Source organism: Anser brachyrhynchus (assembly GCF_964034855.1).
Source record: "Anser brachyrhynchus genome assembly, chromosome: 3".
In the NCBI taxonomy this organism is placed as follows: Eukaryota; Metazoa; Chordata; class Aves; order Anseriformes; family Anatidae; genus Anser; species Anser brachyrhynchus.
This window is the reverse complement of record NC_137696.1, coordinates 94,223,250-94,799,965: the sequence shown is the minus strand read 5'-3', so window position 1 is coordinate 94,799,965 and position 576,716 is coordinate 94,223,250. Positions and strand designations below refer to the sequence as shown.

Genomic DNA, 576,716 nt, shown 5'->3' with positions numbered 1-576,716 from the left:
CCAGAGCAGGATGTGAGGAAACACGCAACACTTTCCGTCAGGCACCATGAAGGCCCACGTCAGATGTCACAAGAGTTTCCAAGCTATTGCACAGTGCTTTAACAGACAAAAGGAGAAATTAATTCAGTGTTTAAAAATTAAACATTCAAGCTCCCATTGTAATTAGTACTAAAACAGGATGGAGAATTTAAATAAAGTTCAACAATGGGCTTTTACACTGCACACAGTGCATTATTTTAAAAAGACAGTTATTATTTCAGATGTTCAAAAACTTCTGACAAGGGACTAATTCATAACACCGGATTACTGGCCTTAGCAAAATGGACACTATTGTCTCTTGAAGTCTAAATTATTGTGAAATCTCAGATGCATTTTGTTGTCTGCTTTCAACTATATTTAACACCGCTTTATTTTTTTAAAATACAGCTTTGAAAGTGAGATGACAAGAACTAAATTTATTTGGTCTAAAGGGATAAGAATTAAAGGAAACAGCAAGATAACTGTATAAATATTCACACACAAAATAATGAAAGGAAGAGAAATATTTCCAATGGGAATAGTTGTAATAGTGTAAAGGGCTAAAGCAGAATCAGTTTAAGCTCTGTATTAGGAAAAAGTGGTTTTGAAGACACCAAGGATGGCTGGACAGAAAGGAAATTTTGTGACTGCTTTTTAAGTGAATCAATTGATTCTCCTCCTTCTCTCCCTCCTAGGCAGCTAAAGAGAGGGTGTTTTTTTTTCTATTTCTTTCAGGCCTAATTGGTTGGGTTTTTCCATCTGATTTTCAGAGTCGGAGAAAAAGAGAAATAGATGGCCTTTGTGTCTGTTCATGAGTCACGAAAATTATGGGAATGTTGAAAGACCACAGGATTACAAAGTCTCGGGAGCTTCTGTCCTCCAGTTTCACCCACTTCAAGGATACCAACAGAGGAGACGTCTTAGCTTCTAGCTAACTTGCAGAAGGGTGTGCAGCCAGACGAGGAAGATCATCAAAACACTGGGACTCACCAACGTACCTGGGCAGTGCAGGACACTGTTAACCTACCTGGGAGAAGGCACACTGCACTTCAGAGGTGTTGAGGTGCTACTGTAGAGGAGGTTTTGAGAACACAGATAAACATGGGACGTGACTATCAATTCAGTCACCAGGTGATGGGTAGGTGTCCAAGAGGGGATGATATTCTAAGGAATTAAGTTCTTGCTTATATAGAAACATCTGCAGCTAGCCCTCACAGCATTTATTTGCATTTTGTGAGATGATCAGGATTTTGCCCACATATATGACTAAAAATTAATAACTGTGTCATTCTCTCGTAACAGCAATACAATCAAAATCAGTTACGTTATTAACCTCTGGAAAAGCAATGTCCTTCCCTTCCCCACTACATCCACTGCAAGAGTATAGTGCCCCCCCTTTGGCAGTTGTAGATAAGTAATGCTGAAAAAGACCCTGAGATGGACTGCAAGCACAAAGGACGGGTTTCTCTGTTTAGACAATGCTATAATGTCCATTCAGCTCCCTCCAAAATGCAAGAGAAGATCAATGCTGCCCTGTAAAAGACAGAGAGAGACCTTCCATGCACTTGCCACTGAAACATATAAAAAAATTCTCCAAGTCATGGAAAACAAAAAAAAATCTCATGTTTGATGGAAAGAAATAAAAAGAAATAAAAACTATATAAACAAAAAGTAAAAGCACTTTAAGCTAGAGACTAGTCCTTGAGCTCTAAAGTATGTTTCTGACAGATAAAATTCACATACTTGTTTTGTCTGAATAACATATTACTGGAAGGTCCATGGAAAAAAATAAAATACTGTATACATTGATCGTCTGAGTTTTTCTGAGTCTCCTATCTCTCAGAAAGGTTGAGAAGATTTAAGTGTGAATTGAAGAAGGAAAAAAAAAAGAGGGAAGATCTAGGGAAAAGAAAAGAGAAAGGAAGGGGAAAATAAAAGAAAAAATGTAAAGGAAAAAGAAACAGACTGCAACTCCATGAAAATGTGTCTCCTAACTTGAGTCCTCTGCCATTGTTTTGTTATATTGGTGTTAACTTTATTTATTTATTTTTTTATTAGTATGTATATCTGTTAAAAAAAAAAAGTTATGTTGACAGTTACGTTGTCCTCCTTGTAGCCCACCTTGGCTGGAGGTTTCTGCCTAGTGCCAGCGACCTGCGAGAACACTTCTGGGCACACCGTATCCTTGTACTCCTTTCCCAGGCAGCCAAACCCATTGAAAATACCACTGAAGGCTGCTCAGAGGCAGAGGGAGCCTGATAAACCCTGCCGTGCCGGCTGGGTGGCTGGCAGCAGGTAACCTCCAGCAGCAGATCGGTGACAACCACCAAGTGGACAAGGTGCCCCTAGCGTCACAGCAGTTTCTGTGCCAATTCGGATCACCGGCGTCCCAGCATCCAGAGATCTGTATTAGTTTCAGCAAACAGGCCGGGAGCCTCACGCAATTAAGCAGTCAAGTTCCTGTACAGAGACAGAGATCAAACCAACAGCGAGTGCCTGGGGATTTTATGCTCCTCTTCCCCTACTTCCTTAACTGCTTGAAGCGTGACTTTTTGCTAGCATTTTTTTTTTATTTATTTCTTAAAGAATTTCTGCTTCCCAGTAAGCAGAGATGAGGACTGCATGGCAAATTGTTGCCTATTCACAAGAGGGAAAAGGAGGAGTCATTCAATTAAAAATAAATAAATAAATAAAACCCGGTTCTGTTTCCTTACCTACATTATTTAATAAAATAATTCTGAACTAATTCTGAAGTTCTGAACTGCAACCTTTAAACAAGGGAGAAAAAAACATCTTGCTTTTCAGAGACAGCCAACACAGTTAAACGGTGGCTGAGATGGAGCAATAAACTTATATTAAAGCAGCAAATCAGTTTGTGTTCGGAATTCATCCCAACTCACTGTCCTGCCTTTTATAATGGTCATACCACTACTGCACATTGAAATCTGTGGACAAAGCTAACATTATGCATACTCTCTGAAGATTTTGGAGGCCAAAAATCTAAGCATCATGCAACTTCCTTCATATTGAATACGTTTTTTTTGGCATGTTTGGACAGAATTACCAGGAATTGACTGATTTCCACAGGCCTTGGACCGGGCCGAGGCTCCCTTGGTCAGGCCATAACGCAGATGACTTGGCTTCCAACGCAAGCTTACAGTAAGCACAAGCAACGAGGCTTTGCATCCAAACCCACACAGCTTTCTACAGCGTGTAACGCGAATTGCTCCCACATGAAGATGCTACTTCCAAGTCTTGTTATCAAGAAATATTCTCCGCCTTTGGCGTAATTGTTCAGTAATATGCATTTTGTGTATGGAATAAAACAGAAATGCTGACAGGCTGGCTTTTATGGCTGCTGACACCATCTTTCTGAGCATAGCTGTGCAAGTTGTGCTGACACAAACCTTCTCCTCGAGAACAGCTGCTGTTGCCTGCTGCTTTGGAGAGGGGACGGGGGTGTTTCTTTTCTCTCTTTCTTTGCCTCCCGCGGAGGACTCCAAAGTGCCGGCTGTGCTGACAGGGCTGAAGTATCCACCAACGCCTAGTTATGCCACAGATGTGAACGTGTAAAAGAGAAAGTCAGTTCCCTTTCCGGTTTCATTCTCCATTTTTCTTTCAGATGATTAAATAATCCCACACTCAGCAATATTTGGATAAGATGGACAGCCATTAAAAGTGCTCCAGTAGAAGCTGATTAAAGCATTACGCCTATTCTTCTAAACTTGTAAGCGCTCGGGATGGGCACAATTCCCACAAAGACTCAGATATCAGGCACCATTTACTTGAATGTTAGTGAGCACATTCACAGAAGACAAGTGCAGCTAGAGGGTAAAGCGTCAGCTTCTTGGGCTCAGCATTTCGGGGCATAGCCACTGTGTAAGTGCTTCAAAAGATACTCAAGGAGCCTCTCAGCTCCTTATTCAGCACTGATAATTAAGAGCTCATGTCTCTCGTTCATCAACACAGCCCTTAAGGATACGCTTTAAAGTGTTTTGCTGAATTAGGGCCTCAGCAATGTCTCTGCAAGTGTCTGAATGCCCACAGCTCCTCCTTGAAAGCAAAAGTGCATTTGGGTCCTGGAGGAACTGATGTGCTTTGCAAAGTCTTTCCTAACAGTAAACGCAATAGAAAGTTCATTCCTTAATTTGGATACCCTACAGCAATTATTGCCAAGTCATGCCTGGGTCAATACAGTAGGCATACTTGAAATTCAAGATTTTCCTAAGTTGTGAATGCTCTTTTATTATTCCTACAGTTGCTTTAACACAGTGCAAGGTTGATCTTCTGACTTTCTATCCACCGTGTTACTTACAAAGTTGTTTCAAGCTCACAGATTTGTCAATGGAGCAAGCCTTCACAGGTGTGAAGGCTTGAATTGTGGCACTCACCAACAGTTTGGTTGTTTAGCCTGAGCAAGAGCTAAGAGCTCCTTAAAGACAAATAAAAAATAATAATAATAATAATAGAAAGTCATGGTAACACCGTTGCACAATCACAACTTACAATGAAAACAAACAAACAAACAATACCTGTACTGTAAGATACAGCAATACCAGGATGCTAAACCCAAGACAACCATGTCTTCCCACTGGTTGCAACAGAAGTTGTGTGTCAGCAGACATCAGACATACTCGGATTTTGTTTTCCCCCTGTTCATACCACAGAGATGATTAAATGTTGAATAACTTAATACCCGCCCTGTGCTGCAGACAGAAATCAACAAACCCATGTTGCTTAGCTCAGCTGCACACAGACAGAAAACCTGGGCAGAGGGATGAATGGACCTCGTTCTCACCAACAAGACGGGGACTGGAAGAATGATGAACTGCCCACAGTAGGAGAAGATCAGGTGTGTGGCCAGCTAAGGGACCTAAGGGTGCACATTTTATGAATCTGTAAAATGTTGCAGTGCCAGACCAGCCAGGATTTCCCTGTAATGCCAGCTACCAAGACTTGCCTCATCTTGACCCTTTGTTGCAAGAACCAATAAAAGTGAAATGATCCAAAGCTCCCCAGCATCCTGAATGTATTGCCTAAATAAATAAATTTGTATAGAAGAAATAATCTTAGATTTAAACAAAATGAAAATGAGAAATAAAGTATCCCCCAAATCTCCAGGGTTTAGAATTGCTTGCAACCTTCAAACAAAAGATTTCCCTTCCCTGCACCGAAGGAATGATGTGGAGTCCCGTGCCATTCTTAAAAAGCCATCTAAGATGGTCTGATTTTATCATCTTGTCTTTAGCTGCCTTTTCTCAAACATTTCCTCCAGAACACAGTGGGGCAGAGACTCATAGGGCGACAAAAATAACTTGAAAAGGGCTAGCAAAATGAAAGATGCAAACACAGCCAGCCTCTGTCAGCTGTGCAACTTGGGGTCAGAGAAAAATGCAAACAGCTTTGTGCTTCTGTCAGGCTTGAAGGCCTCACCTCTCCCAACCTCCAAAACCAGGGAACACGACAGGCAAAATAAAAAGTTTATGAAACCTACAGGCTGATCAGCAGCAAGACTGTGGTAACCAGTTGCAGGCACATTAGGATTTTACAAAAGCAAGCCCTGTTCATTATGCAAGCTATTGTAAACATTTCTGCCTCAAAAAACCCTCCCAAAATAGGCCAAATCTGCTGAAATTCATGGACTAGCTAGCTGCAAAAATATTTCAGACTGCCTTAACTGTCTATCACCTCTATCCTAAATGAACAGGGAGATTAGGCAGAGTACAGCATTCGCCTTGAATTAAAGCAGAAAAATAACTTCCTTTTTCAGCAACATGGCCCTGAAATAGGAAATGACAGTCAGAAAACTAGAATATCCTGAGGTGGAAGGGACCCACAAGGATCATCAAATCCAACTCCTGGGTCCACACAGGACCACCCCAAAACCGAACCCTGTGTCTGAGAGTGTTGTCCACACGCTTCTTGAATCCCATCAGGCTCAGTGCCATGCCCAGTTCCCTGGGGAGCCTGGCCCAGTGCCCGACCACCCTCTGGGTGCAGACCCTTTCCCTAACCCCCAGCCTGACCCTCCCCTGTCCCAGCTCCATGCCGTCCCCTCGGGTCCTGTCGCTGTCCCCAGAGAGCAGAGCTCAGCGCCTGCCCCTCCGCTCCCCTCGTGAGGGAGCTGCAGGCCGCCATGAGGCCTCCCCTCGGCCTGCTCTGCTCGGGGCTGAACAAACCAAGGGACCTCAGCTGCTGCTCATAGGTCTTGCTCTCTAGACCCTTCAACATCTTCGCAGCCCTCCTCTGGAACTCTGTAAGAGTTATATCCTCACTCACGAAGACCTAACCTTTACCGCTACATCATTATCTCCAATTATTTTCAGTTTTCCCTCAAGGCAGCATTAGAAAGGTATTTGTATTGAAGCCAAAGGACATCCTGCACGGAAGCAGGGCTGCGCAGCTGGACAGCCACAGGGCAGGCAGGATGGGTGGTGCAGGGTGTCGTAACACAGATCCTCCTTCTGAATGACCCTGCAAAAGACCGAGGAAAACACGAGGAATACCCCATGGTTTGATAAATGCTATCAACGTTGCAGAGCTGTCCCAGAAACATTGCTCCGAAGAAGGACCACGTGCAAAGCAAGCCTTCCAAATTGTTTTTTGTTAAAAGACAAGAATTCTGAGAATAGCTTGATTTGATGCAGGTGGTTTGAGCAACACATACGTGGAGCCCTGGCTGTTTTTTTACTTGTTGTTCAGGATCCCCAAGGAGAGACGTTGTGACACATTAACTCTCAGGCTAATCAGGCTGTTATTCTTTGCTGTCCCCAGCATCTGCCTTTGATGGTGCAGGGTCCAGAACAACATGATACAACCATGTTCTTGGCAGATGACCTGGCACTCTCAAAAGCGATCAATAGCTGGTTGTCACTGGACCAGTGTGGGAGGATTAGTGCTTCATCAAGGGGGGAGTCCACACAAAAGGACTTAGAATAGGTATAGATGGTACTTTCCAGACAATTACAAGTTTTCTCTGCACTGGCTGGATCCAGACCTGTGTCAAGTGAAAGGTCTAGCAAGTCCTTTCTTCTAAAAAGGTCTTATATTTTGCTGCCTTTTGATTATATATATATGCACATTGTCCACCTTTTCCCTTTTGAGTCCTCTTGTGCAGGATTTCATGCTGTCTCCTCTCCTGTGAAATCAGATGCTGGGACAGTACAGTAACCAGTAAGCCCTGTCCTTACCCAGGTTTGGGCTTCTCTTCTTCTCCCAAGACTTCTCTCTAGTCAAGCCATCCTCAGATTGCTTCTGCTAAGTCTTTCCACAAGCTCATTTCTAGTTGCTGGCAGCCATACCAGCTTCAGCCCCTTCCTGGACAGACACCTTCTTCTTCACCTTATTTCTTTGAGCTGTTTAGTCCCTTGACAACAAAATCCAAGATGTGGAAGACAGATCAGCTGAGGGTTGGCACCAATTTCCCACTGTTGGGGTCAGACAAGCTCCTTGGAGCCGGAGCTGCAGAAAAAATGCAATACACAACCACAGAACGGAATAGCCTTGTCTCTTGAATGTTGATCTCCATAGGACCGACAGCATCAGCAGGCATTACGTTGGTCCTTTTGGCTCTCTGAAAAGTTCTCCTCTACTTTCTTTTCTGCACAAGACCTACTCTTCTCTTTTTTTTTTCACCACCTCCTTTCCCACAAGAAAAGTGTATCCAAAGCATAACTGGATGCTTCTATACTTAAGAAATGAGAAACAGGTTTAATTAGGAAACTAGACTCTCAAGCAGGGTGCACGTTAAGGTCTTCAGATTATAAAGCTAACATCATTTCCATATACAAGCAATGGAATGAAATTGGTCAGAACACGGGAAGTTAGAGGGGGTGGGTAGCACACGCAGGTCGGGATTTTTCTGGTTTTGTAGAAGATGTCAAGATTTCAAGAATTGCTTTCATTCTGGAACCAGGTGGATCAAAGAGATTCATTTCACTCTCCCATATCCTAGCTGAGTTCCAGCACCTGTGCTGCAGATTTGCCCCCCACTGTCCATGCACAAGTCACAGTCTGGATGCAAGCACAGTTATCAGAAGCCCATTCAAGCAGAGAATATTTCCACAAAAGGGTTTTATTTTCAACAAACTGTCAGGTACTTGTCTATGCCTAAGCCCTGTACGTTATTATTAAAACAGGTTGTGAATTTAAAATACAATAAAAAAAATCAAAATCAAATTACTTTTGGAAACTCCTGTTATATTTACACACATTTTCCAGAACCAGGTCATGTATAGGTAGGTCCTAGAAGCCAGCTAACAAAAAAGCCAGTGGTTCCTGCTTGAAGAAAAACGAAGCTTCCTTCCCCTGCATGTATCTTTTGGTGTCTCAGTCCAAATTCAGCCCTTAAATACCACGCTAGATAGCTAAGGCAGGTGAACCAGTCCTGCTGGTGATGTTCATACACATTCACTGTTCTTTCAAGGTAACCTGAAGTGAAATGGAACCAGACACTTAAATTGTTTCTTCAAAGTTCAGGAGGGGGAAACAGCAGGAGGGGAGTGCTTCAAGGACACGCAGGTCTAGCCTATAACACCTGCTCTACCAGGATTTTGCTCTTCATAAACCTCAGATCACACAACCCATGACTCAGTCTCACATCCCTGCAGAACTAGAAAACAATGTTAAAACAGCAATACTAAAAAGCCTGTGAAGGCCTCATGAGAAATCTTTGCATGCTATGGGACTCCTGACTCAAATGGACCAAAGCGAGATCCTTATTTCCTCCTTTTTTTCCCATAGGAGAGGCCTCCCTTTGCTAGACACAAATACAGATTAGAGAGGGAAGGAGGGGCATAAAACCAGCCTAATGCTGCCTGAGACAAGGCCAGCAATATCAAATAGATCAAAAAGATGTCATGATGAACCATAACAATGCTGCTGAGAAGTCCAAAGAAGCAAAAAAAAAAAAAAAAAAAAAAAAAAAACCCACAAAACCAACCAAATAATAATAATAATAATAATAATAATAATAATAAACTCCCATGGCAACCAAGGAACCACTGTAAACTTTCATGCACCTAAAATCCAAATATATTTTTCAAACTGCTCACACTGTATTACAGGTGATGATTACAGTACAGTTCCTCTCATTTTAGATTGAAATGAAAAACAGAAATTGCATTTTTGTTAAAATAATCAAAATAAACCTTGCTTTAAAGTCGTTTGACAAGACCACGATGTGAAGTGGGAACTTGTACATTCCTCTGTAGGCCATTAGCTTACTTGCTGTAAGTAACGCATTTGAGGTATTTTCAGATATCATTCCAGCCTGAAAATGTACTCAAAGAAACCAAATATTGGTATACATATTTTCAAGCCCTAACCAATACATTTCATTTCCCACCTCAGCATTTCCACAAATTTGTTCTATTGTATGTATCCAAAACATCAGATTTGCTCCTCAAAGACCTAAAAACTACTCAGCCCGAGTCTCTGAGCCGGACCACTTCCTTTTTACTGCCAAGAATCTGGAGTTTCTTTTCCGGCTGCCAGTAATTACTCGGTTCCTGTACACAAAGATGTAAATCCTTGCTGTTCTCCATTCAGATTTGTCTTTGAAGATTCTTTGTGGGCTTCACCGGGGAACTTTCCATTCAGTTTGTCGCTGGAGTTTCCTGGACTGACAGTTCAAACATCAACTTCAATTTGTCTTTAAAACTCCTCACTTTTAATCCTTTTCCTCCCCCACTTGGAAGAGCTCAGCAGTTCATAGAAAAATCTTACCAGATATTTTCCATTCGCTTTCTTTTGTCCTCAGTTTTGGTCGTGCTCCCTCCCTACCCTGAGACACGCACAGTGTGCACTGAGCTCCCACAGCTCTAAGCAATTCTCTGAGCTAGAGGGCAACAAAGCCCCACTGAGGAGTGTTCAGGCTGACATACGTACAAAACAAACATCGGGTAAGGTGTAGGTCAGCACACATTGGCAGAATAAGGTTTGCCGCTAGAAGAAACAGAAAAGAGATCTGCGTTAGCAACAGAGTTCCTCTCCCAGGGTTTAGTATCGCCAGGTCTCCCTCAGTTGGGATACTTGTTCAAACTTTCAGAGGGCTTGCAAACTTCAGCAAGAGAAGGGTGATGTTCCAAGTGCAAAGCAGGTGCTGAACACCCCCAGGACAGGCCTTTTCTGGAGCCAGAGGCACTATGATGGTTGTCAGAAGGGCCAGGCCCTGAGGAACCAGCCCGACAGACCTCCAGACACGAACATGACTACTCAGCAAGGAGCAGATCTGTCTGGTCGCTCCTCACAAACCTGTACCCTCTGACTCACACCCGCTCTGAGTGGCACCAGAGACAACCAGTTTTGTCACGTCTAATTTCAAGGGCTGCATGCTATGCACAATTACCCCAAGGCAATAAAACATTATCTATTTCAATTTAGATTTGATCTGCTCTTCCATGCAATCTGCACATAAAGGACATTGTAGCATTTCATCAATTGCACATATTGAAGCTGCAAGATCTTAATTAGCGGCTCCATTAATGTCAATGCAGTGAGTGTGGTCACAGCTACAAAGAAAAAAAAAGATAAGAAAAATCTATCACTCTCCGTGTTTCATCCGCACTCTGTGAACTAAGCATTAGATTATGGCATCTCAACATCCTCACCAAAACTGTTTGCAAGGTAGGCAAGTTGCAGGTTGGAAATGAGGAGACATTTCTTCTCAGAAAGAGCAGTCAGGCATTGGGACAGGCTGCCCAGGGAGGTGGTGGAGTCACCGTCCCTGGGGGTGTTTAATGATTCTGTGATTCTATAAAGCTAAACTTCTTACAGAATTCATAGTCATACAGAGCCATCTATTTCTAGCCAAGGAGAACAAGAATTTCACAGATCCTGAAATTATTCCATTTGTCAACATCAACCTATCCCTGTCCCATCAGCAGAGTTATCTTTACAGCATTTTTTCAGAACACCTGAGCCGGTGGGTGCTTTAGGATGTGCAGAAATAACTCGAGAAAGGCATCCTTCAAATGATGCAGAGCCCAGAAGTCAGCTGGTGATGGTGCTCATTTCACAGCAGCAGCATCATTAAGATTGGAAAAGACATCCAAGATTATCTGGTCCAACCATCCCCCTACCACCAAGGTCACCCACTGAACCATGTCCCTAAGCACCACGTCCAACCTTTCCTCAAACACCCCCAGGGATGGTGACTCCACCATCTCCCTGGGCAACCCGTCCCAATGCCTGACTGCTCTTTCTGAGAAAAAATGTCTCCTCATTTCCAATATAAACCTCCCCAGCACAACTTGAGGCCATTCCCTCTAGCCCTATCACTAGTTACCTGTGAAAAGAGGCTGACCCCCAGCTCCCCACAGCTTCCTTTCAGGTAGTTGTAGAGAGCAATGAGGTCTCCCCTGAGCCTCCTCTTCTCCAGACTAAACAACCCCAGTTCCCTCAGCTGCTCCTCACAGGACTTGTGCTCCAGGCCCTTCACCAGCTTCGTAGCCATTCTCTGGACACGCTCCAGGGCCTCCATGTCCTTCTTGCAGTGAGGGGCCCACAGCTGAACACAGCACTCGAGGTGCGGCCTCACCACAGATGAATACAAGGAACAACCACCTCCCTGGTACTGCTGGCTACGCTATTCCTGACACAAGCCAGGCACGCTGGTGGTCTTTCTGGTCACCTAGGCACACTGCCAGCTCACGTTCAGGTGAGCATCGACCCCCACAGCCCCCCCGATCCTTTTTCTCTGCACAGCTTTCGAGTCACTCTGCCCCAAGCCTGTAGCGCTGCATGGGGTTGTTGTGGCCAAAGCACAGGACCTGGCCCTTGGCCATGTTGAACCTCATCCCCTTGGCCTCTGCCATTGATCCAAACTTTCCAGGTCCCTATGCAGAGCCTTCAAATGTAAAGTGTTGTGAAGCAGGAGTGGAGTTAGTCTGGAATTAGTCCCCCAGGGACATGACTCACAGGGTCCTGGGCACTCACCAGCCACTGCCACCTCCCAGGGCCATGGGCACCCCCAAGGAAACCTCAGTGGGACACGGGCACCCTGCCAGGATGTGGTCTCTCTTCCTGGGGCATAGGCGCCTGGGCGGCACCTCACAGCTCTCCTCTCCCAGCCCAGCTCCCTCATTCCTCTGCAGGTGTGTTCTCTAAAACCCACACGCAGCAGCCCTCACCTGCCCCACTGCCTCCCGTGTGGCTGCTGCCCCAAGCCCCTTGGTACCAAAAGGACACAAGTTCCTGTATGGATGATCTTTATTCAGCTGGGAGATGTGGTCTGCTACCAACAGAGATGTTCAGGAGTCCCCCAGCCAGCTCTGCTGCACACGCATGCTCCTGCTGTCCTCTGTGGAGCAACAAAGCAGAGCCATGTCCTTTGGGATGCCAGCAGTCCCGGCGGTGCCTCTGGGAGGATGGAGAAGGGAACTTCTCCTCGGAGGTCCTCATGAGATGAATGCCGAGTCCCCGCTGGCTGTTGTGCTGGCAGGGCACGGGCAGCCCACCAGGGGACAGCTGGCATTGTCGGTGGTGCCCGTGCAGGGAGGAGGTGTTCAAGGTGATGTTGGCATCCAGTTGTCAGGGGAGGTGCCTTCACCGCAGGAGCCTTCGGAGGGCTGAGGTGTGTCCTGCCTCACCGGCTCGCTGTCAATCTGAAGAGAATTGACTGTCAGATGGGTGAAAATGCTGTGCCAGAATTATTAGCCAGGCACTTCCTTCCACCTGCCCCTTTTCCCGGGCCGATGCCTACCCTCGCACGGGCCTTGGAGGTCCTAAGTCCAAGGGCTAACCCAACAGGTCATGGGCATTCCCTGGCCACTGCCATCTCACAGGGACATGGGCCCCTTCTCCTGGGTCATGGGCTACTGCGGGGCAACCCACAGCCATGGGTTCCTAGCTCCTCTCCCCCCTTCTCCTGGAGCATCAGCCTCCCCAAACCCATGGAAAGCAGCACTCACTCGCCGCACTGCCTTTCCTGTCACCGGCACACGGCATGCACGCTCTAGATGAATTTGCGGAGGGTATGCAAGGGGACCGTTCTTTTCTTGCACTTGTTTTGTGCCTTCTTCCTGGGCAGTGGGAGCCCAAGCTCTTGCAGGCGGAGCTGGTAGAGGCGCTTCAGGCACCTCACCACGACAGCAGCATTGGCCTCCATCCGGCAGAGCGAGGCACAATCACCCAGAGCGTCCTTTCCCCGGTGGTCTGTCCCCATGGAAGCTGAGGCCCACCGGACCGTTCCCTGGAAGCAAAAAGAGAAGCAGCACAGTGAAGGGCATGGCTGAGGGCTCGCGAGGTGGAGAATTGTCCTGCTGGGCTCGGCTTCCTCTGGAGCGTCCAGCCTCACAGCACTGCTCCGGGCAGTCACGGGGCCTCACAACAGCACCGGCAGGCCCTGGCCCATGCTTGGGGCTCCCAGCGGCTGTCAGCCGTGCGGCTGGGGAAGAGGCAGAGGGCCTCTCGGGGCCTGCTAAGGCTTCTTTATGCCTGCTGGGTTTTGTTCTTTCCTGGGAAGCCTTCGCGGCCAAGGTCCTTGTGGTCCGCTCGCCACAGGCTGGCCCTTTCCTGCACACTGCGCCTCCACCACTCACCTGCCTGCTGTATCTCTTCACACTTCTCCAGAGGCTGAGGGCAAGCAGCCCCACGCCGAGGAGGCAGATGGCGTCCCGGTTATTGCACGGCAGCCAGACGCTCCTGCCCTGGGCAAGGTATTCCCAGTAGTGGCCCAAGGGGTAGGGCAGCTCGGAGGGCTGGCGCTCGGTGCCGACGGGACTTTGCTGTGGGCCCTCTGAAGGGACCATGGTGTTCAGCCTGAGCCGGATCCGGCTGGGGCAGCTGGAAAGGCCGAGGCTGCAGGGCCAGTTGGAGACCAGGTGCTTGATGCCAAGGCTCCTGCTGACCCTGACCCTTTCCCAGCGGCGGTGGCCGCAGAGGCCAAGGCCACAGGCACGGAACACAGCCACGGCCAGAGCCATGGCCAGGAGGAGAGCCAGGTCGAACTTCATCCTGCTCTCTCCTGATGAACACAAAACAACACTGGAGATGGCTGTCACGCTGAGCAGAGCTCCGGCAGTGACCACCAGCACTAGCAGCAGTGACCAACAGCTCTAGCAGCAGTGACCACCAGCACTAGCGGCAGTGACCAACAGCTCTAGCAGCAGTGACCACCAGCACTAGCAGCGGTGCCCAGCCGCAGCCTGCTCTTATGCCCGGCCCTGTGTGAGCTCACAGAGCCTGTCGCCGGGAGACCGGCAGGCAACAAAGGCCGCGGCGAGGCTGGGGAGGACGCGGGCAGGCGGTCTTCGAAGCCTGCTGCTGCCACTGCAGTCCTCACAGGGGAACTGTCTGACCAGCAGAGAGGTGGGCTTGAGCCCCCCCCATGTTTGTTTGGGACTGTGCCCTGGATTTCTCAGTGACGGCCAGAAGCCGTGGCCAGAGCCACATCCAAGCTAGGCAGCCGTGGCATGGTTCTCCTCAAAACCCCTCTTGGGGGCAAAGTGGAAGCCCCCATCAAGAGGAAAGCCCCAAAATGGCTGTTGGTTGGATAAAATCATGGAATCATTAAGGTTGGAAAACACCTCCAAGATGATCTGCTCCAACCACCCCCACATGACCAATATCACCCACTAAATCACGTCCCTAAGCACCATGTCCAGCCTTTCCTTAAAAACCCCCAGAGGGATGGTGACGCCACCACCCCCCTAGGCAAGCCGTTCCAATGCCTGACTGCTCTTTCTGAGAAGAAATGTCTCCTCATTTCCAACCTGAACCTCCCCTGGCGCAACTTGAGGCCATTCCCTCTAGTCCTATCACTAGTTACCTGCCAGAAGAGGCCGACCCCCATCTCCCCGCACCTTCCTTTCAGGCAGTTGTAGAGAGCAATAAGGTCTCCCCTGAGCCTCCTCTTCTCCAGACTAAACAACCCCAGTTCCCTCAGCTGCTCCTCACAGGACTTGTGCTCCAGGCCCTTCACCAGCTTCGTAGCCATTCTCTGGACACGCTCCAGGGCCTCCATGTCCTTCTTGCAGTGAGGGGCCCACAGCTGAACACAGCACTCGAGGTGCGGCCTCACCACAGATGAATACAAGGAACAACCACCTCCCTGGTACTGCTGGCTACGCTATTCCTGACACAAGCCAGGCACGCTGGTGGTCTTTCTGGTCACCTAGGCACACTGCCAGCTCACGTTCAGGTGAGCATCGACCCCCACAGCCCCCCCGATCCTTTTCCTCTGCACAGCTTTCGAGTCACTCTGCCCCAAGCCTGTAGCGCTGCATGGGGTTGTTGTGGCCAAAGCACAGGACCTGGCCCTTGGCCATGTTGAACCTCATCCCCTTGGCCTCTGCCATTGATCCAAACTTTCCAGGTCCCTATGCAGAGCCTTCAAATGTAAAGTGTTGTGAAGCAGGAGTGGAGTTAGTCTGGAATTAGTCCCCCAGGGACATGACTCACAGGGTCCTGGGCACTCACCAGCCACTGCCACCTCCCAGGGCCATGGGCACCCCCAAGGAAACCTCAGTGGGACACGGGCACCCTGCCAGGATGTGGTCTCTCTTCCTGGGGCATAGGCGCCTGGGCGGCACCTCACAGCTCTCCTCTCCCAGCCCAGCTCCCTCATTCCTCTGCAGGTGTGTTCTCTAAAACCCACACGCAGCAGCCCTCACCTGCCCCACTGCCTCCCGTGTGGCTGCTGCCCCAAGCCCCTTGGTACCAAAAGGACACAAGTTCCTGTATGGATGATCTTTATTCAGCTGGGAGATGTGGTCTGCTACCAACAGAGATGTTCAGGAGTCCCCCAGCCAGCTCTGCTGCACACGCATGCTCCTGCTGTCCTCTGTGGAGCAACAAAGCAGAGCCATGTCCTTTGGGATGCCAGCAGTCCCAGCGGTGCCTCTGGGAGGATGGAGAAGGGAACTTCTCCTCGGAGGTCCTCATGAGATGAATGCCGAGTCCCCGCTGGCTGTTGTGCTGGCAGGGCACGGGCAGCCCACCAGGGGACAGCTGGCATTGTCGGTGGTGCCCGTGCAGGGAGGAGGTGTTCAAGGTGATGTTGGCATCCAGTTGTCAGGGGAGGTGCCTTCACCGCAGGAGCCTTCGGAGGGCTGAGGTGCGTCCTGCCTCACCGGCTCGCTGTCAATCTGAAGAGAATTGACTGTCAGATGGGTGAAAATGCTGTGCCAGAATTATTAGCCAGGCACTTCCTTCCACCTGCCCCTTTTCCCGGGCCGATGCCTACCCTCACACGGGCCTTGGAGGTCCTAAGTCCAAGGGCTAACCCAACAGGTCATGGGCATTCCCTGGCCACTGCCATCTCACAGGGACATGGGCCCCTTCTCCTGGGTCATGGGCTACTGCGGGGCAACCCACAGCCATGGGTTCCTAGCTCCTCTCCCCCCTTCTCCTGGAGCATCAGCCTCCCCAAACCCATGGACAGCAGCACTCACTCGCCGCACTGCCTTTCCTGTCACCGGCACACGGCATGCACGCTCTAGATGAATTTGCGGAGGGTATGCAAGGGGACCGTTCTTTTCTTGCACTTGTTTTGTGCCTTCTTCCTGGGCAGTGGGAGCCCAAGCTCCTGCAGGCGGAGCTGGTAGAGGCGCTTCAGGCACCTCACCACGACAGCAGCATTGGCCTCCATCCGGCAGAGCGAGGCACAATCACCCAGAGCGTCCTTTCCCCGGTGGTCTGTCCCCATGGAAGCTGAGGCCCACCGGACCGTTCCCTGGAAGCAAAAAGAGAAGCAGCACAGTGAAGGGCATGGCTGAGGGCTCGCGAGGTGGAGAATTGTCCTGCTGGGCTCGGCTTCCTCTGGAGCGTCCAGCCTCACAGCACTGCTCCGGGCAGTCACGGGGCCTCACAACAGCACCGGCAGGCCCTGGCCCATGCTTGGGGCTCCCAGCGGCTGTCAGCCGTGCGGCTGGGGAAGAGGCAGAGGGCCTCTCGGGGCCTGCTAAGGCTTCTTTATGCCTGCTGGGTTTTGTTCTTTCCTGGGAAGCCTTCGCGGCCAAGGTCCTTGTGGTCCGCTCGCCACAGGCTGGCCCTTTCCTGCACACTGCGCCTCCACCACTCACCTGCCTGCTGTATCTCTTCACACTTCTCCAGAGGCTGAGGGCAAGCAGCCCCACGCCGAGGAGGCAGATGGCGTCCCGGTTATTGCACGGCAGCCAGACGCTCCTGCCCTGGGCAAGGTATTCCCAGTAGTGGCCCAGGGGGTAGGGCAGCTCGGAGGGCTGGCGCTCGGTGCCGACGGGACGTTGCTGTGGGCCCTCTGAAGGGACCATGGTGTTCAGCCTGAGCCGGATCCGGCTGGGGCAGCTGGAAAGGCCGAGGCTGCAGGGCCAGTTGGAGACCAGGTGCTTGATGCCAAGGCTCCTGCTGACCCTGACCCTTTCCCATCGGCGGTGGCCGCAGAGGCCAAGGCCACAGGCACGGAACACAGCCACGGCCAGAGCCATGGCCAGGAGGAGAGCCAGGTCGAACTTCATCCTGCTCTCTCCTGATGAACACAAAACAACACTGGAGATGGCTGTCACGCTGAGCAGAGCTCCGGCAGTGACCACCAGCACTAGCAGCAGTGACCAACAGCTCTAGCAGCAGTGACCACCAGCACTAGCAGCGGTGCCCAGCCGCAGCCTGCTCTTATGCCCGGCCCTGTGTGAGCTCACAGAGCCTGTCGCCGGGAGACCGGCAGGCAACAAAGGCCGCGGCGAGGCTGGGGAGGACGCGGGCAGGCGGTCTTCGAAGCCTGCTGCTGCCACTGCAGTCCTCACAGGGGAACTGTCTGACCAGCAGAGAGGTGGGCTTGAGCCCCCCCCATGTTTGTTTGGGACTGTGCCCTGGATTTCTCAGTGACGGCCAGGAGCCGTGGCCAGAGCCACATCCAAGCTAGGCAGCCGTGGCATGGTTCTCCTCAAAACCCCTCTTGGGGGCAAAGTGGAAGCCCCCATCAAGAGGAAAGCCCCAAAATGGCTGTTGGTTGGATAAAATCATGGAATCATTAAGGTTGGAAAACACCTCCAAGATGATCTGCCCCAACCACCCCCACATGACCAATATCACCCACTAAATCACGTCCCTAAGCACCATGTCCAGCCTTTCCTTAAAAACCCCCAGAGGGATGGTGACGCCACCACCCCCCTAGGCAACCCGTTCCAATGCCTGACTGCTCTTTCTGAGAAGAAATGTCTCCTCATTTCCAACCTGAACCTCCCCTGGCGCAACTTGAGGCCATTCCCTTTAGTCCTATCACTAGTTACCTGCCAGAAGAGGCCAACCCCCAGCTCCCCACACCTTCCTTTCAGGTAGTTGTAGAGAGCAATGAGGTCTCCCCTGAGCCTCCTCTTCTCCAGGCTAAACAACCCCAGTTCCCTCAGCCGCCCCTCACAGGCCTTGTGCTCCAGGCCCTTCACCAGCTTCGTAGCCCTTCTCTGGACACGCTCCAGGGCCTCGATGTCCTTCTGGTACTGAGGGGCCCAAAACTGAACACAGCACACGAGGTGCGGCCTCACCAGAGCAGAGTACAGGGGGATGATCACCTCCCTGGTCCTGCTGGCCACACTATTCCTGATACAAGCCAGGATGCCGTTGGCCTTCTTGGCCATCTGGGCACACTGCTGGCTCATGTTCAGGTGAGCATCAACCAACACCCCCAGATCCTTTTCTTCTGCACAGCTTTGCAACCCACTCTGCCCCAAGCCTGTAGTGTTACATAGGGTTGTTGCGACCAAAGTGCAGGACCTGGCACTTAGCCATGTTGAACCTCATCCCATTGGCCTCTGCCCATCAAAAAACTCTTCCCTGACCGGGAATCGAACCCGGGCTGCGGCGGTGAAAGCGCCGAATCCTAACCACTAGACCACCAGGGAGGGATGTGATGCATAAATAAGGATCTGAAAAGGTAGGTACAATGTTGACTTGTTTTCAGCTTTACATCTGGTGAAGTGGAAGTTATTCCTGCTGACATAAGCAATGAAGCAGGGGTGGCTTGGACCCTACCATAGTCTAAGAGGATGCCCAGGGTTTCAGAAAGCGGGGTGAGGCTGGCCTGGAGCTGACTTCTGGGCTGCAGTGTACCTCTGTACCCCAGCTACCTGGGTATGACTGCACAAACTGCCCTGTATGTCCATGCTCAAAACCACCACTAGAAGAGGTGCTGCAGGCCTGCTTGGAGCTGGTGGGAGGATGGCATCACACCAAAAGCACAAGAGGGAGCTTTTAGCAGCCTTTATGATAATGCTGCACTAGGTCTTGCAGTAAGCACGTCCTTTGTTCTTCCCCAGTAGTATAACCGAGCAGTACAATCTCTCTGAATCACTGTGAAAGGCTGCAACATAACGAGACAAACCAGACTGTGATTTTATGATTTTAGGAAACATGCTTCATTGCAAAAAAGAAATACTCTTTTTTCTGTTTCTTTGCTTACTGTATCCTCCCCGGTGAGAAAGCATCATCTTCTTTTGCAAAAGAGAAAATGAAGTGCAGAGACTCTGTCCAAAGCCAGGATTAGTCCCTCTCTCTGCAGTATTATTTCAACACCTTAATAACAGGATGGAGGCAGCAACAAAAATTTCCTGTTAACTGCAGCAGGAACAAAACTATTTCCTCCCGTGGAGTGGAGTGAGTGTTGCAAGTGTAAGGCTTATGCAACACAGCCTCACTCAAATCTCCCTTTTGGATAGTGAAATGAGATGTAATTTAGCCATCACGTTACACATGCTAAAATAAGCAAGCCCTCAACTCTTCCGAGATACTTTGTAGACACAGACTGCACTGGTTAGTTAAACTTTGCTCATTATATGAAGCAATTGCTACAAAAGCCTATTTTCCATTTAATTCAGGCTAACAAAGCAAAATAAGGAAATAAAAGCCTAACTGTAGCTAAGTAGGTCTTGGATAGATCCCAGGGCTGACAACAAGCAAAGTTTCACACAAGAATAAAAGAAGCTTCAGCTTCTGCATTCTGTTTATTAAAAATGCTTTTTTTTTAAGAGACTCAGTGTACAAGGAGGTTTATAAAAAGGAAAACCTAAGTTGGGAGGAAGCAAGAATTGAAGCAAAAGCGTTTGTTCAGATGTTAGCTAAGTTAATCTATTTTAAACTGTAATAAGCTTTAATGAATGCTATTATACATTCATCTGCTTTTTGCATATAAATGCATATTAACATTAGATGTTCCACACCTGTTTACATTTTGCAAAAGGACAGTTACTTTTACATGGTTTTTTATCTCAACTATAGCAGAGAAATTTCAGATCTAGAACCCGCTCATTTGAGGGGCAGTTATGACCGAAGTCCACATAATGGCTTTTTCTTCCCCTCTTTCATTCAAAGCAAACTTTCTTTTCCTTTGAATTTAGAACAGAGGTCTTCAAAGTACAATAGCTTGCGATAGCACTTTAAATTCTCATGCACAGAATTAGAATCACTGACAGTGAAATTTACTGCATAAAAGAAATCCTCAACTTTTGTATAAGCATCAAGGACAATTGTTGCCCTATTTCGCTGTATTATCAAGAAAGTGTTTGTACTGAAAAGGAACAGGGTTATCATTTTCCTCTCTCTGGATAAGAAGTCACCTCTCTTTCCCCTTCACCTCTCCTTTCCCTCACTAGCAGCACTTTGAAACTTAGAAAAAAGTCACGTTTCACCTGTGTTAAGTTTGGATATTGTAATTTTCACTAGCTCCTACACTGAACAATAAGAAAATATAATAAGTAATAACTACCCTCTTCCTCCTCATTCAAAATCAATCAGTCGATTGAGCATGTTGAGCTTAACATGTAAGAATGATACTCTCCTGAGCAGTGCCAAGAATAACATGGAGAAAGTCAGTTTTGCATCTTGGCACACGTTAAGGAGAAAAAGCCCATGCCTACAAACAAAGATTTCCCACAGATGACTTGCTGCGGTAGCTCTCCAAATTACATCTCTGTGGACCCAATCCAAAACTCATTACAGGCAACAGGGTTTTGAAAAAGCCCTGTGTGTTTCTTCACAATGGGAAAGCTGCGTGTGTAATCGATTGACTGGAAAGAATCTTCAACTCTTTCAAGTATGAGATTAACAAGAGAAAAGGACATTTTGCTTGCCTTTGGCTTGGCAAGTGATACCTGGGGGAAAAAAACAAAAACACACACACACAAAAAAAACTTATGATCTAGGAATAACGCTATTTATACAATGCTCGGCCTTGTGCAAATACATCAGAGGATACCATTACAATTAAAGGTGTGGAGGCAGCAAAATTACTGGTAGCTCCCCATGTCCAATACAATTTGCCTACTAGACTTCACAAACAAAGCTTTCAAAGAAACAGAAGCGTGAATGGATTTCAAGAAATCAAGAATGTTAATTAAAGCAATTTTATCTGAATTTATCTTAGCACTATACCTCCAATTGCTTTCAAACAGCATTGACAGAATAATACCAAATAAAATACAAAAATATACAAATTCCTGTGATTTTGCCTTCTTATTGTATTAGGATTTGATGGTCTATTTAAAGTAAACTCTGTTCTAGTCCTTCAAAAAGTAGCCATATGTGAAGGAATTACCATTTTAGGCAACAGCATCACAGTGGTGGAGTAAGCTGTTACTCAGCTGATTCAGATAAAAGCTGGTTTGCTTGTTTAATTTTCAGCTGGGTCAAGCCACTGAGCTAGCTGGCTGTTTAAACAAACATCAGTACCAGCACAAGTTAAAGGACAGGAAAGAGTGGCCAGGGAAGAACGCATGAGAAAAGCTCCAACACTCCCAGCTTACACTGATAAAATCAAAGATGGAATTTCACCATTAGACAACAAATAGGTAACACTAAATACAGAGAAGTTTTTGTTTGACACAAAATAATGGTTCCAAACCTAAAGCAAATCTAAATAAAATAATAGTAATAAAAACACACACAAATTCAGGATGATACTTTCTTTCAAGGGGAGGTCTCTCCTCAGCAGCACAGCCTACAAGCAGTGTTGCCATACAGTGGAGGATGTAGCTGTGTGCTCCATCACCCTTGGAGATCTCTCTCTGCCAAGGGAACCATGTGTGTTAGGAAATACTACCCTCTATCGTTTGACTAGCCTGAACAGCTCATTTCTCCTTAAAACAATCATTTTGCAAGACTAACCTTACTTGTAACATCACTATACAAATCATGAGTTAAAACCCCACAAACCCGAAAAAGTGGTACTTGTTACTGCACAGCCAGACCTCAACTCATGAACATACTCCTTGGCTACAGCACTAAGACTCCATGACGCTGTTTTCCTCTCCGATTCCTTTTTCCAAATAATTGTTTCAAATCATGTACCGTTTTTAAATCATGTACTTTTATTTTTTTGAGATCTACCTAATGGTTTGAATTCTTTTTTGTCCATTTTGTAGAAAATGCTTACATGATCTTCTACCATTTTGCTGTTCTCTTTCTACCTCCATCACTTTCTGAACCCTGATATTTAAACTCTCTAGAACATCTCTTATACCAGAGATTTTTATTTAAATACCTTTGCTAAAAAGCTGAAGCAGCAGGATCTTCAGACATAAGAATGCTATCACAAAAGGAGCTAGAAGGTGATCTTTGAACTTAACCGCATTATGAAAAATTTCTTAGAAAGCACAAAAGATGTCCCTTCCAATAAAGAAATAAAAAAAGTGGCGGAATAATATTCTTTCTGCCAAAGTCACTGCTTAAGAATAGCTGTAAAATTACATTTCATGAGGATTTAGACTGTGCCAGTAGGGTATTAGATTTAAAAGGATAAAAAATGTTTAAGCTTATTCTGCATTTAAAGTGAGAAGCCCTACTTAGCTAATGGGAAATAGAAAGAAACACAAGGAAGAAGAGGAAGAGAGATTGCACAAAGAATAATACAGTCTGGATGGCAAGTAGCAGACAAAAGCGAGCAGAGAATGTAAGGTAAATACTCTTGTATCTTTAATTCAGTTAATTTAGAGATTGAGCTAATCATTGTTGATACCTCAATTTCTTTGAAAAGAAACTGAAACTTGAAGTCCCCTAGAACTTCTTTACCTTGAGGCACTCCTAGTTCTTTTGGGTAGGAAAACATGAACTGAATCTTAGAACACAAGACACAAACATTTAAGGAGGATTTCAATTAAATAGACTTCTGATGCACGAACCTGAAAGTGTCTCCACTGTAACTTGTACATACCACTACCTATGAACAAATGGTAGAATAGGTCTGTTTTATCTCATATTTAAGTATGAAGGTATTGTAACATATTATTTCTACTATTTAAGTTTCCCTCACACCAGGAGGGCAGATAAGGCATATCTGTAAGGCCCTTCTTATTATGGGTTTGAACCTCAGTCAGAATGCAAGACACCGACGGCATGATATAATGCTGTCACTTGTTTACTGACACTGTAACGTAAAATAAGAAATACACGCTGTCAGAAATACAATGAACATGGAGTTCACAATATTCCATCCTTGCCCTCCGGATGATTTCCGAGGCAGGGAGAGTAAACAGCCTTCTCCCAGCCTTCTACGTTTCCACAGCTGAGAGTGTAGGATGTTTACAGTACCTGTCACTCAGAACTCTTGAAAGCAGACCAAATGTCAGCAGACTTAGTACAGACTTCATCACTGACTGCAGGAAACATGCAGGCATCAAGTAAAAGGAGGAATAAACCTCATACCCATGACTATTTTACAGCGTATGAATCCTGAACAAAATTAAGTCCTTTGTGCATATATTGGGAGGTGTAAGAAAGAAGATCACGATAAAGCTGAGCTGCAGCATCTCCCGAGGACAGCCACTCTCATTGCCACAGTTGTATTACAAGGCTTCCTGCCGGTTCACTCCAGAGTGTTCCTGAATCTCTTCAAGTTGTGCCTGCAGAAAAGAGAGAATTCATCATTTTAATGAGTGCACATGAATACACTAACCAAAAAAAAAAAAAAAGACTCAGGTAGAAAAGACTATTTGCATTCCACAAGTAAAAGCTATCATGTAATTTATCTAAAGGACTGAAAGCTTTTAACACAATTTAAGAGCAGTATCCTACAGTGCTGGCTTAGAGGAATACACACAATATCTAGCTCTATTTAATTATCAGAGGAATGATGGGTTTGGGGTGTCTTTGAGTACCGTGAGGAAAAGGATACATTTAAAGATTATGGCTTGATAAGCTTCAGTCTCCAATTATACAATAACAGATGATTGTAACAGCAGTCTAGATATGTTTGAAATGATACATTCCTCTCAGAAACAGATAACGTATTCAGTTTCTTTAGATATATCATCTCTAGGGGAAAGAGAAAAGGAAAAAAATAATAAAGAAATAAAACCCAAGATAATCTAGTCATACATAGCAAAAAGTTTTGCTCATGTAGAATAAAAGCCAAAATCCTCAGAAGAGGGTAAAAATTCACTTAAACAGGTTGTAGTACAACATGAGAAAATCTTCGCAAGAAGATTATTAATAGTCTCTGCTTTAAAAAAATAAAGCATGTGCAAAACCAGATGTGCAAGTAACTGGGGACCTGAATCACCTCACAGAACCAGAACAACCTAAGTTAAGAAAAGTTCATTCGCTACTGAAAAGGCAGAGGAGCTTTATCTGAGCACTTAATCCACAGAAGGGGTTGCCCCAATACTGGTGCTGTTCTCACCAAGCCGTTCCTTTCACGGCACAGTATATTAAAAAGTTTTCTGAAGAAACAGCTTGCCTTTGGGCTCAATGTATGTTTTAGTTGGAATAAGTTACTGTTCATGTACAAGTTTCTCCTCTACCACGAGCTGCATCTCATTCCAGTACTTCTGGAAATCAGGTCACATATCTAAGAGCCCTGTTCCTGCAGTCTCAAAACCCCCGTTGGCTTTGGTCAAGACAAAGAACTACAGCAGCAGGAGAGAGAAAGAGGGGGACGATGTAATTGCATGCCCCACTTTTTAATTCACAGGAAGGCACAGGAGATGCACAGGAACCTGAAAAGCTGAAATAATAAATCAGAAGGTACAGACCACCTTCAACTTCCAGTCTGCTACAAAGTAATAGGAACTGCAGCAAAAAAGGCTAAGCATTTCTGACCAAGGAATTGCAAGAATGACAAAGTTTCCTTCTCAAGCTGTCCCTGATGAATAAATGAGTTCTCTGGTCAGCAGCTAAGTTTCTTACACAAGTGCTACGCTCAGAAGATGCAGCTTCTCCTAAAAACTCCACTCAAAAAGTGCTGTCTAGGGCCAGGCCTTACATTTCCCATTCACGGCTTTCCAGCTGAAGTATGATTTACGGAAGGGACTCCAACCCTTGACAAGAGAGAGCAGAAAATACAATACCGTTGTGGTTTCAGACTGAAATTACCACGGCGCTCTCATCCTTTGGCAGACAGGCATCTGATACTTCTATTGTTAACAGATCCTATTTTGATCCTCTAAGGGCTATGATGAAATTCTTCTTTATATATTACTCAAGTGATGAATCATATCATCATCTTGATTTGCATCTTTTATTACTGTTGCTTAGAACTTCTACTTGCTATTGTTTTATTTTCCCTGTACAATTCAAACTTTGGGTCTTAAAATCAGACAACTTTGAAAATAAATATATAGAAATGATATGGAAACTTAAAAACTATTTACATCTCCCTCTCAGCACTATCTCCCTAAGACCAAAAAAACACAACCATGTAAAATACCGAGAGCAAAAATATTATATTTGCTAAAGAGAAAGCAGTAGGGAAAAAAAAAAAAAAAAGAACTGCTTTGGCTTTTTTTTTTTTTCAGGAATAAAGAAATCTGCTTTCAAAATATGCCTATGAACTACTGTAGCTACTAGACTTGTATCGAAGAAAATTTATGAGAGCCAGCGAACATACTGTCTGCACACAAAGAAAGAAAACTTATCAAGGTAAATGATGCAGTGACAAGGAAATACTCAAACAGGTGAAGAAAAAGCAAACCTGAAATTCAGAACAAGAAATATCAGAATAAATGCTAAGCAATATATTATTGTCTGATATTGTTACGGACTGCCACAATCCCTTTTGAAATTTGCTCTATGTTCTTCTTCAGCATCTAAATGAGTGATACAAGCGGTTCAGGACTTTCAAGTCAGTTTTGCATATATGTTTCAGATATGCTGCCCACCAGATATTCATAACAACTTCAAGCAACCTGAGGAAATCTTCTGATAAACACCATGTTTATACTCCACACATAGCAACCCCTGCTCTGAAGGGATTATATTCAAAACGAGTGACAGGAGAACATGGCAGCAATTAAATGATCACATTAAACACAGGTCCACTATTTCTACAGCTTCCCTATCACCTGCCTTTGACTTCCGAGCCATTTCAGGTGGCTATTTCATTTTAATCAATACTTATGAAGCCTGAATAATGCTTGTAAGGCGAGATACTTGGGGAAGGGCAGCAAGTTAAGTACATCGTGCCCCTTTGCCAAAGGGGTGGGCGCTTACCGCATGTTAGGCACAGTTCCTCGCTTACATCTAAACAGCCAGCAGCAAAGAAAACTAGCTTTCATTGCAAAGCAGGCCCTTCCATAGCTGTCTGAGAAGGAAAAAAAAATGGTGACTTGCCAGCCAAGTCCTGCACGGGGCTATGCTGGAATTCAGCAGCTAAGGGCAGGCACTACTGGTACAGCCAGCCACGTGGGTGACCATGGTCTCAGCAAAGCTATTACAACGTAAGAACAAACTGCTGCAGTGAAGCCTTTTACCCCAGGTCTCAAAGAGGCAAGGAGCTAGTGAAACTCTGTTTGGCTGACCCCAGAACCTGCTCTCCTTCCCTTGGCTGCCCTACACTCAAAGGATAGGGCTGTAAAAGGTAATACAGAATTACGAAGGAAGTGGCTGCTGAAAGAATGTGACAATGACAAGGAAAACCACCCCAAAACCCAACTGAAGCAGTGCCCCGCTGTCACCTGGAAGAGATCCGGAATTGCACAACACAGGTCACACCGTAAAGGGACTGCCATTGTTCACTCACTTTATTTCACAATGAAGCACGAGATGGAAGCGCTGAAGAAAACCACCCCTATTGTATTCCCTGTCTAGCAAGTTAGATATTTAATTGCTTGTGAAGACAAGAAGTTGGGTGCCAACACACACAAATTACTCACTGCTCACTTTACAGAATATTTGTTATAATCAAGAGCCACTTGATTATAACACCCAACAGTACACGACCTGAAAATACAACCCTCCGTTTGGAAACAGGGAGAGAGTTCTTTCTTTCCTGTGTGAGGTATAACACCCTTACAGCCTGACAAATGAATTGACGTCTGCTACTTTTCATGCATTCATTACCAGTAAAATGGGGAAAAGAGTCACCGAATATTGCAGATATTATGGCATTAGCTAAACTAATGAGGCACTATTTACATGGTAAGCCCCCTTATACCTCTATTTACAAATGAAAGCTTGAAATGGTGTCCAAAACCACTCAAAATTCATCTATAATGCACACAAGGAAGGTTAATTTGACCACAGACAGGTGGCCTGATCCATCTGAAGTGGCACATACGAGGATCAAAATACTAAGGCTGAATTCCGATCCTGAATACAGAGAGCTTAAAAAGAACCAGTCCCAGTCAAAGCTTCAAGGTGTTTAAAACTCTTGCTTGCCCAGTGGAATATTGCAGAAAGACTGCGTGGCTTTTACTTTTGGAGATATTTCCCAAAGTGCCTCTTCTACTGATCCCTCCAGTCACCAAAAAGCAGCTAGCAACATCATGACGTAACAGTCAAGCAACAGTGAAGCAAGAATTAAGATTTGGAAGGAGCAGACAAATCAGTAGGCATCCTTCATGCTTAGCTGGAGTCCAGTGGATCCCCCTTTCCTACGTCTCCATCCTTTCATGGCCAGAAGGAAAGCCTGACACGGCTATGAAGACTGCAAACTGCTCACCTCCTTTTTCTGCATGAAGCATTTCCCTCCAAATTGTCAAAATTTTATTTTTTTTATTTTTTTTTTCCACCTGCCTCCTCCTGGAAGTGTGTCCAGCAACTTCTGTTCCTGGTAATATTCAATTGCTTGAAGATCACATCAATGAATTCTTGTTTTCTCCCCATTCAGAGCATTCTGCATTACATTTTGGAAGTGTGTATGTATATATCTGGATATGTAAAGAGAAGCCCCAGGATCTCTAAAGGGGAAGACAGAAAATGGAGATGCACCTCAGAGATCTCCTTCAGCAACTGCGAGTGCCCAAGGCTTCAAATGAAGAAAACTATCCCATTCATTTCCCTCTCAAAATAGCCACTTTACAGCACTTTGAAGAAAAATGGGGCAGGGCTCCTCCATGCAACTGCTACAGGACACACTAAAAACAAACCTGAAACTAAAGTTCTGAATACATTTTTAAAAACGTAGCTTCAAAAAAAAAAAAACCAAAAAAAAAATCCACCACATTTTCAGCAGTTTTAAACTATTTTTCTTCCTTCAAGAGTCAGAAATAAGGTAGTGGGAAAATAGCAGCCAGCAAACAGAGCCATGTTTTTTCTCAGTTTACTGAAATACAGAAGAAAGCAGACTGTAAATCGGTAATTGCCTCATCTCCGACCAGAACACGTCTGAAACACAATTTAAGCATACAAACTGCCACCAGATGTCAGTACAACCTAGTGAATTGATGGTTCAAGCTTCAGCACCAGGCTGGCATGGATATTTATTGCAAAGCCCCAACTGCTAGGGTGCACAGATCCAGCGTGGACATCAGCCCTGAATGGAAAGTCGAACAAAACAGAAAATCCCACTTCAACATTGAGAAACAGCCCTCGGGGCTTATCAGATAGGCTTATTTGCTTGTTAACAGTGCAGGCAAAAATAGAAAAATGAAAATACAAACCTGTAAGGACAGAGATCAGTTTCTCTGGGTACAGGAGGCCAAGAAGCAGCTTTAGATTCAGCCACCTCTGATTAAGGTTCAATCCCCTGCTCCCTCACACCTTGGCCATGGCACTCATCTCTGCCCCCCACTTCCATGTCCAGGCTGTTCCCACATAGCTTTAGTCTCCTGAGATGCTGCTGCTAAGCACTGGTGAGTATTTAGTAACAAGGCTGCTACGCTAAATAAAACTTTCCTGTGAAACGAGGATTAGCACGGTTGTCCTTGTGCTACAGCAGAAACTCCTCCCCTGCTCTGCAATTTTTGACAAGAGTTCAAGTGTTCACGAGTGTCTCCGGTTGAGATGGTTTTACTCAGAAAATTTTGATAACAGAGTTTACCTCATTTCTTCATGTAAATAAGTATCAAAATTTGCATTTCCTTGCTGGTACAGATTGGTTTCAGCAAGACGGACATGGCACAAAACCATTTTTTGCTGCATAACTTCCAAATGCAATTACACACTTTGCTGTTAAAAGACACCAGTTAGAAAAGTTTCAAAGCCTACTTGCACAAAGTGCAGGACTCATTCTAGACCATTAGTGCAAAGACTAAAAACAATGAAAAAACGAAACCACTCCCCCATCCCAAATGTGACCTGCAACATTATTTAGTCTTAGCAAGAATTTGCAGCTTTGCTAGTTATAGGTAAAGCCTTCTTTCTCACTGCTATTGATGTCTTACTCTAAAGAAAAAACATTTATTAAGGGAGCACCAGAACTCACAGAAACCAAAGAAAACTGCTAAGTGTTAAAAAAAATCTAAACAAGGTCATTTTTGCTTGACACAGAACCAAGCAAAATGGTTTTGGATGTTGGTGAGATCTTCGATTGTTCAGTATTTTGTTTTGCTTACTAGCATATTTTTTACAACAAATATACACTGACCTATGGATTTTTACATTAGGAAAACTTAATGTCTAATTAATTTCTTAGATACATGAATAATGTAAGAAATTGGCTTTGTAGTTTTAATACAGGCTTATTGCATGATATAACAAAAACATGTTCATTTTTATTACCAAATGCAGTCAACTCAGCGCACATAAAAGGCAGTCTACTGTAAAAAAAAATCAAAAAAACACAAAGAATTAAAGGAAATTATGTTACAAAAATAACAGAAAATGAACTTTTTAGATTGATGGCTAGGAAGAGGATTGAGTAAAAAAAATCTCTGTCATGACTCAGTGGCTTTAACAAAACTCTGAGGTTTCAACTGAAACTTTTAAGTCTACCTCCCTCTTTGATTTCTTTTGTATGGTTTTGTAAGTTGAATAAAGTTAGAAGAGCTGCAGAAATAAATACATGACAAAGCTTTTTTTGGAGCAGTTATGTTTTCTTAACATAGATATTGTACAATCTGGATGTTAATAAGGAAAAAATAAAAATCACAAAGGTGGACAGCATTCTGTAAGATTTACCTTGTATAATTCTGACAGGAAGGCGAAGAACCTACCTGGAAGTAAAGCAGCAGCATCCCCCCCAAAATGAATTTGAAGTAAACTGCTTCACAGAAAGCCCCCAAATTACTCGACATGTAATACCCAAAGGACACCTCTATTTTCATACCTAAACTAAGCTCTGGAACCTCCCCGATTCAGATGAGCTCTGCAGTCTCAGAAGCTCCTCTCTGAGCAGTCTGATCGTGGACTTAGGAGAGAAGGCAAGGTCTGTTGCAAACCTGACTAAGTGCTTAATTAAATATAAAACCTACAAGCAAGTTTCACCTTGCTTTTGAGTTTCATCAGAAAACCTTTGCACAATTCCTATTTTGTTCCGTACAACTGCAAGTCTTTGTCAGGTTAAAACAAGAGGTAATTTATGTGTACTCTCTAAACTGGAATTTTTAATTCACGAGCCTTGGCTCTAATTGTAACAAAGACCCTTGAGGCTCATAGTTTCTCTGTTAACCTCTCTCCCTCAAATTCTCTACAAGTAAACACTTGTTCTTCTACAAGTCATCCCCCCCAATCAAAACTGCAAAAAACAAACAAAAATGCCTCAGTTTTACACGTGCTGCTTGTCCATTCCCACTCTGATATGCTCAGGTGACAAATGCTGTTCCAGCCACTTTTTCTTCAGGAAATATCAAGAACATTACCAGCATCAAGAGTACATGACTCAACAGCCAGCTTTCACACTATGCCAGAAAAACAAAAGAGCCGGCCCTTTTCCCCAGAAGATCTAACGTCTTTTAAACCCCAAAGTTTTAAGAAGGTAAAAAGGATTTTCAGCTTGGGTAACAACAAAACTGCAAAGCTGCACTTACAAGTTACTTAAGATGTCACATCAGCAGCAAAATTTGGGTAGAGAGAAACTTACAGTTACTATTTAGTGCAACTTCATTTCTTATACGTTTACAGATTTATCTTTAAATGAAAAGTTCCCCTTTGAGCAAAGGTGCTGCCCTCTACACTACCTAAAGCACGCTCAGCTGTAGCCTCTAACTCAATTTCTCTACACCCACAGGCAGCTAGCTCTGCTATTGAATGAACTGCGGCAAATGGCATTCAATCTGTGAGGCTTTGAGACAGGCTGGCCTTTCAGTAGTGACAAGGCAGTATTTGCATGACAGAGCAGATGGAGTATGATGGATGCATTTTTTTCCCTCTACCGAAAAAAGTTCTAGATAAAGATGCTTTTGAGAAAGAGAGATTGCCAACCTGAAATTTTGTCATTGTTATGTGGACAAGTAGATTCATAAAACATAGAGATGAGGTTTGGCACAACGCTTGAGAGACTTACACCAACAGGGGCAGGAAGAACTGACCCTACAAGAGTGCTACTAAAATTCACAGAGCAAGAGCTGAATAATACAGAAAGCATTCCTACTACTAACACTTATGGATACTATAGCCATGCTAAAATAGATTTGTTTTTTATTATATCCTTTCTTTAAGGATTCACAAGCAAGTTTTAGAGCCAAGTATGCGTTTACCATTATTAGGTAATTTACATGTTTTGGCTGTTTTTTCCCACACCTTAAATCCTTCAGTCTTCTCACCTCTTCATTCACTTCCTGGATTTTCATTTAATCTCTGAGCACAGTAGTTGCCTCAAGTTCCACTTTTCTATTTCCATCCTAGATCTTCTTCAGGTTAGCTCAGCTAACAGTGTTCTTGCCAAGGCCAGAGATATTTGCACTATTCCATCCTCACGCATTTTGAGCTGTCAGTCATCCTTTCTTTGATAGCCCAGACCTAGCCTGCTTTATATATGTAGTCTTCTCCTTCTTTCCTATCAGAACGCCTTCCATTTGTTTTTAAAGTGGAGATCCTGAAAAGGTCATCTGGACGTCTAGTCTTTGGGTAATCTACTTTGCAATTAAAAAAAATTGTCACCTTTGTGAACACGGTCCAGAGAAGTGCCTCTACTCCAAGTCTGTCTCTGTACATATGAAATCTTTCTTCATCTCTCCATCACTGCTCAAGAAAAATAGGCCTGCCAACTCAAACACCTCATCAATACAGAAACTCTACAGACCCAGCCAACCACCCAGTCTTACAGATTCCTTATGCACAAAAGCTCAATTGCAGCCCTTTCAGCTGCTCCTGACATTTCTGCCTCATCCAGGGTCTCTTCCTCTTCCAGATTCACTTTTACGCAATACTCTCTAAATTAAGGAAAGGCAAAAGTCTTGCTGTGACTGTAACACATTCGGAACGCTCCTGCCAGTAAAAAAAGCCTGAGAAGTCACTGAGAAGTGTCCTTTATACCCTCTTACAGCTACCCCTTCTCACTGAAACTAACAGCAACTACTGCCATGGTCTAGGCCTGTCACGGTCCATGCTCATCTTTCCCCCTGCTCCACCTCCAGTCACCACACGACGCCAGCCTCTGCCCCCCAAGTTAGTTTCTATCAAGCTGCATTCGTGCTTTTCCTCAACCCTGCATCTGAACAGAAGCGTGAGGTAGAGCTCCAGAGCCTCCCTTCATAGTCCTTGTGCGAGAGGCCTCTGGCACCCCTGGCTCGCCGGGCCCACCGCCATCGCCCTGCCACTGCCACCCATGGCCGCACCAGGGAGCTCACAGAGAACACCCTGCGTCCAAAATGCACACAGGGATGGTCACGTTTAACACCAAGCCGACTGCTTATGAAATCATTCAACTTGACAGTAAAAGCAACTCTCATTTTAGGCTCGGGCTGCCAACCTAGTAAGACCAATGAAAGTTAAGAGCAGCAATAGGTATCACTTGAAGCAGCAACCCTTAAACAGAAAAGGATTTCAACTCCCTACTTTAACATAAGGATCGTAGCAAAACTCACCTGGACTTATTTTATATTCTCCTAAACAGGCTGTAGGTCTAAAACTTCTTTATTAGTATTTCGGTGAGGCTCATCACTATGGTATGTGAGCAACCCAAGAAGATCAAGTTGCTCATCTGTATTAAACAACAGTTGCTGCGGGATGAAAACAAGCAGGGCTTCAGTTCTACAGAAACCCAGCTGAGGTTTCTGTTTGGCAAAGACAATGTGTTTGCAGCGAGGCTTGGATCCAGATCCCACTTGATCTGGTTCTTCCCGCTGCATAGATTTCAGGTACGCTCAATAGCTCCGCGTCCCTCACCCCACCGCCTGCAACACAACGCTCGGCACGCCGCGTGCAGTTAGAAGAGGATTAAGTGTCACATTTCAATTTCATCCGACCCCACTTTTTGTTTCCTCACCCCTTCCCTGAATTAGCAGCTTGCTGCTGCGGCAGGCGACGAACACATGGCTTCTCCCACTCATTAACATCACGGCCACGCCGTGGCAGGGATCCAAGCCCGTTTTTCCTGTAGAGGATACAGCTTTTGGGGATGTGAACAATCTCGAGTGAGAGCTCATACGCATCAGCCCATTTCCTCTGTTGGAAGGGAGTCTCCCGCCTAGCTCTCTGAACAAACACAGCCCTGGAGCCAGCCCGCGGATGGTGTTTACACAAACGGCACTGTCACCGATAGAGTCTGATACCGTGCAACAAAAAAGTTTGAAGCAAAAAAAAGAAAAAAAAATCCATGAAAAAGCAGTAAATTGTGCATTAGTCAAATGTTGATGCATTTTTAGTCATTTCAAACAGCGGCTTCTTTAAAAACCACATCTATTTTACTGTGGTTAAAGTAAATCTTATGCTGAACAAAGGAACTGAAAGGTACCAATTTAGCAACAGTTCTCTATTTCCATCCCCACCTCTCCTCCTCTTGCTGCCTTACACACAGACAAATGCAAGGCCCAAGTGGTGCCAGTATAAAATAAAGGAATGCTTTATTACTGTGGCTTGGGGATTTTTTTTATTTTTATTTTTTTTATGCTGAAACAATATTTTCACTAAGTTTGGGCAAACTGAAGACAGGGGTAGCTGAAGTATTTATTTTACAAGGATTCGGTGTCACGTGTAGCTCTTCATACATACACTTTGACAATGATACTTAATTAGCATCTACCTTTCACCACTTAACTTGCTGTGAAATATTAGCCTATTTTTAATTTTATTTATTTTAAGGAAGTGGAACAATACAGCGAGCATCAAAAATAGTACATCAAATAGTACATGCTGTACCCCATGCTTATACAAATAAATACAGACAACTATAATCCAGGAGTAGGATATATAAATATAAACTCTAAGCTTCACGGAGTTCATGAGAATTATAACTTTTGGAAAACCCGGTCAGTCCACTTGGTAATTGAAGTGTTTGCAGTCTCTTAGCTACTAACCCAGGGAAGTAGCAGAAAGCTGCTCTCAGCATGCTTTTTGCCTACGATTCAAACTTGTAACATCATAAGGTCAACTTACAATAGGAGGCAAGCAGGCATACGAGAAATGCACATCACAGTTGCTGTTGTTTCTCCCTCTCCCCCAGTGCTGTCACCCAGCTGATGTCTATGGCAGCCCCAGCTGCCACTCAGAGGCAGCACGGGCGTTCAGGGTGCATCTGAGCAGCAGGAAGGGAGAAACTCGAGGGTCAGCAGCAGAAGATAAGGGCAGAGACAGGCCCTGGCATAAGATTTTTCATACGTTAATGGCCTGGCAATGGAAAAAATGTTTAAAAAAAAATCCATGCCTACTCCCGCATAGAGGCTGCTAAATTGCATCCTGTTGCCCTAGTCAGGGCCATGAATCACCGTGTTAACCTGGACTGGTGCCACTCACCTCCACAGCTCAGCTTCTCCCTGGTACAAAAATTAGTGGGCTACTTCTCAGAAAAAGCAATTTGCAAGAAATCCCTTCTAGACCCAGCCATCCAGTGGAGAAAAGCTTAGTTTGCTTTTCCAAGTTCTTACAACACCAGGAAATCTTAGAAGCACCAAAGGGAAAAAAAAAAATTAAACATAAAACTCAAGTGACTGCCTACAGTCCTCTCTGTGGCCTTCCTGGCTGAAGATGAGAGCAAGCAGCTAGTATTTCAGATTGCTCGATGGAAGTGACCTCTCCAACTACCACACCATATTAACTTCCTGACCAAGCTCAGTGAAAGCCTGCCAAGTATTACAGGGAGAAGAAAGGGATGTGAGCAGCTCGGGCACTTCCTTTCTGGAGATATTTTTGACCAGCGCTGAAAATCTATGGATCTTATCTGAAGAACTGGCGCATTACATGGGGTTCAGCAACATCCCAATTTTAGCCTATGCACTGAGCACAAACCAGAGAGCAAGGGCCACACGGGCTGTTTGCTAGAAGGTCACGCAAAATAACCAGAGAGCCTGTGTTTGCCTTGTGGTGAGATGAAAAAGCAACGATGCCTACTTTCTCACCTATCCTGACACACATTTCCAGCTAGAAATACCCTATTCTCTCTTCTAGGTTGCAGCTACCGACACTTGGATGCTCACAGCCCAGGCAGGCATCACAAGCTGCACTGAAGCCACTGCAGAACAGCATCAAAAACAATTCTGTTGTACCCGTTAGCCATTTCAGCAGAGGTCAAAAAAAAAAAAAACACAAATTTCAGAAGCATGATAACATATACACCCTCTTCATAATAGAAAATCTGTCCTGGTGCCGCTCATTCTGGTGCCAGGAAACTTTGTTTGAGAGCCCAGCAACACGACACCTCCCACCAACACAGTGGTAATGTCAAGAGATGCTAAAACAGGAACTGCAGATGAAGTTGAAAGTTAAATTAGGTTCGGATTTTAATTTTTAAAACAATAAGACCCTCCATTTTGAAAATGATAAATGTGAAACAGAAGACTGAACGATGTGCAGTTTTCTATCACATCTTCATCTTCTTTAAAAAGGTAGAGAATTAATTAATTCAGCAACATTTACAGCAAAAGTAATTTCCCAGACAAGATTTGAAAACATATACCCTGTCTTCCAAAATGTAAATATTGTATTAATATTAACTTTAAGGTGACTGGAAACTGAAAATGAGAGCTGAAACAAATCATAGCAGAAAAAAACCAACACATAATATATATCAGCCTACAAGAATGACTGCATTAATGGCACGTTAGTTACTTTTTTGGTCAGCTCAAAGAAATTTCTACCAGCTGACAGTTCTTTCTTAAGAGAAGAAAACTGGTTGCAGCCAATTAAAGCAAAAATACTAGCAACAAAAGGCAAAAAGTTGGCAAAATGCAATTAAAACAGATCTGATTTATTGCTTACAATGAAATCTACACGATTTATACCTTCAGATGTCCTTTACAGTAAGGAACTGGAATCCAATGCAAACTATTTCTCAATATATGATGTATGTCACAACCCTGCTTTAGTTCATGATGCAATTTTTAGCACATGCTGTTTCCACTCACATACTTCACACGACAGATTTGCCGCAGCCACGAAACATCTTCAGAAAGTTAAAAATTCCTTACTTTTAAAGCAAAAATACCTTTTCCATACATTAGAAGTTGAAATACACAAGTTTTATTATGAGCTACCAAATCTCTAGGAACAAAGACACTTCACCAGCATCTGAAACAGCAGTCTACAGATGCAGTTAGGAGGATTTGCTGCTTCTACAGCTTTCTTGGAGGAGAAAGTATCTTTGTGTATAACACTTCTGTAACTCAACACACCTAGCAAGTACAGTCTGCCACCTGTTTAGAAAGCTTCCTTCTGTCAGAGAAATCCATCACCCATCTCCCAAGACTCCACACAGCAAGTGCCAGAAGTCTGAGGGACTTAAAAGCACCAGGTACTTCTTCTATAAACATTTTAAATCTATTTTAACTAAGATGAATGAATATACTTAGATACTGAAGTTGAGAGAAGAGAAGACCAAGCTTTTCTAAACCAAGGTGAACCACATGCACCTGAAGGTGAGTACCCAGACATGAATACGTGAGCTTCAGATGCACGGTGCAAGCACCTTCACGAATAGCAAACAGGCAGCTGGCAATGGAAAAAAACACATATAACCACACACAGAAGTAGAACACATGCTTAGATCTGGGTCCAGCTGACACCACTGCAAGGAAGATGTTTTCCATGCCTTTATTTTTTGCTTCCAGCTTTTTTGCATCTATCCTAACGAGAAACAATTGCCCCTTCTTCCCCCCCAACACACTTCTGCTTGCTGAACTGGGGACTGAACCAGTATTAAACCAGCCGTGTTGACAAAGGATACAGGTCGTTCTGAAGTAAGGCTGTCCTCAGAAGCAACAACTGCAAAATGCCTTAGGCTAAAACAAGTTCAGTTCCAAATTTTAATTATTTAAACTCTCTACTGAAACATTTACATTCTTCTTTTCTTAAAGCTACCGGTTTCATTCAATTTAGGTAAGATGTGGAAAACCTGCACAACTTCCTACTGAGGAGAAGCAATGCTTGGACCAGAAAACCTGCACATTATTTTCAGTATGAGTTCACGGATCCTTTACAATAAGATTCTCAACTCTGTACACATCAACGGGGAAGGAAGCATAACAGGAAAAAATAAGTCTTTAAGCTGGTATCTGCAATTGGTTCCTCCCATGAACACACCATCCAACTTTCCAAGACCGCATCAGCTATGTTCATATAAATACATCTTTGTAATAGAAACGAACAAAAGAACAACAAGGCTTCTTTACGGATTTCCTCATAGAAGACATAAAATCCTTCCATGCAGATAGTTGCTATGGTGCAGACTTAAGGGGAAAAAAGAGGGGAGATCAGACTTCTTGTTTACAGGTTTCCAATGTGCTCCACTTGATCCATCTTGAAATTGAAACCCTTTAGTCTTTGGGCTGTCAGGTGGTAGAGGACAAACACGGTGTTTGCAACTTTACAGAGCTCCCCCATGTTCTGCATGCATCTAGAGAAACACATCCATGTGGATCAGTCAGCAGACAGGAGGGACAAGAGAGGTACTAAATCCTGAGACTTACTCAAGGAAAAAAAGACTTGTTCAGGGAATTAAATGCCAGATTATCTTTAAATACTGTCAGCACTTGACAACTATGTAACATTGCATTGACCTATAAAATATATGCTGTTGTGCAAATCCCAATTCCCGAGACTTTCTTCATTTTTTTATCCAGACAGGTACACCTGGCTACTTAAAGAAGAATGAGAGAAAGACATTTAAGGATTCCACTCAAGACCCTTAAACCATATAAAGCCATATAAACTTCTACTACAGTCAATGAAGCCTACAAAAAGATTCAGCTTATCCTACAGCAGACACTTGGGGCATTTATCACATACCTAGACACAGGCATCTGCTACCACTTCGAACACCCTGGGATGTCCCACCTCACTTCTAGAAGCTTCTGTTGTAAACCCTGCAGGTCCCAGGTTGTGTCTGTCCGCCCTGTGCAGTTCCTACCAACAGTCCGGAGATCCTGGTTGGCACTAGGTGACCTAAACCCCTGAGGGAGGGTCAGCTGAATTGCTGTCTAGGCCCTACTGACTATATTGACTAAATCTTCACCAGCTGTGAAGAGAGCACAGAAACTTGGTGCAGTAGAAAACCTAATTTCTGCATCACTCATGAGTGGAATGCATCTCTTTTGTCAATTGACAAACTATCACTTATACAATAGTCTACTCGCTGGTGTTTTTGTTGTATCAGCTAAAATATTTCAATCAATTTTAGCCTTTGCAGTCGTTTCTTTACGGTCCAGTCATCTGAAGCAGCAGCCGCATGTACTCTCTTGCCTAGATCCATTACGCACTTTGCCAAATGATCAGACTATAACCTTTTGGCCAAAGTCTTCTATACAGCCTGCCTGCATCAATTTCCTTCATCAGCTTTTCTTCAGTGTTGTGCATAAAACCTACTCACATGGTCTGGGTTAGTTTTCCTATTCAGCCAATGACCAGTTTGGTCCTACCACATATTCTGCTTTGACTGAACACGCAGGGCGGTGAAGTTGTCACTGGATTATCCAGGATAACTCCAAGGTTTGGGTACTTAACGACGCTGCCTTCCTAAATCAAGTACCAAGTTCCCTGCACAGTCAGATGCCTTTAAAGACCTCCAGAGGGAGATGCTGTCTAATTTTTGGGATCTGAATCTTACATGTACAGTGCATTTGAAAAGCATCCATCTTACCCATCCTTACTGGCCACACCAGCATCTTGCACCGTCCTACTTTGTGATAAAAATTAAAAAATAAATAGAAGTAGAAACAGGACCTACAAGAGATTTCAGAGTCCATGGCAGTTTTCCTGCTCTCTTTAGACTGCAATTTACTCATTCCCCCTCCCGTCCCCAATTCTATTATTGATTGCCATCACCTATTACTCTTTCTTCACCTGCTTACTGTTGGAACAAAGTGCAAAAATGCTATTTTCCATCCCCCTGAAGTTTCTTACCACCACAAATACCTAGGAAGCTTAAACAACGCCCCAAAACCATATGCCTTGTACTGCTAGCAAACTGCTGAAACGGTAGCATTTCATCTCTATCTGTGCTATTAGCACTGCAGGAAATCTGAAGAAAAAAATACATTGGATGCTATTAATATATACTTCTTTGCATTATTCTTTGGTTCTTCCATCTCCTGGGTTATGTAGCTAATAGAAGATCATTAATCTGCCAGCTGTTAACCCAGAATCCCTTCTGACTGCATTCTGCCTACAGAAATCAGATCAGATTTAAACAGAACAACTACCGACTTCTAAACACCGGAGGAAGTATTGTCCCGTAATTGTAAAGTTTACAAGCACACATGGTTGTTCTTTCCCATTTATTTAACAAGCATGTGAATGATTCCACTGATGTAGCTATAACCCAGTTCTCACAGCTCAAAGACGAGGGGTGGTGTACAGGGAAACCACCCTGCACTGCTCGCTCCTACAGCTATACTCATCACACACAATGCACCCAGTAGTAGGAATATTTAAGACCGTCACTAGGTTTCCATGGAGAGAGAGCTGAGATCTTGTCTGATTTCATTCCAAATCTACTGAAAACAGAGAAGAGCTTTTGCCAAGGCAATTTTGGCAAGCATTTCCAGCAGTATTCTGGCTTGCCAAATTGCATTTGGATTTTGCTGGACTTATTTACTTGTTCAGTAAGCTGGGAGAAGTAGAAACATTTGTTGCTGTAGAGAATCTGGCTTCCTTTGAAGATCTGGAACAACGCTTAAAAGATGAATCAGAGACAGCTTGACTTAGGAATGTGATCTATTAACCTCAGCTCATAGTTGTGTTGCATGTTGACGCACTAGAAGTAATCTATAGCTCAGCTACTTCAGTTTTGAGACCAGACAACTCCATGAACTCTCAAACAACACTTCTAATGTGCTATTTTTATATAGCCAAGTTTTACTCCTTTAAAAAAATACTATCCAACAGAAGCCATACAATGACCTTGAAGATCCTCTTTAGGAATCAAAGAGCACAACTACATTTTACAGGCCAGCATCCTTTGCTGGCTGCATGGATGCATATCCTAAAGGCCTGATTTTCAGACTACATTAAATATTCATCGTTTCAAAAAAAATAAAGTTACACTCCTTCAGGACACCTTTAGTTAAAGGCCAATCTCTTGAAAACACTGTCCCCACCCTCACTCCCCACAGCGCTGGTCAATGCTCTATTTCCACCCTGTCACTCAGGCATGCAAGAATGCTTTTGATCAGATGCTTCAGAGGTACAGCGATGACATATTTCGCCTGACAGAGTAATGCTCAACTGCTCAACTCATAACCCTGAGCAAAAAAATCAAAGCGTTTCCAAAGCGTGGTTCGCAGTGCCCATTTTCAATTTTATAGCCCTGTTTCACTCATGTTCGTCTACTCCTTATTTTCAACTTGCCTCCCCTCATTTTTACCTTCTTTGCTGAGCAAGACATTCCTTTTTCATGCTTCCCTCTGTTCTACCTCCTAACATGACACACCACCTTGCAATCGACCAGCAATCTTGCTTTCCCGTTTCCAATACAGAAGCTACGCGCTAGGGCACAGCCATGGCCCGGCTATCCTCAAAGCATGTACTGTTGGAAAAAAGTCCAAAATAACACCCAGGCTTACACAGTGTCGTTTTTCCCTTCTAAATCCTCACTGTTATAATGCAGTCACCCTTGAAGCAGAGCATTTCATTTAATTCTCTCTTGTGCCTTTAAAAAAGGCCTACAACAACTCTTGAACCAATTATCTAGGAGGCACCTATACGGCATTTTTCACAAACAAACAGAAAAATAAAGTATAAGTGTAACCTAAATTTCTGATTTCTAGATGCACGTGTATTTTGGTTGCATTCAAGATGAGTGCTACCAGCTTGCTTCCTAAGAGATGTACACAGACTGCTACGTGACATCTTCCCACGTTCACTGTACCTTTCCAATAGTTAGTTCACCTGCAATCTAACAATTAAACAACCATCTAACTATCAAACAACAATCCTGCTTTCCTTCCTCCTCCCCTCCGCCCAAAAAAAAACCAAAAACCAACACCAGAACCACCAAAAAAGTAAACACAAGATATGGTAAAAAATTTTTAAAAAGCAGCATCTAGCGCTCTGCACCTCAGGGAAACATACTACACAATGATGATCCTCCATTGGCAGTTACAGCTTTAAATCTGCTGAGCAATTTTTAATCCCACTGATGCTGGGTTTCTACACCTTTTACTATTTCGATTTTTTCCCTCAGGATTTTTGGGTTGACAAATCGCAATCTTGAAATACATCATAAAGGCTAGCATTTACATGAGACTACTAATCTGCCTGACTTACAAGGAAATAAAAGGACAACACAGGAGATGAGTCCCATTTCCCAGCATTTCACACTGATTTACTATCCTTACATGACTTGGTCCCAGTCCTACTTCAGTACTTCTTCCCAAAACGCACATCAAGCTGACAGCCTATAAAACAGTCACACACTACTTGCCCAGTACTGGCACAAACTAGTTTCAATCTGTAATCTGGAGTGCTCTTAATTTTACATTAGCACTCCACAGAGTTTCTCATGTTACTCTTCTTTAACTCCTTACTACATATTATTTGCGTCTTCTAATTTATGTCGTACTTTAATAGCTGTTACACATCCTCCTAGCTTGCTAGAGTGGAAAGAATGACATCAACACCAATCTGACTAAAATCTAGCATTTTAAGCGTATACCTGAAAAATCTATGCAGTATTTGCATCTTTATGATTCTACCTGGTCACGGAGCACCAGCATTAAAGCTCCTTTTGTTTCTAAGAAAATCTTACTTTCTCTAAATGTCCGGCTGTCCTGCCTCCACCCAAGCCTTTTTTTTCCACTTTACTAATTTTATACATTGCTTCATTATCCGCTAATTTATATTCATGGCATAACATCTGCCAGTTATCTATTTAGGGATTTCTGGTGGCAGGAGGAAGGGAAAGAGTATTTTTAATAGCAGTTCCTGCCTTTCTTCTGAGCCATTTTATCTTTGATATCTCCCTTGATTGTGGATTCTTCAGCAGCTAGTAAGATTTTCACAAGCTATTGCAAAGCGCTCCGCTTTTTCCTGTTCACATTTCATCTTTCACCTCGTGCGGTTCAAAAAGTTTTTTACCTTTTGAATAACCTCCTTCAAGAGGAAAAGATTGTATTCATCTAACCCCATGCAGACTTCTAAGCCAAGATACCCACATCCGAGCTAGTTATCCTACACTGATTTTAAAGGTAAAGGAGAAGAATAAGCATGGCAACTGGGGACAATTCAACCCATTCCTAAATATATATATATATAGAATTAATCACATAAATTGCCACATAAAAGGGCATTTCCTTCTTGGTTAAGGCAAGCCTCAAGTGGCCCAGCTCAGCCGTGTTCAACTACAGCACAGCTGTAGGAAGTTCAGCAGCACGAACCCTCTTTGCAACTATTTCCTACCAGCTTTCATAAACAATCAGATTCTCACAGCATATTCAAAGGTTAGGATAACAACACAAACACACCGTGGGACAGAGAAACTGCGTTTCCAGCATTTTTGATGTTAAGTCAACACCATGTTTATATTCAGACTGTTTAATTCCTGTTTGTATAGAAGCTTAATTGCCCAGAAAATAAGAAAGCTACCATTTTTGATGTCCTTTGCCAATCCACAGATACCTGTACTTATGTGACCTGCCAGATGGCTGCTACACCATTTTGAGGGCCACATACGCTCAAAAAGCCACGTATCTGCAGCGTCACTGCGCTGGGCCTAACATAACGAGGCCTGCAGAACATATACAGCCATTTCAAGTGAGTCTGGCCTGTTCCTGGGAAGTATTTGGGATGATGCAGTTGTATGTGCGAAGCAGCTCTAAGAAGAGCTAGGAGAAGGTTTAACGTGATTTATCGGACAGCACTTTGTGCCAACCTTGCAGAGCCAGCGGAGTTACCTCGTATTTTAATCCCTGTTGCTCCAAGCTGGGGGGACCACGAGGCTCTTATGCTGTAAGTCCAGGACCAGAGCTGGTTTTGGGAGCTCATGCAGGAGCTAGCATTTATGCTACCTGCATTATCCTTCCCCGAACAGAGCTGGCTGTACCTTCGTGATCCATCTTCCTTCCCTTGCATTACCCAGAAGTTGTAACTACTTGCTGCAGTGTCTCAAGGGACATCACTATTTGTAAAAAAAATACTAAAACCCCTCACAGAACACATAGTTTCAAGGAGATAGTAAGCACTGTTACAAATATGTCGTATGTAGGCTTTCAGCTAGTTCACTGCTGTTTAGTTTAAGCTTTTAAAAACTACTCCATATGTTTTGAAAACATTTCAGGATGTTGATGGTGAGCACTTATAGCTATAGCATTAATCACCGCTATGAATCTCGGAGTTGCACCAGATATGCAGAAAGGCTTTAAGAGTACATAGCTTGCAACAATCCACACTGAGGGACTTCACAGTTCATTTCAGCCTCTATACATTAAATTGATGGCATGCTAATAAGATCCTTGCTCTAACCGAACAGTAGCATTTGTTCTTAATGTAAACAGACTAGATATTCTGCTTTTTTATTTTTTTAAAGGATTAATTTTCAAGCAAGAGCTTCAGATGAGCATATATTATATGGGATAAAGTCATCCAGAAGAACAACGAGAGTGCTTGAAACTAATTGCATTAAGAAACTCTAGAACACAGGGCTGATTACCCTGCTTAGCACAGAGCTCTGCTTTCCATCTAAGCAACTGATGGAAAGAGAACTGAGGATCTGCACAGCCCCCTTTGCCTCTGTCTTCCCCTCTTTCTCAAGTCATATCATGTTATCTCCAGCGTTGCTGGTGCGTGCGCATGCCTGCACACATGTACATAGACATACATAAATAATATAAATATATAAAAGAAGTCAGAGTACGTCAGCCTTGTATTACAGAATTCCTTAATAGAATTAGTTTTGAGCATATATACATGTATAAAAACACATAAAGGAACATAAATGATGAGCATGTTCCTATGCTGAATGGCAAAAATGTTTATGGAGGATAAAGAAACATATTCATCATTCTGCAGAGGATAAAGTAGACAGCTTCCCCAGAAATGGCAGCACACGTCAGAAACACAGCTACCGACTCAGCAAAATCAATGATGCAATAAGAAAATACTAATCCTACCTTCTGTGTACTTTTAGAGTGATCAGGGCAAGGAAAAAAAAAAGGAATATAAAAATTATTGTAAGAAGATATCTAAGCCTGCAACTTGTAGATGAGCAAACAAACTCTTCCCAAGGTTTTTACTACAATGAAGTAGTTAGGAAGGTGTTGACTGATTAACCTTTTATTTTTGAAATTGAGCAGAAAAGTTTGAAAATGGGTAGAAAATTTTCAAGCCAGTAATGGAGAACAGCATTGTAGGACAATTGTCTGTGGGAGTTGATACATACATAGGCTGTGACAGCCTTGAACACAAAAGAAAGCAGCTTAAGTTGTATTTAATGAATAAAGGTGAGTCCTCGGAGGAAGACAAAGAGATGAGTGAAGTGGTCAAAGCAAAGTAACAAAGATCAACAGAAGATCTCAGAAGATCTGAGAGCAAGTTCTTTGCCCTTACAGAAGGCAAGAATAAAAACAGGAGTGCAACGAAGAGCACAGGCAGGCACTGACAGACCAGCTATTGAGTGAAGTACACCTGGACGCCCAGAAGAGACAGCAGAAAACTCTGAGCAATATTCTTCCCTTCAAACTGATATTCTTGCCTTGCTAGGCAGAAGCTCTGGAGCTCATTTGCTTTGCTCTGCATTATCAAAGGAGGAATGCATTAAACCAAAGGGCACACAAAGCTGGGGGGGAGAGGGGAGGGAGTGTGCGGATATGAAAATCTTCAGGAGTAACACAAGACAAAGTTACTGAAAACGTCTCCAGTCTACTCACAAGAAAAAACAACCGCCAGAGACAGGAAGGTTGAAATGTAGCAAAAGGGTGGTTATCCATATTAAATCAAGAGAAGTATTGTGAAATAAAGTAAGTTACATTTACATCCACAGCTAAAAAGATGCCTCGAGCCATCATCTGGAAAAATGCTAGGCCACTGCACGGCACGTGGCTTCCTTCTCATATCCTTTGTTCATTTATTTGTTTCATAATAACTGTTTGAAGGTTTTGGGGAAAAAAAGAAAAAACAACTTTATGCAGACTGTTCTGTTATTACATATCAGTGCAAAAAAAAAACGGAATGATTTCACGCATCTTGGTCTGTAAATTACTGCTTAAGGGGAAAAAAAGTTATATGCCCTATTCATCTAAGAAGCTCCTCCTTTCCAGTGCAGATTTCTTGCAGTGCGACACTATTAGTTCATCTTGTCTTACTGTATCTTTAAACAAAAAAAGCACGTTGAGCACAAACATATATATAATGCCTATTTCACATATCAGTAACAAAGAAAACTCCCTAAGAAGTGGGGCTATTAAACACTGTCATTTTTCAGGCAAAGAGTCCAGGCACATATCTGAACAATTTAAGGTTTCAAATGTGGCTTGAGTAGGAACAGCAGCTCAGCACTGAAAGCCTTCCATTCACATCATCAACTGTATTCCCTTCATAACAAGTGCATATGTAGGCAGATGGATTGTGCCTTTTCCAACAGCTGCCCTGTCATTTTCAAGATGATTTCCATAAACAGCATGTACGGGTAAGTAGCATTTTTCAGCTTTCCCATTTTTCCTCCTTCCTCACCGGCAGATAGGACTTCTGAAGAGTCAAAACCAGAACTGCTCAAGCAAGAGCTGCCCTTGGCTTTTAAAACAGGTTTGGGTAAGGAAATAGCTTTTTTAAGAATACATCCATTAATTCAATAACAGGGTGGAAAGGGCTCGACTGCACCTACCCAGATCTGGAAGCCAGGGCCTGAAAGCAAGTGCCTGGCTTCCAAGTGAAAAAATAGTGATCTCAACCAGCATAGGGTGCTACGTCGTGAGCAGCACCGAGGGTAACACAGAACTGCCTCCTCTGCAGACAGAAAATTAAGGACCGACCACCACGCTAGCAGTCTTCTCAAGTTGACTCCTAGCAGGCTTTAAGAAGCGGCTGGCAGAAGAGCGGGCTACTTGTCTGAAGCTGTTTTTCTGGAAGAAAACTCCTCACGTGCAGGCGGCGAGATGAGAGGCTGAACAAATCGGTCCCAACATACTGTTACATTTCCAAAGAGGAAACGTGCTGAACTTTGAGACAGCACGTAATTCAGGAAGAAGGGTAATAGAATGGGTATTGAAAGAATTTCCTGCCAAAGCACAAATATTATCAATATGCAAATCTTCACAGGAGGTACTTAATGCTTTTGATATTAAATACTCTGCCTATGCAAGTTCTCTCCTCTTGCTCAATCCTCTTCTTCAAATATATAGGGAAGCTTTCCAGATGAAGGGACTATGTTAAGAATCCTCTGCCTAGATAGTGTTTCGCAAGTGCATCCAACTGCCATAGGTTTCATTACAAGGTCACTTAGGAAATTCTATGGGTCGCTAGTTTTAGGGCTAGAAAGGCTGCAAAAGGACACACCTAAAAACTTGGTATTTGTTGGACTACACCTCATCTGCTGTCCTGTTTCGTCAACAGAAACACCCATCCCGATCACTCACAAATGTAACCTGACTGTTGTCAGGAATTCCCATTTCTCCCTTGTCATTGACACTGTGAAATTTCAGTGAAAGCTTTGTAAATCTACCCTTGGGTCCTGTTTCCTCCTCAGTCACAGTACCAAGTCACGTTTGTGACAATGCTCACAGAAGGTTCTCGCTACTTCTACAGCGAATGTAATCCCCGTTTCTGACACCTGCCTCGGCCCCTGATCTCAGTATGCTGCTAAGACAGCAATATTTACAAGTCAAATGTTGTGTTCATACGGACTTTTCTTCCTCTGAATTCACTACAAGTTTTTCAGAGTTTTAGGTTTGTACGAAAAGGCTTCTGGAAACCTCTGCCTATTTAACCTGTTTCCTCTGCTGTACTTAACAGGGGAAAAAAAAAAAGAACAAAAAACTTCATATGCGTCTGTCCTAAATTCACTTTTATGTACCATCCTACCAAACTATCTTCTTTCAGGATATTTATAGCTAGAAAAACAACTGCCTAAGACAACATCTCCTCTGTCTTCCTCCATTTTCATGAAGCTAGCAACTCAGCCACCTGGGCACAGACAGCACTCCCTATAATCATGCCTTAAGTCCCTCCCGTTATACCCCTAGGTTTCCTCTCTTCCCATTTGTCCCCCGCCTACCTTATCTGGTTTTCACTTTGCTAACTGGTCTTTAGATTGTAATCCCCTGCCAGGAGATTTTCAATACTACCACGGATGGCAAAGCATGCAAGATGATGTCCAGTGCTATCCCCAGCAGGAGCCATCAAGCACTGCTGAAATGCAATATAACCCAAATCCAGGGCAAGCCCACCAAAACCGGTTTGCAAAGCATGGATTAATGAAGTTCCCTCAAACACAGAACGTTCTCGACCTCGCAGACAGAGCTTTAGGTAGACACGTCAAAGTGTTTTATAGGAGTCCTGAGAGGATAATAGCTCCTTTAAAAAAAAAAAATAAAAATCAGAAACTTCAGAGTCCTCTGTTATCTGTATCTTGTGAAATTCAAGGGACGTGTTAATGCCCCCTTGTATTTTTGCATGCACAGGCATACATATTTGAAAAAGAAGGATACTGAGGACAAGAAAAAACAAGTTAGCAACAAAACTCTCTTTACCAAAGGTGTAGGTATTTAACATACATACCAGCAAGATGCCTATCTTCTCTCAAGAGCGAATACACAAGTGCTTTCAGTATCAGCTTGGATCGGTTACATGCTACAACCTCAGTGCTCTTTAACCTCGGTGCTCTTTTTCTGGTACCGCGGCGGTCGCTGTTAGGCCAGAGGTGGCCTAGTACCATCCCAGCCCCATAAATTCTTCTCTCCAGCTACAATCCTGGGGTCACATTTAAGTTCCGGGGTCCACCCACACGTGAAACTAATTGGCAGGAGCAGAGTCTTCAAATCGTCTCGACTGACTTCTAGAAACGTATGAATCAGCCTTCAGCGCTTCCTCCTCTTTTGTGAGGGGGGAGAGGCGAGGAGAATGAACGGAAAAGGGAGAAGGGGGAGAACTGCTGGGATTGCAAACAACCGAGACGCTGCAGCACATGTCAGACAAGAGCCCAATCAAGCAAAATCTCCCTGACCTCCCCCTCGCTTTGCAGGGTTGGCCTCTTCCAGGAAAAAAAAATAAATATATTTTTATCATTTTTTCCATGGTTGCTATAATTGGCGTTATTTCTGGTTTCCAAAAGCCCTGTAAGTGATTGCTTCCTACAAGGCTTAGGATTTCAAATGCTAAATGAACTATTACGGAGATGCTGCGTGTACGCACTGATCTGGTAATCTCGTAACTTCAGCGGAGCCTAGAAAACAAGCCAAGCAACATGTACAGCCAAGCAAGCTGCATGGCAACTCGCTTCTGAAAACTTACAATTAAGCTTGTCGTTAAAAATACAGCCTGATTTATTCCCGTTTTACTTTCTATTCAGTTTTGAGCTTCTCACAGCTCCTACGAGAAACTGGATGGCTTCTAGAGATTCAGACAGAGACATCACCAGAAAGATTAAGTCGTATGTAGAAAAGTTTGGCCTAAATTCATATGTCTGTGATAAACCAAATAGAATAGAAGTTTTAAACAGACAACTATGCTTTAGGTGTCAAAAATTTCTTGACGTCTGTGGCAGTTGGCAGCTGCAAACATCCGACTGAAAGCCCCATCTGCTGCTTCACAGCTTCCAGTCGAGGATGTTTACAGTCGCTCACTGTCAACAGCAATACACATTCCTCAGCTGTTTACTTTATATTATGAACATGCAGAGGCCTCCAAGCAGGTTAGTTAAGATAGCTACGACTTCTGTTGCTGTGTTGCTACACGCAGACGCACACGGGGCTGTTTTCCTAAGTATTTACTAACAAAATAAAGACAAGTCCGACTTCCAAAGAAACATTTTCAAGGCATATTTACTGTCCGAGTGCTACATTCAGAGAATTACGTTGCCTATTTTACATCTGGGAAGGATTGCAATGAGGGCATATGACAAAAAAGCAACGTGTTTCCATTGTTGTATTTGTTTTGTTCTCCAAGGCGCGAGAGCAATCCTGTCACGCTTGGTATAAAAGCTGCATTACCACGCAGCCGAGCAAGTTAACTTATCAGCAAGAGGACTGGAGGTAACAGCCGACACCAAAATAGCCCCAAACTCATCCTAAGAATATTTCACCAAACTGCTTGGGATGGCTTTCTGCTCCGCAGCAAAGTGGATGCGAGGGAGTTGTGTGATATTAGAAGTTAGTTTATGCAACATTTGCTTCCAAATAAAATCGTGGAAAAATAAAAAAAAAAAAAAACAACCCAGAGGGGATTGTGGGGAAGAGGGAGGAAGTCGTGTAGCAAGCTCTGCAAAGGCTCCAATAAAGTTCAAACATGTTGGAGAAATTCTACAAATCACCTGAGGTAACCAGTCGCTGCCACACCTCACGTGCTCCCAGAACGGCATCGCTTACCGAATGAAAGAGCCAAAAGGATTTGGCACAGCCATGCCCCGGTTGTACAGTTCTGCTGTTTGTTTTTCATTCTGTCTCCAGTTTCCTTATTAAGTTAATGATGGGTAAAATTAAAGATTAATCACTCAACTATTTTTCTGAAGTCATACGAAACCACAGCGTGCGAGCGGAGCGATTATATCGCTCTAATTAGAAGGTGTTTTTCCTTGAAACTTTCTCGCCCCCCAATGAAATTACTGCACCGTAAACCAAGCAGGTTATGAACAGACCGCAGTTGTTTGCAACGCAGAAGCCTGTGGCGTATTTACTCAAAGTGATAAGTGTGAAGGATCTCTATAAATCACTTTCAAAACTCAGGGTTGTATTTTTTGTGCTAAGGTTAAGAAAATTAATCTTTTAGGCAGCAGGTGAAAACAAGCCGAATTACGTTGGGGCCTTTCCCTTTATTCAAGACCAACTTTGAGCTATTAAAGCTTCCTAGGGAACCACGTTTTCTCAATGGGTCAAGTCACTAAGGAAACAAAGCAAACTTTATCAGTGCTGCACAACTCTACATTCCAGGAATTCTTAGCACTTGGCATCCATATACCACTCCGGAGCCACGAGATTGACTCTCCCTCTACTTTGCAGAGCTACCAAGGAAAGCTATGAAATTCTCAGCGAGGTGCCCAGCTTCACAGAGTTGCCAATATGAGGAGGTCCTTACAGCCCTGTGGGAGGTCTACCAAAGGGCGTGGGGGTAAGAAAGCTTGTTTCCTGTAATGATGCTTCTGAAAAGGGAGAAAAATAATAATAAAAAAAGAATTCCTATCCTGGCAAGTTCCATCAAGTCGTCACACGTCGGTTGAGAAAAATATGAAATCACCCTGCAAGACAATCTACATGGATTGTAAAAACAAACCCAAAAAAGTCCCTAGATGCAAGTCACTGATTGCAGAACGGAAAGATTTGAGTTTAATTACTCCTGGTCACAAAACAGAGATTAGCCTCTCATTTGTAAATGTATTGGCCTAATATCTACAACTTAAAAGTGGGTGGGGGAGAGGGGGGAGTAAAGAGACTACAAAATCCTACTACTTTGAATTAATTGGATGAAGGACGCGATGTCTGCAACAATGCTCAATGTCACTCCGTGTATGGCTTCCTTTCGGCTTTTAAAAGACATCAAACAGATTATATCTGTATGAAAGTCAAGGCAAGGTCACTCTAAAACTGTGATGTGAGGCATTTTATCACTCAGTATGGACCGTTAGGCAAGAGAATGCCATCAGCTATCTTTAGTGCACTATTTTTTAATTTGTACTTTTCTTGCACGTTAAGAATACATGCGTATTCTTGCAGAAGTATCCAACACTCAAATAGCAATTAACAGGCTTTGATTTATACTAATCCTGATAAAGTTTTCAACAAATACAAGTTACATAACAGAAAGCAACTTTCCAATAGGCTGGCACACTTTTCAATGTCTTCATGAATTTACACTTCAAGTCATAGAAGAAGAAAGGTGCAAACTGGTGGAGTTTAAGAATCAAAAAAAAAAAAATATCCACCTGTTTTTCCCTCAACTCTCCTGAAATACCCAAGCAACGTGAAACGAATTAATAGTGAAAAAAACGGGGAAAAAAAACACATACAACAGAAAAAAGTGCCAACCAAAACAAGACTTTCCAAGCACTGTTAGAAACCAAAAACAGTGCTTTTATTTTCTATCGCCTTCCATACAGATGAAGTGATTTTCAAACTCAGACGGCTAAATCAGTTTTTAAACATATTTGAGTAACACTGAAATACCAACAGACAAAAATGCAAATTGAAAGCTGCATAAAACTTGAAAAATCTTGACTTACAACCAATTGTTTTCTTAACTTGTTTTGTAATATGCACTTTCAAATTTGCCTGTCAAAAACCTTATTTAAGATCATCATTAAATATGGAAAAAAAATCATTCCTCCTCTTCCTGTCGCTGACAGCACTGGAAGATTAAGCACATATTACTTATATGAACTCAAGTTCACAGCTGTTATGATACAGCATGAGTATCTCCAACTGTTGCTGATGAATCTACTTCTTCCAACTGCATTTGAGCTCCCTGTGAAATGCCAAAAGAAGCAGGCTCCCCCTGCACTCAGCAATGAGACAGCAGCAGTTGCAGACAAGCAGTCGAAATTATGCACCAAATGAGACAGAGAACATCCAAACATTTGGAAAAGAGATGTCAAAATTAGAGTTTGGTAGACGTATGAACAAATATAGTGCATCTTCTTGGATGCACTTCCTCAGTGTCTCATCATTTTCAGCATTTAATCCAGCTCATCTAGGTGCATGAATACAATTGGGCATTACACGTCTTGGAAAAACGCGCACCTCAGTAGAAGTATGTCGGGAGAAAGAACAAGAACTTACTTCTTGGACACCAACTGATCCTGCTTCTGTTCCCCTGATACCCACAGATCCGGGGAGAACGGCATTCTTCGGCTGCTGAAGACTGCTCCTCAAATTTCCAGGAATCTGCATCATGCACATTAACAGAAGTTATTGTAATTCCAGAAGTTCAGTAGTTCAGATCACAGAGTTCTCATTATTAGGACTGCCTGCAAAAAGTCAGATAGCTTTTAACAACCATTATTAAAACCATGTCCTTTTCTGATGTAGTCATTTAAAACCTAGATTGTGTTTAAAGTGACACATTACTCTTGAGTGCAGCTGTCTCTCAATTAGAGGAGATAAAGGTTAACTGCCTAGGTAGCGTAAGTACTCAGGAACTATACTGAAGAAGTTAAATTTCTCACCAGAGAGAGACATAATAACTTCTCTATTTATTATTTCAAGAAATACACAGATAGTAGAGCCAACACCAACCATACAATGAATCTGAGATTGAGCATCACTTCAGAGAAGCAAAATCCCCAGACTCCTCCTAGTCAAGTTGTTAACACGGGGAAGGAATTAATTCACTTGTTCGTTTCTGGAGGAAAAGGAACATAAAGAATCCCTTTGCAGACAGATGGACGAACACAAGACAGAACCAGATTATTAGGAGAATAACAAAGAGGAGATTCAGAAAAGAAGAGCATAGGCAGAATACAATAAGGGGTACTAAAATAAATGAGTCTGTAGAAGGAAAAGGATACACACCTGACAGCTCTGAAATCTCAGTTACAAACATACAATGAAAGTAAAGAAATGCAGTCAGTAGGGCTTGCTAACTGAAATGCATATCATCAAAATACTGCATTTATCGAGTTGCGCCCCTTAGGCCTTTTGAAGGCACTCGAACCAGTTCTGTACGTGGCCACATTAAATGAGCATTCATAAATACGCTTTGTCAATCAACCAGTTCCAGCAAGGAGTGAAAATTAAGTGGGGATATCAGCAATATCTATGCGTTGCTCCAGGATCAGCGTACAACTATTGACTGCTCTACACTTCAGTGTCATCAGGGCATCGCTGTGAAACCCACAAACCTTAAGTACTGAGGTGCCAACAGGTAGAAAAGAAGGTGAAACAGGCTCACCTTCCCCTTTACACCACTGGGCAGAAGCGACCGACTCCCGGGTTGCTCAGAGCATTAACCCACGTGTCAACAGAGAAGAGTGCCAGCTACGGGGCCACCGCAGAGTAGGTGGCCAGCTGAAGTTATGCTAAGTTTGTGTCTCTGTATCAGTTTCCAGCGAGGAGCACTAAGGCTGTGGTTTTCTATTTCAGAGGAATGCTACGTACATATCCAACACGCAGCGTACTGGGCCACCGCAAGAATAAAGAGCATGTCTTAGACAAGGAAACAGCCCCCAGCGGCAATCACTCCTTCACGTGAGCATTCGGGAGAAGCGCTGCCCAACAGCCTGCAATGTTCCCCAAGTTCAGCAGGGACCTTTGACTGAGATTTAACAGGGTAGCTGTAACGCAGCTTATTCAGCCTCACTGTCCCTATTCAAAGGAAAGGCCAGATGGCCGTGCAGGGGAGGTCCTGCAGAAGGCAAGGCACTCTTGCAGGAGTAACAAGTCCTGCAGGGGACACCCTGTAGGAGTGGGGGGTCCACTTCAGAGAACCCCTCTTTTGGGGTTCAATACCCCAAATATACATTCGGGTTGACCAGAACAACCTTCAAATGCAAAACTCTGCCCCAGCATCCCCCAAAAACTTTTAAAAACAAATATGAACAGGACGGGAGAGGAGGGAGCCTTCCCTTGCAAAACCAGGGAAGGCCTCTGTTCTCCTCCCATCGCTACTGCTCTCGTACGGAGCTCAAACACAGCTAGGACATAAAGACTCCCAGCATAATTAGCACAATCATAACGTTTGCCCTTCATCTCCAGCACATCAAAATGAATACATCCCCTGACCGCCAGGCTATTTTTACTCCATGTGCTACATAGTGAACTGCACAAGCCCCACACTGCAGAAGAGCCTGCAAGGCTTCAGCTTACACATTTTTTTTTTAACCTATGAAGTTGTGCAATGCTCTGATTGCTCTCCTCCCCTGAAGGTACCTGAACATTACCAGAAATCTGTACTAGATGCAAGAGAACTTCTGGATAGTAAATTAAGCAACACATACACTACAAACATGCAGAAAACTACCTTGTCAACACCACCACGTGCTACAGTAATTTAGAAAATGATTATTCATAGCACTATGCAAGTAAAACAAAAATAACATTTAAGGAATAAAACTAGAGTTTACGTGCAGCAAACGCATTAAACCTTTGCGGATCAGGTGCAACAAACCTACTCAAAACCTACTTCATTTATTTTCAACAGCTTCCCCTTCCCCTGGGTATGTACAAGCAGGCTTATGGCACGAGGGAACGGAATGAGGCTGAACATCACCTTCAAGGCAGAGAAACACTTGTTCCCACAGTTGGTAATTAAATTCTCCAACCTATTGGACAAAATGCTGACACCACGCTGGCAGGGTCACAAACCTGAAATTCTGTTCACATTACGCTTCCAGATTCCTCTTAAGCCTGTACTCTCCTCAGTGTGAGAAGTCCTTTCCTCCCAGCTTTCCAGAAGGAGGAGACAAACCAGACTAACATGCACGTTGAAGGAAATGCCCACCAAGTTAAGACGACAAGCAATTCAGTCACAGGAAGAGATGAGAGGGCATTAGGCTGACCACTTAAGGCAGCAGACAGAGCTTACCAGCACTAAAGTCCTAGTTAAGGGCCTGTGCAAGGAACAACCTGCTCAGGGAAACACCATGCAGATATCAGCACTGCCACGCACACTAGGAAGGGAGGAAAAAGCAAGGTGACCCCCAGCTTGGAGTGACTCGGGGTGGAAGGAATGGGGTGGGAAGGAAGAGGGCACACAGAGAAGAAACACCTCTGCCAGCTTCAGGCACTGGGAGCTTGAACCCTTCCCTCTGCCCCTCTCCAAAACTTCCAGTCCAAATCACAAACAGCTACTCTCAATGTTAGCCCTACACAGCCTTCCACAGATGCAAACAAGCGGTTAAGCTGTGTCTCGTTTTTTATCAGCAGCAATAATTGCCTACAGGTTATAGAAATAGACATGGAAAAGCGGTCAGGAGGACACCTACAAAAAGCTTTCTTAACCAGAAACTTTCCTGATGTTTATTAGCGCAGAAAATCCCCAGTGAATAAATACAGCTTTGTCGTCAGCTAAAAATCAGAGCTATTAGAACATATCTTGGCAGCCCCAAGAAAAGGTCTGTCGCTTAAGACTCTGAGAAAGTTTATAATCAACTGTCCGCAAAAGCTTTAATTTCGCACGCGTGTCATTGAAGAAAAACACTGAGGCAAGAACAGACTTTTTTTTTTTCTCTCCAAATGTATTAATAACTAATCCCCTCCAGATTATGCAAAGCATGTCACATTAGGATGGCTTGGGCTCACCTTGACCAGCAAGTATGTTAAAATGCAACTAAACCCGTCTACACTTGCGCTCGAACTCGTGCTTCTTTTACATTTCGAATGCTACAGGGGAAAGGCATCTCTTGGACTAACGCTGATCAAGGCCACACAATCGAATTGTTTTACTCGACGTGAACTGTTAGAGGCAAAAAACAGGTTTTTTTCAAAACATTTTTGAGAAAAATGTAAAAACTTATGTTCTACACACCTGAAATTACAAGAGGACGGGGAACTTGTCTTTGCCCATTATCTCTGCACCACGTGCGTGGCGTGGCGGGTTCTGCAGTTACAAAAGGTACATTGGTGCACTCCAAGTCCTTGGTGCAGAGGGGTCATGTGCAAGGCGCTGGATGAACAAGCAGGAGCCGAGAATGAGCTTTTCCCGTTTCTGTTAATTTATGGCCCGATGTTACATTCCTTTCATGCAATGCCATAATCTTCAGTGAATGACTTCACGTTATCCTCCTCGGAGTAATCTAGGAATGCAGATAAAAAGAACATCAGCCTCACCTTCAGGAGACTCTCCCTCTTAACCCTCAAGGGTTTAGGTGCCTGATAGAGTTTTAGATAGGAGTAAAACTTCAAACGTGCCTGCTTGGCTGCCGTGTAACCCTGTTGGTGCCCACTGCCCTCGGAGCACACAACCTGCTGCCAGCGGGTGCGTGCAGCAGCGCCGAAGCCTTCACACCATTTGCCAGAATCGCCCGACCTGTGCCCAAATCTCCTGCCACTCCTCAGCCGCTGAAACGCAGAAACGTGCTGCTACAAAGCGCGGCTTCCAGCTCTGGCCTTCACCCCAGCAGTAAAACCAGGAGTTTGGGAACGGACTGGCTGCTCCAGAAGCCTTTATACACGACACAAACACCAGGACGAGGAGCACCCAGGTGAGGCTCCCCCTCTAGGGCCTGCCTTCGGCCACAAACCAGCGCCTGGCGTTTCACTGCCCCAGCCAAACACACCCTCGTGGCAGCCCCGTGCCCTGGCCCAGCTGCCAAGGACTCGCGTGCTCAAGGCCTGAAGCTACCTCAGGTCCCCCGCCGCCTTCTCCTGTCAGCTGCACGCGGCTGGCCGGGCTGTTTGTTTTCACTCTGTTTTCTATGGATTCAGCAAAACTCATCACTTGTATCGCCTGCACCTATCGTGCTGCAGTAAACAGCACTCGACAGCAAGAACTGGGCCCCCGCTGCCCCCGGGCCTGGCAGCTCCCCGCCACATCCGTCCAGCACCAGGGCTGGGATTAGGATTGGGACCGGGATTAGGACTCCGGCCACCGAAGTAGCACTGAGGAAATGGATTTGGGAACCATGGGAGCAGTGCTGTCGGGGCCCAAACCTGCTGGTAAAGTTAACAACAAAGAGCAAGAGCTAGCAATTTGTTTTCAATGGTACCAGCTAAGAGCTGGTGCCCTGTTAGGAACCACAGATACTGCATTACATGTAACTGTTTTCTGGTCTTTCCCTCACTTTCCATGAAGAACAAGAAATTCAACACAAGGGGTCTCAAAACATGAAAAACACCACTTGCGATATTAAGGTCAGTTACAAATCCGTCCTTCCGAAAGCGCACATAAAATTAACCTTGACTCGGGTCTTTCAATAGCAACCCCACACATTGTGCTCCCGTTTTTGGCGTGTCCAAGTCTGGGTTAGAACCAAGTTAGGGACATCAGGCACAAAGCAGGTGCTATGCGTGTTAAGCCATTTACTACCTTTGACTTTGAGAGACAAGGTGCTTCGGTTTTGTTGGGTTTGGTTGGCTTTCCTATTTGTTCTGTGGTTTTTTTTTTTTTTTTTTGGGGGGGGGGGTATCATTTTGGGCAGGGGGGCTGTTACCTTCTGCAATCGACCCTTTCAAACTCCGGCTTCTGCACCAAAGCGGCTGGAGCTGAGCGGAGGAACGCAGCGAAAAGAAGAGCGAGCCATTGTGTTTTGATTCGCAGTAGGCACAGAAGTAACCTTCAAGGTTACCTTGCCCTGTTTGAGGCCTCAGGAAGGAGAAAAACAGCGTTTCAGTCATGGAATTTCTTGTCTAACTACAGGCCCCACCCTTCACAACAACTAATGACAGGAAAGCATTTTGATTCAAAACTCTGCAAGTAGTATCCAGCCAGAGGCGAAAGAAAACTTTTTTTTTTTCATTTTCGGGAGAAGAAAAGAAACTCTTGCTCAATAAGTAGCAATTATGCCGCAGAATTTATATGCCGAGCACGGCCGAGCGTAAGAACACCAGATCAGTCAACCATAGCGTTAGCTGCTTTGAGGATGATTAACAGAATGAACTTTCAAAGGTCAATTAAATGTCAACACATTTTAAAGAGATATTCTTCTTAAGGTCGGGCAGCGCGCCGCGGCGCCCGCCAAAACCCGTGTGCGGCTCCGCACGCCCGGTGCTCGCACGGGCAGAGGCAGGGATGACAACTAATTAATCTTTTTTTTTTTTTTTTTTTATAGGAAATAAGGGTTATTTGGGTTCCTGGGGCCGCCGGGCCGCCTCTCAGCTGCTGCCTCAGCTGGGGGTGCTCCTCGCCCCTCTCCCCAAAGCGGGGCGAGAGGAGCGTGGGGAGGCTGGAGGTCCGGCCGCTCGCTACGTGAGCAGCAGAAGAGGCTTTCGGAGACGCGACGGAGCTGCCCGGATGTAAAGCTCGGCCGGGGGGGTACGCAGCGATGCTCGGGCCGGCGGGGGGGGGGCTCCGGGGGAGCTCCGCCGCGGCACGGGGCAGGGGAAGCCCGGCACGGCACGGCACGGCTCCTGCTCGTGGGGGGAGGCAGCGGGAGCCCCCGGCCAGCCTGCTGCTGGACGGTTTGGGGGGAGAAAAAGCAAGTTTTTTGGGGAAAAAAAGAAAAAAAAAGGAAAAAGAAAAGAAAAAAAAAAAAGGGGGTGAAAGGGGGAAGGAAAAAAGGGGGGGGAGGAAAAGGAAAAGAGGAAAAAAAGGGGGAAAAAAGGGGAGAAGGGAAAAAAGTGAGGGGGAGGAATAGGGGAAAAAGGGGGGGCGGAAAAGGGAGGGGAAAAAGGAAAAGGGAAAAAAAGGGGAAAAATGAAAAGGGGGGGGAAAAGGGAAAAAGAAAAGGGGTTAAAAAAGAAAAGAGGGGGAAAGGGGGGAAAAGGGGGAGAAAAAAGGGGGGAAAGGGGAAAAAGAAAAGGTGAAAAGGGGGGGGAAGAAAAGGGGAAAAGAAGAGGAAGAAAAGGAGAAAGAGGGGAAGACAAGGGGAAAAAGGAGAAAAAAGGAAAGGGGAAAAAGGGGAGAAAAAAGGAAAGGGGAAAAAGAGGGGAAGAAGAAAAGGGGAAAAAAGGGGTTAAAAAGGGAAAAAGGGGGGAAGGTGAAAGGGGCGGGGGGGTGGAAGGAACAGGAGGCAAACCCCCCGAAGTCGCCCCGCGGCACCCCTCGCCCCGCCGGCGGCCGCCCCCCGCCGCGCCCGCACCTGCAGCCCCTCGCCGCGCTGCCGCTGCCCGGCGCCGTGCCCGCGGCCGCCCCTTACCGCGTCCGAGCCCAACTTTTCCCACTCCGGGCAAAACTTGCGGCTCCGGGCGGCCGCCCCGCTCCCCGCCGCCTCGCGGGGGGCCGGCTGCCGGCCGCGGGGGCGGGGCCGGGCCGGGGGGGGGGGGCCGGGCCGGGCCGGGCCGGGCCGGGCTTTGTCCGCCTCCCCCCCTCCCGAGCCGGGCCGGGCCGGGCCGGCCGCGCTCCTCCTCCCCCCGCCATGTTCTTTGTTCCCCCCCCGCCCCGGCCGCAGGTGACCGCCCCCCCCTCCCCGCTCAGCCGGAGGGGATTCCGTGCCGCTCCGCCAATGAGCGCAGGGGGAAAGGGGCGGCCCCGGCCAATGAGGCGGCGGGGAGAGGAGAGAGTCCCGCGGGGAGAGCCAATGGGGAAGGACGGCCCCGCCTCCCCGCCCGCGGCTGCTTGAGGGGGAGGCAGCGGCGGAGCCCTCAGACCCGACACAGCTGGGGCCGGGTCGGGTCTGAGGGATGCGCTGTTGTCCGCGGCGTCACCCGGTTCCTAATAATAAATTGTGTCACCCCGCTCCTAATAAAGTCATCAAATTCACTCACCCTCCCCTGTCCCAGCTCCATGCTGTCCCCTCGGGTCCTGTTGCTGTCCCCAGAGAGCAGAGCTCAGCGCCTGCCCCTCCACTCCCCCCGTGAGGGAGCGGCCGGCCGCCATGAGGCTTCCCCTCAGCCTGCTCTGGACAAACCAAGGGACCTCGGCCACTCCTCACACACCTTCCCCTCCAGACCCTTCACCATCTCCATAGCCCTCCTTTGGACACTCTCTAATAGTGATGAAATTGATCAGATGAAAGCCACAACTGTGCAGTCTTGTTGCCTTTCCCATGACTGTATCATGCTCATTTGGTGATCCACAAATAAACCCCACTCATTCCTGCCCAGTAAGTCATAACTATACACCCAAGCACTGGATATATTTGTTCTTTAACCTCAAAACATATAACCTTGTTGCTTGTAGATTGAACTTACTTCAAATTATTCCAGTCTTCAAGTTCAGACAAACATTTTTTTAGGCTCTCCTGATCCTCCTTTCTCCAGACCATGCCTCCCAGCTCTGTCACTGGGAAATTTCACCAGTGTGCTCTGACATCCAGTGCCAAGGTCATGGACGCAAATGTTAAGCTTTAGGTCTGTCAAATGCCCGATCTTCTGGATCTTCCTGCCACGAGGGAACACTCCCTCTGTGACATTGTCCTTCAGCCAGTTTCTTCTTGCATTTTATCCCACTTTCCACTTATTTCCACTTGTTTAATTATGTTTTCCTAATAAATTTGCTCTAAATCCTTAGTGACTAGCAGTGGCAGACCACTGGGCTGCAATTGCTTCCTGCTGAGCTTGACCGCCAGCTGTGAGAGGGCACTGGTGGGCAGCCTGTGCTGCTTTCCCCCCACCTTTGAAGAATACCTTATGTGACTCCTGCCCTCTGATGAAGATTGCCATAGTAGGAGTCTCATACTATAAATGTAAGAATAACAGCAGCTAACACCAGCCAACATGCCGTATGCTACATCTGGGGGACATGGGAGAGTCATCAGAATTAGAATTCATGAAGATAGATTTGGCTGAACTTGGATTTTCTCCTTTTCTCCCATGCAGGACATGGAGCTCCTTCCTTCTCACCCTTTTCACCAGAGAGCTGAGTATTATTGCATGCACACATGGGGACAAGCATCCTCTGCTGTGTGGCTCAAAACACAGCCTTAGCTTAGATTTTGTTGTTGGTATGGCTACGTTTGTGTTTCTCAATTAAGAGATGACTTGTTGAGCAGACTTGCTACCTTCCTGATGCCTGGGCCTTTCAGCACAGAAGTTCAGGCATTATTACTGTTTTTAAGGCTTGTATTTCTGTCATAGCTAGGCACAAATCCAGGAACAGAGCCTAGGTCCTAACCCCGCCAACCCACAGCTCAAACTGGACGGGATGAAACCTAGCATTTATATGTGGAATAGTTACACAAGGATTCAGCCAAATCTCAGCAGCAGAGCAGAGCAAAAGTATTGGTTCTGCTCACACGCGTAGTCCCTCCTGCAATAGCCATTCCCAGCTTCCCGATACAAGGGTAAAATGAGGTGCCCACCGGTCACAACAGACACACAGGTGACTTGCAGCGGCTTTATGAGCTGCTGCTGACTGAGCAGTGGTATTTGGCCGTGTTCCTGCTCATAAACTGTTTCAAACATGAGAACAACATTTCGTAAGCCACTCGCGCCGGGGAGGAGGTTTATGTTAGCATTTCATCTCACCGCTGCTGTGGCTCAGAGCAGGGACGGGCACTGCTGCTCTCCGCAGGCTTCAGCGCCCAGCTGGATCGATGAGAAGGCCAGGTGAGCCCAACCTCGCTGGCCTTGGACGAGCCGAACGTTACTGTTTCACACTTAAAACATCTCAGTAAACATATGAGATGCAATTAGGTATTTAAGTTGTGCGGGGTTATATTTACTAGATGTTTTCAGTCACATTTTATTGGTGCAATATCTCTGAGGGAAAGCTATTACAATCTGCCAAAGGACATGCCCTCTGAGTTAGGAAGAAAAGTGTCTACTTTGTTACGGGCATGTTTCTCACAAACGCAGTAAGTCAATGGTGTCCTTGTAGTGATTAATAGAGAAGCCATTCAGAGTCCTCGGGGGTGGGTTTTTTTTTTTTTTTTAATTACCAAGATAACTTCCTCATCCAATCCATTGCTCAAAGACATAACAACCGTGTTTTACTCATTCTCATTGCTGTAAGTGAGATGAAGAAGTGTTGATATATTCTCCCCAGAGGTCACCAGAAATACAAACAAGGTTGTGGACCTAATGTATACACACAGGCTGGTGGATAAAGTCGGGGGTTTATTGTACTGTAAGGGAAGCTGAACAGAAGGGAAGGAGATTAAACAAGACATTTGGAAGTAAGAGTTACCTGCCCTGCGTGGCAGCTGATCTGCGGCAGAGCTGCAGTGTGGGAGGCTGGGAAGAAGAAAAAGCACAGGCATTTATTGTAATTTTTAATGCAGGACAAACACACTGCAACATAAAGGGTAAAACCAGTGATAATCATGTTGCCCCTTTTGATCCAAAGTCATGAAATGTGGCCTCACAGATTATTTCCATCAGAAAGCCAAGGGTAGAGTTGGGAATGTCGCTGACAGAGCTCTGCTTCCTTGTAGAAGAGTATACCTGCTTCAATATTTATTCACCATTCCCAGCTTTCTCCCAGTCTGTTTTCGACCGGAAAGTGTCCTCAGGTTTCCCTCAGGCCAGCGTTTTCCACCCTTCCCTTGCAGCTGTGACTGCTCGTCTCTGCCCCTTCTCTCGCTGTTCCAGTCGCAAGCAAACACCCCTCCAAGCTACGTGCTCTGCCCGATGCTCTGCTGCTGAGCAGCATGGCCTGTATAGCCTGAGCTTGTGGGGGAAACTGGTGTTACACCACTGCTCTTACTCCAGAAGTGAATGCGTGTGCTGAAAGAGTCACACAGCTGGGTGCTCCTCCAAGCAGCACACTTCAGCGACACAAAACGATTTTCTGCCCAGTCCAGCTTTCGGTGCAGCTCCCATCTCTCAGTCTGATGATGTCTAGACCGGGAGGAACTGACGTGGGTTGGCCACCGGATACATCCGTAATGAACCTGCTTAGTGCAGCAGACTAGGGTTGGGCAGTTCTGCCATTTCATTCCTGATGGAAACAATAATTCAGAAAAAGAAAAAAAAAAGCCAAAACACTCTTCCAAATTTCATTTTCTTCTCCATTTAAACAACGTCTTCTCATCTGCAGGATATGTAATATGAGTATGTAATGTTTGGGTGAGAGAGGTTAGGTCTTTGCCCTCCACTGTTGTCCTCAGTTCTGGGTGTCTTTGAAAGCACGACTGGCAGCTTTTTCAAGTGGCTGAGCTGGTAAACAGCAGCAAATGTCCAGTTCCACAATTTTATCATGCTCACCATGAGTTACCATCAGGGAGCAGTATACTACGCATCGTATAGCCTTCAGATAAAACATAATCAGAGTAACAGGGTTGTTGTCTTGCATTTTCATCTCTCTGGTGTTCAAAGCAAAATTAAAGTAACTTAGAAGGTACTACTACACTTCAGAAGTGATTTTTAAACTTCAGGTCTCAACTACAAAAATATTCCTCTTGATGTATCCGACAAGATTCTAGTTAGCACCTCAGGGGATGCCTATAATATCCCCAGTTACCCTCTTCTCTCTCTGTAATTATTAATACTGTGGTCTCTTCTCTCTCTCTGTAATTATTAATACCACGGTTTAACTCCATCCAACATTGTAAAAGAAGTATATGCTAACAAAAAAGGCCACAGTTCCTAAAAAAATGGCTAGATACGATGTGGAGGCTGTGGAGGCATATGCCTGCTCCCCCTGGAAAGTTTGGCTGGGCAGTGCAATGATCTTCTTCACGTCTGGAACCAAACTTGGGGGCTGCTCAATTTTACATTGGTGTTTTCAACTAGTAGACATTTTGGGGGGGAAATTAACAGGTAGGGCTCACTTCTGCTCCTATGGACTCACCCTGCTCTTTGATTTGTGGTTCTGTTCTGTCAGATACCAGGCTGTCAAGAGCTTGTCCCTAGCCCAAAAAGTCAATGATCTAAACTGCAGAGGGGTAAGGACAGCTGGGCAATGGACATAGATTAGGGAAAGAATACAGAAACATTGAGGCTGTTAGGAATGAAATAAGCAGGAGCCGTCATCCATCAGCTGTCTAGCTGCTGACACTTGTTTTGTCCTGCGCACACTTCCCATTCGTTCTGTTCTGGATAATGAGAGATCCATGCTCTGGTGCATCCAGGAATGATGGTAATATTAAATTTTCCCATTCGAGGACAGAACATTATGAAAACAGTTGTTCTTTTTCTAGGCCTTCATAGGAAGTATGCCAATAGGATATGTCAGCAGGGACATCCCACCACTCTTTGCTCCAAATGAAAGTTAAATTGTAAAATGGCAATTTTCTGCTTCCCTCCTCAACTTAAATTTTAGTGTTTATGTACAGGGTGATTAGGTTTTCTCAGACATCTTTTCACACATTTTCCTTCTCTTTTTTTCTTTTATTTTTCTCCAAGAAGCAGATCCAGGCTTGCAAAGCAGACGGACAGCCTCCTAACTAGGATGACTGGGGACCACAGGGTGCACTGCAGCACACATTCAGCACTCCCTCTAGATACACGTTTGGTGACTTACGTGTCTGAATGTTGATATGAGCTGAGTTCACACAGAACAACAAGAAAAAAAATGTTCTGGTATAGTTGGTGTGTTATGTACTAAGAGATTGCTCTTAATTCCAAATAAATGCTGCAGTTAAAAGAGCTAAAATAAAAGATCATAGCCAATTCTCAAAAGATGCAGAAGCTCTGAATGTTTTCAGGCCAGGTTATCAAACCATTTGCAATTCCTATTTGAAACAACAAAAAACTTAGTGAGTAGTGAGCAGAGGCATATACAGATACAGGCCTGGTAGCTTCAGTAGCTGTGTTTGCCTCACAGTAGGTGTTAAAACTCTCCTTTTCTCCTAACCTGGCAGCTCTGGAGCAGGATAAAAACTTTTCCAGTAGTTGTTTTCAATTGTGTTCCACTATTGTCTGATAGCATCGTTAGCTGAAACCTTAGCCATGAAGTCAAAGTGAAGCCAGGCATGAGGAAAATCTTTAGTTCTGAAGGCCGACAATAAGGGCAACGTGACTTTGAATCGTTGTTTAAAGAACAAAGGGCCTGCCTTGGCCACTCTTGTACCAGAGGAGATCGCGACCTTGTGCTACTAATCCAAGAGCGTTATCGCGGGGTTGAGAGGACCAGCAGCAGGCCAGGTGAGACTTTCTCCCTTAAGTTGTCTTGCCAAAAGCAACAGGACATTTTAGTTAATACCATGTAGTATTAGTAAAGAGCAAGAAAGTCTAGTACTCAAAGGCAAACAATTAGATTTTAACTAAAAATATTGCTAGTAAACGTCTCTGAAGATACAGACAGAAGTTCTCCTGCTATGAGATCTTGTATATTTATTTAAATGCAAAAAGTTTGCATGTGTAATATCATAAGAGAAGAGTAAAAGTCTACAGCTCTTTGCACTTTTTACCAGGAATAGACCAGAAAATACTAAAAATATAATTTCCTAAATAATTAAAATTTGGAGTAGAGGTGGGTGCTGAAACAAAAGGGAGAACATGAAACACTGTATCATGGGAACTGGGATTTACTCATTTTTTGCCTGTCATAAATGTGTTTAATTTTGCCCAGCTGAGACTTGGGCTGTGTACAGGGACAGCCCGGGGAATGGGTGCCACTGATGGCAGCAGGAGGATCAGCCTGGTAAGTTGCCCTTTCTTTGCCATGCACTTTCCTCACCCGTGTAATTTTATCATATGTGCCATGCATGAGCTCTTAAGGATCGGGGCCATCTATATGTTGGGGAGGTGTCATTGAACATCAAACAGCACAAACTGATAACTGTTTTGCAATGCAGGCTGCTCAGCTCACACTTACTTATCAAACAAGTTTCATAAAGCTTCTCCTCTTTAGCTGAATGTCGGGGACAAGACAGCAAAGTAATGAGTCCACAGCTTTTGCCCTTTCCTGAGTTTGTTTTCTCACGGGCTAAATGTCTTATTTTGCCAAAAGATGCTTCCAAGCTTCAGACTTTCCATGCTGTTCACTAAAACATTTTTACAGTAAATGCAGTACGAGGAGCGAACAAGTAACACCACAATAATCTGTTGCATTATTTCTTTCGTAATATTAAATCGCTGAACATGTCATTCGTGTTTAGCATATTATTTTCTACAGTAAATTGCCAGTAAAAGTAGGCAGTAACATTTTTCTTACAGTTTAGCTGGTGGAATGTAATTAAAGATTGTATCATGTGGTGACAAAAAAAAAGAGTTGAATTAGAGACCACAACTGTAATTCTTACATTTCATAACATGTGAGCACTTGATTTTATGGCTTTCTTCCAATGTAGCTTTTATAAGTCATTCTCTTTAAAAACTGGGGGAGAAAAACCCCAAATCATCACTGTGATACTTGTGTGATACTGGCACAGAGGGGTTGAAACCTGTAGGTTCCCCATAGAAACCACAGCTACTTGAAGGAGAGTGTGTTTGCTTATAGCAATACCTTATTCTCCATAGGCGGACCAGCATAAAAGGGAGTCTGCTTCGTGGGTTTCAGAGGTTGTGGCAGCTGCGTAGGGTTTAGGAAGCTTGGTTATCACTCCAGGACCAGCCCCACTGTTTCACATGATGTCTCTTCCACCCGTTCCCCTTGACCACGATCCATTTAGCCCCAGTGCTACCCACCTGCCCCTGCCTACTGCCCCAAATCTGCCTCATTCCGTCCATTTCTTCACTTTTGGTAAAGTCTGTGGAGATCTGCGGATGGAAAATGGTTCAGGAGAGGCAGGTGTTCTTCACAGAGACTGCCCACGGGACGGATCGGAGCAAAGGAAGATTGAACTAGAAACAGGAACAAAACTGCCTCGCAGAGCGATCAACACCAAGAACAAGTGAAACCAAAGATACGAGATCCATATCCACGTTACACCTGTAGAACTGGTAATGAACCAGTTTGTCAGGTCTCTGTAGTAGCAGCAGCAGAGATTCTGAATGTCTGTGCGTCCTTCAGCTGTCCACAAGAGAAAATACACTGTATGGGCAATTGCGTGTTTTCAGGTTAATCATTAGAAAAGTTCTGGAGCACTCTGTTGCTTCCCTGCCTAGGCGCTTTTTACTTTAGTCAGCCTGCTAGGTATCTGCTGGCTCTCAGGCACTAAAGGACCCGGAGATGCACTGTAAAGAGGCAAGGCTGTGTGTCTGTGCTGGGAGGAAGGGTGCAACCGATGCTGTGCCTCTGCTCAGCCCCTTGTCTCCACATCCCACCCGCATCTCCGCTTCCCACCCTTGGCTCTGCATCCCAACCTCATTCATGGCCACTGGAGGGTCCCTTTTGCTGGGATTTCACCTGGAGCAGCTCGTCCAGATCCAGAGCAACCTGCTTGATTATAATTACTTTCATAGTCATTTCAGAGTAGGTTTCAAAAGTGCACTAAGCAGAACGCACAGTTGTGTGGAATAGCCAGGTAATTTCTATGGCTCACAGTACTGCCACAGCTTGCACGCTCATCTCCTAGGTGCCAGAGTTTTGTTAAAATGCACTCTTCAAAAAGTGAAGCCTAGAAACCTCATAGTACACAGATTTGAATGCAAAATGCTTTTTTTTTTTTTTTTTCCATCAGCTGAATAATTTAATACCTGTGTTTATTCAGCAAGGTTGTGAATGGGCGGCTGTGGAAGCAACTCACGATGACAAGCTCTGAGCGCCGGGCAGTGCTGCTTGTGTCGGGTCAGCGCTCTCCTCAGTGCCTGAGACAAATGCTGCATTCACCGGCGGATCTTTCAGCAGCAGGATAGCATGTTGAAAGGCAGCCCTGTCAAAATGACTCTGCTGCCACAGAATCTGAAATCTGATTTATTAATTAAATCATATCAGCAAGTGCTCTGGTGGTTGAAATATGCCCCTGTTCAGTGAGAAAAAAAGAACATGACAAAAACGTGTACAGTATGCCTCAACCCCAAATTTCCTGTAAAGGATACAGCTTGTTATTTTTCAAAATAATGCTGAGTATATTTTCTTTACATCTTGGTTTATTGTGGCCCATGGGAACGATTGTAAAACTGAAACATGCAAGAACGATGGGGAAAAAAAAATGGACTACACAGGAGGAGCTTGCATATCCTGTGAGTGTTATCTGTCCTATGAAAGAACAGGTCGGAAGACATTTGGCCAGCTTTTCCCCCAAAGGAACACATACTTAGAAATAATCTTCACTTTAACATTTGTCAAGTCATTTTTCAACGATATTTATCAAGCTAAATGACACGCAAAGAGAAATAAAGCCTGCCTTAACATGTACAAAGCAAAAGGGAATGAAAAAATGCCATTAATTAGCAAGGTGCAGCTGAGAATATCGTCCTGTGGCACTTCTGCGGAGTCGCTGGAAATAGTGCATCATGCCATGGCACCTGACAGCTGCCCTGCCGTCTGCTCTACTCTGGGTAATTACGGGGCAGCGAAGCTGTATTTTTAAACCCTTTATTTATTTAAAAATCAAATTATTTAAAAGTTATCGATGGGAGGGCCATCCCTGAGCCGCAGCAGTTAGCCCCAAGCAGGCGGCTCGGTGCCACCTCCGCCTCTCAGCTCTTCCTCTCGGCTCCCGGCGCCTTGCCTTCGGGCCAGCCTTCCCTTCCTTGCTTTGGTCTTTGTGGCCAGCCCGCTACAGATCGCGAGCCTTTAAGGTTTGGATGTGTCTCCAAACCATACTGATGGTGGTGGCACAGTGGTGTTGGCACAGGCTTCGTAGCCTCCTGGCTGGCCTGCACCTGCCCTGTCCCCAGCCTGGCCCGGGAGAGCTGGGGCCCTGCGGCCCGGTCCCCTCATCCTTGCGGGTGCAGTTGCCCTTGGAGGGGCCTGTGGGCAGCCCCTCGCTGCCCGTCCTCTGCTGGAGAGTGTTTTCTGGGCTGCTCCTCCACCTTTGTGTCACTCTTTAAGCCTTCTGCTGACAGGATCCCCGCCTCCGACAGCCGCCGTGTGGCTCACGGTGTGGTGCAGGCCCTGACGGCTGCTCGCCCTCCCGTGGGAAGCACAGCCCTGGTCCTCCAGATCTTCATTTCCAGTGCTGGGCTAACATCTAGAACCCAGAAAGACTCACTGCAATTGTTCCACACAGTTCTGTCTGGTTTTTATTTGCCTCTCCTTGTTTCTGGTCATGCCTGCCTTTCGGCTTTGAGGGTGTAATGAGAAGTCAGTGTGAATGCCACCCCCCCGGGCACTGACTCGGCGCCAGAGGCTGCTGCAGCCTGCCCGCCTGAGGACAGAGCACCAGCACCCTTTCTCAAGCGTCCTCTCGACAGCCCTCTCTCAGAAACCACAGGAGTATCGCACAGCGATTGTGTAGCTCCTGGCATTAAACGTGAACGTGCTTGCTACGACGTTTTGCCAAGGCTGGCCTGGGATTTCACGCGACGCCTCACCGCAGGTACTTACACACTCTGCTGGACATGAATGCTTGGCTAGACAATAAGCTTTGCCTTGGTGGAACTGGCACAAAGCACCAACGCGCCAGACCCTGTGGGAGCAGATGGCTTGCCTATTTTCTTCCAGACATTGAGGCTCCAAATCTGTGCCACATCCCTGCCCCAGATTCGCAGACATCTTCAGCTGAACTGGCTCTGTCGGATTGCTTCTCCTGCCTGGCGGGACCGGCTCCAAACCCAGCTATCCATATTTTATAGCTCATTTCTAAAAATAAAAAATAAAACTTCTGGAGTTGAAGAATAAATCCTGAAATCGAGGGAAAAACAAACAAACACACATGAAATCAGTGGTCCCTGAGGATCCCTTCTCTGCCAGTTGCCAGGGACGTGCACGCAGGCTGCGGCGGTGCGGGACCAGGACAGGTAGCGGGCAGCTGGGCACAGCGAAGCCAGGAGGACTCTAACACCCAAGCCTTCCTTGACTTCTGGGGATCCAGGCCTGTCTCTCACAAGTTACAAGATGCTGAGCTTCTATTTCCAGCTCCAGCAGGAACTTTCTCTGCCGCTTTGACAACTACCTGCTGCGTTGTCCCTTAGCTGGAAAAATGGGGCTAATAGTTCCCTACCTCACTAGAGAGGCCAGGTTTAAATTTAGTAGCTGCTTTTAGAAAATACTAGAGAATTTTTGGGCAGAGGGCTCTGTGTTGGTACTTCTGGCTATCGCTGCTGTCCCTAGGGACGAGGAACGTCTGCGCCAGGCAGGATAAGAATAGCAACAGGGGACTGATACCGCGCTCGCGTGCAGGATGGGCGAGGTGAATGCCATCTCCCTTTTGTCTGCCTTCATAAATCAACTCCCTCTCTCTCTTTCTGCAGATTGTCGTAAGGAATGGCGTTTTTCACCATGCAGAAAAGGGGGGAAGTATCGTCAGTGCTTGGTACTGCATCCAGGGAGTTCCAGCTCTTAAAACCAACTGGTAAGAGTTTTTAGGCCATCATTTCCTCTCAAGAGAAAGGATTTGGGATTTTATGCATAACAAACTTTTCGGTCCACATTGGCAAGAAAATTGCCAAGCAATTTTCTATATATTTGTTTCTATGGCTTTAGGCAATTTTCATTTCAGGAAAAAAACTGCATAGTACACACGAACACACAAAATGCCTAGTGGAGAACAGCTCAAGAAAAACATAATTTTACCTCAATAAAAAGGTAAGATAACTCGGCTGTTTGGCAAATCATTGTCTGGCAATGCAGGAACACTGTGGGTGCCTGGAATTCGCTTCTATTGTCCCCTATCTGAATTGCTTTGAAAAAGGTCACATGAGGAGGAAAGGAAGTTTTGACTTTCACATGCCTGTTATTGCTAAGGAAACCACTTCCTTGGTACTCACATATTCAGCATGTCTCCAGTTTTGGCTCTCTGACAAATGACATCGTGCTACTGCATCAAGTAACAAAGAAGGGTGGAGAATGCTGTTAGATAACTTGACGTGTTTTAAACACCAGTACAGTTTTTGTAAGGCTGCCAAACTTCAAGTACACTCCAAAAGAGCAAGCAGGGGGCTTTTTTAGCTGCAAATGAGATACCTGGAGTTCAGAACGACAGAACAAAGATTCTGGTCTGCATCTAACCAGGCTCAGGTATTTCTGAGATTTATCGGGTTGTAGCAATTGGCAATGTTCTTACACTGTTGTAGATATTTGGAGAGCAGTTTTGTAATAGAAAAAATACCTGTATTATTGCCTTTGTAGAATTTATTCTAGCTTTCAGATATATCCTTGCATTTTTTTAGGCTTTCGGCTATCAGAAACTGAGTGTCTGAAGATAACATCTGGCAATTTCATTAAAAGCATTTGAACTTTGGGTCTGTGGGACTTTTCCCATTTTTCTGACTTCCATCTCAACCAAGGGAACAGCATGAGCGACAAGCTACAGTTGCTTAGGACTGAGAATCCCCACCAATGTTTATTTTTAAGAGGAATGAAGCAAATTTTCTTTGAAGTAATATTTGCAGATCTCGAACTGACAAGAAGGAAATGCATCATGATTAGGCTTATGTCTGCTTTACGAGAAAAAGAAGTCTAGTATGCTTCAGGCTAGAAGCGACTTTCACTGTAAATATACAATAGTTGCTGAAATTACTGGGAACAAGCATGAAGCACACACAAATCAAAGGAATCGAACAGCTAAAGCCCTGCTCAATTTACTGAGAGGCTACTATGCTTCTGGTATGTCAAGATCTATTTGTCTAAACGTTATCGGTAAAAACAACATAATGTAGTGAACTGAGCCTGGGACTGCGGAGGCCAGAAATCAATATTCTGATCTTGGCCCTGCCTCAGATGCATGCGGTGGCCCCAGAGTAGCTGTTTAATCTCCCTGCGTGCTCACCAGAGATAAAGCAGTTCAAACACAATGAACTATCTCCTCCACTGAAGAGTTGCGCAGACCAGTTCACAGCTTTGGTGTGCTTCTCTGAAGACGTGAATTGTTACAGAAATATTATCCTTACGTGCGAGACTTCTCCACGTTTGTCTCCGGGAAAATATAAGCCGTGTATCTTTGGAGCTGAAATTTCGGGTCTGCTCTCCATCAGAAGACCTCACCCCAGCCCCCTTGACGTTCCAGACGCAGCCTGGTGGCAGCACAGAAGCCACTCAGGTATCTGCCACGATAATGGCCTTTTTTTTTTTTTTTCTCCTTCTTAAATATGTTAAAACTGATTTATTTAAGAAATGGTTCAGCTTCTTTTCTCTCAGAGAATGTCCTCATTTTCATTCTGTCAGTGGCACAAATAGAGGCTACTTCCTCAGAAGTTACTGGCTTAATGAAGAAATAATGGAAAGAAGGACCTGTTTATTTCGGAGGCAAGACTATATGTTTTAAAATACTTAAAATCATGCTGGATTTCATGTTCCACTGACTTTTCATCATTTCTGAACGATCATCTCACTAGGGCCTTAGCTGAGCCAGACTCGTTGCCAGGGATCTCAGAAGGGATACCTGAGGTGAGATACAAGACTGTTCTTGTGGCTTTACTCAGGAGTTTTTACCAGTCTTTTTTGTTTGTTTTGAAACAAAACACAGATTATCTTCTGTAATACAGGAAAGGAGCGAGGTATTGGCTGTATCCCTCCTCTGTGAAGCAAATGAGTTCCACGTACAGAGGACATGAGAGCACCTGTGACCCAGGAAACTAAACACCTTTCCAGCCCAAAGGGGAGGAAGTACCTTAATTATTGTAGAAACTGCTTCTGAGTGGGCATTTGGAAATTGCTGAGAAAAGGCACGTGCTAAGACAGTAAGGCCTAAGTTTACTGCTATGTATATTAGCTTTGCGCTCGTTAGTACCTGCGGAAATTAGTCGTGGCTCTGGGATTTGTCTCCCTTCCTAGCCAGCCCTGGTGGCTCTGCTGTCGTACAGTTGCTATCACAGGCCGTGGCTGGCAGATGACCCAAACCTGCACAAGGGTGTGCGTTATCACCAGGAAAGTCTGGAAACACTCACTGTGGTGAATGGGGGCGACGCAGTGAGGGCAGCCGGGTTGCTAAGCACAGGGGCTGCTATGCCGCGAGCCGGCAGCGCAGGGCAGAGCCACGGAGCCTAGAAGCAGCTGAGTATTTACTAAGCTGCACGCTGCCGTGCGTTGCCATAGCTTGGGCTGGAGCAAAGCCCTAGCAGGGAAGGGTCAAAAGTGCAGCGCCGGAGGGCTAAGCCCATGCCGACTGCGCCGTAACCGGTAACATCCCCGGCAGAAAAGGACTTACGGAGGAGCTGCAAGGAGAGCGGTACAACCTCTGCCAAGGAGAATTTTAAAGGCCAGAAGGTGAGAACGTTAAAAATAACTGCAATAAAAGCCCACGTGCCCAGGCCCGGCGAAGCTCATTTGCACAAAGGCTGCGGGGTACAGATGTGCCCCCAATAACCTGAGAGCGAGGAGTGGGTTGGAAAGGAAAATGAGATTCCCCTCGCTCTTGGTTTACACCTCTAAAACCAAGTGAGTCTTTGCTCACCCTTATCTGCATGATCTCAGATTCCTTTACGTGACTCATTTGACACCTACTTATTTCCCAGCGTAGGCATTTAACTGTTTCCCTGGGCATCTTTTCACTCTGACAGTGCCTGAGATCAGAGTCCTGCTTTCCCCCATTACTTCCCATACCACACTCTCTGTCCTTATCTTCCCCCTCTCATTAGGGAAGGCCTTTTGAATGCTCGCAGAGATGCTGGCTTCGGACAGGCCAGCCCATGTCTGATTTCACTTCCTCTAGTGCAATCATGGACCTTAGTGACTGCACTTTTAATTTAGACTGACGTAACCAGGATTGAAATCTGTCCCACAGCAAATATTTATCAGAGCATATCAAAGAAAAAGCATACCAAAAGAGAAACAAGCAAAACAGTGAGTGCCACTAAACTTTGCCAAGATAGATTTCAAAGTCAGTGAAAACCACCCCAGAGACAGCTAAAACATAGGACAAAGTAGCACAGTGAAAAAAATAAAAGCATATTTCCGAGCAGTGACGCCCTACATCTCCCAGAGAACATTTTTACTTGCTTATAACTAGCAAAGATTCAGAAGGCAGGCCCGCACAGAACTAGCACTACAGGAGTTAAGGTCACTGCTCCGCCGCCTCAGTTAACATCTTCGTTTTGATACGTGCGCCAGTCGCTGCTACCTGCTCAGGTCAGGAGCCCCTTCTGCAGAGCAATAAGGAAAAAAAAAAGAACATACACAACTGGCTTTATGAACGGTGTAAAATAACGGGACGCCACACTTTAATTAGATAATTAAAACTCTGTTGCTGCTTTGCTACATGCCAAGGACACTCAGTTTCTTGGCAACAGACCTCTAATTTTCCTCCTTTGATATCCAGGTCACAGCCGTTTGAATTAGAGGCTCGTTTCCAGCAGCAGTGCACGACAACGGCACACAGCTTCCCATCCTGGTGCAAGTATTCATTCCCCTGAAGTTCAGTGGCTTTCGACTCTATCAACTATATCTGCAATTACAAAAGCCATTAAAGCCCCTATAAAGAGGAATATCAATAGTCACAAAGGCAAGGGGACACCTCTCACATTGCAAAGCATATTCAAAAATTAGGTAGCGCTGTGCAATACCAGCAACTTCTTACACCAGCAGCAACGGCGTCTTTCCTGCTTCAGCTAAAGAACGTGACTGAAAGGGTGGAGAGAGAACAGTTTCATCCCCACCTCTCCAGTTTCTTCAAAAGTTATCCCTAAATATTGTTATTGTCTCAACTCACCTTCTTATGGGGAAGGGGAGAACTGTCCTAGAAGAGTCTAGTCTGTCTGCTGGAGAGATTACATGGGGAAAACTGCATACATTTCGCATGAGCCGTGTCTCAGGCAGCCAGCTGGAAGAAAAGCCCCCAGCCCTAGAGCGCTGCGTGAGCTGCCAGCATTCGGGCTGTGGAGTGCACTCCACGCAGCCTATGGCTGATCGAACGTCCCCAGTCCGTGTGCAAGGGACACCTCCTCATTCCTAACCGTGTTTCAGCAGGGAAGGCGTAAGAGCACAAGCGTATTTTTGACAAACAGATGCTTTTTCACAACATAGGAGTACAGAGCACGCTACCAAGGAGCCGGTAAGAGAACAAATCACACAGAGCAGATGGTAGTCCCACTGCTTAATGCACTGTTGGAAGGTGCCCAGCTAGCCTGGTGATGAGTGATACAAGAACCTATATAGAATAATGCTCTTTGTTAAGTGCCAGCTATTTATTACATTATATTCCTGAGAACAGCTGAGGTGAATTAACCACAGTAACCGTATACTACTACTTCTGACAGCCCTGCAGTAGCTATGCTGCTACAGTGGCTGATGGCACCTCCTGGGCAGATGTGAACGTGTTCAAAGCTAACCCTAAGCCAACTGTCCGGGTTAGCGTACTGCCAAACCCCGCCAACACACCGCTCCGCAGGAGCGTTACCGTGTGCTTGCTGCTACACTAACAGCCACCGGGGTTTTGGTCAACTTGGAGCTTGACCAAAGCAGGCGTGCATCCACTCCGATGGTGTAACAAAACTGCAGCTTGACAAAGATGCTGCACCAGCTGCTGCGCTATTTAGCAGGGCAAGCGCGCGTCTCCACAGCTACTTCAAGTAAAGGAACGGTGACCATGCTCTGTAATCTGATCAAAAGCAGGTATAACACAAGATTTTTGTATTCTTCTCTTTGTAAAGCCAACATCCATGCCTCCATATTACCATTTAGCTCTAAAAACATCCAAGTTTCATTCTTTTTCATTAAAAAGTCATCGAGCAATTTCATCAAAACAATGTTGATAGTGAAATGTGGCAGAACTCACAGAAATTATATTCCCTATTGCCTGTCCTAAGCTCCATCTTGTTCTAGGGACAGGTGAGGTAAACAAAGCAGAAGCTTGACCACAAAATCTGGATTACCGTGATCTTCTGGCAACGAAGCTAAGACAATGCTACCTTCCTCCAGAGAACAGCCTGTCCGTGTAAGATTGGTATCCCACACACAAAAACAGAAACATTATTTTTTGCTCAGGCTATTTTCCTCTGATGATGAGCACATCTTAAATACTGTTATTGTTTCATAAACAGCTAATGATCAGGTAGCAGCCATCTTCTACATTATCTCCTGTGGAATAAGCTATGTGAGTACTCCGTGGCTGTTTTGCAGAAGCCATCTACTCCTGAACTACCACTGTTCACATCCAGTCACCTGCAACATCTAATAAAACCAGGATTAAAGCAGAAGGGGGGTCAGACAGTCTTGGCAACCTTACCGTTCTGTATGAGCCAACTCAATAACATGGCTTATTGTAGTTGGGATACAGGTATGAGCAGTTTCAAAACCTAATTTAAGATCTTTGCTATGTTTGTTTGAGTTATCTTACAAAGGGAACATTCCACAGTATGCTGGCATGCCATACATACATATTTGGTTTCAGAGGAAACCTAAGGCACGGCATCAGCTAAAATCCATAGAATTATTACACAGTTTCAACACAAAAATAATCTAGTTAAGCCAGAAAATGGGAGAAAAAATAAGTATTTTTGCTCTTGTTAATTGAAACAATGCAAAATCTTAATGAAGAAACTGTACTGGAAAGAGGCAACACAATGTCAATTCTTTTTAAAAAAGAAAATCCCTCCAGAAAATGCTTCAGACTTCACAAAAGAAACTTGTTACAAGAGGCCGTTTAATTTGTTGCAGTGCAGCTTGCTTTTATCACTTGATTTTACATCATTGTTTTCCAGTTAATCATCGTTCTTCTCATTTAGACATATAAGGTGCTCATCACCTTTGTATTTGATTAGTAAAGACTGCTGTTTTATTTGTATTTATTGAAATCATGACCTTCGTTATTACTATTCCACATATTAAGTCCTTAATATTCTTCCTGTTAACTATCCACATCTACTTCAAAATATTGTAGCCTACTTTGTTGCAGTCTCTGTTTACTTCTAGGCCTGATGTCGATGAATGGAATAAAATAAGACTCCTTAGGAAGTGTCACAGTTCCCAACTCTGGAGAAAAGCTGTTTTCTTGACTTCATTATTTTCTCCCCTGACAGTTACCTCAAGCCTGTGACAGCAAGTTAGTCTTACCTCTTTACTGCTGCTTGATGATTTTTCACTGACAGTAAGCACTTTGTTATTATGGGCTGACTGCTCAAGAGACATGGAGAGCCACATCATTTTCAAAATTCAATTTTTAGTTAACAAGTATTTATTTCTTAAATCATCTCGAAAGCAGTGTCTGACAACAGGGATGGATGGAGTTCCCCTGATCCTGAAACTTAGGCTCCCTTTAACACAGAATTGAGGCATGCTAACCAGGGAGCCCAGAGCCCTCTATTTACTGACCGTTCTCTTTCGTATCTAGAAAAGGAGGATCTCCTGACTGTCTGAAGGTATTAGTAAGCACTACACACACATATCCACGACAACTGTGTCCATGTCCACGTTTCATTTTGATAAATGCCTGTGAAACAATCAAAAGAGTGCAGATCTCGAAAGAAAGATTAAATTGTCACTGTCCTCCAACAGAAACCGGAGATCTTCATTCTTCCTTAGTCAGTGATTCTTCATTCTCAGAATCCCTCACTTCCAGATGCAAGTGCTTCATCAACAGATTTTGTATGCCTCTCCCCAGCGTAAATCCCATAATGTAGCTCACCATCCTTTACAGTAGCCCAGGACATCTGCTTGGTGGAGAACCTTGCTGCCCACTCTCCTGAATTGCTAACAACAATAACACCTCCCAGGCCCCCAACTCGAGTCTTCATGTAGTCTAATGCAGTGTCAGCAGCCATCTCTGGTGACATTCCTGAAAAGGAAAACAAGATAACTTCACAATACCCGTCTTGAAATAAATTCTAAAATTCCCTTCAAGTTCCACACCTTTCCTGTTGGAGCCAGCCAAACCTAATTCCTCCTTCAGCTAAACTGGCAAGAAACTTCCAGCGTGGTAAAGGAACTGGTTTATAGGAAGGTGCTGGACAGTTGCAAATAGCTGCCGTGGTATGGTTCTGCTGCGAAGACAGGATTTGAATAGCTTCAGCTTATACTTCACTTTCAGTGTTTGATACAGACTAATTCCTCAACTCTGTGTTCAAGACATAACATTTCTTATGCCATCATCTGAAGGGAGAAAGGCCGATCCGTGCGCTTGCTGTCAAACGTCTCCCATAAGCCAGGTCTAAGGCATTTATAATTTGAAAAAAAACACCACATTAAAACAATCAAAAATGTCAGTCAGCGTCTGTGTTCCAAGTCTACTGACCACACTGTAGCCCAAAGCATGTACTTCACATTTCTGTGATTTATCAAAAACAGAGATTGGCGTTACTCTGAACTTCTGAAAGCACCAGGCAAGATGAAGATGAAATGTACTGATGTCAGAAAGTACTGGCAAAGCAACTTTATCTTTTCATTACACTTAATTCATATTAACTAGAGTATTTTAGAAATAAATCTACATTACTGTGTACATTCTACACACAAGCCTGCAATAGCTGCAGAATAGCTCGCTGCAAGTTTGCATACACAATCAGTAATGTTATGCAGCTTATGATGCAAAATAAAAAATGACCTTCACGTCTTCCCTGCAAATTTTGAGTTAAACAAAACCAGCAGAATCAGAATAATTCACAGCACTGGTGACTGACAGGATCAAGCTCCATTCTGTGTCATTACGGGTGACACCGTGACTATTCAAGTCAGTGGCACTGACTTCAAAGGGTCAGTATTTCACTGTTTGATTTTTCATTGAGACAACAGCTGCCACCATAAGGCAGAGACTCCAACGGCCATTACGACTGGCAAAGCACTTCACCCATAAAATAAGAAAATAAATTTTGTAGCATTGGTCCCAAAAGAAGGAATTTACTTTGTGAATTGCTGAATAGCTGAACAGAATTATGGAAGAGCTCTGAAGTTATTTTTAAATATGCAACTTCAGTTGACCGTTCAAGGACTCAAAAAGTTATCATAACGTGGGAGATTATTTTCAGCGCCTTCATGGAAATGTTAAAAAAAGAAAAAAAAAAAAAGGCCTGTTGCTGACGTGTTTTCCTGGCAACTTTGTTATACTACTGGGCAGCATGAATGAAGGTAGAGCAAGCACTGGCAGCAGGGTGAACCAGTGCAAACCAATTACTCCTTTTAAGCACGCACACATGTGGATCGAATTTTTTTTTTCAATTTGCCTCATTTGCACAGTGCATCACAAGCCAGACAGTTACTATCAATGCAGAGGTTTTGCAATGCAGTTAACTTCAATCAAGAGAAGAAACTGGTTTATGTGGTTTAAAGTAAATAGAGCTTAGAAAGCCACTCACAAATTGAATGGCAAGGGATATAATATGGAGAGAAAGGGGAGACCGTGATGTGTTAGAGCTTTGGGAAATAATCCGTAGGTTGTATTTCATGCTGAAACTATAACATGACCCAGGAGATTTACAGAGAAATGCATCCATTATATATGCAAACAGCTCTATAAAACATAATAAAAATACTCTCAGCTGTTACACATCTCTCTACTTATTGCTTCTCTTACAGAAATGTAAATTGAAAGTTCTGCAACTATTTCCAGTTCGTCTGGTCTCAAAGTCAGTTACAGTGTACTGCCCCAAAGCCACGGCTTTCTAAAAATACTGCTGATATCTATATTGATGGTTCTTCAATTGCATGCAATACAAGTATGTTGTCTGGCAATGTTCACAGGCTGTAATATAACCAAGGGGTTACATGGCAGGCTAAATCATGAAGGTAAAGCTCCACAGGGTCACCCCACAGTCAGATTATGTTACAGTCACAGAAGACATACTGTGTCAGCTGTTTGCCACATACCCACCCAGTCAGTTTAGTAGATTTTCCAAAACAAAATGAAAACGTAAATCATAGTTAAAATGTCTTAAAAGCATTTCTGTTGCTATAATCAGAGTTGTTAAACAAAGACCACTACAGCTTACTAGAAAGGTGATATTCCAAGCTTTCTTATTTCAGTTCTGATTTTATTTTAGCTCTAACCCTCCCCTATTGATTCCTTAAAAATACCTTGTCTTTGGTTTTTATTTCTTTGTTCAAAACATTTTAGTGTAAAATAGAGAAAAAAATATTAAAAAGCTTCAGTTAAACATTACAAAGTAGACAATAATATCTTTTAATATACATTCATCTAAAAGTGATTAAACATCAAGTAGCATGGATATTTCTGCCCACTTGTGGCTGTGCTAGCTTTAGTAATACTCTAGTACTTCGTTTTGTTTCTTCTAAAGAGAGGTGACCCATCCACACGTGCCTGGGAGCAACTCCTTTGACAACTGTTCGGGGATGATAGCACATAACCTGCAACCTGTCATTAGGCAATGTTTCCTATCCCCCTCAGGTCAGCTCACAGGAAGTTCGGAATGTACCTTGCTCCATGTGATAGAGGATCAGTCGGGCTAAGACCACTTTCATAATGCTCTCTCCATGTCCTGTGGTTGAAGTGGCACCAGAACAGTTATCAGCATAACCTCCACTTCCTTTTCAGAGGGGAAAAAAAGGCAGTATTTTTATAAAATACAGCTCACAAGCTCTGCATTATTTAAAATACAAACCAAACTTTTCTTCCTAAGAGTCTGGAAGTTCTGCTCACTTCTGGGAGCAAAATACCAAAGAGTCCTTCTCATTTCTGCCTCACTTCCAACATAGAACACATGAGGGAGACCAGCAATGGCCAGATGAAGTCAATTGCCAAGTTACGAGAGCTAGAAAATTAGATTAGAAAATCCTTGTTTTGCTGGCACACTCCACACCCTGTTCTACACCAAGCTTCCACACGCTCAACACCCATGTTTCTAGCACATCTCCTAAGCATCTCCTATGAGAAATATTTCCCAGGAGCTGGGGAGGTGCATACCACAGAATTACATGGATAAACAAAGTAGCATGGGAGGGGAAAGAGGTGTAGAAGAGCAATGAAAGCTTCTTCCCTTTCCTACCTTCTTGATCAGATCAGCACTTTCCAACAGGCCATGATTTACATGTGGAAAAACACTGCCACAACCAGCCTGTCAACCCCCCCCTTCAATAGGCTCAAACATTTAAAAGCACAGCTAGCGTTCCTGTCTCCAATCCTGCAGACCTCTAGTAAGAACAAAAGTTGAAAGCAATGCACTGAACAGTGCCCAGTTTCACTTCTCCCTCACAGACATTTCCCATACTGTAAGTGCCCTGAACATGACCTACCTAAAAAAGGGTATTTGCAGTCAGAAATGAAGTTGAAAATGACATTCAAAATACAGAGGGCACCAGAGTATTAGTAACTCAGGGTGTGAGAAAAGTTAGTATTAGTTCTATAAAATCACGTATGCCAACAGCAGTGCTATTTGCGTTTGGAACATGTTTTACTAAAAATAATTATTTTCCAAATCCCAACTCAGTGGTATAACCCTGAAATAATCAAATAGCAAGTCTGTCCCATGAGAGGAACAAGTCTGGGGAAGGGATTTCAAGTGTCTCTTTATACTTGGATAAGAGAGCTCTTAAAATATTTCTCTTATTCTACACCGCCTCTGTTAGGCTCTGAGGCAGTCTTATCGGGGCTCTCTAAGAACAGGAATTTATTCAAAGTTGCCAGACATCTTGCAGTTCTGGCTCACTGATATAACGAACCCTAATTACAATTACACGTACTTTAAGTATCAAGAAAATAGCACCTTAGTATGGAGCAGACTACATTTTTGACTTAACTGTGAGCATGGATGTACAAACAGATAGCTTTATTAGAATGAACAAGAAAGAGAGACAGGAAAAAAACGTCAGTGTTCAGAAAAGGATGGAAAAAGAACTCCCCTCCCCATTTTCCAGCCAGAAAAATGTTGGATGAAGATGACAGCACCACACCTCTGCTCCTAATCCCTATTTGCAAACTGCATTTTGTATTAAGGAGCTTCAGTTTTGACACCGAAGTTAGGCCTCCATTGCAGATATATCACTATTTCTGTTTTATTTCACTAATAAGAAGGAGAATTATATATTTATTTTTTTAAATGAGATATCTCCAAAAAATATGAGGCAAGTCCCCACACCGCATACCTATGCATGCTGTGTCACCAACACGGCCAATCAATTTATTGGAGAGTCCTCCAGTGGATGTTGCACAAGCTACATTTCCTTCACTGTCTATAGCAACAGCACCGACTGTTCCAAGGTCTCTGCCAAGAAAAACAGTTCACAAAATTAGGTAGAATTAAAGCATACTTGCCAAAACATGTTGCATTTATCTTCCAGGTAGCTTTAAAAAAAAAAAAAAGATTACTGCAAAAAATTACTGCTCATCATAAAGCCATTTTTTCACCATGCTCCTCATTACAAAAATAACCACCAATACACAACAATTCTCACAGCTTTTTATTTAATAGCACAGAAAGCACTTGATTTTTTTTTCTTAAAAATCTGATCTTCCCCCATGACTTGTTTACAATCATAGCATGGAAATTTCAATGCGAGGAGGCAAAGAAAAGGTACAACACACAATCACACGGGCCAGAAATATTTCTATCACAGATCTGGAGCAGTTTTTTGGCTGTGAGACACCTGATGCACAACTTGCCCCTAAACAGCAACTCAAAGACGCAGGAATCGTGTCTCCACTGTCTTAATAGGCAGTGAACTGGGGTTATTAATGACGACGCACGTAAACAAGTAAATACAGAGAAGAGAACAATGTTATGAATGCACTGAATCATTTCCTTCCTGTTCCTCCTCTTTCCTTTTCCTTATTCCCCTAAATGTTTGAATGCCACAGAAAAAAATAGTTATTTATGTGCCTTTCAGCTAGCATTGTTCATAATGCATCATTAATACATATTTTCCTCTCTGTACTCCGTAGCTAAGCAATCTTGAGGTTTAAATCACTTGGCCAGTACAATCTGTTGAAATGGCAAACCAGCTTAAAAATCTTAATGCACTGAAGAAAAATCTCAACTACTGCCTGATTTCTTCAGCACTGAATAGTCATACATAATAAGCTGCTTAAAATATACATGTATGTTCATACTTGGACAAAAAGGGCTATTGTAACTTACCGTAACAGTTGCTGTACTGAGAAGCAACAGTTTGAGCGCCTACATATTCCAATCTTGGCAATTCAAGCAGGAATGTTGAATATTGTTTAATTAGGAGAGGTATACCCTCCAAAATCTAAATCCCTCCACAAAGGAAAAGAACTTGTGCCAGTCCTTCAAGGAACTGCCCAAAAGGTGAGTGCAATAGAAATACCTTTGGAAGTTGCCTGGGCATTGGTGAGGGTCTCTCCGTAACCCCAAAATCTAAGTTAAGATCAGACAAAGTCAGACAAAGTCTTTGTGTATGATGAAACTCAGTCAATTTCTCACAGAATCAACTTCCTGTTCCCTCCTGCTTATGTAAAAGATCGCACTGTCAGTCCCTACACTTCATTCACAGCAACTCAAAGTCGACTGATGAATCACAGGCCTTACAGACTGCTCTGACATTTAGGTGGAGACGGACCTCATCTCAAACTGATATGCTGGTGCAGATGGGCTTCCCACCCATCCATCTGTCACAAAAGATTTGCTGAAGAGAATATTGGTAAATTCAGTACTCCCTTGCACACACATGTAGCGCCCTCCAGCCAACCGAAGTTAGACCCTCCTGAGGAATTAAGAAAGGCACGTCCAGATGTACGTTCTCCAAGGTACATATTTGCCTTAAGCACCCGTGAATAATGAAAGTACACAAATTCACCGATGCAGCAGGTAACTATTTTGGTACAAGGGCTCAACTGGAGATAACTAAGTAACTAACTGAGTGTAGCCAACTTCAGCTGTTGTGGAGCATACACAAAACTAAACTATTTCTTACTGTTCCTTTCAACTTTTTTTTTCTTGCTTCAGTGTCACATGTTTTCCTTGTTCATCTTCAGAACAAAGGCAAAGAAGGTATAAACAATCTGTTGCGTAGTTGGTTGACTCAGAAACATTAACAAGGCCCGCAAAACTAAGTAGAGATATCATTATAATCATGTCTAATGTTAATTACTGACAGTAACAAAAATATCAACACGTACCTGTAGTATACTAGGGGGTGCTGTTAGCAGTAATGGTTTTGTTCTATCAATGATTATTCTTATGTACTGCATATATTATGATACACAATGGATTTGTTCCTTCCTTTTGGACTAAATCTTTCATTATCCAATATCCATGAAGTTACACGCACTTAGGCTGAACAAGCTCAAGGAATAAAACACCTGCTATTTCGTCTCTTAGCCCTGCATCTGTAGTAGGGTTTTCTGTCAACTGCTGTTGCCGATGTTTGTGGGTACTGCCTGTCAGGAAAAAATGGTGTGGCTAAGACAAGAAAAAGTCTCAAGCTGTCCAGAAATATACAAACCTTCTAGGTACCCCAGAACAAGACAATGCTGAAACTGAAGATGCCTAACACTGTTAATTATAGGAAAGAAATCTAAGCAGCTATAAGGAACGAACAGAGACTCAGATGCCATGCTTCCAACTGCTATCTTCAGGACGCCAAGTGACAGTGGCAGCTACACCATCCCCAGAACTCTTGGCAATGAATTCTCACAGTACATAGAACTCAGATACCACACAGATCAAAAAAACTTGTTGGATACAAAATGAACTATGACTGAGACCTTATGGTCAAGGTACAACTTCAGTTTGGTTACAAGACCATATTTACAACGCTTGCCTCATGAATTTGTTTTTCCTTTTAGCAATTTAATGGAAATAACATACAGCTTGTATATTATGGCCCCATTACATTGATTTTACTTAACATGCCCACAGAAGAAACTTCTTCCTTCTGATCTACAAATTCTTCAGCTCTGCTTCTCTCCTTACTACTACTTTACCAAACAGATGAGCAGCAGCATGCAGTACAGCATTTTCCCATGCAACAACCACTGCCATACAAATGCAAGCTCAAAACAAGTTAGTATTTATGCTACCTCACAGGCATAACAAACATTTCTGACATCTCATGATTTTCCTTCCTTTCCCATCCACCTTTCCTTCCTCTCTAGTTTGTTATGTGAGGCTTGCTTGTTTTTCAAATAATTTGCACTTGGCTGGTGTGTAACACCTTCTGAGAGCATCGCTTTTCACATCCACTACTATACTGAACATCTTGGCCAATTGTTTTCCCTCTTTCCTACAGTAACTAACAGCCATAATCAGCACTCAGAAGGAGTTACTTTGTCAAAATCTGATGTAGTTTAATCACCTAATCCAGACGAATCTGATCAATCTACTTAACCAAGACGAGCTTTATGATTTTTTTACACGCACTTTGTCATTTTAAATATCAGACTGGAGATACTCTAACTCACAGTTCCTTCATGGAAAACAACTACACAAAGGTGAAGCATACGTGTTATCTTAACATTGCTATATGTACTTACAGAGCTCGTGATTTTAAGAGTAATAACAGTGCTAATTTTGTCCACCATTAATGTCACAAAGCCTGTATTATGTCCAAGTGTCTGACAATCTTCTCTCCTGAGCATCACTAAGTTTGTTCAAGTTTGTTCCAGTTACTTACACTTGAGCCAGTTCACTGAAAGGATTTTGAGTATTTTTTTTGGGACATACCATGAGGACTACATCAAACCACAAATCACTCAGAACTGAAATCTTCTCAAGTCAAAGAACAGACCCTCAAGCTTTGGGATTGTTTTTGTTGTTGTTTTCTGGCTGGTTAGCTTTGTTCTTTTTTTTTTTTTTTTTTTTTTTTTGGAACTGATACCACAAAGTAAATTGTTATAAAAACCTACTTCTGAAACTCTTCAGGGTTGGAGTCTGGCTCAAGGTTCTTTTTCCATCTCTCCAAAGATCTCTGAGTTATGAGTTTCTCCCCTGGAGTCTCAGGAACACCCATGGCTTGAGCAAACAGGTGTGCACCGTGGTCAGTCAGCAGCATGTGCTTTGTCTGCAGAAGACAGGCAAGAAATTAACTGATAATTCTTGTTTTGCCTTATACCAAGCATTTTTTTTTATAGTCACTTGTTATTTTTAGAAGTATGCACACCAACAAAATTCCAAATCTTATTTTTAAGCTTCCTGGATTTCTACTCTTCTGCTAAATGAAAAACATATCAGGTCTCCAAAACACACATACATTTACCATTAGTAGAACAGAATTGCATTTATCTATTTAATACTCCTTATAATGGGTAAAGGAAAAAAAAAAAGAAAATTTGCTCTTTTGCTAATTTGCATGCATGTTCTTTGTGCTGTTGTCAGTTAATCATCAAATCATTGCTCAACTGAACAACAGTTTTGTCCAGTTAACTAAGAGATCTAGAAGGATTTGACTCAGAAGGAAAGAACATTAAATAAATTCCTCTTCAGTTTGAAGGTATTACACCTTGTAGGAGTAAGATAACAACAACAACAAAATTAGTATCATTCACTTCAAGTGTTTCTTAACATCAGCTAAACCATTTTGTTTTTAGTACTTCCTTAAACAAGCTACTATTCTTACAGACCTAGAATTTCATACTTCAGAACAGAATATTGTTCTAACAAGTTTGACAAAAATTGTTTGCTCTCTTCAAACAACATTTGCACTTACAGAAGCTCTATTTTGATTCCTTTATTTAGTGAGGCACTTAGACCAGATCTTGAGTCAACAACCTTAGTTAAATTCATGCTTCCAAGTCCGTATGACTTGCTTAATTCCTGTTTTAGAGAAACTTGCCAGAAAAAATTGTTTAATTAATCCTTATGCTTTAGTAGGAGCTCTAAAATATATATATATATATATATATTTTTTTTTTTAATCAAGAGTCCAAAACTAAGCATCAACTTCTTGGACCGCTGCACAGCTACTAATTGCTCATCAGACCTAGGAACGTTTTGGAGGAGCAGTGGTTTGACAATACAGTGTTGAGTCATTTCAGAGCACAGCAGCTAACTTCAGGCAAGCCCGTGTGTCCACGCAGCAGTACAGCACACAGGTGACAACTACGGTCTCAAAGGCAAAATCACGCGATGCTGGAGGCAGCAGGACTGCAGAGCCCTGCAGGGCACCCCAGAGGCTCATACTCTGCTTCTCAGCCTGAAGCGAGCGTGCCACAGGCCTGGTATTTGTGTTGTGCTGCGTTCCACAGGACACTGACAGTCTCAAAGCATCAGACTTTAAGATCACAAAATGGCTTGGGTTAGAAGGGACCTCAAAGATCACCCAGTTCCAACCCCCCTGCCATAGGCAGGGACACCACCCGCTACATCAGGTTTCCAGGGCCCCATCCAGCCTGGCCTTGAACACCTCCAGGGATGGGGCATCCACAGCTTCTCTGGGCAGCCTGTGCCAGGGCCTCACCACCCTCTGAGTGAAGCACTGCCTCTTAACCTCTAATCTGAATCTCCCCTTTTAGTTTAAAACCATTCCCCCTTGTCCTATCACTACCTGCCCATATAAAAAGTGACTCCATCTTTTTTATAAGCCCCCTTTAAGTATTGAAAGGCCACAATGAGGTCACCCCACAGCCTTCTCTCCTCCAGGCTGAACATCCCTAGCTCTCTCAGCCTTTCTTCACAGAAGTGCTCCAGCCCCTTGATCATCCTTGGGGACCTACTCTGGACCTGCTCTAACAGACCCACATCCTTCAAAGATGTTACAGGCCATCAACTTCTGTCGATTTCTAAAGCAAAGGCAAGCAGTCACTGCCATGACCAAGCCATAGCACTGAATACTTTGAAGGATCTGAGCCAAACCTCTCCCAAACATCAGATACTGAGCTCTGCCTCAGCACACTACATCTCTGCACCAACGCCTTCAAATGCTTATGCAAGCAGGAAACGTGACATCACATGAAAAACATTCCTGACCGGCCATTCACGCATGTGGCAGCCCTAATGTCAAACATCTCGAAGAATTTAATTATCTCTTTATTGACAAATTAATTATTCAGTTCATGAGAGTAGCACCCTAGGGAACAAGAGTACCAGTCACAAGGAGCAAGCCCTTGAACGAACAGACAACAGCCTTACACGCTGCGTGATGTTACCAGACAATAACAGACCCACCTATTTATAATAAAGCTGAAGAGTTTGATGCTCAAGAGAACTGCTTTGTGCAATACTGCCCCCCCGCCACCGCAACTAAACCGCCAGAAATCCGATTCAATAATTCAAATTTCGTTTTTAGAAAATACTACTCAACTTTTCTTTTGACTTGACGTGTATAAGAAGGTTTTCTCCTCCATCACTTGCTTTCTTCAGGAATGGAGGCTTTATATTACTTTCAGTCAGTTTAAAAAACACACGAGATTTCATTGTAAAAAAAAAAAAGTTTAAAAGTTATTTCTTAAAACATTTTAAAGAGTTCCCTTCCACATGCAGTTTCTGATAACATACCACCTTCATGAGTTGCACAAGCAAGAAATATTTGAATATACAGTAACAAAGCTGCCGTGATAGTTTTTTTGCAGTCCTCATTGGAAAAAAAAGTGCCTCAAGGAGAAATTCAATTTATTTTTCTCTTCAATATACATTGTCCATCGAAAGAGCTAGTAGAACACTGCCAAACAACCAAAAAGCACATTTTTCTGTCTCATTCTTTTTCTACAGCTTCATGAATATATTTGTTAACTTTCTGAAGCGCCTATTTTCTTCTGGGATACATTTACACCGAGTAGTCCAAAAGGAAAAAAAAATAATAGTTTCCAGAGATCTTAATAACAAACAACAAATGTTAAATATGAGCAAGTTTAGTTAATTTTATGGGAAGCAGAGAGGAGAAAACCCCCCAGATTTCTACAGCTGGCCTGGAATTCAGACCAGCTCTTTATTTCACAAGCTTGGCAGTGCACACTGCACAGCAGAAGTTTCCACCTTTGTCTTGAGAAGCCTGTGTCCTAACCTAAATTCTCCTCTAATTTAAAGAGCTGGATGATATAGTACGGGTAAATGTATACACAGGCAGCTTGTGCATAGCAATGGATCAGTGCTCCACTGTTCGTGTGATGCCCATGTAAAGAAGTGTTGGAGCTGAGGGGGATTACATGCCACATTAAAAAAAGTCATTTCAATGCATCATTCTATTTTTATTCACTACAAACAGGAATAATTTAACAAAAATTTAACTGCTTTCTCTAGGATTTCTTTGATTAATTAGTTAACGTACCAAGCCTTCCGTCTCTAGAGACTAAAATGTTCAGTATCATGTATCAGAGTAGTATGTTCATTAAGTCACGACTGGAAATTATTCTGGTGTCATCCTTTCTTCTACACCCTGAATTTGGGCACAATTCAGGAACAAAGTACAACAAAGCACAGGATTAACACGCACAACAGTCTAAGGAGCTACTCTGACCACCAGATGGAGCCCATATTGTTCCGTAATAGGATGGAAATAAAAATTACAAGCAGGTGGGGAGTTTTTCTGTTTGTTAGTTCTTTAAGGTTTCGGGAGCTGCATGTTTTAAAATTCCTGGCGGTGGTGATGCATCTCAATACTACTGGGAAATAAGCATCCTAAAATGTTTAGGACCTCAGGAAATTCCAGTCTTATCACCCATGGGTCACAGAGTTCAAAGTATTTTCACTTATTCACAGTAAAACAAAACACATTAAATACACTCTGAGAGGTACTGTGAAATAGGCTGGGTTGGTGTCCCAAAATCCCTGCCTACGATGAACAGAAGGGTGACATCGGCTGGTATCCCAGTTTATAACACCCGCCAGAAAAACAGCAGAAGCTCACCTCAAGTTATATCAAGCAATTTAGGTTAGCATTTACATTTTAATTTTGTCATCTACACGGAATTTATTGCATCTGGCCAAATAGAAATACACTACACCGCAAAATGGAAGTACTCCTCATTTCATGTTTTATTGCCAAACCATTATACTTGGCCTTGTACAGTTGAATTTTATGATTTCCTTTTAAATTTAGCCTCAACATTTTTGAACACCTGAAGCACCATATAATGACAAGATAGGCCTTAAGATAGATGAGAAAGATAGAGGGCAAGTTTTGGTTTATTTTTTCATTTGGGAAAACTCTGCAAAGCTTTCTTTTTTTTAATGTTCTCGAAAAAGTGCTGTTTTGACTTTATCCTTGTAGGCACAAATTTTATAACGCTTTTGTATTAAATAGCTTAGTGAAAAGTTCTGATTCTAAAAGCAGAACTATCCTACAATTCAGGGCAAAAATAATTCCCATCTCCTTTGGAATCTGTTGAGAACAAAACACATTTCAACCTTCTCTGCAGATCACTTTGAGAGGTTAAAAAAAAAATACTTCCTCTTTGTTTGTAAGTGTTCTTGCAACTGCAACCCCTTTTCAATCATGCGGGAGCTGCACTAGCAGCATGAGAAACGCACACTCCAAAGACAAGATGAACTTTGTGATCACTGTCCCAGTCTAGTAATGGAAAAACAGATGCACGTATCACACTGATGGCCTACTCTATCCTCCAAACTATACCAACTGCACCATTTCTGAAAAACAACAGACATTTGCTATGGCAGATACTAGGAGGGACTTCTTAGTGGAGTACGGTGGGATGGATGTTGTGCAGAAGGCCACGTAATAATAATTTTGCTGCCCAGATAGGTTCGATGCTCTTGGAAAACCTCCATCACACAGTGCCTGCATTATCTTCTGCTGCTGGAAGACCACGAGCTAGCGTTAGGGCTGCTGCCTGAGAAGGTCACGATGGGGAAGGCCACCTAGGATCCTATGAAACCAGATTTCACGGCCTAAAGCATCAGTGGATCATTAATTCAGTTCCACCTCGTTGCAAAATCACTAGTACATTTTCCAACGTTTATCTCAGAATGCCAAGCAGAAGACTCAATGACAGCATAGGTGCTCTACAATGAACAACCCTCCCTACAATTTTTAATACCAGCTGTGGAGCTACAGAAGCTTGACATGTTTAGGTCAATTTCTCCTTGAGGTTCCTTCCAACTGCAAGACAGAACTCAGGTCTCCTTAGAGTGCTATTTTAAATAAATACTTACAATAAAAGTTCTTCATGGTCACAAGTTTCTAAGCACTACCATCCATTTTCCAGTCTTCCCTGGTTTGAGGGAGGATTCACATCATCACCACCGAGGTCTATCAGTATAGCGAATGAAGTTCTAAGGGAAAAAATGTTTCAAATTCAAGTACACATTCAGCATACCTTTTCCATGACAAGCCGAGCTAGTTTTATTGGGTTTGCTATACATTTAACTGCAGATACTGCTCCAGAGGCTAGATTTTTTCCATCCATGATAATGGCATCCATTTCTACTTCACCTTTTTCATTTAGAACAGAACCACAACCTAAAGACAAAAAAATAAATAAATAAAAAGGGGTGGGGTGGGGAAAAAGGAGTTAAGGAAAAAAGAAAGTCATTAAGAGCTAACCATCAGCTGATTCAATTATTAGATCTCATGAAACAAACTTTCTCTTTCCCAGATTGTTGTTCTGACACACTGGAAGTGCCTTCTTCCTGAATACAATCAAAACAGCAGCTACACTGCTGAGTATAACCACAAAATCCAGCTATTAACAGAAATCTCAGGGGTGCAATGGCTACTTAAAAACATTGAGTTTTATTTTTATATAATGAAAAACACACTCGAAACTCAAACAAATCATGAATTCGGTCATAAAACAGTACATGGAATGCCAATTACATAATGCCATCCAAAATAATACATTAAGCATGAAAGTTAAAACAACAATCACGAACAAGGCTCTTTATCCCCTAGATCACTTCACATGCACATAAAGGTATTGTACCTTCGCAATTCTTCCAACTGTAGGACACAACATAAGCCAACAGAACAGTGTATTGTTCAGTTCTATCAGAAGATTAATGGCACACAGCACTCCAAGCAGCTGCCAAAATTGGTAGAGCAGAATAGAAGTGTCCACTCACTACTGTACCAAAAGCTTGAAATAACAAGTTCTTCCTTACTAAACAACAGCAGACGAATTAAAAAATTATAAAAATCAAGTAATGAAATGCCGGGTAGTTATTTTTCTTCTGTAATTATCAATGCTAACACTAACCTAACTGAAAATTAATGAGAGTAAAAAAAAAAAAAAGGTGCATTGTCTCATTTTGTAATAACACCAATAAGTGTATCACAGCGGAATGTTAAGTTGTAAGTCAGTAAGCGTACAAGTCTTATTAATAGGGCTGGAGAACTTAAAAAGAAATTCAAAATGCATGGCAGATTTACAGAGCACCTCAGGTGGAAAGACTCAAACATTGTAGAGAACTAGAACAGTTATTTTGTTTGCTTTTCCTATTAAACCAACATTAAAGCACATCAGAAACTACTGGCAGTAATTGCTGACATAAGGCTTCCACCTATGCACTTCAGACCTGAAAACATAACGTTCAATCCCCAGTTACTGGAGGCGACAGAGCTCTGTAATCCTCCTCCCGCAATCTCCAAAACTCACGTAACACACCTGACCTCTGCCCCAAACCGTTACTTTTTGCCCCCCTCCAATTGTACGAGCTACTGCAGAGTTCAGTCCCACGTCATTCAGAACGTCCTAATTTCTAGGCTACACTGATCCGTGGAGAGCTGACAGGTAGCTCCCGTCTGCCACCTGTGCTAAAACCACTCTTCCAGAATCAAGCTTACTCTGATGTAAGGAATATGTCATCTTTTGTTTCTTAGATAAGCCCTGCCGTGTTCTGCTAGTTTTCTTTGACAATGTAGGCCCTCGCCCATGCTCACAAAATTCCCCCTAGAACTGGGGTGCACCTTTCTCAAATATCCGTGATCAGAACCACGGTTCCAGGGGATGCTCTACCAGCCCCTCTCATCACTGCATTGCAAGTATCTGCTGGAGATCTCTCATGGGATACATCCTAGGATTTCCTAAATGTTCCTGAGCAGAAAACTGTCGGACAGTTCCTGCAGTCAAAGGTAGCTGCCTACAACAGCCTCCTTTTACAGTCAGTGGACGGAGATGCCCTACGAATAGTTCTTCCCACCTGCCTTGGCTGCATCGCCATCCTGTCTCGTTCCACTGATGACCGAGAAAGCCTGTACACCGCCACAAGGCTAGACACTAAACTTCGGTTTATTTAAGGTAGGACAAATACCTCCTCTTGTGGTTAGAGACTGTCCTTTCTCCTGCTTTCCAGCACCCTGGGTAGGGACTACCTGCCTCTGAGGCCGTGGCATCCACTGACAGCAGCACTGGGAAGAAAGGTTTGGCTCCCTTGTGAAGTGGAAACAGGGGAAGAAAACTGAGACAATAAAATATGGAAAATTTATGGGGAGACAAGTGTGACATTACTAAAATCACAGCAGGGGTGCTGAGAATCCATCTAACTACAGACCGCACAGTCTTGCAAAGGCTGAGGAGGAAAGAGGGAGAGGATCAACGTCCTGGAATGGCAGTTCTTATACCCGGAGTACACAGACCCAGCTAGGTAATACTGCTAATTGCCAAAGAGTTGGCTTGCAGGAAGTATAACCCCGGCCACTTCCCAGAAAATATGACAACAAAACCCGCTTTTATTTTATAGAGGTAAATACCACGCGTCGAGTTTTAAACAGCCACTCCAGTCAGGGCCCTCTTCGCATAGCTGTCAGCTCCCTTTTGCGAGCTCCAGAGAGCAGCTGTATCTAATGAGCATCGACACAATTAGAGGCATACGTAAGTGATTACAAGACTGCTCGCCTCTTAGATCAGCACAGTCAAACTTAAACAAGGGCTTAAGGCTCGAGTCCAATCTAAGCAAATTTTGCTAAAAATTGCTCATTTAATCTACCGTAAACAAGGTTTAACGTTGTTAGTGCAAGTTGAAGTAAACACCCTCATACAGAAATATAATTTGGATGAATTAAATAATTAAGGATAAATGTAACCTTGGACCACGAATAAGTCAATCACAAGCATATTGCACTTTGTATGTCAAGAAAATATGAAGTTACAACTATCTAGCAATCACTGGCTATGGCGGGGTCTAAAATCCTGTCCTCAAATGATCTGGTCATTTTTAAAGGAGCACAACCTGCTCAAATGTGTAAATCAGTGACTGTACACTACAGGAGAGGCTGGAATTCTTGCTCTGGTGAGAGACTGGTAACTTTGAAGCATCAGCCCAAGCTTCCTTTCTACAACTCTAGAAACAAGAAATACATGTAAAGCAGAACACTGAAAACATCTCCATATGAAGAGCTGGATGAGTGGTCTGAGAGATGAGAAACACTTTCATGTCTCGGTTCGCTTCTTGTCACCCATTTCCCAAACTCAGTATGACTCAGAAAAAACAGCATTAGTGACAAGATCCCGAATAAAGGGTTAAAAAAATCGTGTACGAATATTGCTAGTTACTGTGATCCTACTTAAGTGCTCAAATGCTACAGACTTATAAGTTACATAAATGAGCGCAGACAGATCATTATAAAGCAAGCTTTCATCACAGAGAGTCACACTCAGCTAAAATGTATTTCCCATCTACATAATTTTGATTTACAGAACCATCAAAACTAGTACATGGGAAACCAAGAACATATGTAACTGTTTATACAGAATGATTAAGAGCTGAAAACAACCAGTAAGCTTATATTTCTATTGAAGTCGCTTCCGTACTAACATTGTACACCTAATGTTGGGCAGAAAGGGATGTTCCTCAAGAATCAGGATTTTTTCCTGCCCTGAAGAAGCTGATGTTTTTAAAATAGCAAAGCTGAACTGCCTGTTCAGAGAGATATTTTGAGGCATAACCCAGAAGCATAAAGAGAACCAAAGGCCAAACATATACTGATTTACTGACCTGAGCAAAACAAAGTCCTAAAGGTTAGTGACTGATTTAGAGAACAAGTGAAGAGAAGTAAAGTTAAATTAGAGAACACCCGCCGGACATTAATTATACAACAGCTTCATAGTACACACCACACCTCTAAGTCTGCTTCATTTGTTCAGTTTGAAACCTCTGAAAAATCAAGAACTTCAGCCCAAGTCAGTAACAAAACACTGAAAAGTTTCATATGAAGTAAATTCTTTCCCTCATTCGCAATTACAAGGTCAGAAGGAATACGTTAATCTCTGCAAATTAAGCAACCACATAACAAACAGGTATGCCATCTGAAATACTGAACTTTGACAGGTCTTTCTGCCCATGTTCATTCCTGACATACCTTGGTAGGGATGGTGAAATATTTTCACTGAAATGCATCTGAGTAATAAATTTGAGGTTATATGATATAGACTATTAACTAACATTAACATTAATTGCTAGGAAATTCAGTTATAAACCCCTACTGTATAAACTCATGACTCATATACCAGCGGCGTATGATTCTTGTAATATTATTTATGAAAGCACTAATTACAAGCAATAACTAAAAGAAAAACTCCTAAAATCCACTGAAACAGTCTTCCTTTAGCAATACGTAAAGGTCAAGCATTAAAGCTTAAATATTGCTGTAGGTTACGTAAAAGGGACTTAAATATGAGTTAACTTAACATACACTCCATTAAGGAGTCTGTGTCTTAAAACTAAAGACACATCACAGTAACAAGGTAAGATTTGCAGAACAGCGATACTGGAGCACAAGAATAAATTGGTAGGTACAAAACACTGAAAAATAAGAAAGAGGAACTTGTCTGCCCAAGTGTGCTCACAAGAAACTGCAGTGCATACAATGCTCTTTTATTATAATGATAAATACTACTTTGTGACACCAATATTTACTCCACTTCAAAGGGATAGCAAACCAGCATTTTCAGAACGATCAGGACAAAACAGTGAACATACATAATGATTATACGCCAATTTACTTCTTGAAAAACTACCTGCATTAAAATGAGGATCATCTTCCATTGATCTCACTGCCTCCTCAACTGCATCTAAGGCACTGCCTCCTTGTTTCAGGACACTGTAGCCTTGCAGTGCAGCTCGGACAACGCCAGTACGACATCCCTGTTCTCGTTCTTTGAAGATCCGGCCAGCTCCACCGTGCACCACGATGACAGGCTTCATCCTGAAGGCCAAATTCTTTCCAAGGTTTTCAGCTGTGCCAACAGGTTGCTCTTAATCAGCCTGCTTTGGAAAGAACAGCATTTAGCATTTGTTCCCTTCTACACGAGGAAAGAGTCCTGCAGAAAAGTTACGATACGCTTAGTTTGAGCTCAATGCTTTTACCTCTCAGGAAGCTGCGCACACACACGAAGGAGCTCCTACGAGATATTCAAGTTCCAACTGGAGGAGCCCCCAGGCAACTTGGCACACCTCCGAGCTCAGCTCTGCTTTGAGCTGGGTGACCTCTGGAGGCCCCTTTCAAGCAAAGGTACTCTACGATCTCGTGATTTAGCACGAAGCCTGTCTGGCGATCTTATTATTTTACAAGTGATACAGAAACAAGCATCAGCGTCTCAGTGCTGTGAGCTGCTCGTTAGATGAGTAATCCCATTCTTCAAATGCAATAACATAACCAGAGATGAAGCCACTGACCCGAGTTAGCAGCTTAACTCTGCTGCCCAGATGCCAAACCTCTGACCTCTTGCAAAACATTGTACTTTGTGCAGCAAAACAAAGCATTTGGACCCGGTGGTTAACTGTTTTTATTGCTGCTTCCCACGAGCAAAACAGCACCGCTTACACCTCCTGTGGCGCAAAGGAGACAGAGCTTCACCTCCTGCCAAAAGCCAGGGCAGTAAGGGAGGAAACCCTCCACATTAAAATATTCCCAGGACCAGTATTTTTAGAAATTGTGGAAAAGGAAATTCAGCTGCTTTTCCCTCACCGTATCTGCACACCCTCTAGGCATTAGCCTGGCCGCCCGCGCCCCCATAGCTCCCACAGTCCGCCCTATTTGGGCCCTGCAATGCCAGACGGGGCAGAAAACTTCATTTTCACTGGAGTCCGTACGCGAGGCCTTCCTCCTGGAAAGCGTTTTTATTTCACCGCCAGCCGCGCTCGTCCCTCCGCGGGGCTCCGGCTCCTGCCGCCCACAAGGGAGGAGCCCGGCGGGGGCTCTCCCCGGCCGCCCCCACGCCCCGAGCCGCCCCCCTGGCCCGCCGCCGGCTTCTCCGCGTTCATCCAGCCTCACCCACCCTTGTGGACAGCCAGAGAAGGGGGCCGGACCCCCCCTGCAGCCCCCAACCCGTCCCGTCCCCCGGCGCGGGGCCGTGCGCGGTGGCGGCGGGCGGGCGGTTCCCTCCCCGACATGGCGCCCCCCGCCGCCTGAGGGCTGCCCGCAGCTAAGATGGCTGCCGCCCTCTGCCCCCTGCGCGCCCGGCGAGCGGTGGCGTGCATGTTGACAGAATAAGGGCATATGTGTAAGTATCCACGCCGGAGATGTTGCTCTGACTCTCTGCTCGGTAAATTTGTGTCCCCACAGCCCAGTGTGTCACCGGTGATGGAAATAAGCAGTCCCTTCCTCACCCCCGCCTCAGAAGAGGGCTAAGCGTGGTGTCCAGGGAGAAATGCCTGCACACAGGTGTGCAGAGGTGACATTTCCACAGAAATCAGAAGGAGCAGCCAGGGAGCACGGCTTCTTCCAGCAGGTGACACGTCCTGGAGTCCGGTGATGTGCCCTGTGCAGATCCAGCCAGTTTGTTCCACGATGAGACGATAACCGCCTTTATTTCTTCTCGGTGATGCGCCTTCTCCTATCAGATGTTACACCACCTTTAATTTCCTCATCACTCACCGCCGCTTGGTTTCTCCTCAAGTTAGATTAGAAAAATGACACCTCTTTCCCAAATCAAAACCCGACAATACATGACATCCGCCCTGCCTTCTGCTCGCTTTTAAACAAGCTGGGATTATTCATCCCCAAAACACAAACTGCGTAAGTGTACGTAAATTGAAACTGGAAGGTATAGTGAGACATAAGGAATCTGAGTCTTCAAGCTGAAAGAGACCAAATGACAATAATCTGTATATATCCATTCAGATTCTAAATGGATAACTAAGGCATGGAATAAGTTTGCCTTTTTTTTTTTTTTTTTTTTTTTAAATAATAGGCTGCTGGTAGACCACATAGTTGCTTGCTATAAAAAGAGCTACTAGAAAAATTCTTCCTGGAAAGGAAAAATACTTGAAAAACACATTGAAAAAGTTAATTGGAAAAAAAAATAATTTCCATTGTTTCTTACCTTTGTGGCAAAAAAACATAAACAAGAATTTCTCCGAATTTGTGCAAACTCTATACCTGCCTAGCAGCCAGCTGCCTTGCTTCACCATTTCTGTTTAGTTCACCACCTTTTCACTTTTCTCTACTTTTTTTTTGCTTCACGCTAGGTTCTGGGGACAGCAGTAAATGCAGCCTGCTCTGGACACACAAGGAGTTGAGTTGACGTGAGTGTGCTGAAGAACAAGGATTTATGGCAGTGTGCAGTCACTCAATTGAAGATCTGTTTTGATTCTGAACGTTGGTTTAAAATGAATTAGCATGGTGTAATTAAAAGGAACTACACTGGATGGTTTTTCATTGTCACTGATAGGATTAACAAAGAGAAATTTAAATTTTGAATGTGAATTATTTGAGAGTACCTCTTTTTTAATAGAATATTTTATCTTGCTTTCAGAGGTAGTGTCAAAACAGGAAACTGATACTAATTGAATGAAATACTTTAGAAGAATTACTTCAATTGCTTGCATGGACAGCTGAACACAAAATTTATATAATAACATTAAATTGAAATATTAATATTAGTCTAACATTGTCATGATTCAACAAAGCAAGCGTGTCACCTGATAAAACTGGCATACTCTGTTTTTACATCAGTTTTCTACCCTAAGCTTTCTTTAGCCACCTTCTTTGCTGCAGTGGTCAAATCATTTTTATTTATTTTTTAACTGAGTCACAATCAGTTTCCAAATTAACATTGGAACAGCAGAGGGAGAGGGCCACCAAAAATGTCTGGGTAGCCAGTGAGGTAAAGGCAATTGTTTGATACTTCATTCCTTAAAAGTCAGCACTGAACTGCTTCCCGCCTATTTCACTGGGAGATAGTGGTCTTTTAAACATTTTTGTAGGAATAGGATGTTTAGCAGTATAATTAGAAAAATACTGAATATTGAAGAGATGAATTAGGCAGTGTAAGCAAGTATGCTGATGAAAAAGTTCCGTAGAAGTTAATGACATTCTATATAAAGAAATGCCTTAATACCCCACAGAACTTGCTGAAAAGTATTTTTTGTATTTATTTTGCAACTAATATTTAGGGTTTCTTTTAATCGATGTATTGTGTTCTATATCAGGAATCTGTTTTAAGACTATGTAAACTGTTACTTTTAAATAATTACTGCAGAAACAAATGTATTGACTTCATTCTTGCTAATTTTCTTAAGAGAGCTTTGCATATTTTAATTGCCACAGAAGCACCTTTAAAAATATACAGAATAAGTGAGTTCCTTTGCATGCTCAGCCTGGTGGAGATTAGCTTTCCTGCTTGTAAGCTGAACGTGATACACTTGAAAGAGGTGGGAATGTATTACAGTAGGTGAGTAAGTGCTAGAGGGCTGAAGCTGGGGAGCAAGTGATCACAACATGTATGGCAAGAGAAAGTACAGCTAAAGATCATTGGGTCTTACCCTGCATCTCAGATGACTAAAATACAACTATAATTGTACCTTCAATTTTCCCACAGAGCCTATTTAATAAGGACAAGCCTGTCTGCTTCTAGAGAAAGAATTCCCCTAGAATCTCATTGAAAAATTGATTTTAGGAACTGGCAAAGAAAGTAAACCATATTGTAGAAGTAGCTCCTTTAATATGTACTCATAATTATTCTTTTTTATATTTTGAGTAAATGTTTATGTAGAAACCTGTCTGTTATCTATAAACTATTTGAAAATATTAAAAACATGATGTGGAACAAAGTAGTGTTCTGTATTTTATTACTGAATTCTAGGAGCATGCATCGTTGATCAACACTAAGCAAGTGTCGTAAACATGCAGAGACACAGTACTAATCCAAAAAGTCTGCAAACTTGAATCTTTATATGTGGGCAGAACTCATGGTGATCAATGCAGTGTTATGATGCTCAGGTCATGCTCTGCAAAAACTTATGCATGTTGAATAACTTTGTTCACATGCACAGTCTGATTAAGTCTGCAAACCACTTTTTACCATATTTTTATTTTAAAGAATATGCTACCATTTAGAGAAGATGGAAAATTCAGTTCCTCTGAGAATCAATCTAATTTTTAATGGAAATTGCAATATTTCTTAAACTTGCTTTCAGATAAGATCAGCAATGAAATGTGCAGCAGTAAGAAAACAGTAGATACAGTATTCACTAAAATACATACGTGATCAACTCAAATGTATTAATGAGTTGTATATTGAATAGCTTAATGGCAAATATTTTCCTGGGAAGATTGTCCAGAAATAAGACTGATGGTTTCATTTCCCTACTTTGAGGAGATTTTAACCCAGAATGTTTGCCCATTTCCATAATACGTAAAACATCAATACAGGGAGTATGCAGGGTCTCCCCTCTTTTCTTGATACTGTTTTTAATGTTGTTTGGATCAAGACCCAGAACTCAAACATCCTTCATGTAGGAAGTTGCCCCAAACAAGAAGCTACAGCATGTTATTGCTCTCAGTGTTGTATTTTATACAGAGTGGAAGGGTACTAACAAGGAGACCAAAGCAGGCAGCGTTCTGGGAATGCCATTTGCTGGGGGAGAGGAGTCAAGCAGCATATGATACAGTACAGTAATGGGAAGTCTCAGTTGAGATCCTAATTCTGAATCAGGCACAGAGTAGATCTGACTAGTTTCCAAAGCTGAAGTTTAAAAATGGCTCTGGCAGTTCCTAACCCTGCATCATGTGTGTTTATCAAGAAAGTGAATGCCCAAATTCAGCCCTCTGCTCTGCTGAAGGTGCACTCTTGGTGAGCACCCTAGGCACAAGGCAATCAAACTGCAACACGGGTTACTGACAGAGACTACATTAGACATTTTTGTTTTCCTTTTCTTTCTGTTATTGCAATAAAAAAGCCCTGAAACCATGTTGCATTCATGTCACTGCGCTTCTGAAGAAATGTACTCATCTATCACCTCTGTGCTTTTGCAATCCCTCCCACAGTCTGTGAAACCTACAAATGCCGCCTGCCCTGTTCTAGTGACCAACTCCAGACAGATCAAGGTCAATTTTTGGAGGTTATTTTCAACTTTTTTACTGTTTATTCCAAGCTTTTATTCACTCAGTAGAACCCTTTTAGTCATTCTTATTTTGCTAATCCTCATAGTACATACGTGTGATCCATTGGAAAACCTAGCTGTACATCTGACAGAAGCTTACATATCTTCCCAGCAAGTGCAGGAACTTCTGCATCGATCAGTTCAGAGAAGACAGCACCCTCAGGGCTGGCAAGAGTTGTACTTGCTTTGTCTCAAGCCTGCTCCCCTAGCCAAAACCACTTGCAAACTCCTTAGCTATCACAGCAATTGCAAGCACTTAAAAACCCGTATTTTGGAAATATTTCTCTTACATGCCTCTCACATTTATTTTGCATTTAAATTTTGATTACATTAGGGAAAATGCAGTTCTCTGCTGTTAATGATACACAGTTAACATGCTAAACTAATTAAAATGCGGATTTTAACTTTGCTTAGCTCATATTTTTGGCAAAACCGTCTTTACCTATACATTAGAACACATTTGCTTAAATATTACTTGAGATACAGCTTCAGACTTAAGAACACTCTAGAGGGTTCTAGGGAAATTTATAATACACCTCAGCAGTAACTAAGGCTCAGTTGTAAGTATTTTGTCATGTATGTAATCCTCCTGAGGGTGATAGAAGTTTCCACAGCACAGATTTTAGGATGAAGTCCGGAGTTTAAAGGCCTTGTCAATATATAGAACGCCTTGGGGAGAAAAGATAGCACAGTTATTTTTAAAGTTAAAAATAATTCAGAGGCTTTTCCTGTCTCCCACTTAGAGGAGAAAGAAAATTAATAAAGTGACAAATAAAAATCTTTCTTTCTTTCTCCAGTACTTCCTGTCACCCAAATGCACAGGCACGTGTTGACCCTAACTGCGGTATATCACAGAAGGCAAGAAATGAAAGGGCACCAGCATGGCACATACAGACCAAGTGTCCTGATACCTGAGGGCTGAAAGAGGAATAAAATGACACCAAGTTGGGGCATATAGTCACAGAAGTAAAATAATTAATTTTTAGTTACAGGTTAAACAAAGCTACCACAGAGAAAATCCTGGGACTCCTCTACTGGATCTCAGATCACCTCTTAAAAGTTGAAATGAGAGGTAACTTTCTTGTCTGTGATTTATTTCTAGTGATACTGTAAGACAAAGAACTTCCAAAGAAACTTAATAAATGCAGCTCTCAGAGGTTTAACTAAGAGGGTCATCATCACTACCTGCATTGACCCAGTGGAGATGGTTTAATTATGCATAAGGTGGGCAGGGAAAAATTAAGCTTTAGAAGTTTGTTAGGTGTAAGTGCATTACAGTGCAGGTATGTTTATATATAGAAGTTACTCTTTTACCAGGAGGATTGTAAGGACATTGTATGGACATTAGAAAGGAAAGGCAAGATTATTTTGCTTAGTTCAAATGTTTTGTGTATTTTTTAGAATTATTTTTGTATACGATGAAATACAAAGCTGAGGTGTGACAGCAGTGGAACAATGAAAATTTAAGTGATGAAGTTAGTTTGATACAGTAATTAATGTTAATAAATGCTTAGAAAAAATACTTGCAAAGTACATAAAATAAGATTCAAAAGGCATGATCAGAAAGGTGATTCTCTCCAGAGTTTTTCCTCAGTTTTCTTCTACCTAAACATAAATTAGTGCAGTATCTGTAACACTGTAATAATGATCAGTGGCAAAACTTACAATTAAGACACCATTGTGGTTATAGTTTTCAATGTGAAAAATAAGTCCAAGGGAAACGTCAGGAACTAACATTTTCTATTTTGAAAACGACCTTTTATTTTTCTTTTGTCCCTGAGTAAGGACCCCTATTCTAGTGAAGAAACTAAAGACATACAGCAGTTTTCAGTGTTCTGGCCTATTGCAGAATCATAGAATCATGGAATCACAGAATGGCTTGGGTTGGAAGGGTTGGAAGAAGATCATCTAGTTCCAACCCCACTGCCATGGGCAGGGACACCTCCCACCACACCAGGCTGCCCAAAGCCCCATCCAGCCTGGCCTTGAACACCTCCAGGGATGGGGCATCCACAGCTTCTCTGGGCAACCTGTGCCAGTGCCTCACCGCCCTCATAGAGAAGAATTTCCTCCTAACCTCTAATCTAAATTTCACTTCTTTTAGTTTAAAACCGTTCATCCTTGTCCTATCACTATCCCTTTTTCCAGTCACCGGGGGCATCACCTGCATGCCAGGACTTTTCAGATATGATGGAGAGAGGCTTGGCAACTCCATCAGCCAGTTCCGTCAGGACCCTGGGATGCGTGGCATCAGGCCCCATAGACTTGTACCTGTTCAGTTCCATCAGGCGGTCTCGAACCTGCTCTTTGCTTACAGTGGGAAGGACTTTGCTCCCCCAGCCCTCACTTGCAGGTTCAGGGAACCGAGAGACATTGGCAACCTGTCTGGCAGTGAAGACTGAGGCAAAGAAGTTGTTGAGTACCTCAGAAGTTGTTGAATACCTCCATGTCTGTCATTACCAGTTCTCCCTTCTCATTTATCAGAGGGGGAACACTCTCCTTGGCCTCTATTTTCTGGCCAAAGTACCTATAAATCCCTTCTTGTTATTCTTTGCATCCCTTGCCAAGCTCAGTTCCAGCTGTTCCTTGGCTTTCCTTACCCCATCCCTGCACATCCAGACAGCATCCCTTTGCTCTTCCCAGGCCACATGTCCCTGCTTCCACTGCCCTTGCAATTCCTTCCTACACCTCAGTTTGACCAACAGGCCCTTGCTCAGCCATGCTGGTTTCCTGCCCTCCCTGTTTGATTTCTTACACGTGGGAATGGAGAGCTCTTGCATATCAATCTAAAGTCTGATTTAAGATTGGATTTTCAAAGAAGTTAGCCAAATTATTTACAGAATGAAAGAATACTGTATAAGCAAGACCATGAATAGTGGGCTACCAGAAAATTCTGAAGGAAAAATCAAAAAGGTCAGTCATGAGGCTAGTGGCAGGGAGAACTAGTCAAGCAGGGAAAAGAGGAGGAAAGGTGTATTTTAAAATGAGAATGACAAATGAGATAGCTAATTGATATCTGCTTCCTGTGGTGTTAGAGAACTGGCATCGCATTGCTCACAGATGATATTGGAAATGCATCGTGAGAGGTGATGAGATTTGTGGGGGATTTTGGAGTCAGCCATGGAAGGATTCTGGAAGCAAAAGGCACTTTTAAATTGATTGTGATGTGAATGAGGGAGAACCAGGAGAATCGTTTGAAAGTGGGAGCAGTACGGTGACTTTCTCCTCAAACACAAGAAAGAAAGCAGTGATTTTCTGTCTGAAGTGCAGCACAGACTGCAATTATTTCTTGAGAGCTTGGAGAAGAATCCAAGACCAGAGATGAGAATTTTGTAGTGTCAGTTGTGCTGATCATAGGTGGAGAATATTGTTTACTTTGGTACTACAGGCTGTAAAACTTCCTAAAAATGCTGAAAGCAGCAGACTTCATTTGCCTTTTAGTAAGCAAAAATACAGCTTACACATGCATGCTGGACTGTTAGATGCCTGCAAAACTGGATGTCTTCCTGAAGATTTGATCATGTTGCTGTTGCTAGCAAATTTCTAAATAAGCTCATATGAAAAGGAAGCTCAGGATTAAGTATTATTCCAAAGTTACAGAAGGAGGCAATTTGACAACTGGTATTTAAGGAAAGATGAATGGGAGTGGATTCGCAGGATCTTTTACTGAAGAGACTGAAGATACTGCAGTACTCACAACACATGAATAAACAAGCCAGAAAAGGCGATTAGGACTGCTTTAAGGAAGATAGGGGCTGAGAGTTGAAAAGAGAGAATTGGTAGGAATCAAAATGTAGGTACTCTTGTACTATTTTCAGCACTGAAATACGTGTTCAGAAATAAAGCAAGCAAAAATAAAACCTTACATTAGAGCTTTTTTGCCAGTTTTGGGTGGAGTTGTAAATTGCAAACCAAAACAGTTCTTTTATGAAAGTTCTCCTGTATTTGATAAGTCTCTATTTTAATGTTATTTCATAATACAGTCTCAATTTAAAATACGAAAAGGAATAGTAAATATAAACAATATTAAAAGGAAACTTAAAATCATTATGTGTATCTTTACATTCACTAGACACTTTCAATTGGAAATTATGGCGCAGTATGAAACATCTATTAAGAGCATTCACGTGTTGAAGTTATACTGCATGTTTTGCTGGGTTGTACAGCAAAAAAAAAATATTTATTTCTTCATCCAAATGTTTGCAGATCTAACAAACAGCTTAACTGACATGTATGATTGTGAAAACAGCAGATCTTTGGAGATTATAGGACAGTATTTTTCCATGGAAAGGTTTAAATAAGTTTAAAAACTTATTTCTGAGTCTCACATTTGTCCAGAGAACTGAAGTGGGCTTTGTAATCGGTATGCTGAGATAAGGCCAAACAGCACAGCTCTGACTTTGAGTATCAGGTTCCAGTGTTACCAGTAAGGAAAGGAGACTTGAAAAATGCATCTTCTGGAGCTACTCTATATTTCATGCTGTGGAGCTGAACTCACACCAGTGTATGGAAAGGATCAGGTTCTGTGGCTCTACTGGATCACACCAGAGAGCCTCCAGAGCGTACGAACCTCCACGGTGATGGAGGTTGTATTTATTTTTAAGATATCATGGGTAAAATGCGATCCGTATGGTATAACGTGTATGTTTGGTAATGCAAATTTGTCTCGTGCTGTAATCAGTAAGATAGATGCAATTCCAAATCCCCTGCTGTTCCTGCCCTTTTTCTTTTCTTTCTTCCACACTTTTCATCTTTCTCACCAGTTTTCCCACTCCTTCTCCCCACCCTGAGTTTCCCTTTTCATACAGAGGGCTTCATGAGTAAATTGGCAATTCAAGCATTTCAAAATGATGGAAAATTCAAGAACATAACATAGTTTCATCATATTTTGTTAACTACTTCTGCCAGTTAATTCTATAGATGAACCTTACTAAAGATAGAATTTGAAGGAAAGGTAGTTAATGTCTGGAAATCAGTACCCCTAAAATTTTGTAGGCATATAGTTACATTTATTATCTTTTCTGCTTACTTTCTTTTCTACTTTTGCATTTTTAAAGAAAATATTTTAATATATACCATTTATTCATAAGTTCTTGGAAGTTCAGTTATTTTTTTTCACTCTGAAAAAAAACAAAGATTTTTGTGGCTGCAATATTGTGGATGAATGATGTCTTTAACCGGTAGAAATGCTTCAAAGCAGGTTGAAAGGAGGACGCTAGGTTTTCTGAAATGCTTTCTGATTGAATATGAGATATGGGAGCATCCAACTTGCTTTAACAATGAAAACTTTTTTTTTTTTTTTTTCCATGTAAAAATAGATCATAGTGCAATGACCCCTGAGGGAGAGAAAGGATGAAAAAGACATAAGTGTGTTTCTCTAAAATCCTGACTATATTGTTACCATCTGTGTCAAAGATGACCAAATGCGAATTGCACTGCTTCCTGTATTCTTTGAATTAAGGCTTCATGTGTGCTACGCTGTTTTGACCTCTTCAAAATTTTGTAATTTAATTAGCAGTTTCTTTTTCCTTATCCAACTCGTTCTGAAGGGGAAAGAAAGAACAGACCTTTACCACTGTGAAAATGCTTCATTCTTTTCTGAGTCACTACATATTTTGAATGCAGTTTTTATGAATGCATTGTATGAATTTAAAGCAGAAGGAGGTAGAAACAATAAGCAGTGTTAACCAGTGGGGATTAAAGACTATCTGAGTTGGCTAGGAAAAAAATTTGCTTCTCAGTCACTAATTTATAGACTTGCCAGGGGATTTGCCCAGCTGCACCTGCCTTAGCAAAGCGTTCAAATGTGAATTAGTTGGTGCAAAAAGTTGGCAGAAGAGTAGGGAGTTTTTCACCTCAAGGTCACTGGTTAGAATCAGGGCAGGCTGTTAATGATTTAATGCTGTTATGGTCTGATAGTTCAGAATAAATGTGTCTATATTCGAAAAAAAACACCCTTTTCTAACTGACATAATTTTACAGGAATATTCAAGTAGCAGGCACGTGCCTTAGCTGCCTAAAAGTTTGGTGTCCTGGCTAATCTCGTTGTCTAGGCTTCATCTGTAATCCATTGGGAGAGGGATTTTCAGAGTGATTCATAATCTTCTAAGATATATGTCTAAAATAGATGAGATGACTCATCCTCTGGAAGTACCTGCCACTTTGTTGACGACAGAGGGAGACCTAGATGACTAACTTACCCTAGATAGCTCAATTCCGGACTGCTAAGTAATAAGAAAGAGATCTCAGCACCCATGTCTTTTTCTTCTAATGAAAGGTGGCTGAAGTATGCAGGCGTGAGGAAAAGGTCTGTAAGACCACTGGTCATGTGGAATATGCTGAAAAGATGTGGACCTACATTGCTGCCCTGCTGTATCCTGCATGAATATGTTGATTTTATTTTTTGGTAAATTAACCTACGTTGAGGGCAGGAAAAGAAGGTGTTCCTTTGTCTTAAAAATGCTGCTGGAAAAGGATATGTTATTTGTGTTACACAGAAGTATGAAGCAATGGGCTTGATATTTATTCTGTACAAATTTCCATTATTGGAAATAAAAGTTTTGTATTTACGCCAGTGGAATTAGATGTAAAATCCATTTTGCTTGATATTTATATTCTAAAAGTTGTTCACATGCTGCCTAAGTACAGCATGGACTTTGAAGATCTGCAGGGGTATATACACGATACTACTGTACTGCTTCAGATACTCAGAATATGGTAGGGCTTTTTTGCAGAACTTACAACAATTAAAATTTAATCTCATTAGTATTTAATGAAATACAGTGACTTGGCCAATTTGGAAGTTGTGACATATCAGTGACTATTCAGGAAGTATTCACAAACCTGATTTTAGATACTGACCTCGCTTTCTAAATAAGGAGCTTAGACAGCTGTAACCAGTGGAGAAGAGCTGGCACCTCCAGGGAACAATTCAGAGCAACCAAGGTGAGCACTAAGTTAGTGCTCTGGATTGCACTTTGAAAGATTTATATTACTGCCTAGCTTGAATATTCTCAAATAACCTTTGAGAAACTTATCCTTCTATATTTGCAATAGAGGAAGCCTAGGCTGGTTTTGTAGGCTGGGAGAGTGGGCAACGTGAATACTACCCTTATTGTTTCCTATCATCATTTTTAGTACAGCAATATGTTGTCAGCTCAGAACAGAACATTTTTATGAACATACTTAGAATATATTTCTGAACCTCAGGCTTAGTTTGTATTACAGGTGGTTGCTGCATGGTTAATGTTTATAGCATTCTCGGTTTTAAACTTTTTTTCTGTTTTCATTTAATTGACTGAGTACCCCCCACATGCCCAGAATAGTCAGCAAAATCCATTTGGTTTTCCCAGAAAGTCTGTCTTCATTTTGCATGCTCCCTGGCTGAATCATAAACAACTCTAATCTCTCTTATATCTGCAGGGCCTTGAGTTCTGAGCTGCTGACTGGCACAGACACGGCAAGCAAGACTCATTTAATGTTGCATTCAGATTGTTAGAATGCAGTGTTTTGGATCAGTCTGACAAATCTTATATTCTTCTGTTGGTCAACAGCTGCTTTAGCTAAAGCACTATAGTCCTACTGTAGCTTTGAAAGTACAATAACTCTGGTTAGATATTGCTCTGCTCAGATTGTTCTGAGCTTAGAAATTCAGTTGGTTGAACTCATTTGCTATGATTTGAAAAATGATCTACAGAGTTTAGGAGCATATTGACATGTTAAAATGAGATCTGTGGATTTTCCTTTCTTTTAATACTAAAGTCCAAGTTTATAGGTAAAGTGCAAAATCAGTGAAGGGTGAAGGGAATGCACAGAACAAAGACCTGCCTTGGCCAATCTCCATTACATACAGAGAGAAAATCACAAGATAGGGAATATTTCTTTCTTTCTGGGGGAGGTTTCAAGAATTTCCGGGAGAAAAGGAGGCACTGTACAAAAAGATGAGGGACAACTCTAAGTGCTGTACACTGGGTGTTGTCTTACAGTGAATGGGTTTAGATGACAAAATTACTTTAATATGGTAACCATAAGAAATAGTGAATGCATTCACTGAAGACAGTAAACAACCTTGAATCTGCTGGATAAGTTCAAATTTACTGTTTGATAATTCTTGTTTTAAAGACGAGGGTAAAATTGCAGAGGACACAAGGATGTATCCAGGGGAACAAGAACATAATTTATAGTCGCTGGAGCTGTTTGATGAGGCTCACTTACCAGATACCTGATAACAAGGAAGAACCAATCTGTCACTGTATGGTTCCGTACAGAAGATTTGTCTAGAACAGGGAGCATTAAACTGGCTAATGGAAATTACTTGAGCACCTACTGAATTAATTTTCATTTTAAACATGATATTGTTTAAAGATAACAACCGGCTGGACAGCATGTCAGGTTTTGTATCTGAGTGCATCTGTTAAAAAGGACTGTGAGAAGTTTGCTGGTTTTGAATATAAACCTGCCTGTGTTGTCAGTTAACATCTCCCCTACCTAGGGCAAAATTTTAAGTGATGCATAATAAAGTTAGGGCTAGGGTGTGAGCTCCTGCCACCATTACCTCATCCAAACTGCTATCATTTAATCAAGAAATGTAATTGTTTCTCCAGTGAGTGATGAAAGTGGCTCATTATATTTGATCTTTTTCGTACCATAAGACTACTGCTATTGCTAGCTCAGAAGACTTTTTGGCAAATGAAGAGACTGCTTGTTTGGAGCGTTCCTCTGTCAGTTTGAAATCCCCACGCTAGGGCTTCGAACTTGCTGTGAGTGCTCTGCAGTAGTACCAAGAGAGCTGAAATAATCAACAACAGGAGCCTTTTATCTCATGTCTGAAATCCATAGATAGAAAATGAATGTATATATAAATATTTCTCTTTAATATTTCACATCATGCTTCCACTTAAGAAGTTTAAACTTCTTTCTCTGCGAGTGGACATAAGCCAAACCAAGCCACAGGATTAATCATAAATAATTTACATGTAATCCCTCTACCAAGATATCCCACAATTTCATAAAGAATGAACACATGTTCTGAGAATACATAAGGATTGCTAAAATTAGCTTGCTTTAACACGCCTGGGAACAACACATGAAGCTGCTGTTGCAGTTTTTCTGACATAGCTGATCATGTTGCTAACTGTTCACAACAATTAACCACCTTTTTTTTTTTTTCCTTTTTTTTTTTTTTCTTAGAACCGCTTCCAGATTAAGAAAAAAAAATCTGCTGAAAATTCTGAACAATGTTGACTGGTAAAGGCTATACAACAACTATTGCTGAAATAAACAGGATTAGTTTGGGATTACTTTCTCTACAAAGACTCTGCAGCAGTGCCTTACTCCTCCTTGCTGAGAAACGTCAGCCCTTTCAGGTCTCCATGGTTATCTCACAGAATGAAAAGTAAAAGCATTCTGGGATGATTATATAAAGACTTGTAAAGGGTAAGTGCAAACTGAAAAACAGTATTTGAGGACTGAACAGTGCATTTTCAGATGGCTGAGTATGTGCGTGTATGGTTAGAGACATGAAGAGCAGCCTTAAGCAGTCCGCCATCAGACAGACATTGGTTTTGGGAAGGTGCAGAACAGGTTTCAGTGATTTACCAGTGAACATTTTAAACATGTACATATTGGTTTGATTAAGGCTACAAGACAGGATAAGTAGCTGAATTTTATGTGGAAACTACATCAATGGTTCAATTATTAAAATAAAACATCAGTAAAGCGCAAAATATCTAATATTCCTAAAACACCTGTACAAAAGAGATTTAAGAACACAGTTAAAAGGATGGGCTTGCATATGGATGTGCATACCATTAAGGCTGGGGAGCTGTGGATTTCTGCCATGTTCTGTAAGTGTAAGATACATAAATTAGAATTGCTTAGGGATAGTGTTGCTTGCATGAATCGCTTCTCCACTGTTTTTAATTTATGAATAAATGAGCATGATGTGACTACCCCTGTCTCGTATTGATCTCAAACTGCAGAAAATATCCTGTATGCAGTGGCTTGCAGATATATAATATCCATAAGCTATGTTTCTCAGTATTGATTACAGGTATGTTATGTTTACAGACAACTCAAAGCTGGGAGGACTGAAATATACCCAGGAGAGGTTTAATATTGAGGTGGAGAAATAGACTGAGAAAATCAGGATGCAGTTCAAGAACAAATTCAAAGTGCTGCTCCATTTAGATGGTATTTCTTATCTAAAATGTAGGCATGAGGGATGGATAGTGGTGCTTAGGTTAAGCATGAGTCAACAATGTTGCATTACTATAAAAATAGTAAACGTGCTGAGGAGATGTGACAAATCTTCAAGTATTGAAAAGACTTGGAAATAGGAAGAGAAAAACCTAAGAGAATAATAGTACAGAAGTACAAGAGTCTGGAAATATAAAATGGGCTTAAATCACAGGAAATTTTCATTTTAAATATTATTATTAGGTTATTTTTGCTAGGAATGTTGAAAGCACTGGGACTGTGGATGCTTCATGGCTTACCTGTTTATGAGCTGGTCAGACAAGTATCTGTCAGGAATGACATAGATATAATTGATTTTGCCTTGGGATTAGATACATCTTTTGGTTCCTACCAGCTCTGAATTCTATTATTCAATATGATAATAAAACTTTCCATGTTGTTTCATGCAAGTATGCATAAAGATGCAATTGAAAGGGAGTTTAGAGCCTTTGACACTAAGCACTGAATGAGACATACAATTTTCCTCCAACATAAAATCGACTTCTGTTTTCACTGAATAGTCAAACTTCTAATTTAGCTTTGATCTCATATTGCTCTCTCTGTGTCATTCATTCTTCACAATATTAGATCTTACCCATAGATTCCTATATCAGAATGATATCTTTGCCATCTTTGTCCTCTTGAGGCTTGGTAGGTTGGGACAACACAGAAAATGAAATTGAAATGACTGTGGCCTCCAAACTCAATTGAAATCGAAAATACGATGCTGCTGTTGAAAAGACAAAGCATATTCTGTGATAGATTAAATAAATGTCATATGCACTGGAAGTAATTGATCTACCCTACTTGGTATTGATAGGGCACCAGCTGTGCTACTGTAATGTAACACTCTTAGAGAGAATCCAGAGGACAATACATATATGAGAAATACATGACTGGTAAGAGACAGTAGAATACACTGTCAAAATGTGGAGTGGGGAGCTGTCCCTCTCATTTAGGTTCCTGACTTGCTCTCTAGCTGTATGTGTTTAGTTAAGAGATATAATGTTTAGTGAGGTGTATTGGTACATATCTATGTACATAAACACTCTTAGGGGAAGGACATTAACTCTTCCACTCTGTAAAAAAATTGTTATAAATGCAGGAGCCATCACTTGGGCAAGAAGATGGCAGTTTAATTTTTATCAAAAAATATATTCAATAAGTGTTTATATCTGAAGATTGTTCTAAAGCCATAGAAGCTCCATTATGTTGCTTCTTCTTGAACGTTTCTATAGGGAAGTTTTAGAAATAAGTTACCCAAGTATCTTTCAGGGCTGGTCTAGATATACTGATTCTTCTTCTCAAAAGGTTCATCCCCATTTGGGGACATTTACAAAGATAAATTCCTGCGTTTTCTATTATTTTATAGTGTTTGCTCTTGGTATTTGAAAGCAACTTTTTTTTCCTGTTTTCATTCTGTCACTGTGTTAGGAAGATCTAAGCCAGTGGAAGAGTAGCCTCCAGAAGGTAAGTGCTAATACTGCTGTGTAATGCTCTTGGACTTCATCACTGTCAGAGTATGTAACGCGGTACCAAACAGACCCTTTTTGTGGAAAACCTTAATGGTCAGAACACCATATGTTATTATTAGGACACATGGAGTGTTTTCCTCTCTGGGGACTTGTGCTACACCCAAATTGGCAGGCTTCGTGAGGCAGTTCATTCTTCACATTCTTGCATTTATGGCCCAACATGCCTATGATAGACTGCAGAAGGAGAGTACACATACAATACATACTTTTACACTAGCTCACTGATCCAACATACTTTTCCCAATCCACAGTTTTGAGGGAATAGACAATTTAAAGAGGAACTTGTATTTTATTTTATATTGCCACAGTAACCAGAAGTCAGGAGAGGCTGCGTTTTGCTGGGCAAAGCACATAAGCCTTAGTTTCCACCTCAGAGCACCCGTGTTTTCTGATTCCAACCCCTATTTATCTGACAATGCCATTTGCTAAAACAAAAGGCACTGAGAAATGCCTATTTCACAATATACCCCTACGTAAATAAAGAGGTGTTGAGGTGCGGATATATCCAAACCAAAAGGTTTGGTGTAGTTTTCAGTTACCTCACAACACTACCACTACTTCAATCCACTGTGCAAAGATCTTCCCAGACTGAAGTGACTCAGGATTTTGCACAGCTATTTGGTGCAATCGAAGGGTTTTTGAGAGTATTGAAAGGAAGGAAGTATTTCCACAGAATGGAAATTTAGGTAATTAGCATTATATAGGTTGTGGAGCAGATTTTGAGGCTTGCTTTGTGTATGTGTGTGTTTTCATAATGAATAAATAGACTGTATTTCCTAAAGCCTACTTTTTAAGTTCATTTTGCCAGCATATATGTTATAGGATATTAAAAGGGTTAACAATGAATATGCAGCCTTTATTGAGGAGGGACTTTTGCTCACAAACTGTTACAGTTTAAATGATCCCCGTCTATTTTAAGCAGAGATTGTTTCTGTTTGCACAGCCATAGCCCAAGTAACTCTTTTGTACAGAGTAAATATTTGAATAAAAGGCTGAAGTATGTGCAGTCAGTAACGTCTGTGAAACACTATTGGAAATCTGTCGTTAGTAAAAGTTTTCAAATTTGAGAAATTTAATTGTTTTTCTCAATTTCCTGTGAGACAAAAAGAAAAATCTAAGGAATTTTTCCCATTACATGTAAGTGACGGCAGGCTCATCTTTTAAAATAATCATCAATTTCCTTATTAGAAGTTCTTACCTGGATTTTTATAGAATTCTTCTAAAACACCATTTATCTTCTATTGAACAGTAGATTCCTTGACATAATTACATTCTGCTAGAGCATATTTGCATCTTACCTAATCTATCAAGAAGCATCTTTCCATTCTTACTCTCAAATTTATTCTGGGTTTTATTTTCAGAATTAAAAAGTCACTCTTCTTGTTAACTTTAAGCAACTCTTGCCTAATACCTGAACATACCACAATATATCTGCAGATAAAATTGTAAATATGCTATCTGGAGTTTATTCCTTTTTATTATATGGTCTCTCAATGGTTATGTTTAAAATAATCCCCACAAAAAATATGTCAAATATCTATTATGGTCCATTACCTTAATGTAAATCTTAAAATTAGCTGGAAAGTGTACTATGATTAACTATTAGAGAAGGGATATCATGTAGTCTCACAAGGACCTTGTTTAAAGCAAGGTATTTTGTACAGAATGCATGTTAATATTGGAGAGTTCAAGTGAGGAAAAATGTAGAGGACCTATATATAATCTGCGATTTGTAAACTGTGAATAATTAGGCTTTGATTGTCCATAGCATTATAAACCTCTATTCAAGATGCTTTCCAAAGGAAAATGAAATTTATGTTTTCTGTGTTCTTCTCTCAACTTTCTTTCCTGTTCCATGCCTCATGCCTATTCCTTTCAAAATGTTTGAATCTAGTGCCACATGTCAACCAAATCTGACGAAGGAGACAACTTTGAGGTAATTTTTATACAAGTTTCATGAACAGCATTCTGAAGATCTTGATGAGTTGGAGAGTGTGCAACAAGAGCAATAAAATGGCTTGGAGGTGGAAGGTTGAACTAGTCCACTTTGGCTACATGACAGTAAAAACTCTACAAAGGCATGATAACAAATCTATAAACACTTTAATGGTTTAAAAAAAGAGAAGAGTTATGTAGTTCAGTGAACAAGATAAAGAATTGAGAATGAAATGAAGAAAAACAAAATTGATCAGCTCTGGGGTTCAGTTGCTTGTGCTGTTATTTGTTCTCTGCAACAGTGCTCCTCAAGGGAAGAAGAGAAAGCCTCCTTTCATGGCAAAACACCAGTAAGTGACCATTTGTGAACAGTCCTATACGAACATAAGGTGTAGCTCATAACAAATTCCTAATTTAACAAATACAGCCCTTCAGGAGCTAACATGTCTGTGGTTTTTGATCTACTCTGAAATGGATGGAACATTGCTGAATCAATTTCTGATTGGATTAGATCATATGTTTAAAAGATTCCTTCTGGTCCGTTACATATGGTTGCACCTTTGATGTTGAGGGCATCATGCAATTTTCTTCTAGTTCTTCACCTGAAATATTCTTAAGCAGTGAACCAAAACTAGAAGACATACAGCTCAAGAGCAGGGATGTGCGCTATATACTTGTGAAGAAGGAAATGGAGGTTTGATAAGTGTTGATAAATGCTTACCCCAGTAAGTTGACTTGGTGAATTCCCTAGTAGAACTACCTGAAAAGTTCTATGAGATTTCTGCTCAAGTGGTCCTAGGACACCCACCTAATTCTAGCAAGTGATAAGGATGGAGCACTGGATGCTACGCTGCCTCCTTTTGGTCACTGTACTTCTGGTACACATTTAAAGAATACAAGAATCTCCCAATCTAGAAATATGAGGTGTAGCACTGTCCCTTCTGTAGGATGGCCAGGCCATTGCTTGGCACATCGCATTGCTGCATTCATTGTCAAGAATATTCCCACTGCTCCCCTACCCTCTCTGCTGGTCTGGTTTCACAGAGCTGGCCATGGCAGCAGCTGAATGAGACACAAAAGCAGAGCAGACCCTATGTGATGGGGAACTCTGTTTTTTTTCTTTGTGATGTGATTTTTTTTTTGGTTAAGCATGAACTCACAATCAAAGTAGTATGTTGTTTTTTCCCCAAATGTTTTTTTCTCCATCCTAACTGTAATTCTCTTTCACGTCTCAGTAAACCTAATCTGGAGCTGAGTTTGCGTAGCCTTTGGTGCACATTCTGCTGTATTGAAAATGTATACATTTTCTTGAACTTGGTCTGCATCTTTCCCTCCTTTAAGGAGGCCTCTGAAGAGGAACACTGAAGCAGTTCCTATGAGAAATTATGCAATCGATAACTGCTGTGTAACCATAGATGCACCTTTTTAAAAACCTTTCAAGCTGTTCACAAGCTGTCCATTTTAACTACATACACCTTTTTAGCCATTTACTGTCAATTTAGTTATCATACACATCTTTGGCTCTTCCTTTAAATGAGACTGTCATTGAATTTTACATTCATGGAGATATATGTAAATGCTGTAATATTTACACATAGACTGTGTTAAAACTGAGGCCCGACCGTGAAGCTGTCTGAAGTCCCAGGAGATACTTGGAAAAAAAAAAAAGGGGGGGGGGGATTTCAGGAATGAAAATGGAGATAATAAATTATTTGAAGCAAAAGCTCCAAGCTCCATGTGTTTGTGCAGCATCCAGCACAACATCGCCTTGATTATGCCTGGAGCTCTTGAGTCCTGTTATTGTACGTGACAACCCCCGATTACATTATTTATAAACTATAATTTTCCACTTTTTCCCTTTCTTGCCATGAATGTTTTTAATCTTCTCTCAACCTAGCTAAAGTTTTTTTCCCCCTCTTATGAATATGTATCTTCCTATTCATCATATATTAATTTGGAAGAAAAAAAAGAGAAGACCATTTTTAAAAGTTAAATAAACAATAGGCCCTAGTTTTAAATTAACAAAGGCATAATACTCAATATTCCAGGACTGAACCTAGCAATTCATCCTTTGTGGATCCCGGAACTTATTACCAACTCCAAAATAAATGGGCACAGTCCCAAATACTGAGATTGACTTGTTATCTGTATATGTACTTTTCAGATAACAGACATTAAATAATTCACTATACAAAGTCTTATTTCAATTAAAATGGTAAAACTGATAAAGAAGTTTTCTTTACTTTTGGGAGCAGATCTCTGGCTTGTAATTACATTAATTACAAATACACACAGTTGAAAAGTTGTTCACATGCAAATGCCCTTAATGAGAAGAAAGCAACGGGGAGTATCATTTTTAGTTGTTGCAGTTAATGAAAGTATTTGATTTTGTTTTAATTGCACTTTTAATAAAATAAAGTGCTCTCACAGTGATGAGATTTAACTAATACAGCATCATGCAACAGCAGCGCTAGAACTTCCAAAGGTTGGTGATGCTGGTTGGATCAATCAGCGTCAGGCCATGAGTGGAGAGAGGTGAATCAAGGAGCTCTTGTTCCTGGGCAATGCTATCTGTCATGAGGTGCTGATCTCTGGCTAGGAGCAGTGTGCTAAAGAACATGACCAAAATAAAAGCCTGGGAAGACATTTTATGCCTTAAAAATCACAGGGGGACGAGTAAATAAAGTTAAGTCTGAGACCCACTGTTTTCATAATTTTCTACCACTGAAGAGGGAGTTGGGAGAACCACTTTGAGAATGTCTGGTTCATTTTTTCTCTACTTTTTTCAGTGCAATAATTAACTAATCATTAGGAAAATATCCACACGCAGTCTAATGTACCCAAGTGTTATTTTAAAACCAAATAAAAACTAAGTCAAAATTGGAAAAAAAATATTTTCCTCCTTTTGTTTGTTTGCTTGCTTGCTTTGAAATGTGTTTGTGCACTGCAAGAGTCACTTCACAGAAAGTGGTGTGCTGTCTTGTTGGCCTCTAGTGTTTACACATTACATGTTAAAGAATCACCATCTAGTCTAGCCCTCTGTCCAAGAGACATGGTCAGCTATGCCTAAACTGTTCCTTACAGAAGTTCATTCCACCTTATCTTTAAAACTTTTGGTGATGGTGGCTTTCTAAGCATGGCTCGGTGTACTCTAGTGCTCAGTGCAATTATGGTGCAAGAAGCAAGGAAAAGGAATGCCTTCTGAAACTCTTTTCCATGGAAGGAGTTTACATCTAGGCTACATTAATCAAAGCCAAGGACTTTTTAATTGATTATTTTTTTCCCTTGGAAAAATGTTGTTTTCACTCTTTCTAACCTTCAAATAGTTTATTACAAAAGGGTTTGGACTTCCCTAAAGTTTTCTTAATATTTTATGAAACACTGTAAAGAAATTGCAGCAATTTTCTTCAAAATGATTGGTGGCAAGATGGATCATAGGATCATAGAATATCCCAAGTTGGAAGGGACCTACAAGGATCATTGAGTCCAACTCCTGGCTCCACACAGGTCTACCCAAAAATCAAATGGTATTTCTGAGAGCGTTGTCCAAATGCCTCTTGAACTCCAGCAGCTTGATGCAGTGACTTCTGCCCTGGGGAGCCTGTCCCAGTGCCCGACCACCCTCTGGGTGCAGAACCTTTCCCTAACCCCCAGCCTGACCCTCCCCTGTCCCAGCTCCATGCCGTTCCCTCGGGTCCTGTCGCTGTCCCCAGAGAGCAGAGCTCAGCGCCTGCCCCTCCGCTCCCCTCGTGAGGGAGCTGCAGGCCGCCATGAGGCCTCCCCTCAGCCTGCTCTGCTCTGGGCTGAACAAACCAAGGGACCTCAGCTGCTCCTCATAGGTCTTGCCCTTTAGACCCTTCACCATCTTTGTGGCCCTCCTTTGGGCACTCTCTAACAGTTTTATATCTTTCTTATACTGTGGGGCCCAAAACTGCGCACAGTACTGGAGATGAGGCTGCACCAGCACGGTGCAGATCAGGACAATCCCTTCCCCTGACCGTCTAGCAACGCTGTGCCTGATGCACCCAGGATGCAGCTGGCCTTCCTGTCCACCAAGGCACACTGTTGGCTCATGTTCAGCTTGCTGTCAACCAAAACCCCCAGATCCCTCTCTGTGGGGCTGATCTTCAGCCTCTTGTCCCTCAGTCTGTAGGTATAGCCAGGGCTGCCCCTTCCCAGGTGCAGAATCCGTCACTTGCTCTTGTTAAACTTCATGTGGTTGGTGATTGCCCAGCTCTAGTTTGTCCATATCTCTCTGCAAGGCCTCACCACCTTTGACAGAGTCAGTAGTTCCACCCGATTTGGTATCGTCCATGAATTTGCTTAAAATTTGGCCCCCAGCTGCAGCTCCGGCCCGGGGCCTGCTCCTGCGGGGGCTCTCCATGGGCCGCAGCCTCCTCCAGGCCACATCCACCTGCTCCACCGGGGGCTCCTCCACGGGCTGCAGCATGGAGATCTGCTCCGTGTGGGACCCATGGGCTGCAGGGGGACAGCCTGCTCCACCAGGGGCCTCTCCACAGGCCGCAGGGGAACTGCTGCTGTGTGCCTGGAGCACCTCCTGCCCTTCTGCTGCACTGACCTTGGGGGCTGCAAGGCTGCTTCTCTCTAATTTTTCACTCCTCTCTCCCAGCTGCAGTTGCACAGCAGTTTTTTTTTTTTTTTTTTTTCCCCCCTTTCTTCAGTCTGCTCTCCCAGAGGCCCACCCAGCATCGCTCCCTGGCCTGGCTCTGGCCAGCAGCAGGTCTCTTTTGGAGCCGGCTGGAGCTGGCTCTGCTCTGACATGGGACAGCTGCTGGGCTCTGCTCACAGAGGCCACCCCTGCAGCCCCTGCTACCAAAACCTTGCTGTATAAGCCCATTACACCCCCTTGTACGTGTGAGGAGTGGTGTCTAAACCTCAGTGGGTTACGTTTCTTTGTGTGTGAATTTAGAGTACCAGGCTTTCAAACTAGTACTACAATTCAAAGATGAGTGACATTCGGAAAGAGTTTGCAGACATTTATGTTTGCAGACATTTATGAACAGCAAAAATGTAAAATGTATCAAATAAATAGGAATGTTTTCATTTAATTCCAATTATAATTAACATAGTTGAAGGTGTGATAAAAGGTTCCCATAATAAATCTCAGCTGTTTGCATCATATATAATGAAGAGGCAGTTATTTTTAGCATTTCAGCGGAATATAATTGGATATAGTGACAGAGTGTTAATTTTATACTTTTTTTTTCAAAGAAGCAAGTATTTCAGAGGTACGTACATGGAAAATTAATTTTTCATAGATATTATGCATAAATGAAATTTAGAGAAAAAATATGCATATCTTAAATTGAATAGATTCACCATAGAACCCTGATAAGCTTTCACCTGCTGTTAATTTTCTTCTGAGATGAAAACACTACCGAGCAACAAAAACAGATGTTTAAGCACATCTTCTTAGAATGGAAAAGAGAGTTTTAAGATTAGAAGTTCTCACAGATTCTGAGTCTAAGCAAAACCCCTGTAGAAGCCCATGGAGATCTCTCATGTAAATTTACCAGAATCCAATATATAAAGCCACTCACATGACAATCTCCATGTTTTAAAAAAGAAAAAAATACAGAGCCCTCGCCCCACCAACTCTTCTTAGTTTTGACAACTTCTATCACTTTACTTTTTTTGTTTTGTACACCTAACAGATAAATGGGAGTTTTATTTAAGTCTCAAACAATCATATTTATCCCAGCTAGTGAGTTTCCTTCACTGTCCATGTGAACAGTATTACAATGTGTGTGGGTAGGTTGGCTGGATGTTCAATCTGCTGGGCTTTGTATGAGCTGGGATCAATGAACTGGGTGGCACATACTGCAGAACGCAAGCCTAAACATCCTGCATTTGAGTCTCATGCCAGGCAGGTATCTGGGACACAGGAAAAGAAAAAAAAAAAAAAGGTGAAGTATTGCTGCTATGTCATTTTACCGAAGCTTTGGGAGCTTTGGGCTTTTATGTGATCAGAGCACAGCTGGACATTCAGAAGGTGCTTTTTAAAGAAAGCAGCCTGTGCAGGTGTGTTTGCCAGGGAAATGAAAAGGGGGGAGGGTAACAGGAGTGAAGTAAAGGGAGAGGCAAGAGCAGGAGGGCATGGGTATCATACTGGGAAAGGAAAGAAAGGCTAGTGAAGTTCAGGTCAGGAAGGGCTGAAAGGACTGAGAGAGAAGAGGGATTGGGGACTGGACGTGTGGAGTCATTCCCAGTTTTCCATTCTCTTCCTTTGTGCGTGAATGAGGGATATCTCCTAGGCAGCTCTAAGCGTTTCACCTTTCTCACACAGAAGCTCAGGGAAAGGGGCTGTTTGCAACCTTTTCCACATATTCTGGGGAATATGGCCAAGGCTGTTGTTGCAGGTTGTCTCTGCTCTAGGTGTACCTGCACTCATTTGATAGCATTTAAATGAATGACCCAGAGAACCTTTCCCTTTGCAAAGCATAGCTGTTTTAAGTGCTCTGAAATTGGCATGTTTACTCAATTTTGTGTGCATTGTAGTGATGCAGGTCCAGAGAAACACTCTGGGGATTTTCTGAGCTAGGGGTTCTCCAGAGAGAGGATTCTGGGGAAGAAAGAGCAAGCTTTCCTTACAACTGTCAGATTCTATGATTTTTTTTTTCCTTCTGAGATACAATTGCTGTATTGAAATGAAAAAAGGAACAGGATCTGGATGGCCAGGATGGCAAGAGTAACTTGCACGCTGTGAAACAGTGAAGGAAATAATGACAGAAAGAGACATCAATTTGCTTTTAAATGCTTTGTATTACTGCAACTGTCATGTCGTGAAAACTCACTGACATCCTGAGCTATAGATCCAAGTTTCTTTTCTGTTTTCAGATACAGTGTTTCAGACACAACCGTAAGCTCCATTGTACTGTAACACAGCAGTAGCTTAGGGATAAAAGAACTGGGCACTTCTAGCACCTTTGCAGGTAGTGGAGAGAAGAGTGATGTGGGATCTGTAGAGCCACTCACTGGCCTGGGGGGGACTTGTGACCATGCCTTGTGAGCTGACCCCTTCCTTCACTATGCAACATCAACAGTCGTATTCACCCCTTTGAGAGGGAAACTGCCGGTGAAAAATGTTGTCTGGTTTCACACACCTGAATTAAATCACTATAGCAACATCTTTAATGAATATCTCCAACTGCTTAAAAGTCCACTAGCATCTACAAAAACAACTGCAGATGCATTCTCATCAAGAGAAAGTAATTCACTGGTGAAAAAATCTGCTAAGGCAGTAGACATATCCCAGGCATATCTTGTGCCCTTTCAGAATAGGAAAGTCAACAAATATTAGGCTTCTAGAAAACCATGAAATGAAGAGTTATTTTAAGTTCTCAAATAACCTTAATTCTACCTTATTTGAACAATGACCCAATAAACACAAAACTTCTCTTTTTTGTTCTGAAAACTGTAATGAAAGAAAAGCTACTTACATCTTCTCTGTGCTCAAACTTGTCCAAAAAAAGTACATCCCACCTGCTAAATTTGATAGCTAGCTTCTTCTCTTCCCACTCCTTTATCCTTATGCAAATGCGCAATGCATAACAATTTTATTATTTTTCCATTAGCCACTGCACAAATGATATTAATCTCCAGCTTCATCCCTGACAAGCTTTACAACAAAAATGACCTGTAGCGTGACTATGCCCACCTCCCTACCTGTGAAAATGCAAAAACATAGGCGGTTGTATCTATTAAGGCAGCAGCGCATCTCTTTTTTGCTTTGATCACATGGCAAGTTCTGAGAGACGGGCTCCTGTTAGTCCTGCACAGAGCTCCCCTGACGTCTCCTCTCAGACCCACAGCTCACCCAAGCTGCTCTTGTCATGCACAGCAGCTATTCCCATGAAGGGCAAGGCACTGGGACTTTTTGCAGCCTTGAGCTAGTGTCCCCTAGGGGAGGACAGGCAGGACAGAGTTCAGTTTGTCTATATTTTCTGAGCTTTCTTACAGGTTTGAATTTTGCTGAATTTGAAATTACATGAAGGTACCATCAGGCAGCTGTAATTCTTCTCAGTGAATTTTTAAACAATATTAATCAACTTACCAGCATATATATAAAATGACTTGGTGGCAGAAGAAAGAATAAAAACTCAGTTTTAGTCTTTTGCACTCTTTATCTAAATATCTTACTTACATAGCTCAAAGGACTGTTAATGGTTCATCTTACGGTCTGTAATATGTTCATCTTAACAACACACTCAGTGGTACAAAATGACAACGGTGCAGGTTTCCTAAGTGTGAAATTCCAGCTGTAATCACTGGAAGTGAATTGCCTCAAATACTGGGGCTAAATATGAGTCTCTGAAGTGTAAAGGGTAGGAGACACCTCAAGAAATCATGCAGTCCATTTTCCTGCTAAGAGGCAAAACTAAGTATATGCAGGCCATCAAGGTCCGTGAAAACTGGCAAAAAGTACAGCTGAGTGATCCCATCCAGCCCACCATCTGCTGCTGTGGCCTTGGCCTTCAAGTATGAGCAAGGAGAACAGCCATTCTCGGCCATGGGTGAAGGCCTGGAGTGGTTGGAAGGGTCCTGGTCATCTCCATGGGCCCAAACACTCAGTCCTGCAACCTGCTGCCATGCTTAATGGGGAGGAGGGCAGGAGTGTTTTATTCCTGTACGTGTCCTACAGAGCTATCCCCGTCTGAAGCCAAAGAGTTGAACACGCTGGACCACACTGGCACAGCCCATAGCTGACAGGTATCTTTCTAATATATTCTTGCCCTCAAATAGCAGGGATTCCACAAAGTCCCCAGCTAATCTGTTTTACAGCTTATAATTAGAAGACACACTGTTGATAAATGATTGAAAATCATGCTTAGTGAAAAGTAATTGTACAGTATTTTCATCTTTTCAATATAATGGAGTCATCTTGCCTAAGGATAAATATCTGAAAGTTGGTTGTCGATGTCTAGACTCATCAACCTAGATTCCCTTTATAGCCATCTGAAAGAAATAGGCACCTCCAGGGCGTGATTCATCTGTCTGTCTTAGAAGAGATGTTAAGTGGAGAAGAATTGCTTTCTAAAATACATACCACAGAAATGACGAGTTGTACAGGAAATGGAATTTATATTAGGTAGGAAAGGGATTTGAAAAATTTGTTTTCTTCAATAGTAGAAGAAAAAAAAGTCTTTCAGAATTTCAAGAAAATGACATTTAAAAATTCACTCTCATTCAGTAGAACTTAGAGGTTTTTGCTGACGTTTTCTTCTTAGTTTGTTTTATAATTCATAGTGGAAAAAATCCATTTGAAAATGAAAAAAGTTTTTAATAAAAATTGAAACAGGATGAGGTCAAACTGAAACTTTGATCTCATTGGGATGCTTCAACATGGATTGATTTTGTCTGATGAAAGGTAAGCAGAATTGGCCCTTTCCTACAGAACATTTTGATTTCAGCATTTTTATAGAAAGAAGTGACTACATAGTTGTTTCAACCGTCTATAAAAATTAAGTATGAGTGGACAAAGCTGTGTAAAATGAACTTTTTTAAAACTCAAGACCCTCTTTATAAAAAAAAAAAAAAAAGCCACTTTCAATTAACAAAGGTATGCTAACTTTCCTTAGGCTAAAAAGTAGCTCTTGCTTAAAGGCCTGTCTGTGGCATAGTTTTGCAATAAGTCTTATAAAGACAGACTTCTAACAAAAGCAAAATAATTAGGCACATAAGTTTACTTTTTGCTATTTTTTTTGGTCACAGCTTTCTTGAAAGACATGACCTTAGACTTAAGTATCATACAGGCCCTACTTTCATGTTACAAAATGCAAACAATACATAAAACGGTGCTGTAAGGAGAATTTGTTCCGATTTCCCCATCAGAATTAGTTGGGGATCTGAATTCTGTGTTATACATTAATAATGGATATAAAGCTATCTGAGACTGTGAAGCTAAGACGTTGGGCTACAGTATGACAATAATGAACTCTGACAGTCTAACTGAATAAAGAAAAGTTTCACAGAACTGGGTGTCTGGAAGGAAGACATCAAAGCTGACAAATGACTTCTAGCTAGCTTGCTTCCTTCTCCAAGGCATGTTCTAGTGATGCTGAGGGACAGATGTTAAATGGAGCTAGACAGAATTGAATACACTTCAGGAAATGTCTCTCTGATAGAATGATTTACACACCAGGAAGAAAGAATAATAATTTTTTAGGAAAACCTGAATGATACGTTAAATATTGCTCAGACACACAATGTGGGTGAACAAATGGGGAACTGTCTACTCCATAGCATTTGCACCAGAGAGTAGCACACTTAATAGCCATTGAAGAGAAGTAAATATTTTTAGGGCATATTTTAGATACATGCTTTAGGATGAACACACCTAAGAAGCAGTTATTTGTCTCCCTGGATCAGAAAGGAAGCCTAGGCTACGTAGCTTAGATGCAAATGCTTACAATGGCCCTATTGTAAACCTGAAGTGCAGTCTCACGGTTCAGTTGACTAAACCACTGTCTACAGAATATTGTATAATTAACATTTTTATTACATTGATTTTTTTTTTCATCGGCCACTTGGATTTAATGCAGTGCCAGAGGTCTTCTATAGACTAATTGCCTATCTGTTTAAGGGAGAAATGAAAGTTGAAACTTATACATGATATTCTACTTAGGAAGAATCTGACCCTAACATATCTGGATAAACCAGAAGGAAAGAAAATGTTACCTATCTGTAAGCTCTATGACCTTTTTGCCAGGATAAAAATAAGTTGAATTAACAAGAGCATACTACCAAACAACAACAACAAATTAAAAAAAAATACATTGGCTTCCAGTTCCTAGCATAACACTGAATAGTTCTTCCCCTGTGGCATCTATGTTTCGTGTTTATAATACTGCAATATTCAGTGGATAACAGGTTAAACCCAGCTTCTGTGTTGGTTTGTAGTGTCAAGGCCCCGAGTGCACCACCAGGTCTGAATGCCTCAGCCCAGACCCCTGGGTTCTCCCCATCGCTGTCCTTGGCCCCAGAACCCCCATTTCAGCTCACCTTGGGGCTACCAGCCTCTTGCCCCAGCTATGCTGGTGTGTGTGTCTCCGGTCCTGCCTCTGATCCCATCTCCTTTTGCTCCTGACTGACCCCGCAGATGGACCCTGGACCTGGCATGTTGCTTCCCATGCTGGGGGCTGTTGCAGGACCCTGCTACCAGCCCCCAGCTCTGCGCAATGCGTTCGGCCCCCATAGGATGGCACCCTGCAGGCAGGACCACAGCCTGCACTGGGGTCACCTGCAGCTCCTGGCTCACCTCCCCTTAAGGAGCAGCAAGCCCCACACTGCTCCCGACATTTGTCTTCTGCAGTGTCCTCTGAGAGGCTAAAATGCTTCTAATCACTACACACCATAGATTCTTATGGTCTGTTTGCACAGCCAGAGGCTGTTCTTCTCTTTTGAAATGAGCGTACTGACGTTATTTTCAGCTGAAATGGAAAAAGAAGAACCCTCAAGCCCATGGAAAGACAAGCGCTCAGCTCCCTTGGATATTCAAAACAGCTCTTCACTGAAATGACGTCAGGTATACCTGAAAAGTGTTCACAAATTAAATGAGCACTCAATGCTAATGCCTCTATGAATTTGGGAAGAGCTGTTGTCTGTATGTAGAAGCTAGATTGTGGCCTCAAACTGTACTCTTATAGCTTCCAGAAAGGAACAGAGCTTCAGGCACACTGCAGAGCTCTCTAGAGGTGTGAATTGGTCACACAAAATATAACTTAGATTTCAGAAACATGATTTCTAGAAGATGAATATTGTACAGTGAAGACAGTAAAGACCTTTTTTATATTTTGAAAATGCTAGGCAATGGATTCTTGTTTTGGCAACTTCAATACAAAAGCAAAGGGGGTCAACACAGCAGAAATCCCTGTGACACAACTGTGTTTTAAAGAGCAGTATCTCAAACAGAAGCTAGTGAATCAAAACCAAAATAGTGAATATCTGACGTAAAGAACCAGGTGGGTTAAGAAATAAATTTGATGCAGTAAGCAAAGGAATGTATCAGAAAGATCTGTGCTACAAACTGGATTATGTTCCACAAGATCTGTGAGTAGAGGATTTAAATGATGAGAACATATGGTAGCAAGGCAATGCGAAGAAAGTTCCTCAACCAAGAAAGAACTGCTGAGACTAAAAGAGCATAAAAACAGGCATAGTGGGACAGACCAAAGCTCCTCTGACCACATTTTATGAGTCCGATAGCAATCATAAGCAAATAAAGAAAAATATAAGAACAGGGGAAGTAACTCCATCCACTCTACCAGCCTCTAACCATCTTCATCTTGGGGACTTCCTATGCTGCTTATGGTTTCTGCTTATTGCAACTCTTGGAAGATTTCTCTTCCATGAACTCACGTAGCATCCCTATGAATTCAGCCCCCTTTGCCAAAATTCGCTCTGGGGACAAATAATGCCCCCAGATTATGGGGACTTCTTGCATAGAAAAACACCTTTTGTTTTGAACCTGGTTCTTAGCATCTTCTTTCAAAGTTTTATTCTGTTATTGGAAGAGGTAGTGAACAGTCTGCCAGTGGTGAAATGGCTGTAGGTATGTCTGATGGTTAAATCGGGTAGGATCGCTACTTCTCTCTGAACAGTATGCAGCTCTGGAAGTGTGTCATTACTCAGTGTACCAGAAAGGGGACACAGTTGTCATCACACCTGGAGAAACCCTAAGTACTACCTCTTTTTTTTTTTTTTTCCCCCTTTTTCTTTCTTTTGAATGAGGTGAACCAAATAACTCTTTCTTAGGTAACACTGTTACTATGCAACACTATTTAGGTTTCAAGCAATGCATTCGTCAGTTCACATTTTAGAATGTCCAAATGTCTAAAAACCTCAGATGTCATTCCCAGTATTTGCCATCAGTGAGCTGGACAGTGCCAAGGAGAAATGAAAGCTGCGTTTCCTCATTCTGTGTGCTTATCTAAAAGCCAAAATAACCATTTTTGAACCACAATTCAAGAACATCCAAACTCTTCTTTCAATGGAAGATAGTAAGATAAATCTAAAAATCCAGAAAATAAACTAGTTTGAATACATCCAACAGGAAAATAATATGAAAATCTTGAAAAGTATAGAAATACAGTCATATTTGTTTACATCAGTTGTTTTAATATTTATTCTGTCTTATTTCTATATTTAAAGACAAATTAAAAGTGCTGGGTAAAGCCTGGTCTTTATAATGAGGTGAGCCAGAGATAGCGTGTAACAGAATTTCTCTGATTAGCATAACTGAAACAAGCAAATATGCATCTTTGCTTTTGTTGGGCCTGAAATACCCTTTTCCAAAGCAATCCTTTGAGTTTTGTTTCCATGACAATATGTGTGACTTTTATGAAAAGCTGTGGATCTTTTTGCCTAAGACATGTGGCTGAAGCTGTATTTCATTTGCCTTTCAGTCTTTTTCTCCTCAGTCATGAGAAGACTTTATTCCAGGCTAGTTTGCAAGAAGTTACAGACAGTCTTAAACTTCAGTAATTACAAATGCTTCATCTTTTCTTTTTCTTTTACATAATTCTCAGCATCCTCTATGTGAGAATGTCCTCCTCACTCTTTTGTGTGTTTGTTTGTCTCTATGGTGTTTCATCTAATCCGTGCTTTTTTTTTTTTTTAATCATAACACTCACTATGTACAGTTCCTGACTCTAGACAGAATAAATTTCTTCAATTTCAACTTCATCAATGCTTCATTGTTTTAATTCAATCTACATTGAAATTTCCCCTCTCTTCTCCTGTGAGTTATATAAACACAATAGGAACTATTTCTTAAAACAGTCTTTAGACACTTATCTTCGCTCCCTGTATTATCATTCTCTAATTAGCCTGCTGTTGACCAAGTAATACATTTCTTCCTTAACAAAGGGTATATTTTCTTCAAGCATTTTTTTCTGTTCTTTTTGTTTGTTTGTTTATTTTTCTTACATAGTGTTACTATTTGCATCTATATCTGTTTTTGTCAGTAGTAATTTTGAATAATGTTATCTCTTCCAGTAGTATATCAAATTTCCATATAAATAGATGTTTGATCACATGAAGACCACAGTCACCAAAATGATCAAAAATAGTTCTTTACAAATTATTTTAAGACAATTTATTTTTCATTTTAGACTTCATCTCTTTCCTTGTTCCACACTTTTCATTCTCCTTTATTCTATATCAACAAAATATTCTTACTGCTTCAGCAAAGTATGTTGCTAAAGTCTGTGAAGTTATAACTTGCTACAATTTCATTTTTGTTAGGGATGACTATAAGGGAACCTACTGATGCATTTTACATGTACATAGTTAACCCACAGAAGTTACTGCCTTAAGATATCACCAGAATTAAAATAAAATAAAATAAAATTTTAATAGCTGAATAGAAATGATTAGACTATAAAGTCTAGAAACCTTCACATTCCAGAGAGAAAACCAGCTGAACGCTGTTAAGAGATTCCAAGGGGAGCAGATGTTTTTTGCTATTTGGCAGTCCTAGAATTTTTTTCATCAGCTTCTGAAGCTTTGCCTATTACTAGTGACTTGGTGAGCCACTGCTCTGACCCAGTAAGGTGATTTCATCTTTGCATTTCTTGCAATTGAATAAAATCTCTCCAAAACTGAGAGGGGAATATTTTTATCACAGCTTTTTAAAATGTAAGGCCATCAAGCATTTTAAATTGAAGTTTTTAAAATAGTCTAAATTGTATGTTATTCAGTTCATAATATAATTTCCACTTATCTATTTCTTCTTTGCCTTTTTGAAAAATAAATTAAAACACATTTTGCATGTCATAAATGAAGTATATATACTTAGGTATTTCTGTATTATTTATGCATTGATTTTTGTATTGCTGCCTACTCCGTCTCAAAAGGCTAACTTCTTACAGAGACATGTACTGGAAAGGGAGGAATAAGCATAAAATGGATTGGATGTGGTTCAAGTAGAAATGTCAGCTGTGATATAAATGGCCTATCATGAATCAGCAGCAAGGAACTAGAGCGACTGTGGTGATGGAGTGGAGACCAGCAACTGGACCCTTACCTTTTTAAATGAATAACAGACATTGAAGTATTTCATCTAAATGCCCCACTATCCCTTTCCACACCTGAACGCTGAACACCACAGATCTCCTCCTGCAGATACGTTGATTTGTACAGATGCACCCTGTACTGTCAAGGCCCTTACAGCCTCCCTTTCTAGCAGCCTTTGCAGTACCTGGCAAAAATACAACCAGCATCTCTAATAGGCAGATGTGATGCAATGGGATTTCTGTTTGAACTATTTTTGGTAAAATACGGGAAATGTAATTCCCTTTTTGTGCCCCATCCTGCTCAGAACTACTAATTTTTAGAGTATTCTGATACGTCTGGTGGTCACGAAGCTGGCTTGCTTTAGACTCAACATTTCCTTTTGTCAAAATGTTCAAGCAGTTGACCACCTCAGCACTGCGAAGGAGAGCTCTTTTCCTGTGCTTAATCAAATCTCTGTTCCATACACAAGGAAGGAAGTTCTATTCAGTTGCCATTATTTTCTTTATTATTTGCATTTAGTACCTGATGCAATATCAAAAGCCCCTGAGGAGGGCACCAGCAGCAATCACTTGGGATCCGAGATATATGCAATTGGATGCATTTCTGACTCCTGATCAGGCCAGTGTTTACTGGATGTCTTCTAGCCCCACTTGGTTTTGGCAGCAGGCATGGCTTTATTGTATGTGTCCTAGAGATTAAGGACGTATCCTTCCTGACTACCTATCTGGAAAAAAGCTCCACCAACCTTGCTTTCACTGGTCTGCAAATATTATTGCAAAGTTAGAATAGTTTGGTGAGTCCTCCTGCCAGATACTTTATGCAGTCTTGTTCATCCTTATTCAGAAAAGATGATCTCAAGCAGGAACATATTTTTGAAATAGTTAACAGGACAGTTAGGGGAATAGCAAGCCTACGGGAGATTGGCTCTTAGTACACTAAATCAAGAGCTGAAAGGAGATGTGATCACTGCCTATAAATATAAAGATCAATGTAGGAAGAGAGCTTTTTAAACTAAGGGGCAGCAATACACTATAGCTGAAGAGAATTTGGCATGAATTAATTTTAAGCTTGAAATTCAGAGATGAACTGTAGTACTCAAAACATTCAGGTTCTAGAAGGATCTTCTAGCAGTAACAAAGTAAAAAGCCAATAGCTTGGTGCTCAATCAAATCACACCAGAGATTGTGTTATGCTTGAAGCAGTTGTAGTTGGATTTTTTACCCAGCAAGTTGTCTTCAGTTTTACTTCCTATTTTTCTAGAATGTGATTATCAAACTAGATCCCCTCCTTTAAGAGATTCGAAGTGTGAGAAAGCAGTACCTGTGACAGCAATGTGGCTGCAACATGAACAAAAGCCTTGATAGAAAGGAGTTTTTATAATAATCTGATTCCCAGGGGAGAATGATCCAGCCCATGGCCTGTTGGACAAAGTTAGAGAGAATTGTTGCAGACAAATGTGTGATTTGTTATCTTGCTCAGTATAAAAAGGGACTCTTTTAACTAAACAATGAGAAGAATTCAAGTCCATGTTTCCAAAGACCGAATCCGTGCTGAGAAGTGGATGACACTTCACTTTCAGAAGAGATTTCTGCTCTGCTGCTGACATGGACTAGCCTTTGAAGACCTAGCATCTTGACAGTTTTATGGTAAGTGAAGCTCATTTGGACCTTCTGAAGGAGTCCAAGCAAGTATGGGATTTCAAGTGGAAGAGTTGGAGCATTCTGCTTTGAGTAAAGGTGAGATTCATCTTGTCTAACTTTAGATGTCTATGATACAGGCATTTACTGTTGAATTAATCACCCTGAGCTCCCTCTGTCAAAAGAAAGGAAATATTTTATATATATAAGCCAAAAAAAAAAAAAAAAGGCAAAACACCCTCCCCCCCCAAAAAAAAACACAGAATCACAAGGCACAGCACACTGTCTAAGCCTATGGCATTTATTTTCAAATGGCACTATTCCAAGCATCAGAAATTGGAAATCAACTTAATTGACTGGTTTGGAACTCCTTTTTAGCTAGATAACTTTTCAACCTGCTTTTAACACTAGGGTAAACAGCAAAAGATAAGAAAATAGTAATGCTATTGCCACTAAGAAACATACAAGACAATTAAAATACATACCCATGCAGAGTTGCAATGTTTTATGTGCACAGCCCTTCTGCAAAGTTTAGTTTCTTCAAAGGTATTTACCTAGGAACTTTCTTGTAACACCCAAAGAATTTAGAGTTGGAAATGGTGCTTGCCAAGTTATCGAGAAGGACTTCAATCTGTAAACAAAAACAAGAAGATCTGAAAATAACTACCACTGGGAGCCAAACAAAGCATTTATTTTCTTTTCAGGTTTGAGCTTTTCTTAGGCATGCAGAGCTAAAACCACCCATGCTATTTTCACATCATGAGGTGGCAGTGCAGTGAAGTATTGTTTTAAAGTCGGTTAAGCTAATAATACAGGATGAAATCTTGTCTCTTTTTTTTCTGCAGGTCAGAAAAGGTCCTGGTCAACAGCAGAACACCTGCATAGCTTATTACTACAGGAATTTTTGCCTCTTTTTTTTTTTTTTTTTTTCTGTCTCAGGTGGATTTTAGTTTCTCATACAGAAGAGATGGGGACCAGAGAAAAGGATTTTGAACAGGGGAAAGGGAAGGCTGTTTGCAAGGAAAGAGGAGATAGTGATGACAGTACTCTCAGGCAAAGAAAAGTTTAGGTCTTGGAAATGTGACCTTTGGGACTTAACTTTGGAGCTGGCCAAAGGCAAAAGACAGTGTTTACTGATCAACTGAGGAAAAATTCCCACCGCTTTGAAAAACAACTGTTCTTTGCATACCGCTTTTTTCACTAACTAACCTGACAAGATATCTGCCAAAAGTACCACTAGTGCTATGAATACCCATGATTTTTGTTGGAGAGCGAGTGTCATGCAATTAGGACTATCTTGATCCTGTTCATTTTGAAGTCTGTGAAAAACCATCAGTAACTTCAGAGAGTCCAAAGCCACAGAAATCTGCCCCATGAAGAGATTCAAGACTGTCATACTGGCTTCTCAGAGAACGGTTCTACATCCTCATGTATTTTTTTATAAGGAACCCTTCAGTAATATGATACATATGGCCAAGAGATTGGTGGGCACTGATTCACCAAGGAAAGAGGACGAAGAGATGATTTCTGGGGGATGTCTACCTTTTTTGGGGAGACTTTTGGTCCTAGAAAAGAGTGTTAAGAAATTCTCCTGATAAACTTTAAGACTGGTAAGAATTACTCTATCTGTAATCAGCGATGAAGCTCATCTGGAAAGAGTGTCTGTAAAATCCTAGTCCAAGCTGACTTTGAAATGCACATTCCACATTGTCTCAGCCAACTATTTTTCAGAGATTTGAACATGAAAGTGCATTATAAAATACATTTTTCCCCATTTATATAGCTATTTAGTACGGGTTTTGCAATGTTTGTCCCTTAACAATGAAAATTGATGTTACATATCTGGCAGCTTTAAATAAAAAAACAATCTCATCCAGAGAGTTACTGCATTCAATATGCTCATTAATGTAAAAAAGTTGGTGTGACAGTGTATGAGTAAGCCAGACTGCAGTAGCTGTGTTTGTATACAGTATTGTCTAGCTCAATCTGAATTACAAAGATAGTAGACAGAGAGGTGTGGTAAGCAACATCCTAAATCAAGCAAGTGTCAGCTTGGCCTCATTTAGTGATTTAAACAATTACATGGCTGAATAACCTATACTTAAAAACACAAAAACTAATGAATAAGCAATAAGACTACTTGACCTATATTCAAAGCAATTGTTAGTTTTTATCCTCTATACTTAAGTTGAGTTCTGTCTCATTCAGCATGGAGCTTTCTGAAGCAGCTAGTTTTGCTCGCAGACCGAGTTACTCTGTGATAACCCCATGGAGCAACAGGGGACAGAAGATCACTCTTGCTATTTCTGTTCTGCTGGTTTGGGGAATGCATTTTGTCAGGAAATTCCTTTAACATTGAAAATTGTAAGTAGATCTTTTTGCAACAAAATAATATAAAAAATGTGGATTGCCTTCTCTGTGTGCTGAAGCTTCCTGACTGGGACACCTTTTGCCCTAAACATATTTGCTGGACCTCCTTTGAACATAGCTAGTGCTCAAGGGAACAGGAAAATAAAGATATTCAGATGTGAAATACTAATTTGCTACAATTTTTCCTTCTCTCCTTTACATGTTTTTTTTGTCCTTCTAAGTGCCATCACCTTGAAACAATAAGCCCATCAGCTGAACAGTGATTTTGGGCAGAATCACAAAAAGGCTGATACAGAACGCAATCAGCAAGGAATTAAATGAAGGTGTTTAATTAATGGCAATCAACATGGCTTTGTTGACTGTCTTAGCTAACAAATCTGATATTGTTTATAGTTAGATTAAAAGCATGGTTAATACAAGTAATTAGTATAATATATTTATATTCATGATATCCTGGTAAAAAATAAGAATATACGGAATAAATACAACCTACTTCAAGCAAATTTAGAACTAGCCCACTAATAGAGTGCAAAATGTAATTGTAAATTGCAAAATGTAAACTGTAAATCATCTACTGGGGTGTTCTAACAGGTCCTGCAGAAAGCTGGTCTTTCCCTAATATTATTCAATGTCTTTTTTGAATGGGAGAAAATATAATATCAGTCTATGAGTCTATTCAGCCCCTGCAAGATTGAGGGACTGAAGAGATCGAGGGAAGTAAAAACCTAAAATATCCCACTAAGTGGAAAACTATTCTAACAAGTAGACACAAGTAGACTATTACAGGTTGAGGGCAATCTTTGTTACAGCAGAGTTTAGTTATTGTGTATTTTAAAATCCTGAGAGGTGAGGAAGACAAATAGTAGAATCATAACCCTGGACTTGTGGAGAACAGGTTTTTGGCTTATTCTGGGATCTTCTTGGGAGGATCCAATGGGAAGCTGCTATGGAGGCAGGGCACAAGACAGCTAGTTGAACTCGGAGAACAAAAACAGACCTTCCTGATGTGCGGAAAGAAGAGCAAGCAGAAGGTCAGTGTGGAGCTCCAGAATGAGCTCAATCACCAAAAAGAAGTACAGAAAAGAAGGATGGAGAAATGGATGTCCCAAGAGGAATATATATTTGTCCCAGGTGCCAAACATGCAGGGATGGAGCTGAAAAAGCCAAGGCTCACCTAGAGTTGAGGCTAGCAAGGTATGTGAAGGCCAAAACAAAGGGCTTCTGTAAGTACATCAACAGCAAAAAGAAGGCAGAGGAAAATTATTTATGTGGGGTTTAGTTATATAAATCCAAATACAGGCAGTTTTTAGGTGGATAAGTATTTTTTTTTTTTCAGCTGAATCTGTCCCATTTTTATTATAAATATTATTGTTCTAAAGCTACAGTGAGTGCAGCTTACAGCAACACAAGAAGTTCTGTCTGAACATGAGGAAAATAATTCTTTACTGTGAGGGTGACTGAGCCCTGGCACAGGTTGCCCAGAGAGGTTGTGAAGGCCCTGCTTGAGCAGGGAGGTTAGACAAGATTATATCCAGAGGTTAAACTACGTGATATCCACCTTCCAACCTCGACCATTCTGTGATTCTGTGATTCTGTGAAGTGATGTCCTGAGTACTGGAATATTTCCATCTGTCTTTGGACAAATAAAGAGATGAACAGGAAGTAGGCAGTCCTGGTAGCAGTTCCCAGGCTACGCAAATGCATGGATGAAGTGTGCCTGCTGATACATAATTTACATACTTTGAAGATATATAAGTTTATGCTCTCTCTATTTCCCCCAGCAGTGCAAAGCACAGGGCCAAGACTAAAATTTTCAGACATCTTGTTCCTGTTGTTATTGATAAGGCCCAATGATCAGAAAACATCAAGTCATTCCACTAAGGGTAGCAGAATATCCACAGTCCTCCACCACTTTACAAGTTTTGTAGACAAATACAAAGCAGTGAAACAAATACCAAATCTTCTAGATTATAGAAAAGAAGTCATACTCATAAGAGTTATTAAAAATACAATAGATTTTGGCAGAAATGTTTTTAGATAAAAACATTTGTGACAAATGAAAATCAAGGAACAATGAACTTTCCAAGTTGCTAGGTCTGGTACGAAAATATTAAAATGCAGTAGCTGCCTCCAAGAGGTTACTGGCAGAGTTTCAGAAAATAAGATAGGAAAGTCCAAGAAAACAATGAGATGATTTGTCAGGGGTCATGGACTGCCTAGCTATTACTGAATTTCTCTGTAGGCAATCTAACAGGAAAGGGGAATTTGTAGCACTATAATTCATGCTATCTTTTTCTTTGATTCTTTTTCCACCTTACTTATTCTGGAGCTGATAGGGATCCATAGGTGTCATGCAGTATCCTGTGCATCTGGAAATTAGGCAAAGAAATACTGATTTAAGTATATGATAACCAAGTTAGAAATTTTCAATAAACTTTTCATGTGTGAGATCTAAGGGACGATTATTAGTATGAAAAGGTCAAAATCAACTAACAGCTAAAATTAGCTTATGAGTAAATAAAAGGACTGGTTCTAAGGAAGAATCATATTTTCCTATTATTCCTAATCAGTGTCAAAAACTTGTATCCATTGTCCTTTTTGTGTCAGAGCTCTGCTCCTTCAATAGCAGCAAAGGAGAAAAGCATTTCCTTCCTGCTAGCTCCAAGGAGAATGAAGAGATTTATCTTCCTCTCCCAACAGAAATTATCCCATGAGTGAAGAAATAAATGTATGACTGGAAAAGGGGAAAAATAGCCTCCATTTTAAAGGAGGGGAAAGGGAAGACCTGGGGAACTAGAGGATCAATCTGATCCCTGTGCCAAGCCAGATTATGGAGCAGATCCTCCTGGAAACTCTGCTAAGGCACAAATAAGATACCGACTGGTGATAGCCTACGTGCCTTTACTAAGGGCAGATCGTGCTTGACAAATCTGATGGCCTTCTACGACAGGGTTGCAGTGCTGGAGGATAAGGGGAGTGCAACTGAGATCATCAGGTTAGACTTGTGCAAAGCATTTGACATTCCCACATAGAATCATAGAATAACTTAGGTTGGAAAAGACCTCAAAAGACCTCTATGGTCCCTTCCAACCCAACCCATTCGATGATTCTGTGACCACTAAGTCCAACCAAGTCTACCACTAAATCATGTTCCCAAGCATCACATCTACACATCTTTTGATTACCTCCAGGAGTGGTAAAATGAGACTCTAGATCCTTAAAATGAGGCTTTGGGCTAAAAAAAACCCAACCAACCAACCAACAACAACAAAAAACCTCATGGTTTTAAAGCCTGAAATGAGACTTGGGCTCTCAAAATGGGGGGTTGAACACCCAAAATAGGGATTTGGGTTGAAAACTGAGGCTTTGGACCCCAAAACAAGGCCCCATCTTCTTTTTCTCTTGTGTGGCCACCTGCATGGCTGGCATGGGGTGTCAGGGTCTGTGCCCCAGTAGCCACAGTTCCTCCACACCCCCCAGCACTCACCTTGGGAGTCTAGCCCCTCACTTTGCCAGCATGGGTGAGCAAACTGTGGACTTTGTTTTGGGTGACAGTCTCGGTGTCAGTGACATGGACACTGGGATTGAGAGTAGACCCTCAGCAAGTTTGCCAATGATACAAAGATGAGTGGTGTTGTTGACAAGCTGGAGGGAAGGGATGCCACCCAGAGGGACCTAGACAGGCTTGAGAGATGTGAACCATGTGAACCCCTGTGAACCACATGAATTTCAACAAGGCCAAGTGCAAGGTCCTGCATCTGGGTCAGGGCAATCCCAAGCACAAATACAGGCTAGGCGACAAGTGGATAGAGAGCAGCCCTGCAGAGAAGGACTTGGGGGTTCTGGTAGATGAAAAGCTCGACATGAGCCAGCAATGTGTGCTTGCAACCCAGAAAGACAACCGTATCCTGGGCTGCATCAAAAGAAGCATGACCAGAAGGTCCAGGGAGGTGATTCTTCCCCCTCTGTTCCGCTCTTGAGATCTCACCTGGATTACCACATTACACTCTGGGGACTGCAGCATAAGAAAGACATGGACCTGTTAGAGTGGGACCAGAGGAAGGCCGTGAAGATAAGCAGTGGGCTGGAGCACCTCTCCTGTGAATTCAGGGTGAGAATCATAGAATTATAGAATGTTTTTTGTTGGAAGTGACCCTTAGAGATAAGCCAGTGCCAACCCCCCTGCCAGGGGCAGGGAAACCTCTCACTAGACCAAGTTGCTGAAAGCCCCATCCAGCCTGGCTTTGATCACCTCCAGGGATGGGGTATCCACAGCTTCTCTGGGCAGCCTGTGCCAGTGTCTCACCACCCTCATAGTGAAGAATTTCTTCCTCATATTTAACCTAAATCTACTCGTGTTTAGTTTAAAATCACTACCCTTTTCCTGTTACACATCCTTGTAAAATGTCCCTCTCCCACTTTCCTGTAGGCCCCTGTTAGGTACTGGAAGGCTGCTATAAGGTCTCCTTGGAGCCTTCTCTTCTCCAAACTGAGCAACCCCAGAACTCTCAGCCTCTCTTCATAAAAGTTGGAGTGAAGAAATTCTTCAAGCCCACCTTTTTCATTTAAGTGAAAATAACAATCTTTATGCACCAATTTTGTCTAGTCAACTACCCACAACACCTTCTATTGTGTATACACCAAGATACCTGCTGACCTGACAAGTTAAGGACAAGTGCTGTTTTCAGAAACCTCTTCATGACTGTCTTCACTCCTCCTGTTCCTATTTCTTTCCTTGTGCTTACAGTATGATAATAATGCAATGTTAAGAGAAGCAGTGTAGGTGAGAAACAGAGTAGGTGGAAATCTGCTGTCTTAATTTTAGATGTAGAGTAAGATTTGGACAAAAATCTACTGAGACTGTAACAAGCCTTTTTATACTGGGCAAGTCAAGACTAGTTGCTAGATGCCACTTTCCCACCTTTCATTATCATTGTGTCCCTCCAGTTTGATGCTGTTGTTGAATCTACTAGATGTCAATTTTACTCAAATACATCAACAGTATTTGGTGTAAAATTTCATAGGTACTACCATGTAAACAGAAGCCTTGCATCTTTGGATATTATCAAAGTGGCAGGAAAGAAGAAACTAAAGATCTCTATGTTACAAAGTGAACCTCTTGCTGGAGGAGGAAGTGCAGACAATTTTTTAGGACTATGTTCTTTAAAAACTTATAATACCTGAAAAGCCCTGCCAGTATAAGATTTCAGATTCATCATTCATAAGATTCAGCTTATTGACCAAAATTGAGTAAACCCTAAGGCTGAGATAACAGAAAAATAAGAAGTAAATAAATATTTTTGCTAGAATCTAGTTACCTTCTGAATTAGGTGCCTAATTTAAGCAAAGTCTCATTAAAAATGTCAGCACTATCGGAAAAAAAAAAAAAAAGGTGGTCTTCTCTGCTTAATGTAACTGAATATGTTAGCAAAAGAGTTAGTGCGGACCTGCATAAGGAGACCAAGTCTACATGACTTAGAACACATTCCATTTCCATTTACTCTCTAAGATGTAGGCTCTATAGAAACCCCTATAGAAATATCTGACAGATGTATGTCTAGGCACAGATGACTTATTACACACTTATTTCTCATACTTTGAACGGAAAAGTGACAAAAAATGCTGATATATGAAAACATTCGGTCCTACTAAGATTCAGTTGTCTTGGTTTTGGCTTAACAGACTCACCCAGCTTTAAAGACATTCAAAAGGGTCTGTTAATGGCAGCAGTGATTGAAATCTGATGATAATGCTGCATGAAGAGATCCCATGTGATTTGACTCTTCTTCCCATGTGATTTGCATCTTCTGTGTAGTGGCCAAATTCCATGCAATCTCAATCTTACGATAGAAACTATATCTATGTATACATAACGCAATACATTGTTGGTAGAATAAAATTTCTCTAGAAAGATGGATTATCCTGTTGTAATGACTTACTAGTTTGGTCTCCTTATCAGATAAATTCTATTCATGAATAATAAAATTACAGTAAATTACTGTTTAATTCAGCCACTGCAGACTAAAAAGACCTAATAAAATCATAAAGTCTACCAGAAGCAAAGTTTTGGATCCATAATATAAAAGAGTTACTATTTTTTTTTTCTTTTTAATTTTGTAAGCTATGTTAAAAACACAATGAAACATACAGGCTTTTTAGTTGTCTTCATGTGATTTCATTTTGTATGTGGAAAAATAAGAGCCAGATATTGGTAAGAAATTTTAATTAGTCTGCCTGTTTGGAAGGAAGCTGATTGACTTGTTAGTAGACTATTGTCCCTAAATATAATGAAGAATATATGTATGTCGTTATAAATATGGGTCTGACATTTATGTTGGTATAAGTCTGGATTTATGCCTCTGAAGTTAATGGAGCTGCACTGGTATCAATCCCAGGCAAATTAGGTCAAAGTAATCCAAAATGGAAAAGGAAACTGCACCAAGCCAGTCTCTGATATATGAAAAGAGCCTAAAAACAAAGTGGAATTATGGATTTGGCATTTGCAGCTGTGCCAATAGTAGCTTAGTTTAGCTAGCACAAGTCTGAAATGTGAAGATACAGTGGCATGGTCTTCCATGCATTCTGTCACCTGCAACACAAGTTCTCTCCAGATCTTGTGCATGTTCAAAACCACTGTGGTTCTTCATGTTCCTTGCAACAGTTAGTTAGATCAGTCTAGCAGAGATTTGTCACGTGCTATGCTCACCTCTGTTATACTCCTTAAGAGTTCTCCCATATCAGTGGTGAAAGAGACCTCATTTCCAAATGGCTTGAGTCTTTATAGTCATTTATGTGTTTGAAAATTAGTGAAGTAGCATTCTACATTTTCTTTGCACATCTGCAAGTAATTATCCAGTGTAAAAAGCAGGAACAAATACCTCAAAGAGGATAATAAATGGAATATAGCCCCATTCTACTTTAAATTTAAGTGTTTCAAATGTTTTATGTATGTATGTATTTATTTATTTATTCATTTTCCCCGAGAAGTGTAAGGCCTTGAGAAGGCCTGGTCGATGAGTCCCAGAGAACTCAAGTAGGCCAAGAAGCCGAGCAGAAGGCGGCTGCTGGCCGTGGTGCTGAACGGGCTCCGCGGCGGGCTCCTGACATTGAGGAGTGCAATGCCGTGGAAAAGGTAGTGACTGAGATTGGAGCAACTCGTGGTTGAAAAAGCGAAACACTTTACCTTTTAGACGTACCACACAGTTAGATAAACAGTGATTCAAGAACTCTACTATTGTCACCCATGAATAAATGCAGATTTTTCACTATTATACACAAAAATCTATATTGATGCCATTATACATGAATATCGGTATTTGCCCACTCAGACCTGGGTGATGTAAATATAAACATTTATACTGAACATCTGAAGAGTATTTTTTCTATATTAACTATTAGTTTTTTCCATTTGAAACTGCCAGGGTTTTTTGGAAAGAAATGGTATTAACACTTACCACAGTGAAATCTATTTGTAGATGGAGCTCCAAATGGACCAGGGAGAAAACAATTTTTTAGGTGTCAGATTCATAGTGTTTAGGATCAGAAAGAGTGCAAGCTTACTCAGCCTGACACTCTGTCTTTTGTAAATCATCACATTTCACACACTTATCCCTGTCTTGAACTCAGACATTTGTGTGGTTAAAACTTATTTCTGAAAGAAAGATAGGCCTAAAAAATTAATTAAATAAAAATTTCTCTTCCCCCCCAATATTACTGCTTTCTCTGCTGGAGAGGAGAAGTTGGTATTTTCTCTGTGCAAAACAACATACCCAAATCATTTCTTGATGTCCTCTTTGCTAAAAGTAAGCTTTCTGTCATTATTATTATTATTATTATTATTATTATTATTATTATATTTTCCAGACTTATCCTGCCCTTTCCTCTACTTTTTTCAGCACCAGTTTTAAGTTGCATGTCCCACACCTGGAGACAGCATGCTAGTGTCACAATCGCCACATCAAGAGTACACATGTAGAGTTTTTATTCACTCCTTCTCTATTTGTACATTCACAGTCTGCACTACCTCTTTGTGCCATGGCATCACAATGGGAACTCAGATTCTTGTCCACTGTGACTCCACAATTTATTTTCAAGTCACTATTTTTCAGTTTAGAGTTCAGTATTCTGTAGGGATATCTGTATCTTGCTGTATTAAATTACAGTTTGTTTGAATAGACAAGTCTACCAGCTGACCCAAATCATACTGATTTATCTATATTCACTGTTAGTTACCACTCTGCCAATCCTCATGTCATCTGCAGCTTTTATTAGTGCTGATTTTATATTTACTTTTAGGTCACTGAGGAGGATGTTGAATACTGTAAAATTTAGTCATAAGAAAATCCATCAGAGACACGCTACCCAGGGATGATTCCCTATTGACGGACACTGTTGCAGACTATCATTGCTGAGTCCATTTATTATGTGCTTCGTAGGTATTATATGGTCTTAATCATTCAACAGAATGCCATGAGGTGTTAAGTCAAACTCTTTACTAAATTCTACACTAAATCACCTCAGTTCCTTTAGCAAAGGAATTCTTACCCCAAAGATGTAAAATGACCCATTTTTGTGCTAATTGAAATTTGGATCTTCCTGTCTTTTAATTCCTATTAATGTGAAGACAGTATGTCAAAGATTTCATAGGAAATGTTCTGTGATTTTACTCTGCACTGCTCTGTGTCTAACTTGCCTTTGTAATATACTCTTCCATTCTTATTTTCAGTATATACTCCCATGCTTTAACTTTTCCTTTCAGAAAATATCCTACAGTATCCTTTTTATTGTGATGAGCTATCTTCTACTCTGTATTATTCAGAGCAGGCAAAACTGACTCACAAAAGATTCATTATTTTTTGCCCCATAACTTCCGCTATTTACACATATTTCCTATGGGATATTTCTACTCTTCAAACCACAGGGAACTTTCAGTGTGTATGTAAACTGGTTACTAAAAGAAAAGAGGTGAAATGAGGACTGCAGTATTGCAACCACAAAGAGAGTCACATCTAGAGTTGTGTACTGTTAGGAAGTAAAGTGGGAAAAAGATTTAGGCAAGGAAGTTAATAATGCTTAGATGGCTATATCACAAAATAAACCTTTCTTCATAGTTCCTGAATGTCAAAAAATTGTTCTTTGTTTTTTTTTTTTTTTTTTGGTCTGGTAGAAATGAAGCTTGGTATTTCAGGCTAAAATTATACATGCTCTAGCGTTTTAAAACTAAGCATGAATATTTGCAGTTAAAAAGTTCTAATTTAGATGTAAAACAGTAAATCAGGGACATTTTGAGAAAAAGCAGCCAGTCTATCTTGAATAAGCCCCTGAACAACCAGAGACTTTTGTCAGCACATATGGTTGTCTAACAGGGCTCTTCAGAACAGTGGGTGATATTATGTGCCATATGTGCTGCTATACCAAAGAATGATTGGGTTTCTGGTAATGCTATAATGAAATAATAAACTCTAAAATTACCTTGCTCTTCTTAATCAATATCAGCATCTTATTATTTCATCTATATTTAATTACATTCTTAGTGGCACTAAAAGAATTCCTTTTAGCTATCGGGAGTAAAGTATAGGAGGAATCGTTTACCTAAATAAAACAAAACTTTCAAAATTCTTTATTAGCTTGCTCTTTATTTTATTATTTGAAATTCATTAGGACAACAATTATACCTGATTACAACAAAAATAAGAAAAGAGTGGCTAATAAAGCAAATGATGTGGAGGTTCTGGTATTTTGCCTTTTAGCTAACATTGTAAACTTCATAAAAAGGAATAGAATCTATCTGAAATACCCATAAAGGTGTGATAATGTGGTAAGGAATTCTTTTGTGACCAGAACTAGTTCAGTATCTTATACCCATAAATTCACACATTCGTAGCTCAGAGTTCCATCAGATCTCCAAACAATGTTTTGCAACAATGAACTTCGTTGCTTGTGATGTGCTACATATTTAAAACTTTGCCTAAAATTTCAGGAAGTCATTTGTTTTGTGTACAAAAATAACTCGTGGAATCTGATTTCCAGATAGCAAGTTTTCAAACACTGTGAACCTTAACATGCTTGAGACATCTAGTTTGAATACTTTATGGTGAAGCACCTACATCATCAGTTGCTTTTGATAAGTTAGGTGAGGAAGTCTTTAAAGGATAGAGCTCGTACATCTTAACCCAATATTTGCTATTGTAGTTGTCTTCACTGAAAGCAATTTCACACTAGTAAAGAAGCATTTGTTCCCCTAGTAATTTTCATTACCTTTCTGTGAATTTCTATTTTTAGTAACTCTCTAGGCAGGCTTGAACTTTGGCTGTCAGAAGCAGACAAATTCTACAAGAAGACATAGTTTAGCTAAAGATTTGATTCTACAGCTAACAAACAACCAAATCAAGCAAACCAACCAACCAACCGACCAAAAAAAAAAAAAAAAAAAAAACAAAAAGAAAGAAAGAAACAAACAAACAAACAAAACCATATCAGTGATGTTTCCTGGACTAAGTGCAATTTTCAAAGTTAACATATTAATGTGAGAATGCTTTCATATCTGCACTCTCTATCCAACCTCTTCTTTAAAAAAGAAAATATTTTATACACAATTGCGCTTTACTGACTAAGGCCTGATAAGAAGTGGGAAGTCATATAAAATATATGAAAATATAATAAAAGGCTGAGTCTCAGAATATGGTATAAGGAGGTTCTTTGTAGGCGTTGGCATGCCCTTTGCCGTCACTCAGCTCTGAGAGTAAAACTAAGAGGTCACAACATCCTCACTTGCAGCTGGCACATCAAAAGACTGAAAGAGGAGTAGTCTGTATGAAACGGTCTTGTAAGAAGAGACCAAATGACACGTGGTTTCTGACCCATGTAAACACTTGGGCAGGAACTACAATGTTAGCTTTTCTTTTTTCTTATTCACAATAATTGCTAGTGTTTGGTTATTCGAATGCAATTATTCAAATCAAGCACAAGTTACAGTCACAAGCAAGATAACCTACATCTCTTACTTTTCTTAAAACTTCACTGAAATATGCAGGTACTATCACAGAATTGTCCAATACCAAAGCTAGAAAATTTTGTCTTGATGTAAGATTTCTTTCAGGAACCAGTATAGGCTTTCTCTATTGTTTCTACAAATGCACATTACCTTTCAGGAAAAGCACATGCTTTTGTTATGGGAGGTGACCAAAAGATTTGCTTTGCTGTTGTAAGAAGAATGTTAACTATAGGATCATAGTAATTAAAATTGGAAATAATTACAAAAACTTATTAAGGAAGCTCTTGACATGTTGTAAGAACAAAGTTATCCGTACATTTAATGACTGACTATGTCAGCTCAATAAAAGTAACAGTAGCAGTGTTTAAGATCCCTTGTGATAGGAGAAGGAAATACAGCATACAGGGAGCATGCCTTCAGTGCATTAACTGCCCTGAGAACACCTGGGACTCCCACCAATACATCCTCAACTTCTGGCCCAAGATCTCAGGCCCAAGCCCTGGTTCTTGCCTGAGCCACATGGTAGGTAAGTCTGTGTCCATCCAGCTCTGCTCCTTGCTCATCCTGACTTGCTGATGGGCTTCCTGGATTGAACCTCAAATATAATATATCCCTTTGCATATTGCTGATCACTGGACTGTTGGCTGGGCCTGTTACTGTCACCAGCCCTGTTGTTTTTGTCTTGCTTGGGTACTGTGGGACTGTGCCCTTGTCACTGAGGTCATTGCTCCAACCTCTCTGCATTGTGGTCAGCTCCTGATCTTCCCTCATAAAGTGGCACCATGCTTGTTTATCCTTGACAAGACATGTGGCAAATACTAACTAAAACAGAGTCTTGTGAATCAACATTTTAATTTTATTCACAATTTTGCCATCGGGTCCCAATTTCCAAGGCAATTACTTCATCTCCAAGTTTTCTAGTCTGACTGTATGAAAAGATGTTGTAGTTAGCTATTGATATCTTTTACTTTCAAAGGAGCTTGCAGTTTAGAAAACTTTAAACCATTTTCTTTCTGGATTACAGATCTAGATCACCAAAATGTCTTAAACCAGCCTTTAGCTGGCTGAGGTTTAATTCTTCAGTATGCAGCATATTCTCAAACTGACTCAGCATTCACACTAGAAAAAAGATACTGGTAGTCTTTTGTCAAGTCCTGTCCACAAACCAAATTTTTCCCAGCTGAAATGCCAAAAGAAGATACTGCACAAAGGAGATTGTGCTCCTGTTTCAAGTACTCTTTGGTGAACATTCATTGTGCTGTCCAAATTAAAGAGCAGTTATGATAACTGCATCCTTTGGCACTAAAGGCTAAGTTAAGACTGAGTAGAAAAGGTACCTGAGTCTCAATTTTGCTGTTAGTTCTTGCTTTCACAGTGAAAGATGTGAAATAGGGAAACATGGGAGGTCTTCCTGACCCAGGGCACATCCTCCAGGAGAGAAAGAAACAGTGATGTTTCGAGAGTGGAAAAAATCTCTTGGAACCTGTCAGATAATACTGGTTTCTGCAGCTAGTATTGGGAAGACTAGATGTCATTAGGGTCTCTTTAGCTATACCTACTCCAGACCCGTAGACTAAACAGGGAGAGGTTCTGTATTGGGACCCTGAGGCCGGCTAGAGCAGTTTGGCCCAGTACCTGTTAATGAAACACTTTTAGTCTCAAAAAGAGTATGGGCTTATTTGAGTTCTTTGTCGGAACTTGGTAGCTTGTGCTGTCTTGAGCCAAGAAAAGGAATTGCTCGGTGGAGGCAGTAGCTGGCATAGCAGAAGAACTTGGTGCAATCTGAAAAGTAGAGATGATGTCCAATAGCTATGGCCATTTTTTGGTACTTTTAAACTTATTAATACAGAAAAAGTTTATGAGGCTGGTCAGGCACAATTCACACATAGTAATAATCTTTGGATCTTCTGGCTCAGTGTATCAGAGTGAGCAAAACAATGCTGGGGAAAATAAGCAGGCTTCCTCTTCTGGGTGCCATCTTAAAATACCAAACCGAGGTGCCGCTCATTAGCTTGTGCTGAGACTGGTACTGTGAACTTCCTCTTCTATCTTTCACAAGCTGTGGAGAGGTTAACATTGTAACAGGGCAGCATTCAGACTTACAAACAAATTCACCTAATGTCAATTAGGTGTCACAGGACATTCTGTAAGCCCTTTGATCATGTCTGCCAAGCCCATGCAAGCGTGTGCAACACCTGCAGGGTTTGCAAATGGCACTAGGTGCCTCTGTTTAGGTAGCTAATTTGTTCTAGCTGGATTAGCACTGTTGACCGTCTAAAATAATTCTTTTGATATAAATGGGACGGTTCACATGTCTCAGATCTGTGCTCTTGGATCTCTGCAAGAAATTCCAAGGATTACTTGGTCTCCTTGTTTTCTTGTTTATCGATAGCCTATTTCAGTACACTGACACATGCTTAACACAAACTATTCATTGACTGGAAAAGGACACCTCCCTAAAACACAAGACTAGCTGGTAGCTTTGGATAATTTTTTTTTGTTGCAACTCTCTTAGTTAAATGTATTCTGCTTGTTCACTAACATTGTGTTTATCTATAACAGAATACTGTAGAACAATTTCAGTGGCTATCTTTACACTTTCATTTAATATCGAAGCATGAATGACAGTTGTTTTGCTAGCTCAAGACAATGTCAGACACAACAAAACCTTGCTAATCTGTGCAAGTTTAAATTGGTATACAATCAGGCATGCAATCTCCCCTGACAGCACTTTGCTGTAATGCGGTGTTTTAGTATTAATTCTTCCTGTGTTGTTAGAACTTCCTGTTTGTTTGTTTGTTTGCTTGTTTTTCTTGTTCGGTTGGTTTTGTTTTACTTCCAAATAAGATGTTACTACGAACTGGCTAATGCTTGGTGGACTGCATAATAGCAAGTTACTGATCTGTTTGATATGTAATATATGCTCACACATGCAGTTCCGAACACTTAGGTTAGAGGGTATCAACAGAGCTGTACTAATTGTACATTAACTATGCACATGCTTGAAGGTCTGCATTCATGGGCCTGTAAGAGGTTAATTTCACTAAAATCACTGACTCAGCTCTTTGGAGTCCAGGCCAGCAATTTCAAAAGCATTTCCATTTCCATGACTATTCTTCCCTGCAACCTAAAACAAGATGTGTTGCTCCACACTCGCTAACGGTTAAAACTGCGCGTATTGGCAGTACCTGATGAGGAGAAATGCTTAAATCATGGCAACTCCAGTGTGAGTTAGAGACCTACAAACTATGAGCCTTTGAACTGGATTGAGATACTGCTGTGGTAAATTCCTTCCTTTTGCAACAGGCTTTTATTGACATAGACAAGAAGGGATAACAGCATGACAACTAGAAAGACAATTGCTATTTTGCAAGATATTTGCTAGCATATTAGATTAAAAAAAAAAAAAGGTCATTAAAATATAGCAAGCACCATTAAAATCAGGTTATTTTTAATCTTTCTTATTTGTCTGTCACCCTGCTAATTCACACTATCCATTAACTTCTACTGGGTCCACCTGAAGGTTTGCGGTAAGGGAAACTCAGTTTATTTGCTTACACTTAAAGATATTTTTGCATTCCCGTGCCTCACCTTGCTAATTACTTGAAGTTTTTCAGTACTGCTTAGGAGATGTCAAATCATACAGCCGCTGCCCTGACCTTGTCACACTGTTTTCTCTTTGTCCAGTGGGAATGCTGTCACTGCTGTACAGATCTCTAGAAATGGGGCAGGATGTTTTGCATTGCCATACCAAAGAAAGTCTCCTTTGATACACGTACTAAAAAAAAATCTAAATCCCCAGTCCCCAACCTGACCAGCTTTTGCTTCCCAACCTCTGTTTCCATGGCATTCTCAGCTGGTAGAAGGCACAGAGCTGGTACAGTAAAAGAGACAGACCAGCTTGTGCAGTACTTTCCTAGCAACACCTACAGCCTGCAGGATCCTGTTGCGTTGACTTCAACAAGAATAGAAACAGAATCTCTTTCTACCTTTTTTCTTTCTCCCTTTCAAGAGCGTAGATGGAGGAGAGAGATTGAATGGCCTAGCAATTGCTGACCCTTGCATTTATAGTGCTACAATACAGCAGTAACCTTCATCAGTAAGATAGGCTCCTGGTCTAATAAGCTGCATTTGTAATCATAATGAGAAATAAATATATCATCAGAATATTAGTCTTTCCTAGTTTTGAGTGAAATTCATAACCATCTAGTTTTTGGTTATGTATTACTCTAAAGGATGATTATATTACTTATTTTTTTTAAGATTTTTGTTTTATTTATAAGAATTATTTATGCATTATATTTGTAAATAACATGTGTAAAAAGGAGTTATAATTCATTGTTATAGCAGTAATATTTGTAAACTGCTTAAGTGATATTAAATTCATTGGAGCTGCTCCAGCTACATATCAGCACACCTAAGGCCTCTAAAACGGACCTCACAAATAAGTCATTACATCTCCGTGAGGTCCATGAATCTAGTAGATTCATCTTAGTTCCACCAACACAGATGAGACAGTAATATCAAGAATCTAAAATCAGAATCTAAATTCATTTCTCAAAACCAAAGTATATTTAAACGCCACCATGAAATTAGGTTACAGAAGCTTTGTTCTGAGAAATGTGGAGAAAATGGAAACGTAGTCACTGTTTCATTTGACTTTCATGTTCCTTTCTTTCAAGTGATTCTAAAGAACTGTGCAGTCACTTCCTTCAAGATAGCATTAAGGATAAAATTTACACACTTTTTTTTTTTATGAAGTAAAGAAGAAAAGAGGCCATAAAGGCTTTTTCATTCTATAAGTTTGGTTATTTTTTTGGAAGTCTGAAACTGCCAGGATGGGAACACTGCAGAAGAGAATATTGAGAAAAGACATGATAGCAATCTTCAGATGCATTAAAGGCGGCTGCAAAGAGGATGAGAACGTCCCCAGTGTATGAAACAGGAAACAAAGGGCTAAAATTGCAGCATAGCTAATTTTGACATTAGGAATAGCTTTCTAATAGTAAAGAAAGCCAGTGTCTGGAATAGATTAGCAGTCCTGAGGAACAGGGTAGGCAAACGTCTACTGTAATGATGATTGATCATGAATGAATAATTGATCCTATGCTGGGTGGGAGAATGGACCAGCTGACCTCTTGAAGTCTCTTCTTGCCTATTTTTCTGTGACTCTCTATACTTAGAGATACTAAAGGGAGTGATATTTATCACTTAGCACTTGTCAAAACCACTTAGAATAAGCAAGACAGCAAACCTATGAGAAAATGGTGACAGGTTAATTACTCTCTTCAGGTATTTTTTCCATCCCTATCTTTCTCATCCTTCTGTTCAGGCACATTAGACACTTTGTCCCCTTACGCTGAATTGTCATCTTTTCTCATGTCATATTCTTGCATGTCTGATACTCCAATACTTCAAAGACAAATAAAAATAAAACACAACCAAACAAAAAGCAATATGCCTTTGTGCTTTCTTCCATCCTGCCCTTCACACCAAGGGAAAACTCTCTAAATAGCCACAAAGCTGCCTCATTAACTCCTTTTAAGTGTCTCCCTACATTCCCCTTTGCCACACCGGCAGCAGCCCCATAGAAGCTGCTTGGCTGAAGCCATCACCACCCATGCCGACAAATATGAGCACTGTTTCTTGATATGCTCCCTCTCGTGTTACCCGGGTGTTCCCTCTGGCATCATGCTTAAATGCCACACTCTTCAGGGAAGGGATTAACTTCTGAATGGTTCATGGGAGATGTGGTATTAGCCTTGGTGCAAGGGTAATGCTCCATGCTGAAAGTCAGTCTTAAGCTTCAGGTAATGTGAGCTTCGGATATCTGAAAAGATGGACATGAGACAGAAGAAGTAAGGGTCTAAATGAAATAACAGGATCTCTGAGGATGATGGGATGCATGCCAGGGGTATTTCACTTCGAAGACTCTCAACAGAGAGAGGAATCAGAATGAAGCATATTTCTGACCTCTGAGACAACAGCACTAGGAGTAAGAGGGAGACTAAACAAAGAGGTCTCTACCATACCTTAGTACACCAGTATTCATCCTTTCACTCTCTGGCTTGCAGTACAGCTATTGTAGGCAGGGGCTGCCATTAATGTTGACCTCTCCAGGGCTGGAGCCACTAGCTAGCAAAGCAGACCTACCTCAGCCAAGAATGACTTGATCCACCAGCTGCAAGTCAGTGCATCAGCTGAAGACAGAGCGCCCAGAAAGCAGCTTGCTATCATACCTCAGCCAAGAATGACTTGATCCACCAGCTGCAAGTCAGTGCATCAGCTGAAGACAGAGCGCCCAGAAAGCAGCTTGCTATCATAACTGCCTGCTAGCACACCTCTGCTAAAAGTGGCACGGTGGGGCTCTGTCTCTACAACTCCAGCACTGTGGTTCTGAGGAAGCTACAACTGAAACGAATCCAAATGAATTGAATCAAACTGAATCGAATAGTTCAGTTGGAAGGGATCTACAAAGACTACCGAGTACAGCTGCCTGATTGCTTCAGGGCTAATTAAAAGTTACAGCGTATTATTAAGGGCATTATCGAACTGCCTCTTGAACACTGACAGGCATCAATCACCTTGCTAGGAAGCCTGTTCCAGTGTTTGATCACCCTCATGGTAAAGACATTTTTCCTAATACTGGTCTAAACCTCCTCTGCACCTACACTAGATATAGTGGGAGAATCATCTCTTTTGACCAGCTGGCTATGCCGTGTTTAATACACCCCTAAACCTTGGTTTGTCCCTTGGCTGCCAGGCACACCACTTGCTCATTGCTGAGCCTGCTGTCACCAGCACCCCAGATCCCTTTACCTTGATGAAACCATGTTGGCTATGCCTGATAATTGCTTTGTTCTTTAATTGCCTTTTAATAGCACCCAGGATAATCTTCTCCATAACTTTTCCAGGTATTGAGGTTAGACTAATGGGTGCTGCCACAAATCCACCAAGCTACTGATCTGCGAATTGCCACTTGATGCTCTTGGGGTAACATCTCTCCCAGAACTTCATGTTAAACCCGTGCTTCCAGGACTTGGCCATAATCACCCTGCAGGAGGTCAGAAGACTAAGCAGGGTGCTCTAAGGACATGAAGCTGTGCAAGATCTGTGCCAGCTAAATCACTACTGTGCCTGAAGACATTCAGGTGGTGTGCTGCATCTCTGGGGACCCAACTCTTTTCAGTAGCATCACTTACATAGGATCTGTTGCCTCTACAGAAACACCTAAGCAGAAAACTCCCCCTGGTAGGACGCACTGCTATAGAATGAAAAACCCGTATCAAGGACACCCTTATAGCCACACTGATAGAGCTGCAAGCAGATGCAAAAGGCAAGTATGTTGCAATAATGTGAATTATAACTGGAGCCAATAGAGTGTGTATTACACTCTAAGCTGCAATGTGCCGTGCCTGTACATTGCATCTCTTTTACAGGTTTGCTCCAGAGCAGCTACATAAATTAAGCTGTGATGGTGGGTAGTTACTGATACGGCTTTAGTGCAAACTCTGTGATTTACTTGAGCCTCTCTCCATTATCACCAATGCTTTCCTGGTTTGTGATGCCTATGAGTCCTGGAAGAATTCTCAGAGGAGAGCTGTTCCTGTCAACTCTTACAACAGGAATGGATTTACCATTGCTTTGACAACTATCTCTGGCCCTTAGAAAGAAGTTACTTTATTTTGAAGTCTAATAGCTTTGACTTCTGGTTTCTTGATTTTTCCTTTGTGGTATAGCCACTATATCGAAAACAATGTGGGTTTTTAAATCAAAGTGGAAAAAATATAGATTCCTTAACACGAGGTGAGAAGGCTGGCAGCAGTCTTTTCCAAAGAGCTGAAATCTGTATTTGCTGTTTCCTCGCTGACCAAAGCTTTTCTCTATCAGAGCTCTTTCATCAGTCTATCTCTGTGCTACAGTACCATCAGTTAAAGGACAAAGATCTATATATGCTTTTTAACCCTCTGCCATTGCTAAGGAGCTATTTAGTCTGACAATCAGTTTTTAGTTTCTACCAGCAGCAGCTGGTAGATTTCTCTGGGGTTTTCTTCAGTGCATCTGGCTTGGGTCAGGTCACTATAAAAAATTTAACAAACGTTCCTTTACAGGACTGGCTTGAGCTTTTTAAAATAAAGCAATCTCACTTACGTCCAGTCTAACAAATGGTTTGTCTCTGTTCTGTCAACACAGAAGACAACGCAGAAATTAAGCACTGTATTTAATGAGGTACTGAACATCAAGATATTGTTCCTAGTGTATACAGAGGTAGACTGTGTTAGAAAATAAATAATTTGTTTTTGTTTTACTCTGTGGTCAGAGCAAAAGTTCTTTTGTTGTGATAAAATATATGTTTCTTCATTTTGGACAGTAATAAATGGGTGAGATTTTAAGATGCATCTGAGCTAACACTGGACTAGAGCAAGTCAGGCTGGTAACTGCGTAACGCCTGCAACGTGATACTAATTCTGGGGAGGATTGTTTAAAAAAAGACAAAGTAGTAAGAACAGAAGAACTGCCATACTGATTCCAAACCAAAGTTCCTCTAGCCAGTGCTCTGTCCCAATGAGTGCTTATAAGTCAATGTTTAGGCAAGAATAAAAACTACATAAGTATATCTGATAGTTTCCCCTAATAATTTTCCAGCTTCTTACTGATTAACTTTAGGGGATTTCCTGATTGTTTTATATTTTGTTTATTTAGCAACTCTTCATGAATATTTCTTCCAGGTACTTGCCCAGTCTCCCCTGAACGCATACAAGCTTCTATTCACAGTGTGTTTTGCAAGGATTTCTATAAGTCTGGTACCTGATGTGTGAGGATCCACCATCACAAGCTCCCTTTGATGACTCCTAATGTCTCTGAAAGGGACACTGAATACTTGATCTCTATCCACCTTGGTCATGCTATTTGTGATCTTGTAGTTTTCTGTTACATTCCCACAAATCACATTTTTTTAGAGTCCCAGTCCACAAAATAATCCACTGTACAGTCCATGCTGTACTTTTTGATCATCATCTCTGTATATCTTCTAAGCCCTAATGTATCCTTTCTGAAATCAGGAGACCAGACCTGCAGATAGTATTCAAAATATAATAGATTTGGGTTTATCCAGAGACATAGCTGTTTTCTGTCTTGTTCTTCATTCCTTTCCTAATAGTCCCTAGCATTTGATTTATATCTATCTATCTATATATATAGATATATTTGATCACTGCTGAGCATAAAGATGATGTTTTCTTGGAACTATTTATCTTAACTCCAAAGTCTCTCTAATTCCTGAGTGGTAATGGTCAGGTCACAGTCCACTATTTGATATAAGAAGCTAAGCTTGTTTTTCAGCACAGTGTTTCACAAATCATTTTATTACTCTGTCATGAAGCCTTGTAAGATCTTTCAGCAATTCTATGATCAACTCTTGTCCTTGCCACCTTGGTAACTGTATCATCAGAAAACTTTTAAATGTCATTGCTCACCTCCTTTTCCAGGTCATTTTTGGCTATGCTAAAGCATGTGCATCTCAGCTCAGTATTCTGCCAAACTCCTCTTCCTTTACTGAGAAATCTGACTCTTTGTTCCTATTGTGTTGAATTTCTGGATGTGTTCAGCTTGAAGAGATGCCTAAAGGGAGATCTAATTGCTGTGTTTGGCTATTGATATAGAGAACACAAAAGCAGAGGCTTCACAGAGACTCACAATGAAAGGACAAGAGGCAACAGACGCAAGTCACTTTAAGGGAAATTCTGATTGAAAGTTAGGAAAACATTCTTCACACTGCACCAGGAAACCTAGAGAGTTCGTAAGATTTCCACTCTTTGGGGTATTCAAAGCTTGGCTGTGCACGACTCCAAGCAACCTTATCTAAGGTCTAAGCTGGCATTACTTTGAAAAAGAGGTGGCCTCCAGAAGTCCATTCAAAGCAATATTATTACATCATTCTGTGCACTTAACAAATACACGCTCTTCTCCCTTGGCTGTTCAGTCTCCTTTCTTGAAGGATGTTGTCAAGGCCTTTTGGAAATCCCAGTAAACAGGGATTGGATCCTGTGCTGGATCACACATAACTGCATACTTGATAAGCATTCCAGAGAACTCCAAGAGGTTTGCAAGGCAGAACAATATTTTCTCTTTCCAAGATCATAGTCATCATCAGATGTAATTATACACCGCCAATAGCACTTTGCCTATTTAATCTATATTTTTGGGGGTGAATACCATTTGGTCCCACTGATTTGTATTTGCTACTTGTCATTCTATTTCTCTGAATCATCATCTATTCCAAAGTTGCCTCTATTTTCAGGCAGATGGTTCACTGATTTTTCCCTTAAAAATGCATGCTTACATTGTAATCTCCTACCTTTTCTACAATGATCCTGGATGCCAATAATCCATCCAACTTCTCTGCAATGGTCTTGTCCTGCCTGACTGTTCCTTTTCTACTCTAGTTTAGGAAGTGCTACAAAATGCTTGCCAAAATATTTTGGTCCCGATTTCCTATGAGAAGAATTTAGTACTAATTTGGGTTCCTTAGCAAGCTGCTCCTCCAACTCTTTTTTGGTCTGTTTGATCATATTTTCATATTTTATCTATCCAAATTTATGTTCATTTTCTTTTAATACAACTTCAGAATTTGAAATGGTGCTTTCTTAACAACCTCATTTGGTATGCTGCTTAGCTATTCCATCTTCCTTCTGGATGCTGAACAAAACAAGAATGACTACTGGAGGCCACAGGAAAGTAATTTTAGAAACACTCTTCAGGCACCTCTACGTTCTTTGTAAGTTTTTAATTTATGGAACATGGAAGTCTATATAAACTTCCATATGTTGTATTGCATTGTTATAATGTTGTTATAACATTGAAACAAGGTTATTCAGATGATTAGTCACTGATTTAGGTAACACTGTTTCAAATTTGCTCCCTCTTCATAGTTTGGTACTTCCTTATCCATATAACAAGTATGTGTGTACCTACAGACTCGGAATAAATAGAGAGGACTGTCTGTATAAAAGACAGAAATTTTAACACGAGTATGAATATTGTTGCATCTTTTTAGTAACAAATGTAATATTTTGAGAGATAAAAGAAAACAGCTGTTTTCCAGATCTATATTGAAACAAGTAATTTAAATCACCTATTTAAACTCATCTGTTTTATTCTATGCTGCAGTGCACTACAAACATTCAGTCTTTTCTGTGACTTGGAGTACAACAACTAAGGGAACACTAAAGGAAGTAAATACTTAGATTATTCAGTTTGATTGATTGCAAGAGATGTGGGAGGAGATGAACGATTAGACCGTGGGAATGGGATGTGACCTTTTACTATTCATCATATCCAGTGATTTGCCTGATGACTTGGGTAATGTTATTCAGTCTGTGCCTCATCTTCCCTATTTATAAAAATGGTATAGCTCGCTGAGAACTGGGTTATACTCTATGTGATTTTTTTCCCTTTTCCCCTGAGGTATCAAAATTAACCAGCAAATATCCATATTTTGCAAAGTTTTACAGAACAAATATTCCCCCAAATGTTAATTTAGCATTATCATGACTTTGTTTTTCATGCTTTCTCTTTATTACAATTGTGTCTCTTATACTGAAATATTTGACTTCTTAAATAGAATGTTTCCATTTTTTTCATCAGTGGCTGTTCTTTCAGTTAATTTAGAATAATATAAAAGTTCAAACAAAATGAACCAAAACAGTGTCATCAAAATGAAGAAATTCTACACTGCAGAAACAAAACATTCTAATTTTTCTCCATTTAAACAATGCTGTAGATACTGACATATTTCTAATGAAGCCTTTCATTTTGATGAAAATACATTTCATTTAAAATCATGAACTCAGCAGAGATAGCACAGATATTGGTTTTATGACATCTGGTTGTTCTCACATCTCATCTGACATCTTCCTCTTTCACAGGTAATAATTATCTTTCTATCTGTCTTTCCCTCTGTTTCCTTCTCTGTTGCCCAAATGCATCACTGCTCTTACAAATATCCTCTCTATTCCACGTATTTCAAGCGCTCTTTTCTCTCAAGTTGTCTAGCTAATTAGAATAATAAAGTTAAGCTCAAAGCAACAGTTCCCAGGCTATGCTTAGCTTGAATTTTGCTGTTTCTCTTTTGAATTTAAAAGGACTTGTGTGCCTGAAAGCTTGTTCATTTTTTTCCTGATTATATCCATTAGATAATTAAAGATATTTTCTTGTGCAAACTTTGCCTCGCTACTTTTTAAGGCAAACCATTCCATCAGAACTCTTGTGCCTGTTTTAGTAATAATACTGCCTCCCTTTCAAAGTATCTTGCAATTTATGAATAGAGATGCATGAGAACTGTGCATTATTTTTTATCATGTAAGTTAGAATATATTGTAAGACAGACCTTGCCATGGCACATACTCCAATGCAGGAACGGTTCTGGAGGATGACACCTTTCCCTGCTCACTGCTACCGTCTTACCTGCTGGTTCTTTACAGCATGTCTGGGGAATCAGGTGTTTACTGCCAATCAGGCTTGATAAAACAGCAGGAGTTTCTTGGATTCTCTTCACAAGAGTGTTTCAGGGCTGCTGGCAGCTGCTGTAGGGCTTCTGGTGACATGCACAGCATTAGTGTGCTAGGCACTGTTCATTTGGTGATTTAGATCATTTAGATCTTTCCCCTACTGCACTCTCTGCTGCAATCATAGTGTAAAACATTCAGGACTTTTAAAAATATTTTCTTTTGGAGCTAAAATAATGGCAAGATACTTTAATTGGAAGCAAATACATTAAAAAATCTCTATATATTATAATGCAGACAACATATTCGTTATATCTGAGGGCTACTTTACTAATTGTGTTAGAACTGTTCAGCAGAACAACTGGAGCAACAATAAAATTCTTATTCCAAAAAGATATGGTCCGTAATTATAGAAAATATTGTGTTACTTCAACGCTTGAACTGAATCACTGTTTTTCCAACTGCCAGATTGCTGACTAAGAGCATTGGGCTTTGGTTTCCTCTGTCTGAGCCATAACGCTTCTCAGCCTATCTGACAGATGTAAAAAGATATTACAAACTTATGGTCCTTCTGTGCTGTGGCCTTACACAGAGTTCACCTGAACTGAGAGGGGCTGAATCTGCCTGTGTTATCAAATTTAGATATGTCCACAAGACAAAGAAAAGTAGGTGATGACTTTTTTTTTTTTTCTTTTCCCCCCAGGGGATTGTGGGATTGGTTCCATCAGTTTTTGCACTTCTTTCTAGTTAAAGAAGTAAAAATGCAAACTGATCTTAGTGTTTCGGAAAATGTCATTTTACTTATAACCTTGTTAGTATTTCTAAATATTAACAATCACATTTGGAAAGTAGTCAGAGTGACATAAGAATCTGCTCATTACAGATTCAAATCAGACATGAGTTTGCAAATGCACTATTGCACCTAAGAGCATTTATGATTTGGAGCTGCACATAGAGAAGCATCATGTCATGGAGGAGGCAGGTGACAGTTCCTGTTTATGCAATTTTGGCAGGCTGCACCTGAAGGATGGGATGATTTTCTGGAAACTGCCATGCCAGAAATACACAGCGAAACAGGAGGGAACTGAGAAGAGCAAAGGGAATAATTGGAGACCTATGGGGGTGGGACAGAGCTTCTAGTCTGTTTTTTAAGGAAACCAAGCTATGCAATCACACTGTTTTTCTGCCAGTTCTCCAGCAACAACAGTTGAATCTTTTGACCAATTTCAAATGAGCCTGAAAAAAAGGGAAAGGTCTAAACCGCTGAGCTCCTGCAGGCTTAATGAAAATCAGCACCTAGATAAAGGATGCTCTGATTTGTGCACCCACTAAAGAACAGGTGAAAGTGTGAAATCAGCTGCATTATTTGACACAAGAGAATCCAAAGCTGTCATCCAAAAGGAGGTTGCATGAGGTTTACCGCTGATGGAACTGCTATTTTTTATATATGTATATATTTGAAAAAAGACCAAGGCTTCTGTCTTTTTAAAATAGATTTTAAAGATCTACTAAATCTACTAAATCTACTAAAGATCTACTACATCACTGCAGTATGTAGACACTCATTATGAAATTACACGTAATAACAAATCCTGTCCAGAACAGCTCCTGAAATTCGTACCTGAAATGAATTCTTATTTTCTAGTGTTTTTTGGCTGCCTTGAAAAGGACTGATTTCATTTCTTCTCATGCTAGAGCTAGTTGTGACCTTCTTCTCTCTCTTAAAATACTGCAGTACCTCCAAACTTTAAGAAATGAAAAATCGTGAGTCAGACACCAAAATAAAAAAGTGCTCTTGAACATCATGATTTGTTAATAAAACAGAGTTTGCTGTGATTTTGGACTCTCTTTGAAGTTTTTAAATTCCTTCAACTGCTTCTTGAGGGAGAGAGAAGTCACAGTGCCCCACTTCTACTAACCTATTGTGAGAAATGACTTCGAGTCCTTGATGCTACAGGGTATTTCATCCTTCACGACTGCCCTCAATCATCAAACCCACTCGAACTGACTGAAAACTCTTTTGCAGCTTTCATTATCCCCAGTCTCCCATGAGCCTGACAAAGAGCACCACTCTTCTAGGGAAGGAACGTGCAGGAAAACCCTCTGAATTGTTTGTTTCCAGTCTCTTCTTTCAGTTTGCCTCCAGCAAGAAAACAGACAGTCTTGACTGCTAACAGCTGGGCTAATGAAAAAAAATATGAAAAGGAAGTATCAGTGGAATTGAGAAATTTAGAACATGGCCTTTGTACAGTCTGCAAGGAAGATATGGGGGAGAAGGAAAGTTCCTAAGAGTGAAGGAGGACTGGAAACATAAATGAAGTATGCATCTGTCCTGCACACTCGTCGGTATCTCTGTTCATATGTATGAATGGAGAAGAAAAGGTTTAAAGGTTTATGAATGAATGGCCCTGAATGAGGTATGATGTGGTGTGATCAAAGATGCATGTATAAAGTGGTCACAGTGGATGCTTGGAGCTGTGAAAAATTAAACCAGATGTATTGTAGAGGTAGTGTGTGAATATACTCTGGAGGGGTGAGTCCTGTATGTAAACCAAGTATACAGTGAAATAGAAGTGGTGAGGGGTAGGAGCAGAAATCTGGCTGAAAGCAGTGAGGAAAGGTGTGCTTGAGGATGATTGGAACACTGGTACGCTGCTTGTGAAAAGGAAGGAAGATTGTGAAGCATCAATGAAGACAGGAGAAGGAAACAAAAAAGGAAAACAGGTATCAAAGACCTTGATGAGTATACAAAACCTATTAATCTACGGCTCAGTCTTCAGAAGTGAAAGATTGTTAGGGTATGGTAGGGGTATGTACAAATAAGATATTACAAGATGCAAAATAAGAACATTTCAGTGGTAACGCTTAAACGTAAATAAAACTCTGCAGAGCATGAATGCTTCTATTACAAGCATCGATGTCTGAAATATCTGAAGATTTTACTAGTCCCCTCAAAAAGCAAAACTTTAATTCTCTACTGCTCGGGATAGTTTTTTTTTTTTTTTTTCCAAAAGAAAAGATGGATCCCTAAATGTAAAATTTTCTTAACTTCCAGTATTACTTAGGACAAAGATCTCTGAGAACTAGAAATTAAAAAGTTTAGAGATGCTCTTAAGCTATCAGTTAGGCCCAGTGGAGTCTGAAGGTTCTTCCCTAAAACATGTATTATGAAACCATTGACTCTCTGGGTCATATATTTGGAGTGATCATTACAAAATGCCATTAGCTTCTTTGGTATTTGGCTAAGACTTTTGTGGGTTTCGACTAAAAATATTACTACATTTAGTTCACTGGGAAGTTATGGAAAGGTGAATTAAAATGTTTTTCATGAATTTAGAGAATTATTCCCCTGGTAACTTCCCACCTGCGTTCTCTTATTAAATATTCGGTGCCCTTGCCAAATTTACCTTAACGTTTTTCCAAAGTAGCCCAACTTGCATAGTCATTCTTCTGAATAAGTTTGGTGATTACTCCAATTTTTTTTTCTATGGGATGCCAACTTCACAGCAAAATTATCTGCTCAAACCTCAAGATTCTCAAAAAGGTGGCAAGTCAGTTTCATTTTTTGACAACTGAGGCTGAACTTGTTAGTGCAACACAAATACATATTATTCATTTTACTAATTCATAAGATTTTAATTCAGGGAATGTTTTTCATGAAGAAACATTATAAATTGAAATGGTAGATAAACAGCAGAAGACTTTATAACTTTCATTTAGTAGGAACGAGCATAAGTATGGGTTTTCATCACAAATTCCATGACCGTAATTGGCTTCTCAAGAAAGCTAAGTTTAGGAAAGTAGTTTACCTGATATGATGCGATGCCTCTATTCATATACCATTTCTAGATTTCACTGTAGTCTTTGCTACGTAGGACTTCAGAGAAATGGAGTTAATAGGATGCCTTTCAGTGACAAGACTTTGGATGTTACCAGATTCAGGACATTCTTACTAACCAGGCAACAAAATCCTCTTCAAGGCTCTTCAAGGCTTCAATTCTCTTCAAAGCTTCAGGATATATTGTATTCAAGTAGACTCAGCTTTCCATGCATCTTTGGTTGGATGACAATGCTAAATATTTCATCTTTACAAAGCAAACACGAGCAAATAAGAAAATGGACACTCAGGGTTTGAAATACTTAGCATTAAGAACAGAGTCTCTTCAGGTAGCTTGGTGAAAAGTGAGGTAAGTTTTATGCTTTCTTCTATATTTCTCTCTAGAAAACTACTTTTTTTTGGTGCAAAAATGCATAAAAAACATGTAAAATCATTTGTTGTGTCTAAGATATTGTAGACATTAGGAAAAGCATTGCTAGCAGATTGAGAGAGGTGACTCTTCCCTTCTGCTCTGTTGAAGCCATATCTGGAGTGCTAGGTCTAGTTCTGGGTTCCCCAGTACAAGAAAAACACAGATGCACTGGAGCAGGTCCAGCAAAGAGCCATTAAAATAGTTAAAGGGTTGGGGTTGTCAAATGTAGAGAGATTGAGAGAGATTTTTTAAATATTACTCTGCAAGAGCTTTCATATTTTCCTTTTTAAGTTATGAGAAACTATATAAAAAGTCCCCTTATACCCTTTGTATTTATTTGGTATTTCACACACAGCAGTAAGAATCCATGTGCTTGACCCAGCATACAGCAATTAACAAAGTAATACAGAACAGACATATACATGACTGTGTCAGTAATTAATAAGCAGAAAGGTGAGTAGGGAAACTTAACCTCATGTAACATTTTCTTTCTAAAATTATTATGGAGACACTTGGGTCTTATAGTCTTAGACCTTAAGTACTTTTTCAGGTTGGCCTTAAAGCTGTAATTCTCAAACACTAGGGCCACTGCTCCAGTGAATTAGTTCTTCCAGTTACTTGAGCTACATCTTTTATGTAGCATGTGCAGGTTCAGATTATCTAAAGGACTGTGGACTACCTATGCATCTATAACAACATAAGCATTAAATCTAGTATTTCCATTGCAGATATTTCATGTTTTAGTTGTTTCTGATACTCAGCTGCTAAGGTTGTATCTGCTGGTTGCAGATGGCAGAAAGTGATTTTATTGATCAGCCCTGAGGACTATGTCTAGCAGTGGGTAGGACTATGTCTAGCAGACTATGTGGGTAGGACTATGTCTAGCAGACTATGTGGCCAGACCCTGGGAGAAATCATCGCACAACTTAGTGGAGAGTCTGTGTCTTTAACTGAGTGTGACATAATGCTATTTACCAGCCCTTTATAGTGTTTTACTTATTAACACCATTTTAATCTGTTCTGAGGCATCTGTTGGTCATTCAAGTTTCAGTTTCCTTCATGTGCTGGAACAGTTGAGACTTCCCTTTCTGAGCTGGATGGAAAAGGTTGAACTTAAACATTATCACTCAAAAGTTCTGGTGGTCGCAGCAGTGCTTATTATTTTTTCTTCGTAATGTATGTTACCAAACTCTATCCTGCAGAAAATTTCTTGGGGGGATACAAACAGATGGCCACAGTAATTCAGCTCAAATTCAAAGGGTCGTGAAGGTTCATAGCTCTCAGAATTGTGAGAGAGGTATTAGTGTGGCTGGCTGAAAGCTGGTCCCTCTCCCTGTTGCAAACCCAGCAAGTTTGGCAGCAGGAAGCACTGAGCACTGCCAGCATAGATTTTTTTTTCCTTTTGGTTTGTGCCCATCAGACGATTTCTCTAGAAACCAGTGCTGTTTCCATGCCATGACCTCGACAGAAGCGTGACCAAGAGGTCTTAAGCATCAGCATGTGTTAGTAGTAGTTCACATTTTATTTGAAAGTGCAGTTTTCTCTATATTTCAGCTTTGCGTGTCCAACTAGCCTGACTGATTTTGTTCTCAGATAGGCATGCTTGAACAAGGGGCTCTTCAGAGCTATACCCAGGAGTTTCAGGCCAGTGGATTACATGCTGGAGACCTCCTCTAGAGAAGGACTGTTGTGTTGATTACCAGCTACCCAAAATCAGGTTACTCAGAACTGGTAGGTTAGAAACTGACAGGGAAACTGCTCCTGTCTAGAAGTGGTATTTTGCTTATTGTGTCCTCCCTATTGACCAACGCACTATGGCATGTTTCATGGCCACGTTGGTGGGTCCCAGCCATGAAAAAATTGGTCTGATGGATATAGCACACACCACTCGCAAGGAGTCACGGAGGGAACGCCTGGCACAGGTGCCACTTGCTGTAAGAAGCGTACGAAGAAAGTGCTCAAGTGTATCATAGGATATCCCAAGTTGGAAGGGACCCACAATGATCATCGAGTCCAACTGCTGGCTCCACACAGGTCTACCCCAAAATTCAGACCATATGACTGAGAGAATAGTCCAAACACTTCTTCAACTCTGACAGGTTCGGTGCCATGACTACATCCCTGGGGAGCCTGTTCCAGTGCGCGACCACCCTCTTGGTGAAGAACCTCTTCCTGATACCCAGCCTGAACCTCGTGTCACAGCCTGACACCATTCCCTCGAGTCAAGCTGCGTGACTGAACGGAATCAAGCTCCGTGAAGTGCAGGATCCCAAGGAGGGGCTGGTGGAAGGTTATGGGACCAGGTGCGGGCTGGGGGTTACAGGGCCACAGCCGGGGCTGGGGCAGCACGGCCACCACCATGCCCACAGCTCCCTCAGACCACCCGCGGGACTCCCTCAGCGCTGAGGGGCCGCCCGGCTCCCAGGGGTGCTCCCAGCCCCCGGCGGGCACCCGCACACCCCGCGGGCCCTGCCTCGAGGGGCACCCGGGGAGCCGGGAGGCGCGGCCGAGAGGCTCCGTCGGCCCCGTTCCCTGTCACGGGCTCCGCCTCAGCGGCCCCAAATCCCCCCCTTCCCTCCTCCCGGCGCCAGGCTCGCAGCCGCCGAGCGTTTCGGCGGCAGCACCCGCCCTCCGCCCCCGGGCACCCTCCGCCCCGCGGCGCCCCCCGCCCCGCACGGCCCCCGCCGGGAGGGCTGGGCTGGGCTGCGGGCGGCGGCCCCCGAGCTGCCCGGAGCCGCGGAGACAAAAGGGAGGGAGCGAGCAGCAGCGGGAGCCGGGCTGGGGGGGATGCGAGCAACCATGAAAGGCTGGGTCTCCGCCTCCTCCTCCGCTGCTGCCAGAGAGCTGCCGGCTGCTGCCGCCGCTGCTGCTGCTCGGAGGACTACACTGTGAAGGGGGCGGAGGAGAGGCTGGCCGGGTTTGCCGGGCGAAGGTAGAAGGTGTAAAGGGAGAGGCGAGGAGGAAAATGTCTTCTTCGGTGGGGCCCCGCGGCCCTCGCCCACCCACGGTGCCCCCCCCGATGCAGGAGCTGCCCGACCTGAGCCACCTGACGGAGGAGGAGAGGAACATTATTATGGCCGTGATGGACCGGCAGAAAGAAGAGGAAGAGAAAGAAGAGGCCATGCTCAAGTAAGCAGACGCCAGTCATTCATTCACCCAGCCGCTCATTCATGCAGCCGATCGCCGCCGGGCGGCAGCGGGCGCCGCCACCGCGGGGGCCACCCGGTGCCCGGGGCTTGGCTTCGCCCTGCTCGGGGGGCTGCCCCCCGGGGACCCCTCTCCGCGGAGCCCCGGTGCCGCCCGCCCCATCAGCTCCCCTCGCCCCGCTGTCCTCCCCCGGCGGGGGCAGCCCGGCGCCGCGGGACGGAGCGGGACGGCGGCCCTCCCCGCCCCCAGGGGGCGGGCGGAAAGCCCGACACGGGGGCGAGGGGCGAGGTGGGATCCCTTTGGGGTCCCCGCAACCCCGCCTCTTCCAGGAGGGGCCGCTGGGTGGGGTTTCCCTGCTTACCGGAGGAGCCGCCGTGCTGCCCCCGCCTGGATCGGCCTCGGATGGCTCCCGAGGCGGGGGGTGAGGCGCCTGCCCCACCGGCCCCAAATGGCCGCCCCGGGTGGCCCCAAATGGCCGCCCCGCCGGGCAGCGCCGCGCCCCGCTCCGCCGCCCGCCCGCTCCCGGCGAGGCAGCTCGCTGTGGGGGCCGGCGAGGAGCCTGTAATTAGGGAACGGCCGTAATTAGCCACACGGAGGCCACGCGTAATGAGCCGTCGCCGAGGGGCAGGGTGCGTGCTGGCGGGACGGAGGGGAGCTGGGTGTCGGTGGGTGCCATGTTGGGCTTCGGGTGCCCACCGCCCCGTCCCTGCCGAGCAACGCGTGTGGCCGCATCTTGTAGCCTCCTCCATCCATGTACCAAATCCCCTGCTGTGAGCGAGGGGAATAAACGGATTGAAGCTGTGGCCTGAGGGGGGAGAGGCAGGGTTCCTCCCCTCCTGACTTCCCCTCGGGCCTGTTCGCTTCGTGAGGGGAACGGGAGGGTGGGTGACTGGAATATGCGCAGAGCTCCTGTGTGACCCAGGCCCTCCCTGCCACGGGAGGTGTAGCCTTACCTCACCGCCCGCTAATTGCATGTACGCCTCTGGAAGGGATGCTCGGAAGGTGTGACATAATCTGGGTGTTTCTTTTGGCAGCATCGGAAATACCCGCTCGAACGGTGTGGGTTCCAGCTCTTCCCCGTGGCTGCCTCGAGCCGATGGAAATGCCAAATCCCCGCAGGCTCCTAACTTGTGCCCCGCACACCGCGCGTGACGAAGCGGGGACGGCGGTTCATTATGTCGCTGCCTCTGCCCTTTCTCATCAGTGCCGGGCTCTGAATTTTTGCAGGGCTGGTACGGCGAATACTGAGGCCCAGCGGCTAGTGTTGCCTCTTGCCTAGGAGAGGGTCTGAAGGCTGGGATTGTGGTGTTCGGGTCTCAGTCCCCGACGAAGAGCTGCTCCTTACGCTTGGGGTGTGGTTTGTCTTTGAGCTGGGGTGGTAGGAAGGATGTTTTGTGCAGACGCATTGTATCAGTCAATGTGGGGAAACGTGAGTGAAGGATTCCTCTTTAGATTCTATTTATCGGAAGAAAATTAAATAGCCAAGTAGTTCAAAGGCTTTAAGCTACATTTATCCTTCTTCTGTTCCTTGTCCTCCAGCACAGCTACCTCCCTATAAATATTTAGCTTTTATACCGTGAAGAAGATTACTGGTCCTGTGATGATGCTGTAGAGCAATACTATAAATCTCGCAGTCACTGCAAGAATGAACTTTTGTCAGTAGAGATGGTAATTTCTCAGCCCTATTCTTGTTAACATGGGGTAGAGGATAAATTTTCTTCCTTTTTTTTTTTTAGTTCTGCTTTTCTTTCATATTGGCATTTCTAAATTCTGGACTGATACGTGATTTTTTGTACGATTATGAGAATCTTCAGCAGTTTCACTAGGTGAATTTGGGATACTTTAAATATAATTGTTAGAAGAGGTAAAAAAATTTGCACTATGAATTCAGCTTGAAGTTACTTGATAGTATCTTCAAAGGTTTGTGATACTTAAAAGCTTATTTCTTACAACAGTTGCTTTTAATTTGTGACAATAACTATCTAGGCCTGAGAAACTGTGATTTTAAATACATCTTTTTTTTTCTTTAAATAAAGAGCCAGAAATTAATTGAAAGCACATTGGGAAACTTGTAAACCTATATACTCACTTTAGCGATATAGTTGGCTTACAAAAATTAGGTCACAGCACACAGTTGTCATATGGATTGTGATTTGAACGTTACAGAGAACCACTAAATTTTGAGATCATTTACCTTTTCTATATGCTGAGCACTTAATTTTGTTCTGGGACAAGAGTTGGACACTCTTTCCGGAGAGTAACCCATGTAGATTAGGTTTTGAGACAAGAATTTACTCCCACAATTTCATAGAGGCTTGTTACGGATATACAGTGACGCTATACAGATGACACAGCTATATTATAAAAGTAATACATCATCGCTATCCTGTCCTATTATCTTCAGTAAAAGTTGTTCTAATTTTCTGAATGTCTCAGGAAAGCAGCCACCAGTTTTCATGTAAAACCACCTGGCAGAGAAATGTTTCCTTCTGTAACACCCACATACAGATCTGGAACGTCCCCTGGAAGTGAAGCTGATCTGCGTTGCAAACTAGGCTGCATACAGTCCTGGGCTGAGCAGAGGTCTGGTTCACGCTGTCTCATGAATCATGAGGGCTAAAAAGGGTGCAGCATTTCTTGCCTGTTCTGGATGTCCTGATAGCAATACAAGTTTCTAAAACAAGGTTTGTAATTTTCCTTTCCAGCTTTCCTCACAGCAGAAAACTGTAAGGAAGACTTACTGGTCAGATTACCGTATTCCTCAAATGATGGTCATCACCCTGTGGGTCCAAGGGAAATTGAGGTGTTTCTTTGAGTAGATTCTATGGATTTCAGAAGTGAAAGAGATTAGGGTTGTCAATAAAGAGGCCGTGTCCCTCTCCTCCTCCAGGTCTGTCCCTCTCTGTCTTCCTGAGCTCTGTTTCTGACTGAGCTAAAAGCCTTCTTGTAAAACCTTGCTGCCAGTTCCTGCTGACATCAGCACGTACTGCAGCGTGCCAACCTGCCAGCAGGGCGATGGGCAATGCCATGACTTCTGGGCTTGCTCTGGAGTGTGGTAACATTCTTCAGTCCTGTGATCTGTGAATACCATGGAGCAACATGTTTGAGGAGTTGGGGCTTTTGTGAAAGTTCCCCCTTTTGCTTTTTTATGAATTGCTGCACCTTGGCATGAAGAACACTTTATTGATAATAATCAATTGCCTTTGAAATTGTAACTTCAATTTCTTTACATGTGGAGGCAAGTTCTGCGTTTTTGTACCATGTCACTAGGTGCTCCTGAGAGCATATTCATGCCGTCATGCAATGGAGTGCAGTCCCAGCTTGGTGTATAGCACTGGAGGATCAAATCCACATGGTCACTTTGATGGTGACCTGGCACTAAGAAGAAATTGAGGCACCTTGAGTGCAGTCCACAGATCTTTCTGTAATGCTTACCTGAGAAGCTGGATGTCCTGTTTGTCCCAGGCATGTGCAGGCACAGGGGTGCCTTAGCTGCTGTCAAGATGTTTGCTGTTTGTCCTATCCATAAACCTGTTTGAGAGTCACAAACTATGTTGTCATGTGCTTAAGTCCTCTGAAAGAGCCGAACGTGAACTCAGCTCAAAAACAATGCCTCAGCAGTGGCCACTCCTAACATGTAGGTGGCAGGCAGTGCTACTGCTTCTGGCTGCCTTAGGTGAAATAGCCTAGTGGTTAGGAGGTGGTTGCCTGAGCCCAACGCACTTCTCAATCTGAAGAAATTGTGTCCTAGAGAACTGCTGTTATGTTACAATGTAGTATTTTGGCTCCCTGTACAGAGGAGAGTGAAAAGTTTATGGGCCCCCGAGACTAACTCGATAATGAGCTCAACAGAAAGCACTCTCTTTGCAGAGAAACTCCCTTGCTCTCATGTTGCATGCATTTGGATACCCAGGGCTGTTAATGTAGCCTTTCTTAGGAGAGTGAGAAAAGTTGGAAGTACTGAATGCCGGAGGACAAGGAGGGAAGTCCTCCTCCCTTCAGCTTCACATTGGTTTTGCCAGATTTTGTGTGTGTCTCTGATGATTGTAGCCTCTAGCAACTCTCAGTTGGAGCTTCACCTTCCAGCCCCAGGCTTCCACTGTTCCTCTATGTATAACAGTTTGTGAAGGGCAGTGGTAGGACTTGAATAAACTATGGCCTCCTCTGCAGACTAATTTATGTTGGAGGCATGTTTTACGTGGTAGGTAGCACTGGAGCTGAAAGAAGAGGTTCATGTTGAGCGGCTACTTTGTCTAGCCTGAGGTGCAGATGTTGAGCAATGGGTGACTGATAAGACTAACTAATTGTGGGGCTGAATGAGAAGGAAAGTTTTCAGTGAGGTGAGAAACAAACTGTTATTTGCAAAAAATTAAAAAGAAAAACAAAACACCATGCCTCTTTGAGGAAAAATGGTTTAGAAGTTTCAAGTGTACATTCAAATGCCAGACAGCCTGAGACAACCGTGTTGTTTGTGGGTATGAGGTACCTCCAAGTGAAACAACCCCAACTGATACACAGCAAATGTCAGTCACAGGCAAGTCACAGAACTACATATACTTAGGTGGGTGTTCTTAAGCTGAAGTTTGCCTACGTACACTTGCATGCCTTATCTCAGAGGGTTAGTTAGGTACTGTGCACAAAGCATGGCAGATGTCAACACGGAGAGTTGAGTTCAAGTTCTGTCCTGTTGGGGACTCTCGGAGTCCAAAAGGGTCGTACACTGGGATGGCCAGAGTACTTTTCTCCTCTCCCTGTGGAAAAGTAGCTTATCAAATGGGGAATGGCTATAACTGCTTTAGATGAATTTCATCAAACCAACTTAGAAGTTTCGTAATTGCAATGACAGTCATTTCCCAAAGCAACTGTAAGTGGGAACAAAAGCTCTTGCTACTCCTATGATGGGATTTGAGAAGAATGTGAAAAAGATTGTTCTCCAAGATATTGGCAATAATTGGAAACTTAACTCAGACATGTAGGAGTTCCCTTGTACTGTTGTAACTCTAGTTGAGTAGCTCTAGTAGAGAAGCTACCAGGTACTCAAAGGCTTCCTAGATCTTGAGAAGGTTATTTCAAGAACTGTCATGGACATAACAGTTAATAATTAGGGAGAAGGTTATCCTAATAGCCTATTTGCGCCATCTGGTGTGGTGTGCAAACTTGATTTTAGTAGAATTCAGCTTTCTAGAATCAGTAGGGATACTGGAGTCATTCACTTCTCAGGGCTGCCAAATCCTGAAGTCAGTTGCCTTTGGTTGGAGTCTCTGCTTATGATCAGGGGATCCTGGGGGATCTGCAGCCCATGGGGGACCTGTGTTGGAGTAGTTCTTGAAGAGCTGCTGCCTGTGGGCAGCCCCTGCAGGCTCGCTTCGGGAAGGACGGCATCCCATGGGAGGGACCCCACGTGGAGCAGGGGCAGAGAGTGACCATGAAGAAGGAGCGGCGGAGACGAAGCGTTAGGGACTGACTGCAGCCCCCATTCCCTGTTCCCCTGCACTGCTCAGGGGGAGGAGGTGGAAGATGGTGGATGGGGTGAAGGTTGTTTTTAGTTTGTTTTAATTTCTCACTGTTCTAGTTTGCTAGTTTGCTAGGCAATAAATTATATAAATCTCCCTATGCTGAGTCTGTTGTGCCTGTGACGATAATAGTTGAGTGATCTCCCTGTCCTTATCTCAACCCATGAGCCCTTTCCACTGTATTTTCTTCCCTGTTCCTCTGAGGAGGGGGAGTGAGAGAGGGGTTGTGGTGGCGTTCAGCTGCCCAGCAGGGTAAAACCACCACACTGCATAACCGAAGCTTAACAGATTGGCCGGGAGGCTTGTGCTCTTAACCAGTTTCCTGGAGACAGTTTGTTTCCGTCTCCATTTCTCACACTTGGACCACACCTAACATTGGCAGAAAACATTGAATACTGCTTGGAGCACAGTGGCAGATGCTGCCACCCTTATTTTATATTATACTTACAGGCCAAATAAGAATCTAAGTCTCCAAGACATTCTTAGCCTGGCTGCTGTAAACTTGTTGGTGCTGATTCCCCTCCCATAAACACTGAGGAAAGGAGAAGTAGGATCATTCTTCATCCCTTCTGTTGAAACTGGGCCACTTTGCACAAATAAAAGCAAGAGTCATAGGGCCATCATGAGGAAGGCTGTCTTTATACTATCTTTAGGATAAAGATTTTAAAGTCTATCTTTAATCCCACTGGGAAGACAAAAGAAGAATTGAGAGCTCTGGGAACTGCTTGTGCATTTGGCAGTAAGGAATTAAAGGATAAAATAGATAAACAATTCCAAAACTACCTCCTCTGTTCATACTCCTTCCATGGTCCCATGAATCTTGCTTTCCTTTTATCATCAAAGGAGACAGAACTGCAGTGAGCTCAGGACTCCAGGGAGGGTATTTGTGGCTTTCAGGGAATTACATAGGACTGAGAACATTTTTTAAAGCAGGAGGGTGGAATGGGTACTACATGCAGTGAAAATATATATACAACGTGTTTATGTGGTAAGGTACTTAGGAGTCAATCGTTGACTGTTCGCTGAGGGGAGCATCTCACCACCAAGGGAGGAGGAGGAGGAGACTGTCAGCAGACAAGAGCAGAGTTGTCAGACCTTCCTTAAAAGCTACGACAGAAGGGGAGGTAATAGGGGATGACTGCCAGCGATAAACATCTCTGCCATGGTCTAGGAATGGGCTTCAGATCTCTACGCGCTAAAATTTGGGAATGCCTGGAGTATAAACTTTTGTTCAGAGCACTTTTATATACCCCAATTTTAGCGGGTTTATTGAAATTCATGGGACTAGATTTCTTTGCGTGTGTCTTTTCACATGATTTTCCATGAGAAGCCTCCTAAGCTTCATGCCTGGCTTTGTCATGTAGGAAGTAATGTAAGTAAAGTAACTAATACTTCCTGACTTAGAAGTCCATGAATCTGTGAAATCATGGGCATTATCTGTGCCCTGCGGAAGGATGAAGACAAAGACTGGATGAAATTACATGACTGCTGGGCAGGAACTCCTCCAAGTACAGGGTTGCTATAAATCCAGATCTGAGAAGTAATTATGTAGAAGATACCCCTTACCTAGGAGGGGAGGGAACTCTTCTGCTGGTTGGTTGCCTGTACAACAGCAATGTTCTGAGGGGGGTGAACAACCTTAAGACACACTTGAGATTCTTGGTCTTGTCAATGCCCATTTATTTTTGAGGACTCGTGAAGAATTTTTGGGCACAGGAAAACAGGTAACAAAGATGTAGCATGTTGTCTTCATCAGGCAGTTACTGAGCATTTTAAGACTTGAAGTTAATGCCTTAAGAAAAGGCTATTTAAAAAATACTGGCTTAATGTTTGCTGTACTTGTATTCAGGTTTTAACTCAACTTCAACTCTGCTTGAAGTTGAAACTGACAAAATTAAAATTTTATTTTTGGTTGCCAACAGATCGAGCCAGTTAAAATTTCTACTCTGTTAGCTTCTCCCTCGCTCTGCCCGCTGGTGCTTGCTGCATTGGTTGTCTCCCCCTGTGTCTGCCAGTTTTAATTTCCAGTCAGATTTGGCCTCTTCATCATCCAGGGAACTACAGTTCTGCCATGCAGTTAGGTTTTGGGGGGGGGGAACCTTGTGTACCTACAACTTGATTCTAATTTCCAGTGGTGATAAAACCTGTGTGGAAATCTTACGTAATCAATTACAAACTCAGGGTGGTTTAGATATATTTCTTTTAATACTTGCATACAATTTACAGTTTCTGTCGTGATTTATCACCTAACCAGGATGGTGTGATTTATCCCAGTCAGGTCCATATATTGGATCTGTAAGAATGTAGATAGCTTATCAGATCTCTGTGTTTGTTAAGAGTTACAATTGTTTATCCCCTTTTACAAACTTTACAGATATGATAAAATATTATGCAATGTTTGTGGTGCCTAGTTTTGGACTCTAGGCAGTAAATGTTATTCAGAGTTATTTCTGGTTTTCACAACAAACAATAGAAAAGAATACCGCTATCAGTTTGCATTCGTAATTATTTAGGTAAGACAATTTGCACAAGGCAATGGGATAGCATCATAATTCTTTGTACTTACAACTGAAGTAATCATCCTCAACGTTTGATTGCATATCAGATACTTATGTCCAGAGAGAGTTTTAAACAAGAAAGCTATGTTCCAAATATACTTTCTGGCACTATTATAGAGGCAAGAAAAGCTATTTGCAATTTTCAGAATAATGACACGCAAAAAACCATTTATACACTCGCCACTTCAGAGACGTGAAGAGACATGGCACAATAAATAGCTGTATCCAGTCAGTTCTATATTGAATTAGAACATCTGTTTTGGCACTTGTTTCTGAATTTATTCACATAAGGTGTCTTATTATTTTCAGCATCAGGACTTTGTGCACTGTGCTTATGGTAAGATGGTAAGCATTGCTAATCCTGCTGAAAACTGGAGTTTGTGTGATTTTTTTTTTTTAGATATCTGTAATAAAAATGGATAGTGTTTGAAATATTCAATTTTTTTTGGTAAGTCTTCCCCATATTAAGCCCTCTTGGCATCACTGAATGGATGAACGTAGCAGATAGAGCTATACTTTTTAATGAAGACCTTGTGCATCTAGCGAACTGACTGTTTTGAATCTTGAGGGTCTGTGGTGTAACCAAGAATAGTTTCTTCTGTATTTTGGTCTTTAGATAAAGACCAGTTTGTAGTTACAATGGTGGTTTAAATGCTTTGTATCAAAATACAGATACTTTAAGCTTCTTAATTGAGAGCTATTTTTTAAATCTTCATTAGGTGAAGTTTATTAGGACATTCCTTATGAATGCAACACAGCCCAAGCACGCTATTTTGGTGCTAGTACTATTATATTGCAGAGAAAGTCTACTATTATACCAAGAAATAGAGTTCTCTCTTTATTCTGAGAATTTCTGATGGAAGTCTTCACATACTTGGATGATCTAAGCATGAAGTATCTTCTAAAGTGTTTCTCTTGGTTACCAATACTGCATACTCTGAACTGATGAAACAAAGAAATTCTGTTCCTACGAGTCTGTCTACTTCTTACTCTAGCAGGTCTAATAAAAGATACTACATCTTCTTACAAACCTAGTTTGGTCTACCAGGATAGCAAACATGACAAATTTCATAGCTAGTGCCTTTTACGTACATTTTTGTAAAATACGTATTCATTCTCTGGTCGTTGAATATTCTGTGAAGGCTATTTAGCGATTTTGAGTTAGGATTTTGCAATATTTATATTGGTACGTAGTTCTTGTTCCAGACATTTAGCAAACCTACAGTCCTATACAATACAAGCAACCTGAAAATTTAACTATGGGCTATTTGCATCAGGATGTGTTAATCATGTGGAAGTATTCTGCAGATCAAATGCTTAGTAATAGGACTTTCGAGAGAAATGACAATGAAGCAGTTTATGTAACAAAAGGTCATTTTTGAGCTGGATGATTGGATATGTTTAGATGTCTTTCTAGCAATGATTTGTTAGTATAACTTTTTTTTTTATGGATTCCATTGGTCTTAGAAAAAGCATCAAGACCTAAGGAAAGCCAGACAGAACAGCTGGCTTAGCTTTCTAATCTGTTTTTTCGTACAATTTCTTTAGCTCTTGCATGTACTAAGAAAGCAGTCAGAGTCATTTTTCATTTATATTCATTATTCTCTAGGTTTTTAATTAGCTTTTCATGTGAAGTTACTTTCAAAATAAAGCCATAGCACTTTTGCATATTTGCTGTATTTAGAGTCATTTTGACATTTGATATCAGGAAGCTAAATTTTGTACTGATTAAATGAAATCGCACAGATATAGATGAAAACAATGCGGAAGCTTGAGCTGTGAAAGGATGTGAACAATCGGCGATTATTTTAGCTAATGTAGGTGATTAGACCGTTTGGTACCGTTGTTTATTGCAAAAATGCTGACTTTGCATGAAAACCCTAGGCTATATTGTTAAACCTTCTGCCACGCAGCAATGTGTTTTTTAGCTGTAGATGCCGAACAGCCAGGCAGGTGGTTGATAGAGTGCCGAGTGCAGGAGGCTAGGCAGTTGGAAGAAAGGACAGAATTTATGAGAACTCTAGATCATCCTAGTTTAGCTCTATTGATTTTGGCCCTGGATGCCACCTGCAAAGTATCAGGGTAATGGGTTTGCGTTTTATGGTTGAGAATTACAAGAGACTTTATATGTGTATGTGTGCTTGTGCCTAAGAATATGGAACCAGGCCGTACGGAAATATGTACAAGCTGTTTTATAGGCTTTAATTGCAACATTATGTTGCTTAGTGTTGCTTGATATATGCAGAGTGCATTGGTGAAATTTGATCGGGAGCTGAAAACGGGGAGCAATTCTGCCTGCAGTCCTATTACGGTGACAGGTGTGACGCAGTTAAACAAGTTGCTGCCATGGGCCAGCAAACAGTTGTATTGCTGGGGTCCTGTGCCTGGGCTGAGCCTGATTAACTTCCACGAGTCTCTGCCTCGGAACAAGTGCCACTGAAAGCACATCTGTTAGCTGGAGTAAGACTCAAGTGGTGTTTAGTCTTTTAGATGGGATACTGCCCTGCAAGTCTTTCGTTTCGTAGAAGGAAGCACGTTTTTCTCGAATGCATTCAGTAACTGTTTCATTATTCTCCAAACTTTATGTAAAAAGTAAAATTCAGAAAAGTGAAACTAAGGCATAGCTACCCATGTTTCTGGGAGAAAAAATCTATCACTGTACCAAAGCGTATTTCTGTTTCTTTAAATTACTTTTTGTTTCGTTTACCCCTAATTTCCCTCAATCTTAATTGCATATTTTATTTTTATTTGTTTTCTCCAAAAAGTTGTTTTTCAATGTACTCACAGAAAGGAACTGCGTTCCCTCAGAGGTGGAGATTGTGGAGTTATATGAATTGATTCTGATGGCGTATATGTAAAAAGCGTGTAAATTCCTTTGAGAGTAAATGCAGGGTGCATTTTTCTTATATTTTAGAGCAAAATTAGATATTGATTTTTTAATGTGAAATCTATTCTAAGAATATAGAGCCTCACTAACATATTATGATTCTTCTATTTTGTGTTTTTAGATGATTTGATATTGATTGTAGTTTTAAATTTAAAAGCTCTCACATTTATAAGGAAAACCTTCGTGTAATTTAATTAGTAAATTTTTGGTAAGACTGCATTATCTTAAAGAGAAATATCCTCCCTTTAAAAAGTCTCTCGCAACCGATTGTATAACTCACTGTAAAATAAGTTTCACTGAACTTTTTGGACTGGAGTGACCAGTTCAATGAATCAGCAGTGAATTTACAGGTCTGGTCGCCTCTAACATCCCTCTTCTGGTGGTGGTGTTTCAAGTTCTAATCTTGTCCCTGTCTGAGCAGATTTCAGTGGTTCATGTGGAAAAGGAGCCGGGAAGTTCTAGTTACATGCCAGGTGACACAGTGCTCCTTCTTTCATCCGGCCACAGTGATGTGAGTCTTCCTTTTCTGGTATTTATCCAATACGGGATTGAAAATAAATAAGCTGAGGTTTCCTTGAGGTAAACTAGAATTAGTGAAAATGGGGGAAAACTCTTGAGGAGAACAGCAACAATTATAGTGCTTACTATTACTGAGGAGCTTCGTCCTCTTATTTTTCAAAGGGTTTGCAATTTGGCAATAGTTCCAGCTCTCTACTTCTGGAACTGATGGTCAGATATATTTTTTGTCTGCATTTAAATGTTTGCCTTATTTCTCTCAAATCAAGACCTTGTCAGTGTAATACATAGCTTCTGTCACCTTCAGGTGGATTACTGCAATATGCTGTACGTGGGATTACCCTTGAAGACAACCCTGTTAATCTCATATTGTGCTTTTTTATTTTTCCCTCTGCTTGCTATTGCACGTATTTCAGGTTAAAGCAGAGCTTGCCTTCCAGCCTGCTGGTAGAAGAGTGGAGGTCAACTGAGACTGCACAAGTAGAGAAGACAGGGAACTTCCACGTACGGGTTTCGTGGAGGGCCTCTAAATTTGAGAACTTCTTATGGTAGTCAAAAAGGTGATGAACTTCCTCTGAGGGCAACTCTCTTGTTATGTGAAAGTTGCAGAGGTGGATAGGATCTAATCTTCCTGGCGATTTACTTAAGTGTTAAATGCCAGGTGTTAAATTTGAAGACAGGCTCTTGCATGTCTGGCATTCATAAATAAACCAAGGAATCAATAAGTAACTTCTGCAACTGCCACCCTTTTGACTCACTTGTCAGAGGCCAAAAACTGAATGAACAAGAAAACTGAAAGGGTTTTCTCTGAAAGAAAAGGGAAAGTAGTGTTTCTTCCAGGTTAAAACTGAGGCCACTGAGAGTACAGGAGTATGGGAAAGCTTCTTTTTTTTCCCCTGTATTACCTTGGTTGGTCTAAATCTAGCAGTTCGAAGGTTTTAATTCTTTAATACTGCGGGACTGAGGGTATGTCTATGACTGGTGGACTGATGGCGGCAAGGAAGCCGTGCTTGTGCTCTCTTTGACCTACAGAGCACAGGTTGCAGCAGAGTGAGGGGCGAGAGGAGGAAGCTGGATCGGACCAACGTGCTGCGGTGCCTGGTTTCCCTGCCTCGTGGCAACTGCAGACAGCATTGCCTCTGCTTGTGGGGGAACAGGAGGAACCAGAGGTGTAGAGGGAGCCTTCCTGTGGTGTTTCCTCTCCCAGGATGGGGTGTAAGTGTCTGAACACAGGAGTCTGCAACCATCCATGAAGTCCAGTGGTACCCTTCCTACTTGAGCTGGGCTCCTCTCGCCCAGGAGAGGAGTCGCCTGTCAGTCCTGTGTTGTGTCTGCACAGGCCCATGTGGACACCTGGGGTACCACATGGTGGTTCAGAAGGTTTTGCTTAGGCCTTTGCGTCCCACTTTTGGTTCCCAGCTCTACTGAGGGCAAGGAGAAGGCTGTGAGAGAAGGCTGGGAAGCTGGTTGCTGCTTTAAACAAGGAGAGGTCAGGAGCAGGCTCTGATTTTAGGAGCTGACTGATGGTAACCTCCCTCAGGCACATCATGGGGAGGTGCTTCCTCATCTGGAAGCTGCCCTGGGATCATCCTGGTTTTGTTGCTGGACACAGCAACTACGAAAACTTCAGCTCATTTGACCGACCTAATTGCGTTTCAGACCTAAATGACAGCCTGCCACTTTCTCCAGATCCCTTCTGTTGGATTTTTGGGGTTTCTCTTTCCTTTGGGGAACTATCGTTTCTCATACAATGTATTATGGCTATTTGAGGTATGAGCATGTTTCCCTCTACCTGAGGGAACTAGTACCTAGTCAATGTGAATTATCACTGAACTGGCCTTGGCGAAACTGAGATACTTTGATAAAATCCTTATTTTATTTTTAGTTCTGAGTCTCATGATAGCCAAGGTGTTTCAAGTGTCCTCACGAAGTAACCACCAGATTAATGAATGATGCTGCAAAATGGTTGGCGTTTTGCGTTGGGCTGGCAGGGCTGCTCGCTGGAAGAACTGTGGTTGCTTAGCTGCCGTGGGAGAGGAGAAATGAAGAGAGGAGAACATGGGAGCGCAGACTGCGGCCTTGTGAGGGACAGCAGGAATGGGGAAACTGCAAGCGGGTGAGTGGGAAACCAGAAGAAAACGCACGTCACTTAAGGCACGGAAGATTGAACTCGGAGGACGTGTAGGCAGGTCTGCAGGGATCAAACAGAGGAAGAACGTATGACGTGAGAGAGATAGGAAGGGAAGGCTGGAATTAGCTGGGATGGGAGCCTGGAAGTGGGCTGTGAGTGATGCAGCTGCCTATTTGTCTAGCACAGAACGAGCATAAAATAGCACTTCTGCACCCTGGTAATGAAAAGTGATGGATCCTCTGGTAACGGACCTGGGACTTGTGTATTTATGTGTCCCTTTCACTTTGAATTTGAACTTTAGATGGTTAAGCACACAAATCAGGAGGAGGTGAACATTTATTTTCAGTCTGAAAGTAAATGAATTAAAAGGCAAGTAGAAAATAAAAAGGTTGAGAAATGCTCAGTGTGTGAGCCAGTCTCATGGCTGTGAAGGGAGGGGTCTGAGCCACTTGGTGCCGAAGCTCAGGGTCTGGCAGTGCCACTTCCCCGGCTTTCTGCTGGCTTATGTGTCACAGGGAGGGCATCCCAAAACACAGGGGTGCTTGACCAGGAAAGGGCTGGACATCTCAGTGCATTGGAATTGAACATTCCCAGAAACGCAGCATTTTATAGTATTGCTGGGTTATTTTTGGGCTGCCCCTAGCTTCTTGTTGGAATGCAGGTCCATGTAAGAGATGGGATCTGGTGTGACAAGGAGGAGGGTGGGTAGGTCTCCTCCTTAAGTTAGTAGCAGACCCCAGCCATGTTCCCAAACCCAACAGTAGTAATCCAGATTACCACTTTTCAAAACAATTTGCCTTGTTAATTCAGTCTCGGAATTTTTGGGCCCTTTTGATTTTGGATTTTTGGAATTTGCTTTAATCTTGTCGCTTCTAAGAAGACGGCTGCTTCTGGTTAGGAAAGGGTCCCTTCTGTCACAGGAGCTGTATGGCAGAGGGTTGTGGAAAGGCTCCACACCAGGAGTTTACCTTCTTACCAGCGTAAACAGACAAAAGGGAGATGAGGTATAACTAACACGAGTGGATCAGCTGTAAGGCAGCACTAAATATTGTGTTAGTCTCAAGGTTTACAGGCAGGGTGCCATGTCCCCTGTGTCTGTCCAGCCTTGTCATCTCCAGCCTGACATATTGGAGGTTCAGTGCATGTACAGATTAATCTGTGCAGGCTCGGTGCCTGAGGGAATGGTGTGTGTTTGTGTGCTTTTGTTTTTAATTAAAGGTGGCATCCCTGCTTTTTGGGTGGGTGAAGAATTGAGTTAAGAGGGATCAGCTAAATGGAAAGAAAAAAGGAGCGAAGGATGCTGAAGTTTGAGGAGAGGGTACAAAAGCAGGTGAGGAAGAAGAACAACGGGGACAAAAAGATCACAGCGCAGCAGAGAGTTTAATGAAAACTGTAGAGAGTGCTCTGAATATCTAAGGGTCCCTGCTTTGCTGAATAAGCAGCTGCATTTGGCCAGGAGTTTACTCTGGTACTATTCTGTAGTTATTGCCCAGTACCACACAGTGTTGGGCAGGGCTAACTATTCAGTCCCCAACCCATGCGTGGAGATCTCCTTGGAACGTGTGTATTATATAGTACTATGTGCTCCTCTGTGTGTCTGTATGCAGTGGTAATAACAACTGTCTCATGTTAGTTGTTTTGTAATAGCTCTTGTAAATGCTCTGTTACACCAGTAATGACTGAAGCACAAAGAGGTAAGGAGACAGGCACAGACCTCTCCACAGAGGAGCCTGAAGTAGAATTGAAACCTCCTGAATCCTGCTTCAGCTGCTCAGGACATGAAAGTATCCAGGAGGGCTCGTCTGAAGCACAGGTGAGACGAGAAGCCACCTGTCTTAGCAGTTATTTAGTAGTGATAGAAGTGGATTTGGGACTGAGAAACGTTACTCATCAGCAATAGTTGTTTGCTGATAAAACTGGTGGATTTGTAAGGTCTCATTCTTAAAATGCTGTGGAGTGAGAAAGCAAACTGGACAGCATTAGAAACCTTTGGCTGCTCCAGTATTTTAATATGAGCCACATGGGTGCACTATCTCATGGATCGCATAGCGTCACTTGGGATGAACATATATGATGGCAGGTAGCCTCATTTTGCTCCCTGTGCTCTTTTGTATCTGGGGCCTGCTTGACTGCTTCTAGAACTGACCCTGCCACCTGGAATATCTGGCTGTTCCTTTGCATTTTCTGCAATGCCACAGTGGAAACGGAGGGGAGAGAGGAAATGGTGTCTAAATCCTATTGATGTAGGCTATAAGTCTCTGCCTTGATCCTGCACTGCCTCATCCTATGTACTCTGAAACAGCTGGAAAGGGGAAGAGGACACAGAGGAGGACACATTTGCAGCGGGATTCTTTATTACCCTTTTTCTCAACGTAGAAGAACCTGTTTGCCTTTAGTATAAACCTTAGTTTTACTAAGACCTGGAGACTCAGTAGTAGTGGTTAACACAGAACTAAACCTTGACTCTCCTGGGCTGCTCTAGCTGTTTCTTTTCTAGATGTTGTAGAAAGTACAAGTTATCCAAACCACGAAGAGAAACAGATAATCAGTAGAGTCTTCCTGCATCTTGGCAGCCAAAAGATAGATATGAAAGAGGCAAAGAAGTTGACTGATGCTAAATTTGGGAGGGGTGGCAATCTTGCACTAAACTTAGCAAATGTAATTGTTCTGAGACTTCTGCTGACCACAAGTGTGCACAAAGTGTGACATTCACTAGACAAAAAAAAGGTGGGGGGGAGGGGCAAAACAAAACTAAAAGTGGGAGAGAATGAGAAGCAATTAAGTTGACCTGATAGGGAAAAAGGTTGAGGGACCTGGGATATCTTGGGGCTTGTACTAAAGAAGGAGGTTTCCCCAGCAGAGCACTGCAGTTGGTCCTTTTCTCATCCATCTGATTTCTGGAGAGCTGGTTCAGATGGGTGTTTCAGATCTGAGATATGTTGTAGTCCAGGACTGACAGTTCTGTATTTCCTCCCTGACTTACAGAATCAGCACCGAGACAATCAAAATTGTGACATCAGCCACTTGGTTTATCAGTGACACCTTGCATCTGTGCCAAGGTGCATCTGCTAGCTTTGAAATGTGCAGTTTCAAGGAGTCAAGGTGACTGCCTCTCACAGATGCCTATCAGAAGATGCAGTGCTTCTAGCTTCAGCCTGAACCAGTCACATCATGGTCCTCTGAGGTGCTTGTTGTTGATACGGTGTGATCAATATCACAAGAGATGCTGTGATGGGTATCACAATCACAGCTCCTAGGTCCTAGTGGTCATCCTTCACAAGAGCAAGGTGATGAATTCTGCTGTTCTTCTGGAAACATTTATTTTCAGTTAATATAAAGTACCTGAAAGGTACCAGCCTGTGATACTGAGTTGTCTAATCACAGCTCATGTGCAATACCCAGAGCTTGTGCTGGGGTCAGGCAGTTCTGGAGGCATCACTCCAAGATGAGTAAAGATTCATTTACCAGATTTTTGGTGCTTTTGATTGGACTTCGAGGGTAGGAGTTTGCCAGAAGTGCTAAATGATGGAAGCTTACTAATTCAGCTGCTTGTTTGCCAAAAATTACAGTCAGAGCATCTAATTTTTTTATTATTTATTTTTTCAAAGATGCACTGAGCTGCCACAATACTCTGTGTAAATGTAGCTGTTAGACTTGTGACATTCTGTGACAAGTGTCTGCAGCAATTATCAGTCATTGTCATCCAGAAATTTGTCATTGTTCTGCTAGTGCTACTCTGAGATTTCATATTTTGTGATTTCACTTGAAGAAAGAATCAGTCTGGATGTTAAGTTATTGGACAGAGACTTGAGATCCAATTAACCTTTGTGTGCCACCACTCCAGACAACTTTGAATCTGCCTATGCCTCAGTTCTGTATTTGTTAACTTGAGATGATGCTTTTGTCTCCCTTTCCTTAGGTTTTGTTTCAGTGACACTCCTTTCCTATGTGCTCGGATAGTCTCCACGCTTTGCTCCAGTGAATTTGTGATCTCTGCGGAGGTCTCAGGGTGTGGTGCCGCAAGACAAAGTGATAACAGTAACTCCAAATAACCAGCATTATGGTACCTGTTTGGGGAGAGGATCTGTTTTCGTTGACATCTGGCTCCGACTTTGTTCTGTCTATCAAAATTTAAGCAGTGTCTAGGGTTCTGCTGCAAGGGTGGCTGCCTGCTGGGTAGCTGAGCCTCATCCTTCCTTCAAGGTGATAATTTCGTAAGGATCAGATGTGCATGCAAATCATTCTGGCAAAGGAAGATACAGATCTATTGGATAGGATACACAGTGCAGGGAATAACTATGTGATGATGGTACTTTAATAGCAAGTTAAACACTTTGTGCTCGCTAAAAGGGTTCGTGGTTGTTGCTCTTAAACTTGGCAATTTCATGTCGTTAATTCAGTTGGGTAGTGCATCTTCTCCGTCATTTACCAAAACATTGTTGAGAATCCACTTGAATCGCCCCACTTGATTTTTCTGTCCAAAGTTGGCCGTGCAGATAGGTGACGTATCCAAATGCTGACTAATTGAGCAGCACTTTGGCAAGACCACATACAGATTGTTGCAGTCTCCAGGTTTTAATAGCGAAACACAGAGCCCATTGTTTGGATTTGAAGTGTGTGCTCCCTGCATGTTGCGAAGTTATTTGTGACTGTGTACAGCTTTGAAACACTTAACGATCAGCATTTCTTCATGTGTTGAAATTTCATGCTTTGGTGTTTGATGACAGCAAACATTGTTCACGGCATGAACAGTGAGCACGGTTAACAAAGCTGTATTTGCATAATAATGCACTCCATGAGATGATGGGAGTGAACAGGATGTTCAAACATCACCTGGTCTTTTTTCATTACAAGAGATGGAGGCAAACAGTGACCTAAGATGAGAGCTGTTAACCCATGTATTAATCTTTGGCTATGTTTGCAATGGTTTAAAAGGCAGACTTGGACTATTGCTCTGAAGGTAAGTTTTTACTTTGTACATAATTATGCAAGCTTTGTGCTGTACACTAAAATATTTATTTTCCTCTAAGTCATATTTATAATGTCACTCAAGGCCCAGTTGTTGAGCAAAACTGGAAATACTCACTGATTGTTCTGAATGGAAATCCCTCTTGCACTGGTTGGATGATGATGAGTATGGCTTTTGGGGGCTCGGAAGAACATGTCAGGAAAACTGTTCTCCAGGCTGCTCTAAGTGCCCATTCTCTCCTAAACGTGTGGACTGCTAAGCTCAGTGGAAAACAGATGAAAAAACCTGCGGCCGGGAAAATGTGTTCGTGACCTTAAAGGGCAAATGCAAATAATACTGAAATTGAGTTTGCCGACACAGGGCATAGCAGTCCATCCTAGCAATGCATAGTATAGATCTTCCAATACAGGAGTCCATCATTCTAGTCTCCTTTCCAAAATACTCTCTAAGCACATTTTTTTTATGTATTCTGGACGTCATTTGATTTTTAAAGTATTTAAAAAAATGTTGAAGGGAGTATTACAAACCCTTTTCATCAGATATTTGTTTATATAAACAAACATAATCAATATACAGAAGAGAGATGACTTCAATTTTTTTTTAGCCAGTATAGGATCTGCAGATAACACCGAGAATAAATGTGTCTCTGACTTTAACAGAAGAGATTTAAAAAATCCTATTTACATGTTCTGTTAACTTTCTCTATTGTTTTAGTTCATTGGAAACTTGAAACCGAGGCCACGCTCCTTCATGAGGCATTTAATATGAAAATCTTTCTTGTCTGCTTATAAAGGAAATCTAAAATAGTTCTTCAAAGGGTTCTTCTGATTTTTTAATATTCTGTTTCTGAGGACCTTACTTCTTAATGTAAAACCGTATTTAAATCATATTCTTGCTAATGTAGAATTCAAATTATATTGGAATGAGAAGTTTCGGTACTTTCTAGACCTTATTTGGCCCTTAATTAGACACCATAAACCGTGGTTTAGTGTGTAATAAAGCACAAATAAAAGAACTCCAAAATACAATTTCCTTTCCTAGTACACCAGAGCCAGTTTTCTGTGCCCTGAAGTACAGGATGCTGCTGGAAAATTTAATGGCTGTTTTAGAGGCCACAGATCCTAAGGAGTAATTTGCTTTCAGTATTTAACAAGGGGCTCCTACAAAACCTCTGTCTTCTTAGCCAGTGATAGTCTTATATATATATATATATACCAGGGGCAGATAGCATGGGATTTTCTTAATTTATTTTCCTGTTTAACCCGAGAAGGGGGGCATGCTGCTGATTAACAAATATGCATTAAGTTACACTTTGCTGAGCGTGTGCGTGTTTACACTGATGGTATTTTGACAGCAATGGCAGTTTGTGACAAATTGTTTCATTCTGAAGGTAAAAAGCTTGTGTTCCTCAGAGCTCCTGTAATGAGCCCCAGAACCGTGCCAGCTTTTGGAAGGGGTTATTCAGCAACGTCCAGCGAAATTAATGCTCAGAACAACAGAAAAATGCATGAAAGAGTAATCGAACAGTTCCTTAGGCTAAATATTTCAGCCATAAGAAAAATACCAGTTTGTGCATCTGGAAATACACTTTTACAGGACCCAGTGAGTTCTCATTGCCCTCATCCTCCATTCCTGATTTATGCCACTCACACTTTCCTTTTTCCTCTTGTTTAACACTGCAATGAAAATGAAATACTGGGTATATGCTGATGGCTTATTAAGTGCAGAGACTTCAGTAGAAATGAAATACCTGAAACATTAGATAACACTAGAATTTTATTTTTTTTAAAACACAGCGTGGTGTTGGAGCAGAGCCTTGTGATTGGAATTATTGATCTCTTAGTCTTGAATGGTGTACGGTGGTGTATGTTGTGTAAGTGTGTTTAGAGGTAAAAGTTTGTCTTTTTAAATACACTCTGCAGCAGCTAATGTGGGGTTTCCCACAGTGAGTAAGACAGCATAGGTGGGTGGTGGGTGTCTTGGAAACTTGTACTAGGAGCAGGAAAACTGGATTTTGTAATCTCCTCGTCGCTTGTTCCATTACTGTTTGCATACATTTTTACAAGTATAAGAGGCAGAGATAAGACTGGTTGATGTGGTACTGAGGGGATGGAGGATGTCATGGAAAGGGAGCTCTTTGGGCCTTTTAATAGTTCCTGTCCAGTTTTTTTTTCCTTACATTTGTCTATTTTAAGTTGAAGATTTCTAGAAAAATACAGTGTTTTAATTGATGCTAGATGGACGCTTCTGAAAGTCCTTCACAACTTGCTCTGTATTTTTAGTGTGCTTTTTATTCATAAATTCCCTGTGCTTTCTGATTCAGCATGAAATTTTCCTTTAGGCAGACATGCAAAATATGCATAGGAGTGTATGCTTTCTTCAAGTCCAGCAGGCACGGCAAGGAGGGGACTTGCTACTGCAGGCGTGTTGGAGGTGGAAGCCTACTTCTGGAATATGTCTTGGTAACACATCTGTGGGAACAGAAGGATGGGGGCAACTTTTTCTGCATGGTGTTTAAATGTCTTACAAAGCACTTTTCTTCTGGGTGTATATCAGGTATAGCTAGAAGCAAGGTATTCTTGGTTGTTGCTGGCACAGATACAAGATGTGCTGCACTCTTGTTCTACATCCATCCTCTAATCTCTTCTTCTGTCCATGGCTCTGTGCTCTCATTCTTCCCCATTCACCCCTCTTCATTTCCAAGTCATGTCCTTTCTTCACAATGTCAGCACACTTGGCTTCCCCTCAATTCCTGATAATTGTTGCTGTTATTCGTATAGTCCCAGCTCCCCAGAGGAACAGTCCATGCTGTTGTTTGTGAGATGCCTCTCCTTACTCCATCCACACCTACCCTTTGACCTAGGCCAGCAGCCACTCGTGTACCACCACACACATTTTAATAGCATCCATCTTTGTGTTAACTGCATGCAAATAAAAACAGCAACGTCTTTGTATTCTCTAAAATGTTCTCTTTCCAAAGACGTAAAAAAGTACTTTGTTTCAATGAGGTTACCAAAGCAAAGCCTACGTGAAACTTGTACACCAATCTTTAGTGAAGATAAAAACCCAAAAGCTTAGAAATAGTTTGGAACAGTCATGTCAGGGTAAAGTAAGTTTTGTTCAGATCAAATCTTTATGTTTGGCCAACTCATGTTCAGAACAGGGCCCCCAAATGCTTTCTCTTTCTGGGGAACTTAACTTAAAATAACCGATGGCTGGTAGCAGACCTGTGAACTTTTTCACTGCTAGGGAACTGATATTTAAGGCTCAGTGGCTTCAGTTCCTCTCAGTCACTTTATATTCCTTGCTATAAGTGTGCTTGGAGAAGGACAGATTGGCTATAGCTCAATATTTCCATTCTGTATGACAGTCTGAGCTTTTTAAAGTCTGCACTTATATCTTTGAAGCTGCACTGTTTACTGTTTTTTTTTTTTCTTCCTGAATTCTACACAGTGCCCTGAGACACGGTTCTAGAAATAATCTTCTGTATTTTTGTAGACCTTATATGCTGTGATTGATTAGACATGACCTGGAAAAGACAGGTGAAGTCCTTGAAGTCTCCAAGGTACACGGTCCCATGCTGGATCATCAGAAGTGACTGCATTCACTTTGCAGACCTATCTGCCAATGCATACTTTTAGGATAAAGAGAGCTTCGTCTTTCAAAACACAGATTGCACTGGAGAGACGTAATGATGTGTTGCTGTGAACTCTTGTGGTGTTGCTCTAGCAGTTGAGATACTGGTGGAGTTCTAGGGAGGGTTAAACGTGTAGACAAATATCTACATGGTTAAATCTAATTTAGTTAGAAGTTACAAATCTCAGAAATCTGTTTTGAAAGGTGTGTGTATATATATATATTTAGCTTATCAACGAAACCCTGTGTTTTTAACTTTTCTTTCTTTTTTTTCTTTTTTTAACTGAAAGTAGTGTCTTTTGTTAACACAGAAGGGGAACCTGGGTGAAACTTGTCAGCATAGGGTGTACTGCTTCTCCATAGCTGGTGAGTCAATAAGTAGGGAATGCAGGGTTATTTACAATAAGCTGCACGCATTAGGGGAGTAACCGCTGCAAAGGTATTGCATGAGGGTTGCTGCCTTCTGAGGAGTGAATTGTTTCTGGTGGTGTGTTGATGAGTGCCTTGCTTACAAGATGCAAGTACTGATGTTCCCTGGGTACCAGTGTGTCATTGGGATCACTTAGGCAAGTAAGATTTGTGCAGAATCATTCTTTTAAGATTTCATTCATCAGGCTCTAGGAAAGAAGCTATTTTCTTCACAAGTGAGGATGGTGAAAATAATAATTTAAACCATCTCTGCAATACATATATTCTGTTACACATAGAATCACAGAATGGCTTGGGTTGGAAGGGACTTTAAAGAGCACCCAGTTTCAACCCCCCTACGATGGGCAGGGACACCTCTCACTAAATCAGGTTGCCCAAAGCCCCATCCAGCCTGGCCCTGAGCACCTCCAGGGATGGGGCATCCACAGCTTCTCCCCTCTGAGTAAAGAATTTCCTCCTAAGGTCTAATCTAAATCTCCCCTTTTTTTTTGGTTTTAAACCATTCCCACTTGTCCTATCGCTATCTGCCTGTGTAAAAAGTTGTTCTCAAGTAAAAAGTTGCTCTCCGTAATGACATAACTCCCCATCAGTAACTACTAAGAAATGGTTTTCTTATGCACCACGTATTCAACCAGGCAACAGAAGGGTTTCACAGCTTTTCACTAAATTCTCCTCAAACACTGTAAGTGGTTAACTGTAGTAGTGTAACTGTGGGAATTCACAAATTACTAGAAGTATTTACAATTAAATGTTGGCTATTTTCAAAATCAAGATGTTTCACAGAGTGTTATTTAAGGTATCACCATACTACAGCTAAATTTTCCAATTAGTTAGGAATGGACTGCAGGCAGCTGAATAGTTAAGCTTATCCTTTTGACGTGCTTAGCAACATACATGGAGATCCCAGGATCTTCCTCTTTAATGAAAACTGGTGGAGACCGAAATTTCTCAAGAGCTCTGGGGACATGGTGTTGTGGAAGGAAAGAAACAGCATGTTAATAAGAGTTGCTATTTGTTTAGGCTTGTTTTAAAGGACTCTGTTGGATTTCATTTATTAACTGTATTCCCTTTCTCTGAAAGGGTAATACTGAATAAATGGTGGAAGTTTACTTTGTAATGTATCATGACAAATACAAAGTGTGGTACATTTAGTGTGAAATGTTCTCTTGGTGAAACTCTTGCTCCATTGACATCAGTAGGTGTTATTCCCATTGACTTCAGTACAGATAGTCCTTCTAAGAGAGATTTGAAATGCTCAATGTATTGAATGGAGTTTTGGGCCCCTCACTACAAGAAGGGCATCGAGGCCCTGGAGCATGTCCAGAGATGGGCTACGGAGCTGGTGAAGGGCCTGGAGCACAAGTCCTGTGAGGAGCAGCTGAGGGAACTGGGGTTGTTTGGTCTGGGGAAGAGGAGGCTCAGGGGAGACCTGATTGCTCTCTACAGCTACCTGAAAGGAAGGTGTGGGGAGCTGGGGGTCGGCCTCTTCTCGCCGACCTTCTCGCCACCATTCCTTGTGAAATCAGGAAATTTGTGTTGTTGCCTAAAAGAAGGTCAAATGCTTCTGGAAATTTGTGTTACCTAGACCATAGACTGAAAGGGGTAAGACACATTCTGCAGTCAATACTGTCATGTGTATGCTCATTACTATTTTTCTTTGTAACCCCAAAGTGAAAAAAAAAATAGGGTTATAGAGTGACTGAAACTAGTCTTAAAATTTTGCTTAAGCAGAAAATTCTCCTTCATTTTCCCCTCTGGGAAATAAATAAATAAATAAACAAAGCAACCAGCAAACAGAAAAAGAAATCATTTGAAAATGTTCATTGGGTCAGGGAGCATAACTTAGTCAGGTTCCTAAGTATGTCATACCTAGTGAGCTAGGAAGGTGATTTGATAATTTCAAATACACTGAGTTAGTAACTGAATCAATCATGGGAGAGGATATGTTGAAACACTCTGGATCCTGCTGCCTAGGGCACTTTCATGAAGAGTTGTAAACTTGCAGACTTGAATCCAGGGAAAGTATATTGCAGCACGGTAAATCATATCGCAGGTGAGGGTCTTGACTACTCCTTACTGATAATTTATAGGGTCTTTTCTGTGGTATGTTTAATTTTATTTTTTTTATGATATCTATGTGTATTTGTGTGTGTATACACACACACCTATGTTTTTATTATCAACCAGGTCGGAAATGTGTGTGAAATTAATACTTTTGATGAGATTCTATGACGTATGGAAGAAACTTTGCATATAAAAGGGAAGGGAAATGAGTGAAGTTTTATATCAGCATTGTACCTATGCAGTTCTGGGATGCTTCAGACATTGCAATCAGCCCTACAGATGTGGTACGGGTGATCAGAACTACAGGGATTTGTCCTCAGCTGCCACCACTCCGAGTCTTCTGCAGTGCCATGTCCTGAGGATTTCACCTCTTGCCAAGGGAGCCAACTTGGAAGTGAAACACTGGCAGTCAAATGTGTGCAAAATCAAATCCTCTGTCCGTAGTTACCTGTCTTCACTCCCTGGAGGAATGCTTGTCTTCATGGGACCATGGATTTTACTATCGCTTTACACTTCTGCAGACCCCTTATCTGGCGCACGGAAGTGGAGGCTGCTGTTTTCACTCACTAGTGGACATGCCACTAGCAAATATGCTTTATCTTTTTTTTAATTTAAAAATATATCTTCTTACAGTATACTGTGGAAGAGAAAGGACTAACTTTTATGGGAAATGAAAAGAGACAGACTAATCCAAAGATGTGTGTTTGTGGCCGAGATAACCACGATGGGTGGGTGTATCTGTCTTTTCCAAATGAGTAGGCTCAAATGCAGCCATCTGCAGTGAGCGTGCTCTGGAGTGCTTTTTCTGTCAAGTGCCATAAGATCTACCGAAGCGTACCTGGTGATGCGGTGATGTGAACGCCCTGCTTGTACGCTTTGGGTCCAGGGTGCCTCCAAACGTGCCTTTCAGCCGTGCACAAAGCTGTGCCTGCAGCTCTGCTGTTTCTGTCGTCAATGCAGCCTGGGACTGGGCCTCAAAAGGCATCCTAGACACCTGCAGTGCCAGGTAGACACAAACCTGCATGTTATACCCTGTGAGCAGAAAAAAAAAAAATATATGGAACTCATCTTTGGAAAAATTTGGCCCCGAAATATTTTGAGATCCCTGGATGAGAGGTGCTAAGGATGTGTAAAGTATTGCTACCAGGGATTCGATAATGGTTTCTTTACGTGCAGTTTTGTTAATTTCTTTATTTTGTGCAAGATAAATTGCTCCATGTGCCTTCAAGCAATCTTAATTTAATGCAGTAATGACTTTGAGTGATTGAAGAACTAATCAAGTCCAGCTGCCAGTTCTCATCCTTTAGCGTAAGAATGATGAACCTGTAGGTACCTTTCTCCCCATCCCTCCTCACACTACAGCTCCCCAGGAATATGGAGCCCTGAAGGATAATCAGAGTGCTTGTGTTTGCACATCCAAAGGCCACAAGTCATGGCCTTGATAGGGATAGGAAATGGTGTAAGGATTTGCTGTTATTGTTGATTTAATTCATGCAGGAAGGAATGAATCAGAGCACAAATTTCTTAATCATTTAGTAAGACACACAACAAGCACCAGGTACTTTTGTTTGGGTTAGGCTACAGAAAATTGGCATTAATCCATAATAACAGAACTTGGAAAAGAATCTACAAGAGCTGAATGATATGAACTTTCCTAGGAGAGAACTCAAGATCTTAGGAACCACATCTGTGTAAGAATCTGTTTTGTTCCCAAATAGAAGTTTTCTTTATCAAGTAGCATACATATCAACATAAGTACGGCTTCTCAATCCTGCCATGTGCGTGCATTCACACACAGTCATGTCTCTTATACTTAATTTCTGTTTAACCTTTATATATTGTCTTTTGAGTATGTTAGATGTGTGTTTGTTTTTTTTTAAACACTCATCTCAGTCATTCAGAGCAAGTTTTATTTCAGACGAGCCTGATTTGTTTTTCTCTGAGAATTTTCTTTTTTTTTTTTTTTTTTGTCTCTTTAGCGTAGAAGAAAGCAAAACACGTCCTTGTACATTTTGTCACTGCTACTGAGGGTTTAGGAGCTCTGTTCCTGTAACGTACCCCCGGTATACTTGATGACAAAATAATCAAGATACTTGAAATGCGAGCATGGAAGGGGAAAAGAGTTGTTGTCAAGACAAAGCAAACTCTGGCAAAACTTGTGTAAAATTGGCTGTCTGCATCCAAGTCAAAATTGCAAAACTCCTTTCTATGTTTTCTGTGTTTTATATTTCGTCAATGATGTATGCTACAATTTTTAAGAGGAAAAAACTTGAGGGGGAACATTTTTTCTTTAACTGAATTCATTGATTAAAAGACATTTTAAAAATACTCTCCAAAAGTTTCAATTCCAAACCCAAATTTCAAACGCATACTAGCTGACTTGAAATGTAGATACATAGAAGTGTAAAACTGCCATGTGTTTATTCTACGTGTGATCTGTCCTGCATCTACATCAGACCTGTCTTGTCCAGTAATTGCTCTACATATGACAGTGTAGATTTAAATTTTAAAACCATCTTACTCTTTCTGAGATTCTTTGTTTGCATTTGTTAGATACGAATTTGAAGTGAATGTATGTTTTAATGACATACAGCAGGGGTAAGCTGTAACAAAGATCTGTTGGTAAATATATGGTTGGCACCACAAGAGACAGTTTAAACCTCAAAATTTCGAGTCTGTCACAACAACTGAGTTGAATATTTTCATTTGTCTCCATGTTCTCTCCTTGCACCTCCAAGCTCGGTCATTGCAAGCGATGACAATGCCCAAGGTCCTGTGCTGGGTTCTGATGCGCGCTTGCCAGTGCAGCCTACTGGAGGATGCTGCATTCTGATCGGGTAAGAATCATGGTGGCAATTTGACAATCTCTGAATATTATTTTTGACAAATATTATAAGTGTTATAGAAATATTTTCATGCAATATTAACATTATTGTAACACCAGTATAGAAGCATAAATTACCAGATGAGTCAGAATTATGGCCCTTTTCCTGCTGTGTGTGGGCAGACCCCTGCATCTGTGCTCATTACAGGTTTGGGACCTAAATGTATTAGATGTGTGCTGGAGGAAAATGAGCCTACAAAGTATTTTAATGGAAGGAATACGTTGCTCTTGGATATGGGGAAAAAAATCATCTAAGGACAGGAATTTCCTTGTGCTTTTAAAAGACAAGTATGTTAACGTGGGAATGTCTCTGGAAATTCTTGTAAGATTAATGACAAAACTGGAAAAAAAAAAAGTAATGCAGCTCAAATTAATGTCTTGAAGAAAAGAAGTGTATTTGTATTATATTCAGGAGATTCCAGAAAGGATTTGTGTAAGTGGGCTGTGGTGGTGGTCCAGTGCTTCCTTCTCTATATTTATATGTAACGTACTAGCATATAACACAGTGTGGTAGTACTATTAACTCTTTGTGACAACGGTTTTCCCAGAGTCATAACTGTAATTTCATTGTCTGCCTCTCGTCAGGGGAACACTGAAAACGCTCACTAATAGGCATCTCTCGTTTCATCTGACACCTTTCTTCAAACAGAAGCCTGCAGGTTATTGACGAAGACATCCTGTTGTTCGGGATCCTGAGATTTGTCTTCGTTTTTAGTTACTTCAAAGATTTCTGTCTGCAGCTCTACTTTGTTTGGGTTTTCTGCCTCTGTGAAAGTAGCATGTTCAGTGTCTGTCACCTGGGTTGACTTTGTACAGTAGACTGAGTTAAAGTGGAAACAACAGCACCTATTTCAGAAAACCAAAATGTTGTGCTTTTGCCCAGGAAAGTGGAAATTACAAGAGAAAAGCATCAAAGAAGAAAGAGGCAAATGAGGAGAAGTGGAATTTAATTTCTCTTAGCTGAAGCTGCTTGGGTGGACCCTGCCTCTAGTGCTGGAGCAACCATGTTGTAGACAGCAGGATTAAAAATTTCTGTTCTCCCCTGTAATTAAAGGATTGATTATTCCCAACTTTCTCTGAACTACCTCATGCTCATTGTCACATGATGATGTTGTGCTAGTTCTTCCTCCCATCTCTGGGTCATTCTTGGTGAAAGAAAGAGTGGCTCCTCTTTCTGTTCCCCCTTTGCTGTCACCTCTGGGGAACATAAAAAATAATCCCACCCAATGCTTTCCAGAACTACTGATAATTTGTCCTTTGTGCATACTTCTTACTAAAGGCATATCCTGAGGGTCAGATGGACACAGCAGTTTGCAAATTAATATTCAGAGCAGCTGCACAGACCCCTGCTTTTTCCTTCAGTTTTATTAATCAATTAGGAAAATTTGATTAGCTCCAGTTGTTTGTGAGAATACAAATCAACTTTTTTTCTTCTAGGTCGTCCTCTGAAATGTGCAGTCCTTGTGACGTGCTGATTTCTTTCTCTTGAACCAATTTTCATTTAGTCAGTTGAATTATCATTCCACCCAACTCCTTCCTTTGCTGGAAGTGTGATATTCATTGTGAGCTTTTTCTTGGCTTTGTAAAAAGGTTCAACGTGAGTATCAGAAAAAGCAATACCTGGAAAATATTTTGATAATCTCACAGTTCAGGGTATGTTGATGGGTTTCTGTGGTGACCACACACAATATGAGAGTAACATATATTATTAATTTGGCACAGGTGGGGGCAGGATAGGGAAATCATCTCTGTTACTTCCCTTGTTCAGCTTTGAAATCTCATGCTTTTGTGTTAGGTGCTCATGAAATTGCAGACTGTGAGTGGGATTTCTATAGCAAAATGTAGACATCTACATCTGATTTACTTGCCCAAGGCTCCCTGTAAGGGGAATGGAGAGAACCAGGACAGATGAATCGCACCCTTAGGGAACCTGTTTTTTACCTTTGTGCTGAGGTGCAATAACTCATAGCCTGCAAGTGCCTGTTTGGCTAGTAAAGGAGATTGGGGTAACAGCAGTGTTGTGGTGTCTGCATTCTGCACCCCAAAAGGTGGATGATGAATGTGCCATTTGTGTCTGGTTTGCGCTTATGTGCTTGCAGGTACGTGGTTATTTGTTGTGCTGCGTGAGCTTTGAGTTCCCAGAAAAAAGCTTTATCCACATCGAAATTACTTGAAAAACTAGATGGGTTTAGGTTTCCATGTGTGAGAAGTTGGAAATCAAGGAACGTGTAAGCTGAATTAGCATGTTTTCCAGTAGGTGCATTTGGCTATATATGTCAGCAACTTAAAAAAACAAAACAAAACAAAAAACAAAACAAAACTACCACGTAAGTACACAAAACTTCAGCAGTATGTCAAATTAGTAACTGAGAAGTGGCTTAAATGATGCTGTTTTTATAATCACCTTTGAAAACTGTGTCCCCCATGCACTTACAGAAGTGTGCAGGTGCCTTCCTGCTGGCGTAGAGCTGTGAGCTCTTAGTATAAATCAGATTTAGTCTCTGCTCCATACATGTAAGCCATGTAATACGCCTCCCTCTAATTCTGTCTTAAACACCAGTGAGATACACCACCTGCCCACAAACAAGTATTATTTGATACTAAAACAGAAGTGACCAATGAATCAAGACAAGTTACAGTAGCACCTTAACATAGCAGTTCCAGTTTCTTTTCATTTTCTGTTTTGTGTATGTGCAGATAGGCATGGTTTATTGAAACAAATGAAACTGGAGGACTTTGTGCTTAAAAGGGAGGAGTGACCTTGTGTGGGTTAGATCTGTCAGGTAGAACATGTCCAGAAAGACAGCTTCTGGTAGAAAATGAGCTTTTCCAGCCCTTAAGTCTAGGCACCTGTCCTGAGGAGCATGATCCAGTAAGTAGATCCCAGCCCATAAGTTTTCTATGTAATCAATGGGGATACGTAGATACCCTGATCGGTACTAACACAACTGAAAGGTCACAGCTCCCGCTTGTCTGGAGCTCAGAACTAGGATCTACTCAAGATCCAGACCCTGGAAATGTGTTCTGGGGAGCTGTGTAAATCACAGCAGATTTTTTGCAAGAATAAACCTATGGTGTATCAGAAGCAAAGCATCACGATTGTCTGAAGAGATAAAATTCACAGATTATAATTCCCAGAAAGTCCTTCCCTGTCAGGTCACACTCTATACAGGAGGCACATCACTTTCTTGGTCTGTTTGAAACCGGACAGTTTTGAAGCCAAATGTGCAAGATTTGCAGTAATGGAAAAATAAGATGCAGCCTGACCGTGTCCTGACAGCTACGTACAATACTGGGACAACCACAGGATTCAGCAGCATCCTACCTGCAGACAAAGCCTCTCCCTGACAAATGAACAAACAAAGAATCAAAAACTTCAGAGAAGAGCAGTGACTGTGTCATGAAACCACTATGAAATGGAGGCTTGAGGTACCCAAAGTACCCTTCTGAATCAAGCGACAGAGTTCAGTCCAAGTGATGCCTCCGCTGATGTTGATCCGGCTAGATCAGTTCAAGAGCACGCTGTAAGTTCATTTAGTGACACAACAGAGGTAGTGGAGGGCTGCTGACACAGCTGAGTTTCTCCTGGCTGGTAGTGTTTTGTCAGCACCGGTCAGTGTTTTACACACAAGTGGTTTCAGCAGAATCATCACCAGTGAGCAGCAGGCTCTTTTTGGCTTTTCACCTTACCTCTCAGCCGAAGAAAGGCAGGTTTAGAACAGCAGTGTTACGTGGAAGCTGCCTCAGAGAGCCATGTGCTGGCTCACAGAATCAGATGGCCCAAACCAATATGTCAACAACTGCCTACAAAATGCAGGGATGGTGTTCCTAGGGTGCCTGGAAAACCAGTGTGCCTCTTCCATGTGAGAACCACTGTGCTGGACATCAGGGGTCATGGGTGGTGAGGGACGTGGGCACCAATGTGAACATGAGCCTCCAGCTGCTGCTGAATGGAGTTTATATCCAAGGCCATGCTTCTGGGCCGAGGCCACGTGCTGGGGTGTGGAAGGACCACTCCTGGGCTGTAGTTCATGCTGCTGTCCACTTCTGTGTTAAATTGAGGAACGACGTTTTTATATTCAGTACTGACAACATCTTCTAGATAGCTTTTACTGTATTGCAATTGGATTACTTGGTCGTCTTTAAATCTGCACTTGAAGGAAAACCCTGCGTATGTGTATATGTGCACACAGACACGCACAATTTCATTTTTATTTTGGAAGATACTTGCCAAATAACGATTCCTGGATGAAATTCCTACTTTTATATGTTGGTGGATCATAATTTGCATTATAGCTACTTCAGAATACTTTTTTGTGCAGTAAAGTGGCTTTTTATAGCAGGTTCCTCTGTAATTCAGATATCGTGATGTTACCAGATAATTCACAAAACTGGTAAAAATATCTCCTCATGATTTTATGTGTGATTGCACTTTTAAAGGAGCAGCAACGAAAAAGAAGATCACACATCTGAATCAGAAGGATAATATTTATATCTGAATTGAGTAACCATGTAGTTCTATTGGTGTTTCCCATGTTCTGTCAGTCCTCCTCCTCTTGCACGATATAGCCTGGTTTGGATCTTCTCAGTGTTTATTACCTGACCTTAAAAGCTCAATCTAAATATTTGGTAAGTTGAGTGATGTTCCCAGTGTACTAACAGCTGCTTATGCACTTATGGGTGAGGAAAATAGAAGAGGCTGGCCATTCTGTAGCTCTGTAACTTTTATTTTTGACATTCACAGGATGCTTTTAGAAAGTGGTTAAAAATTAAATTTTCCAGTATTCAGCTGCAGAGGAGGAGCTGGTATTTTCAGATGTGATAGGAGGAGTGATGCTTTTTGTATGTATCCATGTATTCATTCAAATTTCTGCAAAAGGGTTCCTCTGTCACAAGGCCTCCAGATGCCAGTGAGAAGAGATCAATCTGGATCTGTCCTGATAGTTAGATATTACAAATTCCAGGCTAAATTTATTTGCTAACCAGTGTATATGCATTTCTTGTTGTTCAGCTCTTTTCCTATGTGCTTTTAACACTGATGTAGTTAAAGAAATCAGTGTTATGTTCTTGCATGGTTTATGCGGGTAACTAAATGAGCTCTTTCGGTCTCCTCTGCTCAGGCAAGCTCCACTCCCAGGTCATCCCAGGTGCCTTCTCCTCCAGCAGAACGTTGCAGGAGGTTTTTCTCTTTCCTCTCTTACAACAAATACAGAGAGAGAGGCCTGTCAGAGCCATAATTTAGTCTTACAATTCAAGAATTTTCAGTGGGTGGCTACCAAGATACAACACTGACAGATAGACTCATCGGTTTACCTAGACTGAAATTATTGCTGCTCTTGAAGAGGCTCTCTGGGAGATGCGGAAGCTCATTCCTCTTATGCTTTTCTTCTGGCCATTCCATCTCTGTCTTGCATTTCTTTTCTTTCATTCCAGTTTTATATTCTGCCCTCATACATTTACTTGATAGATTTTTCTCATTTGTTGCATTTTAATGTCCACTAATCCTTGAATTCTTAAGTACTGACCAAGCCTAATTGTTACTAATTTCTAATTTTACTTATTATTGATGTGTTGACCTAACAAAGTGAGAGATACCTTTCTGTACTACTTCTACAGTAAGTAAAACGTCACAGGCCACTGTTTCCTGCTCTCTCATTAATTAATTTCCTGTCTTTGTTCAATACACCTTGCATTAATGAGGGTTTAGAAGGCATTTACTTGGAACTTTAATATGTATATAATTACAGTACATACAGTACATAAATTACATAAGGTAACAATATATGCAATGTTGCATAAATGCTTTAAAAAAAAAGTCCAGTATGTTTTTGTAGGCCATCCATGGTACCCTGTTTCTATAGCAGCATATAAAAAATGAACATTTTGAGCCAGGTACATCATGAGGCTTTCACTGTGTTATCCAGAGCTTTTCTTTTTACAGGTGAGGTTTTGGAAGAGCTTTGTACAGCGATACAGTTTTGCCATCTATCAGAAATGCATTATATCTACCATATTGTGGGGTTGCATTAGTTGCTCATAGTCACGCTGTGATGAATGGGCACACTTGAGCTGGTTGGTCTCTTGCTTTCCTCACTCATTTCCAGGTAATGAACTCGTAGCTTGTAATAGATGTTATTAATCTGTAGCTGCCTGACATTACATTTCGTACTACTGAATGTAATCTTATTGTGTTACTCAAAAACATTTGACTCTGTGTGCAGTTCAATCTTTCTCTTAATTGACCTTGCCTCCTGAATTTGTATTGCAAGAAAACTTCTTCATCACAATTATACTTCTTGTGCAAAGACCACTGAAGTAAAAAATAAATACAGGCAATCCTAATCCCAGTTCTGTGAAACTTGATTAGTCATCCTCCATTAGCCTACTGTCCCTCTCAGATGTATATTTTCCTGCCTTTTCTTTAGTTTGTTTGCCATCAACCTTTTATTCAACCAATTATTCTACTAACCCAAACCTCCTCCAGTTTAACCAATGGTTTCCCATTTGGTGATGTATCCAGTACTTTACTAACATTCAGGTCAAATACGTTTCCCTCTGCTAGAAAAATCAACTAGTTTACCAAAGAATGCTCTTGCTACAAGTCTGGTGTGATCTTTCTTTGGAAGATCTGTATTTCCTTTTTTCTTATATTTCTTAGATTTACCTCTGTCTTTGAAGGTCCTTTTCTTTCAAAAGTGTCACGTACTATTAGTGTCTGGCTGAAGCCATATGTGCTGTGTAGATCAAAATAAAACATTGCATAGACAGGCTAATGAGTGCTTTAATCACCTTTCTAAAAATGACTGCTAGTTTTGATCTTCAGTGTTGATGAAACTATCCCCTGGTGGACCTGCAGTTATACCTGGGACTTCACGTGCCAGCTCTTTGGACACACGGACCAATATTGACTCATTCTTCCCTTCTGCTCTCCCATCTGTCAATATCTGTATGTTGTGACATGTCCTGTGCTTGGATAATCAGCTGTCAGGGGCTGTGCTCTTGTGGCTGTACAACACCTAGAGCACCCAGTAACCGGAGCATCCACAGCTAAAACGAGGCAGTCATTAAGAATCAAGAACGTACCTACCATTAAGAATTCATTTGTCACATTTTGCTTTTCATTTTGGTTTGGTTTTTGTTTCTGTTTGGAGAAGCTTTCACTTCCCTTTAGGAGCTCCTTCTAAAACAGGCAAAAGTAGCTCATCCTGTGTATTTGATGTCATTTATTGTAAGATAATGATGTATGATGTTGTATTTTTTCTCCTTTTATACACTCATTGTCCTTGAGTTTCTAAAATAGAGGAGGGAGATAGCTGTTAATATCCAGAAGCCTCTTGTTCTTCAAGTGAGAAAGATTGTCCCAGATGAAAGAAAACCCGCTTGTACTAGGGTTGGTAAGACAAGGTACATCAGCACGAATGAAACATGCTGAAGACAAATTATTTTCCCCATGTTCTCTGAAACACACACATTCTCTGCACAACAAATGAGACTTTTTCAAATTCTGAATGCTTTTGAAAGTGCAGAAGCAGTGAGGAGGTTTGATCCTTAGTCATAACCAGGAAGTTCCTGTATTTGTTTTGTAAACCTGTATTTAAAAATATGCCAATCCTTGCCGACTGTGGCTGTTTTTTAGATGTTGTTTTTGCTGAGTTCTATGCAGCCAATCGCACCCCTCTTAGTATAGAAAATCTGCGAAGTGGGCGTTAGGTGTAAAGACAAAATGTCTGTTTACGTAAAATTAGAAGACGCACAGTGCTGAAAAAGTTTTGTAATGTCTTAACCTAACTGTGCATCTCTTTATCAGCTAAGTGTTTGAAACTCCTGTGCCATACTAGTATGTCACTCATCAGCGTGTTGAAAAACACTGGTTTAGAAACTAAATTAAGTTAAAGCAGGACATAAGTTGAGATGAATCATCCTTTGCTCATCTTCTTAAGCGTAACTGTCATTTAGTTATTTTATGCCACAGCATAGCATAGAGTAGCACAGAAATGTTTTATGTTACCTGGTTTTGCTGTTTAAAATGGCTAATGGTAAGCAGCATATACGTTACTGAGTTCATCCTCAGCTGAAGCATGCCTCTGTTTTTAGCGTGGTAAGTTTAACCTCTATGGTTGTCTTCACCCCCTGCTTGCAACATCTGGTCAGGATAATTGGTTTTAATATTTCCTCTCATTCCTTTAGCACTTAACAGGCCAGTATTTTATAGTCCTTCACTAATATTGTGCCTATTAAGTATGGTGGCCTTGATTTTAAAAACAGCCATTGAAATTTGACAGTTGTCAGATGACTAACATGTAATACCAGCACTGTTTGGAGATCTGGTTCTTTTTAAAAGACTGTGATTGGGCACCCTGAATCCTTAGTTACATTAAAAATGAAGAAAATACTATAAATAGCCCTACCAATTCTGCATCTCTACTGGAAAATACGATTATATGATAAATAGATGCTCATTCTGACCTGTGCTTCAAATAACAACAAACACAGAATATTTACTAACTCTGAAATGGCAAATTTGCTGGTATTTTACCTGCAAAATAATATGCACTTACTGGGTCTGAAGCATAGCCAGGGAGTTGTTTTTAAGTGGTTGAAAAGCTCTTCTTTCCTTTGCATTTGTGCATTAAAAATAATGGTTTTTTTTTCTTTCTTTTTTTTTCCCCTCCTGTATTCAGGTAAGGAAGGAAAAAGATCTGTCTACTTCTCTGTTTTGTTTCTGTATTTGCAAAACCACTCCCCATCCCTTAAGTCATGTAAGTCATGCAAAGCCAGCCTCTGCTGCATGTAGGTTGGCTTCGTAGGTCGTCATGTACGGTGGCTCTTGCTGCTGTCAGTAACCCTGAGTTTAAAAAAGCAGGAGCTGTTGAGTGACTTGCAGGAATGGATATTAAAGAATCAGCTCAATTATATTGAACACCATCATCTTCTCTGTTCAACTTCCATTCGCCTGTTCTTCACTGGGGTGTCCTATGTGAAGGATGGCGCTGTACATCAGGATTTGCTTTGTAAGAACGATAAGCAAAGTGCTTCTGCTGAGTCTCGAAATTGCGATGTTGTTCTGGGTACAGACACAAAGCTTCAGACAAATCATCTGAAGGAGAGGGCTTTGAATTGCCTACTGATAACAACGGTTAAAATGCTTGATGGGGTCAGTTTCTGTACAAAGACATGCACTTGGTATTAGAAGCCACTGCTTGCAATGAAATTTTACTCTTTGCTTTCATATGCTACACACCCTGCTTTTGCCTTCTTAAATAGCGGATAGAAAACATTGAGGCCACCAGGTTATTTCCAAGTAAGTAGTGTAAATATGTGTTAAAAAGCATTGCTTGTAGTAACTCAGTTCGTCAGTGAACCTGTTTGCTTTGCCCCCACTTTTTTCAGTTAAATAAAAAAAAATATAAAAATCTTAAAATAGCAAACATAATGACTTTGTTAGGAACAATAAAAATAGGTGATTGAATTAGCATATCTTTTCCTGGCTGGGTATTTGATAAAACTTTTGAAATTGTGATTCTGCGGGGACTTTGTAAGATGATAGGCTAATGGTTTTGAGTGTAAGCCCACTATGGAGAGCAGCATGTACTAAGGAGAAGGAGAGTATGACCTTAGTTCATCTGGTAATGAATTCTTTTGAATTCAAGACTATTTCTAAACAGGATTTTTAAAGTGTTTTCATTTGCTCATTTGCAGATTCTGTTTCTGTAAAACATTGAGTTAAGCGAAAAGATTGTGAAGAATTCGTTAACAATTCAGTTAGTATTGATGGGTTATGATACAGTTCACTGAATCAAACCATGCAAATTACCTGCATATTTCTAATCGGTCTAGAAAAAACAAATTCATACCATTTTCTGTATATTTTTCTGCACTTTTATATCTCTTCAGTTGTGTTAAACTGAGCAAAAGAAAATTAAAACCTCAAGCAAGTTACGTTCTCTGTCCTGCTTGTCATGTCTACCACAAGCTTGAGCTGATTTCAGTGGCACTTTGATCACATCAGTTGAAGACAGAGCCTCAAATTTTATATAGTATCTAAATCTCTAAGTTTCAGCTCTTATTTCTTGTATCTTCAAACCTCTTATTATTCAGCTCATCCTCATACTTTGTGGGAAACAGAGGCTATTATTTATGATAGTGTCCATTGCAGAAATGTGTGTAAAATTACTTGATGGTAAGTCACTTGACAATAAATGCAGAAAACTCCCAACCAATCATAGCTTCAAATATCACAGTTTTTTGCTAAAACTAGACCCATTTAAGAAAATATTTCAGTGTGACTGTCTGTGATTGTTCATGCCTAATTAATTGCTACTGACTTTGAAAATGTTTTCTGATACTTTAAACTTGGGTATCCTTTTGTTATTTTGAAATCAGTGATATAAACAGTAAAAACAAAACATAGACTGTTATAATGCCATTTACATTAGCCACTTTTTTAATAAAGCAATTGAAAAGCTATAAGCATGTCAGGAGAGTGATCAGATTAATACACTCAGTTCTGATGTACTGTAGTTATTGTTAAAATATTAATGACTTCATTGTAATGAAAGGAACTAAGGTTTTACCTACCACTGTGTCTGAAATTATTAGGTTTCAGACACAGTTGGACAGTTCTGAAGTAAGTTTTTATGATATAACATAATTTGAAATTTAAAATTTAGTTATACTCTGCAATTGACATCTAGTCCGTAGGATGTAAAACTGAGTTTCTTGCCCAGTTGTGATCAGATGATGGACTTCTGATATTTTTTGCAAGAGTACAAAAATATAGCCGAGAAAGCAACTGAAGTCATCATTTAAATTGCTTAATTTTTGATATGGGCACAGTATTGCCCACAGAACATGGCCTGTATTCCAAATGCAGATTCTTATGGCTGCTTTTAACTTCTAAGGTAAATATTCCTTTAAAGTCAGTGTTGTCATCTGTTGGGGCAGAATGTAGGATAGCATTTACAGGAGAGGGAATATCTATGTAGCTGATAAACCTTTTGCAATTTTCCAGTTGCAATACTGAAAAAGTGTTACATTCTTTCCTATTTCAAATGCATTTCTTCACTGAACATCTGGTGAGTTCCCTAGAACTAGAAAAGCAGAAATGTCTTCCACACATTTTCCCTGTAATTTAAAGCCAAATTAAATTTCACTGTATTTATTCACGTTTTGATTTTGCTTTCCATGTACCTTTACTTGTAGGATTGTTTGGGAGGACAGCATATTTAAAGAAATAGCTACAAATATTTTATACAAATAATTAATATGAACTTATCACAATCATTCAAAGTGAGGCCCTGTTTTAAAGGTTCTCATTCATTCAGTAAGGGAGCAGATGAACATCATGCATCCTAATCATTCACATAACTCAAATTTAAGATAATTAGTATTTTGAAAGCTTTGTTTGAAGTGAAAATTACTTGTAGATCTTTCAATGTGAATAATTTTCAAGAACAAAAGGTTTTAAAAAAGAGTTGTGATACTTTGGCGAGGTTTTGCAAAAAGCCAGTATACAGAGTTCTTCAGTTGTTTCAAATATAATCTTTGTTTTTCAGCATTACGAAATATTATCTCTTAAAATTTGTCTTCAGTAGTGATTTGAATACTTAATTAATACTTTTAGGCATTAGGTAATTTTAAGAGTATCTTTCTCCTATAAGAGTAAGTCCACAAAAATTACGAATCTGTTGTCACAACAGTGACAGAGTTCAGTTACTTCTGCAGTCATAGGTTGGCATTATAGTCATTTTAATGCCACCTACATTATCACAGTATTCAGCCAGTCATGCATTAAGTGGCACAATTAACATGTGTCATGTGTGCTTCATGTTGGCTTTGGAAAGCTGGATTCGCAGGATGGTTATTTATTTTACTAGAGGGCGTGTGATGCATTTCTGTGTCCTAATTTTAGAAAAGTAGACCTGAAGATGTGTACCTGAAGCAGAAGGCAGTGGTAGTCTATATATCTTTTGAGACAATTGTCGGTATTTCAGCTGATCTGTGAGAAAGCCTGTTTCTGCCAGCTGAGCTTTTCCTTTTGAAGTGGAAGATTCCTTGTGATGCATGGGCATTGGCTACTGCTTTAAATCCTGGAGCTCCCTGGAGGTCTTGGATCTTTAAAGACCTTGGAGATGAGACCTGGGTTAGGGGACAAAACGTGATGGCTGAGTAAACGCTTTGGTAGGTTCAGTTTCTTGCCTGAATTGGACTTTCTGCTTGTAAAATGTCTGATGCTGGCATCTCTGCATTTCAATTCCAAGTAGTGGGAAATTCACAAGATCACTTGTTTTTCGCAAATTTTACCATCTTGGCCTGAACTCAAATGACAGCAGCTGTTCTCATGAGATTTCTATTGCAGCCAACTGAAAAACAGCCTTTTCCTTTTCAGATCTAACCACCTAACAACAGTGGTAGTGACTTTAGTTCACGGTATTAGAATTCCATATATCCCCTCCTGCACACCACGTGCATATTAAATGTAAGGTGGAGGTGTATTCCTGTGTGTTACGTATTTATAGTTTTTACTGAATGGAGTTGTGCATTTTATATATGGAAAATATGGCATAGTGCTCCAGTGTCCAGCATTTACTTTTTAGTATGCAGTGTGTTCACTGAAGATTTACGTGTAGGATCTTTAAAAGGAGAAATTTTCCTCTAGGGAAGAACTGACTGAGAATGACTTCCATTTTCAGCTACATGCAATGGCATTGAAATAACAACTACTGTTGCTTGATCTCTGCCAACATTCACTTGCCCTTCTTCCTATCCCTCCTTCAGCAACATATGGAGCATCAACAGACTTGTGGGCAGCTTGGCTTGACCTGAAAAAACAGAAAGCAATACTGATTTTAAAAATAGGGTGCACAAACCAGGCAGCTTGTGCCTCCGTCTCACGGAAACAGGAGGAGTGGCAGAGGTCGGAAAAGGACTCTGTGTGGTGAGGGGATTAGGGGTGGGTAAATAGGGGAGAAGACAGGATCTTCTCCATGTTTTTCTTGTAGGTATGTGTGTTCCCTGGTGAGGTGCAGGACCATACCCTTCCGCTGTCCTTGCTGCAAAGTGGAGAAAGGCTCTTCAGGGGATGTCAAGTGCTGGTTCCACACATCTCTTGGTGTTCCTAACACGTTGGCTTTCAGTTCCTAGTTGTCCCTGTGCATGCTCCTAATAGGCACCTTTTTCCTTGCCTCCATTGCAGGGTAGGCCTCATGCGAGCCTGGTGGCTGGGGGACGCAGTGAGTGGGCCTCTCACTGCCCCGAGGCAGAAGGTGGCTCTTCAGAGAAATGCAGGTTCTGCTTGCTTTGGGCAGTAGGGGAGGGGGAAACCACTGAGCACATAAAATACTAGTGAATAGCCGTTTGAATGAGACCTTTTTGTTTCTCTCAGTCTTTCTCCCGTCTCAGCCCATAGCAGACCTATAAGCCTGGGAGCCTTTTGGTGAACAAGCTTCCTCTTCCCCAGTGTTGGTGGGCAGGTCTACAACCTTCTGGCTAACAGATTCTTTAATCCCAGGAAGGATATGTAATTCCCAGCGAGACTGAGAGGGGGTTCACATTCAGATCAAGGGCTGTAAGAGCTGAGTGACGTGTTTGAAACTTAATACTGGATGTGAAGTGTAGAAGGGCAAGTGTCTTTCTCAGGCTGTCATGATAGTAGTTGTCATACTTACACCTCGCTGTGCTAATAGAAGTAGCTGATCACTGTAAAGATCAAGCACACTGGCGTATGTACGACATACCTCTGGCTACTCAGATGCCGTAGAAGAAGCAAGTCGGGTTACAAAAATTCCTGGTATGTTATCTATCCAAATCCAAACCTGTGCTAGTATGTGCTTGCTTAGAAACTACAGATGGGATTGAGTTTAACAAATATAAAAGTGTGTCTGTATCTGAAATATACATCTGAGTTTGTTATCCTAAATTCCCATTAATAATCACTGGAGAGGAGTGTGGGGTGCGATTCATCTTATCCTAAGGTAGAGCCCAAAATAGATGAGTCATGACTTACAAGTGCCTGTTTCTCTACACTGACTATAAAAGGAGCCTAGAGTGAGTAGCTCAGATAGAGATAGCTTTTTTTTTGGAGGTGTGTGAAGATAGGCAAGATGAGTCCCACTCCTTGTGTCAGTGGTGCAGCATGGAGCTGCTTGGCAGCAGTTATGTGTTGGAACAAAGTCCTCTTGCTCAGAATCAAGAAGATGGAGGCTGTTCCTGGACGCCTGTCCTATGCGGCAGAGAGCTGTAGCACAGGAGGAGATCTTACCCCAAAATCTGTGTTGATGAACACTTAAGGAAAGTATAGAAATAACCCTTCACGTTTAAAGTCAGGTCTGTGGGTTCAGAGCTGGCAAAGACTGCCTGGAATTGAATGTGATGTTCTAATGAAGAACAACACGAACTATCAATAAGTGCTCGAATTAACTAGTGCTTCCTACTAGCAGGTCTGCATTTGGGGATTCAGAAGACCTTCCAGTATATTACTGTGTGGCCGTGAAATTATATTTTCTTCTCTATATACCTCTATTTCCCAGTAAGTGTAGTGTAGACAAGGCATTGACTTCCTTGCAAAGTTCTTTGTGAGGCCTAATGATGGAGCACCATATAAGAGCTGAAGTGTTGTCAGTAACTGGAGTATTTTGGGGCTTCAAAAAGTACTCTAGAGCTACCATTTCATTTTAATTATAAGGTCTTAATAAAAGACAGCATTAAGAATATTGTAAGAATAAAAACAGCAACTTAACCGAGTACAAGTAAAAAGTTTATAGATAGCGTATGCCCAAATGAACTTCAATTGTGTCTAGGAGATACGAATTCAAGTAGTAATAAATGAGCATGCATTCACTATGTGGAGGTCAGAAAGCAAGCTTGATCACAAACAGAAAATAGGCATGCTCATCTTCCATAGGAAAATATGATTTTGTAAAAGAAACAGTTATCTTTGTCCAGATAAAAATAAACATAACATAGTGACAGTGATACATACATGCTTTGTATAGAAGAACGTAGTTTTCTACTTCTATTAGTCATAAAATTAAAACTAAAAAATTTCTTGGGAATTGTATCTGTGTTCACGCTTGGGTTCTTACCTGGCAGAAGCCAAGGAACCTTTCTCGATTTTAAGTGATTATGGTAAGATTTCTGCCTTAATTATTTGCCATCTATGAATGTTGTTTAATGCATAGAGCTTGAGTTTTTAATTTAAACAGATGTTCTACATTTTACGTTTTCTTTTAAAAAACAAAACAAAACACAAGAACATCTTACATAATTTATTAGTGTCACAGATGAATTCTCCATGTCTAAGCCATAGTGAAATATTGTTTTACGTGCTCAACTCTTTGTTTAATTTAAAAAAAAAAATCTATTACTGGGAGGGGCTACTTTCTCTGGCTTAGTATGTGGTGAGGACAGGTCATCATTGGGGTCAGTAATATGTAAGCATTTACAAAAAATGGGAAAAGCTTTCACTACTTAATTAGAAAGGAATTAAAGAGGAATTAGAAGTGATGTCCAAGAAAGTGGGATAGCTAATCCTTACTCCAAATCAGCTGGAGTGTAATTAGAAACCTTAATTTTCACATTCCTGATGAGTTGCTCTGACCACTGTGTTACAGGATGTAGGAATGACTTGTCCAAGGTGTCTTCAGGACACAATACTGTCTTGCCTTCCGGATGACATGGAGGGAAGGGTGTCTGCTATGACAGTCCTGCTCTCTGCAGGAGAGTAAAGGAGCGTTGGTAGGATCTGGGTGATTGCAGTCATTGCCAGTGTTAACGGATGTGAAGCAGCACTAGTGTTTCTTCATCAGAGAGACTAGGAGCAATCATATGATCCACAATGATGTCTGGTGGCAGAAGTGAAGAGTTAGTAGATGCTAACACAAACTGCTGTGATGAGGTCTGCAAAAAAGTGTGTTGTGTCTGCAGTCCTCGTCAAGGCAAGCGAATTGCCTAAGACAGTCTTGAGCAGAGTGATTGTAAGGAGCAGGACTTGTTTGTTCACCATGTCCAACCGATGTGGATTGTTAGGGTGTTTCTAAAGAATGGCAACACCACCACCCTGGTTCACTGGAGCTGCCTTGAATGTAATTACATTCTTGACTTTTGAAACATTCAGTTGTGCGTTGTTTTCAAATCAAATGGAGCGTGCAGCAAAAAAATAGTTAAATAGTTTAATGCATATAAATAATTTTTGTTAGCATGTGTTTTTTTAATGTCAGATTGATTGTAGTTCAGAGTTTTTTGGAATTCATGTAAAACTTTTTTGCCATTTTAATGTTAAGCAGTATTTATGTGCAGTATTAATATTCAAAGGATTTGTACCTAATTTCTATATTAAAAATATTTGGGATTTTCATTGTGTTTTTGAAGACAAGTGACAAATTGGGTATCTAACCACACAGCTACAGCAAAAGAAGCAGTATCAGGCTTATACTGATGTGAGTCCTCATAAACAATTTACTTACACAGATTTAATATTTTTCCTTTATGCATAGAAAAAGGAAATCCAACACATATAGCTGGAGTCATTTAAAAGATTATTTCTCACTAGCTCTTCGCTGTCAGCCAAAGGCTACAGTCGGCAGCTGAGCTGCATTAGTGGATTGTGGTTGCTCTCATCTGCTTCAGTACAAAGTCAGGCAGATTAGTTTATACCTTGGCTGCCTGTCTTTGCGCTGAAGCAGTCTGTGCATTTATACAATTCCTAAAAGAACAGCTGTAGGAACTTGCTCTGCAGACTGTTCCAGCTGTTTCCAAAATAGTCTGTCTACTCTGTCAACTCCACGGGGCTCTGATACGGCTTTGTGTGCAGCCTAGGGCTTTTAAACGTTGAAAGAACAACAAGCGATTTGAACAAGTGAGGAATTTTTTAGAACCATTTTTGTCCAAATTGTATGTTGGGAAGAGAGGCAGTTTCTTACAAAAACAGGGACTGGTATTAATGAATTCATAAGAATAAAACTTGTAAAGTGTATTTGACAGTATTTAGCAGCTGCAGAATCTCATCATTTGTTCTATGATTTCATGCTGTCAAATTTGACAACATGAACTAGTGCCAGTCTTTGCTTTGGAAGACAATTTCCTTTTTATAAAAATTCTAATTATTAAAGCTAAATTTGGATTTCATTAAAAGGAAGTTGTTAGTCTTTTTTGTCACATAGCTTTCAAAAACTAAGTTGGTTCTACCTTTGACAATTTGTCACAATGATATTTAGTAAAAACCTTAAATTATATGCTGTATCTGCCTTCTGCTACCAATGGATGAAGTTGGTGTCAGCAGCACCAAGATATTGTTATTTTCGATAGACCTAAAACCTGTTTGTCAGTTGTGTAGAACCTGTTTTTTTTTTTACTCATTTTCAGCCATGCTTAGTTGGGCATGCTTGGACTTCATTTAGCCAGAGACACTGTTGATCACCCACTGCCTTCTAAAGTGAGGGTGTTCAGGGGAACTTGTCATGGAAAGGTTAATTTGTGGATGTTGTCACAGTATGGGTTCTCTTGATGCACAGCCCTTTTTTTTTCTTCTAAAATGATAGTGCTTTTAACTCCCTTCTTGACTGTATTTTCAGGTAATGTAGGTGCAAGTTTGAATTAATGCAGCTTAGCAGCTGCTACCATACCCAGTTCTCTGGATGCAGGCCAGCTCAGCTAAGATGTCACTGGCCTTCTAAATTTTTCTTCATGTTCTCTAGTGCTACCAAGAAAAAAACAGGTTAAGTTATCCAACCATTTACCAGAAAACAATGTACAAGGTGGTTTTGGTGCAACATGTACCTCTATTAGCCATAGCAGCAAGCTAGTCTCCTGTCCTGCTTCCATAGGATACGCCTGAATGCAAAACTTGTCAGTGTTCAGTTAGGTGCAAAAGGACTTGAGCCCTTTTCTGTCCTTCAGAGAGAATTTTCAAAGAGCAAAATACAGCCTTAGTGAAACAAGCAATGTGTGCTAGTAAACTAAGGGAGAAAGCATAACATTCTAGGAATCAGTCAACCTACAGAGGCTGCAAATGTCAGCAAAATCAAGCTAGAGAGCTGGCAGAGTAGGGTGTATTTCTTGGGAAAATGCTTGGCTCAGGAATAAGACTCAGGTTGACAGTGGGCAAGGGGCTGGGACATCTGATAGGCTCCAAAACTACCAAATAATACCCTACAGTCTGTAGGAGCTCTCTGTATGTTCCTATATTCTTTTTAGATTTAAGTTTGGTTACATATCTAAAATGGCCCTGCTGGAGTCTTTGCATAGAGCCAGGTGTAAGGAGTACTAAGGTGTGAGTTTTTTTTTTTTTTTCTCCCCTTTCCTGGCTCCCAGTTAATCAGTCGTGAGAATATGATTGGAAAGTGTCTTGATGTTTTTACACACCAGCTGGGTAATTAAGGACCTGAGTGCTCAAGACCTACTTTCCCCTTCCTTAAGCACCGTTTGCTCTTCCACCCAATCTACATTATGTTCTTTAGGCCCTGCTGCAGCTCGTAAAACATTTATACCTACCATTACACAGAGCAAATATTACATTCTGTAGTGCTTGAACTGTGGCATTACTGTGTTACTGTAGCCTCCATACCCGACATGCAGTTACAATGAATTATGGACCTATATATTCTGCCTGAAGACTTGCAGGAGATCAGGTTTTCCTCTGCTTCCTTCCTCACCCAGCATCATAACCTGTTCATAATTTTGTCATCGGAAGTTTATGCCTGGCTTTAGTTAATGTACTTTCATTTCATGGTGGTCTATTTCTTGTCCTGGACCTTCCACAATGGTTTTGCAGATGGAGGCCCATTCTGACGTGCTGAAAGCAAAGAAATAAATATCAGTAAGCATTATGGGACGAGGAAGAATGGTTGTGTCAGTTACTTGTTATTCAATATATTGCTGTCTGATTTGGGTTCTGAATTGAAATATTGCTGAAAAAATGAAAAGGAAAAGTTCCCATAACGTTCATTAAAGTCTCTCAGATGAGAAGTCTCGTCAGCTACTTTAAAAACGCGTTCTGTGTGAAAAACTGTGAGCCCCAGTTCCTCCGTGGCTGTGAAAAATTCTTCCTCATGCAGCACTTGGTCAAAAATCACTTCAAGTTGCTGTCCTCTCACCTGGTGCTCCAGGAGGGTGGCAGTGGTAAAAAGGTACTAAATTTTCTGATGATGAAGTTTTTAAGTTTAGGAGAATACTGACGAGCAACTCTTAAATTTAGCTATTTTCCTTCTCTTCCTGGTGGTGGTGCAGGGAGCAGGAGAACCTCCCCATGCAGTGGGCTGATGGCCGTGCCAGGCCTCCAGTGTTCATCCAGTGGGCCTCAGGGACCACGGCACGGTTCCCAGGCTGCTGCTGGGGAAGGGTGAGCCCTCTTTGGGGTGGACCAAGCATGTGTTCAGGTGGTGCTGGGGCTACAGCTGTGTTGGATGTTTAGGATCAGAAGGTAGCTACCTGCCACATGGGGAACCACTAGGTAGGCTTGAGGGCAGGGCTGCTGTCGAGTGACCTCAGTAGGCCAGAGGAAGTGGCTGACAGGAGCTTTGTGAAATTCAGCATGAGCAACTGCAAACTCCTGCATCTGGGAAGGAATAACCCCGTGTAACAGTAGGGGCTGGGAATTGACTGACTGGGGACAGTTCCGCTGACAAGGACAGGGGAGTCCTAGTAGGCAGCAAGCTAAATAGGAGCCAGCAGCCTGCCTTGGCAGCAAAGAAGGGCAACAGCATCCAACAGCTGGTAGACTGAGGGAAGGGATTATCCTCCTCTATTCAGCACTCATTAAGCCTCATGTAGGCCTCATGTAAAATATTGTACCTGATTTTAGACCCCAAAGTACAGAAATTATATTGATGAGCTGAAGTGAGTTCAGCAGAGGCCACCAACATGTTCAGGGAGCACTTACCCTGTGAGAGGCTGAGGGACATGGGCTCGTTCACCCTTGGCAAGAGAGAGCTTTGGGGGAACCTGTTAGCAGCCTTCCAGTGTTGGTAGGAGGATGAGAGATGCTGGGAATAAACTGGAATGAGAGATTTAGAGTAGATTGAGGAAAAATATTTTCACCATAAGGACAGTCAAGCAGTGAGCAGTTGTTGAGGGAGATTGAGTAGTCTCCATCCTCAGAGGTTTCCAGACTGACTGGATAAAGCCCTGAGCAAGCTGATCTGACGTCAGAGCTGACCCAGCTTTGAGAGGTGGGTTGGACTAGATCCTCTCCAGAGATCTCTTCCAACTTCAAATATCCTGTGATCCTATGTGTGTGTAGGAGTATGTAAGTATGGATTGAGTACAGAATGAGTTCTGTGGAAATTATAGATGGAATATGTCTTCAGAAGAATATAGAGGCCACGGAAGTGGTTCACTATTGATAGGCAATATATAAAAATATATGTAACAAGGAGTACTTGAATTTCAGTGGAGAAAAGAAAAAGAAAAAACCAACAGCGTATCTGCTTTTCTCCACCTCCCCAGCGCTTCACAGATCCTATTTTAGCCCAGAACCAGCAAGGTCTAAAATGTTGATTGTCACCATATTCATGCACATATACCTTGCCTGGATTCATGTTGAATGCAACTGTCTCAAGGATTTTATAAATGACTTCCATTTACATCATTTGTGTAGAGAAGTAGGGCATGAGAACTGGAAAAACAGCTTTCAAAATATCAATGTAGCTGTCCTATTTGGAGACAACGCTTCAAATAGCTGAATTATTACGTGTCTACTGAAGTGAAGACATGCAGTAAGGGTGATGCATGCATTCTAGGTAAACGTAACATTGGTATTTGACAGTTTGCAAATACTTCATACAGTAAATGTCCCCTACTGAAATCTAAACGCAGCTATTAGCTATTTTCAACCGGGCAGCATTGATGTAATCAAGAATAATTGAGGAGCTGATTTTGTGCTATGTGAACATAAATGTCTGTCTTCCTGAATATGTTAAGATGTCTACCATGTTGGCTTTCTCTGTGATCATATAACAAAAGTTGTTTGCATTGAATATGAAAGAATGGTTACAACTGTTTAGTCATGATCTGTCATAAGAATATTAAATAGCTGTAAAAAAAATCTATAATTACTTCCCTAAAACTGATGGTATTTCAGATCTTGCAGTGATAAAGGTTTTTTGGTCTTGCCTTAGAATTACTTTCAGACAAGGAATTATGCTCTTAGCCTAATCATGTCAGCATCAGAATACCTACAAAAAATAGATCAAAAGAAAAAGGGAAATTACTGAGATTTTTGTGCTGTGAATAGCATCAGTCAGTATGAATGTTATAAACAATCATGTTGACTGTAGTGAAAATACAAAATATTCAGGGGAGCAACTTCAAATGTAAGTGAATTCAGGGACACATTGGCTGTTTCAAATATCACCTTGGACAGTTCTCATCCCCTGCCCTTTTGTTTGCTTCTTTTTCTGGCACAGTGACTGAAAAAACTTGTGTCAGCTGGAGATCATCAGACTTTCCTCAAGCCAGAGGATGACCAGAAGAGCTGCAAAACAGAGTGATGCTGTTGTTGTGTTGAAAATTTTGTTCTGTTTTGTTTTGTCAGAAGCAAAAATGATTGCAAATACCACATAAAGAAAATCTTACTCGACTACTAGAATCTTAATAGTTAGTTGTCTCCCTTGGGTACCTGGTCCTAGGAACCAAGCAAAGCAAACTGATCAGCTCTCTCAAAAACTGTGCATGGCAAGCATCTAGGTGCACGAAATACTTTGCTTATAGCAGGTTGTCAGTATGTTGGGATGGAAAAGGCAACACTCTGTGGCAGGGTTAGAGAACTTACAAGGATGTCTCAGCCACTGTCACCTCCTGTTGTTCGAAGTTTCATGCTAGCTTGTGATGGTAATGAGACAAGTAAGCAAGGCAAAATTCATAGTTAGAGGTGATAAGCTTTTTTAGACTCTCTAATTCCGTTGGAAAAAAAAAAAACAAACAAAAAACAAGTTGGGTATGAACGATTTTATCTTCAGACCTCCTTAACCTCTGTTTCTTTTCGGTCATTTGATCTTCTTTAAGTAGAGACAATTATTCTGTTTCTTTGTCCCTGCATTTCCGTTTGTTTTGCAAGGAGTAAAAAAAAAAAAAAAAAAAAAAAAAGTCTTTGCTGCTAAGAGTTTATTTTAATACAGTTTATCAGGATCCAAAAGAAAGGTTGGGTCAGTCATCCAGTATCAGTTTAAACCTCTTTACATGTCCTGTGCATATCAGTATTTACTGGGAATTGGAGGACAGGAAACAGCTTGTTTTGGACCATAGTCTCTGAGAGAGAGTTCACTAAAACCTTTTGATACATTTTATGATGATTTCATGGGTCTCAGCTCAAGTCAACCTCTTGAAATTACGATAAAGATGTTGAAGTACTTCTGTCTCCATATATGTTGCAACTTACATTTTGTTTTGGACTTGCAGAATTCACACACTTGGATGAACAGAGCATTAATTCAAGCTTCAGTTAGCACAGTTCAATTAGCATAAGGAGAATGGGATTTGTATTCCATGTGCTGTGGACCAGTACTGTTGTCTTGTTATCAACACATTTACATTAAAGATACTGGTCAGTGCATGAAATATCTTAAGTTTACTCGTGTTATAAAGATACTGGTAAGACCCCTTTGCTTTTTAATTTTTTTTATTTATTTGTTTTTGTTGTCAGCCTTCACCTATGCTATTCAGTATTTAACAATAATTGTGCTGAAACATGATATGCAACTTTCCTGTGTGTTGTATTACATCTTTAACTCTCTTCTCCAAACTTATTATGCATTAGGACATGAGAATAAGCTTCAGTATTGACTGTCTCTGAAAGAGTCTCCTTTTTCAGTCTTTACATCTGCTCCAGCCGTGAACAGTATTCTAGATAATGGTTTATTGTGCTCACATCTCTTCAGATGTTTTTTGTTTTAGCTGAATCTGAACTTCAGGCACTCAAAAGACATCAAGCACTGCCTCTTCTGAAAGCTTTTCCTATGTTTCTGTTCTAGACCTTATGTATTTTTCCTGACTGAATATCTGTATCTGTCCTATTTCTGAATCTGCTAATTGCAAGCTGTTTAGCTTCGCTCTTCACATATCCCAAATACCTCCGTTTTCCCTGCTAGATAACTGGAGGTACAAAGCTCTGTTGTTCGCTTTTACAGCTGCACCAAGTGAATTGAAGCTGAAGCAAGGCCGAGGAAAGCTCAGACAAGACAAAGCAAGGCTGACCAGCCTTTGCCTTCATGCCTTGCACACTTGTTGCAAAGCCTGGGGCTTCTTACTTGCAGTGGCAATACTCAGCTACAAGGTTGCAAGTACTAAAATGCATTTAAAACACTATGCAAAAGAGCATAGCTTGCTTTTTATTTTATTTTCTATGATAACAGTAATGTCTGAGCATGCAGTGAGCTACTTCTTGATTTACATTTGGCCTTAGTAACTAAAATGTAATACAAATATTTCTCCTATGTGAGTATTTTACTGTCTGCTTACAGTCACCAGTTTAGATTGATTGCTCTGTGATGTTAACTACTAATGCAAGTAGCATTCTTTATAGGACATTCTCATTGTAATAAACAAGGAAAATTGTACTGATTGTTTTCGTTTGTCCTTTAAATTAAGAAATTGGTGATAGAGAAGTAACTGCCTTCTGGATGGAAAGTATATTTTAGGTTGAAACATGACCGATATAGAATTATAAAACAACTGACAGATTTTATGTTGAGCCTCAGTTTGCTGGAAGTAGGTGAAGTTGTTTCATTTCAGTTTTCCTGTTTGTTGCTGAAGCAGTGAAGCATTCAGAAAAAGACAATTTCACTTTGATTAAATGCCTAAAAAGTTATCTGGTTGGAGGAAAAAAAAAAAAAGAAAAAAAAAAAGAAGGGATGTTGCATAAGCTTTTAATATTTAATTTCTATACTCTAAGTATCCGGAAGAACATTTAGATCCTGTTTTGAAAGATGAATGCCATACATTGTAAAGTGTACTGAAGGCTCATTTGCAGTCATGGAGCTTGTTTGCTTCTCTAGTACGTACGTGCAGGGAAGAGTAGAAAGGGTTGAGTGGGCAGTTGGCAGTCATTCATTGTCAGTGATTGCTAGTCATTCATAAAATCTGCAGAGCTGAGAGGAGGAGCCAGCAGCAGCAGCAGCCTTTCAGGCTGCTGCAGAAGCTACGTGTTTGTGTAAGCACAAGTGATTCTAGAAGCTGCTCAAATACAGCGTGATGAATATAATGAGGCGATGCACACCAAATGCGCCTAATTAAAAGAAGCTGCTTAGAATAAAGCAGAATGTTTCAATTCTTTTCTCCTCGAGCCCAACACCATTTCGTGAATGTGGAGATCTAGCAGTTCAGCTAAACGCAGTAAATCACTTTCAAGGAGTGCCCTCTAGTCTGTGATACCATCTGGAGCATGTCTTTGCCTTTAAAACGAGCAGTTTTAGGAAATTAATGGGTCTAGATCCACTGACAAAATGGAATATTTGAGGTGAATAAGGAACATATTCTTGGACCACATAATTTTCAGACGTAAACGGCAGTGAAAGCATAATTTCAAGGAGAGATAATGTTGGAAGAAGCAAGCCATCCTCCATGTCCTCGCTCTTAAAATTTCTGCACCTATATTTTTCCCCTCGTTGCAGTGACTGCCAGTCTAATAGATAATCTTGACAGGATTTTATTTCATCCATGTGTCCAAAGTGGGGAAGTTACAGTAAGTTGAGATAATTCCACTTCTAATTTATAAATCTGATTTATTTGAAACTAGGTGTGAGTAAATGCGGTTCTGTCAGATACTCCATCTCTCATAGTTTGCCCAGTGTGGTTTGCTGCTTCTCACAAAGCTGTAGATCTCAGCAGGCTGATCGAGTACTGGCTGGGACACAGTGTTTAAGGCTGGCTTTATGTCCAGGCTGCCATTGCATTTAAATTGGAAAACTTAACTTGAAAGTGGCAGGTTCTTTGTTGCAAGTCAGGGCTTATGATGTTGAATTATGAAACACTATCCCCATACACAACCAGAATTATCCATTGAGAAGTGCAATAATCTGAGCTTCCCTCCATTTGACCTGTTTGCAGGTAAGTCTTGGGTCTAATCCTGCTCTAAATACAGTTTGGAAAAACGTAATGGTGTGCTAGATTTTGTTTTGAACGAAGATCTGGAGCACTGTGCACGTCTGGTTTACATAGCACCGCAGACTGAATATGCTTGTTCTTTATCAGATGGTAGAATTTCAAAGCGACCTCAGTGTCTCTCGAACAAATAGCTAATTAAATTGTACATTGTAGTCTCTTTGAAAGTTATTTGGGAGCCCTGATTAAAATATATATAAACTTCTCTATGGCAGTGTTCCAGTGAAAAATGCACGTATGCTTCGTCCTTTCAGGAGGTCTCAAGTTGTAGTTCAGGCAGCTCAAATTATTGCAGTCACTGCTTTCACCAGGGTTGAGCACCCCTTGGGGCGCTGTTTTCCCTTTGTTCTCATGAGTTTCTCAGTGCTCTCATTAGTATTAACAAGTGTAATATATGTACATCAAAGGAAAATACACACTTAAGGAAGGAATACTGTATGTGACCTGCTGGGAGATTACTGCCTGCTAGATGTGTCCGGAGGTACAGCTTTCCCACGTGTGTTGCTTTTTCTACTGGAGCTGGACCAACAGAGTTGCATGTACCCAAAAATATCCCTTACTGTGGCAGACCTGATTTCTCTTTTGGGATGGCCAGGTGCTCAAGTCCAGCAGCATGTGTGGAGTTTAAAGACAGAGCCATAAATACACACGCGGTTCATTGATGCAAGTGAAGTGATTTACAGGTGCCTAGAAGGTATCTGTTCTTCAGGTACGTTGGTGTTGAATTTTGGTTCCTTACATTTTGAAAAATGAAGTGCTGTACAAACACAGTTTTTGAAACCATCTCTCTTCCTTTTGAAGACAACAACAGAATTGAATTTCACAACAGAAGGAAGAAATCAAATGTATTGAACTTGTTTCCCACTTTAGTGGCATTTTGTCTTTCAGATGTTTCAAGTTATGTATTGTCTGTTTACAGGAAGGCCGTTCAGCCAGGTGATTTTTGAAGGCTTGCTTGAAGTCCTTATCTGTTATTGGAGAACAGTTATTATTAGAGATGAGTGGGTATGATTTATTTGATTACACTATGTACATAGCTGTCCATATGTAGCTCTAACCATTATGTAAGGGAATATGATGCCCTGAAAGCAGACTGAAATACATGCAGGCTCTCACTTTAGTAACTGTAAGCATCCACAAAGAACAGCTCTTAAAGATACCTTTTAGGTTTCTCACCACCCCTTTTACCACCGCAGTCAGAAGCTAGGAGAGCAGCAGCAGATTCACCAGAGAGCTTTCTGCTGACCTACTACTGCGGAGCACATGTATTGCAATATACTGGATAGCTTTTAATTGCTGTCCGTAGCCAGCACTGCAGGTTTTGGTGTTCTGAAATAGGTAACACCTTCTGAAATAGGTAACATCTAACAATGTTACTTTTTAAAAGGATTAATCCTTTGAAATAAAATGTAAAACAGATAAAAGCCAGCCCATCAGTGCAATGCATCTCACAGCTGTAATCAGAATGGCAGTTTCTATTTTTAACTTGGCAGCTTCCCCCTGTAACAGGCTACAGCTTTCAGTGACATTTCAGATATAGCTAATATCCGCTCAAATTTTTTTGCCAAGATGGGGTCTCAGATGTAGATTGAAGATAGCAAACACTTGTCTTACATGCCTTAATGAAAAAGCTACTGATCTCAGAACTTGTTTAAGGTAGGAGATGTGTCACAGAATGGTGGGACTACTGGCATGGAAAGAGATTTGAGGGAGGCAATCAAAACACAGCTCCTTCTCTCCTGCCTGATGAAAGACGACTTGGCTCTGACTATCCACTCCCCATATTCAGGCAGTTATCTCAGCAAGCAGCAGCTCTTGGGCCTTTTTGGAAAGGGCTCCATGTTTTGCAGGAAGAAAAAGTAAGCCTGCAACTCCCCGCTTTCCTCCTGCTCTTCTCCTCCTGCCAGTCCTGGCCACAGTTTCTCTTGTTGCTTAGAGGCAGAAGATGGAGCCTTTCCCGGGAATCTCTCCTTTGTTTCCCCAGATGCCCAGCACTTCTGTGACAAATCAGAATAAAATACCAGTAAGTATCTGTCACTGTCCTCAGGTAAGGGAAAGGTTTATTAGTAAACTTTTGATTAGTGCTGTCAGCCCCTCCTCAATTTGGCCTTCCTTGAAAACTGGTAATACAGTTTGTTTTTCCAAAAGAAGAGCAAAAATAGCCCCATCTTATTCTACGTCTCCCAAACAACAGCAGTGATGGCTGTGGAGAGTGAGAGGAAGGGACTGCACAAAGTGGTCCAGCTCACGTGGTCTTGCCACTTAACCTTTTCTATCATCTTTTGTTAGAGCCAAAATACAGGACTGGATGGACCACTGGTCAGAACTGGTAGAGCATTTATCGTGTTTGTATGTTGTTTCTTACACAGTGTTAACAACTGTATATGGAAATGATGTAGTTGGTCAGAAACATCATAGTCACAAATTTGATTCTTTACCTTGGAGCATTTAAAAAAAACAAACGACATACAAATACCTCTGTGAAATAAGTGCCTTGGCTGCTGCATGGTTGAATGATGTACCCACAGAAACACTTCTCCGTATTTTTTCTTTACTGGCAATTCACATTCTAGTCAATCTCCTGTCTCAGTGCTGCTTCTCCCACACATTGCTTCTTCCTCTTCTGGTTTTCTGTTTGCTTTTTTTGTTAGGAAAAGAAAATGTCAAAGAGCTGGTAATATGGACTAACTGACGAGTACTGAGTTGCCATCCATATTACTAAAAGAGGATGCGTCAGGCTGCATATCAGATCTGCAACAACACTGACATCCTCAAATGATTATGAGAAAATTGCTTGTTAATTGAAAGGAATAGGTACATCTGTATCTAGAGTGCCTATGGCTCAGTGTAAAGTAAGCATGTAAAACAAATGAGATGTTCCTAGATGTGCGTATTTCTTGTGGCTATGAAAGAAACCTAGGGTGGCTGGCTCCAATGTGGATGAGTCAAGTTACGTGAGTCAAGTCTCTCTGTGTAAGGCAGAGACATTCCTGGAGACAGAAGTAGTGATGCTTATTTCCTGATCCAAATCATTTATCTTTCCCATCTTTTTTAGATAGCTGTGTGCTCTGTCTTGTAGCCCAGATACAAGGACAACAGGCTGGACATTTTTTAAGAACTTCAAAAATTCAGGTAGTGTCTTTGCTGAAATCTCTCAGGTTTCATGAGAGCTTATCAGTCAACTCAAAACTTTCCCTTCAAGCCTAAATGCTTTTGAAAACCATTCCCAAAGGGCCTGTTCCAGGGTGAAGACAATACAGATTTAAGCATGCTTCTTTCAAAAGACTCGTTTGCAGACCGTGGTGCTGTCTTGTATGGCTGTAGTGGAGACTTTCAGGAAAAGTATGTCTGGATACCTTCAGGAGAACTGTAAGGAAGCAATCCATGTTAAAGGCTCTTTTCTTAGCTCGTTCTGTTGGAACTATCTCAGAGCATGGTTCAAGATTCGTTATTGCTGGGAAACGGACACTTTCTTCCTTTCTTCTTTTGTTACGGTAGAGCAGGTAGAGTTTGAGAGAACTGGTACCTTCCTGTGTGGCTTTGCGAAGAAGGGTACTGGAGGCTATCTTGGAAGATACTACAACATTCATGCTTCGAGGACACAATTCAAGCACATGTCGTAAGAGCACCTGGTCTCAGCAGAACTGGAGGTAGGGAAGAATTTCCAACAGAGGCAAGAGAGCACCTGAATTTGCTGGCAGAGAGCAGCAGTGTGTGTGCTGGGGCAGCATTTCCTAGCCTGCTTCCAGCACCCAGCCCTCTCTGACGGTTCTGAGGAAGGAAAGGGCAGATGTTGCCCTCCTTCAATCCAGGAATTAGAGCCTGACCCCATATGCACCCTGTATGCATCTTCTCCATTGTCAGTCCATAGTGTCAGGCAGACTAAATCTTGCATTCTTTTGAAGTTCCTTCTGTTTATATTTACTATTATAATAACTTCTGACAAGCATAGAGATTATTCTTTCAGTAGTGCGTGGGTTTTGTGAAACCTATAGCTGCTTTTCTGCAAATGTACAGAGCTAGAGAGTGACAGCCAGGCTTTCTTCTTAGTGTGAGTGACATAAGAATAAGCCACAGTCTTCTAGGGTGATGGAGAGGAAGGTGATAATACTGTCTGAGCTGAGATAACTTTGATAAACATCAAATACAAAAATGTCTGTTTTGTTTGTGTACTCCTCTAAGTCTATGCTGAAGACTAGGTTATTATAACAAGTATTGCAGTCTTGGTAGCACTTTACTACATAAAAAAGTGAATAACCAAAAGAAAAGGTGGTCTAGTTGCAGGAAAAAAGTGGATTTGCTACATTGTAAAGAATAATAGTGAAGGGGGCATATGAGAAAATGGAGAGAGGATATAGGGAGAAGGAAGCATGAGGGCATATATATTGTGTGAATGCGTTTGTGTGTGTTTTAACTCCTTGAACCATAGGAAACATGGAACTGAAGTTTTTGATTAGCAATCTGTGAAGAGTCTGCAAAAAGAGTGTTTAATTCAATATCATGATTAGAAATGGGTACCTTTTAATTATAAATTGTGTGCGATAGGAAAGGAAAAATGATGTAATTAGTATAAATGCATTTACTATGTAGCTTTTCTACCGATTGAAAGATCAAAATTTCCAAGTTTTGGAGAAAATAATTTTTTCTTTAGATTTCTATTACCATAAATCACCTATAAATATAGGAACTTGTTTTTCTGAAAATACTGGCTTTTAATGCTACTATCTACTGAAAGTAAAGTGAATTTGCATGAAATCACCTCTTTAGTAACTAGGATGGAGCCAGTGGGTTCCTGACCCAATGAATTCACCTATAAGTGAAGGCTCCGTGCATCTTTGGTCTCATTATTTAGTTTGAGAAATCTTTTATTGCCATTGTACCATTCCTTAGGGTCTAAAAGGTGTTATGCTAGCAATTATACCAATGCTTAGACTCTTCCAGACCTAAAGAATTAAAAATGTAATTTCAATTTTAAGTAATTTAAAAAATTTAAACATTTCCTTATGGCAGCTGTGTGCTCTGTTGGCACAACTCCTTTTAGTGTGAAAGGATTTAAACAAAACGCACTTGTTTCCCTGTAACTGTAGCCTTTCTACTAACCAGGAACCATCATTCTTACAGTCAGTGGCTTTGGCTTAACGTTACAAAGATTTGTCCAGGTTGCAGGGTGAGATGTGGAAGGAAGATGAACGGGACAGTTTTCTCTGGGATGTGTTGTCTGAGCCACTCATCCATATTGCTGCTCTTCTGGCTGGACTGCTGGATGCCTTGGTGTTCGTTTGTTGCGACTTGCCACACATTTGCTTCGGCCACCTGAGGCACTTGGGCGTGGTGATCATACTTCACATATGCTCCTTGAGCCACACGTCCATATTGCTGCATGGGATTTGTAGAGAGAAAAGCGAAGCCATTGCTCCTCCAGAGGTAGGTGAGGAAAGGAGTACCCTGCTGTAGTTACAGGCAAGGGCACCCAGAATACTTCTGGCTGTCCTCACTGAGACCAAAAACATACACATAAAACATATACAATAATTAAAAACAAACAAACAAACAAAAGAGAGTAGATAGTGTCTCTTCTCTCCCTATGATTGTTGGCTTAATGAATTAAATGAAAGTAAAATGATTGTAGTGTCCTCTGTTTTTGACAGCTTGTCAGTTTTGGAAGTCAGTCATTAATTCAAATGACAACACTACTTACAAAAGGTCTCATATTCTAGAGCCTCTTTTTTTTTTTTTTTGTAATGGCTTGAATCAAAATTTTGAGCAGTCGAGGCTACCTCAGAGTTCAGATAAAATGTGGTATGTACCACACCACAACCTAAGGCATATTCCTGAACAGCCAGTTACTGTCCCACTTAGTCTTCAGTAACTTGTTAGCAAATTTTTAAAACAAGCTTTTTGTTCTAGCTCTTTCATGGGACAATAAGAGCATCTGTCATCCAGACAGATTTATAAATGTATCTCTTCTAAATGCACCCTAATGTGGTATTGCAAACAATGGTGCCTTTTTCAAACTCTTAAATTATATTTATCCGTGGAGTCTATGCCCATGTCACTTCTACTGTCACACTTATCTCCATCTTGCTGTCTGTATGATGAAGGAGGTGGTGGGAGAGATTCATTTTTTGGTTCTTTATGTAAAATAACCTTTATTTTATTTCTCTGATTGACAGTAAATCTTTGCAGTGTGCAAGACCTTGGGGAAAAGTACGCCTTAATGTATTCTGCATAGTTTTTCAATCCAGTTCTTTCTAGGTTTGAGGATATCCTCATGTCTATACCTTTTTGTTTTCCTTTCTTTTTTTCTTTTTGATGTCACATTTTTTTTTTCCAGAATAAATTTATTCCTTATTAATTTATTAGTACAAAGGAAAAAAAATAGTCAAGGAGTAGAAAGCCTGAAAAAGGACGAGTAATACTGAATTAATACTCCAGAGTTAAGGTTGGTGGAAATCAGACCTCTGCATCATTGCAGTTGGGGTATCAGCTGCTCTGCTTTCTGTGGTCTTATAGCCATTTTCATCACTCATGCTTCAGCCCTCCATGCTTCTTTTTGGTCACAGCTATAGCTCAGGACCTCTCCCAAATGCCTCTTTCTGTACAACAGTCAGAAGGGTAGCCTAGCGTGTTGCATCAGCTGGTGGAAACAAGCAGGTGCCATAAGCGATGATCCAGCACCCGGCAGGGCACTGCCAGCTTAGACCTCTCAGGCTCTTCAGGAGCTGGAGTGAATCGATGGCTCCGAGGTGGAGAAATCTAGATACAAGGGGCTACTGCTCTCTCAGAGCAAAACAGACAGACACATGAATATGGAGGGTCGTATTCTACCAAAACGACTCAGAAAATGTCTTCCCCCCCCCCCCAATTTTCATCTCTATTAATTTTGACTGGTATTTTTTTCTCTTTCAACCAGACCCAGATGGAGAGAGTGGTTGGGGTTCGTCTCCTCCCCGTGTCACGTTTCTCTGGAGGATAGATTAGGTCATGCTGTGGTGAGGGCCTTAAGGATGAGAACTCTTGGTCATGCCTTGGTGGAGGGTAACTCCCAATGTCCTTCATGTGGCTGCTGCACTCTTGGAGTCTGGTTTGGGTGGAGAGAGGGCTCTGTGAAGGTTCTGGCTGTGGCATGGGAAGGTAGAAAGAGAAGTCAGGCACCAAGTCAGTACAGGTTTGCATTTTCTTCATACACATCTGTACCCTTGAGAGGGTTGTATGTGTCCAACTGGCAAATGTCAGGCTAAGGCTGATCTCCCTTTTCCAGAGTAGGCTAAGGCTGATCTCCCTTTTCCAGACTAGAAGTGCTCTCAAATCTGCCATTTTTGGACTCAGTAGAGCCTGGAGGACAGAGTAGGGACCAGTCTGAACACACAGGCTGTGTCTGAGATGCAGCGAGCCACACGTGCTATTTTTCTCCAACAAGTAGATAAGTCCATTGATTTACAGGATATCAAAAAATTCTGAAGAAATATCTGACTGCCAAAACACAGTATTTTTAGGATTTGTGCACTTTGCATTTGACTGTATGGGAATTACAGAGGCTCTGTGATTGTGAAGAACAAGGCTTTTCATAGGGAGAGAAGGGTGGAGATCTGAAAGCTGCTTACAGGCTTTGTGGAGAGCTTCCTCCTGTGTTGAGGACAAAGGACTGTAATTATTAGGAGGCCCTTCTGCAGACTTTCTTACAGGGTTTTAATATCTCCCTTCCCTTATCTGGTGTACGGCATCTACAGTGAGACATAGGGGCAGCTAGTAAATCTCAGGTACCTTTTCCAATATTTACTTCACAAAGATATAAAATTGGCAATTTCAGCTGAAGGGAGCAGTCTGCTGACCAAGTGCGGTTTCTGCAGGGTTGCCAGCAGAAATTAAAGCCCGTGTTCTCATTTATGGCCTTCATGCACTAGGAAGCTCCCTTCTTAAGCAGTTTTGTTGTCTTTTACAGTAAACTTCTGTGAAGTTCTGTGAGCATCAATTATTGTGGATCTGCTTCTGCACCTCATAGGTTCTGAAAATAATTCATTTCCTGCAGTAATTTTTATGGTCAAATGAGACGGGGACAAGATAGTTTATCTTGATGATTAGCCACGAAAATAAGCCATGCCGTACTCTTCTCCAAGACCCAGTTGTCTGATTAAAAGTTCGTCATGCTGAAAGAAAATCAAATAAGAACAATACTAACCCTTTGATCTGGTTTAAGAGAACTTCTACTGGCTTATAAACAATTTATTTTTCTCTTTTGTTTTTTTTTTTTCAGCTTGGATTCCAGTGGAATTAGTGACCCTTCTTGTCATAATTTAAGCACTGCTTCATGGGAGAAAACAGCTTTCAGTTGGTCAAACAGTTCTGTCTTCAAATGATGGTGATAAGTTAAAATGTTGTGTTATTGCATTTGAAATTACATTACTTTTTAAGACTTGGAAACTTGGCAAATTATTGTTATGATCTTCAAGATGTAATGGTTATTTTTTAAATGCCCATCTACATGAAGCAGTCCTTTAAGAGCAGGGGGACAGCAGCACTAAAGCACACACACAATTCCCATCCATTAGCGTTCATGGTGGGGAAGCATGAACAAAAGAAAACATTTCACATGGAGTACTCATGCTATTGTGAATATTTTTAACTCTTAGGGTGCTAGCACCCAAAACTACGTTTCTGTTAGTATGTAAAGTGTATGAAGTTGCTTATTTAGAAGATCAATGGAATAGGAAGATAAACTGCATTGAAGATACAGGTTTGGAACAGTCTACCAACATTCACTCACAGAAAGGGAAAACAACTTAAAATAAAAAAAGAATTACCAAATGAATTTTACCAAAATTTCACCACAAGGTTGGGAAATGTCTCTCTCTTTTTTTTTTTTTTTTCCTTTAGTTGTAGGAGTATTCAAATGAAGTTTTGTATTATTTGAGCCATGATGCATAGAGGATGTCTAAATCTGTTAATTTCAGTAGCAACCATATTTTCACTTCACATGTGTGTTCACGCAGAACACATTTGAATTCTGAACTAGCAAGCACTTTAAATACCTTAAATACCTTGAGCTTAGGAATGTACTCCTTTGTATGAAAGCATCTTGCTGCATCAGGTCTGTTACTATGAAGCTAATGGCTGTTGGGTTAAAAACATCATTCAGATACCATAGTGATTGCACGAAGTATGGGCCTAAACAGATAAGCAGACTATTTGTCTATTTGGGCTGTCTGGAATCGAAGCTGTGTTGGGGTATTCTGTGTTGTCATTCTGTTATTTTTTTTCTCTGTTTTCATGGGGCACTTATCATTATGGCATTTTGTTTAGATTTAAAAACAAAAATAGCGATAGCAATTTTTTTTTTTCTGTTTTGAGACAACCAGTGTACTTAGTTCATAGGATGTTTCTATACAAGAGAAAATAATAAAAAAAAGATATGCTCCGTAGGGCTACTGTTGAATTTTTCCTTAGGTTTTATTTGGACAGAATTTTGGATTTTTCAGCCAAGCAAATCTATGAATATGATCTGATATTCAAAGGTTTAAAAAAAAAAGAAAAAGATTTTAATCTTATTTTAACCAAATAAGATATGGGATACTCACAAGCCAGAGTAGTTCAGAAGTTAAACAGAAGAATCAGCTGAGGTTGGCTGTCATGCACAGTGTGGTTTTACATGCATTCAGTCCTTCGTGAAGGGAGAGTGTGTGCATGGAAAGATACATCTGGCAGCACCCTTCACTACAAGAAGGACATTGTCTTGCTTGAGCGTGTGCAGAGAAGACCAACAAAGCTGGTGAAGGGACTAGAAAACAACATAGGAGATGCTGAGGGAACTGGGTCTGTTTACTCTGGAAAAGAGGAGGCTGAGGGGAGACCTCATTGCTCTCTTCCTGAAAGGAGGTTGCAGCGAGGAGGCTGTCGGTCACTTTTCTCAGGTGACAACTGATAGAACACGAGAAAATGGTCTGAAGTTGCTCCAGAGGAGGTTTAGATTGGACATTAGGAAAAACTTCGTCATGGAGAGGGTGGTGAAGCATCGGAATGGGCTGCCCAGGGAAGTGGTGAAATCTCCATCCCTGGAGGTATTTATGGATGTGGTTTGGTGATGGGACTTGATAAGTCAGGTTAGTGGTTGGACTTGATGATCTTAAAGGTCTTTTCCAACCTAAATGATTCTATGATTCTGTGATATACCCTGTCCAGGATTACATGACCACAGCGTACTAGCTACCTTTACAAAGGCGATGTTGGAAAACATCATACGGTGACAGAGCTTGGGCTCAGAGAACACGAAATACTCCCACTACATGTATCTCTGTTAAAACAGCTGTGTGAGAAGGTTCCTATGCGAGTCTTCCTTGCAGGAGGAGGCATAGCGTTTGGTGGATGAACAGGGGCAGCCTGCTTTTATGGAGTTTATGGATTTGTAGCACAGAAGAATTCTTTCAAGTGTGACTTTACTACCGTTCCAGCAAAGGAATTATGACCTTTCTTCCTAATTTCCAGGGGCAGGAAAGTAGATTAGAAGATGTTCTGTGTGTCTGGTCCTGTCTGCATCTGATAATGTTTTCTAGGACCACAATACTTGCTTTCTATTAGCTGAGAAGGTCAGGAGATCTGTATAGTTAGTAGAATAGGAGAGAATTCATCTTCTTAGTATCTAGAACAATTTATGGGTTGCCTTTATCACCAGCTTTCTGCCATTTTTTGATGTAATTTGACATTTTAAAATAGTTTTTACTTGGACCATTCAGTTTCTGAGTGATATTTCTCTGAATTTGCCACGTTGTGATAGAAGCTAGGAGAGATTTTTTTTTTAACCCCCCCCCCCCCCAAAAAAAAAACCCCACCTCCAACATTTGATATTTTTCTCAGACCACAAATGCAAAAAATGACTTAATCATATGTGATTGTCACCTATTGTCTTCAGCGGGCAGAGTTAATGCTATTCCGGGTGCCCTAGCTCTGCATATCAATCAATAACATGTAATAAGCTATTTTTAAATATAACCATTATTCCATTGTTTTTTCATACTAGGCACAGTTAAAGGGAGACTTACAAAGTCACTGAAATGTATTTTTTTGTTACAGAATTGAAATGTGTTTCATTCTGAACTGTTTTAACACATTTTTTGTAGCGGAATTTATACAGCATGTAATTTTACCGTTGTACTGTATTATCTATATTCTAGCTATTCACCCAATTAAGAAAAATAGGAAAGAATACTGAATCAATTAAATGAGCAAACTGAATATTCTTGGAACCTATTTAACAAGCTATTTTACATCAAGTCCTACAGATCTCAATCTGAAGAATGCCTTTGGTTCTGACAAAAATGACGGCCTGTTACACATCTATGCTAGAAACAGACAAACACTGCTATATCAAAATACTGTTGCAGTCGATAAATAACATTTTCAGGTCTTCTGTGGACAAAAGAGCTAAGATATGTACAATAATAACTTTAGGAGCCCCAGTTATCTCTTTGAAGTGCTAGATAACTATTACTTAATTTGGACGTTTACTTCATCTGGGGGAGACAGCAGCTCAAAACTGTAAAACCACTTTACCAGCACCCTGTGGTAAAGAAAACAGTGTTTAAGAAAGAACTTTAAAACGCTGTAGAAGATTAGCATTTGTATTGCATTAAAAACATTAGGCAATATTTTATCAGCATGTGGCCAGTATCACAGAAACAACTCATTGAAAACTGTGTTCTGGGTAAGTAAGCACACTTCAGAATTTTGCATCTCACTGTTAAATGCACATACAACTCTAAAATCCGGTTTTAGTTCAGACCCTTACCTCTATATTATTAGCGTTTAAATTAAAAAAAAAACTAATTAGTAATTCTAATTTATTTATAGATGTGTTAATTGGATTCAGTCACAGAACATCATAAGTGATTTATCATCCATCATGAGTATAAAGCACTGGAAGGGCAAATAATCATTTAAACAATTATGTCTATTTTTACACCATTGGTTTTGTAACTTGGTACGCCTTTTATGAGCATCCTGGGTAAACAGTAGGTGGGTGAGAAATTAATTTTCTAAAATTCTGTCTTTTCTCAAGCAGGTAGTAGGAAGTCAGTATTTTACAGAGGGGAAGTGGAACCATCATGGATAAATGTGTACTGTTGTGTGGAGGATGTTAAATAGAATTCTAAAGTAGTAACAAATAATTATTGCAAATACACTTATTAATATAAACGTCAGAAACATGAGACAGGAAATTCTAAGTCTGTAATAGGCTGTCACATTGAATCACATGACAGAAGAAAGCAAAAGTGAAAATGAATCAGTAAAATAAATCAGTTAAACTAAATATGCCCAGTAATGTATACGTTTTGCTTTGGAAACATGATCTCAGTCTATGCTTTAAATTATAAGTAAACCCAGCCTTTATATAGGAAAGGGTACTACTCTGTAATGAAGTGATCATTTAATGAGTTTTATTAGTTATTAAGTCAGATATGGTGCTTTCAAAGTATTTCTATTTGTACGTTCCATGTGTCAGTACAAGCACAGAACTGCTGCAGAAGCAATAGAGCGGATCTGGAGAAGAAGCCATCTGAAGGAGGTGTTTTCTATATAAGGCTTGCAAATGTCAGTAATTTTATTTCCAACATGTCTTTCCAATATGTCCTCCTGCATTTATTTCTTTGTTGTTATTTAGAAGTCTCTTAAAATCACTGTGCAAGAAAAAAGCTGGGTTTAGTTCGTCTTGCTTTACTGAATTGGACTGTTCAGTTCAACAATCACACATACCATAAACATGGCTGGAGAATAAAACTTCCAGCATTCATCCATTTTAGCAAAGGATGATAATTAAGCTGTTCAGAACAGTTGAAAGGCAAGAATCAAAATATTGCTTGACTACCTCCTGAGGATGAATGATTACGTTACAGTGCATATTGTGATTTAAAGTGGGAGACTGCTGCTTTCCCTTTGTATGGATGTTTTTGGTCTGGTCCTGGAGTTTTTGTTCTGGAACGTCTCTGATTTTTCCTACTTCGATAATCCTGGACTGATTCCTGTCTTCCAGCTAAGAGGAACCAGGTGGGACACCTGTCAGCATTTGCCTGACTTACAAACTAGTAAGAGGAAGGTGGTAGATTAAATGTCAACAGTCCTTTCCTTTCTTGAGTACTGTTTCCTAACGCAGACTGGAATTCAAAGAGTTTGTACTCTTTGAATTACAGTGAGTGCCATTCACCTCTTATTTTGGGAACCTGATATTCTGAAGCTAATGGGAGGCAATTCTTTTGTCTTCCTCTTCTTATACTCATGCTTCTCAACAGCAATTTCTGTAATGAATTCTACAACTGCTCTGATGGCACCAAGTGGAGCTCTACCCATACAGGGAAGTGTGGAGGAATAGCGTCCAGGAGGTATGGGACTGGGTAGAAAGAAGTAGAGAATGGTGTGTCCTCTTCAGAGATTAAAGAGTGAGAAATTACACCATCTATTTTTCTTTCAGAGAGGTAAATTACAAGCTCATAATCAAATGAGTCTAAGATTTCAACCAGATTTTAGTGATATCCTAGAGAGTGAGTTTTGTTTAGATCATCTAAGATACAGGCAAGCCAGGAACAAGATTTTACTTTGGTTTTCTCTGTTGTACTCTGATCTTGTAAACTTTGTATTTTCATTTTTAATTATTCACTAGATGATAAAGATGATAAACCCTGCTATGCAATAAAACACAGTACTTTCTGATGGTTCTTAATTTGGCGTAGACTTAAACCAAAGCTATTTCCAATCATACACCATTAAAAATATACCTTTTGAGCTGTTAGTTTTAATTAAGACTATCAGTATTTGGAATAAATACTTTGAGAATTTCTGGCTTTTGCCTTTATCATTTGAAGAATGCTTTAAAAATATAAATTGCAGTAGCAACACATTAATGTGTATCTCGCTCTTTTGCTTACGCAGCCCAGAGCTCTATATACCATAATAGACTTATTCCATATTATAATACCATATAAATATTCAGAAAAGGAAAGTATATAAAATTATCTAAATAATTAAAATAGAATCTAAAACCAATATCCTTTATTGGCATAGCTTTTTGTAAGAAGTGGAGAGTGTATCATCAGCAGCTAAAAACAGCAACCTACCCTAAGCCAATGATTCTATCTGGCTATTTATCAGGCCATATTGCGTTCAACATCAGCTTAGTACTCTGGCTGCCAGTGCTATAAGAGCTTAAACTACTTGTCCCTTTTTTTTCTGAAATCCACACAACTTCACTTTAACGTACCATATATGTGATCCGATTTCATCTTGTGCTTGCTTTTGTCTGCTGTGGTCTTCCAGTGGTGCAAGTGGCAATGTCCCAGAAGAGGGGAGGAAAACTCCCATCCATGGTGTTTGTGCATAAAACACTCTACCGTTTCCTGTTATGATATGTGGCCTTTGAATAACGCTGTTCTTCATCCTTTTTATTGACCAGCCATATCAGTTATTTTATTCCTGTGGACCATAGCACCTTTACCAATTAAGTGGGAGGTCATTCTACTTCTTTTTTCTTTTTTTTTCTTTTTTTCTAATAAGGCATGTTGAGGTCTATTGACTGAAATAAGAGCTTTTTGCAATAGTGAATAACAATAGGAATGCAATTCCTTCCTTCCTTCCTTCCGTCCTTTCTCTAGGATTTCTCAGTGCGTTAAATTATCTATAATTATCTTACAGTATATGGTTTATCTGAGTCTTTGTCTTGTCTTTGAGCACCTTGATAAATCTTGAAAGGAGTAATTTAAACTCTTTACAGCTGCTGAAATTTTTAATAAGATTACTTGGTCTGATAACGTACTTCTCTCTCCCATCAGAATATATATTTCGGGTAAATTTAATTGCCTCTCTAAGCTATGTGCATCTTGAAAAATCATCTTAAAATAATTTGGATTTATTTTGCACTTCCGTAAGTCAAAGGATTTTTTAAGCCTTAAGCATAGTATGTGGCAACACAAACTACAAGCTCCGGTAGTTTTGTTCTTTTTCTTTTTTTTTTTTTTTTTACTTTTTTTCTTTTTTGATGTAGGTCATTATGAACCTCTTGGGCTGCTTCTGATGGCAGAAGATTGTATGTAGAGCAAGATTTTTTTGTTTCTGTTTAAGTTAAAAATGTGAAAGAAGATACTGAATGCAAACCGTGTTTTCAATGCAGCATAATGGCAAAACAGAAAAGCAGTAAAAGAGAACTATTTGCTGGGCCACTTTCCCTCTCTCCTACCTCTGTGAAGTGAGGACTTGCCAGCCTTCCAGAGTGCTGTGGGCTGTGTGTGCCGTGTTTCACTCCCTTGTTGGTAACCGCGTGGCGTGTGCTGCGTGTTTTTTTGAGGACAGCATGATGCCTCAGCTACCAAAGAATGGCAAAGCCTCTCAGCCGAATACAGGCAGTCAGACCGAATGCCTGCTCAGTGGACACAGCCCTGAGCAACCTGCGCTGGGTGACGCTGCTTGAGCAGGGGTGGTGCAGGGTGAAGCTGGACGAGGGACCTACAGCTGCTCTCCCCAAGCTTAGTGATGCTGTGATTCCGTGAAGTGAAATTTAGCAGAAAAATGAATTCCAAGCAAGGGCACTTCTTGCTTGTGTTACATTTCATAGGATCACAGGTCTTGGTCCTCTTTAACTGAGGAATTCCTTATGAAGCTATCAAAACAAATTTCCGTGTATTTGATTTGGTTTGAGTTTGCATATCATCAGTATAACAATATTTAAAATGTTCAAGTTCTGTATAGATATTCTGACCTCATCGTATGTGTAATGCTTCAGTATCATGTATAATGAATGCTTTGTTTCTTGGGAACTCCATAGTCTCTCTTACAACCACGTTATGTAAGTATTATCCTTTGAATTCATACAATGCGAAATCATTTTACTCAACCAGGTTCCCTCTCAGCCAGCGGTTCATAAACTAGTTATTTTAATTGGCTGTCACAGTCAACAGTGGCAAAAATGACAGACACCACCATTAGCTGCAGTGCTGACAGCAAGTAGTACTATTGGAATGGGAAGTGATCGTCTCTGTGTTGGGCTGCTTGCCAACCTGAAGTCATTAGTGGTACTTTTACTGAGAGCAGCTACCTTAATGGGCTCTTCTTTGGGTCCGCATTATGGTAAGTCCTATTGCTGTAATTCTAGGCCTCCTACCAGACCTTCTGACTGGCAGGACTTAAAGCATAGTGTAAAGTTTTGGCTTCGAATGTTAGTTTCTTTTTAAGATACATGCTTTAATAATGCAAAACTTTTTTTTTTTTTTTTTACTTTTGTTATTACCATCATAGTTTTTATTAGATGAACCAAGCATATTTTAGGGGGTCCTTAACTGCACTTAGGAGCTTTCATCTTTTGGAAGTTACTGCAAGTACAGCACTTGCCGGTTTTGGAACCACGGCTATAGATAGGTCCCCGCTTCTGCTTTTAGTATATGACAGACAATGCAAGGAGAACTCAGCAGCTGAGATCCCTTAACTCTGCAGGTGATTTGGGGTGAGAGTCTTCTCATCTAACCTTCCTTGTCTTCTGAACAGCCAAAAGGTACTTTTTAGAGGGCATGTGTATGTCTGTAATAAGACTAATGGTAATCTTATGGTAATCTTCTGTTTCTTCTTTTTTTTTTTTTCATCATTGACTGTTGAGAGACTGTAGGTGACTAGTACTTTGTTTTTAGAAAAAAAAATTATTTCAGAAGAACTTAATTACAATTCCCTCTCCCAAACCATAGGCTTTAAGAGACTTAGTCCTGCAGCTCTCTTTTAAGAGACTTAGTCCTGCAGCATTGCTAGCTGATACATGTTTGTAGCTTCTTCATTTACCTCTTTATCTCAAGAGCTATTGAAAAGATCATTTAAGCTGTGTCTCAAAACTCAGAGTTGAGTCTTAGGGTGGAAGTTCCCTACTTCTGTCTTCAGCCTGAACAAACCTGGTGGTAGCAGAAACCTCCTAGTAGCTAAATTTATGTTTTAGTCGAGCACACACAGTTATTCTGAAGCAAGATAGCCATTTACCTAGAGGAAACTCTGGTCTGTGAGGTGAATCTCATTTTTGAGCCCCTTGCAAAGGAGGAATTGGTCCAGCTTCAGAGTTTTCCCAGGTCATGCAAACTTCACAAGTTTTCTCTGGTCTGCAGAGCAGCTTTCCTCCTTCCAGTCCTGCTGTGGTTTGCCCTTTTGGTCCTCATGGCAGCTTTCCAACTCGAGGTTTCTTCAGTGCTGTCTTTTTCTGCTGGTGCATGGCAGGAGCGGCACATGCTGAGGAGCGAAGCAACCTCTGCTCCTGCCCCAGGGAAGCACCAGGGTAATGGGGTACCTTCCTCCTGTTCTTCACTTGCATCCTTTCTGGGTTAAACACGTATAAGGTATGTACACAATAAAGTGAAGACAAACTAAATAATTCTACCATCTGTTATGAGCCATCAAAACAGAAGTAGGATAAAATAAGAATTCATAATAGCTTTAAAAATATAGTGCAATCTGGAGTGAAAGCAGGTGAATATTTATGTAACAGCTTGCCGTCGAAAAACTAGCTCATGCATTTTTGACATATTAATGATTTTAAAGCTTCTTAAATATAATTGGTGAAATTTATCCAGATATCCTTTCAGACTCACTGTCATCACAGAGCTAGGTAAGACTCTGTAGGTGCCCTTCATCCTGAATAGATGTACAAATACAGCGTGTATATTTGCAGTATAGAGTTACTGCTGGCCTCTTTTCTTTCATAAATTAGTGTTTTTGATTAATCTTTTTGTTCATGGCTGAGTTGCTTCTGTTTTGGCTGACTTCAACCCCTGTAGGGGCCATTGTATCCAGTGGTGCAAAAAACATCTCTATGATAAGGAGCTTGATGAATCATGAACACACATAATTTATACAAAGGATTGTTCTTGTATTACATGGTATATGCAAATGAAAAGGCTGTGGGACAAGGATTTTCATAATGGGACAGAGTCACCTCAGATGAGGATCAAGCAAGTGATCTACTATGGTAGGGGGTTATACCTCCTGATGTTTCAGTTAAGGGTTCACTTATGACAGGTTTTTTACCTTTTAGGAGGTTTCAAAGAGACGAAGGTTATTTATGAGCTCTGTAGTAACCAAAGTACAAACTTTTTTTTTTTTACTGGACAATAACATATGTCTGTATTTGATTTTTATTTTGGTGCAGAAAGTCATATTACAGAACTTCGAGGTTCTTTGCATTTGCAGACAAAATCTAGCAAAGAACAACTTCTACAAGGTTTCCTGAGCTCAAGTGTTCAGATAAATAGTATGGATCCAGAGAGAGCGACAAGAAACATCTGTTCTTTGGGAGTGAGAGCTGTCCTGCACAACATGGGAGCTTTCTGTGGGTTTTGCCTTTCAAGTGTTAGATTTTTCTGGAATTCAGGCAATGGTTTCACAGTAGGCAAGAATAGGATGAGGAGAATTCTTGATCTTAAGGCATTGCATTAATACAAATTAATGTGGAAATTGGTTCCTTTGTATTATAGCGTAATTTTCAAAATCAGTAGCTTATGGAATGTCCTTAGTAAATTATGGCTATCTAGTTGAATAGATTTAATTGCACTTCACTGAGAAAGACGTAACACCCTTTGAGGATTTCTTTCTTATTGATAACATTTGTATTTGGAAATATATATATATATATATATATATGCAAAAAAAAAATGTAATATCACAAACTGCTAACCTAAAATTAGTAATAAGATTGTGGAAAAATTATTCATACAGTACATCAGACAGGCTATTTATTTCATTATGATAAAGAAGCACATCTTTTTAATGAATTAAAAACCATTTTGAGAAGAACAGGTGGTGCTAAAGTTGAGACTGAGTCAAGAAGCATCATACTTGCAAATGGTGGAAGTTGTGATAAGTAACACAGTGTGCTGTTGGTAAAAGTTGTTGACCCAATCTGCTCTATGCTGTTCAAATCACCTACTAGATCTTCAAACAACTGCACGTCTCTTACCAAGCGTAAACAGTTTGTTGCTTGTTAACTGATCAGTAATACAGAATTAAGACTTTAATTGACAGCAAAGGGATTTAAAATAGCTCAGAATTGTGCCCTTTCTTCTGATTGCAAGGAGAGGCTTTTTTAGTCCTCCTAAATTGAAAGAATTTCTTTCTTGTCCTGGATGGAGATGGTTCGTACTATGCAGGTGGTTTGTGCAGGTGTCTTGTACTGGATAGAGGTGGTTACAGATGTGCCAAAGCCAGCCTTCAGTTCTAGCGATTTCAGCAGTCCACTGGCAGGATGAACTCAATGCTCTTAGGGACAAGTGGCAGGAACATTATATTTGAGCTGTGTGTACCCTCCTTTTTTTTTTTTCTTTTTTTTTTCTATTGTACATCAGTATACTCCTGCTGCAGCAAAGAGCAGAGTTCACTCTTGAGTTGTTTTATAAAGAAAATGCCAACCTAGTATACTGCTGCATTGCAAAAGTGCATTATGGAAAACTGAGTGCCAGTGTTAATAAGTGTTGCCTGTCAGCCTTGGCAGTCCTGTATTGTCAATGTTCTAGTAAACAGACACTCAATGTGAATGGTAGGTAGATTATTTTTGGTTAACTTTTTCAGCAAAGATATTGAGTAGTTAACCTAAAGGTATTTTTCTTAAGCCCCTCACAGGTAGCTACTGTTGCATGTGTTAAGTGCTGTCATATAGTGTGCAGGAATTAAATTTTGTACTATGATGCGTATATAGCCAAATTACATAGTTACTGTGTGCAACTTTAATGTTTATGTATGCTCCATGAGTTCTTCAGAGTTGGAAGTGAATGGTAACTTCTTATTTCTCATCTGAATGCTTTTGATTCCCCTTAACCAACAAATGCAAAGAGCTTGTCAGGAGGAACTGTAGTGTTGAAATGGCTTAAAAACAAAAGTGAAAAGCTCCAAGTAAATGTATTTCTCAGAATTGTGAGCGCAGCTGTAACCTACAGGGAGCAGGTAGATGGACAGCAAAGAAAGTGCGACTGGGAAGCAGCGAGGATAATAGTCTACAACGAGCAGTAACTTGTAAATGGATTTAGAAGTTAGTGGACTTTATTAGTGGAATACATGTGAGGGAACACACAAGACCCCCCCAACAAGGGTTAGAGAAGATGTAATAAGGTGAAACTGTGGGATGTTTGTATTTGTGTAACATGAGTGTGTGTAATTTTATGCAAGTTTTCTCTCAGACTTTACAATGTTTATTTGAGAGAAGGTGTATCCTGCAGCCCCACTAAGAATAGGAAAGGACTCTTAAGAAAGCCGTGATTTTTTCTTTTTTCTTTTTTCCCAATAATGTTAGATTGGAAGGGAGGTGGAAAAAATTAATAGAAAGTGGAAAAACGTAGTAGAAAAAGTGGTAGGCAAGAAGTATCACAACTGAAAATAAAAGGAATTATTAATGAAGGAAGAAGATGGTGGTAGTTATTTCAAATGTGGGAAAGGACTAGACACATGCACTTGACAGCTTAGTCTGTGAGGGAATAACTTCTCAACTACATGCTGGTTACATGATTGCTCTTCCTCACTGAAGACCATTTCTGAACAAAAGTTACCACTCTGATCATTTCGAAAGTCTCATGGAAGGATGTTATATTTTGAAAAAGACTTAAAATGGTGGGAAAGTTTCCTGATTTACCCAAGCTGACAAAAATTAGTCAGCTTTGAAGGTGTGATCTAGGTGTACTTAATACCTGCAAAAATAATACTGCAATTCACAACAAGTTCTTTTTTAGGCATTTATTTGCACTACAGTATTCCCTTCCACTTGGGTGCTAGAACATGCTGATTTTCCCTGGGGAGAGATCACCCTAATGAGGTGAGAAAATTGGCCTTTTTTTTTTTAATATAAAAGATTTTCAGTCTGTAATCCTCTTTTAACACTTTTCTGTTTGTAGTAACCTTATTGCCAAACCCTGTTATCATGAGCATACTGAGGTCATGAATATTCTAGGTTCTACAGGGTTTTGTTAGTGAGGTGATGTAAATCTTTGTTAACAAGAAAATATTTAAATGCTTGAAGATTTTAGCCTTTTGAAACAATTGTGTACATCTAATGTGATCTACTGCCACTGTTGGCATCCCATTGCATGTTTTTTATCACCAATCTGTCTCATCATTGTGTATTTTCTCATCAGTAGAGTTGAGTACACTGTATAACCTATAGTAGGGCACTAAATTCTTCAGCATGCTATTTAGACCAGTGAAAAATGAGTGGAACACTTGTGCTTTGAGTCTGTATTATTGCTGAAAATATTTTGATACCTTCAGAGAGAAGATGCTCTAAAAAAGCAGAAAATTAGTGTCATAATATGTATTTGTATTAAAAACTTTTGCTTTGGGAAGCACTGCTGGTCTCATACAATTGATTTTATGAGGGAAAAAAAATACATAAATTAGTTTCCCCTCTTCTTGCCACTGCCTCTCTGTCATTTTTACATCTCTTACCATCCTTCTTTTAAAATTAGACTTCTACAAATTCTTCTAAGAAGCAGCCACTGTGGGACACATTCATTATATCTCCTCTTCTTCTTGCTTGCTGAGCCTTAAGTTGGATGATTGAAGTTGGGAAAGCAGTTGCAAGCAATTGAATTGATGACTTGGAAGAAAAGCTAGCAGGTGAATTCAGCAGGGTGTCCTTTTTGCTATGTAGTTCCTTGATTACCAAGCAAACAGTGCATCACATTTCTGCTGTTAGTTGATCTGATTAGTAGCATGATCCTCACCTCTAGCCCATCAACAAGTAATAAATTTAGAACTGCAAGTGGACAGGGAGTAGAGGTGGGTGTGTGAAGCTGTGCTCCTCAGGAATTTGGGTGAGGAGCTCTGAACGCTGGAAGAACAGAAGGAGAATTGTACAAAGATTGTATCTTTTTGAAGGGCAAAGGCCTGCAGCTTCCCCAGACTTTCCAGTTTAACTGGATGAGGAAGCCAAAGCAGAATTAAAAAAAAAGAACCCAAAATAAAAAAATGTTTCTTGTAGAAGTGAGGTCCTAAATATGAACAGAATGGGCTCCCAGCTGAGGGTGTGGGGAATGACTCCTTTCTTCAGAAGGAGGTTTTTGAGGAGTGCTGGATGTGGGGGGAACCATCAACCAGAAGCTGCTGCTGGTTACAGTGGCTGTTTACCCTTCGGCTCTGATCTCAGAGAGACACTCACTTTGAGTGTCCTTCAAGAAGGCACAATCTTGCCTTGCAGTTGCTTCTGTATATGGCATGGGACTGGCACCTCTAAGAGGTGTAGGTTTGGCTCTAACTGGTTTAAAGTATTAGCTTGTTGTTATACTTTGAAAAGCATTTGAACCCTTTTCTCTAGCTGGTATGCCACACAGGTGACTGAATTAGGTGGTAGGTAGGTGGTAAAACCTTTGCAGGGGATCATGCTGGTAGGTTGACTATGCCTGTGATACTGAATGTTCAGTCACTAGTCTTCAGAAAAGTATTAAACATATAATACTTGGAAAATAAAATGCAAAAGAAGCTGTTGTTATCCAGTCAGCTTTTTGACCCATCGTCCTGTGTGAATAATTGTGATCAGCATTAATAATGTAGATGCTTGCTTTGTTGAAAGCTCTAGATGTATGCTGTGTATTAAAACATCTTAAGGTAGTTTTGTCAAAATGAGATGTCCATATCAGTGAAATTTTTGTTTCTTTTCAGACAAATTGTTGTTACTTTTATAAGTAAGAAAATATTGTGTTTGCTAGAAATAGCCTTCTCTAAGTAGGCATAGATATTTTGTGTATGTAATCAGATACACTTCTGGTATTTAAGTTTCATCGTTATTCGTAAATGTGACTTCACATCTTTCCAGTGTAGTTTGTGCAGTGCTGCAATGTAAAACTCTAAGCATTTCTATTTATGTATTTTTCTTTATGCGTACTTTTGTAGATCTAATTCTGTTTACACACGCAATAAAATTAAGAAGTGATGGATGTATGTAAGTAGAATCAGTGCTGTGATTGAAGTGCTCTTAAAATAAGTATGCACAAGTAGAAGTGTCTGGAGATATAAAATATTCAGAGGGTTGAATTAATGACCGGGAAAGACGGCTTGATGTTTTGAAAGTTTCTTTTTAAAAAAATTAATCAATTATGAATTAATATAAAGCTGTTTGATTAGCTGGAAGTGGTGAGCGTTGCCTCCGCGGCCGTAAGGAGAAGGAGCGAGCGCGACGTCCCGGCAGCACCATTCGGCTGGGCGTCTCCGGCCTAGCGAGGCCATGGCCCGGCGGGCCGCAGGCCTCCCCTGGGAGCGGAGCGCGGGCAGCCATGACGTGGCCCGCCGTGACGTGGCCCACGCTAGGGCTTCTCGGAGGTGGCTGCAGGGCGGTGTTTTCCTGTCAGCCTGCAGCCAGCAAGGCTCTTGGCTCCTCTCCGCAGCGGCTCCTGAAATGGGCGGCGTGCATGATGATGGAAGTGTCGTTTGTGATCTGAAAGGAGCTGCTACTAGGCAGTTATAGCAGCGGAATTTTTCAAAATAGGTGTTGAAGAAAGTGGGAATCATTAACTGTGAAAAAGAGACTGTAATAGAAGATGTTCTGACATCCATTTTGAAAGGCTTTTTAAGGACTCTTTCTGCAGCTTCATGTGAAACCCTGTCTCTCCCCAAGTTCACTGTTTTATACTTCCTTAGCTGAAGAAATTTCCATGTGTCTCTCTGCGTGTGTGTGTGTATATATAGCTAGTTAATGGGCCGTATAAATAACGATTGTGCTTCTTGACTAAATGATCCATCTTGCTGATACTGCTGTGGAGCATATCCGTCGTCATTAGTGCTGAGCTCTGGAGGCTGGATGCACGTGTTGGTGAAATCTCAGTTGCGGCTTTTTTTCTCCCCCTCCTTGTGGCAGAGCTCGAATCACACTTACGGTTTCTGTCAAAAAATCATGAAGTCAGAATTACCGTAGTCTTCTCTCACATCAGTCTGAAAATGGTTCCCAATTTCTCTGGTTTCTATGTTTAAGACACAGAGCACAGTCTAAATGTGGTATCGTGGATCACAGAGTTGTGCATTGGAAGCGTCACTTAAGGCACCTCTCAAATTTCTAGGGTGTATATGTAAAATTAAAAGTGTGAATTTTCTGAATAAGGTTTTTATGACTAAAAAAGGATTCTTTCTTTAGTTTTAATTCCCTCCACAGGAGCTGCTGTTTAAGTGATATTTAGCAGAGGGCCCAATTTGCAGTATAGTCCTGAAAAGTTGTTTGAGAACACTGGAAATCAGAACATTTCCAAGTTGTAATATGTCCTCCTGAGTTTTTTTTTTAACCCTATTATTATTTTAATTAAATGTTTAAAGGCTTCTGTTTAAACTGAAATAGGTATAAAGTTCACATCACATAACTTTGATCTTTCAGCTTTTCAAAATGACTGCACACATGAAAGTGTAGAGAGACCATTCAGTGTTAGCAAGATGGTTTTGATCAACCACCATTTGAAATCAGTGTTATTTTGGCACTGGCTTTTCAATGACAGGATAGTATCGTTGAATTATCTGAAGAAATATCTTCAGGATATATCTGTGTTGGCTTTTTTTTTTTTTTTTTGACTACTGCTGTCCCATAGAAAGCACAGACACTGACCAGCTGCTTCATCCTTTTTCATCGTGGGGTTGAGGAAACTGCTTATGATCTATATTGATCATTAGGCAGATCAATTACAGTGCGATGTGTTCTGTATTCTGTAGTGGGTACATATTATTGTGCTGCTGACCTTAGGCTAACCCCTTCTGTATGGTGATAAATAACTACCTGTTGGGATCGTGGTCTTGGCATCAAGAGTTAAGTACATAAAATTCAGGACAGAACTACCCTCTTCAGCATGTTATGGGAAAATGGCATATGCTGTGAAGACTAGCTGCAGATGGATATTTCCAAGCCTTTTCTAAAACAAAGGAAATATACAGTGTCAGAGCTCAAGGTTTTCCAGTAGTACTGGTCAATTCTTTATTCATTCAGTCCTTTCTCTTTGTCTTCTCTTTTTTCACCATTTTTAATCAAATAAGGTGTTTTCAGCAGTCCCAAGTTAAAACCTGTTGGCTTGTGGGTTGATTCATACCAGCCTGGCATTTCTTTTTAGTTGAACATCTGCATCTGCCAGATGTCCAAGGATTCCTGGTTTGATTGATTTGTGTCTTCTCAAAACAAGTCAGGGAAAAATGCTTTCTTTGAAATTCTTGTGTGCTTCAGTGAAAAGGAAGTGTCATTCTAAAGATGCCACTTGTGTGTATCTCAGCAACTGATTACAAGTCAACCAAGTCCTAGTGCAGGAGGAGCTGTTGCAGTGACCTGCAGCCCAGCTCTCTTCGTGCAGTGATGGCACCTGGTGCTTCGGCAAGGGGATGTGAGTCAAGTGCCAGGGGAACTGACCCCCGGACTCCATTTATCCAGGACTTCTTTCCAGAAGACAGGTGCAAAGTTTCTGCCTCTTTCTTTCCATTTCTCCTTTCTGACAAGTCTCAGGAAGTGGGATCAAAGGATAATTAAGAATCAATTTCACTCAGTTGGGAGGATGGTTATAAATCTGAGTTTTAAGCTAGAAAAGTGTTATGTGTCAAATACAGTATCAAAAAGTATCAAAGAATAAAATTATAGAGTTGACTGAAATTGTAAAAAGGTGAAAAGGTGGTATGTTTATGTTCTTTGCTAGGTATTTTGAAAATAGTGGTTTATTCGGGGGGGGAGGGGGGGGGGAACAACAACTTATAATGTTTGGACTTGATGGTCTTGAAGGTCAATTCCTACCTAGATGATTCTATGATTCTATAATTGGACTCATGTTACCTGAGCTGTATTTTGGTTAATTTCTGTTAAAAAAAAAAAAAAAAAATCTGCTGAAAAGTAAAGTAACTGGAAAACTTGACAGGAAACAAGAATGTTGTATGCTTCTTGGTTATTCATTTTCAAGAGTTAGTCTGTTGGCCTGGTTAAGAAGGTAGATATGAGGACAAATAGTGTGTAGGGAATTGACGGAAATTTTAGAGATATCTTCAGGAAATGGATTTGGGGGACAAATCTGTTTATTCTCTGAGCTTTTTGATAATTTTTGATTTCTTGAAATTGACATGATAGGGTGTGTAATGTGTTTTGTTAGTCTAGTCAAAATATTTCTCAGTTTGGGAAAAAAGAGAGCTCTCTTCAAGTATTGTGTTTCTTTGGCTCATTTTTTAGCTGCTGAATTCTTCATCTCAGGATACAGCGTTTCAAAGATCAGCAAAGGAAGTACTAATAAGCCAGGAGACTTCTGCTGCCAGTATAATGTAATTCACTTTGTAGTGAAAGTAGAACAGAAGGAGAAAACTGCAGCCAGTTCCACATGGGATGGAGAGAATGCCTGTATCCTAGCTGCAGCAGAATAGAAAAAATTACATCAGAGTATGAAATTAGCTGACTGACAAAAGCACCGTATCTTATGGAATCTGCATTATGTAAAAGTACATATGATCTTGATCATGCTGGAAAGACCAGGCATGGAGCAATTCCCTGAACACACAAAAGATGCTCGCTGCAAGTGGCTAAGTAAGCCAGAAGGTTGTGTATGGGTGTGGAGCATTCTGCACAAACAGATGTGGACTAATGAGATCTGAGCCACTGGAAGATGACTTCCTGGTACGTGATATATCAGAAAACATCTTTAAAGCCAACTTTTCCAGTTTCACTGGGATAGCTGTGGTATTGGGGAAAACTTGTTTGACAGAAAACATCACGTATCAGACTGGGAAGGATCTCATTTAGATGAGGGGAAGAATCCTTTTCCTTGCTTTGAGTGGGATTTTCAAATGCTGTTGGTAGATCAAACATTAATCTATATGCTAGTTTTATCAATAGTGTTTTAAAGACTAATGGTGAGTACAAATAACATCTTCTAGATCCCAGGTCAAACCCAATCTGTGCAATTTATGGGCTTGATCTGAAATTTTGTTAGTTACAGAGCATATTTTAGAACACATCTAATAGAATTTTTGCAGTGATTCCTACAAATCTTGTCAGAGATGCATGTAAGTTTGTGGAGGGTACTAGCAGATGTAACAGGACTGCTTTTTATTGGCTTTAAAAGGTCATGGAAATCAGGGGAGATTGCTGACTACTCGAAAAACAAACTACAACAAAAAACCCCAGCAACAAATGTTTTAGCCATGTTGAAGAAGAGCAAGACCTATAGGGCTGTTGGTTTCTCCACAGCACCTTGGAGGATTATGGAGCAAATTCTTTAGGAGCCCATTTCTGAGCAAAGTGCAGTTGACAGTTGGCTACTAGAGGTTTCCTTCAGAAATTGATGGTGGGTGGCAGTGCTGTTTAATGTCTTCACTAATAGCCTGGACAGTTGGATGGAATACACTCTCCACGGGTTTGTGGGTGTTACAGAACTGTGGGGAGCAATCAATATATTTGCATGTAGGTCTGTTAGAAAAAGGTCTGATAGGAACATCAGGAAGTTGGACAAAGGTGAGTGCAAAGTCCTGTACCTGGGTTTAAGTAATTGTATGTCCCAGTACAGAGGATCAAATGGATAGAAAGTGGCTTTGCAGAAAATTGCTGTCACTGGCCTCCTGGCTGAGCTTGGCTACCATCACCATACACATCCTGAACTCCACGTTTGGTACTCTTGGGCTGACCGTCTTGTCAGTGAGGCTGCTGCCTATGCCAGCCTTCTTACCATACTCAGGGGCTCCTGCTCTGCAGGAGAGGTGCTCTTGCTGCTCCGTGGCACCAATACATCCCTGAAAGCCGTTCTGCTCCGAGCAGAGTGTGGGCTGGATGAGTTCCAGAGATCCCCTCCAGCCTACGTGACTCTCCTGCTCTGTGAAACGTGGCTGTGCGCCAGCTTTCCTTGCCTACGGCACTCACGGAGCTCTAAATTGTATTGACTGCTTTATGAGTCCCTGTGTGGCCCCTTTGTTGTTGGCATTTTTGTTATTAGGGATATGGAATCTGAGGCAGCTGTTTATCGAGATAAATGCAATAACGGTGAGATTCGTTCTAACCTATCTCATCAGAAGATGCAGACAAAGAGAGGGGGCAGCTGCCTGAGGCTCCTGAGCAGATTTCAAGGGATATGCCTGATGAGGACTCTGCAGAAATGCCAATCTCCCACTCTCCCAGAGCTGCAAGGGCAGAAGTCTGCAAACTATTTTGAGTTGCTATCTCCGTCATGAGAACTGCTTGTCTTAGTAGTGTTTTGTTTCCACATCACCCATCTTCTGGTGTTGCATAGGAGCAAGCGAAGCTTGCCATGCGTGTTCTTACACCTCGTGATGCGATCATAGCTCTGCAGCCCCCTGTGTTCAGACCGATTCTGTGCCTGTCCTGAGAGAATAAATTTAAAGAAAAGGTTAAAGCTTTGGGTGGTTCTTTGCAGCTGTTGGCAGTGGGAGAGTGTGAAGCAGAGGGAATCTGCTCCACTGAACTCATGCTAACCTGCTTCCACAGCTTGGACTCCCCTCCAGCAGGCTAGAGAAAAGGTACATGCAGCTAAGTTTGTGTTTCACGTAGGCATACTTTGTGTACTTTGAAGCTCCTGGAAGTCCATATTATCCATGCACCCCATCAGCTCTGTGGGACTAAGGTGGCACTCCTCGCTTCCTCCTTCTGGAGCTACTTCCACTGGCTTGTGCTGGAAATGGAGAGCACATGTGGAAAGGGGAAGATAAGCAGACACTATTAGCTGTTTTACTGCCAGTGTTAGCTGTGCCAGGCAGGGTAGAATTGTTCTACATTGTGCTGTGTTACCTTAACTCTGCTCCTACACAGTGCTAATTATAATCTTGATATGATCCAATTAAAAATCACTCTCTACACTGCCTAATTGATTCTATCACCATGAAACAGTGAAAGCCAGGCGGGCGTAGCAGCTCTGTAGGATTCTTGCTGCAAACTCCAACACGTACTTTGTGAATACTTGGGGGAGGATGCTCTAGGTAAATGGGGTTGGTGGTTATGGGTATTGCCACTAAAATCTCAGTATTAAAAAATATGCCGTCCAGATAGTGTATTTGAATAAGAAGATGATGTGAACATGGCGATCTGTACAAAAATAGCCAACCGCAGTTGGGTTTGGTGTTCCTGCAGCCATTTTTGTGTCTGGAACTGTTCTGAGTAAGGAGTCACTCCATTTGTACTACAATGTCTAATTCTGACTATGCCACTAAAACCCGGTGTGATTTTAATGGTTTTTAATCTAAGTTTGAATATTGCATGCTTATTTGTTTTCACCAGAGATTTGCTATTGATTGAATTCTTAAATGGTGTCCCTGCTGGCAGAATTGCTTCCTACCAGTTAGCATCTGTCTGCTGGATCGGGGGCTCTGCGTTCGTATCCTTGCTTTTGCTGACACAAGTAAGATGGCTTAGCACATCTTTCTTTTTTTGTCTCTCCTTCTTTATTTGTAGCTCTCCACCTCCGTAAATCCTTCTGTCTTTTCTCTTTCTTCTTTTCCTCTTAATTTCTCACATAGTTAAGCTAACAGAGGAGGGTGTGTGGGATGAGGAGTAGAAAAGGGGGAGCAAAAGTGAAAGGGAGAGTGAGGAAGACAAAAGGGAGAATGTGAGAGGTGAGGAGGAGGTGATAATGGAAGTGGAAAATAGAACAAAGAAGGAGGGGGGGGCGGCTGAGCAAAAGGGTAGATTAAATAAGGAGGGCATGAAAGTGGGAGAGACTCTGCTCCTAGACTTTCAACTGGAGATATGGCAGTCTTTTTTTTTTTTTTTACTGCTCACAGGAGGAATAATTAGAGCAAATACTGGTCCTGAACCTCTTCTGCCAGGCAGTTAATTTTCCAAAGGCACCAATGCATCAGCTTTATTTTATTCTCACCTATAGATTCAAAAGGGATCTTAAAAATGGGCAGGTGACACCTGCAGTTTTTAACTGTGTCAAGCAAGGAAGAGAAGCTGCCCCCCAGGTCAGGGTGGGGAAGTATCTCCAGGGTCTTTTTCTGGTGTTGGATGTGCAAATTTTTGGATATAAAGATGTACGTGAAAGCTACAAGGGTGTTTGTAATATTGTTATGTGAAAGCTACAAGGGTGTTTGTAATATTGTTATCTATATACAGACTGGTTTTATTAGGTGTGATTTAATTTCTGGAGACTCTGAAGGGTTGAAGGAAATCAGCAGGACTCCTACTGATAGCTGAGAGATGATGGGTGGCTGTTCACAGACTGTTCCTTTTCTGTTTCAGACCATACCTTTTTGGCCTTCTGGTCATGAAGGCTTAACGCTGATGCTGCGGTTGAGGAAAGGGATAGAGATAGCAGGCGATAACATGGGGAATGACTCTGCCCATCCCTGCTGAGCCATCTTCCATTCATTTTCCCTTGCTTTGTTCTGTGTTGTGCAGCAACAGGGGCGTTCAGCTCATCACTGCTGCTGTTCTGTCCATTAATACAGACTGTTGATTTCATTTGCTGATAGTAAGGATTTCTCTGAATATATGCATCAAACAGTTATTTACCCCCAACCCTACTGAAGCGACTTTATGGTGCTGAGCAAATACAAATTAAAATGGAAAGTGTGCTTTGGTGCTTTGCTTTTCTGTAGTTGCAATGATGTCTGGGGAAATACTGCAATGGAGAAATCCATGCTGAGGTAATTCTAGAAATCATGTTCACATTAGAAATCCCCAAACTGTACTTTATTTAAAAATGTTTTAATGAGTTGCCATATTCAGTGCATTAATCTGTCAAAGAGAAGTGCATGGGAGTACATTTCAAATCCCAGAGTGTAATTGACAGAATGTGTTAGAGGTGACATACTAAGTTTTCATGGTAGAAGGCATGGGTTTGTTTGCTCATTCCTTTCCAATATTAACTTGTGGTGGGAAGACATTATGGACTCTGCTATGGTGTAACAAGAATTAAATAAAACCTTCAATAAGGGAGAAATCGTGATATTCTTTAGCAATCACAGAAACTATTTTATTTTAAGCATACTTCTTTGGGAGGTACTTCAGCAGAAGATACCTGTAGACAATCTCTTATATTTTCCCTTCAGGAAGAGAACAGAACCGAGAAACTAAGTTTTCCCGCTGAATTGCGCCTGACTGGAGGTTATATTTTCTGTAGTGTGGAATATCTGTGGGAATGTTTCTGTAGTTCTCCCTTAGATTGCTCTAACATCTAGGAGCAATTGGTGTGGCATGCCATCCTCATTGGAACTGTGCTCAGAAAATCCCACAGAAAACCGTCAATGTCTGAAAGGGTTTGTAGTCTGTACAGACAGACAGTAGCAGGTAAGGAAGGAGTGTGAATATTCTGGTAAGCATAATCGTTGCTGATCTCAAAATCTACACCTTAACCATTTTCAAATAAATTACAGGCACCATGGCACAACAGAATTTGGAGAAAGGATTTGAATAAAATATTTTTTCCTCACTTACCCCATTACAGTCTTCAAGCCAACCTAGTCTTGGCTTCCTTCCTTTTACTGTTCATACACTCTTCCTCGGAGACACTTGCCACAGTGACCTTCTGTACAGTAGTAAACCAGAAGTTGCCAACTACAGGTCCTCTCAGGGCATGGACCTTGTGAAGGTGATGGGATCTGATTGCTTTCTGATCTGATGGTTCTCACTGGAAATCAGTAGTAATTTGTAGCATCACAATGCCATGTTCTGAACTGCTTTAAAAATACTTACGCGATAGACATTACATGATACTGAATAGGTGAAAACGTTTTCTCTGAATATTTACAATGAAGAGGGAGCAGGAAAAAGTATCAAAGACCTGTTTTGAAAGTACAGTTTTAGGCAATAATATTATGGAGAGCTAAGTTAAGAAAGGATGCGTCAAAAATGTACTATTGGGAAATGAGTGAGATCCAAATGTTGCTCTTAAACCTTGGTTAATTTTAAGTTGCATATTGCAAGAAGTTAGGGAATGGCAGTGTGTTTGGGAGAGGCAAAAGATTTTCTTGACTGATACTGTAGGTCTGAACAGACAAGTGAGCATTTTGGGCAGTATGAAGATCGGAAATAAAAGACAGGAAAATAGCAAGACCTCCAACAATAGAAGATGAATGCCTGCATAAGAGTTACGCACTCAAGAGCAATAAAAGTGAAATGTAGGCTGTTCAGATTCTTTAGTTTGGCTTTCGCTAAGTAGGCATTTCCTTACCAAAATTTTAGGCACCTGTTCTTGGACTTTGTCCTGATGTATTCGCCTAAGTTCCTCGAATAGTGAACGGAGAAGAGAACTTGAGAAGATGGTGCAGTCTGTCTGACACTTTCCTCTTTTAATTCACTGTAAAGGAAGGTAGGCTTTTCTAGGTTTGTATAGTGGAAGAAATTAAATCCAATTATATTTGGTTGATAAAATTTTAGACAAATCAGTGCATCAGCAGTCTCCCGGTAGAAAGAAGTAATATTAACTTAAAAAAAAAATCACAAGAAAATTAATGACCTCATAGACATGACAGATAGAATTGCATTTAATTAATTAATTCAGCATAGAAGAAGAAAGGAGAAAACCATGGATATGATGTCCACAGTTTATTTTGATTTTGAATTTAATTTGTTAAAAATTCCTCCCAGTATCATCATGAACTCTATGTAGTGTACACAGAAATAAAAAATAAAACTTTTCAAAAAATAAAACTTTTCAAAGACTGTTACTGGTGGTGTTTTCTTGAAAAGGTAGGAAGTTACGTGTCATTTTTTTCTGTGGGGCATTTATACACCTTCTAACACTGGAGACAAGAAAAACAATTTCTGTACCAATGTCTTTGTGCTGTTTTTTTTTTTTTTTCTTTATGTTCCTAAGTTTGGGCACCTTCAACATTGTCTAATTCCGGTCCATTCTGCTTCAGGAGTTACCTGCTTTTAAACTCGTTCTAGATGATGATGTGCAGCTTCTTGCCTTATGCTAGAAGATGCTCCTACACAATTTTTATATTTGGGTCAGTCCTTTTTGCTTTGAAATCAGTAGAACATTTTCACTGCCAACTAAGCTTTAGGGAGTTAAACTTCATTCATCAACTCTCAAGTCCATCTTTTTTGCCATTCTCCTCCTTTTAGTGTAATGGTCCTGTAGGTATTTCTTGTACCTCTTGTTCTTCTTGTACGTACAAGGTACAACTTGTATTATGTGTGACTCAGCAGCAAAATGAGAAACTGCTATTCTTATCATCCTCCCCTTGACTGTGAACAGACCTGCCACCTCTTCACCTCCAGATTTTAATGTTCTTCGCTGTCGTAAGAACAAATACGGTAGATTTTTGCTTGCCTGTGAATTCCTTGGTCTGGTTGCGCTAGAGCAATAGTTAAAAGGGTAAGTGTGGCGGTAAGAACATCAATTCTCAGGTGGCATTCTTATCTTGGCTCTAGATCCTATGTGAATATAAGGAAACTATCATAATTTTAAATTATCAGCGTACGCTACCATACACAACCATAGTGAAAGTGCATTGGACAGAAGACCATGAAAAACAAGGTACTTGGGTTTTGTAGTTCAGGAATTCATCAAATCTCTCTACCTTTTGTTAGATTTTTACATAATTGCTTCCATTATTGAGGATGTATTTATATGTGAGACCTCAAATGAGGGACCACAAAAGCATTTATATCAAGAGGGGAGTGTAATTGTCTGGTATGTAAAAGTAGAGCTGTATCTAATCATACAAATGAGTAAAACCATTCTGATCAAGGGCTTGAAAAGTACTGAAACCTGTTTTGAAAATCTATTACTGTACTTTTGTACATACATTGCACAAGATCTTCATGTGCAACATCCTAAGAGGCAGCGTAAGCACATCGAATATGTAAAGCTCAAAAAAGCATAACTCTTCATTTCATTAAATCAATGAATTAAATTTATTAGACTGCAGAATTATTTCAACATGGATAAAAGATACTCCATTATTATTATTCGAAGTTATTATTGAAAGGTTTAGTCCTTTCAGTTTGAAGGATAGCATGATGTATGGTTGTTATTAAGGCACAACCAGAAAGATCCCATTTAGATTCAGTGTGGTTTTGTGGCTTGTAAATAAGAATTCAGGTTATTTCAGAAAAATAGTATGGATTTGATAACAGAGACTGTGATTAGGTTATAGTCTCACAAATGTTATTACTGTGGTTCCTTTTTTTATGAAGAGCAGGAAAGATTTAAAGAAAAAAAAAGTGATGACAATTTAAGTGTGTAAAGATCCTGCTATGCTCTTCCCTTTCAAAAGAGGAGATCTCTCGCTGAAGATACCATTCATCAGGGCTGGAACTGGAGATGTCATCAAGTTGTGCAAATTTTCTTGGTGTATATGTGTGTATGAGTGTGTGTGTATGCCTTCCAGGCACTTTTTTTTTTTTCCCCTTGAGAAGGTGACTTTCTAAATGGCATAAAGGATCTCTGCTTTGTGTCTCTTACACCAGCAGAAATGCTTTGTTTTACAGTCAGATGCAAACCACAGTCAGTATAACTTATCCAAACTCAGACTGGAGTTACTGCATTTTTTAAGAAAGAATTGCAGAAGGGCTTTTACAGCAAATTAATCTCTGTTACATCTGTAAACTAAGGCAGGGGAGTATTGAGGTTCTGGCCCAAGCACTGTTGTAGAGATGTCCTCCAGGGTTGAGGAAGAGAGCACAAGGTGGTACCTCCAGTTTGGCAGCCCCGTCATGGACAGCATTTCATGTAAGCCTTTCTGCCTTCAGGATCACTAAATTATTATGTGATGAGATCCAGACAGCACCATCATGCCACAATATACGAGAGGACAAAAGATGCACTGAGGAGGCGAGAGGCAGATAAATCAAAGTGCTGGGTACTCGTTTGGAGAATAACTGAAAATACAAGTTTAGTAGAAGGATGTCAGTGTAAGATTGCCACATGAGTTTTGCCTTCCTGACAGGATCTCTGACTTGAGATGGATGCGGAGGTTATGAGCAAGAGGATGACCTGTAATCAATCACCTGCCACTCAAAATTGGCCGGGATTGGAAATGCCCCCCCACCTGTCCAAACTAAAGAAGGCCAGAAATATACAAGTCATGAATAGTTTCCGATTGGTCTCAGAGGGGAAGCATGATATGAGGATTTTATGATAGACTTTAAAAATGAATTAGTCTGTAAGACTATAGACTAAGCAAATATGAGTACAAAGGTTATAACTGCAATCAGTTCTATATTTGAGGTTTCTGTAGGTGTACGTAATGCTACATTCAAAATCTTATGGGTAAAAAGGAACATACCTTTACGGAGCTAATAATTTACCATTAGTCCCGTTAATGTTTTAATAATCTGATACTTCATATCACCACTCCTGTTATCATAATACATATTTATAGTCCAAATATAAGAACCTCGGTAATGAAGATAATGCTATTATTCAGGAAAAAAAACACAACCAAATGAAAAAAAAAAATATCTTTTCTCTGTTGCTGTGCTCACTGGTGTTCCTCTGAGTCCTAAGGTCGGCAGCTTTGTTTTTTCCTGAGCAGAATGGGCGCAAGGAAGTTATGAATGGTCTTCCACCAGGAAAAGCTGATGTTCAAGATGGGACTTTCTTCCCCCTCTATGCTGGTGAAGCATGCTGCTGGTGCTTTGTTCATCCTAGGTGTTTTGGTCAGCGCGGGTTAATTTTTGTGTGTTTTCTTAACTCAGTCTTGCTGACTTGCTTTTTCATTGGTCCCCAGTTACTCTGTTTTTCTTTTCTCTCTGATGCCTTTAGCACTGTTTTTTCTTGAATCGGGAGGTGGCACTCCTGCAGTGGTCGCTGATTGACCGCTGTAACTTCTGTGTACAGTCTGGAGCCTCTGGTATCATCCTCTGCACTCTCCCACACCACACAGGCAGTTTAATCCACACAGGATAGCTATTTATTACTACTGTAAGCTAAAACTGAACAAAACAGCCTTAAGCAATAGTTATCTGACTGCTGAACGATTGTTTTCAGAACTAAAACAAACTAAAATCAGCTCAGGCAAGGCCAAGACAAGCCCAAGTGCAAAATTAATAAATTACATATTTAAACATGATAATGTCTACAGAGCATTCTTTTTAACTAAATATTTAGCTTCTTTTTAAACAGTTTTAAGTACATCAAAATAATTGGAATCTACTGCTTTTGTGCCAAATGAAAAGGACTACATACATGCTTACTGGACATTTCTATATGCAGTTAACATGTAGAATGAACTGTTCTGCATTTGTCCCTGCTTTACATGGAGTCATGGCTTACCTTTAATAGAGTATAGTATATTTAGTAATTTACGGAAGCGGTTTTTAGTACATGAAACTTTTGACCCTGTTATTTTCTGAAGTGAGGTTGGGAACTGTGTTATTAACATATAGAGTTTACCTGTGGCTTTATGCAATGGAATTTGGGTTCCTTGAAAATGTCAGCATTTCTTTCACTCTCAGCATCTTGTCATATAAAATCAACAGAGAAGTTCATCTGTTTGATTGTCTGGACTCTTACTGTCATCTGCAGAAGTAAGATCAGATAGGGTATCACTTGCCTTGGCGTGTTTAAAAGAGCTGTACAAGTTTTCATAAAATCATAGAACAGCCCAGTTTGGAAGGGACCTTCAAAGATCATCTGGACCAACCTTTCATGGAAAAGGTGCCTAGATGAGATTATCTAGCACCCTGTCCAGTCACATCTTGAAAAGCTCCAGTAATGGGGTTTTACACTACATCCCTGGAGCATCTGGACCAGTGATTGATTGTTCTTACTGTAAAAAGTCTTTCTTATATCAAAACGAACCCTCTCGCACTGCAACTTGTACCTGCTGCCCCTTGTCTTCTCCATGTGGCTGCTTGTGAAGAGAGAGCCTCTGTGCTCTTTGTAACCACCCTTTAACTATTGGAAAACTGTGATGAGATCACCACAGCTATTTTGGATATGTTATTATTAATTTGGAAAATAGCACAAAATAAATTGTTTTGTCAGTGGAATACAGTCAAGATCATTAATTAAATAAGCTCTGAGAATCCATCTCATTTCCAGTCAGATAATTATCACTTTACATGTTAGAAAAGCTTATCTTTTATATTACAAACAAGCAGTCCCCCAGTTTCTTCCCCTTTATGTGATGCTGTGTTGGGGCAATTAAAAATATGGTGTGATCAGGCCAGCTTTTGGAACACCTATTGTTCTAGCCCTACAACTCTTCAGCCACTTGTGTGTGCTCTGAAGTTCAAAAGAACCCAAGAAAGCAGCAGCCCAAACTAGGGATGGAAAGATGGGGACAGAGTTCATGTCAGATTTAGACACAGGCACCTGAGCTCTTTCTTCTACCCCTCATTAGAATTTTTTATGTTGTGTCAGTCTACTGAATAATATTAAAAATTTAGTAATCTAATTGTGTTTTAAATATTCTAGTATCAGCAGATACCGTCCTGCTTCTACTCTGCAAGTGAAAATAGAAGTCCACACAATTCAAAAGCTGACCATCATGCTGTCCTTTTAAAATGATTTGCCATTAAGGAAGAAGTAATACTTTACAGTTGTCTAGAAATCAAACCTCCATTAGGTAATCGCATCAATGAAATAGTCCAACCTGTTGCTTTTAAAGTTAATAGCAAAATTTCCGTTGACGTCAGCTGAAAGATAACTGCACCGGAAAGGATGGTTATTGGCTATGGGTTAACGTGTTAGAGACATCCCAAAATTTAATTTAGGACTAATTAAAAGATTTATTACTAAAGGAATTACTATTTTAAAGAATTATTCAATTATATTTACAGAATAAAAAACTGTTTGTTATATATATATTTTTAAAAAGTTGGAAATGTAGAGCAAAATCAGGCAATCAAATGAAGATTTCTACCTTGGTATGAGGTAATCACACTACAGACTCTACTGACTTCATTAAGTAGCACCAGGATTCAGTCACCTAACTGTAGGCACCTAGAATTGCCTGAGAGGCTTTTTTTTGGATTTCTAATTAGGGAACATCTGAATATATGGAGCTAACAATTGCGGAGTGGCAGCTGGCGTTTTGCCGGGATGGTGATTGTAAAAGCTTCTGAACTTCTGAGGTTTTAGGCTGCAGAGTCAAGCAGGAATTTTGTCTGTTTGTCCAATGGCCAGTCTCAAAAATCTGTTTTAAATGACTGTTTCTTTCAAGGATGTTTCTTTCATTATAGACTTTGCTGCAGTGTAACATCTAGAAATGGAGAATTATGTACTTATTAATCCTCTTGACTTAATCATTTCAGCTAATGAATAAGGAAGGAAGTAAATAGAGCAATATTGGTTTGCCATAGTGGAAGCCTGCTAATGCATTTCATATTTTCCTAATAGAGAAGAAGAAAATTAAACAGTGTATTTGCATGATTCTGAAAGTGCTAAAAATGAATATGGGACAAAAGTTGTCTGACACTGTACTTTAAATTTTTGCAGCATTTGTATTGCCATCTCCAATTCCCTTTTTTTGTTTTCAGCACCTGCAAAGATTTAAGCTGGAAATTTTATCTTTTGTGTCTCAGCTCTTGTCACTGTGAATGTCTCTTGTTGTGTGAATCCGTCTTGGCTCTCCTCACAAATAAAATGCAAATCATATCCTTTCCAGAGCTAAACATTTAGATAAGTGAAATCAGAATAAATACTTGAAGGTTAAAAATGAGATTGACTTTTTATTTGAGAAAATCACAGAATGCTACGTAACTTTTTGGCTCTGAAAATGTGTATAAAAACGGAATTTCAGATCAAAGAAAATCCGTTTTCTGAATTAGGCTTTCTAGACTTACTTATTTTTTAATGATTGTTTCAGGTCACAGAAGAAGAGGCGAATAATTGAACGGTAGATACTTTGAGAATATATATTTCTTAACATTATGGTAACATGTTGGAACTTGTAAGAGTTAAATGCTTGTGATTTAAGAGAGAGGGTCAAAACCAGGGAAGAAGGCTAATAGAGGCAGGGTGAGTTCTGCAAGGTTCATGGAAAGTTTTCCACAGATGCTAGTCAAGATAGCAGAGTTCACAAGAGAAGAGTGGCTGGGCAGCCTCACCGCTGCCTTGGTGAAGCACTGAGCAGTGTTCACAAGGCAAAGTGGGAGAGGTATTTATAGCCTTGGCAGCGACGACACCATGAGCAATAAACAAGAGCGTTCCACTTGAGTCAAGAATTCAAAAGCCTTTTCATGAACTTAATTAAGAAACTTTTCTGACAGCGGGGACATCCTAATTGTCTGTTATATCCTTGAAGAAGGAAATCAAAGGGGCTCTACTTTAATTCAGAATTTGCAAGCAATCAACTTTCCTACCTGCCAACATCTGAAAGCTAAAAATAGGAAATAGAGTGAAGAAGGGATTTCAGAATTGTTTCTTAGGAATTTCCCCTGACTGAAGACTTTGGAGTTTAGCTAAGGGACATCAGTAGAAGGAAAAAAGGATACAACACTCAGAAGCATTTTGCTGCAATTAATTTTTCTTTTTTGTTTTTTTGTTGGAAGTTTTCAAAATTGTACAATTCATGTTACCTAGAGTTGTTGACGGAAAGGGTGGAGGAAATGGCATTATGTTAGAACAGTGAGAGCCTTTTCTCTTGAAGAGGTGCAGCTGACTTCTTTTCATAACAAGGAACTGTTTTCTATGAATTTGAGACGTTTTCAGTAGTGCAAATATTCAAGGGAAAAATATTCAAAGTTTTTTTTTTTTTTCCCTTAAGAAATTGATTGCCATTTTTCATTGTGGGTAATATTCAATACTCACATGGGACTCTTCATCTGTAAATCCTGGCTGTCATAAAAATGCAAGTTCATTTTTGCACTTTTAAAAATTTCAAATATACTTAATGAAGAAGAGCTGCAGGAAAGATTTCAAGTGATTCTGTGTAGAAGCTACAGAAATGAAAATAGGGCATTATTTTTAGTATTTCTTAGAGATTCAAACACTAATGTAATACTTGGAAATTTTCATTTGCTTACATTCAACAGTATCCTGTCAAGTTTAAGATGGAATATGTTCCAGGGAAGGTGATATTTTACGCAGATAATCTACTGGAATAGCATATTATGATACAGCTCCAGTTGCCTTTCCTCATCAGTTTTTATTCACAATAAACACAGATAGAAACTGTTTGGAATTACAAGCTATGAAGTGCAGAGAATTAGTAGGGTATGCTAAAGAAATGAGGATAAAATCCAGAGCTGCACGTACTAAGAGGTTGTTTGGGAAATGTATTTTAGACATTAGTACCCTAAGGAAGATATGGACCCAATTTCAGATGGACATACTAGCATTGCTACTAGGTACAAAAGGTGAGAACATTAGCTAAGTAATTCTGTTTGTACACAGGAAAAAAAAAGAGGGGGGAAGAAATGTATTTGCATCCTGTGAGGACAAAGAAGTTGTTTCCCATTTTTATAGTAACCAAAGAAAACTTGAATTAACTCTGGCTTTGGGTAAGTATTTAAAAATAAGTAGGCCTTAGTTACTTGAGCAAAAGAAGACTAAAAGACTTGGATGTAGAAGTCTCTGGTCAACTGATGTGTTCTCTTCTTTTTTCCCTTTCCCTTTTCCCCTTTTTTCCTTTGCATTTTCTTCTTCTTCTTCTTTATTAACTTTTGGAGTATTAGGAAAATTCTGTAAATTTATATGACTTCTGAGGTATTGCTACCATTCAAAAGTGACACTCAGATCACCCAAGAGACTGTTGGGTCATTGATCCTGGCGTTCATCCTAGGTGTTTGTAATACAGCATTTGGAAAATGGATAAAGGAATGATCCAATTTTTAGGGCATTATGTTTTTAAAGCTTGCTGAAAGGTCATGAAAGGTTCAGTTAAGAGCTACAATGATGTTCAAGGTGCTGGAGAAAATACTTCTCAGTGGCGGATTTAGAGATCTCAGTCTGTTTAGTTTATCACAAAGGAGATCAAGAGGTGACTTGATTATAAAATATAAACAGTTCCATAGACATGCAGTATCTACCACTAAAAGCTTTTTAATCTAGTGGTGAAAGGCAGAACAAGCACTGAGGGATGGGAGCTGAAATGGCTGTCCTTGGAAATAAGGCATACATTTTTAATGATGAGGGTGATTCACCTAGGAGGTGCTGATCCTCCCTCAGTATTCTGAGAGCAAGACTTGCTTCTTATCTTAAAGTTAATGCATTATACAGCTTCAGAGACTGTGAACACAATGTTGCATACGACCTGAATTCCAGGACTTACATATTGTTCTGTTTTGCTTTTCTTTTTTCCCCCAAGGGGGAACAGGAGAGTTTGGGGCCATTTTCAAACCTGTTCAGTAAAGTTAGAATTAAGGTTTTTTTTTTTTTCTTTCTCAGTGACTGAAGATTTTGATGTCAGCTTGTTGCAAGGATGTAATGGTCTCATGTTGTACTTCCTAAGTCAGGAACAGGTTTACTAAAGGAACTAATTGATATGCTTTATGATGTAGTAAAGATGACTTACTTAGACTTACTGCTTTCATATATTTCAGTGTATATGCTGATAATATTTCCAATATAATGGTTGCAACCAGTCCACTGTTTCTTGCTCATCAAATGTACATTACATACCACCAATCATAACTCCCTAGTAATCAACTGATAGAGAGTGTAAAAAAAACATGCTTCCAGATTCCTCCAGGCTAAAATAGTAACCTTTCTAGCATCCAAGCAGTGAACGTTTAATGGTTTGACTGAAGAATCCATATGAAACACCAAATTATCCCCCAGGTGACTTCACATAACAGAAGGGTATAAAATTGGATATCTAGTGGATTACTGTTCAAAAAGTCTTATCTAGGGTAACGTTTAAGTTCCTAGCACTCTGCTCCTTTCTGATCTTCTTCACATATATTTTGGTCTTCTAATGACCTATGACATAAATAAATTGCAGTAGGAGCAGCAGTAAGCACAGGCAGATAATTTAGTACAAAAAAAAAAAAAAACAAGTCTCCTATGTCTCAGTCCTCCACACAGAAGAAAAAAAAACACAAACCCTGTCTGTCCTTCAGTGTGCCGTATCCTAAATCAAGTCTTCCTAAAGTATAAGAGACAGTGTTTAATACTTGTGCAATCCTAGCAGGATGTGTTCTCTCTCCTGTTTTTGGAATATCCACATAATACTGTATGTGACAGAATATTATCTGGATAATCTTGGCAATTCATTGAGATAAGGAAAAAAAGAAGAGATGAGGGTTGCTGCCTCCCAGACATACTTATTGCTTGTCTGTTTTCAGGTAGGAAAAGTATTACCTTTCATAAAACATGCTAGATCTTTTATGATCCATCGCTCAACATGACAAATTTGTGTGGCAGATCATACTGAGCTTCCTACTTTCTGGGAAGCTCACAGATTTAAGGCCACGTCAATAACATGGCTAGATGATGTCAGTATTCTGGGCCCAGGTCACCTCTTTGCTGTTCTGGCTCCAGACCAAGGCGTGGTGCAATGCACAGATGGCTTGTTAAGTGATTTTCTTTGAAACATAGAAAAAATCTCAATATTTGTACTATTGACCAGCTCCAGAAATTTTAATGAAACCTCCAGATTTTCTGTTCTATTTCAGAAATGCATCAGTGCTGTTTGGATTATAGTTAATGGGGAGAAATTTTTAGTTGTTCCACCTGAGTTTTCCTAGAGACCTGATAAGAAATCTTTGTCCTCTGTTTGGAAAGCTCTCAATCTAGGTAACTATAAAAGCTGAAGAGAATGGCAAAGAGTGAAGCTTACAGAGAACATTGTACAACATGCTGGATAAAAGTGCCACTTAAGCACTGTAGACACAGGGCTCTGGATTTTATATCATGCACCCCAAGTAAACGGAGTGAGTGCCTTTTAAAAACCATGGCACAGAACAAGATTACAAAGTAGGGGTCCCATTCTATGCATGTTTCATGTTGTGAAATATCTGTGAATGTGGCAGAAGAAAAAGCCGGTGATCATCAAAAACACAACACAGCTTAGGTTAGCAGAGGCTGACGGCTCAAGCAACATGCTTAGTATCAGAGAATCAGTAAGGCTGGAAAAGACCTCCAAGATCATCTGGTCCAACCGTCCCCCTACCACCAATACTACCCACTAAGCCATGTTCCTAAACATTGCTGAATTGAAGAAATTCCAATGTAGAAGAATGATATACTTCCTTTACATCTATCTCCAACTGGAAATTTGTTCTTAGGTTAAGAAAATACTGATCTATGGTACTAAGTCCTTACAGCTTTTGGCTATCTATAAGGTTAGCCAAGGGGAAGCAACTATGAAATAATACCCTTTTCTGCTAGTGCTGGTTTAGGGCATTAATGCTGGGGTTAGATCCAAGTATTCTGAAACAGATACTGACTTGGTCACTTGAAAAATTATCAGTGCTTTTTCTACAGACAGAGCCACCAGGGTTTGGACCAAATTTTCTTGAGGGCTAACTTTGTTGCCTTTGACTACTCACCAACCTGTGGGCTCCTGCAGCACTTGAATCATGGAGCCTGAAGCTCTGTGAGTGCACGTTGATTACCGCGCTGATGGGAGAACCACTGCAGAATAGTAGAACAACATTTACCAAGGAAAACCTTTGGAAAAATGCCTCTCTGCCTAATTTATGAGTATTTCAGAGTAGCATGCAGAATCATAAAACAGCTTAGTAGGCTTTGTGCAGTATTTCCCAAAGGACTCTCATTCCTGTTATTTAAGATATTATTGGTTTAAAATGAGCCCTAGGGTTTTTCTTTCAGGATTTAAATGGCAAATGGGTTGGCAGAAGCTCTCCTTCTCTTAAAATCATACCTATGACTAGTATGACTACTGAGAAGCAAATGCTAGTGGTTTTGCTGAATGTGATTAATGAGCATTTGGTTAATGAAGCCTTTCTCCTGGTGTCCTTTAGATGTTTTTTCCATAGTACAATTTTCCAGTATGTGTTGTTACAGAAAAAATGCATCTCTCAATAAATTATCAGTATTGAACTGTGTGAACTAAATTTGTGTTTGAGACTGTCCTTTGGGAAGAGTTCATGTATAAATTGAGTTCAGGCAGAATTCAGGTGCTGTTTAACATCTTTGTTGTCGACATGGACAGTGGGATTGAATGCACTCTCAGCAAGTTTGCCGATGACACCAAGCTGTGGAGCGGTCAATGTGCTGGAGGGAGGGGATGACATCCAGAGGGACCTGGACAGGCTTGAGAGGTGGGCCTGTGTGTAGCTCATGAGGTTCAACAAGGCCAAGTGCAAGGTCCTGTGTGTGGGTCAGGGCAATCCCAAGCAGAAATACAGGCTGGGCAGAGAATGGATTGAAAGCAACCCTGAGGAGGAGAAGGACCTGGGGATATTGGTTGACGAGAAGCTCAGCATGAGCCAGCAATGTGCACTTGCAGCCCAGAAAGCCAACTGCGTCCTGAGCTGCATAAAAAGAAGCAAGGCCAACTTCAAGGGAGGTGATTGTCCCCCTCTGCTCTGCTCTTGTGAGAACCCACCTGGACTGCTGCGTTCAGCTCTTGGGCCCCCAAGTCATGAAGGGTATGGAAGTATTCGAACGAGTCCAGAGGAGGGCCACGGAGATGATCAAGGGGCTGGAGCACCTCTCTTACGAAGACAGGCTGAGGGAGTTGGGGTTGTTCAATCTGGAGAAGAGAAGGCTCAGGGGAGACCTTATAGTGGCCTTCCAGTACCTAAAAGAAAGCTGGGGAGGGACTCTTTATCAGGGAGTGTAGTGATAGGACAAGGAATAATGGTTTTAAACTAAAAAAGGGTAGGTTTAGATTAGATATAAGGAAGAAATTCTTTACTCCGAGGGTGGTGAGGCACTTGAACAGGTTCCCCAGAGAAGCTGTGGATGCCCCATCCCTGGAGGTGTTCAAGGCCAGGCTGGATGGGGCTTTGGGCAGCCTGGTCTAGTGGAAGGTGTCCCTACCAAAGCAGGGAGTTTGGAACCGTATAGTCTTTAAGATCCCTTCCAACCCAAACCATTCTGTGATTCTATGATTCTATGAAAACTTGGGAATTAGTCAAAGTGTTGATAGATAACAGGAAAGAAAGAGAGGAAGACCTCGAATTGGATGTCATGTTTTTTTATAGTCCTTGTGGAGGTTTAGATCAAAAGAATAATAGTTTATAATAATTTGGCACTCATGCATTTTACTCAACAATTTAATTAGATAAGAGAGTTTTGTAGAAAAATCCTTTGTTAACACTGATTTAATTCTTAGCTTGTGTATTATCAGTGAACATCAAGAGGCAAGGATGCTTGCCACATTAGAGGCTCCATTTTTCCACTGACAATATCTTGAAGCTCAAGACAATTTTCTTAAAACAGTTATAAACAGTGATATTTTGGGGAAAACTAGGTAGTAAAAATGTAGAAAGAGCATGCTGTGAGTTTTCTGTCTCCAATAGAATTCTTGAGAAGAATATTTAACTTCAGTAAAGAGTATATTAAAGATAGGAAGTAAAATAAATTACAAATATAATAAGCTTAGAAATTTTTAATTTTACTATGTGCCGTGCTTAAAGCATAAAATAAAACCAGTAATGTTCTCCTTTTCTAATTTTCTAATTCACTAAAATGCCATATGCTTTTCATTTGTGTTTACTTTGGCATCCTGAAGAATGAAGAGAATTAAATAATGCTGGAGACAAGCTTAATCATTATCTTGTGTTCAAGCACATTGATGGTATATTTAAAATAGATGTGTGAGCCTTTTTTGTTCCTTGTAATATGGATATTATAAAAGAAGCTGAACATGATGATAAATTAGAGATGCTCTCAGTGAGGCTGTTTGAATTATTTTTAGGTAGAAGACACACTGTACACACTGGGACTCAGCTGAATATAATTAATTTGAAATGTTATCACTGTTGTGCTTGCAGTCCTATTGTCATTTTTTTTTTTTTTGTTCTGCGTCTTGCTGGCTTCTATCACACCCCTCACTGTGAGATCTTTTCCTGTTTTGCACGTGTCCTGTTTGTTACCACCATATGGTAGTTAGGTTTTCAGTAGCTTTGCTCTGTTTACAGACCACTGTGCTTTGTCATATTTTTGCTGCTCACCCCGTAATGCCATCTGATACCTATCATCTGTTTAACACATTGGATGCCAAAAATATTCAGATTTTTTTTTTCAAACGTATGTGTGAGAAAGACTGTTTCAGAAAGCTGTTTTAATAAGCATTGCTCCAAAGTAATTTCCTGTTATGTTGAACCAGTACCCACACCTCTCAACTTTCCAAACTTTGTAACAGGTGCCAGCTGACTGAAATGATATACTGCAGCTTTGAGGATTTATTTTATTTTTTATTTTTTTTTGCTTGTGTGCATTACACTGTTAGCAACAGACTGTAATGTCTTTAAGCATCTTTTCCCACTGTGTGATTGTAACAAAAACAATATTCTCAACGCATAGCAGGGTCTATTCTTACTCTAGTTGCCGATTGCAACTCTATGAGGGTTGCACTTAGTAACTATTTTTGCAACTGGTTTGATGGATAAAATCCATTATGATTTGCAAGTGTTGGCATTAGTGATGGCTGATGCCATTTTAACCCAGTATTTAAATCTCTCATGATACTGACACCCCAAAAAATCGCCTACTGTCACAATATAATTAAATTTTGGGAACGGGGGAACAGATAGTATGAAAATGATTGTATCACTGAATTAAAGGTGGAGGATTTGAGATATTAGGCATGATGAATTTTCCACTCAGAGGAGGGTTGCATTTTAAGATGCAAAAATCTTGAGTTGCAAAGTGTTCATAAGCTTAAATTTTAGCACAGGGGTGTGTAAATCTCTGTTTCCTATGGCTTCTTGATGAGGATGTAGAACAGTGATTCACTTTTGTGTACCTGTAATGAAGCTGTGTATTTCTGTGATCATCTTCTGTTGGTTTTCCTGGGTACTTGTGTGGATGTGGTTTTCTGAACTGACTTAACAGCTGGAAAGGGCAAGTCCATATGGGACCAGCAGACTATAAATGCGAGCTGATCTTCGGATGGTCCCATCTCATGTGTGGTTGTTCTGCTGTGTGGAGTTGGATTGTCTTTGCAGCAGGTAGCCTGGCTGACCAGGACAAATTCTGCCTGTGTTGTGTGATTGATACAGCTGAACCTAGGGATGCTACTGATTAATATCGTTCAATTGGATAAATGGGATATTTATCTTATTTTCTCTGTTTCTTATACACTGCTTTTTATAGTTTGGAGTAACAGCTAAACACTGGTATGCGTATTTTTGATTTTGTGTAGGTGCAAATTTGAACCTTACTTTTGAAGTGTTCTAAAGATTTCATCCCCCCCCCCCCCCCACCTTTTCTAATCCTTTAATTCTGTAGCTTTTTAATTGTAAAATCCGCCTACCAATCTCCTTCAGGCTTTTTGCACTTTGTTTTACATTATTTTCAGTTATTTTCCATGTTATGTCTGGTTGCTTACAGTGTGATGACCATTCTTAGAAAAAAAACACCATGGCCATTAGCACATTGTGTGATTCAATGAATAAAATAAATAAATTGAAGAGAAGGGCATTTCTTTATTTCTGACTTCTCCTTTGCTTCGCTCTGAAAAGAGATTAGGTTTTGTTCGTTCACAAAAATGTGATTTTGGTGAAGTTTAGCTTAAATAAATGATATTTGTATTCTATAATAAAATGAAGCCAGTGTTTTTGAAGAGAAAATAAATCAAATTGTTCTTTACTCATTGACTTAATGTATTTTAAGGGATGTTTTCTGGCTGAGCCACTTCATAATACATTATTCTACTGGAGAAATTTCCTATGGGGCCTGGAGACTACAGCTCAAAATACCACCGTGTGCTGCTTTCAGTGAAGGAATGGCATTACGGCAGTGTTATGCCATCATGTGCTGACACAGGTCAGCATACTCAGGAGAAGTGTTTCACGTGTCTTTTTTACTACGTGTGGAGGAGGGCATGGTGCTGAATAAGATGTGAACAAGGAAAATGAAGTCATTGCTTAGTTTGTAAGGGAAGACATGATCCAGTACCTGAAATACTCCACTTTTTATGGCCTATTATAAAAGTAGAAGTGGACTTCCTGCTTATTAGCTGGCAGAACAATAATAAGGAATAAAGCTAAAACCCAGACAGGTTTAGGTAGTAGTTTTTATCCCTGTTTTTAAACTAGTCATATTCTCTTGGTATTTACATCCATTTTTTCCCCACAGAGTGATTTTGTACTCATTCTCTGTACTATAGGTCGTTGCCACCTCACCGTCTAATCAATGCTCTTGACTCTCAGGCATGTGGAAGCACACTTTCTTTACAAACAGTGTTGTTTTGTGTTGCCATGAGAAAATCCAGAGTTGTTGATTTGGCTGGGGAAGACAATAATTAGTTTCTCTCTGCACCTCGATGAAACTTACTTTAAGGAACTTTCCATCAGTCCTTTTTAGAAGGTTCTGTAAAAGGACCTTGTGTCCAACTTATTTTGGGCTTGTTTTTTTGGAAGCAAATGTGTATGAAAATTACTTGTAGACTTACAAATGCAATTGACCTTTTTTTTCTTCTATCTCTTCCCCTTCCTCCTCCCCCCTTTTTTTCTGTTTCCTTGACTGCTGTGATTGTTTTCACAGTTTCATGGTGTTTTTTAGCTCCACCACTTAGATCATGTTTTGTAGCATTTAGCTCCATCCCCCTTCCTTTGGCCATATTATGGGTGGAGAACCAACAGTGGCCTACTGGGGCTGCCCAGGGAAGAGTAAAAGTAAAAGGCAAGTGAGTAGAGATGTGTCTCCTCTCTGCATGATACCATTGCATGTACCTTTTTATATCTTTTATGTGTTGTTCTAGCTAAACGCTGAATTGACTGCGTTAGGGCACCCAAGTATTCTAGCCTGGGAAGTTTGCAATAGTGAGATGAGAGAGGAACCTAACCCATGGGACTGACGATGAGTAAGGGAAGTTCAAATAATTACTGGAAGGGCGGACACTATGGTTAAAATAGGATTGGAAAAGAAAGAGAAGGGCTGAACATTTAGCAAATACAGCATGTTTTCTGCAGTGCAGCACTGAGTAAGCCCTAGGGCACAGAGGGAGTCTGCTTTGTAGAGGCATGGTGGACTCTGCTTCAGGAGACCAAAGACAATGTGTGTTGTACCATGACTTGTCATTTCCTTGTTTTCACCAAAGAAAGTTGTGCTGAATTTGATGTTCAGATATGAGCCAAGAAAGCATTGAGAACTATGGTTGTTGCCTGCAGTGTTTAAAATGTGCTATTTCCAGAGAGTTTAGTTAGAAATGTTTATGAATATTATGTTGGTGTAAAACAAGGTGCAAACTCACTAAACTGATCAGAGTTCATATTATATTAAGCAAGGTAACTTCACCTTGTGTCACTGAATTTGGGCAATGTAATTATTCATGGTCCATACAATTACAAATTTTGCTAGGATAATATTAAGAAATTGTTAAACTAGTGAAACTATATCCTTTTCCTGTCTGTGGGAGATATGAGAGTGGGTAGCTCCTTGCCACCACTTCTAGCTCACCATCATATTTCTGTTCTTTTAACTGATCAACATATTTGAAGACATTAATACTAACTCTTTGGCTTGTACTTAGATCACAAAGGGTTTGAGGAGCTTTACAAGAAAACTTGTGTCAGTGTCAATCTAAAATAGTGCACTTCTGCTGCTTTGGCCTCTTCTGACAAGGCTCTCATTCTCTTTATCTGACCGGAAAAGTTGGTTGGAGCCTCTTCCACCCTGATATAATTACCATTACCACCTCACAGGAATGGATCATATCTTTCATCTGTTTGTCCTGTCTCCACGAACTGTATTGCTCTTTCCATGCATGTGCTAGAGGAAAGACCTAGAGGTCTTTCTCCTGGCTTTTGTGTGGTATCTGCTGGGACGTCAAGAGTAAGGCTCATGCCCTGCACTAAGGGAGTGTGTTTCCAGATCCCAACACAAAACAGCAATCAGATGGAAGGGCTTATACCTCCTTCCAAAGGCCGAGGAAGGGACAGAGAGGTTCCCAAAAGTGCAAGGGCTGTAGATCCAAAGATGCAGTTAGGAGAGGGCCATACTGGGTTGAAAGGTGTTGTCTCCCTCCTCTCTGTCATGCTTCATTGTTTTGGCCTGTTAGAACGTTCACGTTCAAATAATTCTTTATTGTTGAAACTTAACAATTTTCTCTCCAAAAAAAGTCCTCATGCAACTGAAACACTTCTAATGAAAAATGAGACTTCAACTTTTGAAATGGAAGCTTTTCTGCACAGAGTTACCATACAGCCTAGGAGCTGTACTCTTATTTCAGTTAGTGGAAATAGCCACGTGAGGAGAACTGAACATCTTTTTAGCAATGGTATTGGTTTTCAGATTTTTATGAAGTCTCAGCATAAAACATACAGATGTCATTAAAAAAAAACAACAGTTGATTTAGATTATTATGGCACAACAGCCATGAGAGGTAAGAATGTATGTTTTTAAACAAAGAAGGGATAATCGTTAACTATTTTTTTCCACAGAAGGCATTGCTTTCTTCCGTACTAAATATATCTCAGCGTGTAAGTGCTTTTTAATACAAGACATACCCAGTTTCTTTATGAACTCCTCAACAATATCTTTTTTAGTACTGTTGGGCGGTATTTGCTTAGTTAGCTGCTTTCTCTCGTATACCTCAGAAAGGGTAACGGTCATTTGGGAGGAACTGTGGGAAGCTGGAATGCAAATTCCTTGTTGTAGATATTGCACATTTCTGACTCACAGTTCTTCAGTTGTGTAAGGAGGAAGTCTGCTTGTGGGCTGAGATTATTAAAGAAAAACACAAATAGGAGTATATGAAAATAAAGTTTTCAATAATCTACATCAGGAAACTTCCAGGAAGCTGTAAAATTAAATTGTATAAACATTATTTAATGAGCTCTTTATATACTTGCCGAAAACCTGCTCTTGTTAAAATTTTAGTTTGAAAATCTCTGTGTGAAGTTACTGCTGGTGAAGAGGCACTAGTGAATAAAGCCTCCTGTTCTGTCTAGGCAGCAGCAGCCCACGCCACTATGCCAGGGTGCCTCCGCTCTGACGTGATGGGGACTTGCTAAGATGTTTTTGTCTTAGCCTTTATGGTCGTGTTATGATGCTGCCATTTATTACAGACATGATAAGAGATTATATGAAGGAACTGGAATTAAGATCTGATATAACTTGTGTAGAGGGTGTAAGTATTTGTTAGATGTGACCAGCTTTTAATTCCAGCTGTGGTGGCCAGGTTGAACTCCTGTGTGAGATCTTTAAGTGAAGCCTTCATCTTGGCCAAGTCTGAACTTTATCCTGAATCTCATAATGAAATGCTTTATGGTTAAACTGCTCCTGGTTCCTAGGATCTCGTGCATACAGGAAAAATATCAGCATTCATTAAAAGCATTTTGTTCTCACGGACGTGAGGAAAGTATGAACATATCGCCTGAAGGCTCAGAAACCAAAAAACTAAATAACTAAGATCACAAAATGGTGAAAAAGAAATACAAAAAGTAACTTCATGTATTTCTTAATAATGTTGAGAGATTTGTATTATGATATTGCCTGGAAGTGCCTGTCATGGACTATAACCCTTCTGAGTGAGGGTTTTTACAAACATAAAAAAGAAAAAAGCAATCTTTGTCATGGGGGCAGCCTGCATTGTAAGTATTAGGCAGATAATAAAATAACACGAAATATTGTCTGGCCTGGTAAGTAAAAGGTTTAACATACTAGTAACCTCTTTTTTTTTTTTTTTCTTTTTTTATAAAAATCTTTGTAAACATCAAGGTAAAGGAGAGTTTGAAGAGGATGATGGGGTGGTTTTGATGATAATACTCCTACATTAGGGGCAACGAGGGGAAAACCAACAAAGATTCTAGCTTGAAAGTTTAACCCAGGAGGAAGTGTCAGCTGAGTTCTCAGCACTGGATGAAAAATGATAGGTAAGGCAGAAATAGACTGAAAGTCTTTGAAGGTGAAGACAAGCCATTTATATTTTGTACAACACAAAAAAGGGTTCATTGGAGGAATACAAAGAGACAGGTAAAATTAAATTATATTTGTTGCAGGATTCTGATCAGACTGTCAGCAGGACAGGCTTGAACTGGTGAGAAAAGGAACTGATGGATAAACTGATGATGGCTGAATATTTAATCTGGACAGAGATTAAATTAGATAAACATTTTTTTTTTCTTTTAATTTTCAAAATGAATCTCCAAGGCTTGTATAGGATTTTGAGGTGAAGGTCTACATAGGTCTGAGTCCAGTATAACACAGGAGTTTGTGGTCCTGAGTGACAGGCAGAATATAGGTGGTAGTGAAGTTTTAACAGGGGTATGTGGAGATCTCTGTTTCAGTTAGTGGAGTTTGATGTACAGGTCACACATGACGGAAATCAGAAATCTATGCCAAAATCTTTGGTTTGGGCAAAACAAGAGAAGTATGACGTAGAGGGGCAGACTGTGAGTTACAAGAATGGCCACACTTGTGTTTGCACCAATAAAACGGAGAAAGATGAGATAGATAGGATGTGGAGGAGAAAGGTCTGAGGCCCAACAGGATTCAGGTGATTGCTGGTGAGATGAAAAACATCATGGGTGAAAGGTGAAGACCAAGTTGAAAGAAGAATTGAGTTGAACTATAATTGTGTGTTGAATGGGCAGAGGAGAATGAAGAAACCTTCAGGCTAGGTAAAATCTGAGATTTTGAGGAAAACAATTGTTCCTGTTATAGGATATATAACGTACTATATGTAGTATATAATAATTAATGTGATATAAAATATTTGAGAAAAACGTGTAGGAGGGAGAGACCTACAGGAAATGTGAACAGGGAAGGGACAGATAGGTGGTAAGTGAAGTTGCAGAAAAGTGAGGAGTCTGACCGTAGGTTAAAGCAAAGGGGCTAGAAGTAGCAGGTAATACTCATATTACTTTTACAGAAATAAGGCCTTTTTTCTCAGAAGATTAGCTGATTGATCAGGTTCTTACCTGTTTCACAACTTATGTAAGTCCATCCACGTGTTGCTTGCCTTTAGCAAGTGTCTTTTATAGACAAATAGTGTATTCTGCTCTTAAAATGGCAGTTTCCACTGAATAAAAGAGTCCAACAATAACAACAGTAAGGAATATTGACCTAACATCCAAAGTCACTTACAAGAACAATATTTTGCAATATGAATACCTTCAACAGTTATTTGATCTTCACAAAGTGACCAAAAGAGGTATCATATCATCCATGCTAAAAAGCAGCACACCTCAAACATGCAAAAACTCCTGAATTTAGAATATGCTAACACATTAATTTTGCTATGTCATGCACTGAGGAGTTGGAAGTTACAGTTATTTATTTCCTTTTCAACCCAGATCTGTCCTACTTGTGCAGAGAATGTAAGGTTATAAATTTTATTAACAGATTTATGTGACGTGATGATACATGATATAACTGGCAGATATATCTAGACTTCTTCACGGGACTTTAGCTGTTCTTCTAGTCAGCATGTGCTAGATTCACCCTCAATTCCCCATTTCCTTTGATTGAGACAAAACAATCCATAGTACCTTGCTAAGATTGCCTGTCTTGACTTTGTTGTTTAAAGTGTGTATTCCCTAAAGCCATCACAGGCTGACAGCTTTTCCTAGTTAAGATGCTAGTGGGGATTAAGGGAAAAGCTAGATGCCTTGCTGCTCTCTCTAGGAACATCTGCATGAGACGGGCATCACAGATGAGGACCTGCAGCACTGGCAGAACAGCAAGGCACCTAGGGAGACCTAGGTGTTTCCAGGGTTTCTGGAGCTGCTGAGCAGTGGTTTTCAGATCATAGCATCAGTGTAGCCACCTAAAGTTTTTTAGATCTAGCAGTTGCATTCACAGGCATATTAAATAACCAGAAGTCCTAGAACTTCTGGTGTTCAGTGTAGATTTGTCAAAGTTACGCCGCTGGCATGTTAATGACGAATTAGTCTTTTGTGCATTTCCTACAGTTGAAGATAGTTTAGAAACCAATCTGAATTTGTATTCTTGTACTAGTTTTTTTTTTTTTTTTCAATAAAAAAGAATGCTAAGAACAGAACTTAATAAAAGTCTCACTGATTTCATGAAAAAAGTTGCCTATGCTCTGTGTGATTATGAGTATGCATGGGTGAACAGGGCAAAGTACAGCATTTTGTCTTTTTTCATTTATGCTATAGCCACTTACAGTTTCTTAAGGTTATGTCACCTAGAAGGCAGCACATTTTCCAACTACCAAGAACTCACAGCAGGGCGTGATATTTTTATAATGTTAAATCATAAGATTACAAGATTCGATCATTTGAGTTGAACTGGGAGATTGAAAACGCAATCTTTAGTGCCATCTGCTGGATTTTAAAGTAGAACACATGGTTTCATACAACATTTAAAAATCATTTAAAATTTAACTGTGCATAAAATGACCCAAATATTTGGCATTTTTAGAAAATCTGCTCAGACAGAGCAGAAAAAAAAAATTGGAAACCTCAAAATATGTTGTGAAGTCATACTGTAAAAGCGAATGGTTTAAGTCTTTTACTATATGCATGAAAACTGTGTATTGGTTCCTGTCGTACATTATCATCGGTGTCTACAGCTCATGTATTTGTGGTAAAGTATTGAGGCTGATGCTTATGAATCCAGAAACGGAGTCATGCCCAGGGTGCTATAATGTGCCAAGTGCCTCTTACAGAATTTTAGCAACAAAATACATTTTTTTAGTTGCATGAGATCTGATGTGGCCAAAGATTCACCCACTGTGTAATCTTTTTTTGATCATGCACATACATGCTGCCAGTCTGCCTGTGAAATACCAGGTACCCTCCTCAGCTGAGCCAGTTTATGCAGACAAAGCTATTTTGTTAACGTAGTGTGAGGTTTTCACAAGTATGACAATAACATTAGAGGAAGCTTGTCCTTCAAGCTTCTTGACCTCTTTGTGCTATGCTCTCAAATGTATTGTTGCATTTGTAGATACTTCTATTGTTTCTCCATGAGGAGAATGGTTTTAATCCTATGTGTGGAGAGGTCTTTCTTACTTCGTAAGTAAGTTTATTACTTAATGAAAAGTGAAGCAGTACTGAAGTCTTGGGCCATCAGATGATGGTGTTGGGGATCTGAACAGTTCCAAAGGCAGAGGCACTTCCATGTTTCTAGGAAAGGATGAAGTGTCACACATAAAAGAGGTGCTCTTGGTGGCACCTGAAGTGATATGTTTTAATACATTGAGCCAAAAAGACGTTAAAAAAGGTAGATGCTGCATGCCCTTTAAGCAAGAAATATGCTAGGGTGATAAAGAACAAAATTGAAGGGACATCTGGTTCAGCAACATTATTAATATATTTTACATTTTATCAGATTAATAAACAGATTACATTAATTTTGATCTCTATTTAACTTACAAGAATTCTAATGTTTTCTTAAATCTGAACTGGGATGGTTATTTTTCAAATGAGTTCATATGTCGTATCTAACAGATCTTATTTACTTATGCAACAGCTGCTGATAGATTTTGTGGATTAAAGGACTAAATCTTAAGGAACAGATAAATATATAATTTTTCTTTTGGGTGAGATCAAAGATTTGCAGTTTCAAGTCAAACGACATTTAAACTGAGCCAAGAATGGTCATTAAATTTATGCACTCTGTGCTAAAGTCACCACCACAAAAAACAAACAACAACAAAAAGCTTTTACAAAATATTATTATTGGAAGATATTTTTTGCTATTAAGAATTTGTTTTTCTGTTGTGAAATATCTATTCAATGAAATTTGTTGAAGATATCTATTTCAAACATAAATATTAATTTTTAATAAGAACGAACGTTTGGTAGATTTTTTTTTTCCTGATCAACATTATAAAAATTAATACTGAATTTAACTGTATTTGTTAGAGAACTGTTACAGAACACAACCAGATAGGAATTTCAGCTTTTTTTTTTTTTTTTTTTTTTAAATAAGCAGTATAAAAACGTAATGAATTAGATTTCATTGTTAACCTGTGTCCTGATGTGCATGAAAACTGTAAGAAGAGTTCAGTTGTAGTGCATTGCTCTCTCTGGCCATCTTCCACCTCCTGCAGTATCTCACACTTTTGAAGGAAATTTTTTGTGAAACTTCTTCATACTGACTTATATTTGTTCTCAGTCATCAGTGTTAAGCCCTGGGATGGTTTCCACTATTTTAGTTTTAATATTTTGTTTTGTTTGTTTTTTCCATTTGTCTTTGGAGGCCAGGTGGGAGATGAAACCTCCCCTTTATGGCTACACCATTGACCCCAGTAGTAGAACTAGCTAAATTTCGGGATGCGTGATGAAAAATGGTATGAATATATGGACTTAGTCTTCTTGCACTGTAGCCTGATTGTTCTTTTTGTCTGAAGGAATTGAACCGGCATCAACGGTTCCCCCAGTCTTTACTTAAGTGCTGTTATGAAGTCTCTAACTTAACCTTTAGGTGCATGTCTACATTAAGGAATGTTTAATAGACTTAAGGTTTTCCTCTGATGAAAATGTGGCTTATAGCTTGGAAGTTAAGGAGCAACCTTGAAAAATATCCATCTGTGTTTTAGTTAAACACAGAGAATAAACAGAGTTAAACTCCAGAGAATACTTAAATCTTTTGTATAAGACAAAACTGTTAGGAGGGATTTGTTGCAACTGTTGCAGAAAGGCTAGACGTATGGGCATTCTGTCATCCCGCAAAAAGGTGGAAAAGGTGTTTCAAACCTTGGAAAAGAACTAATTGCCATGAAGACTTGCCATGAGCTGGGTAAGATTCTTCATGCTCCGTGAAAATTTGTGTTCGGTGACAATACTGGAAAATAACAGATTTTGGTGAACAAAATTCCTTTAATTTCCCTTCCAGCTCATTCACTAACCCCAGTAAGAGAGCAGCAGTTATTAATGCGCTTTCTAAGCTTCATATGGGATGAAAAAAAAAAATCAGATGAGTGTTGTGGAACTGGAAAAGAGCAGGAACAGGTGCACTGCTTTCTGTTGTCTTCCCTTTCCACATTAAGAAAGTTAGGGCTTTAAGTCTTGCAATAGCAGAGGAGAACAGGATTTAGTTTCCATGGTTTCAGTTTTTAATAAAATATTTTATATAATAAGAAATTTACCTCCAGACCTCCCCATTATTTAAATTTATTCCTTAAGCTGGTTATTATACTCATTCCTGAATGTTTTCAGGCTTTTTTTTTTTTTTTTTTGCATTCTAAGTGAGCAGCTGTGTAAGATAAATTAAATCATGTGTAATCCAATAATGTGGCCAAAAGTATTCAGTTTCTCCAGTATTTTTCCTAATTCTGTTGACCCACTTTCCTCATCTTACTCAACACTGCAAAGGTTTTTTAAGGAGGCTAGTAAGAAATAAAAATAAAACAAAAATTCCCTTTGCTATTCCTGCCAAGTTTTTCATTAGCATAAAGCATTAAGTGTAATGCATCATGTTTGTACTGAGGGAGAATAAAATATTTGGATTCTTAGCTTTCCCCTCTATTGCTGCATCTGTACAGCGTGCCTATATGAGGTCATTATTTTTTAGTGTGAGAGTTAGTATGAGCAGTGATATTCCTGCCCAAATTGAATGTGTATTTTACTGTGATTTCCAATGTTAAGTTGAATCATCTAAATATTTTAAATATTTTTAGAATTATTTTCTAAATGAGTATCATCTTAAAGTAAAAATATCCACTTCACCAAAACAGTATTTTATGTAAACAACACTGATTTCTTATCTCTTAGAAGTCAAAACATCACACTCCAAAAAAATAAAATAATCCTGCAGTAAAACAGAATTCTCTCACTACGTTGGTTAAATGGAGACATCAGCCTCTGTGCTAACTAAGGGTGTAAGTAGCTCAAAGCAGGTGGAAAGTTATCATTAAGACCTCTATAGACGATACACCTACTCATACCATTTATTAAACTCAAGATTACCTGTTTCTATTATTAACCTATGTAGTTGTTCATGATTTTTTTTAATGTTGTCCATGGAGATGCAGATTTAAAGCAACACCTGAAAACGTGGGTGGGGAGTCTGTAGATGTCATATAGCGTGGTGAAAAGACTTAATTGTACACGTGCCCTATTGTACTCTCCCACTTAATCTGCTCAAGGTCTTTGCTCAAGGTAATGAAAACAAAGCTTAGGAGTTGCAGTGCTGTCCTGGTGCACCTACAGAAAAATGTCTTAATCGTATGATTTGGTCAATAGTAAGGTAGTTAACTGAGCTGAAATGTAATACTTTGATTAATTAAACTCCAGGATGAGGTTTCACATGGCAGCTGAGTTGATATAATAGCTCATTGCTACAAAATGGGCAGTCCTACTTTCTCCTTGTCCTTCTTATTTCTGGCTTCAGGAGCCCATGTCCTCCTTCCCTTTGAGGTCTCCAGTGGCCTGCTCAGAGTGGAGTGATTCAGCAAGCTAAATAATGGTTTCTTTTTTTTTGGCAGGAAAATTGATTTTCTGTTGGTTCAGGTCTATGGATTATCTCATTGAGGAGGGCTTGGTAAATGTCCAAAGAAGCATCAATAAGTGTGCATACAGGAGTAGGAGAGGAGCTGGACTGCCCCTTCTGGAATGGCCTAGGCCTTTGGCTCGTTCCTCTCTGAAACTTTGCCATCAATGTCTCATAGAAACCACCAGGAGAAAAGGTTTTCCTCAGAGATAATGTTATGTAGCTGTAACGTAGGTCTTCACATCACAGTGATATGAAAAAAAAACACTGATTAGTTTATATTGCTATTTTGACTTACAGAAAGGGAAGTGAAGGATAGAGAAGTAAATTTGCTTGCCTGAGCTCATGATTTAAATGGTTTTATGATTTAAAAGTTGGGTCTTCCGAGCAGTAGGATATTTAGCCAGTTGGTGAGCATGCTGTCAGACAATTTGTTACTTGGGGCAGCTGGAAGAGAAGTGCTACTCCTTTAAAAACACATCTTCATCTTAAAAATCTATATACTTGTTAATACTTCAATAGTTAAGTTGAAAGATATCTCTGTAATGAGGGACAGGAAACCTTAGATAGTCTCGCAGAGCTCTGTAATTAATACTAATGAGAAAATATTACATTCTGTTAATATATGGATTTGACTTTAAAAAAATCATATTCTCCTAGTGCTAGTGTAATTGTAGTACATCTTTAAGCTATATGTGTTAGTAATCTGTATTTTGAAACTATAAGTGTAACGCTATAACTGAAGATTGAGCGTCCTTTTCTTTTTTTTTCTTTTTTTTCTTTTTTTTTTCTTTTTTTCTTTTTGATTACACCTGCTGGATAATGTTGATTAAAAGACAATGCAAAGTTGCTCAGGCAATTATCTTTCAGTTTTTATTTTGTACACGGTAGATACTTCTATTTAAAGCTATGAATTTTTTGCTGTCTTTGTATATTTGGATCAATTTCTGGTCAAGTGAAATTATTTCCTCACTAGCTTTGAAGTAAACCTAACAGGAATACATATGTCTGTTAATTTTTTCCTCTAGATTCTTCTATACAGTCTTCCAAATGTGGTGTGTATTTGATATGAAGTGCACTATTATTGTGAACATGCTGAGAATATTAGGTTTAGTTTAAATTGAAAGAAAGAAATACGCAGTAGTATTATTTCCTCCTATTATTGCTATATAAACTTTTTTCTCATCTATGCAGGAGGTTGCATCAACAATTTGAAAGCTATAAAGAGCAAGTAAGAAAGATAGGGGAAGAAGCCCGCCGTTACCAGGGAGAGCACAAGGATGATGCTCCAACATGTGGAATCTGTCATAAAACAAAGTTTGCAGATGGTTGTGGCCATTTATGCTCTTATTGCCGGACCAAGTTTTGTGCTCGATGTGGAGGTCGTGTCTCCCTGCGATCAAACAATGTAAGTCTTCTGATGCGTACTATTAAGAAAAACCCTCCTTGACATTGTAACACTGCAGATTGTTCACCTTAAGTTTGGCATTTCATGCTTCATTTTACTTAAGAATTTCACTCATCACTTCATTATGAGGTGTGTATAAAGTAGAATAATGTATTTTGGAGATACTTAAGGTTCACAGAGTTAACTAAAACAAAAGAATACATCGTGTATAGTTCTGTTAAGTGATGGCTCAAAGGAAGTAGTTGTTTTGGAGAGTGAAAGAAAAAAAAACCTTTTGCTAAGGTCATACTCTACATTGAGAAATTTTTATTGAACTCATTTCATTTTAAATTTCTTTATAGAGATTTTTGTATACACTTACAGACTTTGCTTCTTTAAAATCAATCGATTTTTCGTTAGGGAAAAAAGGCCTTCCTTACCACAAATAGAGTGTTATGTCAATTTATTTTAAATTTATTTAAAAAGTAACACAATAGATTAAACTGGATTAGGTATACTACTTTCAGGGAGGTGAGATAAATCTTCCTCTGTTAGATGCAGTAGCTGTCCACAAAATTGAAGGGTAGCCCAAAATTCCCTCTGTTTGGTCAGTCCCTTATGAGGAACTGGCCACTCACCTGTACATGACTGGTAGGATCAATATTTTGAAGACTACTGTCCAATGATTATTTTTAGTGGATCATCTAGTGTCCTACAATGTATGACATGGTTTTGTTGACTAGCATGAGATGACATAACTTTCTCATATGACTTTAAGTTGCCAATCTTTTCTGGGAGAAATTCATCTCTTTGCATCAATGTAAATTCAGTTAAAGTGGTCATCAGTTCTATAGCAGATAAACATGTTCACAACAGAACAGGTTTTACTTCCTTTGCTCTAAAACTCAACTGAATAAGGGGTTTTGAAATTTGATGTAAACAAAGAAAAAGCCCATAGAAATAAGCCCGTTTCATTATTATTTTGGAAATTCTTCATAGCTCTGATGTACCTGTGAGTACAATAAATAAAATTCTGTAAAAAATACGTAGATGTGTTTGGCAAAAATTGTGGTACCTTCATATTTTAAGATAAATGGATGCATTATATTGTATCACCTGCAGGTGGTATCACTAGAGCAAGTCTGTGAAAATATAGTTTATTTCGATAGGTTAGGTTATACTATTAATTAGAGTACATATGATACAGCTTATTATTTACTCAGAAAGAAACTGAATATACATTAATTGTTTTTCATCTACTGTTTCAAATCACAGAAATGGAAACTGTGAAAGTTTCCATTCAATTGTAACTTGTCTTTCCTTTGTTATGTTGTTCATGGTTCTGTGGGTTAGGGTGGGAAAACATATTTTCTACACATGAAGTAGTACGATCTTTTGATTTGAAGCTTTTTTTTTCCCTGAAATTTTGTTTTTAGCTCTTTGTAAAGAGTTATTAGAATTGCATTTCTTTGAAATCTGTCTATTAATACTTGCCTATTTTATTCTTTTTCTCTTCTTTTTTTTCTTTTCTCTTTTTTTTTTTTTTTCTGCTTCCTTGGATGCTTTCCCAAAGGAGGACAAAGTGGTTAGAATCCATGCTTTTTATCATTTATTATTATAATGTTGTTAGTTAACTGGGAAACATATTAATGTAAAAAAACCTGAACTGAAATTGTAAAATGATCCAGAGGGGAGGGGGGGAAGAGCAGAAAACCTAACAACCAGGCCCCTCTCATCCTTTAGTTGAACAAACCCTTCAAAGATAGCCCAACAAGGAAACCCAAGTCTGTTGTCTTACATTAGGACAATGTAGGAAATTAATTAAAAATTGAGGATTATTAATAGGCCAAAAACTAGAGGAGGTAATTAAATATAATCAAGTTCTATTGCATAAAAATGTCTTTGGTTAACAATTTGACTTTTTGCATGCAAGTTCCTTCCATCAGCTCCAGGAAATCTAAACTAATAATTAAAATGTAATTTTATATTGTTTGATATGGTTTGCTGTGTTTTGCTTCTGGCTGCAGCAAAAATTCAGGGAATTTGTGTAAAATCAGCCATTTGATTTTTACATTTGAAGTAGTTTGCATAGGCAAAGGATAATGTGTTGAAGCTGTACATGGGAGTGAACACGTGGAGTGAATCTTTTGTGACTGTTTAGTTACCATTTCACAAAACAGTAAAGCTGCTTTGGGATCAAATACTGGCTTATACCAAAGGTGTAAGGTGAGTGTAGTTCCCTGTTCATATCTGCATCATGTGCACAGAGGAAAGGGTGGCAGTACTTGAGCAGGACAGTGTGTGTCCACTTACACCTCTTCCCAGGCAGGTCTGCAGAAGGTATTCCAAAATTTAACTTTGAGACTTAGTAGTGGGAATTAGTCTGCTTCCCAGGTACTTCAGCTGAAATGAGTGTGAAGAGATTACAGTCCAACATCGGTTTTGAATTGCAGGTGATAGTGCTACGTTTGCATTATGAAGTGGCCGTGTGCCACAGCTCACATCATAGCATAGCTATAACCTGCAATTACTACTGCATAACACCTATAGAGAATGACTTCCATCACCTCTTCATATTGTAGTATTTTTTTATAGGCAGTTGTATTCTGAGAACATGGTTGGTTTTTTAATGACTGTGAAATGTAACTTGATACAGCTTCATTCTACTGCTTAATGTGTGGTTCTCTGAACAAAGTGCTGAAATAATTCAGGACTTCCAGATTTTTTCCATTCTATTAATCTAAGGATTAGATTAAGATAGTGTGAAAAGCTTCATCTTGATTTTGATTTGTTACTAAAGCAGCGTACCATTGATGAATCCACTGGGTTGCACTGAAAGATTAATGCACTTGCAACAAAGATGTCTTCAGGACCAGAAACAGCAAAGCTCTTAAATGCTGAAAGTGCCATGTAGGTACAGTACAGCCACATAGATTTTGGAGAGCAATCAAGTTGAACTTTACTTGAGCTGCTTCTATGCTTGAGACATCCTTCATGCTTCTGTTTTGAACAAAAACTTTGCTAAATAGTCAGAACTGTGCTAGCACACGTGTTTTAAAGATTGCATCTTTGATGAGGTGACAGCTTAGTTGTTTGTTTTTGAATTGTGTCATTTGAGATCCAGAAAATAGACTCCACTGCCCTAAAACATTCTGAAGAAATATGTGCTGAAGACATACCTGACTTTTCTGGATTGTCCTAAATTCAGTAAAATATACCCTTGGTGTTTGCGCTTGCCTTGGTGTAGGTTTCTTTGTGTTGAACTCCAAGCTTCCATATGCCAAGAAAATGACATTTTTACCGTGTGATGAAGCTGTGACATCCATTTAACAGCTGAAAAGTCATGGTAGTCAGAGGGAGAATGTCTAATAATTAGGGCTGATTGAGTAAGGAACATGGAGAACTTTTTTATAAAGTATAGTTGCTTTAACAGTGTCTGACTTTGAGAGCTAATAGACCATATGATATGAATTAATTAAAAAATATAACTACATCCCTAATAATAATGTCTTTTATAAGCAGGATAATATGTGTAATTCATACAAAGCAACAACAGAAAAATATCATTTCTTAATTATTTTCAGTGGCTCAACATTTCTGACTAGTCTACATATAGGAACAATTTTTTTAATGTTGTGAATTTAATGTTAGTAAAGTTTTTCAATGTGTTTAGATGAGCCTTGTTCTCTCCGTGTGATTTTTTACCAATATAAATTATATTAAATCATGTGCACTCAGTTCCTACAAGTTAGGTGTTCATCACTTGGAAAGGATGTTGAAGTGTGAGTTGTCAAAGCGAAAAGTCAAGTATGGTATAAGACTCAAGGTATTTCTGTTAGTATTGGGTATTTAAACCATGATTGGTAGTTCTAATGAGACCCCACCTAGATGTTGTGTACCATGCGTTAACCATCTTTGATAAATTCAGGCTGTGACAAGCACAAAGAAAGGCATACAAAGGATGTTCAAATAAAGAGTTCATCATGTGAGAGAAGTCTAGAGAGTTTAGAGGGACAAACGGTAGATAAATTTTAGTTAATACCTCGAAATACAATATTTATACAATAAGAATAACCTTTAAGCTAGACGACAGTGAATACTTAAGACCAAATGGATGTAACTTGGCTGTAAATGCTTTTGGCTTGGAAAGAGATTTTTTCAATCACTAGACTAAAGATTTGGGAAAATCTTATTGGAGGGAAAAAAATAAACCAGTAGAATTGTAAAGGTTGAATTTGGTAAGCTTAAGAAAGGATTTATGTGATGTGGTTGCTCTTGATTGTAGGGTCCCTAAGAGGTCCTTTGCAGCTATCACTTCTAGCTAAGGTATTTTTAAAATAGGCTGTAGGTGAAATAATACCTCATTTGAAGCCTTCAAAGCTGTTCTTTACATTTTCAAGTAAATACCAAATATATTTTAAGGACTGTTTCAAAAATATATAGCAGAATATATTCTGCTATAATATAATATAATTAATAATGTATTAATGTATTCTCTCCCTGTTTAAAATAATAAAGAACATCCCAAAACATTAATCCCTTGTAGCAGGGCTAGGCTTATGGGAATTTGGTGACCCTAGTGCACTTAGAAAATTAATTGGCAATAACTAGTACATCCCAGTGGCTAATGAGGCATATACCTTTTAATGATTCTTATTTTAATATGTTGAAATGCATTACTAAGTATGTATCTAAAGTTCTTCCATGTCCTTTGATTATTGGTTAGCTCTTCATACTTCTCACCTGAGCCTGCTGTCAAACAGGAGGACTATAAGCTAGTTCCTTATTTTAGGCAGGCTTAGATACAGTCGTGCAGTGAGAATGTGTTAATAATGTTAGTAGTAGTGGTGGTGGCTGGGTTTACTTAAAACTGTTGGTGGTTATGCAGTGTACAGAAAAAATAAAAGTGTTTTCCTTTGTATTACCTTAGTATTCAGAAATGATGGTATGCTATGACAGTCTGTTTCATTGTGAGCACTGAACCTTTGTGTATGCTTTTTAAGAAAGCAAAATTTTAGTAAAAGGATTTTACATGAATAAGCATTTTTGAAGGAAGTTATGAAGGTGTTCATTGAAAATCTGGCTGGACTGAACTTTTTTTTTTTTTTTTTTAATTTGGTGGATCACTTGCTAGATATTGTCAGTTCCTTAGAGAGTGTCAACACTTTGGCTCTGGATCCTTCTGTTTCTGCTTCATACACCAGCATTGTAATTGCCAAAATAGTGGTGTGTTTGTTAATTCACCTCCATTTCTTCATTTTCACTTCCATGCTCTTTCAGTGTCATTTGCTCTTCCCTCAGATGTGAACTACCAGTGTGAGTAGGGCAGTGGAGAAGCAGGCAAAATGCCTGGCTAGCATTCCTCTGCCATTTTGGCTGAGTCCTCCCAACGTCCTGGCTCCCACTGCTTGTTCTTTTTTTTACTGCAGTTGTACCAGAACATCGTATAGCAAAGGCCACCTGCAAATAGGACTTCCTTGCTTGCAGCACTCCTGTAAAAACTTTTTCTTAGTATTTGCTTATGAAATGTACAATGACACGTTTCTTTTGTGAACACCTGATATATCAAGTAGTACAGCTGTTTCTCCCTCCTTACAGAAAAGGAAGAAAATGTAGGTTATAAAAGTAGCCTGAATGAGCAAATACAGTTTCTTCAAACCAAAACTGAAGAATTTTGTGAGGCGCTGTGGGTGTTTTGAATGAAATGAAATTTGCAGGACATCAACAGAATTAGGTGGAAAATCAATATTTCAGCTTAAGTTATTTATTTACCCCTAGCAATCTATCATTCTACAGCCTTCATTGAGACTGTGATTTTTGATCTAACTTAAACTGAAAAGAATTGGGAGCAAATGAAAAATAATTTTTCTACCATTTTTCCCTTGTTTTCCAGAAATGTTAGTTATGCAGAGCAGAGCAGTTTGCTTGCTTATTTTTCTGTTCCCATACGTAAAGGGTGACTGACAGGAAATCAGGATGTAAAATACATTACAGTTAGAGAGATGCATGAGAACTGATTTACCTGAACTTAGTTGTATGGGATTACAGAAAGTAATGTTGATTGTCAGTGCTGTGAAATACTAGAGATTGACATTTCTGATCTGGGTTTCACTGAAATTATTTTCATTTTAGTATAATGTCAGTGATTTATACTCTGAAAGACAGACAACTTGGAAACACTTCCATAATCGTGTGTCAGGTGTTTCCACAAGGTGTTTATCATTTAGTTCCTCTGAAGTATGTTTAAAAGCTGCTTACATAATGCCGTGCTAATTTAAGCCTTAACAACTTGAATGCATGTGCCGTACAATTCAGAAGTGTACTGATGGTTTTAACACAAGTTGTTAATATTGTCAGAACAAAATGTCCGAATTGTCAGGAATGTTTTTACATTTTCTTTCACAGAACTCTTATGTCAAATTGTCCATTAAAAGGATAATTTATGTAAGCTCTGACTAATACAGATGTAGCACCAAAAAAAGTTACATCAGGAGGAGATAAAATTACATGGCAAATTGGAAAGTGATAGTGAATAAGTTCTGTCTCTATAGCATCCCGCATAATTTGTTTTCTAAAAGATTTGGGACTGGTTATGCATCAGGGAAGAAGTACCACTTTTCAGTAATCACTCCCTGAAACCGTAGCTTCCAGCAGATGAAACAAGGAGAAAAAAAAAAAAAAAAAGTCCTGCCGGAAGCTGAGAAATTCTACTTGAAGTGAAATACAGAGGTCCTTCCTTTCCTTTCCTTCCCCTTCTGGGAAGTTAGTTCACTGTCAAACAGAATGTTAATTAAAAAAAAAAAAAGCTTAAAATTATCTTGTGCTTCACCATGTTTGCTGAAGCAACCATGTTCAACTTTAGTAAGTATTTTTCAGTGTCTGGCTAGCAAAAATGATTGCTTAATTCTTGTATACAAAAGAAACAAACAAACAACAACAAAAAAACCCACCAAAACCAACCAAAGAAAAACCTTTATAATTCCCTGCAGTTTTAGTACTGCATGTTATCTTATTTTATATCTTGTAATTTAAGTACCTTTGTTTCACATTAACTGATTCAAGATAAAGAATATGGGGAATGACTTTTCTATTTTATTTTTTAGTTAAGAAAATGTCAGCAATACCTTTGAGTGTAATAATTCCTCCCATAGCAAAAGCTTGTGTTAAATATATATATATATATATTGATAAGATCTCAAAGGTCAATAAGGCTTTTCAAAAAAGTTTTAATCCACCTTCTCTTGCATAATCTCACGTATTGGATATGTATATGTGGCATGTGTACAATATACAAGCATATATTGTATAGATTTTTTATATTCTTACATATATTGTACGTGAATTTACATAAATACACGTAATATATACTCTAGTAAAGCTCTTATGAAAAGCCTTATTTACTTTTGAAATCTGTGTATCATTCAAGATAATTAAGTCAATTAAATTATCATTACTTGTATACCCATTTATCTTGACTTTTTTTTTTCAATGTCTACGTTTTACACTGTATTTTAAATATCACAAGAGAACTTTTTTTTTCCCCCCAGGCTGATGCTATTTCCCAGGTGTGTGTTATTTCATAGTAGTAAAGGGTTAATAGATCACTTTTTTCTTACATATTCTTAAGGATTAATAAAATTAAAAAATAGCTTCTTGATTTATGTGTGTCAGCAGATCTTATCCCTTTTATCCCTTTGTTACATTACTGAGTGATAAACACATTTTACTGCAGTCTTGTATCTCTTGATCCAAGAAAATAAAACATTTTAGAGAAAGGTGATATTAGGGATTTGAGAAATAATTCTGGTTTCAGAAAGTGCCGCAATGTAGAAATATATTTATTCATGTTGTGTCAAAAATGGAAATGATCCATGTAAATATAGAAGTGGGATAAGGGTGTTATTTAAATGCAAATATTTCTAGTCAATTGGTTTCAACAGCAGATATATACTGAAAAGAAGGGGAAGTAAGTTCTAACAGTTGACATCTGAGATGAGATTTCTTGTGTGTTGTGCTTTAAGAGAGAGGATAAAGGAAGCTGGAAATACTGACAGTGAAACACAATATGAAGAAATCACGACAAGGGCCTTTTTTGTTTGATGTATTCTATGCCTTAAAATAATGAACACTATACTAAAAGCTATAACTTTATAATAAGCTCTGATCCCTATCTTTCAGTGCAATACAGTTTTGAAAATGACCGATTTGATGTGATAATATAGGCATATCTGGTGTAACATAAAAGGAAACAAAATGGTTTTAATCACACACAATCCTAATTTTTTTTTGCCAAAATCTGTATATAATTTCATAAAATTAGTACAAAAATATCAGACAAAAATTGATCAAATGATGTGTTCATATGGATGAAATCATTTTTTTTCTACATTTCATTGCATCCACTTATTAATTGCGACAGATTGGAAATAGATTAGTAGTATTTGATCACCCTTTTGCTTGTGATTTTGCCATCAAAATTTTGCAGATAGTTATAATATTGACACATACAATTAAAATCCTAGTTTTAAATAGAGCATTTCTTTTTTATGAGTGATTTCCCATAACAGGAACCTTTTAAAAAGAAATTATTGTTGCTGACTCATTAATACTCTCAGTGAATACCACGGCTTACACTTAAAATAAATATTTAAGGCTTATAAAGTCGATATTTCAGGTTTGACTCTTCTTACTGTATTTAGAATTAAGGCTGGTTAGCTGCTGACAGGAAGGGTATCTGTGTTTTGAACTGAGGAATAATAATAATTATTTGGGAATTGTTTGGGAATGTGGCCAGACTACTTTGTTCTTTTTCAGCCCAGTTGACCTACTGGGGATCGGTACTACTGGAGTTGGGCACAATACTTAGCTGCTGAGTGTACTGACCGACTTCTGCTTTATGAGAATATCTGTCTCTGTATTTCATCATTTCCAAAGTACTGTAACCCCAGGGATCTGTTCTAACTCCTCTAGTTCTTCACTCACTACAACATGTTTCCATGTCAACAGAAAGTAAAAATCAACCTTAAATGCATGCAAAAACAGTGTAAAACAAGCTGCAGTTTCAATTAAGAGGTCACCATACTTACTTGAAACTGTTGTTATTGCTTCCTTTCTCCATGTTACACCCATCTAATCGTCTGAATTTTCCTCAGTGTACTATTTTTCCAAGTCCTTTAATTCATTGTATGAGTTTCTTTAAATATATTATTTTCTTTTGATGACAAGGCAAATCCAATCTCATTATAATTAATAAGACTTTCTGTTATCTTATAGTCCAAAATCGTCACTTTTTTTTTCACTGCCATATCAAATATGCAGTCATTATTACTTCAGAATTTATTTTGCTCTGCTGCATTTCAAACTAAGCCAAGTTGTCCTGTGTAAGGTATTGTGTATTTACCGTGTTTTTCTTGTTTCTGTCATAGAATAATATGTTAGTTGTCAGCAGTACAGAAATGGTAGCTATCAGAGGTTTCCAAAACACAATGCACTGTATCTAATAAATACAGCATAATTTTCTCTCTGTTATGAAATACAGAACTAAAGAGGACATGCACTGTGATTAAAAAATACGGAGAAAGTATATTCATAATATTAGCTTTAAAATTGAAAGTATTATATGTTTTCACATAACACGTAGGTGTCTCAGTTGGGCTGTATGTAACCCTTTTTCAGACTGAATCTGTGTTGAGAAATCATCTTAGAGTATAAAAACCAGGAGCTGGTAATAAGGAGGTGGCTAATGCAGAGATTGTGAATGGTATATGTAACTTTAATTGGTCCACATTCAGCTTCTCTGAAGTCTGGTTCGAACGTATTTAATAAGTTCACTTTGCCAGGTAGGTACAACTCTTTGAAATTAGTGATCTGAAAGGACAGTGTGGAAGCCAGCGTGTTCTACCTAAGTGAGGGTGGGGTGAGCAGGATATAACCCACTTTCCCCCTTTTTCCTGAGTATTTATCTAGTAAGCCTAGTCATTGGAAATTAATTCATGTTGTGCAATGCTTTAAAAATAGAAATTTAAAAAGTGCTTTTATTACTGTTGAGAAAAACACATAAGTGTATCCTTCTGCTTTGTCAGATTGCTAATATACTAACCCAGCCTTTGCTCGTGTCTGAGGTAGCCTATTGATCAAGGAGACATCTGGCAGTCTTTGATATTCACAATTTTGAGCTATTTCTTGAGTGCTTCACATAAATGTACCCGAAATTCACACACACATTTATAAACGTGTGTGGGCCACGCATGCGATGTGCCATCTATTGGCAAGCCCAGGGGAGTTGTTTTGGTATTCTCTCATCCACAGCTTCATATGGGATGGGAAAAAAAAAAAGTCTGGCAGTGTATAATCGATGTGGAGACTGAGCGTACCCAGGTGGGGGCTGTCAGGGGACATGGGCTGGAGCTGGCAGCCCACCCTGGGGAGGCTGCAGCATGGTTCGAATGCGAGGGGTGCAGCCAAGCTCTAGGGACAGGAAAAAACTGGTGGGGCCTGTGCAGAAGTGGTTTTACGGAAGCCACTGGAAGTTGCTGCATGTAGAACGTGGCCCAAGGGAAGGGATTACTTTGCAACGCTATATTGGGTAGGCAGACATTTCAAACCTTCTAAATTTTAATCTGATTCACCCAGAAGGCACAAACCTTGATTCCTCTACAGGTTGATGTTCAAATGAAAGCTTAGCCAGAGAATGGAGATCCTTTGTGTGTCTTTTTTTTTTCTTTTTTCTTTTTTCCTTTTAAACACCAATATGCATAAGACTTCCAGTCCAGGGCAAAGCTGAGCCTTCCTTTAGACTCAGGAGGCTTGAAGGGGTACGTTAATCGGGGGAATACTTGAAGGGTATCAAACGCTTACAGAGCTGACTGCTGGTGTCCAGACCAAGTGCTCCATCAGAACCACTGGTCCTGTGGCAGGGCCAGATGGAAGTGTTTTTTATCCTAGCAGAGCACCTTCAGTTTTTGCAGAATTGGTCTGTTTTCTATATATATTTGTTTTTTATTACTGAGAAATAATTTAGCCTGTACCTTAGTTAAAATTAAGCCAAGCTGTGGACTCTGTGAATACTCCTTCTGTAAAAGGACTCATTTTTTAACATCCTTTTATTAAGAACTGGTGGAAGATTTCCTCTGGTCGTGCCCCATCCTTCCGTAAAAGACTTCTGGTTTTGCCAATGGAACTAACTGAATCCCCTTGTTCAGCCTCTGGCTGTCTGTGTGCTTTGTGGTCTTTACAGAACCAGTGTGCTTCCATCCTCTCATTTAAAGGCAGAGTGATAGGACAGCCCGGAGTGTGCCCCTTACCCACCAACAGATTCTTTTCTTGATCAGTTTATGTTCTTCTTGGAATTTCATAGAATCATTAAGGTTGGAAAAGACATCCAAGAACATCTGGTCCAACCATCCCCCTACCACCAATGTCACCCACTAAACCATGCCCCTATGCACCACATCTAACCTTTCCTTGAACACCACCAGGGTCGGTGACTCCACCACCTCCCCAGGCAACCCCTTCCAATGCCTGACTACTTTCTGAGAAGAAATGTCTCCTCATTTCCAACCTAAACCTCCCCTGGTGCAGCTTGAGGCCATTCCCTCTAGTTCTATCACTGGTTTTCTGCGAGAAGAGGCCAAAGCCCAGCTCCGCACAGCTTCCTTTTGGGTAGTTGTGGAGAGCAATAAGGTCTCCCCTGAGCCTTCTCCAAAATAAATTTGTATCTTCCAGCTTGAATTCTTATGGCCCTTGTACATGTAAGATCCTTTCATTTGAAGGGATTTTAACCTGATATGTACATTTTTGGACTAAATATGACTTTTTAAATTCATTTTGAATGTCCATAGTTATGTACACTGAGCTACAATTCTTTGTTTTTAGTAGTTACAAAATGATGCCGAGATTTTAAATAGAAGTAAAATTAGCAAACTGAATTCTGGGTTTATTTTGTCACCCCAGAAGCACAGAGATATTTTAGTTTAAAAGAGATCTTGCTGCAAAGAAAGATGTGACAGGATTTATGACCTGTTAAGTATTATGAGAAACCAAGAAACAGAAGAAAAAAATATCCAGAGAACAAAGTAATTATGAGGACTAAATGTAATCTGTGCTCTCCTGCTCGCTCTTTCTCTTTTTATTATAAATAACCTTAATCCTCATCCAGGATTAAAATTCAGTGTATTTTTAGCAATGCTATGTCCTAGATAAAAGATACTGCCATCTATGTTTTCATATCTTTTATACCTTTTGGATTCTGGAGCATTTTGTGATTTTACTCAACAGATGGATAACTCCATCTGTATATCTTCAGTACTGCATTTAGAGAGGGTTTGTGATAGTTTGTCATAGATATACCTATACTTTGTCATAGATATACCTGAGATACATGGTTTTATTAAATATAATGTGTGAGTTTGATGATAGAACAGTGTATGTCAAGCAAGCCCATCTATAGAGAAAGTTTCTGCAATATTGTGCAGAGTTTTTGGGTCCATTAACATGTTGACCCATTTGCACCTCATTCGTCCTATGGAGATGAATTCAACCCCTCCCCAAAACTGTGATGTAAAATGGAATAAAATATCTGTTGGTGTTTGCTTAATGACTGGTAAGACGTTAAGTGAAGATCTGCATAAAACATAATCTGCATTGCTTTAAGGAGGAGATAAAACCTAATAATTTTAAAACCCAGATTGAGATTTCCAAAGAGCTGCAAGTTCAGCTACTTAGGCTGAAGTTCAGTCAAATACTGGGCAATTTCAGCACACTAAGTAAAACTTGCAGTAACTAATTTATCTGTGACAGGTTCACAGGGAACTTCAGAATTAAATGTTATTTTCTCAATGAATTATTACATATACAATTAACGTGCCTATAAACATCAGTCTTCCATAGCAAGATCTTTTTATTCAGTTCAGTGAAAATGACTGGAGATATTTTGTGGGGAAAAAAAAAAAGTATTATTAATAAGTACATATTAATCATTGTAGAGAAGAGCAGATGTTGCTGGCACTCTTTATAAATATTTGATGGTGCACACATGATGATTGTGTTGCTATGACTGGAGAAGATTTTTGTATATTCATGGGATATTATTAACAGTAGTACAGTTTGCATCTCTGCAACATGTGGTAAGAGATCAACACTCATGTGTTCTATTACTTACATATGCATGCATTAGCAAGGCTCATTTTTCTCTTCTGTAACCTTTTTTTCTGGACAAAGACTACAGAGAGAGGGTGTTTGAAGGTCCATGCAGCAAAAAGGTCCAAAGACCTTTTACAGCCTGACAGCATTACCCCTTAGGATAATTTGGGTCAGCCTTTATAGCTGTAGAGAGGTCTGCTTTCCTAGCCTACTTCATAAGGACTGATCTGACAAACTTTGTGGGTGGATTAAAGAGACTGGAGAGACAGCTTCTTGCCCATGTAAGAGCAATGCACCAGGAAAAGCAAGAACACAGAGCAGAGAGTGAGACGGAGGAAGGTATCATCCCCCTGCTTTTCCTATATTGTTCTTTTTTTTTTTTGTCACTACAATTCCAGTATACATATAACTTTACTCCTGTGTATCTGTGAATATCCTGTATAGCAGGTTATAACCCTTTGCTGCATAGACCCTAGTATATGGTTTTTTAATCAACCAGTGAGTGTTCAGCAGAGCCCGTAGTTCACATCAAAGGGGCATCCTTCTGTGTCTCTTCTACAGACTATTGAAGAGGAGGCTGGTGAGGTGTCCAAGAGAGATCAGGTCAGTACATTTACCTGTTGGACTGAGTCAAATCAGTCCCAGATACAAACCCCTGTGTTAAATGAGCTGTGTTTGCGCTGTCATTAATCTGCTGAAACTGAACCTGCTCTGAAGCTTGCCCTGGCTGTCTTAACTGTATCAGCTGGGGTCTCTGCTTGCCAAAACTGGCATCTAGTGTCATATTAGCTACTGCAGAGCTTTACTCCAGCAGGTACCCCAAATCAGGGTGGATCTTGGGTAATTCTGGTGTCATATCTGGTAGCTCCATGCTCCTATTTTGGAAGTGTTAGGGCATTGCAGTTAGAACTAAATGCCAGTGTTTAGGCAGTTGAATCCTACCATAGATACAATTCTTACCTCTCTACCACTTAACAGAAACTGCAGCCCTTTAGAAAGCAAGCATGGACTTTATATGGGCCACAATTCCTGTCAGGAGAACCTGCGCTGTCCCAGCACTCTCCACAGACTGTGGGGGAATCTGAACTCTGGCACCTCCTCCCCCTCCATCTCCTCTGACCTTGGTGTTGCAGGGTTGTTTCTCCCGCTCTTTCCTCATTCCTCACTGCCATGTGGTGTTTTACTCTTTCATAGGTATCTTTTTCCCAGTGGTGCCAAACAGCGTGGCCTCCTTGACCCCGTACAGCTGCAAGCATCTCTAGCAGTGCTAATGGAACCAGAGAGAGACGATCCTGTGTCCCTTTTAGTGCTTGCACCATTTTCTCTCTTAGCCACTTCTTTTTGTCACTTTGACTGTCAGGGGATCAGTTGACCACATGCTGCTTGAATACTGTCTTTTCCTTAACCAGAAATATCTATAGTTACTGCTCTGTTCAATGAATTTGCTGGATTTAATGCTTTGATTGGATGCACAAAGTAATAGCCTGTTTTCCAAGGAAAACATGTAGATTTCTGGAAAAGTACTTTGAAAGTTTTTTTTTTCTTTTTCCTTTTTCTCAATGGAGATGATCCTTTGTACAGACACAGTTTGTCCACAACCCTATTAACTTGCTTTTGTTTTTATTTTTTTTCTCAACTTATTATCTTATTGCCTGCAGATTTCTAAACTATCTTATCATAAGTTTAGAGTCACTTTTGCTACAGACTTTCTTTCCAGTATAAGGTAATATATTATTGTATATTATGTGCTTATACTGCACTTAGCACCCCACTATTATGTTATATACCTTATTTAATAAATTAGAATGATGCAAAATCCTCTTTGTAGCTACCAAGAGAATGCAAACTAGTTAAGTGATAAATCACAACCAACATAAAATGATTGTCTTTCTATTTTAGTCCCAGAAGGATTGGCTTGGGGGGTTTACCTGCCTTAGCAATTGTTTTTAAAAGATATTCTCTGGGAGAGTCCTAAATTATGTCAACAACTTCCTGATGTACAACAGGATATTACTCGTAAGCTGGATGTCCCGGCTGTTTGCTCAAAACTCATATCACATCCTTTGCTGTCTACCCTTTCACTTCCTTATGCCTTCAGTGTCTTTGATAGCAATGTGCATTTTAATATCTTATTTTTTGAGCTATTTGTGTCTAAGAACTCTATTTTTTAGCTATATCTGTGTTATAAATGTATATACTATAATGTTTATGGGTTGAGAGATCACTTTTTCCTTCTTGCTTCTGTTCTTAGTTTTATTTTTCTATATACAACTTGCCCAACATATATGTAAATGCTGTTTATCTTACCGAGTAATACTCTTCTAATCTTCTGTCCTTCTTTGTCCAAGAGCTCTCTGAATGGCAAACCTTAGCTGCCCAGTAATTTCCTTTCCAGTTTATATGTCACACAGTATTACATTAAACATGTGCAATGAACTTATGATGATTCCTGTGCTTCAAACAAGCAAAGAGAGCAGCATTCAATATTAATGTAGTATACAGCAATTTCTAGCATGTAAACTCTTTGGGGTGACTAAGTATAGCAAATGTTTCAAAAAAGAAAACTTCTTACAGACCAGGTGGCAGGGCATAGTGTCAGCAACTCTTTCAAGCAAAATGATTAAATCCCTAAAATTATATTTCCTATGGAGGATAAGTAAATATATGCAGAATTAGAAACTGAAATAAAAAGTCATTTCTGTTTTGATTAACTTTGAAAGACAGACATAATAATCATACAAAAAAAACTTAGTACTGTAGTCTGACTTATTCAGAGTTTGACATTCCATGAGAGCCTTTAATCTTTCAGCTGTGTTACTTTCTGCAATCAGTAAATGCTTATAAGGCTAGTGATGTCTTACTATAAGTGTTTTTAGGGGTTAAAAACCCAAAAAGTTTCTGATAGTATTTGAACCTTACACATCATTTTTTATTTCCTTAAAATAGGCAAGGAAAAATAAATCCAGCCCTGGAGGACTTACAAATAAAAGATGATAATGCCATGTGATTACTACAAAAGCTAGTGGAGATGCTTTGTTCCATTTAAAGCTTTAGTTTCTCACATTCAATCTGCCGCTGTTTTCAGCTGTGCAATGAAAGCTCATTTGTTAGGTGGTTTGTTGTAGTGCACATGCACGTGTATAGGTTTTTTAGTGTCTTAGACTGATTTTTCCTGAATAGATATAAAGCTTGCCAAAAAGCATTTCTCTTAACAGGGAAAGAGAACCCTAAATCCCCAAATATCCTCCTTATTTCTGCCCTTTAAAACCAAAATAAATATATCTGAAAAAACTGAAGAGTTAAACTTTTTAAGATCGAACAAAATCCCGGTATAGGACTGTGGAAAGGAAGAACAGTTTCCTCTGAAGTAAGTTTTTATATGTCCATGCATTATCTTTGTTCCAAGTGAAATAACTTCTGATATGTGACAAGACAACCCCATTTTGTTGCTTCTCCAGTGCAGTTGTTTTTTTTTCTTTCTTTCTTAATTACTCATCTGTCCTACTTTCTGTCTTTTCACTCTCTGAAATTTTTTATGTTTGTCGTTGCCTCTATAATTTTTCTCTTCACCCCAGTTTGAACCTTTCCACCTCTTTGTCCCTATCCTCTTGGATTATCTTTCTTATAAGTCACATCATCCCACAAGTCTTCCTTTTTACACTGTATTCTTTTGGCTAGAGAGAATAAAGAGCTGAAGTGGTTAAGAGAAAATTATTAAAGTCTACAGGGCTAGAAGAGTCTGACCTCCAGTAAACCAGTTGCATTTAAGCTAGGATTAACTGCTTCTTTTAGTATAATCATGTAAAACTTATTGAGACAACCAGAATAAAACAGTGCTAACCTTATTACTATATACTCTATTGACCCGATGAAGTGTTTCAGTGTAGAGTTAAAATTAATTATAAACTAGAGAGAAATGCAAATGAATGATTAAAGTCACATTTTAGAAACAACAAATAATTACTGGAATAAAATCTTCTAGAAAAATCTACATAAAAGCTGTGCCTATAGATGAGGATGAAAATGATTTGTATGTTGTGTCTATTTTGGATTTAAATAGACAAAGTTGATACTTTTAGCTGGGACTCTGTTGTCTATATTACATAATCTGAATTTTAAAAAATGTTGAAAGATGTATACATGAGACTATGCATGGGTCAAATCAAAACTGAGAAAATGGTACTGTGCACAGACATATTGGATGGGTTGGTCAGAATGATCTTCTCAGTTCAAAACATGGTCAGGCCTCTTGGATCCAGCAACAGGCTGGCGTATCTGACAGTTAATTTTTTCCAGATGTATCATGATTGGAAATATTTTTACTTCCTACAAATCTTGTGGCTGTGTTTAGTATTCACCTGCTTCAAATATGTCTGAGTACTGAACATGAAATATAGCCAGCATCTGTATTCAGGAAATCCAAGTTTAGGAAATGGTAGATGGACCCCACCAGCTCTGGAAGCTGTTGCTATAGGAAGGCTACCTTCTAACAAGCATGGAAAGAGGAATTTCTTTCTTTGGCTGCCCAAATGGTTCTCTTTCCCCTATAAAAGGTGCGAGTGTCCTGGGAGCTAGCACTTAAGGGGGATCTAGCCAGCCATTAAATTCCTAGAAGCTCCTGTACACATGGAAACCTGGGACAAACAAATTAGTTGCCTGGCTAAAAAGAATTTTTGACTCTGTTGAATGTACAATTATGTCTAGACTGTTTATGTGAGCACAAAAAGTTTTCAATGATGTATAAATATGGACCGAGAACTCATTGTCCCTATATTTGTACCAGCATGCAATATGCATACCTCTGTTTCTGATGCTAAGGGGACAGGTTATCATTAACTGTTGCTTCTCCCTCCGTACCCTTAAGTCATCACTACGCTATATGTCTTTTATTTGTTTAGGAAATACAAAGCCTCATTAGATATCTGTGAATATGCAGGTAAGTGCAGAAGATCAGAATGATTGTCTAATCATCTAACAAAGTTCTGATCTCAGTTTTCAAACCTGTTTTTGTAAGAGTAGCTACATCAGATAATGAAATACCATTACTGTTTGAATTTCCCAACTGTAATGTTCTGCACTGCATTACATCATCTTACCTTATTGGAACTCTCCTCTTTCCCCATGTGATCTGCCAGTAGTATTGTAAATTCAGGACAGTAACCTTCTGAAATTGATACCAGTGATGGTCTGTGCATTGGCTGTCAATAGAGCATTATTCAGATCAGTTCAAAAATATGATATTCTTATGCTGGCACGAAACTCCTACTGCATTTTCCTGCCCCGTTTTCCTTTTTGTCTTCTTAATCTTCCATATTCAAACTCAAAGTTGTGTATCCCTTTCTCAATCACCCTGTAGTCTTTACTATTCCTAAAAATCTACAGTTTTCCTTACCAAAAACATATTGTTTTCCCCCATTTTTTTTTTTTTAATCTTAGATATCCACTCAAATTTGCTGTAGAACACTGATATTCTCTCTTCCCCTTCCTCAAATCTTCCATCCCAGATTTACTGAGATTCCTTTGTGCTCGAGCTTGATAGCACAGATAGCACAGACTTAACCAACTTAGCCTCAGACTCTGCACCTGGAGCGAGAGGTGGGAGAATTAAGAGAAAGGACCATGGACAACCCAGAAGGTAGGATCAACAAAGATGAAATTTAAAAATAACTAAGTAAATAAAAATAAAATCCAAGAACCCGAAACTTTGTCATTCTTGTGGTAAGGCTTCAACTGCAAATAACATGTTGAACCAGCTCATGTGGTATGTTGTGGTTTGTCAGGATAGTCTGATAAGTGGAGGTCAGGTTGCTGATCTGTGTAAGGCAGAACGTTGCACAAAAGCGTGCATGTTTGTTTTAAAATAGCTGTTATAAACATATGAGAAGCTTAGTGATGATATGAGAATGGGGAAAAATACGTCTTCTGTAATATAAGCATTCCATGCATTTACATACATAAAATAAAAGTATAGCTTAAGTATTTTTAATTGTATGAAGAAAGCTAGAAACCTAAGTGTGAGTCTGGGATAGATTGTGAATGTGTTTATTGTGTAGGGCATAAGCCTACTTTGTGCTGTGTCAAAACCCTTGCTGGGCAGTTCTAACTTGCAAAATACTTGTTTATAAGTAGGTATCATATGATGCTTAACATCCCCAAATTTCCAAGTAGTTATATTTCGACCCTTGGTGGTTTTTTTTTTTGTTTGTTTGTTTTGTTTTGTTTTGTTTTGTTTATTCTGAAGACTGAATATGAATAATATGAAAATAATGCACAGTCATATAATACGAATTTCTCCTTCACTAAGAATGTGCTTGCCTAAAAAAAGTTAAGGCAGGAAGGATCGAGCTGGTAAATGTCTGCCATAATTTCATTTATCTAAGCTTACACTTCCAGGCTTATTTGGAAAGTGTTTATTATTGTAACTGTATGTGATATGAAAAAATATCTGTAACAGATCAGCCAGGGAGAATTTCACATATTTCTTTGCTCAGTCTCAGGAGAGTGTTGAGGCCACCAGTTGTCCATGGTGCAGGAGGAAGCATACCTTGTTGTCACCTTCTCCCTCACTGAATCACATGTGTGTTGGAGGCCTGCATTCACAGACAGGTTGTAAGGCTCTGAGAACTTTATTCTAGGCTTCTTATGGTACTGGGGATGTGGGAGCTCTAAGCAAAACACTAGCAGCCAGAGTTTCCCAGCACACGACTTGGTAGGGAGCAGAAGGAAAATTCTGGATAAGTAGAGCTGATCCAGCTCTCTTCCTGGCAAGACAGTGTGTAGAAGGGTAGAGAATCAAAGTGGTCAAAGAAAGCCTCTGTCAAGCTGCACAGCAGAGATTATTACAATGAGATTACCTTGTAGTACGTCAAAAACTTGCTGCTTCTCCTTTCAACAAATGCTTTTGGGCATTTGTTTGAATTGACAGATCTGAATGCACTGCACTTGCTCCCTTACGTTCCCTCGGGAGGTAGTTACTGTCATGCCATCTTTGAAAAGAAAAAAAATCTTTGTCCTGTTGTAACTGTCACTCTGATTGTCTATTTAGCTCATGAAGTATTCCCACTGGGAATACTCCTGGACTGCCAGCCATTCTCTGTTGCCTTTTCTTCCTATTTTCACAGCCAGTGTTTTCTACAGACCCTTGATTTTTACATCATGCCTGCATAGCTCAGCTCCACTGTGTCCTCCTATAGATCCAAACGGTCTCTGTAAATTTTGCTGTGTTCATTGTTCTTTTCCCTGAATTGTCCCTGCAGTCAGAAGTGCCCAGAACAGATCTCCTACTCATCCCATGCTCCTAGTGGCTTTCAAGGCCGATGTTCTTCTGAGTAACTCAATAGTGACACACATTGCACAGGTTGGGAACCCCTAATACAGGTTTTAGACAGACACTCTTGATTTTAGAGGGAACACTTCCAGCTGTTAAGACCTTACTTCAACACAGAATAAAGAAACTTAACCTCTGAAATTTCTGGAGCTGCATATATGAGATAAATGTAAGGCAAATTGGTTTTTGGTAACTCATACTGGAAGCCTTCAAGTACCAATCACTCCACCAACATTTGGTGGTGGTAGTCTTAAGCTATAGGCTAGCTGAGGGAAGTAGTTATGTTTATAGACCGTCATATGCTACTAGAAAAAAATAGGTCAGTTTATCACTTTGCATTGTCCCTTGTGTAAGTACGGTGCCTTTTCAACTCAGAACTTTTCAGATTTTATGCACTGTTTGCTTTAAGGCAGAAACTTATGAAGACAGTGAGGCAAAACAAAGGCAGGTCTTCTAGCAGTGACATATTGCAAGCATAGTAATAGTTAATGTAGTTGTAGAACAACAGTGTGACAGTATCTTAATTTCTCAGTGCTTTATTTCATACAGATTCTCAGAATGTTAGATGCTGGGAGGGGCCTCTGGAGTTCATCTAGTCCAAATCCTTGCTCAGAGCAGGGCCAAGAAGATTAGGTTGCCAGGGCCAAGTACTGTTGGGGTTTGAATGTCTCCAAAGATGGAGAGTCCATAATATTATGTTTAGTTTTCTTTGAGTTTGAGAATATAAGATGAAAATTGAGTTCATGCCTATCAAGTCACCTGTGAGCTCAGTCAGTTGATCCACTCACTGCTCCTTCCAGGGGCTTTCCTTGGCTTCAGGAGTTCTCTGCAGTTTACCTCTGTTTCCATTAGACAACTTGTCTACATCTATGCATTTCCAAACTCTTTTGTCATAATTTTTCATTCTGTACAAAAGTTCTCTTTTGCCTCTCTTTCTGACAGTTTCTATAAACAAATATTTGTATAAAAAATTGTGTAAAAGAGTAGTATAGAAATAGAAATAATGGTGTTGTAGTGCAAGCTCCTGCACGCAAGCAGTATTAAGGACAGTCTAATTGTGCTCATTTGTATAATTTTACCATAGTTTGTTAAAATGTAAGTGGATAAATGGAGCGGAAAGCTTCTGGTGAGTTCTCCATGCTTTTTGAATGAAACTGAAATTTGATAAGAGTCCTAACTGTAAGCTGTTTCACTGCATTTACCTTATTTTGTTAGAACACTGTTATTTTAAAATTATTCCTATGTTCCATATATATCTGTAACTGTGGAAACCATGAAGTGATTAAGAGGAGTACAGTTGATGCTTTCATGGCTCATCAAGACAGCCAAATGTTCAAATAGTTAAGAAAAACCTTTTGTTATTTTTAAGAAAGTTAGAAAAATTGCACAAAAACGATCAATGAAATCATGATTTCTAGTGTATTCTAATGATCTACAACAAAGAGATTGGTATATAAAATGTGACTAGCAATTTATGGCTACTACATTATCAGAAATAAATTAAGAAATTGATGTTAATTCAGGCAAGAGAAATAAAGTTGGGAAAGAAACTGATTGATTGGTGAGGAAAGAGTGCAAGTGTAGACAGAGCTTTACAAATCGGTGATTATTGCTTAGAATTCTCCAGTTACCGAGGAAGTAAAAATACCAAGGGTGAAACTGGATAGTGTGGATGGGTAAGGAAGGAGTGAGCATAGCAAATTCATTTGAAAGGAGTAAGGTTAACCACAGGAACTGTGGAAGAATCAAAGCATTGGGGTGTTTCAGATTGTTGAGCTTCAGAAAAAGGAAGTGGTGTAAGCCTTATTGCGATCTGTGGATAAATAATGCCTATACTGTCTGATGCTCCATATACTTTTCTTGAGGGTTATTCTTTGTTTCGAAAAATTCTTAATTTCGAAATTCTTAAGCCCAGATGAAATCAGCCGAAACAATTAAAACATTGTGAGCCCCTTTGACTTTTAACCAGCCAGGACAAGAGTCATACTTCCCTTTCTTCCTCCACTCTCTTCTCCTGGCATAGTAGTCTCTTTTGTCAGTGCTGCAAGGAAGTTCACATCCAAGGTTTCATAGATTTGTCCAAGCTCTACTCTTGCTGTACAAGACCACAATTTTAACAGATTTATTTGCAGGGAGGGACAATTTCAAGCTATTGTATGTAAATGTGTGGGTGTGGATTTTTAGACAAAACACCCGACTTTTCCACTAGCCAACATGGTTTCTTCCTCACTTGACCTCCAAAGGCATTCATTCTCAAAGAAGTACATTGTGATACTGACTGGAACCTGGATGTGTGCTATTTTAGAAATATTGTTTCGTATGGTAACTTTATAATTGCCTGAATTTATCACTTCCAACACTCAGTTTACTGCAGGATTATTCTAGAGAATCTTTAGTTTTTGTGGAAGTTGTCATGAGCTTTCTGAAAGATTGGCAGCTGTATCTAAAAGATTTTGGCAGCAAAGCATGTGTAAAAAATTGATTTTTTTTTTTTAATTTTATTTTTAATTTTAGAACAACTACTAATGCTGTTACTGGCAGCAGTGTCAACAAAGCTGGCATAAAAAAGACTTTTGGTTAACTAGAATTATTGCTCCACTGCACATTCTCTGCGTCTTTCTATGGCAGTTTATAACTCTGGATTTAGAAACATAGGCCAGGAATATGATTTTTAAGATTCATATGGGGTTCAGTTGCCTCAAAGTAGGCATTTGATGCCATTTTTCATGCTCTGTGGTACATGACATGTATGCAAATGGCTGGTAGATGTGACATAACTCCTGAGGCAGGCTTCTGACCTCTTAATTGGCACGTGGCAGCCAGGTGGGATATGCTGCCTTGTCTCTAGTGGCACAAGCCTAACATTAGGTGCGACGTTTCGTTTTATTTGTGTGCCTGCTTGAGAGCTGAGTGTCTTCTTATTGGATCCTGTTGACTGTGTTGACTGTATTGACTAGATATCCGTCGACAGTAATGGAAACTTAAATACCTGCCATGCCAATAGGCACTTCCATGTAAAAACAGAAATCTTCCTGTCATCCTTAGTTGTACACATAGGGTTTGATTTGAAAAGTTAACATCTCAGTTAAGTATGAAATGCAAGCAGAAGAAGAATATAAAATGCTATCTCTAGTATAAGTGGAAAATTCGGGTGAGGTGAGCTTTTAAACTACCTTGTGGATGCTGTCAGTCAAACATTTGAGTGGCAACGCAGACTTTAAGATTACAAGATACCTCTTTTCCTATGAGCATGTCTTGAGGCATCATTCGTATGTGCATTCTGTATTGCTGGTAAAAGATTGCGCTAGTGAAATGTTTATAGGGCATTTACAAAACTGCCTTTCTGCGAAACGTAAAATCCTGTGAAAACTTCTGTGCCTGTGCAAAATTTAATTGCATTTGTCCACTGGGTTAAAGTATTATTACAGGGTATGGGGAGGATAGGGGGGAAGAAACTAATCGGCTGTCAGCGTAAACCTCATTTTCTTGGCAAGTTGGGATAAAGGTATCAAGCTGAAATCCTAAATTATGAAGGACATCTCCTCTGCACAGGAATGGAAGACAGAGTACTAAAATGGCTATACATCACAGTCCTGAAATGGCTGAACCCCTTATGTCTGAAGAGCATCAGTGTGGGCAAAGCAGTCCCCTCCCTGCTCTCTTGCTCCAGAGGAGAGGCTTCAGCAAAAGCTGGACCTAGATTCCTAGGCTACTGCTGTGCTGACAAATTAAGCATAATCTGGGTCTGCTCCTGGATGCTGGAGTAGCTGAAATGGTAAACTGACAGAAGACTATGTGGCATGCTTTTGGTCTTGTGCCTACTAGCTCTTTCTCATCAATTTTTCCTGATGGTTTGGGAGCTGGGGTGTTCCACAGCTCGTCTCCAGGAGGCAGTTTGTATGCAGCCACCATGCTCTGAAGCATAGCAGAGATCCTAGTGTAGGTGCAGGTCATTTCATGTCATTTGGCTTCAGTGCTCAGAAAAGTTTCTGTGCAAGTGCAGTATTGCTGGTATTTGTGTCCTCTCAAGATGTAGTTTTACAAGAGACAGTGAGCCACTGCTTTTGAGGAAACATCTTTCCCCCATTTGCCTCTGTTCCTGGCCACATAATTTCATACCATTTTAAAATCATTGTATCCCTCCATGAGAAAAATGGATGTGACAAAAAATGAACCCAATTAAAAAAATGCAGATGATTTTCTACTAATTTTCAAGTTCAGCTGGTCCTTGGGACCTGACAGTTAAAGGAGAGGATACAATGGAGCATGTGGTATCGTGAAGCTGGGAAAAAAGAAGGGAAAGGACAAAGCTGGACAGGGAGAAAGAACAGCAAGAGAGGAGGGAGAAGGGTGGTGAGAAGACATTCCCTTTTGGTGATTGGGAGGCACTGCATGAACTCAGTTGTCTATATAATTTTTTAAAATGTGTCTAATGAAAGCTTGGTTTCACAAGCACATTTTCTTTAGGAAGATAGAGTTGCTTGCTTTTTTAGATTTTGGACTTTGGAATGTAAGGATTCAAGTAGATTTTCAGCCTCATTTATTTATATTTTCATGGAGTGAAGCAATCAAGACATCTTTAGCTAGTGTTTCATTACATAATTCATTTTGATACAGTAGGAGATAAATGCAATGCTATTTACTGATTTCATGGTTTGCTGCATCTTTTATGTTACCTCAGAAAAATGAAGTGATATGTATTCTAACTTAATTCTATGAATGAAAAGTTTCGTAAGATAAAATTGATAACATTCCTTCCCTCTGACTTTCAAGCAATAACAAGTAGGATGGAGGCAGAGCTCTGCTGAAGTTAATAGTGTCTCTAGCAGAGAAGAGGCTCTGCCTAATTAGATCTGCTTGAAAGAACGAGTGTCTTCTAGAAGTGCATAGAAGAAAGTGGCTAAAGGAAAATTAATGAAAGCAATAGACTGAGCAGACACTGTGCAGACACCCTTCAGAAGGGAAATAATTAGGATAGCATAAAGGTTCTGTAAGGAACAGCTCACGTAACCTTATATCTGCTACATTAATACACTTGTTAATTTCTTGTGTGTAGATGAAGCAGAATGCATGGGAGGCAGTGCAAATGTGAGTGTGCCATTTCTGAATTCATGGAGGGTGAAGGAATGTGCTCATAATGAAGCCTCCTAAGCATCTGGGCATGGGGATTTGGGGAGCTTGCTCTGACTTCAACAGGAGTTTAGCCTGGCATGTGTCACAAAAATTTGGTATAAAGTTTGTTTCCCCTCTAACATGACTTTAGCCTCCCAGTGCATGTTTGGAAAGAAGACTCCAAATTAGAGAGTGAAAAGAAAGCCCTTCTTCATTCTAACCTACAGTTTGGAATATTAATCATAAAGAAGTATTCTTATTGCTGTAACTTTTTTTTTTTAATGCTCTTTTTCTTTGTGTGTATAGTTGTATATATTATTTACTATGGGCTCTTTCAAGTTGGAATTTTATGTTGTGTTAGTACAGGAATACTGTTCCTACTCATTGTGGATCACATTCAGCAGTACCTGTAAGAGTAAGTTTGAGGAATATTTTTTCTGTGAATGACGTACCCCCTATTCCACTTGAAGGCACGCATGGAACCCTTCTAGCATGTTTTCACGCAGCCTGTAAAGTTTTCTATGTGAATCTGTGTGGGAATTGTTGACCCACCTCTGCTGAGTCCTGTATGTGCCACCTCGTTTTTGTTACGTAGCAGTAAAACCTAGAACCCTTTGCTATGCTGTGCACACTTTTTCCTGAGCCATGCCTTTGAATGAGGAGCACCCCTTTCTTGGTTCACTTAAATAGCTTCATGTGCGGATGGATGTGTGTTGATTTATGCAAGGATGCAGTAAGCCAGAAGCACACTCAATAACAAAGCAACCAGACTATGGATGTCTTGAATGACCTACTGTAGTGCTGCATCAGAGCTCGCCATCCAGAAAGGAGTAAACAAACTATTTTTGACGTGACAGGCCGGAGGAAAATTGTCTAACACCCTTCATTTTACTGATGCATCGCACAGAGGCCCAGAAGCAACATTAGAGAACTGTAATCCTTCATCAGAGCATTTGTTTGGTTGCCTAACATCTGTGGATTGTTAAGATAAGTTATTACACAGACCTGCTTTCGTTTAGATTAGTTTGGACCACATCCCAGTATATTCAATCAGGATATAATTCCTGCATGCTGCTAAATTGCTTGCTCCACATACTTCTCTAAAAATGCTTTTCAATATACAGTTTTTATCTCTAAAAATGCTGTTTGGTATAGAGTTTTATCACTGAAACTGTTATGTCACTTCAAGTTTTTGTTTTTCTTTCCTTTTAAACAAAAGCTTTTATTATTTTTCCTTTTGGGCTGCATATATCTCAAGGCAAATGTAGCATTTGTTGAGTCCTGAAGAGAATCCTAAGCAGGGGTGGTAGTGTAGCTCCTGTGTGAGTATAATGCAGATTTCCTACGTGTGCTGACTGTGGTGATTGGTATGTATTTTGTGTCCAAACTGCAGTGTTTAAAGACAGCCGTGAGAATATGTTTTTTTTGTATTTACGCATCTAGTACTTTTTTTTCTGTATTCTGTATTTACCCATGTCTATCTGTGCATTAGCTATTCCTATTTGTTTGGATTTTATAGCATTTTGCATAAAACTAATTACAATATCAAATGTGATTATGAAAATTAACAATAATTTTTTTGACAGTTATTACATACTTTATACATATTTTAAGTGATCAAATACATTAACGTTGTAAATGAAGTCTGTGACCATTTTTACTCCTTTAGAGTGCTTGCATACATAAGCACATATATTAAATAATTGGAATATTTCAATTTTACTTCAGTATTTTTGATCCTTCCTTTAAGCAAGCTGTGCTTTATTTAATATTTATTAACTCTTCTTTCAACTTTCCCTGTAGGTTAGTAAAATATAGGCAATGACATATTTTTGATTAATGATTTTGGTTTATAGCATTGATATAAATTTTATACACAAACCCATATGCATGCACACTCTTGCTGTCTAATGAGGTGCTGTGTCAGAGTCTATAAAGGCATTTAATCATGTGGGTTCTTTTTCTTTTTAGTCTTGCTGGTATTTTAAATACCTGTAATGATAATATCAGACAGACTGAACTTATTCTATTAGAACAGATAGTCTGAATTGCTGTTTTGAGATGTGTAGTAGATGAAGAAAATATGACATTTTGTAATCAAGGGATTTTTGCTTAAGGGACTAGTGTTTATTTTGAAGACGTTGCAGTTCCTTTTGTCCTACTACGGGCTATCTCTGTATCTTTAACATAAGACATGTTTGTGCCACTGCTGAAATAATTGTAGCTTTTGGTTAATTTTTTTTTAATTTCAGTTGTTTTTTTGTTTGTTTTTAATAGGTATTTTATTACATATATTTTATTTATATATATTATTTTATTCATTATATATTTTATGTATTCTTCCTAAGTAGAAATATAGCTTTTTTTTTTTTTTTTTTCTTTTTTTTGGGTAAAGGCACAGTCCAGATACAGGGAAAAGAGTTTGCTGTCTTCTCAGTGTTTTGGTCAGACAGTGGAGAAATGGTCTTGGAAGTTCTGATGTGTTCTTGAGACCTAAAAGGCCAGTCTGTTCTGCGATGTTTGAAATTAATCTCAATTATGCTAAATATGTTAAATGCCTAAAATTTTAACGTTACCACAGAAGGCATGCGCTTCCTCCCCAGGCCAGAGAATAAGAGCCCACTGCCAGATCTTTGTCCGGTTGCAGTTTCTTCCATGTAGTGGCTGTTTCCTGTTCCTTTCCATGTTAAGTGTTGTATCATTTTACTGTTGTCGCATCATTCCTGTGTTGACACAAAATAATTTAAGGATAGTTTTCATTCCAACATTTGTCATCCTTTTTACCCTCTTACTTTAGAGTTTTACCCATTCTTTTACTTCTTTTCACATTAAACTCAAAGCTTTTCTTTTCCATTCTCCTTATTAGTTTTCAACCTTTTTTCCTCTCATCTCTTTTTATTTCTGCCAAATTCTTACCTCATGTATTTTTCATTTATTTTGTCTTTGTTCTTCTGCCTCAAAAACTCTTTTTGTCCTTGTCTCAAATTTAAAAACTATTCACACACTTTAGTCTGCTTATTAACCTTTTATTCTTCCCTGGTGAGGTACTCCTGTACTTCAGACTGCGTTGTACAGTGTATGCAGTGTACAGATTGAAATGTAGAGTCTTGCCTTATTGTGTATGTGCTCTTGTTTATCCACGTATCTGGAACTTGGCAGAAAAATAATCCTAAGAAGCATGACTTGTGAACTCAGCTTAATTGTGATTGTCAGGGACCCATGTTTGTTTATTTATTATTTATTGCTATTGTTTAGAGAGATGGCATATAATCATTTTCAAGTGGTAGAAAATATGATACTACTACCTTCTCTTTATTGCTGCATCTAGTTCTCTGTCAGTAGGTTTCTGTATGTCCTACCTTACATCTCTGGTAAGTAGTCGTGGATGTAGCTAAACGTGTGTGCAGTAAACACCAAATTTATTTACAGGGTTAATATTGATTCATGTTGTATGAGATAAAGGGAAAAATACCACGTCAGTTTCCTGTGGCAGTGGAGGGACCAGCAGCTGGGCAGAACTCTGCCACCCATGTCCAAGGCTGATCCAGCCTGGTAGGCTTTTCCTGACAGTGATGCTCACCACAGCCAGCAAGCCAGCCAGCCCCCCACCAGCCACATGAACATCAGCAGCAGCGTTGGTCATGTCGCCCCTGGTTCTTCTCGAGAGAGCTAGGGCTGGGCTGGGGGAGGGTTGCTCCGGGTAGGGCTGACGTATATTGACAGCACATTTTGGAGAAGCTCGCATAGCATGTGCCTGTAGGATGCTTGGCTCTAGCCAGTGCAGGTAGCGCTTTGAGAAGCATGTTTGAGCACTGGCATGAGCACAAATAGAGGAAACGAGAGGTCGTAACTGACCGCGGCAGAATGAGCATGCGTTTCAGGGGCTGAGGGGTAGCTGCACTGACTCTTCTTGTTGTCTTCAACTAGGTTATGTGGGTATGCAATTTATGTCGAAAGCAACAAGAAATCCTAACAAAATCTGGAGCGTGGTTTTTTGGAAGTGGACCGCAGCCGTCACCCAGCCAGGACGGAACACTGAGTGACACAGCGACTGGTGCGAGTTCTGATGTACCGAGAGAAAAGAAAGCAAGGCTTCAAGAGAGGTCGAGGTCACAGACTCCTTTAAGCACAGCAACTGCCTCACCACAGGAGATCGCCCCTTCCAGCGTGCAGTCTGACCGGAGGAAAGGAGCAGAAGTGGCGCAGCCAGCTATGGGCCTGGACCAAAAGCAAGTTTCATCAAGGTCTAGAAGTGAGCCTCCAAGAGAGAGGTAAGGCTTTCTGTCTTGGCAGAGGCTTGTACCTGTAGATGCTGGTGCTGTAATATTAAATGGGGCTTTCCGGGCTGCATATGCATCTAGAGCCATGCAAGAACAAATAATAAATTGATTTACTTACCAAGGAAGTGTACATTGGCAAATACATCATTAGAAGCATGTATTTTGGGCTGAACAACAGAAATGGGGGGGGGGGGGGGGAAGGGGCGGTGGAAGATGGGAGAGAAACTAAATAATTGCTATTTAAGGATATTTCCATGGACATCAGTCCATGGATGTCATATACTTTTAATGTTGAATTATGGTTTACTTTGAAATTGTAAACTTGGGTGTGTGTTTCAATGTTGCTAAACAGACAGGAAACCTTTAACTTGATGAAATAATCTAGTAGAGCTAAAAAACAGAACAAACAAACAAAAAACAAACAAGCAAACAGAAAAACCCATCCCTGTGGAGTTCTGTCAGATATCCTTATTTGTTATATTTTTATCAATGATTGTATTATTTTTTAATAATAAAACAGGAAATAGTGAAAGATCTCATTCACATATGCAATGTAAACATCCACGCAGAACAGTAATTGCACCATCCTGAAATCAGAGCAAGTTGCATGCAAAACTAAGACCAGCCGGAAGCAAACAATTGTATTTCAAGTGACTAAATGAATCAATTCCTGAGCTGTGTTCACTTTAGTGAACTGGCAAAGAGTGGCAAATCAAGAGAGGATAATGTGATGAATCAGTTGCTCTTTTGGCTGCTGACTGCCAGATGACAGCAAACGAGGACGGGGCCTGTGGCAAGAGTCTGCTGTAGAAGATTCCCTCTTGGCCAGAACAATTAATCTTTTTTTTCATAGATATTGAAGCTGAAAATGAATGACGAAGAATGGCTAGTAACCTACTGTGTGGGTGAGGTCTGTATTTTTTTAACAGGAGCAAAACTCAGGTTAGTCTTATGTATAGGTATAGAGGAAACCAACACCTGATGCCCTTCCCTGATTCTTTTAACTTTTGTCAGTGCTGAGAGCAGACTTTTAACTTTTGTCCCCAGAGCAGACATCACTTAGCTGAAGGACACTTTTAAGGCAGCAAAATGCTTTCTATTCCTGCTTTGCTGTCCAAAAATTAAATGGTTATATTAATTATGCAATAACAATGTTCTCTGCGTGTCACTGACACTTTCAAATGAAGGCCAAGGGTTCAGAATGGAGAGCATCTATGGTGAGCCAATGTATTGCCAACAACTCAGGAAGAAGATGATGGAAGAAAAAGGAGAAGGGCTTAACTTGGATCACATCCAACTTGGACTGTCCCACCTGTCTGCAGATATCTGCATCAGTGAAAATCTGTGATCCAAAGATGTATCTATGTGGAAGGGAAGATTCAGTGCCACAAAGTCACTCCTTGTGGCTTTGTCATGGTGTGGGTTCATCCAAATTATGGTGTATAGCTGTGTTCAGCCTTCTTCAAAAACAATTGATTCAGTTGTGAACTGGAATATTCCAAGGGCAATTGGAATGATGAGAGAGAAAGGAAAATATATATATACACATTTTATGGATTTTACAATTCTTTGTCTTGTTTATTCTTCCAAAGTGGAAGAATAATTAGAAGAGATTTTTATGCAGATTTATTATTCATTATTTTGGACTTTGGTTATATAGAGAAATAAGTTAAATTTTTCATCTTGTTTTGTTGGTACAGAAAGGAATGCCATTAATTTATCTCAAAGAGTCAGTTTGCTTTTCTTTATATGCTTATGAAGTGGGCACTTTGTTTTAGAGTTTGGATAAGTTAGAGCAAACTAGATCAAGTATTATTATTTCTGGATATATTCTCCTGCATTTTTGATTATTATTATTATTACTACTACTACAACTACTACTACTACTATTTTGTACTGCTGTTGTGGGAGATATTCCATTTGGTGATATTTATATTTATAGTGTCAGGGTGCTTGAAGTTAATAGTGTGTATGTGGGTAGTCTGTAACCCTCACCTCTCATGACTGCTGCCAGAAAAATGGAGAACATACTCTAATACTCTGTCATAGTGCTGCAGTTACTACAAAAATAATTCTGAGTCGTTAGCTTATTGTATGGGTAAATTATTTTTATCCACATTTATCCATTGTATTCTTTGTAATTTTACTAATTAATTGGACTGTCCATGACTTGTTTTAATCAAAGTTCAGTCTAGACATTGTTTGCTATTGAAAAATAAAACTACTGTTGATAGGATTAATAGATTAAAGGATTCATTAATGGATTACGTACCTTTCTGTACATTTTGCTGTGGCTTATATCAGTTAATAATCTGTTTACTACAGGATTTTACACAAGTATTTCTGTTGTGCCTTAAATTCTTCAAATTACTGTACCCTTTTCATTGTAGGAAGAAGACGTTATTGGCTTCAGACCAGAATGGCAAGGGTGTAAAGAGTGAGCGTAAGCGTGTGCCAAAATCCTCAGTTCAAAAAGACGGACCAGCAGATGACAGGGAACGTAAAGAAAGGCACGAAAGTAGAAGGCTGGAGAAAGGGAAGTCACAGGACTATCCAGACTTGCCAGAAAAACTTGAGGAAGGCAAAGTGCCTGATGATGAAAAACAAAGGAAGGAAGATGAATATCATACTCGATACAGGAGTGACCCCAATCTGGCAAGATATCCTGTAAAACCCCATCCGGAGGAACAGCAGATGCGCATGCATGCCAAAGTTTCTAAAGCACGGCACGAGAGAAGACACAGCGATGTAGCTTTGCCACACACAGAAATGGAGGAAGCGGAGGTACCTGAGAATAACTTAGGAAAACGCTCACAATTACAGGGAACTCAGGACAGAAAATCTCTTGTGGAAACTCAGAGGTCGTACTCTATAGACAGAACAGGTGATGTAAGAATTTCTGTTTCTAAACAATTAACTAATCATAGTCCACCAACTCCCAGGCATAGTCCAGTTCCTATAGAACACGTAGAGTACAAGAACCACGATTCCTTTAAAAAACAGAGCCGCCTTGATCCTAGCTCTGCTATTCTCATGCGAAAAGCAAAGCGGGAGAAAATGGAGACCATGCTAAGGAATGATTCCCTTAGCTCTGACCAGTCGGAATCAGTGCGGCCATCCCCTCCAAAGCCTCATAGAGCAAAAAGAGGCGGAAAGAAAAGGCAGATGTCAGTTAGTAGCTCAGAGGAAGAAGGGGCATCAACACCAGAATATACTAGCTGTGAAGATGTGGAGATAGAAAGTGAAAGTGTCAGTGAAAAAGGTAAGGATCTTTATGTATATTATGCACATGGACATGGTTTTGGGGAAAAAAAATCTGTATTTTAATCTCTTTTGCCTGATTTTTGAACATACCCCTTTGTTTCTCCTTCCTTCCCCCCCCCCCCCCTTTTTTTTTTCCAGCTGAGAACTCTCGTACTTGTTCACATTTGGTTTGCAGTGTTTCCTTTTGCATTCTTGGACGAAATGGTTAAAAGTAACATGAACTGTTGAGTTTTTCTCATTCTCTTCCCTCTTTCACCAGAACTGTTAAGATTTTGAGTTCTAGTATATTCTCTTGATGACATCGGTATGCTTGGTCATTGCTTCATCCTTTTGTCTGAATGCAGAATAATTTTCTGTGAATCAATGGAAATTGAAAATGAGTTCTGTAACAATCTAAGACCATTATAAAGAGTCATAATACCTCAGTCTTAAGATGTGCTACACTTTTACTATATTAATAAAATACCGAAGATCTCTTCCTTTGTTAACAATGATAGGGCATGGGGCAAAGAGAGTTATACAAGAAAGAAATGAGAGTTGCCTAACCTATTGTCGAGATGACTTTACTCCCAACTTTACAAGTATGTTTACATTCTGTTACTTGAGTTTATCTGTTCATGGTAACACACTCAGCAGTAAGGAGTAAGTGTAGTAGACGTTGTGCTTTTAAACAAAGCCTTTGTTCTTGCCAAAGAAGTTAATCAAATTCATGAACGGTGAGCAGATAAAATAAGCATCACCAGGAAAGAGTGTGGTAAATTACTGTCTTACAACTGTAACTTGTCTGTAAGTGACATTGCATTGAGCTGAATGCTTTATCTGTCTTTGGAAGTAGCTTTTAGCTCTTTAGTTTAATTATCTGTTTTGTAACTTGAAAGATTTTTGCAGGTGTTCATACTCGGAATGCCAATGGCTTGTCTGCATTACCTTTTATTTCCTGGCAGTGTTTCCAGACATGTCTTTGATTCAGATATGTTAATCTGTCTGTCTGTCTTTATCTGATGTTGTAGTCTCCTGACATCCCCTGAAGCTCTACGTATGCATATAAGGAGACAACATTTATCTCCTACCCCATCTGAATATCTGTTTAACTTCCTAAGCACATTTTTTTCCATTCAAAATATGGTAGCATGCTTTTCTGCTCATTTTTAAGGAAGGGTGGTGACCATGTCCCTGGTATCTTGTTCAAGATTCCACTTCAAACCAAAAACAACAAACCCCACAACCTTTTTGACTTTGAAAGGTGGTCAGAAATTTTGTAGAGTCTCCATCCTTAGAGATGCTCAAAATCTAAGTAGAGAAGATCCTGAGCAACCTGTTTAGTTGACCCTATTTTAAGCAAAGGGGTTTGATCAAGGGACCCTCAGAGGTACCTGAATATATATATATATATATATGTGTGTGTTTATGTTGGTATACAATACATTAATTCCAGAAAAACATCTATTCATTTGATAGCCATGACAAGGAAAAAGTGGAAAGCCTTTGAAGTAGTACAGAAGAAGAGCTAGGCAATGTGAATACAATTTTTGGTAGTAAAATATCCAATTATTTATTTTTAGAATTAAATTTTCATCAATACTTGATAAAATATGCAGTATTTTGTAAGAACAAATGGAAAGGCAGAAAAATTTATTACCTAAGAAAATTTTTTAGAAAACTTTCAATACCTTAAAAGATAAAATGCCAAAGTAAAAGGATGTAGTGTTTAAAAAATGTATTATTAAAATAAAAGTACTATTAAAAAAAAAGTACTTATTAAAAAGTACTCCTATTTTAACTGAGATCAGAATCCCATCCCCTGTGATTTACCAGCATCATTCCAAGCAGAATTTCACTCACCATTCCTTAAGTGCTTTGAGAGAGATACTGCACAGGTCTGTAGTTGTAGTGCTTTAGTACCTAAGCCCAGCAGGGTCTGGAACCCATCCTCTCATCTAAATATCAGCTCAGTCAGAAATCTGGTGCCAAAGTAATATAAATGGAGTGAGAAAGATAGAATTATTGCAAATAAATTTTTGAATTTTGAACAGCCTTACCAATAAAACCCAATATTTTAAAATTAAGTCACATTTAGTGACTGCCAATAAAAAACAATCAGAAACTGAGTAATAATCATGGACTTACAGAGGTTAATATAACAGTGTTTTGTAGCTTTTCAATTCTCTACTGAACATCTAAAATATAAGTTTTCTATGGAAAACAGCTCACACCTCTTTAAACGAAAATGATGTTATGTAGACATGTAAGGTATAGGTAGGGTGGTTGAGAATGTTGAAGAATCAATTGCCAAAAAAGACACATAAAGTAGATAATTTTTAAATTTTTTTATTTTTCTTTGCATCGTGGTTACCTAGATGGTTGTGCACCTTTTGCACCAGTTCTGAATCTGTAAGAAAACTAATATAAAATCTTACAAATCACTACATGTTTAAAGAACTAAGCTTCAAAATAGATAATTACGTTCACCTTCAATCAGTGAAGAAAGGGAAGCACCTTCAGAGAGCAACTCATCTAAAACTGGTTAAATTGATAATAGATCAGGTGCCAAATCCTTAGCAGTTGTGATTAAAAACAAATAATAATACAGAAGTCCTCTTGGTACCTCAAATAGTCTGTTGTGAAGAGAATTACTAGCTGCATACTCTTAAATGACAGAAATCTTTATTTTGCATTTTTCTAGGTTGCAGACTTGGTTGAAACAAATTTGCTTAGCTGTATGAGATGCTCGTAGGCTAGCATTCTCTTAAATATTATAATATGAACAGACTGGATGAGTGATCAAATCTGTAATGCATCCAGTTCATGTAACACTAGACTACTGAGTTCAGGAAATGCCCATTATTTCTTTTCTTATGACTAGGTGTGGTCGTCATGGTTGTTCTTTCACTGTTTTTTTTTTTTTTTTTTTTTTCCCCGTTCACTGGGAAATTCAATTTTCCCATTCACTTAAATTCAGTTTTCAGGTGATCATGTGAAAATAAGTGCATTAACATTTTGTATGAATGTGGTTGGTTAACCCGGGCCAGCAGTTAAGCACCCACCAGCCATTTGCTCACTTCCCACCCCAGTGGGATTGGGGAGAGGAACGGAAGAGCAACAGTGAGAACTCATAGGTCAGGATAAAGGCAGTTCAATAAGTGAAGGAAAAAACAAATCACACCAAAGATGCAAACACAAGACCACCACCCAACATTAAACTGATGCCCAGTCCCTCTCTGAGGAATGGCTACCTTGTTAAAGACTTGCTATTTTGGGATATAATTATATAATATATAAATATATATATATATATAGGAACAATATACATATATATATATATAAATATATTTATATATATTGGGACAATCTTGATTTATTGAGAAATCAACTGAAATAAATCAAAAGTGTATGAAATGTGCAGTAAATAGGATTAGTTAGAAATACATGAACTGCTTACAGCTCTCTGAACTCTTAGTTTCAACAATAGAGCCAGGTTTTTTTCTTTTTTTTTTTTTTTTGTCAGTACATGCCATTTGGGCAAGTGTGCACCATTGTCTTTGGTTGTTTTCTTACAAGACATAGGTAATAGATAACTTACAAACGGTATTAAATGAAATAATTTAGGAACTCATCTGTAAGATTTATTTCCTGATGCATGTTAACTAGAGGTTTTGGTTTTCCTTTTAGAGGTTAGTTGGATGTGACAGTGGAGAGAGTGTTTTGCTTTATGTTACTTCACTGAATTATTTACATCTGCTAAGCACTTCACAGTTTGTTTAAGTACTTTAGTTCTCCACAGAATATTCTGTGCATTAGCCTGTCTTCTGAACCCTCTGAAAGTGCAATTTAGCAAGTACATCACTTGCTATTTACTGTAACCATTTAATGTATATCTCTTCAAAATTATTAAAAGTAAGTCATAAACACTGGAGATATTTTCCTTCCAAAAAATAAATGCCTTTGGAAATCCAATGGGATTTTGTCTGTTTGGTGGAGGACCCCAAAATTTATGTAGCACTTTTTCCATGTTTGAGTAAGTTTAGAGAAAGTACTGTTTAGCAGTATCCAAAGGCCATCTCAAATTTCCTTTTAAAAAATACTTTACCCTTTAAAATACATCATGAGTGTTTGCTGATTAATGATTTTCATCTTCTTATTAATACAGGCTGTAGGACTCCTTATTCTAAAATCTGTAATAGTTGAGCATTAGGTGGACTGAGTTTCCAGTGACAGCACCATCCTGGGAAGGCAAAAGGAGCTCTCTTAGAAAGCAAGAATTACATTTACAGTCACTACAAAGACTTACTAGAATAACATAAACCAAAAAACTGCAAATGCAATCCAGACCTCCCTTTAGAACAGAGAACACCTTCTGCTTACTGCCATCCAACGAAGAGTACTAATTAGATTAGGTGAAAATTTGTGGAGAAAAACATTTTCTTCCAACTATGAAAACAAGAATTTGTGTGGAACTTGTAGATTTGTGTCCAGACAGAATTGTACTTAGCTTTTTATCCCAGTAGTAGTAGTTACAAGAGGTATTTTCAACTTCTGTCATGCAGTCTGTGAAAGTGGAAGAAGAAATAGTTCTGGAGGTTGGGGCCATGTAAGGAGATGCTGAAAACTGCTCATCTACTTTCATGTAAATAGATGTGCTAATGCTTTTACATTCTGCATGCTCATTATACCTATTTGCCTTAATGTGTATGTCGTTCACCCAGTTAAGGCTTGGAAGTATGCCTAATACTCAAGATACTGATGGCAAAATGGTAAAAACCTCAGTAAAACTCAGTTTGCCTTGGCAAATCTGCACTGGGGCTTGGTGCTTGGGGGTGCTCCCAGAAGAAGGGGAGCAGAAACCAAATCCCTGCCCCTTTCTTCCAGTGCTGTAATGCTGCTGGCAACCGAAGTAGGGCATGCAGTGGGGTGTATAAATGGACCGATGTCAGTAAGAGGCTGTAGAGAAGAGGAGGCTGGCTTTAAACATTCTTAGCTGAGTGGTTTCATGTAGGTATTCTAAATTTATAGTGTAGGCAAGTCAAGTCGTACTGTAACATCTGCTAGCATATTTTAACATCTGTTCACCGGGAGAGTTGGGAATGAAGGTTTCAAGAGAGCTGAATTTGTTTAGAACTGTGACTGAGCTTTAACTTCGTATAAAATAAGATACCCTTCCTAGGGCCATTGTTAGCTCTTAGAAATTAGTTCTAATTTACGTTCTAGTCCTTGTGAAATAATTCAAATCTACATCTGGTTCAGATTTTAATGAAAATATAATCTAGCTCCAGTTTCAGAAATCTAGTCAGCGTTAGTCTTACTCAATGCTATTAATATTCAGTACTTTTTAGTAACTGAAATTATTTATAATGCTTATGGAGTTATAAGTAAGTGCTTGTTAAGTTAGTGCTGGGCAGTAAGAAATCTGTTCTGTGTACTTGCAATTAGGTAAAGTGCATGCATGCATATGCAAATGAAATAAGCTGAACATGAGTGGAAAAAAAGACCTGTGGTTGCCAGGAAATCCAACGCTTCAGTGAGATCTGTAACCACGTAACTGGCAGAGTCACAGCAGATGTGTGACCAAATTCTCCTTTGAAATCGTATTAAAGCACTGCTGCTAGTTTGCCTTAAGAGGGTTATGAACATGCTGGAGGAGTCCGCAGAAGAGCAGTGAGAATGGCAGAGGTCTATAAAACATGATATATAAGGAACGGTGGAAAAGATTGGGGTTGAGATGTAGCTGGGCTTTGAATGGGATAAAAGAAGCTGGAGAGAAGAGAGAGGGTGACTGCTGCTCTGTTCCTCTGGAACAGAGGACATGGTAGAAAAAGATGTTACAAATTGTTAAATCCTGAGTTTTTTCTTGCATCTCTGGAACTTGGAAATGCATTATTGTTCTTTATTATTAACATGGAAGACCAATTCTCAGGAATATTCAGCCCCCATTTTTTTTTTCCCCCCAGAAACCATTCACCTTGCACTGGAAGGGGAAGGTACAAGAGGAGCAGTAGGTGACACAGGTTATAGGGACTTTTTAAGGGGAACTGAGAGCTTTTGAAAAGTCTGTCCTGACTGTAGTTGCAGAGCACTTCACAAAATGCAGCTGTGCAGTGAACTACAGTCCAACTCAGCTGGCTTGACACGTGGTGGTGTGTTAGAGCCAGAGCCTTTCCCCCAGGCTATGCTGTACAAAAGTCTGCCGTGTAATTTGTATATGCATATATTCTGTCTATACCATAAAGCTCATGTGGACTGCAGGTAGGGATTTGCTGTTACTCTTTTGATGTAAGAGCCTAGAATGAAAAATGAAGCAAGCTGTGTCTGCCAAAGCTGCACAGCTGTGCAAGGTCTGTGCAGCATTTCAGAGGTCTCGGGGCTGAAATCATAAATTCACAGAGTTACAGAATATCCGAGCTGGAAGGGACCCACAAGGATCATTGAGTCCAACTCCAGAGTCCCCAAAAATAAAAATGAAAATCAGATCATGTGTCTGAGAGCATTGTCCAAACACTTCTTGAACTCTGACCTGAAATCCAGAAAATGAAATCCAGAAACCCAAACTGAAATCCAGACCTGTGCTCCTTTTTACCCATATGGGGAACCTGTCTCCCTTTTTGGAGAAGAATAAAATCCTGTGAAAGAAGGTAGATAAATTATTTTATATTTTAGAAAAGTAATTATCAGCATACTTTACTTTTGTGAGCAGTGGCTTTGCCACACCTTAAATGCAAATTTGACCAGGTCTAACTTGCTCCATTTTGCAAGTTAAGAAAGGTCCATTTTGCAAATACAGGGGTACCATAGCTCATCTAAACTTTCCAAATGCAGATGTGGCCTGTGAAGGGGGAGTGGATTGGTGCTCGAACAGCAGGCTGAAAAGAGAGTTTAACTCCATGGGCATCATGCACTTCATTTGGGCCAAGGCTAGCTTGGGTTTCTTGGGTTTCTCAGTTCTAAATGCAGGTCAGTAAGGAATTTGAGTATTTCCTTAACTTTCGTTACTTAAAAGTTATTGATTGCATATAGGTCCTAACAATGTATATATAGTGTTACTTATGGGAACTATATATATTAGAGAAATAAGTAAAATAAAATGGTTATACCCCTTGGCTACCTTGTAGTTGCATGTGTAACTTAAGATAAAACACTTCCAGACATGCAGCAAGGAGAAATGAAGCACATGACATTTATCTAATTTTAACTCATGTTAAAATGTATTATTTAGTTGTATGCACTCACTTCCAAAATTTAAGTTTCCAGCTTTTGTAACCTAGTTCTCAGTTTGGTAATTCTTTCCTCTGCAATATGAGTTTCAATACCAAGTATTCTCATTATTGGAAAAAAAATCTTTTTAAAGCAAATCTGAAGTGATGTTTTATCTGTTTTTTAAAGTACCCAAATCTTTGTATTTTTTAGAATTACTGAAAATGCAATTTTAGATACCTTTTCACCAGAAATAGAAATTCAAATATGAATTTGTTACCTCAAATGTAAATTCAAATTAACAATTTCTAAAACTTTGTTATTCTTATTAAAGTTTATTAGCTAAATAGAATAAATAAGCTATTAACTAAAAACCATAAAAATATTTTACCTACTTTTTTTAGCCTACCTTTATTAAACTTTCATAAAGTTTGTATTTTATTTTTTGGATTTTTTTTTTAAATGCTGGGTGCTAAGAGTATATTTTTTGTGTTGTTCAGAGGAAAAGCAAGCGCCATAAGCAGCTCGTTTTAACCCATTAGGCGACACAATCTGCACCGTTAAAAGGGTGCTCAGTAAGCCACTAGATGGAGCTGTCAAATTTAACTTTTGCCTGTCACACCCTATGGAAATAATTTCTCTCTTATTAGCAAAGGGAAAACCTCCAGTTACCAGAGGAGGATAAATGCTGTTCTGAAGCAGCTGGACGTAGTTTTGGGTTGCCTCAGCCTGCTCCCACATCTCAGGTGGGAATTGCATGACCTGGATGGAGACTCCCCTGGCTTTGGGTAGGAAGGATGGAGCTTTTTTTGGATCTGGCTCACTTTAACCTCTCTGCTGTGCATTCACACGATCCTCGCCTGAACTGTCAGATGAGCAAACACCTTGACTCACGCAGTGAATACCGAGCAGAGCCGTGAGTTGAGGGCCAGTGAGCAGCTTTTTCCAGTGCCCCAGAGAGCCTTGGGTCACTCAGAGGTCTAACGCTGCTTCCTGACCGTCACGTTCCAGAGCTCTCCCACAGCAAACTGGTGCAGGCTTACATCCAAACACCTGAGATGCCAGGCGATTTGATCTCTAGGGTCTCTGGCTTTACGTAAAATATGGGATAAGGGTGATTTGCACTTACAGATGAAACCAAGTGTCACAAAAGCAACTCATAAACCTAAATTTGAATAGATATATCTTCTCAAAACTTCCTGATATTTGCTGTTTCTGCCAATTTTTATGTAAACGCAGTGAGCCTTGTCACTATGCCCAGGTAGGTTTACTTATCTCCCGTGGGGCAGGCCCGTGGAGTTGGCAGTAGTGCTGGATCAGAGTTTGTGGGAGGGCAGAACAGCTCCCAGGGGACAGGAGTGGGAATGGACACTTTGGAGTAGATCCACTTGTGCTGCCCTGGGCTCTTGTCCACTGACAAGATGCTTTCAGATCAAGCTGTACAAAAAGTTGATTAATCTGTTCCCGTTATCCGGTTCTAAATCTCACTGCCAAAGCAGTCTTAGGGAATGGCTGTTCCTGCAAGCCACTGAAAGGAGGCACTTAAGAAGACATTAATTTTTGCCAGGGAGAACATTTTTTTTTTTTTAACAAACAAATGTATCATTTATATTTAGACTTTTCTTCAAATGTTTCCTTTAAAATTCTACTCTATCAGCATCCTTTTCTTGTTTTAAAACAATAGCAGCAACAAGAAAAAACAAATAATATGGTATTAACTTAGGGCTTATTGTCAGAACGTCAGCTGTGTGCACTATGGTGGGCCTAATCTTACTTTGACCTAGAAAATTGTTATAAGGATCAGGAACGAATTTTCTGGCTTAAACATTAAACAAATGCTTAAACAAACAACATACTCAGTGCTAAGCCCTACCTTTAAATGCGTGGATTTTTTTTTGTTTGGATGGTATATAAAATGTCAAAAACAGCAAAATATTCTATTCAATAGACATAGGCCTTTCAAAATGAGGTCAGCACAAGACTACATACAGCTCTAATTTGTAGGTTTCAATCTGAAATTTTTAGAATTAATGGATATGAGAGGAATCTGAAAGAAAAGGAGGGGATGTAGGTTAAGTTGTCAGAGTCATCCTGACCTGGTGTAATAGAAGGAACCAGTGATCCCTAGATGTCTTTCACCCCTGCCTGTATACCCTGTCAGCCCCAGCCTGTACGTGAATCAGTTCAGAACACGGGTTGACTTTTGCTATGTTTTGCAATGGGGGAAAAAAGGGGAAAAGGGACAGGTTGGCAGGAAGGGGAAAAAAAAAGTAATTGTATTAAGGAATTCTGTTAAGCTGCTGTGGCTGACTCCAGTCAGAAGCGGTAATGACACTATCATCATAGCTTGGATCTCCTATATTTGTTGGAGCCCAAGTTTGCTGATGATACTGGCTTTTGCTGTGGTTCCTCTTTGGGCAGGTAAACTCGGGTGCAGGTTGCTTGACTTCTCTTCCTGCAGGAAGTAACATTCAATTGATCTGAGCAATCCGGGTCTGTGAGCTCAAGCCTGTACCTGAGCATGGCTTTCAGAGGCAGCTTTGTCACCCCAACACTTCATCCCTGCTTATCCTGTGCCACGCAGTGAGGAGACTTTGAATGCAAATCTTCCACGTCCACCATGCTGTAGGGCATGAGAGTTGGGAGAAATCTATCACTGTGGAGACTTTAAAACAACAGCTAGGGACGACAGTTAAAGTTGGGAACATCAAGAGTATTTTGAGACTGTTGCTCCGTAAATTAGGAAGTTGGTGTCTGCATACCAGTTACCATTTTGCTGAAAGCATCTGGCTTTGGTTAGCAATTTAATGGCTGAGCAAACAGTTTGAATTGGGGTTCACTTAAGAGGACCTTTGACTTTAAAAAAGACTATCTAGCAGATCCTTTATACATATTGGAAGTTAATTTAAGTACTGCCTTTATCACAAAGAAAAGTAAATACATCACACAGTCTATTTTTTATATACCAGGGTCAAGAGGAAGTCCAGAAGACAGTACTCTGTAAATCTGACAGTGCAGCATTTATTTTCTGTGTCTTGATTATCAGTAGATCCTCCTCAGTCAAGGAGGGTAGGAGGATTATGAAAATGATCCTGAGGAGATGCTGCTTTTTTTTTTTTTTCTTTTTTTTTTTTTTTTCCCATAGAGTAAGGAACTCAGACATATTGCAAAATTACTGGATGGTGAAAGCTAGGTAACAAAGATCTAAGCTGCCGCATCTATGAAATTTATGAAATGTTTCTGGGCGGGTGCCAAGTTCCTTCACTTCCACTTGAATTGGTTCAGATCAGAGTTTGAACTAAAAGCTGTGGAGTAACAATAGCATGACATTGGTTTAGCCCGAGCTAAATAAAAGGCCAAACTTATTAGCACCAGTACGTCTCCCCCTTGATGTGACTACATCATTTCTGCTTTGCTGCCTTTCTTGCCAGCTGGTCAAGAATATAAACAGAATATGCTCATGCCTGAATTGAAGGGAGTATTGATGAGCTGTAGCAAGCTTGTGTTTGAGGGCAGACGTTCAATTAGGAGCTGTATGTCTTTTTCACCACAGTCACTTCTTAGCCTGTGATTTTCTCAGCAATTATGAGAAATGACAGGCCAAGCTATGCCAATCTGTTGAAAAGTAAAATGTAGAAACGGCACAAAAACACTTCTGGATGTGTATGTATATATTTGTATATAAGAAATTTCTGTTTTAAATGTTAAATAGTCAACAATTATCTTTACAAAGTTGTAAGCATTTTCCCAAATACAAAACTCAGTATTCTTCATTGGGCAATACTTTACTAAAAAAAGAAGGTGCACTTCTGTTGCAGAAGTGCACGGAGTGAACAAAAGTGTTTTAATTAGCACAGTGTCGGTCAAAATCTGCACTTGAGCCTATCAGAGGCAGGTGTATTTTCTCCATTTTGTTTAATTATGGATGCACAGCCAAAGTGCATCCCAAGTTACACATAAGTTTTCTGTGATCCCAGGAGAGCATTTTGTGGCCTGGAATATGGCTAACCGAGCAAAGCACAGCCTTGATTCCTCCCCAGAAATCTTTGTTGTGATACTTCTTTACATATCTAACATTGTGCCACCTGTTGAACTTGATACCTGTGACTGTCATTTCTTGAATCAAGTGGTTCAGTCGGTTTTCCACCCACCTTGTAGTTCACCAACCAACCCATGTCTCTCTGACGCAGTAAGGATATAGTGAGAGACTTGGTTGAAGGCCTTGCTACAGTTATGTTAGACAACAACGCTGTTACCCCTTGTCTGCAGATCGATTTATCTCACCAAAGAAAGAAGTAAGGTTGGTCAGGCCTTTGTAAAAAGGCTGGTGTTCCCAGTCAACCTTCTTGTCCTTCATGTGCTCATGACTGTCTTCCAGAAGGACTGGCTCCATGACCTTCCCAAGAGTAGGTTAGCCTGCCCAGTCCATAGTTCTCCAGGTACTTTTTTGCCTCCCTTATGATAGGTGTGATTCTTGCCTTGTCCAGTCACTGTAAATCTCCCACGATAGCCAGGACCTTTTGAAGTGGGTCAGACAGGGCTATGGCATGAAATGTTGCATGCAATACCTAATATTATATCTAAGACTCCTGCAATTTCATTAGAAGTTCTACTCCAGTGTAACTTGGCTTCAAAGTCCAGAGACCATAAGATGAATCCTTTCTGCTGTTTCTCTCCTTTCCTATAACTTCCAATATAAAGCATGTCTGTGATCCTTGAATGGCTTGAGACCGTTCTCTGGCTTTCAGCTTTTATCAAAAAGTATTGTAGACCTTTCAGGTTAGAGGAAAACTGCTTTTCCACCTAGGAATTTAGCTGAATAGTACATGTAATGCTTGGAATTTGACCTCTTGAAACTTGACAACTCATAGGGTTGGATAGCTGTGGGGGATTGTTCAATCTCTTATTATTTTGTAAATATCTTATTCTGCTGTATTTCTAAAACTTTATCATACATGGATTAAGAGCTAGACAATTATTAGCAGGAAGATTATGAAGAAACTAAAATATGATGTGCGTCAGAGGATTGTGGAAATAAAATAACTTAAAAAGGTAAAAACCTTCTGAGATTACGTAGGCAATGTTATTCAAAGGAAAGGTCAAAAGCATGCTATAACTGAATTACATACTTTTACTTGGACAGTGGCACGATGACCAAATTTCCAGTTAGTTTCCAGTAGCCTTGCTACTGTTGGTGGGTGTAAAAGTAAATGAACCAACTATCAGGGTTTGTCTCAAAGTGTCAGATGTGCCTTAGGGGCAGCCAGAAAGGCTGTTAGATGGGGGCTGTTTTGTTCCTTTTGCAATAAATGTTCTCCAGCTTTAGGGGAAAGCTGGGCATGTGTTCCCTGGCCAGTAGATGCCCAGATGATCATCTTCTCTTGGAGCACATCTTTAAGCACATCTTTCTGGGCTGGCCATTGTCTTCCTTCAAAGAATCATCTCCTAACAAGGACATGTCAGTGAAAAAGCAGCTGCAGACAGCTGTGCTGTCTCTGCTAATTCTGTGCCACTTTTGCTGTTGACTGCTTGCCAGGGGTGAGTGTGTGTGAAAGGCAGTGTTCAGTATCTGGGCTTTGATCTTTTGATGCAGAACTAGAGGGAAACAACTTGATTAAAAATGCATTTTCATTCTTACTAATAGGTCTATATATTATTAAGGATGAAACAATTGTAAACTCATTAGCTTAATTATTTACATTTAACCCCTATAAGCTTCTCTTTAGAGAGAATTTTATAAAGGTTGGTTTGTTGCGTTTTGTTTTCCCCACGGTAGTTTCTAAACAGTTAGCTTTTTTGGTTTCCTGTTTTAAGGTCTACAGTATCCAAGTATGCTACAGAGAAGCATGTATCTTCACCATGGAAAACTGTCTCTGCCAGGAAAATAAGTTTATTGGTTTAGGATTTAGATATGGTTAGATCAAATTCTTTAGCAAATTTTATTAGCTGTAATTCTCTAATCATCTGTTTTTCCCCAATATGCTGATATATATGTTCAGGCATTCTCTTTTATTTTGACTATATAATCTACAATACAAAATGCTGTTTTCTGTTATTTATTTATAATATATTTTTTATTATATAAAACTTTTTTTTTCATGCACACTTTATGTAAGAAAAGTATTTAAACATCCCGTTAATTTGTAAAAAAAAAAAAAAACAAAAAAAAACAGTACTTCTTTTCATGGGCTATTATATTTTCAGTGTGCTAGGAGTAAATCTGCAGCACGGGAAGTTTTACATAACTTAAGCCAGCCACGTTTGCTTTACATGATTGCTTCATTTATGCAGTTCATTAAAACTTGTTCAGCGTACCACTGCTGCATATAAATAAAAACTGCAGCAGTGCTATTGATTACTGAGCTTGTGTGTACCGTTGGCTTTAAAACACGAAGAAACTTCTTTCCTATTCTATCCAGAGAGGAAGGAGCTTTTTTTTTTTTTTTTTCCTGAGGAATTGTTAATTCTGGACTCCTCAAATCATTAGCTGTTTCTGGAGACTGAAGCTCCCTGTCGCTGCAGCGAGCGTTTCTGAACTAACGCAGTAATCGATGCTTGCACTCCACTGCAGAGATCTGTTTGGATGACAAGAGCTCTGGTAGCCCTGTTTGGTGTCACCAGTGTCGAGTGTTTGATGCTGCAGAATAATTTGGCTTAGGATCAGGACGCAAGGACCTTAGGGACTTTTTTTTTTTTTTTTTTCGCTCTTTTTCCCCCCGATCATTTCCTTCACACTGGAGTGGATTTTTGATTGCATTTCAGTTTTGCTACAGTTGCAGCCTGGAATTCAGCAACCTACTAAATGCCAGTTGTGCTTTTTTAACCATTTTCTTGCTGATGCTGCTATGTTTGCGGGGTTTCTTCAGTTTCTGCTCCATACGTTGCATTCAGGGACAGGTAAATAAGTGGCTATACAGTGCTGAGGTTTTAGATATGTTTTTTTTTTTTTTTTAATGTACAATTTGAGTGATGATGAGTCTTCTGAATTTAAACTATTAATTGTAGCAAATGTACAGCTTAAGCAGGGTATAAGGAGCCATTTTGCTCATAAGTCTGCATTTGAGTTATGTTTATACTTTGAAAGCTCATGTGTCAAACGTAATTTGACATTAGTGATGTTATGTGGCATGAGTTTATAAACAAAAATGTGTATTTTGAAAGCACAAATCAAAATGTGTTTCTGAAAAGTAATAGTATTTTGATTGCCTTATGAATATTTTCTATGTCGGAGAAGTCACTGTTAAAGAATTTAGAAATTTACTTCAGGAAAGAAATATTCAGGTGTCTTATTTCTGTTTGGCAGAAGGTAATCGATGTGTCCTCGACCCCCTGGATCGTGCTGTTAGCAGCTTTAGCAAGTTCAGTCTGGAATATGAGTCTGTTACTTTTATTAGTGCATATTGTTTGGGGAAAAATATTATTGAATTCTGTACATTGTCTTGTTCTGTTTGTTTAGCATTTACAAGTATGGTTATAGTAATAATATATGGGTTATCATAAATGTATGGTTATTTTGTATATCATCTCTGCACCACCATACTGATGCATTGCACTTTCTGAACCAGTGAAGGATCTCAGGCCTCTGCTCTGGAAAAATTAAATAATCTGTATTTGGAATAAGGTTCTCAGCTAAATCACTAAGGATCACAGGGGAAGGTGAGAGGAAGGATTAATGGTTGAGAGTTCCTTGGGGATTATGCAGTGTGTTGAGAATAACAGAGGTCTTTAAAATCTTATGTGTAGATGGTTAATAACAGTGCCTGTAAAAGTCATTTTTGTAAAGTAGGTTTTTCACTAGAAGAGAGAATCCTAAAGATTGTATGATGGAATAAGCCATGGAAGGAGTTTTTTATCTTCTCGAATATTAGAGATGTATTATTTAACACATATTAAAAAATCAGTCTGTGAAATTCACTTCTTGTGGCAGTTTAGAGGAGAATAAGAGTACGGAGGGCAGAATCTGGGGAGATGCGTTAGAGAAAATGGGGCTGAGGAGCAACCAAAACAGAGATGGGACTGAAACAGCAGCAGGGATATCAGCAGAACAAGATGCTGCTGAGCTTGGGAAGAGACCAAGGTCAGCCCCAGCTGTGCATGTAGTTTGAAGGATAAGGCTGGAGAAAATCTTTGGGTAAGATCAAAGCCTTGCACTGATTCTCACACTGTATAACCTTTAGTTACATAAAGAAGGTAAAACCCTGTTTCTTCTTCGGGGTACTCACAAACCCCAAAGTAGACGGCCACAAGCTGCCTCCCAAAGACCTCCTGCGCACCTTGGCATAAGTAGTGCATGAGGTGGGTGCAGCAGGGCTGGCAGTGAGGAGCCCGAGCCGTGACAGCCTGTCTGCTGGAGGTGTGGGGCTGTGCTGCGGGCAGGGCGGACAGCAGCACGTCTCCAGCCTCTGGAACAGCCTGCAACCGGGGAGCTACAAGGTATTTTAAAATCAGGCTAAGCCCTTGTTCCCTGGCCCAGTTTTGGACCCGGTTGGCTTTTGTTTGTGTAACAGACTGAGGAATTATAAAGGACCATTAAACCAGACCTGTTATGTCGCACTGGCTATTAAATTTAACTCATTCATCTCTCCCTCATAGCTACACTTCATTTAAGCCAAATATTCAGCTCTGAAAATGTAACTGTTTGATGCAAGGAGAGAACTGGAGAGACTGAGCTGTCATCAAGGTCACCGTAATGAGCTAGGTGAAAGGTACCCAGAAGACAGACTACGGTGCAGAGCAAAACAAAAGCAACCAAACAAGCAGCAACAAAACCTTAGGGTCTCCTTCAGCTTGACCTGCAGATGTATTTGGTATTTGGAGCTAAGTGGTAGGCAAGGCCCCTGAGCCTGGCCTCTGGCCAAGGCAGCCAGCTCCCCAAGTGCAAGGCTAGCAGCTTACACACAGCGGCCAGACCTGCAGGCCGTCATCTCCTATTGCCACCTCATCTTCTGCACAGCTGGTCCTTAACTGGCTGAGTTCCTTTCCCTGTTTCTGCGCTGTGGAGGCAATATTTCTGGGTCTGCTCTGAACTGTATCTTCTTTTTTTCTAACTCTTTTCTCCAGTTTGTCAGGATAGCTTTGAAGTCCAGTCCTGATCTTCTGTGAGTCACAGGTCTTTCCTCCCCGGGGTTGTCACCTACAAGCCTAATATGTTCCTGGTTTGTTTTCAGGAAAGTTAATGTGAGTGCTTACTATTAATGTACCCCAGACAAACGTGGTAGACACTGCTTAATGTGTACTTTTTTTTTTTTAATTACTAATTTTAACCTTTTAGAATATGCTTTTCTAAATAGCTTTTCACCTTAAACTAGTTTTATTTAGACAGTTTTTCTGGTGTGACACTAAAATGACATGTTCACAAAAAAAACACCTGTTCAATTAAGATACTTGAAAACTGCTGTTTCTTCCCTATTATGCAGTGGTAGGAAATGCGGTTGGGTTAGTTTGTTATTGACAGTTCAATTTTAGGTGTCTTGTCTTCTCTTCTTATTATCTTTTTGTATTTTTGTTTGTTTGGTTAGTTGGCTGATTTTTTTTTTTGAGTATTTTTCCAGGAATTGACTGGTCTATAATTTCTAGCCCTCCTTTCTCTCCTCTCTCCTTTAGAAATACGTGTTGTCTTTGCCCTTTCCCAGTTTTATTGAACATACCAAACTAATTCTTAGGAATTATGGAAATTTCTTAGGAATTTTCTTAGGAAACATTCCTGGCTTCAGACAGATGTTAGGTACTCCAAGATGAAGTGAATCAGCCTAACATATAATTTATCCAGGTAGTCTGACCTTTTCCTGCTTTGGCATTAAATCTAATTTTTATGCTACAGACATTGTTAACTTGTTATGATTTTAATGATTTTAGTTGTGTTTCTTTTTAGGAGAACTGTTACCTAAAAAGTCTTAACCTTCTTCATGTCTTTTGCTGGTAAAGCCAAATGGTAGTGGATTCTTTCCATATTCTTCCAGAACAGCAAGTACCAGGTACTAGATGCTAAGTACTAGGGACTAAGTACTTCCAGAATGATCTCGATTGTCCTTGCATACTTTCCTGTTTGTATTTAATTTATTATGTTTCTGATTTTGTATTGTATGCTTCCTGGTACTCCATCACTATCTTAGTAAGTAATAGGTACCTTTCCACTGACTGTACACCTTCTAGAAAATGAAATATTCATAACTTAGCTAGTCAGTTTTATATTTCTCTTTCCTCTCTTTTGGGCTGGTTGTCCTTCTGATGCTAATGTTGTTTCTTTGATTGATTCTGTGATTCCTGGACTCCTTTTGTCATCATGTCTACTTCCTTATTTTCTCTTTTTTTTTTCTCCCCCCCCCCTCCTTTTTTTTTTTTTCTTCTCAGCCTGCTTACATTTTTAAGGATCATGTATTTTATTCACTTTAACATTCTTAACTATTTCCTCTCTATTGGTGAGATGCAAAGCTGCAAGTTACCTGGTGTCAGTGATCTCTGACTTTGCATTCCAAACATTCTTCCTGCAGTGTTCTCTGAACAGGAGAAAGGGAAGCCTTTAAGCCCTCTCATTACCTTCAAGTATAGTTCAATGAAGAATTATGATGAATGCTTACAAAAAAAAAAAAAAAAAACACCTCACTAGTCTCATCTTCCTAATTTGGTGCTGTGGAGTAGGTCCCCATCATGGCACTGCTGAAATACTTGTCTTTAATCACGGTCCAAAGAATTTAATCTGCTTTATTTCCTTCTACAGTCCAGAAGCTCAGGACAACTAAGACTTTTTGTTTTCTTTCTTTTTTCTTTCACTTTTTTTTTTTTTTTTGCTTAACTCAGATTTTCTCTTTCATTGTCTCCCTGAGTTTCCATGATCCTGAAATCATAACTTTGGTTATGAAATGTAATTTCCTTGTTTTTTTCTCCAATGACCTGTGCAGGTCTATAGGATTGTTCATGTTCCTGCACATGTGCGTGTGTGTGTGTATGCTGGATGACAAACTCATAGACTTACTGTCTTTCTCCTGATCCCTTTCCAGTGGATAATGGGAAGTTTTTTTTTCTGAGATGCTGTTGTTTCTGTCAGCATGTATTATCTTTTGTATCTGAGCAAAAACACCTTTCTTCCTTCCCCACAGTAGGAGAAAATGTTCAGATAAGGCTCTTTGAACAAAGCCCTTTTTGGTTACCTTTTTTGCAGTAGGTGCTTCTAGGGCACTGATACCTCATCATATTCATGGGACTTGTAAGGCACAGGCTGCTGCTTCACAGTGTTACTTTTTTCTCATAGGCTTATCCTTGTTAAAATTCATGACTACTGGCAATGTAAGTGAAACATCCTGGAGCTTGAAGAGACTTTATTTGCAGCTTGGATTTTGAATTATAATTTCTTCATAAATCAGGCTTTAACAAGTATTGAGATAGAAAATATTCATTTGAATCTTTTTTAAGATCGCCAGGGGAAAAATACCAAAGGAGACCAAAATGAAAGTATTACCTTTAGAGATCATGCCAAAGCTAGAGTAGTATTAATTATACTAAACAGGAACTCAAATAATCCAGTTAAAACAAGTCAGTGTCAATATTGAATTGGAATTAAATAGGAATAATAAATGAATTCAAAGAAGCTCTACATTTCAAAAAGGAGATCTCCTTCCATCTATCCATCTACAGAATTAGCAACCACTAAAGAGTGTAATCAAAGTCAGTAAAATCAGGACTTGGAGCTAGACCTGAATATTTTTTTCTTGAATCTTTAGGTACTGCAGTATCAAAAATCAATTAAAATGTCTGCCTACTGATTTGAAATTCTTGGTAGTGCTAAACACTTTATCTGCTATCAATAAAATATTTTTAATAATGCTTTTACTCTTGATACTTTGAGTGGGTGTTTGAAGGAACTAAATCATGTTGTTAAACACAATGCTGCTCACAAGCACACTCCCTAGAGATTCAGGAAACTTAGGAAAGCTTCTTAGTTATGTCCTTCCCTATGGTGTCCAAATTAAAAGTTTTAGAAACATTCACTAATCCTCAATTTGTTGCTTGACTGGATAAGTTGTGATTTTTGGCTGTAAGCTTCAGTTGTCAGGATTTTTAACCTTTGGTTTTGGTACCTTAGTAATGACTTCTAACAACACTGGGGTAATTGAGGTAGGAGGTCTACCTTATGAACATACAATTGTGTTGGGTAGTCTTCTGCTAGTATACCTTTTGAGAAACCTGCTTGAGCCAACAATGAGCTCAAGGGTGTATGTGTAAAAAAAAAAAAATGTTGCAAAATGAATATCTGAATAAGAAATGTATTATATTTTAGTCAATGTTCAGAAAATTCACTGTACACCCAGATAACAAGAATATATTGCAAGAATATTCAGTAATTAGCCACTGACAAATCACTCTTACACAAAAATAAAAATAGTTGTAGACATGCAGAGATCTCACCGTTCTTGTAAATAAACAACTTTGCAATAGTTACTGAGGGAGAAGTCACGTGGATTTTTCCTTCAGTTTAGGTTCAGTTTAATACTGGCATCCTTAACAAACAAAATACTGTTTCATTAGTTCAGTGCTTCCTTGCCAGATTTTTTCCAGGTTTCAGGTTCGTAAACAGCAATTAGCACTGCAGTCTGTACTGTGTTCACAATATAATTGCCACTTCTAAAAGAGATTTTTTTTTTGTTTCAAAATAAAATGGTGTTCATTCTGTGTGAGGAAAAAATGTAAAATATCCTTATCTTCTAAACACACAAGTAAGGCACGGACATTTATTTTCAGTGTTTGGAGGCTGTTGGTTATTCAGATCTAAAAGCATAGTGCTTGGTAAAGCTCCATGGATCCTTTTTCAATTGTTTTTAGTTACTCAAAAATTTAGTGAAGATACAGAAAAGCAATTTCACATCTCACCATTAAGTTACAATGCCTAAATAATGTGTTGATGGGCTGGCTCTAGAGTGGAGAGCTGTAGGGGTTACAGTCATATGTGGCTGATCTGCACTCCCGATATGACTATGATATGTCTGAATTGTCACTTCTACGGAGTACTAGTTTTTACTGGATCTTTGGAGTATGCCAGCATTGAGAGATGATGATGACATGTGCCAGAAGGGAACTCATATCCAATGCAAGTATATATTTTCTGTACAAACTAAAACCTAAACTTCACAGTCATGTGATGAATTCTTCCCACGCGCTGCATGAGCCGGTCTGTCTTTGAACTGCATAAATGGTAAAACACAGAGCTCCTTCTGCAAGGATTTAAGTTCTTATCTGTAGGCATCTAAATTCAGTTGATTTGAGGAGATAATGAGCATTTTTGTGAAGCTTTCTGCATAAATAGGCAGTAGGTAGCTTCAGAGTTGTCTGCTTGACGCTTAGATGTGAGGGCTGTATGTCAAGGCCGAGTATTTGTGTGTTCTCTCATTACAGGGTTGGTCAGCACCTTGGCTATAGAGACTTAAACATACATTATTTATTCAGTCAATTACTCTTCTGTTGTGATACAAAGACAAGCCTCGTGGGATTTTTTTCCTTTTTTTTTTTTCTTTTTTTCCTTGGGCTAGAAGTGTCCTCTTGGCTTACCAATATGATGCATCACATCTGTGACAGCAGCCAGGTGTTTTTGACGGCAATCTCAGTGTGCTGAATGTGTATCAGGAGTGAGTAGAGTGGTCTTCTAACTCATGAAAATTCAGGCTGTGAAGCAGGAAGGCAGTCAAGTTGATGTTCCGAGCTTCTTTACATTTGTTATAACTTTCTGTGGTCTGATATGTGGCTTCTGTTGGTTTTACACTGGGAAACGATTGATCATTTCCATGAAATAGTGATCCAGTTCCATGGGAACTGTGAAAGACAAACTAGCGGACTATTCCACATCTTTGAGCTTTATTGTCTCTTTAATTCATGTTGCATTTGAGCCTGAAAGTTCACAAAGGTAAATACATAGATGGCTGCTGTGTGTGTTAGAGAGATCTAGACTGTCTATATTGGAAGCCAGTTTGTGCTTTAATTATAGATGCAGCCTCTGAAAATAATTGTCTGAGTTTCGCAGGTACGTGCTGGAACTGTTTTATTAATTAGCAGCTGAACGTTAGGCTCAATTAAGTGCCTAATGTGGTCTGACTGAATCTTATCAATAGACTGTCTGATTCTTGTCTTAAGTAACTGCTGCAAACCTGGTGCCTCTGGATTTTAGCAAAGCACCAGAAGCGCATTCTTTGCTGAACATCACTGCTCTCTGTAGGTAGTCTGGATTTGGGGAAGCATCTTAGGGTGTTTTATCTCTAGTATTCAAGGCTCTTTGGAGATCAGCGTGGCTGGTCACACAGGATAACAGACTTTCTTATATTTTGTGCCTGTTTCAGCAAAGCAATGCTTCAGCTTTGCAACAGAAACAGGGCTGTCATTTCTAACACTTACCAGCTTTGCGAGGTTTCACTTGAAATCACAGCATTACAGTGTCAGCTCCTCATGTGAGTAGTACCGCTGCAGATGAAATGTTGTGGGGAAAATGTTTTTTGCTGTTTTGAATTTTGCTTTCCTTTATTTTGAAAGCATGCGTGTTGCAGACATAAAATCAAAGGAATGTACTAAGAGTTTTACTCCTCATTTTGAAATTTGATTGAAGACTGCAAAAGACTTCTCAAGAAAAGCTCAACCCATTTGTGTCATGTTAAGTAGATTTATTATTACACCCCTTTATGTCCAAGAGTACAGTAATTGAGCAGTTAATAGGAAAAGTATTTTACTGCTGGCAGGATACAACATTTTGAATTACTCCCTCAGGAAAAAGGGTTTTATAAATATATACTTCTTTCACTCCATTAGTCCAAAGTAAATCATAAATTATAATTGCAAATGCATTTTTTATCATATGCTTCGTTTCAAAATACGTCTTTGTATGTTTTATATGAATGTATTGGTAATGTACAGAAATAATGTACTGTGCATATTGTATGTTATTTTTAAGTTTTTTCATATCTGTAAATGTAAAGCATTGTTTAAAAAAGTGTTCAAAAGCAGTTCAAGTTGCTCTAAAATGATAATTTTCTCAGTAGATTTTTTTTTTCTCTATAACGTCTTACATCTGTTTTGTTTTACTAGTTCTAGTGATTTTTCGTAGTGGAGGGAGTACTCTGTGTATAGTTTTTTTATTATTATTATTATTTTTGTTTTGTTTTGTTTTGAGAAAATCTGAAACTGTGCTCTCAGATGGTAAGGTTTTGTTTGTTACTTACCTGTTCCTGGATCTCTAATACTAGTTCGGTGAAATTATTTTCTGTAATTAAACAAATATCCAGTTTTTGGTTACTGAATGTCACTTCTGGGCTATTGCAGTGCAAGAACGGCATAAGTAAACAGTAAGAAAAGAAACAACAATGACAAGGGATGAGAAATGATTTTTAAAACTATAGCTGTAGTAGGGTATTTAACTGCAGATATTAATACCCTACTATAACTGTTGCTGGAATAAAATATTTTTAAAGCACATTTGGCAATTTTGTTCCATTACATTTTAATTTGTATGTTCTATTCTATGTGAATGTAGATTAACTGACACTTTCAGTTGTAAAACCCTTTTTACAGTTGTAGATTCAGCCAAAAGTTCGCATGCCAATGGGCTATTTAATACTAAGTTGTAATGGGAATTTAAGAATTCAGTCATTTTTCAAGAGCATGGACATTTTTTTCCCTTTTCTCTCCCCCATTATTGCATCTTTTAAAATATTTGCCAAATTGAATGTTTTCAGTCAGGAACTTGGATTTGATAGCTGCTTTGATGCATTCCCAGTGCATGTGCTGTGCTCCAGCTCAGTACAGGTTATTTTGCAGGGCAATTCCCACTTTCAGCTTCTGAGAACAGAGAGCAAAACGTGCAAGCCCATGGCTGGACACGGTGGAAGCAATTGGCTTCTTGGAAATTATAAAAGTGTCAAGCAGATAGGAGGGGTGAAAGGGATATAAAGCCAAAGGTTTGTGTGTGGGGAGAAGGCAGCTTAGAATCAAGGGGCATGGGGGTGTGCATGTTAAAATACACAACCTGAAGAGTGGGCACCAAAGGCAGTAGCAGGAAGGGACAAATGATTGATGATGGCAACAAAATGGATGGGGAAGAAGAGCAGAAAAGGGCAGGTAAATGGCGAGGAGGGAAGATGAGCATGTAGGAGCCAAGACAGAGGAAGTCTGGGGGGGATCTTGCTGCGGCAAGACCTTTGTCAAGAAGGGTGCTGGGTGCACGAAAGAACCAAGAGAATGGGCAGGGGGAAAACTTGGACCCAAAAGCTGAAGCTGGTGAAGGAAGACAGGAAAAGGAAACTGAAAGCAATGGGGACCAGAACAAATCCATCTTTGAGCACTAGAGGACACATCTCTGTGTGCTGGAGATGGCATTTATTCCTGCCTGAGCATTTCTCTATTGCAGAGCAAATAGCTGTGAAACACGGAGGCACACGTTTGGGCTGGGGCAGGCCAGTTCATGAAGAAAAGTTGTTTTTTAGTGTTGCTGTTGAGTACATTATTGAAAATTGGAGATGTCTGTGCCACTGGTCCCAGCTCACTGCCAACACTTAGGATGGCAGTCTGGTTCCATGATTTTGTTGTTGTTCTTGCTGCGATTTTGAACTCTTTTTAAAGGTGCAAGGAATTGCGCTAAAAATAAAACTGAAAGATCTTTAATGTGAAGTTAAGCCCTCAAAATTCCAGAACAGCAGTAGCTAATGTGACCGCAAACTGCCTTGTGTGGTTATGCATATGATAATAATAAGCTCTTTAAAAATAGTTTGAGTATGATCATGTAGATGATCAGCTATCAAAGATACTATGTTTTATAAATGGTGATAGAGCATATTTCATAATTAACATCCAAGTATTTGTAGAAAAAACAGAACAATAATAAAACCTCTGTGTAAATGCTCATTTTTTCTTGCTAGAAGCCTGCTTTGTTCGTACATCCGTTGGATTCCTGTGTGCTAGTAAAAGCAGTGATCTAACAGTATTATTACAGAGATGCATTTCCTAAAATGTGATAGTGAAGATGTATTTCCTAAAGTGTATGTAATAAATGTATATTTTCTGATGACACAGAGTGTAGAAAAAGACCATATCTGCAATAAGTCACTGATCTTAATGAAAGTAGTATTTTTACCCAGTGGCTTTTGAAGAGTTTGTAGGAATGTTGATAGAAAATCATATGAAGAATTGTTCCATAACAAAGCCTAACTATGGGGCATAATAATTTAGACCTGGAAAAAACAAATAAACAAACAAACAAAAAATCCCTCAGTAGTGAATTCAAAAAGCAATGTTATTAAACTGTTTCATTAACATATTTCAAATGATCAAGGTTCTTCTCTCCCAGAGTGAAGCTGGAAAATGCTCAAAGTGCAGGTGTGGATATAAACCTCAGAAGTGACTGAATCTCATTCAGGCACTGAAACTGGCCTCTGAAGTGAAAATTTAAATTTTGATTAGGTGGGGTTTTGTTTGTTTATTTTTTAAAGATGCTGTAAGCTAAGTGACAGAATTGTTCACTGTTTCTTTCCTCAGATAAAAAAAAAATATATCAAAAATATCTCTTGGATTATTTCAGATCGAGCTTTTATATACCACCATTATTGAACTGAAAAGTGTCATTTTCAATCTTAATGACACTACTGTATTTTGTTAATACAGTGCATCCAAAGGGATGAAATAATGCCAAGGTTCAGAGCTCACAGGTATATTCTGTTTAAAATTAGCACCAGGACAGAAATGCTTCGGATTTGTTCCTATTCAGTTGGATGCGTTCTAGCCAGAATCATTCTCCAGTGTCCTTCCTAATACCATCTGCACCCTTTCTCTTTGTAAAGAAAACTCTGAATTGCACTGCTGCATTGAATGATCTTCCTCTTGCAATTCCTACCTCTTCATCTTCTGTCTTGGAGTGCAGTTACATCAGTCCTCTACCACAGACAACAGCCAGTAGAGTTGGTCATTTTTTGCTACCAACTCAACCTTCCACTGCCATATTATGTTAAGTCAAACTGTGGTTTCCTTAGCTTTCCATCAGTTCTTATCTATTCGCCTTTGTGTTTGCTGCCTTTTCTCCCAAACCCAGACCATGGTTCCCCTACTTAGCCTGATGAGCTTATGGCTACCAGACCACCATAATCCAGGGTTTTATTCTTGATGTGCGTACTCTATGTTTGTCACAAGCAAAAGGAAAGATTGTGAGTTCATAGTTGCTGTTGACACTATTTGCTCTTTTTGTGTGGCTGTTGTGCCTGGTAAGCTGTGCCGTATTACCCTTCTTCAGCTCCTGGGCCCCTCTGTCTGTACCGGTTGTACTGATTAACTGCTTTGCAGATTCTTCAGTGTGGTTTACTGTCCTGTCCTTAACTGTAGCCAAGTTCCCATTTTGTGGAGTATTCACTCTAGTGTCATCATTAGCTGTGGTTCTTTGTGTTTATTATGGAGATGTGGGAGGAGGAGGGCTGTGAATGCAGTGCTTTGGGGTCCCTTCTTGGAAGACAACTGGGCAAAGTGAAAAACAGCTGGAGTGTACAGCTAATCATGAAGTGTGAAAAACAAGAGGTCCAAACAATTGTATTGTTATGTATTTTCATTTTTATATTATTAGTCTATATTGTTTTCAAATTGATATGCTTAAGTTGATTTAAATCATAATACAGGTTTTTATTAGCTTCATCAAGCCATTGCAAGCTATTAAAATTCATGCATGTGGAACTAGTCACACACATGTCTTTCTCTGTTTGAGAGATTACACATTTCTTTCTATTCATATTCTTCCAGGTGACTTGGATTATTACTGGCTGGATCCTGCCACGTGGCACAGCAGGGAGACATCCCCTATTAGTTCGGTAAGAAATAGGGAAAAAAATAGGGAAGAATAGGGAAAAAAAGCTTCATGAATTAAAACGTTTGCTGATAATTTCAGTTCGCTATAGAAATTTTGTTACAAAAAAAGGTCTGTATAATTTATATGAAATTTTGGCTTAGTGGATCATGGAAATCAAAATCAGAGGATATTTTAATCAAAATCTATACTAGTAAAGTTACCTGAATTTTAATATGAATTTAATTCTTTTATAGACCTGATACTAGATTTTGTCATATCAGTTTCACACCAGAAAAGAAGCTGTGGATGTAATATTGCTCCAGGAGAGATTAGTAGATTTTTTTTTCTTTTCTGCTGAATTGGAATGGGAAAGGATCATTTGGCTTTTATTATATAATGAACCTATATGACAGAGCTCTATAACATATGCTATTCTGAAGAACATAATTTATAAATACAATTTTCAATGTCCTGGAATTAAAAGTTAATGTTTAATTTTATTAATTAGGTTGTGTTTTAAATGTTTAATTGTATTAAACTTTTAATTCTATTAGAAATCTACCTGCAGGCTTAGTGCTGAGATTTTTTTACAGCAGGCATAAATATTTAATGAAGCCAGAGCCCTACAGACGTGATACGATACTAGAAAGTTCTGTTACAATATCTATGATGTAATGATTCAGAAATTTTACAAGTTTATAGGTATGCATCTGAATACAGGAAAACGTTTTTCTTTCCACTGCTTGTCTTTTCAATAGCATCCAGTAACGTGGCAGCCTTCTAAGGAGGGAGATCGCTTAATTGGGCGTGTTATTCTTAACAAGAGAACAACCATGCCAAAAGAATCAGGTGCATTACTGGGGCTAAAAGTAAGTATTACATGGTTCATGTGGTAAACGAATGAAATTTCCACTGACCTGATTATGTAGAAGCCTAACATAAATCAGAGGACTCTCCAAGTGTATGGTCATTTGACAAAAATGTATTCCTCACTTTTAGTAAGTTTTGGAAGTTATCTATATAAATTATGAATGTAAATATGTTTAATCCTTCTGTGCATGTCTTCCACTCATCCATGACCAAGGACCGAACCATTTTGATTAAAAATTTATGTTTATTCAGCTTCCTGTCTGCAAGACATATACTGTACATTTAAATGCATTAAAGGAGTTCTGCCTTTTCTGGCTCTACTGCTTGCATTTCAGCCAAGAAACGCGTCTCATAGTCCACATAAATAAATGTCATCCGGACGCAAATGTTTACAAAGTCAGTGTTCAAAATCCACACAGCTATTCGGAAACAGAAATTGTGTACAATGACATTAAATATTTACACACACACAAAAAAAAAGAAAAATAAAGCATAGCAGAGATTGTATTAAAGGTAATTCCAGTTAATTCAGTGCCTGTAAATTAAGACATTATGGGAGACATGGTCCAATTCATTTAAATTCCTAAATTGCTCGTTTTGTAGTGGACATCTAGGTTATCATCCCTAAATTGTCATGACACTTAAAAGGAATAGTTCTAGAGACTGCTGAAGAGTACAGTGTGCCAATTCATGTATGTTTTAACTATGTGGAGCTCCAAAAAGAACTGAGAAAATTAATTTTGATTTCTTCCTCTTCCCACTGAGAGCAAGAGAAACAATAGAAAATGTGAAACATTCCCATCCACTTAGGACTAAGTCAGCTTCAAAGGGCAGTGACACTGAAGTCAACCTCCTTGCATATAGTTGTCTGGTAATTCAAGCCCTTACATGTAGTGTGGGTTGTTGGTTCTGCTCATCATGGTGGGAGTTATGTCAGGAGAGACCCCTGTGAACTTTGTAATGGCATGTCCTGGGTAAGAGCACACTCCACTTACGCACCTCAAGGTGAAGTAGTGTAGGGTGGGAATACAGAATATCAGAACATCTCATCTAAATGTCTTGTAGTCTGCAGCACAAGGCTGATTTTTTTGCTGGAAGCAACAATACTGTTTTTTTTTAATATCTTAGAAAAAAAATTAAACCCCAGTAGGAAACATAGATTGGAGAGCTTCTTTCTGATTTTTTGAGTCTCAGTTTTGTATGATATGAACACAGCTCTAGGTAACACACTGATAAATGTAGCAAATCCTCTTGTGACAACCTTGTTGGCAGGTAGGCTTTTGGATCTGCTTGTGTATGGATCTGTATTAAAACTGTATTTATTTTTTAATTAAAATTAGTTTTAAATTAGTAAACATGATGGCAACATGAAGAAATAATACCCAATGAACCACTGCCCCACTGTTCCATAAATCTTGGCCCAGGATATTATATAAAAAGAACTGACTTAAGAGAGTGAGATAGGTAGAGAGGATAGTTAGTCAGCAAGGCTACTTTTTGTTTGTTTGTTTGTTTTATATTTTATATTAATCTTCTGAGCGCACCTTTTTTTCCCCTATTTTTAACCATCTGTGTATCATATCTGCTTTAAAACAAAATCCCATTCAATGCTCTATTCTGTTCTGTTTAATAGAAGCCAGGAGTTTCTTTTTTGTACTGTCATGTACTTGTATGAGAGGGCCAGGTTTTTAGCTGTAGCAATGTTCCTGTGAACTACTTGCATGTGTTTCATAGTAGTGTATTAAATAAGTATATAACTGTTGCACTAATGGCATTTTGGAAATTTTAATACCTTTGGTTTGATGTTCACTTCCAATTTAAAGTTAGGCACAAGACAGACATCTATTTGTAAAAATTATGTTTTCTTGATCATTTATTAAGAAATCCTCTTTCTGCAACAAATTTAGATGCTTAGCAAGCTGCATTAGATAATCAGCCTGGCCTTTTTGTATCTCTAAGTTTTTCTTTTAGCCTCTGTGAAGACTAAATTGACAATAGATTTGCCTATGAACAATTTATGTTTTGTTAAAAAAGTAATGTGAAAACTAATCTGGCTATATATTTATGCTTGATATAATGTCTGGTTTACGGCATGAAAACTCACAAATATATGATCATCCAGGTTGTTGGAGGAAAAATGACAGAATTAGGACGACTTGGTGCCTTCATTACCAAAGTGAAAAAAGGTAGCTTGGCTGATGTGGTGGGGCATCTCAGAGCAGGTAAATCAATCAGTTACATACAAAATATATTGTCTTGTAATTATAGCTTCTTGTAATGTGCCTGCTAATTCATGTTAACATCACTCATGTGATATGCTAATATTTTGTAAATATAAAAAAATACTTCTTTGTTACTATGGAATGCTACAGTTGCCTACATTTCTCATTTATTATTAACTCCAATGGCTTGAATATGTGAACAAAATACAAGACACTCCTATCAGTGCTGAAGTGTCAGGCTTGAATGTCACTGGTGCATTTTTGCTTGGTATCTCGGGAGCTGCTTGTTGCACTCTATAGAAGCAACATAAGCATACTATAAAACTAATTCATTGTGTCAAACAAAACTCACTACAGTTATTTTACTCACACTACATTGTCACCTGAAGGGTGATACATTGTGTACACAATAGACACTATTAGTACTTCTTTCAGTATGAATTGTTACAAGTAAAAATGGGAAAGAGCCCAAGAAAATGATCCTAAAGTATCTAGTGTATATGAGATTTATATAGTGCACTTGCAAATAAGTGGCTGCACTGTTGACACTTTTCAAGCTTTATTTCTAAATGAAGCAAGAACTATGCATGGCAGTCAGTTTTCTAAATTACTTTTTAGTGGTTTATATTTTATCACAGTCCTAAACAAATGCTTTCCAAGTGCTTCCTTAGCAAACAAAATTCTATACAACACCTTCTTAGGAATCCAAAAACTCTGATGAAAACTTTTTTGAATTTAGGATAATTGCATGAAGCAAATAGTAATAAGGAAGTAGAAATGTCTTGGCATTTGTTACTTATTTTTTCAAGTTGATAAATCGGGTGTTGATAGCACTACTTATTAAAATTGTTTATAGATTTTAACTGCAGATTATAATTATAGAAAATTACATTCACTTCACTAATCTTGAAGTGTCTGGGCTGAAATGTCTCATTTTTAATGTTTGGACTAGGTTAGTTTTTAAGTCAAAGCTGTTTTAAAACTCTGAACAATATTTTTAGGGTCAACATAAATTCAGAGGACTGGCTAAGCAGAAGTACGTAGTTTTGCCCATGTTTTCTATTCATTTTATTGTATAGGACTAGAACACACACAAAAAAGGCATGGATGAGTCCATTCTTCGAGGAAAACATTTTTTCACCTTTCTCAAAAGCCTTCAGAATTTGTGTAGTTCATAAATTTCTGAGTAATTACACAAACCTCATAAATTTTGCCAAAGACAAATATGAAGTTTGGCATCAGGAACAGAATAACCCTATGCAACAATAAGCACTAGGGGCAAACCAGCTACAAAACGGCTTGACAGAAAAGCATCTGGATGTGCTGGAGGACAGTCAGTGGAACAAAAGTCAGAAATACGTCCTTGCAACAAAGCATGCCAAGCATGTATGGGACTGTATTAGCAGGACTGTAGCCAGCTGGTGGAGGTTGTTGCCCTCTATTCTGTGCTTATGAGGTTGTATCTGGAATATTGTGTCCAGTTTGGCTCCTCTATACAAGAAGGAGACTGACAAACTGGACCAGGCTGGGCAGAGGAAGTTGGAGTCTGAAGTCTATGGCGTACAAGAAGAAGCTGAGAGAAGACGATGGGAAGGGTTTAATTCCATTTTTTACCTGGCTAATGGGAAGTAGTAAGGACAAAGAGCCAGACTGTTCTCAGAGGTGTACAGTGATCACACAGGAAGCAACATACACAAATTGGAACGAAGAATATTTGGATGGTGAAAACTTTTCTTCTTAGTGAGAATAGCAAGGTCCTGGAACAGGTTGCCCAGAGGAGTTGTTGGGTATGCTTCCTTGGAGATACTCAAATCTCAGCTGGTCAAGTCTCTGAGCAGCCTGGTCTATCCTTTGAAATTGCTCCTACTTCGAGCAAGGGTTGGAACTAGCTGACCTCCAGAAATGTCTTCCAATCTGAGGTATATTTTAGAATTAAATATAAGAAAATTGAGAGACGTGCAGCATAATTCTGGAAATCTGGTATCTCTGCATCAAGAGGTGGGGGTGGAATGCAGGATGCATTAACATTAGTATCTAGAGGCTTGTTATTAGTATCTAGAGGCCTGGTGTATACTTGCAGAAGTGACTCCACAAAGGTGCAGGTGTCATGTATGTTCTGTCAGCTAGCTTTGTCCAGATATTTTGGTTATCCTAAACATCTACAGTGTAAGGAGTCTAACAGCCTCTGTACTGACTGACTTGCAACTCTGAGCTACTGCAGTGGGACTTAGGACCAGGGAGCTCGTCTCACCTGAATCTGGAGCAGTGGATCACAGGATCACAGAGGAGATCACACAGGATCTAGAGATGGCTAGTCCAACACTGCTACTTGAGGAGGGCCAGCTAGAGCAGGCTGCCTTGGGCTGTGTCAAGCTGGGTTTTGCATTATGTCCAAATTTTGAATATCTGCATGGTGGTTTTTTGTTCCATGCCTTCAAAATGTGATCAATTGGTTGCTGTGTAAATTAAGTTTAAATCATGTGATTTTTAGTGTTGCAAATCTATCTGTCTCTGTTGGTTTTTGCTGTTAAGTTATAACTATTGGAAAGCTGGCCAGACCTTGCTCCTTTGAATGCCTGAGGTGTTTTTGTAAATTAAGCGAATTATCTGTGAAGAAATGAGATTTTATTTTTGGGGAAAAAAATCATCTTAGTTTACAAGCCGCTTTCCATTATTTATCGGCAGTCCTGGCTATCAGGGGAGGTCCCAGTCGACTGGCGGCTAGCAAATGTGACACCCATCTACAAGAAGGGCCGGAGGGTAGACCCGGGGAACTATAGGCCTGTTAGCTTGACCTCAGTGCCAGGGAAGCTCATGGAGCAGATTATCTTGAGGGTCATCACGCGGCACTTGCAGGGCAAGCAGGCGATCAGGCCCAGTCAGCATGGGTTTATGAAAGGCAGGTCCTGCTTGATGAACCTGATCTCCTTCTATGACCAAGTGACACGCTTGGTGGATGAGGGAAAGACTGTGGATGTGGTCTACCTTGACTTCAGTAAGGCTTTTGACACCGTTTCCCGGAGTTGTTAGTGTTAGGGCTGAGGTTGGACTAGATGATTTTGGAGGTCTCTTCCAACCTAGACGATTCTGTGATTCTGTGAATACAATCAGAATTTCAGAAGAAATTGACTGTGGTTTTATGGAGTTATATGGATTTTATTTTTTTTAAATTCCTAGTAAATCTATTCTTATATATTTACTTACATTCCCCCCTAGGCAAGATTATGTAATGAATATACAAAGTATTTAAATCAGTTTCAGCTAAGCAACGTAGTAGAAAATTAAACTTATCTCAGCAAGCATTGATTAAGTCTTTCATTAGGAAGCCCTTAAGTTTTAAAGAATGACAAAATGCTTTGAAAGCTAGTGAGATCTTTTGTGGAGTCCTTTCTTAAAATACCAAAAATACCAAAACAGGGGCTGTTTAGGAAAACAGAATGACAATCATTGAACATAAACAGAAGTTGTAGCTCTGTGTTTTGGTAGTTAGGAGTTCAGTTAGGATAGTTTTACTTGGTTTATTAACAAGCACAAGTTTACCATTTGACCTAGATCTCAGACAGGAGCAAAGCCAGCAGCTGAAGGATTGTTACTGACTGACAAACACAAAATCGTTGTCAATAAAGAAAATAAATTTATTTGTGGCATCAGATAATGGTTGCAGGGTTCTGACTGCTGCATAGGATGGGATATGAGAGTGTAAACTTTACCTTATGGTTCCTTCAGTTTAGTTGTTTATCTTTCTTTAGAAATTATAATTAAAGACTATTATCTTTTTATAGTAATGTCAAAGTGCAATGCAACGTACATACTATCAAAATTCTGGAAATGGCAAGCTGAAAAGTCATCTAAATGACTTTCACATCGTCTTTGTTTTCTTTCCCCCCTCTAACATCCTCAGAAGGTAGTGACTCATTCCCTGCTTTTATTCTTGGTTCATTGGATACAGACAGTGAAGACTCTCCTTTTCATTGAGAAATCAAAATGCACAGTATACATATAAATTGTAATGAAAAACCATGATTTTTAGAAGTTTAACATTAGATGTTTATATTTTTCAGGTTTTGAAGATTAACCCTTTTATTGTTTATTTTCAAAGTTTATTACTGCTAGCTAATAAAAGGTCTTTTAAAGAGACTCTTTAATTTCATAGCACAGTAACAGGTGCTGTATTATCTCTGAAGTACATAATAAGTTTGTACAAGTGGTTTCCTTAATATGGTTTTGTGTACAAATTGTGAAAGGAGCCTTGATAGTGTCTCAAAAACCATTTTTGATTTTCAGCACAGTTTTAAAATTCATTTTGAGCAATGTAACTTAGCTATATAGTTTTCATAAATGTTTTGTGCTTGTTTGCAAAATAATATTGAAATTAAATAAAATTATCTTTAAATTCAAGGGGATGAAGTTCTAGAATGGAATGGTAAACCCTTGCCTGGAGCTACAAATGAAGAAGTTTACAACATTATTTTAGAATCAAAGTCAGAACCTCAAGTTGAAATTATTGTTTCAAGGCCTATTGGGTAAGGCTAAAGACTTGCTTCTTAATCACAGTTATTATTTCTACTAATGGGACTTTTAAAGGGACTATTTGTGAGTTCATTATTTTTATCTCTTTTATCTCTTAACAATGCAATATGATTCACTTTCTATTATTGAAAACCTGTACATTCCATTTTTCATTGCCTATAACAACCTTGGATCTGTACAATGATATAAAAAATATATCAATATAAATGTGTAGAGTTTTTTTGTTTGTTTGTTTTTGTTTTCTTTTGTTTTATGGTCAAAGTAATAACAAGGTTTTTGCCAAATGGCAAAGGAAGAGTTAGTATTTATGTTTATGATGAATTAAAGAAGGCTTCTTTCTGGACACTGTGTGTTGATCTTGCATGTGAGTAAAATCTGTTTGTCAGGCTCTTAGATTCATTACATCAAAATAACTTACACACATATTCAGGAGCAGAAGGAAACATGAGCAAACATTGAACATTGCAAGATCTGAAATATGTCAGTGCTAGTAGGATTTTAAACAGCCTTTCTTTAAAAAGGAAAACAAAACCATTTTAATTGAAATGACTATTTAGTTTTAAATTATCAGAATCAAAAGCAGAAACAAAAAAGCCTTCACATTAATGAATGTAATTTATTTTTTCAAAAATTAGCATTAATTTTTTATATTTAGAACATTTATTTGTTATAAATCCAGGTTTGGGGGTTAGTGATAACAATTCTTATATTCTTGATTTATGAAGTAAGCATTGCAAGGATCATAAAATCTGTTTGAATTGGTGAAATGAGTGGGGTTGGCCCTGTATTTGTCACAACTGATTTGCACAATTGCTTATTCTGCACTCATCCGTGAACATTGGGACTGTTTTGAGCGATGTTACAGGACTGAATATGAATCACATAATGTAAATTCAAACTTAGATTGCAGAAATGTGTGACATGGTTAATGATAAAAAGTAACTCTTGGCTAGTTTAAAAAAAAAAAAACTTTGAAAGGTTCAAATCTATCTGTAGTTTGTCACCTCCCCAGAGGTCATGTGCACTCACTGTATGTCTCTAAATACAAGTATCCTGTAGTTAGATGGTAAACTGATTCCTCGTTATGAACACATAATTATTTCATTTTGAGTGTGCTAGATTTCATCCAAATTATAATTTTTGTGTCTCAATATGATAAGTTCTTAGTTTGAGAAACAGAAAGCACGATTCTTTTTCTTTCTGACTAAAACATTCTTCTCTTACATTTATTTTACGTCAACTTTTGATGTTTGGTTTTGTATATACTTGCAAGTGTAGCTATATTTTTCAAATGAGCTCTTCCTTTTTAACGACAATTGCTATTAAAAGTACTTAAATGAAATTAACATTTGTTGCTAATTTCAGTTGTGAGTTTGACCTTTTAATGGAAAATGAGAGCTTGATGCAATAAAAGTGGTTGTTTAGGGCTAAAATTAACATCCAGATGGAGATTGTGGGGGAGTAGAAACCTTATTTTACATTCTTTAGTCACAGATAGGAGATATTCCTGACTGAAAACTTCAAATTCAGTCCATCATCATCGTAATTAAAAATAAAATGCCATAAGGAGATTTTTGGAAGTCTGTTTTTTATGTTTAAATCAGCAGAAAATAAGTATGTTGATTATTGGACCTGACTTGAACTTTCAATTGAATGAAAACCTGAAAAGTTATTTGTACAACTGATATAAAAAGAAAGTGCTACAATGACATTTTAAACAGTGAGCTTTAGATATCAGTATATTTGCAAATGTCATGTATCTTTAGACTTTGAAGGTAACTTGATTATTTAAAACGACTTATGAATTCTATAAATATAATAGCTTAAAAAAAATGATGTAAAAAATGAACATATTCCAGTAATGTACTCTTGAAGAAAAATCCAGAGAAAATACCACAACTGTTGTACTGACTGAGACACAGAATATGAAGGGCATTCAAAAACAAAGACAGCTTCTAAATTTGAGCAGTGAATTTTACACTAAAAAAGCGCACCTGGACATAGGACTGATAAAATGTAATGTTTTGCTTTAGATGACCCATACATGTTTCTTTCTGGACATAAGCAAAAACAGAGCACGTTAGACTACACCTTTATTTTGAGACAAATGGAGACTTGGCATGGAGGTGTTTACATGCTATAATAACGCTGTCCTTGTAGACCTGTGTCCTGACTGGATTTTTTTTTTTTTTTCTGGGAAGAGCAAATAAATATCTCAAAGGGGCTAGAGCAAGCAGATTTGAAATTTAAAGATAACTCCTTTCTCCAGTAGTAATGAGATAAAGTTGTGTTGTTTTATATCAGATTGGGATTTACCCATCTCTCATCTAAAAAGAATAACAAAAAAAAATTGTTTTACAACAAAGAAAATCCTGATGTTAGTTAACAACAAAAAAAAGTACTCCACATGACTTTCTTGTTTGTTTTTTTTTTTGGTTATAATCTATGTGGATTGTGTTGTATGATGGGAAATGGCTTGCTTTGGACAGCAGATTACTTTTTTTTTCTCCTCCTAGCTTCTTCTTGTCTTGTTATCCAAACTATATGGTCATTTCAAATTCATGATAGTGAATTTTACTGAATCCAACAAATGTAGTATAGCAAAGTTTTGTGTCTACTTAGGTGCTGACTGGAAAACTAGATGCTTGATAAGGCATTAAGTGGTAATCCATTACACCTAAAATTCCTGTGAGGGAATAGGTTCCCGAAAGACCTGAAAAATGATATTTTGTCTGCATAATTTAAGTGTTTTCATCTTTCAGTATTAATAATGCAAGTAATGTACCAGCACATTTAATGGTCTCTTTTTAAAAAGTCCTAGCATATTAGGTCTAAAAAGCCCAAATTTGACACGGTTTGGCTTGAGTGAATAATAGGAGGACTGTGAGGCCACAAATTAGACAGCTGCAAGTTACAAAATTGATGTCTAAACAATTTGCTCAGGCTTGTAAATTTGGATTTCTGTGTCTATCAGCAAATGTAATTTTGAGTAATGGATAATTGTAGGATGTTTATTAGAGAAAAATGTGAAAAATGTAACACAATTAGCAGATGAAGGCATAACAACAATAAACAGTACAACCGCAATAGTACCGTAAAAACTCCATAGAAACTAATTGACATTAATGCTGATGATTGCAAACACAGGGTAGGTAAGAAACCTATAAAAAGTAGAATTAATGGGTTGGGCATCTAAAAACGAGGGGGAAAATGACCTATAAATATGCATACAATGTGAGAGGCTATTAACATAAGGTAGCATAGAAAACCCTCTGGCTGTACGCTGTTTGGGGAAGAAGCTTGGCATGGTAGCTAACTCGCTGTCTCTTGTGTGTTCCAGTGAGCTCATATGGCATAGTGCAGGTAAAAGTTTTTTTTTTTTTTTTTTGATTTGTCTGTGTTTTCCTTATCAGGTGGTATTTATATTTGCTTGGATTTCCACAGATAATATTGCCAAAAGTGTTGTTTCTCCAGTGTGATTCAACTGCTCTGTGCTTGGGCTCTAGGTCCTTGCAAGGAGGTTGAATCTCAATAACAAGCCAGGCAATGCTAAATGTCAGACAGTTGCTCAAGTAATATAACTAGTGCAAACTGCAGATTGACATACAGGTTCTGACGGGAAGGAGCAGTTTTGGAAATTGGAGGATGAACATCAGAAACAGGTACTCAGTAAACTTTGTAGGTTATAGGAGGTGAGCAACCTAAGGAAGTGTGGGCTACAACCGCCTTTGAATTTGGTTCATTTTAAGAGATTAAGCTGTTGACTATAGTCCTCAGAGAAATTAAATCTGTGCCAGTGTATTGCAAAACAGTGATCCTCACAAACCATAGATTTGCAGGCAGCAATCTTAACCTAAGTTGGATTTGATTTAGGTATTCATAGAGGTGTGGAAGGATCAGATACAAGATATTCATATATAACATCACATAAGACTACAAAAATCTTTGTGTTTCAAGGTAAAGATAAAAAGATGAAATTTGAGGTCAGCAGCTCTTTACCAGAATGTTTCTGACATAACTTTTCTGACGTCTGCATTGCTCTGTTAGAGAATTAAAATTCTGTTCTGATTTTAAAGAAGTGATTGTGCTACTTCTTACTTTTTTTTTTTTTTTTACCATTTGCTTTGAGTAGTCCAGCTTTGGATATTTTAAATTATGAGATTTGCTGCAATCCAAAAATAAAAGTAGGCTAGATAAGACTGATTTGGTTACTTAATATGCTTTGGATTATAGTTTCTCTTCAGAATTTTCTTTAATTAAAATGATAACATTCAAAAGTAAAATACCTTTAATGCATTTGATTGACTTGAATACACCAGGCACAATATAGAATAACTACTATAGTATTTAAGAAATATGTAATATTTAAGAAATGATTATGAAAACTGGATTATTGAATTTGTAAGAAGTTCACATATGGATAGAAGCACAGTTTTGAGTTATTTCATATACATTTTGAAGTCATTAGGAGAAAGCAGAACTGTTACAAACCTTGTTAGAATACACTGCCACTAGTTTGGTGATCTATATTGCATACTCTACTTATTTGCTTTTTATGTCTTGTAATTCTATGTGTAGCTATCTTTAAACAAGATAAATATATTTGACATCCTTTTAAGGAAATGAATCTTTCCTAGCAATAATTACTTAAAAGAAAAATTACAAAAGCTGTCTCTTGTACTAGTTTAGTGATTTCCTGAGTCAATGAGCTTTAATGTGGGCATGAAAAGTGAATAGGGTGGGTGGGAAAATGGTCAAATAACATTTCAGTCACAAACAATGCATTTAGTCTGGGGTTGAAATTTATGTTCTAGTTTCCACTGTTCTGTGAGTTTGTCATAAAAATTATAAGGAGTTCAGAAAAATACATTAAAACATTGCACTTTCATTTTTTTTCCTGTCTGCTGAGTAAAGTTTTAGAAAAAATTTGATTATTTTTGTCACTTACCTTTACCTGGTGAGGGCTTCAGTATAGCCGTCTCTATGTGAGGGAAATACTATTGACTGTTTTTTTCTTCTTTTTCTTTTTTCTTTTCTTTTTTTTTTTTTTTTTATAGTGGTGTAGCATCTTCATTCTAGTAGCTGTTTTTTCCTGAATTGTGTGGATCTGATTCTCATGCTGATTCATGATTAGTGTCCTCTGTGTTAGTCTTATAGTGTGAAAGTGCTTTACTGTAAATGTAAATAAATTCTTAAGTGCTTATATATGTAATTAGTATTTGGGGCTTATCTGTAGCTTTTTTTCCCCCTAATGTATTGTGGACAATACAGAAGAAAAATGGAAATAAAATGCATTTAGATGTCTTTCTTCACCCACCCAGGTGTGTAGGATGCACTTTCTGTTTAGAAACATTCCTTGCACGTATGAGCCCTCATCTAAATATCCTAAATGTGATGTTATTACAAGCAGTGCTATACTGCAGAAGAGATTGTTCTTATTCTAGCACAAGAAAAAACCTAATGCCATATTGAACAGAAAAATCAGTTTGAATACGCTAAGAAGTCTGCACAACAGTTCTGCACAACATGTCATGTGCTTGTTTGTGAGGTAGTACTATGCCATGTCAAGAACAAATAATGCAGTTGTATTTCCATGAGTTTGAGGAAACCACAGTACTCCTTACTTACAAAGACAAGGGAAAGAGAAGAGTGTCTTTGTTAGTGATGTGAGATGCAAGCTAAAGCAAAATGTTAACTGGGAGCTGAAATAGCCTTTGTTAAGTTGTGTGCAACAGAAATTTAAAATGCAGAACATGAAAAATAAGTTGAAGACCAGTTGATTGGACATTTTTACCTTCCTCTTCTGACTTAAGTGTCTGTTTCTTTTTCATAAGTAGCATTTATATGATCTAGGAGTCTTAGTTTTATTGACTTCCAAGTTGGTATGGTGATGTTTCACTGAACCGAAGAATGCCTGAATGCCTTTAAAAATGCCCAGCTTTAGACTTAAAATCTTTACATGTTCTTCAGAAATATTACTGTAGTTTAAATTTTGTATTGTTTTTTTTTTGTAGAAATATTTTCAAGTAATCCACTTGAACTTTGTTTTCATTTTTCTGCTCTGTTTTGCTAACATTTGTACAATAACAATCATTTCTTGCTTTTGCAATGTATTTTCTATGATTGCTTGGAACAGGACAGAACAAGGAGCTATCATCACCCAGAATTTGATGGAAGTGTAATTGTGTTGCTGTTAAAATTTCTGTAGATGTTTGTGGACTTAACCAGTTTGATTTTGTTTATGCATATGTATTTGTTGGGTGTGTGTATGTTGAAAAAATTCCACACACATTTGTAATATGCTTTCAAGAAATGTATTATTCTTCTGTTTGTTTAACATTGCTAATGTTGTTTGCTTTTTCTTTTTATTATTATAAGACATTTTCATCAGTTTCATTCCATGAACTCCTTGAGGCGTTTATATAAAAATTACTAGTGAGTTAATCTGTCTTTTTTTTTCTTTTGTTTTTCCTCCAAAGAATAGTTTAGTGTCAGTAGCTCTACTTTGACCACCCTTCTGTTCGTGAAACCTCTCTAGATTTGTTGTTTTTATTATAAAAATATTGTGGAAGCCATCCACAATATTATCATTGTAGTGCTCATCTTGTTACATCTGTAGCTCCTCACTTTGAAGGAAGGAGGAGTTTGCAATGTTAAGGTTTTCATGAGTCCTAGTGGAAAATAGTGAACTGTATTTAAACACTTCCTCTGTCTTTCCGCATAATCCAGTAGAACACAAAAGAGAACTGTATTTCTAAAAAAGTGTCCTAGAAACATATGTGTTATAGCAGAAGATCCTCTCCCTTGTTCCTAATTACTTTGTGTATGTTCATGTTTTAGTGATATTCCACGGATTCCTGAGAGTTCTCATCCCCCGTTAGAGTCCAGTGAGTACACACTTTGTTTCTTTGCCTGACATGGTCTTGTACAGTCATTTTGGCTATGAATTTCTGGAATGACGAGCACTGGGAGACTGCGTTGGCTTCAGGTTTTTATATGACAAAATTCAGTGTTTTTCAGTCTTGTGTGTTAAATGTGAAACAATAGAGATTTGATTAAAAGCTACATAGATTTCAAATGTTAGTAGGACTTTATTGTTTTCTCCTATATCGTGTGTGCGTTAAGCATACCAGCTTCTGGATGTATAAACTGTGATCCAAAACAGTCATTTACTTGTCCTAACATAAGAGAGGAAACAGGGGAAAAGGATTGGTGTCAGGACTGGTGTCAGGATTTCACCTCCTGCACCATGCAGCCTAGTCCAGAGATCTTGTTTTCTGTGCCAGAAGACATTCCATAGGTGAAATTTTTGTGTATGATGCTTAAAAAAAAAAAGAAAGAAAGAAAGGAAGGGTGTGCGTGTGTCTCTTTTTAGCTCTCCTATTTGAAGTCTGCCAGCTGAAGTGTGTGAAGCCATGAAGGCCATAGCTTCCAGCCCTTTCTCATCTGATCCTTGCCTGAGATGCAATGAGAAATGTTGTCTAGGTCAGGATCCTGCAGGGCCTCCTAGTCCCGTTACACTGCTCCTTGCCTGTCATGAGCCTTTCCTCACTCATGAGGGCTCTGCTTCACTTGTGGAGTGAAGCATGGGCAGGAGTGTCCTCTATGCCTGACGTCTATCTTGCATATCTTCTTGTCTCTGAATTTAGACAATTTAGTACCCATCTGAGGCTACTATACAACAAATGTGGGTTTATTCATCAAAAATTTCAACTGTGCAATTCTGCAAGAGAATATTTTGTTTAAAACATCCAATATGGTGTGTCAACGCTAGATGAAGAACACTTTTTAATATATTGTTAGAATAAAACAACAAATGACAGGTTTAATCTGAGGTAAGAGTAACCAGACCGCCTTTTTCACCACCTTATCTACATCAGCTTAAAATCTTTCTGTATATTAGCACATTAATGCTGTATATAAAGACAAGCTTTATGCAGTTCAAAGAAAAATCATTTAATCAATTGCCCAAATTTGCTTTAAAATTTCACATGGAAAGTTCATGTGTTTCTCACATATTTTTAGGTTCAAGTTCTTTTGAATCTCAGAAGATGGAAAGGCCTTCTATTTCTGTTATATCTCCAACCAGCCCTGGAGCCCTAAGGGATGCACCACAAGTCCTACCGGGACAGCTTTCTGTGAGCATATTTGTTTTTTCTTGAGTTAATAATAAACATTTTCAGGTGTTGGTCCCTCAGCCCTCTGACTTCTCAAAGTCTACTGGGAAGTCAAGGGAAATGGCTGTTATTGGTAAAGACTAACATCTTTCAAATGTGCGAGCACGCACTCATTGTAGCCACAGTGGAGGTAAAGAGTTGTTGATTTAATACACAAGAGTGTGCAGACATTTATGTTGAGAGAAGCACATGAAAGTGTCCTGCAGCTTGTCATTCTGTACCCTCTACATTGAAAAATGTGACTCTTCTGTACCTGCAGATAACAAACACGGTACCACTTTATCTTCTTTATGAGAGCACTTAAAGAGCTATGTATCTGTTAATAGTAGCATCATTCAGTAATATACTTTAATTTAGATCCACATCACCTCCTGGAATTCTATGTAATGCTAATTGAAGCCGTGCTTATTAAAGATACTGTGAGCACATAGACTTTGTTTTGTACATTCTTATTTTTTATATTGATTATATTAATTTTTAATTACAGAGCACACTCAACAATTTTATGTTATGATCCTATTAGGAAATAATTTAACTGCATATTATTCTTTCCATAAGAACATTTGTAAGGTGGCAAATCAGAGCAGATTTCTGCCATGCTTTACGTTTAGCTGCAGTCAGGGCTTCCTGTTTGAAGTGTAGCTTCTAAAGTGCAGAACTGAGATAGTGCTGACTTAAATGGACTCACATGTACAAGATTATGCAGTGAGTACAATAAACAATGTAAGAATAATCAGGCACCAACATTTTATTCAGCTTTGGTAAATAAAAAAGTCCTTGGTGTATGCCAACATCTTTTCCATCTAACTTAATTAAATATTAATGGCTATGCAACAAAATATATCTTAATGTCTCTTGGAAAGATAAATACTACTTTTACATTGTCATAGATCTAGTTTGTTTGTTTGTTTGTTTGTTTTCCATTTTCAATAATGTTTTCTGGCAACTTGATTCTTGTAGGTGAAACTGTGGTATGACAAAGTGGGACATCAGTTAATAGTAAATGTTCTGCAAGCAATGGATTTACCACCAAGAGTAGATGGACGTCCCAGGAACCCCTATGTAAAAATGTATTTTCTTCCAGACAGAAGGTAGTATTTCAGTTGAGAAAATTATTTTTGTCACTTATTGAGTCAACTTTTAAATGAATGTCTATGAATTAGAGAATTCTTTTTAAAAATTTGTTCTATTTAGATTGGTTATAACAAATCACACTTGATATATGCAAGTCAGTATTAAATTAACTCTGTGGATATTTAGATGAATGCAATCCACTACAAATATACACTACAGCAAATGCTTCTCTTCTTTAAGCGTTATCAGATCAAAAGGAACAAAGCCAATAATTACTGATGATGAGTAGATGGCATTCTTTTGTAAATTGTTTTTGGAAATAAATCACAAATATTTATGTTTCAGTGATAAGAGTAAAAGGAGGACCAAAACAGTAAAGAAAAGTCTAGAGCCAAAATGGAACCAAACTTTTCTCTACTCGCATGTACATCGTAGAGATTTTAGAGAACGAATGCTTGAAATAACAGTATGGGATCAGCCAAGAGTACAAGAAGAGGAGAGTGAATTTCTTGGAGAGGTGATATATACAATCACATTTCTCCTGAGTTTGTCATTTGTTTTTGAATACATACATATATATATATATTATATGTGTTTGTGTGTATATTCCTTTAAAATTAAAATCTGATAATTTTTCTTCTAGATTCTTATAGAGCTGGAGACAGCACTTTTAGATGATGAACCACATTGGTATAAGCTACAAACACATGATGAATCTTCACTACCTCTGCCTCAGCCATCACCTTTCATGCCAAGAAGACATGTACATGGTGGAGAAAGCTCTAGCAAAAAATTGCAAAGTAGGTCCAAATTCCATTAATGATTTTTAAGTTTTAAATTGAAAATGATGGTTATGGTGTAATGATAATTAACTTTGTTATACAAGATAAAATCTGTAAATGTAATGAAAACGTATGACAAAAAGGTATGAATTAAGACATTATGACGTCAGCATGTCACTTGTGATACTTAACTTTCAAGTATATGAAAACGGTTTGAATTGGTTGTTTTCAGTAGCAAAAGAAAATTGGTAAAATATTTGGTTGCATAAATCTCGTTTTAAAAGGAAAGATGAAGTTCATGATTATTAGATACTTTTATAATAATTAAAAGCTTTTTATTTTAAAAAGAAAGACCTTAAAGTCTTGCGAGATTTAAAACACTTTTCATCAAAAATGAGTTTCAGCCTCTGATATTCTTTTTACGTACACATGCCATATATACATACAATCAGATGAGAAGAGTATTTTAGCATCAAAGAGAAAATATGTAGTTGTATTAGGGAAGTACAGTTGTTCTGGAAGTCTTATTTCAGGTTTAATAGAATCATAGAATGGCTTGGGTTGGAAGGGACCTTAAAGGCCACCTACTTCTAACCACCTTGCCATGTGCAGGGATGCCATCCACTGGATCAGGTTGTCCAGGGCCTCATCCAACCTGGCCTTGAACATCTCCAGAGACGGCGTAACCACAGCTTCTATGGGCAACCTGTTCCAGTGTCTCACCATCCTCTGAGTGAAGAATTTCCTCCTCACCTCTAATCTAAATCTCCCCTCTTTAGATTAACACCATTCCCTCTTGTCCTGTCATTATCTGATTGAGCAAAAAGTCACTCTCCACCTTTTTTATAAGCCCCCTTTAAGTATTCAAAAGCTGCAATAAGGTCGTTGTGGAGCCTCCTCTTCTTCAGGTTTGTATGATTCATATTAAAAATAATGAATATGTTGACATACTTGAGTGCTGTAACCTCTCTGTTCATTTAACTTAATTAAAGACTTATTTAAAAACAAGAAGGATGTAAGGCATTATTTTAAAATATCCTTCCAAGCTATTTTTCTTCTTTTTCTTAAAAAAAAAACACTTTATTAATTCCAGCTAATGCATAGGAAATTGGGGCACATTCAGGAATGAATTACAGAAATGTGACACTGCTGTAATTACCGCATGAGAATATGTATGGAGATAGCAAACTAAAGGTTAATTTTCATGAGATATTTGAACTTTTCTAATAGCTGTCAGAGCTGTTTCCTCTTCTCCTTTCTCACCATATGCTGCCACCTCTCCTTTCCCATTCAGCGAGTTGATTCAGCTTACTCAACTCACTGAAATAGCACAAAAGCATCTTGCTTGTTTAGTGAGCTAAAGTAACCTAGTAGAAGAGTACTGAGGAAATGAGGAAAGGAGAAGGGGAGAGGAAGCTGCAGCATCTGTAAGCTGTTGGATTGGCTCAGCTGTTTGGTGAAACTTCTTGGTCACTGCAGTTTAGTTCTCTTCTACTGTTCAGACTTAAATCATCTTTTCAATTGTAGTGATACATTAAATGAACATACTTTTATGTTTCATAACACAACCAGATGTTCAGGTATTTGTTTACCTTACTGTTGTGCAGGATCTCGGCCAATCAGTGATAGTGACATCTCAGATTATGATGTTGATGATGGTATTGGAGTTGTTCCTCCAGGTGCGTGGGTGAACAGCATGGTCCTGCTTTCTTCTTTCTTGCTTGATATTTTTTTTTCATTCGTTTTGCTTGCTTTTTTGTTTTTGTTTTTACTTTTTCATTATAGCATTGAGGATGCTGGTTTTGCAGAGTGCATTGTGGAAAAAACAGTTTTCCTGATTATTCTATGGTAGCTTTCCTTCTAAAAAATGGCGAATTAAAAGGTTCTACAATTCATTCACTGATATTTCTTTTACATATCATTCTTCATAGATGAACCACTGGATGGTTCAAACTGTTAAATTGTTTATTGCATAATATTCCAAGCATTATTAAAAATATCAGTTGAACTCAGAAAAAATATTTTAAAACAGTGATTAAGGTTTCAGCATTGATTGCAAACATTTTTTTTTTTTTTTCTTTTTGCTTGAAACTTAGCTGTAATGCGGTCTCCCATGGTCTTTATTGAGAATGCATGACTATAGATGAAGATGCATGTAGCATGGCTATATCTTTTACAGTTTTCTTGAGCATTCATGAACTATCATTACCCTAAATGTTCATAAATATAGTTTGTATTGTGGTTAGACTTCAGTTCATTCATCATCCTTTTCATATTAAAAATGTTAAGGGTCATTTTGGATGACATATTTTTTTCTACTTCTATTTGACTGTTGTAGCAAGTCAGATGAATAGATTTCCCTATTGTCCCAAACTAACTGAAGAGTCACTATTTCATTGGCAGCACTAAACCAGTTTTTCCCTGGATGTCCCTGATGACAATTGCTGAATTAAATCATGGTGGGATTTAGAAAGTTCTCTATCTTCCTGGTCTGAATTTAAAATAATGTGATAATTTATTCATTATTTAATGACTTAATAATCACCATGATATAATTTTGATGTCTACACAGCCAAATTTTACTTCCTTTGATGTGTTTGGGTTCTTGCCTTACTTTCATACAATTGTACATAAGTTACTAAGAGGGAAATTTGTTCCAATATGTCTGGTAATCGTATTTGATTCAATGAAGTAATTAATCTTGATAATTTTACATCAGCTAGGAGAAAGAACATTTAAAATGAAAATAAATCATAAGTCCTAAAAAGGTGGTATATCTGTGCAGGCTTTCTTACCTTTAGGGTTTCAGCATACGTGTTAAGACCAGGGACTTTTTTTCAGCTGTCAGTTCTTTAAGGTATCCATATGCCATTTGAAATAAGACATTTTCCATCTGATCGGAGAAATTCAGAAGTGTTTGTCTGAACTCACTGTACTCTGTTCTCTGCGTCAGCACTTGAGTAACTACGATTCTGATCGCAAGTTCTTAGGATTGTGTGTGCTCAAGTGTGCTTTTGGAGAATGCATGGTTCCAAACTTTCTCAGAGATCACTGAAGAAAAAATTGCCAGATTTCATTGGTGGCAATAGAATCTGCAATTCTATTTGTGTGTCTAAGAGTGTCTAAACTGAGACTTGAAGGGCCTGTTGAGGAAACTTCATCCACTTAGGTCAGAAATGTTCTGGCAGCTGATGTGACACAGTACAAAATTGTCTATTCTGATTTTAAAGGATATATTTTTTTGCCAAATGTGAATGGAGAGTTCACCTGTTTGTGATTCCTGTGAGATGCATTTAAGTGTGGGGTTTTTCTTTACAGATAAAACCTGAATTCTTAAATGGGGGTTTAACTTCATGGAGCAAAGAAAATATCAGTCATCAAACCCTGATGTGTGACAGAGTAGACAGCACATGAAAATGTATTTTGCAATGAGAGCTGGAAAATGCCACCAGTCCCCCTGTCTACCAAATTGCTCAAGAATCTTAGGCAAAAGTTCATAAATGTGCCTAGGCACCTAATTCAAATAAGCATTTCTACCTTTCTATACAACCTTCCTTAGTTGCTAGAATCTTCTAAGACTGTAGACTTTATTTGCATTGAATGGATACTACAATATCTTCTCCATCTAACAGTCTCCTCTGCTAAATCTAAGTTGCATGCAAATTCCTTGCCGTGTTGCAGGGTCCTTACCCCTTCTCTTCGCCTGTCCCCCATACCATGGACCTCCATAGAGCACACTGAAATTCTTGGCTGATCCAGGTTTCCACACATCATTTTCTTGCAAAGTGTGTGTGTGAATGAATATCCACATTTCCCCATAACGTAGGACGATGAAGCACTCTTTGACCATTTTGGCATTGCCTCTGTTGACTTCAACCAGATTAGTCTAGGATTAAGGTATTCCTTCTCAACAAAAATAAGAATATCAAAATTGAGTTTACAACATGGGACTCTGAAAATATTTCTTTTTAAGCCCCTTTTCCTTCCTTTGCTATTTCCTTGCCACTGTTGTCTGCTGTTTGTTTATGTAAGATAAATAAGCCCTGTCTTTATTAAAGGTATATTTTTACAGTTGATAATTTATTCTTTGTCTTGAAATGTTCAGAAGAGAATGAAGTTAATTTGCCTTCTTCACAAAGATTATTGCTCAGTTGTTAAAAGACAGACACATAACTACAAACTGTAGAAGCACAAAAGCTCAACTTGATCACCACTGTAAGCTTAAAAAAAAAAGAATGATGAAGATATTGCGTATTCATGAAGTTACTGCAAATTCTTAAAACTAAAATTTCAAATGTTATACCAATTGCTAAGGCAAATATGGTATTCGCATTTAATAGTAACAAATAAAACTTTTCATGGATGTTTCAGCAGCTGCTAAGAATTCTTCTTTGTAAATGGAAGTAAAGATAGCTGCACCAGAAGTAATGGCTAGTTTATAACTTAAGGATACTTTAAGAAAAAAAAAATCCCTTTTCATATCACAAATGTGTATTATCTTCTGAATAAGTAACTCTTCAGAACAATTTATTCTTCTGTCATAAACTATATAAATGGTTTTACTGTGGTTACCTTCCTGTAGCAGCAGGGTAATATTAGAACAACACCTTGTCTCATCATCAGCATTGTCTTTCTTAAAAAAAATAAGTTAGTAGTTCTGATGTCAAAACATTGTATAGAATCACTTTCATCATCCATGCAGCTTCCATTTTGTGTCACACCTGACAGTTTCCCATGAGCAACTGAGAAACTTCTTCTGCATAAACTACCATAAGCTTTATTGCTGCTGCCATGCTGGTCCATGCAAAAAATTTCTCATGCACACTCTGGAGAGCACAGAGCTTTTGTATTTGAGGATATGAGGAAATGTTACTGTTGCTGTCACTGTCATGGTCACTATGGAACTATGGATGCAATTTGACCAATTTGACAATACTTAAATTAATATTTAAGATAAGTGTTATTTGCTATTGCTCTGTCTGTTCTGTAAGCTTTGTGTACACGCAATGCACAGGTTTTAGATATTGCTCCCCAGATAGCTCAGCTGTGAAGAATATGTAGGGTGGTAGTATCTTCATATACCAGATGTTTAAGGATAATCCTATATATAGTTTTTTTAGGTAGGCTAAATTGAAATTTGTTTTTGAAAACCTGAAGCATATTTCAGTACAGTTGCCTAAAGCTTAGAAAAAACTTTTGTATTCTTTTTATTTTAGTGTTGAATAAAACATACAGTAGTGTTCCTTCTATTAGAGAGGACGGGATTTTACATAAAACTTTTTTTTTTCTTTTCAGAAAATAAGGTATTTTTCAGAACATACAGCTCAGATTTAGTCATCGTGGGAGAGGGAAGGCATCAGTTTTTGTCATGTGTAATCATTTGTCTTCCTCTGACAGAAAAAACAGACATTTTCTGCAACTATCTTAGTATACAAAATGAGGGAATCTCCACTGAAGTCCTGAGTTAGTTCCCATTTTGCTTCAAAATTTGTGCCCAGTACTTGTTCTTAGATCAGGGATATCCTGATATTTCTTTCCAGTTTTATTACACAACCCTGAAGCACTTTTTGAGTAGATAAGATACTCCAGCCTAACAGTGCATCAAAACCTCTAAATATTTGGAGTCCTTTTTTGTTGGAAGGTTGATGAATCTTGGTCCTTACTTTCCAGGATGCCATCAACTTTTACAGGCCTGTTTTGTAGTCAGTGCTCACTAAACCATTGCTGGCATTTGAGTGCCATGAGTGGCAGGCATTTGCTGTTTATGTAGCTGCTAATGAGATCTCCCAAAAGTTTTTTTCATTACCTTCTCTGGTTCTCAAATAACATCTAGCCTCCCCAAACTTGCGTAACATCACACTTTAAACATGAAATCACATTCATTAATTTTATTTCACATGTACTGAAGATGGTGCACATATGCCCACAACATTATGGTCATAGGATCATAGAAAAGAATCACAGAATATCTTGAATTGGAAGGGACCCACAAGGATCATTGAGTCCAACTCCTGGCTCCACCCAGGTCATTGATGTTTGTTTCTGAGCTACTTGATATTTTCTTATTACAACTCCTTTTCTTTGGGCCCAGTCCCACTCTCTAAGATATATCAAAAGTCATGCTGCTTCCTATTTCGCTGATTGATTGACCTCCCCACATCCTTCTCCTTCAACAAATGGAAGAAAAGTGTTATTTCCCATGTTTTGGTACCAACTCTGGTTATTATGAAGTATAATATCCAAGAGTTGGACAAAGTCTTAGTAGACTTGCAAAGGTCTTTATGCATATGTTTTTGAACTGACAGTAACCAGAAATTCTGTAGTAAAACTGTGTAATTGTCTTTTTTCAACCGTATCTTTTTCCCACCTGCCTTACCTGTCTCATATTTGTAGTGGTAAATGTACTGAACTCTCAGTACTGTATAAAAGGTGGACACAGTTGTGGAGGCTGTGATATTATAAATTATAAGCTACATAATCAGTTAAAACAGTCTTAGAGTCCCTTGAATGACAAAATGCATAATCTAGTAGGTCCCTCTTCTGATTTTTGTAGTTGTTGTTGTTATTAAGATGAATCTGTTAAGTAGTAGATTTTCTTAGTCACAAGTTAAATACACGTTACTCTGGGTACTCTTTCCCAAGTCAGAAAAATGGTTCAGTCCTCTTCCCCACGTCATCCAGTGCATACTGAAAGTCATCTCAGTTTCTCTGTCTCTGTACATACAGACATTTAAAGGTAATGCTAGTAATTTATCCTGGCTGCATGATACATCAGGATGTACAACAGCTGAATGACTACTTGAAAGTTCTGTAAGCATTTGGATGTGTGTTCCTGGAAGGACTAACCACCGGAATTCATTCCAAGCTCATGCTTTTATTCTCTAATTTCCTTTTGTTGCCCTCTTAACAGTAGCTTATAGATCTAGTACTAGAGAAAGTAAATCTACAACGCTAACTGTGCCAGAACAGCAAAGAACAACACATCATCGTTCACGTTCTGTATCTCCTCACCGTGGCGAAGATCAGGGCAGGACCCGTTCACGTTTACCAAATGTGCCATTACAGAGGTAGGCATCACAAGCGAGTGAAACTGGGTGATTTTAAGTTTGTGTAATCTGTCACTGGTACCTGTTTACTTATCTCTTCAGCATTTTCTCTCTCTCTCTTTTTTTTTTTTTACAAAAAAAATGTATCTCAGTTTAATTGTGTGTTATTTGAACTTGATGTATGCACTTCTTAATTACTCAGGAGCATCCATGAGATGAATAACTTTAAGACTTATCTTTTACTGATATTTTCCCTGTGATTCATCATCCTTGTTTGCTCTACCACAACTAATACATGACGCTAATACATGGGTTCAGAAATGCTTTTCAGTCAGTGACTGAATCTTATATAAAGTCGTTTATGTATTTTTGTAGGATAATAAATAATGACATGCATGAATTGTATAATAAATATGAATTGAACTTCTTTTGATGTAACAGCAATTTTAAATTACCAATTCTATTTATAATTCGACATTCTTAATGGAAAAAGTAAAATATTGTTTGCAAAATCAAGCAGCGATTTATAAACCTCTCTTTTATGCATCTACTGCTTTTCATAGACAACCTATATATGGGAGGATCCTTTCAGACCTTTTCATTTGCATTCTATATGATTTTTTTGAGTAGTGCTATATTAGACGGTTTCGACACCAAACTTGACCCACTTTTGCTCTTTTTATTGTCCAGGGCAATAAGCTTTTCTTGCAACCTCTCATGGAACCTTAAATATTAGACTAGTTTTTACCAGCTTTCATTTCCTGTGGTTTCTAGAAAACTTCAGTTTTGAATTACCGCAAGAGCTCAAACTGTTTTGCTGGTAATTTTATTGCCTGCTAGCTGTGGTAGTTCACTGAAAATTTCCCATTTTTAGGTTAATTTTGTGTACAACATTCTATGCTACAGTGACATGCTTGTCCATTGTTTCAGGATCTGTTGGAATTCCATTACTGATCATTTAATACCATGCTCTCTTAACTGTTGTCTGCACCATCTTTTTCTGTCCTTTGCCTCTGATTGATATTGATGCTCTTTGGAAGATGATGAAGATAATGGTAGTGATGAAAATATAACTATTCAGAAAGAGTCAGCAAGAGTGGTTAAAGCAGGCTTTGAGTCTCATAGATAAAGTGTCTGAGGTGTTTCAAAATGGTGGTATATTTTAGGAAAACAGCTTCTTCTTCCACTTGAGAATCCTGATGATCCTGCTTCTGCATTTCCATCCTCCGTGTCATATGTGCTGTCCTTGTACATTGAAATTATGTGTGCTTCTTAAGTTCCTGCATGAATCCCCCTCTGTTACTTCAGTTCTTTTAGATTAAATTATTTGACTGTCCAACAAAATCACTTGCTGTAGCACTTCAGTTATACGTCTTCAACAAAGAGGTACGGCTGTATGGAAAACAGACTTTGGCACAGACTTCTCTTTTTGTAGTTGAGAGAATGAAACTATTCCTCATTCTTCTTTTGCAAACATGTATATGTGTTTTTGTTGGAAAATGTCTGCATCCTCCTATCTATAAGCAGGATGCACAAACAAAATATTTCATAGTCAACCCCAGCTATCCTTTCATTTTCTGCTTTGACAAATGAGTGTTTCTTGTTACTATGGCAATTATTAAACTAAAGGAAGAATCTGCACTTCAAAAAAAAAAAAAAAGTAATTTATTTTCTTGTTCTTTTCCATATGAAAAGAGCTTTAAATTCCTATCATGGAGATGAGAGCCTGCCTGAAGTTAGGCAGAATCATTTCCTTTTTTGTATAAGACACAGTATGGAATTAATAAAGTCTGCTGCAAATTCACATATTCTGTCTCACAATGTCCTAGGAATATTTGGAGATAGTTGAGCTACCTGCAAAAATTTGACAGCCCAAAATGAACCATTAAAAATCTGACTATGAAGCTAAAAATGCACAAAACAATTTCATGTGAGGTATTATAAATTCTTATGTTTTCACAATAGTTCTTTAAGTACAGGCTTGAAAAATACTATTAATGAGTCCATCAGTGTACAAAGAAACAGTGCTCTAAAATGGTAGAAATGACTGCTCTATACTTAAAGATGGATTTTTTATCTATTTTTTTAAAAATACATATATTTTTGAAAGCGTATATTACCAATTTAATTAATAAGATACTTTGTTCAATCAACTTGTACGGTATAATTATCCATTAAGCTGTATTATTTGCATGAAAAACAAGATTATCATACATATTTCTGCCTTTCAGGAGTTTAGATGAAATCCATCAAATGAGAAGATCACGTTCTCCAACTAGACACCATGATGCCTCCAGAAGTCCAGCTGATTACAGATCCAGAGACATGGATAGTCAGTATTTGTCTGATCAAGAAAGGTACATCATCAGTCTGAACTTGGAAGCAAGTTTAGAAATGTCTTTGTTGGTTTGCTTAATTTTAAAGCGTTTATCAGAAAACCACAGTCTGATAGTAACGGGGAAGGGACAGAAAGTCATCCTAATTTCAAAAACTAGTCACAATTAACTATGCCTCTTTTCTGGTGAAAATGTGCATTGGGTTGACAGTAGTAGCAGGTGTCTAGACTAATTGTTCTTGTGTGTTTGTCCTAGAGTACTCCGCTGTTTACTTCATGAAAGTAAGCCCAGAGATTTTTGCTAGAAAGCCATAAATCTACACGTATGCCCTAACTATTCTTGCAACACAGAGACCACAAACATATTTGTCTGTTTTGAAAGTCAGCAAAATACCAGGCATTACTTCCTACTACTTGGGAGTTGCATATACTATAGTTTACATTTCTATACTAATATATTTTGGACATCTACCTTATTTGTCTCACAGCATCTTACATAGCATTCTGGTGAACTTGGTACAATACACAAGAATAGCAAGGATAGTTACGGAGCTTGTAATTAAGAAAAATCTACAGTCTTTGATGCTTGACACATGCACATCTCTCCCTGGAATGTATGCAGAAGCTACACTCCTCGGAGAGTATGTGTTCTCTACTAGGCATTTTTTTCAGTTATCTACAAATATCTTCTAATAAAATGGAAGGAAAAGAGGATTTCTGCTTAGTTTTTAGCTGAAAAAAAAAAATAGACAAGGTTTTTCAGTTCCGTATTTTGGAAACATAATGGTGACATTGCATGGATTATCAGTTTTTGTGGTTCATTTATATACATGGAAAAATATCATATAGCTAAACTATAATGATAAACTTTTACAATTCATGTACAATCCATTTTCCTAGTAAAGTCCCATTTTTTTGCAGTCTATTTCTATTTTTTATGAGTAACAGTGACAAAACCTTTCTAAATAATACAGTCAATTTAATATAGCAAACATATTTTGTAGTGATGTGAAAACATGTGAAGGAATACATATAACAATCTCTGGAACTCTTTGTCCAGTTTTGAAGCAACACAGACATTGAATAACAGATGGCTTTTGCAGTTAAACTAGTTCAGTTTTGTATATGATCTTGCCTGTTTTGTTTTGCTTTGGTTTGTTTTGTATTTTAAATATGATAACACACATATGGAAATTAATGATTTACTTGGAACAGTTTAAAATTCCAATGTCCTACTTTATAGGCAAGAAGTATGTACAGAATTGTCTAAGTTGGATTGTTGTATTGAATTTCCTTTCAGAGGTGAATTGAAATGCTTTTTAACTGTAGTGAAATCAGATTTAGAGTTAAGCTAATTACAGTAATTTCCCTTTGTTGCAAATATTTCATGTTGCTGGTTATTATAGGTAGTGATACATTCAAAGTATTCCTGAAAATATTTATTGAATAGTTTTCTTATTCAGCAGATTTGGAAGAGATATTTAAACATAGCTTTTGTCACTAGAAATAAGTATGACTGTGTAGAAGATTATCTTATAGTAAAGCCTCAAAACATGATATAAATTACAATATATGCATGGAGTGCACTTGGAGGGCAGGACTTGCACTGAGAATTTTTCAGAGATGAGCCATCAGAAAAAAGCACAGCAGCAATGGGCTGTTGAATTTGTTCGGATGAGTAGGAAACAGACTTCAGTTCTTGGGTGTTCAGAAGACACTTTTCAGAAGTTAAAAGATCAGACGTGAAGAGAGGATTTGCAGGATTTAAACATGAGTGCCTGTACTTAATCTCATTCAGTCATAATCTGCACTGGTTTCATTTTTTTTTCCATTTTCATTTTCTTCTTTTCCTCAAGTTTCTTCAGTTGTTGAAACTGCTTAACTCTTGCAGACTTCACTGACTTTCAAGGAATTTAAGTAGCACCACAGGGAGTATCAAAAACAGCTTTTGTTTTTGATGTAGTTGTTGTAAAAGCACATCCCCCAACAGTTTCATTGTTCATGTGAAATCCTCTTTCACATCTTGAGATTTAAAATATATATATTTTTTTGGTATTAGTCCTATGTTTTAGTATCAACATTAGTGCAAGTATTACGTGCTGTTCATTTACTGAACCCATCATCAAAACAAGTACATTCTTGTAGATACTCAATATAAATTTGGTTTGGAATGTATTTTCCTGATAGTTGCATGGCAGAAATTTTAGTTGCTGGATACTTTTGATCATTTTTTCAGTGATCCGTTACTGGTTCCAAATTAATAGTGAATATTTTGAGTATTTTTTTGTAAAAATAATTGTTATAGTCTGTTACAGAAGTATATGGTGTTATACACTTCCAGTAGAACTGATTTGATCACTTTACCTTTTTTATATATGTTTATATAAACATGTATATATTTATAAGTATATATAAATCTGGTAGGAAATGCTAGGAATACTAGGAAATCTAGCTAAGCAGTATACTTTGCTCTGAATTTAGGATCATCATCTGATTCTTAAGGAGATAGCACTTTTCACTTTTTAGTGTTTCTTTTAATTCCTAAATAATATCTGTTAATCTGAGTTCTTAAAAATTTCCATTAGAAAACCCTTGTTTTAGAATAATAATTTTTATTTTCAATGTCTCCAAAACAGTCTTAATTTTCTGTAGGACTACCAGTATCATCTTATATTATCAGTAATATACTGCTAGGGATTCTTTTGCTTTTTTTTTTTTTGTTCTTGAGGCTTTTACGGTGAATTTGCTGTTTTATACCCTTTTTTTTTTGGATGAATTATGTATTACTGTTTGCCATGGGCTCATTACAGTAGATACTCTCTGGATCAGCAAAGGTAGAATAAATATTAACAAAGTACGCTGCGATTTAATGTGGATTTTGCATCTACTGTCTTTTAGATTTTATCCTGCTTCTCCAGATACTGTCTCAGATAATTAAGCAGTGCACGAAACTTCTTGTATATAGTGTTTTAATAATTTCCTCAGTTCTTGCAAGAAAATCACAAAACTCTTAACTAATTACAGAAAATGGTAACTTTTTCCTAAAATGCACATATATTTGTAATTTGGAAACTTGCATATAAATGCTGTCAGTGCTCTAAGACTAGGAATACAATTTTTGCTTTAAAAAAAATATGCAAAAATCCAAAAAAAAACCAATTCAGTTCACCTTTAATACATTTTGTTGCATCAAAATCAGGCTAGCGGTTCCAGATACAAACTTAAATCTCACATGTGACTAACAAGCCATTATTTTAGTCTTCCTAGTTCAGAACTTCAGATAAATATTACCTAATCTACATCAATTAAATAGGTCATTTTATAATGGTATGAAGTACAGAACACATGGAACAACTGCTACTTTTTGTATTTTGTAATCTTTTCTCTCTCTGTCACCGTGGTACTTCATATGATTTCCAGCTTCTTTTAAAATACCATGTTTCCATGAAGTTCAGCTTTACTTTCATATTTACAGTAATTTGAAAACTGGGGGCTTTGTCTTTCTGATTGTGCTGAAGTGCATAAAACTACAGGATTAATTTAAGGGATATTTCATACCATAATCGTATTTACCATAGGCATAAATATATATTAATTTTACCATCTTGCTTGGATGTAGCATGTGTTTGGTTGCATTAAATGAATAATGGAATCAATGGCTGATTTTTCTGAATTGGAAGCGATAAGAAACAAGAAGTCTGGCTGATAAGCATTTTTTTTCTTTAGGATTGCATTGCAAAATACTGTAAAGAGCTATCAGTCAGAATTTGTATTTGTCCAAACATAATATTTCCAGTGAACACCTATTTTTCCCTAAAGGGCAACTGGTTACTCTTTCTGTAAACTGCTTTGCAGTGAATTAGTAACAAACCTTCTCTGCTTTTTTCATGTATGCTTTTGTGGCTTATAAAAAAACAAGCATCATTCTATTTTTTTTTTTTTGGTAAAGTGTTTCTTCATGAATTGATTTATGAGAAAGGAGGTTATTAGAGAAATGTAACTGATTTGGGGATTCCTGACAGAATTTATGAAGAACTCCGACACAGTACTTCTGAATTTTAAAGGGAGAAACTCTACAAAATTACATGCCGCAGTGAAAGGATTTGCTTGAAAATGTAGTTACCGCAGGCATTTTTTGGCTCACAGTCTTTGAGAAGTGCAGTCTGGGTTTGAACATTAGGAGGCTATGTATCTGGATGGAAGTTTCTTGTTTCTTTTTAAGTTTTTATTTGCATATCATTGGCATAATCCATGTCATCTAATGCTTCATAATTCTATCTGTTTCACTCACCACCCATCCTGTCTGTGCAGTGAGCTTCTTATGCTGCCCAGAGCAAAACGAGGAAGAAGTGCAGAGTGCCTACATACCATCAGGTAAATACAGGAATCTGGTAATCACCAACACCTCTGGTCAGTTGTGTATGCTTTGTGTGCCCAGCATTCCAGTACGTGCAGAACTTCCCAGTATGTTGTGATCCAGGTGTCAGTTATTCTTTTTTCTTGTTTTGTTTTGTTTGTTTTAAATCAGATCAAGATGTATATGTATGTTTGTAAACTTCCATAGTAAGGATTACAGCAGCTAAAGAATTTCTGATTTTGCAGTTGTTTTTTGTCACAGATTATCTGTCTAGTCACAGAAGTACTGATCACCAATGCATGGCAGTGTTATTATAATTTCAGACGTTCTTTTTGAGTTGTTTTTGTTTGCCTTTATTTCCATTTATTGTGTCTGTATTACAGTCAAGCACAAGCCAACAATCTTTGCTTGTGACACCTAATCTCACGGTGACTTTGAACATTTGTAGAGGAGAGCAAGGTGATTAAGGAGAGTGTGATTTAAAGGCTCCCTCACAATGCTAGATTTGAGGGGTTTCATAATAGATTTTTCCTTTCTGAAGTTGATCTAGGCATAAACTTTGCAGTTTGAGCTCATCTTCAATCTTAAATAATCTCTTATCCTAAAGCTTGGAGCTCTCTGTCTTAACTGTTCCTAATGTTGAGAAACTAAACAGAAATGAAATATCTTAATCTAGCAAATAAAACTATGCCCCCCTTGTTTCTTATACCACATCTGTTAACTCTGCTAATAATAAAGGTCAGATTCTGTCAAAAATATTCCAGTTAGAATCAACAAAACTGTAAGGTTTGTGTTCCACAAGTGTTAAAAATGAAGCAGTTAACTATTTTTCCTATCAGGAATTGGGTGTTATTAAGAACTTCATGTTGATATAGTATGTTTAAAAACCATTTAATATACTTACTCATTTCCTTTGAGTAGGATTCCCCTATACAGAGTAGTTTTTATTAATTTGCCCTGGCTTGTTTTAATTCTCTTCATCAAATTAGAAACAGCATCAAAGATGCTGTGATAGGGTTCTGATATACTGTTTAATAGTAAAATAATAAATACAAAAATAAATAAATAAAATAAATACAATAACTTTCCTAAAAACAAACAATAAAAACCCCACAACTGAGCATCACTGCATGTGTTACATTAAAATTTAAATTTTACTTATCAGTAGTTTAATTCTCATATTTCATCTAAAAAGCTTTTGCCTCAACATTTTAGGTTTTGCTTAATCTCTTCACTCCTTGTTATTTTATGTCAGTTTATTGTCATGGAATACTAATTTTTCTCTGCCTCCTCCTTCTGGCCTTTTTCTTTTTTGCTACACTTTCTATAGCTTTACACCCTAATCACCCCCCTGCTTTTTCTTTTACCCATTAAAGATTATAATATTCATTATAATTTTTCAATGACAGACAGAGTTTAAATTCTTGCTTAATGCATGAAGTAAATATTGTATCATAAACTCTTGATGCTCTTTGTCTAGCTGCTATAGATTTCCAATTGTGTTACAAGTCTACTAGCCTGTCTGGTAGCTAACCAGCTGAAAATTGTGCATGGGCAGCTAGGTAAGAGGGACTCTATTCAGAGAGTGCAGAACTTCCTTGCCTTTTTCCTTATTCTATTTTTTTGCTCTTATTTTCTTATAATTAAGAAAAGTAACAAAGTATCCCAAATTAGTAAAATAAATTATTACAGTAATAAATTAACAACGTATTGAAGTAACAAATACAACAGTAAGAAGTTGTTAAAGTAACAGTAATGTTATACTATAAAACAAAGTACTTTTAATAGCATATTCAATGGGTCTATGCAGGCAACAGAATTAAATTGACTGACTGTTAAATATAACTCTGAGGCTTATGCAGCCTAATCCATGTTGGAATAATACCCAGAAAATTACTAGTACCCCTGCTCAAAAACCCTTTCAACAAAAATTTTGTCCACGCGTTATTTGCCATTTTTCCTCCTTACTCATTCATAGTGGCCTGACAGTTATTCATGTTAGAAACAGGATTATAAAGCATTATTCCTGCTTTCTAGACAGCTTGCTGAATAATGTTTTAATTAATTGTTGAGACAGCTTCAGCATAAAATGGGATATGTGTTAAGTGTTTCATGCTACATGAAAGAAGATTAATATGAGATTGTCCAAGCTACAAAGTCAAGATCTATGGTTAGTTTGCTCCACCAGTTTACAATATTATTCCTATCAGCTCATCCTGACCACCACTGACTTAGAGCAGATATGGTGGAAGGAAAAGTGTACCTATGCCATAGACCATGGAAAATCACAGTCCATGTCTTAGCTCACACCTAGTACTCATTCTCCGCTATCATACTCTGCTACTATGATAGGATCGATGTGATGGACAACCATACCTTTATTCCCATTTTGCAACATCACAGTGATCTCTGCTAGAGAGTTCAGCAGTGATGACAGCTAAACCTACACAACAGAAGTGGTCAAAACTCCTCTGTTACTTTCTCAGGCTTTTACAAACAGTAGGGTTCCCAGAAAGAGAGTTGTTTTATCTGACTGTGATGTAGCCAGGTTTGTAATGTTGATCAGCTGTGCCAAGGTCCAAGTCTCCGTAGGAATCAAAACGTCCTGTTGGGACAGACCACTCCTGAAGCTAGCAAACTCCTCAAGGCTGCAGGTCCTTCCGCTAGTAGAACCACAGCTGTGGCCTGGTCAGGAAAATTGTTAAAACTTGGTAATTAACCATTGAACGTTCATGATTCCCATTAGGCAGCCACTGTCTGCTTTTATATTTCTGCCTTGGTGACTTGGGTAGTGAATGTTTCCTGTTCTAAAATCTCATGTACTGTGAGTGATGGTATCCAATGGTTGTCATACAGCTTGGAGAGCTGCAGTGCTGGCTGATGTAGTAGATCTAGTTTTTTAATTGGCTTGTGATTATTAATAACAATTAATTAGATGCTGAAGGTGATACACCACTTCTGAAAGACTTCAACATTGAAATGCCAGGTGCTATTACATCTGTAACTGCCATTGTGGTATCACTTTTTTAGCAAGTGTTTCATGCTTGGCTTTGGAAGCATGTCTCAGTTAAAGTCTCTGTAGGTCTAAATAAAGCATTACCAAGAGAAATAAACAGCAGCCTAATCCTTTACAAGAGCTTGTATATTTTAATTAAAAATCTCAATAGAAGGAATTTAGATTACTTTCATTACAAGTACAAAATCTGAGCTGTACTAGTATTGTCATGAATTCATGGGCTGCTTTAACAAAAGTGTAATCACAAAAATTTGTCCCCCAGATAGTTATCATGGTAGTTGAATTGAGAACATATATTGAGAAATCTACTCATGCAGCTAATAAATATAGTAAAATATTGTGCATTTATTTTAAGTTCTGGTCAGTCTTGCCTTACTTTTACCTATCTTTTTATTTCTGGCTTGTTTTTATGTCGTTCTCTTTTCTTTTCTGTTCTACCACATTCAAGAAGTTCTGTTAGGCACTATAAAACATTACCACCCAAGATGCCTTTACTAGAAAATGGTACTAATTGGAACCTATACAGGTAAGAAATATTTAGAGTCCCCTTTAAGTAGTTAGTGACTTCTTGGGGAATAAATAGTCTTGCCTTATAAAATAAATTAGTTTTTCATATGTTTTTGGTAACTGAGAGTTAAGGGACATAATCCTAAAATAACTTCATACTGTCTAAATTAACCCCTACATATAAAAGACAAACACTTTCCGTAAGGTAGTTTTCTTTGCGGTTAACATTGTATGTTGCATGTTTTTTCTTTGTTACTTTCTTTTCTTTATGTATGTAATTTTGCTTACATGTCAAATTTATTTTCACTTTGTTTAAATGATTTTAATTTACAAAGCTCAACTCTTCCTGCATGTGCTAAGACCAAATCAGTGATTAGACAGGATATTTCTCTCCTTCGTGATTGCCTTAATTCACGAATACCGAAATTTGGAGATGACCTCCCGGTTAGGTAAGAAACTGAGGGTTAATCACCTCTCCTGTTTGGTATTTAATATGGATTTACAGACTAAATGAACTTCATTGTAAAGTGATTTCACATAATATACAGTGTATCACATCCTTTTATATTGGCGTAAGATTTACTGCTCTTAATAAGGATTTAGATTGATTGATTGGTATTTCTCATTCCACTTTCTTACAAGTGGACAATGTTCTGTCTCATTCAGTTTTAAAAATTTCAACAGTCTTACCAAAAAAATTCTAGCAGTCTTTTATTTGGTTTTCTTTTCTAAACAAATCTTGGCACTGTCATCCAGTCAGCTCTTTTATGTTTTCCTTAATTAAATCATTGTGATTCTACATTTTCTGTAAAGAGAGCATTATTTTATGAGTTAATATCTAACATTGTATTCCTTTCTTTGTTTTCTTTTTCTTTCTCTTCTACCATTGGATGCAATGCACTGGCACTAGTGAACTACAGCCCTCCCTTGACAGGGCTAGGAGTGCTAGTACCAACTGCTTGAGACCAGATACTAGTTTGCATTCACCAGAACGAGAAAGGTATAAAATAAAAACTTATGAATTTCTTGTCATCTGTGCTGGTGATTTTTATCAGTTTTGTTTTTCTTTATATGAGTACTCTACATTCCTGTACATTCATGTCTGCTTTGGTATTTGTAGACATTTTTGCTCCTATATTCATGTATGTCGTGTAAATTGTGTCTTGGAGCTTATAACTGCTTCTGGCTTCTTTCCTTGTTTTAGTTCAAGCTGATGTCATTGTTTGCAGAAGTCCTCAGTATGCTGATAATAGCATTGCAGTGTTAAGTATTTTGATGAAGTACCACTTGATTGTTAATCTTCATCACCATTTGCTAAAATGTATTACATTTATTTCTTGCCTGCTCTGTGGATTGCTAAAAAGGTGGTGACATAATTTATAAATTATGTGACAAAACTTGTATTTCAAACCTGAACTGTAGTTTGTCTAGCAATGTATTTTCCGTAAGACATCCAGCCAAACTTCATTGCTTCTTTAATCTAATCTGCTGCATCTGCTTTTGCAATTACAAGGCAAGTCACTGCATTGAGATTTCTTTTCACTCTGTGACATTATATTAAGGCTCACATAAGTCTTAAGAAGATACGTTTGCAGTTTAAATGAAATATTGTTGTGTCACTTGTGTAGGCTTTTTTTTTTTTCTGAATCTTTAATATTACAAAAGCTTGCTTCAAAATCTTAGGTGAACTAAATACTATTGGTGTGTTTGGCAGATGGGATTGTTCCACGAGGGAATTTTTCATCACCTGCTGTTTTTTGGCTAAGAATTATACTGTTTTAGGGCGAGATTTTAGCTTTGCTAAAGGCAATAATAGGTTGCAGTGGACTATGGCACAATTACAATTTCAGCAGTTCAGTGCATAATGAATATGGTGGTTAATTATGTGAAATTGCTTTGTCAGTCAACCCACAGTATGGTTATGAAAACTGTTGCATCATTTACATTATTGTGGGAGAGGACCTGTGAAGAAAGGCTGTGAGAACTTACTTTTTTCTTTGAGATAAGGTTTCTCTTGTTTTTTTCATGGCTGGGGAATTTCCCTTTCCCTCCTCCCTCACTTCCTGATGCTTCTTGATTGGAACTGTTCTGTTCTCAAGCTGTGCTCCTGTTGGATAGGACTGACTCATGTCCTGCTGATATATCTCAACTAGATCTTCGCTAGTTCATTCCTTTTTAAGATAAAGCACAAGATATCATAATATCATATCTCATATGTACCTGGTTGTCCAAAACAAAAATTTTGACAAAAATAAGGCCGCCCCCAGCAAAACACAGGATGCCATTCTAGACTTTTTAGAAAATTTATTGTAGTATCCTATTACTATGTGTGATAGATATATACAGTAGTATTCATCTGTAAGCAGCTATTTAATGCAACAATGTATGGATATAAGCAGTGTATGTTTTGTAGTTTCATTTCAAGATGCCAGACATCAAGCTGAATATTCGAAGAAATGGTAGTTGGCAACTGTAAAATATTGTAGTTAAAATGACATGCTCAAAACTCAAATCTAAATCTGTCACTGATGTTAACTATGTCTATTGTGTCTTTATGATTCATCTATATCAACTTCTGCCCACTAGGCACCAAATAGAATCAGCAGCATTTCTCATGTGCTCCTCATAAAGAGAAGTGGTTAGTCTGTGTTAGTGGCCTCTACTTCTACTAAGCGCTAGATTTTGCCAAATTGTCTCTGGTCATGATTGAGAATATATGCCCATCTCTGAAATTTTTACATCTTTGCTTAATAAGTCCTAGAGGATGACTAAAAAGTTGCTTTTCACTTGGGGTCCTTCATGGAGGTGCAGAAAAGCTCTTTTTTTATTAAATTCATGTTCTGTATTTCCATGATGGTTTTGTTGCAAATAAAAAGATGTGTGGCTTTGTCAGAGGATTAATGACAGGATGACAGGATTTTTATTTTTATTTTTATATTTAGACATAAATGGGTTGTATTTTTTCCTCCCTAACACAGTCCAATTTGTGGAGGAACATATTATATTTATCCACCCCCCCCCCCCTCCCCCCCGTCACCCATTTAATCATTTAGTTTGGGGGTAAACTAATTTTAGAAGATTTCCTACTCCACTGTTGAATGTCTGCTAACACTTTACTGTAAGTTTAGTTGTCAGTTTCATGTAATGATAGAGGAGTCTAGTTTGAAGAACAGGAATTAAGTTGAAGGAATGTAGAAAGCATTTATGTCTGTGCTGAGCAAGATAAGCATTAGGTACTTAAATTACAGTAACACACGTTCATTGATGTTACAGGTTCACAAAGCTTTTAGGAAAATCTTTTGGAAAGCAAGTATAATGAAACACTCTGATAGATGATCTAGAAAAGGTTGTCTAGCCTTTGTTGCTGGAGACTCCTCAAGAAGAGATTATACAACCATCTGTCAGTTGTAGCTGGTCCTGCTTGTAGCAAAGAGAAACACTAGGGTTTTGTAAAGTCCAATTTGTAAAGCACTAGTTTTTAATCAGTATACGTGTAGGACCTATGCTGAAGGTACTGTTAGTTGTTTTCATGGCTTCTTTTTTATATTCACGGAATGGAGTTGTAGATTTTATTTTAAATGTAGGCTTTAAACCCTCAAAATACACAGACAGAATTATTAATGTGCCACTATATCTTTTCTTGAAAAAAATTATAAGTATACTTACCAGTGGAAAATTCTTTCTACCCATTCTGCTAGATCTTTTGTCTGACAGGGTATAAATTAGATTATATTTGAGATCAAGAATTAAAATGGTCCACCTGATTTTTTTTATTTTTTTTTAACAAAATGATACTGACTGTGTGTGACTGATTGATCATAGAGCCCTATTTCTCCATGTTAATCATTTGGTGAAAACACTTAAAGTCCAAAAAATATAATTTTTTGTCATTTGGAATGATTGGAGTAATTATTGTTTTTTCAGATGTTGCTGTGTCGATAAAAGTTGTGTCAATCCACAAACACTGGCAGAAAAGTACTTTTAGCAATATATATAATTCGAGGATATACAAGTCTTGTTGCACTAAATACAAACAAAAAATTCCTTTTCTCCTTCTGTAAGCTATGTCAGTTGAACAAGGAAAGTCTGTATGATTTGACTAGCAAACTGACCTTGCCCTGATACAGACAAACTATTTTAATTAAATGAAATAGTTTGATACCGAACCTAACCCTTCATATATTTCTCTTTGACATGGTGTACACTAGGACATTCAAAAAGGTCCAGGCTTTACCAATTCAGTTGCACCATACCTGTCAGATTAATTTATTTATTTTTTTGATCTATCCCTAGTTTTTTTGGTCAAAATAATCGTCTTGTTGAGGTTTGTGATGATTTACAAGACATATGTTAGTTTATAAGATAGACATAGATACCCTCTAAAGCCATGAAAAGTTTTTTCTGCTACTACTTCCTGTAGTGTGAGTTTTCATTGTCTTCTTCAATGTTTCTCAAAATCTGTTTTTTTTTGTTGTTGTTTTTTTTTTTTTTTTTTTTCCCATGTAAATTGTGTACCATGTCCTAAAGCAGTGACATCTGTGTGCAAAGACCAGCCTTAAGTCAGGAAAACTCATAGGCATAGGATTTATGTGCAGTGTCCAAAACCAATTTACCTGTGTTTTCTCATCATAGTAGCATCTTCCCTAGATTATCTGATGATATTTAAGACTGTAGTAAGTGATAGTTACTTAGTAATATGAAGTATGGCTTATTGACATGAGTTTCTTATGTTGCAACAAATTATCGCAATAGCAGTTAGCACAAAGTCAGTGATACAGATTGGTAATGCTTGTATGCTTTGATCCTAAGAGGTTTAGGAGCACACTGAGGAGCAAAGCCCGGTGATTAGTTCATGTAAACAGCCTGCTTGTCTGCAAAATGTGACCAAACTTTGTTAGACTCAACCTGAGGTGATTCACTGAAGTAGGACTTAAAACATTTCAAAGATCCCTAGGATTTGTAATGTTGGCTGGTCATTACCACCCAAACAGGATACAAAGCTGAACAATTGCCTATTAGCTACTTATAAGTAGATAACAGAATGGTTGGAACTGTCATTTGATCCAGTTAAGACCTGTCCTGATTTAATGTTAATTTTTGTATTTTTTTTAGTAAGTCTGAAGCATTAAGGCATTTATATTGCATGCCTGTAACAGCAATGTTGATCGTCATTATTTACATTTAAAATTATGCACAGTAAAATAACTGCTTGCATTAGGTATATGATGCATTGTGTTTTCAGTTATTTTCAAACATGTAAAGGAATAGGTTATTGCATGTTTGTCTGCATTGTCTACTCACAGTCATTAAAAATTTGGTGAAAGAGCATGTTCTCAAAGTTCATACTGCATGACATAGTTAATTCTATAAAATGCTATTTGATACTTATAGTGGATATCAGCATATTAAGGGCTTTGAGTGCACTGATGCATTAACATTTTCTTTAACTCTTGCTTTGGAGAGAAAAAGAAACTAGCTGCTTACGATCTATTTCTTCTTGAAACTTCTGATCTACCTCAATGTTCAAGTTATGCTAATCTCCTTGAAGGCTTTGTTATTTGCATGTTCCATAAATCAAACCCTTTTCCTTATTGCGTGGACTGGAAGGATGCCTCAGAAAGTGAATATTACATAGTTTTGCAGTGTTAACATAAATGTTTGCTGTTTTTGTAAATTAGTATATTTTGATTTTTCGAAATTGTTACACGTACACTCTTACAACCACATAACATTACATCAAAATACACAAAAATGTCAGTCTTTTGTATACTATATATGTAATTGTAAATTAAATCACAGAATCACAGAAAATCCTGAGTTGGAAGTGACTCACAGAGATCATTGAGTCCAACTCCTGGCTCCACACAAAATGAGATTTTTAAAGAAAAAAAAAACACATAAGACACTACTATTCATTCACAATCTTGACTTCTTTTTATTTTTTATTTTTATTTTTTAATTTACCTATATAACAATCTGCTGTCATGTGCTGCAGGGATACTGAGAAATGATCAGAAAATTAAGTTGGCCGTATACACTTTCAATATATATTTTTAAATGTAAAAAATTACCTGGTACTTGTACACAAATATGTGCAACTTCGTTGCAGCTAATTAGCTTACCTTTACAGTATCTAAAATTGTTTACAGTAAATACAGTATTATTAGCTTTATTAAATTAACACAGTAAATTAGTATTAGCACTAGTACTTTAAAGTTACCTAAATGAGTAACAGAATTCATTGAGAAGTGTACCAGTGCAAAGCCCTCACCTTAACCTTTTAATCTTCCTGATTCTGCAAGAGAACTTTATTGGGAAGTAATCAGTGCTGCCATACTGCTCTAAAACTTGAACTCTGGTTTGTTCAGCACTGCTTCAGTATGAGAGTTCTTGACATATGTGCTGCTGCTAGGAAAACTTCAAAGGGAACAGAATATGAAGAAACAATTGTCTCAGGGGGTCGTGGTTATATCAGTTTTGTGATATATATAGTTTACTCAAAAGTGTAGCTCTTAAAATGTGCAGAATTTCTTATTAGTAGGCATACAGTACATCCATTACAGTCAGAGCAAGACATCTCTATAAGCAGATGAATGGAACAGAAAATGACTCTCTCTGTGTGTTCCAGAAAATGGTCACTTTATGCCTCAGAATTTTTCATATAATTCTCAGTCCCACATTTTTACCAAGGATGCATTTTTCAGTAGAAAGAGTTAGGAGAGATTAGCTTAACAATATGCCAGCCAGCGGTCAATAGAAAATGCAGTCTTTACAAAGCTTTTAGAATTACAATTTTCTATGGAGATGATAGGCTTTTAGGTAGTCTAGCTTTGGAGAACATTTGAAAACTTATTGTACACTACATGAAAGTTTTAAATTAGTCAAAATTCTGCTTCTTTGGGAGTACATTCTCTTTGTTTCATCTGAAATATTTCTTCAGTAAGCAGCCATAAGAATAGTATACCAGGAAATTAGAAAACAGAAAAAATAATTAAATGACACACTTTCATTACTTTTTGGGGTATTTTTCCAGTCCCAAATCGCATATATTTAATTTTATCACAAACTAAATATCCTGTTTTTTTCCTGTTTTATTGAATGGGCAAACAGGGGTAGATGGTCCCCCTCCCTAGAGAGGAGACGACCTACTAGTCCCAGGATTCATATCGAGCATGCATCTCCGGAGGATGACAGGTACTAGGCAACTCCTCCCAGTCAAAAAGTGGCTTACTGCATCTTGCACTCTCAGAGGAGTATACTAAAATTTAAAAGTATGCATGTGTTTAGAGAGAGACCATTAAACTCCAGAAGCCCCAAATAAAAATAACAGCTTTAGATATCATCTCTGCATTTTATTGAACTGTTATAAAGCACCTAGGAAGTAATGTCTTTACAAATTTTCTGTTTGCCGGAGCAGTCACAAGCCATTTAATAAGATGGCTAATACCACAGAACATCATCTCTTAATGTTCTTCAGTCTATTTTTACCTGCTTCTGTAATTGGCAGTGGCATTTTCTCTGTGGTGCTTTATAATATGATAATGTACTTGTTGTAGAGCCTGTTTTTTTTTAGGTGTCTATTTTAATTTTTATTGTGCTTTTTGTTTTTGTTGTTGTTTTTTAACCAAAAAAAAAGAGCCATGATATGTTGGAATTGTTGGAAGTTTTGGTAATACTTACTAGTTTATGCATATAAAAATTGGTAGTGTTCTTAAATTCTGTCCTAAATTAGGATGGTCGTCATGGAACAGGTTTTCCTAACAAGGTAGGTTTTGTTAAAACCACCAGATCTTTACATACATTTTAATGTTGAATACCAACTATGATTAATAGAAGTACCTTTCTTTATTTTCTTGTCATGAACTTTCTACTCTAATTAGTTTTGATGTTCCATTGCTTTGACAGTAGTAATTTTTCGTATCTCTTTTTTTTTTCTGATAAATCTGTATAATTTTTAACCAGAGATTATATTTCTACTGAAATGTAAATTCGACATTTGCCCATTAACTACTGTAATGATTTTTGTGTTACAGTAAATGAAAGGATGCAGATGTTTTGTGTAAATAACCCCTACTTCAGTAAACCCTTATGAAGTTGTTCTTAAAACTGTAAGGCAGATACATGGATAAAACTTTTTCAATTACTTTAAGTGCCAGTGGTTTTGTTCTGCTTAAGAATACATTTAGTAGTACATTTCTACTATAATTTATCTTGTTTGCTGGATACTGGGTATATTCTGCCAATACAAGCTGTAGAGAGTGTGAAACTCGTTACTGTGTTTGCATAACATTTCTCTTTTACTAGAGTAATTAAAAATTATAGAATTAAACTTGTGAAAGATTTTTTCAAAATTTTTTCAAAATTGGCTGTTCTTACAGATAATTTCTAGGTATTTTACCAACATTACTATTGAGCCCTCTTATGGGATAGCTATTGACAGCTTACAAATGTACTTTGTATGTTTGGGGCATTTTAAAACTAATTTCTCTTCACATTTTTCAAGTTGATGGAAAGACTTTTTGACTCAATGGATCAGACTTGATGATAAAAATTTATTGTCATTGATTTGATTAGAATTAAATCATAATCATATATCAATGAAATTAGGTTTTCATCTGAATGCTGTCATTCTTAATGCAGGATTATGAGCATTCAGCCGAAGTTCTGCAAATGTATCAAAGGCTGAAATCATCTAATACTGCTTAGTACACAAATTGCAGTAAAGCGTCTGTAAGATGTAGAGTATGTTATTGGCAAGTTTTTGAGTCAGAGAAACAGCAGTCTAATTTTCTTAGTGAAATCAGTGCCTTTATGCGGTTGGAAGTCTTGTGGATAATCTAGTCACCCAATGATGCAGCCAATGATGAACCTAGAAACAGTTTAGATTAACCCCAGTCCTGATGATTTTGCAGCCTCACAGATGAATTTCTCCCCAATTAGCAGAAGTTACAAGAACATTGGTCTTTTCTCATTGCATACCCAATGGAGATTAACAAGGATTCCAAAACACACTGTTTAGAATCGTAGAATCATAGAACGGTTTGGGATGCAAGGGACCTTAAAGATCATCATAGGTTCCAGGAGGACCAGATCCATGATCTTGCCAGGCACAGAGGTGAGAGCGACTGGCCTGTAGTTCCCTGGGTCTTCCTTTTTTCCCTTTGTAAAAATGGGGGTTATGTTTCCTCTCTTCTAATCAGCAGAAACTTCACCGGACTGCCACAATTTCTCAAATATGATGGACAATGGTTTAGCAACTACATCCACCAGTTCCTTCAGGACCCATGGATGTATCTCATCAGGTCCCATGGACTTGTGCACCTTCAGGCTCTTAAGATGGTCTCATATCTGATCTTCTCCTACACTGGGCAGTTCATCATTCTTCCAGTCTCTGCCTTTGCCTTCTGGGGCCTGGGCCATGTGTCTGGAGCTCTTGTCAGTGAAGACTGAGGCAAAATAGTCGTTAAGTACCTCAGCCTTCTCCATATCCCAGGTTACCAGGTCTCATATTTCCTTCCAGAGAGGGCCCCCAATTTCCTTAGTCTTCCTTTTATCACCAATGTACCTTATGGAACCTTTTCTTATTGTCCTTGATGTCCCTGGCCAAATTTAATTCTCAATGGGCTTTGACTTCCCTAACCTGATCCCTGGCATGCGTACATCTCTGACTCCCCTTATTTCTCATGCTACTTGTGGTAGCATAGAGTCAATTAAGTTGGTACATTTAAGTTTCCAGAGGCAAAAAGATCAACTAAAGAAAGCTGAGCCTTGTGGAGCTCAAGTAATGTTTTTGAATTTGAACCTTTTTTGCCATTTGGTCATCCTCTGAGGTGAAGTGTTTTCTCCTGCCATCAGCCACACACCACATGGCACAGGGTGGTGGGACTGGGCTTTTCCAAGGCATGCCATTCTACACAGTTCCGGAGAAAGCATAGTTCTGCTGTAAGGATCGTCAGCAGATGAGTTATAGTAGTCCATGTTTAAAGCCCACCTAGTGTGTAGAGTAGCAGCGAGGGAATCAAAGGTGCTTCACCTTTGTATAAAATTTTTATCTTTTAAGTTTAGTTTCATTCTGGTTATTTCCCACACCTTAATTTGACAGTTGGCCAGCACCACTCAGTTCTGACATTTTTGTGTTTTAAGATGTGCTTTTATCAAATTGACAGCTGATGCAGTGGGTGTCAGGGAATGAGTATCTGATGGATCAACAGGGATAGCCAGCTGACTGCTTACCACCACTTTCAGATCATATTTTCAGAGATTAATTGACTTCGACAGATGTCCTCTTACACTTCATTTGAGTACATTCCAGAATTATGTTACAAACTGGTCCAATTTGCATACAGGGTGCAATCAAGATCTATTCCTGAGTACATTTCTTAAACATATGACTTATGCATTATTTCTAATTTTGGTCATTTAAATTCAGTATTCACAGCATGGTATTTGTTGAAAATTATTCATAATATAAATTTTAGTAAAGATCTTGGCAAGATTATTGTTATTCTGGAAATCATTCACTGTCTGTATCTGAAAAAGTGACTCGATATACCTTGAAAAGATGCAGACATAGGTTATACTTGTATTTTAGTGTTAAGAGTTAGCAAGTGTTTGGTTAGTATCGTGTTTTTCTTGACATTTTATAGAATAGCTTTTGGTTTGAATTTGCCAGCTTTATTGTTAGGAGGGTTTTTGTTTGTTTTTTATACTAGAAAATAGAATTTGAAAGTCTCTCTAAAGTGAAATACTCTGGTAACTGGAGAACTGTGAGACTGAAATCGTTAAGTAGTGTTAAAAACAAGGAGAATGAGAGTTGAGCATTTAATGGTAGGTGGGAATTTTATTCAGATTGTTCTTTTTGAGAAGTCTTTGTATTAATTCAGCATATAACCAAGGCTAGATAAAATAAGCCTTTTATAAATTATTTCTCATATGCATATGAGAAATAATCATGATATAATAATAAGAGTACATGTCTAAGAGTCATCTTGAAGCAGCAGTGCAGTGGGCTGGTACTTCTGGTACGTTCATGAAGAGAACTTAAGTTGTGCCGTACAATGCCAATGGCAGGCTAATTTGTCCTTGATGATTCTTTCCCATCCTTTCAGCAACACCATACCACTTAAATCAGGGGATCAGTTTTGCAAGACATGAACTGAAGTGCTAGGAATGAGTGTTAGGAGCTGCCAAGATTTCAGAGCAGTCGTGGCCTCCCAGTTCATGTACCATGTAGATCCAGCCTTTCGGAAATCTTCAGTAAAATAGGGAACTATTAAATGTGACATTTTTGATGACTTGATTTTTTTTTTTTTAATAAAAATGGCATTTTGAAACTCCAGGAATAGTAATTTTTAGTTTTGATAGGAATATTATTGCATTTCTGTCTGTAGATTTTGCTTATACTCAACAACAATAAATCTTTTGAGGCTCATGTGTCTTTTGCACATGAACTGTGAATAGCTTTTCTGTATATATAATATGTATATTGTTCTTGTCTGTGCATAGAGTAATGATTTATTGATCAGTGATTTGTTATGACATTTGGGACATTTAGGACTTTAAGAGGAGTTTTAGTGTTTGCTCACCATATTGAAAATATAGATACAAATTTAATATGTACCCTAGGTTATTAGTAGACTGCAAATTTTGCTGAGTTTACTCTTATATTGATCAAGAAAAAGAAAATGTTTTATGTGATATATTCCATAGCAAGCTAATAATAAACCAACAAGCTAATAATATCTATGCCAAATTGAAAGCTGTGAACAAATTCAGATGTTCTTTAACAGCTTCAACAGAAATGAAAATAATATAGGAATTAAAAAATATCCTGAACACAATTTGATTTTTTTAAATTGCTAAGTTTATTCTGCATTTGCTATTGAATTGTTATTGTTAATTATGACTGTAGTAGAACAGTTGGTAATAGAATATCAAAATATATGAAATTTGCTTGTGTTTTCAGGAGAATTTTATAATATAATAGCAAAATATTTTTATTTTTTTTTCCAAACTCCTAAGGGGAAGAAGTTGTATATAGGTTTATATATTAGTCTAATGGATCATACTGTAAATTTATTCTCAGGAAGGATAATGACAGCTGTTAAGCAGCAGTGTTCCTATTCATTGTGTAATGCATACATGCTTTTAAAAAATGTATTTTGACTCTCATTCTTTACTTAATTGCATCTTAGTTTCTAATATCTAATTATTCTAATATCATGTCTCAAAATTATTTTAAAATTCTTTTAAAGTGCATGGATTAAGTCAACAGAAGGGGAAGTGAGAAATACAGCCTTACCAAGTAGATAGTGCCTTAATGCTTTTGGTTTATATATTTGACTGCATGTCTCCACCTTCACTGCATGTGACCATCTCTCTGTTTCTGCTCATTCTGTCCAAATTCACATCCATGTTTCCAAATTTTGTGAAGAACAAGGACGCTGGAGTCTTGCATTCCAAAACAGGACAGTGTAGACCACCTAAGTGCTAAACCTGGAGCAGCACAGAGGTATTCTTATTTACTCAAATCATAGTTCCAAGTAAATGAGGTATTGGTTATAGTTACACACTACGAGTATCTTCTTCATATGCTCTGCTTAATACTTTCACATAGGGTTTTTTCTCTATATATTTAAGTACATGGTATGCATGTGTTGTTCATAGATAATATTTCATTCCATTTAAACTACATTTAAGAGGTAAATTTGAATATGACATGAATGTCCTTTTTATCCTCAGTGCACTCTGTGCATTTTATATGGGCATGGAAGGACAACTGCCTGTAAATATGTACCTGCCAATGTCCAGATAGAGCTCAAGCTGAGCCAGTACTGCACGTGCTGTAGCATGCTGTTGAGCTATACAGGATGCATACAGCATCATCTTAGCAAGAGGAAGGAAACAGAAAGGAAGATGTCATTTTAAACGTATTTCTAATGTGTGCTGCTTGCAGTGACAGCACGGAGAGCAGAGAAATAATGATGTTGGGCTCACTACTGTTGTTTATTACTTTTGCCACTTTTCACAGGAAGGCATTTCCTACCCTTGGCTTTTCCATACTACAAACAGTAGTCACTATGTGCTCTTTTTCTCCATTGCACTTAATGCCACAGTCTAAGCAAGTGACGTAAAGGAGTAAGGGGAAAATAAGTCCCCTAACAAACCAACGAGAAAGTGAAGAGCCATCATTTGGGAGATCATGCTGCATTTTGTGGATCTAACCATAAATTCAAATACTTTGCTCACCTTAGGGCTCAGTCAAATCTGCAGCATTTGTGTTTCCCTGTGTATCCACCTTGTATTTGATGTGGTAAAGAAAAAAATAAGTAATGGGAATATACTCCAGAAAACAAATCTGGAGAAAGCTGTTTGAGGATAAGGGGGATTTAAATTTTTATTCTAAGAGATTATTTTTTGTAAGAAAGTATATATTTTTAAAAACTGGAAAGCATCAGGTAGTGACCTCTGCTCATATATATATATATATAAAAAAAAAAGAGCCTTTTTATTTTTCTGCATTTTTTCCTTTGTTGTGATTCATTACTGTGTCACAATACAACGCTAATCAAATATTACAGTGAAAATACACTGCGATTATTTTCTTTGCATATAATTTGATGCTACAACTGTTTAGGTATCTTCCAGTTCAGATATTGGGTTAGTCTTCATAACCACTGAGGTTTAAAATTAAATTTTTATTCTTTAATATAATTTTTACCTACTTTTTTTTGCCCACAGTAATTCTTTTATGTCTAGGCATAGAGGTTGATTATATGACTGTGAGTTTCTTACATGTTTCTTTGTCATCTTTCCTGTGTAATATTCAAGTTGGGGTTTGTCAGCATTTCTGATCTAACGAGTAATCATCACTCCCCTTTTTTGGCCACTCCTGAAACTTTGTATGCACTTTTATTCTGAAAGACTAATAAACACTGATGATTATCAGAGGTTCAAATTGTAAATCTTAATTTGTAAATGCTTGTATTACCATGGGTAGTAATGGAAATTTTGGAACACAGAGGACTTGCCGAGATTTCCATGACCTATGTAAGGAAATTAAATAAACTTCTAACCTATTTGCATTGATTAGGTAAAAAATAGAATTGTTTTAAACCATTTCTCAAAATCTTCACAATTTTTAATAGAATGAAATTTTTGAAAAGCCAAGTTTTTATTAATAAATTGACAGCATTAGTTAAATCTGATATGATGCAGTATTTGATTTGATTTTGAAATTTAGATTTAAAACCAATTTTTAAAGTTTATATTTTAATATTACTCATCCTTTCTGCACCATTTTTTTTCCTGCAACTTTTTTTTTTTTTCCTGCTGTCTACACTGCATCTATTTTTCATACTATCAAGAGAGGACTAAAAGACCTATGAGAGGCATTGTGTCTAATCAGATAGGGGCTGTAAAATGGGAGCTAGCTGTATATGCAGTCAAGATTAATGATGTCTCCCTATTTTGGTACCTCATAACCTTCATACCATCAGCCTCAGTCAAAGCTAATCAGGGCCCCGTGCTTTAAACCCCAAGCTCACCAGCCTGTTCATGAAGAAAGTTGTCACTTTTCCATCTGTCAAATGTTTCTGTTATTACCTTTGCAATACGTTAGTAAATATGTAATCTTCATATTTTTTGTATTCTTTTTCTTCTTTGTTTATTTCTTTTCTGACATGTCATTTTACAGGCAGTCCAGAAAAGTGGAAAGATATAGCAGCCAAAAACAAACTAGGAAAGGCTCCACAACTGAAACAGAAAGGTAGGATTGATGAATGATTATAAACACCTGTTATGACTGAACTGATTCTGGTGTTCATAATATACAACTAATACTACTGTTAAAGCAGAAGCTGTGTAAGAGTACCAAAAGCTATGTTGCCTTAATTTACAATATTATTTATATTCTCTATGTTATTATCACTACTTCCTGTGTTGCTCTACATATGACATTTTTCTGGTATTCTCCATCACTGCAGATAAATTAGGAGGTAAAGACTGTCTGTGCATACATTTAGTAATGAAAAATACGAGACCCATTGCCACTGTCTTGATTTCTGTAAGATGAAACTTGGACATATGCGGAATGTTTCATTATTGTGGTACTAACACTTTTTTGTTTTACCACAGATTTTTTTTCAAAAGTCTTGTCTATTTTAAAATAACTTTAAAGTTGAGAAAATGTATAAGCAGATTAGTAATTCAAGAGGTTTCTGATCAAATGGCAAGTGAAGAATAAATAACAGCAAGGCACAGCGTACCAATGTTAATTAACAACTACAGTGCAACTGAAACCACATACGCACAAAAATAACAGTTTCATATGTGCATTTTACCTGGGGAAAGACATCTATATTCCAATATAGTAGTTTCACTCTATAATATAAAAATGCTAAATTCCACATTTAAATACCTATTGAAAAAAATTGTAAGCTGTCATTACATAAAGTTAATAAGAACACCGAGACTTTACCTTCTGCTACCATTGAATTTGCCTGTGCATGCATTATCATTGTAACTTTTAGCTTTTACAGTATTGTAGTAAAAGGTTGTGGTTTTTTTTAAGAAAAAATGGAAAAAAATAAGAATATATACTTAATTATGAGTTTATCTAGTTAAGTCTATCTGTTGGCTAAACTAAGAGTAGTGAGGAGGACTGAGATCCTGCTTTTGCTAGAAGCAGACTTACATTATCTTGATGAGCAGGGGAACACATCTGTTTACATTGTGAGGGTTGAAAAACTTCCATGAACACAGAGACATTTCTGTTTTTGAAGAAAATGCACATTATCTAGAAAATAAATTCAGAACTTTTATTTTATTCTATTGCTTCAAGGATCAGGTTATTGTTCCTAATCTAAAAGCAATGGTTACACTTCTCTCAACAGCCCAGTTTCTATTTCAGTTTACACCAGAGACATCCCCTGACTTATGGCTGAAATCCTTGCTGTGTTTCAACCAGCATTTTTTCCCTATTTTTTTTTCTTCTGTCTTCTGAAGAGTAATGGAAGCCCCTGGGGCTGAGGTTGCAATGGCCTCACAGTTGTTGATAACCATACAAATTGTACAGTTACATGTGTTGGCAAGAGGCTTGAAAGGAGAATGAGGTGGGAGAAGGATATAAGTAAGTGGGAGGGAAAATGGGAATGTAAACATTAAATGGAAAATATAGAAACATAAGGAATAAGGAAGGAAAAGAAAATGTTAGATTATAAAGAAGAAAGTGGTGGCAAAGGACAGAGCAGAGAGACTGAGACACAATGGCAGAGTAGGAAGGGAAATCCTGTGACATCTGAGATTGGAGGAATCAGTGTATCAGTAAGTGTTTACATTTCAAACCTGATATTTATTTCAGTGTGTAAACTGAGGGCATCTTCTTCAGATGTCAAGATCATTGCATAGATCAAAAAAATGCATACCTAACTAAAACAAATGTTCTTTTCACTAATCTCATTGTATGGCTGGTGTGAATTATAATATTGAAAATTAAATTTCAGATACTGCTGATGGTAGGAACTATGAGGTGTTTGCTTTAACAGCAAATGGGCTCTACCTCTAAGTGTGTAGTTATGTTTATGAAATAGTTTTTTGAGACATGAGCAGTGTGTTTATTTGATTTAAATGACCAGCCTAGCTGTGAAATTTCAACAGTTTTTTTTCACAAGATATTTCAAAGCCTCTTATAATTGTAATGCTAAATGTAACATGCATTTGAGGATTTATTCAGGTACATGGAAAAGAGCAAGTCTGAAATATTGCAGAGTCTATATACAGAATTTATATGGGATTTAATGGATTGGAACTTTAGTCATTCCTTTTCCCATTTTGTATTGATTAGTTACAAGATAATTCCAAGTTATCAGGTAGTGGTAACTTACCTGATGTTATTCATTACCTCAGGTACAGTCTTTATCTGTACATGCGAGATATTATATAGGACCCTGTGTCAAAAGTGTGCTGGATTGACAATGCTCTCTTAGTTTTAGTTTTTCTTCATAGTTTTGTATGTGGAAGGATGTGTGTTTGTTTTCTTGTTGGGTTGTTTTGTCTTTTTAATTCATGCCATTGAGACATCAGTCTAAAGAGAAGGAAACTTGAGTTTCCTTGTGGGAAGGCAGAGCCGGAACCTGTAGGATTTCTCTGTGGTCCATCACCGAGTTATAGGTTGGCTGTTTGCTGTGTTACCTTCTTCTGGGAGGAACAGGCAATGAGATACATGCAGATGTGTTTGCTGTAATCTCACTGCTCACCAGGTGTCATTTCTCTCTCAAATTTTCCATCCCTAATTCCCCTCTTCTCCATACTTCTTATTTTCTGTCTCATTCCCTCAGCTACACACCAGTTTTTGTCTCCCATGCTGGTTCCTCTTTCTCTCATTCTCCTAATCAGTGTAGATTTCTTCATTCCAGCAGCTGATCTTTCTGCTAGACCAGCAGGGATTACATTGGCATTTGGACCAAGCACGCCTTTTCAGGACTCAGCTCATTGCCATCACCTTGAGCATCTCTTAGAAGCAGGGATCCTCAGTAAGAGTCTTACTGCCAGGGCAAGCCAGGAGATAAGTTTAGGAAGTGTAAGGGTTTAAGAGTGCATACAGCAAAGGGAACAGAATCCTATTTTCATAGCGCTGTGACTGGACTTAGATATAAGCTGTCACTGGTGAAATGGCTTTGAAACAAAACCCAATTTTTATCCTTGGTGTAGGCATCTGCATAAATGTTGTCTCATATACATTTTTTAATTTTTTTTTTAGGATAATTTGTAAATGTATGGTAGTTTTATGAACTAGACAGTCCCTTGGTTACTCTGTATTTTGTCGAAAAGATGTGCTGGGTATGTGCAGGGGCACTTCATTTGTCTGGAGAAATAAAAAAAACAAACAGTGAAATGCTATCACAAGATGGCTTTATGGTAATTTCTGAAATAATGGATACAGTATTATCATTTACAAAATGTTGCATTGTTGGGAAGCCCAGCAATAACAAGAACGGCACAGTTAGAAATTTACTTTGTCACTCTCCAAACCTGAAATATTTCAGGTTATCGTATACTTGCAACGTATGCAATTATTAAACTGCTAATAATTTTGCTGCTAATTATACTAACATAATTAATCATTTAACTGCATATTTTAATGATGCTTTCATCAGTGTTCCTTCAGAACTCTATTTCTGTGTTGGGTCTCACTGCAGAAAGATAGTTAAATGGAGTACTAGCCTACTCTAAGTGTTGTTAGCTTGTGTTCACTGCTTGAGATGCAGCTACAGTTTTTGGCCAACTTTCTGCTGTATTCAGTGCAGTTCAGCAATTCCACAAGCAGGGGGATGTGTGTCTGCGGCAGTGAGTGTTCTGCGGTTTATGCTTTTGGAAATGGATTTATAATCTAAATTGTTAACTTCGGTCTGAAATATCCACACTGGCCCTGCAGCCAGGGTTTGCAATGTTCTTTGGTGGAGGGGGGCATGGGATGGTGTGCCTGGAGCTAACAACTGAACGGTTTCTTTTTGGCCCTGATGTTTTAGGGGTCTGCTACCATGTCTTTCTAGAAGGGGACTTCCAGCCCCACGAACGACTGAACAGCCAGTCATTAGGGGAAAACATCACGCTCGCTCAAGGTCGAGTGAGCACTCTAGTATCAGACCCTTATGCTCTGTACATCACCTAGCGCCCGGAGGGTCGGCGCCACCTTCTCCACTTCTGACAAGGTTGCTATTACATGTCCAGCACAGCTTTCATGTTCTGCCTCCCAGGTGTCAAGTGTGGTGTTGTACTTTCCTGAGCATACATGGCGCATTCACTCATTCTGGCACTGTAGATTATCCTCTCTTCATGGTATTTACACTTCTCCCATATCCTTTATGCTGCCTATCTTCACCATCCAGATGGTACTTCTTCCCGTTGATCTTAAATAGCTATGCAAAAAAAGTTGGCTGTTTCATCCTTCCATTGTTGTGTTTTGTTTCGTATCCATCTGAAAATTATCAAAGTATTTTGCTTGAACACTGTGCAGGAAATCACATCCTTCTCTCACTTCTAACTCTCAAAGGGAAAGTCGGTTGATCTACATAGTATGAAAGCTACCAGTATTTTGATTTTGTAAAAATGTGTTACTTAAAATTGCAAGCTACCTACCTGTACCTTTAGCATGGTAGATAAACTGTGCTTATCCACTGTAGTGAGTGTGATATGACCGTAACTGGCAAGGATGTTTAATTAGCAAGCTGTCCCTCTCAGCAGTCTCCTCCTTCTCACCTTTGCTTTGCTTTCTTAAACTTGTTCCCCAGTTATTAGCAAGGGCCCTATTGCTTTTAAATGCAAACTTGCCAGTGTTCCAAAGGTGCTCGATGTGTTAAAGGTGCTGTATGTGTGTTTAAGAAGCCAAGTAGCCAAGGTGCTCTGAAACAGTGGTAGCTAGAATTTAGCCAAAGTTAAGGTGGTTAGAATATTTGCTTAGGTAAGAGTATTAAAAATCTTAGACTGTGAGTGTGTACATGCACATACACACAATTTCTGTCTCTCTCACACACGCACAGACACACAAATACCAAGGCTAAAGGTCTTTTTCCTTGTTTAAGTTCAGGGGAAAATAACATGTTATCCCATTAGATTCTTGCTGTCCAGTTCTCTGTGGCCTGGTGCAATTAATGCATCAGCACAAAGGGAACACAAAAGTTAGTAAAATGCAAAGGTGGCATTTTGGATTGTCTTTGTACCAGTGCAGGAGAACAGTACAGTTGTACTCCCAAATTGTGAGTCATAATCATAAATGGTTCTTAGAAAACTGATTGTAGTTCAGTGGTTTTTGACTAGAACATTTTTAAAACAACAACAGCAAAAAAGATGGAAAATGTTTGTCCTTAGTTGAAGGCAGTTAGAGAAGATAAAGGTGAAGCCATATATGTTTGCTAGTTATCCAGACGTGAGTACATGCATATGGCATATACCAAGTGCAAACTTCCTCAACCCCATCTTCTCTATATGCAATTCAATATGTGTTTAAAACTTAGACTATATGAATTCTCTTCCTTTGGGTTATTTGACTTTTATGTTCATTTCATCTGCAGAATACATCAACAAGGAAGTCCCACACAGTCTCCTCCTGCAGACACGTCCTTCAGCAGTCGCAGGGGAAGACAGCTACCGCAAGTTCCAGTAAGAAGTGGCAGTATAGAGCAAGGTATCAAATAATGAGCTTATGATAGCTCTAACTCTTTGATTTTTTACCTTTCTTCACTTTACTTGAAGTCTGCTTTCATAACTACATGTTAAAAGCTGTAATTCTGCCAAACAGAAGAGAATGAAAGCGTATTTGTAGTCTGGAAAGTCTAGAAGATTTTTAACTGGTGGACTATTACACATGGTTTAATTGCCTTAATTTTCTAGTAGCCTTTTATATTTGTCTACTTTAAAATTTCTATTAGAGCTGTGGTGGTTTCCATGGGCACATCTAGTTTGTATTCAGACAAAGAAATCAGAGGCAAAGATTTTGACAACATTTTGACAGTGTTATTAATGTATTATTTTGTGGTTTATATTAATTGATGTGCATTGTTAACATAGATTAATGATAAACAAATATCATATTATCAAACATACTGTCTGGAGTGAGACAGATTCAGTGAGTCTGAAAGCATGAAAACAATCACCACAAGAAATGTGAAGGCACAGGTCATCAGCTTTTCCATTCATAAGAATAAACTGCTCAGGCAATGAGTGCTGCTCTTTTTTGAAAAAGACCATGTAGACCTAGTGGCTGTAGAAGATGTTCTTTTCAAATATCAAATAGGTATAAATATCACTGTTTCCTTTTCTAGCAACATACTGTACATAGAGTATGAGCTATTATATTAAAATGAAATTAGTTTTAATTCCACAGTGGGTAATGTGTTTACATTCAGGTTTACTTCTGTGTTTAAAACTTCTGTTTTCTCATTGAATACAAGCAACAATTGAGATTGCCATATACTGCAAGTTTTTCTTCTATGTGGAAATGAAAGAAATGCTTCTGCTGCTGATGTGTTGTAGTGCCTTATAGAACCCTTTACAGACTTCTTTCGTAAATAGATAATGTTACTGACCATGACCTTTTTATCATGTTAGATTACCATACATTTTTGTATGAGGTACAACAGCTTGCATTAACATACAGTCAGCTTGCGTTAATTTTATTGGCTTGAGCTGTGATGGCATACTACACTTTAAACTAACGTGTTCTTGTTTTATACATGTGGTTATTCTGAATGATCGGTAATCTAGTACAAGTAGTTTTTATTCATTTAAAACTTTACATTTGAGTCTTCTCATTATATTTCATAGTGAAATAAGGACTGTCTGGATTGTAAACTAGTTACAAACTGCATTTACAGTTTTTATTTCTACATGTGAGTAGGTTGGGAGCTCTTTAGGGAAATGTAATGAGAGCTGAATTTCAAACTTCTTTCATGTTTCTTCTGCAGTTCCAGAAATTGGTACAATATATAATGATGAATCAGTTTTTAATTTATGTTGGCTTTCCTGTGGGTATTCCTGTTATCTTTCAGCTGTTCTTGGTAACTAGTGCGTTGAGAATAAAATGCTAGTTTATGTTTTGTTAAAGATGTTGGAAATGAAAGTAGAACTTGACATAAAAATTAGTAGAGATGCGTTGTATGCAGAAGAGCAAAGAAAAAGTGAACTTTAAACAGAAGGTTGAAGCTACTGTTGGTTTAGAAACTTGTCAATGCCGTGAATATCTGTAAAGTAATGCTGTTTCACTGAACTCTTATTTACATTTGTGGTTCATATGCTTGCGTCTTATGTAGAAAATGAACAAGTAGGATATGACATATCATTTATTTTGTTGTTAATTATCATACTGCCTATGTCACTATGGCCATATAACTGTATATGGAATTGAAGGCGAAGGAGATTTTCCTCTCTAAATAGTATTTTGGTTTTGTCTGACTGGCTTGTCCATTTGAAAGGAAGGTTTTCCAGTTTTACCCATGTTTAACACTTTGTTCAAGCTGAGAATGTATTTGCAGGGAAGTACTAAAGTTAGTAGATTTTATAAAATAATTTTAAAATGCTTCTGAAAGTATCTTCTGAAATAAGTATAGCAGTGTGTATAAACTTCAAGCTTCTGCAGGAAAGTGAATTCAGCTTTAAAAACATAATATTTGTTCTGGTTTACAGTATCAAATTTTGATGTCACTTTCACCTTTTTAATCCCTATCAAATGAGTTAAATGGAGTGGCTAGAAGTTATTTTACCCTAATGTAGGATTGAATCCAAATATATCTGTCTGTGAAAGAGTCTCACTAACTATACTTGGAACTGAATTGTGACTTAATGACTTAAATTCACAGTCACTACGGGTATAGATGAGGCCAAAATCTAGTGCAACCCACAAATGTTGTAGGAAGAAGCATTTCAAAATTCTTTGCATTTTCTTCATTTAAATATAAAACTATTTACTGCTAGTCAGCATTGACATCCTGTGTTTCAAGGAAATCTGGTGTGATGTAAGGTATAATTTGTGTAGTAAATTTTGTAGTTTTCTTTTTCTTTTTCTTTTTCTTTTTCTTTTTCTTTTTCTCTTTCTTTTTCTTTTTCTCTTTCTCTTTCTTTTTCTTTTCTTTCTCTTTCTCTTTCTCTTTCTCTTTCTCTTTCTCTTTCTCTTTCTCTTTCTCTTTCTCTTTCTCTTTCTCTTTCTCTTTCTCTTTCTCTTTCTCTTTCTCTTTCTCTTTCTCTTTCCTCTTTCTCTTTCTCTTTCTCTTTCTCTTTCTCTTTCTCTTTCTCTTTCTTTCTCTTTCTCTTTCTCTCTTTTTCTTTTTCTTTTTCTTTTTCTTTTTCTTTTTCTTTTTCTTTTTCTTTTTCTTTTTCTTTTTCTTTTTCTTTTTCTTTTTCTTTTTCTTTTTCTTTTTCTTTTTCTTTTTCTTTTTCTTTTTCTTTTTCTTTTTCTTTTTCTTTTTCTTTTTCTTTTTCTTTTTCTTTTCTTTTTCTTTTTCTTTTTCTTTTTCTTTCTTTTTCTTTTTCTTTTTCTTTTCCTACTTCTTTTCCTATTTCTTTTTCTTTTCCTATTTACATAGTCAAGAGGCATAGAGGAATCCAGTAAAGTAATCTTATTACTCTTTGAAACCACCATTTTGGAAAAAATGAGAGTTAATGAAGAAGCACAAGAGTGGTTGTGGTTTTTGTCTCAAGGAAGTGTGATTTTTTTAACTGTTTTCTATCATAAGTGATAATATCCATGCTAATAAGGTTTCTTCTAGGACTGACACAGAATCTTAAGCATTCAAATTTATTTCATTGTAAAGTTTAGAATGAAACAGTTTCATTGTTTCTATCAAATAATGTTCTCTTAATTACCCTTTTGTTTGAGTATCATAAAAAGTCAACTTGTGACTTGTTTCAGTAGGTCCTTGACAGTAGTTCCACTGTATAAAAGACCACATAGAAGAAAGCCTTACAGAAGAAACCGAAATAATGGTCTCCATTCTGTTAGAGATAAGGGGTTGGTACTACTGATCAGGAGCAGAGAAAAATCTTAAGTAGAGAAAAAAGTCTAGTCTAAGGATTATCTTTTCTTTAAAACCTCAAAATAGCATAATTACACACACTCACAAAAACAAATAAACCAATAACAACAACAAACCCAAGCTTCTTAGTGGTTCTAAAGGCTGCTTTGACGAGTTTGGAAAAAATTAAAAACATGCTAGGTACTTTCACTTGGAATGGTTCTAACTAATAATATTTTTAGCAACTCCAGTACATACAGACTCTTTAAAGCAGTTACAGTTACAGGAGCCTATACTCCTGTGGTTTTTGGACTACATGATCTTTATTTTAATCCCAATGATGTTCAAGGAATGTATGACTATATGTGTTTCCTTTGCAACCCTGTCAGCAGTAATTCCCAGACTGCAAGACACAGTGGATTGTTATTGCAACTAAAGGTCTTGTGATTCTTGAATATGAAAGTTAGTCTGGCGTAGGTGTGTCTCTGTGTGTTTTCTGAAAGTCACAATTCAGTAGTCATTACCTTAACTTATGCTACTTAACAAGCATTATTTATTTCTATGCTTTATCTGACAATTTCATAAAATGACCTAATAATGAAGATATTTTGATTCAGTGACTAAAGCAGTGAAAATCTAAGTTATAAGGGCAATGCTGTGCTCTCCATGTCATCTTGTGCCAAACTGTAAGAGATTTGCATCAGTGTTTCTTATTTGCATCATGTTTGAGTGGAACTGTGCAAATCACTTAAGAAAGTTGAGGGGCGGGAATTCTGCATTGACTTTATTTTTCGGCTGTTTATACAACAACATTGTTGCATGGTTTTTAAATGATACTTTTATACAAAGCATATTTCTGTGATATATATACTTAGTCCATTCTCTGTCATAGCAACTATCAAACCTCACAGTAATTTTCACTTGGATAGGGTGGGCCTCTACACTTCTGCGTAACGGTTAATCATGAATACTGCCTGAAGCTCTATAGCATTTTTCTGCACTACAGTAGATGGTACTAGGGATAATATTCAGAAATATTACATGTGAAGAAGAAAAGACATGTTATGTACTATTGAAGTCTATGAACCAACAAGCTAAATGTGTGATGATGGTTTGTAGTATAAAAATGAGCTAACTCAACCAAAGCAGGTCTTTCTCCCTGTGTATTCTTCTATTTGACTCTTCACAGAATGGTTTCATTTTCATAGTCTCTACAATGTGGTTTCATGTTTCCGAAGTCATATAATGACAGTAAGGATTGTGATAATCAGCAGCCTATTTACTTATAAAGAGTATCTGTAAACATAACTGAACTAGTGTGTTTGTATGTTTTCAGTGACACCTGTTTACAGCAACAGGCCTTACGCAGTGACCTTTAGAAAAATGAAGCTGTGACCAGCATTAAGTGTTGCTGTATGTTGGCCCATGTCAGAAAAAGCTGCGTAATCCTTGTACATAGCCTGTATGCAGGTTGAAGTGCATGCGTGTGTGTGTGCTGCTGTTTCATGAAGGAAAGCTGCACTGAAGTCTATATTGGTAATGAATGGGGCTTATTGGTAATGAATGGGGTTTATTTTTATAAAGTGCATATGCATAATATGTATATAAATATATGTACAAATCTTCAGTGGTAGTTACAACGTACAGGAATGAAATGTTTTCATGCCCAATGTTCCTTTTAACAAAAAAGAATCAGAATTTCGTATGGAAAATCAGTGTGTTGTGAAATAATGGATTAGAGTTACAAACATCTTTTTATATTTAATTAAGATCTTTAAATATAACTAGAGAAAACTATTCATTGTATATGTACTTGATCATTGAAATGTTATTGCAGTGAGAGTCTGGCTTGAATAATGGTATAAGATCAAACCCTTGCAGTTAAAACCATTTTTAGATCCATCAGTGAACGGCAAAAGAAAAAGAATAAGTCATTTCAATTTAGCTTTTAGTCTTCTAGCATTGTTTGTTTTGTCTCCATATTTCTGGTTTTATTTTGAAATTCTTAGGTGACACTGCATATTTTGAGGCAGCTTGTGGAATCTTTACCCTCACAGGAGACTTTTCTCTCAGCATTGCTAACTCTTGCAAATTAATTCAAGCCTCATAATCTTTTATGTTTTCAGTTAACAGAAAATAAATTTGTCACACTCAGTATTACAGAAAAGGCTTCAGAATCTAAAACAAGGCTACATGGTTCAGGAGTTAGAATGATACTTAAAGCAATTTTAAGATTTTGTCATTTGTAACTTTGGGTATGACAATACTGCTTTAGTGGAATATTTAAAGAGTCCACAATCTGGATCTCAGTAACTTCATTGTTCCTGTTAATTTTAAAGAAAAAGTCATAGGCTTTATTATTTGTCATAGTTTATCATTTTAATTTTCTACATTACTTTTACATGTGTTGGAGTACTGCCTACTGTACATGCCATTGTCACATGTAACACATTTCTTTATCTAACTTTAAATTTGCTGATTTCTTTTTCTGTTCCCATCATTCCGTGCATTTAATTCATTGAAGAACAAGAGAATTTTAACTCTTCCACAAAAGGTAAATATTTATGTGATTTTTTACAAATGTTTGGCAACTGTTTATACTGGCTTTTCTCTTAATATATTCCATGTCAGTATATAGTATTTATTTAACAGTATTTAACAGGTGAAAAGGATGTTTATTAAGTATCTGTATGCTATGTTATCCCTCTTTAGAATCTGAAAGTCATTTCTCTTGTGATTTCTAATTTTCCCATGCAAATGCGATATGCTAGACTTACCAGGAGTAGTCATAGCATTTTACATGGCTCAGAAGCTGCTTGATTGATTTAAAGTTCATTCAAAGACTAAGATTTTACCTAAGCTCTTCTTGAGCTCTGCATAACAGCTGGTTCTAATACAATTGTGATGATGCAGCCATGGCTCTTTGCATCTGTGAAGGATGTTTCATAGGTCGGGGCTTAGGAACAGTTGAAGGTGCTGATGGCCAGAAACTATCCTTCCTATGCAGAGACATTCTGAAGACAAGTTAGTTCAATATGAGCTGTATTTTATTTGCATGACAAGACCTTGACACTCAGAAAGCTGGGGGTGTTGTAGGGCAGGTTTCTGCGGGCAGGCAGACAATCTGCACGGGTGTAGCTTTGACCTCCTATGAATTCCCCCTAGCATGTGCTGATACCAGTGAGTCAGTGAATGCAAACAAGGCTGTGCCATGAAGTGAGAAATACAGCCTGTCACATCCCCACCAAGGTATGTTGCAGAGAGGTCCCATTTTTATTTTTTTTTCCAAAAGTAGCAGTCATCTCAAAGTCAGAATGAACCTCGGAGAGAAAAAAGAACAATTTAACCCATTTTCATGTTAACAGCAAAATACTATACTGCATGAACATTAATACAACAGATTAACCTTTTCTAAATTCTACTTGAGTCCTCCAGATTTGGGGAAATTCTGATCTCAATACAGTCTTTGGTGGGCCAAAGCCAAATTGTGCATTCAACTTGAAACAGAATATCTACTACAACTTTACGTTGTGAAAGGATGGATCCCACTCATGTGTTCATACTTCCTTAGGTAAAATACAGCAGCTGTTTTACTAGCTATGAACTCCAACATCCAAGACAATAATGGGGAATATGTTTTCACAATAACGTAAAAAATAAAGTGAAAAATAAATAGTATTTAAATTAAGTATAAGCAATTGCAGATTATGTTGCAGTGTTAAGTACGTACTGTGAAATGTCTTAAGAAAGTGTTAAGAATGGTTAATTTTGTAATTTATTTCTGTCGTTTTTGATTTCTTCAGTATCTATATTTCTTTCAAACAGAACAATACAAATTAATTATATCAGTTTATTGTTTGTGACTCTTCAAGTTCACAAACCTTGCTCTGTGATTTGGACTGCAGTGGATGTTTTACTGTTTAAAACAATTGATTTTATACAGATAAACTAGAACATGCCTGTAAGAGGTTTGTGAAAGCTCATTTCCACAGGATTTGGATGGATTTGGCCCAAGTTTTGGCAGTGTTTAGAAGGTGGTGGGATCTCTGGACACCTGGGTTCCTCTGGCTCACAGGAGCATAAGGCTGACCGCAGATGCAGCCCAAAGGCAGAAAAAAGTTGGGCAGATGAGTTGCTGGGGAAGTGGAGTGGTGGCAGTTCTGGGGGGCCATGCATAACCTGAAGTTCACCTGACTTACATTAGTAAGTCACCTCTGACTTTCCCCAGCACAGTATAAGAGAGAAGAGTTGGTGAATGGGAGATGGAGATGGGGGGTTACAGGATGTTATATGGCAAAAGACATAACTGTGAAGGAACGAGTATACTACAGGTGTGAACAAACCCCTGCACACAAGCTTACAGAAGACACAATACTTTCTAGTCAGGTAGAGGGACAAGAGCTGCAGGACATCTCCCTCACTATCTACAATGTGTAGCTGATATATACTTTTTAAAGTCACATATTTAGAGAAGGGGTTAACAAGTTCTTTATCTTAAAAACAAATTGATTTTTCAGTGTTACTAACCTTATATTTCAAAACATCTATTTGCTCATGATTTCAAAATTTTGTATTTTTGGTTTGTTTGTTTTTGTTTTGTTTTTAATTTCCCAGTTTAGCTTTCTGTGGATTTTTAAAGTCCTAAAAATTATCACAAGGATACTTCTTATGTGCATAATATTGCAAAATTCAGCCTGAAGGCTGAGAAGAAATAACTCAGAGGTTCTCTGTTATTTCTGAAATGCTTCATCCTAGTCCACCAACAGCATCAGTTCCCTCTCTTCTATGAGTGCTCCCTTCCCCTCTCCCCTTCCCTTACCTGCTGCGCTGGGGAATTCTCCCATCCAAGTCCTGCTGCTGCTTTATTCCCTTGCCTTTGCTCTGGATATTGCCTCTGCCATTTCTTCTCCAGCTTTTACCTTTCACTGTCTCAGTCCAGATACTGCTTCTTTTTCCCCAGTTTCCAAACACAGAACGTCTAAGCAGCACAGGGAGGGCAGCACTCCTGACTTTTCAGTGTGGAAAGGCATACAGGCCTCTGCACTGCATTGTAGCTCTTTGTCACTGTTCAACTTTTCATCTTAGTGTGAAGAATATGTAGACTGAGAGAGAACATGTTGGATCTCTGTTGGCTTCTGGGGTAAGTGCAGTTCCCTGTTGCCCTGCCAAAATGTGATGTTTCCTTGTACACAAATGGGGAGAAAACCACATGGGGGCAGAGTAGCAATCTCCGTTGCTAATTGGCAGATCTGTACCTTAGTAGTCCTGGCAATAAGCAATATATTCCTCTGGTTGCTGCCAGCAATCCAGTATTTGTTGTAGTGCTTTTGGATGTCCTGAACCTCAGATGTCCTGAACCTCAGCTTCTTGAAAGAGCTAGTGAAATCCATTTTTTAAAAAATTCCTGGTCATTTAGAGATATGATGGGAGTTAACAGTGCTCTTAGAAAGCTACCACAAAATAGTTTTTATGAAATAAATTTTCATTTCAACTTACTTTTCAGTAGCTGCATTTGTATAAGCAAATATGTAAGACTTTTAGACTGTTTCACTTAGTTTGCTTCATAAAGAAAGCTGTTAAGGGTTACAGACATCTTAACTACTGATGCCAATTTCTTCTTATTTTTTAGCTTACTCCAACAATTAATAGTGCAGGTGGATGCATCATCCCTGGAAGTGTTCAAGGCCAGGCTGGATGGGGCTTTGAGCAACCTGGTCTTGTGGAAGGGCAGGGGGGTTGGAACTAGATGGTCTTTAAGGTCCCTTCCAACCCAAACCATTCTGTGATTCTGTGACTTGGAGGATTCTGTGTTTGTTGCAGCTGTTACCATTACATGAACTAGTATAGCCAATGCTAAGATACCCGTAGGTTTTCTGTAGTTCTAAAAAGACCAATGTGGTTATCAGCTTTAATCACAGATCAGGTAATGTCACCTGTGGTTCTGGCATTAAACCCATATTTGGGTTTTAGCAAGAATGACCTTTTAGAAAGGTATTTTCACTTAATCACTGCAAGCAATGAAAGTTTGTTCCTATGCTTAGCCACTTGGTTTTTTAAACATGTCATATTACTTATTTGACTTTAACTTCTTCCTAACTACTGGACATTATTGAACCTGTGTCTGTTCAACTGAAGAGCCTTCTACTCTTAGAAATCTTCCCATGCGTAAATAATTACAGCCCCCATCAAGTCACATATCTGCTTTCTTTTTAGTCATTTCCTAAATCTCTTTCTGCAAGACTGTTTTCTGGACTTTATAAAATTCTCATTACTTCTCCCTTAATCTTCTTCAACTACAGTATGCTTGGAATTACAGTCTTCCTAAAATATCTGAATCTATTGACCTTAAGTTGAGTATCTCCCAGTCCCCATGTTTTCTTTTCAATGTCCTAAAATTCCCTTTCTCTTTAAGACATTTAGGAATTTGCTGTTCTTTTTGTAACCATAAAGAAGTGAGAAAGTTTATCTTCATGTTACCTTGCCTTCTCTCTTGCATTATTACTTGCTGCAAAGCAGCTGGTCTCCACTTCCAAAATTGTGACATTTTGCTGGAGATGCATGTGTAGCACAGGCAGTAGTTCAGTGTTGGGTGGAAGATGATTTTCCTTAGAATCTGGTGATGGTCAAGAATCCAAGATGGTCACACGGCTACACAGGAAGTAGTTCCAGTGCTAAAATAATCATAATCCCTTTTTTCAAATGTATGAACGAGTTCTTTTGAAATATTATTTATTGTCAAGACTCAAAGTTTTTCAAATTCTGCAGAATTAGGCTGTCTTTGATGATCATTGTAATGTGAAAGAGGTGGATATCTAAATGTGTAAACTTGCAAATTAAAAACTAGAGAGCTATAAAAGACAAGCTCCATGCTAGTTCAGTATTGCTGCCTAGGGTACAGTCCTTATTTAAATGAACCCATGTTTCATACATTAAGTGATCAGTTTAGTAGATGGGCACTAAATGGCATTATGCCATTTAAGAAATTATGCACATAATATATAGCTTAGTCCTTCTTTCAAACCTTAAAGAGGGGATTTAAAAAACTCAAGATGAGTTTCTTTTGCACTTCTCACTACTGCTAGTGCAGCTTTGGTAGTGCTCACTGACTTTCATAAAACTGGTCTTAGTCTGGTTTTGATACCAATGCAGGTTGAAGTTATTTTAAAGTCAGATTTTGTGCATTGTTAAATTCACATTCTTTGGATGGCAGAAATATGCCATATGTGGCATTCTGTCTATCTACTAATTTGGTGTAATATTTCTAAAAAAAAAAAAGAGAAAAAAACTAATAAACTTTTTTTATCTGCCATAACACATATTTTTAGTATAGTATATTGCTTATGGTTCTGCTATTCTGTACATATATTACATAAGGTAGCATATATTCTGAATGGTTAGTATTCTAGCTAAGTGTAACCTATCATCGGTTGAACACCAGATAGGGGTTGAAATATATACTAGTTCACTGAGGACATAGATAGAGATGAGGGATGTCAACTACTTGATGCTATCAGATGTAATTCTATAAACCTTACCGTAGTGCTGACATATTAAAAGGAGTATGTAGTATATTGGATAGGAACTCTTTATCAGGAACTTCATTGATAGGACAAGGAGTAATGGTTTAAAAGTAAACTGGTTTTAAACTAAATAGTTTTAAAATAAAAGGTAGATATAGATTTAGAAAGAGGGTAGATTTCCATTAGATATAAGAAAGAAAGTTTTTATTCTGAGGTTCATGAGGCACTGGCACAGGTTGCCCAGACACGCTGTGGATGCCCCTTCCCTGGAAGTGTTCAAGGCCAGGTTGGATGGGGCTTTGAGCAAGCGGGAGGTGTCCCTGCCCATGGCAAGGGGGTTGGAAGTAGGTGATCTTTAAGGTCCCTTCCAACCCAAGCCATTCTATGATATAAATTCTTAGTAAACAGATAATCTCTTGGAAAAATTAAGAAATGGCCATCTCCTTTAAAATGAATACATAAATTTATTTTCTTGGAGGGTAGTTTGCAGGCTGAAAATAAGAACTGTAGTTGTTTATTTTTTATCTCCTGTTAGTAACATAGTATGGATTTGCATATTTTAGACAATCAAAATACAGCATGTATTTTTTATGCTTTTAGTAAAAAGAGAGAATTTCTTTCCCTATGATGGAATCATGTACCAAGAACTGCCTTTAATGTTAATCAAAACTTCTATTATCACAAGAAATACATGCAGAATTTTTGTGAGATTATAAGTAAAGACAAACAAACAAACAAAAAAGCCCTCTTCCATTAGGTACTCACGTTAAATTGTTCTTTTTTTCATGCCATTATCGCCTCAGCAAAGATTAGAAATCTAGATGTTAGTTGTACTTGCAGCATATAACAGAATCCTTCAAGATGTGTCATGAATTACAGGTGTACATGAATTGTACATGTACAATGAATACATGAAGTACAGGGTGCACAGTCTTCAAAACGATGTTTCTTGAATGACATCTGAGGAAAAGACCCAGGTAGAGCTGGTAGGCCTCTAGGATAGGAGATGGTCTTAATCTTTGTGAGATCATATCTTTTTGCTCTGAATCCCATTTACAGTGGAAGGCAGACGGGACTTAGCGAGTTGAATAATAAACTAAGTGATAACTATGGGAACTTATGTCTGTTTGATGGAAAACCATTCAGAACTACACTGGGCAGTTAATTCTTGGTAGCTTGCTGGGTTGACCCCAGCCAGCAAGTAAGCACCCACAGTCTGTTTGCTCCCAGCCTCCTCCACAGCTGGATGGAATTGCTGTGAGAGAACTGGAAGAACAAAAGTGTGTAAAAACTTGTGGGCTGAGTTATAGACAGTTTAATAAGTGAAAGGAAAAAAAAATTAAAAAAAAAAATAAAAAAAGGAAAAAAAGCAAACTGCCAAATGATGCAAAAGCAATTGCTCACCACCTCCCACCAGCAGACTAATGCCCAGCTCATCTCCATGGAATGGCTACCTTGGAAAGACAGTATTATTGCTGACCATGGCGTTAAATGGCATGGTCATTTAACCTCCTTTGGTGAGTTGGGGTCAGCAGTCCTTGTTGTGTCTCCCCCTGGTCGCTTCCCACCCCCAGCCTAGTTGCTGGGGGACAGGATGAGAAACAGAGAAGCCTTTGATGCTGTGAAAGCACTGCACAATAATATCTAAAACATTGGAGTGACACAGATGTGAAACACAGCACTGTATGGGCTGCTGTTAAGAAAATTACCTCCATCCCAGCCAGACCCAGTACTCTTGGCATTACAGGAATCAGAATGGTTTCTAAATATATTAATGGGGTTGAAGAATACTATTTTGATTCCATTTGTATGTCTGTCTTTTCTCTCCTGCATGGCTTGATTGTTTATGTACATTATTGTTGTACAAGCTTCACAAGGCGTACATAAGAAAACCCCTTAAACTCCTTGGTTCTAAACTTCCACCACTTATTTAAGCAGTCCACTTCATGATCTTTCTGTTTTCAGTACTTCTTTTACTGATTGATCTCAGATCTGAATCAACAGCTCTTAAAGCAACAAGGGTGATAGCTCTTCAAAGTGACTTCTGACACCAAAACCAGTGATGTGTTGACACAACTGACATTGGTGGTAGCTGTACCACTAATTGGAGATGCTTGTGGTAAATCTTCATATTTAGAATTATATGGCCACAGCAAAATTTAGAGGTTTGGGGATTACAGTGCTTCAATATGTACTTACGGTGTAGTCCTACCTCTCAAGAGTTCCAGGAAAAGCATTCTGTAAATACTGATGTTCTAAAAGAAAACAGATCCGTATTTTTTTCAGAGACAGGTTAAGTTCTTGTAGTATTGTTTTATGTCAAATTTTCATTACCTGTGGTAACCAGCTGTGTTCCAAGAAAGTACTGTGATTGTATGGTGATGTCACTTATGGTTGTTACAGCTTCTGCTCATGTGGTTTTGCTACTGTGTTAGATTTTTTTTTTCTGCTTCTTGTAATTAGCATGTAAAGAGTAGACCAGTCTACTTTTCAGGCAGACAAAATTTTCCATCAGAACTAGGTATAGCGTACGCTCAGATGTGCATGGTGAGCAAAGCTGGAAAGAACATAGTTGTATTTTCTAGAGCAGACTTTCATTTCACCCAATTGCTTGCTTAGAAGTAAGTCTGAATATTTTTTGCTAATGGCACATTTTGCTCCATGCACAAAACTAAATTTCTCTCTTAGAATATTTAGATTAATTTTACAGTCCTCATCAATTGTTCTCATGTTACTTTATATAATGATATCCAGTAATGGAAAACATACGTGTGTGGTTAAGGATTTAAACACAAGTAAAATCAAGAATTACTAAGTCAAGGTTGACAGTTTACTCAATCTTGACTGTAGTAGTTTTTGTGCATACTCACTGGACTAGGGTCTCTTTAGATAATAGAATATTCTTTTTCAGGTATCGTAAATAATACAGATTAACACTTTTCCGTATAAATTTTTTAGTATAATATACAGTTAACAGGGTGAAGCACCTAACAGTCACGCAGTGAAAGGGTTATTTTTAGAGTAACCTGTGCACAATACACCTATAGGGCTAAATTTTTAAAGGGGTCTCAATATTCCCTCTGATTTTTATATCCTCAGTCTCTTTCATGCATGTATGATAGGATTAAGATATCTGAGTTTTTGACTTCAGTCACTAATTGACGTATCTTAATCCTTTCATATCTGTCCATAAAATAAGAGGCCATCTTTAAAAATTTCACCTAAAGTGCTCAATTTTGCCTTCAGATACCTCCATGCAACTTCCATTGAAGTAATTGGAGCTGTGCCTGCATATCTGATGGTGGAACTGGACTCATTGCAATTAAGGTACACATTTACCAACATAATTAGTCATCTGGAATAATCACTGGGCCCAGTGTGACATTCTGCATGTGCAGAATTTCCTAGATTGGACCCTCTGCAGTGTGGGAGGTTGAAGATTATGGTGATAATTTTATCTCTTGCCTTAAATTTGTAGCTGTAGCAGAACTTGAATGAAATTTGCTGTACTTAATTTTCCTATTTTTAAATATGAAACGTGGAAGGAGGACATGAAAACAACATATTTTTCACAGCGTGATATCTTTGTATATTTTTTCATATCCAACCAGTGCACAGATAATCCATGATTTCCACAAACACATTATGGGTGGTATGTGCGTGCACAATTGTGGTTTGTGCAAGAGCACACAGTTTAAAATATCCGACACTGAGGACACCGCTTTCTTTTTGTGTGTATTTGTGCTTGCAAAGCACAAAATAATAAGTAGATGTGTAAAGAATCACACAACTAGCAGCATAAAACCCACATAGGGTAACTTTGGTACCTCTTGATTCATAATCCAGATCTGTAAACATCATGATAGCGTGCCTGTTTTCCCCTAAGTTAAAATTTTGTGTTTTGTGATTGAAAATCAGTTCCATGCAGCTTTTAAATTGGTGTCTGTCTCCTGTCACTGGTCTGGGAGGGGCTGTTTACAAAAATCTTGACTTTTAAAACTAATCTTTGGAGAGAATCATGTAGGTCCATGATTGACCTAAAAGCAGAAAAAAGATTTTGCAGGAGTTTTCCCAAATAAAACACCCATTTTGAATTTATGACCACACAAAAAATTCCAGCTAAAAGAAGTCGTTCTTCTCGGATGTTATAAAAACCTATGTGAAAACCTATGAACATACTGAGTGCTCCAGTAAATTAGAATAGTGACTGGTGAATATTTGTGTCTAGTTCTAGAACTGTTATGAAATGCCAGTTTTCAAGGTTTTGGTTTTATTGGTATTCCTTTGCATTTGTAGTGCCACCAAGTTTAAGAATGGCAGAATATGCTGTTCCCTCTGAAAATTATGCACTACCACAAAGGTTAACTTACTTTAAGGAAGCTTTAGCCCAAGTGCTTTCACACCAATCTTTCCTTTAGTGCAAAGGCATCTTCCTGTGGCAAGCACAGCCAATGTTAATTGTTATAACTTCTTCAAATTGAAGAAGATGCTGTTTATAACATCAAAACTTCTTGAAGGTTTAAGATTAATTTTTAAAAGAAACATTATCACAGGGGAATTTAAAATACAAGAAGATACAATACAATTTCTTTGAAATAGAAATAAGCATTAGAGAATAAAGTAGCATTTTTAAAGGACTTTTTGTTAAAAAAAAAGAACTAGAAAATTTACTGTATTTTTACTGTGACAGGTTGAATGGAGAGATTATCTCTTAAAATAATGTTTAGGTACGGTGAGCAGTTATGTTTTAATACAGTAATAGGACTTAATTACTTTCAAAGTAAATTTTAATACCTGTTTAATGCATTAACTCTCAGAATGCTACTGTAGTTATTTTCTACAGTTAAGTATATACATGGTTAGGTGGTCATAGATTTATGCCCTCTGCATCTAGAATGATTAACAGGTTTATAATTCAGCCTACCACCTAAATTCTTTCAGTCTTTCCGTAACTGTTGCACCACCTTGATAATGTATAGAAAACTGGGATGTCTGCCCATTTTCAGGTAGAAACTCCTGGCAATGGAAGTGGTTGATTTCTTGACATTAGTGTTCCTTTGTGATGTGTTTACACCCTGCTTGCTCTACATGTTTGTACATTTCTTTGTTTTGTTGAGATGGAAATAAGTTAAAATTGTTGCTAAACCAATTTTTTTTTTCCAAAAGTTTTTTCTCTCTTTTTAATTGATTTTCATTATGTGTTTTTGCAGCAAGCTTAGTAGTGGAGGAGCGAACGAGACAGATGAAAATGAAAGTGCACCGTTATAATCAGACATCAGGGTCTGGTTCTAGTCAAGAACATGAGCGTGAGCAATATACCAAGGTAAAGTTAGCAGTATTCAAATGATACTTTGACTTGAAAATTGAAGGCATAAACATGTTTATTTAAAATATTATATCACCCTCAAGAACATTGTGTTATAAAGCCTGACAGAGGTGTCTTCACATAATAGCTTTGTAACATCATTTTCACCCCCATTTGACGTGCTTTAGACTTAGTCTTTGATGTCACCTAAAATGAATATGTGAAAAGCAGAACACATGAAAAACAGTTCAAGGAAGAAAGATCCTGTTAAACAAAGCTATGTCACCTTGAGGTTTGGAAACCTCAGGCCTGCAAATCCATGGAGGCTGAAAAAGGCCATATGACATTGTAATGTAATATTTTTGCATCTTAATAATGTCATAGATAAAGTATTTCCTTTCTGGAAATATGTCCCGGTTACATTGATCTTGTTTTCTAATAATAATGTAAGCACTTCCTTTGATAGTTGTGGATATGAAATTACATGAATGAAGAGATAACATATATTTTTTTCTTGATAATGCTGAAATGATATCCCCCAGCCTTGTAGGTTTAAAACCATGTAAACCTCTAAGCAATCTGCTAAAGATCTCAGAGATCTGTGCTGTCTCTCACAAGTCAAGCTGTGGGGGGCCGGAGCTGTGACAGGCTAATCTCATTTTGCTCTGTGAAGCCTAAGAAAGGGGGAACATCTGCAGGAGTAATGTGCATGGGCAATGTTTGCTTAGATTTTGTTTCCTTTTTAGAGTTGCAGCACTGCTTTTATGTAGTCTATGAGCAAAACCAAAACCAGCCGTCAGGTGGTTGTGAGGGAAGCGTTCCTGCAGTGCTCTTCTCCCGCTGCCGTGGAGGCCTACAACATCGTGGGGTGTTTACAACGAGCCACCACGGGATGGCACTGTGAATGTAAAAGTTCGAATGCAAAAACTTCAAGGACATGTTCAACTATGAATTAAAAATAAGGTCTCAGAATAGTAGCAGTTGGAAGAAAATTACAGCTTTTATAAATTTAGACTTTTGTGCCTAAAGAGACACATTTCCATGAAGCTCTTCATATCAGTAAGAGCTAAAAACTTGTATTACATTACTTGTATTACATTTTAAAAGAGATGATCTTTCCATTTGTGAACCAGTGCCACACAGAAAACATCAAACTGTCTGTCACTCAACAGCTGAGGACATCAGGATGCTCCTGGCATTTATTAGTAGTGCAGAACCAGGCTTTTTGTCCTTTCCCCTTCAGTACCACTTCTCTTTGTTTCACAGACTTGATGCTCCTGGAGGCCCAAGTTGAAATAATGGGTAATGCAAGGTACTCAGCAGTACAGAAAAATCAGAAATTCACTTAGGAATGGGTGGTAGGCAGTTAGGCATCTACCTTGTACCATCTAACAGATTTGAAAAAATTGTTGAAGGTCTTGTTACAGTTAAATATGGAGACAATTTTAATGAGGATGTTTCTTTCTTTGAGACCACCTCACTGTGAACATACAACTTAAATAAATAGAACAGTTCTCAAAGGGAAGAGAAATAGGCTGTAAGTCCTCAATTACCAAATTACCAGGTATTAATTCCACACAAAAAATTGGGATGGGCAGCCTTCTCTAGGTGGCCCTGCTTGAGCTAGGGGGGTTGGACCAGATGACTTCCAGAAGTCCCTTCAACCTTGACCATTCTGTGATACTGGTCAGAAGCCAGAGTTTGCATAGTAATAAGGGTATTTCCTAAATAAAAGGCCAGATTTCTGATTTGCATTTTTTTGTGCTTACGGATTGGTTCAAATTTCATATTTTTCCACTATGAGAAAAAAAATATTTTTAAAATCCTGACTCTTTTTAGTATTTATCGTAAATACTATTTATGCTCATCATAAATATTGTTTTTGTTCCTCAATATACTTCTCTGACTAAGACTAATGTAAATCTGATGTTTGGTTAAATGGTTGGAAAACATCAAACTGCAATTTTACCAATTTCACTTGTCTTTCTGCGTCTAGCAGTTTCTGTTATTAACTTTTAGTTTTTAAATGTATGTGGAAATGAAATCAAAATTGAAATTTCAGCATGATGGGTACTAGATGGAAAGAACTCTGAAATATATATATTTTTAAATCTATGACTAAAACTTTGAGGAAGCAAATTCTCTGTCCACTGTTATAAGAAAAGTATTTTGGTGGTACGTTGTGTTCTGACAGATATGTGCTCCTTTCCATGCTAAAAAAGTATTAAAGAGAATGAGTTACTTTTTTTGGACTTTAAATACAAAAATCTTTAACTTCTTATGTATTTTCTACATCATCTTTTGTAGTACGATGAGCCAATCTATAATAAATTGTTAACTGCTGAGAACAAATTATATTAGCACATTCTAACACTCTGTACTATATTCAGTGATGTAGCTGTTTGCTTCATATTGCTATGGTGATAGTAGTCACTTTGATGAATATGTTGTTAAAGCAAGCCTAGTGCTGCTATCTTTCTTTATCCTCAGAAGATGTTGAAGGAATCAAGAAAAATAGACCAGAGAGATGAAGATGAGACAGTTCTAATGAAAATGTGGTTAAGTCATGGCAGGTGATGCAGTAAAGCTAATGAGTGAAAGCACTTAAGGCTATATCTAATTTCTGGTGCCAAAATCGGTGAAAAGTCTTTGCAGGAGCAAGACTTACTTTAATTTAAGAAGAAAAATTGTTCAGTGGTCTAACAGACATTTTAGAATAGTGAGAAAGAAATATTAAGTAGCTGTTAAATAAAGCAGAATTTGTTCCTCTTTAAAATAAATACTTCTTTCTTTCCTCCCTTTCTTTCCTCCCTTTTTTCCTCCCTTTGCCTATTTCTTCAGAAAATATATATTTATATATCTTAGAGAAATTACACTGTTGTACACTGAGAATATATTCTCTTCAGCTTTTCAGAGCAATTGGCTCACATGGATTCAATCCTTCCTCTATTTTAGCATTTGCATATATGCATGGTATATTACACCCAAACTTCTTCAAACCTTTCAAAATTTTTTCATCTGTAAGGTCTGGATCTTCCTTGCAATAGTGAATTACATGTGTAAAAAATTAATTTCTTAAATTTAAATTTGTTTCCTCTTGTACTGAAAAAAAAATATTTTTTCCCAAGAGGTTTCCCCATGGCCTTCACAATTTCCAATCTATCTGGTTCATTTCTTCCATTTTTGTAATTTATCCCATTCAGTTTCTTAATATTTGTAGTCTCAGTAGGAGACTAGGACTAGGACTAGTTTTTCAAGCATACATGGTGCAGTTAGTGAGTAAACATTTTCAAACATTCGGGTTTTAAACATCTGTTAATGGATTTTGAAAAAGTTAACTGCTGTGCAGTGTATGTGTATAGGTCTTGATGTTTCTTGTACTCTAATTGTTTTAAGATCCTCAAAAACCTCACATCCTTATTTCCTTCAGTTTCAGTGAAAGAACTCCATAATTCATCTAAAACTCTTACACCCTAAAAAGCCAAGTGGAAAAACAAACAAACAAACAACTCTGGATTTGGCAAAAGGGTTTAAAGAAGGACTTTAAATATCCGTTTTCCTTCCTTCCTTGTATATTGATTGGTAAGGGTGTAGTGGCTACTATCACTGTTATATATATTTGCTGTTTAAGTGTTTGGGAGAATCAAAACACTTTGGTGGCATAATTCTGCATTTGCACAGATGTAAATGACAGAATATCTTAATTATGCTCTTAATTAAAAAGTCAGTAAGTTTTCATTACAAATGCCACACACAGAACACAAATACCATGCTACAGCTGTTCCAGCTTTCCAGAGAATGTGCAACACATTTTTTATTTTTTTTTTAAGAAGATCTGTTTATTCAAGAGAGTCACTGATCAAAGCACTGTAGTGCCTACTTAAAAGGACAGCATTCTATATTTAGATGCACTACCAACTCAGTTAACTCTATATGTGATTGACTGGAAAGCATTTAGCATAAAAAGGAAGTGTAGTCATGGCATTAGGTTACTAGCACTCTGGATTTAACTTGATAGTTAAAGTCTACAAGGGTAGGCTGTATAGGAGACAGGATGATAGGATACTGACTACCAAAGTTTATATGATGCTGGGCAAGGCACCTAGAGCTATGCATAGAAAGGAATCCTCTTGGAGGTTGATGTTATAGGTATCTTCTTTTGATCTCCCTTCATCAACATTCAAGTGAAAAATATTTACTGTGTATCATATTGACACTACAGTCACTCCAAGATGGATACGGTTTCACAAAATTCAGTAAGATCCATTCATTTGACTCCTGGGCTTCACCACAACTTTTCCATTGGATGACTTGCTCATTTTTGCTGTACAGGTGCTGGTAGGAGTCACAAACAGGGCCAAGGTGCCAGGCACTGAATCCCAGCAGCGTTTGGAGGAACCCTGTGCCAATAGTCATAAAACTCAAGGTGCTTTGTGCCATAATTCAGTGTTTCCTGACAAAATTCCTTGTTAGAGTAAGGTGACTCAAAGGCAGCTATGATCTCAAGACTTGAGTAAGTCCCTCAGTGAACCTAGCCCTTAATGGTTCTGGTCTGTATTTCTTTCCTCATTTTAATTTCCTCATTTTAATCCCCATTTCATTTTCTTATTTAATTCTATTATTCAAAGCACATAATGAGGCATGTATTTTCAGAGTTTAGTCACCTGAGGCTTTTTCTGTAAAGGAGAGGGCACTTCTTCAGTTTCAAAGCTCTGAACTATTCCATTCACCACAGGTTGAGGTGAAAGATCTAGAAATATAAAATCTTAATAATATGGAAAATAATATAATGGATTATTAACTTACTTCTCTAATGCCTTATAATCAGTAAAATTGCTAATGCTGTTAGTCACTAAGGAACCGTGAAAACTGTGATTCCATCATAGAATGGAATCACAGAATGGTTTGGGTTGGAAGGGACCTTAAAGATCACCTACTTCCAACCCCCCTGCTGTGAGCAGGGACACCTCCCACCAGATCGGGTTGGATGAGGCCCTGGGCAATCTGGTCTTGAACACCTCCAGGGATGGGGCACCACAACCTCTCTGGGCAACCTGTGCCAGTGCCTCACCATCCTCCGAGTGAAGAATTTCCTCCTAACATCTAATCTAAATATCCCTTCTTTTAGTTTAAAACCATTCCCCCTTGTCCTGTCATCTGACTGAGCAAAAAGTCACTCTCCGTCTTTTTTATAAGTATCCACGAAGTACACTTTTTATTTGTCTGTGCTCTTTTCACTGGTGTCAACACGTCTGCAGTTCATCATACCCCTTTTTTCACCTATTGCTTATGCAGAAGCAGCGACTCCATAGGTGGTAAAGTGAATGGAAGAACTACATTTCAAATGTTTATATTTCAGACAGTTACACTGAAAAAAAAATCTGTCTTTGTAATACAGAAGCAGACAAACAGTGCAGATAGTATGGGAATTTGAAGCCAGCTGCAAACTTCAGCAGTGTTCCAAATGAGATAAATAGTGCACTCTGGAATGGAAATGTTACATAAACTTTAACTGCCTAAGACATAGAGTTGAAAGAGAAGTGATTGCACTGAAAAGTTACTTAACTTTAAAGCTTCAGAATGATTTTTGTGTAATATTTAAATGTAACATGACAGAGAAATGTATTACAAATACACACAGTTATGCTGAAGAGCAGTAGGACTCTAGATGAGTGGGACATTATTATTTTATTTTTGGTCCCAACTGGAAACCTGCAGGCTTTTCTCTAATGGAAATATCAAATAAGTGGATCTTGGCTTGTGACTCTTCTCTGAATGACAAGTTCAGGTGTATTTCAACCATAAAGTATTCTTCTTTTAACGTTCACTGACTTAAGAGCACTTCTGTCTCTGAAAGGGAAAAAAAGCTAACTTCAAAATTGCTTTTATTTTGTTAATCTGTTTCTCCCCCCCCCCTCCCCTGACCGTTCATATTATTTGAAAGAAAAGAAAATAATCTTTCACAGTAATTAAAACTTTGAGTGACAGCAGTACAAGTTATTTATATGAATTTTCTGCCAAAAAAAAAGTTATCTAGGAACAGAACAAACTATCTCAGCTGATGCTGAAATTCACAAGTAGCCTGTGCTCTTTCACCAGGGAATCTGTAAGAAAGAAGGGGATAAAGCTATACAAGGTCATGTTTTGTTTTTTCTTTTTCCTTTTTTTTTCCTTTTTTTTTTTTTTCCCTGTCATCCTCCCAGCCCTTCTTTCACTCTCTTAAAGTTTGCACTCAGGATAGTGCTAACCTCAGGGGAGGTTATCTGACGTTACTGAGTTAGCTGATTGTCAAAATGTACCGGAAAGGGGTAGGTAGGGAGTAATAAGTCAAAAAAAATTGTATGCCTCTTGTAGAGGACAGGGAAATCAGGAAACTGTGTTTCATGTCTTGAAGGTGATACATTCATCTGTATTAGGTGTATATTCACCTGAGCTTGTGTTTGCCAGGCTTTTTAAGTCATGCTTTTTGCCAACTGGCTCTGCCTGAAAGCCAGTGCCTAGTTCAGCTGAGGATATTCACAAGTGGTCACAGCTTTGTCTATAAGTTGCACGTAAACTTTTACATAAAACTTACTGCAGTTTTACAGAGCACGGATCCAGAAAATGAACTCCCTAGAGTGTCATGTCAAAAACTGCCTTATGTTGCCACATGTTCATAGTTTTCATATATCATGCCCTGGAAAGTATGGCACTGTTTCCGTCCCTTCCCAGATGAGGGTCCCTTTCTCTCTAATGGTAGTGAATTTTAGTTTTGGGAACCTGGCAATTTAGGTAAGTGTGACATTACTAGGACTGAAGCTCTTTTTTTAAATATGTCTAACTGGTGATGTGGGTAATTTGAGTGTTACGCAATAGATACGGTGTTGCAGTTGATTTTAACTAACCTAAGCTTCTGCTGTTGACGAAAGTGTACTAGTTTCTACCCTTCTCCACATGCTCTTCCTGCCAGGTCCTCTGCTAGTTCTCACACTTGTGCACATGTGCGACCAGATCAGGGAACTGATCTGCTTGAGAACAAATATTATTTTTGTTGTTTGATTTCTTCACGACTAGTTCTCAAGTATCATAATACAAAGAGATATTTTGACATAGTAATTTTTTTGCTTTTCTGATAAGTATTGAAAGCAACCCCTAGTGCCACCTTCTTGTATCCACTGCATAAATATTTAATTATTATAGTTTGAGAGTACTAAAGATCCAGCAGCCTATTTAAAGTCCAATGCTGTAATTTATTTCAAGTATCTGACTTATTACATAAATACCACTTTTGATTTCTTTAGTAGACATGAAAACATTGTTTAATATAAATATTCCTCTGAAGTTCATTAAATTTTGTTAGATCCAAAAGCAGCTGTAGAGAATTATCATACTTAGGTCATTTGTTGTCTCGGTATATGCACTGTGTTTTGATGAGACTCCTCACCCTTTCTTTTCTTGATCTCTAGTATAACATACAAACAGATCAGTACAGAAGTTGTGATAACGTCTCTGCCAAATCATCAGATAGTGATGTCAGTGATGTGTCAGCCATTTCCCGAACCAGCAGTGCCTCACGCCTCAGCAGCACAAGTTTTATGTCAGAGCAATCTGAACGCCCTCGGGGCAGAATCAGGTGAGTTCTCAGTGCAGCTTCAATTGTATCACATCCCCTGTTTTGTGTAGGTGCCAAAATACAACTAGAAGTTATTGAAATTAAGTGATCACGGCCATAGAAGTACTTGGGAAATGTTGTCTGTGTACATATAAGCTGTCTTCCATTGCTAGCCTAAGATGACGATACTTTTTTGCACTTAAGTGTCTAAAACAGAAAACAGAAGTTCCCATGAGGTGATGTATTTGTGGCAAGTGGGACTTGAACACACACTATCTCATTGCTGGTTATGAATCAGTGTAATATATACACCAATAAGATATTACAGCAGAAATGTTGGTAGTTTTGTCATATAAAGAATTTGATTTCATAAAAGCTTTGGTTTTCTTTCCATCTATGTGTCTGTCTCCATACCTGCCTACTTTTGTTTTGCTGTTTTCATCCATGATGAGTTACTGGCTTTGAAACAAGTTTTTCTATAGTAACTTTATATCTCTGCTTTAAAATAGATATATTTTCAATAATCAAATCTCTTTCATCCTTGATAATAAGCTACTTCTCCATTTAGGGCTTTTTAAAAAACGTACAAACAGGATCCTGTCTTCGTTTAACTTGATAAAACTCCCACCAGCAATAATGGCTGTAGGATTGGCTTTGTGTCTATGATAACATCTACCAATGTCTGTACTCTGAAAAATATGACTGTAGGTGCTAGAAGTCAGGATATGAATTAGGAACTGTAAAAAAATAAAAAAATAAAATTATCCTGATGGAGAAGATCAGTCTGATGAAAGTCTGGATGGCATCATTAAGTACATTGGAACATTTCTAGACAGACTCACCATTCAAGAAATTCAGCTTTTTAATCTGTTCACAAAATGGGAAGGGATATTAGGGAAAGTCAGAAAGTGGGCTCTGTGTATGAACTAGCTCCACCTTCTTTTATTGTTAAAGAAAGTTCCCAAGTGTATTAAAATGTGTTTTAGATGGGTGAAATACATCTGTATTAATAGTGAAATCCATAATCCAGCAGAACACTGTTAGTGGAACTGTAAATGTATTTGAAGTTGGTTGTATTTGAAGTTCAGATCATGTATTTAAATGCTACATTTCATTGTAGCTTAACTTTTTACTACTTGTCTCTTACAAAGGGTTTAATTTTTCCAAAACACGTATATTTTCTAGATACTGAATTTCCTCAACTATATATTTTTACAGTATTTTTGGCAGTTTGACCAAAATAGGATTTTTACCCATAACTACCTCTGTGTTGAGATTTTATCAGGAAGGTTACCTGGGTTCATAACGTCTGATCATAAATATCAGAAGGGTCTCAACCCAGGAGAACCTGTAACCTTTTGGTATGGGGGGAAGGGGGAAACCTGAGATCAGACCTTTTTTCTCATTCTGCCTCTTTAATTCTAACGAGCAGCAGAGCACACTGGATACAGAATAGGCCAAGGTGGTGTACAAAACCAAGTGTTTGCAATGGGAGCTCCAGCTGGGAGAGTTCAGCTTCACTCTAAACTCCTAAAGTGAGATGTAGTTGGAATTCAGATGGTTTCATTTTCTGATACTCTCCAGAGAATCCATGCATAAGACATGAAACACTTTATAGTTACTTGCTTTAATTTTCTCTTAACTTCAGGTAGTACTTACATAGTGAATAAAATATATGGTAGTAATATGCATTGCAGCTCATTCAGTAGAAACATCAGGAAGAAATTAATAGATTCATAAGATACTAATAATTTTAATTATTTTTCATCTAAGCCTGCTGTAGTTTTGCTCCCCCAAAGTACGCATAAAGTAAGTGAGAGATGCCTAATGCAGTTAGCTTATTTCAACCATTAAATGCAAAGAAATAAATTTTAAAATCATTTTGATGTTATGTTGGAAAGTATTTTATCCAATAGGTTAACATATGCTGTTCAAAATTTTTGATGTGAGTTGTTTACAGTTACTTTTGATGATCGGATATTGTGTCAACGGAAAGGTGAAAGTCTTTGGAGATGTGCAAAAATGATGTATGGTAGGAATTTTATATCAAGCGAGGTCGGAATAAAGGGAAGTTGAGTGCTGAAGAAAAGAAAAGGCTTTTTTCTGATGATCTGAGGCAAACTTAGATTCCTCTCCTCCTGTGTCTGTACTGGTAGCTTCTGTCATATAGTCCTTAATCACTTCTTGGCACTACTTACTAATTACATGGAAGGGGAGGGTTAACTTGGGGAATGGGTTGATTATATTTTAAACAGTTTTACATAGTGAGATTCATCCTGTTCAACTCAGCCTTAAAAGCTGCATGTGTACCATAGAATTCGTCTAAGATTAGGTATTCATTAAATTATTCATCTAACTTCTCTGAATTATCATTAAAACGAAGGAAACAGCTGTCATCTTGGATGGTTTTCTTCATCTTCAGATAAATGTTAAAGATGGGGGAATTGTCCTTTCCTAGCTTTAATTATTATAGGAACCCTAGATGACTAGTTAAGGTAGGTTGTTTACTTGTAGGCATCTAAAATTAAGTGAAATGGATTCTTTTTCTTAATTAATGTTTCTATGAATTCAATGAATTAGAAATTTGAAGTTCAAGTTTTGTTAGTAATTTGAAGTTCAAATTTTATTTTTGCCTCCAAGGAGCTTGATGTTAACTTATATCAAGCATGAGGATACGGGGTAGTTGAGCAGGAGGGGCAAGGAAAAGAACATTTTTTTAACTGCCTGTTTTCCATCTTACTGAAACACATTTCCACCATCATCTTCATTTGGAAGTGTAGCCCAGTGGCCATGGCAAGTGTGTGAGTGTAATGTTAAGTTTAAGGTCAAGAAGCTCTTTGAACTGCCAATTTCATGAACCTAGTTATTTTCTCCAGATACCTTCTGGAGATGAGAGCTGTGAAGAACCTAGTAAGTATGTAGAAGCTCTAGCAAGGTGTCCCAGTTTTAGCCATCTCACTAAACTAAGTCATCCAACTAGTAGCCTTAGGTGCCTTTTGTATTCAGGAGAAAAATACCTAAATTCAGAATACACGAGCAAGATTCCTGCTCTGATGCACCTTTGGAAAGGGTGTCTCCATCTCTCTCTCTGTTGAGTTGAGGAGAATGAATCCTAGAACTATTCACCAGCAAGCTGAGGTAACTGCCTTAAATGGAGAAATGTGACCGGAGAGTACTTCAGCTCTCAGATTAGTGACCTGAAGTTAAACTGTTCTCCTCTAACATTCCTACATGAGCTGAAAAGCATTGGTTAACTATTTATATTTAGAGTTGTGGTGTCAAATTTCTGAATGAAATACACCAGCTCGTTTTGAGACAGCAGTAGTTTTAGTTAATGTTGTTAGTCGATATAACCCCATCATCCTTCATATGGCATTTCTGAAAAGGGATATAAATTAAGCTGTTAGGCATGTGAAAATACAAGGTACTGTCTTTAGGGCTGTCACTAAGAAAGCAATAATTCTGCTGTCGTTTTGTACAATATGATTACTCTTAAATGTCAGACTGACTGAAGTTTCAGGTCATAGTGCAGTTTATATCCACCAACTCTACCACCAGCTCTGACAGCATGAACAGTTTCCTGACCTTTCCTCCCAAGTCCTAAGGAAGGAAAAGATCCTTCAAATAGCTAACTAATGCCTTTTCCCCATCAATCTAGAAGAACTGATGAATCCCTCCCTCTCTCAATTTTGCAGGTTTGGAATTCTGTCATTTTGGACAGTGTTCTATATTATCCTATATTTATAAATATTTACTTATTTTTATTCAAACAGTAATGATTTTAAAACATGACAATACATCCTTATCTTGTGGCTCAAAAGTATATGAACGTTAGCTCTAAGTATGTAACTGTTGATGTTTGATCAGCAATTTTTAATTTTAATGAGTAACTCCAGTTACATTATATTCCAATTACATTATTTTTCATTATGCACATCAATTGTAGAATAAAATACTGCCTGTATAGTAAGGGGAAAACAAATTGAAGCGAACAACACAGAGATACTGTATGTCTTATTTGGATAGTTAGATAATGCTCCAGCTGATTGTTGGATCAAAACTCGGAAATGCAAGTTTAGTAACATTAGAAAAGTTGAGAATCCTGAAGAAGTCAGTAACATAGGGAGAGCGAAAGCAAATCTTTTCTGTCTGTTGATCAATGACACGACTGCATCTAAAACTTTTAAGGTAGATGGATAATTTCATTCCTACAGTGTAATTGTAATTGAATTACCTGTCAGAAAGCTGTTACATAGCATGCATGGAAATACCATTAGATAATCTTCAGTGTGGAGATCTTGTTGATTAGCACTGATAATGCATTGCAAGAGAGAATTATGATTAATGCAAGTTCTAAATATAAACATATAAAATAGCTTCTTCATTTCTAATTTGTTTAGCATTTTCAGATGGATGCTATAACAAACAGCTATGCATGGATAAATTAGTCTGGATATGAAATTATTTCAAGCATCTTTCTTGTTACTGTCCTACAAAGTCTGGTTGACCATCATGTTCTCTAGTGAAAGTCCAGGCAAATATCAGGTGCTGTGGCTTTTGACTTGAATCAGAATCATACCTGTGAATTTGGCTTGCTATAGAATTTGGATTTTCTATTTATTTCATGACTGAAGTCAGGTTACCAGTCCTCCTTTATGCAGGTTTGCTTTCATTAGGCATGTTCTGTATGAATTTAAAATACAGTCAAGCAGTACTTTGTGCCTGTGTATGCTATAGTTTAACGCAAAAGACTGATAATTAAGGATCCACGTTAAATACATGACAACTAATCAGCACCATCAGACAAAGAAGGACATTTGCTCACATGGGTAAAAATTATGCCCAATGATGTCATAGCGTTATTTTTATTTTTATTTTTGCATTAGGAGCCTGTTTATTCAAAGATACCTTTGAAGATGGACTTTTCAGTGATGTCAAGTAGGGAACTGTCACACATGGTGGATGTGAGCTGGAGGTTTCTATTCTGGAGGATTTAGCAAATCAGCTACCATAAGATGTTTAGCTTAAATCTGCCAATTTTATGGAAGGCTAGATAACTCATTTTAAGTGTACCTGAATTTGAAACAAAAAGTCCCTACGTGAGGAATATCATTGTCATTCCTCATTTTAAATTTGAAGAACACATCTTTAGTAAGAATTATATTTAATGCCTTCATAAATGTGTGATATATAATAACATAACTATGTATGTGCCATATTTTCATCTAGTTTTACATGCATTGTTAAATTAAATGCTTAAGATTAATTAAAATATTTTAAATGAGTTTATTAAAGAAACAGCATAAATATAATAGGTTGGAACTCAAACCAGTCCAAATCTATTTCACACATTATGCCATGACACTGAATGGCTCGTATCACAAACTCATATACATTTCTTGGGATTCAAGTATGTTCTTAGTACATTGCTATAGGAAAAAAAAAAAAAACTTTTTTGGTTCATACTACCAGGCTCTCTGTGACAATCCTGTTCATCCCCAGTTTAAACTTCCATAAAGCTGTTGTTCTTTCAGTACACTAGAACTTCAGCACTTGTGCACTTGACCTTTGAATCAGGAATGATGAGGGAGGGAAATGATGACACTTGATCAAGTGAAGAAGCATTTTTTAGGTTGGCGAGCAAAGGGTGCAGGGTGATGTTGACAGGTGTGATATAATCAACAAAACAGGGCAGGAACAAGCCCACCAGGAGAGTATACAAACAAATAAGAAGGTTCTGAAAGGACAGCATGTGGGGGAAGTTCTCACACCTTTTCTGGGAGATCACAACCAGGTGGCATGCACGCAACATGGGGAATGAACAAGAGGAATTAGAGGTCTGTTGTGCAGCTGCAGGGTTATTATCTCACCAAGATCAGAGGAGTAGTGATATAGCTCACTGCTGGAGTGCTGCAATCCATGCAAGAACAGGCCAGAACAGGGAGAAAGGGGGCTGCTGTTTTTGTGAGAAAGCAGAAAGGATGCAGGAAGTTCTGCCTAGAGATAGGTGATGAACCAGATGGAATCTTATGAGTCAGGAGTTAGAGGGCTCACCAATGCGATGATGGTGTGGGTGTCTGCTATGGGCTTCTTGATCAAGAAGTAGTGGTAGCTGAAATGGGCTTCCAACAACTGAAAGAAGATTCACGTTCATAGGCCCTGGTCCTTTTGGGGAACTCGAACCATCCAGAGATCTTCTTTATGATCAACGCGGTAGGGCACAAGCAATCTAAGAGGTTTCTAGAATGCATTTGTGACAACTTATTGACACAGGTGATCGAGAAGCTGACGAGGGGGACACTCTTCTGGGCCCAATAACTGCAAACAAAGAAGAAATGGTTGGGGGTGTCAAGGCTGGGAGCAGTCTTGGCTGCAGTGACTGTGAGATTGTGAAATTCAGAGTTGTAAGAGAAGGGAGCAAGCCAAAAATTGCTATCACAACCCTGGATTTCAGGAGAACAGAAGGCTTGGTCTTGGTCTGTTCAGGGCTCTTCTTGGAAGAATCCCATGTGATACAGTGTCAGAGGGGTCTAGGAATGCTGGTTGATTTTCAGTGATCACATGCTTCAAGCTCAACACTGTTCCATCCCTACATGCAGGAATTCAAACAGAGTAAGCATATAAAATGTGGAAGCAGAAAGAATACAGAGGCACTATCTGAGCATGCAGGGATAGGTTTAAAGAAGCTAAAGCCCACTTGGAGTTAAATCTGGCAAGGGTCAGGAGGGACAGCAAGAAGGACTTCTACAAGTACATTAGCAGCAAAAGAAAAACTTCAGAAAATGTGGAACAGCTACGAATGTGGCAGGTGGTCTGACAACAACGGACACAAAAAAGGCCAAAGTACTCATTGCAAAGTACTCTTGACCTCAGTCTCATGGGTAAGATTTGCCTTGAAGATTTCAAGGCCCAAGAAAAGTCTGGAACAAGGACTCAGCAGAAGATGATCAAGTCAGGGAACATTTAAACAAACTGAACATGTACAAATCCTTCGGACGTGACGGTGCACTCATGAGTAATAAATGAGCTGGTGCTGACCAGTGCCATTGCAAGGCCACTTGGTAATCTTTGGAAAGTCATGGCAACCAGGGGATGTTCTTGAAGACTGGAAGAAAGAAATTGCCACTCCCATCTTCAAGAGGGATCTGGGGAACTCCAGGCCTGTTGACCTAACCTCAACCCTTGGGAAGGTGATGGAGTAAATAATCCTGGAAATCATTTCTAAATGTACAGACCAAGAGGTTAATTTTGAGTAGTCAGCGTGAATTTATGAAGGGAAAGTCATATCTGATCAAATGGACAGCCTTCTTTCATTAACTGACTGGCTTGGTGGATAAAAGAACAATGGTTGTTCCTTGTCTTTTCTTTAGTAAGTCTTTCAGCACATTCTTCCAAAACATCCTTATGGACAAAAGTATGGCCTCGGTAAGTGGACAGTGAGGCAGATTAAAAACTGACTGAATGCCATGCTCAGAAGGTTGTGATCTGTGACGCAAAGTCCAGCTGGAGGCAAGTCACTGGTGGTGTACCCCATGGGTCAGTACTGCAGTAGTACTGTTTAACATCTTAGTTACTGTGACCATCGTGGAAACTTGAATTTCTGGAGTGGAAGTCTTATGTAAACACAGGAGACCACCTTGCACGGGATAGGATCCCTTGTACTTCTGCTGTTGTACCTTTTTGTCCTTTAGTTACTGTGGAGCCAGTTACTTCAAGAATGCCAGATGATAAGCTCTCAAACTCTAAACCAAAGACACTATTTTCCCCAGTGATTCAAGTAAGACCTCTGCCTTCCCCACTTCTAGCTAGACCTATCTGGGGATGTTCTGCTTGGAGTTCATTGGGAAGCAGGGAGTGCTGACAGTCATCTTCTCTGTGCTTGTATTGCCCTCTTATTTAGTAACATTTGTACATGTAGATGCTTCTTTTTGTTCAGTTTCATTTCACACTACTTATTATGCTGTTCTCTTACATAAAATGCTCAAAGTCTTTAGTGTAGTGTAGAGCCAGATGAAGTAACTGGAGATTTGCTGTCTCGTTGAGGACTATCAGCAGTGTTGATCTGCAGAAGATATCTCAAAGAGAGGTAGCTACATAGCACTCCCTGGACTGGAAATAGATTTTCTCCTCTGTTTGTTTTCCATCCACCCCCATAGTATATGGAACTAATTTAGCACAATTTATGGTGATGAGGGAGAATGGAGTAGAGAGAGTTTGAAGAGCCATCTGACCTACTCTTAGCTTTCCCAGTAATGCTGCTTGTTGCCATCATAAATGTTTGTGATGTGACCTGTGCAACAAGTAGTTCAGTCCTTTCCCCACCCTCTTGTCAACTCAGTAATTCAGTTGATATGCAGCAGTACTGCACCACATAGCCAGCTCAGCTATGTTTAACTTCGTGTCATGACAATCAAGGAAAACATAATACACCAAAGGCTTTTAATGCATTTCAGTTGATGAAATGAGGCGTGTATCGAAATGGAGACTGATTCATTTCATGTTAATTGCAAAAGTAATTGAAATCTGTATATTGAGTTTATGCTACAGTGTACAGAACATACTTAAGATTCTTCACTCATACAGAAAAAAATGATAAAAAAATGAAATGTAAAATCTTTAAATTATTATTACAGGTATTACAGACAGAGCTAGTAGAGGCAACAACAGAACACTGCTGTACGTTCATTAGTAAAAGGAAATCACCTGGAAAATGGGAACAACAGGCAGCTTCATACTGGCTTTGTATGGTTTATTTGCTTTGCCACACTCAATCTAAATTTTCAGTATCTGAGAACTCTGAAAATGTGTTGAATGTCACAGAATTTTTTGCACCTTGCATATATTTGATCCCTTGTTCCTTATACAAACCTGTCTCAGGGCAAGTTCACCTTATATAAATAAGGAAGGATTGAGCTGAATAAATTTGCAATGAAATATCCAGTAGTGTAGTTTAGCATGTGAAGGATCAGAGTTTGGGTATAGTGGGCCAAACTGGGTATTTGAGATGTTTCTAGCTCTCACTACGAGTGTTCTGTATAAAAATGGATATTTTGCTAGTTGTGCAAAATGCTATCCCTCCTTTGTAAGAGAGAATCACAAGATACTACAGCTGAACTGCACTGACTACAGTAATTTGTGTATTTATAGTGCAGTACTGTATTTGTTTTGTGCTTTAATGTACAAGTAATGAAACAATGATCAGAAATAAGTGATTCTTCCTTCTAATTTGAGTAAGTAAATAATACTGATTTTCATAGCTATTGAAGTTCAGAATCAACTTTCAAGCTTCACACTTTATCCTACAAGATTAACTCTTAGGATTTGAGTTACAGTTCAGTAAACTGTAACTGAAAAGCTATGTAATATTTGTGAATATGCAAAGTGTCTCAACTTCCTAGGGAGTAAATATCTATTTTCTAACTTCAACATGTAGCTACTACCGTTTATTATACTATAGCATATTACATTATAGTCCTCTAGTATTAGATACATGGCTTCCAGAGGCCAAAGTTTTTTACCCTGTGTAATTTCTCACTTAATAATATGTTGAGTGGAACCAAATTCTGTAAAGCCAGAAAAAATTTACTTGTTTCTTTTGCTGGCCTCTCTTGAAATGTGCCTCCTGCTAGTGAGGGCAATGTACAGTGCTCCCTATTGCCTACTAATGAGATTTACTGAATTACTTTCTTTTCCTATGGCCCGTTTTTTTTCACCTTAGTCTGGTGGAAGAATTTTATCTAAATATAAGACATAATTACCTTAAACCACTTCACCTTCAAGAAAGAAAACTATTGCTGATCTTCATTCTTCTCTGGAAACTTTGTCTGCAGACATGTCTCTCAGTCATTTTTGGTTGTGCCCCCAAAATAAAATGCACGTAATTTAAGAGAGACTTCACTGTAATTTGATTCCTCTCTTCTACTTAACTAACTTGCAAAAGAAATCCAGTGTTATACTCCGTGTGTGACCCAGAGATATGGTGTTGGCGTTTGGGCTAAGAAGGGTATTTGAGGGTTGGAATTTTCAGAGAATTGAGCCTTTGAAAAGTGTTGTTATGTCTGCAAGCTCAGCTGTGTGTGGGGAGAGGAGAATAAATGGGGACATGATTAAAAGCTTTTTCTGTGGCACAATATTATCAAGCAGCAGTGAGTGACACAGGAAAGGGAAGGCTAGTTAGATACAGACTGCATGTGCAAGAAGATTCAGTGAAGGAGGAATGAGAGCTCCCACCACTAATGAAGTTATGGTTAGTGAATTGTACGGAGATTCAGTGAACTACATAGCCTGTTCTGTGATGTGATTTGCTGGAAAGAGAGCCATTCAAGCACAAGTCTGGTGTTTTACTGAATCAGGATGCTAAACACTTGTTTGCAAGTTTTATTCTGTCTGGCTGGACTTATGCTTTGCACTAAGCACTTGCATTGAGTTGTCAAGCACTTTCCAGTTAGCTTCAGGAATTAGACTCTTGTAGTATTGTATTAGCAAGCTTACTGAACACATGGCAATACTGACCTACTTTGATTTCCCAAATATTTTTTTAACAATTACTTATTTGTGATTTATAAAAACAAACTGTATTCAATGTTAAAAGTCAGTATTAGAACCAAGATATTGGACTGTTTCAGCTTTTGTACAGCATGACTAAAACAATAATGGAATTCTAGTTTGGTATAAAACAAGACTGTTATAAATACCAAAAGAAAACTGCTATATTTATGACACTAATTACATTCCTGACAATTTGCCTGTGTATGAATGTTTCTTTGTAGTCAAGGTTTCTCCTGTAAACAAGATGTTTAGGGCCAAGTAAAGACTCATTTTTATAAAATGTCATAAGCAACATTTGTTGTGCAGTTACTTGAGTGGTTTCTAGTTTTGTATTTAATTACCGAGGGAGTTTAATTAGTTGATTTTAGTATGGAAAACATCCTCTCTCCCGTAGCTGGATAGCCCACCAAAGCATCCATAATGTAGCCAGGACTGCTGACAGACTGAAGACTTTCCATGTGTTTAACTGTTAAAAATTAACAATAAAAGCCCATATTAGATTCATTAGAGAACATAGCTGAGGACAGGTTACCTAAACCATAACAGAGCATATGAAACTCATGTAGAACTAGACAGTAGGAAGAGAACGAAGGGATCTTTCCACCAACCCTGGCACCAGAGTGCTGTAATACTGCCTATTCTGGACATACGCTTGCTTCTAGATGCTCACTGCCATAGTATCTGAAAGTATTTCTCTATATTTTGCAGACTGACTGCCTTTTTAGAGTGCATGGTATAATCACATCATGCATTCCCAGCTATTCATATACAACAGATTTATCCCAGCATGCTATTTCATGTCAGCAACTTCCTATACGGAGCCCAGGAGCCCTGCCTTGCATGACTTGTGAGGTTGGGCAGAATGCCACTAAGTGCCGTTCTGAGGCTTCTCACTCAGCTAGTTTGTTTACACAGAATTTTTGGTCCCTGTGTTACTTCATGTCTCTTTATCTAGAGTGTTTCCTCAGGAAAGTAATTATATGGGCTGTTTCCTGTTGAACAAGTATGGGAACAGAGTATATAGTAATTTGGTTGGAGGCCAATCTTTTACATGAGTCTATGATTTTTTGGTTAGTCTCTGTGCCTCTAAACCATAGAACCATGGAATGGTTTGGATTGGAAGGGATCTTAAAGATCATCTAGTCCCAACACCCTGCCATGGGCAGGGACACCTCCCATCAGACCAGCTTGCCCAAAGCCCCATCCAGCCTGGCCTTGAACACCTCCAGGGATGGGGCATCCACAGCTTCTTCGGGCAACCTGTGCCAGGGCCTCACCACCCTCAGAATAAAGAATTTCTTCCTAATATCTAATCTAAATCTACCTTTTTTAAGTTTAAAGCCATTACTCCTTGTCCTATCACTACACTCCCCGATAAAAAGTCCCTCCCCATCTTTCCTGTAGGCTTCCTTTAGGTACTGGAAGGCCACTATAAGGTCTCCCCAGAGTCTTCTCTTCTCCAGGCTGAACAACCCCAAGTCCCTCAGCCTGTCTTCATAGGAGAGGTGCTCCAGCCCCTTGATCATCTCCGTTGCCCTCCTCTGGACTTTTCTGAATACTTCCGTGTCCTTCTTGTTCTGGGAGATCCAGAGCTGAATGCAGCACTCCAGGTGGATTCTTGCGAGAGCAGAGCAGAGGGGGGAGAAACACCTCCCTTGACCTGCTATCCATCCTTCTTTTGATGGACCCCAGGCCCCATCAAAACAGCTGGCTTTCTGGGCTGCAAGAGCACATTGCCAGCTCATGTTGGAACTTCTCATAAAACACCATCCCCAGGTCCATCTTCTCAGGGCTGTTCTCAGTCCATTCTCTGTCCAGCATGTCTTCATGTTTGGGATTGCCCTGGCCCAGATGCAGGACGATGCAGGGCCTTGCACTTGGTTCATAACTTGTAACATAACTTATGAGTTACGAAATTCAAGAATAGTGAAGTATCAGAGTTCAGCTGGAACAGTGAAGGTAAGTTTAAGTTCATCAGTAAAAATTACTCAGATATCAAAAGTCAAGAATCTACAATTCTAACAAAGTTTGGCTGGCTAAGCAATTCAATGCACTGACTGAAACTAGTATTGACCAGACGTAGAAGGATGACCATCAAATTGGCTTGAAGAGCTGTCATAATAAATTTAAAATCACCCAAACTGCTCTATCTCCAATACTTTAACTGAAAACAAAAAGGGAAAACTTACAGTTTACAGCTCTTCAGTTTGTGATATCTTAGAATAAAATAAATCTTATGAAAATTCACCTGATATAAAAATGTAGCCTAAAATGGAAAGTGGAAAAAAAAAAAAAGGCTTTTAAATTGATGGGCATATTTTAATAAAACAGGAGAAGGTGACTGAAAATAGCAGGATTGTTGCCTGCATATATGAATAAAACATTGTCAGTTTTACTACTTATATATGAATTTTTTAATGACATAAGTCAGTACAATCAAATCTATGTAATATAAAAGAAAACTTTCACAAAATATACAAAAAGAATATGATGAGTGCAAAGCTAAGTGCTGAAAAGTAGGAATACTGGGACTGAGCCTGGCTCTGTAAACCTGTAGGCATACTCACTGAATTAATCTCACATTTTTCTCTGCTGAAATCACCTCAGTCAGCACATGGTATGGGCCTGTCCCAGGGATAAATGAAGACTGTGCACAAACAGTCGCTCTTATTTAAAACTCTTTGCTACAGAAGCTAGAACACTTTTAGAGGAATGGGGTGTGGGGTGGTGGCAGGAGGAGAAAAGATGGTCTTCTGGCTCAGACAGATAATTAATGTTCTGGCAAATTAATTTCTTCAGGTCTCTGCCCTAGAGCTTTGATGTGATGATGGACAAATCTCTTCTAACATGTCTTCGTTAGTGATCATATGCTGCCTCTTGCATCTGAGTTTATTTTTGCTTGGTACTGTGGATTCAATCCCCACATCATGTGAAAAGTTTGGACCAAAAAACACATACAGTTCTTTAAAATACTTTGCTTAACCCAGTTACACAGTAAAAGATTGAACAGTTTATTGGCTTGCTAAGTCACAGTTGCAGAACATGGTGAATGACACGTGAAAAAGTAGTGTGCTTTCTCTGCAAAAGTGAGTGTTTTGTTGATATAAAAGATATTCTGACCACCTCATGAGATGGTCAAAATACAATAAATATTTGTGATGGTATGTTGGAAAGGCTCATGCTCAGTCTCAGGGATTTTTAGGAACCATTTTGCCTTCAGAAAAAACTGTCAGAAGAATGGATTCCCTGACTTTTCTTCTTCTTCATTATCATTGTTAGCTAGTCTCTTTCCTACGAGAGATGACTATTTCCCTTCTATGTTGCAGTCCAATCAGATGACTTTGTCTTGGGTTTTGCCTGATTGCCGTCACAGAATATGCAGCTTTCCTGCATCTTGACAGTTTGTCTCAATTTCCCAGATCTAGAGTAGCTAACATACAGAAATTTCCTGGAAAATACTGACTTTCTGCCTCTAGCCTGCAAGTGAAATAGTAATATTTAGGAAATGTGCAATCTAACCAGCAATAGGAGTTGTGAATGGGTGCAACACCATGATGTGATAGAAAGTCTTTTGGTATTTTCGCTGGTGATCTCTTCCAAGTCTCTTAACATGACACTTAAGACTTTAAAATGTTGTTTCACCAAATTTATACAGATACTCAAAGGTACAGAAGGCAGTTTGTGCCTGATAAAAGGATTCACATCTTTCAGCCAAGCACCAGCCATAAGTATTTTTCAAAGTGAAGTGAATTTATTTACTTGTTTATTATGGTACGGTACAATTTTATGGTACAGTGTGTTTTTCTTAGCTCCTTCAAAAGGTCTAGATGGTCTGTCATGGTCTGGAACATAAAAAAGAATAAAAAATCAACCTTGAGCGTTAAACAGACATGGAAATTTTCTGTTGTTTGACAAACTTTCATTACGGATGTCACTAACACCCAAACCAGTAACAGTGTAACTGACCAGCATTTTTAATCAAAAAATTCCACAGTGCAAGGATCCACCACAACAGCAGACATAAATTAGGAATCTTGCTTTGTTTCCATGAATAATTGCAGCTCAAAAATCAGCACCAAAACTGTTTTTATTAACTAATGCATTTCTCAGTTTCATTAAAGAGAAAAAAAATAAATGAACGGCAATTAATTAATATTGCTTCTTAGGTGATCTCTCTTGGGGCAAGCACACTGGTTTAACTTGTCACAACTCTTGCTTTTGTGGAGGAAAATAGAGGGCAATATCCTCTAAATAGTTAATGCAGAGGCAAGATATGTGAAAACAGTTAAGCTAAGCTGCTTAAAAATATAATTATGTATCGTTTTTACCCCCAAACAGTGTATTACAGATGAAAATGTCTGATTCTGAGGTCGTTTGTGTACAAGACCAAGGTGAAGCCAAAGTAATTAATGTTCTAATTATTCATTATCTAAAGATAATTATTTTTTTTCAAATCCGTCATTATAAACTGCTTTATGCCTCTGTCCGAGAGGGAGGAAGGTGGAGTCTTTAATCCCATCAGAACATCTGCACATGAAAAATCTACTATGAAGCATTGCGTATGCATTTTTAATTATCTAATTATGCTTCCTCTTTCAAAGAAACTGTCATGTTACCAACAGCCTTTCTTCATGATTTGAAAAAGGCTGAAAAATAGTTTTAATTAGTTTTTCGTTTAATTATTGCAGTTGATTCAGATAAAATATAGTGCACAAACTATTATGAGAACATTGCGCTGTAGCATTTTTAACAGGCAGCACATGTTATTTTTAGAACGAAGAAATTTAGTAAAATAGTTTTTCCTGTACTTCAGAGTAGCTCTCACCTGGTCTACCTCTGTCTCAATTTCTTTTTAACATATTTTCTATATTTTCTTTGTTATTCCTGTCCTTCCACTGTATCATTTAGCCTTTTATATTTGACTCCTCCATTCATTCCCTACTTTTTGCCTGTTACCTGTTGCTACCATTTACTTCTGTAAAGGACCAGCGAATGATTCATATTGATGATTTAGCCTTTTTACATGACGAGCAGTAAGATCACAGGTACAGTAGTACCTCATGCATTTGTGGGGAAAAAGCAATACAACCTGATGTGACAGGGAGACTACTATGCTGAATGCTGTACAAAGAAAGAAAAACTGGTGCATTCATCCTTCTTGCTACTGAAAGAAGTTTTCTCAATTTAGTGGTGAGTGTAAAAAACTCTACGTTTTTGTCATACCTGCACACCCCGATACCTAATTTCTTGATATAGATTTAACATTTATATGCTTGCTATGTTTCATACTTTTGACACTAAAATATACCCATATATCTGCTGTCAAGTTTGGGTCAATGAAGCTGTTTGCCCTTTGATTCCATTAGCCTGTCCACATCAGCAGTAATAGCAATACTTAACTCGGAGTAGTGTCCCTGTAACTGCTTTTGTGTTGGTTTCATTTTATGATTCACGTGATTAGTTGTCTTCACGCTGATAGTGCCATGGGTATGCACACAGACACACAGGTTCCTGCATGCAGAGACAATTTCTGTGCTTGCTTCAGAGAGTATAAATTAACTTATTGAAATGTTCTTCAAAATCTGCTGATTTTTTTATAACGTTAAGGGTTACTCATGGACTTATTCTTTCATTTCATGGAGAAATGTTAGTTTTACAAGTTTAAAAACTTGTAAATATTGTGAGATCTTGTGAACTTGAGATCTTTGAGAGCTGTGAAACTTGCACAATTCACTGGTCGGTGTGTTACTCAGGCATTTGCAGAAAGCAGATTCTGATACTACATTCCAACATGGAAATTTCCTAATCTTCCAAAGAAGGATGTGAATCAGTTAAGCTCCCAGAGACATCTGGAATTAAATTTTCCCCAGCCCTTACCTCAGTGAGAGTTTACACATTGAATACAATGGAGTTGAGACTTTCTAATTCCAGTGGAAGTATCTGAGTCACTGGGAAGTCTTTTTGACAAAATAGGAATATTGCCCTGAACAGATATAATTTACAAGTTCCTGCATTTCAGCTACTGTAATACACTATAACAACTCTAATGTAGTGATTTTACAGAAGAAGAAAATTCTTTCTGATTCTAATAGCTATTTTATGGATATAATATATGATCAATGTGCATGTTAGATCGATATGTAGTTGCAGTAGGTACAGACTGTACACAATGATTATTTCATTGAATCAACTTCTTTGTGGTCTAAAAACGTCTCCTGACTTACTAAATTTTAATATGGGATATGTGTTTGTCCTTTGGTTTGTAAAGCACTATGTTTGAATTAATTTATGAAATACCATAAATTGCATAGTAATTAATCTTACAGCAATGTTATTTATCATAGGTAAATAAGGCTATCTATTCTAAGACTGACAGAGCAATTTGTGGATAGGTACTTTGAGTTTGGATTTATTAATTATATATCATACAATACTAATAGCAAGATGTAGATTATTTTTAGAAATGTAATGTTTCTCATTATTAAAGGAGTGCTCATCTTCTCTTTGGTCCATAACTATTATATGTTTGGGAGGTTATTAGTATTCATGAGTTACCTCATTGCAAAAGGGTGCCATAGAGGCTATGAATTAGTACGTGATTCTGCATTCAACAGAAGAGAAAGGAAGCTTACTAGCTCATGCTGGTGAAGGCCAGGGATTCTGTCTAAAGATTTAAGTTACTGCAACTCTTCGGAAAGAACTTACATTAAAATATCATCTGTACTGCAAGAAATACAGGGGATTACTTGTTTACTCATGGCTTGCATTATTTGAAAAATGGATGAAGTAAAAATGAATGATCAAGAAAATAAACACCTAAAAAGTATTTTTGTTGTACGTCATTAGTGAGTCTAAGATAATGAAGATAATTAATACTGTAATTTTAGCAATGGCTGATCATTTAAGGTTTTTTCCCTGAAAGGACATACTTCCAGATTTTATATAGGTGAGTTTATGGGCAAAGTTTGTTCTGGCTTCCAGTGTCTTACTATCTTTCTTTTTCAGGCAATATCTTTCTATTGGTAGATAGTTACTGGGAACTAGAGCGTGTACCTGTATAATAATTTTCTCAATCTATGTATTTTTTTTGGTGTATGTTTTTATTCATTTTGAATATATGTATTAGATATCTGTATAAGGAAAAATGTACAGTGATTTAATATATGCAATTGGCTTTGTTTCAGTTTTATATAGTTGTGCATGCTATAGTTTAATACAAGCAAATGTAGTCCACACTGTCCTTACACTGTGTTCATTTTATAGAATTTACTTCAGGGTTAATTTTTCTGTCAGCTTGCAACTCATGCTACTCTGAATAATTTTTTTATCTAAATAGTTCAGTCTTCATTCCCACAGACAGAAGTGAAGTACCACTCGCAGGTAGTGGCAGTTAGCAAAACTGAAAGCGCTGCCTCCTTCCACAAATCTGATTGCTGTCATGTAACCACAGTCTGGATTTCACCTTGTGTAGTACAGATAGGATCAGTTTTGAGTGTGTAAGTTCTGACAGAAAAGTGAGAGCACTCCATCCTTCGCGGGGAGCAGGCTGGTGCTGAAGGACAGCTCCGAGCCGCTCTCGCCCCACTCTCTGGCTTGGGTCAAGGGGACCGTCGCTTTAGTGTGTCACTTAGGTTAAAAATATAATGGTTGGGTGACTCTTTTTGCAGGATGAATAACTGTAAAGTTTATTTTTTGAAACCATATTTTACTGATTTAGTTAAAAATATCTGCCGTATCAGGAAAAATATAATCATTATATCATGTCCCCTAGATACAAATAGGCTTCTGCAGATGTGAATTTTTTTTAATTCTGCACATAACCAAAGACTTGTAGGAATACCAGTAAAAACTTTTGAACAAACTTAGGACGTTTACACTGAGATACAGCTACTATTCACTCGGTTCATTTATCTTAATGTATCGTGCATGGCATAGAAGTAGTAATCAAAAGCAACAGTCAGAAAACTGAATGGGATGCCATGTTAAAAAGAAGAAAAGGTAAGAGAACAAAATGTATTTGGGCTGTGCTAAAGTTAGTATTGGAGTTAGTGCTAAATTAGTTAAATTATACGTGCTATTCCAGTACTTTTGAAAGATGAGTTCCATCTGTAAAATAGATGCACAGATATGCCAATAATTAGGAATAGCATAAGATTTTTGCTGAAGTCATTGAAAGAATTGATAAAGCTGGTAAAATAAAATTAAATAAAAATGCAGGTGAAATATTTCATTTAGAAATAAATGGAGTGTACTGATTAATATGTTACTCTTATTTATCCTGCTATTGAAAACTGTATTCGTTTATTTGTTTGTTGTTAGGACAACTAGATTTGAATTGACAATATAACTTAAAAATTTACCAATTTTAGCTTGCAAAAGACTTATATCCACATTTTAATGAATATGTCAATAATCCCAGAAAGTCTAGTAAAGAAAAATAAAGGTTTAGGTATATTATTATCGGAATGGCTAAGTGCAAAAGTAAATCTGTACATTCATGCAGGTCTTTTGCTTCTTTGTGCTTCATAAATTAAACCCTAAGCATACTGATGAAAGTAACAGTGTGAGCTAGGAACTATGTCTCTAAGTGATAGTCAGTAATGGAATGGAAAAATATCATGTTCTAAAGGTATTCAATTAGACAAGAGTGAATTTTAACTGTCTGTTCTTTTGATACTGTTTCAGTAAACATCAAATAATAAACTAGCCCAGGGATTAGGTGAATGTAAAGGAAGCTTAATCTTTATCCCTGTTTGCTCAGTTATGACAAGTGGAAGTACTGCACAGCTGTACGATTTGATCCTCAGAATACAGATCCTATCCCATTAAATCTGTTTCTAGCAAACTACTGGCTACTTTGTACCAGAAGTACACCAGAAAATATTTCCTAGGAAAGCTGAACTTGGTATTTGTATGGTAAAAACAAGCAGAAGATTAATCTGAATTCCAAATACCTAAATCTTTTTAAGGTGAATTTTTAAGTCCTTCTATCTTTTGCAAACAATGAAAATTTAAATTTAGGTGTATCTTCAAAAAAACAATCTATCCATTAATCCAAAAGCACAAATTCATAGCCCTTGAATTTGGAAATTAATATTCCAAAAATGGGATTTTCTTTAATCTACAATACTATCAACTCATATTTCTCAGTTGGTAGACATCACTGACCCCTAAATTCTTATCATTAGATAATGTGAGGTTTGAGCATGAAAGTCTGTACAAAAAAGTAAAGATTGGCATAAAAATATCATAGGATTAGTATTTATTATATCCATAAATGCTTGAAATTATTAGAGCAAAGTCAGTAGTAGGATAAACAACTGTTTATTTAATTGCATGGCAGATTCTATAGTTCATTCATTTTTATTGCTGTAAACAATACATTCTATAAAAGAATATTTCAATAAACTACATGCCAATATAGCTCAATTAAATGTCAAGAGATGCTCTCAACAGAAAGAGGTATTTTCAATTCTTCTCTCTCTTAAAAAGTATTGATTCCTAAACACAGTTACAGAATTGTCAAGGTTCTATGGCTCCAAATGGGAACAAAATCCTAAGAAAGAATGATTTGGATAGAAGGAATCATCAGCATCACAGAAATAGTCATTGAAATTCAATTCCAAGAACTGGTGGAAAGGAATTATCCATGTCCAATCAAAGTAGTTAGTAGGATCCTTGAAAATGAGACCTGTGAGGTTCTGCCCTTCCCAGTTATCAGACTGTACTTTTGGTCTGACTCTGAAATGGCAGTGTTTCCTCCGCCACAAAATGAATGCTGTTGCCTTCTTGCTACCTATGAGCATGAGTAAGAGGATTTCTCTCCTCAGCTGATGAAGAAAAAGGACTCAAGATTCAGAAACTGGCTGATGTGCGAATGATTTTGGCAAACCAGTATCGGTAGTTATACAGAATTAGGGATTGATGGTTCTGTTTAAATACAGGGATTGTGCACACCACTCTGAGCTATTGCTGCAGGTTGTTTGCATATTTAGACAGCGTTATCACATTTTGCATTAGATCTCTATTTCTAAGATTTTTTTGATAAGTGTACAAGTAGGTGATACCACTTCTTTTTAGAGAGAAAACTTTTCTTAAGATTTGCTTGCCATAGCCAAAAATCTGTGTAAGAGCGATGGAACTATATCCAGCCCCAAAATTAAGAACAATAAACTTCTCTAAATCTTTTCAAATTGTAGAAAAATATTTTTATCAGAAGTTTCAGCATAAACTTTGTAGAGTTCATCACTGCTTTTTAAAATTTATTTGCTATTTGAAACATAATGACTTTTATGTTCTTAAATAATATAAATTATTTGCAATAAAATTATTATATTTAATTATTACAATAATTATTTTATTAAATAATGTTCATTTATGTTCTAAATCAGGCAATCCTGATTTATATTTTTTCATGTTGCAGTGTTTGTGGAGAGGTAAAGAAAGAAAGTGTGATTAGCAGATATTTATTATTTGTGTGTTTACACTGATTCAGATTGAGAAGTGCTGTCTGTAACTTTGGAACTGTAACAAAGTTCCTCTTGTAGGGGTTCCAAAAAGGTCACTTAATTCATTGCTTGTTTGGTGAGGACACATTTGATAGAGTGTTTATTTACTAAAGCATAGCTACCTGAATTGAAAGCTGTCTGTTATAGAGCTGGGAAAAAAGCAACAGTGCCGGTGTTTTTCAAAAGCACGGCATAGGCAAATTTATGTATACAGTAAATTTCACTAAGGACTGATGACAATAAGTAATTTTATATTCATATAGAACAGACAAGAAACAGTTTCATGAGAGGTGTACCTATTTAGGTAGTATATTACATCATCAGTAGTTCAAAGGCAGTTAGTTAAGTGATTGATCCATGTCTGACCAATTCTTATCTTTCTATTACCATCTAGTAATAGAAGATAACAGTATTTAAGGCTGAGTTTTGCAATATACAGTGCTCCCAGGATGATGTTTTCCACCAGTATCAGACATGCTTCTGATTGAAGCACTTCTCAGAACTCTTCTCAGTCCAAACCTACCTTGTTTGTACTGTGCATGTTTTTAAGCAGTCAGTCTAGCCAACAGGATTGAAGTCTCATGTGTTTAATTCTACTATTTGGACTATCTGTATAAAATTGTGCTTACAGATTCTAAAATATTTTAGAAAATCTGTCTGTTATTAAAGCAAGAACATGGGTACTTCACAAACCTAATGGTATGAAGATTTAAGCTACTGCTTAAGCAAAAGAACTACTCATGTGAGAAGATTTTGCAGTCAAGACATTAAGACTGTGATGATGTTAATGCCATTTATATATTATCACAAGTTCTATAACTCCCTGCTGATAGCTTTCAGGGAGCAATCCCTCTATTTTGAAAAATGAAACTAATGCATTTTTTACTCAACTTGATACTAATTTTAAATGAAAAGAAGTAGTTTTTTGTTGTTTTTGTTTTCCAGAAGAGTGAAAAGTGTAGTTAAAATACTTCCTAAGGAAACTGAATATATATGTGTGTGTGTGTGTTTGGGAGGGGAGTTTCCAATAAAATACAAGGGAACATTACATAGAAATGTCAAAATATGTGTCCCTCCATTTTGCCATGCAAAACTAAAAACCAGTTACTAAAGTTGCAATGGGATAGGAGGGAAGAAGGGAGAACCTATTTTAAGCTGAGCATGCCTCAGGTGGTCCACTGAAATGTGGCACTTCATGAGCACTGTAGTGCAACACAGCACATTGTTTATGCAAATGCTGTAGTTGTTTTGCTTAATCTGAAATTAACAGGGGCAGATCCTAAGTGCTGAACACGGGTACATGCCTATGCAGAGACTGGTTAGTCCCTTGCTGTTAAGTGTTGCCTATTCAAGGACATGACTTTTCCAGCTTCTTCCAAAAATAATTGTCTATTTTTATCAGCTCTTACATATGGTCACTCATTAGTAAATCTTGGTAACTGTCAGTAAAACACAACTTATATGATCCTCACCTTAAACTTCCCTAGATGTGTCTTTGGAAGGAACTGATTTATGCTTTAGCAGGTTCTAGATCCATCAAAGTCACGGGATGTTATCTCTGCTCACACAGACCCCTTCATGTCTCCCTGGCAAGATTTCCTGTCTGTCTGAAACTTGCAATGGGATAACGAACCCTTCTCTTTCTTTTTTAAGGGTGATGGGGGGTTGGGGCTGGCCATCACTAGTATGTTGCCCATAGGCCTACTAATCAGCAATACCAAATTATGATACAATGAATATTCCTTGTTAGGCTGATTTAACAACTACATCTGAAGTGAGTCAGACTGCAGCTTAAATTTCCATGTCTCTGCAGAGTGATAACTAACTCAACATTACCGTGAGAGCAAGGGCATCGCTTGTTCATTGCAGTGTTGTGACTGTGTATTAGTACATCCTGTGCATATTTGAGCTTGTTCTCCAGAGCACGTTTCTGAATACTTCATCCAGCCTCCATGTGTAGGATCAGAAAAAGGATTCATATAGAAACATTCAATTGTAATATGATAGCTAAGGAAAAACAAACAGAACTGACAGAGAGATTTGTCTTTCTATCAATCGATAAAAGTTCTTTGGGGTTATTAGTTTTTTTTTGCCTCAAAATTGCTTTGCCTTCATACTGCAAGTATTGTAGTTACCTTTCAAAAAAGTGAGAGAGCAAAAACATACAGAATACTGCATGTTATCTCTTCTTTCTATAAAATATGAAAATACAGAAAATTATATCTTTATATCTAGTAGGTCTTAAGGCTTTTGTGAACAGTGCCTACAAGATAAATGTATTAACCTACATGTATTCTCTTGTCCCGTATCCTTTCTCTTTGGCAGTAAAATTGCTGTTTTATTGCTTTCTGTATTCTGGGGATATATGCAGGAAGGCTCTATGTGAGATTCAGTGTTGCCTGTATCTCTGTCAGTCTGAAAAACAATTGGGAAAGCATTCATTTTTCTTTTCCCTCGCAGAAGTGAAGAGCAAATTACAAAACTGGAAATATATAGTCTGAAGAGTATCCAAATTAAGCTTATATATGAGAACCAAAAGAAAAGAAAATGTATCAAGACTTAAAATTAATTTACTAAATGAAAAAAACAGGTTTTTGGAAGCACTGCTACGCAAACAAATTAACATGTTTGTTTTTACTTTGTAACTGTAGTACATTTACTCCTAAAATGCAAGGCAGACGGATGGGAACTTCAGGGAGAATCACTAAGAGCACAAGTGTGAGCGGAGAGATGTATAAACTGGAGCACAATGATGGGAGTCAGTCGGACACGGCTGTCGGCACGGTTGGAACAGGTGGGAAGAAAAGGCGTTCCAGCCTTAGTGCCAAAGTGGTTGCCATAGTGTCTCGAAGGAGCAGAAGCACATCTCAACTTAGCCAAACAGGTGAGTGAGACGCACGCTCTTCAGATGCAGGACTCTCACCAGATGTGGTTTACCATTCTTTCATCTGCGGCATCTGTGTTACATGTATATAGTCCACTTAGGAGAGAAGAATTTCCAGCTGTGAAAGAATTTCTGAGGTGTTAATGTTCTTTGATCATTAGGCATTTACAAGAAACCATATACAAATGCCTTTTAGACTATGTACCATAACAACTTTCTGTCCTGATAAATGAAAAGCGTTTAATTTCTTAGAAGCCTTGTTTACAGGTAGGCAAGGAGATACAGAGACATATATGGGTATCAACAGTGGATAATGGTTTGGGTAAGAGCAGACTTTTATGTACAGAAAATTTCTTTTAGTGGAAGAGTTGAATATGAATGGAGGAACTGAAATCTGAGCAAATGAATGTCAGTTATGTAAGTTTTGTAACGGGTTAATACCTGTAATAATACCTGTAGTACCAAAAAATGTGGTTTTAAAAGCTACCTTTGATTTGTTAGTCAAAAGTAAATCTAATAATTTTTCCTTAAAAACAACACTGGCAAAATGAGGTCAGTGAATTCAGATAAATTAGACTACAGCATGATGCTTCATTAGGAACATAAGACTTCCAACTCTTTAGTGCTACTTCAGAAATCTTAAAAGCTTAATATCTGTATAGCCTGAAGGGAATAAAAGCTCATACAGAAAGATACAAAAGGAAAAAAAAATGTTTTAAAGTCACTGTCCTTCTCCTATTGAACTCCAGTGAAGACTTTTGCTCTTGTCTTCAGTGCGAGCAGGATCTGACCCTAAGGGTTCTTTGTTACTAAAATAAAGCGGAGGGGAAAAAAAAAAAAAAAGAAAAGGAAAAGCGGAAAAGCTTCAGCCTAGCACAGAATTTAATTGTACTGCAGCTCTCCTCTCATATAGTCAGGATAATTTAAACTAAGGTAAGTTATAATATTGTTTATTTATATTATCAAATATCTTAGCTTTTTTCCTTTTTTTTTTCCTGTTATTTATAGATGAGCAGTAAAAGTGTTGGAGAATGTAAAATTCAGTCAGCTTTAATAAAATGATTTCAGTACTTTTCTATACTGCTCAGGAGAGTTTTAAGCCAGAAAACACATAATCATGCAGTTGAACCAAATGATAGCTGTGTAGTAGGTGTATTTGAAGCCCACAATTTTAAGTAATATTGTATTGCTCAAAAATGCAGTAGGATTATTAGCACTCTGCCTGTCTGTGAGAATGTTTCTGTAACTTGATCTGGCATTCCTCTCTAGCTCCTAAATCTCATTGAAACAGGATTTGCTGTGCCACAGAAAATCTTTGCTCCATCTTATCCAGTAGTCCTGCTCCAGCCAGGAACCAGGACTGTATGATTAAGAGGAAAGCTCAGGGGACTACCAAATGTAGCGATGATTTACCTTGCATGAACTTCATAGTGTAGTTGGTAATTAACTTAAAATATAACTTGTGACTTCCAAACACTTCCTAGTATTATCTATTTAAAGCTCAGATGTTCCCGTTCTTCACATAAAGATACCATAGCTCTCCAAATGTTGGTTGATACAAATTTCAAAACAATAGAAATTTTGCAAGGAATGGAACACCTGAAGTTATAATGAAATGCAAACAGCAAATTGTGAAAAATATTATTCAGGATTGTAAAATAAAATTGAGAATGATATTTACTTTGCCTCACTGTGGTACAGACAAACAGTACTATCTCTGGTAAAAGCAGAGCAAATAAAACGTGGCATGTTTTATTAGTCAGTATTTGTTTAGTTAAATTATGTCAGAAAACAGTGAGTTGTATTAATATATGTATATTTAGAACAATATACACGTGAGATTTTATAGGTTTTCCAAAGACAATCCATTGTTGGAGACTAAATACTCATGCCCTAAATCAGGGACACTCTTCCCTTCCTTCTTATGGTGTATCTATGAGAGGGGAGGAGGACTCTAAGAAGGTCTAATTCATTTTAATATGTTGAGTGTGTAAATTGATAATGTCTCTGCTACTCACAGTAAAAAAATCTGTTTTGATGATGCAATATAAACTAGATCTTTAAAAATGGTTATATGAAAGTCAATTCTAATAGACAGACACATTTTGAAGCTTTTAAATTGGTATTGAGGTCTATGGGCCTGCGCAGAGGTGGTGCAAGGTATGAGCTTCTGCTATAAGTCATCAATAACTGAAGGTGTGCTGTTATCATAGAATCATAGAATATCCCGAGCTGGAAGGGACCCACAAGGATCATCGAGCCCAACTCCTTGCACCACACAGGTGAACCCAAAAATTCAGACCATGTGACTAAGTGCACAGTGCAAACGCTTCTTAAGCTCCGACAGGCTTGGTGCAGTGACTACTTCCCTGGGGAGACTATTCTGTTGTGACAGAGCATATATTTTGAAGGAAATATACATAAAAAAATATATGTATGTGTAGCCTCCATAGCTTTTTTCTGAATTGGTCAGTTTTGGTTTGGTTTGGTTTTAATTATTATTTTTTTTTATTTTTTAAGACTTGCATGACTTAAAGTCATATACTTATGATATTTGTATTTATTCATTTCTGAGAACTCAAAATAGAAGACCAAAAATAATACAAAAGGTTGGATATTTCTTGACAATCTGAGTTTCCATATTACTGGGAAACGTGTATATCCAAACTTCCAGTTTGTTATCGTCATCAAAGCTAGTAAAATTAACTTCCATCTTGATTTTTCATTTGAAGAAATGGTCAATAATGGCTGAAATCCACTTTTTGTAGATAATTCTTGCTTCTAGCACATTGCATGGGTTTAATCTTATCTAAATATATAGTGCGTATGAAACTACTACTAGGTAGCATTTATTTCTAAGAGTTAATATTCTTTACAACAGAAAAAGAAGTGTGTGAATGAGCCTGCGCATGCATGTGTGATCCTCTTTGTATACAAGGGGCAGATTCATTTGTATGTTAGATTTAGAAGGATCAGTAATCTCATTATTCTGTACATACTTATTGTTCACTACTGTTGGAAAATATTTTTTTCTGAATTTGTGCCTATTGTCAATGAAAGGATCACTTTTCATTTTTATGTTAATCTGCAAGGAAAAGTACCTTTTCGATTATGCACCTTCCTTTCAGTAATGTTTAAGACTTCATAATGCTTTTAGTAAGTGTTCATTGAAATAACGCAATCCTTACTTAGTATGGTTTGTTTGTAGTGTCTACAAATTGGGTAGATTTTATAGTTTGTTAAAAAAGGCTTGTAATTGCTGGCAGTATTTTGATGAAGATCCAGCATGTCATATACTATCACAATGAAATGAAGAAAAAAGGAAGCAAAGCCCCCCAAAAGAAAAAGTATTCTCACCCTCCCAAGTCTCCTGGTACATGCAGAGTTGTGCCTTAGAAGGTGAAAGGATCCCTCCCTTTTACTTTCTAAGCCCCAGACAGCAGATAGGGGTTCAGAAAGATCATCTGCTGTTAGGAGCATACTTTTTCCTGTTTTGTTAAAGTTCCTACAGTATTTTGCAAATATTCTGCTACCATATCTTCACTGTCTTGCTACCAGAGATAGGGTAGTGTCACATCTCTTTCATATATTCAACCTGATACAACTGCCTGCTGGATTAGCAAGACAGGTTTTTTCTCTGTAAGGCAAATGGGCAGGTTGTCTGGCTGTATTTTTGTTTGTTGTATTGAGGGACTTGGAGGATTTTCATTCTTTAGTCACTACCAATGGTGACCAACTTTTCTGTCAAAAGCATTGAGAATAAAAGTTTAAAAGGAATTACAAAATAATTTGGAAGTGTTTACTTAAGATATCCAGAACATGATAACTAGTATAGACAGAAGAACAAAAAATGCCAGCTCTGAGATAAGTGTGAACAAAACCACCAGAGATGTGACTGGTAAGCCTGTTGAGCCATAGGTTCTATTTCTTCAAAATATGAGTGCTTTTGAGTCTGATTTTATTTTTGCACAGTTCTCAACACCATTAACATCTGTATTCTGACTTGTTTTCCACTGGCATTGCTCGAGAAGCATTAGCGATCTCATACACAGAGGAGACTTTGCCTGGGATATTGTGCATTGTTCCCATACCTGCTTTGAAATAGATGAGAGCAGAAGAGTGGCAGAGAAGGGGAAAGCTAAGGAGGCTGGAAGAGTGGGGAGCTTGTCCACTATCATGTTCCACTTATGCCATGTTGTTTTTCTAAATGGAAATACCTTGCCATGCTTATGTTGTGAACAACAGTGAAGTATTTCTATTTGCAATCCATCTTCTGTTTCAAAAGGTTAACTTCAGCAACCAAAAGTCAAGCTGTAGATATTAACCTCTCACAGACAGGTTATGTGCTGTGAAGTGGAGCTGAAATCAAGTATTGTCACAAGGTGAAAGCAGGCTGGAAAAATTTCTGTGCGTGTGTGGACTGGTTATTTGGAAGGTATCCTTAAGTGTCTGTCTGTCTGCTTCACTCAGGAAGTAACTGGCAATCTGAGCAAAACCACATGAGGATCTTATAACCTAGTTCCCCGTGAAAAAATTGCATGTGCCCTCACATGGAATTCCCTGCTACAGTATATTTTTTGTAATTTCCTGAAATTCACCTATTGGAGAAGTGACTTTCTGCATGTTCTCTTGGATTAAACTCCAAATTCCTGATTTCAGAAAAGCTATCATTGTCTAAGTGAGGAAATGAAGCCCTAATAATCTTATCTCCACACTATGGCTGGCTGTAAGAGAGATCTTTTTGTGTGCTCAATATAGCTTTAAGAGAACTTCATCTGTTTGACTGTCCAGCATTTCACTTTCTAGGAATAATCTTAAGAACTGTTTTTCTCATGGTTTTATTGGAAGATTAAAGTCTAGGTAAATGTTTAGAAAAGACAACACTGTCCATTTCACAAAGTGTCCTCTAGTGATGCAGAATGTGACAGTTCACTGGAGGAACTTAAATTACTGAGTACTTAGTTCTTAGCAAGCACTACTACGTTGTGATTAAAAAAAAAGAAAACAAAAAACAACAACAACAACAAGAAAAAACACTGCATGGGAAACAAAAATTAAGCAAAGCAAAGGAATCTTCCTTCAGAGCTACATCATTTCAGAGTAGATACTTCCAGAATAAATCTGGTTTTTCATTTTGGTGGTGCAAGTAGGGATAATTCTCTGTCCTTCCTTGTAGTAGTTTTATGATACAGGAGATTTCATACAGGCCAATATAGTAATAAGGACAGATAAAGCATATAATAAATCAGAAATTAAATATGTTGAAGGGTGAAGGCTTTTGAGAGAAGGAGGGTGTTTGTCTTCTATCTCAAGAAAGACATTGTTTCCCTCCATAAGGAAGAAGGGAACTCAGGAAAATAATTGTCTTTTTTTTTTTTTTTTTACAAGGGTCATAACAGCCTTTTGTTCTAGCAGTCAGGGTTGTTTTGTATTTTTATTTTTTTTCACATTTATTTTTGATTGATTGAGATTCAGTTGTAAAAAATGACAAGAATGCATTTCTGAGCATGTTTCTTTTAACTCTCAGCCTCTAAGTATTTTTTTTCATGAAATAAATTGTACTTATAAAATTATATTTATTTGATAAGAAGGCTGATTGTTAAACAAGTTCAGTAGACAAATTTTATCTAGACTTCAGTAAATCATCTATTTTTATTAGGTTGGATGGAGAACACAGAGATCAGTAAGGAATCTGGAAGTCAAGGAAGACATTGCTTAAGAGAGGGGCATCTACTGGTTTTACTAAAAGAAGATCCAGAGAGGGCTTCTTTGTTGAGTTTCTAAGACGAAAACAACAGGCAGATCTTGCTAATATTTTAACAAGACGCAGAGTGTTTGTTGCCAAAATATGCCGATGATACTATTTGGAAAGTGCATCACTTCCAGGTGATACAGGAGAAGGACTGATGTACTTGGGGACCAGAACAGTAGAACTCAGATAAAATGTGGTAATGTAGATTGCAAGAACATTCCTTTCAGAATGACTGATGAAGATTTCCAGATGCAATCTGGGAGCCCTGTCATCTAGAAGGAGTAGAAGAGGAAGACATGGGTGTAATAAAAATCACTGGATGAATATAAGCTATTTATAAGGTCTGGCCAAGGAAAAGGCAAATGCTGTCCTAGATGTATCAGAGAAGGTGTTTCCTTGGACAGCTAAGAAAATGCTAATATCATTGAAAGAGGCACCACTGACAGCTTATCTGGCATACTCATGACGCAACCTTCAGGAAAATGAATGCTGGATGTTTGAGGGAATAGAGACCCTGAAGGATGATTTATTGCCTGATTTGATCAGCTAATAAAAATGAAGATTGGACAGGGATACGATTGCTCTGTAAAAATGCAATGAGAAAAATACATCAAAAAGGCAGAAGAGTTTTTGAAGCTGAAGGGCAACATTGTCAGGAACTGTGGCATGAGAACAAATGGGTATAAATTAGTCATGAGTAAACATTGTCTCTGTCTAGAAATTATAATGAAGTTTCTAACTGTCAAAACGGAAGGAAAGGTATCTTAAACTTCTCAAGGCTTGTAACATGGTAGGGATGAAACAGCCCTTTTTTTTCCTGTTGTCTAACATAATATTCTGTCATTGTTTTCATAGGATTTCCTTTCTGATGCTGTTCTTTTTTTATTTTTTATTTGTGCTACAAGATCTTAAATTTTCTGATGGTAGATTCACAAAATTATCACAGGTATCAGAATTACAGTGTCTTACAGCTATAGAGTTACCCAATGGGTTTAGTTTGGCTTTCTGTAATTCACTTGTTTCTTCACATCTTTGTAGAGGAGAATTTCCAAAGTATTTGCATTAGGTGTTCATCTCTGCAAAAACACTTTACACGAGTTTACACAAGCTTCTTTACCTACAGATACCTCCATTTTCTTAAGTCCTTTTTGCAGGTCTTTTTTTTGCAGAGCTTTTTGCAAACACTTTGCAGATCTCCTCTTTAGCATCAGTCTGTGTGTCCTTGAGAAGTAACTTTCTGCAACCTAGTGGAAATGTGGTGTTCCTTTCTGCACCTCACCCATTAGCCTTGTCTTGCTGTTTAGTGTTATCTCAGCAAGTCTTCTCTGTCTGCGTTGGTATTTTGCACCGAGCAGGCCATTAGAGTTTGTTTTGAATAATTGCAGTGATCTATGAGGAGAACAACTCTGTTACACAAAAAGAAGAATGGAGGGAGACTGACATTAAGATGGATTTTTCCTTTCAGCCACCGCCCCCCCCCCCCCAAAAAAAAAAAAAAAAAAGTGTCTGTAGTGCAGCAGCCAGAATGGAATAGTGCCTTAGAGATGGTGACAGGATCTGGGCTCTACCCCTGGCACCCCACAGCAAAGGACACCCCACTGAAAGCAGCGAGGGCTTCCTCCTAACGCCTCATGCACCCAAGTATTTTTGCAACAGGAGAAAGGAAATAAAAAAATGGAGGAAGAAAACAAAGAAAAAGGCCTGATTATTTTTGTAAGAGGAACTCTTTGTTCTGGTAATGATACTTAACTCTTTGAAACTATTGAGTGAATGTAAGCATACTCTCTTTTATTTACTGTTGCCGTCCAGCTGAGGAATTCACTACCCTTAATAGAAACATAATTCAGTTCTAGTTACTCATCTTCCAAAAGATTTCCTAATAAGGGTTAGTATTTTCAAACAAAGTCCAGCCTCTCTGTTGAGTTACTGTTACATGTGGTTCTTTTCCTTTTTCCTGAAATATAAATTTTGACTTTGGCTCCTGTTACGTTGTTGGTTGACTCAGAATCAAAAGTATTCATTTGCTTTTCTGTTTATCTGCACTTTCTCTGTACATTTTAACAGAGAGATTACTGCAGTAATTGAACTTCATTAACTGTACTTTGGGCTATTTCCAGTATATAAGTAGCATGGGCTTTAGGATAATTTATTTCTTTCCAAAAATACAATCTTGATTTTAGCTAAGCTATGGCATACATCTTGTAGAACTATAATTTCAGAATATGTCCAATATGTTTAATAAAAGTATAGTTTCACTGCTATGTTTCTATTCTATTTTCATTATTTATGAAATGTTTTTTTAAAAAGACCTACTCATAGTTTGTACTGTATGTATCTGAGCTTTGTTTGAAGAGGATTATTGTTTGCTTTTTCATCCAATTTACACTGTGTTCACAAATTTTGCTTTGTGCAAGCATAAACACTGAGTTGAAATTGTATCAAAATTATGACAGAAAAAGGAAATAGAGCAATACCAAAGTATTATCAGCAAGGAAAAAAAAATCTTGCCTTCAGATTAAACATTTCTACATAAATGTGTATCTCTAAGAGAATATCATCCTTAAACATGAATTTTATTACTCTTCACATACTTCTTGCCTGATCAGGTGCACAATGTGTAGCTTTCTGAGACTCGTGGTATTTTGTAGACAGGTTTAGAGTATGTGCAGCCATCCGTAGGAAAAATATGCTCACACTGATGTACAGGAATGAATTGCCATCTCACAAAAACATAAAGCCCCCTTTGCTTAGAGTCATATTATCTGGCCTAGTTGTGATAGACCTGAAATTATCCTTATTTATTTCCCAAACAGTCCTTTTCTGAACTAGCATAAACTTTGATTTTTATTTGAACGAAATGGCTTGTTCAAATGTGAAACAGCTCAATTTTTAAGCATTGATTTGGGAGCTTAGGCTATCTAGTTTAAAACTGGGAAGAACATGGATCTGCAGCGTTTCCTTCACAGGGTTTTTCCAAGGGTCTAAGTGAAGTCTGGGGCAGAACTGACAGGTCACATACAATCCTCGACTCAAATGGTGCTCAAGACTCTGTTAACATCACCATCTTTTGTTGAATTTTGCATATTCTCACACTATGGCCTTTTCCCCAATACTTTTATTAAATGTAATGCAGAGTTCCAGAAAGCAGATCAAAATATTTAGTAGAAAGAGAAATTTTGAAATCTGGCCAGTATATTATAGTATTTCTTATAAACCATTTATGGTATTATTTTTCTCATGTAACTGAAGAATGTTTAATTTGCAGTAATTTAAAAAAAATGTTCTACAACTACTCTGAATTCCTCCCTGCAAAAACACAACTGATATTTTCTTTGCATTCTTCTTTTACAGATCACCCCTAATATTTTTCTTGCTTGCTTGTAGCTTTAGTGCAGCTTCAGTCAAGGACAAAGTGGGACTTTGCATCTAAATATGGGCAAAGCTTCTTTCTTTGATTCCAGCACAGGATTTCCAATATGAGCAACATATCTCTTAAAGCCATTAGGGGCAAGAAATTATTTAATTCTGTATCTTTTAGAAAATACAACTATCATCATACATTTGATAATAAGATATTAGTGAGTTGAGTTTTTTTTTTAAAAAAGTGCATTTAGCTGAATGCAAAGAAGCATTAGATTCAGAGACTTTATTTTAAGCTTATTTAGCACTTGTACATGAACGTGAGCTTTGAACGTGAAGGTGAGCTTTGAGGGATTTTTCAATATATATATATATAAATATTTTTTTTTGGTTGGGAATAGAACTGTTAGCAATAGAATACAAATGAAAAGCAGTAAATGTAACCGAAGAGAAAACAAAGCATCAGCAGGTGTTTTAAGGGATTTTCAAGGATAATATCACTTGCTGCTTTTACTACAACTAATGGTAATGTGTTTATACAAAATCTGTTTAGATATCTATAATGCAATTAATAAGGTTTTGCAATACAGAGGAATCACAGATAATAATATTAGATACTCTGAATTTCAAATCGTAATCAATGAAATATGCAGAACACACTACAATTATGAAATAATGTTCATAGGATTTTTTTAACAATAATTTTCAAGTTTTTTAGTAAGTCTTAAAATTGGATGAAAAATGGCTTTAAGTGTAACTGCTTATGATGTTCAGCTTGAAAAGAAGCAATGCAGTTTGAGTATTTCATTAAATATGAATACATATGAATGAAATTTTAAAACAATGCAAACAACAGCAGGTAGCACAGGTATTGATTTGCAAAACATTTTAGTGTTGCTAGATCTCCTTTTTATTTTCATTTTTTTCACTGAAACAAAAATTCAGCTGAGAAATTTCACCCAGCTGGAGAGCCATGCTGGTACATTGTCTCCCTATGTAGGAGCTCTGCGTATGAATAGAAAACAGTCTGGGCAACAGCTGCACTGCAGAGCATATCTGCTTCCTGAGCACACCTAAGGTACAGTCCTAAAAGCATCTCCCTCTGTTCCTTTTTGCAGACCATGAAGGGAGGTTGAGTTTAGCTCAACCTCACCTGGCTGAGCCCCAGCTGATAGGAAGGGACAGATGGTGAATAAGGACAGTCTCTGGCCGTGTTCCCACGTGCATCGGTTTGTCAGTGTGTCTGCTGGCCAGGGCTATTGGCCAGTCCACTGTTGACTTAGTTTCCAAGAAGAGAGGGAGCAGCAGTCTAATATAAACTGTGTGACAAAGGAATTTGATCTCTGTATAGCATTTATTGCCCAGAGTCCTCTCCATGCTTTAGATGGCATATAAATTAAATTAATGTAAATAATAATCTCTTTGGCAAGTCTTAAAATAGAATAAAGAAGAGATGAAAACGAGCACATCGTATTACTTGCTAGTCCTGATCTCGTTCATAAGCAGACTTGCTTCCTGCCAACCCATCTGATATACAAAGGGAAGAGAAAAAAGAAGGACGGAGGCATGCAATGAAATTGTGCTTCTTCAGGAGAAACCTCAGGTCTTCAGTGGCGTTGGCTGCCCTGCTCACTGGATTACACTTGTTCTTCATGTGGAGACGCTGCTCATGAGCAGTGGGGTTTATGCTATGAAAATGACCACTCTGTGCGTATGAATGACTTGTGTTATACCAAGTGTGATTTCTTTTTAAGGAAAATTAGTGAGAATTTAACAGAGGATTGTATTTGAATATGCCTTGTTATTTTTACAGTAATGGCTTACTCTTTTCCTTTGTACATGTACTGGGATTTCATGTGTCTAAATTAAACTTCCAGTAATTTTTAGCCACTCCATTTGACTAGCCATTGTGTCACACCTGCTAAATTTTCTTGAACTTGCCAAGTAGTAGTAATTTACTACTTGGCAACTACTTCCCAAGTAGGGAAGACAAATTCAAAAGAAAGACGAGGAAGTTAGAGATGTTGGTATCTCTAAGTCATTGGTATATTGTCAAAGTGCAAATATTTTTTAGCAGCTGTGGCTTATGTTGACAATTTCAATGTTTTGGATGTTGTGCCAACTTTTCTTTAGTTTGATAAGCATGCAATCTTTAGTAAATGATGGTCATATAACTTCCAAAGGGAATCAACAGTGTAAAACATTGACATTGTTTACATCTGTATTGATTACTTTTGCAGTGTTAGATGCTATGTATATGAGTTACTTGGCATAAGGTACTCTTAAGTAAGGCATGAAAATGCTATGCAATATTGACACTGAATTACCATGTCTTGTTTTATAGGCCTCAGTATAGTCACTTGCTTATTCCTCGGTGAATAGCACATGTTGCCTCATATACTCTGTATCCTCTGTGGGAAGGTTCATCCTTGAACTTGCTGTTCAATTTCCTAATCTTTGACAATCTGTTGAAATTTTCAGGCTGAATTCTATAAATATTTAAATGCAGTGTCATAGACTTAAGACATTCAAAGAACTGAAAGAGTAAAGTATGGTATTTTTTTCAACGATCTGTTTAGTGTTTACCCTCATAAGTTACCTGAGAATTGCTTTGAAATCACTCAGTGCTTACAAAAGTCCTTGAAACTCACTTATATGTAGTTTATTTTATTTACCCATGTTGACATTTTTCATATTGAAAAAAAAAATTCAATTTCTGGTGCCTGACAGCTTGAAAAGTATTTCCTGAGAAATGAGGCGACTTTTTCTTTTGGGGAGCTCTAAATGTGTGGCAACCCCAGTTGAAATTCCCTGTGAGGAAATTTGACAACTCAGAATTACCCATCCATTTCTGCTGGTTTCTAAGTTAAGAAGAATGCAGGATATTGTGTTACTGACAAAGAAAATCAAGGCAGAAATGTCTGTATGAGAAGGCAGTGTGAAATACTGCCTTTTCACCTGGTTAGTACAGAGGAGAAACCTGCTTTACTCTCCTTGGAGCACTCCTGCCTCCTCTACAGTTTCCTCGTGGCTTACAGCTCCCAAAAGTCATCAGGCAATAAGCATCATGGGGAGGCTAACACTAAGCCTAGAGGAAGCAGTTGTCTTTGTGCTTTACTTTGGTTTCATGATTTGTGAAGCACAGATGTTTTGTGGTTAGATGATGGGGTAGACACCCAAAACAGCTCCCCAACTTCTGTTTTTGAATTAAAACACTTTGAATTAAAGTGGTGATTGTACACTGTCAGTGTGAAACAGCATTGAAAGATTTTTATACATAGGCTTTTGTGTCTTTGGGTAAAAAAGCAGTGTCTTGGGAATCTGTTTATTCATAATGTTTTCTCTGATCTCAGAGCAGAACTCGATAGACTGGCAAGTTATCTTAACATGAAAATAGATTTCCTGTTTACAAAGCAGGTTAAAATACCTGCACATCTCTTCCATGGAGAAATCTCAGGGCTGCTGTTTTGATTAGTTTTGCTTTCATGTTGCTCTTGATAGCTTTATTTATAGCTCTGCCATTTGATTAGGGTTGATGGTGCAAAGTGTTCTCTCTCAGAGCGTGGCCAGACTGAAACACTGAATTTAGTATAGATGTGTCCTAGGATTTATGTTTAAAAGTAAATCAGTTTTATCCATCACTCTCCCTTTGAAAATTGTCCCACTATCTGTCTTTTCTCCTGCCTGAGCAGCTCTTCTAGAGTTCATGGTCAGGGCAGGGTAGGGGGATTTCTTTGACAGGACCCATCTGCGTGCTTCAGTCTGGACTCCAGAGTGACTAAAGTGTCAATGGGAGAGATGTTCAAGAGGCATTGAAAACAAACTCATGGATAAGTACACAGTACAGTTCACCTGTTTTTTGCATGTCAACAGGTGCTCTGTTGAAATTTAGTATTTATTGATAGGAAACAAATTATTTATCAGGGAAAGATTTTGAGAGATTCAGTTGTCTTTAGCTTAGGGGCATACCATGTCAAGCACCAGGTTCTTCTGTCTGCATAGAGGCACTTGACAGTGCTGTGAAGTGGGTTTAACAAAGGTGACACACAAGACCTGATTTATCTATGAACCAAACACTTTCTCTAGAGTCTCAGTAATGGCCCTTGTGAGCAACAATCATCCCCAGAATTGGATATTGCATTTATTTGCATTTATTTCTCCTTTGATGTGAAAATATTTACAGCTCTGGCAACAGCCTTGTATCACAGCAAGAAGAGAGCTATCATCTCTCGTATAAGTTGGAATAGGCAACCTTGATATATTTGTGCAGTTATTATACAGCTGGGTCTGTACTTAGCTCTTAAAAGATTAATCATTTTCATTGACTAGAGGATCCAGGAGAAAAATGATAAAGAAGGTGACAAGGAAACCAAAGTAGGTTTGAGTGGCACTCCACGGTTTTATTTTAACTGCACTAGATAGTTGTAAATGAAGTTTTTATTTTTCTTCAGGCAGTATTCATATGCTCCATGCCTGAGTACAGGCCTGTACCTTATGGTCTGCTTCAAAAGGGCAGACACGTTTATGGCCAAGTTGGGAAAAATGGCAAGAGATAAGTTGCGATCTCAACGTTCCCCTTTCAGCCAAGTTTCAGGCTCTCCCAGTGTGCCTCACAGTAATTTCTGTTCCAAAGTTGACCCGTGGCCAAAATCACAGGTCCATTAAATTGTCTTACCTTTATTTTGGAGCATGTGTTTTTAAACATCTGTCTACATTCCCCAAATATACAGAAGAGTGATTTTTTCCAGTAACCACCTCCAGATTGCAATAGGCTACCACAATACCACTCAAAGCTTACTTGGACAGAGGGGAGCAGGGCAAGGGGGATGCTTTGAAGAGGGCAAAAAGCCCCTCTGCAGTCCTTGTTGTTATAGCCCAGAAACAAATATTCCCATGTAAATGCCGGTGACTGAATATTTGATATAATGGGTTGTTTTATTGATATGGTATCATTCTGCTGTGGGTGGCAGCTACTTTTTTTGCTTTACTTGCCCTAGTTCAAAACAAAACAAACAAACAATAAAAGTCAGGATAAGTGCATGTTAATAAGTGAGTATTAAATATCCCTTCAGTAGCACACTGATCTGAGATGGCCTTACCTCCGTTCCTTTTCTTTGGGCCCAACTAGCCTCTGTGCTGAGGGCTGAATGCTGGCTGTTTTTTATAATGACATGATGCCAAATGCATCAAATGATGCATAGGGTGGAGTTGCTAATCATATGGCTGCTGCTCATTTTCTGTACTTCATGGTATGAAAAGTTATTTACGAAATTTTACCAAATGCAAGTGACCTGCTCGAGGCTCATTGAAGCACAGCCTGAACTCAGATCTAATTATTTTAAGTAAAAAAAAAAAAAAAAAAAAGCACCATTGGTCATCTTTGTTAAGCTGCTTTACTGATGGCGCTGGAAATTACCAGGACTTCATTCAGCAGCATTAAAGCCAGTTTCCAAAGTTCTGTCATATTTATTGACTTTTAGAAATCAGTAAACTTTCTTTCTAAAACAGCATGTTTTACCATTGTACTACATTTCAGAACAATTGTTCAGCTAGTAACCAAGACGGGGATTGTGGTTTTATGGGTTTTATTGTTCTCTGAGGGTAAAATCTGAGGCTGTATCTAGAAAGACTTGAGTACAAATCTTCCAGCCATTAATTCACTCTGTGACTTATTTCTTCACGGACTCCCATGTGTCTGTGTCTCAGATCAAAGGCTGACAGTACCAGTGGCATCTGCTGCCCCAGTCCTTGGTTTTCCTGTAGCTGAATCCCACAATGTTTCCCTGCCCTGCTTGCCGGAGAGGCACAGAGCAGAATTGCCTGGATAGAAGAGTTCTTTAGAAAGGATCCAGCTGCTGAGCTTTATAAAATAGACACTTCCTTCTTCTTGTGGCTTGGCCTGCAATAAGCAAACTGTGTTGCAGTGTCCAATTTAATAGTTGCCTTGCTGCACGATGGCAGAGTTCAAGTTACACATTCAATAGTACATTCGGCATGCTCCTAATGAAATTACCATTTTTAAATAGGGTGTGTTTTTTCATTGATATGACTGTCTTAAGTTTTCTCACTACTTTTGTGAGAATTTTCTAAGTCTGTGAGAATGCTACTCAGGAGTTACGTGTCTGTGTGTGTCTATTTTATGTCTTTGCACTGACTGTTTGCATATTTTTATAAAGAATAGTATCAGCCTCAGAAGTAACCGCCATGAGAAGCCTTTAAGAAGACCATTGGTTATTTTTTTACATGTAATCACATTATAAGTAAGGAGAGGCAGTTTTTTTGTCTGATGATCCTCTTAAATATCTTTTCTGCTAAGCAATTGTCATCATCAAAACTAACACTGTGTAATAAATATAAGTCATTCCAGTCAAACCGGAGATTGAATAGCTCTGCAGATGGAAGGGATACGGTTAATTGTAAGTTTATTATAACTCTAATTAAGAAATGCTGTCAGCACAACTGTCACAGTCTGAACCTTTCATGTATTGTTAGCAATCGAGCAGAATATGTAATAATAGCATTGTCTTTTGATACCTTGTTTATTATGAAACAGTAAATTTTCACTAATAACATTCTTCTTTTGTAGCATACCATCAAAAAAGGTAACAAATCAAGTTTTTGTTGTTTTTTTAATTACGTGACACTGAACAGTTTTAACAGGCTGGAATACAATAATACTTTTCTTTTTAGTCTTCAAGGTGAATGAATGAGAGAGCACTGCAAGCCACACCATGCGTTATTCATCTAGTTCTGCTGTGTGTTTAGTGCTGTGTGTGAGAAGTAAAATGGCTGTCTTAGTTTTGCTGGGGGGAAAGCCTTTGTACATGTTAATGCTTTTTTTCATGCCATGCTTTTTTACTATCATTTTAATATTACTTTTCACATGTCATTGCAAATAGTCTGTTGCTGAAAGAGCAAAAATATTTGGATGACACAAATTTTAGTTCAAAGTGAGGAAAAGGAACAGTGAAGCAAATCAAATGTCCAGTTGGATCAATGATTGGTACCAAAAGGAGGGCTGATGAGGTTAGGGTGACAGATAAGATACGGGCTTTCTTTTCATCTTCTACCCCATCGTTACAGTATGGGTAGTATTTATCACAAAAGCTGTGTGCTATAGAGAAGTAAGATCATCAGCGTGTTTCAGAACAACTGAGAATGTAATGAAGTAGCAAAACTGATAAGTGAACCTTGATGCTCTGCATTACAGCGTGCCTTTTTCACTTACAGACCTTCCTTGTTCCCGTAAGCATGCTAGTCAGTGTGTTACATAATAGGTAGTTTCTCTTCATGCAGAAAAGTTCTCTTGTATGGTGATATATTCTGATTTTTAAGAAATCAATTGCTCTTGAGAACTCGGTATTGAAAAATTCTGTTGATTTCAAAACTTAAAAATTTGGGAACCTCATAAAACTGCTCTCTAGAATAAATGGGTGACCTTTTCAGATTGTTTTTTTCTGCTTGTTGTCCAAAGTTTTCTATCTTGTTAAGACTTTCAGTAGCAGTATATGAATCCTTCTGCAATCCCAGCTGGAATAAGAACTGCCACGGATATTCTGTAAACATGTACTGTTGAACTTAGCTTTGCAGTGCAATTTATTTTATGTGCTCTTAATTTATGTTGACTTTTATAGTTCCTCAGACCTCTTTAATAGTAGCAATGGTTCTTTGTTCTTTGTGGTGTTGGCAGCCATAGACCTCAAAGGATTTTATGAAGGAACAGTAACTGCCATTGTGCCATTTTACTGAGGAGCAAAGTCAAGGGCTGGAGGTGACCCACTGAAGGTCTGCAGAAGGGCCAGGACTTCCTAAAAACTTACGGCTGTAATTACCAGATTTAAAAATATTTGTAATTGTTTAAAGTACATACGAGTACGTTGTAAGAAATGTAGTAATCTCCTTGGAATGCTGCCACATGCCAGGAAAACAAACAAGACAGAGTACCCACAGGTTGTGCGCGTATGTGTGTGAAGATGTGTGTATGCCTGTAAACTTAAGTACAGGGTATTGTTTTAAGCAAAGATTCTATGGAACCTTAAATGCCCATACATTAGAGCTTATCTAAGTATCTTATGTGTATGAAATATGCTTACTAATGTTCGCGGTTCAAACTGGGGTGGCATTAGCTTTCCTCAAATGGGAATCTGTGGCTGAAAGCAATATAATGTTTAACCTTTTCAACATATTACAGTAGGACCACCTCTGTACTGCTGGAATATAATGTGGCTTGTGCATACATTCATCTTTGACTTCATTTAGAGTTTTCATGTCTTCTGTCTGCATAGTGAGAATGCTTATATTTGGCAATTTTAAATAAATATTCTACCAGGAAGGACCTGCTTTAAAGGTTAATACAATAGATTATTCTGTGCATTGTAAAATGATCTAAATGAGCAAGTAGTGCTACCAGATTACTTGACGTATTTTAGTGATACTACTATACAAGTATATGTTGACCACAATCAGAGTTAGGACATCATGTAGAATGATCCCTAAAGTAATTTAATCTGGGAAAGCTGGTTGAACTATGAAGAGAAGCATAGGTTATGTGAACAGCTCATTAATTAAATTAATTACAGGTAGAGTCATCTATCACTCAGTAGCCTTGAAAATTTACGTTTATGCTCACATCCTGTTTACCATTCTTTAAACTCATGTTTTTCACTTTAGAACACAGCATGATGACATTTGCTGTCTTATTTGATGACGCAGTGCTGAGCTCTCTGTTTGTTTTTTTGTTTTGTTTTGTTTTGTTTTAATATTCAGATTGGTAGTATTTCTATCAAAATAATAGCTTGTCATGGTCATAAGTTAGCATTACAAAATATCTGAATATGCTGTGGTTGCCTGCTTTGCTGAATAGGAAGATGGCTTGATGAGAGATTGCTGAAGTGTATGCCAGATGTTCTCCTTTCCCTTTCTAAATTCTGAAGAAAAGCAGGCCAAGATTTCACCCTGATTTTGGGTTGGTGCTTTATTCATTATTGTGGTGTTGGAATGAATAGAAGAAAGTATAGTATAAAATCATGAATTCATATTAGTAGAACAACTGATTGTGCGTAGTATTAAAAACATTTAGTATAAATTATGTCCTAGTAAATAGATCATTATTATTTTTAAATTTCAGGCTGGAACAGGATTTTATGGGAAATTTGACTTTGGTCTCTAAATGCATTATTTTCATCACTGTTACAATACCATATTGTCACATTAGAAACGTGTTCATAGTTTTATTTAGATATAATGCATCAAGTATCCAAATGAGGGTGAGGTCCAGTCCTATGGATGTTTCACAAGGAATCCTGTGGAGATCTACACAAGATGAACCCAGATATTGGTGAAAAATAATAATAATAATAAAGCTTTCTTCCAGTTATCCAGTTATAGAAGAGTCAATATGACCATGCACTTTGGATTTGTTTTGATTTACACATGCTTTCATGTTTATTTTGATATAGTCAGTGAATCTATGTAGGCCAAAGTTCCTCTGAAGATGTCAGAAAAAAGTATTAGTTAAAAGTTAAAGCCTGTGAAAAACATTGCTCGTCATTGTACATCTTCCTTTTTCCCAGCTTGGTATGAGCATAATGCCGTCTGGAGAGAAAGAAAATTGTTGGATAATGGTGTCCAATCAAGGGTTAGAAAGATTACTTTTGCTTAAAAATTCCATGGAAGAAAACAAATTATTTTGGGAACTTTTCTGTCCATATATTGGAATATCTTGACTTGAGAAGAATGGCTTCATCTTTCCTCTAGAATTATGCTCTTTTAATTAAAATATTAAATATATGTATTTAAAGCTGGGGAAAAATGAAACATTGTGAATACACATTCTGTTGGAAACTATGCAGACAGGTTGTATGAAAGAATTATAAAGTAAAATAATTTTTAGATTTGAGTCATCTTTCAGTGACATTGACTCCTATCCCCACTGAAACGCACATCAAAACTCACTTCCAAAGAAAGTGGAAATTGTTTTAATTACATATCTTCAGTGTTGCATCCCTCATGGACAGGGTGAATTCTGTGGTTATAGTCACGAGACTGTAAAATATATCCTCCTTCTGATACCTGATGTACTAGTTTTGATATTTTTCCTAAGAAGGTGTATTTAATTGCATATAATCTTTATTATTTAGAGTCTCTGAAATAGTTGTTATACTAACTTATGTATGTTATTTAACCTTATTGAAAGTTGCTCTTATAGTACGTCTTATTCTGGCAGTAGCTATATTATTTTACTTGTCAAAGAGCTTCCCAAACTACTTTTTTTTTGGTCATATTTGCATGCTATTGATATCATCTTTTATTATTGGTTTACTAGAAATTACTTGCTAGTTTTATATTGCTTATGCAATCTTTACTTATTCAGGAGGCTATTAATATTGTTTTTATATAGATGAGCAAGGGAATGTAAACATTTTATTGTTTGTTTGTTTGTTTTTTCTCTCTCCAAAATTACGTCACACTAGTCTATTGTATGCATAGAGTTTTAAAATAGAAGCTATAGTAAAAAAATTCAATGTTTCCTTCACAGTATATCTTAATGACAGAGCCAGATCCTGTTTCAATCTCAGGTTTTGCCTTATGTGAGTTTGATTCATATTGTATATAGCAATCTTTTTGTCTGTGCATCTATTGTGTTTAAACCTGATTTTGATGATGTGTTACCTGCATAGAATTTACCTGGCTTGTTTTTTGCCTGTGGTTTAAGTGGCTATTTCTATTTTTATAGCAGCTTTATACTGAATAACAACTAACCTCTCATATTGTGAACACACCCAAAAAGAAGCACTCTCATTAATGATGAGAGTAATCCTGAGCAGCAAATAAAGCTTTATGTGTCAGTTCCAAGAAAAAATACTATCTGAAATAATTTGTATAATATACAGATAATATGAGATTAGTGCATCTGTTCTAAAGAGCCTGACCTTCAAACCATTAGCTCTGCAAGATTCAAGCATCATGGTATAATCCTGCTATGAAAGGCAAGTTTGGTTTACTTTTTCATTTTATGATCTTCATCTATGACCTAATATATATTGAAATCAATGGAAAGATGTAGAACTACTTGGCTTGAGTTATTCTCTGCTAAGATAGAAGCAAAAATTACTTTAAAATGCAATTTTCTCTATAACCAGTAGTAAGCCTCTGTTTAACCAATGGTAAGCCCAGGACCATGAAGTTAAGGTTTGTTTATTTATTTTCATTTTGTGGCACATACTCTGGGGAACCGTCTTTCTATATATGCTATCTGCAAGGAAATTCAGATCTTGAAATCTGGGGTTCAAACTGACTGATTATTGTAGGTTTTCTTGTTTGTTTTTATGATGTGGATTTGAGAGTTTCCCTTTGTTACTGAACTGTTTGATTTTCTTCTATCCCTTGTCATTTTCTTTGGTGCTGATGTTCACATGCAACTTTTGTTTTCCAGTTTATTATTTTAAGACAGTTATTATCACTTCATCTGAGATAAGCTTGTGAATGTCCTCTATATAAGAGCAGAAAGAAAAATTAGTTCTAAACCTTAGCCTTTGCTTTTGCATAATATAGAGAGATGAAAAAATGCCTGTTAATTTGGAAGTATGGGAATTGATTTCTTATTGTATTGCAATGTCAGTTCTTAATAGGTGGATGTGTTCTTATCTGTGCTATATTATGTTATGCAATATGTGAAGCAACCTTTGCAGACATTGTGTTAGTTCAAGAAATGTGTATTTGATCATTGAACTTGCTAATATGCCTGCACCACTACATTAAAAAAAATGTAGTTCAAGTAGTTCTGTGTTTTAGTTGGCATATAGTTTTGTAAGTATTTTCACTTCAGAAATAACCAGAAATTTTGGGAGAGAGTTGTTTTTTCTATAAAAATAGGCAGTATTAGCATGGTTTCATTTACCTTTCTTTTACATTTACATAACCTGCCTTGTGTTTAAAGGGCTTTATAATTCGGTAAACACTTGATGTCTGGTTATGTTTATTGGCTCTAATTCAGATAGTCTGAATATTCATTTGTAATATATGGCTATTTTTCCTTGTGCTTATATTTTTCTTAGCTTTTTATCTTGTTTGTAACAGATGAATTACACAGAGAAATCGCAGAAGTCAACATTTCTAATAAAGAAATCTTGCTTTGTAATGAAAATTTAGCATAATTTATCAGAGAAAACAGCACAACTCTTCTGCTTGTATTAGTGCCCCTCTTGACTTCCATTAGTACCCTTCCATTGACTCGTCTCATCTCCCTTGCCTTTGAGAAAGGAAACTGTTTCGTCAGTGTGCAAGGTTTGCAACCCAATGAGAGCTGAGTGAATTGAGAAATGGGCAGCCACATAGAGCTGTAAAAATAACCTGAATTAATTTTTAGTGGCAAAATGAAAGGCGTTGTAGAAGGTCCTGGTATCTCACATTTCTACCTGTCTTGCATGGTAGTCAAAGCAATACTGACATAGTGGCAACTTTTTTTGTGCTGGTGTCTATCTGTGTGGCACAGTTGAAACTTTCCGTCTTGTCAGCACAGTTTTCTTCAGTGTGTGCTTGATGGTGGACATAAAACAGCAATACTGGATGCAAACCTTACAATTTCTTAGCAGAGTTATTCCAGGGCATTCATTTGGAAACTTTGGCTGAACGGTCTGTCTCTAAACTGAGTCTTTGTGTACAATTGTCCACTTCCAATAATATAAACACGAGGGGAACAATTATATCTTCCAGTTATGCAGTGTTTATCTAGCACAGATCCATTGCCCAAGCCCGTAGGTGTTTTTACATACTGGCTGTTGCAACTAACTTAAAACACTTTTGTGGCTGTTACCTGGGTCAGCCCCAGTGAGGGGCTGGTCCTTATGTCATCTCAGCAGAGCTTGCTTGGGACTTTCTATAGGCACATTTCAAACAGCACTCAGAAGTAATGGAAAAGAAAATCAAAAGCAGTGCAAACCTTAACATGGGTACTTTGGCTGAAGAAGAAGAGCGAGCATTGCTCTGTTTTATAGTAACTGAAACTTCAGTGTGCTCACTGATTTACCATGATCGTGATGATAGAAGTATCATCACCAGTGTTTGGCAGTGTTGATGCAGAGGAGCAGGTCAAACATCTATAATCCTGGAAGGGGCTGTCGATCATGCTGATAAGAAATATACAGAATGATTTTTCCTTGGACTAGAAGGAGTGCAAAGGAGGAAAAGCTGTGACCAAAGTGGGGGCTTTCTGGGAGCATATGACATGAAAGCTTTTCCTCCCAGGGATTTTATTTAAACCTCAGTTTCCCCCAGGATTGCTGGCTTTGAGCAAGAGCCTGAGTGAGAGGAAACATCCTGCACACCTGACACGAGTGAAGTGCTTTGTGTAAAACTGCTGGACATGAACGCCACAGGTGACAGCCTGGTCTCGGGGTCTCTGCCATGCACATGCAGGTGTGTCTCAGAAAGGTGAAATGCGCATGTTGGCAACTAGCAGCAGTAGCATTTCATTCCTACTCTACCATAGCATTGTTCTGATCTCTGGAAGATGACTTTTCCTGTTTAATTGTATTTTGCTTTTCTTTTTTTTTTCCTAACATACATCATGAGAAAATTCCATACCATTTATCTACGTGCTTTAAAAAAGGGGGTAAGCTACCCTCTCTGTGGGGTTCTGAATGTCCTTCTTACAGAGCAAGAAAGTACAACTTACTTTAACCATTGCACTGTGTAGGAAGTCTGTACCTATCCAATGAAAATACTTGAAAGTTTCTACGAAGGTGTGACATGAGATGTATGGTATCCCTGCTGCAGAGGATTTTACATCTGTTAGGCACCCATACAGTACTTGCCAGTCATAAGTCTTGTTATATTTTTATTAGCTGAAATGCACCATATAATTTATGATACTTTTCTCATTAATCATTTTACAATGCTCTAAATCATCACAACTTCACCATAAAAAGGACCTCAAGTTGCGCCAGGGGAGGTTAGATTGGGTATTGGGAGGAGTTTTTTCAGGGAAAGGGTGGTTATACTGTGCCAGGAGGTGGTGGATTCCCCATCCCTGGAGGTATTTAAGAGGTGTGTGGATGTGGTGCTTAGGGACGTGGTTTAGCAGTGGACTTGTAGTGTTAGGTGAATGGTTGGCCTTGATGATCTTGTAGGTCTTTTCCAACCCAAATGATTGATTCTGTGATAACATCATGTGAACATCCACTAGAGATAGATTTACTGCATGCATGTATTTTTCATTTGCTTTTCCCGTGACAATTCATTTTGAAGTATTTTTTCTTGTGGGTGTGGGGTTTTTGGTTTTTGCTTTTACAAATGCTGTGTCATTTCGTTTTTCCCTTTTATCTTTAATCAGTCTAACATTGTAAGTCAGTATGTACCGTATGTTGGATATCTCCTTCTTTCTTTGTAAAAGAGAGAGAGAGAAAGCACATCACTCTCTATAATGCTTGAATACCGAGATTTTAAAAGTGTGTTAAATTAATTGATTCTTAATTTGCAAGAGGAAAGCATATTATGTTTTTGGAATTGAGTATCCAAAAAACTGAAGAAAACAACTATATGGCAGTCTGCTTCCTCAAAACGAAGTGCAAAGATGAAAGGAATAATTCAGTAATGAAGTTCTGTTCTCAAAATACATGTGGGCACTTAGGAGGCAATTAAACTTTAACTCTGGATTGCCCCTCTCGGATAGTAACATCACTAAGGCCTTTCTGCAATATAACTGTGAATTAGTATTAATGGTGCTTTCTCAGTTTTGCAGTCTTTCAGGTGGCTTTATACCAAAATTCATGCAGAATGAGTCAAAAACACCATGACAAAGAAATGAGTTTCTGGGTTTATCTGACTCTCCTTATCCAGTTCTGTACAACAACGAGAAAAAAATGTATCAAACAAGGTTGCCAAGAATATTTTGTGCTCTTCTCTGCATGCACATCACTAGAAAATACACTGCTGAGTGAATTTTTGAACCTTTCGGCAATATTTTATGAAACGCTGGCTGGCAGGTAGTTCAGTACTTTCTCGCTGCAAGGCCCTGTAATGTAATCACAGTTGTAAAAGGAACTTGTGAGTGAAGCAACTTGATCATTCCTCGCAGTGCTACAGTGCCAAGTGGCTGGAAGAGAGAGAGGCAACTCCGGGGACTCTTCTACCCAGAAACAGCGCAAGATATTTAAGCAAAGGTGAAGCTGCTTTAGGTGCCGCCTGCTTGCTCAGGATTATATCGCAGCCGATGTTTAATTTTGCTTAAACCAGAGGTAAGCCTGTATTTTCTGCGTGTTGCTGTCACGAGCCTATATATTAGTTTGATTTAGCTGCGTGTGTTAAGCTTGGGTTGTAACTTTGCAATGCTGCAGTCATTGAAGAAAAAACTTAGGTCAGTTTGATACTCTGTTGATCTGGGACACTGGAAATGATTTCTAAAGGCAGTAACATTTTTAAAGGGAAATGTCACACTGACCTGGAGATGCTGGTAGTGGTGAAATAAAACTTGAAGGACTTGAAAGTTGCAGTCCAAACAAATCAAACTGCAGAAAAGATACAGAATATTCACATCAATTAACTGGGTGGTAATTGTTGGGAGTAAAATGAGAGAACTATTTCTGAACCTGTAATGTGTTCTGGTTAGTATTTAGTGCTTTTAAATTAGGGCTGAGTTATTATTAAGAAACTTTTCAGCTGTACAAAGGGACATGTAACATCTTTTTCCTAGAAGATACTTCTAGGAAACGAGTGTTTTTGCTGTTGTTTCAACTTGAAGATCTTATGAATATTATTAAAAGAAGTAGGCTTTGGGTTTCTGTTATGTACATCACATAGACCTCAGGAAATTTTTTGAAGATGCATGGCAATAGTAAGTTTTCTTGTTAGTAATGTCTTATAAATTGTCTTATTGTTGATATCTTGTAAGACATTGTCTTTTAACAATCATAGTGTCAGTTTATGTTTATAATAATAAACGGTGAAGTATTTGTTATTGTGAAGACTTATTTTAAAAAGTCTCAAATTTACTAAAATTGTAATGACTGCACATAACTAAAAATGACTTCAGAATTTCATACAGTCATTTAAACATATTTAAATCCTTAAAGAAATAAAATTTTGTTTCAGTGTATCTGAATAATCTGTTCTGCTTTCTTCTGCACTACAGTTTTGTTTTCTCCTCCTGTATTAGCTGGCAGCTGTGTCCCAGCACCCTTTCAGTCGGCAACTGTTACCTCTCTACTACAAGCCAGTTCTATCCTAGGGGCTGGCCGGTCATAAACAATGGAGTAAAATAACACTGTGTTTTGCTCTAAAAATGTTGAAGTGCAAACAGCTCTTCTGAGCTTCTTTCTTTATTCCATGTCTTTCTCTTCCAGTCTGACAAATCCAAGGGTGTATGAAAAACAAGTGCTTGAAATTTCATAAACTGTTTATATAGTAAATTATTTGCTGAAAACATGACTTTGTTATGTTACCAATTTCATTTCACTGAAACGGGTTTTAGGAGTTGAACTGGGCAAGTGTACCTTTAACAATTTCATTTACATGTTCTGATTTTATAAAGCTCTTTGCATATATGTGAAGAAGGTAATTAAGATGCTGTTACTTCTGTGTGTTTATAAAGTGTTTAGTGCAATCCCAGCAGTAAAACCTCATTACCATATATCATCACTGATTGCCTCATTTTGGCTGACAGACAGTGGCTCATTTCACATCATTTGCAAGTGTGTGGACAAAACTATTAATTTGGAAATCTTTGGACAAAAAGATACTAGTAATTTAAGAAGTAATAACTGAAATTCTTCTGAAGATATCCTTGCTGTTCCTTAAGATATTGTGCATCTTAACCCGTGTATATTACACATTTAAGGGGGGGGAGTTGTGTTTGGTTTGTTTTTTTCCATGGCATGGGCAAATCCTGTTTATGAGGGTAATGATACAAAACTACATGCTTGTTTTTACATTATTTTAAGTAAATATGCCTAACTCATCTTAAGGAGGCAAGATTTGCAAAATCAGTTGCTTAATCTTTTGAGTCTGTTGTCAGGTAATAAGTAATGGCCTGATTTTTCAAGTTCTTATTTACTTTTGTTTTGAATATGGATCTTAAGCAGTTCTGGTCATTCATTCCGAAAGTTCTACTTCAGCTTTGTAGATGTCAAAGGAGCTGTTGGATAAGTTCCTTTGAGATCTAAGAGCAAATTTTTAAGAATTTGCGTTTGCAAGTTTGTTCTTCAATGAGTAACGCAGTAAAAAGATGAGGTTCTGCAGTGCACTGGCTAAAAAGCCATACATTTTGCAAATGGCCCAGTGTTTAAAACTAGAGCATTAATGTAACTCTTAACAGTGTTTCAGTCAAGTCTTCTTTCGTTAGGTTTGGTGCTTTTTATTCTTTTGTCTCTAAACATGTATGAAAAAAATACTATGTATATGAAAGGATTAGTAGTGTTATCTTTCTTGTATTACCTAAAAATACCATGAATGAGATTGGTTTCCCAACTGAATGTGTGAATTTAGAAATACGGTTATGAGATATAATTTTTTTCCAAACTGCTGACAAAATGTTATATCTTGATGATTTATCCCAGCTGAAAAGGTTAATATTCTTTCTAGAAGGCTTTATTATTTATAATAGTGTAAATTTTGTTTGTGGATTTCTCATAATAAATAGAAATGGGAAAAAGTATATGATGCTTTATATTTGGATTTTAAACTTTGGGGTCAAACACCACAGAGTATAAACTGCATTCTGCTTTCTTTGAATATGTTGTACGATAGTTGGAGGCAACATTTAAAAGATCATTACTGGAATATTTCAGATGTCTGCTTATAAATATTATTATATATTCAGGAAAGTGTGGCTGAACACATGAAAAGGAAAATACTGTGAACTGTTGTAGGATAAAAATCTAGGAAACATTTGTGTTTAAATGTCATATTTTACTATTTATTTTCCGTATGTAGCTGCTCTTTTAATCTTTGAGACCAATCTACCATTGAGTTCATCTGAGAGATATACACGTCTAAAAAGAACAAATGCATTTTGAATTATTTCTTCTTTTCTCTCTCTGACTGTTTTAGGACTATCAGCCAAGGGACGCTTTGTCAATTCATGTGTAAATAGAATTTGTTGTTGTTTAAATGTGTTACATGCAGAGTGAGTGGGATGCAGCACAACTTGTAACTCAGCAGGTCTCCAAGCAGCCAAATTTGAGGCTGCAAAATCAGTAACACATCAGAAAGGACCAGAAGGAAATGTGCCCTTGGCTTTTTTTTTTTTTTTAAATAGTTCTGTGAATTGAGGATGACCCATAATATTCCAGTTGGTGTCTCGCACAGGCAGCATGCGGGCCAAGAACAATATGGTCACAGTCCTGCCAGCTTTCAGTCAGAGCTGCCTTGGAGCTGTAGTCCTAGGCTTTCTTCTTTGCATGCATGAGCACGCTTGATACCGTGAATAAATTGCCCTTGAGTCATGCAATGACATTGTGTATTGGCACCTTCCTTGTTACTGCTTCCATTAGTGGATCTAGCAATGGTGTGTGCTTTGTTTTCTTTAGTGTTCTTTTGAAAAGGTCATGAATTTTCCATGCCATGTACCCATTAATGCAAATTTGCTTCCTTTCTTCGTGTTAGCCACCTCGCTGTCCTCAGGTATGATTTTGGGCAATGCTTGCTCGAGGCACCTCTCGCCCTGTAGGCAGTACACGTAAGACCATTTCAGTTTTATCATCTTCTGCCCTACAGAAATCTCTCAAAATGTCCTATTGACTAAGTCTCCAAACTCATGTCCCAAATGTCCCATGGCATGAAATACACACCTTGGCATCACATGATAAAAGCTTTACTCCAGCAGGCTGTGGCACAGCCCTTCCCATCTTTTCAGACTCACTGTACTGAAACAAGGGCAAAATGTACTAGTTTTCTGTCAGGGCACCATACAGAGCCCCGAGGAAAGCCAAGGCAATGGTGGCAGCAGGCAGTCATACCTTTGCTGGGACATCAGTCATTTGGGGCTGTCTGTCCTGGCATTGTTCTCTCTGAATTGGATGCCTTTGGAAACGTAAATCTAGCCTAGGTATCTCTGGTAGGCCATCCTAATTCTATAGGTACTATCACTGTCTCTTTCTTGCTGATATAATTCTGTTGTCAGTAGTGTTTTTCTCCTGGCTGCTGTGTTTGGAGGTGATTAAGAAGCACGGAAGTTGGGACACATCGATTGCATTAACATTTTATGCAGTTGCTTGTCAGACTGAAAATGAATCACTATAGGCTATGTTTATAAAATCTACACTGAACTAGCGAATGGCGGACAGTCTTCGGTGTATTGTAGCAGGGATGCTACAAGGCTGTTGCTGAATTTTAAACTGTGCAAGCTGAGTATATCTTACAGCTGCAGATGGCTGCTTTATGATCCTTTTGTGTCTGTTATTAATCCAGCAAAAATGTTTATCACTTTTTTTTTCTAGCCTTGTACCTGTTGAAATATGTGTTTGGATGGAATTTATGCACATTAATCCACATTTCTGCATGCAGAAATCCTTACACAATAGACACAGCAGATAGAAGTATACAGAACATTTGGGAATAAATTTTGCCCCTAAATGGTATTCAGTATAGAGACAGTTTATCTTCAGTCTGCACGATGAGTATAATGCAATTTACACAGTGCAGGCAAGGAACGGTAACATATTATAAAATTTAATTGTATATATCAAGCTAATAAAAATCACCGGCAGGACCAAGCACTCTCCAATAGATATTCAGACAAGAGTAGAAAATTTTCTCAATATATTGTAGTGTAGATATTAAGCCTAAATATTTTATGAACTTTTACTGTTCATATAAAGTCAAGGTTCCAAAGGTATATGCAGAACTGCTAGGTTGAAAATAATGCAAGACGAAAATGAGAGTTTTATAAAAAACATGTAAAGAACTGTAGAAACTCCATTGATCAGACCTGCATTTCATTGTGCAGTCAAGGCAGGACTGGAAGTTGCACCCCAGAGTGACTCCGCATTACCTGGGTCCCTTCAGAAATCACAGAAGTTCCCAGCTCAGCTCTGCTCTAATCACCTCGACGCCTTGCAGAGCTAGATTTTGCTGAGATGTTTATGAGAGTGCACCAGAAAGATAAATTGTCCTCATTTCTTTTTGTGATGTAGGTAGACCAAAAAAATAAAATACAATGTGCATAACTGACCTGTGTAAAACTTTAGAAACCTGTGAAACCTGTGTTCCAGTTCTTAGTCCTGGGCAAAAGCAATTCCCTTTATGCCATAAAATTCTTCATGTATTTTACCATTCTGTCTTGAGTTACTTTTATGTTATATTTGATTTTACTGCAGAATATTAAGATTGAGATTATAAAATAAAATATGCAGAGGGCTCTAGTTTTCCCACGAAACATTGCAGATATTGATAGCAGTTACAAGAGGAGACAAAAGAACTTTATTTTTTTGATTTTCAACCTAAAAAAATTGTTGATGAGAAACAAAGCAGTGGAATCCAGCATGGTAAGACAGAGAGCGGTGACTTGAAAAGTATTCGGAAACAGACAATCTGCTCTATACAGCACAGTGAGATAAGGTTGTTGGCTTGCTTGTGGCCATCCACAAGGATTCCTCCTTCACAATTCTGTGCATTTAAAATCTCTGATGCAGAGACGCATTTTCAGGCATCAACAAGAATGTTATCCATGGTAATATTAAATTGCTCTTCTGTGACAAATACACTTGCAATTTTCAGTCTCTGCATGGCTCAAAGCTAAAATACTAATTTCTTTAATTTAGTCAATGGATATTTTTACAGTGATTATTTCTATGAATATGTTTTTTATTATGCTTTCCTAGCAACCTGGCTCTCATCCCTGAGTTTCTGCACCCACTGTGTTGTCCAGGTGGTCCAGAGCAGCATCTCTTTCCTAGCTTTGTGACAAGGTCATGATGATCTTGTTCCCTCAGTGTCTCATCACATCAAATTCCTGAGCCTTAAATATTCACAGGCAGCCCCATTCAGATGCCTGCATTTCAGCTTCTACCATATTTTTGATCCTTCTGGTCTTGCTGTCTGATCTGACTGGCTCCAGAAGGGATTGCAAGGTGTAAACCACATAATCTCATCCACTATGTGGGAGCAGATGGAAACAGAAGTACTTTCAGACAGGTCCCAAGAAGAGAAAGAAGCAGAAAACAGCATGGGTAGCAAATGAACAGCTACTGAAAATGTGAAAATCCTGCTTTGTCATAGGGCTCTGCATGCAGGTTATATATCTTAGATTGCCTTTTGATTCATTTTTGATGCTCAGCTTACATTTCAGTGTTGACTTGCTGGACACATCATTTATTTTTGAAGGTAAAGCATAGGTTCAAAGTGTTGTGTTCTGATTATATATATATCGGGTCACTCAAGTTTCATGAAGTACCTTGTACATATAGCCACCTACATTGTCTGGAAGTGGAGGCTGCTCTGGCTGTTGTACCTCTTCTAGCTTAGTCTGCTGCATGTTTAGAGGCGTTGAATAATGCATTTTCAGGTGACCAAGCACTGGGAATTTAGATGAATTGCAGTGACCCACAGCAAAACCTCTGAGCCGTTGGCCTCACAAGGGACTAAAGGCTCTGTGGCTGTCTGGAAGTAGCTAGTTTCTTTCTGGGAGGCATTTGTTTCTCTGCTCCTGCATGGCCATAGATAAACAACCCCCCTTCCAGAAGGCTTGCAAGGAAAACCATTGCTGAGGCAGTGCCTCTTTGCCCAGTATACGAATTCTTTATTGTTCTGGTCATGTTTTCTGTCTCTCAGATAGTTCCAAAGAGGTGGTAACCTAGACAAGGGGAGAACTGCTCTCTCCTGCGTGATTTCTCCCTGCCCTCCAGCAGCTCTACAGACCCAAAGGGCAAAGGCCAGTTGCCCTCCACCGCAAGGTGAAGCTATGGTGGGGCTACAAAATTGATGACTTTTATCTTAAGAGTGGCCAAGGTCTGTCATAGCATCAAACATCAACGATGTCTGTGTGAAATAGGAAAGTGAAAAAGTTTTCAGTCTCTGTAGGTAGAGGTGGAAGAAGCCTTCATTTTTTCAGAGGCTCCCATGAGCAGACTGTGAAAGGGAAATAAAAAGTTCATGGAAAGTGGATGAAGTACTTAAATGAAGAGGAAAATGCAGGAAAGTGTTTCTGCATGTGTTTGTGTGAAACTTTGTGAAATCTGCTACTTCCTGAGATAAATTAATGTTGCCCATTGAATGATAGGCTGAATTAAATGAAAATGAGCAGGATGCTGAGTTTGAAGTCAACACAGATTATTAGTTATATGGAGACCTTAGTAGAAATATTTCAGTTAAAGATTTTTCGGAACAATTACCGTAGTTTAGGGGCATAATATTTTCAATGCAAGAGCAGAATTCATTGTGATTTGGCTGGAGCCAATTGCACCTGGAGCTCAGGATTGCCCGTGGAAGAGACTGGAAGTTCTCCTTGCTCAAGGGTAACCTGGAACCTTCCAAGTGGAGCTCAAAGGGCAATTCAAAGAATGCACAATGGAAGCTTTTCCAAACGGACCAAGCTGTTAAAAAATTTCACAAGATTTACATTACTTTGTAATGTTCATTTGCAAACCTAAGCTCTGTGAAGTCCGTCGTCTTTCAAGGGGAGTCTCAAAGATTTTATTCTGCTTAGAAGTTATGTAAAGCACACTGTTTACTTTGTGGTGAAAAGTAAGGTTTTGCTGGGTCAAAATATGTTATTATATTTTTGATACTAAGTAGTAGCGTTTTTCTGTTGAATGCATGAAGAATTTTATTTCTTCTTTTTTTCTGTGAGAATTTTAAATTCTTCTGTAGTCACGCAAGCAAAGGTGGCTAGAAACACCTTACTGAGTATATGCTTAGCATACACTATCACAATCATTCTGGTCCACATTCCAACTATATAAAGGGTATTCATAACTCATTAATATAGGGCTGCAGCCCTTTTAAAGAGAAACAGTCACCACTTTGCAGCTGAAGAAGAGACTTTCCTTCTTTGATGAGAATAGGCTTTTTGTATTCTGAAATAGTAATGGTCAAGTCAGACCATTTTTTGAGGAAAACTGCAAGGAAAGGCTTTGTGCTAGATTGTCATTCTAACTATCAATTTTTTTTTTTCTATCTGCTTTTAGAGGCTGGCAACAAGAAATTAAAGAGCACGATACAGAGAAGCACAGAGACAGGAATGGCAGCAGAGATGAGAAGTCGTATGGTTCGACAACCAAGTCGAGAATCCACTGATGGTAGCATAAATAGTTACAGCTCTGAGGGCAAGTAAGTGGCATTAAAAATATCAGTAATGTGTGAAAAGTTTCTTCTCTTCTAAAGAAAACAGAATGTGAACAGAGGTCCCAACTTTGGCTGAAGGGGATAGCTCTGTGCATAGATTCTTCCTCTTGAGAAAATGTTAGCAAAACCGAACTAATCAGGCATGCAATACAAAGTCGTTGAAGACTGAAATTGAGAGGGGACTTCTGAGGGTTTCATATTTTCTCTGCCATCCTGTGAGGCATTTTGTTCATCAGAAGAGAACTGAATTCAGAGTGCATTATTCAAAACAAAACATAGGGGTAGTTTTTCTTTGAGTTGTGTTTGGATTAACTCAGAGTTAAACTTCAGACGTTGTGCGTAAATCCCTGTGATATGAAACTCTGCTCAGTAATACTGTACACAAAGAGTTTAGTTTGGAGTTGGTCCAAGTCTTTTATTGAGAATTGTAACACCAGAGTCCAACTGCATCAGCTAAAATAAGCCACACAACTGTGGGTAGTGGGGCAGCTGTTTTCATTCACCTCTGGATGACTGTGTGAAGGGAAGGGGTAGAGAAAGAGAGATTAGGACTTCTTTGGCTTCATCTTTTTATATGCTTGCCTGACTGCCACAATTGCTAGTGGATCTTGGATTCTTACATTTTAAGAAGGATGAAGAGCCAGAGGCAACCATGATGGTGGGAAGGAGATGTGTAAATGTGCATTTTCTCCATCACGAGACGATAGGGCATTACCTTTACCCTTCATCACTCCATCTTCCTTACTTTCTCTACACTGGACTGTCAGTCTGTAGGGCACCAGTCAATCACCATGGTGATGAAGGGCCAGGTAAATTGGGCCACACTAATAAGGAAGCTGGGGACTGGCAGGTTAGCAATATGGGAGAGTTAGGAGACCAGCACTGAAGGTGAGGACCTTTTGGTTTGTTAGAGCTACCAGCTCTTTTGGTTGATTCCTAATCTTCGAGATGCCTCAGCTTCATTTCCTGACTTAGTTTACACTTAACCTTAACCAACGACCCTGATCTCCACATCCCTATTCCATTCCCTGCAAGGGTAAAGAAACAGTGAGGCCAGTGAAGTGAGAAGAACAGCTGTATCTGACAGTGACTTACTCCAAAGGGAAGCCAGGGAGAATGAGCTAAAGGAGGCAGATAACAAAACCCAGGTTAAACAGTTAAATATGACTTGCTGCAGTGAAGGAAGAGAAGCATTCCTTTAACAGGATGCAATGCCATGGATAAAAGGGATACCAGACGGTTCTGCTCATCATGGAGCTGTACTTGTTGTCTTAGAAAACTTTTCTGAGGTCTTACATTTTTCTGTGCTTCTGTGATTTAGCTGTAGGTCATACCCTCGGGTGCTCTGTGAGCTTACTTGAATATGGTAGAACAGCGTTAGTTTACAGCAGCTTTGGGTTTAGTTCACAGTGAAGGAAAAATGTTAAAAGTGGATATTCTTGTAAGAAAGATGACCAATAAACCAATCTTTTATTGTACAGTCACTTCCCCCACATGCATCACTGTCTTATTTTTAGAACATGAGTTGGACACGAGTACAAGGTGGAGGGGAAGCTGCACAACTGCATGACATAATCAGCGGTGTATGCACTGTGCCACCCAATCCTAAAATCCTCTTCCTCCCTTCTTCTCCCGGCCATTTTTCAAACATTAGAAATGTCACATTTGACTTCAGATCTTATTGCTAGTATGAGTACGAATTGGTTTTTGATAGCACCTTGTACTCAGACTTCCTCTGCATTTGTATGGCAAAGCTGTTTACTAGGTTTATACTTCCTTCCATGAGATTCCTATCAAAATCAGCAGGAGCTTGACCTTGGTTGCTTGAGTAGTATTTTGTGTGCAGTTCACTCTTACTGATAACAATTAGGAGGTGTTGATGTTGAATTTGCATGGACAATTTTTCCTTCCTTGTGAGTGTACTTTATGATACTGCCCTTAATTGCAGGCTCACCTAGTTAGTTTATTACAGTGTTATGCCTCATCCTGCATTTTGCAATACCAATGAGATAAATAACTTAGCTGAGATCACACAGTCCTACAGTGGATACCCCAGGTATCACATTATGTTCTTCTGCTTGAGCCATAACTGGAATTTAATGAGTTGCCATTAATGCACATTAAGGTGAATGGAGTACTCACACCTTTCATTATTATTTGTATGGTTAGAAGTGTCTGAAGAATGAGAACACTCGGAAGTGAAGATTTTCAATGATAGTAATTCCCCACCAAAATGTACCAGGCATTTAGGGGAAAAAGGCCAAAGAAACAAACAAGAAACCAATCCTAGCAGCAGCAAGAGTGAATGGGAAGCACCGCTGGGCAGAGGAGCAGGCTGGGTGTCTTGTCAGGCAGGGCTCAGGGCTTGAACCTGCACCTTGGTGTTAAGTGACTGCCATTACCAGTGGGCTTATGGCTGAACTGAAGGCCTCCAGGTTCTCCTCTTCCATCTAAAGAAACCTTAAATAAGATTTCTTTAAACTTCTGTGAAAAGCATACCTTTAGGAAAATCAGAGTTTTCTAATGAGAAGTACAATGCTGATATTTTCTGGCCAGTGTTAGTTACAGGCAGTCTGTATGTTCATGGAAACATTAAGAGTAGTTAGTCTTGAAGAGAAGCATGGACATCTTGTACTCAACTAACCAGGGTTTGCAGAGAATTTTTACTGTGAATTGAATGGATCACGTAAATCTGATGTGTGGAAATCAAAGCTTTTCACGCGAGGTGCTTTAATTAGGAAGTTTTGTTACTGTGTTCTTGAGTCTAATAGGGAATTACCTTTGAGAGAGAAGCAGATGCAGAATGCTGGCTGGTGCGTTGGGTAAGACGCTATCTAGACTCAGTTCAAAGTCTTCTTCTGTTCCTCCTAATTTTGATGAGAAAGTTGAAGCTGAGTTTTCCCACCATGGATCATTCTCCCTCCTTTTTTTTTTTTTTTGTTTTTTTTGTTTGTTTCTTTGTTTCTTTGTTTCTTTGTTTCTTTGTTTCTTTGTTTCTTTGTTTCTTTGTTCTGTTATTCTTTGGAGAGAACATATGTATTGGGAAAAAAAATATGTATTGGGAAAAAAAAAAGTGGAGATTCTGGAATACAAGAAAGCAGCTTGGAAAAGCGTGTGTATTCTATGTTGTTGCATTGCATTTCAGTCCTGAAAGAGGGATGGGCATTCGCTGTAAATCCAGATGTGGCTACCAAAATATTTGGCTAGGGAGCGGCATTAGGTTTAGGTCTCATCCACACTAGCACTATTTGCCAGTTTATGATTTCATTAAACAGCTGCAACAATCAGATTAATTTAGCATATGCATTGGTTTTCCCTGTTTATCTTAACTGATGCGGATGGCCTTTGGATGTATGTATTACAAAATAAATCAAGCATTCAGGAATGAGTAATAGGCTCCTAAATTTCATGAGGCTTTTTATGTTCTGCCATACGAGGTCACTCATAGTTTATTCACCTGTCAGGCTCTTTGCTGCTCCTGGAGAGCTCCTTAGCAAGAACTACTTGTATGAACTACTTTTGTTCCACATGCAGAATTTCACTTTACTTCTTTGGGGTCCTTGGGAGATAGCTCATTTCTGTTGCTGCAGAGCAGTTTGTGGTTGCATGTCCTGAGCTGCTCACCTTGTGTAAGAAGTACTTTTTGGGTAGATACTGTAGGACAATGGAAATTAATCCTGTTCTTATGCTTAACCAGCTTTTATTTTCCTTCAGCTTAATATTTCCTGGAGTACGGCTGGGTGCTGACAGTCAGTTTAGTGATTTCCTTGATGGACTTGGACCTGCACAGTTAGTAGGCCGGCAAACGCTAGCAACCCCTGCCATGGGTAAGAATAATATGTTCTCCTATGTTAGATGCATAATTAGCCAATAATTATCGCACACACTGCGAGACTACAGCACCAAAAAGACTTTTACAAAGTGGCTTCCTTCACTGTAAACACAAAAGTCACTGGTATACCTAGCATGCTAGCATCCAGAATGGAAGGAAAAAAGTATTTGCGCTATATGGAGGTGTCTGCTAATCTCATTTGCAATTTGAAGATAGGGGGTTCAGTTTCCTTCCCACTCAAAAGTTATTCTGGGTTTTCCAGTTGTAGCTCACTGCAAAATCTCAGCTGTTCAAGGTTTATATTTGCCACAGATTATACTGAATGTGATGGACAGTTTCTTGACAAACTCTGCTTGTCCAAGCTTAGTTCATCCTGAAGTAACCCCAGAATTTGAAACTTCAGCCCACATTTGCAATGCCCAGTAATCAGCTGCTGATAAAGCCAGTGCTTCTAATGGAGGAGACAAAATCCTTTTCTACAGCAGCTGCCTGGAACTATCAGTGATCTTCTCTGTACTCCAAACCAGTCTGGATTTCCCTATAGTAGCATTAGTTTTATCTTGGTAATGAATAGGCTATGAGTGTATGTGCTGTGCAACGGCACAGTGCTGTGTATGTATCCTTGGAAAGGTTTGATAATTTTTTGCTCATACTTGAGCAAATCTTAGGCATGCTTCACATATTACATGTTTAGGATGATAAGTGAGGAATACTTGATCCACGCCTGCAACAATGCTGGAAATCATAAGTGGCCAGTGCTTTAGTACAGCGCTCTCATAAGAGTCAGCTTCAGGGAGGGTTACTGAGATGCTGCTAAAAAAGAGGAAAAAGAGACAGAAAAACTGTAAAGGAGTGTGTCCCTCTGCCAACTCATGAGCAGAAGGAGACAGACTTCCTTGATGCTTTGAGTATCCTGTAAAGCAAGAGTTGCTGTATAAGTCCAGATAACTGCTACTTGCTTAATGCATTAATAAGCACCAAAGTTATTAAATACACTTATTCTGTAATTTGAAAGAGAAGATAATTGATAGACTATCTGCCCAATAAAAATCTAAATGGCTCTGTTGGTATAAGGATCTAGATTTCCTTCATCTCTTGATTTTAATCTAAATATTTTTCTGCAGGTGACTTGAGTAATACATTTATTTTCACTTCTTAGAACCGTTTTATTTACTAAATGCTCAGGTTTCAGCCCCCAAAAAAGCACTTTGTCATGCTTTTTAACAATTTTCAGAAGCTTTTTCAACATGCAGTTGCCAGTGATGACTGGAAAACGTTTGTATTGTTGCTCCCCCTTCTGGTTGCCTGTAGCATGTTTTTATTTGGATGTGCGATCCTAAGATGTGGTCTTAAAACATCTTGGAATTTTCCTTTAGACTGCTTTTAGCACAACACAGAGCTCTGTTTATTCAAGGTAAGTCTGATAGCTAGAAATATTCCCTGCTTCTCTGCCATACCTCAAGTATCAGGGTATAAACACTGCTTCAATCTACCATTAGACAAGCATGTGAAAATCTCATGCCAGGTTAATTTCAAAATGCTGTATTTCTAAATCTGAAATCCCAAATTATGTAGTTCAGGACTGTCTATTTTGGGGTTTTGCTTTGTTTTAAGAAATTCAGAGTTTACATCTCAAATACAGCCATACTCAGCTGTGGCATGGATATATGGATAGTTCATTTATTTGCACAGGTTTCACACAGCTCATGTGTCAAATTGTGTATTTTTGATTCTAAGTGGTGTATTAGATATCTACCCAGCTAATTCCCTAATATACAAAATCACAGAGATGTAATACTTTGAACTGTGGTTAAGGTAACTTTTCTTGTATTTTATTTGTCTCAGACTAAAGCCCTTTCCTTTTTATGTAAGAAATATCTCGTCAGAACTCAGCAGTTTGAATGGTGGCAAAAGCAAGCTATTATTTTAGCATGTTGCATCATTTTATTCAGACTGAAAATGGGCATGGAACATTGATAAAACAGGAGAATTGTCACCCTTGTACTTGTTAGAGGCCTTTCCAGAAGACGACTTCTTTTAAGTCCCTATGAGGCTAGGGCATCGTCCTCTGACTATACACCTCATCCAGTTGGTGTACCTGCCTTACACTGGGGGTCCAGTCAGACAATTGTAGTTGCAGAGGGTTTCAAAGTTAAATTCTATCAGCAGTTCTCCTTCCTGTTATATCAGACAAGGAACCTTTGCACTGCCATCTCTTGCATCTCAGCTTGGAGGTAGAAACTTCCAGCTGAGGGGATATCTGAACATGAGTTTGGGTTTTAAGATGTCTGGGCATGGGATCACTGCCAGGGCACTGTGTGTCAGTGACTGGCACACTGGGGCAGCAGTCCTGGGTAGGAAGTCTCTAAATAATTCACAGTGCAAAATCAAAAGTATGGTGGTGATACTGAAGTGTTGCTATAAATTTGCTTGTCCCCATGGATCAGAAATACTGAGCTCAGGTATAAAATGTACATGAAGAGAGGGCATATTGCTAAGTATGTATCTTTCAGTAGTGGGTTAAGGATGGAGAAATTTAAGGGAACAGGAGGAGAGGTGACAAGCACACTAATGCAGAAGACTAGTACCACACCAGTCTGTTTCCCACTCTTATGCCCTATCTCCCAGGCTGTTCTGCTTCTTTAAAATGCAAGCTTCTTTTTTCTCCCTCTCAGGTGATATCCAGATTGGCATGGTGGACAAAAAGGGTCAGTTAGAAGTAGAAGTCATAAGAGCCCGTGGCCTCACGCAAAAACCTGGCTCCAAATCTACCCCAGGTAAGGGACAAATAGACAATATATGAACAGAAAACAAGAATATGAAGTATGCAGATAAGTGGAGACTGGGGACTTTTAAGCTCCTCATTTGATATAACTGCATTTGGTTGGTTTGCTTTTTAACAAAGAATGTGTGTATGGATATGTCCTTGCTACCAATGTCCACTTCTTACCACCTTGCATCTACTAATTGCTTGCTACCTTCCAAAGAACGATTTTCAGCAACTCAAAATCCATTCTGGAAGGAACATTTGCAGAAATATTTCCATGTATTTAGGCAAGTCATATCTCTCAGAGAGGCTTTGTTGATGTAGATGAAGTCCTTTGTGTTTGTTCCACATCAAAACAAGAAATGGAGAACAGATGAATGTGCTTTGAACAAGCAATTTAGCAGACCCACATGCCATGGTCTTCTGTGTGCAGCAGTGCTTGAAGAAGCTTGCAGGTGATGCTAGTGCCAGTGTCAACAACTTGTGTAATGAAAGAAATTTAATTGTAACATTTTATAAGGACATTTTTGAGTCCTATTTATTTACAGAAATCTGTCTCGGAAGAGGTTTATAATCACCACTACAACCACTGCTTTACTGTAACAAGTAGAATAGTTGTTTTAGATAATGTTTTGGCAAAATGGTACTTCACAACCTACTCAGGAGCTGAAGATGAAAGAGTCAGTGTTATCTGAATGACTTAGTTTTAAATATTCCTTTCAATGAAATATCAAAGTCTTCTGTTTCAGTGTATCTCTGACCTCTGAACATACATAGAGACTCCAGATTCTCTAGCAGTGACAATTAATTCCTGGGAAAGGAAAGTGTAGAATGACAGGTGTGAAAAACAATTGTTATTAGTAACATCTTGGATCGTAAAATTCAAGATTTATAAAAATTGATTTGATATCTTATGGTCTGTGTCATTTATTTAGTGAACGTAATTGCATTCAGATTATACAGTGAGGATAGCATGTGTCATGTTCTTTCTACTCAGTTTCCTTCTATGGCCTTTGTCCTTCAGCTCAGATATGCAGTGTAGAAGTTTTTAAGTTCAAACACAAAATTTGTGATGTTCTGTTTGCAGCTCCATATGTCAAAGTGTATTTATTGGAAAATGGAGCGTGTATAGCTAAGAAGAAGACAAGGATTGCACGAAAGACCCTTGATCCTTTGTACCAACAGACACTGGTTTTTGATGAAAGCCCACAGGGTAAAGTCCTTCAGGTCAGTTGCTTCTTAATCCCATTTTAGGCTATCATTTGGTAAAGCACTTGTATGTTTACTTAAGTTTAAGCAATATACGTAAACCCATTCCAACTCGCTAAGCATTTAATTTTATAAATACCAGCAAACACATCCTTGTGGCTTGTGGTTTCAGACCTGTGAAATGTCTGGCTGTATTAAACATTTCTCTTTTGTTGACTCTCGCTCCTGTCCTGCCATTACGTTTTCCCGCAAGAGGGAGAAATCATTCACCCTTAAGAATAACATTTTCCTTACAATACACATCATGAAATACAGCAGGAGTGATCATGGCTTTTAGGGCAAGGCTGAACCTGTATTTTATGTTCTTTCAGGTAATAGTTTGGGGAGACTATGGCCGAATGGATCACAAATGCTTCATGGGAGTTGCCCAGATCCTTCTGGAGGAACTGGATCTGTCCAGTGTGGTAATAGGCTGGTATAAATTATTTCCACCTTCATCACTAGTGGATCCAACCTTGACTCCCCTGACACGCAGGGCCTCCCAGTCATCTCTGGAAAGCTCAACTGGGCCTCCCTGTATTAGGTCATAGTAGCAGGTGCTGTCTAATAAAAACACCACCCAGGATAACGATTGGAACCAGATACTCACACGATCAAAAAATGCTGTTGGAGAGAGACAATCACTTCTGTTTTTGCTTGTAGTAGTTATCCAAAAATATGTCTGAGTTGTTTGTTGAGAGACAGCTTACATTGACAGAACAAAAATATATCACGTATGGCCAATCTATTAGCAACTATCACTGATGCTTATATTGATCCAAAAACAAACAAACAAAGAGAAAGAGGGACCTTTAGATTCAAATTAAGTCAAATATGAGCCAAACTGGAAGCTCTCACTCTGTTAACAATGTTGTATTTCTTCACCTTTTGACAGAGCCCTCAAGCAGTGTTAACTTCCTGGTGTTTCAGCAGTTTTTCTGTACTTGTTACTTCCACTAGTTTTTTGCCATGTGATTCTGCTAGTTTTGTAGAAGTCCTCACAACGCTAACAGAGACCCTTCCTTTCTTTTTCTAAACCAAACAAAACAAACCAAAAGGGCTGAAGCATATCTCTGTAAGCATCGTTAAAGTGTTCAACAGCCACAGTTACAATTCCAGCAAGTTCAAATCGTTTCTCGGTTCTGGTGCTTCAAAGTCTCTCATGTGGGAACCCAGAACAAATGACAGATCGAGGTTATATTCTTAAAAATAACTAATCATCACAGTGCCACTTTTTCTTTGTAAAATAAAAGCAGATATGTTTGCATTATATATAATAACTTTTATGTTTATGATGTTTTGCATGGAAGAATTTTGAAGATTTCTGCAACTAATGCTGGGGACTGGTATAAAGCAGCTTTAGTCTTAATTTTTGACATTGAATATGTTACTGGTAATGCAGTTTTCCTCCTAGAAATGGAGACGAAATATTTACGTTTCTGTGTATAAATGTATATTTGACTTCCCAAAATGTTGACCAGGAATGGATTGAGCATATGACACTTTCAGCTGTACCCAGGCTTCTCTGATGTGTGTCGCTTCAGACGCACTTGTCTGCCCTGGATAGAGCATGGTATGAGTTGTTCAGTGTTTCACTGGAAATTCCAGTTGAAATATTCTGCACTTACTAATGTTTTTATCAAATTTTAGTTTACATTTCTTTGAGATTGATGCAAGCACAAAGCTTGATTTTTTAACGCAAGATATCTTACTTTTTGGAGAAAAAAAAAAGTCAAAATTCAATTTGCTTTTTATTCATTTGAGTTCTTCTTGGCCTTGAAATCCCTTGTGATATTCTGTAAATGTGCTAAAAACTGCAGATTCTGCAGGTGCATTGATATGTTTCCCCTCCTTTTACAGGCCATTCAATTTTGTGATCACACAAATAGAGCAGCATGACTTGGAACTGTTCAAAGCTGCATGCACGTTTTGTAAAAAGAGATGAAAAAGGTTATTTAATAATGTATGTTAGTTCCACATAGGCCAGCTTGTATGTTGCATGTACTTGTACAGTTTGCTCGTAATTACTATACTGAAGTAACCAAGAAATCTAAGCCATCCATTTTTCTTATAGACATTTTGCAGGTTTTAGCCAGGCTAGGTCTGTGAGTCTGGTGCTAAATGTCTATAGATGGACTTTATTTTTTACCCTATGGAAAACGTGATGTAGTACGGACCAAATTCCTTCTAATAAATATTTTGGTGTAGATTCCTACTGTGGGGCTGTAACACATGTAGAAACTGTGTACACACTAGGTTTTAATTCATAGACATACTGCCTGCACCAAGTGAACTATTTATTATTACTCAACACGTCGGAATTACTCTGCCCATCTTTCCGTAGGGCGCAGATTAATTACTGCTCGACCTGCTGAGCAGGAAGAACTCAAGTATTGGTGCACTACTACTAGATCCTGTTCTGTCTTAGTGGCCAAAAAACAACTAGTTATAATTCGATAGTATCTTTCTATTTTGACCACTTGTCTTAACACTCCCCTGTGCTTTTAAATGAACTTCCAACTCATGTTATGTAAACATGTTTAATAAAATTTCCTTTTCATGTCCAGTGTAGTAGTTGTGCTCTCTGTATGTTCTGAGGTTCATCTGTGATTCTGCTCGCTGCAGGACTGTGTGAAATGTGTTAAGGAACAGTAAAATGATAAGTGATTTCTATGGTTCTTTTGATCGATGTAATAGTGTATGTTGAAATCTGGGGCCAGAAACTGAGGTCTGGTGAAAGTCGTGTTTGGTTGGCTGCCTTTTCACCGTGGAAGGAGCCAAATTGTGCTCTCATTCATCGAAGCAGGCAAAATGAAGTCAGTTAGCCAAATTACAATCTGGTGAAATCCAATCAGTTTACTTGTGCTGAACGATGCCGTGTCTGCTTGCACTAGGTCAGTGGGGCAGTACGTGTCAGAGCCAGACACCAGCTCTGTATTTGGTGTGTGACAAGCCTTTAAGATGTGTGAACAACTTCTGAACTTTTGCACTCTTTAAACCCAGAAAAATGCCATTGTACTGTAATGCCACGATGGATCCTGCTGTATAGACATTTACTTGAGAGCAGAATTTGGCACTAAATTTTATTAGAGAATCAAAGATTATGTATGTTGTTTGATTTTAGTTTTCCATGTCCCACAGATACCTGATCACAACTGAAAAATAACATAAAGACAATATTGCCTCACTTTGAACACTTTTGTTTATTACTTTATTTAACTGAATACATGGTTAAGCTACTGAAAAAAAAAAAAAGGATAATTAAACATGGTAAATCTCTGAGAAAAGGCATGTTATATCTCTGCTTCTGTGTGGTGGGAGTGATCTGTTTACATATACAATTTGTTATACTATTGCAAAAACCCTTAGTTTCATAAATCTCGTAGCTTTGTGTCTGAAACTAGGATACCTCTCCCATTATGATCCTGAGTAATAAATAAAGTTTAGCATATCCGATCCCCCCTAGAGCACAGAAAATGTAACAGCAAAAGAACACCTTGAACAACTTCATTTCGGGTTCTGGATGAACAGGAGTCACACATGGACAAAGTTCAGGACAGAAGCAATAAACTGCACTAGGACAGATAAGTTATGTGATAGTCTCCTTTTCCAGGGACTGCTGCTTTTTAAATACTCATTGCTGATTGCTGTGCTACAAAGATGGGTCAGCTTTTAGTTCCCTCCTGCTTTTCCCTTGAGAATACAGTACTGCGCTACACGCGATGTGCAGAAGACCAAAGATACTAAACTTAAAATCCCTGACATATAACCAGAAAGTTAGTTTCCCTGTGATGAACAGATGTTCTAAATCTTATATTGAAATGCAAATGTAGTGTCCCTCTTTCTGGTAGGAGAAAAAGCTTTTGACCTTGACCATTGTGTTAGAGAGCCATCAGAACTTCTCTGAGTTGGTAGGACAACCCAGCGCTTCTTGGTCTCCTTCCTTCATAATTCACAGAGAAATGACACATTCACTTTCATTGCCTATTTTCAGTAACAAATGACACTCCTGAAAGTTGACTTCAGCCCAGGTAGAGAGTTGGGGTTGTTCGGCCTGGAGAAGAGAAGACTCTGGGGAGACCTTATAGTGGCCTTCCAGTACCTAAAGGAAGCCTACAGGAAAACTGGGGAGGGACTCTTTGTCAGGGAAAGGACAAAGGGTAATGGTTCTAAACTAAAGGAGGATAGATTTAGATTAGATATAAGGAAGAAACTCTTCACTCTGAGAGTGGTGAGGCCCTGGCACAGGTTGCCCGAAGAAGCTGTGGATGCCCCACCCCTGGAGGTGTTCAAGGCCAGGCTGGATGGGGCTTTGGGCAAGCTGGTCTGGTGGGAGGGCTCCCTGCCCATGGTGTTGGAACTGGGTGATCTTCAAGGTCCCTTCCAACCCAAACCATTCTGTGATTCTATGATTCTCAGATGAAGAAAAGTTCAGAGTGGACCTTCAGTGGATGTTCTATGCCATCCAGGATTCTACTAATAGCCACTAACTTGTCCTGTATGAAGTCAGCAGCTCTACCTGTGGTTGTTTTCTGCTCCCCTGCAGTCACTACTCTACTGTTGACAGCCCACATAACTCTAGCAAAAAAAGCTGTGGGCTTCATACTCTTCTTTTGCAATAAGTGAAGAAATTCATGCCTAACAGCAAAGTTGTTCTTTCTTTAAAGCCCCACATGCTCATTCCATGTTAACCACAATGTAATTCTCCAAACATGGAAGAAAATAATTTGAAATAAAGTAGATTGTTGTTAAAGTATGTGGTTTTCAATTCAGGCAATGAGTATTCTGGCCATCTTGAGTGATCAAGAACACCACCAAAGTCTATCAAGAAAAAGAAGAATCTTGATTAATACCTCACTCCCAGCCCTGCCACTTCTCTCTAGGAGGAAAATAAAACGCCCAGCTTATAGAATCATAGAATAGTTTGGGTCAGAAGCAACCTTTGAAGATCATCTAGTCCAACTCCCCTGCTATAAGCAGGAACATCTTCTTCTATATCAGGTTGCTTGGGTCATGTATATATTTTCTCAGAGGCTGTATGTGTGACCATGTATGCTGGGAGTTGTTAAATATCATGTTTATAAAAGATGTGTATGGCAGGCATGTCAATATAGATCAAATCTTCATCCAGGTTTTATGATCTGGATTTGTCCTTCCTGAGGTGCCAGAGATAGGAAGGGAAGCTGCCCTTACTCCTTCGGGAGTACAGCTGCTGACAATGATTAAGCCCCTGAATACACAGCCTGATATCTATGAAATGGTCAGGTTCTTCCTTGTAGTTGGGATGATTTAAAGCCCTAGGGGAACATCAGGACATAAAACCTTGGTCATTCTGCCTTGTTGGGTCAAAATATCTAATGCTCAACACCAGCAGTACCTGAGGAAAAGGATAAGAAGTTGACAGATTCAGTAGACTACAACATATTGATACAGCAATTCAGGTAAGGTGAATTTTGTCTCATCTAGTACAAGAAAGGCATCCTTGAGAGCTGAGTTTTTTAGAGGTTTCAGTGGCTCTCTGCTAGAAGTGAGTTAGCTAAGGGCTTCACAGAATCCCATGGGTGGCCTCTGGAAAAATTACCTTCAAAAAGAAGTGATGAGCAGAAGTTGACTACTGTAATGTTCCTCAGACAATTCAGAATTATTTGTTCTGATTGCCTTTAACATGTTTTACAATTTCAGAGTGCTTCTATAATGCAGTTAGAAATTAGTTAGTTACAGTGTTGGCCTGTTTGGTAAAAAAATGGGTACACAATGAAAAGCTGTATGATATTACCATCTGCATGGCTTTTCACTATGTCTGCAACAATTCATTTAGGTCAAGATTTAGTCATTTTCATATTTCCTTCTCATTTTTATCGGTGGGATGTAGGTTTCTGGGTGACTTTGAGAACCTAGGTCCCTGCAATTGGATTTTTTGATGAATAAACTGGGGATAGGTGCAATTCCCTTTTTCAGAGATATCACATAAATATGAAAACAGCAGAAGATAAATGTGGAAAAAAAGTAGTTGTGAAGTGCTCAGACACTGAAGTGACATAACTATCCCATTTTCTTGTCTTTTTTTTTTTTTTTTTTTCTCACTGGCAAGTCTCGGGAAGCAATATCTTCCATACTGAAACTTGTCACAACATTTTAGCTACAGCCAAATAACAATTCCTGAGCCACACACCTAAGCAGGACACTGCTGTCCTCTTCAGTTTATGCAATCCTCTATTCAACAAGTCTATCATACAGACAATGTCTATTGTCCCAGTCTCATCCTGTCCAGGCAGTACCTCCAGCACTATCACCTCTACATTTTCAGTATCTCCACTTTGTCTTTAGTTGTTGTTGTCTGGTCTCACATCCCTAGGCTGTTTGGTGACAGGACGTCTCTACAGAATAATGCTGCTCATGTATATGCTACATCACTAAAAATAGAGATGGAAAAATCCCATTTAGAACAAGTTACATAGTCATACAAGGGTCAGTAAGACAGTCCTAGGTGCTTTAAAGAAATCTTGTAACAAAATTTACCCCCCAAAATTAAAATTTGCAAGCCCAGCAAATATAGTAAAGCAAAGCTTCAATTAAATGTTACGAAGTGTTCTTAAAAGATTCCCAGAGAAGGCAGTGCAAGAGCTTGGAGAGTATAGTGAGGGAGAAGCGAAGGAAAGAAATGATGTTTCTGTTCACTTGGGGGACAAAAGAGGAAGACCCAAGAGAAAAAAAAATAATATATATATATATATATATATATAAGGCATAGCTATTTAGCTCCTCACGTATTTTTGACTGAGAGCTCCAAAAAGAAGTATTCCCACAGCCACTATTTGGGCCAGCCCCTGAAGGTCTCACAGATGGCGGTGAATTTCTTCCTGAAGTTCATTGCATCAGTAGCTCATTACATCAGTATTGGAAACAGTCTAGTGGCAGCCAGTATCTTTTCGAAAGGATAAGATTGTGCACTGTTTTCCTCTCTGATGGGTAACTCTCTAGAAGTTAACCAGGAGAGGGAAATGAAGTTGATGGCACAAATAATCTTTGATTTGCTCTATACCCAGTCTCTAGTTGGCACATAATAGCTGTAATTGCTGAGAATAGGGAGTATCAGCAGCCTTCTCACAGGCAGCCTAAGAATGGCTTGTTGACTTTTTTGCTTCTTTTTACCTAGTATGAAAAAGGCCCTAAGGTTTGAGAGCTGTGGCACACTACCTGCTCTCCTACAAAAGGTAAGAAATGCTGGTTCCCTCCTCTCACCCTTTCCCAGGCCATTGCTCCTACAAACAGTAAAAGGAAGTTTTGTGCAGTTTGGTGCCTCCTGTCAGCACTCAGTTGTCCTTCTCCGGCGCTTGGTGGAATTGACCAGAATTCCTAAACCATTAATGTTGAAAACAAAACAAACCAAAACAGCTCAGACCTTTTACATTCATCGTGTGCATGAAGAGAGAGGGAAGAAACCCATTGTGCTTTCTTTTGTTCTTTTGAAACAGAATTAAATTACAGCCCCACCAGAACTCACTGCTGTGCTGTTTGTATAATCCTTCAGCTTTTCTATACACGCAGGCTTCTTTGCTAGGTTTCTGTTGTGCCATTCAAATATTCCATAAAACAAATCCCAAAATGTAAACGAGGAGAAAGAGATATGTTTCCATGACAGTGAGTGATTCCTCAGGGCTTAACCTTCCTCTCCTTTTGTTCCTGAGGCTGGTATCTCCCTGCAGCACTAATCTTAGCCTTGTTCTCCCATCCCTTATTTGCCTGATACCAGCTCAGAACTGTATCTGCTGCCTCCAGGGAATACCTGTTGGATTTGATAACATTTACGTTTCTTCAGTGAGGAAGAGTGAACGGAACAAAGCAGAGGGACATTTTTGAATACCTCGCCTCTCTGAGGCTGCTCTCCAGTTTGTAGACACCTGTTTTAAGACCACTTCCCCCCCCCCCACCTTCACTCCTCCTACCTCATACTCTCTTAGCTCACGTACACTGTGTTTTTCACAAACTTGGGTTTTGACTCCTGTACTGAAAAACACATGATTTTTGTCACCAATTTCCATGAGACCAAACTCAAAAGTGCTTTTGTGACAAAAGGTGACTGACACACACAGCGCAGCATCTTTCACTGAAAATAAACCCCAAACAAAGCCAGGAACTTTAGCTGTATAAAGCCAAAAGCCTTATTTTTTTCCTCGGAAGAGGCAGCGAAGCATGTAGCCACAGCTGGGGTGACTGCCTGTGTTGGCACATCCAGTTGAAGCAATGCATCCGTGACAAGAGGATCTTGTCTGACCCTTACATAAGCCTCATTTTTTATTTTTTGATTTTAGTGTATATACGCTAACCAAGGAGACCAAAAGCTAAAGTTTTTCTGGACAGCCACCTCCTTGGATGAGCGCGGCTCTGAGCTGTGTGGCTGTTCAGAGACCACGTTACCTCCCAGTAGGACCGGGACCGTGCCTGGCCTAACATGCCCACCACAGCACCATTTTGTGGGGCCACTTCCAAGCGCAGTGGGAGCCCTGGCCTACCCCACACGAATCACCTCACAGCAAGATGGAGACCCTGCTGCAGTGGGCGGCCGCCATTTAGGGAATTCTTTTAAATCACATTATTTATTTCAATAAACCCACGCAGAGACTTTTATTTAGGAAGAAGAGCCCCGCTGCTTCGAGGCCACTTGCAAACGGGGGCCAAAAAGCTGTCAAACGCGTTTCTCGCCTCGCCTCATGGAGAGAGGCCGCTGGGGGGAGCCGCAGCGCCGCGGCCCCGCCGACTCGCCGCCATGCCGCCCGCCGCTGCCCCGCGCCGCCGGCGGAGGGCGCCTCCTGCCCGCGGGCCAGCTGCGGGGAGACGGTCTCCAGCTCGGCCGGGCTCCGGAGCTAAGCTCCCCAGGAGCTGTAGGGCTGCCGGGACCGAGCTTTGCGCCTTCTCCGGCTCGCCAAGTTGCCCCTGGGCCCCTAGTCTGGCCCCCTGGGGCCACCGGCAGCCCTCGCAGGCACGCGGTGCCCGTTTGTTGGGGCCTGGTGCGCTGCGTTGTAGGCATCGCAAAGATCTCCGCCTTAATGTGGAAAAACATGCTTCTGTTGTATTAGGCACTTCTGTATGGAAAAATAATAGTAATAAAAATATGGTGCTTTTTCCAAGTGTTGAACGTATAGCTGCAGCTGTCCTGAAATTGTGATTACTGGCTATGCTTGTCTGCTGGTTTCACATTATAGCTCTCAAAGCAGTCAGAAAGTTTTGAACAGGAATTCATAATGCATAAAAAGAAATCATGTTTATATCTAGCTGTCTTCCCTGATTCAGTGCTGATTACGAACTCGCTTAAATCAGTGTAGTTCCACCAAGTAATGTGGAAGAAAAAAAAAAAAAAAAAAACACATTAAGTCCCCATTCTGGCATTATTTGCAGTGGCTCGTCTGACAGATTAATGTCAGGCTACTGTGAGGTTAAACTACAAGCCTCATTTTGTTTTCTGAGAACTACTTTTATTGTTAGACTGTTCTGTACCTTCGCTGCACTTTTGTTACTTTCATATTAAGCTGAAAGTCAGATACATCCAGAGAATTTCTTGCAACCAGTGAAGACTTGTGCTGGGGGACTATTAAACTTCATTGATAACCTGGTTAAGGAGGAAAAAGAAGGTATTACTGCTGAGAGCCCAATGGTTTCATAGCTGAGATATGGCTCATCCAGCCGCTCTTTGACAAGGGCATAGGAGGGACCTGAAAGGAAAGGTCTGGCTCAGTCAGGGAACAAGAAAGGAGGTTGGCTCGGGGGGAGCAAGGTCAAGCTTGGTGCCTGGACCATAAAATAAAAATTCAACTCCATGAACCAACTGAAGCAGGGAACTGCAGGGAAATGTTTTTCTTGGCCTTTTTTAACTACTGTGGTGTTTAAATGACAAATGAGTGGATTAAAGACTTCATACCTTCAGCTCTCCTACATCCTTGAACTGGAGTTTGCTGGGACTTGGTCGCTGGCTGACCTGGCATAGAGAACCTCATGGCCCAGGCACTGATTGTCAAACACCATGCACATGCAAGGGCCGAGCCCTGAGACTGCTGCTAGAGCTTCCCTGACCAAATCATGGAAGCTAAAAACACATGGCCATGGTTTAGGACTGTATCCCAGATATTAACAATCTAAAAGGGAAATCTAACCAGAAGGATGAAAGCCACCTTGGTATAGTTCCAAGCTTCATGTACAGCACTAGAGCTTTAACAACATGCTTAGTTGTCCCCTGCTAGTGGCTGCAGTTCAGAAAGGCGGATCTGCTAGATGACAAGGAGGGAAGCACTCACTTGATATAGCATAAATTGCATTAAAGTCTGCAACTGTAAAAACTGTCTGCTCTTGATTTATCTAGCGTGGCAGGGCAGCTGTGCTCTGTGGCACTAGGTTGCAGCACAAAACTTCTTAAATTTAACCCTGCTAATCAGCTTCTTGAAGTCATCCCTCAAACAGCCAACAGCCACCAGAAGGTGTCCCTGGCATGTTTTCCTAAGCTCATGGAGAAGACACTGTTCCAGGAGACATGACTAGTGTATCCTTATGTCCTGGCAATGCATGGTTACCAGAAAAGCTTCTTGAGATTAACTGGTGGTTGGCATAGTTTACAGCAGGCTTTAACCTGCTATAACATGCTCTGAAGTGAGGACAGCTGCAGGCAACGCTTACTTCTTTTGAACTATACTCCAGTCCGATGTGCACATGCTGCCCTTCAGCAAACCATCACAATGGCAGGCAGAGAAGGGAGGGCCTTGCCTGCAAGCTAGAGCCTCCAGTTGTGAAGCCCTCTCACTTCCTCGTGAGCAGGGCTGGCGAAGGCCTGCCGAGCTGGCTTCATGTGGGTATGCGAACAAGATTCGGCAGGATGTTCGGAGAAGTTGACACCAGACCAAGCCCTTCAGATGTGCATTCCTGAACCCACTCCTCCCCTTTAGGGCATTTTATACCAGCCACTCCCAGGTTTCCCCTCTCCTTAATTACCTTTTTGCAGGGATCAGCTCTGCTTGTATGTATATATGCTAATGCTAGGAAAGGTTGTCAATGTAGCTTTGCAGCCCAATCTCTTCCAACATGATCCTGGCTTCAGGCTGTGGCTTTTTTTCCAGTGCCTAAATGCACCGCATGTGGCTATTAGGTGAGGGCAAGAATTTGCATTTTTCTTGCACACAAAACAAGGAAGTGCATTCTGCCTCTCCACAGCTGCCACAACCACAACTGAGCTGCTGAACTGGCTGCATTTGCTAGCCTACAGGAAGGCAACAGGAGAAAACTCAGGAGTTCCCATTCCCTCATTACAACTCCTCCACCAGAGACCTCTAAATACCATTCCCACAGTGGGGACTAGACAGAGGATCCTGCAACCACATGGACAACACTGGAGATGAGGGCTATCACTGTCCTGCACCAATGGTCCCAAATCGTTGGCCAACTAATGAAAGAGGAAAGGGAGAGTATTGAATTGGATGGTAATACACAGCAGTCTGAGGAAAATCCTCCTCAGGAATCCACTAACAGATTGGAGATAATGGACCTCGCCCTGCAGCCCTTTAAGGCCCCACTAGAGGTTGGTTATGGGGAAAGAGGCCGGGAGAGCAGAGACTCTTAGCATGGGTCAGAGTTAGCTGTCCATGCTATAGGTATTACTGAGAGCCTATAAAGGTGTTTGGGTTCTGTGAAGATAGCACAAAGTCTAACCCGTGAGAAATGGTTTAAGACCTGAGATTGTTCTTGTCTGCAGATCTGAGCTAATTTTTGGTGAATGCAGAATTTCCTGGATGAAAGTTAAACAGAGCAGCTGAACATACCTTGCCATTGGCTTTCTTCTTGTTGTTGTTTTTTGGTTGGTTGGTTTGGCTTTTGTTTTTTGTTTTTAATTTCCTTTTTTTTTCTTCTTCTTCTTTTTTTCTTGGTATCTTTGCATGTTTCAGAAGGATTGAAAAGAGGTGGAAATGCTAACGGGTGTTTTGGCTCATTCTACTGTGTAGAGCTTCTCTGTGCCAAAGTGCTAGTTACCTAGGAAACTGCTGCAGAATTGAATTTGGATAGATGTGTTGTCAACTGCATATGAGTAGAGTGGCTTTTCAAGAGGTGGGAAAGAGTGTAAAATGCACTGAAAATTTGAATGTCTGTAACGTGATTTCTGGGTAAGATGGTGGCTGTATGTTTTTGACTGGCATTTTGTAGGCACCCTGACAGCTGCACAAAAGGGATTGCAGATGGAGTGCCTGACCATGCCTCGGTACCTGAACTTAAATGCCCTTGTGTTTGTAAGCTGGGTAAGCATTTGTCTAAATGTCAGGCTCAGAGTGTTTGTAAGGAATGGCGCAAACGGTTGCCATTAAGCATTTTGCCCGTTTTATTAAAACAGTTACGACAATCCAAGGAAATTAAAGCCTTTCTAGAGATTTGAACTGCAGCACTGTGTGGCCATTTGCAAAAAAAAAAAAAAAAAAAAAAAAAAAACCTGTTGGAACATGTTGTTTAATGATTGAGATACGTATCTAAGGGCTTATGCAATGAGCAATGAGGAAAAATGTGATTGCAGAGCTTTTCCTGGAAATCGCCAATAATGGGCCATTTTTAATACAGCAGCAAAAATGTGAGAAAACAAATACTTCAGCCTGATGTCTGTCAGTTCTGCCACAGTGGTCAAATCTGCAAGTGGCTGCTCATCCTGAAGGAGTCAATGCTTAGGATGGTCCATGGCTGAAAAAAAAAATGAGCAAGGCAGTGGAGTTTACTCGGTTAGAATAGATTTCCCACAAGTCCACCTGTTTTTTTTCCTCCCAAATACACATGCAGGAATGGCATTTGTGCTTGTACTGAACACTGATTTCCTTGTATTTCTCCTCCAAAATGCACCTCAAATGCAAACTCTTAGTAGTTTATTCATGTTATGACAGGTGTCATCGGTTGGCACAGCTACATGTAATATTCAAATATCTTTCCCCTCCACCCCAGCAGGTGAGCAAGTTTCCAGTGTTGAAAAGGTAGGTCATGCTGCTTGTTTTGGGTTAGGCAAGTGCACCAGGTGAGAAGAAGGCTGAGGTAAGACAGTGCCCTTACTCCTCTGGTGAAGGCTGTGAGGCAGAACCTGCTTCCAGATCCACATTTGCAGCAGCTGTGCCCTGCTCCATGCTGGTATCATCACCAGAGCATGCTGATCCCCCGCATTTCTCTCTACAGGTGCTTCTCTCTTCCCAGGGGTCTAAAATAAATGCCAAAGGCATCAGTCCTAACCGCTGCTCTGACCTCAGGGTTGTACAGCCTTCCTGCGGAGAGAAAACATCTGTGTTGCTCTTTCTGCTGAGTGCTGCTGAGCCTCTGCCTACAAGGCAGGATTGGTCCTTAAAGCTAAGGGTCAGGTGAAGGCCCTGCGAGCTGGCTGATCAGCTCATGTCAGGCTGGCATACACGCACGACTAAAACAAACCACCCTGTAAACACACTGCGATTCTGCCCCTGCCTGCTTTGCTGCCAGGAGGCCAGGCTACATGGTCCAAACCACTGCTGCTGCTGCTGCACCGGAGCAGAGTCAAAAAGAAGCTGTGATATCTTGGATCTCTTATCCGTTGTTTATAAGAATACAGACACCTAAGATCAGTATTCCTTCAACGATGTCTTTAACAACATTTACACTGGAGATCAGCCAAAACCTATAAAGCCGCAGGCTGCTGGACCTGGCGGTAGCTGCACTGTAGTCCACCGCATCCAAGCTTTGTCTCTGGCCTCTGTCTTTGGAAAGGAGCTGATCTCACGTCCAGACTAGGACACCCTTCCTCCCTGCTTGAGCCTGTGCACACAAATGCATACGTGCACACAAACCTAAGCAAACTCCTCTGTTTCAAGCCCATCTGTAACCTGTATAATGAATAATGTATAATGAATTTGTGGTCTACATGTTTATTAAGTGACTCAGTATTTCCAGTGGAGATTTTGTGCTCATGTTTTACTCACATCGCAAAACCCACTCACACTTTTATTATCACTAGCAGCAGTAGGCGATAATAAATTATACAACTGCAGATGATGGTAACTATATCAACAAACAAATTGTATTGGTTTTCAGTGTGAGTTTAAAGCTCCGTTTACTGGTTGTACAAACTCAGAAGAAGGAATTTGGGAACGCTGCTGCTGTTATTAAACGTTCTTGCAGGGCTGTAATCCAAGCCTTCCTCAACGCGTCTCTAAAGGAGATTTTGCCTACTGTGTACCACTGCTTTTACATATGGGAGAGGAATTTGCATACGTAAGAGAAGGGGAAGAAATGTAACTTACGCAATAGTGACAGCTCCCATTTGCTGCTGCGTGAAAGCGCTGAAAGATAAAATGAGCCTGGGTCGTGGTATTCAAATCTAATCCCTCTCAACTGCAAGTTCAGAGGCACATTCATACCCCCTGCAAAACAAAGGCCTGTAACGAAATGTCAATCAGCAGCACGGTTATAGCCAGCGTATCAAAAAGAGCTTGCACACTCTCCAAATAATTCTGAATCCCATTGTAAACTTAGTACATTGCTCAATTAATGATTTGTGGGACTGTGGAAGGATGTGAGCATATGCAGGAGCAGCCATTTTGAGACAGCCAATACATGCATGGCTGAGGATTGACTTTTTGGGGAAGCGGGTGTCACGGTATTTGTAAAGTGAGGGCATTCTTTCCGAGAGGAGTAGAGACGGTTTTTATAGAGGACATCATTTCAGGGGAGAGCATACAACAGAGGTACACATCAGTGACAAGCCAGAACGCTTAGATACACGTGAGTGTGTTTCACCTATCGCACCACATGCAGTGTTCTTGTTTTAAAGGAAAATTTTCCATCACTGGCTGCTTATGCTCTGTGGCTATGTGCACAAATGGGCCTGGAGCTGGGTCACAGATCCTCTCCACGTAGGTTCTCGATGGGGCATACAAGTTAGGGAATAGATATAAGTGAAGCTTGCAGTGAGAGGAGACAGCCCTGGGGGCTGTCTGTTGGTCAGAGTTTGCTCTGAACTTCCCTGCATAGCAATCCTCGTCCCTGTGGGTCTGGAATCGGTTGGAGCAATGAAGGGCTGGCTAGGCCACAGCGTGACTAAGCCTCCCAGACCTCACTGGGCTCAATAACTAATACTTTGAACTCAGCTGCTGATCACCGTCCTGACATGCCAGCTGGGTTCTGCGTTGCCCGTAAATACGGTTCGGGCTGTCATGAGCCTTTTCTCTCTGCTCCTTTTGTGGTTATTCCCAGGGGCTGTGGAGGAGCCCTCTGCCAGTGGAGCCAGGGAGGCCTCAGCCCAGGCTCCCAGGAAACTCTTGGCAAAGGCCCTCAGAGAGACTGAACTCAGCCCCCTTCTAATTGCTGTGGGGACCTGGCAGCAGAGCTGCATATTTCAATTAGGGTTGGTTGTTAAAGGTGTTCTTGGAGCTCGGCACCATTAACTTTGACACTGAGAGCTTAAGGCCAGGCCTTCGAGCATTTCCTTCTGCAACATCACCAATCTTTGCATGAATATGTAAGACCAATTACAGACATAAGTCAGTTCTTGTTACTCGGATGTCTCTTATCCACAGCTTATACATTCCTCAACATCTTTTCAAAACAGCAACCAGGCGCTATAAAGCCAGCAGTCGGTTAGGACATATGGGTTGTTCCTTTTGGGCTTTTAAAGGACTTAGCTGTGTTACGCACATTGCCAATTAAACTGCAAAGCTAAGATGAAGAAAAAAGCCATATAATGTCATTAACTTAGCTTCAGACTGCAAGAACCTGTCCTCCAAATAAAGATAGTATGCCTGGAAATCCAAGTGCATTCAAAATGGCTTTAGTTTTAGCATATGTCAAATGATTGTCCATTTTTAAATTTAAGTAGTTAATTATTCACTCAGGCTGCAGCGTTCTCTTTATTTTGTTGTCATCCAAGTATCAGCCTTTCCTTCTAAACAGTGCAGAGCTAGGCTTTACATGGGTGAAGCAAGTCACTTTATTTTGATGAAGATTTTGCTTCTTTTGCATCCCTATCATCTTGTTTTTTCCTTCTCCTGGAGCACTTGTTGTCTTGCAAACACCTTTGTGCCCTCAAAAGTGCAAGATTTAAATTGTGAACTTAAAGCAACTCGATAGTCATAGAGATAACTAAAATCTTTAATTGGATTCTCTCACCAGAACAAGGTGCCCAAGGCCACTGCAGTGGACCTCTCATCAGATCACACAGGGACTTCCCAGCTGCCTCCATGCTGGCAGTGGGAGCACTGGTTCCCCCAGCCAGCCCTCCTGCCTCCCTGAGCTTGCTAATGGCTTCCAGCTGAAGAGCAGAGCTCACGTTACCACCGTTCTCCATCTCCAGTAAGAATGGCCTTTCAGAGGAGATTGCTTAGTGCTTAATTTAAATTATTTTGTCTTGCGCGTGGGTATCTACAGCCAGGCCTGGACTACTATTATGGGTTTTGTTCCTTATATCCGATTCCCTTATGCAGAGAAACTCCAGAAGTTAACATTTGAGTAAATTACACTCCAGTGTATGAATAAACATAAGGATGATCAATAGAAAGAACGTAATGTGTTTGCTTTAATTTCATAGCAACATCTCTACTAGGAACATAATATGCCAACAAGTTGAACTGTTGCAATTACAGAGGTAAATTTAAATAAGGTATTTTATGGCCACCCCTGGGTTTTCAGTCATATCCTGCCTTCTCTTTATATGTCTTTTACACTGGATCCTCTTTTCTGACAGAGTCTTGTTTTCTGCATCCCTTCTTCAGGGCTTCTAGAAGCAAAAGAAGTGCTTGGAGACGTGGAAAGTTACTCTTCCTTATTACAATAATGCTATGTAAATGTATTCTACATCCTCAGCCTCTCCTGTAAATAGAGCTGTGCACGTTACCTTTACATTCCAGGGCTGCTGTTATTAAAACATCTCACACAAACATACACATTAATTCGCACAGCAGTGGCCTTGCTCACTTGCTTTTGGGTGGAAAAAGAACAGGCTCATGTTAAGTACGTGAGAGTCTGGAGGAAGACCAAAACCCCACATCAACTGGACAAAGTGAGAAACCTTCTTTGGGAGTATGCCTTTACTAGATAGGAAAAACATATATCTTCTTAATCTAGGTTCACTAACCTGATTTCAAAGAGCTGTGAACAGTGAGTTTTTTAGTTTTTACTTAGGTCAGCAGCTCAAGTTCAAACCTTGTAGTGAACCTGATACTTTAACCTGGAGCATAATGGGCTCTGGAGGAAAAAGGACAGATTCTGCCTCCCTTGGTGTATTGGTGTATTGGTGATGGTCAGCCCAAAGCCATGCGAGGCTGGGGTATGGTTCCTGCGATGTCTTGACAGCAACCTGCAGGGCGCTGTAGGCTTAGGCAAAGGGAAGAATTGCAGGTCTTTTTTAGCTTGCTCTGCTGCCATGCAAACCTCTCCACTGGAACACAGGCCAAGCATCCCCTTGGCTGGGCAGCAGGCTGAGAACTGCTCCCAGCAGCAACAGTCCTCCTTGAAACACGCCTGCATGACCTAGCTGCAGCAACATAGAGATTTGGCTTATCAGCCCCTACACCAGATTGGGCTGCTGTGGGCTGCCAAGCTTGGGCAAGGGTGTTTAACCACTGTACAGCCTCTTCATGGTGGCACTGTTCAGAAATACTCAGTGTCATTATTCCCAGAGAAGTGGTAAAATTCCTGTTAGGTCACAGGTGAGTGCTTTTGGAAACCTCACCCTAAATTTTCCTGGAGTTGAGCCTGCCTGTGCACACTATTTACTTTCTTGATTTTTTGTCAGCTTTAAACCAGAATTGGTTTGGGTATCTGGCTAAGAAAATAGTTGTTCTCTGTAGTAAAATTTGGAGCATTGCATTTAACTAAATTTAGTTAAATGACAGCTGTCTGGTAGGCAACTATTTCTATTTATCAATTTCCTTCTGAAGTACTAAGAAATTAGGGCCAGAGCGATGTATGAATTCTTGTTTAACCCCTTTCTGGTTAGTCAAGCACTGAGCAGGCAGGTTACCAAAGGCTCTGGAATGCTGATGTCTCTTGCAAATTCTCTCTTGCAAAAACACTCAGCTCCCTCTTAAAATAAAAGTGTTAAAAATGATAATAAACTTCAAAACCAAGAAAGTGAAGACGTACTGTACCGCCAGCAAGGCTAAACCATGGCCATGCCACAACAATACGCTTGAATCTTAACATATCGAGTTCAAAATCCAAAGATTAGCTATACTGCCATATATCTTTTACTGAGAAAGTTTCCACTTCCTTTTTGACAAGTATGAATGTCTGTTACTGGCACTGCGAGTATGTGCCTTTTTTCAAGCCAACACTGTTTGTAAAATTCCTTTAGAAAAATTACTTAATGTAGGAGTTAACCCCTTGCTAACTTGAACTGAGAGGCTCTTGGTTCCAATCACTTCTTCTCTACCACATCGTTATTCTCAAACTGGTTTTCTCTTCAGCAGCTTATGTATTTCAACAACATATTTTCTGACCTCTGTGCCATATTCTGCATATATCTCTGCCTAATGTGTACCTCATCCTGTAAGAAAATCACATTTGTTTTCTCTTATGTTCATCTATCCTCTGGAAAACCTGGTTTTATAGCCAAGGTTTTATAGACTTAGATACTCTATATCATTCTAATGTGGCTATGCTGGTGCCAAGATATGTCAATTCCCTGAAAATATCAGTGTCTGAAGGGTTTGATTTTCTCTCTTTGCTGTAATTAAATACTGTGCAGATGGAGTTAAGGATTCATTTATAATAATTACTGGCTTTTTTTTTTTCTTGATCCTCCTAGCAATTTTTTTTGCTTGTTGTGGAATTTTATAGCTATTTTAGCTTCCTATTTTTGTTAGGCCGCTTGTAGTCCACAAGCAATCTTATGCAATCACGGGTCATCCACTCAAGAATAAGTTAGATAAAATTTCTGCCAAGGCAACTATAGAGCTGCTGTCCATTTAAAGTCTTTTTTGAAGCCTATGGAAATAGATTTCAAAATAGTCTGAAATTAAAAATAATAATAATAATAATTAAGAATATTTTTGTGGATTTTTTTCTTTAAATGGATAACTTTGAACTTCAAAGAGAATCATTTCATCAAGTATTTTTATGGAGAATTTCTTGTTCTCTGAGTAGCAGGACCGTGCATGTCCCAGGATGTGCTAAGAGATGGGTTGTGCTACGGGAGCAGAGCTTGTTATGTTTCTGCTGGAAGACCCAGTAGTTTTGGTAATAAATGACAATAATCTCAGGAAGCTACCCAGGCAAGAGACTTTTTGTGGCTCTGATTCTGCCACTGAATGGAAGGGGAATGTTTATTTAATGACCAAGCTGGCTTGTCCTCAGATGTGCCATTTTGTCTTCATAAATTTTTGGAAGAATCTGGAGAATGTTGCCAAGGGCAACCACTGCATCTTGAGGAATTGGAAACGAAATGTAGGAAGAAAATAGAACAAAGATTCCTTAAAGGTCTTTATCCTACTGTAGTCAATGCCTTGTAGGTAAGCACATGTTACAGCTACCATAGTTATCCCTCATCAGGAAACAGCCCTGGGGCATTAAATGTCGAGAAAAGTTAAACTGCAGGCTGAGTACGCCTTTCCAGTTTCCTTTCCTATATCAGTCAGTTCTAATGGCTTCAGCTGACACAGGTATCTCCACTGAGCACTCACCTTACCCACTCTTCCAGCAGTCCCTCTGTCCTTCCCCTAGAGCCATACCCAGCTTGTGTTGGGTAGGTATGGGTGAGCAGAGGCTCATGTAATGGCTGTTCACTAATGTGTTCTACAAATATCATCACTTTGGGTCAATCTTAGCCAAAGGTTACCAAGAGAAAAGGCAGAGATCTGTGATTTCCTTTGCAATCCTATGAAATTGATCTAAATTTCACCGAGGACTTAAAAGAGGCATCAAATGTGGAGGAAAACTCATGCACATGTTGATGCTGGAAAGGTGGTTGAAGGGTTGTCCAGATGAGAGTTAAACAACCACTGGTCCATTTGTCTGACCCCTGTAGCCTTTTGAGTCAGTAATAGCAATGCAAAAGAGAAGCATGTAGCATAGTGCTGGCAACTATTTTAATGAATGACCTTTTTGGGGGTGAAAAAGTGAGAGATGGCTGCTACCCAGTATTATGACTGGACACTCCTGACTGTCCTTCTAGAAGATGGATGATTGCTTCCCTATGAAGAAATCAATTTATAACTCAGTTTCAAGCTCTGCTACATTCAGGACAGTTTGGCTCTATGGTTTGCTGTTCAGGCTTATCCCTATTCAAAAAAATATTCCAGAATTATTTTCCCATACTTGGGCAGCTATATTGGCTGACAGTTCCAATCTCTCTCCCCAGAGCAAATTCTCTGAATTCATGCAGCTTGAGTGACCTTTCCAGTTCACAGCAGTGACTTAGATTCCCAGCATTTATACAAGCTTTGTAATTAGATATACATACGTACATACGTATATACATATTTATACATGTGTGTTTGTATGTATAAAAAGACTGCTTGGAATTTTAGCTTATGTGTTCCCAAAATCTGTGCCCATACAATTTATGGAAATTCTGGCAAAAATAAGAAAGCAACAAGCATATTTTATATTCACTCAGCTCATCTACTGGGGCATGGCTTTAAGAGCTTCCAGCTATTTAAACACTTACTGTAAAGCCAGTGACTAAGTGGTTTGCTGGATTAGGATTTTAGTCAGGTTGTAAATTTTTAGAGACTGGGTCTGTGTTTGCCTGATTTTGTGCACAGGCAATAGATTTTGGGCCCTAGGAGCTGTCTCTGAAGGGATAATTAGAACTGCTCCAAGAACTGAGAAAATGCAGTGAAAATTGCTGTACTGTTTACTTTCCAGTTTAATTTGGTGAAATTTTCCAGCCAGCTCCTCAAATAATAAAAGCAATAACTAATACTTTAAAAAAAATAGCCAACAATATTTCTCCTTTGCTAGGCTTCTTTGTCAAATATTTGAAATAAACCCTTTGATGTCTTGCGGCAGAGAAAGCTATAGTGTCTATTACAGTTCCAATTTTTACCTTTTTTTTTTTTTTTAACATAGGTTGCTTGTTGGCAGGAAATGTTTGAAAACAAAAATCTGTCCAATCCAGCCAATATGATCTTCTTCAAACTGTTGATAAAATTTGATAAAGCCCTCTGGTTTTGCTCATGTAGATAGAAGTAGCTATAAGGAGTCTTTAGCATATTCATCTGGTTATGTAGACACTTCAGTTCAAGGCTAAAAAAATGGAGGGAAATGCCTATATGTCTTTAGTTTAGCTAACTCAAGTTGGCTCCACTACTCTGCTGATTAAGAGTTTAATTCAGTTGCCTAAGCCAAGCATCTCAGGCTAGTTGAAAGACCCTTTGGTAGCCCAGACATTGACAGGGGGTTGGCAGATATGACTCTCGCCTTTCTGGAAAAGCATCCAAGCCAGATACCAAGGGCATTTCAGTTGTCCATCAGTGACCTGTTGAACTGATCCCCAGATCTCAATGCTAGCAATGGGGCTGAGCATCAAAGTGGCCTCACATCCTTTTCTGTACTGGCCTGAAGTTTTCCAGTAATGTTTATGCAGCTACTTCATTCTTCGACTGTTTATCCACCCGCTGCACTACATTGACTCTTCTGTGTATATGTACTTTGGCTTGCATACTTTGCACAGACATTTTTAGACTTACCCATCATCTTCTCTGCTGGCTCACGCACTTGATCCATAAACTTCCCTTGCTGCCAACCAGCTTCCCACCAGAAACTCTCCACGTGGCTTCCAGGCAAAGCATGAGGAGAACTTGTTCTCCTACTTCACTTGTCGTCCTTAGGGGGAGAGCAGAGGCTAGAAAACAGCAGCAGTGGAGACACCAGCTCATTCCTCTGATAGCCATCCCTTGCAAGGGCCATGGACATTATAAATGCTGTAATTGTTTTTCTGGCAATACTGTCATGCAATGCATGGCTTGGCTTGGTTTGGTTTGGTTTGGTTTGATTTGGTTTTTCATGTGGAAGACTACAGATACACTTTCATATATATATAAGTATAAATATATAGTATATATTTTATTTAAATTGACAATTACAATCAAATAAATTGCCTGAGAATTGAAAAATGGTCAATCTGGTATTACTAAACAAGCTTACCAGATCAAGTTGGGCTAAAATGATTAAAGTGAATAAAATATGCTTATAAAATTCTATCGTTTTACATTTGCATATCTATATATTTCTTTGAACATCTGTTACAATGCCATCAAAGTAGTAGTTGGTAGGCTTGTGGTCTCCTTGAAGAGATTAATGCCAGCAATAACCCAAAGAGGAAAAGGAGGCAGTAGCTATGGTGGCCTGAAAGAAAGAAGGAAAACATAGAAACAAAGAGTACTGTTTATAGAATTACATTGTCCTCTGTGCTTTCAAACTGAGATTAACATGTCACAGCATTATACATTTGTCCATAGGCCAAACAATACCTTACAAGGAGCATAGCTAAGAAAATGGTGCAGTCTAGAAGCACCCCAACCCCTAAGCAATCTTCCCCTGACTCCCTTGCCAATTCTCTGGAATATTTACTTTTCCCCATGACACAAACATTACGAAAGTTTCATCTCTGTTGTGCTTTGCTTTTCCTCAAATGCACAGCTAACATCTTCACCTGTCCATTTTGACAAATCCAGACTCTATTTCATACTTTTTTATAGATTCCTGCCACATATATATTATTGAGCCCTGAACGTTGTGTTCAAATGTTTTCTTTTTCAAAAATAAGGTGGCATTGGTTCCACCCTGTTCAATCTTCAGCCAGACTATAGTTATCTCAGATTCCGATTTAAAATTACCCTTCTAGTGGTAAAGATTCCCCAGGGTCTCATCAGCTCTACAACAGCTATTTGACCTGTTAACCAGTGCACTTCTAAACAGCGGTAACTTTTCAATTGATCCTTGCAAAGGATGCTGACACCAGCATTAAAAAATAAAAATACAAAAATAAATAAATAAAAGAAAGCAAGAGCAAACAGGAGAGCAAATTGTGGGCCTAAGGAATGAAATTTACAACAATCATGAAGAATTCATCAGGTTCATTGCATTAATTATCATAATGTAACATCTTAATTCTTTTGATTGTAACAGTGCCATGGCAACCTCTGAGCGGGAAATAAAGTCAGATTCTTAAGAAAAAAGAGCCTAATGTGTTTAACACATTAGAAGGTAGTTACAAAAAGAAGTAAACTTGTGTTACCCCAACTGCCTGAGCTTGGGATGCATTCACACAGTAGTTGCTTGAGGTTTTGTCAAGTAAATAAACTCACTCGACATTTCTTGTTGCAGTAGCAGTTCTACTACTGGCTTCCAAGGCTGCTCACATAAAGTGAGCTCTCATGCAGCTGAAATTATCTGAAATAGGGGAGAAGTGCCCTTCCAGTCCCACACACAGTCTGGAAGCTCCAGGTTGCTTCTATTGGGATTTGACCTCATAGAATTACCAAAATGATCGAGATTGCAAAGGACCTCTGGAGGACCTCTGGTCCAACCCCCTGCTCAGTTAGGGATACCCAGAGCAGGTCACCCAGGACTACGTCCAGGCAGCTTTTGAAGATCTTTAAGGAGGGAAACCACAATCTCTCTGGGCAATCTGTGCCAGTGCTCTATTACCAACAACCACTTCACCAAGTGGTTTGTTAGGTGCTTAAGACTTTGTCTAGAGAAAGGTTCCACCAGCAGTATTCTGGCACTGGCACCTCAGGGATTTTTCTTTCTCTGTTGGTTTTACCGTGGTCTTCTTATTACCTGTTTTGCTTATGATTACCTGTTTTGCTTCAGTGTGGTTGCTGTTCTGCACATGGTCCTATCAATAACACAGGGCCACAGTGCAGCTCCTAGTCCCAGATTAGCAGCAACGTGCAGCCTGACTCCGATTAGCTGGCAGGATGATATTTCTTGACTATCTGGTGTTTAAATGAACTGAAAATCAAAACCTTGTTTTTCTTGGTTCTCTTCCAAATCACACACTAAGGGACAGTTTGCCTCATCAAAGATTAAAACAGATGTTGGTAAAAGGAGATAAGTCTGAAACAATCTTGAGATCCAAATAGTCCTGAGCTTGTGATTTGGGCTCTTCTCTTCAGAAACATAGGAGGAAGCACTTCAAGTGCATGGGATGATTGCAAGAGGGGCTACAGGGACTTAGCAAGACCCTTCCCTCATTTTAGCAGCCTGGTGAACTCCTTCTGTGTGTGGTGAGCTGCAGGTGAGGTGCCAACTGTAAATCAGCAGCTGCTCAATAAGGCACGGGGAGAGAAGGTCCTGCAGAAACACCTTTACACCACCTTTACACTTTGCAGTGTAATGCAGCCAGCATGACAGGGAAGCTCCAAAGTTGGGAATGGGGTCTCCAAGTCAATCTATTGGAGTGCAGGAAGAAAATATATTTTATACCATTAGTACAATAAAATAAATAATTTTAGAATAATTATTTCATCTTTCTTGTCCTTTTTTATTTTATATTTTTGTGTATGTTTCACAACGTACATACTATATTAGTACAATATTACAGAATCACAGAATATCCTGAGTTGGAAGGGACCAATGAAGATTATCAAATCCAACCCTTGGCTCCATTCAGGGCCCCAAAAACAAACCCTATGTTTGAGAGCATTGTGTAAATGCTCCTTGAACTCCAGCAGGCTCGGTGCTGTGACCACTGCCCTGGGGAGCCTGTCCCGGTGCCCGAACACCCTCTGGGTGCAGAACCTTTCCCTCACACCCAGCCTGACCCTCCCCTGTCCCAGCTCCATGCCGTTCCCTCGGGTCCTGTCGCTGTCCCCAGAGAGCAGAGCTCAGCGCCTGCCCCTCCGCTCCCCTCGTGAGGGAGCTGCAGGCCGCCATGAGGCCTCCCCTCGGCCTGCTCTGCTCGGGGCTGAACAAACCCAGGGACCTCAGCTGCTCCACATACGTCTTGCCCTCTAGACCCTTCACTATATTTGTAGCCCTCTCTTAGACACTCCCTACCTAATACTTTTTATGTCCTTCTTATATTGTGGCACCCAAAACTGCACACAGTACTGGAGGTGAGGCCACACCAGCCCAGAGCAGATCAGGACAATTCCTTCCCTCGACCGACTAACAGTGCTGTGCCTGATGCACCCCAGGACGTGGTTGGCCCTCCTGGCTGCCTGGGCACACAGCTGACTCATATTCAACTTGCCATCGACCAGAACCCCCAGATCCCTCTCTGCAGGACTGCTCTCCAGACTCTCGTCCCCCACTCAGTACATATAGCCGGAGTTGCCCTTTCCCAGGTGCAGAATACCACACTTGCTCTTGTTAAACTTCATGCAGTTAGTATTACATTGGTAGTATATGTATATAATTTATTTATATATATATATGGGGGGGTGCACGCTTAAGTTATTTTTACTGTAGAGGGGTGCAATCAAAAAGGTTAGGAGATCACTGATACAGACCATCAAATCCCCACTTTCAGTAATCCTTTGGATTTAGAAATCTTTTGTTGCACATCCATAACACTTACAGCTCAGGTTCCAGAGCTGCCCCCGGAACAGGAGTCTTCTGCATGCCTACAGGAGCCATCAGCCCACCTGAGAGTGAGAGAGGGGCCGTGGTCCTGCAGGGGAAGGCACTATCTCTAGGCAGGTACTGTGCTCCCTTGTTCCCACCTCCCAACATGTGAGGCCCAAGATCACCCAGATCCCACGTCCCAAACCCAGGATATAGGTGCTCTTCTCTTCCTGCAGTTGGCCATAAAACTGCCAAAACACTGCTGCCTCTTACAGTTTATCATCTGAACAGATAATATAATATAGAGGGGTAGCAGCATCTAAGTGCTACTCGCTGAGTGGAATATAAGTATAATAATGAAGAAAACTGTTGGGTTTTTGTTTCTTGGGAACAACATCCTGCTTCATTGCGACCTTCACAGTCACAGTTGACTTAATAAGCCAAGTATCTTCGTATGAAAACAGCTTCTTAGTTTCCACACTAGAGAATACACTGCCTTATCACTTACTATAATTCTGATTATGAAACAGTTGTTTTCATGAGCTTCACTTTCCTGTTGCTTGGAGCTAGCAGAAATCTTTTTTTTTTTTTTTTCAGGCTGCTACTTCCTCCTGCTTCCACTGCTTCAGCAATAACACTTTGTACAGGTGAGGGTTATATTTTAAAGAAGACGTCTTTGATCATGTTCTAATGATTGTTTTTCAAATCCTTGTCAGATTTTCTTCCCCATGCCAGTAATAAACAATGCAGGGATCCCTAGAATTTTACTTGCAAGGAGTGCTTTGAAAGGTCTGTCATGATGCATTTGAAAATGTCAGCTATTATCAAAATTAAGGATCAGTGACAAATGTGTTGTGTCCAGCAGATTTTTTTTTCAAAGTACGCAGTTTTAACTATAAATTTATTCAGAGCTGAACACATTCAGTATAGTGCTGCCCAGTGTTCCATGGGTGTTAAGTAGCTAAAGAAGGCATATCTCCTCCACACAGTGGCTCTACATGGCTCTCCTATTGCCAAAACAGCTGTATCTGCCTATATGAAAGGATGTGGAGAATAAAACCCTGGCAAGCTGAGGCAAAGGGGCTGAATGAGGCAGCAAGCCCTCCAACTGCAGCCTCCCTTCTGTTGCTTCTGAAAGCCCAAGAGCTCTGGAGGAAAAAAAAAAATCTGGGGAAGTATGCTTAAAAGCCCGTATATGCCATTAGCTGCAGAGGTCAGACATGTATTTCATAAACGTATAGGTATATAGATGCCTCTTTTGACCTAACAGTTGTTCTTCAAGATAGCTTTCCCTACTGGTCATAAAATCTTATGGTCCAGCTTCAAAGGAGCCAGATGGCTAGGATACAGAGGGATGCTAGTGGAGCTCAGAGCTGCTGTAGTTTTGTGAGCCCTGATGGGTTTCCCGGGGTGGAAGTGAACACCCTCGGTCCTGGGGAGTAAACCCTTTGCGAAATAGTCATTCATGTTGCCTATGGGTATTAACTGTAGTCACCAACTTTTTTTTTTTTTTAATTCCAATCTTGCTAGTCTCACTATGCACCCCAAATCACACTTGCCACCCCTCAGGTGCCTCTGAAGCCTGAGTCCCCACCTCCTCAGAGTGCCCATACTCTCCGTGTGGGCTGCCTGTCCCCATGGGTGCACCCAACTCCCTGGTGGCACCAGCACTCTTTAAAAAAGCCACCAAGGATTGGTCTAGCTCTTGAGCTCAGTAGGTGACGCTGAGCTTGTGGGAGAGTAGGAGGCACATCAAGCTGAGGATGCAGCTGATCAGAAAAATGTTTGACATTTTGTTTTGGTCCAAATGTTCTCTTATTAAGAACATGCTTCCCTTTTGACTAGTAATTGAGATTTCTCCTCTTTAATATTGATCACTTGGCAAAGAATTTACACAATTCGTTTTCTTAACCACATATTTAAAAACACAGCTAGAGCCAGCTCTGCTTTCATCCCTTACCACAGAGGGCTGTGATGAGGAGGTTTCAGGTGTTGCTGAGAGGTGCGTGCTACCGAGCACTTTCATACTGTACTTAAAAAGGTGTTTATAATGTCCCCCTGAAAGGACCGAACGTCTCTCCTCCAGATTCTGTGAAAAAATAATGAGGTGATATTGTAGCTCTCAGGTTCATAGCCATGACCGTCCATGCTGCCACCAGGCCACCTAATGTGACAGCAGCTGCTAGACCTGACCTGTGCTGCCATCCCCACATCAGCCAGTGCCCAGAAGGTGAGCTGGAAGGACAAGACTTTTCTAGCCCCACGGATGTAGGCTGTGTTTGGCTTTTTCACACACACACACACACACACACAAATTGCATAATCCTGCATTTTCTCATTGTCTACCCAGGTGCTGAACTCTCAGCTTCTCCAGGGCAGCAGGTCAAGGCATTTCCCTCCTGAATCGTGCATTTTATTAAAAGGATATTAAAGAACCTCTGCATTAGCAACAAATGCGTGCAATTAATCACTGCATTCGGCTCCATGCTCAGCAGCCGCTTGTGCCCATAGGTGCCATAAAAGCCTCCTGTGGCACCGATGTCCCCACTAGCTGGCTTTTCAGGGGCGAAGCTGCTTCGGTCACCGCAGCAGCACGGCACCAGGGGGCGCCTGGGCAGCGCGACCCGGCTCGGCTCGGCTCGGCTCGGCTCAGCCCGGCTCAGCCCGCCTTGTATTGCCTTAATTCTCTCCTCCATCCCGCGCCTGGTCTTCTCTGACCCCTCCTGCACACGCTCCAGCCCGGGCTGCATCAATCTGGAAAACACCAGGGGAGTCAAATACTGCCACAGATGTGAAAAATAAAAATAAATAAATAAAAATAATCATAAGCGTTTTCAAAACGATGAGAATTGTGACATCTCTAAGTAATCACCTCGGAACCGAGATGTTACTTTTCTATTTCAGCTCCCATTTTTCTCATTGCAAAATGAATGTAATATGAGTTATGCTGTTTTATTTAATTTTAAGAATACAACATCGGTTATAAAGTACATTTTAAAGTATGCTTGCCAGAAACGTATCAATATTAGACTGAATAATCCTGTTATATCCTATGATTTATAGTGCTTTTTTTTTCCCTCTTCTTCTTTAAACATTTGCCAGTAGAAGATGGTGGTGTCAGCTGAGAAGCTCTTTATGGATTTATCCATGTGGATAAGGAGGACCCCTTTCGTAACTTCTGGTTTATTCCTATACATATTACTTTTTTTCTGGTATTGTTTGCAATTTGGCTCTTTGAAGAGCACAAAAGCAGCACTGAAAAATAAATAAATAGAGTCTTCTCGTTGGAAAATACGAGAATCCCCCAAACTGAAGGGGAAAAAGACATCAGGAGCAGTGGCTTACAGGTGCCGGCTCTTGTACCTGCTTCCTAGTTCTGTTCTTACTCACTGTATGGCTGTAGTCAAGTTAAATAATCCTCTTTCACTGCCTGATTTGGGATCTGCAAGGATAATGGTCTTTTCCTACTCTGCAAGGCTTTTGAAAGAGATACATTAATAGACTAGCACAGAAGTACCAAGCCAAATTAGTACAGTACGTAGCAGCGTGTGTTTTATTAGCAGGTAAAACTCTGTCCCTCACTGCCTATCAGTTGGACTTCAGCTGTATTACAGGTGGTTTTTTTCTTTGAAATTTTGAAATCTGCCACTAGAAACTGCAGAGGACAGCACAGGAACAGGGCATTGACATGCGAAGAAGATCTTTATTCTTCATTCAGTATGAATGAGGAAAAAGGCATAATACAAGAAACAACGAGGGGAAGCTTTTTTTTTTTTCTCATTGAAATGTTCCACATGTTCAGCATTTCCTGTTGTGTAATTACATAAATGGAGCAATTTATTAAATAAAATGTCATTGCAACCGCACAAGGCTTCTCCTCTTTAAGATCAGCACTATAAGGGAAGATATGATCTGTGTGCTCTGACATTCAGCTTTAATCCTTTAGCTTTATCGTACACAAATGCCTAAATGATTGGTAGTCTGTAAAAGATACACCTTCCCTGATTTCAGCAGAAGCTAAAAGCCATTGCTGTGATTAAAGTAGGCTTCACCATCTTTTTCACTGAGAAGCAGCTTAATAAAAAGTGATTCTGGGGGATGTAGCCCCTTTGCTTGGTGCACAGGGCTGCGGGGATATTTCTCCCATTCCCAATGCAACCCTACCCTCTGGTCTAAGCAAATGGGGGAGTAAGGCTATCCTATTTGTAGCTTCATTTAATGATATTCATGGGCTAGAGAGGAGACAGAAGCCCAGTAGCACCACCAGGGCTGCATGTATCCTGCTCTGTGCTGGTACCCACCTCAAGGGCTGTAGATCTCATGGTGAGAGTCACCATGTTGTCCCAGGGAGGAGCTCGATGGGATCCGGGCAGAAACACCTGCATAATACATGAGCTTTTCTATCACAGCTTTACATTTAGGCAACAGCTCAGTGAGCTCTTACATTTTGTTAGCCTCTTCAGTGGTAGCTCCTCTGCACAAAGGCATGTCCCAGATCCTTCTCTTGGACTTGGACATTGTGTGGTCCTAAAGGTGACTTTAGGAGATTTGTAGAAAACCTGGTTTCAGGATCGTAGAGATCCTGCTGTCCTTCACCAGCAGAGCACTGCCTATGGAGGAATGATCACACGCTTCCAATGAAACCCAGAGACCTGGGACAACCGTGCCAGCAGTGAGCTCTCCTCCTAATTAATTGTAGCTATGCCGCAATCTGGTGAGGAGCTGCGTGATGGCAACTGAACCATGATAACTGGCACCCACGGATGCCAGATCATAAAAAACTGAATTACTCGTTTGGTTGTCCTAGTACTGGGGGGCTGAGGGGAGAGGGGGTAGAAGGAAGTGAAAAATACCATATGTTGTTTTTAATCTTTTTAGTTATTTAATGTTCCTGTAGCACAAAAATGCTTTTTTAGGAGTACTTTCCTTTGCAGAATTTCTTTGTGATAAATTATTTCCTTTTATTTCCCTTTTCAGCCAGAATGCAGACTATGCAGTACAAGATTAGATACTGTTTTCTTTTTCTAAGTGTTAGATTCAGAATTCAGACCAAAAAACAAAACAAAAAAAAAAACACAAGGAAATTGTATTTTACATGATGCCTAGGAGATGTCCAGCAGGAGCTCAAACTTCATTTAAAAAACATTTAAGAAAGAAACGGGAGACTTGATGTATTGCCTTGAGGCGTATTCAATAGCTGCCTGCAGAAGGATGGTGAGGAAAGGCTAATATGGGCCCTGAAGGAGATTCATCATCTGGGTGTCACAGCGTGGGTGCACAAAAGCCACCTAGGCAGTTACATGCACACAGAGGCAGGTACTGGGGGGGTCTTGTATATACCTTGTCCTTGTACATCACTGCCACATACTGTAAAAATAAAAGTCATAGAATCACAGAATGGTTTGGGTTTGAAGGGACCTTAAAGTCAATCTAAATCCAACACCCCTGCCCTGGGCAGGGACACCTCCCACCAGACCAGCTTGCCCAAAGCCCCATCCAGCCTGGCCTTGAACACCTCCAGGGATGGGGCATCCACAGCTTCTCTGGGTGACCTGTGCCAGGGCCTCACCACCCTCAGAATAAAGAATGCCTTCCTTATATCTGATCTAAATCTCCCCTATTTCAATTTAAAGCCATTACCCCTTGTCCCATCACTACACACCCTGACAAAGAGTCCCTTCCCAGTTTTCCTGTAGGCCTCCTTTAGGTACTGGAAGGCTGCTGTAAGGTCTCCCCAGAGTCTTCTCTTCTCCAGGCTGAACAATCCCAACTCTCTCAGCCTCTCTTCCTGGGAGAGGTGCTCCAGCCCTCATAATAATAAAATAATAATAAATAATAATAATCACAATTTATAACTCTTTTGGTTGATGTTTTAGTGGCATTTATGAATAAATATGGTGGCCAGCTGATAGTCCCAGCCATATCTTGCTCTCAGTTAGTTTTATTAGGTTAGGGGAGCATGGCAGGGGGACCACCCCAGGAAGCTGCACAGCTGGTAATCATTATGCATCCTATTTATCTGGATTTAGGAAACAGTGCCTGTATATTTCTCAAGCAAATGCACATGAAAGAGAGAAGGCAAGACCAAGATCTTGCAGATATTAAAGTGAAAAAAGATGCTGAGCAGCCACAGTTTTTGCAAGCGATGCACACTGGAAAAGCAATAAAATGACCAACATGGACATATATCACTGCTGCAGAGGTTTCCTTCTTAGAAAGGGCAGGTTTATCCATAAATTGCAGTGAGCAGAACATTGCTGCTGAATGGGAACCACATAAAGAAGAAAACACACAGGAAAGATGAGAACAAATGGTTTGAACACCATTTTTTTTCATACTTCATTGTTTTGTTTGTTTGTTTTTGCAGAGGCCCTTGTGAGAGCTGCGTGATCTCCAAAGTGAAGGGAGCTGGGTCCCAGTGAGTTCCTATCATTTCTTTGTGCCCGGGGAGACCCCACCATCAGCAGTGCGTCACAATTTGCACTAAGGAAAGGAGTGAGAGTCTTTCACAGAGCGGTGGAGCAGCTGAGATCTTGCTCTCCTTGGCTGGAAGGAGCTCAGAGGACAGGTCAAGCTCTTCCCAAAGCTCCACTTCGGAGTCCTGGAGCAGCCCCCTGAGGAGGTTGATGGTGAAACACTTCTGCTGTGGAGCAAGGGGGGGGGACAAGCTGATTTCCAGGGACCTCTCTTGGGTGCATCCCACCTGCAACACACCCTGGGAAGCCCACCACACCTGGCTCAGCTGCCAGGAGGGAGATGCTGCTGCTCGTGCAGAACATCTGCTCCACAACCCCCACACTGTTCTACCAGACAGCTGGTTAGAAAATTGCTGTCAAAACTCTTTCGAAGTTAAATTTTTACTTTTCACAAAACAACATCTACTTTTGATGGAAAATTTATAGATATATATTTTTCATCTAAAGACTGAGCGGTAAAAGCCAAGACGGTTTGGCCAGATACGTGGAAAAAATTCTTTGGCATCATTGCCAGTGGCTTGTGGGAGTCACTCTTTGGCTGTCTCACGCCTCTGCTCTCCTAACCAAGCCTCGGGATGACAGTATCTTCCAAAATGCTGTGTGGCAAGCATGCTGCCCTGGCACCTCTACAAAGGAGGGAGAGTGCGTGGAGGAAGAGCCTGGCCACAGGAGAAGACCTCAAAGAGCCCTTCCACAGCAACAGCTTTGAGGCATAGGGGCACCTTTGTTACTGGCAAACCCTGAAGTTTCAAGTTCAGATTTTTCTTTAAAAAGATAAAAAGCATATTTAGGAGAAGCAAAGACCCTTTCCAAGAAACTCTAGCTAGTTTTTTTTCTTCTTCACTGGGAAGAGAAGGACAGTGAGAGAATCCCCTTATCTCCATGAACTCATAGTAGTGCTTTTGCTTGGATGCCCTAAAGCTCATTCTCTCTTATCTCCTACACTTGCCTTTGCTATAGACCCTCAAAGGCAGCAGCAAGGAAACCGGCTTCTGATTTTCCACATGCTGAGATGAAGATGATTCGTTTTCTATTCCCTAGCAACTGCCTATACAAACAATTACCTGGCGAACAGTAAAACTGGGATCAAGAGCTACAAGCAAACAGAAATTGTAAATATATTGTTTTTCTACCTGAAGTGGTGTAAGAGGAGCAAAAGGAGAGCTAAATCCAAATGGAGATCGTTGTTTTTCCCTTCCATGACACACGTGTAAGTAGAGGGCTAAAGCACTGAGTCCAGCCAGGTTTTCCCAACAGCACTCACCATTTTTCCCCATCCCAGCTTCTCCACGGTGCTGTTTTGCAAAACTTTTCCTGTAAAATTAAACATACACAGATAGGAGGGTAGGAAGGCTCTGCAGAGGGACCTGGACAGATTGGATCGAAGGGCAGAGGCCAATGGGATGAAATTCCACATGGCTAAGTGCCAGGTCGTGCACTCTGGCCACAACAACCCCATGAAGTGCTGCAGGCTTGGGGGAGAGTGGCTGGAAAGCTGTGCAGAGGAAAAGGATCTGGGGGTGCTGACTGATGCTCACCTGAACATGAGCTGGCAGTGTGCCCAGGTGGCCAAGAACGAAAAGGAACATAGGAAGAAAATTAGAGAAAACATGGATTTTGCCTACATTTTCTGGTTATCCCTTCCTAAAAGAAGCCACAAATCTGATTTTTGGAGAAAAAAATCCCTACAAGAAGTGCTAGGGTAGGCTGTTTTGCATAAAATGAGAATGGAAGTCCAAATGGGTCTAAATGGTCCAAACCATTTGGAAAGCCCTTTAAAATAAGGACACGGGTACTAGGGTCTCTTTGCCAATCCATAGGTATTTTAAAGTCTCTTAGTACCATCAGTGAATCTAGAAATATTGAATGCTTGAAATATTCAGTGAGGCTGGTTCTGTGGGGTTGGAAGTGATTGATGTCTTCGACACCTAAGTCTATCTCTGGGAAAGCTTGTGGGCCCTGAAAACAAACAAACAAACAAACAAAAAAAACAACAAACACAAAGAAAAATTAGGTCAAAGTACGAGGTAGACTAGAGATTTTGTCATTAACTTTAAGAGAAATATGGACATAAAATTAAATATATGATGAGGATCATCAAAAATACAGCTTTTACCCAGTCTGCTAGGTAGTGATTTGTATTTATCAATCTTCATTGCGTTTATAGCATTTTCATCTCCTCCACTGATCTACCCATTCTCCACCAGCTTTAATCTTTTCTCCAACAGCATTTTGACTAGATACCCAATCATGCACAGAAAGAAAGGTGCAAAGAAATACTAGTTTAACAAAACTACGTCAAAAACATGTTGTATGATTGTTCTTATGTTATATTATAATCAGTTATTTCTCTGTTATTCCTAAATTTGGCTTTCATAGCAAATAGTCTCATCAAGAAGTGATTATTTCTTCCAGATAACTGTACTGAAATCAGTGTAACTCACGGATGCAGGTCTGAAATAAGAGGCTTAGCTTTCTTCACTTGACTCAATACTAGTCTTCTGGGTTTGACAGTATACTTATCTCAACTGCCTATCCAGAAAATGACCAAAAGATAGGATTTGAAATTAGTATTAAAAAAAATAAAAATAAAAATAAAAATACACATTTCATTTCCAATAAGATGCTTAGAGGAAGACAAAGTGACACATCAACATATAGAGGTAGGAAGTCCAGATTGGGCAATGATCAGCTAAGTCTCTCCCATGCTGCATCAAATACACGAGAAAAAATAGTGCAGCATGATAAATAATAAAGTTACTTCTGCTTCTCATTCAGAAAAACATTCCTCTCTGATTCTTGTCAGCTGGATAATACTAGCAGATAATTTAATTTATAGCTTTGGAGAAAAATCAAATCTATTTAGGGACAGTAGGATTCCTTTTCAGAAAGCAAAGGAAAAAACTAGCATTCTATAAGCAGCAGGATGCCTCATAAGACTTCTTTCATTGAGGATGCTCAGGGTTGAGCCAAGGCTGAGAGTGGGTCTGCATTCATGGGGTGAGAGGCATCCAGGCAGGGAACAGAGGAGCAGCATTTTGTCCTGCAGAGCTGACTCACCCAGCTGACTCCCCCCTCTCCTCCTCCTCTTCCCTCTTCCTTCTCATGGAGCTGCTTGGTGAGATGACCCTGGCTGTGGTGGCTCTTCCATCAGCAGCTCCTTCCAGCTGACTTTCTGAAAAGCACCACAAACATCTTTACTGGATGTGATGCCAGCTCAGGAGTCATGGTAACCTATAATAAAATGTTATCTTGGAAAGCAGGTAGCATGCAGACAGCTTGCCTTCCTGTATTTCCATTGACACAGGAGAGAGTTCCTCCTCACACAGCTTTGAAAACTTCAGCAATTTATCTTCAAACTTGAATTAGCTAACTAATTAGCTAATTAGGGTCGTTCTCTTTCTTGTTGTGACTGGGACAAAGATCAAGGGTCCCCCAAACAAATTCATTTTTACCTCTATGGGAATGCAGTTTGGATCTTCATCTGGACTAATGAAGCTTGCAGATTTTCAGTAGGTGGCCACCAATGTCTTCAGGTAGTTATTTTTACACACACACACATATATATATGCAAATACATATCTATGCAGAATATATATGTATGTATATATGTTTCCTTCCTTCCTTCCTTCCTTCCTTCCTTCCTTCCTTCCTTCCTTCCTTCCTTCCTTCCTTCCTTCCTTCCTTCCTTCCTTCCTTCCTTCCTTCCTTCCTTCCTTCCTTCCTTCCTTCCTTCCTTCCTTCCTTCCTTCCTTCCTTCCTTCCTTCCTTCCTTCCTTCCTTCCTTCCTTCCTTCCTTCCTTCCTTCTTTCCTTCTTTCCTTCTTATCATGAATATTAATAACAGGAAGATCACTTGAATTTTAGTTAGAGGATGTAAAACAATTGCACATGAATTATTGCCTGGCTGTCTGAAGGAGTTGGCTGAATGCACCATGGACCCAAATGTCATATTTCTGTCAGCCATCAAGCACTGTACCCCTTTGGGGGGACAGAAATCACAAATTGCAGTCTGTAAAAAACAAGCTGGGTGAAACCACATCTTATTTCAGCACTGGGAATTGTACTAATGAAAATGTATTTGATTTGTAGGTATATGAGGCTAAAAACATTATCACAAGGTAGGTGTGTCACAGTAGTATGATTATCTTTATGTCACAAAGAAGAGGTAGATCAGGAAATGTGATATATAAACCATTTAGATTTTAGCAGGACATTTGTTTTTGTCCATGACAGTATCACACTGGGAGGATGGGCCACCAAGGAAAAGAAATTATAAATATATTTAAAGAGTGATATTCATGACAAAGGTGGTTCTGTACAGGTGAAACCTCAGAGGTAAGCCCAGGAAAGGATGCTCTCTAGTCACAGCGTGAAGGAATCCATGGGGCTGAGGCCCAGATCAGGAAGAAATGAAAGGAAATATTTATTGTAGATACAAATTAGATGGTGCATTATGTACAAAGCATTTATCTGCAAAGCATTTCCAAAAAAAGACAAGGATGAGCACAAAGCAACAGAACTGAGCATGGCTCCCGAACCAATGCTGGCATCAGAAAGATCCTGCAGTAAGTCTGAAATACAAATGAGTGTAGGGAAATGAGATACACCATAGCTCCATTTTCTGTCTCATTGAATATTGTATATTTTTCCTTTGGTGAACACGCTGCACAAGTAGCAGAAGCTGGTGGCCAGTTTAACTGTGGGAGGGTGAGTCCTGGGTCTTTCTGTCCCTCTCATCCTCATCCTCCACCTGATGCCCATCAGGTTCCATGGTGCCTTGGCGGTGGCCAGAGGGCTGCTTGTGCTGACAGCACTCCTCAGACAGGCCTCTAAATACCCTAAAGGAACATTTCAGACCTGGGCACCCACAGCATCCCAATCACCTTTGCACTCAATCCCAGGGGACAGGACTGCCAGAGGAAGGAGACACGTAGGGAGCAGTAGATGCAGCACAGGTTCCCAGACCCCTGACTGCCAGGGAAGAGATGTTACACGACTGACAAGCGGGTTCTTTCAATACACATTCCCATGGAGCATCATCCTCTGTGCCCAGCCTGAAAAAGAACAATAAACCCTACTACAGCTGCAGGGTGGAAGTGTTCGATATTAGACATGTATCACCTATAATGCATTACTCCTCTAATAACCCTGCTGGGAAGCAGTCAATAGCTACATTTCCTCTTATTCTTCCCTTACTGATTTTTCTCCCATGTTTCCAGTCTCCAAAAGTTAATGAAAACACATACCAAGATGTCTGATAAAGTACTAACAAATGAGTATTTCTGATGTTTTTCAAGAGAAAGAAGCAGTGTCTGTCTGCAGGAGGATGGTTTAGGGTTGGGTGGAGACACCTGCGGCAGGGCTGAAAAGCACCTTTCATTCTCCCGTGAAAGAAGCAGCAGGATGTGAGTGTAATCCAGTGGCTACTAAATTCCTCTTCCAACTCCCAGCAGACCTGAAACCCAGAGGAAGTTTGAACTGAAGCCAGGAACTTGGCTAAAATGAGTTATTTTTTTTTTTCCTGAAATTGCCTGCAATGTTAGGAACTTCCACAACTATTTTAAGAGAGCTGATGTTTTCTGTCATAATAATGCGGGTTTGCATAGGGCTTGGGAAGGAAAATGCATCTGGTCTCTGGTTGCTGTGGGTGGTTTGGGCTGCAGCCCAGTGGCCGCAGGTCTGCTCCGGGTCCTGTACTGCTTCTGCTGGTCGTGGCCACAAGCCAGCTGCTGCCCTGTCTCTGTCCTACATCCTCCATTTCACTACTTGGCTGCAACTTAAGAGTAATGCTCCACCTTTCTTCCTTTTTACTGAACCTTTCTTTTATACCACCTCTAGAGAATGATGGTTGTTTTTCCTTTTGCTATTAAGGAAACCCGAAATTCCTCTCTCCTTCCTTAACTAACATTCTTTTGAAACCTCTCTCTCTCTCATCTTCCAGCTTTCTCTTACTATTAACATAATGTGTCTTTCCATTTCCTCTGCTGTTTTAGTCTGAAAAGTGACTGTGAAATTGCTTTAATCTGTGATGTGCTCTCTGTAAGAGTTCGGAGAGATCTTATTTTAGCAACAAAAATAAGCTTCTCCTGCTATAGCTGCCAAATTAACATGGCTGAGGAAAAAACAAAGAAGAGTCTATTTCTTCATTGGTGTCTGAAAAAGAAACCTATTTATGTAAAAACTATTCATTTTTTTCAGAAGTATACCATTCCAGAGCCTGCCGATGTGACTAAGATAAGATTCAAGTCCCAGTTTTCAGTTGTCTACTACTGCGAAAGATGTCAACGGACCTGAGTGGACAAAACTCATCATGTTGGTGCTAATGAGCTTGCAGAAGAAAACTAGTTTTCAGATCACAGACTGAATCTGTAATCAGTTTGATGCCTGGAGGCAGGAAAGAGCAATCTGCTTATTTGTGTGTTGGGCAGGGTCAATTCAAAGCCATTGAAATCTGCAGCGCCATTCTGTTAATAGCTGTCCTTTAAGACACTAATGCTTTAAAAGTCTGGGAAGTTAAATTCCAGAGCCTTTTACTAACTGAGGCCAGTCCACCAGTTTTCCAGTGGGATGCAGAAAGGGAGCCCTGAAGCCTTCCGTGGCATCAGGGAAGGCAGGGCCACCGCAAGCCCCTGCGTGTGCTGCGTATCACCGATGCCTCCCACCCGCTGCCTGCCATGCCCTCTGACAAGGGATGCCACCTTAGATGCCTTGTGGGAGATGTGTATTGACTGCCTTTACTGAAATAAAGACGCAGAAGGATACAACTGGACACTGTCTTGTCTTTATGCAACTGTCTCTGTGAGCACATTTTGGTTACTTGACCTATTTTTTGGAATGACCCTGGCTTTGCAAGGCACATGCCACATTATCTTGCCAAGAGTAAAATAAATGATTTCATTTTAATTTGCTAAATTTAATGTAGAATGTGTTTTAACTGTAGTTTTTAGTTTTGAAATCACTTTTAACAATTAAATAATAGGCAGTACTCTATTTTTTTTAAATCATTTACTCCTGTTCCATTAAGATTTATAGAGTTAGTATGTCTGTTGATGCTGCTATTTTCTTGCTTTCTTGTCTCTTTGTAACTGGGATTCAACTTTTAAACTTAATTTGCCTGTTGATGTTTCACCGTAAACAGTGATGTTTCACAGTGTGTTTTTAGTGACGTGGCAAAAGGCTGAATCACAGTGAAGCAACTCAGAAGGATCTCCAAAGATCACTCACCTCTATTTTGAGAAAGGATCAATTGCATTTCTGTCATGACTTGCAGATTTTTGTCAAAGTTTTTTGTTTTTGACGGTGTCCACTAGTGGAGCTCCCAGGCATTGCCTAGCAACAATTATAGTGCTTCACTATATTTTAGGGTTTGTCAGTAGAGTTTTCTTCTGACGTCCAGTCTGAATTCCCTTTTTACAAGTTATTCCACTCGTTCTTCCATTCTCTGCTGTATGCATACAGTGAAAATGCTTTTTCCCTTCCTCTGAAGCATTTTTTAACATGCTTGAATACTGCCTTGCTCCCTCAGCCTCTTTCTCTGTACAATGAATCTTCTAATCATGCAGCCTTTCTCAGAGATCATGTTTTCTGGTCCTCTGATCATTCTGCAGTCTCTGTGCTTGTTTACTGGCTCTCCTGAAGCAGAATTTGTCCTGCTTTACGTGTAATGGAGTTGAGCTAGCACAGTGCTGATTTAAATCATTTTAGGGAGGCAGAAGCACCAGAATAAAACCTGGTAATATCCTCTTTAAAAGCAAACAAGTAAGGAATAAGAGGATTTGTTTTGTGGTAGCAGCCAAACCAAACAAATAGTTAAGTTTTCCAAAGGAGTTCAATATTAAAAATAATTTTAAAACAGTATTCTATATATTATGCAAATTCATTGAGTAAAATTTAGCTAATATTTCCAGACTATGAGGGAGCTTGTATAAATTTGGTTAAAAAAAAAAAATCCACAGTCAGGGCTTTTAATTATATAAGGGAAATAGAGTGTGTAAGAAATCTGAGGGAAAAAGAAATCCCCTAAGTGTGGGAATGAAGCCTGTGCTGCACTGGAGGCAGGCTGCGGGGTTGGGGGGGGAGAGTTGTAATTCAGTAAGAGAGAGAGAAATTGCATTTCTGTTGCTAAGTCTTAATGAAAATGAACTATTTATAGCAAGACAGTTGCTATAACAGTTGCATTGCCAAAATTTTAAGGAAAGACCTTAGGTCATAATAAATGACAGTGCAACTAGCATCTGAAATAAAGAATTTACTGTGCAAGAGAGAAGGGCAAAGAATGTGTTAATTCATACAGCATATGCCTGCTCTCATTCATCCAGATGGAGAACGAGAATGCTTCTGTGGGTTTTATTATTTTATTTTATTTTATTTTATTTTATTTTATTTTATTTTATTTTATTTTATTCTATTCTATTCTATTTTATTTTTATTTGGAGATACCTTTAGATTAAGGAATGCTGGCTTTCACCAAGGCCAGGGTGGTTCCTTTACCTGGGATTCCCTGACCAAGGTCTGGCTGCCTACAGGCACTGGGTGCCCAGGCAGGGGTGCCAGGCTCACACTGCTCTCCCCGAGCACCTCCTACAACACCTCTTGTCTCTGCTCCTCCTTGTATAAAGCGAGAAGAACATATTTTGAGTCTGTGTCATGCCTTGGGCTCTGCGAAGGACAAACGCTTTCTCCAACAGAGAGTATCTTGTTCTAAAATTATTTCTCAATGGATCTACCAGCCACTTTGTTGAGGAATGTGTCTTTCCAGCACAAAGACTGCATATGCTTTTCTTCTGAAGCTGCATTTAGAAGCAGAACTTAATGAATCCATGCCATACCCTGCCCTCCAAACACTAAAATGTCCCATGAAGGGACAGTAAACTGCTCCAAAGTCACAGCGCAGTCTGTGGCCCTCAAGGGATTCATCTCCCTCACCATCATCCAGGTTACTGAGACTTGAGAAGGATTCTTGTATTTGTTCCCCTCCTTTTTGACTCATTCTTTTCTCTGAATTATCTTACAGGGCTCTCGAGTTATCCTAAAAGACTCCTCTGGCCTCTGGTATCTCGGGAGTAATTCAGGCAATTAGTTGCTGTCTTACAGGGCTAACTGCTGATGCAAACCAGGTATCATCCATTAAGAAAGCAAAAGAAGTGTGAAAAAGGAAAACTCTGAAGCCTAAAAGCAATATGAAATGAATGAGAAAAGGCAGGACCGGACAAGACTGCTTTTACTCCCCCAGCTGTGTTGCATGCACTTATGCAACATGTAACTCTCCTCGCTGCCAGCAGCAGACCAATCCTGCACACTGCCTGGCCACCACCTCTCTAACTCGTGTCAGATGATGCTGGGCAAAAAGCAGGAGAAGTGGAAGGGAGTGCTATTGCAGTCTAATACCAAAACGTTATTTCTGCGGGATCCAGAGCAGCAGGGTACAAGTACTTCAAGAAGCCACAAAAATAAATAAATAAATAAATAAATAAAATAAAATAAATTGTTTTCAAGGTGTTGATCAAATACATGAACCTCTGATTTTGCCATCCCGAACCTCAGGGTAAAAGAGATTGAGGTTTGAATATTTCTTTCAAAAATCTGTTGCCAAGAAAATGGTATCAAATCCAGGATTTTGCTGGGGAAAACGAATGGCAGGATTCCTGCGGGCTGTGACAGCACAAGAGTCTGGCTCCTGGATAGGATGCAGCAAAGGGGGCTGGTTCACTTCCCTGGAAGCTGGAAATGCCTTCCCTTGCCCCACACAGAAGAAGCTTGCTGGAGCTTGTGTTGGGGTAAATTAATAGCTCTTAGTGGTTTTGGAGACATTTGGACTGCATTTGTTCATGCTTCAGTGGGCAACTGGATTAGTTTTGGGATCTTGCCAATGATAGCTGGTCTTTCACCATTAATGTCTCAGACAAATATATTGGATTTTCATAACTCTAGCTCTCATCTTGGAAAGCCCACACCTTTTCATGTGTAAAATAATTTTTCCTCACATAAATCTGCAAGATACAATAAGTGAAGATAGAGGGAAGAGTAAGCAGGAGGGAGAACAGGCTGTGAAAGAAATTTGGTGGCAAGGGGCTCCTCGGGGAGAAAGAAGATGAAGAGGGAAAAGGCAACGAGCTGGCCAGGAGGAGGATGCTCGGGGTAAATTCTTTGCATACATTTCTGACCCAGCCTCATGCTGAATCATGGGTTTGGATTTTTGGTTTAGGCATGACCTCTGGAAAAATAGTAATATGAGTAACTGGTTGATTGCTATCAGCAAAGGATGTAGTTCACTTACGAGACTGGATGCACTGCTGTGGCAAAGCAGGAGTTAATCAGCAGTTACACAGATCCTCAGCAACTGAAGCAAACAAGGCTGATGGAGAGAAACTCTCCCCGCTGAATCCATGAAGCCATTATGTTGGTGAGGAAAATTAGAGAGGGCAGATAATGGAATTGCCCGTGCTCCAGGGCTCAGGCACACAAATCCTTGCACATTGCTTCATGCAGCAAACTCTGATAAAGTTCATTGCCACGTTCCAAACCAAGTTCATCCAGATAAAGGATGTAATTCTAAATTTCACATCCTGCACATCCATGGATCACAAATGCAGTTGGTGTTAGGGACAGGATTTAGCGGCCTAATCTGCAGTACTATGATATCACCTCTTTCCTTTAGGAAAGATGCAAATTAATCACAAACTCCTGGTCCACTGAAGGAGCCCTTTGGGCTGGGCACGCTGACCCAGGCTGTCTCCTATGGTAACACATCTTATTTTGTTGTTGCTGGGAGGCTCTATGAGCATTTCCCTTCTGCTCTGCTGTGACACAGTTGCCAGAAGAGCTGAGCGCAGTTCCTAGCCCAGTGAGTTGAGGTCATCCCGCATCACTGCGGAGATGAAAGCCATGCAGACAAGATGCTCTGACAGGATGCTCCTCATTCTCAGAGACCCTGAGAGCAGACCAGGTCCTGAGGGAGCAGCAGCAAGCAGGTAGCAATCTGTAATACCAGTGGAGCAGGTAGCAGCAATCTGTAGTACCCTACACCTGGACCACAGGAGCCCTGCCTTTAATTTTAAATGAGCCATGAGCCATTTCAGAGGATCTTGTACATTAGCGTGTCATGGGTGGTGAGGTTGGGGATAACTTCTTTAGGGGCTGAAAGGTTTCCCACAGAGGGAGCAAAGCAACCAGTCCATTGGGAAGCCTTTGGGTCTTGCTATTCTTTTGTTGACTGCTATACATGTGGGAAAGGCTCTTTTAAACTCTGAGATTGTTGTCTCAAATACGGTAAAAGCTCATGACTATAGGAGTACTTTTTAAAATGGAGCTTGAGAAAGACACTGCGGTAGGGGGGAAGTGGACAGTGCTGCAGGCAGTCTTTCCATTTTTGTTTTCACAGCCACCAGCAGAGTTTCACAATTAACGCCCTTGCTTATTGAGCAGGGAGGAGGCTTTGAAGTATCCCCTCTGATCTCGGCAGGAGAGCTGGAGGCCTTCGGAGAGCTCAGTGCCAGAGACACCGTTTTGGCTCAGGCTGTTCCCTCCTTAAAAAGGAGCACACCTCAATTCCCATACAGCTCTCAGCACAGGTCAGCTGAAGATCCCCACACTGTGTGGAATATACTGCCAAAAATACGGACAAATTGCATGTTGCACTAGTTATATGTAGAGAAATTGAACTCAGTATTTCACCCAGAGATCCTCGAAGTATTGCTGGATCATAATATGAACACTCAGTTGATATTTATTGTTTTTTCACCCCATATTGCTTTGCTATTTCAGGTGTGCTGGCATTGCCTACTCTAAATTCTCTTCCCCCCTTATGACTAATCTATGATGAAGACATCTTTGTATTTACAAGGAGAGAAGCAGCTCCATAGTGAAAAAGGCCTTGCCAAATGAGGCAGGAATGAAAACAATACCTCAACATTTCTTGTCTATCATTCCCCTGCACTCCTACAATGCAGGCAATTCAAATAATACCCAATTGTATCATTCCTATTAAAAGCCGCAGCACTTTCCAGCTTAAAGGGCTAAATTCTTTCCCCTACTGAGATTTCTCTTTTATGGGAAGTTTGATGTTGAGATCTAATCCCGTTTCTGCCTCAGACTCAACCTCATACCCAAAACCACTTAAAGTTGCCAGATAACTTCTGTCTGAAGATCTTCATTGGACCCTAATGATTTTTCTCCCCACAGAATACCACTGTAATCACTAAATATTTTGCTGAATAAATTGAGAAAGAAAGGACGCAGCTGCTTAGCATACATTAGGCTTAGGCTCTACAATGAAGGGCTAGCAAAAGCCAAGGTAAGAGGTAAGAAAAACAGATGGTTAAAACCCAGGAAGCAATGGAGCTTCAAGTCAGAAGTTACACTGATGTGGAAATTTAAGCAGGATTAACATCAGGCTTAATCACTATTAATGCAATATTTAGTTTTCATTTTCTGTTCCTGTCCAGACTTGCCTTTGGTAAAGCGCTCTTGAGAAATAAGCACTGTTATCCTTATTTTGTAGTCAGATTAAGTTTTTAAGCCTTTGTCACAAGAGGGGCTGTTGCAATGGCTGAGGCTAGAAAGTTTAGGTTGCCATATCTACCTTTTCACCATTTAATTACTCCATTTTGCAGATGATCTTGGAAATCTACAATTGGGGGGATGGAAAACTGGTGAGGGACGTGGACAACTGGCAAGGCAGGTGAAGGTGCCACAGGCCTGAATGTGTGCTGTGAGACTGTGAAAGCTTTGTCCTCTGCTCCACAAGCCAGTTCCCAACCCTGCTGAGAGGGCCGGGCTGCAGCGTGCTGCCAGCCAGCCTCGCACAGCTCAGCCTCGCACATCACCAGAGCATTGAATCAAACAAGTAAGGTCCACAGTTAATATTTCCACCAAGTAGATGAACTGTCTGCTGCTCTGTATATCATCCGCAAGTGGCACATCATGAAAAGAGTCACTACCAAGGTCCCAAAATATATATCTCTTGGCAGCTCTCCCTTACCAGGCGAGGCCACTTAAAGGCTGCTTTCAGCATTTACGCTAATGCTTCTCCGTGGGTGGCAGGAGCGATGTGCCAGCTCAGCAGCTGCTGCTCGTCCCATCTTCCAGGACACCTTTAGCCATTAAGGGCGTGTAACTGGAAATCCCAAAGCTATCTTCCTTGTCCGTTTTCACAGCCCACAGCCCACGTTGTGGAAATCTTTGAACCCCAAACATCATTAAACAATGTTCACTTTCTCTAATAGGAGGTGAAAAGAGACAGTGAGATGCTCTTTTTTTTTGTTTGTTTGTGTTTTTACACTGTAGCTTTTTTAAAGATTGCTTAGCAGTTGGAAATGAAATTACCACCTTGGTCTCATTATGGAGGCTGTAATGGTGTTCTTCCCTCATGATCAGATGTTTGTAGAGCACTTGTTGCACCAGAAGTTCATGACCACTCCGCAAGGTTGTATGTTCCCCTGGGGGACTTCAGTAAACACAATTTGTGGCCCTAAGCCACATTTTATGCCTTTCTTAATGCTGTGTATGGTCAATAGGACTGAATACCAATCCTTTAACTTAAAGCTGGACATTTGAAGTTGGATTTTATAGGGAATGAGGTTTTTCTTTGCTACCTGGAAACTACTCTGGGGAAATAACTATTGCTAGTCCAAAGGCACCCTAAAGCCATTTGTCTCCTTCCAAATTGAAAGCAAGGTGACGGTGCAACCTCAGGCTGCAGTTTGTGAATTGCTAGTGGTTAATGAATTTTCCTTCCATAGGAACATTCATATAAGAAAAATTATAAAAAGCATATTTGCATTTATACAACGGGGACATTTCTGTTATGCTTTACAAGCTTAGGTTATTTCAAAAAATATATTACTTTATATGAGTTTCTTTAGCTTTTCTTATTCTCTGATTCAAAGCCTTTTTTCTTACCAGATTATCACACCATTTTTACAATTGCAGCACGTCCCATTGGAGAAATTCTTCTCCTCACCCACTGCGGGGATCACATCACCCACAGTCACACAGATGCTGCCCCTTTCTCTGTTGCATCCAGTGAGAGAGACTTGCCTTCAGATTTATATGCCTCATATCTTGTCACTACTGTCTGTCTTCCCTGTCTTTTAACATTGTAACCAGCTGCTGCCACTACCTGGCTTCGTCAATTTCTTCTAAACTTTTCAACTACCAGCTTGTGTGATTTTCTCCATCCTGGCCTTGCTGTTTGGGGGAGATCTCTAAAATCACCTTCAATGAAGCAATGTGGAGTCTTCCATGCTCCTGACACAACCTGTCTTTGTAAGAAAGGCCAGCAAAATCCCATGTGAACTGTAAGCTGTGACCATGGGACCTCTGCCAACAACATTTTCTGAAAATTTGTTTCTTTTCACTGTATCTGTCTGTTTTTTTTTCAGCTGCTTCAATTCTCTGAGTAGAGCCTGGCACTTCTACCTCTTTGTGTAGTCCTCAGTACGGCAGGGTTTCAGCTCTTCACTGGGGGAGCTAGATGTGGCTACGTGCTGCACTATTACAAATAGCAAATGATACTTGTTATTTAGACATCCTGGTGGGCAAGGCTGTAAATTTCTCAGGCTTTCGCACAGCACCTAAAATCACTGGCTTTTGAAAATGATCAGAAACTCTTGGGTAAATATTTTATCTGTCATTAATCTCAAAGGAGCAGTTTAAGTGACCAATATCTGATTTAGTTCATCCAAAACAGCTAACTACTTTAACTACTAGTTTTGTCACTCCTGACTCTTTTCCTTCCACCTTCTTCATCCCATCCTTGCTTTCTGAGTTCCTTCTGTGTAAAACTGCAGCAGGAGAGACACCCTGGAGAAGCTGTTAGCAGGTTTCACAGAGCTCCTGCCAGTTTTCCTCCTCAGAGTCAGAACTTTGCTTTGGTTACTGCACCAGTTTTGTTTTCTTTGTAGGGATATTTTGAGATACTATTTTTTTTCTCTCTTTTCTGCATGGGAAAATTTGTTTTGAATCCAAACTGGAGCTATCCATAGTGTGTATGGGAGAAGATGAAAAGGGGAAGGAAATGAATGGTGTAAATCCAGCTTTTTGCCTAGAGGTGGGGTGCTGCTGACCTCAAGGAGAAGCTCCACTGGGCATGGAGCCTGTGCCTTAGGCAGGTCTTGCCTTCCTAATCACCCACTAGCCTTCAACAAGCTCACAGTCCAGCAGCTATAACTCACCCTTGCTGCTTCTCTTGCTGGCAGATGCAGCTTGCTGCTAACGAGATGGCTGGCAATATTTGGCAACTGCAGATGGCAGTGGTTCCAGGGGCAGCTTGCTGCATTTGGCAGGCCCACAGCATCTCTGGAATTGCAGTCGGTCCCACTGCATTCCCACAGATATTCTGAACACACGTTTCTGTGTTTTTCTCCTGAGGTGTGGCATGCTGTCCTACTTTGAGTACAGGGTGTTTCTGTCATTGTTCTTGGTGTTTTGTTTTTTCATATATATCACATTGCATTTAGAGACCAGATCAGTCCTTTAAGGTGCTGCTCAGCACATCCACCCTGCTTTGTAAATTTCCAGAGGGAGGACAAAAGTTCACTTGTCTTCTGAGTGATGCCCAAGCTCAACACTGGTTGATGTACCAAAGTCTCAAAGCCTTGACCTTTGTTCAAGACAAAGGGTTTATGGCAGTGAGCTGAAACATGAACCTGACTGGTGGTGCAATTAGAGTAAGGATAGGTTTAGCAAAATCAGATCTCTTTCCTGTCAAAGAAGTTACTGTTATGTTATGCTCAAGAGACAGTTTCATTTGGGGATTACACTGGCTTGCGGTTGCAGGCAATAGCCCTAGGTCACTTTGGTCCAGCAAATAGCTTTGTTTTGGTATTTTTGAGCTCTGTCTGAACAATAAAACTGTGCCCTAAAGGACTGGGAAGCTGACACTTTTTTAAGAAAGGGAGACAGAGAGATTGTATAATTATACACACTTACTTCTTCGCTTTCCCTGCTGAGTCTCCTGATCAGCTCTGGCTGGGAGGTACTTGACCACTGGACTCTGTGAGACCCAGCTTCCCATGGGAGGATGTCACATTTAGCAAGACCAGGAGGATCTGGTGCATAGGGAAAAGTCTTCTCCTTGTCTAGGCCACCTGGAGCACAGGGCCTTTGCTGTCCTAATTTAGACAAAAAATTTTGCTGCAGTAAAGGGATGTTACATCACTTGGTCCTAGAGCAGCCACACGTTCCCAAAGTGTTGGATGGTGACTGCAGATATACACATCGCTGACGTGCTTGGCATCACTCAGTATGGACAAACTGTTGTGGCATGAGGTGCTTTCCGGCTTTGTACTTCCTAGGTTGAAAAGGGTCTTGGCTGCTCTCCATGGCTGGGAAAGATACAAAATATGGACAGTCAATCTGGAGTTTGTATTTGCTAAAATTTGAGTATGTTTTCTTCATTTGTGTGCAAATGGCAGAATGCCCATGTTCCACTGAAAAGCTTTGGAAATCACCTGTAATTTTGTCCCTTCATAGGCTGGTAAAGATGGATCCAATCTACGGAAATGTTGTGTCAGCTTCCCACAGCAGATATGTAATTACATTTATTGTTTGTTTTCTTCTGACAATAAGTTCTCAAGGTGTTATGGGACTGAAGAGAGCTTGATCCTCTTCAACTCCTCAGGATTTGTTAAAACTCCTTTAAATCTGTAGATAATACTACAGCACGGTGTGTGTGGAGGGTGTGTGTGTAGGAATGAGAAGACAGCAAAAGAAACCTGCCTTTCCTTTGCTCCGAAGTCTGGAGTCTAGTTTCCTGACCTGATAAAGTGCAGCTACTGCACAGCCAAACCCCAGAATCCAGACATTTTTCACAGTGTTTCCACTGTGGTTTCAGCTCTGCAGGTCAGGGAGGGCTGGAGTGTTTTGTACAACACAGGTGTGGCAGTGTCAGCTGGGTCTTCCAGCCACAAACTGGCTCTTCACATCTTTATGGCAGTGCAATGCTGCAAGGGGCTATGACAGTGCCAGCCATGGGCTGCACCTCTGCTTTAGAATAAAATGGTTCAGTTGGAAGGGACCCACAAAAATCATGAAGTCCAATTGCCTGACCGCTTCAGGGCTAACCAAAAATTAAAGTATTTTATTAGGGGCATTATCCAAATGCCTCTTGAACAACGACCGGCAATGGGCATCACTCTTTCTACCTCACAGGAAGAGCATTGCATTTGCCGGAGCTCTGGCCTGGCCACCGAAGCTCAGGATGGGGAGGATGTCCATCACCGTGCACAGGCCAGTCGAGCCCTGCACACCTCATCTTTTCCTGGTTCTTCCTGTACCCCACAATTGCTGATTCCATCCAGATTCATCTTGTCCCCCGCCCCAGAACCGCTCTGGTAAAACTAAGTAAAGATATATTAAGACTTAACATGAGACATTTAGATACATTTCTGGACAAAAGATAGGGATAAGATAAATAAAATTTATTTATTTATTTATTTATTGTGCTTAACAACGGGATTCCTTTCTAGCTCTTTTCTGTACCTATCATCTAAATTCTTCTGGCATGTCCTAGCTGCAAAAAAATGGGGCTTCAGACATTTCCTAGGGCTTCCAGATGGCTCCCTAAGTTTTATATGACTCTACCTACCCCCTCTGACATTTCTTTCTAGTTAAGATTTGAGTACAAATGGAAATATTCCAGATGGCTTTAGCTGGAGCCAAGTGCCTTCAGTACTTCAGAGCTGCCTAGACAGCCCACTAACTAATTGTCCCTTCCCAGTCTGTTCATGTTAAATTCCCCAGATTTCCTTGGGGTTACAAAAATGTTCTTCTGTGATGTACAATATCAATAAGTTATACTTTGTTCAATGACATTCGTATCCCCAGTTTCTTTTAAAGACCAGGTATAACCTATTTAATAATAGCATGAATAGCAGACCTAGCAAGAGATTTACTTTGCCCAAACATGTCTATGGCAGTTTCCTCCTCCTCCCCTCAAAAGCCCTATGTTTCTTGTGTGTCATGGTATATCCTGTAGTTTTTTTTAAGAATTATAGATCGATTGATTCATGTATATTGTTATATTTCCAAGATTTCCAAGGCTGGCTTCTCACAGTGAACAATGGTTTAATCTGAATATGATTAATTATTGGAAAAACAAATGTTTATGTTATGATTTACACTGAGGGCTGTCTAAGAATTGTAGAGTTTAATGCACTTTCATGTTGCTATTAGTTGCAACAGTGTTTCTTATTTCTTTTCATTTGCTTTTTCATGGAGTGTGTGATTCTTAAGTATGAACATGATAAAATGAGCACAACAGTCCACAAAATTCCAAAACTAACCTCTTTCTATCAAACGATAAGCTAATTCTCACGCAAGGGAAGCAACCAAATGCTTCAAATCCTTTGTTCAGCACTGCTACCTAAGGGGTGCAGAGTGGCTTGCCTCATTAGACTTCAAAGCATGATACGGAATATAGGAGATAAAAATATCAGCAAGACAATTTGGACTTCGTTAATGGTGTGTTTTTCATGTGTAAAAAACAGTTTGCACTCTACAACGGAAAGACTACTGAGGATCATACAAGTAGAAATTAGCATTCAATTTGTCTGTTATAAAAAACAAAACAAAAAAAGACCTCTGTCTAGTCAGGGCTTTAAAAGCTGCCATCCCACATAACAACATAGAAAGGAGAGGAAACTCATTTAAGGCTTTCACCTGAAAATGAACAAAGCAGAAATCACTGCTGAAATGTTTCAAGACAGAAATCAAAGTCTCTTAGGATCTTTTAAGTGAAGTTGGCATTTGACTTTCTTACCCAACATAAAAAGACTAGCACAATTATGTCCATGACATTTGAATGCATGCTATTAGAGATAAAACATTCATCATCTGCTTTTACTAAAGATACCATTAGCATTTTGTTAATCAGATATGTTATTACATGAAGCTGATTTTACTACTTCATATTCCTGGAGAAAACTATTGAGAGAATAGCATGAGAAGCTACGCTGGCTGGCAGAAAAGAATGGGCACGGGATGAGGCCAAAGGTGGGGAAGAAAGGAAGCTTGGGAAATAGAAAAATCATGTTCGGTTGTTTATTCAGACTTCCTGAAAAATAATTTGTGATTCTTATGTCTTCCCATCCCCTGTGAACAGATTTCTATATTAGTATGTCTCTTTTCCTGTTAGAGCTGGTTTACCAAGTAACAAGTTAATGCTGCTGGCTGTTATTCAGTTGCTTTCGTTTACAGTCCAATAAGTTGTTCTCTGTTTTGTGGACTGAAAATTACCAGCCCTGGTGATGATCTTCTAAGTATCAATGAAATTCTACTTGAGAGAGATTCTGTTTTAAATTTGATGTTTCTTCAGTTTAGGTAATTATATTTACATCCATAGGAACATACAATCACTGCAAATAAAAGAAAAAAAAACCTGTTAAAATTTGATTAAAGCTGGCAAAGTCAGCTACTTGAAATTAAGAAATGTTGAGAAATTAAGAAGCAGCAGAGTGACACCACATTACAGCTGATGCCACATTAGCAGTGTATCCAGCAGTAGTGGAACTTAAAAGCTGGTTCACGAGTCCCTACACAACAAGACCTAAATTTCCAAGACTTTGCTAAAGGCTTGTGAAGCTGTTGGGCACCCAAATTCTCCTAGTGACCTCAGGACTTGGACTGGTAGACCATATCCCAGACTTGGTGTCACAGTACCTTTTATTGTACCAAGGACTTTTATTGTAAAGTGGAATAAAGGTTACTAAATAAATAAAGGGAATCTACTGTATTAATTGTAGAGAAAGAGTCTCCCAGAACAGCTCTGTGGAGCTTTATGTAAAGCCTTGCAAGCGAACTAGAAGTCAGACTGCACTGTGCCTCTGGCAATGGCAGCAGAGGGAAAAACAACTCTTGACCTGATTTTCTCTCCCTCTCCTGTTACCTTGCAGCCTTGCAGAAACCAGGTAGACTGACTGTGTACAGACTGGGTGGGAAAGGAGTCATCATTTTGAGCCAAATGTTCTCAAAGCTTGACAACAGACTTTGCCAGAAATGTTGCTTTTCGTATACAGGAACCAGGTGTGGCTTATGATACAGTGATAAAATCTCTGATTAGACAAAATGTGACGAAAGTTCTGCATACACTAGAATAAAGCTGAATAATCTCTGCCTCTGAAACAACCTAGTTTGCTGCCTAGGAGATAGGTAAAGAAGAAAGGCTGTTACAGAAGGCAGCAGATGTTTTTTCTTATCTGTATGTCCTTCAGATGGCCTCATTATTGTAGAGTCTGAGTATATTGTTCTCTTTCCTGAAGACTCTCAGGAGGTAAGGAAGGGATATTTTACCCATTTTCAGGGAGAATTAAGGCACAGGGGATAAACAATATCTGTGGCATGGTATGAGGCTGACCCCAGCTGCTCAGTTGCTAGTAGTCTGACTGTTGGACCTTCCCTCAGTTCTGTTTTTGCTTCTTGTATGTGAAGCCTCATCCAGTTTTGAGCCTCTGTGGGAAGATTGCCTTTTTTTATGTGTCTAAGTACACTTACCTAAAATACAAGATTTCTCAGTCAAAAGAATCAAAATGAAGGAAACAGAAGAATGAAGAGTGTACAACCTTATTTTGACTTCTCCTGGACATATGATTATGAAAGTCCAGTTGCATAAGAAATAATTCTTTCTTCTCCAGACTGCTGCATTATTCAAGCAGAAATGATAGACAGTGATTGTTGTACTGGAATGTGATGTGATTCCCTCCTACCTTTAAATATTATAACCCATCTTCCAATTTCTACACCAAGTACAAACTGTTAAACTCTTTGTGGTGTTCACTGCGCTTTCATCCCTAGAGTGCTCCACCACTGCTGAGGAAGTCCATCCCAAATCACCAGAAGTGCCCACTAGATTTCAGTGCCTAATCATGAGAAGCTTGTGGCTGATTTCCTATAGACTTTATCTCCTTGCTCCATCTTTTGTGTCAGATCTTCAGGGTCTCAAGCAAGAAATCAGAAAATGAGGAACATAATTTATGGTCATCACTGAAAGTTTTAGCCTATATATGATATACAGGGTATCTGAACCATTCAGAAAAAAAAAAAAAAAAGAAAAAGAAAAAAAAAAGGATGTGGTCTTTGAACAAATGTTTTAGGCAGAGTGTTGGTGTTTAAATCCCAGACTACAGTTCTGAAGCCTACGGATTCAGTCACCATCCAGCCTCTCACTGTTGAAATGCCAAAAGGATTTTATCACGCAGGTTTTCTGTGGCTTGTATCTCTACATGGGCCTCTGTCATGACAAGGAGCAGTTCATCACCTGGCTTATTCCTGAGCTGGCCTGGCATCTAGAAAGGGGATTCTGGCAGCTAGCTACTCTCTTTTTGTAACTACTAATTGGAAGATCCCGCTTCTCATCAGCATGTGTGAAGTGTTACCTCAAAGCCAAGGAAACTTTCTTAGGAATTGGAGCCCGGAATTTCTTTCCAGCCCAACTGGTAGAAAATTGAAATAGAATGTTACCATTTTTTCTGACCTACTGTATCTTTGGGTCCCTGGGATGGTAGGAATGTCTCTGAGGTTATGGATTACTGTTGATAGTTTCCAATCTTTTGTGTCATCTGAACAGTTACTTCCACAGTGGATTGCCATTGAATAGATGAGGAAATGAGGTCAGGTCAGTAAGTCTTCAGATGCTTACTTAATACTGATTAATACAATCGCTTCCACCCCAACCCCCCAAAAAAATTATGTGAAATTGACAAAAAGAAGGGGCACAAATTTAACCAGCCTGAAACCCTGGCTGTGTTTGGAAAAAAATGTTTGAGCTCAGTCTTGGCCAGATCTAATCTAATTAGGGGGAGGATGCTGCTCCTATTGTCTTTGGATGTCTTTTAAAGCTCAGTTGGGGTGAAGGAAGGTTAGAGCTGCAGCAGTGTAAATAATGTAACAGTATTTCATCTTGACTTGGAATCTTAAAAAAATATATATTAGATGACCATCCTTCTGTGATAGGAATCTGTTCAAACAGTACTATTTGTTGAAATAATTTTTGTCTATTTTCACTGGGTGTGCTCGCTGAAATAAGAATTCACTTTCAGAAGGCTTTATATGAAACACATAAATGGCAAAGGACTGAGTTTTGGTATAACCCCAGATTTTATTTGTTTGTCTGTTAGCAATAAAAATAATTGAAAAAAACAAGTTCTATCCAGGAAAGCATACACTTGCAATTCTATTCATAAATATTCAAAGCATCTCTTCATATTAAATATTCAGTGTCTAAAGTGTAGCCACTGGAAGCATTTCAACACCATTTTTATAAGTCTCACTATGTGGTAAAGCACAGTAACTAGTGGCACCTTGGTCAGAGGCTAAGCTACCCCACCACCCAGGGCCATTGCTTTTCATGGCTAGTGCTCCAGGGACTGGCCACATGCCTGCCCCAGCATGTGATTTTCTTTGACAAGATCAAAGTTTACGGGACAGGAAATGCTGGATTTCCCCATTCTGGCCCAACTCTGGTTTTTGTTATACCAACAAAGTAAAGTCGAGAGAGTGTGTTAAGATGGCAGATGTTTGATGGCATGCTTCTCCCTAAGCTAAATTAATATTGAACAACATGAAACTCATTGAATGAGTCAGCGAATGAGTCAGCAGAGTCGTTAGTGGCGAAAGTGTAAGCCTACTGCTGATAGACGTGATTTAGAGTCTAAAATCTGCAATTTGTTTGCTTTACGAAACTTTAGAGATCTCAGGAAAACAACTTACTATGATTGCCCAGGCTAGCAAGAAACCTTCTCTTTTATCACATAAACACTCCTGTGTGTGAACTGAACCATAAAAGTATATCCACAGAGAGCTCATCCACTGCTAGGAAAAGTTTACACATGCTTCATTTCATTATATTTTTTTTCTATGAGGTAGGAATATCTAGGCTTGAGTGAAGTGATCACACTGACACCAGCTAACACAATTCATACTGCCTGGCTTCTATTCAATATGAAATCCCAACAGGACACACAAAGCAAAGAGAGGATGACTGTGTAGTCAATGAATTTATTTTATTAGTTTTTCAAATGAAAGAGTAAAACACTCTTTGAAACCTATGATCAGTTATCTTTAAAATGTTTCCTCTCAGTGCTCACATAGGTGGTATCAAATGCATCTTATTAAGGTTTAATTTTACAAATTGGTAATACCTGTGTGTAGCAGTTAAATAATGAAAAACATGAAAATTTGAGATCAGTATTTTTTTAAAGAAATGTTAAACATAGGGATACTTGTCCTAGGCTGTGATTTATGTTATTTTATGCTTTTTGGACTTTTGGAGGTTAAAACTGTAACTTCAAACACAAAGGAAGAAGTTCTTTTTTAATCTGTGTTTTCAACCAAAAAGAGTTCAGAAGTCCTCAGAGGCGTTGGGACAAAATGTACTATAATTAGGTCTTGTCTAAAAGGAAAAACCCAAACCAAAAAATGTTTTAGTTGGGGAATGTGCATGTGAAGACAGGCATTGCAAAGGGGAGAGGAATATCTGAGGTTATGCTTTGTTTCAGGTTTGCCATAAGAAGCAGATAACCCATACACATCACTGGTGCTGCTGTAGCTCACAAGAGGGCTGTTTGTGCATATATAGGGCTGCTGGGGCAGCCACACTGTGCCAGCTCAGTAGCTGGAGATTCAGCCAACACCTCATCCTCTAGGCATTGAAATGTTTCAAGATTTCATCCTCTCTGGAGAAAATGCTTTGTCTCCCACCCAGAGGAACTTAATATGAGCTAAAAGCAGAGCTGGGTGCAGGAGCTCAGAGGGGCAATGCCAATCCTTGTTCTCTATCTCCTCCACTGCACACAGTCAAGAGCTCAGCCTGCCTGAGCTCAGCCTAGAGCTCTATGATAATTTGGGAGCAGTTCTCATTGTGAGGGTGACCAAACACCAGAACAGGTGCCCAGAGATGTTGTGGAGTATCCATACTCAGAAATACTCAAAACCTGGCTGGACAGGACCCTGAGCAACCTGCCATAGCAGGGAGTGTGGACTAGACAATTTCCAGAGGTCCTGACCCACCACAGCTGTTCTGTGTTTCTACTAAGTAATAATAGTCCTATATAGTAATAGTGTCCCAGAGGATATATTAGAGTTAAATATCAAGCTTTCAAAACCTGCTAAAGCCAAAGTTCCATGGATTTTATTTTAACAGTAATTTAATTTACTCTTTGTATTGGTGGAGCTCTCAGAGTGTTATCATGACCTAGTCATGACAGTCGATGTTCAAATACAGAGACAAAAACGACTGCCTGCCTCTAAAAAAGTACAGCTCAGTCACAAAACAAAGAAAAATGGATAAAAAATACATGGAAAAAAACAAACAGACATTAGGAACCTAATCATTATCAAATTTTTGTAGGCATTTTGGGAATGTAGGGAACATTTCCTGAGCACGGGGCAAAGAGATCAACATGGATCAGACAGTAGATCCTGTCTGAAAATGTAAAAAAGTGAGTGTTTGTGGCCAGGAGATGGTCTGATAATTTACTTATGTAGAAGTGACTGTTTGGATGAGTATATGAGAAGAGGGTTATTGCAAGAATAAGACAAATACCAAGGGCAAGGAAACAAAAGATGTTGGATGAAATTAATATGAAATCTGGGTTTATGCCAAAGGGAGGGAAATATATAGGTGAAGAGGAAAATGCTAGTGGGAACTGAGGAGGGATAGTAGTGACCAGAAGTAGGAGTCTGAGCCAGCTCTGAAATGAAAGAGTAGAAAAGAGATGTAGAAAAGAGATGCAGAAAATAAAACTTTTAATTAAAAAAACTGGTGAGGCAGTAATGCTCCTGGAAGTGTCCCTGTGGCAGCTGGGGAGCACTGTCCCAGCTTGCCAGACGTGAGAGCGCAAAGTCAGGTCCCTGCAGGCCACGCAGAGCTCCCATGTCGGGAACAGGAGAGCCAGGTGAGCCAGGAGCACGGCACACCTGGCCCTGCGGGCACGTGGAACGTGCCTTCGGTCTTTGTCTTTCCAGGGCAAAATAAGGCAAATATTTTACTAGCTAAATGCCACAGTAGTTAACGTTCTTTCCCACTTACATTGTTAAGTTTCAGCTAGAAAATATCTCATGTCTATGTCACTTAGCCAGCAGATAGATCGAGCACATGGGAAGGACACTTGAGATGAATTTGAGGAAGTGTGAGGCATCTTGAAGAAAAACATTGGTTTTGTTCGTGTTACTAGGTGGGCTGTTCAAAAAGCACTAAGGAATTGAACTATACATATATGTAAAATGTGCACCACGTAAAAGAATAGTGTTGACTATATTTATATTAATATTATGGTTCTACCTGAAATAATAGCATTCCTGAGACGTTAGCACTGGTGGTAGGATAAATGTGGTCACTGTATGAGTTGGTTTGTATGGAAGCCCTTTTCTGAACTTACCTCAGCCATTGTTTCCTGTGGCCTGTGTAGCTTTGTCTGTTGCTGTCCTCATTTTACAGTTACTGTGCTCAGATTTGTCTGAGGGTATACATGAGTAGCTGAGCAGCAGGGAGAAACATGAATCCCATCCTGCTTCCCTGTCCTGGAGCTTTGATGCTGGCTCCACGTATTGCTTCAGCTGCAACAACACAGGTCCCAACACCCAGCGTTAAAGATACCTGAAATGCTACCACATTAATCATACTCTTTGCTTTCCTTCTCATCTCCTCATTTCATTAATACTCTAAAGTAAAAGCTGTGGCACTTGCTGGCTCTTGAGTGCTGTGGTGAGTGTCCAGATTGAGCTTTACTTGGTTTTGTAGCAATTAGATCTCATCACTTTTTTTTTTTTTTTGTGGGGCTTCATGTCTTCCAGTGTTCCCCAAATACCACACATGATGGAAGTGCTGCGGGTTTACGTTTTCACAGTGTCTGTGATGGATTTCAATGAGAGTGCTGATGCTGCACCGGGCTGCTATGGCCACTGCAGCCGAGCTCCACAGACACGCCTGGGGCAGGCCCCGGGTGTGTCCATTTGCTATGGAAACACATTGCCCCCAGCCTTGGTAGGGAAGCCCTTTTGGGGTGCTGATCCTCTATCCCAGAACATCTGGACAGAAGTGGGTACATGAGGTGACTGCTTGCAGCAGGAATCACAGAAGCACACGGGTGAGGTTGGAAGGGACCTCTGCAGACCATCTAGTCCAACACCCTCCTCAGGCAGGGTCACCTACAGCATGTTGTACAGGATCACGTCCAGGTGGAATTTGAATATCTCCAGAGAAGGATATACCCACAGGTGGCCACTGGCTTGGAGCTTCAGGGTCTGGTACCCTGCACCCAACCAGGACCTTCTCCAGAAGCCTCTGGTGCTGCAGTGTTGGCTCCTTCATCACATGGGATGAGACCTCTGGTAGCATGGACTTGTCCAGGTCACTATGTGAGGATATGGTGAGGTGGGGGCACCTCCACTGTCCTCATTTACAAGGCAGTGGCCTGTGAAACCATCATTTCATCTTTCCTTTCTTTCTGCCTTCAGACCATGTAGCATATCTTCCCACACTTAGGCCCTCATAGCCTTTACAATTGTGCTGTGCCGTGAAAGATGTCTTCTGCTGTGATGTTGCACTTTTGATCCCCAGAGGAAACTCATGGCTGTGGGAGGTGTACCACAGATTTCAAACTGGATGGGATTTTATTTTAAAAGGGTTTCTAGAAAATTTCAATGTGTCATTAAAGAAAATAATAATAAATCTGCCAGAAACTAATAGAAAATTGTCTGAAATTGCTATCTCCAGCACAACACTGGAGATGGAGAAGGTCAGTTCAATGAAACCAGAGTCAGCACCTTTCTCTCCAGGCCTGTAGAATCAAATGAGATTTTTTTCACACTTAACAGTTGGAGAAGAAGATAAGCAAACAAGGGAAACACACGGATTTCTCCTAGTTCAAACTTATCTAAAACATCCCACATTCTTGCTTTAATATTTTCATGTTTTGTTCTGTTGTAAAAGTCCTCTAAAATTGTCTCCATTTCTGTGGAGGCATAAATGTACTTTTCTGAACAATCTTGCCACAATTTCTGCCACATCTGTTTAAGATGTCTATTTAAATATTTTTTACCTTAAGTGACTAAGTTATTTCAGTTGGCAAAGTCTTAATGGGAAAATGAAAGCTGAATATGTAACACTGATTTTAGATTCTCACAAGAGTGGGGATTGCAGTAGACTTCTGCTCTGTTGTGCATTAATTCTCCATGATAAGTCTTTTGATCCTTCTAACACCTTGCATACTAGAAAACACATGCAATTGTATAGCTTCTTTGATTTACACAGAGGTACTTGTGCAGGAATGAGTTACAAGTTCTAGACAATGTTTTTCTGATGTGGTATTTGATTTGAATATCTTCACTAGCTATGAAATATTTTTAAGACCATCCCAGGAATGATGTATTTTCCTAGGGAACCTAAGTCCACCATAAACTTTACTGTCCTTCAGGTGCCAGGTACCTGTCTTCAGGTACCTACTTTTGACTGTAAAATATAAAGTCTGCTGTTTTTAATTGCCTGTATTATATATTTATTTTCTTTTGTTTTCAGTCCATATCCAATTTTATCCTATGGTATAGGAAGTGAAATACAGAGAGGTAATGTTTTTTAGTAGCATCACAGAGTGAGCTAGAGAAGGAATACCATCACTGTACTAGAATACAGCAGAGCAGAGTGCAGGGTGGGACAGCAAAGTGGAGAAGCAAAGTGTAGAATAGAATAACAAATCTTGGGAGGGTCTGAAGTGTGTCTTCTGTCCTGTATACAGTGGACTGGATCCCACAACGAGAAGAAGCTGATGCCAGAGGAGTTCTGGATTACAGATAACCTTAATTCCCTAGCAAGTAAACTCTGAAAGAAACCTAAATGTCTGGAAGGTACTAAATTCCTACAAATTTTATAGAAAGTGGCAGGTGGTTAATGAAGGATGGTCCCTGTTGCTGTCCCATTAAAGGTGAAGATTGTTGGGTGAACTCATCAGTTATCTGCTGCATTTGACCTCCTGTCTGACAGTCACTGTTCATGCTGCCAATTGCATAATTTCCAAATAGGAATTATGTGACTTGCAAAGTAGGTATAAAATTCTCGAGGGAATATGACAATGGATATAGGAGTACTGGGAGGAGGGGAGCATATGTGGGAGAACCTGGTGGTATCAGAGGATGAATCCAGGACAAAGGACAGAGGGACAAGGAACGCACTGGGGATGTGTTGAGAAAGAACTTTGTTGGAGTAAACCTCAAGCTTCTGCTGATCACATAGTGTATAGGTCTTTTGACATAATGGCTATAAAACACAGATGGAGCTTCCAAAAATATGCTGCTTTTTGGAAGGTAGGGTAATGAGTCCAAAGCTTTTTGCAATAATAAGAATCTTTTCCAACCTGGGTTAGATTTTTTGGATTTCTAACATCATGTCTTCAGTGCTGTGTTAGATGTCCTTGCTCTTAGGAGCTCATGACTGAGAGGACTGATGTTGAGCTAAGATACAATGAGAAAGTTAGAGACAGCAAATGATAAGGTTTTCTTTTTTGGTTGGTAGGTTTTCAAGTATGTAAAATTGAGGTTCTTCAGCTGTGAGCTACTTGGAACGATAAGTGTTAATGATAAGAGGCTGTAAGCTTGTTGAACTCCAAACCCCACTTCCCTGCACAGATTGAAGTTCCCTCGCCATTTAAAAATGAGCCTACAAGTTACTGTGTATATTCTTAAATCCAATTAAAGACCAGAGTCCTTAGGACCTTTGCTTTCTCTTTGTGCTGCCTGCAAACAACACAGGAAAGTTAAATGAGACCATTGGGTTTTCACCAGCTTTAAAGGTCACCATTGTACTGTATATTCTTTCAATGAATCATGAAATTCACTGTAACTGTCTCTTGCTCTGTGTTTTCCAAAGTATTGCTGAATCTGAGCCACATCACGCAATTCCCTAAACCAATATAATTTTGTTTTGGCTGTGTATTCCTCTGTATAGCAGATTTGATTTTGTACAGCTCTGTACAACAAAATTTATCTTATCCATTTTGGTACAGTCCAGTATGGAAGAGCGGTTTGACAGTAACAGGATGACAAGCAAGGTAACTATCTACAGCCAAGCTGGAAATTTTAAAAGGAAATATGCCTGCACTGAAGTCTGCTTTCTTACATCTAATTACTTGTATTTAGTTATTAATGGGGAAAAAGACACTGGGATCTTATGGGATTTGTGAGTTCAGTTGTTCAGCATATCTGAAAGGCAAAGCATGCATTTAGTATTTAATACAATTTAAAATGTTCAGCCTGAGGACTCCATGTTTAAAAATGTTGGCCAACATACACATAATCACACAGGGATGGAAAGAATACATTCTAACAAATCTTTAATCTGCACAAAAAACAATGGTGCCAAAAAGATTGCTATGCAATCCAAGTCCACTTTGTTCTTGAAAAGCTGTCTGGAAGGAGGGAATACGAGACACAGTTCACACTTGCATATCACACTTAAATAACCAATTCTGATTGAAAGGTCTTAGATTAATTTACTTCCAAAGTCTTTGACATGTATCAGTTTTCAACTGATGATGTGCGTGTAACAAAATAGGAGGGAAAGAGCATGCATGGATATGTTTTTGGGAGGATCCTAGTCATCTCTATTTCAATCCTTGGGAGCCCGAAGTGCATACTTACCATTTGTGTCTTCCTCGGACATAAGGCAATAAACCATTTTTCCAGTTCTCAAAATGATTCATTCTATTAGGAGAAAAAGCAAACAAAATAAAGCTTTATTAAATATGTAGGTGCTGACAACAGTGGTACACTTTCAGGGGTTAGTCCATTGTCATAGGAATGGCCTAAATATTTTAAAGGTATGCAGACTTATGAGGCTTGGTGATACAAAGGTTGGTGGTACAGCCAGCCCCTTATCAGTTAGATATTTTCATCTACTTCTAAGATTACTTCTTTTTCATTTCTTTCCATGAATAAGAAAAGTTGAGAGAGTAATAACTCTCCTTCCATGTTTTTTCCACTGTAAGTGCTCTATATGACCTTGTGTTTCAGGCCATTAACACTGAAAGGCTTTACATATGGCACGGTCACGTTGCCCAGAAGGTTAGCCAAGTGTCCCTCATCCTACAGATCTCCTAATCATAATGTTAAGCTTGTCTCCCAGGATCTTGGGTGTGTAAGTTGAAGTGCTCAGGTAAAGTTCAGGATTTTCCATGTTTTGATTTTTTTTTTCCAAGTAATTGAATTCCTTAATAGCAGGTATTAGTTGTTGGTGCATTTTTTTTTCCTGCGAGATGCCAAGGCAAACATGCATACACAAGGTAATGACACAATAGTAGGCACTTTCAGTGGTGTGAGCTGCTCCCTGTTCCTTCCTCTCCCAGAAGTGCTGAGTAAATTTTTTTTCAAAGTCACAGCATCTCAGTCCTGTGAAAATCGTGCCAAAACTTATATTTGGGTACCTAAACATGAATTTAAGAGCTTAACTTTAATTTCTTATTCTGGCTTTCAAAAGTATTACTCAAATACCAGTCCCTGTTTCTCTTGGAGTGAATCTTTGAAATGCACAGTTATCAGCATGCATTGTTAAAGTCATCATCAAGTAACACACAGAGCAAAGCCATACTGTGTAGTCCCATGGAGAGAAATCTGATCATTTCTCATAAAAGACTGCAGGGGAAATTTACAGAAAGAAAACCAGCAAGAAAATGTTCCATAGATGAATGTGAAGAAAAGAAATCAAAAGACAGGTAATGAAAAGACAGAGCAAAAACCTAATGACACTAGTTGTCCTTATTCGGAGGTGTGAATCTGCAGAGCACAAGTGGATCACTGTTGCAAAATCCCCTTTTGAACTATTGAATACAACATATGGTAAAGTAGGTGTGGAGGAATGTAAAAATGACACAGCTTGCGAGTAAGATTTAAGATCTCAGAAAAATATTAATCCAAACAAGATACTTGTGGTTCACTGTCAGGTAATTTTGCCAGAAGCAATGGAAAATCATGTGTCTTAAAAATGATGACTTGGGAAGTTCTGTGGCTCCAAATCACCTAGTTTAATGAGTGTTATAGGCCTTTTCTGAAAGGCAAGGTTTTTTTTGTTTTGTTTTGTTTTGTTTTTCTCCTAATTAACGGAGAAGAAAATGTTTATGTTCTTTTGCTTACAACTTCAAATAGTCTTGTTCTCTGGTTAACGTGAACAGTGAAATCAGAATATGTCCATTCTGTCATATCTTTTTTTTCTAAGAGAAAACTTACTGGATCAGTACCAGCATCTAGATTAAAAATTAAGAATTTATCTAGCTACATGTCAAGCTTACTGTGCACTGTCTATAAAATATGCAGGTAATAATTACAGCAGAATTTGATAAAGTACTGATTATCAAAGAAGCAGTGAAAAGGTATACTCCCAAATGTGAACAGTGTTCAAAAATTCCAGGGCAGAAGGATTTATGTGAGCAGTTTCATATAAAAATATCCCCAAGATAAATACTAAATGAAATGTGCAGATCAAATTTGGGATTCAGAAATTGTTTCTTTTTGTTTTGCAATAACAAGAAGTTACATAAAGGATCTCTTCCTTACCTTCCAGCTAATCTGTTGCTGTGCACTGTTTCAGTGTGATAAATAAGCACATAATTTTGAACACTTTAGTCATTTCTGTTTCAGAGAGACTGTTCTCCTGAGAAAGTTAAGCAGGAGCCCAGTGTCTTACTGAACTGGTCTTTTTGGGCTTGCTGGCCTGCCTGTTGGAGATCTAAACCCTTTTCCTTTTCCTTTTCCTTTTCCTTTTCCTTTTCCTTTTCCTTTTCCTTTTCCTTTTCCTTTTCCTTTTCCTTTTCCTTTTCCTTTTCCTTTTCCTTTTCCTTTTCCTTTTCCTTTTCCTTTTCCTTTTCCTTTTCCTTTTCCTTTTCCTTTTCCTTTTCCTTTTCCTTTTCTTTTTTCTTTTCCTTCCCCTTTTCCTTCCCCTTTTCCTTTTCATTCCCCTTTTCCTTCCCCTTCCCCTTCCCTTTCCCCTTCTCCTTTCTCCTTCTCCCCCCCTCCCCCCTTCTATTCTCTCCCTCCTAGGAGCTGGAAACAAGATCTAGGTAGCCTTTAGGCACACATAAATTCAACCTTGTGAAAAAAAAAAAAAAAAAAAAAAAAGAAGAAGAAACTTGTGTAGTGGCAGATTTGTCTGGGAAGTATCTAAACTCAGAGACAGTTTCCATTTCTGCCCCTAGATTTTCCCCGATGCCCAGATTTGCAGTTGTGACAGTGCCCAGGTGCAGTGATGCCTGGGCAGGTAGGTCCCATGCAAATGCTAGCAGGGTCCAAACAAAGGGTTTGTCTGTAGCTTCACCTTCCAGGGGACTTGGCATCATTGGAGCACTCACCAACACCTGATTCCTGGCAGAATGCAGAAGATTCTCTTTTATTTGTAAGATGTGGAAGCAGTAGACCCTTTTTATCTAAGAAAGTTACAGCTGGGAAGTAGTAGGTCTCCTAGCAACCTGCGAGCAAGCAAAGCCATACGCTCTGCCCCTCCAGGAAGCCCAGTCTGTGGGCTCCACCGAGTACTCCAGCTTCTGAGCAGGAGTTCAAGCTGAAGCGATGCTGGAGTCGAGGTGATGCTGGAGCCAGGCTGGATGCATGCAGCGAGGCGAGGGGAAGGAAGAGGCAGCATGAGCCCTGCCTGCATCCCTGCTATGCTGGTGCCTTGCAGCGCATCGTTGCTGATGCGCAGTAAAAGGGGACCGCTGTGTGTGCTGGAAAGTGTTTCTGACCTGAAATTTATGCTGAACTTTGCTTGGCCGATCTGTTAAAGTAAGAGACCTGCCAACACTGCCTGCAGAGAGGTGGGTGCTGCTGCTGCAGGGTCGCACTGCACTCTCAGGTGCTGAGTTTCACACTCCAGCTATCAAAATCATGTAAAAACAGAGCAAAAGTGCACAAGTGCTGGTCACTGCTGGAGACTTTTTCAGTTATTTATTCCTAAAATTATCTGGAATAATTGGGGTGAGGTTTTGTTTTGTTTTGTTTTGTTTTGTTTTGTTTTTTGGGGGGTGGGGGGAGTGGAGGACTGTGGTTTCTTTTCAAAGTATGACAGAGGTGTTTTCTATGGTAAAAAATCCTCATGGCCCAAGCTACCCAAAGCAGGAACACTGCTCATTCTCCTTCCACACCATCCTGCCAAAAATAATGTTGGAAGCAGCAACACAAATGACTGTACACATGGTAGCAGCGATTTCGGATCCCAGCTGGCACCAGCCCAAGAGGCCGGGAGACGTGCAAAGTATATTCCCAGCTTTGGTGTTTTGTGTATGCTAACATGCACATGGGGGTCCCGGAGATGCTTTGGGTTGGTGTGCTCTCTGCGGGTGCACTAGCTGCTTCCAGAGGAGCTGGTGAGGGTGGCAAGGACCCACTGGAGTGGAGCAGGATGGGCTCCTGCCCGCAGCCCGGCTGCACATGTGCAGGGACTGGAGGCAGCGAGGCAACGTGCCGCAGGGATGCCCTGCACAGCAGGGGAGCAGGCAGGCAGCAGGGCACGCAGCCAGTGCTGGCAGGGGCAGGAGGGAAGGCGTCCTGGGGAGCACGGAGGAACAGGAATGGGCACGGGATGATCCCGAGCTGAAAGCTTTAGGGTTGGCCAAAACCGCTCCAGAGAGGTCACAATAGGCGGAAGAGAGATTTGTTTATAAACCCTCCTACTTCTGTTCCATCTCACCCAGTCACTTTGAGTGCTGCTCTATTTATGAAGTGTTTATATCCTAACAAGACCTGTCTTTCTGAGTTTAGAAGCCCTTTGATCTTCCTGGAAGTTACCATAGTGAAAAGCAAATACCTCTGAAAGTGCTGGCAGGTTTGGGGTCCCATCACATTCTACTACCTCCAATTTTCAAATAATATAATCTCAATGTTAATATTAAAACATGGAATACTGAGCTTATTTCTATAGGAAATATATTCTTTTGTTATTGGTTTTGATGATTTTTTTTATAGTATTCAGAAAGAAAATTATTTCTGAACTTTTTTGGATGGTGGAAATGATGTACAGGCTCTGATTGTTTTCAGTTTTCTATGGTCCTTAATATTTTGAAAATGTTAAGAGGTCTCAGGACTACAGAAGAGAGAAGATACTGAAGGTTGAAGGTGACTGTAGATGGGTTGCTGCTGGAAAATATCCTCTGGGACATCCACATCAGTGCCTGATGCCAGCTCTTAGGAGAGAAACAAACATTGCAGCTGTGCCTTTCAGGAAACTTTGGGCAAATAAAGAACTTGAAAGTTACCCTTGACTGTTTATTTAAGAAACACTGAGACATTTCCTAATGGTGCCTGCTAAACAGCTTCTTTTCTTGAAGATATGATTTACATAGTATCTCTGAAGAGTTGAAATTGAAATTGAAAGCAATTAACAGTTATTATTAACTGCAGTTGTTTTTGTTACAGCATCGCTATAAACCTCTGAGAGCTGGTCCTAGATCTGGGGCCCACCAGCCAGACGCTGTACAGGAAGAGACAAAAAGATGGTGCCTGAGAAGCACATCAATACCTTGAGAAAACAAAGTTTTGACAGACCCAGAGCAAAGGGGTAGCTTGTGGCAGGGAGCATCATGCTGTGCCCATAACTAACGTGGCTCAGCTGTGGCAGGGTGGAAGAGCCAGGATGCTCTTTTCTGTATTCAGAGACTGCAAAAGGACGAAGGACGATCAGTTCTCGAGCTTCACACCAAGGTGAACACTTAATGAGAAACTTAATGCACAGTCTGGAAGGAACATTTGTGTGACTAATGTTAAACAGAGTGAGAGGGCATCCCAAATAAATGAAGAATTAATGAACTACTTTGGGCTGAACCAGCCTCGCTGTTTCTGCATAAGCTTTCTAGCTTAAAAATTATCAGTTAAGAGGAGAGAGAAACACCTTTCCTGGGACCAGCTAGGATGGAGAATTGTTTTTCTTTTTCTTTTGAAGGAATATCCAGCTAGATACCAGAGGCTCCCCAAGGGCTGACAGGCTTGGTAGCGACCTGCTGTTTCTCTTTGTTTCCTACTTCTGTCTTCTCTTTTTCAGTGTTTCTTGTCCCACCTGGGAAAGCTTGAGAGAGGCTACAGCAATTTTTCATTCTTCCTCTCTGTAAACTTGCAGGCTGTTGTTGACTATCACAACCCGTTTTTAGGAGCTGCAGCACCATGGGGCCTCCTGTCTTGGGGAATCAGGAGTCCTAAAAAGACAACTTTACTCTTCTCCCTAAGTTACTACAGAGGAATGTTTTTCCCACTGAGTTTAAGCAATGTTTTCTCACATCCTTTAATATTTGTTCCTTTGTGGGCATAATAAGGACTTTTAAAGCTGTAGCCAAAAACTCCTGTTGACTTTGGAGAAACAAAGCACAAGTTGTGTAAGAATTACTGAGAGCCAGATTTATAAAAGTATTTAGCTGTTAAAGTATAGTTCTGATTCTTAGGTGGCATCTGCTTTTTCTGGTGAAAAGTCGTATTTTTCAAAATTCTAATCTTCTCCTTACATTCCTGCATTGCTCTTTACACTGCCAAGTGCAATAACCTAATGAATTCTACAGAGTTCTTCATCATGTTATCAGGAACACAATAAAAACATCTGCACAGAAGAGGTGAAATTCTGTAATGATGAGTAGCCTAAGCAGATAGGGCCAAACTCATTTCTGGTTTCGCGGAAGACAATTGAATGTAGAATTAGACCAAGATAATTCGGGTGCACATAATTTCCAAGAATTTCCTTTAGTGGAAAACCAAATTTACAGCAGATGCCATTTAGAGCTGAGGAAAATAATATAATGTATCGGAGAAACATTATGTGGATAGATTGGTGACACATAACAACTGCATGCTAACATATTTTCTCTATTTTGTCATATTAAAGTGTCCTACAGTCACAACAATTCTGTCCCCAGAAGGCTTTTGGTAAGATTATCTAAGAGCTGATGAGAAGTAAGAGAAGCCTAAAATAATTTGACCCAGGGTCTGAAACAGCTGTTAGGGATCTTGCTGTCTCTAGCTTTTATTTGGAGAGTGAATGGCAGGCGGTGACTTGCCAGAAGTCCCAAATCTTCCACTAAGTGCTGTTTCTGATCTTCAATATCAGAAGCAAAATCAGTACTTGCCTCATGAGCCCAGTGCATCTGGACAAGAGGGGAACAGGAGTGGAAATCAGTACGTAGAAAGTTACTGGGAAAAAAAATAATCCAGCAGAGTCATGAGGTTGGGGAAGAGCGTAAACCTTCTGAGGAAAAAAATACCTTGTCCTGTAGTAGACATCAAAAAGCATCCAAACTGGCAGATCCAGTAGGATTTTTGGGATCCCAAGTCCAGATACTGATAGGTTTATGCCATGCACTTGTCCCTTCTCTTACACCTCTTACACTGGGGCAAACACAGGAACTCTGGGCTAAGCCAACATCCAGCCAAGTCCCTGTCTGGTTAAGGGGGGATCCACTGTGAGATGCACCAGGGACTTGTTCAGACAGACAGAATTCTCTCTAAATCACCTACCCAAATATTTAGGGAATTTAATCCTTCATATAAGCTCTCTGCAGATACAGACAAATGTCACTGCATAGCCGGTGGGTTGGACCAGATGACCTTCAGAGGCTCCTTCCAGCCTCTGCCACTCTGTGATTCTGGAAATCTGTGATTCTGTTCTTGAGACTCATCAGGCTCAGCTTTACTATGCGACAGAGGTGACTAGAAGTATGTGAAAGGTATGCCATCATACAGTGACTGCAGGAAAACGGTGCCAGACATACTCCCGCAGTTAGATCAGCTTTTCATAGTCTATCATCTAGTGTAACTCATTCTGCGAAAGTGTATTGTTAATTTGCTCTACCATTCCATACAAGTGTGGAATCTTTTCCTATTGGAAATGTTTTCTGACAGCTGTAATATTAGTTCTGCTACTGAGCATAATAATTTAGTTTGTCATACAGTCTACTTTTTGCTTATTAATTTCCTTTCCTCAGGTATATTAAAATATATTTTAAAATTAATCCTATTATTGCTGAAAATATCTGTTATATTAATTTCATAATTGTTCTCAATTATAAGATTACCATGAGATTGAGAACACAAAGTAGCACAGCCAGGTTGTGGTCTCCATTCTTGAAGTTCTTCTAAAGCCACCTGGACATGGTCCTGGGCAACTGCCTCTAGGTGACCCTGCTTGAGCAGGGTTTTGGACCAGGTGGCCGCCAGAGGTCCCTGCCAGCCTCAACCATTCTGTGATTCTGTGATTCTATTCTAAAAATCTAAAATTCTAAAATTTATCTTTAGGAATATTTTAGTATTTCTTCTTACACCTATTTGTTAATAGCACCATTGAGATAGAAAATAATTGATTTTCAGCAAGGGGTGGGAGTTACATTCTACAGACACATTGGTTTCTGTTTTCTGTGCCTAGTTCTTGTTTCAGCTAGTGAATGAGTACAATGTGTTCAGCATGAATTTTAGTAAAGAACTGAAGAATTATACTTCAGAAAACCTTTTCCAAATGCACTTATTTGCCTAGGCAACTAATTTATTCTGATATGTTTTATCAGTCTCCTTTTTCTTTTTTACATAATGATTATTCTAAAGCATTCCATGGCTTTTCTCAACAGACTAAAATGTGTCAGTCCTGCCTAGACTTTATACATCAGATACTTTTTATGGTTTTGTTTGAGTGTAAGGATTTTTACTTTTAAAATGCGAGTTATTGTGTACGCATTTTTTTTCTGATATGTTCTTACAGTCCTCAGCATGGATTTTTAGGATAATGTAAATTGACATAAACTGATTTTATTCTGCATACTAACTCCAAACAGAATAAGAAACGACTCTCACTTTTCAGTATAACTCATAATTGTAAAGATTTTTTCATTTTCATAATTGTGTGTGTATTGTGGTGTGTGCACAAGAGCAATATATACAGTTATATATCAGTATGCATTTATTCATACTGATGTTTATATGTACAGTATATGCATACAATTATAGAACCATAGAATCATAGAATCATCTAAATTGGAAAAGACCTTCAAGATCACCAAGTCCAACCATCAGCATGACCTGCCAAGTCCTTTCACTAAACCATGCCTCTTAGTGTCTCACCCACATGTCTTTTAAAAGCCTCCAGGTATGGGGACTCCACCACTTCCCTGGGCAGCCCATTCCAATGTTTGACCACCCTCATGGTGAAGAAATTCTTCCTAATGTCCAATTTAAACCTCCCCTGGTGCAACTTGAGACTATTTCCTTGCATCCTATCACTTGTCACCCGAGAAAAAATTTTGACAACCACATCACTGTAACCTCCTTTCAGGCAGTAGTAGAGAATGATGAGGTCTCCCCCCAGCCTCCTCTTCTCCAGAGTAAACAACTCCAATTCCCTCTGTTACTCCTCATAAGTCTTGATTACTAGTCCCATTGTTATATGACTTAGGCATCTCATGGCAAGGATTTAGAGATAATTTTGCTCTTAATGGTGCTCACCAATGCAAATGAACTCATAAAAGAGGTTAAGATTGGAGACAGTCTGGGCTACAGCAACCACACCCTGATTGAATTCTTGATCTCAAGGAACACAGGCCTGGCAAAGTCAGGACCCTGAACTTTAAAAGAGCAAAATTCCAGCTGTTTAAAGAATTAGTGAATGATATCACCTGGGAAACTCTCCTTAGGGACAGAGGGATCAGAGCTGGCAACTCTTTAAGGATACTTTTCTTAGAAAGCAAGAGCTCTCCGTCTCCATGTGTAAGAAGTCAAGAAGGGAAGGCAGGAAGCTGTTATGGCTGAGCAAGAACCTGCTGGTCAAACTGAAGTCTGAGAAGGAAATGCAGAGGCAGTGGAAGCATGGACTTATGGCCTGGGAAGAGTAAAGAGGTGCTGTTCGAATATACAGGGATGGGATCAGGAAAACCAAGGCACAGGTGGAACTGAACTTGTCAAGAATAACAAGAAGGGATTCTATAGTAGCATTGGTCAGAAAAGAAAGGCCAAGGAGAGTGTCTGATAAATGAGAAGGGGAAACTGGTAACAACAGACATGGAGAAGGCTGAGGTATGTAACAACTTCTTTGCATAAGTCTTCACTGCCAGCCAGGCTTCCCACATCTCTCAAGTTCCTGAACACCTAGGCTGGGGCTGAGCAAAGTCCCTCCCACTGTAAGAAAAGGGCAAGTTTGAGACCACCTGATGGAACTGAACAGGTACAAGTCTATAGGGCCCAATGCCATTCATCCCAGGGTCCTGAAGGAACTGGCTGATGGAGTTGCTAAACTTCTCTCCATCATATTTGAAAAGTTCTGACAGTCAGATGAAGTCCCCAGTGGCTAGAAAAGGGGACACATCACTCCCATTCTTTAAAAGGAAAGAAAAGAGGACCTGGGGAACTACCAGCCTCACCTCTGTGCCTGGGAAGATCATGGAACAGATCCTTCTGGAAGCAACGTTAAGGCACTTGCAAGACAAGGAGGTGATCCAAGACAGCCAGCACAGCTTCACCAAGGAAAAATCATGCCTGACCAATCTGGTGGCTTTCTGTGATGAAGTGACTGCATCAGTTGACAAGGGAAGACCAACCAATGTCATCTACCGGACTTCTGTAAGGCCTTGACACCATGGGTACAACATGACATTCTTATCTCTAAATTGGAGAGAGATGGATTTGATGGGCGGACTATTCGGTGGATAAGGAACTGTCTGGATGGCCACAGCTAAAGTGCTCAGTCAACAGCTCTATGTCCAGGTGGGGGCCAGTGATGAGTGGCATCCCTCAGGTGTCTGTCCTGGGATGAGTGCTGCTTAATTTCTTTATTAATGACATGGACAGTGGGATGAAGTGCACCCTCAGCAAGTTTGCAGATAACACCAAGCTGAGTGGTGCAGATGATACAGCAGAAAGAAGAGATACCATCCAGAAGGACCTGAACAAACTTGAGAAGTGGGCCCATGAGAACCTAATGAGGTTCAACAAGGCCAAGTGCAAGGTGCTGCATAATTGGGAACCTATGCCATTGCACCCCAGGAGTAAAGCAGTTAAAGCAGATCGCACAGGAGAGTAAAGTATTTGGCAATGATTAAACCACATGCAGAAAGGAAAATCTTACTTTCATGAGCCTACACAATTGATTCAGGCTGTTGTCATATGAATAACTGTAAACTCTAAGGAAGAAGAAAGGATGTTGAGATAGAATTCCCACCTCTTCACACATGCTAGGAAAAAGACTACTTCACTGATAGTCTTTCCTTGATTAAAATCATGTTTTCTGCTCTCTAGGCCACCAAGTAGCAAGAACATTTCTTTCTATCATACTGCTTACCTATAACTAATGTATGAAATAAGGTGTTTTGAGGGTGAGTGATGAAAATCACAAGTTAAGAGATGGAGGCAGGGACCCCACTTAATGAACACCATGTAGCTTGTGAGTGGAAAGAATTGACTCTAGAAAAATCAGTGTCCTTAGCTGCCTGAGATGTTTTTATCACTGTTGCTTTTTCATTTCAACATACATCACTAAAGGTTGTATGCTAAATTACCAAAAATGCTGGTATCCAATTAGGAAGATTTCTGCACTGGTGAATCTCTTACAGGTCAAAAAAGCCAAAAGCTGGACTAGTGTAAGATCAACCACATTGCTGCCAGGCTTGAGTATTTCAAGGATGTTAATGGAGCATGAGAGCAACCAGCTCTTAATGCAAGATGGGGCAGGAAGACCAGAAAGAGCAGAAACAAAGAGAGATGGTGGACCCTGTCTTGTGCATCTGCTGATGGAGAAAATGTATGGGTGTTCTTCAAGGCTTCGGTTGCAACCGAAAAAAGTGTTAGGCTTCTGACAAAAAAAAAAAAAAAAGTCAAAACCAGCTAATACCATAACAAAGACTGTGGAAAGTAAATTGTGAGATATTGAAGGGCCATGACTTAAATTCATAATGTGAATAAAATGCAAAAGGAGGGAAGAAGGCAATCTTGTTCCTAAGTTTAACTCTCAATATACCCTCACCAGAAGGAAACATTCCCCAGACTCCACAAAACTGCAGCAATACCTGTGCAATCGGCCTGGTAGCACACAATATCAGAATATCAAAATGACATATTAAAAGTGATACCAAAGGCAGCACTGCATATCTGTGTGTAAATGCAGAATGCAGTTTTTCAAGATATCTTTCACCCTACTCCAGTGTGAGATACTTTCCAAGGAAATAGCTACAAAAGGTCATCTATACACCTTGCATCCAGTCACTATTACCCCTTGTAAGCCCTTTTCTAAACTCTACCCTGACAGCCAGCTTTCACAGAACAGGAGATGGGCACAATGATGTGCATGGTGCACTTCCACTGCCAGACAGCAGATGAATATCACAACCATGGGTTTGCACCAACATGCTCCTGGTCTGACTCTTAGGTTTGAATCAGTGGTGCTAAATGGCATGAGGCCAGCCTGAGACTTCAAACGGTTCAACTATTACTGAGAGAGAAAAAAAAAAAAAAAAAAAAAAAAAGATTTACTATGTTAGCTAGCTTGTTTATTCGTTAGTTATGCAAGTAATTTTCCAGCTTTCTCAGGCATGTTTGCAAGTGTCCACTTATGCGATGTCAAATAAATATATCTTAAATCTGATGGTTGCCATGATGAAGTCATGTAAAAATAATCAGTTCTGCCTATTAATTTACTCTTCCTTTTGTATGTGAGCATATACTCCTTTTAAACAAATTTATTTTTTCCCCTGCTTATATTGGTTAAGCTGTGTTTGTGGAAAGCTCCTATTTGGCCTCTGCTCACATTATATTCATTATTCTAAACATGGGTGTGCAGAAACCAGCACAGATTTTGGAGTCTTTAAGTAAAACTTTAAAGCATTTTCTGTGAAAGTATACATTGTCCTTTGGCATGAAAAGATTTATTTTGATACAAACGGTACTTTTCAGTAGTGCCTCACATGCACTTGCAATAATCTAGATGAATGCATTCAGGCTTTACATTTGGCCTGTACCTTCAGTCTTTATTTATATTGTAGCTTGCGATTCAGGACTGTGCTTGAATCCACTTGCTGGTGCTTATAATTTAGCCCCCGCTCCACGAGAGTGCATGGCTGCCTGGGCAGAGATGCAGAGGCTGAGGCTGCCGTGGGGGGACCAGCTCACACTCAGCCTGGGCCCCAAGGTGTGGAAGGTGTATCCCCTCTTCAGACCACTTGGCTTTGGGAGCATGAGTCCATACCCAGCCACAGTTACTTTAAAAATGCAGCATGCATCTCAGCACTCGTGTTTCCTCTTTCCAAGTAAACAACTTTTCTTTTTGCAACTTAGAAAGCATACCATTTATTCATTCACCTTTTTGCTGTGTCATTAGTGTTGGGACTTATCTAAGGATGGTTCTCTCAGTTTACAAGAAAGACAATTTTTTGTTAAACATTTTGTTTTGTTTTGTTTTGTTTTGTTCTGTTCTGTTCTGTTAGTAGTTGTTGTTTGTTTGTTTTGCATGCTGTTTCCCCCATTCCCTGCACACACTCTGCTGCCAAACAAGCAGCAATGAATACTGTGTTTTGGTGTGTGAAGAACAAAATCAATACCAGAGTTGTTTGAGTCTTTCCTACACTGAAAACAGGCTAGGGGAAGAAATGAAGACTTTAGGCAGCCAAAGTGTTGTGATGGTCTTTAAAATGAATAAAGAGAAAGGTTTTCCTAGAGAGAGAATCATTTATTAATTGGACAGAGGGTGTCTCTGAAAGGTAGAAGTTAACTTACTTCCTGCAAGTGTAGTTTGTGCCAACAGATCCTTGCATTGTGCTTTTTCCTCATAAAACTATGAATGCAAGTTTAGAAAAAGACCTTTTTAAACAGCACCTAGTGAGGACTTATAAGCATAAATAAAGGTGTCCAAGGTTGTCCAATTCATGGCTTTTAAGAAGAGTAGCACTGCCTGTCTATAGGGTAGGAGGCTAGGGCTAATTGTTGAACACAGAGAAATGTTAGTAGCAGGTGGACTGGATTCTAGGTGTTGTTTAGCTTTTGTGGGCTCAATTCTATCCTTACCACCTTCCAAAGTTCACAGACAGGCCTTCAGATACAACACTTCACCTAAATAGCAGCTTAGGCAGAAATAAGACCATGTGAGTCCTACTCAAAAAGTAAAAAGTCACTTTGGAGAATGAGATTTTGGTTTCTAAGACATTAAGAAACTCATGAAAAGTTTCCCAGCATAGAGGCAACCAGCTCCAAAGTCACTGCTTTTTGCATCAGAAATATTTCTGACCTATTCATTTTGTAGCTTGCTCCTGAAAAATACAGCTCTCACTAGTGCATGGAAATAATGTATATCCACTCAAAATGTGTTGCTTACTTGCCTTCTTGGTATCTGAATTTTCAACAGTGTATGTTTTGAGACTGTTCACTATAGTCCCCATTGAGAAAGTTATGAAAACTCTCAGCCTCAGGGTATTCTTGTGTAAGACTAGCAGCTTTATTTTTCTTTAGGTGGGAGTATTTAATGAACAGTGGGCTTGTAGGATAGGAGTTCTTGAGCATTATAGTGATTGTTACTGACAGTTAAAAAATTACAGGTGTAAAGATTTTAGGCTTTTTATTTGCCAATGAGATTCAATGCCAGCTGGATAGCTAATATTGAAACCCTAAGATTCCTTTGAAGATTCCTGCTTTGCCCCTAGTGACATATGTTCTGCCTGTAAATAAATGTTTTTTGTTTTGTTTTGTTTTGTTTTTTTCAGGAACCTTTGCTTTCAGAGTCTAGAGCTGCAAATGACTCCTGAGAATAAAATTTGTTTTTCATAAAGACCCTTTTTTTAGTGGGAATATCTCTGCAGGAGGGCTGTCATGGAAGGCTTCTGCAGGTGTAAGTTCTGGCTGTGCTGTAAACCCCACCTGATACCAAAGTCCTTACCAGAGCTTGCAGTTTTTAAATCTACATTCTGAGGGAAGGAAGTATAAGGCTCCTTATTTCCTCGTAGCCTTGGCCCAAAATTGGCTAGCACAGTTTCTGTGAGAAGGGGCTTGAAACTTTCTTTGTCATTTTAAATTCAGATGTCTTTGTATAGCAGAATGTTAACCTTGAGACTGATGCTAAGTACGTCACAAGGAATGAAGTCTGTGGTGCTTTGAAAAGCACAGATGCCAACATAGGAACAAAATTTCTACTAAGGCTAAGGGAACAAGGAAAGAATGATTTATATTATGATTTGTTAGCAAAATTGTTAACAAAGATGTTACTGATACGTACCTCTAGGGCTTTTTATCCTATGGATGCCATCTGTAATGGCAGTCTCAGGCTCCTCAGGAGAGCAGAACGCAGTATATGTGTTTTTGTCCCTTAGGTGTACACCACTAGTATTCTAGTAAGGGAGTGTCAAGAAAAAGAAATAAGAAATGTTACAGGAGATGAAAGAAAATACACAGAAAAAAAGATTCTTTGTCTTCTCTTCTCTGCTGTCTTTTCCTTCTTTTCTCCTTTACCTTCCCGCTGTAAGTTCTTTACAGAGGAAGAAAATATCCCCCAGTTTTCAACATAAGTAAGAGGGTAAAATTTTAACTTAACCGGTAAGTAAGGTACACAGATAAAAAAAACCCACATGCAAGATGCACAGAAGTCATTGTACTGTGAGTGTTAGGACTGGGGTTAAAGGAACTAGGGATAAGGAACTAGGGATAAGAGGCAGACCTTTGGCCTCTGCCAAGGTCGGTGCTGGGCTCCCTGCAGTGAGAGAAGAGGGCTGACAACTGGTATTCAAAGTAAGAAGAAAAGGTCAATTCGGTTTCCAAAACAGAAGTAGGAAAGTAGATGAATGCATTTGTCTGTGCTGCCAAAGAGATAAGGGTTTTTGGTTAGCAGAGCATGGAAAATTAGAGACAAGAAAAGCACTGAAGCAACACTGGGGCTGCATGTTCAAGAAAGAAAATGCTAAGCAAGAAAAGCACCATTTGTAAAGTCAAGCAGAAAGTGTCCAGTTACAAGAATTGTTGAGAGACAGACAAATAACAGGATATGGCTGGTAGAATAAATAGGCGAGGAGTCCAAAGGCGTTTCCATGAGTCACTGCAGGGCTACGGTAACCAAAACGGCACAGAGAAATGATTCAAAGGGATGCAAGGAGAATGGATGCAGAAGGAATAAAAAGGAGGATAAAAGCTTTGTAACGCTGAGGAGACAGGGAAATGGATGAGGTGGAATGATGTCATGGAGAGATACCTCTCTTGGCCAGACATGTGGAAAATTGAGGTACATAGATTATAGTTCTGTTTATGGTCCTCTGCCAGCAACTGCTTGTTTACAGCACTGAGGGTTAAGATGACAGCTGTACCTTAATATGACAGGAAACCTTATTTCACAGGAAGTCTGATTGGTCTGGCAAGGGATCATGTCTGGTAGCAATGGAGGTCTGAAGAGACTTTTAAATCTAGTACACATGTGAAAACTAAAGTGGGAAAAGAAGAATATATCTTCCTTTTCCAGATTTATGATGCTGGAGTAGAAAGAAGAAGAAAGATTTTTTTTATTTTTTTTTTCCAAGAATCATTGCTGGATGCTGGTGAAAGCAAACAAAATCAAACAGGCCACTTGGAAATCAAAGCATATTTTAAAATGAAGGATTTGTTTTTATCCTCACCAGGAGTAAAAGCTGAGTTAAACTGAGCCCACTGTTACCATGTAAGTGATTGAAATGAAATAAAGTTTTCTGACCGAATGGCTATCCCCATGGCAATACGAGAGGATCTTGCACATTGAAAAGTGAAAGGAATGAATAGATGAGGAGGAAGCACAGCAGAGCCTGACACAGCCCAAGGTACAGGATGTATCCTTAGAACTGTGCTGTGAAGGATACATGCAGAATGAATAGTCCCTGTATTTCCAGGGTTTATCAGTAATGTGAGATAGGACCACTCTTGCAAGTCAGGCAAGGACAAGAAGTACTTTTGTTAATTTTAGAAGCACTGGGATTATTACGTCTGGAGCATTAAAGGTGCATTATTTAATAAGTGTCTAAAACTTTTATTAACTCTTCTTCAGTTACATTTATTTTCTATCCCATGGCTGAAACACAGCCTGGATAGTTACCAGGATAAACTTTAAAGCCAACAGGAGCTGTGCCTACTTATTCCAGGCCTGGAAGGAGCTCTCTATCTCCAGCTCTAAATTGAATAACCCTTGCAAACCTGCAGCAGAGCTTTATATGAATTAATGATGTATTTTTTTTCAGTTCTTCTGTAAAACAGGAAACGAGGAAGAAAATTGTCATTGGCACAAACCAAATTCTAAGTTTTGATTTTGGCAATAACAACAACAAAAAAGATGTTCTGACATAGAATGTTCCCATTTGGCACAAACAAAGCCATTAAGGTATTTGGAAGAAAAGCCAAAGAAATAAAGCATTAGCTTCATAAAATATGATGTGGCAATTTCATGCCTTTTTTCCATACATTCAGGGATCACATTTCTCACCCAAGCTATGACAGGCTGAATTTTTTCCTCTCCCACATGTCCCATATCCTGGCAGAGTACCCCACTCGCCAGACTGGCAGCCCAACTCTAGGTTGAGCTTTCTCTCTAATTCCTGTTGATATTCTTATGTTCTACCAGGGGAAAAAAAAAAAGAAAAAAAAAGTATATATTCTTTAAATCACAGAGATGTATATATTCTTTAGATCACAGAGTGGAATTCAGGACAACATGTTTGCTTTTTTTTCACCAGGAAGGTAAGAAATCAAGATTTAGTTTCCTCAGGCAGAAAATGGAACTTAATTTGCACCTCTAGTACCCTGCATATTCCTGAAAAATCCTGAAAAGCTGTGGTTCTTGAGCCTTTGTGATACTGAGAAACATTACTCCTTTTCATATTCAGCATGGAACACCTTGGTCTTGACCTGTCTTTCCCCCTACCCCCTCAAAATTCTTTCTCACAATTAAAAAAAAAAAAAAGAGGAGATGATGGATTTTCTTCTCCCAAAAGCAAAAGTATCCTCTGGAGTAATGTATTTTCCCAGATCCTTTCCCTCAATAGTAAGGGAAACTAGAGTATACTACTCTACCGCAGGGCTACAGGAAGGTTGTGATGTCTTGTGTTTTAAGATCACTGGACCATCCTAAATTTACATACATTTATAAAAACAAAAAATGAAGCAGTAATTGGCTTGGACATAATTTCCTCCATAGTTAGCACAGTTAGTTGAACATTCAGACTTAAATGCAGAAGTTGGAAATAAAACAATCAATTCTGATAGTGCTGTATGACAACTTTGGATACCTCAGTGGAAAGAGACATGCCGCATCAGTACTTACTCTTGGGGATCAGTATGAACATTTATTTTAAATTGTCATGAAGAATCAGAAACAAGAACTTAGAAATCACTGTCATCAGCTTATTTCAGATGGCCTTTGCTTTGTGAAGGTTTTTCACCATAAGCAGTTTAGCTATAGGAGAAAGCACAAATGAATGCCCTTATAAGCTTTTTGTGATGATGCATAAATATGATGCAAAAAGAATAATAAAGTTATAAAGTCAAGCAGTCTTATTGGAAGAAAAAGCAAATTCACAGAATCATAGGATAATTCAGGTGGGAGGGGACTACTAAGTGCAACCTCCTGCTCATAGCAAGGTCATCTAGGGGGACAGACTAGGTTTCTCAGGGTTTTAGGTGGGTCTTGAAAATGTGCAGTATCTGGGAAACCTGCTCCATTGCTGAACTGTCCTCACATTGTAAAAGATTCTTTTTCCATCTAATCTGAACCTTTCTTGTTGCAGTTTAAGTCCTTTCTCTCTCATTCTGCCTGACTCTGTCATCTTGATGACCTCCTCATAGGCCCTGGAAGGCTTCTGGTAGGACCCCCTTAAGGTTTTCCTTAATTAACTTAAGGAAACTTAATTAAAGTTTCCTCTTCAACTTTATTTTAGTTTCCTTGTATATTTGCATATGGCATGTGCTATGATACAGTCTCTAATTACCTGAACAAATGCTACTTCTTTCACAAGATTTCATCCTCATTTACTAAAAGGATGGATGGCATCTTACTTAGAGGGTAGCAACTCATTAAATTTTTATTCTGCCTTGTTCAACAGGTGGTCTCATTTCTTGTTTACAGCGCACTCTTAAAATTAACCCCCTAAAGAGGTTTTTCTCATTATCATTAATTCCCTCACAGGTTTCTAAATAGTATTGACTGTGAGACTTGTGTGGGAATTGGAATTTGCATTACAAGAAATTACATAGAATAGTCTTGTACTTTTAATTTCTGATTTAGAAAACAAAGAAAAATGATCCAGCAAAACATTTTTAAGTTAGAAATTGACCCATATAAGTGGAATAGCTCAGATTGAGAAAAGCAGTAATTTGTTCAGTAGCATGATTTGTGTTCACAGTTTCATAATTTCAAATACCAGCTGGCCTGAAGTTATATTATGTTTACTTTACAAGTAGGAAATTGAAGCACAGAAAAAGAAAGTTCCAGAGTACCCATATATTATGTAAATCTAAACTGAAACACCTGAGAATGTGGATAAGAAAAGAGCAGAGAGAATTTTAGAGTCCTGAGCCCTTGTGCCCTTCCAAATCATGAGGTGAACAGCTGTGAACCTTAAGGAGATTATGAGGCTCTAGAAAGAGAGTGGAAGGGACCTGAGTCTTTTTTGTTAGTCTGAGAGGGTCTACACAGGGACAAGCATCTTGACTTAATTAAATTTGCAGCTGTTTTGGGAGGCTTAGTGCAGTTCATACATTTGCTGGGAAGGAGAGCTGCCAATAGTTGATGCTCTGCTTACAAGTCCAGCACAAAACCAAAAATAACTGAGGGTTTTCTGATTTGGCTAGCCTGCTCCCAGTGTGCAGCATAGACACAACAGTTTGTGCAGAATAACACACAGAAGGAGCCAGCATCTCTGCTTGGAACAACATCTGTGTCTTCTACAATGGCAGTGGTTCACGGCAAGGCGTGGTTCCCAGCTCCCAAGGAGCACCTACCCCAGCACATCAGAGACCTCAACCAAGAGTGAGCTCCCAAGGGTGGATGCAGCTCTGCAGCCACGGGATGTTGGGATATCCAAGGCCTTTTAACAGGTGCCAGGGCAGACGAACTCCTTTCTTGTCCATGCCACCAAGCAAGGGAGCTGCAGGAGTGGATAAGGAGGCTGTGCATCAGTAGGGACGGCAAACAGGTGAGTGACTGGAACTTCTCTAAAACCCTGCAGAAATCAAGGCCTGAATCCTCAGCTACACTGATGAGAGGGAGATAGAGTGTGTGCCTACATTTCCAGGAAAAGGAGACTCCTGTAGTGGCAAAGACTGGATGCTGGTCACCTCAGGTACCAGGAGGACATCTTCTGCCCCACCTGCAGATTTGCAGCCCCAGGAATTGGGTCAGTGCCCTGGTAATAAAGCAGGGCCTGATAGCTGGGTCCATGAAGCCTCCAAGCACCTGAGCCCCTCACAACACAGGTGACTGAGGAACAAATGAGGAGAGAGACACTCTGCTGGACCTGATACCTAAAAAAAAAAAAGGAAGAATGGGTCCAGGGTGTGAAGTCCTGGGGGGCAGCCGTGGCTGCAGGGACCATGAGATGGTGAAATTCCAGATCCAGAGAAGAGCAAACTTTGGCCTGTTCAGGGATCTGCTTTTAAGAAAACCATGGAATATAGTCCTGCAGAAAAGGATACAGGGGTCAGTTCTCAAGGATCACTTCCTTCAAGCTCAAGACTTCTTGTCTTGACTTCTTGTCCTTCTCTGTGTGTAGATAATCAGGCAAAAGTGCCAGGAGATGGGCATGAATGAACAAGGAGCTCCTCACAAATCTGAAATATAACCATACAATCATAGAATATCCTGAGTTGGAAGGGACTCACAAAGATCATCGAGTCCAACTCCTGGGTCCCCAAAGGACCACCCAAAAAATCAGACCACGTGTCTGAGAGCATTGTCCAAGTGCCTCTTGAACTCTGTCAGGCTCGGTGCTGTGACCACTGCCCTGGGGAGCTAATCCCAGTGCCTGACCACCCTCTGGGTGCAGAACCTTTCCCTAACCCCCAGCCTGACCCTCCCCTGTCCCAGCTCCATGCCGTTCCCTCGGGTCCTGTCGCTGTCCCCAGAGAGCAGAGCTCAGCGCCTGCCCCTCCGCTCCCCTCGTGAGGGAGCTGCAGGCCGCCATGAGGCCTCCCCTCAGCCTGCTCTGCTCTGGGCTGAACAAACCAAGGGACCTCAGCCTCTCTGCATACATCTTGCCCTCTAGACCTTTCACCATCTTTGTAGCCCTAATAAAAAGGAAGTGGAAGCAGGGACAGGTCACACTGGAGAAATATGGATAGAGACACTATTTGAGTGTGTAGGGATGGGGTTAAGAAAGCCATAATCTGCACTGAGTTGAATCTTGTGAGAGATGTGATGGGGAAAAAAATAAAAGTCTTCTACACTTAAAACAGCAGCAGATGGAAGACTAAGGAAAATGTGGTCCCACTGCTGAATGGGGGTGGTGGCCTGGTGATGAAGGACATGGAAAAGTCTGATGTACTCAATGTCTTCTTGACCTCAGTGTTTAGTGGTAAGATCAGCCTTCAAGTATCCTCGTCTCCTGAGATCATTGGAAAAGTCTGGAGCAATGTGGTCTTACCCATGGTGGAGGATGATCACATGAGGGAGCATTTAAATAAATTGGACATGCATAATTCCATGGGCCCTGACAGTTTGCACTCATGAATGCTGAGGGAGCTGGCTGATGTCATTGAGAGGTCATTCTCAATTGTCGTTGAAAGGTTGTGATGATCAGCGGAGAATCTTGATTACTGGAAGAAAGCAAATGACATTTATATCCCAGGAAAGGGCAAGAAAAAGGATTTGGGTAACTACAGGCCTGTGAGCCTTGCCTTCACCCCGGGAAGATCCTGGAGCAACTTGTCCTACCCAAACATCTAGGTCAACAGGGTCATTGGGAGTAATTGGCATGAATTTAAGATGGGGGAGTCATGTCTGACCAACCTGACAGCCTGCTATGTCTAGATGACTGGTTTGATGGATGAGCAGAGAGCAGCGGATATTGTTTGTCTTGACTTTAATAAGGCTTTTGACACTGTTGTCACTCTCTGATAACATAGACAAACTGAGAAAGTACAGACAAGATAAGTGAGCTCTGAGATTAATCAAAAGATTGGCTGAATTGCTGGGCTAAAAAAGGTTGTGATCTGTCTGTGACACTAAGTCCAGCTGGAGGCCTGTCACTAGTAGTATACCACAGGGATTGATACTGAGGTCACTGCTGTTTAAAATCTTCATCAGTAACCTGGATGAAGGGGCAGAGTACATTGTCAGCAAATTTCCAGATGATATAGAACTAGGAGGATTGGCTGATATACCAGATGTGTGTGCCACCATTCAAAAGGACCTTGACAGGCTGGGGAAAGGAGCCAGTGAGTCACTCATGAAGTTCAACAAAGGGAAATGCCAAGTGCTGCCACTGGGAGGAATAAACCCATGCACCAGTACACACTGGGGGCCAATGGGTTGGAAAACACTTTGGCAGAAACTGAGGATCTTGATGGATGCCAAGTTGAACATGAGCCAGCAAAGACAGCTGACACCATCCTGGGCTGCGGGAAGGGCAGCATTGCTAGCACGTTGAAGAGGTGATCCTTCCCCTCTACTCAGCATTGGTGAGACAAAATTGGAGTCCTGGGTCAAAGTTTGGGCTCCCTAGTCTGACAGAGACATTGACATACCAATGCAAGTCCAGCAAAAGTCCATAAAGATGGTGAAGGGGTTTAGAGGAGAGGCTGAGAGAGCTGGGACTGTTCAGCATAGAGAAGAGAAGGCTCAGGGGGATCTTTATCAGTGTGTGTAAATATCTGATGGGAGGGAGTAAAGATGAAGCAAGATTCTTCTCAGTGGTATTGAGTGACAGGACAGGAAGTGATACGTTCAGTTTGGCTTTGCTGTACTTTGGATCAGCTATCTCATTCTTCTGTATCTGTGACCTGCCTGCAGCTGCATTCCTCATAGCAGCTGATTTGTGGCTACTCTGTTGGTGATAAATTGAGGTGCTCTACCTGTTTCTTCATTATATTTACCCATCTTGAGTAACCATCTCAACAAAAGATAAAGCTAGTTCTTGTTACCCCAATGTTACTGCAATGTTATTTGAAGGAATTACATTCCAATCCATATGAAAATTTTGTTGTTCATTTGTTTCCAAAAATTTCCAATGCCTAATATCAGTGCATAGCAGTGAAGTTCTTACTTCAGTCTTCTGCAGAAAACAACAACAACAAATCTATACTTACTATACTTCCTTAGTGATACTCTTACTTTAATTTGATAGTATTAAATACAGGTGCATGTCAATCTCAGTATCTTTTTAGGTAGGCACTATATTTTTGGCATGAACTTCTTCCAAGTACTTAAGCTAAAAGTAATTTAAAATAGTTACATTTTTAATCTCAAACTCATTCCTACTGAAAATCATGATGTAGTCAAGCCATGTATAACATGTTCCACAAAAATAAAAAAATGATGATTTGTTTAAGCAGGGTTACTGTCTAGCATTGTAATCTCAGAGAAGACAGAACAACTGTAAAAAAAGCCTCATTGTAAAAAAAATAAAAATACACAATGTTAAAAAAAAAGACTATCTGTAATTCCTTAATGGACCAAGCCTCCCTATATCACAAGCACTGGCTCTTTCAGAAGACTTGCTATATATTCTATGTGCCTGTGGTAAGTGAGACAGCCTTAATGAAAGCAATTGTTCTTTTGGGTTCAACATTAAGGTCTTTTCCTATTCTTACATTTCTGATTCTCTAAATCACACTTATACCCATTGTCTGAAGGTGTTTTGTGTGTTTTTTTTTCCTTTACTTTTTTTTTCTCGTAATAGCTTGGTAATCATTATCTTGATGCTTTCAAATAAAATCTCAACAGTACTAAAAGCCTTCCCTTACAATGGGGTCTAGGAATACACTGTACTGGTTCCCCAGGGTTGTTTTGTGTAGGGTCTTGTTCCTCACAATAGTGCCAGGAATAATAGTCCTCATTTTCACCTGAAACCAGACCACATTTTTAATCAGATTCACAGTACATAACATACCTCTTGACTTAGCTCCATCACACTGTCAAAATGCTCTGAAGTGTGTCTGCAACAACTAATTCTTTCCCCACTTGGTATTCAATTTGCAAATCATACATTTGTAGCTGAAAAAACAATCTCTATTCTTAGCTGCAGCAGAATGGGCTGCCAGGCCCCTTTTGGCACTGTCAACAAGTGGTTTATGGTCAGTGTCAGCTAATAGTGGCCTCCCATAAATAAAAACATGAAATATTTTTCCCCCATGGACTGAGACCAAAGCCACATTCTTTATTTGAGTTTATTGACAGCTTGGGTTTTGTTCATTCCTATGATGCTTACTCTATTGGGATTTTTAAGTTTTGACCACACCATTGTAAAGGATTGTGCAATGCTTTTCTTAGAGCCATCAGTGAACAAATTTGTTTTGCATATATCATCATAGCAACTCATGACTGAAATCTCATCTACTCCTTTAATCTCTTCCCTTTTTTAAGATTACAGTGCAGAATGACTGTTTAGTCTTTATCGGGATACCAATTTCTTAGAGCCTCCTGGTTCATTAAGCATGGAAAAAATCACTTGTATTTACCATTTCTCTAAATATTCCTCTCCTTTCTAGGTAATAGAAAGTGTTCCATTTCAGTGTGACTATTTAGCTCCTTTGTGTTGATGTCTAAATGAAGGGTTTTTTCTCAGCGCTGAATTATGTGTGCTGAATATTTGTTGGCTCCCCTCGTCGCTCTGTGATTCTGAGAAATAGAGCCTCTTTTGCTATCTTCTTGCCTCAGAGAGGCCTTTTTTTGTGAGATCACTGAGATTTTTCAAGTGTAGTACATAGAACATAGGTGTGAACAACTTCTTCCTTTGAATATAACCTCAGCACATACTTGACAAAGCTGGCTACCCTGCCATCTCCAGCAACTGCATCTGTTTGATGAAACCAAGGGTTTTGGCACATTTGCAGTGTCCTATTTTTGTAGTACAGGTGACATATTTTCCATGCTCTTTCTAATGGAGTATAAACAACTCACATGGCAAAAGCCTGGAAAAAATTTAATGTATAGATACCTCTAGCATATCCTTCCTTTTGCTTACTCAGAGATTCACATGCACTAAGAGAAACAATGAAAGAATCTGCTGCGAAGGCATGGTGAAGCTGCCAGTTGTGGAGCAAGCTGCAGAGATGCAGCCCATGGGAAGAGAAAGCCAGCAAAACTGAGAAGCCACAGCCCACCGCTCTGTAGGAAGCAGAACAAGCCATCCCTGGGGCAAGAGAGTGATGCCCAACAGAAACGTGCCACATGGACAAGAGCCTCCTGGTCTGGGGAAGCTGGAGCCCAAGGGGCCACCTGAGTGGATGGGTGCCACCCATCAGGGGCTTGCTCTGAGAATCCTCACTCTGGGGCAGGCGTGGGACACCAACACTGAGCTCTGTGGTGATGCTTCCCTGACTATAAGGGCTGGGTTATGACTGTTTTCTCCCTCCCATGTCCATGAGTGTTTTGTTTGTTTGTTTGTTTGTTTGTTTTGTTTTGTTTTTTCCCTTGGAGCAAGTATGTTTGGTTTTGTCATGATTTTTGCTTCTGCTCCTGTCACTGTGTTAAGAGTAATGGGTCGCATTAGCTCTCAGGCTGACTGTCCATTTGTCATCTGCTGCAGCATTGTCCTACAAGGCTTGTTTGAGCTAGCAATACAGTGGTCATTGTTCCTCCTGTGTGTATGCATCACAGAAGTGTGCATCCAAGGTCTTGTATCTTTTTTCATATTCTTGACATTGGCAGGGTTGTTTGGCAAAGGATACACCATTTTTTCCCTGCTATTTCTTTGTGGAATTTTATACTGAGCTTTCATATGCTCAGTATTTGAATGTCTTGTGGGTCCTAGTGTACACTCATAATGCACTTCCTTCTGGATTGGCAGACTCCCGTCACTGCAAAAAAAACCAATGTCTTTGTCCAAAGGTTCATTATGGGAACTCCACAATAGTCTTCAGGTATTTTGTCTTCCATTTAAACCAAAATTTATCATCCACTGTGTTACTTTGTCAGTGCCACATGCCTCCTAGACTGGAGCCTCCAACTGGCTGTCTTTGTGTATTATTTTTTACTTCTTTTTATTTCTTTGTATGTTGAAACGTGTTTCTCCTAAGTTCTACCATCGTGTGGAGACAGAGACAAGCTAAGCAGCAAGATGATAAGGTCAGGGTGAAACTAAACAAAATTGATAGCTACATTTTTGCTTGTGTAACACACTGTATGAAATGAACATCATATTATAATGCAGTGAATGTAATAAAAGCTCAGCTTTCCTGACTTTTTTTTCCAGTTACTATTGCTCAAACTTCCTAAAAATATCATTTTCCAAAAGTTCAGAGTAATTTCAGCCACCAAACTCTGACATCTATGAAGAAACAAATATAAAAAGAAAGCTCTGATCTTTATTGTAAATTGTTTTAGCTTCTTAGCTATTTAAGCATTGACAGGAATCTGCTGTTTGTACTGTTCCTTAAGAATGATATTTCAGTAAACTTCCTTGTCTAACAAAATGGAAATAAATTAAATTTTGAGCTGCCAAATGATGTTGAAATAATATTTTTCCAACATATGAACAGGAAAAGGATATACTTGTTGCTCACTTTCTCCTTCAATTACAACCCAAATGAGCCACTCCTCCTGCCTTAGCGTCTCAGCAGAGAATGTGTACCAGCTCCTTCTTCTAAAGGACAGTCAAATCATGTCCATCACTGAGCAGCACAGTTTGCCTTTCCACAAAACTTTTCTTTATGGACGGTTAAGCATGTTAAATTGAAATGCAGAATCATAGAACAGAACGGTTTGGATTGAAAGGGACCTTTAGGATCACCACCCACATCATGAAAAATTTGCTTTAATTATTAACTTTAAAGATATTCATATTTAATTTTTATTTGTGATTTTTCATGCCTTTATAAATCAACTCTACCTCTCCAGGTTGGGAGTGTTTCTTCAGAGGAGTGTTCAGTTGTCTGTTGGTTCTCCTGTGTCAACCTGCAAGCATGGCTCCCACACAGCAAACCTCTGTCACCACCATCCACCTCTAGCTTTTTCAGAAAAACAAACAAACAAAAGAACATAGTTGGAATAAGCAGGCAGTGAACAACGTGAAGGGACGAAATTGTTCTATATCTCCACACCATTTTTTAGTGGAGAAATACCGTCTCACCACACATCTAATCACTAGATAACAACTTTCCAACCCAAAGCACTTTACCACTGTGAATTTTATGGTCTACAAACACCCTCCTGACTGCTTTGTAAGTGACATTCAGCAATTACACCACCCACCGAGGTACTCTGAGGTTCCTCCGCAGGCAGCAGCAGGTCTACAAGGCTCTACAACGAATGGGGCTGTGCCTCAGGCAGCCTCAGCGGGGAGCCCTGGGCACAGATAGCTCCCAACACCATGTCCTACATGCCAATATGGCTGCCTGAACTGGCAGGCATTAATTTCTCTGGGTATCGCCCTCAGAAATTAGCCGTTTCTCTTTTTTGCATCAGCCAGACTTCTAAGTGACAGATGTAAAGTTAGTGGCTACTTGTGCTCTGCTGTGGACCCCAGTCGATGTATTACTGTTTGAACATCTGTCTGTTCAAAAAAAAAAAAAAAACTCACTCCAATTGCAGATTCCAGCAGCATCTTGGCACAATGCACTTTTGGGATTTGACTGACTATTTTGTAAATTTTTGTCTTCAGCAGAACAATTTTTCCCCTTTACAACAGGAATATTCTTTGGAAAAATCTAGAATGACAGCTGTGCAAATTGCTGTGAACGCCAGAGGGTGAGACATTCTCCCCTCCCTTGTTTCTGAGAGCACAAGTTGGCTGGCTAAGTGCAATGTAGGCAGTGGAGCTGGGCCAGCTGATGCCACTTGTGACTCTAGCACTTTGCATTTAGACAAAACCACTGTTTTGTGCAGAATCAGTTGCTGTACTATCCTGAATGAGAGATCACAGGTTCCTGGAAGCCCTCTGCCTGAAAATGTAGAACAGATAATGCTGTGTGCTTCAACTCACCCCACTGGACATCTACGAGGTGCACTGTGGGTGAGCAAGCTTGCCTGAGCAACACTTGGCTGATTGAGCTCTGCAAAAAATGCAGGAAGGATAGGATAGGATAGGATAGGATAGGATAGGATAGGATAGGATAGGATAGGATAGGATAGGATAGGATAGGATAGGATAGGATAGAATAGAATAGAATAGAATAGAATAGAATAGAATAGAATAGAATAGAATAGAATAGAATAGAATAGAATAGAATAGAATAGAATAGAATAGAATAGAATAGAATAGAATAGAATAGAATAGAATAGAATAGAATAGAATAGAATAGAATAGAATAGAATAGAATAGAATAGAATAGAATAGGGGAGGGGAGGGGAGGGGAGGGGAGGGGAGGGGAGGGGAGGGGAGGGGAGGGGAGGGGAGGGGAGGGGAGGGGAGGGGAGGGGAGGGGAGGGGAGGGGAGGGGAGGGGAGGGGAGGGGAGGGGAGGGGAGGGGAGGGGAGGGGAGGGGAGGGGAGGGGAGGGGAGGGGAGGGGAGGGGAGGGGAGGGGAGGGGAGGGGAGGGGAGGGGAGGGGAGGGGAGGGGAGGGGAGAGGAGAGGAGAGGAGAGGAGAGGAGAGGAGAGGAGAGGAGAGGAGAGGAGAGGAGAGGAGAGGAGAGGAGAGGAGAGGAGAGGAGAGGAGAGGAGAGGAGAGGAGAGGAGAGGAGAGGAGAGGAGAGGAGAGGAGAGGAGAGGAGAGGAGAGGAGAGGAGAGGAGAGGAGAGGAGAGGAGAGGAGAGGAATTGGAAGGGACCTTCAGAGAACATTCCTAATGTCCAGCTGTTGGATGCAGAGCCCTTAGTTGCCATCACCCTCACATGTTCAGCACTTTTGTGATTACACCTGGATTTGGACATATGCCTAAGAAGTTTGATTCGCACTTGAGGCCACCACAGCCTCAGGATAAGGCAGGGTGGGAATATGAAAATTGCCTCTGGCTCTTGTCCCACTTGCCTGGAAGAATTCACTATGCAGCAGTGAATGTGAATAGGAGTATTGAATAGGAGTGTGATTGAAAATGAAATCCTTGTTCCTGGTGAATTAGGGAATTCCACCAGAAGAAAGGTTTGATGAATATTAAATATAAAGAAGTAAAGCTATAGAAGTATTTAGGATATCTCCCTTCCCCAGATAGGTAAGTATATTGATCACTAACTAGTCTATAAAGTCATTTGTGCTGTCCCAGTGATATTAGGAGCTTATCTGTGATGCCTCAGTACCATTCCTGGATTTGGGCATGAATTGGTGTTCTCACTTAGTAAACTGTGAAAGGTGTCTTCTTTATTTTTTAGACCATTACTGAAGGTGTATATATAAATGAAGATTGACCTCAAGTGATGGGGAGCTGGAAATTAACTACAAAACAATTTTAATAAGTTATATATCTTGTATGGATCTATAATATTTTTAACCTGTCTTTTTCATGTATCATTTTGAGTCCTGTAGCCCATCAAGAATTCTTTTTTTTTTTCCAAGAATTTAAATAAATTTTTCTTTGTTTACACTGAAAATATTCTACATTCCCTGAGTACAGAAAACTACAAAGCCTTGCAGTTGCAGCTCTTACTTTTCTGTCACTTCTAGCAGTTAAGGAGTCTTATTTATGACTTTAATATACATTTCTTCCCCAGTGTATTTGTCGTCGTGATCTTGTCGAAACTTTTGTTTTAAGTCGCAAAAGTTCTTTATTCCCAAAGGCATTGTTTTGTGTCAGAATTTTGCCTTTTCTCATCCCCAGAACCAAAAGTTAAGGTTTTCTTGATACTGCGTTAATTCCCTCCATATTTACATTATTATTTTTTTTTTCAGTAGCCGTTATCCCTCTAAGATTTTACTCTTGTGCTTTACTTTAAACTTACATTGTGATGAACTCAAAGAGACTGCAGTTTGTCTGAGAGAGTGGTAGGATGGACAAGAAAGGATTTGTTCCCATAATTTCTCAGACTTTGGGCTGGAGACAGAGAATGATACCTAAATATAAGCAACTAATGCAATTTGAGATATCAGATGTCTCAAATGTCCTAGGGCACTTCAAGTCTATGGCACTTGAAATGGCTCTGAATGTTTATGTTCAGGTAACTGATTCCCACCCCAAAGAGGTGGGATTAAAACACCTAAAGTTAGATAGCAAAATATAGGTGTCTACAGGTGAGCTAGGTGCCAGGCTTGCATTATAGTCAACAGAGCTCAGTGTAAACTGGCAGTTGCAGGCAGGCTATCTGATACTGCATGCCACTCCACTGTTATTTTTAACTTTCACAGAGTTTGCAGCGCAGCTCATATATCATACCAAGGTGACAAGATATCACTCCTCAGCCAGAGGTATACCAAAAGCATTGCACAATTGCCTTCTTTGCAAACCAAATGGATTTCCATGGGCATGCATGCTTTGGATGGCAGGTGGGCTATAAAATTAGCCTGCCTATGCAAAAGCTTTGCACCTAGATCCCATTATGCAAGGTCCCATGGCAGGGTGTAAGCCTGGCAGGCTCTGTGTCCTTCTTGCTCCTGACTGCAGGAGGCACCTGGTGACAATGATGACAGAGGTGCCAGGGCAGCACTAGCAGGCAATGCCTTGGTGCCACACGTTTCACACACACAGTGCCAGTGCATGGGTTTCTTGGCTGTGGCCAGATCCTTGGCACCATCACGGGGTTCACATGGGGCTTCCAAGAGAGCCTGCACAGACCCACCACAGGCATGGTTTGCTCTTCAGGATGCTGAACACGAGCAGAACAGTAACAAACTGACAAGCTCAGATTGACCCAAGGACCTGACTTTGAGCCACAGTTTGTACTTCTGTGAGAGTATTGCACATCCTTAGGCAATGCTTGGAGAGCACAGGTGGAGCATGAAGCATCCATCCTTATTTCATAAAGCTGAAACTTTTAGTCAAAAACAAGCAAACAAAAGAACTAAACTAAAAACCTTTTAGTTTTGTGATTAAAAATACTGGTATAACCTTTTGTGTCACTAATCATGCTAGCTAGTGCAGTGAGGTTGTAGGATTGGAATACTTTGACCTGCCAAGATATGCATGCTAATTGGTCAAAATATAATGAAGATTAAAATTTCAAATAATGCCCTTCATAGAAACTTGGATTTTGGCAGTATTTTTAAAATGAAAGAGAATGGGAGAGTTCATTGAAGCTTCCACAAATCTTTAATTTAACATAACAGTTCTATACCTAAATACTTATAGAAGTATGGACATCTCTTCTGGACTTTTTAGTTACCAGTTCTCTCCTAAAATGGGTGATAGTTGGGGTCAGAACCATGTTAACCACTCGGAGACCCTAAAATATGTCTACACCTCAGGTGTTATAAACCAAAGACTTTATCTAAGTAGATATAGCTTAGATACGTGTTTTAAGGATATAATTATAACTGTGACAATGAAGATTGTGTCTCAACAATACATTCTAATTCCCAAAGAACTTGAGATAGCAATTTCTCTTATCTCCATAGTAAATGCCTTAAGGAAATTCAGCAGACTAAATAATTTCCAACAGCTTTTCAGCTTTTTTTTTTTTTTTTCCCCAGAGGAATATTGAAAACTGCTTTTATAAATCACCCACTTCTATTCATTATGCACAGATTACATGAGTGTCAAGTTATCTCTGCATTAGCATTGGAAAGATGCTTTTCAGTAGAAATTTATGCAGCAGAACAAACTCTGAGAAGAATTTGCGTTGTCTTTTTTGCATTGTGGATTTATTTTCTGGAAAAGCATGAATGACCCCCTACCTTTGAATCCCTACTGACATAATTATTTCCAGAGAGTCACACTTTGACGGCTTTTTTCCTTAAATCCTGAGGAGAGAAATTCACTTTGTTAAGGGAAAGTGAAGTGCTTGGGAGCTGTAGGGAAGGGTTTCACTCACAATATTGCTGAGGTGAGACCCTTTGGTGTTGGGTATGTAAAGGTATGCAGGCTGAATAGCAGAAACCACTGTTTTCGGCAGAGCTGAAGTCCCTTACTGTGGCTGCCCATAAAGCGTGGCAAAATCAGCAGCCACTGCCACCCCTGCCAGCAAACATGGGAGAAGTTGAGAGGATTTGGCAGTGCAACCTTAAGTGCAAAGACAATGATTTATCTAGCATCCTTTACTAAAATCACATTGATATGCAACTGTGTTGTGACCTCTTTTTTTGGATGTTGTTGTTTTTAGGAAATAATATTTGGAAGTAGATGGTAGAAGCATAGGCTGATGCTTCATAAAGAGAAGAGAATTGAGTAAAACAGAGGAAAGAAGAGTTACAATCAAAACCAGAAGAGAAAGAGTAACATTCTGTTGAAAATCTTTCTGATTAAGACTCTCTCAATAATTGTAAAAAAAATAATAAATAAAATAAAAATAAAAATCAGACTGCTTCTAGATTCTATTTTAATAAAAGTTTGGACTGTCCACTATTACTAGTGCGACAAATAACATCCTTAGATAACTGACATCTGAGGATAGTTGAAATTTGTTTATATTGTGAGGCCAAATTAATACAGTTCCTGCCTGTGGAGAACCTGAGGTACCAAATGATGTCTTTCAGAGTTACTGACATCCTACGTGTACCTATGTGTATGAGAAAAGACGAAGCTCAATATTAGGTAGAAACTCTGGCTGTTCATTGTACCCACTGATCAGGGTGCCATACAACACGTGCTGAGCGATAACCCAACATTTATCTTCTAAAGAGGCTGCAGAAATAAATGTCATAACCCTATTCTTTCATTCTGAGGAATGATTACATCTACTTTAGGTTTTTAGTGGAAGCAAAACTTCTAAACACTGAGATTTCTCTTTCTAACTATTACAATGAAACTGCCTGTTTATCTGTACTTAACGCTGTCTATGAAAAGACCTGTACTATTCACCTAGGTCAGGAAAAAACAGTCTAAATTTAATACATTACTAAGCTGCAGACTCATTCTGGGAGAAGAAACATGTACCTCTGTTTCTACCAATTCAATTTAAGGCAAGTTTCTTGGTAAAAAAACAAGCAAGTGATTGCAATAAAACAGCTGTAGATTTTTACTTTAATTAATTAATTAATTGTTTTTACCCAGCGGCAGAATATTTTGGTGAAAATACTTAAAGACAAATCTTTGAAGACTATAATTTCATATTTGGCTTCTGAAAGATCATTCAACTTTTTTAAAAATAGTGTTAATATTTATAAGGCTTCTATTAACCTCTCTTTTTTTGATGTTTGAGTTAGACTCAAAGCTTTCCCACAAAAAAAAAATGTTTAAAAAGCCTTTTAAAGTCTGATAACATCCCCCTCAAACACAGATGAGTTACCCCTACAGAAAATTGCTATGGCTCATATAGCAGTAGTAGTTCAGAGGACACTTTAAAGACCCATAAAGAGAATTTCCTTAGGTAAATATTTTTCTTTTAGACAAGGCATTGTAGGTTTATTTTGAAACCATTTAAGTCATGTTATTGTTTTCTATAGAAAAACTATAAAATATATTTAGTGTAAGCAAATACAAATATATATATATATGTATATATGTATATATATATATAGGGGGAAAGAAGTGGGAAGCAAAAACCAAACCAGTCAACCAACCAACTAAACAAACAAACAAACAAAAGAAGAATCAACCAAAATACACCAATGATCTATATCATGCTGTACCAAGTAAATATTGCAAGGTTAGATTCCTCAGTCTGCAGTAACCATCTTTCTACAAATCTGTGTGTGTAATGAATTCTGCATTGTTTCCCACTACTGTTGATGAGGGTGGCTCTTTAGTAGCTGAAATTTTTGCTGCCATAAGAGCTGGGGGGAATCTCTGGCAAGCTCTAGCTGTAGTTGCTTTAGAGAAGGGGACATATCCCACTTAATATACATACATATATATATACATATATATATATATATAAAGCTATCACTTGCAGTGCTACAGATAGCTTTTTCACTTCAGTAAAATTCTGTATCTTCTTCCTAAGAAGTCAACTGGATATGATTAGATAATCATACTCTTTAAAGACTTTATTATGAAGTCTTCTTACAGCTTAGCACAAGATGATTGTACTCTGGTCAAGCTGGATGAAATCCCACCTCTTGAAATAGATGGATATTTTGCTGTTCATTTGAGGAGAATGAAGATTTTGCATATTGAGCGTCTTATTCCAAAGATATTGAAACAAGTCATGAGGTAAGGACTTACTCATCATAAATGAAGAACACCGCAGTCTAGCCATTAGTTACTGAAACTGTATCTTCTTGATCCAAGAAAAAGAAACTTGTTGTAACACACTAAGCTCTACCAAGTAGGCGTTTAAAATCTAGGGGAAAACACTAAAATGCATTGTTTGATTAAATGAAGACTCATGAATACTGACATAATTGCTGGGTTGAACAGGAAAATATAAATCCAGGTGATTTTTTTAGCATAAAAGGTAAGAAAGCTGGGGTCCTATCCCTGCAATAAGGGCAGAAGGATGCCCAAGACATTTGCACAGGCCTCTGTCTAGAAGAAGGAGCTACACCCAACTGGAGGTGGTTTCTTAACAGAAAAGACACCACTAAAACACCTGGCTAGTGAGGTGCAGAGGTGAGGGGGGCCTCTTCTGCTTGCTCCTCTCATTGGGTTGCATCCTGATTCTGAGCTAGCCTGGCAGCTGGATCTAATTCAAGAGAAATACAAAAAGACTGGAGGAAAAAGTCAGCTTCAACCTGGCTGCTCCTGCTTGGGAATGGACCTCAATTTGCTAACCAGTTCACTGGGTTGATGTGGAAGTGGGCTGTCCACAGGGTCTGTCTGTTAGTAAGCCTCACTACTGAAAAAAGAATTTGCAATGAAGAAAAAAAAAAAGAATCAGAACAACCACTGCAGCAAAAAATGTCACGTTGGTACCACATGTTACTCAACATCATGAGACTCTTCTGGCAGCCCCTCAAAGTTGACTGCCAGAGAACAGAGGTTGCTGACCTCGTGGCTTTCCTTAGTGATATGGCTTGCCTGGACTTTTAAGGGTCTTACCTTTATACTGTCCATACTTTTCAAATAAAAAGGTAATACATATTTTTAAAAAGAGTGTTAATTTGTGTGTGTACATATAATGTGTACATACATTTAAATTATAATATATGATATAAATCTACAATATATGTCACATGGAAGGTATTACATAATTCCAGAAAACTGTCAAAAACAGCTTCTGAGTCACTGCTGACAATTATTCAATGATTTTAAAAAGTGAGTGATACATCCCAAATTGACATTTTTCTAATGTGTTTTGTAGATAGATGCTGTCCCTAGGCAAGGCAGCTGCACTGTTACAAGGCAGGTGGCTGATTCCCCTGTGTGTGCAGTAAAAGGCACACAAATGTAAGCAGAAGCTGGAGAGATGCAGCCTTCCCAGATCATTCCTATGTGGAGGCTGCATCATGTCTGCAGGGTGGTGTCATGCACAGACCTGCACATTCACTCTTACATGCCCCTCACCTTTTACCAGTTGTGAATCCAGCACTTTACCATTAAATTGGTGCAGTTCTCTGCAAAAAGACCTGTGAGGCTCACGTTTCTTCCCAGGACCCCTTCAACCAGTGCCAGCTCTGGAAAGAGCAGGGGCAGCCCATGCTCAGAATTGTTTAGGGAAATGCCTGTGACCTCAGAGCTATTTCACTAAAGCTATTCCACTGAGGATGTGCTGCCAATAGATTACCTCTCCTGCGATCTTTATCCCTAGGGCCAGTTTTCAGCACATTGGCAACAGGCAAAGGACACCACTCCCAGCCTGAGATGACACAGAAGCTCTCTGAGATGACACAACACATTTTTACTTTCTCTCTTTGATCCTGCAGAAATAAGGAGAAAGTATAACTGAGCTGTCCTGATGCAGGGCCAACTGCAAACACAAGCCAGGCTCTCCCCTACTTCCAGCATGATGCGGCCAGCAGTCAGGACCTAACTCAATTAAGTCCAGACCATTGCATTTGCCCTGTCCTGGAGAGCTGTGTATTCAGCAACTTGTGGGTCACAGGCCCCTGCTCCTCAGCAATGAGATGCCATCTTTAGAGACAGAAATAGAAGAAAAGGAGAAGAAGGGAGGAGGAGAAGAATGGACTTTCCTTCTTTCCATGCTTGGAAGAGGTACCTACAGTTTCAACCAAATCAGAGATGGTGCATGCAGGGAGCTGTGCTCTGCAGCAGTGCCTTTCTGCAAGGGGACGTGGGGGCAGTTCCCAGCAAGCTGGTTGCTTTGTTAGGGGAAAGACATGGATATTGAGGAAGTCAAAGTAGCATTGCAGTGGATA

General features: G+C 39.5%; 2 protein-coding genes and 3 long non-coding RNA genes across 62 annotated transcripts; 3 read left to right on the top strand and 2 right to left on the bottom strand.

The window, feature by feature from the left end:
- Positions 1 to 15,436: 15,436 nt before the first annotated feature.
- On the bottom strand, positions 15,437 to 59,695 carry LOC308191566. 2 transcript variants are annotated; one of them, XR_013948124.1, is made up of 5 exons: positions 59,540 to 59,695; positions 56,272 to 56,539; positions 52,587 to 52,691; positions 15,483 to 23,825; positions 15,437 to 15,451 (listed from the first exon to the last, which is right to left on the bottom strand). It is a non-coding gene; the product is annotated as an uncharacterized lncRNA (long non-coding RNA). The 2 variants fall into 2 exon arrangements; XR_013948125.1 differs by lacking the exon at positions 15,437 to 15,451 and having other exon boundaries at positions 21,121 to 23,825; positions 59,483 to 59,641.
- Positions 57,897 to 77,546, top strand: LOC308191567. Of its 5 annotated transcripts, XR_013948126.1 has the most exons (6): positions 57,897 to 58,716; positions 64,629 to 65,369; positions 65,797 to 65,868; positions 67,820 to 67,896; positions 70,467 to 71,232; positions 71,385 to 77,546. It is a non-coding gene; the product is annotated as an uncharacterized lncRNA (long non-coding RNA). The 5 variants fall into 5 exon arrangements; XR_013948127.1 differs by lacking the exon at positions 67,820 to 67,896 and having other exon boundaries at positions 64,629 to 65,868; positions 70,467 to 70,567; XR_013948129.1 differs by having other exon boundaries at positions 64,629 to 71,232; positions 71,385 to 73,419; positions 74,471 to 77,546.
- On the bottom strand, positions 76,629 to 97,994 carry ASRGL1 (asparaginase and isoaspartyl peptidase 1). Of its 6 annotated transcripts, none has more exons than XM_080584084.1 (7): positions 97,497 to 97,994; positions 95,906 to 96,152; positions 91,268 to 91,410; positions 85,904 to 86,058; positions 82,180 to 82,298; positions 80,514 to 80,624; positions 76,629 to 77,923 (listed from the first exon to the last, which is right to left on the bottom strand). In XM_080584084.1, the coding sequence occupies exons 2-7, from the start codon at positions 96,090 to 96,092 to the stop codon at positions 77,688 to 77,690; spliced, it is 951 nt and encodes a 316-aa protein (XP_080440210.1). In that variant the 5' UTR covers positions 96,093 to 96,152; positions 97,497 to 97,994; the 3' UTR covers positions 76,629 to 77,687. The 6 variants fall into 6 exon arrangements, with proteins under 6 accessions (XP_080440210.1, XP_080440205.1, XP_080440207.1 ...); XM_080584079.1 differs by lacking the exon at positions 97,497 to 97,994 and adding an exon at positions 97,166 to 97,311; XM_080584081.1 differs by lacking the exon at positions 97,497 to 97,994 and adding an exon at positions 97,166 to 97,307 and having other exon boundaries at positions 95,906 to 96,155.
- Positions 97,111 to 99,941, top strand: LOC308191569. The gene is made up of 2 exons (XR_013948132.1): positions 97,111 to 97,390; positions 98,358 to 99,941. It is a non-coding gene; the product is annotated as an uncharacterized lncRNA (long non-coding RNA).
- A 63,368-nt stretch (positions 99,942 to 163,309) lies between these two features.
- Positions 163,310 to 481,968, top strand: RIMS1 (regulating synaptic membrane exocytosis 1). Of its 48 annotated transcripts, XM_080587685.1 has the most exons (36): positions 164,426 to 164,900; positions 192,360 to 192,458; positions 277,099 to 277,312; positions 278,865 to 278,876; positions 306,798 to 307,141; positions 309,541 to 310,412; positions 336,347 to 336,414; positions 337,151 to 337,261; positions 339,385 to 339,484; positions 343,884 to 344,007; positions 350,393 to 350,449; positions 350,855 to 350,901; positions 352,040 to 352,152; positions 353,152 to 353,282; positions 353,611 to 353,782; positions 353,909 to 354,065; positions 355,655 to 355,726; positions 360,958 to 361,114; positions 363,325 to 363,450; positions 367,740 to 367,802; positions 371,250 to 371,327; positions 371,644 to 371,757; positions 372,219 to 372,308; positions 378,419 to 378,502; positions 383,742 to 383,819; positions 386,004 to 386,075; positions 391,378 to 391,490; positions 397,337 to 397,366; positions 407,543 to 407,655; positions 415,083 to 415,249; positions 438,936 to 439,168; positions 471,401 to 471,542; positions 475,272 to 475,384; positions 478,065 to 478,166; positions 479,244 to 479,383; positions 479,737 to 481,968. In XM_080587685.1, exons 1-36 carry the CDS (start codon positions 164,737 to 164,739, stop codon positions 479,953 to 479,955), a joined length of 5,091 nt encoding a protein of 1,696 aa, XP_080443811.1. In that variant the 5' UTR covers positions 164,426 to 164,736; the 3' UTR covers positions 479,956 to 481,968. The 48 variants fall into 48 exon arrangements, with proteins under 48 accessions (XP_080443851.1, XP_080443850.1, XP_080443825.1 ...); XM_080587707.1 differs by lacking the exon at positions 350,393 to 350,449 and having other exon boundaries at positions 164,429 to 164,900; positions 360,961 to 361,114; XM_080587696.1 differs by lacking the exon at positions 350,393 to 350,449 and having other exon boundaries at positions 164,429 to 164,900.
- The last annotated feature ends 94,748 nt before the right edge of the window (positions 481,969 to 576,716 follow it).

Bases quoted from the DNA above. Each gene is read 5' to 3' on its own strand.
- ASRGL1 (XM_080584084.1), bottom strand. From the start codon at position 96,092: ATGAAGCCTGTCATCGTGGTGCACGGTGGAGCTGGCCGGATCTTCAAA. The intron at 86,059-91,267 runs GTATGCTGAATG...TGTCTTCTGCAG, and splicing joins CTCGGCTTGTCATGGAAAAG to ACAAAGCACATGCTGCTGAC. The intron at 80,625-82,179 runs GTATGCGGTGTG...CCCTCTGAAAAG, and splicing joins TGGTGACACAGCATGCATAG to GAAGTGGAGGTTATGCTGAT.
- RIMS1 (XM_080587685.1), top strand. From the start codon at position 164,737: ATGTCTTCTTCGGTGGGGCCCCGCGGCCCTCGCCCACCCACGGTGCCC. The intron at 192,459-277,098 runs GTAAGAATCATG...TCATCTATGCAG, and splicing joins GGATGCTGCATTCTGATCGG to GAGGTTGCATCAACAATTTG. The intron at 337,262-339,384 runs GTAAGTATTACA...ATGATCATCCAG, and splicing joins GTGCATTACTGGGGCTAAAA to GTTGTTGGAGGAAAAATGAC.